This window comes from Myotis nattereri, assembly GCF_964212035.1.
Source record: "Myotis nattereri genome assembly, chromosome: 5".
Lineage (NCBI taxonomy): Eukaryota > Metazoa > Chordata > Mammalia > Chiroptera > Vespertilionidae > Myotis > Myotis nattereri.
The window spans coordinates 16,323,274-16,899,989 of NC_138080.1; the positions used below are offsets into that span (position 1 = coordinate 16,323,274).

General features: G+C 45.9%; 2 protein-coding genes across 2 annotated transcripts in view; both read left to right on the forward strand.

Moving 5' to 3' along the window:
* Positions 1-360,305: 360,305 nt before the first annotated feature.
* LOC308520128 (dual specificity protein kinase CLK3-like) lies at positions 360,306-362,142 on the forward strand (the record flags this gene model as incomplete). The annotated part of the gene is made up of 1 exon (XM_081092664.1): positions 360,306-362,142. One exon carries the CDS (start codon positions 360,306-360,308, stop codon positions 361,782-361,784), a length of 1,479 nt encoding a protein of 492 aa, XP_080948790.1. The 3' UTR covers positions 361,785-362,142.
* A 199,967-nt stretch (positions 362,143-562,109) lies between these two features.
* The window catches only part of LOC308519345 (uncharacterized protein), a gene marked incomplete at both ends in the record, with an annotated part of 39,163 nt that continues 24,556 nt past the window's right edge, over positions 562,110-576,716 (forward strand). Inside the window, 2 exons of the mRNA XM_081091314.1 lie at positions 562,110-562,223; positions 569,754-569,880. Of these exons, the coding sequence (XP_080947440.1) occupies positions 562,110-562,223; positions 569,754-569,880 (241 nt within the window). The remainder of the gene's footprint in view (positions 562,224-569,753; positions 569,881-576,716) is intronic.

Consider the following 576,716-nt stretch of genomic DNA (forward strand, 5'->3'; position numbering starts at 1 on the left):
TCTCTTCTGGTCTTTGGTCTGCTTCCTGGGGGCAGGTCCTGCCCATGGCACGCAGTCGAACCGGAGAGCAAGCCCTGGGTTCAGAATGGGAACATATCTGGGCCCCAGCGGTGTGCATGCAGGTAAGAACTCAGGCATGGACACAGACACTGGGGCGGTGGGGGCTTGCCTGGGATGGGAATGGCTGGGGGTGGGAGGTGGGGGTGTCAATTGGGGAAAAAGGCGACATATGTAAAACTTTAGACAATAAAAATTTTTTTAAAAAAATTAAAGAACCCTAACCGGTTTGGCTCAGTGGATAGATCGCCAGCCTGCGGACTGAAGGGTCCCAGGTTTGATTCCAGTCAAGGGCATATACCTTGGTTGCAGGCACATCCCCAGTGGGGCTGTGCATGAGGCAGCTGATCAATGTTTCTCTCTTATCGATGTTTCTAACTCTCTATCCCTCTTCCTTCCTCTCTGTAAAAACTCAATAAAATATATTTAAAGAAAAAAAATGAAAGAACTCAGGCACAGCATCTGAAAGGCTGTAAGGCAAAGCGGGGAGATCTTGGCCCATGAAGGGTGATTCGCGGACCTTCGGCACTACAGTCATTACCACACTCATTCAACAGTGTATGTGGGTGCTCGCTCTTGGCTCATGCTGAAGAAACCAAAATGAATGAAATATGTTCCTTGCCCACCAAGCATTCTGCAGGAGCAAAAACTGGCCTAAAACGAAGTGCAATCTAGAACTGCTCCTCTGGGGAGATGGAGCAGCTGTGCTTTCCCTAGTCCTCCTGCTAAGCACAGGGACAAGCCCTGGGTATTTGTTACATGTGGGACAAATGGAAGGAGACCTTGAGAGGATGAGGAAAGACACACCATTCAAGGGCTCTTGGGACCCAAGAAGAGACCCACTGGGGAGTTCCCTGGATTTTCTTATTGTCTCCTCTATCCCAGGCTAGGACCCGAAGACACTGGCAACTCAGACAAATCAACAGGTGCTCGGGGAAACCCCCCTCAAAAGCCTGACCTCTACCAGAGGACCCGAAGAGGGGCCCTGGCCAGACGGAAAGCCTTGAGGCAGTAACTGCTGTGTTCAGACAAACAGCACAGAAGAGAGAGCAGCCCACCCCACAGCACAGGCCGAGGGGAGCGCCTAGACTCTCGCTCCTGCATGAGGCTGCCATGAGGTGCCTGCACCAAGCTGGGGGGTGTAGGAGAAGCCCTGGTGAACAGGGAGGACTTCCATCACTGCCCGTGGTCACAACGCCACTCCTCACTGTCGTGTAAGAGGACTAAGGAGGCACTCCCACGGGTCCTCCCAGTCCTAGCAAAGAGCCCCAACGCCAGCAGTAGTGACATGCCCCCCAACCTGAGTGTCCAGGTGGGGGGCCTGGACCTCCCCCCACAGTAAAGAGACAGGGCTCTCATTCTCCTTCTAGAATGCTGTTAGAACAATAAAAAAAATCCCCCAACTTCAATGTTAGAGAGAGTGGACTGAAAAAATGAACCGTCTCAGGGACTTGTGGGACTCGAACACAAGACCTAACATTTGTTCACTGGCGTCCCAGACTCAGCAGAAAGTGAGGCTGGAAAGTATTTGAAGAAATAGCCTTGGCTGGAAGCTCAGTTGGTTGCAGCATTGTCCCCTACACCAAAAGGTTGTGGGTTCAATCCCCAGTTGGGGCATGTACAGGAGGCAACTGATTGATGTTTCTCTCGTTCTCTCTAAAGAAAAAATCAATAAAAACATATCCTAGGGTGAGGATTAAAAAAGTTATCTGAATAAATAGGGGCTGAAGATTCAATAAATTTGGTGAAATTTGAGTCTTACAATGAACCCTCAGTGAAAAAAGTCAATATCAAAAGGTCACACACTGTATGATTCCATTTTATAACATTATTGAAATGACAAAATTATGGCAATGGAGGACAGCTCAGTGGTTGCCAGGGGCTAAGGGCGGTGGTGGTGGGAAACGGATGTGTCTACATATGGGCAGCATGAGGGAAAGATCCTAGAAAAGCTCTGTACCTTGCTGGTGTCAATGTCAGCATTCTGGTTGGGATGTAAGGTGGTTGTGTGAGATGTCCCCATTGTAGGACACTGTTCCCATGGGACTTCTCACTGCTGTACATGAATTTGCAATGATCTCAATTAAAATAAAAACTTTTAATTAAAGCAAAGGCTATACTGCAATTTGATAAGTGCTATCATGAAGTTAAGTATAAAGTTGCTTGGTAGCCCTGAGGACGGTCAGTTATTTCACAGAGCAATGGTTGTACAAGCAGGGTCTTAAAGAAAGAACACTACCCCTTGTCATTCACGTGCTTTCACCTTTCTACCAAATTCCCTTGTGTTGTTGCTACCCTTTACTGATCGATGGTTTATTAAAGCCGGGAACTGTGCTAAGGGATGCACATAATTTAAAAATTCATACAGAAATTTTGGTACACAGGTACTATTTTTTTACAGATAAAGGACATTCTTAGGGAGGTTTATACATGTTACCATGGTCACCCAGATGGTACGTAGTAGGACCAGGTTTCAGATGCTGGTCTATCTCAGAACAGTACTTCGGTCATCAGGGAGAGTTATCTTTTGCTACTTGTTTAAAAATTTTTCTCTCTCTTCTTTTTCCGTTTATGCCTCCTGTTGTTCCTTTTTCTTCTTTTTCTGTTTATGCCTCCTGTTGGGCTAACAAAATGTTTTTAATCTATCTTCTCTATTTACCTTATAGCTGTATGACTTTGTATATTTCTAAAAAGTCCTTTGTCTAGGAATTATAATATGCATTCTTAACTTAATCATAGTTGACCTGAAATTGATATGATACCATCTTTTGTTTAATGTAAGAGCCTTACAAAAAGTATACTTCCACTTACCCCTAATGTCCTTTGTTCTCTTGTCATATATTTAATTCTACATATTTTATAACCCCCACAGTTATACTTTGCTTCCGTCAATTTTCTTTTAAGGAAAAGCATACTATGAAACTTAACCATATATTTACTATTTTCAGTGCTCTTCATTCCTTCCTGTGGATCCAAGTTTCCACCTGGGACCACGTCCCTCCAGCCTAAACAGCTTCTCTCAGCGTTTCCTGTGGTGTGGGTCTGTGGTGATGGATTCTTTCTGCTTTCAAGGACCTGAAAATGTCTTTATTTTACTTTCAGTTTTGAAAGATATTTTCACTAGATAAAAAATCTCTGAAGTTTTTTATGTTTTTAATCCTCCCAGCACTTTAAAGATACCCTTACGTTATTTTCTCCACTCTGTTTTTTTCTGATAAGAAGTCAGCCACTGCTCTTGTTGCTATTCTGTTTTGCTGTTGATGATGTGCCTTTTTCTCTGGTTGCTTTAAAAATTTTTCTTTATTTGATTATAATATACCTCAGTGAGGTTTCCTATTTGTCTTGCATGAATTTTGCTGAGCTTGGCAAATGTTTTATTCAGATTTGGAAAAATTTTGCTTGATATATATATATATATATATATATATATATATATATATATATATATTTTCAGAAAGAGGTGGGGAGGAGAGATTCTAGTACATCAACCAACTGAGCCACCTTGGCAGGGTAACACTGGCTTTCTTTTTGAGCTCTGTTGGCCGTGTGCCCTGTGGACTGGGGCATGTCGTTAGAAGAAACACCAGTTAAATGCAGTTATCATCCAGTTTTTTACGGCTATGGGTTGAATTATGTCCCCCCAAATTCATATGTTGAAGTCCTAACCCAAAATATTTTAGGATGTGACCTTATTTAGATATAGGGTCTTTAGAGAGGTAATGAAGTTAAAATGAGGTCATTATGATGGGTCCTAATCCAGAGTGATGTGTTTATTTTTAAAAAGGGAAAATTTGGACACAGACATACACATAGGAAGAGCTCCATTTGAAGATGAAGACAGAGTTTGGAGTGATGGTTCTACAAGTCAGGATGCCAAAGACGGCCAGCAAGCCACCAGGAGCTGGGGAGAGGAGGCATGGACCGGATTCCTCCTCACAGCTCTCAGAAGTGCCCAATCCTGACTCACATGTTCATCTGTTGATCAATATGCCAGCACCATTTAATAATAATAATAATACTCATTCCTCATTGATTTGAAGCATTACGTAAATATATTACATTTTCATATATGCTTAGACCTTTAAATAAAATTTTCTCATGTGTCAGTAAATTCTTTAAATGTTGCTTTTAGCATTTTCATTTATTTTAATAATTTACAGTGCTGGTCTTTCCTCCATTATTCTTATTTCTCAAAAATTTTTATTATTGTTAAAAAAGCCCACCAGTTAACCCATTTATATATAAATTTTAGAATGACATTAACATTTATGAATTAAATTTGGTAAAGAATTGTCCTCTTTGCAATGTTACATTGTTTTATTGGGGAACAATGTCTGTTTCTCCTTTTATCCAAGTTTTCTCTAATTATACCATTGATTTCCTCCTTAGTTCTGTAATTACTTAGGAAGATATTTTACAGTTTCCAGTTGATTTGTTATGTGTGTGCATCTTCATTGGCTTTCTGGTCTTATAATCATGTAAAATAGAGAATGAGGATGGTCATTTACTTTTGAATACATTTTTGAGGTTTTCTTTAGGGCTTATTATATAGTTCAATTTTATGCATTTTCATAGACACTGGAAAAGGAAGTGTGTTGTCTATAAAGTGCTGGTTTAATGAAGAATTTAAATCAATCTCCTTAATTACATTACTCAGATTTTTCAGCCTATTTGTTCTATGAAGGCCCTAAAATATGTATTAAGAAATCTTATACCTCTAATGTATTCCTGCCAACTTCTCCTTTTATTTCAAATAGCATTTATTTCACGTATTTCAATGCTATGTTATTAAAAACATAGAAGTTTTACACTATTTTACCTGTATTGTAGATTTTGCCCTTTATCAATGAAACATGAGCCTCTTTATCTTTTATTGCACACAGCTTTGAGTTCTACTTTAATATTAATCATATGGCCTCTGCTTTCTCTTTGTTCACATTAACCTGGTACATTCTTGTTCATTTTTTATTTTTACTCTTCCTGTGTCATTTTAAGTGTACATCTTGGAGATAATTTATAATTGGATTTTTTTAAAAATCCAACCTGAGTGTCTTAATTTCAGTAGGTAAGTGTATCATATTATTATTTATTACTATCATTGACAAGCTTTGTTCTACTTCTGTCATCTTGCTTTTATTGGCCATTTTTATACTTGAAATATATATTCTTTTTTATTTTTTAGGAAATTAATTAGCCTTCCTTTTATTTTCTTCTTTAGTAATTTTACCTTTGATTAAAAGGCCATACATGTCCCCTAACTTACTTTTATCAATGTCAATCAAGTATTACCTAATATCTAAACATCTAATACTATCAATATTATCTAATGCCTTCTTATATATTATTTAGAAATTAGCATATTTTACTTGCTCCCATCAATTATTCTCTTACCTAGACTATGTGTCAATTTAATTTGTAATGTTTGGACTGGTTAATTATTGTGTATTTATTATCATTTTACATTATGCATCTTATCTTTTTGACATTTTCTTTTGTTTTACAACTACATTGAGAGTTAATTTTGTTGTTGTTGTTGTTAATCCTCACCTGAGAATATTTTTCCCATTGATTTTTAGAGAGAGTGGAAGGGAGAGGGAGAGACAGAGAGAGAGAAACATCAATGTGAGAGAGACACATTTGGTTACTTGGGTCGAGCCTGCAACCAAGGTACATGCCCTTGACTGGAATCAAACCCTGAACCGTTCAGTCCAAGGGCCGATTCTCTATTCACTGAGCCAAACTGGCTAGAGTGAGAGCTATTGTTTTTGTTTAAATCCATGTCTTGCCCTGTCTGGTGTTACTCAGTGGTCAGAGCATTGGCCCGTGCTCCAAAGGGTCATGGGTTTGATTCCAAGTCAAGGTCACATATCTGGGCTGCAGGTTAGATCCAAGGCCTGGTTGGGGCACATGTGGGAAGCATCTTTTTCTCTCTCTTTCTCCCTCTCCCTCCTTTCTACTTTCTCTAAAAATAAATGGAAAAAATATCCCCAGTGAGGAATAACAACAACAATTAAATCTTTGTCTTAATGATTTCAATATTTACCAGTCCTTTTAAAGCATTAGTTCTTCATTGTTGAGATCTTTACTTCTATTTATTTATTTTTGTCAGCTGTTTTGTCTTTAGTTATTTCCTTCAAAAAGAGTTTTGTAAGTGGATATATATATATATATATATATATATATATATATATTTACCATCACATGTAAATAACAGCTTAACTAGCATAGAATTCTCAGGTAGTAACTATTTTCTCTCCAAACACTTGCTATTATTCTGTTGCCTTTGACATTCAAATCTAGGAAGTATATTCTGAGGTTAGGTTAGTATATATTTTTAGCACATTTATTTTATTTTCTTGACTAGATTTTATACAATTCTTTGTTTTATTCTTGAAATTAAATATTTTCACCTAAAGTATTTATCAATTCTTAAAATTTAGCTTTATTGTTGAAAACATTACAGATGCCCCCCTTTTTTTCAGCATGAATGGACCTGCAGAGGAGTATGCTAAGTGACATAAACCAGTCAGAGAAAGACAAGTATCACATAATCTCACTCATATGTGAAACCAAATGAACACAATAAACTGATGAACTTAAAATAGATCCAGGGACATGGAAGCATGGCATACAGGGGTCCTGAAACTTTTTAAACAGGGGGCCAGTTCACTGTCCCTCAGACCGCTGGAGGGCCGGACTATAGTTTAAAAAAAACTATGAACAAATTCCTATGCACACTGCACATATCATGTTTTGAAGTAAAAAAACAAAATGGGAACAAATACAATATTTGTATTTGCATGTGGCCCGCGGGCTGTAGTTTGAGGATCCCTGGTAGACTGATGAATCTCAGGGTGAAGAGGAGCAGAGGGGGACAGGAAGAGATTAATCTCCTGCATTTTAAAAAATTTGCTGTGACTCCTTTTGGTCTGATAATCCAGTTGTTTTTTATATCTGGAGGGTTTTCTTCAATTTTGTCTTTGGCTCTTGCTGTTCTGTGTGTTCTGGTTGGTTTTTCCCCTCAGGAACGCCAATTATGCTCGCTTCCATTCACTGTCTTCCTCACCTACAATGCTTTCTCTCTCTTTGTGTCTTTGGCCATTTTCATTTACAGTCACACACTGCATAATAGTATTTCAGTTAATGCTGGGCCACGTATATGATGGTGGCCCCATGACACTGTAATGGAGCTAAAAAATTCCCATCGCTTAGCGATGTCAGAGCCATCATAAAGTCATCGTGCAATGCATCGCTCCAGTGTTTGTGGTGATGCCGGGGCAAACAAACCTACTGCCCTGCCAGTTGTATGAAGTACAGCACATGCAATTATGAACAGTACATAATACTTGATAATGATAACAAATGATGATGTTACTGGTTTATGTGTTTACTCAACTTTTTATCATTAATTTAGAGTGTACTCTCCCTACTTATAAAGCAAAGTCCATTGTACAACAGTGTGCCGTGTCACACCAGCAGTGGCCTCATACATCATGTGTTTAACTAGTTTCTTGATTGCCACATTTTCTTTTGTGCTTCATTTAATCTCGTGACGTTTGTACAGTAACACGCTGTACAGGCTTGTAGCCCAGAAGCACGAGGCTGTACCACGTAACCCACGTGTATAGCAAGCTATGCCGTCTAGGTTTGTGCAAGCGCACTCTGTGATGCTCACACAACAAAAACATGTAAGGAGACATTTCTCAGGATGTATCCCCACTGTTAAGTGGTGTCAACTATATTAGAAAAGACTTCTGACATGTGTATTTCATAGCGCTGTTTGTTTTGTTTTGTGTTTTTTTTTTGGAGGAGTTAGGACTGCTTTTTATTTATTTCTGTCTTTGTTTAATTCTTTCACCATAGTTTTAAATGTCTTGTAATTTCTCTTTTGTTTTAAAATTTTATGTAGTAATAAGTTATAATATATGGGGCATATGTTATGGAAGTTATAAATCATGACAATTAAACAAGAACTCATGACGTGTGTGGAACATGTTTCATATGCTATTTGTATATATTTTTGGTCTGTTAAGATTTTTTGTCCATTAAAAAATATGTGTTTATTGACTTCAGAAAGAGGAAGGGAGAGGGAGAGAGAGATTGAAACATCAATAAGAGAGAAACATCAATCAGCTGTCTCTTGCATGCCCCTATTGGGGATTGAGCCCCAACCCAGGCATGTGCCCTGAGTAGGAATTGAACTGGTGACTTCCTATGCATAGGATGACACTCAACCAAGTGAACCAAACTGGATGGTTTTTTGTCCATTTTTTAATCAAATGTTTGGTTTCTTACTGTTGAGTTTTAAGAGGGTTTTTTTTTTGTGTGGTTTAGATAACAGTCCTTTATAAGATATGTCTTTTGCCAATATTTTCTCCAAGTCTGTTTTGCAAAGTGGATTGTTTAGATTTTAATGAATCTCTCAGCTTATCAATTATGAATCATGCCTTTGTTGTTGTATATAAAAAGCCATCCCCATACTCAAAGTCATCTAGGTTTTCTTATATGTTATCTTCTAAGAGTTTTATAGTTTTGCATATTACATTTTGAGTTAATTTTTGTGAAAATGAATCTGTGTCTCTAGATTAAATTTTTTGCATGTATGTCCAGTTATTATAGCAACATTTTTGTCATTTTTTCATCATATTGCCTTTTGCTCCTTTGTCAGAAATCAGTTGACTCTATTTGTATGGGTTTATTTTTGGACTATATTCTGTTCTGTTGATCCATTTGTTCATTTTTTTTTTCACCAAGGCCACACTTTGTGGAGTACTGTGGTTTTACCTTGTCTTAAAGTCAAGCAGTGTCAGTCCTCTTTAGGATCAATTTATTGATATTCACAAAAGAACTTGTTTGGATTTTGATTTGAATTATATTGAAGCTATAGATCAAGTTGGGAAGAATTTGACAATATTGAGTCTTCCTAACCATGAACATGAGAATATCTCTCTGTTTATTTAGTTCTCTGATTTCTTTCATCAGAGTTTGGTAGTTTTTCTCAAATAGATATTGTAATGTTTGTATTTTACTTCTGCTGATTCTTAATCATGGTAGCTTACTTACTTGTGTGTTTAGACACAATTTTTGGGCCTCAGTTTAATAGTAGATCTTCAGGTTCATTCCCCCTAATTAACATAGTTTAATATCTTGATTTTAGTGCATATACAAGAATTTAATTACAAAGCAATTCTGGCTTTTTATTCCTCAGTTCTCTATACCTCAAGCCACTATTTCTTTCTCTCCTTTGTAGATTTCCTTTTCTTGAGCTCTCAAAATACTTTAAAAGCTGATTTTTATAATCCATTCTGTTCGAATTCATTATAATGCTAGAACATTTATAATCATTATTATATTTTATTCATTTTCCCTTATAAGAAATAAGGCGAGCCCCCCAATTCAGAGGTCCAGGTAGAACACAAAACAAACTTGGGAGCCAGGCAGCAAGGCAAATATCTTTACTTCTATGTAGAAGGGCACACACACATGGTCTGGAAGCAGGTGCACACCTAGCAGGCGGTCTGCTTGGCTTTATAAACCCTGACACATGTGACTTGTCCCTCACTTTTGATTGGAGCTCAGGCACATAGTCTTTTGTGATTGGGTAATTCAAAGGGAGGGGTTGGCCTTTGCCATTTCAAGATGGTGGCCCCCAGGGGAGCTGCAAGTCATGGGGCCAACATGGCGGCTGCCAAGTCACGCAGTCCAAAATGGTGGCTGTTAAAACTGTTCTTTGACAGGAAAGATGATTTGTTTATTCTCACACCCTTTCTATTTCATTGTCTTTTAAATATCAGCTTATTTTCATTTTATTTTATAAGAGCGAATGACTTATTACATTCTATTGAAAACACAAAAATTCTAGAAATTTTCTTCTGATGCCTGGAGGTGATGTTTCAGAGTTAAGTTCTTTCTTTAGGCTTAGATGCCATTCCATTTCTTTTGTTTAGCAATTTTCTTTCATTGAACTTCTTTCCTGTATTCATCTTTGCTGGGGGCCAGCCCCAGCGGTCCAGGGGTTCCCAAAGGTGTGGACGGAGTCGGCGAAGAATGTTTTACACGGAGACAGCGTTCAAAACTCTCTAGCTTTCCTTAGTCTCCGTGGATCTTCCCTGTGCCTGGCTGAGGCCACAGAGAGAGAGATCCCAAGGCAAGCTGAGCCTTTATTTTATAGTGAGAGGTAAACAAGGTAGTGGTTACCAAAGTTACACTTTTCTTGTGAGTTTCACTTGTTTACACTGTTCTTGTGAGTTTCACTTGTTTACAGCATGGTTATACTTCCTGCACTTCCTCAGCCCATTAGCTTCCCAGATAAGATCTAGGGAGTGTCATAAGGTCAAGCCTAATTATGCTAAGAGGACTGTGCCCTCTAAGCTGGGAATTGTTTGTGACTTTGCCCACAGGTCAGTCGGAGGCTTTACCCTATATCAGCTCCCTACACATCTTCAAACAAATTAAAATCTGTATTATTTATTTGTTAAAGATTTGTGACTAGATATTTTCCTTTTCTTTGTCGACTTGAAGCAGAATCTCTAATCCTCACTTTCTCAGTCTTAAAACTGTTGGCTGAGTTTGTGCATACAGCCTCTAGTCTAAATACCACACTTTGTAGTAATTTACCTAGAAGGTATCTTCTCCTGCTGCTATTGCCTTGTTCTCTATAAGTTGAATGGATAGAATGCATAAAAAAGGACATTTCCTAGCTGCCCTGAACTTCTGATGTGTTCTTTCTAAGAGTTCTTACTGCAGAGATGTAGAAAGATGCAAGGTTTAAAGCTGGGAGCCCGTAAGATAGGGGAGGAGATTAGCAAGAGTTCTCTGCTCTAACCCCCGATGAGCACAAAGGATGGCTCCTCAGATTTGAGCTCAGCATAGACCTGGGTTTCTGAGTCTCAGAGTCGGAGGGCAGAGAGTGGGGAAGCATGAAATGTCTTCCTATATGAAAGAAAGAGTCTTTGTTTCATGAAGCACAGAACCTTTTATATAATAAGAAAAAGCTTGGTTAGGTTTCTCTCCCCCAATACACTTCCATCTACTTTCCTGGAAAGCTCTATTATTTTTCATTGTTGCCACCCCTGTGCCCCCAGTATCTTTGTAGGCATTTTAAGGGGATACTGGAAAAACCTGCATTGGGTACCATGTTAACTGTAAGTCCAATAGATGATTTCTAAATGGAAATAAAAAATACTTGGTACTCAGCTTAATCATGGCCATGAAGGCTCTATTACTACCCTTAATTATTTTTGCTTAGGGGGTTTCCAGGCTTGTTTTTACTAATAGAGGAGACTGACTGATCAGGTGGATGGGAAAAAAGAAACCTTCAGGTTTCTGACTGTCTCAGCTTTTAGTGGAAATGTGACAGGTATCTCCATGTTAAATTACTATTAATATTTTCCTCCCTTTCAAAGCTATGTGGAGACAGCCATAAACACACAACACGATAATGGGTTCTTCCTTCCTCCTTTCATTCATCCATTCCACACATCAATTATATATACATTTTAAATCTTTACCAGAGGACATGCTTATTGATGAGAGAGAGAGAAAGAAACATCAATGTGAGAGAGAAACATCAATCAGTTGCTTTCCTGTATGTGCCCCAAACAGAGATGGAACCCACAACCTTTTGGTATATGGAGTGATGCTCCAACTAAATAAGCCACACCAGCCAGGGCCACCCATCAATTATTGGGATCTAGTCTAAGTGTTGGCACTATTTAAAGGAGTGAGAGCTCCTCATGCTGACCATGGCCAATTGGGGGTAAAAGGTATTTAAATACCCAGTAACAATGTGATGTGATAAACACTACCACAGAAATGAGTATAACAACAGACAACAGAATGTTGGATTCAGCCTCACAGAGAAAAAAATTTTGAGTTGATTTGTGAAGTCTGAATCACCCACCAACAGAGGGAACAACATGTACAATGAGAAAGTTATTTGAAGCATGACATGTGGGGATACTGAAGTTAGGGCTGTGTTTGTGGGAATGAGGAGGGGTGGAGAGCCTGGAGAGATAGACTGAGGCCAGCTTGTGTAGGACCTGGTATGTTAAGCTGATGTGTGGTCTCTGCCCTGAGGGGATTGGTGGTCAGTGAAGGGGACTTAGTCAGCTTGGACTGACACAGTGAATTCCATGAGCTGAAAGTCCAAGGTCAGGGTGCCTGCATGGTTGGGTTCTTGGTGAGAGACCTCTCCCTGGATATGTCCTCATATGGCCTTTTCTTGGTGTAGGCAGAATGAGAGGGAGAGAGAGAGAAAGACAGAGAGAGAGAGAGAGAGAGAGAGAGAGAGAGAGAGAGAGAGAGAGAGAGAAAGATCTTGAATCTCTTAATCTTCTTATAAAGACACTACTACCATTTTTTGGGGCGCACCCTCATTATCTCATTGAACCCTCATTACCTCCCAAAGGTCCCATCTCCAAATACCATCACATTGGGCATTATGCCTCCAACATGTGGATTTTGGAGGGGCACACTCAGGCTATAGCAGAAGATTTCAGGTAGTGGCAGGATCAGGCCTGCATTCTAATACACAACAGTAGCCTAAACACACAAACAGAAAACCATCTACAAGCAAAGCAAAAACACAGTTGTAGAGTGCTTTTCAAAATTCCAAATACCTGCCTCTGCAACATTATCTGACTGGGTTTGTTCTTGGAAACCACCCCGTGATGGATTATTAGCCCCATTTTAAAGATAAGGAAACCGATGTAGAAAGGTCACTGCCTTGCCCAAGTTGGCTCAGCTGGTAGGAGGTGGGATGGAAAGATAAACTTAAGAACTTGGAAAAACAATAGAGCTGGGGCGTTTCCCTAGCACTTGGCTCTAGGTCTAGGGACTACCTCCTGGTACTGATTTCTATCACCAGTGAGGCTTGCGGGGAAGTTTAGGAAGTTGCTAAGTTACTGCAAGAGTAGTACACGCAGGAGCTGGCAGGTGGAAATTCCAGCCCAGTGCTCATTCACCTACCAGCGCGCCAAGTACTGCAGATTCCTCTCTGATATGAGTGATGGGTTCTGCAGGGATGAGCAATTGTATGTAATCAAAATTAATCTTGAAATTCTCTCAGGAAGGTGCGATGCTGGAGACCCCAGGCGTTTTAAAAATTTCCTCCAGTGTCTGAACATGGCGGTGTGGGGAAAGTATCTGGCTTTCATGTGGGGGCCTGTTGTATGAAAAGACTTGCTGCTTTTTCAAAGGCCATAATCCCACTTCATGTGCTGAGCTCCTCACACCAGGAGAGAGGTAAGGAGGCTGAGAACCCGTCACCCCTCACTCCAGGGCATGTGCTCATTGAGCTAAAAATGGGTAGAATCACCCACACTTTAAACATTTCTTTCTCTCTTTCCATTTGTATAGAGCCCAGTGGCTGCATGTGAGTGAATTAAAGTGCCTACATTGTGACTCTGCTGGATCCATGGAAGGTATCCAGGGGTGGGCAAACTTTTTGACTCGAGGGCCACAATGGGTTCTTAAACTGGACCGGAGGGCCGGAACAAAAGCATGGATGGAGTGTTTGTGTGAACTAATATAAATTCAAAGTAAACATCATTACATAAAAGGGTACTGTCTTTTTTTTTTTTTTTTTTTTTTTTTTTTTTTAGTTTTATTCATTTCAAACGGGCCGCATCCGGCCCGCTGGCCGTAGTTTACCCACAGCTGTATTAGGCACTAACCTCTGGACTCTTTCCCATGGAACCTGGACTTGATCTCCGAACCCATCTCAGCTCACAGCCGCTGTAACCAGTCCACGGGCTTGGCATCCCTGGACTCGATGAATGATGTCTACTTTCAAAAACATATTTGAAATGTTTTGAAAAATATCAATTGCTAGGAAAACAGAAATAGGCACTATTATGCTAATTAGGAGGCAGACTGACATCCCTGTACTTCTGGGTTTGAGCTGCTGTACGAAGCTGGGCAAGGGCAGAGGAGGGAGGAGAGGAATGAGAGATGCGTGAGTGTGTCCCTGGCTCAGGTCCCTGAGGGAAGAGGCTTTCATTTTCTTTCTCAAGGAGCAGGACTCAGGGAAAGGGTCAGGCTGTGGGGGTGCACAGTGTGTCAGCCCTGCCAGCTCTGCCACCTGCAGCTCCATGCTTTTCCTCGTCTGTGAAGTGTGGAGAAGAGTTCTTCTCTCCTGAGTCCTTGTGGAGATTGAATGAGTGGCAATGGCAGGTCAGGATGAGTCATCGCCTCAAGATGGCCCCCAGGAGGGCCTGATCCAATGGCCTGGAGCTGGGGGTGAGTCCCACAGCGACCTCCTCTCCCGCTGCCCTCAGCTCCTGCATCCTTCAGGGTCCTTCCTGTCAGATGCTCCTCCACACCAATAAGTCAATAAGTGGACAGATGAGCCAACTCAGGCATTATAATATTTGCAAAGGGTGGATCTCAAGACAACGGACGCGTGAAATAATCTGTTTCGGCACTGGTGGAATTTGTTCCAACCAAAGGGCCATCACCAGTGTCAAAGGCATTTAGCGTCACCCGCCTCTGTATCTATTTCTTGTTAGCTTCCCAACATTGAACAGTAAACACATTTCACTGTTTTTCAAACCTCCCCAAAACAAATATGCTGACAGTGATGTTAACCTTTTTCTCCCCTCCCACCAGCCCTGCCCATAGCTGTTTCTTGTTTGCTGGCTCTCATTCCGACACGTTTTAAGTTCAAGACCCCGGAACCTGGTGAGTTCAGGAGCAGGAGAGAGAAAAATTCCGACAGAAAAATTTCCCTCTTGATCTCCTTTCTCTTCACTACAGCTAAAAACATACTTTTCTCCACCCCGCCATGTCAATTCCCGTGTAATAGAAGGTCTGCCAGATTTTCCCTGGAGAAATCTCTGTCCTGGGGCAGAACATAGGGAGCCGGCAGGAAAGGCGGGTGAGCCCAGGGTTTGAGCTGATGGACAGCGAAGGGGAGAGGCTGATGCAGGAAGGGTGGACTCCTGTTCCTTGAGGACATGACCCTGGGGGAGCCCCCTTTGTTCCCCCATAGCAAGGCATTCTGGACGTGAGGATGAGACCGGCACGCTGGAGGGGCTCGCTGCTGTGTGCTAGAGAGGGACCCAGCTGCAACCACAGGGCGATGTGCATGAGTGACGACTGAAAGGACGTTTACGGCTTAACTCTGGTTGGTTCTGGGTGTGGTGGGCGTGTGTGTGATTTGTTGAGTTCTTTACATTTTTCAGTCCTTTCTACAAAGTGAGAACTGGAATCCGGGGCCTTGGCCATAATGGGAGATGATCAGAGGAAACCTCTTTTGACCTATCTATAGGGCAGGACAAACTTCTATTTCCTAAACTTCTGTTCTTCCTGTCAACCTGCAAGGACCTTCGAAGATCCCAGGTGCATCCCTTCATCCCTAGCTCAGCATGTCTTATACTCCCATGTTCTCGTTCGGTCTCTGAATCTCTCCTGCATGTGGGGTTTCCCATACATACATAGGTATTAAATTTAGTTATTTCTTCTTGCTAAAAATAAGTAAAAATAATAATATAACATGGGGAGTTTTCTAGAAGACGATGGTGTTCTGGGGACCCTGAGGTTTTAAAGCAAGGTGGGTGGGGGGGCCCTCTGGTTGAAGACCTTTTTTGAACCGGAGTATAATTAGTTGCATTGTTTCTAGTCAGGCCCTGTTCTGTGTCTGAGGATGCAGCCAGCATGCTGCTGGGACAGAGTGTGAGGTGGGGACCGCCGGGCAGGTGTGGACCAGCCTGGGAGAGGTTCATGTGCTGGGCGAAGGGCCGGCATTTCAGTTCCAGAGTCAGGGGAATGGCTATCCGTGGGGCATGAGTGGTACGTCCTGGGGAACGCAAAGCCCCAAGAGGTATGAATGCAGTGCAGTCTCCTGAGGCATTAGTTTCACTTGAACATCCTTGGGCAGCAGTGAGGCATTTTAGAGTTCTGTCATAGCATTGGAGAGAGCGCTGGCTGGGTACCAACCTCCGGGGAGAGTGCTGTGCTCTGCTCTTGGGGAGACTGGAAGCTTCAGGAGGACTGCTGTGGCCAGAGGTGAAGGGAAGAGCCCCCATCTTATCTGTGCTTTAGCAAAGTCTCCTGGTGCCGGCATGAGGGGAGGTTGAGGCCTGAGGCAGGGAGGCGGCTAGGGGGCCCAGTGATCGCTGACTCTAGAGTAGCAGCGAGCCTGGCCATGGCGGTGGCAGTGGGTGAAAGAGAGAGGTCCGTGGGAGTGGGATTGAGGGGGACCTGGATGTTGATGGGAGAAGGGAGGGGCAGATGGCAGTCAAGAATGACCCCACAAGCCCATCTTTGGTGGCTGGGGCATCAGTCACAGCAGAGGATGCAGGGGGAGGAGACAGTTTTATTTTGTACCTCTAGATGGGGGTGGGTCTGAGAGACAAGGGAGCAACATTGGCGAGCTAATGGAGGGCGAGGACCTAGCAGTGGGCAGACCCAGCACTTGTCCCCGCTCCGGCTGCACCACACAACCTGCAGGAGTTCTGCCCAGGTCACTGCGGGCTTCCTGCCTTTGCTCTGCAGCTCCTCTGCCAGGGCTGCACATCTTTCCTGGTCTTTCTGGCAAATGCCCTGGCATCTTTCAGCTTCCCTGGGATGTGTTCTCTCCTGAAGGTAAGTGACATTTCTTCTCCTGTGCCCCCTCCAACACCTGAACTCTGGCACTGCACCTGTAGCCCTTGACCTAGTGCTCTGGTCTCCACAACTGCCTTCCTCCGCCACACAGTCAGCTCCAGAGCCAGCCTTGCATGGAGTAGGTGCTCAATAGATGTTTTCTGGGTGAGTAAATGAATTGTCACAAAGAAGGAGAAAGAGGCAGGGGAGGCTGTGGCCATCGAGAGAAAGGATAGACTGCAGTCAAGAGTACTAAATGCACCAGAGAACCTAGTTATTTAAGAACTAAGAAGCATCCATTTTCCTTGGCAGTTGGAAGGTGTCCTTGGCAAGAATAACTTCCCTGGCTCGATGGGAAGTTAATATTACACATGTTTATATTAGAGAGTGAATAAGAGATAAGAAAATGGGCACACTGACTGCAGACTTTGTTTTTTTTTTCTCAGAAGCTCAGAATAGAAGAGAAAAAGAGAGATAAGGTAATAATTACAAGTGACATAGATTTTTAAGACTGGAGAGGAAGGAGCAAGTGGAGGGAAGAAGCTAACAATGAAAATGGGATGGGAAGGGGTGAGAACAAGGGCAGAGGGGGTGGATTGGCATTGAACCTGAAGACAAATGCCTCTCCCATCAGGAAGTAGGAAGCAGATATAAGTGTTCTTTTGGGAAAATACCAAGGAGTGCAATTGCTAGAGTGTGTGGTAAGAGCATGTTTAATTTTGTAAGAAACCACAAAACTGTCTTCCCAAGTGGCTGTGCCATTTTGCATTCCCACCAGCAATGAATGAGAGATTCTGTTGCTCCCCATCCCCATCAGCGTTTGCTGTTGTCAGTATTGGATTCTGGCCATTTTAATAGGTGCCTTAGCGTACATTTTTGTGCAGAAAAGGAAAAAAATGCAATGTAATCCATTATATATGTCCATTATTGCTTAGCTCTGCGGGCATTCTGTGAAGACCTAGGTAGCAGTTTGACCTGAAAGACCAGGTTTAGTACATGGTTCTGTGAAGTCCACTGGGCAAGGCAGGTAAGGCAGGTAGGTAAGGGCTGCTCGTCTACAAGCTCTTCCTGCCAGATCTTAGCTGACAAATGGCTGGAAGGCTTAGGTAGGCTGGCTTCTTTCCCTCCCACTTTCTGACATGAGTAGGTTTTATTAAGCTATACAGTGAAACGTACAGTGGACCAATATAGGAAGGGGCCTCAACCCCCAAATTCCCAGCTCACTGCCCTTACTTTAGAGCCTGAAATTTCCAAGGACTTTGAATGAAGTCATTGACACCATTCACAGATGGGAAGCCCCGCTGGGAAGAGCCTTTACGTGATGGTGGAGTGCAGAGGTCACAACCAGGCATCTAGGGGTGGTCTTCACTTCCTTCGGACTGGTAGCAAATCAGTCAGAGTTATTCCCTCCTCCTCTTGGGATGGCACAGGAACGCTGTTACATGAAGTGTGGGGATGAGCTTATGGCCATAGTCCCTCATGGTCTCTGTGGAGCGTCTGTGCAGCAGATGGCTCGGTTGTTTCCATGCCAAGGTTGGGTGGGCACAGGGATCTTGGCCAAGGTTCTCAAGCACTGACACCATTCTATCTCCTGTGGGACATATTTGGGCTTCCATCAGAGCTCTGAGCACCTTCGGGAACTGCAGGCATTGATTGGGGCTCAGGTCCTTCTGCTCAGAGATACCACCCTGTCCATCTCCACTCATCACCAAGGGCTTGGGGATCCTACCCTTCCCCTTTCAGTGACCTCAAATTCTTGAATTAAATCTCAGTTGGGGTTTGTCATCCACATGTTTTGTATCACCTTTTGTTATTTTGGCTCTGAAACTTACTATGATGTTAATGCAATGCACTGTGAGGCACTGGAGACCAGATTCAGAATGAGGTTAGCCAACTCCTTGTTTGGGGCCTGGGAAACACCCCAATCCTTTTGGGCCTCCTAAAGGGATGAGAATGAAAAGCACATTAATATCTCAGTACCTTATTTGGCTATAACCTGCAGCTGGAAAGCCTGGGTATATTTAATCAGGACTTATCCAGCCTTATCTGGCCCTAGAACTCCTTTCCACTCTTAACATCTGTTAACAGCTGTACCAAATGTTACCTGCATTAGAGTTCCTGGGAAAGAGCCAGCACACTCAAATGGGAATAATTTTAAAAGGGTTACATTAGAAAAGGACTAAGTACCAAAGCGTGGGCAGGGTTAATGGACAGTGGATCAGCCTGGGCCAGCAGCCATGGAGCTGTGGCCACCCCACCCTGAAGGACAAGGGAAGTGCAGGGGAATCTGGCAGATCTAATGTGTCAGCCTTGTCAATCAGCAGGTATTCAAAGTTCCCCACCCACACCCCAGAGTGCTACTCCTTCACCTGACATCCGAGGTCTGGTGGGGTTCAGAGCTGATTAGCGCTGGGACTCTGCAGCCCAACTGTCAGATCCGGGCTTGGTTGTCACCATACCTGCTCCCTGATACCTGCAGGAGGTGAAGAACTTCAGAGCTGCCATGGAGCCTTAGGTTCTCCAAGCATGTTCTCAATGGCATGTTCAGACTCCCTAGGGATGGAGGAAGAAGGGATGAGAGGAGTTTGGTGTCTGATGGCCATTCTCAGGCAAGTAGGATCCCAGGACACAAGGTTCAGACTGAGGTATAGTGTCCAGAAGCCTGGCCAGGGGCAATGGGGTGAAGTCCCTTCTCTAGAAGCTCTGGCCTCTGGAGCCAAGGGTGACACCTAGGAGGTAGCATGCTGATTGGCAGACAAGTTGTGAACCTGGAGAATGAGGCAGTGGGGGTCCTGGGTGTGAGGCAGTGGGCTAGGATCAGGACAGCCGCACCAGAACTGTGCGGGAGAGAAGGAGCAGAAGCAGTTCTCTGAGTTGGAGAACCTGGTTGCAGAAGCTTTGATGGGTTCCCAGTCCAGCATGTGGGCAGGAGGAGAGCCACTCAGGCTGCTGGGAGGCAGGGGTGCTGATCATTCTCCCAGGGTTTACCGCTTGTAGTGCAAGCAGGTCTCACTCTCTCTCCTCATCTCTGCCTCCTTCTCTCCCTGCCTTTCTGTTCACCCCCTTTCTCCAGCCTCTTCCCTGCTTACTTGCCCACCTCCTGATCTGTTCTTCTCGCCTTTCTTTTGTGTTTCAGTCTCGTCTCCCTTTTTGAAACAATTTTTTTTTTTTTTTTGCATTAGGCTGTGCTATCTATATATTTAAATCCCAGAGGTGTATCTGCTAATTGTACTTTTAGGGAAATAATTATGCAAGTTAAGATGATTAGATAATGAAAGCATTCTCTGTAACTGGCCTCTTTTCAAAATGACGATGGGACAGTAATGGGCATGGGGATTGTTTGTACTTAAATTAGCACAACAGTTCAGCTCTTACCAGAGCACTTTTGAAACATCTGGAATGTAATCAGATCCGTCCCAGAACTTGGCCAGAGGGCTAACCCTAGTAGCTGCATCCTGGGGACTAGATTGGACATTCTGTGGCTCTCCGGGTGGGCAATAACCAGGGAGCTCCATGATATGGCTTGGGCCTCAGGATCCCATGGAATTCCTAGATCCAGATGAAAATTCTGAAGATACTTGGAATCAGAAACAGGAGTGCGCACACACACACACACATACACACACACACACACACGTGCAGGGCACGATTATGGCTTCCCTCAAGTGGAGGATTTTGTAGACACTAAATCGCTGGAACACATCAACTCCGGGATTGCTTCATTGCACACTGATGGTAGCCATAAGCTTCCTGCTCATTCACTATTGTCAGATAAAAACGTTCCCGAGACACATGCTTTTCTGCTCTGGGCTCTGCTCCTAATTCAGCACCAGCTGCCTTGCAGGACCCTCCTGGCACTCATGGGCCATTGCAGGTACCTGCCACAACCTGGCATCCAGCAGCATGCCAACTTCCCTAGGCAGGCAGAAGCAGAGTCAGTGGTGTCAGGTGCCAGGCCCTGGGAGAGGGCCCTGGAAGACATGGTGGTGAGGAGAGGGCTGGGTGGGGAAGGGGCAGAGGGAAAGGGCTCCGATAGTATTGTGTGTGTGGGAGCAGGAGCATGGGACCGGGAAATGTACCTCTGTTGGGGGCTGAGGATCTGGAAGGAGCACTTCCTGGAAGAATGGAAGGGACAGAGACTAATTTGGAGAGCCCGCTCTCCTGCAGAGGGAAACCTGGATGCTTAGAGAGGAGAAATCACAGCCCGAGGCATGTGGGCAGCCAATAGGGGGGCAGGGATTCTAATCCTATGCTCCTTGTCCTTGGATTGGACCCCTGTCCAGGGCATAGGGTTATCACAGGTGACAGAGTTCAAGTAATCCCTCCGTGACCTCAAGAACGGACATTTAAAGAAGTGCCCACTGAAATATGTTCTGCCATGAGGATCTGTGATCCATCTCAGGCTTGAACTATTGAAAGGAAGGAAATTGCTCCCAGATTTCACTAGAACCTCTCACTGAACGTTGAGCCCTTTGCACCGTCCACCTTCCCAGAACCCACGGCACCGTCTTGGGGTCCGGCAGCCGTCTCCACCTCGTCAGCTCCCTTCATCGCCACCCGCACAGGCAGCACAGAGTGGCTTCCCGCCTGGTGACAGGAGGGCGCGCTGCCTGACAACACAGTGGAAGCAGGGAAGGCGGCTCAGGTAACGCTGCCCACTCTTCTGACTTTTGTTTTCCGACTTGATTTTTGTTAACTTTTATTTTTCAGTTACAGTTTACATTCAATGTTATTCTATATCAGTTTCAGGTGTACAGCATAGTGGTTAGAAAACCCTGTAAAAGTGTTTCTCCCTGAAACAAAAAATCAATGGAAAAATATCATCACTCCTTGAGTGAGAACTAAAAAAAAAAAAAAGCACCTGATGCATAGAAAGCACTGTGTAAGCATCTGACAACATTTAAAATTCTGTCACCCAGCAGTGGGGTGTTACTGCTGTTTTTTCTATGCATTTCTGTGCATTCTATTAGACAGATTTAGACCACACTGTGGCAGATTGCATGTTCCAAAGTTGGGCATAACCGTTCTCCTACCCAACCTGCTCTTCTGCAATGTGGTCTCTACACTCCCCCATCAAGAGGGGGAATGGCTTTCTCTTCCCCTGAATCTGGGCTGTCCTTGGTTGTTCAGTCAACAGATGTGGGGGGTGTCCTGGGGCTTCCAAGCCCAGGCCTGAGGAGCCCTTTGGTCTCTGCTTCCCTTCTTCCGCACGCTCACCCATGGGAACCTACTGCCTGCTGGAGAAACGCAAAGAACATGGTAAGACCTGGGACTGGTGCTCGGCTCGGAGCTGAGTGGCCTGCTGGCAGGCAGACGGCTTTCCCTGCCATCCCCTGGGAGGGGGCCCACAGCCTCAGCTGCCATCTGCCTGCGACAGCAGGAGAGACTGCTGAGCCCGAGCCACGAGGCTGAGCCCAGTTAGGTCACAAAGCTGTGAGGGACCATCATCGTTTATTGGTCAAAGCTGTTAAGTGATGAGATGGCTTGTTACACAGGGATAGAGAGCTGGAAACGTAGTTAAGGAAAATACTCGAGATCTTGAATTTTAAATATTGATCGAAGGGTTTTCTGTCTGTAGTTTCACAGTTACTTTCAGAGACAGGGGACATTTTCGAACAGACTGCCCCGACTAAGCAAATACATTCCTCTCTCTTTGGACAAGCTGATGACCAGCTGGGCTTGGGCCCTAGGTCTTTTGTACACGAAGGCAACTTGGAGATCATCTAACAATCATTTGTCTGCCTGCTTGATTCACAGATGAGAACCAGGGAGGGGAAGTGACTTGCTCAGGGTCACCTGGGGGCTAAGTGACAGAGCCTGGGCTGGGCCCACCGGTGCCGAGACTCAGCTCAGTGCTCTGTTATGCCACTGTGCTACCTGTTTATACTGACGTTAGGGGCAGGATTGAATTGGGGGTTTCCAAATATGAAAATGATGAAAGAGGTGTGGGTCCCGAAGTCATCTGACTATTTTATGGCTATGTCCAGCCCCGTGCTTCTGGGAAGACACAGTTTCTTTAAGAAGTGCTATTTCATGCTCTGTCTAGGGAGAAGCTGTGAATGTATTGAGTCAAGGCCAAGTTTGTGGAGAAAGGGCCTCAGTGGGGAGGTGGTCAGGAGGGTGGTGGCCCACAGGAAACCCTGCTGTCCTGGGATCCAGAGGAAGAGTGAGGACTCTGGTGGGTATGGCCTCTGGACGGGGTTGTGAGAGATAGCACAGGGGACTGTCCCTGGGCCTGCTGCTCAATACCATTCCGACTGAGCAGTTCAGATCCGAAGGCTGGTGGTGTCTGGCTGATTCAGGAGGCAGTTGTCCTCATCCCAGGAGGAGGGGAGGCTCAGACAGAAGACTCAGTGAGGAGAGAGGGTCAAGCTGTTTGTAGAGCTGTGTTTCCCACAACTTGTAAGTCGAACTTCTAACTCCCAACACCTCTGATGTGACCTTATTTAGAAACAGGGTCTTTGCAGATGTAGTTAGTAAAGATGAGGTCATGCTGGAATACGGTGGGCTTCTCATCAATATGAGTAGTGCCCCTATGAAAAGAGGAAGTCTGGACACAGGCACACACACGGGAGGACCCCATGTGAAGATGAGGGCAGAGATCAGGGTGATACTTCTACAAGCTAAGGACCACCAAAGATTGCCAGCAAGCCACCAGAAGCCAGGAGGGAGTGTGATATAGATTCTCCCACACGGCCTCCAGATGGAACCAGCCCTGCCCACATCTGATCCAGACTCACAGCCTTCACTACTGTGAGACAATACATTTCTACAGTTCAAATCCCCTCACTGTGATACTTTGCTAATAAAATGTTATATAGCAGGAAGGCAGGGGAGGGTTGGGGGGCGTGAGAGACCAACCAAAGGACTTGTATGCATGCATATAAGCGTAACCAATGGATGAAAGACACTGGGGGGAGGGGGAGGGCATGTGATGTGCTGGGAAGTAGGGGCGGCCGGGGTGGGGGTTAATGGGGGGGAAAGGAGACATATGTACTACTATTTGTAATACTTTAAACAATAAAAAAAATGTGATATAGGTCAAGGCACAGAGTCTTGAAATTTAAAAGAAAGAAGAAAGGAGCAAGACAGCAATTGGCTGGAGGAGGGAAGGATGGGTGTGGTGACCTTGGCTTATGGCAAACGCCACTGGGAAAATCACATGCAGCCCCTGGAATTCTGGAGCCAAGTCATGCCACCTGCAGCGGAGATTTATGCTTCTTTTGAGAAATAGCTCTTGGCATGTGACTGGATCCTGGTAGAGACAGAACACTTGGCCATGGACATGGCATCTAGAACTGTTTATTATGAGCTGGGTTCTGTCAACCCTGCCAAGTTATAAGTCAGACAGGTCCAACAGGTGTCCACTTGCTGCAGAAATATTATATCTGGGGTTGAGCCTGAGTAGGATCAGGAGGCATGACTAACCTGCAAGCACAGGTAGTCCAGACATCCTTGTCGCCCACCACAGTTAGAGCCATGCCCTTCTCCAACTGGTGCCTATGGCCACAGAGGGGAATCCCATATGACCAGCTGGAAGGAGAGCTTGGTTTACAGATGGATTAACTCAGTACATGGGGGCAAGTAAAAAATGGATAGTGGCTAAATTTGCCCCGCATGTAGGGTTAGCTTAAAAGACAGTTGAGAGGGAACATCTTTTCAAGCAACACATCTAATCATCTGCTTTGTATGGAAGCAAAAGTGGCCCAAGGTGACTGGCCAATGACTGGTCCAGGACTGGAAAAGAAAGGGAATAGAGGACCATAGACAGGGGTGAGGCCTGTGGTGGACACATGGGAGTGGGCATGGGGTATACAGATTTTTGTATTGTTTTTACCAGTAAGTGTATCTGTATAAACACTCACTGGGAAGTGCCAGCTATCAGCTGGACAACCAAGTAGACAAAATGACTTTTTCTGTTGACATTATCCAGCCTTCATCATCAGCCACCCCAAACTGGCTTGATGGGCTCATGAGTGGAGTGCCACATGTCAGGGAGGAAGCTGTGTGTGGGCCCAACAGCATGGACTCCCACTTGACAAGGCTGATCAACTACTGTCACTTCTGAATGCCCAGTAACTAACTCATGCAGGCACTGATCCTCAAGGAAACCAATTGATCACTTAGTGACAAGTTGACTACATTAACCCTCTTCCACCCTAGAAGGGCTAGTGGTTCCTTCTCACAAGGATTGATACCATTTCTGAGGATGGGCTTGTCTTTCCTGCCTTGAAGCCTAAGCCAGCATTACTATCTGGGGCTCATACAATGCCTGGCCCATTGGCATGGAGGCCACACAGAGTAGCATCCCTAGAGGATCCACTTCACATTGAAGGAAGTGTAAGAGTGGGACCACAACCAGAGGACCCACTGGTTGTGTCACATACTTTGTCACTCAGAGCCACCCTCCTGCAATGATGGAACAGCTTTCTATAGGCACAATGGAAGCCCTAGCTTAGCGGGATGGGGTGCCATCATTCAGGATGCAGTGCATTTTTAAAATCAGCGACCCTTATATGGTGCTCTGTCTCCAACAAAAATGGTGCAAGGGTCCAGCAACAAAGGAGTAGAAGCAGGCGTGGCTCCGTTTACCCTCATGCCAGTGACCCATGGGGGTGTTATATACCTGCCCCTGCAAATTTGGGTTCTGTAGATTCAGAGGTTCTAATTGCCTAAGGAGTGCACACTTGCCAGGGATCACAGTGAGTGTACCATTGACCCACAAGTTACAGGTGCTGCCAGGACACTTTGGACTCATTGTACCCAGAGACAATGGGTACATCATAGTTACATGAGGAAGTGACCTTGATTAGCAGGAGGGGACATATCTGCTTTTACACAGTGGAGGCAGATTACAAAGATTACATGTGGAATCCAGATGTTACAGGCTGAATGTTTATGTCTCCATGCCCCCTCCCCTCAAAAACGAATCCATATGTTGGAATTCGCCTGCAATGTAGTTATATGTGGAGATAGGGCTTCGAAAAAATAATTAAGATTAAATGTCATAAGAATGGAGCCCTGATCCAATAGGATTGGTGTCTTATAAGAAGAGACAACAGAGAGCTCACTTGCTCTTCTTGTGCATACACTGAGGAAAACCCATGTGAGCAGAAATTGAGAAGGTGGCCATCTATACCTACGGGGAGAGCTCTCACCAGATGCCAGGCCTGATAGCACCTTGATTTTGGACTTCCAGTCTTCAGAACTGTGAGAAAGTAAATTTTTCTGTTTAAGCCACCAGTCTGTGGTATTTTGTTATAGCACCTGAAGCAGACTAACACACTGGTTGATCCACTTGGGTCTCCCTGGTGCTCCATTGCCTTATTGTAACTATGAATGGACACACTCAGACACCCTGACCTGAGGTACTAGTAAATGATTACATGGATTTATAACTCTCAGGAATGAGGGTCTGGGGTCACACAACCAGGGAAATCACCAAGACCTGCCAAACTCTTGGTGAGGCATTGCTGAATTGCAAGTCTTAGTGACAAGTTGACTACCAAAGTCAAGGTAGTCAGTTTGCACCTACGTGACCAATTGGTTTCCTTGAGGATTAGTGCCTGCAATACAGGATAGTAGAGAAGGGAGAGGATAGTATTAATTGTGGCCTCATGGTCAATTGCAAAGATGGGGCAATAGTTCATCCCACTAACCTCCCTCATCTTGTTGTCCCTCAGGAAGAAAGGGCCATTGGAACCATGGAAGAGCTGCTGCCCAAATCTATGTGGAGAAGTAGATATATTCAGTGCAAGGGGTGGACTGTAGTGGCTATGAGAATGTGCTTGAAGACCTCCAGTTACAGAGAGCACTATTGATGCCAGTTGCTGTGCTGCAAAGCTCATCACATTTGAACTGAGGCCCCACTTCCATGGGCTGCACATGAGGTCCCAATCCATGAGGTCCCACTTCCATGTGTGACAGCCCATGAGTGAGTGTGGCAGATATAGTGAGGAAGGTGCATTTTGGGGAGACATGAGGCTCTCCAATGACTGATAAATCAGGAAGAGATTGTAGACTATGTGTGGATCTGGCTGGAACAGCCAGAGGAGGCCTTGAAAACAAGGCAACATGGCACAGAGACTTACAGGAGGGGATGAACAAGCCCGTAAGTTCCTGGGAGTGGTCCATGCAGTGGAAAGAATATGTGCAAATTCCTGGTTGTACTTGGTTGTACTTGGTGCTCTCATTAACATCTGTCTGCTTACCATCCCCATACTCAGCCACGCACCTGCATACATATAAACTATTTTTTTTTTCAGTCTTGGAGTTTTAGTGGTTAGCATTTCCAGACTATATCAATGTTATCTAACTGTAGCATCTCAGAGGCAAAAAAGTTATTTCTTATTATGGCATCAGGCTTGAAGTCCATTATCTCAGGATCTGCATCAGGTACACAGGCAGATAAAGCTCCTCAGGTGCACTTTTTCTTGCTCTGGAGACTTTGAGCTACTAAAAGACAAGTGGTACCCTGGTTTTTGGAATCAGAAAATTTGAGTCCTGTTTCTCTTATAGGTTGCATGGCCCTGAATAGTCCCTTGATCTCTCTGAGCCTCTATTTTTTAATTTATAGGAGGAGATAATGGCAAAATTTACCACATAAACCAGAAAGAAAATAAAATAAGACCACCTAAATGGTTGGCATTTATATAGCACAAATATACTAACTGGATCATTAGTTTATTTTTTGATATTTTACTTATTATCTATAATAATAAAAGCATAATATGCTAATTAGACCAGATGTCCTTCCAGACAAAGCTGGGGCTGTGAGGGAAGCTCAGTCCTGGGTGCCAGAGGAAAGCCGGTGCTGGCAGTTGGGGTAAGGAAGGCCTACTCTTGCATGAATTTCGTGCATCGGGCCTCTAGTTCTTATATAACAAACCATGTGAAAAAAGCATTGGCTTAAAACAACAATCATTTATTTGTTCTAAAATGTGGGCTGGGCTTGGCTGGGTAGTTCTTCTACTGGTCTTGCCGGGTGTCACTTTTGTGATTAGAGTAATCACAGCTCAAATGGGAATGGAGGTCCCAAGATGGATTCACCCACATGCCTGGCTCCATTCACATGTTATCAGCTGGGGCTTTTGTCTGGGGTGTTTTGTTCTCCTCCCGATGTTTCTCCTTTCTTAGCAGTATAAGAAAGTTTTTCTTTCTCATAGTGACAGTCACTTTTCAAGAGTATGAGAGTGGCAACTGTTAAGCCTTTTGAGGCCTGGGCTCAGAAGTCACCCAACATCACATTTACCACATCTGACTGACCAAACCAGTCACAAAGCCAGCTGAGATTCAAGGGGGTGGAGAAATAGGTTCCATTTTGTAATGGAAGGAGCTGTAAAGGCACACTGCAAAGGGGTATGTGACATACACTCACCCTTCCCAAGACCCCCAAAAGTTTTATCTCATTATGGCACCAAGTTCAAAATCTGTTATCTCATTATAAGCATCCGGTTATCATGTAGATAACACCTCTCAAGCATGGCTTGTCAGGTGTAGCTTTTCTTGTAACAGAGGTTTTGAACTTAAAAGATAGTCCTCCCTTTCCCACATCTTTGAAACACAGTAGTGAGAAAGGAACTGAATAGACCCTATAGACACTCCTATTTAAAAGGAGGAGAACCACAAAGCAGTCATTGGTCCACAGCAGTTATGAAGTCCAGTAGTGACATGTTAGCTCCCCCTATATGAGTCAGAGAATATTTCTTGATTAGGGCCTGATTCTGCTCCCTGAGAGAGCTATCTAGTCAATTATTCACTGTGGCATTTAGATCGCGCCCCCCCCCCCCCCCCCTGCCCGGGCTCTTGGCTTCACCCATAGATAATTCTTTCCTCCTCCACAGGAAATTATTTATGTCTGCAGCTAAGTAAATTTCTCAGCCTGATTCTTACTTGTAGAAAGTGGACGTCCAGCAGTCTCTTTTCATTTTAAATTGTCTCTTTCACTTTTAGTCCAACCTTGTAGTACTTTCACTGACCAAACTCTCTTAACATTTTTGTGGGTTTCCTATGAATCTTATTGGGATTCACTCCATGCCACCAAAACTTCATCCATAATCGTTTTTGAGACAGAACTTTCTGGTTGTGTGGTCAAGCTGCCATGGGACAAAGCCCTCAAGATTTTCAGAAGCCCTTTTGTATATGTGAGAGGACCTTCTAGGCCCTTACTTTTAGAGCTCTTACAAACATACCCTTGACTTGCTCTTTATGCTGAAGCTATTTCTTAGCTGAGAATCTTTGCCTGGCTGAGGATATTAGGGATGAAAAACAGTTTAATTTTTTTAACCAGAAATTTCTGGGCCCTCTCTATTTCTTCTAAAATATGCTTGGATACCAAACAATTTCTTTCTTAACTTATCTCTCTCTGGCAGTATCTTATCATACACAACTGGAAGCATTTAACTGATACTTTCAACATTGTGTCTAGAAATATTCTTAGCTAAGTCTATAAGTTTATTAAGTATTTTATATCTTTTACATTACAGCAGGTAATTCTTTCTGCATAGCATAGATTGTTCTTTTTCCAGCTTCTAGTAACAATTTTCTCACTACCATTTTAGCATACACTAAAAGATGGTTCACCATTTTTCCAGCCTTTACTAACCATCTATTCACTGCTTTCCTGACTCCCATTTGCTGTCTTGTTCCATAGCCAACACCACATGTGTTAGATTTGTGTTATGGCAGCACCCTTCTTTAACTACGAATTGCTTTAGCAGTTATCTAATGCTGTGCAACAAATCGCTTCACATTTTTGTGGTTTCAAACAAGAACCATTTATTTGCTCACTCTTTTGTGGTTCTGTAATTTGGGCAGGCTTAGTTTGGATGCTTATCTCTGTCCCACATGGTGTTGGCTGGGCTCACTTATATGCTTGCACTCCGTTGTCAGTTCATCTGGGAGCTGGCTGATGGAGATGGCCTTGCACACATCTTCCAGTTGGCTGGGGCTATCAGCTGGGGCGCCTCTGTTCTTCTCTGTTTGGCCTCTCCAGCAGAAAGCCTGGGCTTCCTACATAGTGGCAGCATCCTAAGAGAGCAAGCCTTAATGTGAGAGCATTTCTAAATGTTTGGCGTGCATCACATTTGCTGATGTCCCATCGGCCAAAGACAGTCAAATGGCAAAGCTCAAAGTCAATATGAGAGTGAATGAAATAAGGGAATAGGTTCTGGGAAGCATGATTCATTGAAGGGCCATTAATATAACAGTGTATCACACTTGATGCCCTTCCATGATCTGCTCCTGCTGACTTCCAGACTTGGTTTGTGGTAGAGAATTCTAATGCTTTACCCTTACCTTGATCTTGTACTCCTCTTCCTCCAGGCACATAAGGAATTACAATTACTGTTCTGTCCCTCCTTGCAGGGGGGTCATGCAACCAGTGGGCCGTGTGGGTTGTGAGTAAAGAGGTTATGTTATTTCCAGGCAAGAAATTTAATAGTTGATGTGAACACCTCTAGCTTCTCCATTCTTCCCATACTTCATGAACCCTGAATTCTCTGTTGAGAGGTGGTAGTTTCTGATGGCCTGGGTAGGCAACTGAGTAATGACTACATGAAGCACAGAACCCCACAATGCCCATCCTATCTTCACATTTTACACCTATACAAAGAGCTAGCAATTAATCTTTATTGTTTCAAGCCATTGAGATTTTGGGTTTACTAGTTACTGCAGTATAATCTAGCTTATCTTGATAGAAACAGAAGACTCAGTTCTTCCATGCTCTGTGGTCAACTCTAGATCCCTCCTTGGGTGTATTTTGTTTTGACTTTAGCAGCCTCACGGGGAATAAATACATAACTGAGTGTCTAACGGAGAAGGTGGAGGAAGAGAGGAAGGAAAAAAAGCACTGGGCCAATGAGGAGCCCATCATGCGTATTTGCCAAGTCTTTATGAGGTGCCTCCTGGATGTCAGGTTCTATGCACTGCCCAGGTGAGCAATGACGAGTGAGGCGCTCACCCTGGAGGAAGACACTGGCTACCAGAGAGGGTGACGCATAAACAGTGAACCACACTGGAGAGCCATGAGTGCCACCAAGTGCTGGGACTGATTTTTGATTTTCTTCTGTAATTGGCTAATTGTCCCTGCAGGCCATTTCCTCAGAGAAAGGCCAGGCGAGGTGCCTGGGAGGCAACCTCCTTGGAGTAAGGATGTGGCCAGCCTCCCAAGGTGACATCTCTGAAGGCCAGTACTCATCTGGATTCATAAGGTCTGAGCTTTTTTTAAAAAGTCAGTCTCATTACTTTATAATCACACATCAGATTCAATCCTTACAGATGACACATACAGAGACAAAACAAAACTCTTCTGAGGCTGCGGTTTGCAATTTTGAGGCAGGCGCTGTGGCTGAAATGGGAAAATCTTTTTGGACATTCAGCACCAGCTCAGAGCTGAGGGCCCTGGGAGGTTGGACAGCATTCATGGCAAAGCTTTGAGACTCTGACATGGTGAAGTCACAGTGCAGTAAGGGATTAATCCATGAAATATTAACTTCCAACGAGTGTTGGTTGTGCATTTTAAAGGCAGATCTGCCTTGGACTATCTGGGATCTGTTGGGCTGAGCTGTTCAGGGCTGTGCAGGGAGTGGGGGGGGGGTAGGGGGGAGGAGGGAGTGGCACACAGGGGTGGGCACTTCCTTAGGTCAGACCCAAAAGGGGTGCTGCCAATTGCAGTTCAGGGACCTAACCACAAAGCATAAGCCGGGTGGGGTGTGGGTGGGCAGAGTTTAACTCTATTTAGTGGGTGTGAATTTTGCTTTACACACAACATGAGATAGAAGGGAAATTTTCTTTCCCACAAACTGTCATTTAATTTATTTTGAGCCCACTTCCTGCCAGGCCAATGGGAAATTCAATCTTAGTCACCACTGGGCTCCTTCCCCCAACTCCCTGGCTTCCTTGACTTGTGAGTAATAGAATCCTTAAAAGTGTGGAATATTAGCTGGGCACCCTCTTGGCTTTAGTTTACAGGAGCTGCCCAGTTTGTAAGCACACAGTCCTTTGAAGCTCAGCTGTCCCTGTGCGGCTGGCACATAGGCCTTTGCTAGGCTGGAGCCTCTGAGCAGGTCTGATCTCTGAGATGCACACCTCAGTCATTTCCCCGAGGCTGGACACTGCCTGGGGCATGCAGGGCAGTGGGAAATGGGTCCTTGCTGCTCCGGAATCCGCAGATCTCTGTTCCCTCCTAGTCTTGTCCATCTTTCCAACCCTCTCCAGGGCCTGCCGGTGTCATGCTGCCATTCCCTCTGCTGTCCCTCCCTAAGCCCCAGGACCTGTCTTCTTTATAGATAATCCTTTCTTTCTTTCATCTCCAGGATCACACTTTCAGATAACAGCGGGGTGAGGGCATGAGTTGGGGAGGTCGGGTGGGGGTGGGGGGGTGGTTATGGTGGGATAAGGACACATATGTAATACCTTAATCAAGAAATAAAAATAAAAACAAAGACCTTTTAACCCTGACCTATGGACAAAAGAAGTGGTTTCTAGGACTCAGAGCCCTACTTACTTCCTTGAGAAGAAAAAGAGAAAGTGGATAGGACCTCTTATCTTTCTGATTTTTTTTTACAGCAGCAAGACGAAAAAGCAATACACACACACACACACACACACACACACATATAGTAGCCTCGTCACTAAGGCAGATGACTCCTTCCAAGAACTCGGGGCTCCAGCAGGCCCTCCATTTGTGGGCACTCTGGTGGTCATTGACCAGCTAGGATGGGCTTATAAAGAATCCCCTGGAGCTGGTCAGGCAGAGTGCCAGGGTTTGGGAGGAACCTTCTGCTGACAAGATGCATAGGCGGGCCATTCCAGTTATTGGCCTTTTTTGTTTGTTTGCTTGTTTGTTTGTTAATTAGGGAGAGGGGAAGAGAGAGGGAACGACAGAGAGAAACATCGATGTGAGAGAAGCACATTGATTGGTTGCCTCCTGCACAAGCCCTGACCAGGACCTGGGCCGGGGAGGAGCCTGCAACCGAGATATGTGCCCTTGACTGGAATTGAACCCAGGACCCTTTGGTCCGCAGGCTGACACTCTATCCACTGAGCCAAACCGGCTAGGGCCAGTCATTGGCCTTTGACAAACAGTGACCTAGCGCTGCCATGTGCCCAGCAATGTGCAAGGCATGGCAGGGGTTGGGGACTAGGCAGCAGGGGCTCGCAATGTGATACATTTCAGAGGCAGGAGGACACCAGCAGCACGATGCCCATCACTGCAGATCGCTGCCAGGAGGGACCTGCCAGGAGAGACCAGCGCAGCCACATAGGCCTCCCAGGTCGGTTTCTCAGAACCCCTTACAGCCGGGTCCTCTAATGCCCCTCCAAACGTGGTCATCATGGTCTTAAAGATACCTTTTCTGGATCGTGTTTCTTCAATGTGTAATTTGTTGTGTTAAAACTTGCTTTCTTCCTTCTCAATAAAGGAAACTGTATTGTGGCCCCGACGTCTGGCTCCTTTCTCCTGGTCCTGCTGGAGCCAGAGGGTGGAAATGAGGGGCTCTTCTGCTCCTCCCAGGTCACCCGCCGAGCATCCCTGTCACACTCAGACTCTGATGGAGGGGGCCGAGGGGGGGGGGACCTATGTCTGCAGCCTACTCTGCGGATGGCCTGGCAGACCCTCCCTGGTCACTGTGGCCACGTCAGTCCTTGCTCCTCATTCCTGGCTCTAGCACTTTGGGTCTGGGTGTGGGTTTGGCCTTTTCCACAGGCCTCTTGTCCTTTAAACTGTATCTCACTGTGTTTCCTTTTCCCATCTGCTTCTGGGGTACTAGCCTGCTGACTATTTAACAAGGTCCCTTCTTCCAGGGACAGATCTCCCCCTCCTTCTCCAACTCTCCCTCCTCCTCCCCCTCCTCCTCCTCCTCTTCCACCTCCCTATCCTCCTCTACCTCCCCTTGCTTCTCCTCATCTTCCTATTTGCAGGGTAGGTCTCAAGTTTCATGACATTCCTGACCAGGAGGAACTCAGGTCTGGAGCCAGCCCAGGGTGGAGCAGTAAGGATTTATCCACACTATAGATTGCTGGACGAGGCTGTATTTAATCTCACTTTATGTTACTGTGTTTAATTAACTGGTTTACATGATTTCTGAAAGGGTCTAGAAATATAGAAATGGTTCAGATTGTAATTACCTGCCTCATTCAAAGTTCTATTTATATGTCATTTTCCTTTTTGGTTAATTTATTTCAGAGAAATAAAACCCAAGCTTCCTGATGCCAGTCTCAGCGCCAGGTCCTAATCTCGTGGTGGCCAGGCTGCAGCAGGCCAGGCTGCCCAGGCTCTGACTCACACTGCAGAGACGGAGGTCAGAAACACTCCGGTGAGAGAGATCTAACAATAAGGACGCTGGGCTCTCTTTGGAAGCCTTAGAAAGTTCAGAGGCCAGTCGGGGTGGGCCCTTTTGGGGGCCTGGTGGGTCTGGAGAACCCTGGGCCTCTTGTTTTTGTTACTCCTACATTCAGCGCCATGAAGTTAAAATTGGTGGCGATAGGTCTTTGTCCAATTCACCCCCATGTGCCCAAGTTGGATGGTGACACCCAAAAGCTGCCATAGGGACGTGGGTTGGGTCTAATTCTGATGCTTCTGAGCAAGTGCACAGGCAGACCCTCTGGGAGCTTCCCCGTCAGAGGAGGGCATGGATGTGTGGGCTTAGGACTAGAATGACCTGAGATGTGTCACTTATTTTTCCATGGATCTCATGGTATAAGCCTCCCTTGTTTTCCTTCATTGGCTGACTTTAATGCTCTATAAGTTCTGTCGCTAAAGGCTAGAGGGGGCTTGGCCACTGTTGCACATGCAGTATTCAATGCGTTTCATGAGCTGTCACATAGTAGGTACTTAGCAAATGTTTGAGGCTGTGGGACTATAATTTCCACAACAAAGCAGCAAGTTTCTGGCTCCCTCTTTCATTCCTGCTGTCCTTGGGGATCTAGATGGAAACAATCAAGATCAGCCCACTAACTCCCCAATAGAAACAAAAGTAGTTTAAGAAGTAAGAGTTTGATAAATGCTTTGGGTTACTGTCTCTTTTCAGTAAGTCCTGTCTCCCCTCCAACGGGGGTGATGTCGACCCAGAAAAACAACGAGGGGTGATGACAGGATCAAGCAGACACACACATCGATTTGAGTATTTACTTCTGGTTAAAACAACTGTCTTGGAATTCTCTTACTTGGATCTCTTCACCTCGTCCTTAAGTTACCGGTGTCCTTCGTTGTTCTGATGGCTGTTTAGATGCCACATTAATGCAGATGTCTGACCTAGAACACTGTCCCCAGCTCGGGCCTCGGGGCTCAGCCCTCAGGACACTGGGCTCTCCCTGTGGGCAGCTGCGGCAGGAGAAGGGGTGGAAGGAGCCGGCTGAGGCTCTCCACTCTCAGAAGGTGATTAATTATGAATTTCATCCAATGGCTCTGTCCCATCTCTTGCTGTCACCAATAATTAAGAGCTGACAAGGCAGCTGTTTTCCATGGGAATTTTCACCTGGGAAATTCAAAGTTCTTTAGAAAAACCACTTGAAGATCCAGCTTAACACCCTGGTAGCACAGCACAATAAATCCACTGGAGTCTTGAATGTAAAATCACTTGAGAAGGTATGAGAAAGGAACAAATGGGAAGAACACAGGGTTTAGAGGCAGCAGACATCCAATTTTGAGTCCTCTTTCTCCCAAACATTAGTTGAATCACATTGAGCAAGTCACTTAAACTCCTGGATTCTTTATTTCTTTAGCTAAGAAATGGAGATGATAAGATACCCAGTGGTATTAAGTGAGCACCTACTGTGGATTATCTGTAAAATGGAGATGATCAATAGCTACAATATAGTGAACCCCTCCCCCGCTGTGACATGTTCCATTTTATGTTATCTCACTTTACTTATTTATTTTTATAATCCTCACCTGAGGATATATCTTATTGAATTTAGAGAGAGAGAGGGAGGGAGTGAGAGAGAGAGAGAGAGAGAGAGAGAGAGAGAGAGAGAGAGAGAGAGATCAATCGGTTTCCTCCTGTATGGGCCCAACCAGGGAATGAACCCGCAACCTTTGGTGTAGGGAATGGTGCTCCAACCAACCGAGCCACCTGGCTAGGGCTGTTATTGCACTTTAATCCACAAAAGCTTTGAAGAAAATATCTCTTTCAAACACATGTGCACACACACACACACGTGCACACACACACACACAATTGAAGAAGATAACATAAACAGGTGTCAGAGCACAGCCAGTGCCCTGCATGAGCTCTGGTGCTCTGAGTGACTGTGAGTCCGTGTATTCTTCTCAATTCTTCTCGACTACGGCAGGGTTAGTCCTTCTCCAGCCCTGCCCACTGTACTAACTGTTGGGAACTTAGTCTAAGTTCTTCCTTTTTCCTCCGCTCCCTAGACACAGCTCAATTCTCGGCGGTGGGGCAAATGGAGAAGCCATGAGAAGTTGTGGGTGTAGAAGAATGAGTCTTTATTGCAGAAGCCAGTGGCCACACAGCCATCCGACAAGAACAGTCCTCACAGCAAAGTCCATACAGGCAGGCAGCCAGACGCCCGCTGGTGAATACATATCTTCCTCGCATAGTAGGGTTCATCTCTGTACCCACAGTCAGTATCTGAACAACCACATGCTGCCTCTGAAATCACCGCCTTACATCATAGTGGTACCTTAGCCCTCTGGCTCAGCAGCTTCTGTCTCTCCTGCCCAGCTGCTCTCTCTCTAGCAGACTTCTTCACACACTTCATCCAGCTAGCTGGTCAGTTACTTACTTTTACACTCTTTAGACAAAGAAGACTTTGTGCCAATAGTTACATCAATCATATTGGCTATTGAAGGGCACAGTGTACTGTGAGAGTGCTGTGGCTGTGCAGTCGCGCATGGTATTTTTGTCCTGATTAGGATTTTCGGGCTCAGAGTCCTTGAACATCCCATTTAGGCACATGCCCAGAGCAGCCTTTGGCCCTTCTGGTGTATTGATCATAAGACTCTGTGCTCTCATTCATTGGTCTTGACTATCCAGGGACCTGGCATGGTTCCCACAATAGGTCAGAGTAAAAGTAGGAAAATACTAGAGGCAAGGATAAGACAGGCACTGGATTACATCGGAAGCATCCGTCGATCTGTGTCTTATCCTGTATCCCTCTGCCCCGTCCCTCCAGACCTCCCCTGCTTATCCTGCCCCTTAGTCAGTCACCATCCTTACAAGCAGAAACACAGACACTGCCAATGCCCAGATCAGTTCTGCATGACAGCACGGATCTTTGATGCTATAAATGAGGTCATCCTTTGGGAGAAATGGGCTTCTTGGGATCAAAAGTTGAAGTGCTGAAGGACACAGGGCACAGAGTTCCTGGATAGAACAAACAGGCAGTCCCACTGTCCCACCCTGCAGGCCTCCTACACGCAGAGCTTCCATAGGCTGGTGGGCAGCAGCTGAAGCAGCCATGGAGGTCAGATTGTGAGCATCTCAGGTGAGGCCCCTGGTCAGGAGGAGCTGGGAGTGATGATGAAAATGCAGCAGAAATGAGGGTGTATCAAGGGATGCCACCCGGACAATTGGTCACCAGGGCCAGGGCCAGCCCTGACCCTCCCTGCTTGTATGGACTAAAAGTCCATGCCCCCTCCCAAGTCCCATGTTGAAGCCACAAACCCCAATGTGATGGCATCTGGGGGTGGGTCCTTTGGGAGGTGATTAGGGTTCACTGAGGCAATGAAGGTGGAGCCCGCATTATAGCATTTATTTATTTATTATATTTTTATTGATTTCAGAGAGGAAGGGAGAGGAAGAGAGAGGTAGAAACATCAATGATAAGAGAGAATCATTGATGGGCTGCCTCCTGCACACCCCCTACTGGTTGAACCTGCAACCTTGACCAGAACCAAACCTGGGACCCTTCAGTCTGCAGGCCAATGCTCTATCCACTGAGACAAACTGGCTAGAGCAAGCATTCCTGTCTTTCTGAGAATTAGAAGAGAGACCAAAGCTCACAAACAGAGGAGATCATGTGAGGACACAGCAAGATGGCAGCCATCTGCCAGCGAGGAAGAAGGCCCTCACTAAGAACTGAGTCTGATGGCACCTTGGTCCTGGACTCCCAGACTCTAGAACTGTGAGAAATAATTGTCTGTGGTTTAAGCTCCCCCATCTATGATATTTTGTTAAAGCAGCCTCAGCTGACTAAGCCACTGCCCCCAGCACCCCAGAACACAGGCCACCCCAGTGAAAAAGGTGAAGGAGGGAGAGATACACCCAATGGGCTGGGAAACTAAATTGACTGAAGATAAATTTTCACTAGTTGGTAGGACAGAGGCTTGAGATAGAAGATGAGTTGAGCTATGGAAATGTAAGGAACTTCCATATTCACATACTTGTTTTTGTGGCCTGAAAAAGTAATCCCTGCCCTTCATGAGGTGTTTCCCCCTGGTTTCTGACTCAGATCTCTGCTGGGATTAGATCTGGCCCCGGATGTCTGAATGCCATGCTTCCTTGGGTTTACTGACCCTCCGTCAGCCTCCTTTGAGGGTGGAGAACAGTTGGGGCTCCATCACTTTGGGCTGCTGGGAGCTCAGGGGACTGTCCCAGCCTCCCTATGCTGTGGTGCTGCCTGGCATGCTGGCATGAGAGGTAGGAGGCCCTGCGTGGAGAACCCCTCCCAGGCTGCACTCAGGCCTCTGCTCCTCTTGGGTCTGCAATCCCACTGCCCGGGGCTGGGGAGGAGGAGGGATGCTCACCAGCCTGCTTCTCTCTTTGCCTCTCAGCGCACAGTCCCTCCTCCAGGCGTTGGAAATACCGGCTGGTTCGAACAGGGCAGGCTGGCCCTTCATCAGTCACTTCCAGATGTATCATTTATAGCATAAACTTCCTGCCACAATTCCTTTAGGGTATGGCATTTGCTACTGACTTGCCAGGATTTTGTGACTTAAAAATGTCCTCTCTGCTCAGTAGTTGATTCTGAAGCTCAGAGCTGAGCCTCACCACTTTTTTTTTTTTTGTGTGTGTGTGTGTGTGTTTTTCTGCTGTAACTGAGCTCTCAGAGGTAACAAATGACGCTTCCAGTGTGGTTTGAATGGAGAACAGCTAGTCATCCAAAATATTACTTGGCCACAGATGCCTATCATGTGTTCTCAGTGATGTCTAGAGATAAGACATAAGGGTGCGTTTCTGTCTCCTGTGGCCAATGTTTCAGAATTCATAATGTCCCAAGCTATTTTAACAAGTTGCACATCTTCTTCTGATTTGAGATCCATAAACATTCTATCAGGGATCTTCATAGAAATACACAATGATGAAGTTCACAATACTCAGGAAATCTCCACAATGGGTACAGAACCAAAATGTGTACAGCCACTATTTTTTAAAAATATATTTTTATTGATTTCAGAGAGGAAGGGAGAGAGAGATAGAAACATCAATGATGAGAGAGAATCATTGATTGGCTGTCTCCTGCACGCCCCTTACTGAGGATCAGGTCTGCAACCTGGGCATGTGTCCTTGATCTGAATTGAACCTGGGACCCTTCAGTTCACAGGCCGATGGACGCTCTATCCACTGAGCCAAACTAGCCAGGGCTGTACAGCCACTATTGATAACATCGTCCACGTGAGCCACTGACATAACTAAGTGGAACTGCCAAGATCTCTATTATAAAAACCCTGTGGCCATGATGCCATCAAGCTGTAATGACCAAACACCAAAAGGCACCTGCTGAATGTCATATGATTTCTTCATGGGAACAAGTAAGTGTTGCTGTGTTCAATTCTAATCTTCCAACGAAGGTCAATTTAAGTGCTCCTGAGAAGGAAAAGTTAGGGCAGAAAACTATTCTTATCTCCGTCCACAACTGTCTTCAAGGTGGGCGGGGGCTGAGTGGGCGGCATGCGTGGGTGGGCGGGGACTTGACGTTGTGTCCCTCGGCGTGCTGGGTCTGGGTCTTGCACGATTTTGCGTGGTGGGCCTCTAGTAATGAAATAATAAGTTAAAACAACATCACTCAAGGACTGACTCTGATGATCTTATTTGACCCAACAGTAAATTTACAAACACCTAGAACACTTTTTTTTCTCAAAATGCAGTCTGTTTAACATCTGTGCCAGTATCCTATGCTATGCTTTAAAAGTGCAATTTCTGGATCCTACCTCTGACCACCTGAATGGATTCTCTGAGGGTGTGGTCCAAGACTGTATTTTCAACAGCTCTCCTTGGTGACCCTTGTGTACAATGATGGTCTCTAGGACAAGGGTTCTTCATCCCTGGTTGTGCCATAGACACCTGGGCAGTCAGGGGAAACCTGTTAACCAGAACGCCGTGTTTAAGTGCAGGGAATCAAACATTCAAGATGACAAAGAAAACTGATTAGATTGAAAAACAATGATCAAAATATCCAACAAAAATAAATTTCTGATAAATAAATGCCTGAGCTTTGTCAGTAATGCATTCATAACAAGGTCTCATAACCACAAAAGTTTTGAAGAAATCATGAGTATAAATGATGTTTTGAGATAATTGCAACCCTTCTAATGCTGTATGATATAAAAGTTTATGACTTCTATTGGTGACAATGTCAGAGGTTCTGCTACTCCTGAAAGTGTAGTTTGTTGCCTACATTCATAATTAAAGGAAGCAAGTGAAAAACTAAAGCTATGGCCCAGCTGGCATGGCTCAGTGGCTGAGCATTGACCTATTCACCAGAAGGTCATGGTGTGATTCCAGGTCAGGGCACATGCCTGTGTTTCAAGCTCAATCCTGGGTAGGGGGCTTGCAGGAGGCAGCAGATTGATGGTTCTCATATCATTGATGTTGCTCCCTCTCTCTTCCTTTCCCTTCCTCTCTCTGAAATCAATAAAAACATATGTTTTAAAAACAACAACAACAAACTAAAGATATGTTGTTGTTTTTTTCTGTTTACATTCCCAGACTCCTTTTCGTCCATAAATCACAGGTTAAGAATACCTGGTTAGTGGGATGGATAGCGCGCACAAACTTTGGGACATCTTGCATAAACAAATATGGGCGTGCACACATGTACACACATGATATTTTGCAACTGTGACTGACATAGATTGAACATAGACTATTTGAAGTTACCGTCTCGGTGAGAGTGGGCATTGAAAGACAGAACCATGTGCTCTGGCAATCTACCAGCCAGAGGAGAGGGTCAGGTTTACTAAGGAAAGTAAAGGAGTCTGTTTAAGAATGTGACTGGCGAAATGGACCTCATACTTTCACACGTCCTCTGTGAGGACCTCTGATCAGTTCCAGAATGTGCACACGTAGTTGCGAGGGGCCGAGGTCTGCCCATGGAGCCTCAGAGCGATCATTTGAGCCTGGCGAGATTTCAAAGTAGGTGCAACCCTTTCACCCGCGGAGACCATAAAATCCGACGAAGAGAGCAGCTTCCCAAGCGTGGTTCCCTCCACATGTGCCTTGGGAAAGATGTTCAATAAAAACCAGCTCTGTGGTCAAATAAGTCTGAGAAATTCTGCATCTGAAACATCTCCTCGTAGCAGTTCCCAGCACGTTCGCCATGCTGGGAAGTTTGTAGGTCAGGAAACCTGTTTAATTTTGTTCATTGTACATCAGAATCTCCTGGGTGTCTTAAAGAAATGCTTAAAAAATGCTCACCACTCAAAGACGATGATTTAACTGGTTATGGTATAGTATTAAAAATTTTCCTCAGGGTGAGAGGCACTGGTACACTGGTCATTTTTAAAAGCTTATTTCACCATACACCTTGCATTAATTTCCTGTAGCTGTTACAACCGAGTACCACAAACTGGGCAGCTTAAAAGAACAGAAATGTATTCTCTCATAGTCCTGGAAGTCAGACGCTCATAGTCAAGGTGTCAGCAGGGCTGTGCTGCCTCAAAGGCTTCTTCTTCCTGCTCCTGGGGGAGGCTGGCAATCCTGGCCACTGCTTGGCTCACAGCTGCAGCACATCAACCTGCCTTCTGTCAGCACCGTGCTGTCCTGGATGCCTTTCTTCTTCTGCAGGGACACCAGTCACCCTGGATGGAGGCCCCCCTACTCCATCCAGTAGGACCTCATCTTAGCTTGGTTACACCTGTGAAGACCCTGCCTCCAAACAGGGTCATGTCACAGGCACCAGGGTCAGGAACTCAACACCCCTTTTGAGCAACACAGATCCACTTCCTTCAGGTCTCCTTTGGGAGGAATCCTTGGAACACTCTTGGAGAAATGCTGTCCACTAGAAGTTTACATCTTGAGCAACGTCACTTCCTGGCAAACCTGCCATGCTGCATTATTTACATACTAGAGGCCCAGTGCATGAGATTTGTGCACTCGGGGGGTCCCAGCCTGGCCTGCACCCTCTCACAGTCTGGGAGCCCTTGGGGGATGTCTGACTGATGGCTTAGGCCCGCTCCTATGGGGAGAAGGCCTAAGCCAGCATTGGGACATCTTTAGCGCTGCTGTGAGGTGGGAGAGGGTCCTGCCACTGCCATTGCTCTCACCAGCTGTGAGCCTAGCTTCTGGCTGAGCAGTGCTCCCCTGTGGGAGTGCACTGACCACCAGGGGGCAGCTCCTGCATTGAGCATCTGCCCCCTGGTGGTCAGTGCACATCATAACAACCGGTTGTTCCATCCTTCAGTCAATTTGCATATTAACCTTTTATTATATAGGACTAGAGCAGTGGTTCTCAATTTTCCTAATGCCACGACCCTTTAATACAGTTCCTCATGTTGTGGTAACTCCCAATTTCATTGTTACAAATTGAATATAATTAAAGCATAGTGATTAATCACAAAAACAATCTGCAATTATATATGTGTTTTCCGATGGTCTTAGGCAACCCCTGTGAAAGGGTCATTCCACCCCCAAAGCGGTCGCGACCCACAGGTTGAGAACCGCTGGACTAGAGGCCTAGTGCATGAAATTCGTGCACTGGGGGTGTGTGTCCCTCAGCTCAGCCTGCACCCTCTCCAATCTGGGTCCTCTCGAGGGATGTCCTACTGCTTACCGGGATCGGGCCTAAATGGGCAGTTGGATATCCCTCTCATAATCCAGGACTACTGGCTCCCAACTACTTGACTGCCTGCCTGATTGCCCCTAACTGCTTCTGCCTGCCAGCCTGATCACCCACTAACCACTCCCCTGCCAGCCTGATTGATTCCAAACTGCAGCCCTGCCGGCCCGATTATCCCCAACTGCCCTCCCCTGCAGGCCTTGTCCCCCCAACTTCCCTCCCTTGCTGGCCTGGTCCCCCCAACAGCCCTCCTCTGCTGGCCATCTTGTGGTGGCCATCTTTGACCACATGGGGGTGGCCACCTTGTGTGTTGGAGTGATGGTCAATTTGCATATTACTCTTTTATTGGATAGGATTCTATTTCCTGATAACTGAACAATTTGAACTGTGCCAGAGAATTGTTGGGGCAACAGAATGCTGAAGGGTGTGTCCCTGTGAAGAAGTGGTTGATCTAAAGCTGTGTTTTCTGGCTGGCCAGAATGAGCTGCCAGGCAGTGTCTGCTGTGAGCACGCCTCTTCCAGACCACCACGGTTATCATCAGCAGAGAGGGCATTACCTGGGTGTCCTCAGCCCAGGCAGCCGGCTGCCCGCGCATCCGAGAGCAGCAACATGCCATTCAGGTGCACGTTTAAAAGAACAAGCCCCCCAGTGGACCTGGGTTTCAGCCCTTGAAACTGTTACCTGGGATGAGAGGAGCTGAGCACCTGATTCTTCTGGAAATATTTAAATAGGGGTTGTTGTTATGTGGGAAGCAGAGAGGCCCAGCGGAAAGTCAGAATTCATATGAAAACCCAGGCTCTGATGCCAAAGCTCTGCCCTTTCCACCACTGAGCTGCGTTTCCCTGGAAAGAGTAATACCTGTCTCACAGGAGGGTTGTGAGGGTTAAATGAGATGCTGAGGGTGGAAGTGCCTGTAAATTATAAATTCAGAAAGAACAGGGCCATTCTAGAACATGGTAAGACCCGCTTAAATGTTGTCATTATTATTCAGGAACAGAAGATGGATGATCAGCCTTGGTTTTGGGCAACGTTATGGAGTCAAGTTCGCGGCTGACTGCCTGCCCACTTCCCGTTCTACGACGTTCCTCTCCTGAAATCGTACCTGCCCTTGCTAAATGCAGCGCTGTGGTTCACCTGCTGGCTTCGGTTTGCGTGGTTCTGGCTGTATGAAATGGAACTGCTGATTCCAGCAGCCCTGTTTTTGGGGTCAGAGGAGAGCTCTGGTTAGGAAATGGGAGGAAGCAACTCCTTCCTGTAATCAGAGGCAGAGCTGTTGGCAGAGGCTGCCCAGAGGGGGAGGCACCTGGCTGTTGTCCTGCTTGCCCTTGGGGAGAGCTGTCCTAGATGCCTCTTCCCCAAGGACCTGGTGGAATATGTCCTAGGGGAGCTGGAGGGGAGGGAGGTGTGGTAGGAATAAAGAATGCTGGGTTGCTCATGCAGAGAGCGGTGCCTTTTCTCAGGGGCATGTGCTTGGCGTTCACAGTAGCCAATCCATGTCCAATGGACGTGATATAAAATAAGGGAAACATGTCATAAAACAGCTTGAAAACATCCAAAAGGCAACTCTTGTCCAAAATGTCTCATCCCCTGGACTGCTCCGCAGTCTGGATTTTCATCATTGGGAGTCCTTTCTTTTGGTGCCAGGGTTTTCTACCAAAATGAAAATATTCCTGGGATGGGAGGGTTATGTCTTAATGATTGCTCATCCGCAATATGTGGCAGAGATTTATTTATTGGCTCAAGAGCCTTGGGAACTTAACAACTAAGCTGTGAGCTCCCCAGGCCTGCCCCAGTGCAGTCCCTATACCAGGGCCTGGGAGATGCTTGTGGAGTTACCTTTGGATGAAAAGAGTGACTTGTTACTCTATGAGGAAAGGAAGGGGAGAGGTGGGATCAGTGTGTGCACTGCTACTTGAGGGCTTGATAATTTGGGGCAAAGAGGGATTCAAGAAGCTACAATGAGAAAGCAGTGTGATATCGAGGCTTTCAAGAGAGAGATTTGAGTTTGTGTGCAAAGTCCTCCCACTACTAATGGGTTGTATGCAGGTCATGCTAACCTACTGGCCTTGGTTTTATCAGCTGTGAAATGAGAGCACTGATACCTTAATACCTCACAGAACTGCTATGTGAGTATGAAGATATAATGGTAGCTCCTTCCTTCCTTCCTTCCTTCCTTCCTTCCTTCCTTCCTTCCTTCCTCCCTCTCTCCCTCCTCCTTCCCTCCCTTTCTCCTTCCTTCCTTCCTTCCTTCCTTCCTTCCTTCCTTCCTTCCTTCCTCCCCTCTGTTCTTTTCTCTCTCTCTCTCTCTCTCTCTCTCTCTCTCTCTCTCTTTCTTTCTTTCTTTCTTTCTTTCTTTCTTTTTAATAGGAAGAGGAGGAACAGGAAGAGGAAGAGAGAGCAGACAGAATATCGGTGCAATCTGCAGCCTTTCTTGACCTCCTGGTGTAGGTCTATTATCTTATGATGTGTTATCTCAGCTCGATGAACCCCTTCTCTTAGCCATTCTTTTTTAAAACTAATTCTAGAGAGGGAGGGAGAGTGAGAGAGAAACATTGATCTGTTGCTTCCTGCACATACCCAATCAGGGATCAAACCTGCAACCTCGATATGTGCCCTGACCAGGAATCGAACCTATGATCCTTCAGTGCACGGACAACACTCCAACCAACTGAGCCGCACCAGCCAGGCCAGGGCAGCATCTTTATAAATGGTGAATGGATAGCTACTCATCACTGCTGTTATTACTACTTAAGGCAGGATATGCTCAGTGCTATTGTAATTAACTGCACGTTTGCCCGGCGTGACGCACAGTGATGCTGACTAGCTCTTGCATCTGGAAGGTGTGTAAATGCACTATGAGGGGCGTGTGGTGCACCGCACGGTGGGGAATCTATGCTGGCGCGGCATCCAAGGAGCGAGCTCCTTCCAAACCAAATAAACTGCCCTCAGTGCTGGTCCCGGAGACAAACACGGATAGAGCTCTCTTGGTAGAGAGGCTGAGACCTACTGCATCCAGCGGCCGTTCTCATCAAAGTGAAGAAGGCAGCCAGCCCGTTGCAAAGGATAATGAGGAAAACAAGCCCGGGGAGGGGAGACTCAGAGGTGAAGACTGAGCAGAAGCAGGGGCGGTGCTGTGGCCGAAGGGGTCACAGCATCAGGATCCTGAAGAAAGAGGGCCTGGCTCAGAGGGCAGCCTGGCACGGGCAGCAGGGAATCTAAACACTGGCCAGGCTTCCTGCCGTTCCCTGGGCAGAGGAACTGGGAGCTGATATGAGGACTGCTGTGGCCCAACAGCCCCCCTGACAGCTCTGTGTCATACACGAACATGGTTCCCCTCAGAGTCAGCATGAGTTCGCTTTTGACTAATCCATTGTCCTTTGCATGACATTCTGAGACAAGAACTGTATGTACGTTGCTCTATGTGAGCCTGGCCCAGCTGGGTGTTAGTAACTCTCAGATTCAAGATATCGGTGCCCCCAGAGATGTCGGAGCCTGGTCAGGAGTGCTCTTTAAAGAATGCTGTCCTGGAGCCCCGCAGGGTGGCACAGTTGGTGGAAGCACCGTTCTGTCCACCAATAAGATTGATTTTGGTCAGGGCACATACCTAGGTTGTGGGTTTGATTCCTGGTCAGGGTGTGCATGGGAGGCAGCTGATCAATGTTTCTCTCTCATATTTATGTTTCTTTCTCTCTCACTCCCCCTCTTCCTCTCCCTCTAGAATCAATAAACATATCCTCAGAGATAATCAACCAAAGACCTTGTATGCATATATGCATAACCCATGGACACAGACAATAGGATGCTGAAGGCCTGGGGCGGGGGCGGGCTGGAGGGGGTCAATGAGGGAAAAAGGGGGACATATGTAATACTTTCAACAATAAAGATTAAAAAACATAAATAAACGTATCCTCTGGTGAGGATTTAAAAAAAGAAAAAAAGAATGCAGTCCCGGAGTGACTCATTTCTGCCCACGAGGGCCACTGATCACGTGATGATGGGGAGCAAAGGGTTAAAACACAGGAGAAAGGAAATATTTGCTCCAACTGGGAACTAGGGGAGGCTTCATGGAGGATGTGGCATTTGTGATGAGTCTTTAAAAAAGAGTGGGGTCCTGACTGGGTGGCTCAGTTGCAGGTTCGATACCCAATCAGTGCGAATACAGGAGGCAACCGATCACTGTTTCTCACCTCGATGTTTCTCCTCCTTCTCCCTTCCTTCTCTAGAATCAATAACAAACATGTCCTCAGGTGAGGATTTAAAAAAAAAAGAGAGTGGGATTTTGACACATGGAGATGAGCTTAGGTTCAGAGAACGGGGCGAGGTCCTGGGGAGGTGATGTGGGTGGTTTGGGATGGGAGGTCCTGAGCTGTGGGGAGGCAGAGACTCCTGGGGCCCAGGGAAAGTGGGGGGCCACCAAAGGGGGAAGGAGCAGCAGGGGGCTCGCTGGCGATTTTGTCCTCTAGGGAAGAGCCGAGGTGGGGGGACCCTTAGTCACAGGCAGGTGGACTGGAGGCGCCGGCTCCCCAGGGACAGACATGCAGGGGCTCCTCCCGCGTCGGAGGTCTTGCATAGGATACCAGACCCTGACTGCACGTGAGTTCCCAGAGCTGCTAGTGAAACAGGTTTTGGCAGTTTTGGTGGGAGGAGGCTCCCTGCACGTTGCACATGCTGAGTGTTACCACTGCTGCTAAGCAGATGAGGAGGGCAGACAGCATCCCCAGCATCCCCAGCATCCCCAGCATCCCCAGCATCCCCAGCATCCCCAGCATCCCCAGCAGAGCTCTGTGCAGGGGTTTGGGGAACACAGAACTCTCCTCCCCCCTTCACCACTTGCTCTCTGAGGGACCTTTCTCCTCTCTGTGTCCTCACTGCCAGGGAGAAGGCTGGACAGGATGGTGGATCAGTGACCTTCCGATTCGGGAAGTCTGTGTCTGTGTCCCCTCCCCCTGGAGGCGAGGGCACACTGGGCTGCCCTGAAGCCCGGCAAAGGCGGACGGCTTGTCCTGTGTGTACTCAGGCAGGGGGCACTTTGGGAACTGGACTATTATAAACACAAACAAGCAGCTTGCTTGTCGCCGACTAGATTGCTTGACTCTCCTTGGCCCCGTGTCCTCAGTGAAAGTTTAGGGAGGAACACTTCCCCGAACCCCAGGCGGAGAAGGAGCTGGTGCAAACATGGAAATATGCCAAGTAGGAAGGAAAGGTCTTTGCCGATGCCTTTGGACTTTGAGAGTTAGAGGTCAGTCTGGCAGGTCCGTCCGACCTCTGGGGCGCATTGAGCCTTAAAAGAGTAATGTGAGTCATCCTCTCTCCTTTGCATTTTCCCAGTGAAAATTTCCCTCAAAGAAATTCTAGTAGCGGAAATGATTGGTAATTGCAACCCCGTTCTGTTGCTGCAATGTTTTGCAGCTGCTCTTGCTAGTTATTTTCCCTCAATACCTGTTTACGTCCCCGGAGGAAAGGGTGCTCGATAAAAACGTTGCTGAAGAAAGGTCACCTGCAGGGAGCAAGAACAACGCAGTCTGCATCAAGATGATCCCTTCCATGTCCCTGGCTCCGAAGGCGTGACAGGCTGCTCAGTGTCGGCTGGACCAGGGGCTGCCTGCACTAATTAGCTCAGCCCGTGGGCCCTGGGGAGGACTAACTGTCGCCTTTGCTCCGTGCCCTCTCCCTGCCCTTTTCCCCAGAGGCCAGATGGGTAACTGTGGATGGACAAGTCAAATGTCCATGAAAAACATTCCACTGTGGCCATGTGACGAGCCAAGGTTACCTTGAACGAAATGCAGAGGGAAAAATCTATATGTCAAGATGCGAGTCACCAGTGTAATGTCATCTGAATATCAGCCTGCTCCTATTAATGTTGACTGTGTAAGCACAGAGAATACCAGGAGAAAATTAAACATGTCCGGTGACAGAGGCCCGCACTCAGGCACAGACCCGCTCAGGGACACGCACACGCACACGCACACGCACCAGCACACAGACACATGTGTGTTCTCCTGTTGAATGCGCCTGGCAGAGGTAGAAGGTCTGTTAGCATGCGGGAGAGATGGCATTTTGGGCAGCATTAATGAGTGTGGCCTTTGGGTGGGGTGTGCAGGCTGCACAGAACGGAAGGGAACTCGAGACCTTGGCGTCCCTCCTCTGGAAAGCGTGGCAGGGCTCACAGGATCGGGACGAAGTATGCCCTGTTCCGTGTTCACTGAGGGGCTCCACAGAGATGACGCCGGCTTTCCCTCCCCCGCCTTCCACAGGCTCTTTCCTGATGTTCTGAGCCCCACCAGTTCCTGCTACGGTTTTTGGAAGCCAGGCCTGGAGGCCACCGTAATGGCGAAGGCCTGCTTCCCTGGCATTACCTGGGTCCTCTCTATTCCTAAAGGAGGGGAGTCTCTGCCCACTGCCTACTGGGTCTTTGGGGGCATCTTGATGACTGTAAGGCTTATTGACAGCAGCCATGGGGGCAGCGGGTGCTGTGGCCATGGGAGCACAGGGCTGGGGCCAGGAGGTGGGGGAATGAGACTCAGTGCTCTCGTCACCTCAGTTTCTTCCTCTACAAATGGGAATGAGCCCCCAGAGCTGCGCAGGCTGGCGCTGCACGAGCCGAGGCTCCCTTACCCTCTTCCGTGTGCTTATGTTGTTCACGGAGCCCCAGGGGTTACCCAGAGCAGGGGCCCTGCCTGCCTGCTTCAGAGCTGGGTGTGGTCGCAGGAGATAAATGAGTATCAGCTGTCTTCGCTCCTTGCTGTTGCCTGATTTTCCTAGAATGTGACCTCTTAGCTGCCTGGACAGAGTATAAACCCACCATCTTCCTCTCAGTCAGATCCTCTGTCTTGCCTCTCCTGGTCAGTCCGAGTGTCCAAAAGGAAAAGAGCTGAGGGCAGCTCCAGTGTCTGTGGCTCTGCTGGGCTGACCTGGGAAAGTTACTACTTTCCGATGCAAGGGAGAAACTGAGGTGAGGAGAGCACTGAGTCCCAAGCCTATGCTAGGGCTTACAGATTATGAAGATGAGCTTATTCCAGGGTGGGAAGGGTCAAGCAGGCCACAGGCAGAACAAGCACACGGCATGTCAGCCCTTTCAGTGGGCTCGTGGAAGGCTTGCACCCCAACACGCATGAACCATTGTCTACACTGACCTCACCCAGGCCTGGAACACAGGGAACAAATGTGATTCTTCACACTCCTTGGAACCACCAGGAACTCCTTTGACCACTTTAGTGGCTCTACCCCTCCATCCTTCTCCAGCTGTCCACACAGTGGCACCCAGCCCACCTGGGCCTGGCTGAGTGGAAGGCTGTATCTGCAGTACTGCACTAGGCCAGGCAGCATCAGGTGGGTGGTTACCCACCACAGTGAGCCCCCAGGGGAGCCTGGGGTGTTTAAGGAATGGGGACGGGAGCATAGCAGGAACAGAGAAGATTCTGGAGACATCCAGCCTTGGGGAAGAGTCTCCACACAGAGGAGAAACCCATGCTTCCCCATGAGGCTGTGCAACAGAAGTAGCCTGGGGCTTCAGAAAAATATGAATTCCAGGGCCCCATATTCACAAACTCTAATTCCACAAATCTGGACTGGGACAATGCATCTGTATTTAAAAAATAACAAACATTTAATCTGGGGGTAATTTTGGATTTACAGAAAAGTTGCAAATATAATTTAATTTTATTCACTTTTAGTTGTGAAATATAAAGCACTTACAGATAAGTGCCCCAAACATAAATGGCACCTTGATAATTTATCACAACTGAACACCTGTGCCATCACTACCTGGCTAAGAAATAGGACCTTGTCAGTCTCCAGAGGCTCCTCCTGTGGCCTTGCTTTTTCCTTCCAACCCACAAGTTTACTACTTAAATATGTACCCCCAAAAGCTGTGGTTAATTTCTCATCCCTAAACACTTGGTATAATTTTAGCTGTTTTTGAACTTTCCATAAGGTCGTCATACAGTGTGTACTTCTGTGTCTAGCTTCTTTTACTGGTTGAGAGTCACCCATGTTGCTGTGTATAGTTGAACTCCCTCTTTTCCACTGCGCTATCCAATGAAGTAGTCACTAGGAACATCTGGCTACTCAAATTAATTAAAATAAAAAGAAAATAAAAGATTCCGTTCCCTTTTTGCACTAGTCACATCGCATTTCAAATACTCACAAGTGACAACTGGTGACTTCTTGGACACTGCAGAACAAAACACTTCCATTTATTACTCATTTATTACTCCCACCAGAATCTCTTTCCAAAAGCAACCCAGACAATTTTGACAATCAGCTAGGTTTGAAGTCACTGCTTGATTTCTCCAAGGGCATAAATTTTTGTCTCTATACAAGAAAGAGCTTTCTAATGATTCAAATTGTGTAGCAGTAGAATGGACTGTTATGAGAAATACCTCATTCGGTAGTGAGTGCCCTGTTTTTAGAAGTATCCAAGTTGAATCTACACAACTCATTGACACAATGGCTCCAAAAAGAACTCTTGAGACTTAGTAGGAAGCCCCCCTAACCGATGTAGAAGGTCCTTTCCAACTGTAAGAGTCTGATTTCATGCCTTTTCATGGCTGTGTTTGGTGAGATACATGCTGGACAGTGAAATTATTCATAGTTAGGCAGCAGAAGAGAGAAAGGGCTGGTGCCAGAGACCCACATTAAGCACACATTGGATCGTTAGCCCCAGAATAATTGAGTTAGTTGTCTTGATGATCAATGAAGCACCTAGGGCTCACTTAAACCCACTGTTCCTACCTGAGCTCTTGGGATAATGGGAATGATGGCTGCCTCAATGTCACCCTCCGCAGACATTTATAAGTCCTCCTTATTTCTAGTTTAATGGCTTTATTGGCTACATGTCTATTATTGTAACTGTCTTAAATCATTTTTGGAAGCAGGTGGGGCATAACTCATAACATTGCAAAAATGCCTTCACTCCCACATTGCCCAGCAGTCTGTTTTCATCTGTCCCCGTGCTCTCTCTCCATCCATTCTCCCTGTTCTCCCTGAATCCTCTCCTACCGTGAGGGGTGTGGAAATGAGGGGATTTATTCTAGGTCACAGACGAACAATCCTCCGGCCTAGGCACTCAGGAGGCTGCCCTTTGGGATGGAACGAATTCCTTGTAACTCACTAGAAGTCTTACTGTGTCTTGTAAGAATGCTGTGAGGGGATTTGGGAAAAGGCTTTAAATCTCCCTGAGTGTATGTGAGTGATGAGATTTCAAAAGGAAAATGAGAAGTGGGCAGATCTGATAACCTAAGCCCATGAGTGACAACCGTTTCTGCTCCGCTAATGAGGTTATGCCCTGGATCTCCACTGAGGTCACAGATAATCCTTTTGGTGATTTCTTTGTAACACCACATGGTTAATATCCCAGAAACCTGTAGGCTTCTGTGGGTGGGACCAGATCATGGTGCCCATGGGTGGTGGCACCTATCACCCCTAGCTCCTCATGATTTGAACTGAGGATGAGTCAGGCTTTGCCCACCTACTTTTGGATGAAAGGAACCAATTGGGACATGAAAGAGAACCCAGAGAAATAGCTTTGGAGCTTCTGTGGAGGTTGGAACTTCTGATTGTCTTAAAAACACAGAAACTACCTTAGAAGGCTTCAGAGAGAAGATGTGAGAGGGAACTTGAGACATTGGCAAGGTCAAACCCAGTGCCCAGGCGGTATTCTCTGTGGCTTTCAGCTTGTCACCCCACTCTCTTGGCCCTGAATTTCCCTGAAACTTCAGGAACATAAACAATCAGAGGGGTATGTCTGAAGAACGCCCTCTGTCCTAGGAGACATCCTAGGCTTAATTAGCTAGTCCCCACAGGATGTTCTGAAAATGAGAAATGCCTAGGATTATTATCTATCAAATGTCACATACAAATATGCTCATGTTCCCGTTATGAATGTGTGTGTTGCAAACTTGCTCAACCGAGTGTGACTCGTTTGGTGGTTTTAATTACAAATATCAATAAAGTTGGTTGATATTGATGGGCGCAGACCCTTCAGATCATGGGAAGGAAGCTAATTGCGCCGGACAGCGCTGTGATTGAACTCCGAGGGAGGCTGGTGCTCCTGCTCGCCGGGTGTGATGCTGACAGCTCCAGTCTCCCTGTGTTAATTAAATGTGATGAAATGATATTAACTTGTAAGAAGAGTTGGAGGCTTGGGCTGTTTACTTGGTGGGTGGGGCTGAAGCTCGGCCGGGCTGAGGCGGGGCGGGGCTGTGGTGGATGGACTTAAGGGCCCTTGTCTTTGGGAGAAGCAACGTGGGCATCGTGGTTCTCAGTCCCAGCTGCAAACAGAGCCCCCGAGGGGCTTCTACAGTATGCCTCACCCTGGACTGAACTGCCAGGGACCTGCCTGGGTGGAATCTCCCAGGTCATTCTCACGACCAGAGGGAATGAGGGCCACTGATGGAGTGATGGAAGCTCATGCTGTCAAAAGAGACTTTGAATGGGCACTGTGTCCTTGAGTCTCTGACTCTCTGAGCCTCAGGTTTCTTCTTTTTTTTTTCCTGTAAAAATGAGGGGAATGAAAACTGTATTGTGGATCTTTGATGGTAACATGAGATCAAAGGAATAAAAGGGCTTGTTACCTAGTGAGGTCTCAGAAAAGTGTCTGTTGGTTGTGGAGTATCAGGCTCTCCTTACACTAGAAATGGGTCATTAGAATCTTTAAATCTAATCACATAAGAGAGGCAATTCCAGAAACCCTGGGCCAACTCAGAAACTTCATCCTTAAATTTCTGTGACTCTAGAACTATTCCTGGTACTAAAATCTGCATTAGTTAGGGCCTCCAGAGAAACAGAGCCAATAGGGTATGTATGTGTACCTGTATCTATCTATTATCTATCTATCTATCTATCTATCTATCTATCTATCTATCTATCTAATCTTCTAATCTTCTATCTGTGTGTATACACATATGTGTATATATAAATATGTATAAAATTCTCTTGAGATATATATATATATACACACATATGTGTATATCATTATTATTATTATTGTTGTTATAATATATATATATGTGCTGATGTGATTATGGAGGCCAAGATGTTCCACAGTCTACCTATGTGTAACCCAGAGGCCCAGGAAGGCCTGTGGTATAGTACAAAGAACTGACAGCCTGAGCCTTGAGGGCAGGAGGTCCCCATTACAGCTCAGCTGAGAGGGGAGAGAGAGAGAGAGAGAGAGAGAGAGAGAGAGAGAGAGAGAGAGAGAATCCTTTCTTCCTCTACCTTTTTGTTCAATCCAGGCTCTCAGTGGGTTAGATGATGCCAATCTCCTTTACCTAGTCTACCAATTCACAGACACAACCAAGTAATGTTTAACCAGATACCTGGGCATTCCCTGATCCAGTCAGGGTGACATATAAAACCACACCTCCCCACTAAGACTCAAGTGCATGTGTCCGGGAAGCATTCAGAAGACTGTGGGCACCTGGCTGTGTAAGCCGAAGTGAGTTCCTCAGAAAGTACTGATGGGCTTGCCCAGTGAAGCCCTCATCCCTTCAACCCCACATCTGACACAGGAACAAAGAACATGTCCAAGGAAGTGAGTGGGGCAAGGGCACAGAGTCAATGGCCGAACCAGGAGAGAAACCCTGTGCCCTGACTTCCAGCCCCAGCTCACTCCACGCCACCCCAGAAAACTTGCCTTTTCTGTCAGCTGTGAGGAGAGTTGTCATGTCTGTTTATTAGGTCACCTGAGACTCGACCACGTGGGAGAGAGAATGTCTTGATGCTCAGCTTTTAACTTGTTCTTGCTTCTTCCCTTGGCAATCAAGGTGCTCCTGATTTCACACAACCTTATTTATATATCTTATCTTCTTTTCTTGTGACTCATGCAGTGCAGCCAAAGTGGGGGTACTCCAAGCCCCCCAGCTCCATTCTCTCCTCTCACACCATTCTTTCACCTGGAATGTCCCTCTCTACAACAGCTGTGGCTCAGCATCTCTACATGTTTAGGATTCCATCTCCAGGAATCCTTTCTTGAAATGCCCTCCTTCGGAGAAGCTACCAAGGCCATGTGAGTAGATCCCTTCAGATCCCAGATGATGCAGACCACACAGTCCTATCTGCTGTTGGTGAGTACAGTCTTATTCCATTCTAGACTTGATGCCAGTGAGGGTAGGTGGGTGGTGGGGAGGGCATGAATGTGGGCATCTGGACACGTGGGGCTGAATTCCATCCCTGTTACTCTTAGCATTGTGACCCTGGGAGACTGATTTGGAATTTTCAAGCCCCTCTGTACTCATTAATTAAAATGAGGAAATAATTCCTACTTCTCAGGGCTGATGTGAGGATTAGTTGGATACATATTTATGAAAGAGGCTGGCAAAGAAAGGTTTGCATGGATGCCTGCAGAATGATTAAGTGCATCGATATAAAGTATCTGGCATGGGTGTTAAAAACCATTCCCACTTACCTTATAATTAAAAACCACATTTTGTGTGATGGTGAGGAGCACACGCATTCTTTTGAGATGCTCACATCGCAAGGTATGGGTCCAAGGAAAGGCAGAACCTTGATTCTGGGGTGGCTACGATGAATCTAGAACCATCATTAAATCCCCATCCCAACCTCATGAAAGAAGTATGGATGATTTTCTCAGAACGTTTTTTTTTTTTTTTACTTATTTAAATGTTTGTTAATCCTCACCTGGGGATAATTTTGCCATTGATGTTTTTAGAGAGAGTGGAAGGGAGGGAGCGAGACAGACAGACAGACAGAGACACAGAGAGAGAGAGAGAGACATTGATTGGTTGCCACCCACACATGGTGAATGGATGCTGGGGGATTGAGCCTGCAACTGAAACCGAGGTACATGCCCTTGACCAGAATCAAATCCGAGACCCTTGAGTCCATGGCCAATGCTCTAACCACAGAGCAAACTGGCCAGGCTGAATGGGGTTTTAATATGAGCTCTGCCACTTCCTGTGGACCATTGTGGGATATTCGCTCGCTCTGGAACGTAGTTCTCTAATGTACAAAATGGGCAGACTCCTCTCACCCACGACTCACATCCACACGCTCGTGTCTGACTTGTGGCTGGTGCTCCAGAAAGGGCAGCTATGCGGCTGTCATTAGGATGGTGTTGGCATTAGGAACAGCGTGCCAACGGCCCCTGGCTCCCTAGTGTCCTCTAGCCAGCGATGGCCTTGGTTTCCAGCCCTGATGTGTCTGTGCCCAGTTCAGTCCTCTTCCTGCTGGATCCTAGGGCCCGGACAGCCTGGCCTGGCCTCGGATCGCAGCAGCATCAAGCAGGATGCTGCGTGGATGCTCATGTTTTGTCTTTTCCGAATTCTTTGAATTTGCTACCACGCAAGTCCCCTCCACGCCTGCCTTTTCCAGAATCGGGCCGGCCCCTCTCTGCAAATCCCCAGCCGACTCCATTTCCCTTATCAACCTGCAGATCGCCTCTCATTTGTCCTCTTTATTAGCTTTTAATCTCCCATCAGTTTAGTGCTGGGGTTTAAGAGCAGGATTAGTGGGGGGGACCTTAATTGCCTGGTCTTCCATGGCCCCTTGAACATCAGATTCAATAAAAGTTTATGGAAAGATAAAATCCCAAAGCGTTTTATAGCCCCAGACAGAGCAGGAGATGGGCGAGAACAAGGTAACTGTTTTTCAACTTCAAACAATCCCTGTTTGGACTTGATTAAATGAGGAAGTGAGTTTCCCCTCTCCGTCTCGCTCTCCCTTCCCCCTCTCCTTCCCTGGCTGCTCCGATCCTTCTCGCCTGGCATAAGCAAGAAGCCACTTTCTGCCGCGCTCTCTTCCCCTCTTGCTTTGATTCCCTCTGACAGGAAGACTAATGAAACCTGGGTGCTCCACAAAATAACATTCATTTCACGCAGAAATATGCTGAACCACACTGAAGGTGGCTGAGTGATGCATTTGATGGGAAAGAGGCCAGTCCTCAGGAGGGGACACGTGGTCCATGAGGGAGGAGGCGGGAGCGTGCTCCTTGGCCATGAACTCCCGCCCACCTTAAACCCACCTTTCTCCAGCCTCCACCCTCTGTTTGTGCCCCATCCTATGACTCCTCAGGCAAGCAGAGGGTGAGTGCGGCATGGACTGCGCAGTCATTGTGAGTTTGTTTGTGTATTAATTCAGCAAATACTTAATTGCATGCATACAATGTGCCAGAGGCCATACTAAGCATCAGAGATATAAGGCGAGTGAAGCCCCATTCTGCTGGCAGGAGCGCATCTCTAGGGAGATGGACAGTTTTTAAGGACATTATTTTTCTTTTTCACAACCACAACCACAGTAGAAGGAAGGGTTCGGCCCTAACAGACTTTGCTGCATTGATACAGAAGAGCTTGGCTGACAGACCACATACATGGTGAGGGGTTCTGCGCAATGAAGAATGTGAAGTTTCTGGTGGAATCCAGTGGGCATCAGGGATTTGGGAGCAAGAGAGGAGAGGAGTGAGGGGAGAAGGTAGAGAGAGGAGCCACTAATGGGTGTTGGTCTGTGGACTGCCCAGGGGAAGATGAAATAGAAATTCCCTGGGGGGCATGGCCTAAGGACATTTAGAAAGTGGTCAGTCCTCACAAATGCTTTGTGGGAATATTTATGTTTTATTCATTCGGTCACTCAATAAAAGCAAAAGTCCGCAATCACTGGTGATCATGAGGATGCAGCTTTCCAGGAATTTATAGAAATCTGAAGTTGGTCTTTGGATGTGCACTGGCTAGAAATTGGTGTCAACAGCAATACCACTTCTGTGAATATAAGCAGGGAATCACAAAACTCTAATTTGGAAGACTATATCCATCACTATGCTCATTGCAGCATTATTTACAATAGCCAAGATCTAAAAACAGTCCCAAGTACCTGTCTGTAGATGAGTGGATTAAAATGCTGTGGTACATTTACATAGTGGAATACTATTTAACTGTAAAAAAAAGGATCTCTTACCCTTTGCAACCGCATGGATAGACCTGGAGATTATTATGCTAAATGAAATAAGCCAGTCAGAGAAAGACAAATACCACATGATCTCACTTACTAGTATATGTGGAATCCATTGAGCAAAATAAACTGATGAACAAAATAGAAATTAAAGTATGGAGACATGGAACAGACTGACAGTTGTCAGAGGGGGAAGTTGGGGGGAGCTGGATGAAAGAAGGTAAAGGGATTAAGCAACTTTAATGGACAGCTGTGTGGTGATAGCCAGAGGGTAAAGGGGTGGGGGTAGGAAGAGGTAGACAAAGCAGTGGGGGTGGGGATGGGGACGGAAAGAGCCTTTGCTTGGGGTATGGGTGCACGATGCAGTGTGTAGGTGATGCTTTGTTGAGTTGTACACTTGAGACCTGTATGGTTTTGTGAACCAGTGTCATCCCAATATATTCAATAAAAAGTGAATTGGGGTCACACTGATTTTAATCACTGGAAGACCCCGATGATGTGAGTAATAACGAATACTAGGTACAATAATGGCAGTGGTACAAAATGAAGCCAGAGCCCAAAGGAGGGCGTGGCCAGCCCACCTGGGGCAGGGTGTGGTGGGTGGGCATCAGGAAGGGCTTCACTGAGGTAGGCCTTGAAGGATGGCAAAGTGCTTGCTAGATGAATGGAAGAGAAACAGAGGTGGGGACAGGGCATCTCAAGATGAGAAAATAGTGAGAAGACAGGAAACAGTAAGGCGGCCATGGAAGGTGAGGTGCCCGCAGGGATGTGAGGGCAGCAGAGAGAGTGGAGACTGTAGACAAAAGCCACCGCAGGGATGGCGGTGCCATGGGGGAGACCTCTGCTGCCTAATAAAGGAGCTGAGGACCCTTGAAGAGTTTTATCAGAGTAACATTTCTGATTTAGAACTACCATCCTGACTTAGCATGGAGAACTGGTCAGCGGGGGGATGAGACTGGAGTCAAGGTGCCTGGAGACGGTGCAGGCCCAAATGCAGGTGTTCACAGGGCAGGTGGGGCAGGGACATACCAGAGGCTGCTTCCAATGTAAACAGAAAACCCTGAAGTTGGTTGAATGTGGGTGGGCATATGGAAGAAGTGTGTACCTGCATGGTCTCTGCCAGAGTGCCTAGTGCTGAGGTGCCAAGCTGTGCCACCCTCGGGGAGAGGGATGCAGGAGAAGGTCCCGGTGTGTCTGAAGGGATGATGCATTTGTGTTCTGTTAGATTTCAGTGTCTGTTAAGTAGTCAGGTCTGCTTGGAACCATGTGAGTGGATGCGGTGATCCAGGGAGGATGTCTACCATGGTGACAAGAAAGAGAGAAGAGAGGGGAGAGCAGGAGGGACAAGGGAAGGAGCAAGGAAAAGGGACTCACAGATTTCTGACCTCCTTCCTGAGAAAGTTCTAGGTTCCTGTCTGCTTCCACCTGCCTGTGATTGGGATCTTTAAAAGGTCTTCAGAGTGGACAGCAAGGGAGATGACTCTGTTGTTGGCAGATGTGTGTGGGGGTCTGGGGGTCCTACTCTTGGTGGCTGGACCTGGGGGGCTGCCACTCCTGAGCAGAGCCCCCATGGCAACACAGAGCCTGGGTGTGGCTCAAAGTGAGAATAATTTCGTTTGGGAGCCAAATGTTCTATTGGAACTGTTAGAGGGGTCAGATCCAAGCTTCGGGGAGCTGGAAGCTTGTATGATCTTTTAGGGAAAAGAATATAAATTGTGCCTATAAATTCAGATACCAGACATTAGAAGGGGTATCAAAGTGAGGACTCCTGAAGCTTAAGCTTCATGTGTTTCATGATAAATTTCCTTTTGGTTGTGAGTCTTCTAGAAAGTCCAGGAGAGGCATGTGTGTGTGTAAGTGTTTGTGTGTGTGTGTGTGTGTGTGGAGTGTGTGTGTGTGTGTGTGGAGTGTGTGTGTGTGGAGTGTGTGTGTGTGTGTGTGTGTGTGCATATACTGCATTAATTTGTGAGGATGAGCTAAAGCAAGTGGGAACTCAGGCCTAGGAGCTTCTTGGATCCCACCTGGCTGGGGCTCACATGAAGAGGGATCCTAAGAACAGGCACTGGGTGTGTAGCCTGGAAGTCAGCTGTCCTTTAAAATCTAGAGAAGAGTGACATACACTCTTGTTCCATCTTTAGGGGGATCCCAAAGCTTTTCCCCAGATTTCTACAATCCCTCAAGGCCTGACTTCTCATGGTCACCTTTAATTCTGAGCTTGTGCTGCCACCACACTGGTTACGGATCCCCTCAATGTCCCTACTCCATCTTGCATTGACTCACACATGAGCTCACTCTCTTCCTGTGATTTGCACACATGGCACACTCATTCACTCACACCCACAGGCCCTGATGTACGAGGCAGACGTCACTGAATAAAGAATGGCTATGCTGAAGTCACACAAGCAATTTGAAATGGAATAGTAGGTGTCATGATTCAGTACCACTGCCATTTCACTTGGCCTTCTCCTCTTCCTTCCTGCCCTCTTTCTCCACGTTGCTCTTCCCTTATCCCCAATTCTGTTCCTTGCAGTTTAAGATCCCCTTTTGGTTCTTGTGAACCAGTGCCTTCTGGGACTCACCTTCTATTGCCTTGGAACAAACCATCCTATGGCTTAAACAACAACCGTTTATTATTTCTGATGAGTCTGTGGGTAGTCCTGCTGGTCTTGGTTGGGCTTGTTCATGCATAAGTCATCAGCTGGTGGGTCATCCTGGGGTGGCTGGTCTAGAATGACCTTGGCTAGGATGACTCAACCTCTTCCATGTGTCTCTTCAACGCCCCAGCAGGCCAGCCCAGGTGTGTTCTCATGGCGGTGGCAAGATAGAAGGAAGGAGTGAAAATGTGTGAGCATTTCTTCAGGCCTCTGCTTGAACCATGTTTGCTGCCCTCTCATGTGCAAGGCCCCACCCAGAGTCAGTGAGGGAGGTGCCATGGGAAGACATGGTCACAACGCAGCCCATGAACCCCGGGGGCTGTTGGTGCAAACCATCACATGTAGTACGTCTTTCTAGAAGTATTGTCCTAAGCAAAACCTGTCCCTCTCTAAGAGGCATCCTGGTTCCAGCTGCTAACACAATCATTTCTTTTACTTTGCTACATCTGGTTTTTGCTTTGCATCTTATTAAGCAGCAAAGCCCAGGGCATGACATTTTGTAAAGGCTTAAGCGTTTCCACCCAAAAGAGACATTTTTGTAAATCGGTTATTTACTTTCTGAAATCTTACTGGCGGATCTAACTTCTATTTTCAGAGGCCTGCTGAGGTTCCAATCGACTGTTGAACAGAGGGAGGAGATAAAGCTCAAGCTACTTTGCCTGCCCTTCAGATCCCTTTGCCAAAATGAGAAACTGAGGCAAGGAGGAGACTCCTGGGGATTCAGAATTCTAAAGTGATTGTGTCACACATGGTCTCCAGATTAGCACAGGGGCCCACAGGGCCTCCGCTTTCAGGGCGGGTCTTGGGAAGGTCCTCCTAGAAGGGCCTGCTTTGGGATCGGGGGGATGAGAGGCAGGGTTTCTTCCTCACCCCCTTTCCATGGGGAAGGTGTGAGACTGGGCAGGGTGGGCCTCTTCAGCATCCCTCCTTCCATCACTTCCTTCTTCATCAGGGATGTGTGCGTGTGTGTGAGAGAGAGAGAAGAGAGAGAGAGAGAGAGAGAGAGAGAGAGAGAGAGAGAGAGGAGAGAGAGAGAGAGAGAGAGAGAGAGAGAGAGAGAGAGAGAGAGAGAGAGAGAGAGAGAGAGAGAGAGAGAGAGAGAGAGAGAATGGTGTGTGTATTCACAGGTCTCTGCACACATATATCAACACACCTCAGGGCCCTGTGCAGAGGGAGGTGCGGCGTTGACACTGCTCTGCTCTGCTGCAGGTTAAGCCAGATAATAAAGGAAATGATTAGGGCCTTTCAGAGCCAGTCCCTGACAATGGGGAGAGGTGAATGTGGGCTGATTGAAGCTCTGTTTGCCCCTCCTGCCAGCACGGAAGGCGGGGTGGGATGGTCCGGCCCCTGTGTTTGGCAGGGCCAGTCCCAGGATAAAATCTCCCCCTCTCTTCCTCCTGACTCCCCGGGGCCTGCGGGGTTGGTTAAATTTAGTGTCCTGGCATATCCAAATCCATGCGATTTCTTCCAGGACTGTGAATCTAAATGTCACCCTCACTGCACAATTACTAACACATTGTGCTGACGGGGGTTGTTCAAAGCTGTGTGGCTGTTAGGAATGAGAGAGAGGAGAGAAGTCTTGGGAAGGTGAAAGGAGAGAAAGAAAAGGAGGCTTGGAGAGAGCTTGAGTTGGTGCCCCAAACCAGCCCCAGTGCGGTCACCCAGGCCCTGGCCTCCTGAGCCCCCTGTCCAGCTGTGGTCACCCAGGCCCTGGCCTCCTGAAGCCCCCTGTCCAGCTGTGGTCTCCTAGGCCCTGGCCTCCTGAGCCCCCTGTCCAGCTGTGGTCTCCTAGGCCCTGGCCTCCTGAGCCCCCTGTCCAGCTGTGGTCTCCTAGGGCCTGGCCTCCTGAGCCCCCTGTCCAGCTGTGGTCTCCTAGGCCCTGGCCTCCTGAAGCCCCCTGTCCAGCTGTGGTCTCCTAGGCCCTGGCCTCCTGAGCCCCCTGTCTAGCTGTGGTCTCCTAGGCCCTGGCCTCCTGAGCCCCCTGTCCAGCTGTGGTCTCCCAGGCCCTGGCCTCCTGAGCCCCCTGTCTAGCTGTGGTCTCCTAGGCCCTGGCCTCCTGAGCCCCCTGTCCAGCTGCGGTCACCCAGGCCCTGGCCTCCTGAGCCCCCTGTCCAGCTGTGGTCTCCTAGGCCCTGGCCTCCTGAGCCCCCTGTCCAGCTGCTGTCACCCAGGCCCTGGCCTCCTGAACCCCCTGTCCAGCTGCGGTCACCCAGGCCCTGGCCTCCTGAGCCCCCTGTCCAGCTGTGGTCTCCTAGGCCCTGGCCTCCTAAGTCCCTGTACAGTTGCAGTCACCCAGGCCCTGGCCTCCTAAGCCCCCGTCCAGCTGCGGTCACCCAGACGCTGTCCTCCTGAGCCCTCGTCCAGCTGCGGTCACCCAGACGCTGTCCTCCTGAGCCCTCGTCCAGCTGCGGTCACCCAGGCCCTGGCCTCCTGAGCCCCCTGTCCAGCTGTGATCTCCTAGGCCCTGGCCTCCTGAGTCCCTGTATTGCTGTGGTCACCCAGGCTCTGGCCTCCTGAAGCCCTCCGTACAGTTGCAGTCACCTAGGCCCTGTCCTCCTGAGCCCTCGTCCAGCTGCTGTCATCCAGGCCCTGGCCTCCTGAGTTCCCGTCCAGCTGCTGTCACCCAGGCCCTGGCCTCCCGAAGCCCCCCGTCCAGCTGCAGTGCTGGTGCAGTTGTCTGGGAGGTGCTATGGGTGTTCCCAAGCTGCTCTGAGAAAGTCAGCATGAAGGTGGAGGTGGGTGGGTGTTTGTTACAAATCCCTCCTCTCCCCTCCCCCAACCAACTCTAAGAGCAGGTCTTCCACTTGGAGCCCAGTAGGATTGTGGGTAGACTAGGGCTTTCTCCTGTGAGGTGGTACCTGGCTCAGTGGAGACAGGGGACAGTGTGGGTTAGGATAAACTGCCACGAAACAAAGCAACCTGGCATTCCCCTGTGTTCAGCCACCTGTTAGCTGTGTGACCAGGGACTAACCACTTGGTTTTTCTTACATTGTTAAGTGGGGAAGAGTTCCTTTGCTCTTCCCACTTTGCAGGAACACTGGGAGGATTAAGTAAGATGATACATGAAAAACCCTTAAAAAGAACTCATCGGGGCTCCATCAGTCAAAGGGAGTCATGCCACTGACTAGATTAAGTTGAGAGGACAGTTCAAATGACAGTGAGGTAGGCAGGGACTCAGTACCTGGACAAGATTTCTGGAGTGAAGTCCAGCCGCACGCTGACTGGCCATGAACCTCAGGAGCATCCCCAGAGCCTTGGGGCGCCTCCCTTTGTATGGCCTGTCTTTTATCCACACCAATCTCACAGGGTCCTTGTGAGATTGAAAGGAGGCAAAGTGTTTCTGTGCTCAGACAGAACCTAGCAAAGAACAAGCCTTCAGTCATCACTGGCTGTTTCACACCTTGCGTGGGTAGCCTGGTTGGTATCTAGAGAGATTTTTATGGGATGATTCCGGGAACTCAAAAGAGCAGAGGTGAAGTTTCTAGCCCAATGCAGGGCATGTGGTTGGTTTTCTGTCTTCTTCCCTCACATTCTGCTTCTCGTCCTCCCAGGTCATGGGCTCTCTGCTCCGTGGGTCTGGGAGAAGGAACTCACAAAGACTCTGATGCAGAAACATACCAGTGATCGATTGTCATGACCCATTGCACTCAATCCCTTATTCTTAGGCCCCATTCAGACTTCTCCATGCTTTATGGGCTGGATGAGAAAGAAACCTCATAAAGAACACCCCCAAGTCATCCTCCTCCGCATGCAGACCGTGGGAGAATTCACCCCCCTGGGCCTCCATTTCCCGATCTGTTAAATGAGACCTTCTCCAAGGACCCTTCCCGCAAGTTATGACACCTTTGATTCCATTGTTCTCAGCAAATGACAGGCCCCGACTCCTTTCCATGACTGTATCACTGGCTCTTTTATTTCTTTTTTTCTTTGTTTCTCTCTCTTGAACACGCCAAGTGTTTATGTCATTTCTGAGAATTCAATAAAGTGCATTATGGGGAGGAGACAGGGAATAACACACACAGGCAAAAATCTGCCGTTTTCACATGAATGCTTCAGGCAGTCAGCCATGATAGGAAATGAAATGTGTGGAAAAGTACAGGGGGAATAAGGAGGGTGTTAGTGACATGATGAGCCTTTTATCGCTTGTGCTCGCACGTGACGTGGTGTCTGCCAGGCGGCGGCTGCAGTGCGTCCCCGGAGTGGCTTCTGCCAGGAGGTCTTCCATTCAATCCCTGACCACAGGTTGCGTTTTGATGTGGAAGAACCCTTGGTTACGTACCCAAGGATACTAAGGCGCTTAGTCCCACTAAGGTGGAGCAAGAAGAGGAAGGATTCAGATCAGCCACCAGGAATTAGAAAATGCTGAGAGATACCAGACAGAGTTTTCCCCACCAATTGATGGACTGCAAAGGACTCTTGCAACACAGTTCACATGACCTCAGGCTTCTCCGTTTAGTGCTAGGATGGGCCTGGCTGGTGTGGCTCAGTGGTTGAGCATGGACCCATGAACCAGGAGGTCACAGTTTGATTCCTGGTCAGGGCACATGCCCGGGTTGGGGGTTTGTCATGCAGGATGCAGGCGATCAATGATTCTCTGTCATCATTGAGGTTTCTCTCTCTCTCTCCCTTCCTTTTTCTGAAATCAATAAAAACATATTTTAAAAATGATTTGTTGTTAGGATGTTTAGTACAAGTTCTGGGTCAAGGTCCAGCTCAGACCCCAGCCAGCTGTGTGGTTAGAGAATGGCAGGGCTGTCAGCCCCCCTCCTGCTCCCAGTGTCCCAAACCCAGGCACTAAAACTCATGCACTTTACACATAGAACCATGTCTATATATAAACCTTAGGTATTGCTTTCTAAAAATTAAAAACCTTTATTTTTTTTAGAGAAGCTTTAGGTTTAAAGAAAAATTGAGCAGAAAGTCTACTGAATACCTATAGATTCCCTCTCCTTCTTCAGTCTCATCTGTCACCATTTTGCATTAGTCGTACCCTTGTTACAGTGAACAAGCCAATATTGACACATTATTATTAACTGACTGCCATAGTTTACAGTAGGGTTCCCTCTGGGTGTTGTACATTCTGTGGGTTTGGACAACCATATCCACCACAACAGCATCACAAAGGTTAATGGTTCCACTGTGCAGGAAGGGCCTGCCAGGCAAGGTTCCAGGCCCTGGACAGTGACGTTCCAGGCCCTGGGCAGTGAGGTTCCAGCCCTGGGCAGCGAAGTTCCTGGCCCTGGGCAGTGAGGTTCTAGGTACTGAGCAGTGAGGTTCTAGGCCAGCCGTGGGCAAACTACGGCCCGCGGGCCGGATCCGGCCGGTTTGAAATGAATAAAACTAATGAAAAAAAAAAGACCGTACCCTTTTATGTAATGATGTTTACTTTGAATTTATATTAGTTCACACAAACACTCCATCCATGCTTTTGTTCCAGCCCTCCAGTCCAGTTTAAGAACCCATTGTGGCCCTCGAGTCAAAAAGTTTGCCCACCCCTGTTCTAGGCCCTGGGCAGTGAGGTTCCAGTCCCTGAGCAATGAGGTTCCAGGCCCTGGGCAGTGAGGTTCCAGTCCCTCAGCAATGAGGTTCCAGGCCCTGGGCAGCGAGGTTCCAGGCCCTGGGCAATGAGGTTCCAGGCCCTGGGCAGCGAGGTTCCAGGCCCTGAGCAATGAGGTTCCAGGCCCTGGGTAGCGAGGTTCCAGGCCCTGGGCAGTGAGGTTCCAGGCCCTGGGTAGTGAGGTTCCAGGCCCTGGCCAGTGAGGTTCCAGGCCCTGGGCAGCGAGGTTCCAGGCCCTGGGCAGTGAGGTTCCAGGCCCTGGGCAGTGAGGTTCTAGGCCCTGGGCAGTGAGGTTCCAGGCCCTGGGCAGCGAGGTTCCAGGCCCTGGGCAGTGAAGTTCCAGTCCCTGGGCAGCAAGGTTCCAGGTGATGAGCAGTGAGTTTCCAGGCCCTGGACAGTGAGGTTCCAGGCCCTGGACAGTAAGGTTCCAGGCCCTGGGCAGTGAGGTTCCTGGCCCTGGGCAGTGAAGTTCCAGTCCCTGGGAAGCAAGGTTCCAGGTGATGAGCAGTGAGTTTCCAGGCCCTGGACAGTGAGGTTCCTGGCCCTGGGCAGTGAAGTTCTAGGCCCTGGGCAGCGAGGTTCCAGGCCTTGAGCAGTGAGGTTCTAGGCCCTGGGCAGCGAGGTTCCAGGCGCTGAGCAGTGAGGTTCCAGGCCCTGGGCAGCGAGGTTCCAGGCGCTGGGTAGTGAGGTTCCAGGCCTTGGTCTGCTCGTCGGGAGCAAAGAGAGAAGAGTCCCACCCTCTTGGGCTTCCATCAGAATGATGTGCATGAATAACAACAACAGAAAGGAATGAATCTGTGCCCTGCACGTTCTGTTTCAGAAAGCAGAGGAGCACCATCCTATTTAGAAAAATGTCCATCTTACACTAACAGTAAAGTGAACTTTGGGCCTGGAAGGTAACGTTCAGCGTGCCCACACAGAGGTGGCAAAGGCTTTGATAGGATTCGGGCAGGGAGCCGGTGGGCCGCCTGGTCCTGAGTTTCTCCCCCATCCAGGGTCCAGGGCCTGGTGCATGTGCATCAGGCCAGGTGCCCGCGGGCTCTCAGCACCTTCATAGCCCAGGGCTCCCAATTCCCAGTCCTCTGAAGGTGGCAGGAAGCCTGGGGAGGTCTTCCTTCCCCTCTGAACCCAATTTCCAGATGACAAGGCCCTGGTCCCTCTGTGGAGGGGTGTCCACAGTGGGTACAGATGCCGCTGGCAGCAGCTGCGCACTGGGAGCGCCGGGAGCATCGCCTCATCTCCCATCATGTCTGGGGAGGTTATAGTCCCACAGGAATGCCGCCTCTCTTTCCTAGGTGAAGAGTTGGTGGGAGGAGAGGAAGAAGTCTGGGAAAGCGAGGAGATGCTTATCGGGGCTGTGCGCTGGTGAACTCTCACTCCGTCGCTGAACGGTTCTGTAATGGCTTTCTTCACCGCAGAAGGAGACAATTTCTTTTTTTTTTCATCCTGAAAACTTCCTGTGAGTAGTGACCTCGCCACATCAGGAGAAGCAGGACAAAGGCTTTCAGATAACAGCCTGGCAGTTCTGTAGGGCCCGCAGGCCAGGCAGCCCGGGCGTCGCTACAGGGTCTCTGGACCCTCCCAGGGCCCACACCCCTGGCTCACACCCCTGGCTCACACCCCTGGCTCACACCCGCAGGTGGGCACTGCTTCCATGGCGATGCCAGGCAGCTGTGGGCAGGATGCAGGCAGGCCCGGGCACCGGGTGCAGACATGGTGCTGGAAGGGAGGAAAGGAAGGGGGTGTCTCTCTCCTCTGGATAATAGCCTCCTCTGACAAGGAGCTTCTGTTCTTCCCCCTGGAAAGCTTTTAAGAAGCTGAAAGGACAGGCAATTACAGGAAGGTTAGGTGCGCCTGATTGGATGTTGTTAGAAATCACTCATTGTCATACAGGGCGTTTGGAAAGGAGGCAGTCCGGACTGATTGCCGTTTAGGGTAAGTGATTTCTGTTTAGAGGGAGCGAGCCGATGAAGGCTGGGCCGGCACGCCTTGCCCTCTCTGCCTGTTTGCTGCTGTGCTGATGTTTTTCCTGGCAAGGAGGGGCACTTAGAGACGCTCCCAGGATGTAAGAATGAGAAGGGGCTAGAGATCAGCCTTCTAATCCCACCTCACCTCACCCCAAGCTCCTTTATACTGATGGGGACACAGTCTACAGAGCAGGAAGAGACTGGGGCAGCCTCACACAGCAGCTGGCGGAGGTGCTGGGCCAGCTCACATCCGCAGGCCAGGGCTCTTGCGTAGAGCAAGGCATGGCCAATGGTGTCTGAAACACCACCATAATGGGGAAACTTCCTTGGATCTTGGTCTATTCCAGGTTCAAGCATCTAAATTAACATGCAGTTCTGGGAAGGGTCTAACTATAAAGAATCAGGTGGCAGTGAACAAGTAGCTGAGGAACTCATGTTGTAGAGGAAAGGATGTCATAAACAAACTGTAGCAAATCCACAATTTGGCCAAAAATTCTTCCACAATTTTGTCAGAGAAAAAAACGAGGTGGAGAATGGCTAAAGCACACACTATGGTCGTATCCCTTTGGTCTGCCTGGTGTGAGGGTGGACTCTTAAGGGTTGAATTGTGTCCTCCCTCCCCCCACCCCACCCCCAAAAAGGTATATCAAAGTCCTTACTCTCATTACCTCAGAATGTGACTTCTTTGGAAAATGGCTCTTTAGAGAGGTAATCAAGTTAAAATGAGGTTATTAGGGTTAGCCCTAATCTAATATGACTGGTGTTCTGATTAAAGGAAAAATTAGGACACAGGCACTGATACACACAGAGGTAGGACTGTGTGGAGACACACAGGAAGAGTGACAGGTGAAGGCAGAAATCTGGATTGTGATTTTCCAATGAATCAAGCCAAGGAATGCCAGAAACTGCCAGGAAACAGCCAGAGGCTAGAGGAGAGGCATGGAATAGGCTTCCCCTCACAGCCCTCAGGAGGTGCCCACGCCGTCCACCCCTTGAGCCTGGACATCTGGCCTCCAGAACTATGAGAACATGCATTTCTGTTGTGTAAGCCAGCAGTGTGTGGTACTTTGTGAAGGCAGCCCTAGGAAATGAACACAGTGACCTTCCTTCTCCAAGAACTTCCTTTATTATTATCTTTCTTTTTACCTCCTACTAGTTAACTGGACTCTACAGCTTTATTTTATTGGGGTGACAATCCCCTGGTTGTGTGACAGTGTTAATGTCATCAGGATCTGAGGTAAAACATATCAGTTATATGAGAGACTGTGGGACAATCCCAGCATCTCCATTCCTGCCCTGAGCAGGGGAATCCATCCATTTAACCATTTAACAACTATTTGCTGAAGACCTACTAAGTGCCCTTCACTGTGCTCTGCGACAGAAACACAAAGACACACACTCTCGAGGAGCCCACTGTCTGGTGGGAAGATGGTTGTGTGGACAGGAGCCGAGCCTTCAGAGGTTACCCAGGCCACCAAGTGAGAAAGGCTGCTCCAGGCAGAGAGAGCATCATGAGCAAGGGAACAGGGATGTGGAAGAGCATGTGAGTGTGTGTGTGTGTGTGTGTGTGTGTGTGTGTGTGAAAGAGAGAGAGAGAGAGAGAGAGAGAGAGAGAGAGAGAGAGAGAGGCATGTGTGCTCCTTAACTTTTTTTAAATTTTAGAATATTAACCAGTTGGGAGATTGGGCACAAGCTTGATTAAACTTGAGAGAAAGGCCTTAGTCCTTACTGAAAGGCTGAGCAGGGAGAATGGAGAAAAAGTTGAAGAAATAGCCTCACACAAACATTTAGTAATTTGTTAATGTTCAACTTCACAGGTGAAGTGGTCTCACAAAACCATAGCAGGCTTCCCCATACATACTGTCTGGGACCAAGTTCTGAAAAGCCAGCTGAAGAAAGTCATTAGTATTGATTATTGATGACTAGAGGATGCCTAAGGCGTACTTTATTGTTGTGTCCATAACTGATCTTACAGAATGAGCACGGGACTAAGAGGCTTGGTTCTACTACAAGTGACCTTGGGCAAGTCACTCCCATTCAATGGAGCCTGAGCTTCTCTACATGCAAAATATCCCTTCCAATTCCAGCACTGTCATCTTTCCTTTGAATATTCCCCTCTTCAAGGCTCTGCAGATGCTAACTGTGCTAACGTGGCCATTTGCAAGTTAAGCGTGTATGAGTTTGGCAAGTACAGTGGAGTCAGATTCACACCTGGTCCCTCCTAGCCCATGAGCTGACGAAGTGGGGTAATTTCAAAGGTCTGTGTGTATGTGTGTATCACCTCTCCTTCCTTTTTTCCCTGAGACAGGGAGATATGGTGAAGTTCAAAGGGTAATTTATAGCTCAGGAAATGACTTCCTGAAACAGAGTGCTAAGATGGAGAATAACGGTGAGAGAGGTTCCTAATTTAGACAGAGCTGTCAGAGAAGACTTTTCAGGAGGGTGAGAAAAAGTTGGCCATGCTGCGGTGAGGGGTGGACAGGTGCATGGAAGGCAGTCCGAGAAGAAGCAATAGTGTGTGCCTCTGGGGTGGGAGAGATAAAAAGATATGGCATATATGTGAATGCCTTGTCAAAAATACAAGAATACAGAAGACTCATATTAAATCTGCTAATGCCACATCTCTGGCAGCCCTCAGGTCTTTCCTGTTTTTCTTCTTGATCCCTTAAAAAAATGTCCCCACCCCAGTGTTCTCCCATGACCACAGCACTGATGACATTTTCTCACATGTGGGTAGGTGTGTGTGCATGTAGGACAGTGTGTGAATGAGCGTGTGCGCATTCCCACGTGTGCACAGGAGAGCAAGGGGATCTCAGGCCTGCCACCAGCTCAGCTGAGAATATTGCCTGGATCACTGCCCCGATGATTGAATTAAGCCCATTTCACAAATACAATCAATTCACAACTCTGAGCCAAGGACCAAGTGATCTGGCCCACTGTCCTTGCTCTGCTTTTCCCACAGATAAAAAGGTCTGCGAATTGTGACATCCATGTCAACGCTAATGGCCCTGTGGGGACTCTCCAAGAGAACTGATAGCCTCCTCAGACCGAGAGCAGGCGACTGAGGGAGAGCCACTCCAGATGTGATAGTTGGCGCTCGCATCCAAGCGACACTAAGGTTTTGGAGTGTTCAGGAGTGACACTCTAGGAAATAGAAGCTGGGGAGGAACTGCGCTGGCGGATTTGATCCAACAGGAGCTGGTCAGTCACCTTCAGCTTTCTCCATGGGCCTGAGCTCCAATGTGCCAATTCCAGGAAGAAGAAAAAAAAAAAAAAGTATGTCTGAGACACTGGTCAAAAGTAAAACAGAAAACCAAGCAAGCAAAAAGACAAACAAAGCCCCCCATAGCCAAAGATCCCTAATCTCGGAGAGCTTCAAGTTCAGTCATCCCAATGTTTAGATGGCAGATCAAGACCTAAGAGGTGAAGCGGTGTCAACTCTCACAAAGGAACGGAAGGCAGCATCCAGCCGGGGCCTCCCAGCCCTTCCCTGCCCTGTTCGGTACTCCCAGGGCCCGTTCTGGGGCGTCGGCGGGCGTTTGTGTTCCTCCCTTTCATGGTGCAGCCAACACTCTGCAGCATGACAAAGTCTGAGAATCAGGAAGTTAAACCTCAAAATATGCATTACATCCTGTCTGTTTCCCCCTGGGCACCTGCAGGGGCTCCCCAATACGCACAGGTGCTCCACAATGTACGCAGGTATTGGTGTGCATGGTGGGAAAGGCCCCAGGCTTCCACATCCCAAAGCCAGGAGGGTCTCTGACTGCCTGACAGCCACCCATCACTACATTAGAGTAAGCACCGAAATGGGGGATAAATTGGAGGGCTAGGTTGAAGAAGTCTGCGGGAGCAATTTGCTGTGTGTTCCTTTGAGGGAGGCTTGGCAGAAGGAGTGGAGGCTCCTCATTTCCAATTAAGGCCATTTCTAACTGTCACTCTTGAGAGGTGATGGAGGATGAGGCAGGCGGTGGCTCTGGACAGGCCGAGCTGAGGGCCTGGTGCAGAGGCGGAGGCTGAAGGCCCAGCCTGGCCCAGCTCGGAGCTGCTTGGTCCCAATGCTGCTGGACTGCAAGTTGCCACCAGTTTTCCTGGTTGTGCCCTGACTGTGTCAGGAGTGACTCCATCCCCTGCCCCCCGCTCCCCGCACGAAGGAACTCAAGCTCAGGGAGTGGGGGTCTCTCCCTCTCTAAGTTCTGGCCAATTGACCTAGGCCAGTGATGGCGAACCTAAGACACGCGTGTCAGAGGTGACGCGCGAACTCATTTTTTTGGTTGATTTTTATTTGTTAAATGGCATTTAAATATATAAAATAAATATCAAAAATATAAATCTTTGTTTTATATGGTTGCAAATATCAAAAAATTTCTATATGTGACACGGCACCAGAGTTAAGTTAGGGTTTTTCAAAATGCTGACACGCTGAGCTCAAAAGGTTCTCCATCACTGACCTAGGCAGTGGTTCTCAACCTTCTGGCCCTTTAAATACAGTTCCTCATGTTGTGACCCAACCATAAAATTAGTTTTGCTGCTACTTCATAACTGTAATGTTGCTACTGTTATGAATCGTAATGTAAATATCTGATATGCAGGATGGTCTTAGGCGACCCCTGTGAAAGGGTCGTTCGACCGCCAAAGGGGTCGCGACCCACAGGTTGAGAACCTCTGACCTAGAGCCAAGTCTTGTGGCCCCCTCAGACATCGGCCTCACAGGAGAGCACCAGACGTGTCTGCTACGCTGCCCTGGCGCTGAGCGCCTGCTGCGACCGGCCTGCTTTCTCCCGCGGCCCCTCAGGCTTGGGGTCCTCTGGGGTTCCCTTGCCATTCTTCAGGGGCGGGGATCATCCAGCGGCTTCCCTGTCTGGCTGGAGCATGAAGGGCTGCAAGGAAAAAGGAGGCTCAGACACACTCTGCTGCCATCTCCTCTCTGGGTTTACCCGCCTCTGCAAACCCAGCTGTTAGGAACTGAATCGTGACCCCTAAATCCACAGGTTGTGGCCCAGACCCCCAATGTGACTGTGATTGGAGACAGAGCCTTTCAGGAGATAGTTAAGGTGAAATGAGGTTGTAAGGGTGGGGCCCTGGTCCTACTGGGCTGGTGTACTTGCAAGAGGAAGAGGCTCAGAGGGCTCTCTCCGTGCAAGCTCAGAGGAAAGGCCACGTGAGGCCACTGCCAGAAGCCAGGAAGAGAGGCTTCCCCTGGAACTCTCCTGGCAACACCTGGATCGTGGGCTTCTATGCTCAGAGCTGTGATGAACGAATGCTCTGTTGTTCAGCTACCTAGTCTGGGATGCTTGTGGCAGCCTGAGCAGGCTGACCCTCCCTCGCCCTAGGGGATCTGTGCTCCTGTAAAGTCCAAATCTGATTCTTACCTCACTACAGCCCCGCCCCCGGTCAAATAACGTGCTGCAATGTGGTTGTAACAAGAAAAATGGAGTCAAATGATAGGTTTAGAAAAAATTTACATTGATAAAAGATTCATAGCTGTAATATACAAAGAGCTCTTAAAGATGAACAAAAACACAACCAAAGGAAAAAATAAGCAAAGGACATGAATTAGCAGCTCACAGAAAAGCAAATCTAAATGCCTGATGAATACAGCAAAACATCTTAAAACTTACTGGGAGTCAGAAGAATGAAAATTATAGTAGCATTTAAGTTGTCACTTTATACCTGCTAGACTGGCAAACATTAAGTAGACTAATATCTACTGTTGCTGGCAGGGGATATACATACAATGAGGAAGGAAATGTAAGCTGTTTTCATCTTGTTGGAAAGGAACTCAGCAATAGCTAGTAAAATAAAAAAAAATAAAAATAAAAAAGAATATTCTGACCCGGTTGGTGTGGTTAGTGGTTGAGCATCGGACCACGAACCAAGAGGTCACTGGTTCGATTCCCGGTCAGGGCACATGCCCGGCTTCAGGCTGGATCTCCAGCAGGGGCATGGAGGAGGCAGCCGATTGACTCTTCTCTCTCATTAGTGTCCTATCTTTCTACCCCTCTCCCTTCCTCTCTCTCTCAAATAAATAAAAACATATTTTTAAAAATGCATATTCTCTTCTGAACCCAGCAGTCTCATTCTGGGAATCTGTCTCTTAGAAATAAAAGCACTGGTGAGTATGGATTGTTTGAGAGGAAGTGCCCATTCAGTGGGGACTGGATTCAATCACACACACCCATACTGCCAACATTATGCAGACATTAAAAATGAATGGATTCTCAATTCATTAATTTGGAGAAATTTACACAAAGTGTGAATTATGTAAACGATCCTTTTTGTGAAATAATGACAACCTCCTCTCATATAAATATGTGGGTGGGGGTAGGAAGGGAAGGAGTAAGTCCCCTCAAATCTCAAAAGAATACCAATCTAACACACACACACACTCACACTCACATACACTCACACACACACACAATGGCTATGATAAAATGAGCTGTATTAAAGGAGCTGTTAAATATTGTGGGATGCATACATGAATGAAAGAATGGTCACCAAATCATTATTTCACTGTAGAGAAATTTCAGGTAATTTCTTTTTTATCCTTCTGTGTACGGTTAGAGCAGATTGCAATGGGCATTTATTTTCATAATAATACCCTATTTTGTTTTTGAAACATGGTGGATTAGTCCACCTCTGAAACCTCCACCATTCTCCAGCCCAGCCCAACCCACTGCAGTCCTGCACAGGCATCAATTTAGTGCCCTCAGGCTCTCCTTCTGGGAGAAGGAACACGGGAATCTTTTAGATGCATCTTCTGAGGAAGCTCAGCCTTAAGCCAGATCCCTTGCTGGCATTTCCAGTTGGTCATCTCTCCTTTCAGCCCCATCTCCTTCCTTAGGACCCTGCTGCTTGTGGTCAGCCTCGGGGACAACTCACCCAGTGTCCCACCACCCACTCTGACAGCTGCACCAGCTGCCTTTGGAGTTCTGCAGGAGCCAGAGCCCAGTCTTACCTGGGCCCCTGCCTGTTCCTCTCTATTTGCTTCAATTCCCAACTCTGCCCCTCAATTCATGACTGGGGAGCCAATTTGGTTGGCCCCCATGAATCCTGCTGTGCCTTCTACCTAAAAATTCATTCTCAAAAGTGTTCCTTAATCTCCAAAGTCCCCAATTTTGAATTTTCTAAGTCACCTTTCAGAGTATTTTTCCCTCAATTCCTTGAGCCCACCTACCTTTTTACCCTCAGATATTCATGCCATTCCTGATGAACCTCCTCTTCTGAGAGGTGCTGGCTATTTGGGCAGGGCTGGAAGGGGCTGCTAGAAGGCTTGTAAGGTACCCTATAGCAGAGGAGATCGAGAAAATCCAAGCCAAGACCTGGTGGCAGAGCAGGGGCAGGAGCCAGAGAGCTGAGACACCCGGCAGAGCGAAAGGCAGGGCCAAAGTCCTCAGCAAGACTTGAGGCCTGGAGCAAGCAGGGCAGGAGCAAGCTGGGAGCAGAGAGGCAGGCTGTGGGCTCACCTCTGAGAGGCTCAGAATTGGGCAGTCTGGAGGGACAGGAGTGGGGCTGCACCCCAGAAAGCCATGAGCTAAGGGGTGTGTGGATTGGAGGGATCAGGAAAGGTTTTAGGGAATTGAAACTTGAATTGGATCCTGGAGAATGGATAGTTTTTTTTCCCCCCTTTTCTGTTTTGTTTCTAATTCTACACATATTTGAGATAAGCTTATCATGTTAGAGCTGAAAAGAACCTGGGTTAATCTGACCCTGTGCTGTGTGCTGTCTGGCATAGTAGCCATTAGCCACATGTGGCTGCTGAGCTCTTGACCTGAGATGTGCAGAAAGCATACAAGTGCCTACAATTTGGGAGGCAGTATTAAAACAGCAATGTGAAATATCTCACAAAAAATTACAAAAGTATTTTACTTTATTGATTTGAGAGAGAGAGGAAGGGAGAAGGATGGAGAGATAGAAACATTGTTGAGAGAGAAACATCAATTGGCTGTCTCCTGCATGCCTACTGGGGATCGAGTCTGCAACCAGGCGTGTGCCCTGATCAGGATGAAAATTGGTGACCTCCTGGTTCATGGGTCAACACTCAACTACTGAGCCACGTCGGCTGGGCACACAGTGGACCCTTGAACAATCCGAAGTTAGGGCCACTGACTAATGCAGTCAAAAATCTGCATATAACATCAGGTGGCCCTCCCCACAGGTAGATCCCCAACCGTGGACTGAAAAGAGTATATTGATGACACACTGAATGTTTCGGATATATTGTGATAAATACAATAAATCGTGAAAATGTATTTCATATCTTTCTTTTTATGTGATGTGGTTACTAGAGAATTTAATACTTCATATCTGGCTTGCATTGTATTTCTATCAAACAGTGCAGCTCTGGACTAGGGGTTGGCAAACTTTTTCTTCAAGGACCAGAGAGTAACTCTGGAGACAAATGTCTCCATCTCAACAACTCTGCTCTGACATTTCAGTGAAAGACAGCCATGAATATTCCATAAACAAGTGAGTATGACTATGTTCCGGTAAAACTGTATTACAGACACTAACCTTTTAATATTCTTTAACTTTTATGTGTCACAAAATGTAAAAAGCATTCTTTGCTTGTGAGCCGAACAAAAATAGACCATGGGCAAAATTGGCCAGTAGGTGACAGTGGGCTGATGCCTGGTCTAGCCCAGTGCCCTAATTATTATTTTTTAATATATATTTTTATTTATTTCAGAGAGGAAGGGTGAGGGAGAGACAGATAGAAACATCAATGATGAGAGAGAATCACTGATCAGCTGCCTCCTGCATGCCTCCTATTGGGTATCAAGCCTGCAACTCAGGCATGTGCCCTTGACCGGAATCAAACTCGGGAGCCTTCAGTCCACAGGCCGACACTCTATCTACTGAGCCAAGCCAGTTAGGGTAGCCAATGCCCTAATTATTAATTGGGGTAATTGTGCTTAGAAAGAGAGAGAGCTACCCAAGGGCATGGTAAGCTAATAACAGAGTTTACTAGGTTGTCTTCCTGGTTTATTTACTTTCTCTTTCAAATAACTGAGCATGATAGTAAGTATTCCTGTAAGCATAAAACTACCACTCTATGAATGAAGTCCAGTTAAAGATGGGTTCATGTCTTTCCTTTACAAAAGTATGGAGTAATTTATTGTGATTCCTTAAAGTCTAAATCCAAATAAAAGAGGTTCAGATATTTCTGTTGCTTGTTTCTGTGTCGGCAGCAGCTCTTCTGGCCAATGCTAGGAGACTCCATTATTAATGGAGACTAGGTAATCGCAGGCTCCAATAAGAAAATGAGGCCTCTGGAGAAGACAGAACTTAGAAGACAGAACCAAGAAGACAGAACCTACACAGAACCTAGAGACAGAAGAACTTCGCTGGAGAGAACATGGCAAAAGATCCTGGACAGAAACTGGCAACAGAACCTAGAGACAGAACCTAGTGAGAGAACCTGGCTGAAGAACCTAGAGACAGAACCTGGCTACAGAACCTGGATAGAACATGGCAAGAGAACCTGACTAGAACCTGGTGACTGAACCTGGCTGGAGAACCTAGTAAGGGAACATGGCTACAGAACCTGGCTGCAGAACCTAGCAAGAGAACATGGACACAGAACCTGGCTGGAGATCCTAACCAGAACTTCGCTGGAGATCCAGACCAGAACTTGGTTGGAGATCCTGGCTAGAGATCCTGGTTAGGCTGCTGATCAACTGAACGCTGTCTCCATGTCATTCCTTCTTTGCCGACTCCGTCCACACCTTTGGGGACCCCTGGACCCGCTGGGGTTGGACCCCGGCAACACAGCATGTTCCTCCAAGGGGATTAATACCCCTCCTTATCTGGTATTGGGCTGTTGGAGGTGGGGGGTTGGGGGGGGGGAGGAGATGGGCACAAGTGCAGTAGAAGTCAGGGTGGCACAGGGGAGGCTCATGCCTGTTAGTCTAGCCTGGGGAACAATGGAGTGGCTAGGGGCTGGACTCCATCAGAAGCAAGCAAAATATTGGAAAGTGAATTGGTTAGTTTGAAGAAGCTCCTGGTTAAATTCCCCCAGACAAAAAGTTCCCTTCTTCTTCTTCTCTTCCCCTGTGACCTACACTCTCCCATGTGTTCCCATGTTCTCTCACCATAGCCATGTGGCCTTAGCAGCCACATGGCTTGTGGCTGTGCTAACTCCATAGACAGGATGCTGGACTGCATGGAATTTAATATGGAGCAGAAACTATGGGCAGTGGCCTTAATTCTGACCCTGCTGAAGACATGGTTAAACTTTTTCCATGGTGGGACAGATGGGCATGGGACCTGGGAGGGGAACCCCCCCTTAATTTTACATCATCAATAAAGCTTTCCATGAAACCCCCCCCCCCAAAAAAAAAAAAAAAAGAAAAGAGAAAACGAGGCCTCTGTGGTCTCAGAAAACACTTGGGTGCTCTGGGCAGCTGGATTTGGCTACATCTCTGAAACATAAAATGGAGAGAAGGATTAAATTTTCATCCTTGAGTCAGTTGACAAGAAATACTTAGTTTATTCTTCTTGGCCTGAGGGTCCCAACTCTCACCCTCAAGGCCTTTGCTCATCAGGACTGATGGGTGGGTCCGCATGACTCTCCTATCTGGTTTTGTGACTGCTCCAAGACGGAGTGTGGCTCAATACCATGGCAGGTATCGGCCACTTGAAGTTCAGGTGCCCTCTGGGTAAAGATTTTGGCAAGGACAACATTCCTTCTTTATAATAAAATTATACTGTAATGTATGTATCAATACTTTTTAAAATTTTGTTTTGTTTTGATGTTTATTCAAAGTTATGTTTAAGAGATTTAGCCACATCATATATTAATTTGTTTTATATTAATTTACATTAATATAGAATTTTACTGCTGAGTAATTTTTCATTACACGAATATACTTCAATATATATGTTCATTCTCTTGTTAATGAACATTAAGTACTTTCCTAAAACCCCTCATCTGGACTGTGTCCCAAATGTCCTGGCATTTTGATCCCTAAGTATACCTGGTCTTCCCCTCTGTGATTGTTTCAATTCTCCCCTTTGAGAAGCATATTGAGGCATGTTTCTACCTGTTTGAAAATATGATTATTACCAGTTTTAAAAAAATAGGATGAAATACTGAAGCCTTGAAAAAAGTCTACATATTAATGCAACAAATGTCTATGTACCCAATACTCACAATTAAACGTTCTCTCTGTGTGAATCCCCATTACGTCTCCCCACCCTCTACCTTGACTTTGGTATTTATCACTCATGCATTTCATTTAAAAAAATGTTTTTAGTGATTTAAGAGAGAGAGGAAGGGAGGAGAGAGCGAGCGAGCGACAAAGAGGGAAACATCAATGTGAGAGAGTAACATCTGTCTGTTGCCTCTCGTATGCACCCCTTGAACTAGTGACCTTTTGCTGCAAGGCACAACGCTCAACCAACTAAGCTACAGTGGCCAGGGCTCATGCATTTCATTTTTTATACATATATATGTGTCTCTAAATATTATGTTCTATGGATTTAAAAAATATTTTTTATTGATTTTTAGCTAGAGAGGAAAGGAGAGGGAGAGAGAGAGAAAAACATTGATGTGAGAGCGAGACATTGATTGGTTGCCTCCTGCACAACCCCCACCAGGGATCCAACCCACAACCTGGGCACATGCCCTGATTGGGAATCGAACCAGCAACCTTTCACTGTACAGGACAATGCCAACGAACTGAGCCACACTGGAAAGGGCTTGCTCTATGGATTTAAAAACTTTATATAAATTATACTGTAATGTATGTATCAATACTTTTTAAAATTTTGTTTTGTTTTGATGTCTATTCAAAGTTATGTTTAAGAGATTTAGCCACATCATATATTAATTTGTTTTATATTAATTTACATTAATATAGAATTTTACTGCTGAGTAATTTTTCATTACACGAATATACTTCAATATATATGTTCATTCTCTTGTTAATGAACATTAAGTACTTTTCTGAAGTCTATTGAGCTTGACCTTTTCCTTGTTGTATTCCCCCCCATATTTTAACTGAATCTTCTTTTCTCCTGCGAACTGCCTGTTCATATATTTTTCCGTGGGGCTGTTTGTCTCTGTATGTAAGCCTTCATATATTCTGAAGAGTGATCCTTAGTTGGCTTTATGGCTTGCAAATAACCTCCCTCAAGTTTTTGCTTGTCTTTTCCACTGCAGGTAGAATGTTGTGACAAATACTAGTTTGTGTCGGTAGCATGGTGACAGGCTCCAGGGGCACGTGGTGTGCTGTGGAAGCTGGGGGAGGGGTGCAGAGGCAGGGGACCCAGGAACATAGCTTTCTGTGACTCCCCTCGGCCCTCAGCCCACGGGACTCCTATGCAGATGAAACAGCATAGACTTGAGGAAAGGAGGCAGCCTGTGTTCTCCGCTTAGTGATTTTCCGGGCACGTAATGTACTACTTTGAATCCCACAGTAATATTTTCAAAAAGCCTCGATCGTAGAATAACTTAATTAAACATTACTTACCAAGTTTAATATTCATTATTTGGCTGCAATTACTGTCTTTGTCCCCTCCCCTCCCTCTTCCCTCCTGGAGTGCTCTCTCCCCTCTCTTATTCCGAAGGTCTAATTAGGCTAATGGCTGCTGCTTGCGGTGACCTTACATCCGTGGAAAAACACAAAAACATAAAGGCTCTCTTCGGTTTGCCTTCCCCCATGGTCTTTGCATGTGGCAGCCCAACTCCCGAATTCCATATTTCTTTTCTTTCTCAAATGCCTGATTCCACTTGCGCAACATAGCAGAATTAATGATGTGTATTTGAAAAAGGCTTGGCAGCCAAATTGCAACAAATACAAGAGGGCTGGGGCACTGGAGAGAGAGGGGAATTGGGGAAAAATCTCTGAACCTTCCAGCACCGACTCGGCAGCAAAGGCTGTGCCCGGCTGGCTGCTGGCAGGGAAACGCTTTCAAAGGAGGGGGCGCAGGCACAAAGCAAGGCGGGTTCTTTCTTATTCTTTCCTTCTCTGTCTTGGGGCTTAATAGCATCCTTGGCTCCCCTCTAAGCAGGTTTCTTCAAAGGCTTTTGTGAGTCTTTGCCAGGTCCTGCCTGCAGTCCACATCTGCTGCCTCTGGTTCACCCCAGCGGGGGTGTTGTTGACACCACTGCTCAGGCTCCTGGTGAAGGGAGGAAGCCATGTGCGGAGCTGCTCTCTGCTCTGGCTCAAAGCTTGAATCTACACATGATGGTGCTCCTTTCAGGTGCCTTGCATGGGCTAGGCCTGCTGGGGCTGCAGATGTGGAAAAGTCCGGTCTCTGGGAGACTGATCAGCCCTGTAGGGGGCGCACTAGCAGTCAGCTTGGGACAGCAGTGAAGCACTGGTTCTGACAGAGGCTGGGAGCAGGGATGGGAACCAAGAAGGACCAACTGCAGGACATGGTGGCTGAGGTGTGCCTGAGGGTGGAGGAGACTTTGAGATGCTCAAAGGGAAGGATGGCAACCTTGGCAGTGAAAAGGAGAAATGCTACGTGCATGTGGTATTTGGGGTGCAGGGTCTAAGCCTATGTGGCTGGAAGGCCAAGGGGCAATTTGAGGAGGCAGGAGGGTGGTTGCCTGGGAAGGTGTGGGAGGATGAGGTTCAAAGCGGTTGGAATCCAGGTGGTGCAGGCTTGAGTGCTGTGCTAGGGATTGGTTTTTATACTGGAAATACACTGCCGATTTACACATAGAGGACGATGGAGTCACATGTGTGTCATAGAATCATGGCTCCTGGCGTGGCGAGAAGGGGGAATTCAAGAAGGAAAGAGACAAAGCACAAAGGAGGTGGGGACCAGAAGGCCAGCTGGGAAGTGTTAGCTCAGGGGAGTGGAAGATGGGGAGTATGGACTCCACGTTCCCTGGGAAGTCAGTTGAGTAGGACGTGGTGACATGGCGTGGTCCCAGATAGAGGGTAGCCCAGTGGTCCCAGTGCCAGATCTAAGGCACTTGAGCAAACCCAAGTGCAATCCAGCCTGTCCGACGAGTCATCCCCGAGGAGCAGAGCAGGGAGGGCACAGGGCTTGTAAGTGGTTTCAGGGAGGGGGTGAGCGCATCAGGGCCTCAGTTGAATTCGGGGTTCAGGGCTTAGCCTAAGAACTAGTGAAGAGCCCAGAATGTAGCTGTAGTTCAGACGACCTCCACTCTCTACTGTTCAGGAAGCAGAATAGCTCGTCTATTGCTTCCACATGTACTTAAAGGCCAGGTTCAGCCCTGAGCACCCAACCACCTAGATGAGGAGCCACAGAAGAACTCCAGAGCCCATCTACCGACAGCAGAGGAGCCTCTTCCTTCACATTTCTTTGCATCTGCCTGCTACTGTTTGGGATCTTCACAGGGCGAGAAGGAGGTGAGCCTTTGGATAGCTGGTTGATATTGGGGTCCTCTGGGCAGTGCTGCAGGTGGAATGCCCTACCCACAGGCCATCAGAAGCAAAAGAGGAAGTGAGGGGAAGTGACTTGTCTCTGGGACACAGTAACTGAATGGCAGAATTGGAACTATTATCTAGGTCTTGTAACTTCTATTGCAACGATCCTGTCTAAGAGGACCAGAGAGGATCTTCTTGCTTCCTCTTAGGTCTTAGACAGCTGGGCCAGTGGTTGATAGACACCTGAGCCTGCCGGCACTAGTGGCAGAGCTGTGGCTGAGGCATACATTCAGGTGGTTGTGGTAGATACTGTTATTATCCCATATTTAGCGTAAACATGATTTGCCATCCAAACAAAGACACTTTGACAGTGAAAGAGGGCACCACTAATAATTACACTAGGACAACAGGTATTGGCTAAGACTATTGGGGATGTATGATCACCCCACCCACATTCCAGATGAGGAAACTGAAGTCCAGAAAAGTTAAGTAACTTGCCCAAGGACATGTGGCTAGTAGATAGCAGAGACAAGATTGGGACCCAGAGTACTTGCTTGTAGCCATCACTCTGCTATATTGAATTTGCCCAACCTTCTGGGACTTAGTGTTAAGAACAAAGAGCCACCTAATTTTAATTTAATAAAAATTAAATATGTGAAAACTCTTCAGTTAGTGTCTGAAAATATATAGTCATCTACTATTAATTACATATTGTGTATTGTATTAGTTTCTGAAGGCTGCTGTAACTAATTACGACAAAATACTAGATGGCGAAAGCCAACAGGAATTTATTCTTCGCACAGTTCTGGGAGCTCCAAGACTGACATCAGGGTGTCAGCAGGTCTGCACGCCCTCAAAGGCTTCGGGAAAGATCTCCCTGCCTCTGCTGGTTTCTGATGGTGGCCTGCAAGCCTGGGGTTCCCTGGCTTGTGGCAGATCACTTGAATCTCTGCCTGTCTTCACATGGCCATTTTCCCTCCGTACATGTCTGTATTGAAATTTCCCTCTCCTTATAAAGAAAGATACCAGCCATTGGACCAGGGTCTACCCTAATCCAGTATGACCTTGTCTTACCGAGATTACATCAACAAAGGCTCTATTTCCAAATGAGGTCACATTCCCAGGTTCCAGGTGGAAAGGAATTTTGCAGAGACATCATTCAACCAGGGCTGACATACATATCTTATGTCTCAACCGCAGTTTAAGCTACTTGACTTTTTTTAAAAAAATATATTTTATTGGTTTTTTACAGAGAGGAAGGGAGAGAGATAGAGCGTTAGAAACATTGATGAGAGAGAAACATCGATCAGCTGGCTCCTGCACACTCCCTACTGGGGATGTGCTCGCAACCAAGGTACATGCCCTTGACCAGAATCAAACCTGGGACCCTTGAGTCCACAGGCCAATGCTCTATCTACTGAGCCAAACCGGTTAGGGCGCTACTTGACTTTTATACCTAGCACAGCACTTGGTGTACTAACAAGCACATGGTAGGTAGTCGATTCATTGTTGATGGATACCGTGTTCCTAAAAGGTGGTCTCTGGTGGTTTATTGTGGAGGAAATGCTGGGACAATGGAATTAGGGAACGCAGGAGGAGGAAAAAAAATTCCTGTCATTGTTCCCTTACCCAATGGAGAATCCTAGCTTCTAGGCACTGTCAGTCTCATTGTTTGCTCACCCTTTGTACAGTCTTTTAAAAAAAGAAGAAGAGAAATCTTCAAATCATTTTTTTTAAAAAATTCAACAACACAAATCAACAACCACACACACAAAACCCAACAAAAAGCCCCCTTGGCACATCACAAAGATGCTGATACCAGAAGCTGAAACAGCTTTTCCATAATGCAATGAAATATATTAGATTCAATAGACATCAAAGGAACTTCGGGAGCAATTGCTGAATTTCTGAAATAAACAGGGTTTTCAAAGGAAACAAAAGCAGCACTGGGATCTTGGGGTGGGAGCACATTTTTGAGGGGGCAAAGCATGGAATCCTTAGGCTCTTGATCAAAGGGTGAATCCTTTAAAGAGCGGTAATAAACGAAGCCTTGAAAACTGGTTTTGATCCAAACTGCCCCCCACCCCTCGCCCCATACGAGTGCTGACTGCAAATGACAAATCCATTACCAAATAAGGGAAGCCAGTGATTTCTCTGTTCTCAGCCTTACATTTCCTTATATTTTGCAAGTTATTCAAAACGAGGAAATAATCCCAGACAAAGAAATCCAGATAAGCAAAATCCCGCCTTGCGTGGGCTGCAGGCGGCAGGGGGCCTTTGTGTCTGGAATGTTCTAATGACTGTTCTGGCACCCTCAATCTCAGAGACCTTAACTTTTTACATTTCACAATTTCAGTGTGTGCATGTGTGTGTGCATCCCTATGTGTGTGACTGGGTGCCCGCCAGAAAGGAGGGTTGGGTGTTCCCAGTAGGAATTAACTGTCCATAAACTTGTCTATGCAATTAATTCCACCCTTTCAAGGAGGGTGAGCGGGTTCCTTGGGGAGTTCTTTAAGGTTGTACATGTATAGAATCCTGGCGGCGGGGAATCACGGAAAGGGCCAATGAAATAAAGCCAAGAGCTACATAGGCTGTGTAATGAGCAACACCGCACAGGTTTACTTACTAGCATGCCTGTGTCAGCCAGCTAACTTCTCATTCTATGTGCACACCTTTGCAGAACAAGGGGCTTTTCAAGAGCAAGCCTAGATCTCCAACACCCACAATGCTATGCTTCCCAAACCTGACTCATTATCGGAATCACCTTGTGTTTTTAAAAACATAAATTCTTATTATCAGTAAAGCTGCTATGAATTCATGAACAGGTATGTGATGTATGGATGGATGCTTTCACTCCTCTTGGGTAAGTACCTAAGAGGACAGTGGCTGGGCCAGGTGGTAGGTATGTGTTTAATGTTTTGAGAACCTGTCAAATTGTTTCCAAGGTGTCTGTATCGGTTTGTATTCCTTTCTGGGGACGTATTCTAGTTGCTCCACATCCTCAACAACACTCAGGATGACTGGTCTTTTATATTCCAACCCGAGGCCCAGTGCACGAATTCATGCACGAGTGGGGTCCCTTGGCCTGGCCAGTGATCAAGGCCGATCAGGGCCAATCGGAGCCAGCTGGCTGGGGGGAAGGACCGGGGGAGGTTGGCTGACTACAGGAGGTTGGTTGTGGGAGCATACTGACCACCAGGGGGCAGCTCCTGCATTGAGCATATGTCCACTGGTGGTCAGTGCGCATCATAACTACCAGCCGGTCGTTCGGTCAACCGGTCATAACGGTCGCTTAGGCTTTTATATTTATAGATAGGTGTGCAGTGATGCCTCATCACGGTTGTAATTTGAATCCCCCTAATGACAATGGTGTAGAGCAACTTCTCTAGCTGTGTATCTTCTTCAGTGAGGTGTCCATTCAAAAATTTCACCCAGATTTTAAATTGTGTGTTTATGTTTGTTTTATTAATGTGAATTTTTAAATGCCAATGTTCATAAACATTTTATTGGCAAGAGCTGGAAACTGAAAACACCCCAAATATTCATGAGAGGTGACAGGATAGACACATTGTGGCACAGCTCAGGGTGGAATCCACTCGGCACTCACAAGGATGCTCTGATATGCACAGCAACGTGGATGAGTCTCAGAAGAATCCTGCCGTGCGGCAGGAGGTAGGCAAAAGGAATACATATGACATGACCCATAAACATAAAATCCCATCAAATGGGACAGAAAGTCAATGGTGGTGGCCTGGAGACAGTGAGATGGGGTGGGGAAGGGAGGGAGAGGAGGATTACAAAGGGGCTGGGGACACTGTTGGGATATGTTTACAGTCACTGTCTTCATTGTGATGATGGTTTCATGGGTGTCTACATATGTCAAAACTTATCAGAAAAATACTTCCCTAGTACCCCTGTGAGGCTTAAACTAACTCATCAAATGCAAGTGCCTGGCACCAAGTAGGTCTCCATAGATGTGGTTTTATTTCATTATCATTTTCTCAAACCCCTTTCTCTCCCCCCAAAGAGGAGGCTGGCTCTGGGAGTGAAGGCTAGGTGGGGGCTACCCGCCCCACCAGGTCCGCATGAAGGTTCCCTGGAACTCCGGAAAGGGGATTATCATCCCCGGCCACATCTGCCGACTTCATGAATTCCCCAGCAAACACTGGGGGGAAACCCCAGCTCTCTCAGGATGGCAGTGATTCATGTTTGTCTCCTTCCGTATCAGGGCGACGGGCTGGGAACTTCTCTCCTTTCCTGCCACCTTTTATCATATTTAACTGGTTAACAGGCTCAGATCGCGCAGCCAATACCCCAAACCGAAGGCAGGCAGCCCAAATGGTGCCTTTCTTTACTCCCTGCCCCTCCCTCCCCCTTTGTAAGCCCTCTGGCTTTGCTCCATTGTCACAGGAGCTACAAAAGCCGCCGATGCGGTGCACGTGCAGGCGGGGGTGTGACACGCGTGCACACGGCGCACACCGGGCCAGGGAGATGGATTGCGGCGTTTGAATGTCTCCTTATCGCAGTGGCGCACATGTGCTCAGACGCGTGTGCCCGGGTGAGTGTGGGAGGGGCGGCAGGAAGCCCGCATGAGGAAATACAGCCCTGGCTTCCCTTGTTCCTGCCCTCTTTGTCCAGATGAAATTTCAGATGCTGCTGGGTGTCTTGTCAGCAAGTCTTTTGCAAAATAAATGGAGGAGGCAATATTAAAAAAAGAAAAAAGAAGCTGATTTGTTCAGTGTTTAGCCTACGGAGAGGATGTGTAAAAACGCCGAAGCAATGCCTGCTCCCCTGTGTGGATGTGAGGTTTGGTCCAACAGATGAAAGGCAGCCAGGAAGGAAGAAATCACACCTTTATTGAGTGCCTACTGTGTGCTGAGTCCTTTCACACACACAAGCTCTTATTAATCCTGGGACCTCCTCTATGTGATAGGGACTCAGTGGATGCTGCTTGGCCTGAATGAGTTAAAAGTTGGGGGATTGCGTATTGATACACAGAAATGACCCTCCACAAGGCAGTGTGGCCACAGGGGGCAGGGACTGATAGCAGCATCTTGAATTTCAGAGCACTGTACTTTCCCAGTAAATCAGACCAGTTCTTTTTTTTCTTTTTTTAAAATCCTCTTACTGGCTTCATTAAAGACACACTCTGCTTACTATTGGGCTGCAGGCTACACTAATAAAATTAAAAGGAAAAAAAAAAACTGCAGGCAATTAAATAAGTACTTCTGTTCTGGAAACAGCTCTGTAAAACAGGGTGCATCCTTCCCTCAAAGTTGAAAGCAGAGATGTGATAGAGACCTCCAGCCTCCCACCCTTCCCACTGCCACCTCCCTTGGGAGCAGTGAAAGCAGGAGCTTAACTCTTCTGGAACTTTCCATCCTCGTTTAACATATTGCCATCTGGTCTTCCCAGCTCACTCCAGTGACAACAATAGCAGGAGGCTCAATGCATGCAGTCCTTGTCCAAAGCGTTATCCCTAGAGGTAGGGATGCTGTGGGAAGCTTGAGGATGTTTTCCAGAAAGGTGGGGTACTACGGATGATCAAGCATTGGTTCAGATAAATAACACACATGCGAGTTAGCGCACATCTCCACCCCCAATGAATTCTTATCGATCTCTTGTAACACAGGTAGGTGGTGCTGGGCCCATTTTACAGATGAAGGAACTGAGGTTCAGTTTAAGAAAATTTAAAAAAAATGTGCTAAAGGTCAGACAGAAATGAAACCCGAACTCTGGTCTCAGGTGTTCTGCTCCCTAATGCCATTTCCTCGGTGTCCGGGGCAGCAACTTACCGCACCAAGCATGCCAGGCACAGGTTTGAGAAGACAGTGCTGTAATACTCGCATCAGAATGATCCTGGCAAAGTGAGGTCTTTATGAGGACACCACACTGGCTTCTTGGGACTTCTGCCTCCTTCGCCCTTGGCACCATCCAAGAAAATGCCACTTCCTCTCTTTGGTCACCAGATGGTTTCCCAGTGTAGATGCCTTAAAATACAGCAGCTTTGAATTGGGCTGGTTTACATGGATGGCCAGCTCTTAGCTTCCTACATGGAAGTTGTTGGTGGTCACCGATTTGTCTCGGGCAGCCTTGTCCTGGATGCCCGGCAACCAAGCCAACAGATGGAAAAGAAGGTTAAAAGTTGGACTCCCCACTTTCTTGTCTGTTGACAAAGCAGTGCTTTGCTCCCAGTTCATTGGATGCTTCTGTCTTTGGTTCTTCAAGGAAGGACATTTCATTGGTCCTCAATAAGAGCGATGGCACCAATAGTGGTAGTAGAACCCTTTCCGCACGCACTGAGCTGTGGGTGTGTTTGCTGAGTGCCCACCAAACAGCCACGTGCACCTCAGATTCAAGGTGTCCAAACTGAGCGGTTCTCTCTGCCGCTCCCTTCTCTTGCTCCTGCCTGACTCAGGAATTGTCTCCATCCTCAATCCGGATGATCCGTTCTGCTGTCCACATCCAAGCCAGCTCCCAATGATGTCAGGTTCTCCTCCAATTTTGTCAATTTACCAATTTCTCCCGAGCAGCAACCCCAACCCTTTGCTCTAAGCCAATGTGGAGGGAAGACAGGCCCAGCCTTCTCCCATGGAAGTGGACTTGGGCTCCCAGACCCAAGGCTGGGCCATCGGATGCTCCCACTTGGGACTTGGAATTTGGAGTAAAAGCTGCGAAGACGCAGGGGAGGTTAGGAATTGGTTGCAGTGGCACCCCCATCCGTGTGGCAGAGGCTGGAGTGCTGTAGGCTGTGCAGTGAGCTAGCCGCCAGAGGGTGGGCAGCATCCTGGCTGCTTGGCCCTTGAGCAGTGGTAGCCTGGGCCTGGACTCCTTCCATCCTTGGTTCCCACTCTTTTCTCGTGTCAATTCTGTGAACTGCCCAGTGGCATTTCAATAATTACTTAAGTTAAATGGCTTTGTTTCTGTGGCTTACCACTGAGGACCCTGACTAGGACATGCTCCCGCATAGTAAGTGCCTTCTGTGTGTCAGGCATTTCCCAGGCTGCTATGACAACAGAACCGAAGAGCGTGCCAGCCTCGGGCCCTCTGGCCACTGCCTGGGGCCTAGTTGGGCAACACTGATAAGGACCTTCCACTGACTCAGCCTCAGCCCCTCCAAGCTTCTCAGAGTCAAAGGGAGACTCAGAGGCCCAGCATTTAAAGCCCTTAGAGAAGAAAGGAAGTTCACCCACAGAGAAGGGTTTGGAAGGACTGGCTTGTCACATACCAATTATGACACCTATTTAGGGGGAAAATGCACCAGATTTCCAAAGCTACCAAGTTTATAATTAGTCTGCTCCTGGTGGACAGAAACAATTTTCTTATATAATTATTCTATTTTTCCAAGATCATGATAAATCTTCAGTTACCAGCTTTTTTGTTGTTGTTGATCTTCACCCGAGGATATTTTCCACTGATTATTAGAGAGAGTGAAAGGGAGGGGGAGAGACACAGAGAGAGGAACATAGATGTGAGAGAGACACATCAATTGGTTGCCTCCTGCACAAGGTCCTGAGCCCCGACCAGGGCTGGGGCATCAAGCCTGCAACCGAGGTATGAGTCCTCGATCGAATTCTAACCTGGAACCCTTCAGTCCACGGAGCCAAACCGCCTAGGGTTTCAGTTATCAGCTTTGAAAAGATGAGAGTGAAGCCGTGATTATTCTGGAGTCAGTAACTTATAGGAAGGTTCAGGACTACATCTATTTTTGAAACTAGAGCGGGACAGTATAACCCTGGTTTGTGTTTTGTTATGTATGTTGTACAGTTGATCTCCTGCTAGTCATGAGTGTTGCTTCTGTAAAGTCACCGAACGCTGACTTGGTGAATACTGAACCGCTTCTCATAAGGCTCAGATTCCTGCCAACCTCTGCTCACAACATTTTGGTCAACCTGATCAGTATCTAACCTTCTTTTAGGTGTGTGTGTTTAAAGACTGTGTGTGTGTGTGTGTGTGTGTGTGTGTGTGTGTGTGTGTAGTGTTGACTCATTAATGTCAAATCGTAGCTCACAGCACTAAAAATGCCTGATCAAAGCTTACCCAACATACAGATTTTCCACATCACGGCCTTCTTGCTCTGAGGAACACTGGGCAGCACCCCAGCACTATGCTCTGGGCCACTGATTTCAAACAGCAAAATCACCACCAAGAAGCCTGAAAATGTAAAAAAGTTGCACTGGGAAGACTTTGAAAAGCACTTGCTTACAGCATAGGAGCTGAATCAAGAAGGCAGAGCATCTCCACTGGGAACAGGTGTGTTGGATGACCTCTGACCCCTCTGCCTGGTGACGCCTGCCTGCCCCCTTACCTGGATTGGACATGTCCCCAGCTGCCTTGGATGCTCATTCCCATTGGTCACGCCAGGGCTGGGGCAGGGGAGCCATCCTTCCTGGCCTTCCCCCCGGCCTCTGAAACATGGGCGGTCAAGGCCTCTCGTGGCGTCCTTGCTAGGCAGTGTGGCCAGGACTTCCAAGGACACGGGTGAAACGAAGGTGGTGCCCCTGTGTGGAAGGGCCGAGGCCGAGGCCTGGGACCATTCATCGTTTTGTGGGAAACAGACCTGTCACTGCTTGTGATGAGTCCTTCTTCCTGCCCCTCCCTCCTCCAGCCCTCCCCCTCCTCCTCTTTCCTCTGCCGTCTCTCCTTGTTCTCACTTGGCTTTATCCGAGCTGGCAGCCCAGTGGATTTGTATCAATAAGAAGCAATCAGGAGCAGCCGTAATACTTGCAATCAATATATAATTGCATCAGGGTTAGTCCATTACCTCGGCCTCCCGTGCTGATCACCGCGGAGGCCGCCTGATCCAGCAGCGGCTTCTCCAGGACTCGGAGTTCGGGGGAGAGAGTGTGGGAGGGTTGCCAAGCTGAGCTCCAGCGAGCCCACCTCAGGGTCCCGGTCAGGTCGGACCCTGGGAAATTAGACACAGGGGAACAGACTGCTGGGCAACCAGGAGGCGGCTCCAGGGACGGCCTGGGGTCAGGCGGCAGGGTCAGCAGGACTAGAGCTGGGGCGGGGGGGGGGGGGGGGGGGGCAGGGGGAGGTTGGAGTGACTTCCTGGGACAGAGGGCCCTGCCCCCAGGGTCTCTGTGCAACGTTAATTGATGTTTAATTTGTATGGCATGTTTTTAGTGGAGGTAGTGGCTTTCATACACAGCCCCACACCACCCTTGAGGCTGATAATGACCATCCCCATTTTACAGATGAGAAAGCTGATCCCAGAGAAGAGACAGGGCCCCACACCACTCAGTGGGAAGCAGAGAAGCCAGGACTCAAATTTGAGATTGGCTTTAAGGTTTGAATTCAAGGCTTAGGGTGCTTTCTGGTATGTCCAGAAATAATCAATCAAAGGAACACGGTCTTTGTATAGACGTTTCATTTGGCTTGTCCAGAGTTGGATGAGAAAGGCAGCACATTATATAGTGCCCATTTAACAGATGAGAAGAGTGAAGCTCAGCTTGCCCTAGCCAGCGGTTCTCAACCTGTGGGTCGCGACCATCGGAAAACACATCCTGCATATCAGATATTTACACTGCGATTCGTAACAGTAGCAAAATGACAGTTATGAAGTAGCAACGCAAATAATTTTATGGTTGAGGGTCACCACAACATGAGGAACTGTATTAAAGGGTCGCGGCATTAGGAAGGTTGAGAACCACTGCTAGACTAAGGAGGTGTTCCTGGGATTTTCAGTGCTAAGCAACAAGTCCTAGGACAAGCTGGTCACCTTGGTTCAGGCAGAGCTCTGTGGTTTTATTACGGTGGCTGAGGGACTGGTGCCCTTTTCTATGTCACTCTGCTACCCAGGTAACTGCTGCTGTGCCCACTTTTCTGCTTGTCTGTGAAGACTGGCATAATAATGGAAACGATCGCTATTATTTAGTGAGTGTGCACCGTGAACTTGGTCTGTTCCATGTTTAGTAATAAAAGCAAATGCACAGCACTGATTGTGTGCCAGGCACTGTTCTGGAACTTCACGAACATTAACTGTATGTGCCCTAATCCTCAGTTAATCCTTTTACCAGTAAGAGGAGAGAACTGAAGCACAGAGAGGTTAAGCACTTTGATCAAGATCACACAGTGAGGGCTGAAACCAGAATTGACATGTAAGCCACCTGGCTCCCAAGTCCACAATCCTGAGTCTTCTGTCTGTCTCTCTAATCTTGGTTAAAGTCATTGACAACAGCAGGTATTATGAATATGGTCTTATAGAAAATAAAACTAAGGTAGAGGGTAAATGAATGAACAAATGAATGACTGACGAATGAATGAATGAATGGGAGAGTTCTAAGTCTTTCCCAAGTTACAAAGCAAATGATGTTTGATCTCCCCATATAGAAGGGAATATTAGTGATGAAAAAGAAAGGAATGACAAAGATGAAAGTCATAAAACAATATGTTGTGGGAAAGGAGTCTGTAAAAGAGTCCATTATCCTTTACTAGAGGCCCGGTGCGTGAAATTCATGCATGGGTAAGGTCCCTAGGCCTGGGCCCATCTGTGGGGGGACCAGCGGGGCAATTGGGGGACTCCCCACTCGCACCCACCTTGGCTGGCCTGGTGCACCCGCTTGCCGGCCCCACCCCTGCTGCTCCACCACCAGTCAGGGCCTGCGGGCTGCGTGAGCATATGCCTCCTGGTGGTCAGTGCATATCCTAGTGTCTGGTTGTTCTGCCATTGTTCTGCCGTTTGGTCTATTTGCATATTAGGCTTTTATTATATAGGATAGGAGTCCATTTATAAGAAGTCCAAGAATGGAGAAAACAAACCTACCATGATAGGTTTCAGAATGTAGTTGCCCGTGGGAGGTGGGGATGGACTGGAAGAGGAGATGAGTGAAATTTCCAGAGTGATGGAGATGTTCTGTGTCTTGTCTGGGGTGTTGATCACATGGCTGTACCTATTTGGGAACACTTGTTGAACTGTACACTTAAGATCTATACTTCTCACCTGTAAATTTTACCTCCAAAAAAGAAAAACCATCAAAGAACAAATGAAACAGAGGAGACAGGGTTCACATGCCAAAGCCCTGCTCTGCCTGCTGTTTGGATGTACAGCGCTTTCATCTACTGTCAGTCCCAGGAGGTGGTCCAGGTGAACCACCAACCTTAGGGTGATGTTCACAGGTGGAGGAGCCACCGAGGGGGAAGCCAATTGAGCTGCCTTAACTGAGCACCTGCTCTGGGCCCTGCTGAAGTAGCCCTGCCAGTGAAGGTGGGCCCAGCCCTGCCTGGAGCGGCATCCAGTCTGGGCGGTGTCAGTACCAGAATGATCACTCGACCACAGGTAACAGCCTGGCCAGGCAGGACTCAGGCCCTGCTTTGTAGGAGCAGGGATCCTGAGCATGTTATGGAGATGGAGTCCCAGCTGCAGGGAGTAAGGATGGATTGCACCTGCTGCAAGGGAAAGACTGGTATCAGGTTGGAATGCAGTTTATGGAAGAAGTGGAAGCTCGGGAACGACAATGGGGCACAAGGTGAGGGTGGGGCTATCAGAACATCTGACTTTGGCTGAGTCTTGAGCTCTAAGTCAGCGTGGTCTAGCCTGGCTCTACTACTTACTAGCCCTTGGCCTTGGACTGGTTATTTACATCCTCTGTTCTTCAGTTTTCTCATCTAAAAACGGACGGTGGGAATAATAATTAAATTGTTATTAATTCAATTAGCTCTGAGATTACATTATTTACCATATGTGGGGCAGTTAGACATCAGCGTTGTGATTCTCACAGTTCTTACTACATTAGAGCCCCTAGAAGGTGCTCACTGGAGGGACTGTGGCTGCTGATCCTGGGCAGGGCTTCCCCTGCAGATGGTGGTTACGTAGCTCTAGGGAAGGGTTGAGGGGACAATGGACAGGCACTAGGCTGGTCTTAATAAAAGAAATAGAACAGATGTTATTATCCCATTTCACAGGACAACATATCAAGGCCTAGAAGGGCAATACTTGACTGAGATGCACAGCTAGTTAGAAAGAGACCTGGGCTGCTCATTCAGAAGCCCGCCCCCACCCCAGCCCTCTGCACTCATTACCAGGCCCTGTGCCCGGCAACCTTGATCAGGAACCAGGGCTGCCATGTGATCTACAGTTTGCATCACATGGGGCATCCTGCCCTGAACTTTGCTGCTGGTTAGGCAACATCCTTGTTATATCCCGACTTGTGTTTATGTCAGAGGCACCTGTCACCTTGTCACCTTGATCACATATCTAGCTGTCAGAGGCAGAGGCTCAGGGGTGGACAGTCTGCCACTTTTACAGAACACGCCGTTCTCTCTCATCCTCACCCCAATTTTTCCTCTGGTCTCTACACCTGAGGGTCCACATCTGTAATAAGTCTCACCATTCTGTTGAGGGAGAGATAGAGAAAGAGAAAGAGATAGAGAGAGAGAGATAGACATAGACATAGAGATAGACATAGAGATAGACATAGAGATAGACATAGTGATAGACATAGAGATAGGACTCAGGAGGAAGGTCTTTGGCTATAACTAGGATGGTGGTGGGGGGAATTCTTGGCCTCCCCCCCCACCAGGAAGCTGCGTGGGGAAGAGCTATGAGGAGTGAGGGTGGCATCAGATGCTGGGTGGCAGTGGAGACTGAGGTGGCAGCAGCTAGGGCTGGCAATGATAGGAGAGGGGCTGGGGCAGCAGGCAGGCTATGGCTGGCTTCACTCCACCCTAACATTTGCAACAAGAGAAATTTCAGAGTACTCAACTTCTCCCAAAATAGAGAGAAAAAAAGGGAGGAGGTTAAATTCTGATCATCATACTCAGGCAGAATTGGTTTAGTTGTTGGTGTGTTTCCTGAGCCCGCCCATTTATTCATTTGTTCATTCATTCAACAGTGCCTGAGTAGTGCTTATAGCACCCGTCTTGCATCCAGAAATCAGAAAAACACCGAAGATTTTGGCTTCATTTGGAGAGCTAAATGGAGACTAGAAAACCTTAATATGGTGGTGGTAACCTGGACTTTAAACCATTAATACTGTGCACATCCTGCTAGCTCTGGAAGGCAGCTATGCTCACCACTATACCACCATCGCATCCTGCTAGCTCTGAATCAAAGACCAGGCTCTACAAATGCCCCAAGGATGATTGGCGGATGGGTAGCCTTTAATCAGTGGGGACTCGGTGTGTCAGTCCAGGATACCAGTGCACGCAAAGATGGGACTGGTTTCAGAGATTTTTTAAAAAATATATTTTTATTGATTTCAGAGAGGAAGGGAGAGGGAGCGAGAGCTAGAAACATCAATGATGAGAATCATTGATTGGCTGCCTCCTGCATGTCCCACACTGGGGCAGCCCACAATCCCGGCATGTGCCCTGAACTGAAATCAAACTGTGACCTCCTGGTTCATAGGTCGACGCAGGGTGAATAGAACACAGAGAGTGAATCTTATCATTTGGTGTTTGTGTTGAAACTGTCTGCAACCTTCTCAACAGAAGACTGTGCAAGGCCAGGGGCAAACGGCATGTCTTGCTTGGTAGCAACCACTGCCTGGGTGGTTTCATGTCACACTTGGAAATGAATAAACAAAAGGGGACATTCCATAAAGGGTCCAAAGATGACAGAAATAGAAACAACAAGAAAATCAGGTTGAGGTGAAAGCAGATTGCAAAAAAGATGGCTAAAATATAAATGAAAGTGAGTGGTACCTAAATGCAGTAGAATAAGTAAAATTTATATGAATAATGTAAGGACAGGTGTTAACACTGCTAACACTCAAATCATTGATGAGAAAAACAAGTTCTCCTTGTCTCTAGAGGGAAAAAATAAGGAGTTGACAGTGATGAGGAGATAATAGGTATAGAGAAGAGAGAAGGAGATCCAATCTAGGAATTATAGGTATTGCTGAGAATTAAACCTGAATAATTTATCCAGAAACAACCACCAAAGTCATAATTAAAAAATGTATCTTGCAAAATGGCCTAAACATTCAGGCAAAAATCAATTTACAGGGAACTAACTGCATATACACACATCCTGGCTAAAAATTTGAATAAAAAAGACAAAGTATCATAAGCACCCTAGAAGGAAAAAACAAAAAATTATAATAATCCCAAGGTCTCCTCTATAAATACTCAAGGACACATAAGACAGTGATGTGGCACAGACCTAGCTCTGTGTCTGTCAAACCATTTCCCGTTCCTTCTGGAAAGACAAGGAGACAGTTCCCCAGTTCCCTCCAATGAGGGTGAGCCATGGACCCGACCTGGCTGATGGACTGTGGGTAGAAGTGACAAAGGCCACTTTGGTGTGGCTCCTAAAATCTGCTATGAGGTCTGCTGCTCTCTTCTCTTTCTTCCTCTCTCTGCTCCTTGTTCAGCCAGATGCAGAGGGTACAGCAGAGGACCCCGGTGATGGTGGAAAGAGCCTGGGTTCCTGAATCTTCTATGGACGGCTGCCCTGACCCCTATGATGGGCTCTGTAAGTGGAGCCACTGCAATTTCAAGGTCGTTTGCTATAATAATCAGCTCTACTAGAAAAGGCTATAGAATTTTGGGAGAACAGAATCTTGATTCAAGTAATTTTTTATCCAGTTAAGCTGCCATTTAGGTGTGAACACAAGAGAAACACAGTTTCAGGAATACAGGAGTATAACACATATCACAGGTTTGTTTCCTTCCTGGAATATGAAGAATGCAAGAATGTTAAGAGCAAGGTAGTGAGCACTGAATTGGTTAACCCTGGAGTAACATCTAAATAATTTTTGTTAACACAAATATAAAGTAGAATGGAAAGTACAAAGTCATTCTCAAAAGTGAGAAAATAAAAAACAAACAAGCTGGAATTGCTTCTAATAACCCATTTTATCTCAGAAAAACAAAGAAGTTAGGTGAAGGAAGAGTAGAGAATAGTAAAAAGAATCCTAGTTTCTTGAAGGGAGAAGTGGTTACAAAGTGTTTTAATATATTGATTATTAGAATGAAACTGAAAAATTATTTTCTAAAACCTAAAAGAGCCCCTAAAACAGTTTAACATAAGCTTTCTACTCCTAATATAAGGTATTAGAGGAAAAAAACAAAGACAATAATAATTCATAGTGTTTTTAGTAAATAGAAATTTTAAAGTAACAGAAAATTAAAAGGAAAAAGTAAGCAAATAAACTAAGAAAAAGCAAGGCAATTCATAGTCAGAAACAATAAAACAAAGTCACAGTAATAAATCCAGATATATAATTTATAGCAATAAATAAAAGTGTTAACCCTTTCATTAAAATACAGAGGCAGATTAGATAAAATAATAGATATCAACTACATGCTATTTATTAAGATATAAATCTAATACAAAATGATTGACAAGGAAAGATTACAAATAAAAAGGCTTGGTAAAAGATATCAGGAAAACACAAAAAATACAAGATTGACAATATTTGTATAACAGCAATAGGAATAGAAGCACAAAGAGAACTGAATAATTTGGATGGAACATAAAGTCCAGAAAAAAAAATGTAGCGATCATAAACCAAGTAGAAGATGATGTCAAATATTCCAATATAAAAATATTGAAAGCAAAAGCATTAGAAAATATGAGGAGAATGCTCTCCAGTTCCATCCACGCTGTTGCAAATGGTAAGAACTCCTTTTTTACTGCTGCGTAGTATTCCATTGTGTAGATGTACCACAGTTTTTTAATCCACTCACCTATTGATGGGCACTTAGGCTGTTTCCAAATCTTAGTTATGGTGAATTGTGCTGCTATGAACATAGGAGTGCATATATCCTTTCTAATTGGTGTTTCTAGTTTCTTGGGATATATTCCTAGAAGTGGGATCACTGGGTCAAATGGGAGTTTCCATTTTTAGTTTTTTGAGGAAACTCCATACTGTTCTCCACAGTGGCTGCACCAGTCTGCATTCCCACTAGCAGTGCACGAGGGATAAGCCAGTCAGAGAAAGATAAATATCACATGATCTCACTCATTTGTGGAATATAATGAACAACATAAACTGATGAACAAAAACAGATCCAGAGACAGAGAAGCATCAATCAGACTGTCAAACCTCAGAGGGAAGGTAGGGGAGGGTGGGGGTAAGGGGGAGAGATCAACCAAAGGACTTATATGCATGTATATAGGCCTAACCAATGGACACAGACAGCAAGGGGGTGCGGGCATGAGTGGGGGAAATGGGGGGTAATGTGGGGATAAGGACACATATGTAATAACTTAATCAATAAAATAAAAAAATATGAGGAGAAAATAACAAGTATTTGTGGGTGATGACAATGTATTTTTCTCAGAACATGGCAGGTGAGGCAAGTGAGAAATAAATGAAAGAGTAGTGTTCATGGGAAATGGAATTAATAACTTTTATTTAATAAAAATGTATAACTAATACAAACAAGAGAATACAACTTTCAACCATTCTTTGAACAGTAACAAAACAAATCATTAAATACTGAAAATCATATTCACTGACTACCATACAATAATGAATAGATTAAATAACAAAGGTTTTTAAAAAGGCGCATTTGAGATATTGGAAACTAAAAACTGCTCAGCTTAACAATTGTTGGGTCAAAGAAGAAATACAGCCTACGAAGTAACAAAAATTAGAACACTTTATGTAAAAATGTATCGGGTAAAGTCAAATCTGTCCAAAGAGCAAATTCATAGGCTAATGCTTTTATCAGCAAGTTAGAAAGAAAAATAAAATATTGGATTAAATATTTAAATAAGCAACACAAAGAAACTAAATTAAAAAATGAAAAACAAAGAAGAGCTCTCTGAATTAGAATAGTAGTGTGTAGATCTAGAAAGACCCGTATAAAAAGGAGGAAAGAAATGTTCAAATTAGATATTAGAGAACGTGGGTATAACCACAGCTACTGAGATTATAACACATTACATGAGGTAGAGCTATCCTATAGTATTTTATAAATTTGAGAATAAGACATGATTTTATAGCAAGATATTAACCAGCCAAGTTTACTCAAAAATAGAAAACATAAAGAAATTTTTAAAAAAGTAATTGCTGTACCATTACCTTCCCCAAAATGCTCTTGACTTAGTGTTGTTGATCAGTTCAGTTGACCATATTTCAAGATATATGTAATTTGGGGGCAGAGGGATTATTCATTTTCAATCATATAAAAAGATGGAGAACTTTCAAAATTATTTTATGAAACCAACATAGCTCTAACAATAAAACAAAGGTAAAGAACAATTTAATTTCCTTTATGTAATGGATAACCATCTTTAAATAAAATGTCATCAAATCATGCTCATTGCTATATTAAGAAGTGAATACAAAAAAAAAAAAAATAAACATGTCCAGTTAGGCTTTATCTCAGAAATGCAAGGATAACCTAATGTTATGAATTCTATTAATACAACCAAGGCATCAGTGAGGCAGAGAAAATTTCAGTTGGTGCCCTAAAGACATTTGATAAAATAACAACCATTTAAAAAATCTCTTGGTAAAATTTTAATAAAAATTATTGTAAGATCATTTACCTCAAATGAATAGTTCAATGTTATATATCATGATGGAATACAAAATGAATTTTCATTAAAATTCTAACAGTATAAGGATACTGTGATTCTACTGTCATCTAACAATGTCTATACATTCTAGCCATACAAAAAAAACAAACAGTATAGCTATATGGTGAAATACCACACAGCTGTGATTCTCAAGTGGGGGCAATTTTGTCCCCCTGGGAACCCTTGGAAATGTCTGGAGACATTTTTGGTTCTAAAGACCAATAGGGTGATGGGTGCTGCTGGCATGTGGTGTGTAGAGATCAGGAATGCTGCCAAACATCCTATAATGCATAGGACAGATTCCCCAACAAAGAATGCCCACTGGCTGGCTTTCCGGAATAGCCATAAGCATCTCAAACCAGACTTGTCCGAAATTGAGAGCTTTTTCATGAGCTCAGATAGCACATGAAAGACTTTATTTAATCTTATTTAATTCTCATGGAACCTCTATAAGTCAAGTGCTATCATTACAACCTTTTTACATATGAGGTCATTGAGACATGGCTGATGTTGTAGAAGTTGTCAGGTTACACAGGTACTAATGATAGAGGCAGGGTTTGAACCCACACAATCTGGCTATGGTTTTTTTTTGTTGTTGTTGTTGTTGTTTGTTAATCCTCACCCGAGGATATTTTCCCATTAATTTTTAGGTAGAGTGGAAGAGAGAAGGAAAGACAGAGAGAAACATCCATGTGTGAGAAACACATTGATTGGTTGCCTCCTGCCTGAGTCCTGACCAGGGCCTGGGATGGGAAGGAGCCTGCAACCAAGGTACATGCCCTTTACCGGAATCAAACCCAGGATTCTTTGGTCCTGAGTTTGACATTCTATCCACTGAGCAAAGCCTGCTAGGGCTGGCTACATTTTTTTTTTTTTAAATCCCAGTGAGGTAACCTGTTGTCACTAAGTAGGGAAGTAGGATTCAAAATTACACACACACAGTATGATCCATCCCACTGTTATAAAACAATATATACATGTAAATAAAAGTAAATACATCTCAGTTGTTAGTAGCGGTAGGATTTCTAAAGTATCTTTAATGGACATATTCTGTAATCAGAAAAAACAGAAATCCAGTAAGTCATATACGTGGATCAATGGAGCTAAATGTAGTTTCCATATCCTGTTTTAAAAACTGTGTCTAAATAGGGGGTTATACTGTCTCTAGGTTAATTTGTACTACTTTAGAACAAACACCACAATTCAAGTGCATGCACTAGAATCCCTTTGGGGCTAGAAATCTTGCCTGAAACAGGTTTAAACGAGGAGAAGTGAATTGGCTCATGTAACTGAAAAGGCTGGCGAAAGACCTTTGTTAGCTTCCGGCAAGGCTTGGTCTTGCACTCAAAGTGCTTAACCCAGACTCACTTTCTTTCTGCATTTCTTGACTCTACTAATCCCTCAATATTGGCTGTGCTACCAGCAGGCTGTCTCCTTTCTCATATCAGGCAGCGTAGAACAGGGTAGCAACGGTCTCGATGTCCCCTCTGATTGGACCACCTTAGGTCACGTGGATGTACTGATTGGGCTGGTCCTGGTCTTGGGTCCCATTTCTAGAATCAGAGGTGAACCCAACTTCCCTGGTGTCCTGTAGTTCCCCAAATTGAGGGTGCTGGCCACTGGGAAGTTGGAGCATTTACATCCATGGGGAAGTGCATGGTAGGGATTCAACCAACCCAGATACACCACACTGAGGGACTTCCAAGAATGAAACGACTTTATAAAATATCTACTTGTGCACTTTATTATGTAATATTTTAGATAATATGTCCTCTGCATTCAGAGTAAGGAGAGTAACTGAAGATGGATTTATAAAGAAAGGTTTCCTGGTAGAGATAGGTCTAGAGGAGGTCCTTCAGGGATCAGTGTGAGTTGGCTGGGCAGAAAGGATAGAGCCGTATGTGGTGTGTGAGAACAGCACGGCCAAGGCCAGGTGGTGTGTTAGGGAACTGCATGCATGGAAGTGAGGAAGATAAGCAAGGAGCTGCCATGCAGAGGAAAGGGCTTAGCATGGGCTGTCTCATTGCTAAGTCTAGGCTCTGTAACTCCATACCTCCCAATGGAGAAGCAATACCCAGGGGAGGCCTTTTGGTGAAGGTTGTTCGAAGCTCACTGTTAATATTCTGTCCTACCAAGACTCAATTTCCACATCTGTAAAATGGACATAATAGTACAATCATAGGACTGATATATAGATTAGATTATATGTTATGTCTCTTCAAAGATTCTGCAAACTGTAAATTAGTAGCTGCATGTGGGGAGGGAGGTTTAGTGCACCCGGGAATGTATTGAGAGTGGAATGGGGACCCAGAGAGCTGACTCAGGCTTTGAATGTTAGAGGAATAGTTGGGTCTCATCTTCCTCCCTAGATGCATAGTCTTGACTTCTTGGGACCTCACAGGTCTGTTTCCCCATGACACAGCCAACTCACGTGCCCGTCAGAATGGGGCTATCGAAGAAGATGGGCTCTGGATGGCAGTGCAGCCCAGATGGGCTTCAGGGAGGAGAGGGGCCAAGGAAAGCAGTGTTCTGTGGGGGGTGGGGCACTCTTGGAGGGGACGAAATGACTTCTTGGCTTCAGGCCGCCAGAGACCGTTAAACCTTAATGTATGAAATTAGTTTGATTCTGTGACATAGTCCCATCAAGGCAGCTGTCAGGAAATCCATACACCCTGCAATTATGCCCATAAACAGGCTGGAGAAGCGGGAGGGCAGACGCGAGGGAAGGGGTGGCTGCTGTGAGCCTTTGAGGACACGGCTCATGAAGCTTGTGGGCAGAGGAGCCACCCCAGAGGGGCCAGCTCCTGGCTTCTGCCCCCGATTAACCCAGAAAGAAGGAAAGTGAACTTGGCAAACAGTTATTGAGCATTTACTTCAGGCTGGGCTGAAGGCAGCAGCCGTGGGCTAGGATTTGGGCTGGTGGGCTGACCCTTCTCTGTCCATGTTCCTTTGGAAACATGCAGAGCGAGAAGTCACTGGAACTGACCCAGGATTCGTGAACATGGACCTTTTAGGGAAGGAGAGGAAGGGCATTTGTAGACACTTCATGTTGGGACCGACAGATGCAGCTGAAACTGCTCGTGGCAGCGTGCCTGCAATTCCCCCAAATGCTCTTCCTTTAACATTTAATTCCAGACTCCTTGGAGAAGGAGGACCAAAACTCACAGTTTCCTAGCATTTCAGCTCTAGGCTTCCCTATGTTATTTCATTTTCTCAAAAATAGAATGAGCTGGGAAAGTTTACCTCCACTTCCTAGATGAGAAAATTGGGGCTCAGTATGATGAAGTCGTCTTTTAAGCACCATACTGAGCGTAAGTGGACATTTCTGTACAACCCACACCTTCGACTGAATTGTCTTCAATTGTCAAAGTGGCTATTCGACCAAGCTCTCGTGGCCTATACAGCTTTTGCTGAGGAATTGGAGTGTGAGAAGAGGAGGTGCCTGTGTGTATTGGAGTGTGAGAAGAGGAGGTGCCTGTGTGTATGCTGGGATTATAGAGGGAAGCAAGATGATAAACGTAAGCAGAAGAAACCGGGGAGAAGGCAGGCAGGTCTGGGTGAGTTTGGGGGTGAACAGCACAGACAGACAGAGGTCAGGGGTCATGGCAGGAGGGAGGAGAGGTGCTGAGTGGGAGGTGGGTACGCTGGGCCCTCTTGCCCTGGGCCTGCGGGGTGGGGGTGAGGGGGTGGGCTGTCTCCCGGCATCCTAGTCCAGGGTCTGAGCAGTCTGTGCCTGATGAGCATGTTCTAGGCAGAGTTCTTTTTCAGCTTCTCACAGGAAAAATCCGTGTTTTTCCAACAGCTGAGAAATATCAGTTGAGAAAATGGGAACACAGTGGAAGTACTTAAATCTCCAGCGAGAATTAAGCAACACAGAGATGGTACTGTTTTGAAAGGATCCACTGACATCAAGTCGGAAGCAAGATCCCAGGAGTGAAAGGTGAAGGTCAAAGCTTCCAGGAAGCAGGACAGGAGCCTGTGGGCCAGCAGCCTCCAAGCCCCGCCAGGCAGCCTTGCTTGTAAGAAGACTGTACTTGTTCCCTGGGCTGCTGCTAATGGTGAGTTATTGTTGTAAATAGAATAAACATATCAGTAAGCTTTATACCCATGGAATACTTTATGGGTGTTGTTCCCAGAAATGATAAGTTTTGGAAGTGAAATACATCCCGAAATTGGCAATTTTGACACTGATTCTGTGTGGTGCTCTTAGGAGCACTTGCCAGGAGAGCGGAATGTTATTTTGTTCCATTACTGCCCCAAATGTTTATGGCTCGAATATTCACTGTAGTTACAGTCCTTTGCAAATCCTTGAAGAGAGAAATGCAGAGGAAGAAGATGAGAATGCTGTTGTGGGAATACTGCAACATTAAATCAGAAACGGCTTTGAAAATCTGAATTAGCAAAAGCAAGAATGAACTTAAAGACAAAACCAAAACCAGACTGAGCAAATTGTTCTCGCTGTTAAAAAAGGGAATAAGCTTATCCCTCGCTGGTTTAGGCTCAGTGGATAGAGCATCGGCCTGCAGACTGAAGGGTTCCAGGTTCCATTCCCATCAATGGTATGTACCTCTGTTGCAGGCTCAATCCCTGGCCCGGGTCAGGGTGCATGTGGGAGGCAACCAATCAATGTGTCTCTCTGTCTCTCCCCCCCCCCCCCCTTCCACTTGCTCTAAAAATCAATGGGAAAATATCCTCAGGTGAGGATTAACAACAACAACAAAAAAGGAAATAAGCTTATATAAAGCAACAATTCCCTAATGCCCAACTTGAACTTGCTTTTGGACACTTCTTACCAATTTGATCAAGGTCAATGCAAGATGGAAGAAATTCCTTTTGTCTGAAATATTGGTCACACACACACAAAAGAGAACAAGACCTGCGGACAGAGCCATTAACACTGTGTGTGTTTTAAAAATTCATTTTAAAACTGATAGCCTTAAAATATTGTGGCGTGGCGTTTTCTTTAAATTTTTGAATGGTTTTTATTTGGCATTTATTTTTGGTACTATTCCCTTCTTTTAATGTTTTTGATGATCAACTATCTACGTTAGAGAGGGACGACTTTTACATATTGCTGCAGTATATAATCTTGTCCTAACATATCAATTAGTCCATAATAAAAATCAGTCATATGTTTATTATATAATTTTTTATAATACTTTTATTTTTATTTTTTTAGAGAGAGAGTGGAAGAGATATAAAGAGAGAAACATTGATGTGAGAGAGACTCATTGATTGGTTGCCTGCCTGCAACTCCTGCAACCGAGGTATGTGCCCTTGACCAGAGTCGAACCTGGGACCATTTAGTCCAGGGGTCCTCAAACTTTTTAAACAGGGGGCCAGTTCACTGTCCCTCAGACCGTTGGAGGGCCGGACTACAGTTTTAAAAAACACTATGAACAAATTCCTATGCACACTGCACATATCATGTTTTGAAGTAAAAAAACAAAACGGGAACAAATACAATATTTGTATTTGCATGTGGCCCGCGGGCCGTAGTTTGAGGACCCCTGATTTAGTCCATGGGCTGACATTCTATTCACTGATCCAAACCAGCAAGAGTAATTATATACTTTTTTTTAAAAAATATATTTTATTGATTTTTTACAGAGAGGAAGGGAGAGAGATAGAGAGTTAGAAACATCGATGAGTGAGAAACATCGATCAGCTGCCTCCTGCACATCTCCCACTGGGAGATGTGCCCGCAACCCAGGTACATGCCCTTGACCGGAATCGAACCTGGGACCTTTCAGTCCGCAGGCCGACACTCTATCCACTGAGACAAACTGGTTTCGGCAAGAGTAATTATATACTTTTAATAGGAAACTTCACTGATGATCCTGTGACCTTAAGCCAATTCACTCTATAGTTCCTCATTATTATTATTTAAAATGCACAGAGTGTTATGAAAAATGCAAAATGAATTATGATATGGGGGGTTCCCAAGAATTACCAGGAATTCTGATTTCTTGTCCTCAAATCCTGAAGTGTAATATGCACTGGGAATTAGGAAACACTACCACATGAGGATGGGGCACCTACGCCTGTATGTTCCCACCCTCTGCTGCTGGCCCCGATTCAAACCAACCATCAGGAAGGCAACAGTAGAAAAGCAGACAGGTGAGGGAGTGGATAAAAGCAAGGTGTGCAATTTGGTGCTACCTGTGGAAATATTTATGATTAAAAAGCACTGCTCTGACCGGGGGATTTATGACTGGCTACCCCGCGTGTCTGACTTTATCTGGTCTGTGAGTTGCTTGTTCTCTATAGTCATCATGTGCCCATTTCCATGGTTTTCTCAACCTCATGACCCCACCAGGGCACTCGGATCAATGCTGGTGATGGGTGAAGGGACATTGTCTGCAGCTGCTTCCCCTGCTACTTCTGCTCCACGCTCACTGCTGGGGCCTCTCTGGCCTCGTCTGGTCTCAGTTCCTGTTTGGGGAGGCCCGGCCTGGCTTGTGCTCCATTTGTTTGGTGAGCGTTTAGAAACACGATCCAGAATTTGTTGGGATTAATCACAAGTGTTTTCGTAACCAGATACCCAACAGCACTACTAAGAGCTGGTTCAGGAGCATGGGAGCTGGCGGTATTATAAAGCTTACTCTTTATGTTTACAAGCTGATAAGCATTTAATGAGGTGCTGCTGGGAGAGGTGTCAGCTCTCCAAGGGGGTGGTGGGGTGGGTGCTCTGGAAGGTTCTAGATATTTGTTTTCCCATTTGAAAACTGGGCCTGTGTGGCAGACACTGTTAGTTGCCCTTTCTGGTCTCAGTCCACCTTCTTCCTGGTAACAGAACCCAGACTTTATTCAAGAACTGGGGTGGGGGTGCTTCCTGGAACCTCCAGGGGGAGAACGCGGACCAGACAAGGCCAGCCAGAAAAATTGAATTTTTTTCAGCCAGGACTGGTTAGGCGTGGGCTTATGACCCTACTGTGGCTAATGAGGTATAAGGACACCTTTGCTGGGAGGTTTGAAACCATTTTCTTCAGCCATTAAAAGGAGAGACACTTTCTTCCCTTCTGAGCACAGCTGTGTGAGGAGACACCAGGAGCTGCCGGCTGCAGCCGTTTTGTGACCAGGAGGGGAAGGTCCCCTTGCTGAGGATGCAGAGCAGAAAGAGAAAAGAGTGCGGGGCCTGGCCTTGGCGACCTCTTTGTGTGACTTTACAACAGCCCTGGTGTTGCCCCACCTCCATCCTGAGACCTCTTCACGCAAGAGTGTTGAGTCCTACTTGTGCTGGCTGCCCGTGGTGGGAAAGCAGCTCAGGTACCCCTCTCCGTCTCAAGAGTGAGTTTTGTGGTAAAACATGTAAAAGGATTTTGAAAAGTTAAACACTCTGTACATTGAAGCTGTTTATTATCTTTTTAAAAATATATATTTTTATTGATTACAGAGAGAGAGGAAGGGAGAGGGATAGAGAGATAAAAACATTGATGAGAGAGACATCGATCAGCTACCTCCTGCATGCCCCCCACTGGGGATCAAGCCAGAAATGGGCATGTGCCCTGACCAGGAATCAAACCAGGGACCTCTTGGTTCATGGGTTGATGCTCAACCACTGAGCAACACTGCCCAGACAAAGCCATTTATTATTTTTAACACATAAACACATGCATACACACACACACACACACACACACACAGTATCAGTGGGTACAATTTCATGCTTTGTGACTGGTTAGCCAGGGAAAAATTGGGAGATGGGAGGCCTTACTAAGATCCCCTTGTTCTCATCCTGTCAACACAGCTGCTTTGCTCCTGTGTGAGGCTGACCACCTTCATTGGAAGCAGTGTGCTACAGAGCAAGAAACCTTCCAATGGTTGCCTAAAGGCCAGGTTTTAGGTTTATCTCTGCAAGTAATTAGCTATGTGACCCTGGGCAAGTTAAACAAGCTTTTGGAGCCACAGATGGCTCTCCTGGAACATGGGTGCAATAGCCTGTATTCTTCGTAGGGCCTTTGCCGCATCCAATGAAAGAAAAGGACAGGAAGGGGATGGTGAGTGCTATACACTGAGTGCTGGTGTCCCTCTGAGTTCATATCTTGAAGCCCTTCCCCCAGTGTGGTGGTATTGGAGGAAGGAGACATTGGGAGGTGATTAGTGCCTTCATGAAAGACTCCAGAGAGCTTCCTCACATCTGCCACATAAGGACACAGCACACAGATGGCCACCTGTGAGCCAGGAAGCAGGTCCTCACCAGACATCTTGATCTTGGACTTTCCTGCCTCCTGAACTGTGAGAAATAAATGCTGTTTATAAGTCCTCCAGTCTGCGTTATTTCTGTTGTAGCAGCCCAGGTAGACTCTACAGTGGTGGTGATGGTGATGGTGATGATGGTGATGGTGATGATGATGATGGTATGGTGATAATTATGGTGATGATGGTGGTTATGGTGATGGCGATGGTGATGGTGATGGTGATGGTGATGATGGTGATAGTGATGGTGATTATTATGGTGATGTGATGATGGTGATGGTGATGGTGATTATTATCGTGATGGTGATGATGACAAAGATAAGTTTGCTCCATCTGGCTGTCAGAGAATTATAAACATAAAAATTGAAGAGAGTGGATAGAAAAAGGCCCCAGAACAAGTGGGAGCCTGTGAATCCCGCAGCCTGAAACCCCTGAGGGGTATATATCACTGCAGCTGAGAGAAGCAGTCAGAGAAATGTGGATGCCCCCCCCCCCCCCCCACAATGCAGCACGGTGGACCTCCTGGGAACAGGCCCAGTGCCTCCTTCTTATTCTTTGCCCCGACCCATCCAGAAGCATTTCAGTTCAAATGGACTTTTAGTCCGAACCCACATTAGGTGCCAGCCTCCCTTTCCTGGAGCTGCCTGAGTGGTGGGCACAGCACCGATGCCAGCAGAGCCACTTGCTTTTCTTCATTCTGGGTGAACATCTGGACATGACAATCCTTTCCTCATAGGTGTGCTTCTCTCCACAAAATCAATGAATTTCTCTAAGTCCATAAATCCAGTTTTTGTAAACTGAGTCATAGTGTCAGTGTGGCAGGAGAGCTCGCTAGCTACAGGAATCCCACGGTAACCTCTTAGGAACCTCAGCTCAGCAGGTGAGGAATAAAGGTTCGAGTCTGGCTAAATCAGATCCTTCAGTGGAGACCATGCTGCCGACCCAAATATTCCCCCCTGCCCCTTTCTCTTTCATGATTCTCCCCTCACCAGCCCCGTGTGGCTTATACGTAGCCACACTGGTTCCTCATTAGGCTGGGCATGGCCCATTCCAGCTGGTGAACTCCTCATCAAACATCAAGGCCCACTCCATTGTTCCCTTTCTTCTGTAGCTTTTCTTGACTGTTCCGTTATTAACAAACTGTCTGGTTTATCTTGATCCCTAGGGAATTTTCAGTACATCGTCACTGTAGTACTTACCACATTGGTAGAGGTATTGGTTTACATGTCTGTCTCCCTCTGTTAGAATATGAGTTTCCTAAGGCAGGGATTACATCTTAAATAGCTTTGTTATCACCTGCACTGGCATGATGCCCTGCATACAGAAAAAGTAATCAATAAACATTTGTTGAGTTAAATTGAATTTGTAAATTAGATTTACTTAAGGAGAACACACTTGTTTTCATCTCACAAAAGGATTCTTGGCTCTATAAATTATTTCACCATAGCATCTCTTTAGAGGGTAAGCCCCCTGGTGTATTTGCAGCAGGATGCAATTTCAAATAAGCCACATTCCCCATCACTTTTTGCAGGAGCATATTTTCTGCTTAAAATGGGAGGGGCCTGTGTTCATATCTGGCGCCTGAAATCAACACCTTTCTCACCTGTGTGAAGAGCCTTCATGAAATTAAGAGTTCACAGATGGGTAGATTTTTCCTTCTGCCCTTCTGCCAGAGAACCCCTGGGCCTGCAACCCTGGTGGGTGGGGGCATCCAGGGCCACCCTGAGCTTCTGAAACAACCAGTGTCTGCTGAAGCCATGGGGCAGGGGGTGGAGGAGGCTGGTCTCTCCAGGGGAAGCCACGTGCTGTTTCTCATCGCTCAGCCCTCATAACAGCCCATGTCAATTCCACCCGAGATTGCCTGGCTGTCATTGCCCATTAAAGGTGTTGTAAGGAACCATAAAATATCGAGGCTGATGCTTTTTGGCACTAATGTTGCTATTAATATTGATATCTCTTGTAATGCCAGCATCGCGCTAACAGAGCTTCTCGCAGGCCCCTCGGATGCTGTTCTCTTCCCCACTCTCACCATCCCTAGACCTGCCTTCCTGTTTATTTTTCGGGATTTTAAGAAGTCATCAATCACAGAATGAAGGGGAGCGAGAAATCCGACCTGGTTTTCACCGTCTGTCATACGGTGTGCGCTGGAACGGTCCTTCTCCAGGTGGAGGTGGCCGGTCTGTAGTTGCTCGCTCATCCCTGGACACTTAGGGAGCAGTGCTGTTTCCCGGGACTGTGAAAGGTGCTGAGGACCCAGAGACGAAGAGCCAGGGTCCTGCCTTCTCAGGGACAAGGCTGGGTGGGACTCGGTGGGGAGAGGTGCGAAGGCGGTGGCCTCACCTGGTTGGATGCAGGAGGCTGTGCTCAGGAGTCTCTTCCCGGAGCTGCTGGCAGCAGCGACCAGCCTTGTTGTGGGCAGGCTTGTGCGCCTCCAAATTCAAGCCCCAGGACCTCGGACTGTAACCGTATTTGGAAATGGAGTCTTTAAAGAGGCAATCGAGGTAAAAGGAGGCCACTAGGTTGAGCTCTAATCCAAATGACTGGTGTCTTCATAAGAAGAGGCGATCAGGACACCCTCACGCAGAGGGAGGACCAAATGAGGACACAGGGAGAAGATGGCCATAGACACGCCATGGAGTGAGGCCTCAGGAGACACCAACCCCTCTGATACCCCTAGACCTGCAGCATCTAGGACTCCAAGTAACGAGATCTCTGTTGCTGAAACCTCCTGTCAGGGGTCCTTTGTCACGGCTGCCGAGCTGAGTAACACAGGCCTTAAGGCTGATGCCAGTAGAGATGGCCAGTAGGCAGTGCCCTCAGGGTGACCTGGGAGTCAGAACGGGCATCTGGAGCCAAAGGGGTGAAGGAAATTCCACAGGGAGAGGTTAACATAAGAGAACGAGGGACACCAACAGGGCTTCTCAAAGGTCTCTTTCTCCTCAAAACCTGCTGAGGTGCAGCATGAAGTCAGAGCTACTGGGAGCAGTCATTGTCAGACAGGCCGCGCTAGGTGCGTGCTGAGGTCACAGAGCAAGAAAACAGCCTGGTCCACTGTGGTGGGGTCTTTCCAGTCATTTGCTGGTGTGACCCCATACCTTGTCACACACACTCCACTCTTGGTGTGCATGGAGATGGTCATCTGTCATCCCCAGTTTATGAATGAAGAAACTCAAGTTCAGAGAAGGCCCTCTGAGGACTGGGGTCCTCTCAGCTGCTGGGCTGCTTGCAGGGACACCTTCTGCCCGCTGATCAGCCATGGGGCAGGCCTGGGTCCATCGGGTGACCACAGGCTACCCCTGTGCACATGTGGCTCCATGCGGCCTCCCCACGTGGGGTGCGTCCTGGCCTCCGCGGAAACTTAGGCAATTATTTTACCGTAGTGGGATTTAGGGGTTAATTGGCCCCCTTATTTTCACACGGGACATTTCACAAAGATGCCCCTGTTTCAGCAGGCTCCAAGCCAGAGAACAGCAGCTGCAGCCCAGACCCTGTCCCCACCGCAGAGCTGCCGCTGTGTCCTTCCCAGGATCCCAAAGGCAAATGGAACTCGCCTCCTTGAAAAAACATTTTCTTGATAGACTCCTCAGTCCAGGCTGCATGAGGAATGTCCCCTCTAGCCTAGTCTGGGGAAAACCGGCTAATGTGTCCCGACTCCTTGAGAAATAATAACCTTGACCTTGTGCTAAAGTCTCATTCTCCTTTTATCTTGGGCTGCTTTTCATTACAGAATGGTCTTGCATGAACTCTGGGCCGTCTGGGGTGAATGGTACCCTGTGTGGAGTCTTCTCCGACCCCCAGACTTCTCTCCTGAGGGCAGACAGGAGATGTAAGAGCACCCCCCACCCCCACCCCTTATATATGCCTTATCCAAAGGAAAACTTACTACGCTGGGGCTTAAAGCCAGGTTTTTTTTAGGTTCAATCCTTCATCCTTCTTGCCTATGTATTTTTAAAAAATATATTTTTTATTAATTATTGATCGGCTGCCTCCTGCACGCCCCCTACTGGGGATCGATCGAGTCTGCAACCCAGGAATGTGCCCTGAACGGGAATTAACCGTGACCTCCTGGCTCACAGTTCAACACTCAACCACTGAGCCATGCCGCTGGGCTGCCTGTGTATGTTGAAGGCCGTGTAGCCACGCTGGGGAAACCCGGGGGAGTTCCGACGGGCTGGCAGCTGTTCACATCCTGGCACACGTGCGTCACTGAATCATACGTCTGGGCTGTGGCACTTTGATGCTTTAGATCCCAGGCAACGTTCTAGGTGTTGGCAGATGCGTAACCAGAGTCCCTGCTTTCAGGGAAGTCACACTGGGGATGAGAAACGTGCATTAATAATTGCAGTAAAAAGTCACAAGTCCCTGCTAGTCCCTCTCACACCTCTGCCCTTCAGAGGACCCCTTCCGCAGCGGGCCTCGGGGTGAACGTTCTGGAGGGGCTCAGACAGTGACCGCATAACCCCTTCATGTTACCAGTGCACATCCCAGCCAGAGCGGGGAGGAGAGAAGGAAACTCACACCTGAAGAGCCTGCGTGGCTGGCACTGTGCTGGCTCTTCTGTGCACCATGGCCCCTGGGAGCGGCTCCATGTCAAGGACAAAACAGGGACCAGACACGCAGCCCGGTGCCCCCTCAGGGCCTGGAGCACCCTCTGCTCTTCCCTCAGGCATGTGTGTGACGCTCCTCCCTTCCAGGCTGTTGCTGACACCTCAGAAGTCCAGCCCGGGGCTTGGCTGACCAGGTGCTCCCACTCCCCCGTCTTCCCCCAGAGTTCCGCCTCCCACTCTCTCCCCCAGGCCAGCCCCGCTGGAGTCCTAGCGGGTCCTGCAGCCTTTGGGGCTGAGTTGTCCTTTGTCACTGCCTTCTCACTTCTCCTGTGTCTGAGAGGCAGGGCTGCAATTTCCCCCTTTGTCAGGCAGATGGGGAGACAGAGACCCCACTGGGCTCTTGGCCAGTAGGGCCCACGGAGAACATCTACCCTTTATTTTGGCTCTTCTCTCTGTATATACCACCAGGTCTAAGATTCCCTGGTGTGGCCACCCCAAGCCCGGCATCCGAGCACCTGTCAGCCCTGTGGCCACTCTCCAGGGCAGCTGTGAGAGGCAGGTTCCCATCTCTGCTTTCTTCTCCTGCCGGGGATGCTAGTCCCCCTCTGCCCGTGTGCTCAGCTCTCTGCCTTCCCGGGTGAGCGCCAGTATCAAATACGTTTTCCTGTTGGTAGAGTTGGTGCTGGTCTGAGTGGGCAAGCGCAGCCTGATTTGTGGCCTCTCCCAGGTGGGCAGAGGGGGCCTGTCTCCCCTGCTGCCCTCAGGGAGGGCTGGAGCCTGTGTGTGCTCAGACCCCTCGCTGAATCCCACAGCGGACTCAAGCTTTATTATTTTTCCAAGAACAGTGATTATGCCCCTAATCATGCCAGGAAACGAAAAGCCACAGACGCGTTCGGCTCGGCCTTCCTGTAGGTCTCCGTGATATTTTGAATGTGAATGTTGATTGCACCAAGGAAACAATCGGAAGGCAGTGTCCAAAGCAACCTTGACAAGAGGAGGCCTCGCCCAAGGTCTCCGGCAGCTCAGGCTGCTTGGAGCGAGGAACCACTCACTCCGAGAGGCATGGTGCTGCATCCAGGGGCCTCAGGGCTCATGTGCTCAGCCCCCCATTGGTAGGCACAGAGGAGGAAACAGGTTGCCCCCCACCACCCCCCAGATCAGCCTACATGTTCTGGCTGCTCTGCTTCACTCCCCATGTGGTCTGTCGGGTACAGGACCTGCCGTGCGGCTGTCTTACCCCTCAGCGGGGGCTTTCTCCTGGTCTCCTGTGCATCCCCAGCACCTGGGCTCCAGGTGACGCACGGCCTCCATGCCTGTGTGGTGAGCAGATGTCAGCACTATCGGTGTGGTGATCAGGATGAGGATGTGTAAATAACAGGGACTAGGCGCTCCAGGTGTTTTAAATACATGACTAATTTAGTCTTCATAGCCAATCTCATAGGAACCCAAGCTTATTGTTTCCCAGTTTATCATCTTTCCAAGTCTTTTCCCAAACCCCGTGCTATATTATCAAGATCTAATTGCAGGAAAAATATGGAGAGAGACGGTTGCCCCCCTCTCCTGGTCCTTAATCTGAACCAAAAATCTCTGCCTAAGAATTAAGCTGATCCCCTTTCAGCCTCTCCTCCCCTGCTGTGCTCTCCTCCTGGCGCCCCTCCCTCACCTCACGTCTGAGTCTAGTGCTTTGCTTGCCCTGCTCCTCAGGAGCCTGCATTTTCTCTGCTCTTTGGCTTCGGCCATGAATACCTTTAATCATTTACCTCCTGCCTTCCTGATTGACTGTCATACATATTGTTTCCGTTGATGGCCTGCTCATTTTTCAAAGTGCATGTGCTGTTCTGTGGGCCCACAGGAAAGAAAACAGCCCGTGACATACACGTCACGAGGTCCAGCCTTCCTCCCAAAGGAGCGGGACTTGCAGCAGAAATGAAGGTGCACCGTTCCCGCCCCCCCCCCCCGCCCCCCCGCCCCCCCGCCGTCCCAGGCAGGGAAGCCAGGCCCACTCACCTGGCCGGTCCGCAGGGCCCCCAGGCCTCAGCTCCCTAACACTGTTTTCCCAGGCACCCAGCAGCGGCTCGCTTCTCACACACGGACTGAGTGTTTGTTGTGTGCAAGGCTCCGTGGGGCAGGCAGAGGAGAGAGCCCGGGCCTCCAGGGCCCAGCTGGGAGAAGGTCCTGCTATGAGCCAGGTGCTGCTCCGAGTGCCAGGCAGGCAGGCCCTCACTGACGTTTTCCAACAGCTTGAGCAGCGGGGTAATGACAGGACCATCCTCAGCATTTCACAGACAAGGAAACTGAGGCACAGTGAGGTTACATACATTGCCCCGGTGTGCAAAGCTACTCCACGCAGAGCTGAGATGCAAACCCAGCAGTGGGAGGCCAGCCTCGTGCGTCCTGGAGGAGCCACCGCCGCTGCCAAGAGGCTGCCTGGGATGCGCCCCGAGTCCCGGGGAGAAGAGCTCTCCCGGGCTTGGGAGGGCAGCAGGCCTCCTGGGGAAGGGGCACTGGAGTGAGGTCTTCAGGGAGGGGCAGGACTCAGAGGGGAACGAAGGAGTGTTAGGCAGGAAGAGTGAAAATATCAGGGACACGGTTTTAGTGTGTAGGAATGTATGTGTGTGCATGTATCTGTGTATATGTACGTGCACACATGTGTGCACAAGCTTATATATGTGCATGTGTGAGTGCATGTGTGTGTGTGCATGTGTATACATGCATATGCATATTGCTGGCCTGCAGGGGCTCTGAGGAAGGAACATGGATTCAGTTCATCCAACACGTCTCTGTCATTTTGTTGGGAGGAGGATGGGGCATGCAGACGCTTATTTGGGGGATCAAAGCGTAAGCGGGGGCCCTGGGCAGGCAGGCTGGGTGACGTGCCCCCCTCTCACCCCACTGCAGGCTTGCTGTGTTGTCTGCTTCTCCCCCGCCTTTCTACATCCTGGCCACCTGCCTGGAGCAGACTGCCATTCCCAGCTTTTTTTTCAGCTGTCATGGTATTAAGAGTAAAAAACAACCACTTATATTTGTTTTTAGTTATTTACAAACTGTAATGTTCGGCAGGAAAACAAATGGAGATTTCTGGGTAGAGAGGCAGCCTGTGATGCTGGAGTGAGATTTCCCGTGGTTCTGACTCACTTGGACTGTGGTGGCAGGTGCCTTCGGAGGGGACAGGAGTGGCCCTGCCCGGCAGCAGCAGGGAGGGCTGTGAGGGACAGGGGCAGAGGGCGGGGACAGGGGCAGAGGGCAGGCAGTAAAGCCCTTGGTGTGGCACCCCAGCATCCTGCCCCCTGGGCACCAGCACAGCGCCTGGTCACGGTGATGAGCAGTGGCCATGCTCCTGCTGGAGGGCCCGGGGGGAAGACCATGTGCACACCGCAGTGTGTGTGTGTGTGTGTGTGTGTGTGTGTCCATGGGTGATGCCACGGATGCCCACCCATGCCTCCTTTCTTCTTGCCGACTGCCTTCCTCAGCACAAATCAAGTAGAGTGCTCATTCCCTGGTCTTATTAGACAGCTGTGGCACCTTGCCCTAAGGGGGAGGCACGAAGGGGAGAGGAAGTGCAGGTGGGACATTCCACATCACGTGGTACAAAATTGTATCACTAGGACCCAGAGGAATTGTAGCCATCTCTCCCTTTTGTGGTTGCTGATTCCTCCTGGGCTCCAAGCTCTCCCAAGATACCATGGACCATGACATGGACCTCTACCCACACTGTGCCCCACCTCCATCCTCCCTTCCACAGGGCTGGCTCTGACCTTAGCTGATGAACTCAGTGCAAACCTAGGACTTTTGTGGGAGCCACTGGAAGAGAAAGTGTCATGTCCTGGAGTTGCATCAGTAAGAATGGAAGGACTGCAGCAGCCACCTAACCCCTCCGGAAGGAAGGACCCCCGAACAAGTGAAGGTCAAGTTGATGGATGACAAACAGGATCCTGGTGCCATCATTTGAGGCCTTGGATAAGTCCAGGCATGAAGCTAGTCAATCCTCAAACTTCTCAGCTGGGGGAGGTAATAGGTCCTATTTTCTCCTTTCCATCACAGCTCGTGCCACTTGCATCTGTGAAACAGCCTAAATGATGCAGTGCTGGCCACAGATCGGGAAAGGGAACAGCTGAGTGTGTGCGTGGGGGGGAGGCAGTGAGGCCCCAGCCTGCTGACCCGAGGCTGCTCGCGGGTCGTTATTCAGAAAAGCGCCCATCTGCTGATGGGAGGAAGCGGAGCCTTGGCCTCTCCACGCATCGGTCCACACGCTGGTTATGACTGAGCGGAGGAGAGAGTGCAAACACTGTAAGAAACCTTGGAGGCCGTCCCAGCTCCTCATTTCACGGCTGTGAAACGAGAGACCCAGGGAGAAGGCGTGACTTGCCCAAGAGCACACACTGTACTAGGGACAATTCTTTATTTTAACTTGATTTTGCTGGAGCACAGAGTTGTTGGGGTTTGCGGGAGAACAGGTATACATAGTCCTGTGCCCATGTTCATGCCCCCGAAGGTGACCCTGGGCTGGGAAACCCACTCGTGGGGGTGCATTTCTTACAGGTGGGCTGCAGGGAGACAGCACTGGGCTGTCTGGAGGGGCAGCGTTGAAAGGAAGGATTTGGGGTCTTCAGGGTCCTGCCCAGGTGAACAGCACCTGCCCGGGACTCACTTTAAAGTAAGTGACTGCGGCTCTATTTCCCCCATCACATTCCTGCCTGGCTCCACCTCCTCCTGGCTTGGGTGGGGTGGAGCTTCATTAGCAGTTGGGTGTGAGGATGGCCCCGCTGGGATCTAGGAGGGAGTTGGCTGTGGGCTGGTAGCCAGGAGGGTGGGGCCAGGTAGGAGAGGGTCAACAGAGAGGGCTCTGCTCAGAGTAGCCTCTGATCTCTGAATGGCAATACCAAGTAGTCATGTAAGTCAATACCATGTCCTCAGAACCACTCTCCTGGGAAGGCAGTTTCTTCCACCCCAGGTCTAAGTTCTCTCTGACCTTCTGGAAGAAATGACCAAATGTGCAAATACGAACACACACATAAACACACACACATGCACCCAAACACGTGGATATATACACATACACACATATGCACACACAAACACATGTGTGTACGTACACACAATGCACCCACATACTTGAATACATACATCACAGGTACACACATGCATACATGCACATGTGTAGACACATAGAGGCACACACATACACACATGTATGTATACACGCCCATGTGCATACATGCATGAATACATGCATACACACAAACACATATGGAGGGTGGGAGAATTTGACTCAAAGACTGCCTCTTCTTTTCCTGCTCTCCTGGGAGCCTGACTCTGGGCACACATCCTTCCCAGGAAGGAGTTGCTGACAGACCCCTGGGTCCCGCAGTGTATTAAAGCAGTAGGCAGCTCCACTCTTCTCAATGCTTCCAGACCTCTCCTGCTTGGATTTTGGCAAAGCACCTCCACTTTGCAGACTGCCCTGGCTTGCAGAGGGTGTGTGAGTCCATTGGTCTGAAAGGCGTGAGGAGCTGAGGGTCTGCGTTGCTGTCACTGTGGCAGCTGCCCCAGCCATTGCTGCTCCAGGTCCGTGGTTTCTCACCAACAGAGGTCCCCTCCCTGTGCTCATGTCTATCTTTAAGGTCCTCGGCTTTGACTCCTAGTCTCTTCTCTCATCGCTAATTTTTTTCTTTATTTTTATTGTTGATACTATTACAGATTCCCCATTTCTCTCCCCTTTGCTCCCTCCACCTAACCCTCCCTTCCCTCTGGCCATCACCACACTGTTGTCTGTGTCCATGGGTTATGCATATATGTTATTTAGCTAATCCCTTCACCTTCTTTCATCTCGTTCATCACCCACCCCCCCTTTTGATAGCTGTCAGTCTGTTCCATGGATCCATGACGCTCTTTCTATTTTGTTTGTTAGTTTATTATATTCCACATATAAGTGAGATAATATAGTATTTGTTTTTCTCTAACAGGCTTATTTTACTTATCATAATACTCTCCAAGTCCACCCATGCTGTTGCAAGAGGTAAGATTTCCTTCCTTTTTACTGCTGCATAGTATTCCATTGTGTAGATGTACCACAGGTTTTTTATTCACTCACCTGCTGATGGGCACTAGGGCTGTTTCCATACCTTGGCTATTGTAAACAATGCTGCCATAAACACAGGGGTGCATATATTCTTTTGAATTGGTGTCTTGGGATTCTTAGGACATATTCCCACATAGGTTTTGATTTTCACACCTGGCTGGACTGCTTACCTGGCTGGCCTGCCTCAGTGCCAGGGGAAGTGTCGCCCTGAGGTCTGGGGTGCATGGGTGCTGGTGGCCAGAGCTGACAGACAATGCACTCACCATAGGAAGAGCCTTCTGGGGCCTGAGGAATGGCCTGTGAGCAGTGGCCTGTGAGCCCGAGTCCCTGGGATGAGCTGGGCAGGGCCAAGAAGGGAGGGACAGCCAGTGCACAGCTTTGCTGCATCTGATTCTGAATCCTGCAGAATTAGAATCCTGCCCTGATGATTCCAAATGACCACATGCAGAGCTGTTGGATTCTGAACTTCCTTCTGCAACATGAGCACTGCATGTGCATGGGCGTGTGTGTACACATTTTTAATCTCCTCACTCAGAAAGTTATTCACTCCTAAAAGTGGAGGCCGAGTCACTGACAAATTGCTGACTCCTTTGGCATGAATATTGTTCAATTATTCATAGATATGTTGTGCTCCACAAAAGCCTGCGCCTCAGCACATTTCTCCAGAAACGCATTCATGTTCATGGAGAACCAGCCATCGTGAGCGCAGACTTTCAGCAGCCTTCAAGTGCGCTGGTGTCTTCTTTCTTCCCTCTATCATTTCTCTTATGATTTAATTAGTGTGAGGCTGGAATCCCGGACTCTCAATTCATGCAGGAAGTTGAATGAACTGAATTTTGACACCTGCTGAATCCCCCAAGCAGCCGTCTGCTCCATCCTTCACCGCTAAACTCCGCGGTGGGATGTGGGCTCTCTGGCTCTCCCGCATGGGCCTTTGGGGCGACCACTTGGCTGATCCAGAATTCAGGATTCAGGTTCCTCAGAGACTCTTCCTGGAGTGTGGTTCCATCCCCTCTGGCAGGCGGCTCTCAGCCTTCTCATGCTATGGCCTGGGCTGTCTGTGTGATATCCTGATGTCCCAGGAGGGCCAGGTGCCTTAGAGACCACCAAGGGCAATGGTTTTCAAGCTTTGTACTTGTAGCAATGTAAGACTTTTAGAGGAAAGTCTTGTACAGAATGCTAAGTGTCCAAGAGAGAAGAGCAAAGTGACTCTCCTCTCTTCTGTCTCCTGGGCCCAGAAGCCCCTTCTAGAACTCCAGGGCTCTGCAAATGCCCGCCTGAAGTCCATGATCATTCAGAGCCCCACCGAGAGTGGCCGTGACCTGACCAAGCTCAGACTCCCTCGTTTGCAGAGCTGGACTTGGCTGCAGTGGCTCCGAGGGCTCTTGTCAATATTCTGTCCACTCAGCCCCTTTTTCTGAGGCTCTTCCCGAATACCACCTTCTTCATTAGGCTCTCTCCACACTTACACTATGCTTTGTTTATCTTTTCCTCCACAGATATTTGTTTAACTCCTCCTATGTGCAAGGCACTGCTTTATGTTCTGCTGAAATGGCAGGAGATAAAACGTGAAAATATGTGTTATATTCTAGCGGAGAGAGAAACAATCAAATGGTTAACTTGATAGGTATTTGGGTAAAAATAAAACAGAGAAAGGGATGCCAGGGATGGGGTGAAGTTGCAATTTGAAGCAGGGGTCCCCTTACAGAGGGAAGACATTGAAGTACTGATTTGGAGGTACAAGGAGAGAACATGTGAGTGTCTGGCTGAAGAACGGTTCAGGAAGATGAAACAGGAAATGCGACTGAGCAAAGGTTGGGATGCAACTAGCGGGTTAAGAAAGAGTGACGAAGCCGGTGTAGCTAGAACAAGTGATTCAGGGGAAGACAAGGAATAAGAAGCCTATGAGGTAATGGGGCCAAGTCATTGAGGACCTTTCAGGTCATCGGAAGGGATGCACTTACACCCGGGGAAGAGGAAGCCACTGTGTGGGTTGAGCCAGGGGACCCTGTGAGCTGACTGGGTTCTGGGGATGACACATGCCTCAATGTTGGGGGAAAAGATTGAGGTGAAATGTGGGGACAGGGAGACTCCACGTCAGCAGTGATGGTAGCTTAGACCTGTGTGCCAGCGGAGGTGGAGACGGGATGTATTTTGAGGGTAGAGCCAGCAAAATTTGCTGAAGGGTTAGTTACGAGGTAAGAGAGTAAAAGACTAGTCAAGGGTGCTATGCACTTTTTACCCTGAACAAACAGAAAGATGTCATTAACTGAGCCAGGGAAGATGGTGGAAGGAAGTTGTGGGGGGCAGTGTAGTGGTGCTCAGTGTTGGAAAAGTTCCCTTTACGTATCTGTCACATGTCCAAGTGATGAGGTGACCTGAAGGGTCTGTCCAGTTGTGAAGTCTTGCAATCCCCCAAACACTGTTGTACTTTTCAGAAGTTCCTGGATCATATTCTGTACAGGGTCACGGTACTCACGCAGGTGTCTGAATGTTGTGAGGACACCATACACGTCATGGTGTGGGGACCTTACTCATCCTGGTCTCTCCTGCTGCCTCAGCTCAGTGCTGGGCAGATGGCCTGTGCTTAATAAAAGCTTACTGCCGTGAATGCAATAAACATTTTGGAAGAGTTAGAGAGCAGTATGACATAGCCTGGCGTCTTCCAAGTTGTTTTCCGCTGAACATTAATCCCCTGAGATGCTCAATTAAAAAGCAGATTCCATAGTCAGATAAGTTTAGGAAGCTGTGTATTATACACTCCTATCTCTGGGCCTTACAAGGCACAGTTGCATTTTTAAAGGGATTAAAAAGTCCTTCAAAACGTATCTACTAATTCTGTCCACCTTCATGCATTCCAATCACGTCTGGCTATTGATGTTCCTCTCTATTTAACCCTTATAAGTACCTCCTGGGACTGGTATTGCATGGAACACACCGTGGGATATGCTGGGAGACAGAAATAGTGCTGGAATTTAGAAATCGGATGACTTAGATTTGTGCTCTTAGATAAATTTCATTACCCATCTGGGTTTTGTCTCCTCATCTGAGAGCCAGACTAGTTGATTCTACAACTTGGATGTGCAACATGCAAGTTTAATCCGGTTTTCCTCATTTATGTTTCTCCCTGGGGTAGGGCGGGGTTCTAGCAAGTGAGTAAAGACACCATGTATTACATTCAGTATTTGATTCATCTCTTCTTGCTGCTTATCCCAACCTCCTCTCAGTTTCCCTAGGAAAACTCATACTACTCCCTAGCACCTACCTTCCCACCCCAACACTGATTTGTTTTTCTGTCCTTCATCTCCACCCCTGTTGCCCTCTCCAGGAAATGCACTGGACTCCAGGGCTCTCCGGCCCTCTCCTCGCCTCCCCCACCTAGCGAGGTGAGAGCTAGTCTGCTGGGTGAGCAGGTCTCACTGGCATTGTTCCTCCCAGGAAACTCCAATTTAGTAGGCTTTTCTGGAGATTAGTTCTTGGATCCAAAGAATTATGTCTCTGATGGTAAAAATTCAAGATCGTGGGGTAAGTCACACAAGTGGGTCCAGCAGTCCTCAAAGCATGCTGGAAAGGATATTACCTTCTTGGTTTATGTGTGGGAGTCTTGCTGGTATGTTAAGAAATGTAGCCAATAAATTCTAGGGAGGGCCAGGATAGAGGAAAGATGTTCAGAAGAGCTCCCCTCAGTATAGCTTAAACTGGATTTACATGTAAGTCTTTCAAACGCATGGCTGAGCTGGTGGAAAATAATGACATTCCTCAGAGACCAGGTACAAGAAAGTGTGAATTAATCTGAGTTAGTGAGCTCTGGAGCTGGCATTTGTCCTTCAGGTTACACATATAAAAAAAAAAAAAGAGAGAAAAGGGCTGGGTCTAAACAAAGTGGGAGCACCCACACATAAAGCTAGATCCCTGACTGGGTGATCTAAAAAGTTACCCATCACACAGGGAGATGATGAGAAACATGCCCTGTGGCTCTGGGTAGAACAGAATAGAAGAGTATCTCTCCCCTGACGCCTCTTCTCTGCAAACTCTCCTCGCGAGTCTGGTCTGAATTTATAGGCCATGGACCTGAAAACAGGTACCTGAAAATTTAGTTTTAAGTGGTCCCAGGTTAGTGGTGCCCCTCGGCATTTGGAAGAAACAACCATACACATTCTCTGGAGAAAGACACTAAATGCCAGCCTGGAGGACTCCCCGAGATAAACATCCTTGGAACATGAGCCACAATGGGAAATCAATAAACAGATGAGTTCACAAACCACCATTAGTGAGAGTCAGCAGAAACAACCAACTACACAAACAGAACTGCAAAGACTGCAGATACTAGAATTGGCAGGTAGAGGACTTCAAGTGAGGATGTTTAATACATCCTTGGAATTAATTAAAATTATGTTAAAAATACATTAAGAGATTATAAAGATGGATTAAGAAAATTTTTTTAAAAAGCTTAATAGAAAGTCTAGAAAAGGAAAAACCCTTATAAATGAAATTGATATTTAGTGGACAGTTGAAGAGAGGATTAGTGAACTGTAAGATAGATCTGAAAGATGATCTGAGAGTCAGGGAAAGGATAGTGAGAAGATCTAGCATCTCTATTATTGTAATTTAAAAAAGAGACAAAAGAGAGAAGGGGAGGCCACACTGGGCAATATAATGTCTGAGAATTTGGCAATTTTGACAAAAGTTATCGAAGCTTAAGTTTATTAAATCTACACCCAGGTACACCATGGTGAAACTGCAGGACACCAGAGAAAGAGACCTTAGAAGCAGCCTGGAACAAAAAACAAATTACCTCAAAGGAATGATAATTATGCTGATATAAGTGCTCTACATTGACCATCACACTCGGACTCTAGGGGGAAGAGATCTTCAAAGTTAGAAGAGAGCATGATTCTCAACATAGGATTCTATATCTAATGAGACTTCTTTTCAGATTGAGGATAATAAAAAGAAATTTCTTTTTTAAAATATATTTTTATTGATTTCAGAGAGGAAGGGAGAAGGAGAGAGATAGAAACATCAATGATGAGAGAAAATTATTGATCAGCTGCTTCCTGTGTGCTCCCTACTGGCGATTGAGCCTGCAACCTGGGCATGTACCCTTGATTGAAATCAATCCCAGGACCCTTCAGTCCATAGGATGATGCTCTATCCACTGAACCGAACCAGCTAGGATAAAAAGAAATTTCCAGATGACCAAAACCTGAGAGAATTTAGTGACAATGTGTACACAAAGGAAATTTATTAATGTTTTTAACTTAGACAAAAATGATTTCAAAATGTTAGAAGGATTGGTGAGCAAAGGAAACAATAGATAGATAAATTTAAACAAATTTCGACTATATAAAACAATATTAATTATGCCTAGTTTGTGATGTTAAAAAAATCAGTATAGAACCCAAATCTTGGACAATCACATAAATCAGGATGAGAAGGATGGGGTTTAAGCTTTCTTTGGGTTGCCTGCCAAATATGCTATTTGCCTCCAAGCCCTTGTCTTAGATTCTGTTTATTGGGGAGCTCAAACTATGACAATTTCACTTTAGTATCTATTATATTTAATTTAACAACTGTTAAAAGGATAAAAATAGAGGGGATAACTTTTAAAACCAGTATAAGAAAAAATGAAATGGAAAGAATTCTTAGTTAATCTAAAAGAGGGAAGAAATACGTTTTTTTGATAAAAAGTTTAAACTAAGATCATAGAAATAAACCCAAATGTATAAGGAATCACAATCAATGTAGATAATGGGCTATAAGCTCCAGTTAAAATATAAAGACTGCCAAATTGGGTGAAAAAGCACAGCCAAACAAAATCTAGATCTATGCCAGTTACAAGATACATATCAAAATCCAGGGCTATAGAAAGTCTGAAATTGAAAGATGGAAAACAATCATACTCCAGGCAAATACTAAAGGAAGGCTGGTATAGTTTATAGATATATCTCAGATAGAATAGCCTTTAAGGCCAACAACATTTTTCGAGATGACAAAAAGCTCACTGCACATTGATAAAAGGTTCAATTTACTATAAATATGTAACAATTTTAAATCTGATGTATCTAGTAGTGCAGCTTCAAAATATATAAAACAAAAATTGATCCAACCTTGAGGACAAATTGACAAATTCAGCATCTAAGTGGGAGATGTTAACATCCTGCTCTCAAGACTAGTAGGTCAAGCGGATCAAAATCAATAACAACAGAGAAAATCTGAACAGCACATTTAACAAGCATGATTTAAGAAATGTATATAGAACACTGCACCAATAATTGGAAAATACATTTTTTCAAGCATACATGGAACATTTATAAAAATTGATCAAGTTCTAGGCTGTATGCATTTCAAAGAATCTATATCTAACAGACCATATTTTAGGCAACAATGAAATCACATTAGAAATGGATAAAAGAGGAGAAATTACAAAAGAAATGAAAGAAACTCTATAATGAATATATAGTGAAAGAACAACAGTGAAAACCTTATACAACAAACCTTGTTCGGTTCAGCTAACTTGGTGTTTACAGGTAAAACTATGGCCTCAAATGCTTTTATTATAAAAGAAGCGATGCTGAAATTAGCAGATAAGCATTAAACTTTAGAAGGTGGAAAATAGTACTAGAGAAAAACCCAAAGAAAGAAGTAAGGAAATAGTAAAGGAAAAGTCAGAAATGCAGGAAATGGAAAACAAAGATTCAATAGAGAGAACAACAGAGTATATGCATCATTTCTTTGAAAATCCTAATTAAATTGACACACCTCTGCAATACTAATCAGGTATAAAAGTGAAAAGAAACAAGTAAACAACATTAGGAATGAAAATGAGCAAAACTATGCATGGAGGCAGCAGAGATTAAAAAGTAATAAGAGACTATCATAAAAAAATAATGCTAATAATGTCAAAACTCATACAACATGCATAAATTCGTAGGAAAATAAAAATCATTAAAATTGACTCAAGAAGAAATAGTTCTAGAGCCATGAAAGGCATTGATCCAATATTTAAAAACATCTCTTCAAAGAAGATGCCAGTCACAGACAGTTCTGTGAGTTAGGTGAGCTTTACAGAGCTTTCAAGGAACAAAAAAATTGTAAATTTACATAATGTTTCAGAGAGTCAAAAAGAGCCCAGCATCTATCTCCTCAATATGAAATCTTGACAAAACCAGTCCAAGAATGGAAAGTTACAGGCCAATTTAGCTCCTGGCTATTGCTGTGAACATCCTACGCAAAATACTAGACAAGGGAATCTAAAACCAAGGATAGCACATTATGACCAAGTTTGTATTATTTCAGAAATACAAGGTTAGTTCAACATTAAAAAAATATATAAAGCCCTGGCCTGTGTGGCTAAGTTGCTTAAGCATTGCCCCATGCACCAGGAGGTTGCCCGTTTGATCCCAGTCAGGGCACATGCCTTGGGTTTCAGGCCCAATCTCCAATAGGGGGTGTTCAGGGGGCAGCCGATTGATAATTCTCTCTCTCTCATCAATTTTTTTTTTCCTATCTCTCCCTCTCCCTTCCTTTATTTCTACAATCAATAAAAACATGTTTATACCAGAGGCCTGTGGCATGAATTCATGCACATTGAAAGGAAATTAATTAGAAGAAATATTTTAATATCTCTATCCGCCCTTTACAACAGAAGTGTCAACCAAATTCACAATCACCAATGACAGGTGGAAACACAGGTGTGTGATTGGTGCCAGCAAGAGCTTTATATATATAGATAAACTTGCTTAATTAGACCTGCTTTCTGATTTAGCTAAACTTTTTCCATCCCAGTGAAGCACCCCAACTTCTCTTTCAGGTAATTGTCAGCAACATAGCAGTAAATATCAACACCAAGCAGATTATTATTGTAGATCATGAGGGAGAACAAAGGGTAAAATATTTAACTGCAGCAGTGTTTGACTATGTTCTGTGCAGTGAGAAAACCTGAAGTCATTTTCAAGGTCCACCATTTCTTCTTTTCAGTTGGGTCAAGTTTCTAAACTTTCTAAATCTCTGTTTTCTGGCTAGTGAAAAGAAAATAGGTTTCTACTGAGTCTCTTATCTACCTACTCTAGGACTTCTGTGAGGATCAAATGAGTTGAGTCATGGGAAAACGCTTCACAGACATCTGGTTAAAGTGTAAAATGTTTGCACCTGGCTATAAAGCAAGTTGTGTTCCTGGGCTGAAGAAACTCCAAGGAGGCTAGTTGCTAGGGAGAAGAAGCCAGGCGTTGCTACATGATATCATTACCCGGTGCCCACAGCCACTATTTCCAGGCTGGGCTGGGCTGTGGCTGCATTTTGCTCCATAGGGTCTCAGCAGCGTTGCCTGCGATTTGGTGGGCTGTTGCCCTGGGGTGGTGGTGGGGCCTGTGTCCCTCTTGGGGGAAGCTGATTGTTGCTTTGTCGGCGCCAGGTCTTCGGTGCCGTTTCTTTGTAAACGACAGTGCGAGTCATGGCAGCTCCTGTGGTACGTGTCTGCCCCCTGGTGGTCAGTGCACATCATAGTGACCAGTCAGATGGTCGGAGGGACACTTAGCAGATTTGCCTTTTATATATATAGATATATATGTAATTTATCAAATGAGTAAATTAAAACACCTGATAAAAATCAATTATTTATTGTAAAAAGCCTTAGCAAAGTCAGAATAAAAGGAACATTTCCTTAGCTGATAGACTACATTTACCTGAAATCTATAGCCAACATTTCAGTGATAAAATATTAGATGTATTCCCTTTAAAGTTAGGAACAAGAAAACATTCTTGCCACTACTGCTTCAACAATACACTGGAAGTCCTAGTCAGTGCAGTAAGTCCAGAAAAAAAATGCCTAAGGACTAGAAAAGAAGAAACAATATTGTTAGCAGATAATAAGTTAATGACAATAAGTTGAAAATAATCTACAAAACATGATTAGAATTAACAAGAGAATTCAGCAGGTTTTTAGGTTTGATTAATACAAATGTCAATTATATCTGTAGACATTGGAAAGAATCAGAAAATGCAATTAAAATGCTATTTATGGTAGGAACACAAAAATAGAATGTACCTGAGGATAATAAAAGCAGACTTATATAATGCTTATCATGGGCCAGGCAGTATTCTACGTACTCTTTGTATGTTAACCCATGTAATTCTTATGACAACTCTATGAGGTAGGCAGTAAAAATTAGTCCCATTTTACAGCTGTGGAAACTGTGCCAGAGGCTGTAAGTTGTCCATATCGCATAGTAAATTGTCCATATCACAGAGTAAAATCAAATGCAGCATCTGTTTTCAGGATATGTGCTCTTAACTACTATTCTACAATTTCCTTTTTAGAGAAACTTACAAAACTTTATTGAAACATATCTCAAAAAATCTAAATAAATAGAAAGACATCCATGCATATGGATAGGATGACTTAATATCATAAAGGTACCAATTCCCCCCAAATTGGTCTTTGTGTTTAATGTAATTCCAATCAGAATCCCAACAGGCTTTTTATGGATTTTTGACTAGTTAATAATAAAATTTATATGAATGACAAAGAAAAGTCAGTGCATTCCTGAAAAATAAGAACAGGGGAGCGGAAGAATACTTACCCAATCAGATCACAACGTTCAATGCTAATACTGTAAAAATAAAGACTGTGGTTTGGCACAGGGATAGACAAGTGGGCCAAGGGAACATAACAAAGAGCTCATAAGCTGACCCGTGCATGTGTGGCATCTGATAGGAGGCCGAGTGGCTCCGTGGGGAAAAGGTGGGCTCTTCAGCTTGTGGGACTGTTTATCCAGATGGGACACAATGAAAACGGATTCCTGCTTCACACCACACACAGAAATGCATTCCAGATGGATTGTGGTCTTAAATGTGAAAGGCACAAGTTTAAGATGTTGAGAAGAAAATGGGAAAGAATATCTTTATGACCTTAGGGTAGTTATTTCTTAAACACAGCACAAACCCCCCTCAGGATGAATAAAAAGAGTGCAAGAGCAGGATACATTAAAATTGATAACTCCTATTTATTAGAAGGCAACATATAGCAGAAAGCCAGCCACAAACTGACGGAAGAGATTTGCAGCACACAACTGACACTGGCTCGCTGTCCACCATACAATAAAACACTTTTGTGAGTAAATGAGAAGAAGACTAACAGCTCCAAAGAAAGTAAAACAAAAGAACCGAGCAGAAATTTCACAGCAGAGAACACGAATGGCCAAAAAGCATATAAAAAGATGCTCAACCTCTAGAGCAGCGGTTCTCAACCTGTGGGTCGTGACCCCTTTGGCAGTTGAACGACCCTTTCACAGGGGTCACCTAAGACCATCCTGCATATCAGATATTTACATTATGATTCATAACAGTAGCATCATTACAGTTATGAAGTAGCAACGAAACTAATTTTATGGTTGGGTCACAACATGAGGAACTGTATTTAAAGGGCCAGAAGGTTGAGAACCACTGCTCCAGAGGAATCATGAATGCACATTAAAATCATATCGTGGTAGCTCTGGCCGGTGAGGCTCAGTTGTTTGGAGCATCATCTCATGCACTGAGAAGTTTCGGGTTCACTTCCAGTCAGAGCACATACCCAGGTTGCAGGTTTCATCCCTGATCGGAGCATGTATGGAAGGCAACTAATGGATGTTTCTCTTTCTTTCTTTCTTTCTTTCTTTCTTTCTTTCTTTCTTTCTTTCTTTCTTTCTTTCTTTCTTTCTTCTCTCTCTCTCTCTCTCTCTCTCTCTCTCTCTCTCTCTCTCTCTCTCTCTCCAATAAAAGCATATCCTTGAGTGAGGATTAAAAACAGTTTAAAATAATATTGTAATATAATGTCTTACTGTCTAGATAAACAGTGATCAGGATGTCTGATGATACCAAGTGAAGTCAGTGAGAGCACAGAGCCACATTGTCAAAAGTTGAAAATGTGAGTACTGATTCAACAACTCCACTCGTACATATACTTCCCAGAGAAATTCCTGCAAATGTGTGTCAGGACAACAGTACAAGAATGCTAACAGCAGCACTTTGTTAACATTAGAAAACTGGAAACAACCCAAGTGTGCATCAGTGGCAGGAAGAATAAACCAATTTGTGATTTATTCCTACAGAGGAATATTATACAGTGATGGAAATGAGTGAATTATGGCTCAGTGCTTCCTATGCAGAAATCTCAAAAGTATAATATTGAACCTAAGAAGCATTTGCAGAAGAATAAATAGAATGTAATTCTATTTATATAGAGTGAAATCAGGAGAAATGAAACATTATTTTGTTGAAGAATTACAGATATACACAGTAAAGCTATAAAGCAAAGCAACGTAATGGTAAACATAATTCAAAGCAGTAGTTCTCTCTGGGGAGGGGGTAGGAGAAAGTGAAACAGGAGGGGCGCATGTGACGTTTCGATAAAATTGGTTCTGTTCCATTTCTTAATCCAGGTAATGGGTACAGGGTGTTGTGTTTTGTTGTTTGATTATTTTTATACTTTAACCTTATGTATACTTTATATATAAGGCTTTGTGTATATATCTTTCCCATGAAAAAGAGAAAAAGAATCTACAGAGAGTTTCTATTTCAGATTCCCAAGGTCCCGAGAACATCACAACAAAGAAAATAGAAAAACCCACCACCTTTAATGAAGTGAGGAAACTGCCTAACCCCTCACAACCAAGTATGCAGTGTCTCTGTCAAAAAAAGGGACACTGAACGAAGCAAAGGAAGGATGCTGAAGGCTGATGTGGTCACCTTGGGCCATGAGCTAATGCAGGCTTCCCTCAAGTCAGGTGTCTCCATCCCGAAAAGACAATGATGCTTTGTCAAAGCCATGAGACCCAGGGGAGTGACCCAGTTCCGGGATGGATGGGAATGTCTCCGCAAGACAGACTACGTTGTACTGATCCTGTAGAAAGGGAAGGCTAGGGGAGCAGGAGGAGATGGGGGTGGTAGGTCACTTGTATGACCAAGTTATTGATGTCCGGGCCACCTACCCCAGGATGACTGCTTGAGATACAGTGAGCTGGAAGAAGGGGAGAGGGGCCCAGCACAGGAAGTTAGCTGTTCCAAGCTAGTGCTTCTGTTCTGCAGCTGTGGGGAGTGTGGGGAGTGTGGGGAGCTATGGGCCACAGCTGCCCTTCTCCAGAAAATTTCTCACAATGTAAGAGGACCTGCCTCATCCTAAGATACCTGGTAGTTTACACCCTGTCTCTGAGCTGGGTTAGGATATGAGGGGACCTCACACTGGACCATCTGTGACCACTCATGCTCCAGGGCTCCCCAGAGGATCGGCCTGAGACGTGACTCCTCCTCTCTGTCCAACTGCCTCACTCCCTTACAGGCTCCTTGTAAGAACGTCCCTCCTAGTCTCTGCTCTTAGGGAACTGATGTGTGTGAGCTACAGTGATTTACTAAGCACCTGCTTCAAGGGAAGAGGAGAGGCCAGATCTGTGAAAAGGTATCGTTCACAATATGCCAAAAGGCACACTGAAAGGGTTCCCAATTCTTGCTTCCACCTCCTCCTACATTATTCTCCAGCAGGTAATTAACCTCCCATATACTTTATCTATATCTATCTATCTATCTATCTATCTATCTATCTATCTTTCTCTCTATCTATCTATCTATCTATCTATCTATCTATTTATCTATCTATATAAAAGACTAAGTGACCAGCTGACTGGCCAGTAGGTATGATGCTCATTGACCACCAGGGGGCAGATGCTCAACACAGGAGCTGTTGAGCAACAGCAATTTTGCAGAGTGCCCTCTTGCACTCTGAGACCCCTTGGGGGATGTCGAACTTCCGGTTTCAGCCTGATCCCCACAGGCCTGGCCGAGGGACTCCACCTGCCGGAGGGACTCCGCTCACTTCGCAGACACCCTTTGAGCCCTGGCGCAGCCTCAGGTGTGGCTGGCCTGTGAAGGAACATGGGAGGTTGGCTCCAGGGCATGTCCAGCCCATCTCACTCAGTCCCATCCTGCCGGCCACCTTCTAATTCATTTCCTTTCAATGTGCAAAAATCTGTGCACCAGGCCTCTATTTATTATACAAAAGGAAACAAATACAAGCTCTTTGCATAGGAATGGTAAGTAAAGATGGGTAGAGTAGGGAGAAATAAAAAATCTAAAAGCCAAAATTAGATGAAAACATACATGTCAAGAGGAACAAGCAAAAAACCACAGGAAAACTTCAGATAAATATTAGATTGAACCATATGAAATTATTCATTTGACCTCTTTTGACTCACAAAAAGACAGTTTCATATGGTCCAATCTGAATGGGTTTCCAAATTCATACAGAAGTTAGATAAAATTTAGTCTCTCTAAAACAGAGTTCAAAAAAGCAAAAAAAGCAAAACTAGATGGTTCAAAGAAAAAACGAGAAGGAAATGGCATATAAGTTAGAGTTCCAAAAGAAAAATGGAAGATAAAAAAAACACATAGAGATGAAAGCTACATTAAAAGCAATAAAAATGGAATGAAACTAACTGGCTTGAAGAACTCATACTAAAGAAAATGGAAAAGTACAATGATTTAATCATGATTACAAAGAAGGTGATGAAAACTGTTTTCTTTGATAAGATCCTATCTAATAAAGAGGGAATATGCTAACTGACGCTCACACCATCACAAAGATGGTGGTGCTCACAGCCAATAAGGAGGGAATAGGCTAATTGACTGCCCTACCCTAAAGATGGTGGCACCCACAGCCAGAAGATGGCCAGCAGGGGAGGGCAGTTAGGGGTGACCAGGCTGTCGGGGGAGGGCAGTTGGGGGCGATTGGGCTGGCAGGGGAGCAGTTAGGCATTGATCAGGCTGGCAGAGGAGTGGTTAAGGGTGATCAGGCTGGCAGGCAGAAGTGGTTAGGGGCAATCAGGAAGGCAGGCAGGTGAGCAGTGGGATTGTGAGAGGAATCCCAGATTGGAGAGGGTGCAGGCTGAGCTGAGGGACACCGCCCCAGTGCATGAATTTTGTGCACCGATCCTCTAGTTCCCTAATAATTGGTTCTGAGGTGGAGAGTTCTCAGGGCAGCACCTCTAAGGGAGTGAGGAAGGAAGGCTTGGGCAGAGGGGAAGCTGACCTGTGATATGGTTGCAACTGAGATTTAAGCAGATTCCAGGTGGAGCTCTGGAGCAGGATGACTCTTCAAAGTCATTCTGAATGGGGAAAAGCGGGCTAAGCTTGGTTTCCCCTCATTGTTTCAGTCCACCACAGACTGGACTCTGGGTGAGTCAATTTTGATGCCTGAGGATTATTTTCAGGAAGGCACACAGGTGTGAGCCCTCAGCACCTGATATATCCAGCAGCTGGGGGATAGGTGTCTCAGCCAAAGAAGGAAGCTGGTGGAGAGAAATCCATAGTATCCACTAGCTTCCACCTCTTGCATCTCTCAGATCCACTTGCTTCTCATGTAAGTTTGCCCCCTCTGGGAATCATTTCCTCAGGATTCTCACTGTTCTTGCTCCCATAGGTCTTGCTTCCATTGAGTCATTACCCAAGCAGAAATGGCTGGGGGCACTGCAACCTCGACCTGCGGCAGAGCCCTTCCCTGCTCTGCGTGTCACTAAGAGCTGGTGGTCTTCTGTGTCACCCCCTAGGTGGCTTGAACACCTGGTCTCCTGAACTTGAGAGGTCTGTGTAAGCGTTGCACTTATTTCTTAGGGATATTAAGAAATGCAACAATTTGTTCTTTACTTTCAAGAGGTCAAAGCATGTCCCAAATCCCTGGAAGCTAAAAACTTCACTGAATCTCAGAGGGGTCATCTCTCTGTATAATGCACACCTTACGGAGGCTGACACTTATTGCTCATCTATGGCAGCTGACAGAATGGAAGTCCCTGGTGTTCTGTAGCTATGTGATCTGACCTTTCTTATTGGTCTTATTGATAGGAGAGGAGGTGAGGGGGATTCTGAGAGGGATGAGTATTGTCTTGGTCTTATTTGAGGTTCTGCATGATCTTCAAGCAAGGGACTCTCAGTGTCTTCTACAGAGCAGGCCGCTTCTGCATGTCTAGGAAGTTCTGGGGAATCTGAGAGCTCAAGCTTCTCCAATGTCAAATACCTATCCCAAGTTTCAGGTCCTGCTCCTTTCCTATTAGGGCCTGACTTTCTCTGAATCTCTCCTGAGCTCCTAACCTGGTTCCCACTCTGTGCCCAGTGGCTACAGTAGATAAGGGTTTTCTTAAAGGAAACCTCTCTAGCTTTCATATTTTGTCTTGAATTGGGATGAATCACACTGAGCCCATCACTGCCCTTCCATATTCCATGACACTCACAGCAGCTGCCCCAGTCCATCGCCCTAAGGGTTACCACTCACCACACACCCTCATGTCCTCCACCAGGATCACTCTCTCATGAAACTCATTTAACCATGTCCCTGCCATGCTCGTCTGTGTAGCTTACCTTCTGATTCTAAAATCTGCTTACCTGCAGATTTTATCATGTTGATTTTGGTCCACCCTGACAAGATGTTGAATCTTGAGTTCTCCTTCACTATGTTATCCTCACAGTATTATATCATTTTGATTCAATTTATTGATAAAAATATTGAACTGGACTGAGTCAATACTGATAAAAATGTTAACCAGGACAAGGGTAGAGATAAGTTCCTGAGACATATTCTTAGGACACATGCCTTATTAGTCTCACTAATTCAACAAATGATATTTATTGAATACCTAATGTCTGCTGGGCAACCTGCCTTCCACTGGGACTATAACAGCGAACAAGAAATGCTTATGACCATACACTCCTATAACTCTTCATGCAGGTTTACGGAAATCAATTTATTTACTGTCTTTGTGCTTGGATATTCAGCTAGGCTGTGCATACATCAAAATATACTATTGTTTAGCCTTGTGATTCTCAGAAATTTTAATTTAATTGCTCAGGAAAAATATTAATATAAATAATAAGAAAAAGGGGGATACAAACAGGGACTTTTCAGCTAGTAATTTTATAAAATAACTAGGGGCACAGTGCACGAATTTGTGCACCTTGAAAGGAACTGTGGGCCACGAGGCTGTAGTGGGCACAGGGGCAGGTCTCAGCCCATCCTCCATGCCCCTGCCTGGCCCCTCCTGCAGCAGTCCCCTGTCTGCCTGCAACCCTGCTCCCACCGCTGAACCTCCCACATGCTGATGGCACCGGCCTCGCTTGCACCAGCTGATGGCCCTGAGCGATTGGGGCCAGAGCCAGCAGCGGGTGTGAGCAGGGCCAATGCTGTCAGTGGGTATGAGAGGTGGCTGCCAGCCCCGATCACCCATCAGGAGCAGGGAGAGGTGGAGAAACTCTGAGGGGCGATCGGGGCCCGAAGCCCCTGCCTGCATCCGCTGACAGCGCCAAGCAATTGGGTTTGGCGCCTGAAGCCAGCAGTGGGTGCAAGCTGTGGCTCTGGCACCAGCAGTGGGTGCAAGTGGGGCTGGTGCCAGCAGCAGGTGCAAGCACTCGGTGGGACTATGGCACATGGGAGCAAAGAATTTCCAGTAACCACCAGAGGCTCACCCTGATGACAGCAACCAGTGCCTGCCTTGCTCTGGCACCCCCGCTCACCTGCTCCACCATCCTGCCACCACCGATGCCCACCATGTTCTGCACGTGCTCCCTGATGGTCAGTGCATGTCATAGCGACCGGTTGTTGGGTTGTTCCACCACTTGGTCTATTTGCATGTTAGCCTTTTATTATATAGGAAGATATTACTTTAAAAATTCTCTCTAATAACACTATTATTTCAATATGAAAGGCACAATTCCTGCCCTCATGGAGTTTACAGTTTAATGAGAGCCAGACTTGAAACACAGAAATGAAGGGATGAATACAAGGTGCATGTTGTGATGGGTGTTGTGCAGGAAGCTAATGGGGTCCAGAGCAGAGACTAGGGAACTAGCCAGGAAAGGCCTTTCAAGAAGTGACATTTTAGCTTATTCACAATGGGATATACAGGACCTGGCCATCCGGAAGATCTGAGAGAGGATAACATGTGCAAAATTCCTGATGGGGGCGCTTGGTGTGCTTGAGACCTGAGAGGAGGCTAGTTGAGCTGGAGCACGGAGAGCAAGGAAGGGCATCCTGTGCTAGAGGCTGCAGAATGCGGGAGACAGGAGGATTAATTCCAAGTGACGGCCAGGCCACTTCCCATGCTGCTTGCAACCATCCAGCATGACGCTTCCCCACCGTGGGAGGGCTGTGCCTGACCTCAGCATCCCACAGGGCCTCCAGGTGAGATCAGCACTGGGCTGCTGGCTTTCCCAGCAGCAGCATGCAGTTCCCTCCGAGCATCTTGTTATTACAGCCAATTTTACAGGAGACTGAAGGAGAGGGATTGCAGCAGGGGATGGTGTACAACCTAAGATGCTGCTAGACTGGAGTCCTCCGTGGCCCAGCTGCAGAACATCTGTCTGTGAGCTGGCTTGCCCTGTGCGGTTTGCCTGAGCCCTTCATGTTACCAAAAGGATGGCTGAAGTTAGAGCCTGTGGGGCTTGCTAAGTCACTAGGGGTGTGGATTTTATTTAAGGTATGAAAGGAAACCATTGAATGGTTTTGAGCAATAAAGTAATACAATCTGATTTATATTTTTAAAACTTCACTCTCTTTGCTGTGTTGGGAGTGGATTTGATGGGGACATGAGCCAAAGCAGGAGAACAGATGGATGGCTATTGAATTAATCAAGGTGAAAGAAAGTGGCCTGGGCAAGAGCATTCACACTGGGAATGGTAAGAAATCAACAAGACTCAAGATAGAGTTAGGAAGTAGAAATGATAAGACTACTAACTGATCTGATGCTGGGCATTATGTGGAAGAAAAAAACAAACCCAATGCCCAGATATTTTGCTTGAGCCACTGGGTACATAGGGGTTTCATTTACACTGATAGGAAGAAGGGAGAAGAATTAATTTTAGGTGAGAACAGCATGGGTTCCCCTTCAGAAATATGAAGTTTGGGATATCTGGGGGAGATGTATGATCCCACCTGGGCTAAATCTGGACTCCAAACGAGAGGTTTAGGTTGGAGATACAAATTTTGGAATATTTATTGTATATGTGGGATTGAGCCATGGGATTGAGGAGAATATAGTGAGATATAAGTAGAGAGAAGTACAGGATTTTTGAGAATGTCATATAGGTTGTCAGGTAGAGGAGAGGGACAAATGGAAAGAAGAAGAGAGGAGAGGGCAGAAGAGGAGAGAGAAGAAGACAGACCCTGTCAAGTAAGAGGCAATCCCAGAAATCGGAGATCTGTGGCAGTCCAAAGTGGAAAGAGGTGGGGAGGGGAGTCCTGAGCAACTATGTGTGATGCCAGTGGGACTTGGAGAAAACTCAACAGAAGGATGGGGAATTCAGATGGTGGTGACTATGACGGTAGCAGTTTCAATGTGGGGAGGCAGGGCTAACTTGAGGCGGGTTGGTAAGAAGTCAACAGAGAAGGGAAAATAGGAGCATGTATAGAAAATTCCTTGAGGAGTGTGAAGAGGACCATAGAAATGACTCTTGGCTGGAGAGAGATGAGGGGCTTCACAAAGATTTCTAAAGAATGGGAGATAGCAGGGCATTTTTATAAGCCGTTGGGAAAGGCGCAGGGGAGAGGGAGAGTTTGATGGTGAGGAGAGTGAAGCTGGTGGTCCATGTTAGTAAGTCATATATTTTCCTAAAGTCTCTTAGAAAATTAGGTCGTGTGTCTCTCTATTCTTTGAATATTTAAATCTACAATTAGAGATACTGTACTCCCCATCACAGGTTCTTTGGGTGCCCTGTGACTAAATTGGTTTGAGTCTAAATCTAGAATGCCCTGAGCATGTCGGGTGCTTTTTATCATCTCTCTCTACCTTCTTCTTTTTTAAAAAAATATATTTTATTGATTTTTTACAGAGAGGAAAGGAGAGGGATAGAGAGTTAGAAACATCGATGAGAGAGAAATATCGATCAGCTGCCTCCTGCACACCACCTACTGGGGATGTGCCCGCAACCAAGGTACATGCGCTTGACCTGAATCGAACCTGGGACCTTTCAGTCCGCAGGCCGACGCTCTCTCCACTGAGCCAAACAGGTTCCGGGCTCTCTCTACCTTCTGACCAGTGAGTTCCTACTGATGGCTGCTCCATCTCCCATGAAGACAGAGGCAAGGCAGGGATGAGTGGCATAGCCTGCCCTGTGTCTTTGGCCGACATTGCACTGTTTGCCCCAAGCAGGGTGCTTCTTTGTCCTATTAACACAAATGTCTACGGAAGACCATTGCGCTGTCCTTTCCAATGTCATCCAGCTCATTATTAGCTGTGACCTCTAGGTACAGCTCTTATTAGTATATACATGCTGGCATTCCTCCCTGGCCCTGTGCCCATTTGCAGTCATTATTCTGGCTGAGCCTCAACAGGTATTATATCCAAGATGATTATTCTACTATGACTTGATGAAACAGTCTTGCCAATGATTGGGTTAGTGATGACCATATTATCCAATTTCATCCAACCTCAGGGTGAAGCCAGCACAGGGGAGGGCAGGACTGAGCAAGTCACAGGCAGTGGCCCTCACACCAGGCCTGGTGCCCATCCAACAAATGCACATCTATCCTATATAATAAAAGCCCAATATGTTACATGTCCGGTCATCCAGTCATCTGTTTAACCAATCAAAACGTAATATGCTAATGATATGCTAAGACCATTCAACTGCTCACTGTGACGCTCACTGACCACCAGGGGGCAGACAGTAGACTGGTTGACCAGTCGCTATGACATGCACTGACCACCGGGGGGCAGACGTTCCAACTAGTAAATTAGCTTGCTGCTGGGGTCTGGCCCATCAGGACTGAGAGAGATAGGCTGGACATGCCTTGGAGCCCTCCCACAGTCCTCCTCCTGCTGGCCAATCTCCCACGTCCCTTCCCACTCCCGATCTGCACCTGTGGGGTCCTTTGGCCTGGCCTGTGCCCTTTAGCAATCCAGGACCCCTCAGGGATGTTGGAGAGCTGGTTTTGGCCTGATCCCACAGGCCAGGCCGAGAGACCCCACTGGTGCATGAATTCATGCACCGGGCCTCTAGTGTTGTATAATAGGTTTCCTTCCTTTAAGTTAATGTGAGTTGGTGCTGTCTCTGTTTTTTGAAGTCATCCTTTCTCTTCCTTCTACTTTTTGTCCTACATCCTTTTGAACTCTATGTTCACAAAGAGCTCCCTGTGCAGGTGTCTTGGTCTCTTTTGATGTCTCCATGCCTTTTTCATTATAATTACGTCCTGAGAATTTCTTGTTTTAGGGCTTCCCAACATATGGAGTGGGGAACAAGTAGGGTTAGAATTGTCTGTTCATGAAACACAGAGTTTATTCTTGTCTTATTACTTATTAATTATTGTATCATTTTCCATGGGAACAACTGTAAACTCACTTTTGCCCCATCCTGCATTTTTCAGTATTCCAGTGTTATAAAATTTGAGACATTCAAATTTTCGACAATTTGCCCTATTATTCCCATAGACTATTAAATGTGTGCTAGCGTCATTGTTTTGGCATCCTTTTCCTCAGGGTGCCCATTGCACCAGCTGCCATATGAAATCTGCTGGCCTCTGACACCTCCTGATTTTTGGCTTGGAAATATGGTCACTGTTATTTTTTTAAAACATTTTTATTGATTTTTTTTTTAGAGAGAGAGGAAGGGAGAGGAACACACAGAGAGAAACATTGTCTACCTTCCACATGCCCTGCTCCAGGGATTGGGCCCACAACCTGGGAATGTGCCCTGACTGGGAATCAAACCAGCAACATTTAGATGCAAGGGGCGATGCCCAACCAGCTGAGCCACACCGGCCAGGGCTGATCACTATTTTTTTTTCCTTTTTTTAAAGTCTGTCCATGGCATCGATTGATCTGAATGTTTCAAAACCTGCTTTTCAAAACTGATGTGCCCGACTACATCCAGCATTTCTTTTATTCACAGTAACAACCTCCAACATGACACGGTCCCTTTCTCCCAAGGTTCCTGTCACTTCTACTTCACCAGTTTGTTCTTCCCTGTTGGTTGGAATTAAGTCCACAGTAGCAGCCTCATTCTTATGTTCTTTCCTTTTTGAGAGACAAAACTGTCAGCACTGTGAGTCAGGTAGCTCAATTGGGATGAACCCAAGGGACGTATTTGCGGTAATTCACATGCCCAGAAGAAAAGAGCTTGATGTGAGCTGCGGATCAGCGGAGAAATTGGATTTATCTTGGACACTGTATCAGAAGGAAAGGGACCAGCGCCACTGGGAGAGATTGAGGTGAGTGAGTAGATCAGACCCAGGCTAAAGACTGTTCATTCTCTTCAAGAAATGGAATCGTAGTTATAGGACACACTGTGTCAGCCTTAGGGGGACCCTGTACAGTATTGGGAGATCTGATAAAAGATGCAGATCACTGGGGGTTTGCACTGGCCATGGCTTCGTAAGATGGGGCTGTGGAAGCAGTGGCCCTAGCAAGCCACTCACATGGGGCTTTCCAGGGTGAGCCAGGTAGATCTTGTTGGGAGAGGGGATAGTGGTGTAGGGTCCACCAGGGGGTGGAGGGCAGGTGTATTGGGGGCACAGCAGAGCTCTCTGTACAAATGGTGAGAAGCAGGATAGTGGGGTGGATTTTAGGGCCAGTCATCCCTGGGTTGGAGTACGCTCTGGGTTGGTAAATTATGCAATTCCTTTGCATAATTTCCTCCTGTGTAAGATGTGATAATAATGCCTGCTCTGTGTGTTGGTGAGGATTTAATTTTAAGGCATGGAAAGCACTTAATAGAGACTGGCACAGAGTCCCAAGAAATGAGAGGGCACAGGCCAATGAGGAAGGAGACTCCACTTGGAGTCAGAAGATTCCCGTGAGCTCTGTAGGAATCAGGAAAATGGACTGTGGGACAGCAAGGGAGGGAACAAACAGGCAGGGACAGGAGGAAGGCATTCGGAGGGAATGGATGACAAGTGATGGCACCCAGAAGGAGGGTCTCCGTGATAGCTGAAGTGATGGCACCCAGAAGGAGGGCTCAGTGATAGCTGAACGCAGAGAGAGGAGTGAAGAGGGCCAGAGTATGGAGCTAATGCCTGCCCTCAAGGGGCCTACACTCCAAGCAACAGTGTTCTGGCTGGCTGTGAGCATCTTACTGCAAGGAGAAATGTAGGAACAAAAGAGGGGACAAAAAAAACACTGATTTATTATACATATAGGTATGACTGGCTTAAGCCTGCAGAACCTGCCATTGGAGGGATAAGGCCATTCAGAGGTCTTGAGTCTGTGCCCAGCTGGAAGCACATGTAGGCCTTGGACACGTGGGCAAATAAGCAACTGACTAAGTAGCCACGAGGACCAGGGTTCCTGTCACTATGAGGTTTCCTCATTGCATCTAGAGGGATTATGCCAACATGCTTTCAAGGGAAACCATTTCAGTACTGCTGATTCCAGCAGCCATGGCACACTGGGAGCATCTGTTCCCCAGTAAACTCGAGATGGGAGACTTGAACTGCTGTTCCTGGTTGTTCCCAGGTTTCCTTCTGTGCATGTCCTGGAGAGAAGCTCTTTCTTGGCTGCTGCTGATTCTAGTGCATGCAGATCTGCAAAGTTGTAGTTTACACGGAGACATTTTATCACATACGGTACATCACTATGTATTGCTACTAGTATATATGTTACATTGTAAAATATATATATATATGCTATATACTGACAAAACTGACTCCGGAAGTGTCCACCCAGGGTAAGAAACAGGTCAGTGCACACACCTTTGAGCCTCCTACATTCCCTCCCCATCACATTCCCTTCCTTTCTCCTGAGGCAAACACTACCCTGACTTTGTGATATAATTCCCTTGCTTTTGTCTATAGTTTCCCCACCCATTTGCATATTCCTAAATATTATGTTGTTGGGTCTTGTGTGTTCTTGAAATTAATATACGTGGAATTCTACTGTGTGTCCTTTGCTTCTCGATGGGTTTGTGGGTTGTAGTCAGTTCTTTTCATTGCTGCATACTATTCCACTGCATGACTAGCCCATCATTTACTTGTCAACTCTCTTGCTGACAGACCTTGGTTTGTTGCACAATTTTTTACCACCATGACCAATGCTGGTGTGAGCATTCTTCCATGATCCTTTGTGAACAAGTGCAAGAGTTTAGCTCGGGCTTGTTTCTAGGAGGGGTATTTTGGGGACATAGGATACTTGTACGTTCCACTTTCCTAGGTCATGTCAGCCTGTCAAGGTGGTTGTAACAATTTATAGTCTCATCAACAAGGGATGAGAGTTTTCATCGCTTCACATCTTCCTCACCATTACTCTCTATTGATTATGTATAAATGTGTACACATTCATGTATAAATATAAATAATTTTATATGTATATATTGTATTTGGTATATGTGCCTCTATATAATGTGTATATATTATGTGTATATATATATATATCAAAACAATGTGTATATGTAGTATCCATTGTACTTACCTTACCTAATAATAGACAAACATGTAAATTAACCATCCCTCTGCTACACTCACCAGCCAATTCAGAGAGTATGAAAATTAACCCAACAAAGATGGTGGTTAATTTGCATACATAGGGGCGAAGCAGCGGAGCGAAGACTGAAGTCTCCGCCTGGAGCCACAAAGACTGAAGGCTTTGTCCAGAGCGAAGGTTTGGGTCCCTGGTGCCGGAGGAAAACTGGTGCTGGCAGCCAGGGGAAGGGAAGGCCTATTGCATGAATCTTCATGCAGTGGGCCTCTAGTATAATAATAAATAGGGTTGTATTCTTTATACATTGCATAATGTACTTTAAAACAAATTAAAAACATTTTTTATTTAAGTACTAGTGGCCTGGTGCACGAAATTCGTGCACATTGAAAGGCAATTAATTAGAGGAAGTATTTTAATATTACTATTTGCCCTTTCTCTATAATAGAATTGTCAGAGATGAAAGAAAATTAGTACAATGTATATGAAAATCTCCCTCCTATCAGAGTCCGGGGCACACCATGGGACCCAGAGTCAAGTCCTCGCCCACCTGCACATGCCTCGAAATCATGCAAGACCCAGACCCGGCCGGCCCCACCCCCGTCAAGCCCCACAGGACAGGGGTGCACCCTCATGTCCCCCAGCCTGGTGCCAGGGTGGGGGGTGCGGCCTCAGGTTCCCCAGGCCTGGTGCTAGGGCAGGGGGAACTGCCTCAGGTCCCCTGGCCCTGGTGCAAGGGGGCGAGGGCGTGACGACCATTTCCATATTAGCTCTTTATTATATAGGATAGTTGGTATGTGAAACATTTGAGGAATTTGCAAAAGCAATATTGTCCAAATACAATTTCCTTTCCTTTGATTTTATAATATGCTTCTGACATAAAACAGCAACTCCTGTATTTGGGAAATTCATTTTTTGTGAGTCACAGGAGAATGTCTGAGTGAGGAGACCTCAGGATTTAGCTGAGGTGTGCTTCCACCCCCTTTTGATCCTTGATCAGTGCATCCCCACCACACAGAATCCCTGCTGAAGGGTCTTTCCCAGCCAGGAGAGCTCAGCCTGCCCTGGTGAGAAGTTTTGGATGGAGCTCTGGGACCCAGCAGTTAACCTCCTGGGGGGCAAGAAGGGACTCCCAAGGCTGTGAATGACAGTATCCAATGACCTAATAAAGGACCCAAGGCCACAGAGCCATCCACACTGACTGGGATCCCAGTGCCCTCCTGGTGCCTCTGTCCCTTCATGTTGTATAATTGAATTACACGGTGAGGTGTACTGTGTATAAGTACAGAAATGTTTTTATTTGGTGGTGGTTGATCAGAAAATTGCAAGCATTAGGAGAATGAATACATGTGTTATAATAAATCAGAGTGTACTGAATGGCCCAGTAGCCAATGCATAGCTATCTGTTTTGGATTGCTTAAAAACACTTTGTTTTAATAGCCGAATATTTCATATAAATGAAGTGTAATAGGAAGTTATTTTAAACAGTTAGAGGTGGTACTTTATTGGAAAAATATTTAACACTTATTATAAAGTCAATAAATGAGCATAGTTCTAAAAATCTAGATTTACATAAATATGTGGTTGAAAATGATACTAGCTTCCTTTATTTATTTTTTTGCACAAACTGTATTTTTTAGAGCACTCTTAGAATAACAGCAAAAATAAGCTGAAAATACAGAGTTTTTGTCTATCCTCCTACCCCCTTCCTCACAGCCTCCCCTACTACCAGCATCCTTTGCCAGACTGGTCCATTTGTTACAATTCATGTACCTACACTGACACATTATCACCCATAGTCCCTACTAGGGTTCACTACTGGTGTGTACATTAAATGAATTTTGACAAATGTATAATGACATCTATCCACTATTATATCACACAGAATAGTTTCACTAACCTAAAAATTCTGTGTGCTCATACCACACATCCCTTCCTCTCCCCATCTCCTGCCTTTATTTTGTAAACATAGCTCCACTGACCTAGAAGGTGAAGAGTAGAAGTTGTTATATCAAAGCAAAATACTAACAACCTATAACCCCATTTGCATTTCCAAAAATAAAACTAAAAAAACTAAAAAAATCCATTAAGAAATTAAAAAGGCAAGCCACAGACTGTGAGAAAATATTCATAATATCTGACAAAGAAGTTGTATCCAGAATATAAACTTGAACCCCAGTATTTTCAAGAGTTGAGTGACAAGCAAGCCTCCAAGAAATGGGCAAAATACTTGAACAGACACTTCACAAGAAGAGCTATGCAGATGGCCAGTAACAAACAAAAGTGAGCCCAGTAGCCTCTTTGTATCTAGTAGAACGGATAAGAGCAGTAAAACTGACAACACCACATGTTGTCAAGGAGGTGAACTGACCTGAATTCTCACACTTGGTTGGTGGGAGTACTCCAAATGCTTTAAAAAACTGTTTATAATTTCTTATAAGGTTAAACATTCATCTCACCTAGGACTTAGCAATTATATCTCTAGGTATTTTATCCAAGAGGAATGAAAACACATGTCTGCAAGAAAACAAAAACAAAAAAACAACTTGAATAAATGTATGAATAGTAGCTTTATTCATAATAACCCAAAGCTGGAGACAACCTGGAAGTCCACATCCAAGTGAATGGATAAACAAAATGTGACATATTCCTATAATGGAATACTACTCAGCAACGAAAAGAAATAAGCATGGATCTATGGCACAACATAGATAAATCTCAAAAACATTACGTTGAATGAAAGAAGCCACACACAAATGAGCATCTATTGTGCGATTCCATCTACACTAAGTTCAAGGACAGAGAAAAACTCATCTATGGTCATAGAAATAAAGCACATGGAGATGGCAGAAATTGTGTATACTTAATTTGGTTGTTATTTCTGGAGATATGCATACATTGTGTCAAAACTATCAATTAAACTGTTAAGATCTGTGCATTTCATTGTATGCAAATTTCACCTCAATAGAAATGAACAATTGAGAATCACCCATAAGTTATCAGAAGCACTTAAACTATCACTGTACGATGTTACAGTGATGCTGTGAGTCACTCTTCGCTTGTGGCTACACAAAGATTATGCCCTAAAACAGCGGTTCTCAACCTGTGGGTCACGACCCCTTTGGGGGTCGAATGACCCTTTCACAGGGGTCGCCTAAGACCATTGGAAAACACATATATAATTACCTATTGTTTTTGTGATTAATCACTATGCTTTAATTATGTTCAATTTGTAACAATGAAAATACATCCTGCATATCAGATATTTACATTACGATTCATAACAGTAGCAAAACTACAGTTATGAAGCAGCAACGAAAATAATTTTATGGTTGGGGGTCCCCACAACATGGGGAACTGTATTAAAGGGTCGCGGCATTAGGAAGGTTGAGAACCACTGGCCTAAAAGGACCAGCTGTAGACCCCGGGCCTGGCCTCCTAGTGAACGGGTCACCACACACATATGTAGCAGCACCATCTTGTCTCCACTAACCTCACACAATGAGTCACATGGAGATCCACATTAGAAAAACAAAAAACAACGTGAAAAAAGACCCCAAAGCAAAACCACTTTCCTAATCAATGACACATTTACCAAAAGTTTAAATATTTGTCACAGATGGCAGAAATTATTCTGAGGTCCAAACAGAGACGATTTGACCTGGCATCACAGATTGACTTGCTGGAGGTCTTCCATGTGCTGAAATTTATTATGTTGCACATTTTCATGCGCTTGCTATTTGGCATTATGATTTTAAAATATTAATATATGTGTTCATAATAAGAATCACATGTTTGCAAAGCCCCTGAAGTGCCCGCGAGGTCGCGCAGCACTGCTCTAGCTCCACGGACTCTGTGTTGGAGGCCCGGGTACTGCCTTCTGTTTATGCTAAATGGCTTCCTTAATGGCCGGACTGAAGTGCAAACAGTTTAGTGGTAATGGGTAAGCAGGCAGTCTGGGAGCCTAAATGACTCCTGTTAAAAAATTGTTAATGGCTCCTCCCAGGCAGGCGCAAAGGACAGGTAAACAAAGGCTGTAAGCGGTCCAGGGCATCTAAATCAGACCATGTGGGTTAAACCACTATTTCAACCCATTCTCTGCCCAGTGAACGTTTCCTGGGCCTCAGTTTCCTCATGTGCCCTGCCCTGTTCACTGGGGGAGAACAGTGCTTCCGAGACTTCACTATGCATGCAGTCACCTGGGGTTCTTGCTAAAATGCAGATTATCAGCCCGTAGGCCTGGGGTGGGGCCTGGGGTGGGGCCCGGGGTGGGTTCTGCATTTCTAACAAGCTCCCAGTGCAGCTGATGCTGCTGGTGGGAGGACCGCATGTGGGGTAGCCAGGGGCTGGGGGACTCAGTGGGCCCTGGGAGTAAAGAATGGGGGTAGCACTCATACCCCTGCTGTCTGAGGGGGGGCTCTCGTGATAACTCAACTCAGAGTGAGGGTGGAGAGAAGGCGTGTGTGGAAAGGAAATACACATCCTTTAGGGCTGTGCTGTCCAATATGGTAGCTGGTCGCTCCAATGTCTGTTTCAATGAAATGAAATAAAAAATTATGTTTCTTATCGAAATAGCCAGGGTTCAAGCCCTTGGTAGTCACAGCAGGAGGACGATGGTCAGTGGTTCAATCAACAGCAGAGGAGAAGATTTCCTTCATTGCAGGAAGTCCTACTGTGTGTCATGGCGCTGAAAGACAGAGTGACTGGGGAGCAGGCGGGGACCTGGGGCAGACAGTCTTCAGGATGAGGAACCTTTTCCACACGATTTCTCAGATAAGCCAGTGCAGCTGGGCACTGCATCTACAGGCAATTAATTAGTGTCCTTCTAAATCTTTGGATCAAGAAAAGACTGCTCAGCCCGTCTGGTCTGCTGGTTGGAATCTGACCTTGTGCAGAACCAAGTCTATTCCATCCACGTAGCCATGTTTTGTGTTAGAGCAAAGCTGGTGGACCTCCAGACAATTCCGTGTTTTCTGAACCATATTCTGGCCGGGGTGGGGGGGCACCCTAACTCTGGGGTCCTTCTGCCGCTCCAGCAGACCAGTTTTACTTCTTCCTGTTTATGTTGGTTCCCTGGGAAACATCCCTCTGGAGAAAAAAAATTGATCCCACTTTTAAACAAAATTTCAGAACCACTGATTCTAGTGCAATGGTCTCACTTTATAAGAGAAGGGACCAAGGTCCAGGCAGGTGGAGGGTCTGACCTTTCCAAGTTCATATGGCCAATTAGCAAGCGAGCTGAAATGAGAAGTCGTGTCTCCTGACCTGGGCAGCATTCCCTCCACCGGCTCACTGTTAATTATCTTCGTGCGCTGTGTGTCTGGCCACCCAGCTGGACTGCCGGCTGCGTGGGAGGGGGTGGGGCAGGTTGGGCACCACTGTGGGTCCATTGCCTGGCTCGCTGCTGGGGACATAGTGCCATCTAGGTGATTGCGGTCGCTTCCTGGGAGCTGGGGTGCTGGGGGAATTTATGGGCAGGACACCTGCCTGCCTCATGACCTTCAAGTTTACGATTTGGAGGTGATGCTCTCTGTACAGCCAGGCTTTCCATCTCCAAGAACCAGTAAGTATTCATGGTTCTTTCCTCCCCTTGGCTTGAGCCACTGCCCCAGCACTGGCCCCAAGTCAGGCTGGAGCTCCCTGAGCTGGAACGCAGCTAATTTCCAGCCTCATCGGAACTCAGTGCGTCCCCGTTGTCGGCCTCATTAACTCTGCAATGATGACGGCTGGCTCCCCAGCCGGCTCTCTTCCTCCTCTTTTGTTTTTATAGTCGGTCTTTCTTGAGCTTCTATCTGTCCCTCTGGTAACACTTCATCTCTACATTCACACATGTTAGCCATATGCCAAGGACCAGAAGTTCCTGAGCTTCTCCTACACAGCACTGATGAGGAACTGGACCGGTGAGGCCTCTGGTTGCGGAGGGGGTTGTTAGGGAGTGATGTTTAAAACAGAGCGCTGGCGTGGAGAGTTCCCCTGAACTCGTGTCCTGCCCCAGAGCCTGGGATGAATGTTGCAGACATGCAGGGCTCCTTGCTTCACAGAGGCCCCCATTTACCAGGCAGGTATAATTGAGCTTAATTAGAAATGTTTTCTAAATTGAGCAATCTCTTTGCTTACTCCCAACATAATGATGACTTATTGGCCTATGCATAATGCATGGGGCCCCACGAACCCACAGGGGCACACACACCCTGTTTTGGAGGCAGGCCAAGCCACACATCCAAGTAGCCTGGCCAGCTACCGTGGGTCCAAGAATTGGGCATGAGGATGGGTAGGACTAGGGCAGCAGTGTGTACCTTCTTTTCACTTTGCTTTGCTTTCCCTCTTTTGAAAGATACACGGCAGATACTGCCGGTGGACTTGCTAAAACACATCTCACTTTCTTCTCTCTTGTCTTTCCATCAGATAGACTCTAGAAAGCAAAATGCCTCGATGTCTAGCCTCACTTGTCACCCCAACAAGCCTAGTGTGGCCGTGTGACCGTATTCTGGACAACTGCACATTGGAATTTCCAGGGATGGCTTACACCTGGATAAAAATGCCAACCTTGTGAGAAGAAAGATTTTTGTCCTGTGTTTTAACCTATCTCTGCCTGGAGGTGTGGCAGTCCTTGTGCATACACACGGGTAGGGATGAAAGCCCTGTGTTAAAGATAACAGAGCACAAAGCTGGGACGAGCCTGGCTCCCTGATGACAGCTGTGAGCAGCTGAACAGCCCCTGGACTGCCGCCTCTGAACATTGTATTCCCTGAAGAAACAAGCCCTACTTCTTTAAACCACTGTTTGATGGGATTTGGAGGACCCTCAGTCAAATACATTCCACTTTTCTCACAAGGGCATTTCTTGGAGAAGCCATGTGGTTACCAACAAGAGCCCTACCTTAGAAGTCAGTGTCTGAGGTTACAGTTTAGGATCTCCTGTAAACTTGGACCACCGGATGCTGGAACTATGCAGCCTGCAGAACTTTCTTGCACTGATAATTTCTGTATCTGGCCCTCATCTGTGAAGTGAGTGTGGGCCACCGCCGACTCCTCCGGGATGGCATGGCACTGTCCCAGTCCACTGGGCAAGGACACGTTGTGAAGTTCTTTCTCTGAGCCCCACAGCGGCCCTTCCCACCAATGGAATTCTGTGTCTGCAGTTTTCCATCTAATCCCACAGAGAGTTTAGAATACAAAATGGGCAGGACGAGGGTGTCAGTAATACAATCCTGTGTGACAAACTACCCCCGAACACTTACTGGTTTAAATGAAAACAACAACTATTTATTATTTCTTATGATTCTATGGATTGGCTGGCAGATCTGCTGGGCTTGCCTGGACTCACTTATGTGGCTGCACCTAGCTTCCCAGACAGTCTAGCTCTGACAGTGGAGTGTCCCTTTTACTCTGTATTGGTGCTGGTTGTTGGCTGGGCATCTTGATTCTCTCTACTTGGTACATGATGACTCAGGGTTCTAAGAGAGTGACATAGAACACACAAGACATTTTAAGGCCTAGGCCCAGAAGGTCCAAAATGTCACTTCCACTGCATTCCATCCACAAGGTCCCTAAAGGGACCATCATAGGGTCAGTGCTGACACCCTTGATCCTGTTCTGCATCAGGTGCAGGTGGAGATGATGTCCCATAGTTGCTGCTACTAACTAGTGATTAGAAGAACTGTGAATTAAAAGATAAGTGATCTGCCATCCACACACCCAATATGCAATACACTAAGACACAATGGAGAGTCAGAGAAGGGACAGTCATGGCAAAGGGTGGTTTTCTCATCCCTGACCCCCTTAGTTCTGTGTCTGTCCTCTGCCTTTGGCTTTGGCTTTTGGACTCCTGATGCTATGCTCTCAGATGTCTCTTTTTCTCTAAGAATTGGCCCCGGGTCTTAACTAAGAAGCATTTTCAATCTGCTTCCTACCTGTAGGAAGTTGGGATGGGGCGGAGGGTCCTTTTCATTGTGAACTGTCGCTATCAGTTTAGTACAAATAGGTACCTGTCCTTTAAAAGCTTTGTAAGTTTCCTATGTATGAGATTATCGTCCGCTTCCTTTGGTAAATGCCACATGCAACATTACTTCCGAGGCAGGCCTTTTTCTGTGGATCATGGTGCTGTGAGAGTCTTAGAAGTCCTCTCTTCATGCTGAAAGGAGCTACAATGCATTGTCTTCAATCTTCCTGAGTTCTTAATAAAGGGTTTTATTTGATTTGACCTTTACTCGAGGCCATTTATTACATTGCCAACCTTTTTCTGGCTGAAGAGACTAACTTGGGCTCTCTACATTTCTCTAAATTTTTCTTGAAATCAATTTCTTATTTTATTCATTTCTCTCTTTATGCACGTCATGCATTTAAAAGGAATTAAATGGTCCTTTCTATATTCTGCCTGAAAGTCTTTTTATCCAGATCCACAAATTCATTAGTGTGATGTTAATTTTATACGTCAACTTCCTGGGCTAGCGGTACCCAGATTAAACATTTCTGGGTGTGTCTCTGAGAGTGTTTCTGGATGAGATGATCATCTGAACTGGTGGATTCAGTAAAGTAGATCTGCCCTCCCCAGTATGGGTGGGCTTCATCCAATCCATCGAGGGTCCGAATAGAACAAAAAGTGGAGGAAGCGGGAACTCACCCCTTCCTGCTTTCTTCCTTTCTGTGCAAGCTGAGGAATAAGTTGTCTTCTTCCCTTGGGCTGGGACTTACATCATTTGCTCCCCTGGTTCTCAGGATTTCAGCTTGCACTGGAATTTCACCACAGGCTTTCCTGGGTCTCCATCTTGCAGATGGAAAATTATAGGACTTCTTAGCATTCCATAATAATGTGAACCAATTCCTCTTAATAAATCTCTTCACATATATTGATTCTGCTTCTCTGGAGAACCCTGACTAATCCAAGTAAGCATTATAAGCATTATTTCTTCCTTCCAAAGTATCACAGTCTACAGGGTTGCCAAATATTTCACTTCTATATAACATGAGTCACCCCCTTTCCAGCCTCCAGACATTGGAAACTGCAAGTGGAGTTTTGCCTTTCCCAAAGTTAAAACATGTGGCTAACAGAGGCGGGAAGGACAGTAAGGAGCTTATTAGCAGAGACTGGAGGAGAGTGAGGACTTTGGTATTGGAAGCTGCCATCCTGCTCACACTGTGTTGGCCGTGTAGGGGGCAGGTAATTGGTCTTTTTAGTTCACATGTTTCTCGATCAGCTGCATCTGAGGAATTGGACCCCAGGATCCTCATCTCCATCTGGATCTTGTTTAGATGATGAGATTCTGAACTTCAGGCAGATTCTGTGATGAGGATTAGACTTAGGGTGAGGAAGAGGTTCATGTGGTTTGCACGTTCAAGAGATGTGACTCATATGGTCAAAGGGTAGAGAGGAGTAGATGGTTTCCAAAGATGGTCACAAAAGTCCTGCCATCATGCATGTATTCCTCCTTTCTTGCAATGTGTCTTTGCCATTTTCCCAGCAGGAGGCGGAGTCTAGTTCACCTCCCTTTGAATCTAAGCTGGCCTTTGGTCTTGCTTTGGCAATAGAATGAAGTACAATAAAACTTGCAGTCTACTTTCCCCCTCTCCCTCGGGGCCTTAAGCCACCTTGCAAAGAAGTTTAGCTGTCTTTCTAGAGAAATACTCTGAAAAAGAGAGACCTGGTCTGGAAGAAATGATAACCCGACAGGTACATGAGGCCACCAGGGGTCATCCAGCCCTGATGGAGCTTCCCTATGACTGCAGCCACATGACTAACTCCAGCCAGTGATGCAGGGAACAGGATGCTCAGTGGAGCCCAGCCAGCCTACAGAATCACGAAAAATACATTACTTTAATTCAGTGGTTCTCAACCTTCTGGCCCTTTAAATACAGTTCCTCATGTTGTGATCCAACCATAAAATTATTTTTGCTGTTACTTCATAACTGTAATGTTGCTACTGTTATGAATCATAATGTAAATATCTGATATGTAGGATGGCCTTAGTCAACCCCTGTGAAAGGGTCATTCGACCGCCAAAGGGGTCGCGACCCACAGGTTGAGAACCGCTGCTTTAATCCATTAGGATAGGAGTAGTTGTTATACAGCATTAGGTCACTGATACAGGGGTGGATGCCTTGGTTTTTGGATCTCAGACTCTCAGTCCTTCAAGTGCTCATGAAAGCAGTAGTTTTATTTGCAAGGCACAAATTATCTGCAGCCCAGAAATTCCCCTCCCAAACCTTTGGATTGGAGCCTAGCAGGTGGTTGATAGCTCTCCCTGGACCCCACCCTGCCCTGTCCAGCAGCTTGTTCCCCTTGGACTTGAGAGGACCTAGTGAGAATAGTCACAGCAGCTGTGGGAACAGCTGTAAGACAGAAGGCACTGGGACTGCAATTACTCAGCAGTGAGCCAGTGCTGGGGCTGCAGGCTGCACCTGGGAGCAGTGGCTGGAAGGGACTGGGTGGCCTGGGAAGGCCTACCCGCCTCAAGGAATTCACCAAGATTCAGGCACTCTTCCTTCCTTGAATAAACCATATATTTTCCTGTGTCCCTGCCTTGAACACCCCACCTTTCTTGTTTACTAGAGGAAACCCTTGTTTTATTTTATTTTATTTTATTTTATTTTATTTTATTTTATTTATTTTTTTAATCCTCACCCAAGGATATGTTTCCATTGATTTTAGAGAGTGAGGAAGGGAGAGAGAGAAACATCAATGTGAGAGAAACATTGATCGGTTGTCTCCCATACTCGCCCTGACAGTGGATCAAACCCTTCAGTCTAGGTATGTGCCCTGACCAGGAATCGAACTCACAATCCTGTTGGTGTATGGGATGGCAGGGCAACCCTACTTCATTTTAAAGACACTCACACCTCTTGGTGATGCTTCTGTTAACCTGCCTAGGCAGTAAGTCATTTCTGTTCCCACTGTGCACTGCTCAGAATGCTACTTAGTTCTTATTAAAGTCTGACTTGTTGGCTGTTATACTAGTTAGGATTCTATTTAACTGAGTGTAACAGAAAGCACTGCAATAATAGAATCTTAAACAAGGTCGAACTCTCCCTTTCATATATTGGAAGCCTGGAGGGAGGGAGTCCAGGGCGGAGAGGTACCCATGGAGTCAGGGCCCAGACACGTTCCGTTCTGTGCTCTACTGTAGATAGGTTCCATTCCAAGGGTCACCTCAAGGGCAAAGGTGGCTCCTGCATGTCCAGCCTTCATGTTCACATTCCAGCCAGCTGGAAGCAGGAAAGGTTAAGAGGGGCACATTCCTTCCCTTTAAGCACATTCTTTAGAAATTGCACATGTCTCTTCTGCTTATGCTTTTGGTTTTAGCTTCAGGCAAAGCTGGGAAATAAGGTCTTTAATCCCAGCTAAAAATCAAGAGCTATATTTCTACGAAAGAGGCAGATAAATAATACAAGGGGGGCAATTAGTGGGTTTTGTCAAAGTCCTATCTGTCTTCCTCATTGGAATGACCTTCTTGAGACCAGAATATATACCCCATTCATCCACGTTTTCCCCATAAGACCCGCTCTGTGCCTGATGGAAGATGAGAATTTGTTGGATGAACAAGGACATAGCAAATCTACTTGCTAATTGGAAGCCAGTACCTCTGGGAAAGGTAGCACCGTTCAGTATGAATAACTCAGCAGAACTTGGTCTCTGCCAGTCCTAGCTTCCTGCTTTCCTTTCTGTATTTCCTCCGACTTTTCCATGCCCACTCTCTGCTGTCCCTGGGTTCCCAGGCCCTGATTTAGGAGCCAGGGGTGTACGGATTGAAAGGCATGAGCTGCTTTCATCAGATGAGGAGAAGGTGAGGGGTGCTGTGCATTCGAACTAGAGGTCAGGGAACCTGGGTTACAGGTTCGGTTTGGTCATCGCGTAAATCTGTGACTCTGGTAAACCATGGTTATGATCTGTAGCTTAGTTTCTTTTTCTGTAAAGTTGTAAGGTATATATTATTCTCATCCTAGGGGTTCAGAATGTACAACAGCATATTAAAGGCCATGTCTATATATATATATATATATATATCTTGGGGTAAGTTAGGCTAAGTCCACCAATATCTATATGTATGTATATGTGTGTATATATGTTGCAAGTTATTATCATATGGAACAAGTAAGCAACAACTGATAAAAAGATTCCTTGTATCCTCCCTCATTGCAACTGGTTTCCAAAAAGGTACTGGCATGAAAGGTACAGGAGGAGCCTTGATCTTGACCTTCTTCCTCTTTCCTCAGTGTTTTCTCCTGAGCACCCTGTGCTGCAGCTCAGAGCCTGGTCTTCCTCCCAGGCATTGCCACTGATGGGCCTGGAGTGACCGGGTGATGGGTGTCGCTGTCGCTGCACTGGGAGGACATGTTTCTCTGGCTGGCCCTGGAAGTCTCCCTGCCATGGATTTTCTTGGGGCTCAGAAACTTGACCGATGTGACCAAAGGTGGCCGGCGTGTTCCTACGGGTGGATTGGCCCAGTGACTCACCCTTTGGGTGTTTTTAGGGGCTGTTTGGCTTTTGAAGGATTTACTGCATCATAAAAGTTTAGAGAAGAAAAGAGGGAAATAAATGATGGAGGCGGTCGGAGGGCCATGCAGGCCTGCGCCGGGCAGACTCTCCTTGACCCCTTGGCTCACTGCCCTCCTCCTCCCTGGGATGTGGCAGAGCAGGAGAGGAAGGAGTCCTTCCAGAAAGCTCCTGTGTGTCAGGACTGCTCTCAGAGCTGCCACCCCAGGCTGCCTGCCCTGCTGTCCACTGTGCTTGTAGGAGTGAGGGAGGGAGAGGACTCGGTGGGGAGAGGGAGGCAGGGTAAGGTAGGGGCCTGGGCACTGCTGGAGGTGAGCTGTGGGCGTGGCAAAGCCTCAGCAGCCAATGCAAAGTGAGCGCAACACAAATGGGAAGACTTACCTTGTCCACGTGTGGGATCCACGTCCCACCTCCAGCCTGCTTACTTAGGAGAGCACAGCTGCTTCTGCCTGAAGAGGGAACTGTGACTTCCTTAAACTCATTGCCGTTAAGCCTGGGACACAGGGTGCCCTCCCGTTTTGTTCCTCTAAGGGCACCGTACAAATCCAGGAAAAAGTAAAGCAGATAACAAGCCACACAACTCTAACCTGGAACAATGACAGCCCTCCTGGGCCTCCCTTCTCTCCAAACCCTTTTGCTTGGATACCTACCCCTATTAGTCCCTGCAAGTCCATAGTGAGTTCTTAAGGCTGAAAAAAGAAACCCAAGAAATATTTCTGGTCTAGAAAGTGAGGCCAAAGGAGGAATTTGGTCTTCTTGGGAGCCGTGCAAGAGAGAAAACAGAGGGTGACAAAGATCTCCATTTCTGTGACATAAAGGGGTTGTGCTGGGGAGGGTGGGGGCACTGTGAGCTGAAGTCCTTTGTCCCCCCTGCTGCCTCTGGCTGCCTCCTCTGGTCTTGACTTGGGATAAGAGCTGGGTAGAGACGCTGGATGTGGTGGGAGAGGTTTCTCTGCTCAGACGGGCTAACCCCCAGGCAGGCAACTCTGTGCTGCAAAGAGGCGGATACTGATTCCAAACCCCGGTCCCTCTGGGAGGGGGCAGGAATGCAGCCCGGACATGCTGCTGGAGCTGATGTGGGCTCTGGAATGTTCTTGATGTAAAATTGTGCGTATAAAGGGAGCTGAGGGACCAGTGAGCTCCATGGAGAGGAGTTAATTACATGGCCAGTTCCACTAGATGAAACAAAGAGACCGGCCGCATAGCCTGCTCCCTGGCAACACTGCCTGCTGACGGCCCTCCCTCCCGGCCCTGCTCAGTTCTGGGTTGGCACGGGCAGCCAGGGGGATGGTGAGGTCCTAGCCAGAGTTCTGGAGAAGCAAAAGCAGCCAGCTCCTTGAGGGTCAAGCAAATGCTAAGGCAGAGCCATCAGGTTTAAGAAGGTGGACTTAGCCAGAGGGGATATCTGTGCTAGGGGGGGACAGAGAGGGAAAGGGGGTGGGAAAGAGGATAAAAAGTAGGAGAAGCAGCTGAGAGAAAGGCCACCTTGGAAGAAGGGAGAGAACTGGGGGTAAATTTTGCACAAATCCGCCTGTTTTGGAAAGGAAACCCTAATAAACGACTGAGAAAAATCCCGGAAAAGCACTGAATGTTTTGGGAAGGTTCGTGGCTCTGCCACTTTACCTCTAAAGAAAAGGCAGAGCTGGGCATCCCAGAGGCCCTCTTTCTTAAGTAGCTCAGTCACGGTGGATCCTGAACTCCAGCGGCAGGAGCTGGCTGCCCGGGCCAGCCCAGGGCTGTGGCAGCGGCAGGCTCCGTGTCTCTCCCCAGAGGGGAGCACAGCTGCAGAGGAGAATCCTGTGCAGGGAGTCAGGACAGAAACAGACGCAGGAGGCTGGGCAAATCAGTTAACTCCCCGTGCCTCAGTTTCCCCACCAGTGAAACGGGAAGTATGATGCCTCTTACTCATTTATTTACACTTTTGCAAAGACCAAGTGAGACTGTCTTCTTTTTCCTCCCTCCTTCCTTCCTCCCTTCCTTCTTTCCTTCCTTCTATCTACCCATCCACCCATCCATCCACCCACCCATCCATGCATCCAACCAGCCATCCATCCATCCATCCATCCATCCATCCATCCATGAAGACAGGCGGGCTCCTATCCCTGCAACTTGGTTTATTTTGTTTTCCAAGGGTGAAATGCCAGCCTCCTTCCTACACGTTGTCCTAGCTCTGAGTCCCAGATTTGCCTCATTAGTCTTCTCCTCCAAGACCCCTGTCCACTCTCCCCACCCACCTCCCCAGGCTAGGTTAGATATCCCTCATCTTGTTCATAAACTCTTTTCTCATGACATTTTCTCCCACTACTATAGATGCAGAGTGAGTAGGGCCCCATCTTAATTCATGCTTTTCCCTCAGAGTACAGCACGCAGTATGAGCAGTGTTTGATGAAAGCGGATGGACCTGAACTGAGCTGCTCTGACACCACAGGGAAAGACAGGCTGAGGAATCAGGACAGCCACCCACGAACTGGGTCTTAGTGTATGAGCAGGAGTTAAAGGGGGAGAGAAGGGAGGGAAGCGTGTTCTAGAAAGGGGAAGATGTATGCAAAGGCTGGGTCAGGGGATGTGAGCTGTGGGAGCTGGGAAAGGGGCAGAAGCAAAGTTGATGAGTGTGATGGTTAATTTTATGCGGCATCTTTACTCAGCCTCAGGGTGTTCATATATTTGTCAAACATTATTCTGGGTGTGTCTGCGGTCGCTTCTGGATGAGGTTGATGTCTGAAGGGTAGACTGAGTAAAGCAGATTGCCCTCCCAGATGTGGCTAAACCCCTGGAATGCACTGAGGGCCTCCATAGAACAGAAGGTTGAGCTGCTGTGTGTATGGGGAAACGCCTTCCTGACGGGCTGCTTTGTGCTGGGACATCTGTTTTTTCCTGCCTTTGGACTCGAACCGAAACACTGGCTCTTCTTGCATTTCAAGCCTGCTGGTGTTTAAACTGGAACTTCACCTTCGCTCTCCTGGGCCTTAGCCTTTGAACTTGGCCTGGAACTACTTCATCGGCTCTCCTGGGTCTCGAGCTCAATAATTATTGATCTTGAGACTAGTGGACATCCATAACTGCATGAGCCAAGTCCTTACAATGAATCTCTCTCTCTCTCTCTCTCTCTCTCTCTCTCTCTCTCTCTCTCCACACACACACACACACACACCCTGCTGGTTGTGTTCCTCTGGGGAACCCTGACTAATTCAAGGGGGTGATCCTAGGAGGCATCTGGGTGTGCTGAGGTGATGGGGGAGCACAGAGGGTAAGTCAGGGAAGGGGGGGGAAGGACGTGATGGGGCTTGTGTTTCTGAATGGCCAGCACCAGGGGACCGAGACCCCCAGGCCCTCTCCCTGCTCTCACCCCCAGGGCTTTCTCTCCGTCCCAGCCACTGTCACCCAGTGCCTGCCTCACTGTGAGCCCAAGAGGCTGCCTCCAGTGGGCTGGGGTGCTCCTGGCTATGTCTCTCTTCTCTGGGGCACCCTGGCCTCTGCTTAGCCCTGTGGGGGCGGGCCCTGGAGACCCCTTACAGGGGTGGAAGCTGTCAGCGGTGATATGAATTCACTGGCAGGATTAGAAGCCAGGCCTGGACCCCAGTGTTTCTATGTTTTGTCTCTTTTCCTATGACATTTGGTAAAATCTTCACTACACCAACTGCCTCAGCTGTTTGAGGAGGAATCAGAGCCAAAGCCATACTTTGTATGAATGTTCGAACTAGAACTTCAGTGTTCCTTTGGGGCCAGCGAGGTGGCAGCAGCAGGCTGTGGGGGCCAGACCCCTATAGAGAGGGCTGTGGAAAGTGAGGCCAGAACTGCCTGCTGCTCAGCCCAGAGGCTGTCCTAGCCGAGACAAGACCTTGGAAAGCACCGTTTTATCTCAATAAGGGGTCCCTTCAGAGCCTGTCACTTGGCAACGCCATTCTCTTGGCAGGAAGAAACACCGGTTCCCCCGCGAGTCTGGAGGCAGAGCTCCTGCTGCGTGGCTGTGCACCCGCATCGTCCCCACAGGTCCCTGCGCCTCGCCCCTCCCCGCCCCCTCCTCCGGCCTGAGAAGCAGAACAGCGCTGACCTCGGGCTGCGGGCGAGGACCACTGAGTGAGATGCACACGTGCACTGGGCACGCGGGGCGTTCTGACACCACATTCCTCCCCCTCCTCTTCCAAATCTGGAGCAAAGCCCTCTGGATAAAGTGATCCATGCTCCCCTCGGGCCCCCTTCGGAATTCCATGATTTCTCGGTTTCATTTATTCTGAAAATGTTTGCTGCGTTCTCCTCAGTGGAACCTGAGCTAATGGCTGCAGCGTGCGGGCCAGGCCTCTGCTGAGCCCGCAGCCAGGGAAGGCCAGTGGCGGTGGAGGGAACATGTAAGCTCATCTCTAGGCGACAGTTAAGTTCTTGGGCCTCCAGGACCACACTGCTGCGAAGGAGAACCCGACTGTGAATCCTCCTCCTCCTTCTGTCCAAATGTAAGGGCCCAGAGAGAGGGGAGAGGGCAGTGCAGGGGGTGAGGAGAAATATTCAGATGCAGACCTTGGGGGGCGAGGGGGTAGTTTTGCCTTCTTACATGTGACACATGATTGTGGAACCCACTTGACTATTCACCTCAATGTGAGTTTGTGCTTATCATTCATTCATTCATTCATTCATTCATTCATTTATTCATGTATTCATTCACCAATCAACGTGCTTGTTTGAAGGTGAATATCATGGCTTCAGCTCTAGTCCTCCTCTGCTATGTGGGAGAAGAGTAGATAAGAGCATCAGTGCTTGTGAGACGTGTACTAGACAGTTCGATAGAGCAGCGATTTTCAACCTTTCCATCTCATGGCACACAAACTGATTACTGACATTCTGCAGCACACCCAAAAATGTGTTATATTTTTTGTTGATATGACAACAAAACAGATATAATTTTGATTCATCCACACTTGACGGCTATTGTTGTGTTGGCTGTTGTCATTTTTTGTTTGACAATCCCAGGGAAAAGAGGTCAGTGCTCCTGACTCAACAGTCGGGCACTGCAGCACGCCGGTTGAAAATCGCTGTGATAGAGGCATATGCTGGTCAGGGGTTATCAAGCACAGAGAGGACTCCCAGACAAGGTGACCTGTGTTCTGGGTCTTTAATTACAAGCAGAAATGTCTCAACACAATAAGGGTGGCGTGGGGGTGGGAAGGAGTCCCTGACACAGGCAGACAATCTTGTGCAAAGCATGGAGGCATGAGAAAGTGTGGCCTGTCCAAGGGATTGGAACTAATGCAGACTGGAAGGTATGGAGAGGGGCTGTGCATGTGGGGAGGTATGGGAGAGGGTGTGTGCATGTCTGGTGGGGGCAGGAGGGCCCTGGGATGGTCCGGAGCAGGGTGCCCAGCAGGGTGGTTGAGGCTGGCCAGGTAGAGTCCAGAGGCTCCCAGGGCACGACTTTGCTGTGTGGGGAAAGGAGCTGCTGGAGGATTTAAGCGGGAATGCATTGTGTGTTACTTGTATATCACTATGTCTCGTAGTGTAGGTGTTAAGAAAGATATAATAGGGGTGCTTCTTGCTTTTGGGGAGTTTATGATTTGATTGAAACAAGTACACTTGATGCCTGTCTCTCCTCTCATCTCTATCTGCTTATTTGCAATAGGAGTGTCCTTGCCAGGACCCCCACGGGGGTGGGGGGCTGAGGCCACAGTGTCCAGGTGGCATTGTTCTGTGACTTCCCAGAGCATGGACCCTGTCGCTGTTGGGAGGTCTGCTGTGCAGGACCAGGCCCCTCCCAAGCCACACCCAAACTCACCTGTAGTCAGTTTACCAGAAATGATTGCCTGAACTGTCTCCATCCAGGTGCGCAGGGCAGCCAGGATGTCCCAGTGAGTCCCCACTGCCCCTCCTATGCCCCAGAATCAGTCTTGGCCGCCTCCTTCTTTTGGGAGCTTTCTATAGCCTGGCATACTTCCTGCTTGGACTGTCTCTTCTCCTCAGCACAACATTTGTCACTGCCTGGGCGAGGCGGTTCCCAACACTCCATTGACCCTCTGGACAAAGCTAAATGAGAGAAAACAAAGGTATAAGGATCGTCACAAACCATTAAATGAGGAAGAGCCACAGGGTGGAGGAGTTTAAAGATGGGGAAGAGTGTTGGCCACAGAAGGAGGTGAGCCAATTCCCTTAAAACATTCAGCCAAGACCACCCCCAAATCTGCCCTGTGCATTCTCCCTGCTGGCCCTCAGAACCACACTGGCCCTGCCCACCTCTGCCTGTGCTCCAGCTCTGCGGGCTCACTCCTGCCCTTGCTTCCAACCTCCCCTGGAGCAGAGCCTCCTCAGTGGGGGCGAGGGGCTGGCCGTGGCCTTCCTCCCAGCTATGCCAGCTGCCCCAGGCTGGGCCTGGCCTGTGCTGAGTCTCCTGCCGCTGAAGGCACCATCAGCACACCCATGCCCCTGTTCATGGCTGAATGGCCAGCCCCTGGTACAAAGTGAGTGTTATGTGATTCCTCTTCTGAGGGTGAGGGTCTCTCATTGTCTTGAGTCACTTCCTTGGTGAAGGGACAGAGAGAACCAAACCCACGTAAAGCAAGATTGTCCCACAAATAAAGTTCGCCTTTAGGGATGACTCCAAGCCCCTGTCCTGGTGGCTTTGCCTTTCGTTCATCTATCCCTGCTTCCAGCTGTGACTTGGGTTTGGCCCACCTGTTGAGTGGTCCTACCAGACATTGTCATTTATAAACACTCACACTGGAAAGGGACTTGCCGAAGGCAAGGGGTGAATTACGAGCTGTGGCTCTTTAGGATTTGTGAGTGTCCTTCACAGCACCTCCCTCTGCCCGGGAGCTGGTCCGAGCAGACAGAGGACACACCCTGTGAGCTCCCTTGGACAGCACTGCTGTGTCTCAGCACCTGCCTCAGGGCTGTCCGGCTGGACAGGTGTGAGGTGGGCCAGGAAATTTTTTGAATAAATGGAATCTGCATTCATTCATTCACTCATTCATTCAGTGATGAGATTCCATTAAACAAACAAAAGAATGAATAAAGAGTATTCTACTCCCACCAAAATGGAATTCTTACTTTTTCTCTCAAAAATGTAAACCCTTGAGACTTCCGGTGTTCTTGAATGACATTTTCCTCCTCCTGGCATTGAAAAAGGTGATCCATTCAGATACTTACAGAGGTACTCACCATTCCTCTCAGAAACCCCATGTGGGATAAGTGATGCTAATTTATGCAGACTTATGGGCAACTAACTCCAAACCCTTGTGAGCTACATAGCCTTGCAAGTTCAAAGTTAAGCTTCCAACCATGGGCACAGAATTCTAATTGAACAGGTAAAGCAGGCATCTGGCAGATGTGCGTGGTTTAGGGGACACTCTCTCAAGGAGCCACTGAAATGGCTCCGTAGCTGCTGTAATGGATTCTTATTTAAATGAGATCTCCCTTCCCTTTTGTTTTTGTTTTTTAATAAAGAGAAAATCGTCCACATTTGCAATGTTTTCCAACAAACTGAGATTTCTTTCTCTTTTTTAAAAAAATCATAATTGATTTATTTCGTAATGCAATATTGTCTAACATGCACAGGCTCATTTGAATAAATTATTCATCAACAGTGTTTTAGTGATGTGCCAGCCTGTGTCTGCTGGAGTTCCATCGTCCCCCTTGCCACCGAGGGATGGGAAACAGGTGCAGCCCTGGCTCTGAGCACAAAGCCAAAGCCAGAGCCGGCTGCTCTTAACGGAAGCCACAAAGGACCAGGTTATTACTAAAGACAGTTGATGGATCCCATTTCTAATGCAGGGTGCGAAGGGCAGAGTCCGGAGGTGGCAGCTGCCCGTGTCCCTGTCACGCTCTATTATCCTAAGGTGCACTTCCTTGCAATCAGTAGCATCGTGAAGACAGGCCCATCAAGTACATTCAGTATTTTCACCAAGGACAACATATTTATTGATTTTTATTGGGAGGATGAAAAAAAATTCTCTGGTGTCTTATTCTGCTTGGGCTATTATAACAAAATACCATAGACTGGGTAGGTTCAACAACAGAAATTTATTGCTTTTAGTCTGGAGGCTCAAGGTCTAAGCCTTAGACTCTAAGGTCAAGGTGACAGCAGATTTGGTGTTTGGTAAAGACCTGCTTCCTGGTTCTTAGATGGCATCTTCTCCCTGTGTCTTCATATGGCAGAGAGTGAGCTCTCTGGGTCTCATTTATAAGGGCGCTAATTGCTCTCACAAGGGCTCCACCCTCATGACCTACTTATATCCCAAAGGCTCCATCTCCTAATGCAGCTCATTATGCATCAGGGCTTCAACATATGATTTTTGCGGGGGACAAGGACATTTAGACCACAATACCAGGTCCTAGTTTTATGACTCAGAATGTGGATTTAAAGCTGATACAGATTTAGGAAAAATGCAAATCTGTGAAAAGTGCGGGGATCTTACAAATATTAGTCCTGGAGTGAAAGTTGGGGAACTACTTCCCCCACCCTGAGGTCAGGAAAGGCTGTCTGGGGTTATGTCCTCTGTCCCTGCCTCTAATCCTCTCAACCTCAACAGGTAACTCTGGGTCAAAAGAAAATGCTGGCCTGACCTGGGGAGTGTGCTGCCTGCCCCTCCTTGGCCTGAGAATTTCCAGGACCTGTGCTGTCCAGCCTGTTGCAGTGGGCAGGGACCTTCTCCCCGGGCTCCATGTGACACTGGGTCTTGCAAGGAGATGGTGACTTCTGGCGCATTCCCCGGAGAGCAGGAGGAAAAGGGCAAAGGCCCTGAGGACTGTCTGGTAGAGTCCCTGCTGCCGGGCAGCTGACAGTTGCCAGAACAACCCCAAGATCAATATATTCCCTACAGGGTCCTTTTATTATTTTTAAAAAATATTAATAGAACTAATTAAATATAGAGGTGTGCTCCAGCCCTAATCGGCAGCTTTTCATCTCTCCTCGCCTCCTGCCTCCTTCCCACTGGGCCCAGTGTATATTGTCAGAGTGTCAGGTGAGGAGCAAGGAGAAAGTGGGGAGATAACACAGAATTGGTATGCCGGGCGAAGGCTGCGGACACAAGGGACTTCTTTTAATCCAGTCCATTAATCAATTTCTCCATAGAAATTGAATTAACTGTCTTTCATCAGCATCACATCCCAGGCTCGAAAACACCGAGTGCACAGAGGAATGTCAATGCAGCGATCGTGGAGGTGAACGCTTGGACTCCTGTACTTCTGGTCCAGGGCACGGAGAGACAAGGGCCTGAGGGTCAAAGGGATGGCCTTGGTCGGGTGGCCTGGAAGCAATCTGCCCTTTTGTTTTTCTTGCTCACAGCCACTGGAGAGACTTCTGACCCCCATCCCTCCTTTAACCTAAACACATTCACTATTGACTATCAGTCTCACGGTGATATTTCTTACTTTGGGCTTCAGTTGTACAAAAAACCATGGGCCATGCCCTGCAGCGCACCCCAGCTGTGTCCTTCGCCCTTACTAAGACAAGGCTCTCTCTCTGGGTCAGCAGGCTCTGGCTAGGGCTGGGGCTGTCAATGAGGGCATGGAAGACTCTCTCTCAGTCTCTGACACAAAATGTCAGACATTCCTGCATTTGCATAGCGTCACAGCTGCAGAGAGAGGTCAACCACAGGCGGTGCTCCTCAGAGAGTTGGGTATTTTGTTCCTCTAATCAGTTAACTAATAGATATTTATTGGCTGCCTGCAGGGTTCCAGGATCACTGCTAACTCTCAAGGGCACAGTATAAAAAAATGTAGTCCCTGTTGTAAGACTCCATTGGGGGAGACTGGTAAAATAAGAACTCATAATACAGTGTAATACCGAATACAATGGAATTTTGCAGTCTATGGGGTGAGGGTGGGAGCAAACCATGGAGTGGTCACTTGGCCGGAAGAGACCCCATAAGAGGTAGGCTCTGAGAAGACAAGCAATCCATTTGCTATAGGAGGAGGGATTGGAAGCAGATTCCAAAGAAGAGAATTTTTCCCCCCCTCATTTTCCATTCTTCATAGAGCCATCATATAAAAGTATTATTGTGTCAGTCCCACCCATACAACCCCAGTGGCATTATATTGCTGTCAGAATAACATAAAACATGTTTCACCAGGAGGACCTCCCAATCACATCTAGGTCATGTCCCTGGTGTCCGCCTACTGAAGGCTGATGTGGCTTCATGAAGCCTGGTCCAGCCTCAGAGGATTCACGCCCGCTGTTCCTGCTGACTGAATACTTCCCCTGAAGGCCCCTTTGCCTGTCTCTCTCATTGCCTTCCTGAGCCCATCTTACTTTTTAGGCATCTACAGGAAAGAGACCCCTGGCTTCTCAGAATGGGTTGGCCCTCCAGTTGCCTCTCAGAAACCTTAGCCCATGGCTTCTCCTCCTAACCATTGCAATGTTTGTTGTAATTATTGTTCAAAATCCATCTCCCTCTCCCAACTTTAATGACCAAGGAAAGAGAGACTGCATCTGTCCTGACTGCTTTGTTAATGTCAGGCCCCAGCCCATCGTAGATGCTTGGTAAATGCTGCATAGATCTGTGCTGAATGAATGACCTTGCATGGTTGGAAGAGGCATGTTCCAGGGAGATGGTGACTGTGGCTAGCAAGTAGCTCGCTCAGTGCAGGGTGAGCAGCCTTGTCCCATGGAATTGCGTGATTGCACATCAGCTAAGAAGCTTGGACTTTGTCCTGTGGGCAAAAGGAACCATGAAGGCTTATGAGCGAGGGAGTGACTTAATCTGATTTGTGTTTTAGAAATGTCACTCTAGGGCAAGTGACTCCTGAGTTAACCATCCAGACTTGGTGCTTATTTGATTTCCCAGGTTCTCACTCTTCCAGTTAAGCAGAATGGAAGAAAACAAGTTTTCTGTTTGAGTGGTGGGCAGGTTCAAAATGGGATAGGGGCACATCATTTTCTTCTTGCCGCTTCCCTCCACCCTGACTCCACTCTACACCTTAAAGCAGTGGTTCTCAACCTTCTGGCCCTTTAAATATAGTTCCTCATGTTGTGACCTAACCATAAAATTATTTTCGTTGCTACTTCATAACTGTAATGTTGCTACTGTTATGAATTGTAATGTAAATATCTGATATGCAGGATGGTCTTAGGTGACCCCTGTGAAAGGGTCGTTCGACCGTCAAAGGGGTCGCGACCCACAGGTTGAGAACCGCTGCCTTAGAGGCTCACCATTACATCGTGCCCCTGCCCTTCCTCCTCATGGGTTGAGTGCCGTCCTGTCTTAGGGTCACTCCTCGTGTTGCTCCCCCTACCCAGACAGCCCTCCCTCCCATCTCTGCCTTTCCCAACATTTCCTGTCCATCTTGGCTTGGTTCAAGACCCACTCCCTCCTTGGAGCCTCCCTGACCACCACAGGCCACCTGGGACTCATAAAACACTCATGTTTTCTGACCGTCAAACGCCCATGGAACCCTGGAACCAGGCTGTGGAGGTCATTTTAACAGGAGGGGCAACTGAGGAAGCATGACTTGTCAGGGCCAGACAGCTGGGGAACAGCAAGACCAGGATCACACTCTGAGGGCCTGGCCCAAGCTCATTGCTTTCCTCTTACACAGCTCTGCCTAACCAGGTCCCTGACACTGGGCATCTTGTATTGAACTTTTCTGCACAAGTCCAGGCTCTACAATAAAATCATGAGCTCCTGGGAGACCTGAACTCCAGAGCATCTCATTTATCTGAGTATCAGTGTCTGGCACTTAGTAGTTATTGAATAAAGTATTGTTGACACAAGACATTTTAGATGAGAAATACTCTGTGCTCCCCATCAGCTCCTGCTCTGTTTATTAGGGCAGCGACGGCCTGGGGACAAGACCATTGATTTAGGAGTGCATACTGAGAGCCAAGCCGGGCCCTGACTGGTGAGGCTGTGTCTTTAGTTTTCCCAGAGGCAGGTCTGGAGCATCATTTAATAGTTTCTCAGGGTCCTTAGAAGGAAGGGGTCTGTGCTGATTTTCCTTCACCCCGTCCTCCTCCCCCCTCCATGCCTTTCTCTGTTCGCTCTGTGTCCTGGAGGGCCGATGTCCCCTGGAGGGCAGCCTGGCTTCTGGTGGACTCAGCCAGTAGAGAAAGGAGGGGCAGGTCAGGGTAGTTATCCTGGGCTCCATCCCTCCAATCTGCCTGCACTTCTAACATGGCTGCATTCCTGCAGACAGCTCCTGCAAGGAGGCTCTTTCTAATGTTCCAGCTCTTACCTGGTTCAGGCCATACTGGTCTTGCCCCGGTGCCCCCTCAGGGGCCATGGCAGTGCTGGCTTCTTGCTGTTGTTGGTCCAGATGCCTTCCCCCCTTGTGGGTTCCCTACCCGCTCTAATAGGCGCTGTATCAGATTCAGCTCCAAGCGTGCCACCAGTTCTCCTGGGACTCCTCTGATGAAAGGAGGAAATTCACAGAACTAGATGGGTGGGGAGGAAGAGAGTGTGGGGCCAAGTATTTCTGGAGATGATGCCAGATGCTGAGGAACACCTGCGTGTACACAGTGTCATTGAACCTGCCCTTGGGATTGGCATGGAGGAGAGTGTGGGGCAGAAGAGTACTCCCCACCTTGCCTATTCTTAGCTGGCCATATTAGGGTCACCTGTCTTTTAGGGGGCTTCTTTTCATTAAAGACATATTCATTCGGAAAATGAGTCACTATTCTTCAAGGAGCTTACAGTGTAGTGGAGATGAGACAAGTTCCACTTGAGGGAGGGGGAAGGGGACAGGTAGGAATGTCAGGTGTGGTTGGGTGTGGAAGCCACCAGCCACACACCTCCAGAGCAGCATGGACTCTGATGGGGAAAGAACTCTGGCTTTGGAGGTTGAAGATAAGCTCGGGCCCTCTGGTCCTTAATTACCCTCGGAGCCTTGTCGGTGAACTGGGAAGAATAACACCCTGCGTGTAGAATGGTTTCAAGTCACAGGAAAGATACTATGGACCAAGTGCTAGAGCCAGGAACTCTTCAAGGAGTGGCTGCCATCAGCAGGAGTGTGCAGGGTAGGAGGACCTGACACAATGGAGTTGATATGTAAACACTGGATGAATGAATGAGTGAATGAATGAATGAATGACTGAATGAACAGAGAGAAGAGTATAGCAGCTGCCCGGTAGGTAGCCCAGAGGTCTGACTCCTCCACCAGAGGGAACAATTCCCCCACCCACCATGGTGTTCTTTAATGCAGATCCCCCCATACAGGGAGCTAGAGGAAAAGGGGTGGGCCAAAGCTCATGGGACTTAAATTAGCCACTGATTCTTGGGACCTCAGGCTTCTGCCTTTGCTGTAGACTCCGAACTGACTCGTTTATTTATTTCATTTGGTTAGGAGCCAAGACAATGGCGCATGGAAGATACCAACGTCATTAGTAAAGTAACATTTTCCCTCTTTCCTTTTTTCTTCTTTAAAAAAACCCTGGGCAACTGACCTAGTTTTTCATTCCCTTTGAACTCAACTAAGGCAGATTTTCTTTAAAGCAGGGTTGAAACACTTAGGTTCTTTGCTTAATGTGGGTCAGGGTGACTCCTCCAGTTACTGAAAAGAGATGAGGGCGGTGCCATCTTTTTAAGCTGCTTGGTGCCCAGAACTCTCTTGGAATTTTCCTGTTTAGCTCCCTCCCCAGCCCTAAGTGCTTCAGCCATGACAATGAGCGGGAAAAGAAAATGTTGACCCTTTGATTGCATACTAAACCCCTTTTGGAAGATGGTGGGTGGAACAAAAGAGGTCTGCGCGGTGTCTTTACATTTCCCTGGTCCCTGGTGCTGGAGGAGGAGGCTTACCCATCTCACACAGTGGGGAGAACCCCTGACCAGGAGTCAGGGAACAGCTTGTGAAGAGTGTGATTTTGAATAAGGCACGAATATATTTGTAAATCTTCATCTAAAAAGGTTCTTTACAGCCCTTCGGTTCTCTGAGAGCTCTGAAATTTGGATGGGGGCTGGGGGTAGCAGGGCATCTCACGAAGAATTCTGAAAATAGAAACACCTTCCCTTCTCGCAAACAGCCTAGTGTTTCCTTGCTGCGCCATTCCTGCAGGACGCAGGGCTGGGTGCATGCACGTCAGCGGCGGTTGCAGGCTTCTCCCCGGATGACCTGAGCTATTTTTAATGGCTAATCTGCTCCCAAATCTCTCCTGGACTGGTATGCTTCTAGCTTGAAATTTCATCATTAGAAAGTCATTCCTTTGAGTGGGACATTACTGAATTTCGGAGTTTCTATCTAGTTAAAATGAACTTTGGTATTTTATTTGAGGACTTTAATTTATCATGCAACTTTCCAAAGAGGCAGCTGACTGAGGGCCCAGCAAGTGAGGTAGATACACTCCAAAGGAGCTGGGGGTGGGGCAGTCTGGACCATGGCGGGAAGGTTCGAGGCCAGACCCCTCTTCCTGCAAATGAGCAATCTGGGCCAACATCCCAATTATGCTGGCGTCTGGAGGGCCCAGCTTGCACTCCTCCAGTAGGAAATTCAGCTCAGCATCCTTCTTCATACCCTCTCCTCCAGCCCTCACATTCCACCCCTCTTTCTGGGACCCTAAACTCACAAACAGCACCTTAAGGAACCCCGGAGCCGGCTCAGCCTTGGTGTGCTTCTCATCCCGCCCCCACGGGCAGGCCTGTGCCCAGCTGTCTCCCTGAGCTCAGAGGTGCTTCCGTTACTGCTGGCAGCCTAGGGCCCAGGTGTGTTCCCTCTGAGCTCTAACGCGAGGTTCTTAGAGACACTATCACACGTTTTACCAAATAGCAGGAGCACCGAGGCAAGGAGTGTTATCGCAATATGAACACTGTAATTTCAGCCTTTTCGAGAAACCAATCTGTGGCATCAAATTCAACGCAGAGGCCGGGATGCAGAGCTGGGTTCCAGCGGTGAGCTGCCGCTGCCTGTGAGGAATTGGGCTGGGAGTGGGAAGGGGACCCTCCTGGCGCTCAGCGCTGGAGGAAACACGTGGCGGTTCCTGGAGCTGCGCCAGGGAACACAGCCCGAGAAGCGGCACCATCGCACTCACTCAGACTCACATGCATGTTATTGATTGCTTACTGCGCCCAGCCTTGCAAAGCATGGGGAAGCCTCTGCTGCCACCAACACTAATACTACCTCTGCAGCAGCTAATAGGAGCTAATATGCTAATATTGACTGAGTGTTTACCAGGCACTATGCTAAGTGCTTGACACAGATTGTTACAATGAATGCACAGAACACCTCTATGATGTAGGCGCTTATTTCCTTTTGCATAGAAAGGACAACGAGATCACCTGCCTAGACTCTCAAACTCAGAAAGCTGAGTCCACAGCCTCTCTGCAGAGACAGCCAGCACAGGCCACAGCGTCTAGTTTCCAGGGGGTGGAGGGAGGGATGAATATAGAATAAGCACAGCACACGGCAGAGGTGCTACATTAGACATTGTTCCGAGGTGCACTGGGAATTCATCCATTTGTTAACAAACACCTCCAGAGTTCCAGGCTGCGTGCTGGAGGGTGGTGGTTATGGGTGAGGTGTGGTTGTCACCTGGAGGTCATGAAGATCCCGGTGCAGGCCTGGAAGGCTGGTATTAGTAGAATAATCACACCAATCAATGCAGGTTTACCACTGAGGAGAGTAACTAACTTCCTGGTGGGCTCAGTCAGGCTGTGAAGGGGACATGTGATGAGCTGCCTGGTGGAGCGGGCGGTGAGTTGCTCCAGGATGTGCTGGGCTCCCAGGTGTGGATGCGCTGACACTTCGGGACAGGGGTCAGTCCCAGTGGGTCTGGCTGGAGAGGGGACACAAGGAGGGAGAGGCTGCAGAGTTATGTTGGTATGAGCTTGCAAATGATGTCGTTTGCCAGGTAAGGAGCCATGGGCACTGCATCCTGCAGGTTGGGGTTGAGGATGGAGTAGGACAAGGAAGAGGCACCACGTGTTTGAAGTTTGGGGAGGAGAAAATTCCAACTTACCCCTTCACACTGCCCTTGGGTTCAGTTGACAAGGACTCTTTGGTGCTCAATTCAAAGACAAGAGTCACTGTAGGGGGGAGGATGGAGGTTGAGGCTGCAGGAGCCACAATCCCAGTGGGAGTTTATAGAGGAGGAAATGGAGAGTGATTTTACTGAGAACTATGGACAATGACGACACAGCATACATGTTTTTCGGTGGTCAGTCCATTGCCTTTTCTAATCCATTCATTTGTTCATCAAACATGTCCTGAACACCCACTAGGTTCCCTGCACGTTTGAGCATGGGCTTATGCAGAGTTAGGAGTTTCTGAAAGACTGGAGAAGGTCCCAGGCCAGAGGGAAACTTTTCTTTGGTAATGCTCCAGGCTTGCACTTCCCAAAGTGGTGCTTCTGCACTGCGTCTTCTCAGTGGCCCAAACCCAGCGTCCCCAAACCAAACTCATTTTCTTGACCCTCAAACTTGGTCAGTGTCTTCATTTTCTATCTATAATAATAAAAATGTAATATGCTAATTAGACCAGGCATCCTTCAGGACATCCTTCCGGGTGACCTTCTGGACAAAGCCGGGGTTGTGAGGGAAGCCCAGGTCCCAGGTGCCAGAGGGAAGCTGGTGCCGCCACTGGGGGAAGGAAGGCCTACTCTTGCACAAATTTCACGCATCAGGACTCTAGTTTTTTTTTTTTTTTTTTTTTTTTTTTTTTTTTTTAATATTTTTTATTGATTAAGATATTACATATGTGTACCCTCTATCCCCCCTCTCCCCGCTCACCCCCTCACCCCCCCGTTGTCCATGTCCATTGGTTAGGCCTATATGCTTACATATAAGTCCTTTGGTTGATCTTTCCCCCTTGCCCCCACCCTCCCCTACCTTCCCTCCAAGGCCCGACAGTCCAATCAATGCCTCTCCGTCTCTGGATCAGTCCTTGTTCATCAGTTTATGTTGTTCATTATATTCCACAAATAAGTGAGATCTTGTGGTATTTATCCACTCTCCAGTTCCATCCATGCTGTGGCAAATGGTAAGAGTTCCTTTTTTCTTTTTCCTCTTCTTAAAGAATACCTTTCAGCATTTCATATAATGCTGGTTTGGTGGTGATGAACTCCTTTAGCTTTTTCTTATCCGTGAAGCTCTTTATCTGACCTTCCATTCTGAATGATAGCTTTGCTGGATAAAGTAATCTTGGTTGCAGGTTCTTGCTATTCATCTCTTTGAATATTTCTTGCCACTCTCTTCTGGCCTGCATGGTTTCTGTTGAGAAATCAGCTGACAGTCGTATGGGTACTCCCTTGTATGTAACTGACTGTCTTTCTCTTGCTGCTTTTAAGATTCTCTCTTTATCCTTTGCTCTTGGCATTTTAATTATGATGTGTCTTGGTGTGGTCCTCTTTGGATTCCGTTTGTTTGGGGTTCTCTGCGCTTCCTGGACTTGTAAGTCCATTTCTTTCACCAGGTGGGGGAAGTTTTCTGTCATTATTTCTTCAAAAAGGTTTTCAATATCTTGCCCTCTCTCTCCTTCTGGTACCCCTATAATTCTGATGTTGGTACGCTTGAAGTTGTCCCAGAGGTTCCTTACACTATCTTCATATTTTTTGAATCTCTTTTCTTTTTTCTTTTTCGGTTGGGTATTTTTTGTTTCTTTGCATTTCAAATCTTTGACTTGATTCTTGGGATCCTCTTGTCTGCTGTTGGAGCTCTGTAAAGTATTCTTTATTTCAGTCAGTGTATGCATAATTTCTAATTGGTCCTTTTTCATGACCTCCATGGTCTCACCATACTCCTTGAGGGATTTATTAAATTTATCGGCGGTTTCCATAAAATTCTTGACAAACCTTATAAACGTGGCCTTGAACTCTATATCCAGTCGTCTGGCCTCCTCCGTTTCTGCCAATTGTGACCTGTTTCTTTGTCTCCGCATTTTGGCTGCTTCCCTGTGTTGATAGAGTGGCCTGCGCGCTGGGTGTCCTGTAGGGCCCAGTGGCTCAGCCTCCCCAGTTACCTGGGGTGGACACTCTTGGTGCACTCTTGGTGCCTCGATTGTTGTAGGATCACTGGGAGGAATTGACCTCCAGGCCAATTGACTGTGGGAAGCAGCTGTGTCTGAAGTGGGAGAATGGACCCCCTCTGACCACTGGGTACAGTGGCTCCTGGATCTAAGGAGGTGCTAATTCAGCCCCTGCCTGAGGCCACACAGCAGGAACTACGAAGAGGCTCAGCTGTGAAGCAATGCAAGCCGCTGCGGGGCCTTGGGCCTTCTCTTGGAAGTTCCGGGTCTGGCTGGCCCGGCTGCAGTTAGGTAATTATCAGGTTGCAAAGTTCTGGGGCATTCACATGCAAAAGCCTCTGCCGCAGCCCGGGTGGGGCGGGGTCTCAGGGAGTCAAAGGGCGGGGAAAGACGCTATGGCTGATTCTCCGCGCCCGGAGTCGCGCGTCTCAGTGTCCCGGCAATGGCTGCAAGCACCTCCGAGGAAAATCCGCCCCCAAGTTCGCCCGCTGCCGCCTGAGAGAGCAGCCTCTGCCCGTATGAGTCCTGGGTCCCCAGAGACTTCCCGGAACCGGAGTTCAGAGCAGTCGGGAGCTTGTGATTCAAAAAGACAGCCGCGTCCTCAGGTGCCACCCCCTTTCCGCGCGCGAGAGCCGCCGCGTACCTCTGCACTCAGCCTCCGCAGCTCCTCTGGCTCTCAGCGTGCTTTTCTTTTCTTCTAGTTGTAGAAATTACACTCAGCCAGCCTTCCTGTTGTTTTGGACGATGTTTGCTCCGTCCTTTGGGCTAATTTTCAATTGTTGTGGGAGGCGACTATTTCCCGGTGTTTATCTATGCCGCCATCTTAGTTTTCTCCCAGGACTCTAGTTTTTATATAAGGAACCACAGTCTTCCCCATTCCCCAATCTAAAATCTCAAGAGATGGCACATGGAACATGACAAGAGATCCTCCTTTACTAACAAGTGAGCATAGATGGCTGTTCAAAGGGGTTAGGTGTCAGATGGTAAGAATGGTGCGGCCACCGGGGAAGCAAAAATGAGGCTTGGAAGGAAGAGTTCATTTTTCTCACAAGTCCTTGGGGGGGGGGGGGGTCATCCCACACCATGTGGGGCCACAGAGGAAGCATGGGGTTTGGTCAGAAACAGGAGCGAGGGGGAAGCCTGAGCCAGAGCCCTCACTAGGGCTTCCATGGAAAAGGCAGGCAGAGTTTGAATAGTTCTGGTGGGCTCTGGGCTATAGGGTGGTGTCTCACTGCTTGGCACTTGGCCCCGGAGTGATTTAGGGCAAGGAGAAGATGGCTTTGGTGTGTCAGATAAGAGTTGGGAGGTATAAACTCACATGAAAAATGTTCTCCCAATGAGTTCTTTGTAATCTAAGAATTGGCTAGCCCTTGGAGGGCAGACTCTCCCCTTCCAGCAAGCATTTTAAGATGTCAAAACATCATAAAATACAAAAAAAAAAAATCCCATGATTAATACACTGGCTTTTCCTTCCCCCTCATTCCGCACACCCAGGGTCTGATCAGTTGCTATCCTCTGCTCTCACTCTATCTGATGTCAGCAGCCCTTTGGAGAGGGCGGCTTTTCCCACAGTTAATGATGTACACAGAGGAGGTGGCCAGCTGGACAGGGCTCGGGCTGCATGTGCTCCACACAGGCTCCTGAAGGTGCCAGATTTCATTTTTCCTCCAGCCCTTTGCTCTCGGATTTGTTTCTTCTTTCAGTGTTTCTAAGCCATCTTCAGAGGCCAGTGCCAGACCTTCCTGGGGATCCTAGCATCTAGGATCTTCTAACCTCTGACCCCGCTGCCCATCCAGGCTCCTCTCCCAGATTCCATTTTCTCAGACAGCATCCATGGTGGCCCCACCACCTGAAAGGTCTTCTGTCAACTGTATCCAGCTACTCAAGTGCTGTCCCTACTTACAGGCTCAGTTAATATTTGCACAGCTTATCCCAACTCAAACAGAAATGCATGATCCTATTTCCTGTGCCCCATGATACAGCGGTTTGTCTTACACTCTGTGGTGATGTTCCAGGAATGGAGCGAAAGCAGCAGGATGAACAGCCCAAGTGCCCCTCAGGTCAATAGAGGAGTGGATAAAAAAGCTATAGAATGCAGCTGCACCATGGAATACTATGCAGCAGTGATAAAGAAAGATCTCTCACCCCTTGAGACAGCATGGAGGTAACTGGAGAGTATTATGCTAAGCGAAATAAGCCAGTCAGAGAAGGTCAAGTATCACAAGATCTCACTCATATGTGGAATCTAACAAATAAAATAAACTGATGAACAGAAGAGATCCAGAGACATAGAAGCATAGAACTGACAGATCTCAGAGGAAAGGTGTATGTGTGGGGGCATGCGGGAAGAGATTAACCAAAGAACTTGTATGCACATATGCATAATCCATGGACACAGACAATAGTGTGGTGAAGGCCTGGGGTGGGAGGTGTGGGTAGACTAGAAGGAGTCAGTGGGGAAAAAAAGGGGACATAAGTAACATTTTCAACAATAAAGATTTTTTAAAAAGTGGCAGGATGTAGGCTAGGAAAACTGCTCTGTTCATCTCCACTCTAGTGCCCTGAATCCCCCTCCATCCTGGGGCCAACTGAGGCTGGCACGTGCCCAGGCTGGGGGCCATGGGCCTGAATGAGAGCTCATGTGGGCCCTCGTCCTGTGTTCTTCCCTCTGGGCCACTTTCTGACTCTGTCTGTGCCGAGGTTGAAGCAATGCATTGAGTTGCTGCAGGACTCACATACCTATGGCTGTCCAGGCCCTGTGGCTGGGCTCCTGGAGGGTGCCTGGTCGTGGGTTTCTCCCACTGGCCAGCATGCTGTTACTTTCTTGAGATCACATGATTTGGTGGCTGACTTCAGGTGACTCTCAGTCTTGTCGAACTGAGTTCTAAGCTCTGGGCTGCCTGGGGTCCACCACCAGGCCTTGGGCTTGAGCCACCATGTGGGCCCGGACACTGACCCTTGCCCAAACATATTCTGCCTGTGGTGCTGCCTCTGGTCTGCAGCAGCCCAGATTGGCGTGGTGGCGGGGGCCTTTCACACTGTGCACCCCTACTGTTGGCACCCCCACCCCCTCTGTGCCATGTGCCAACCAGTCCTCTTGGGGTGGCTTACGACTGTGCTTCACAGCACCTGTAGCCCTTCCGATGTTCTCTCTTGCCCCACTGATGCCTTGGCACTGTGTTCTCTCACGTTGGTCTTTTTTTTTTTAAATATATTTTATTGATTTTTTACAGAGAGGAAGGGAGAGGGATAGAGAGTTAGAAACATCGATGAGAGAGAAACATCGATCAGCTGCCTCCTGCACACTCCCTACTGGGGATGTGCCTGCAGCCAAGGTGCATGCCCTTGACTGGAATCGAACCTGGGACCCTTGAGTCCACAGGCCGATGCTCTATCCATTGAGCCAAATCGGTTAGGGCGCTCACGTTGGTCTTAAGCCATACTTACTAGTAGTAAGCAAGGGGCAGCCTGGTGGGAAGGAAACCTCTTTCTCACCCACCCGCAGCCCATCGCCTAGCCTTGCCCCAGGATGTTCTAGACCAGCGGTTCTCAACCTTCCTAACGCCGCGACCCTTTCCTACCGTTCCTCATGTTGTGGTGACCCCCAACCGTAAAATTATTTTCGTTGCTACTTCATAACTGTAATTTTGCTACTGTTATGAATCATAATGTAAATATCTGATATGCAGAATGTATTTTTATTGTTACAAATTGAACATAATTAAAGCATAGTGATTAATCACAAAAACAATATGTAATTATATATGTGTTTTCCGATGGTCTTAGGCGACGCCTGTGAAAGGGTCGCTCGACCCCCAAAGGGGTTGCAACCCACAGGTTGAGAACCGCTGTTCTATACGAAGGCAGGTGTGCAGTAAACTCGCAAAGAGATCAAGAGATTACACATTAGGAATTCAATAATTACAGCTTCGAATATTTGAAGGAAGATATTATAGGAAGATGGGTTGTTTTACATTTATGCTATAAAACTCTAAATGGTAAACCTAACAAGACTAGAAAACGAATTAACAGTCTCATTTTCTGTAATTCTGGGCAGACCTGTGCCCATGATTATCACCAATGCAGGCTGGGACAGCTTTGAAGTTATCAGAAGCCAGTATTCAGGGCGGCATGGGCTCATGCAGCGTCATAGGCAGTGATGTATCCTGCATTAAAAAAATGATTTTAGGAACCTGCAGAGCCAAGAAAACCTTTACTATTTCAATGCAAATGAGTTTCAAAGAACTACAGCCCTGTGAGGAAATAACAACATTGCTATCTTTGTCTTAAGGTGGGAGATACAACATTAGCAAGGAATGACAATTCTACCAATAACGAGTATGGGGAGCTGGTTCTATACCTGAAAAGGAATAGATGCTACTGGGATTTTAGGAAGAATCTTTTTTTTTAAGAGTTAGTTTTTAAGAGAAGTCTTAGGTTCACAATAAAATTAAGAAGGTACAGATATTTCCCATGAACCCTCTGCCCTCACACACACTGCCTTCCCCATGATCAACATCCCCCATCAGAAATACCTAAGTTGCCATCTGTTACCAAAAATGAACCTGCATTGGCATGTCATTGACACCCATAATCCGTAGTTTGCATTAAGGTTCTCGCTTGGTGTTGAACTTCTACGGGCTTGGACAAATGTACAATGACACGTATCCAGCATTGTTATCACACAGAGCATTTTTTATAAAGATTCTTTATGCCCACCAATTGGGCAATAAAGCAACACCCACTGTTCAAAAGCAAGGGCTGGCAAATACAACCTGTGGCCACCGCAGGGCACCCCTGGCCACCCCTGCTTGTTTGCATGTTTTCTGGCTGCTCCCTACACTACACAATGGCAGACAGACCATATGGTTCACAGAATGGAAAATATTCATTATCTGGTCTCTGTCCTAGCTCTTCATCGATCAGCACTCTACCTCACATGGTTGCATGACTTAATTTTGACTTTCTATTTGGAAACAATTTCAAACGTACAGGGAAAAAAACACATGCACAGTACTGACAACTCATATATTCTTCACACAAGAACCCCTTTTGAGTTTCTCCAATTACCCCAGTTATGCCTTTTATTGCAAAAGGATCCAGTCTGGGGTCATGAATTGCACCCCCCTGCCACGTCTTGCTTATCTCCTTCCAACTGGAAGAGTTTCTCAGCCCCTCCTTCACTTTTTTTAGCTTTTATTTTGAAATGAATATAGAGTCACAAGGAGTTTCAATAATAGTACAGAGAGGGCCCATGTACCTTTAACCCAGTTTCCCCCTCTGATAGGGCTCTCCAGAGAAACAGAACCAATAGGGTATGTGTGTATATATAGAAAAAGATTTATTATAGAGGATTAGCTATGTGATCATGGAGGCTGTGAGTCCACAACCTGAAGTCTGGACAGGCAGGCTGGAGGCCAGGAGAGCCGGGGGTGCGGGTGAGGTGCACAGGCAGCCTGCTGGGGAGTTTCCTCCTGCTCTGGGCGGCTGAGCTTCTTCTTCCACTCAGGCCTTCGACTGACTGGCCGTACCCGATTACAGTGGGCAGTCTGCTTGCTCAAGTTCACCCACGTAAATGTTAATCACATTCCAAGTTCTCCTCCAGTTGACACTGAAAATTAACCATCACGACTTTCATGGTAAGGGCTTACATAGCTGTAGTATAATATCCAATCAGGAAATTGACATTGGATCTGTGAATTTTATAGCACATTTTAAAACCAATTTTTTTTTTTTAATATAGACAAGACTCCACAAAAACATTTTATCAGGGCAGCCCTGCCTGCAGTTTTCAAACTTGACTCCAGGAATCTCAGGGGCTCAACGCAATAACTCCTGGGCTCTTTCCTAGCTGGGTTACGATGGAGCTCCACTTGGAGAAGGGCTTCACGAGTAAAAGCATCTAGATTTCATTCTCTAGGTCAGTGGTCGGCAAACTGTGGCTCAGCAAACCGTGGCTCACTAGCCACATGCGGCTCTTTGGCCCCGTCAGTGTGGCTCTTCCACAAAATACCGACTTCTGCGCATGGGCCACGAAGTTTCAATCGCACTGTACGTGTGCGCCCGCAAGTGGTATTTTGTGGAAGAGCCACACTGAAGGGGCCAAAGAGCCACATGTGGCTAGTGAGCCACGGTTTGCCGACCACGGCTCTAGGTCCTTTTTTGGCCCTCCCTGCTTATACGCCTCCTGCCAAAGTTTGCTTCAAACCTGCTTCTTATCCAAGCACTTGCTTCATCCCTCAACTTTGACACCTATCTCTGACGTCCCACAGGCCTGGTCTTTCTACCAGGCTCTTAGCATCCTCATGCCGTGGCCATCTTTCTGTCCCCCTCTGACCTCCAGGTGTCCTTTATGTTACATGAGCTCTTTCTGTTCCATTCTTTAGTCAGAGAGAGCCCATTTCCTCCTTTGGCCACTGATCACCCCTTCTTGAGAAGTTGATGGTAGGTCAAGTACCCTCTCTTCTTTATCAAAAATTACTTCTACATATGCACCATCTCCAATAGACGTCAGATATGTTACACGTGACAGGACAACCACCGCAGAGGGATGTTTTAATAAATCATTGTCAGGCTTTGATCAAGTAGATTACCAGTAAGTGATGAGAATTTCAAGGGCTTGACTGACACATAAATAACTTTGTTTTAATAAGCATTTTGACACTTTGTACTCAAGGTTTTTTAATCATGCCTTTGTTAACTAAATTATACATTGTTTGCTTTTATCATCTAAATGACTTGATAGAGTTAATATCCCGTCTTAATTAAAGTATTGGATGCCTTAACGCTTAAAAAACCCTTTACATTTCTAGTTGTTTCAAGTCAAAGCCAAAATACTGATGCGGACCTCCCTGTGCAATGCGAGGGGCTTTGGTTTCCCCGGCCTCTCCTCTCAGTCTGCTCGTTCTCATCTGGGTCTGTATTTTGCATCGGTTTTATAACCACACTTAAAACAAATCATTTAAACCTGTTTCTACTTAGTTTCAATGTTCATCACCAGGTTTTCAGAGTATTTCAGAGTATTTCTCTCCCCCCACCCCCCTTTCAGCTTCCCTACTATTGATTTTAGCGAACTGGGGAATTCATAAATATTTTAAATACATATTTTTGAGGTGAACACAATCTTAAAATATGTAGAGACTGATGTCTTTTGTATAAAATAATTGGCTCACATCTCTTGTCCTCTGCAGATTTTTTTCTTTCTGGTTAAAGATTGCTATCAAACCTATCCTTTAAACACAGATATTTTTTACAGTAGTGAATTAGGTGTGCAATGTAATTTAGTTATGTCCCTGCATGTAGTTTGGAATTATTTTGTTGAACACTGGCAAAGCCCCTCCCATGTTTTCATTTCAAACACGGAGAGGGTATTTTACATTTTCTTCTGGTCTCTACAGTGAATCTGCTTCAGGATGAGGCTTCTCATCTGGAGTGAAGGCTTTGCTCTTCTGTGCTGCAGACGGCTTTTGAAGTCTTCACATTCATTTAACCACGCCCTTCCCAAACGTGTGTTGAGCATTACAGGCCAGATACTGTCCCTGCCACTAGGGACACATTCGTTAACACAGCAGACAAACTCTTTGCTCTCATGGAGCTTGCGTTCCAGGGTCAGAGATCGGCATTAGCCACAATTAAATAAATGCCCAGTATGTTACATCGTGGTGAATGGAAGGAGGAGGATAAAGCAGAGAATAGCCTTAGGCAGTGCTGGAGAATGCTAGAGGTTTAGAGAGTGACCGTAGAAGCAGGCGAGGCTGAATAAAGAGGCGGAGGAGGGAGCCCTCAGGAACGAGGTCAGGCAACAGTCCGAGTGCCAAGGCCGTGAGGCAGGAGCTTAGCATCAGAGCAAGGATGCCAGGAGGCTGGGCAGAGACAGTGATAGGGAGGGTGATAGGATTGAGGTTAATGATGTAGCAGGGGCTTGACATCCATGGAAAGATAATGTGGTGTCATATCTCTGCTCCAACTCTGGGCATGATGGCCCCGACAGGAGGTGTCAGAGCAGAGATGAGACTCATTGTATTTTGGTGACTCTTTCCGGCTCATGTGCTGCAAATAGACTCATGGGGAAGGGCGGAAGCTGAGGACCCACCCAGGAACCTAGTGCAGTCACCCAGGAAGCACAGGGGCTTGGGAAGAGGGGTCAGCAGTCGAGGCTGTGAGAAGTGGTCAGGTGTCCGATGTATTGTGAAGGCAGAAAGTGTTTGCTGATAGATTCAATACAGAGTGTGAGGTAAAGGGAAGGTGAAGACTGACTCCAGGGTGTTCAGACGCAGCAGCTGAGGTCGGTGTGGCCATGAGCTGAGATTGGAGGGGAAGTGCGGCAGGCAGGCTTGTGCGCAAGGATGCAAGCTTCATTTTAGACATAGAATTCGAGATGTTTAGTCGACACCCAAGTGTGCATGTGAGTCTGGAGTCCGGGTGGAAGGGTTAGGCCAAGAGGCACATTTGGGGGTCATCAGCTTATAGGTGGCATTTAAAGCCGCGAGACTGAAGGAGGCCCACCCAGTGGCAGCCAGGCTGAGAATGGGACGTGCTTACGGGACAGGGGGCAGGGGTCGCAAGTAAAGGAGACGGAGATGGAGGCTCAGAAAGATGGGAAGAAAGCCAGGCAGCTGTGGGGTTGCGGGGACGAGGAGAAGGGATGATGCTGGAGAGAGTGGCCCGCGGTACCCATGCGCTGACAGGTCAGGTAATTGACCTGAGAATTTGCCTCTGGGCTTGGCAGCGGAGAGGTCACTGGTGTTGCAGTAGGAGCCGTTTTTGCGGAGCGATGCGAGTGGCAGCTGATCGGAGTGGGTTAGAGAGAAGCAGAGGAGATTTGAGACACAAGTCAGTCCACCGTTTTTTGGTTTTTTTTTAAAATATATTTTATTGATTTTTTTACAGAGAGGAAGGGAGAGGGATAGCGAGTTAGAAACCTCGATGAGAGAGAAACATCGATTCAGCTGCCTCTTGCACGCCCCCCACTGGGGATGTGCCCGCAACCCAGGTACATGCCCTTGACTGGAATCGAACCCGGGACCCTTGAGTCCGCAGGCCGACGCTCTATCCACTGAGCCAAACCAGCTAGGGCAGTCCACCCTTTTAAGGACTCATTCTGGCTAGTGCGCTGTCTCTTTTTCCCTTCTGCTGCCAAAGGGAACAGAGAAAAGGAGTGGAGGACAAGTGAGGTCAGGAGAGGGTTTTCTTAATGGAAGAAATATCAACGTGTCAGTGTGCTGTAGAGTAACAAGTGCCACAAACTTAGGGGCTTACTATGCACACGTTCCCTGATGGCCCCCACAGTCACAGCTCAGTCACCGCGGAGCTGGGTGCCTCTGGCTCAGGGTTCTCATGGGGCTGCCAGAAAAGCGTCATAGGCGAGCCCTTCCCAGCTCATGTGACCGTGACGTTGGTTGGATTAGTTCCTTGCACTTGTGGGGCTGAGCTCCCTGTGTCCTTGCTGGCTGTCAGCTGGGGTCACTCTCAGCTCCCGGTGCCGCAGCCCCTCACCCTGGACAGCTCATGGCAAGGCCAGAAGAAGAGCCTTCGGCTCAGCAAAGGCCACGCCCCTGTGATTGGCCTTCCCTCTGAGTAGGTCACGCCCATTCTGCACTAGCTCCCCTCTGATGGACTCAGGGTCCACAGGGTGGGGAACCTAACCACGTCAGCGAGGCCCTCTCACCGTTGCCTGGTAACATAACACAACCTGGGAGTTACAGCCCATCATCTTTGTCAGATTCTAATGGCCGGAATCAAGTCACAGATTCTGCCTGCACTGGGGTGGGGATTCACGGGAAGGTGAGGTTTCACTGGGAGCCCCGGAGGGAGTGTCTGACATAGACATCGGTGGGGAGGCTGCAGGGAGAGGGAACACTGGGTGGCGTAAGAGACAGCGAGGGAGAAAGCGGGAGCGATGTCCCGGAGTAGGTGAGGAGGGTGGGAGTCGCTGCACAAGCAGAGACATTGGGCTGAGCCCGGGCTACAGCCAGTCCACGTGCTAGTACAGGAAGGGAGGCGAGTGACCGGATGCTGTGGCTGTACATGTGCGGGGCAGAGCCCTGGGAAGCCTGTCTCCCTTCCACCTCAGTGTCCTCAGCGGGAGAGGGCGGGGGATGCCAGAGCAGGCCCTGGAGGGTTACGTTATGTGTTCGCATTTCTTATCATCTGGTTAGTCTACATGTATCTATTTATTACAACGTGTTTACACTATCATTTAATTTGTTCTGCGTTGTCATCTTACGGAGGGAAGGGAGAATCTATACGGTCAGTGCTGGAGGCCGTTGGGGACGAGTGGGTGGGCAAGGGCTCCATCGCAGGTGGTCAGATGCCAGGCTGGCACACTCAGGCCTGGAGCAAAAGGGAAAAGAAAACCCGAAAGGAAATGCACCCTGCAAGGAGGCTGCCTGCTGGGGCTGAGCAGGGGTGGGGCCGGTGGCCTAATCCCATGGCTGCTGGCATTCAGGCATTGAGGGCACATTTTACAAGTGGCTCAGGCTGGGGCCTTGAGGCTAATAGACATTGCATATTCAATATTTTCATTTATGGCTCATAAACGCAGGGCTTGTCCTGACTTACAAACTGCAGGTAATGCCTGAATCACAGTGCCTTCTCCCCACACCATTGCCCAGGTAATTAGTTTTATGGAGTTTTGCCACTTGGCACGTCTCCTCCCTTTCCAAGCACTCCTGGGGATATCTGAGCCACCGAAAAGGCCAGCTTACAGCATAGCAATACGTGGAGCTCAGATGAACAGGAAATAGTCCAGAGCATGACTAGCAAGCATAGTCTGCATGAAGAAACCAGCTCCCGGCCAGCCCCGGGCTTAGAAACCCATTCGCCTCACCCACCGCTCTTGATATTTCCTTATTCCATCCCCAGAGTGGCACCGGACACCTTGGGAGAGGCCTGCTTCTTTAGCCAGGCATTCACCCTCCAAGAATGCCACCAGCACTGGTTGGCACTCCCCCTCTCTCCAGACCCCTTCTGGGCACATCTCACCAGACCACCCCCCCCCACCCCCGCCCCAGGAACACCCTCTCCGAACGCTGTTTCCTCTTCTCGGCAGCAGCCGGCCTACTTAACTCGTTCCCCTCGTTCTCTCTACGTTGCTGTTCCTCTCAAAAGTCACCTTTGGATCCTTCGGGGAGTCTCATAGCCAAGGAGGCTCAGGGAAGAAGAGGGAAGAGAATGGCCGAGCTGAATGCCCTGCATGACTCTGTGTCCACATGGCTGGCAGGTCACACATGTCTAACAGCAGCTTCCAGTGAGGATTTGCTCCCCACCCCCGCCTCGACCCCTGGGAATGAGGTCAGCTCTGTAGGTGTCCTGGGAGAGTTTCTGACCTGGTTTAGTCAACTGAGGGCGCCTTGAGTGGCTCTCCTGGTTTTGCCAGGCCAGCAGGCCTCCGTTGCCCTGGAATTGTGGAAATGTGGGTGATTTGATCTGTTCCCTAACTGGTGAGGAGGAAGGTGGTTTGATTTGCAAATGGAGCTCCAGGGTCCAGTGGGAGGAGAAGGATGGAGCCTTCTAACCCTGCCTCTGGGCCCAGAGAGCCCTGTGGGCAGTGTGCCAGGAGCAGGGGCCACACACCCTGAGAGGAAGCAGCACTGAGGAAGCGGTGCCAGGGCTAGGCCAGGCCTGGCACAGAAGGAGGGGTGTTTGACACAGTGCGTGGAAGCCCCTCTCGACCTACTTCCCCACAAAGTGATGCATTTACTCAACAAATATTGGCTGGTATTTCCTGAGCACCAGGCACTGTGCTGGGCTCTGTGGATACACTGATGGACACAGCCTCCTCCCTGGCAGTGTTTACAAGGTGGCTGTGTTCAGAGGACCACTGCTGAGCGTGTGACCAGGCTGGGATCCTGGCCTAGGGCTTCCCTGCCACTCTAGCGGGCCTGGCCCTCATTGCACAGATGCTGTTTGCACTGTGCTGTACAGTCCACAACAGCGGCTCCATGTGGCAGCTGGACATGGGGGGGGGCGGCGTTACGTCCTTCTAGCTCCCTTTCATTAGAGAGGAAGCAGGGAGCATTCTAAGCAGAAGAAACAGCCTGTGCAAAGGCCCCCGGCTTAAAGGAGCAGGAGGGAGGTGATCTCGGACAATGAGGAAGCAAGGTATTACATGTAGGTCTTTGTTCTGAGGGAAACAATAAGAGCCAAGACTGAACAGATGAGTCGGCTGTGGGCTGGAGATGGGACAGGAGGGTGCAAGGGTGGGTGTGGGGAAACCCTAGGAGTGGTCATTACATTTTTATGTTATGCACTCCATAATAAAAAAAAACAAAGTTAAGCAGTGGCCACCCAAGTAGGTATTTTTTTTAATTTATTTCTAAAAGTATAGTAATATATTATGTGCTTCATAAAAAATATATACATATAACTAATATTGATGTAAAGATGGAATAACACTCAAAGTATTTTTGTGTGTTTTTATTTGTTAATGCTTCAAAAATATGATTGAATATGCTTATAGAGTCTCATTTTGTGATCTATAAATTCAATTTTAAGTACAGTTTCTTTCAATATTGACTTCTATTCTTTTTTTTAAAATATATTTTATTGACTTTTTAAAGAGAGGAAGGGAGAGAGATAGAGAGCTAGAAACATCAATGAGAGAGAAACATCGATCAGCTGCCTCTTGCACATCTCCTACTGGGGATGTGCCTGCAACCCAGGTACATGCCCTTGACTGGAATCAAACCCGGGATCCTTCAGTCCGCAGGCCAACACTCTATCCACTGAGCCAAACTGGTTTTGGCGACTTCTATTCTTTGTCCACTTCCGGGAAAGACATTTTGTAAAGACATGTAGATCCAAATGCAAGAAATACATCATTGGCTGCTTTTTCTAAATCATGATGTTTGTTATTTTAGTCCCACCTACTAAATACAGGATTGTTTTGTGATTTGGCTGGTAAATTTCTATTTTCCTTCATGCCAGCCGATTGTTCTTTAAAACAAATTGAAGGTGTTTTTATTGGTATTTTAACAAATGGATTAAAAATTAAATACTTAAAGATTTTAGACAGGCTAGAACAATACAGTTTCCTTTTTTAACTTTTTAAAAAATAATACGTTTTTATTGACATCAGAGAGTGGAATGGAGAAAGAGAGTGAGATAGAGGCATCAATGATGAGAGAGAATCATTGATAGGCTGCCTCCTTCACACCCCCAACTGGGGATCGACCCTGCAACTCAGCTATGTGCCCCAACCAGGAATCGAACTAGTGACCTCTTGATTCATGGGTTGATGCTCAATCACTGAGCCACACTGGCCGGGTCATTTTCCAGTTTTTTAAGAAGTATGTGTACATGGCACATTTTAGAAGTAAAACACATACTTTTGGCAGCAAATCCATGTAACTTTTTCAAATGCCCATTTCAAGATGCTCTCTGCTCAGTGCACGTTTTGTTGAGAAGAACCCTCTTGTTGCATTCCCGAAGCACTAATCTCTGAAGGAGCTTGAAGCAGCGTGTTTATGTTTTAAAATGATCTGCCACGAAGCATACTATTAACAGCCTCTGCCATTCCAGAAGATCAGCTAATTGAGAGCACAGGCCCTTTTTTGTAAAGAAAAACAAGTAGTCACCACGTTGCATGACCCCATGTACTTGGGCAGGTGCTAATCTCTGAGCGGTAAAGAGAGTACAGGTGATTTCCGGGATCACGTCCCCTCTCCTTAAGAAGGGTGAGGAAGATTCCAGTGCCATCTAGAAAACACCACTTTTAGCCAAGCACACCAAGACAGCATTGGGTGGGGGAGCAGAGCACTGCCCTGCTGCAGTCACACACACCCTGCCCCCCGCTTCCTGCAGACACCTCGGATTCTACAGGGACACGTGGCGCTGGTTTGGGAGCCTCCCTAGGGTGGTGAGATCGGACTGAAACTCAGGAGACAGCAGTGGAATGGGGCCCAGGGAATGGATACAAGTGCTGTTTGGGGGTAATGTTGACTAACTTGCTGATGGGTAGGATCTGGGGTGTGGGGGAGAGGTGGGTGTCGGGGTGATTTCTGCATTTCTGATCTGTACACTTTGTGGGGTGGTGGGGCCATGCCCTGAAGGAGGGAGCACAGGAAGGAGGTCCAACCTGCAGAGGAGGTCCTACGTTCGGGTTTAGGCTTATTAAGAGTGAGCCCCCTCTGAACTGCAGAGCCGACAGCTGTGTATGGAGGTGTGGTCTAGAGAGGCCTCCAGGGTGGGGTGTGTGCCCGAGTCTGTGGTACAGACCCTGCCAGTGGGCAAGCTTTCTCTGGCTCTGGCTGCTCCCTGGATGGCATGTTTTCCCTTAGATACTTTTCAGTCTTGGAGAGACAAATGCAGAACAGAAGGGCAAAAAACTGTCTGGGGTGTAGGCAAAAGGTGCTTATCATGTGGTCCAGCCTAAGTCACCAGGAGCCTGGTCATCAGTTATAAAGTGAAGGCTGGCTGACCTTGTGGTCTGCGTATAGATTTCCCTTGTGAACCTCACAGTGAGCAATGACCTTGATGGAGCATGATGGTTGTTCAGGCCCTGGGATCCTGACATCTGTGCACAAGATGATCAATATGTCCATTCATACCCCCACACACATATGCCTCTGCCTATGCCTCTACCATGTCTAACCCCCCTCCTGGGATGACTTGCATTTGGGGCGGGTCATGCAATTCTCAGTTGTGTGAGTGTGCACGTATGTGTGTATGTATTCATGTGTGCCACATGGTAGCATCCTAGGGGCTAGGGTTGCAGGTCATGAAGTCTGACAGCTGCATTGGTAGCCCAGCTCCTCCTCTTCCCACATGTATTTTCTTGTTTCATTTACTGAACTCTCTGTGCATGGGTTTCCTCATGAGCAAATGGTGAAAATACCACACCCACTACAGGAATCTTTGCACACACAAAATACTTACCATGATGCTCGACATAAAACAACCCGTTACTACATGTATGTGTCCATCTCCCCCCCCCCCCAGGTTACGCAATGTAAAGTAACAATGTTTTCCTTCACAGTCTTTTCATGGGGCCTCTCCTTCCCCAAGCCCCCCGCCCCCCACCCCAACCACCCCCTGTCCCCGCCTCTGATGGTCCATCTCTCTAAAGAAGTATTTTACACGCTTACAAGCAAGAGCACAGCTTCGCATCCAATGCTGCGTGGGGCAAACTTTATCTCCCTGCTCCCTCACCTTGCTGGGGAAAGGTTTCCTTCGTGACCCACTCTTCCATCAGTCAGTCATTTCCTCTTCTTAGCCATCTGACCCCTACAACACAGGCCGGAGGTGTGTGTGTTCGAGGCCGTCAGGGAGATCGCAGTCTAATGGACAAGCTGACTTGTTCAAAATAATTCCGGTTCAAGGAACAGGCCAGAGGAGGTCCTGGGGACACAGGACTGCTGAACGTCAGCAGCCCTGGCCTGGATTGTCACTCACAGCTCACAGCAGACCTGAACTGCTCGTCCTTCAGGGAGGTGTGGGAGCTCAGCAGCGGGTTTGGAGGTCACAAGAAGCCTGGAAACATGGGCTCATTCTGTGGGAACTTGAGGGGGACAGAGCAGGGTGGGTGGCACAGACACACCCTGCTTCCTGTTCTCCATGATTTGGAAATCTCTGTGCCCCAGAGAGGAGCACAGCCCTCCTCTGGTTCTTTTCCAGGGGTTGATGTTGAATTTCTGTGGAATGGCCACCGCTTGCTCCTCCTGTCTCACTTCCTCCTCATCACGTCTGACCAGCGTTCATCCCAGCGACGGAGGTGTACCTCCAGGCCTTAAATGTCTCAGCTTTGCTTGCGCTGCTCTCTTTTCTAGGCTGCTAAGCAGCCCCTGCCTTAACCTGGCAACTCAGGTCAGTATTTCCTGCCGGTCTGCCCACCGTGTCCTGGCAGGTGCTTCCTCTCCCGTCTCCCACAGCCCCGGGAGCACTTAGCAACCTGTGTGGACATGGTGACTTTTCTGTCTGCTTGAAGAGATGCCGAGCTTCTTCTCGGACCCGCTGAGTAGCTGCGAGAAAGAAGGCAGGCACTGTGCTAGGTGCCAGGTGGGCTCCGGTTCCTGTGGGTACTGAGGAACACACAGTTGTGAGCAGGGCAGTGTGGGGGTCAGAGGACATGCAGGGGGCGGCTGGGCCAGGGCATGCCCTGAGCTCCTCACCCCAGCCCCTTACAGCGGAGGTGCTGTGGGACCAACCTCAAGGAGGGGGTCATTCTCCCCACCCCTCCAGCCCTCTCTTGCCTGGCAGCAAACACAGATGGGTGCTGTTGGCTTCTAGACTCACCCCGTGCCCTTGACCCTTCCCTGTTTTGTTCCCCACTCTGCATCGGAGCTGCAGTAAGTCATCTCACTGCATCCAGCTCCACTCGATTGACTGGAGCTTTCCCAGGCAAGTGCTTTTATCTAAAATTTGAAGAACCCACTTTGGTAACAATTTTTATCCTGGCTGTGCATTTTCAAAGCTATTAACGATACTTTGTCCTCAAAATGGAGCTGAGCCCGGACTAGGGGGTCAAATGCCCATCGCAACACTTAGCAACCTGTGTGGAAATGGTGACTTTTCCATCTGCTTGAAGAGATGCTGAGGGATGTTGGGGGTGAGTCCAGCTCTGGGAGAGCAGTAGATCTTGTCTGAGTTTGGAGTGAAGTGGGGGTGCACATTCCCAGCCCCTAGAGGTCTGCCCAACCTTGGCCTTCTAGGAGTAGGCAGTTGGGACTGGCTCACTAGGAAACACTTTGCAGGTGGCAGGATCCCCGAGAGCCTGGAGTTTCATTAAGGGCCACAGTGTGCCTCTGATCCTGGGAGATGCCCACATTTCTAAGAATAAGTTGAGCCTCCGTCCCAGATGGCCTGCACATCTGTAGGCACACTGTGCATGGGGAGGAGGGGAAGCTATGAGGTCTACAGATAAAGAGCAAAGAGTGGGAGGAGTGCAGAGGGAATGACGCAAGCAGAGCCATCTGAAGGCTGGTCCTGCTTCTCCTCCTGCCCTGTGTCCACACTCTTCACCATGTAACTTGGAAGCCCGCCCACTCCCACCAGATGGGCAGTGCACCTACACCTCTTGATGCTGGACCAGGCGCATGATTTGCTTTGGTCAGAGGACTATGGGTAGAAGGGTCAGTGCACCAGTGCTGAGCCCTGCCCTTAAGATAACTGTTGGTGTCTGATTGCTCATTCTCACCATGAGAAGCGCTTTCTGTAGGTGCTTGTACCTACCCAGCTGGAGTCGTAGAACATGCAAAGTGGAGCAGACCTGAGTCTAAACCACAGCAAGGAGCCTAGTCCATCCTGACCCACAGCTTTAGCGGAGATATCCAGCTCAATTGCCTAATCCACATGCATCTGAGAAAAAATAGTGATCATTGTACTGAGTTTTGGGATGGTTTCTTATGCACCAGTAACTAGCTGCGACAATGTCTCAGTGTAAGATTTTGACATCTTACATTGTGTGAGTGCTTATCACTGTTCAAGCTGCTTTTTCCAGATTCCCTTCTCTCCTTGGGTAAGAACATATCTTTCTGTAATCAAATAAAAATCTGATGAACAGCAGCATCCCTGATGGAACACGGGCAATGTTCAAAGTTCTGTTACAGGTACTCACATGTGCTACTCCATTTTATCCTCTCAACAAACCCTGTGAGCAAGGTGTTGTTATCAACCCCATCTTACAGATAAGAGAACTGAGGCCCAGGGAGGCTAAAAGATTTGCCTGAATTCCCACAGCTAGGAAATGATGCAGCAAGGATCCAAACCTAGGCTGGCTCTGGACCTTACTCTTAGCTGCTGGCTCTGGACCTTACTCTTAGCTGCCACTAAGTGTGACTTTACTGTTCTCCTCTCTTTCTCTTATCAAGTATATATATATGTCTCAATTGGGTTGCGTAGTATGACTCTAAGCTAGTCTCTGTGAAGAGCTTACCTATAACCCTGAGCTCTGGGAGAGGACAAGGAGGGTTTTCTCACTGGAAGCATTCCTGAGCCCTTGGAGGAGATGGGTTTCATGGGGCTTCGCCCTGCTCCTGAAACCATGCTGTCGAGGCTAAGGCTGACTTAGCATACCAGTGGAACGAAGTCCTAACTATATCTGTCTTCTGGCTGCTGGGGCACATTGGGCCACCCTGAAAGCACAGCCCAGAGCATGGGTGTGGCACTCTCTGTCTGGGGCTGTGTGGTCCAGGGTCTGGACTGTGTTCCAGGTGTAGGCCACCATCTATTTAGTGTTGGGAGCATCCTATTAGTGCTAACTAGTGCTCATTGAAGTACTAGTGGAAGTGGGCTGGAAACTGTGAAAATGCATAATGCTAATGATTACACTTAAGATCGCTAGACTCACAGCTTGAGGATGGGGATGCTGCTCTTTAACTCAGGCTAGACTGTCCTTGTCTGATCCCCGGGGCTGCTAGGAAAGTGCTAGAAGCTTGTTCTCAACATTTCATAAAGCTTACCTTTATCCCTTCCTTCCTTCCCTTCCCTCATTTATTCCACAGCGTGTTTCTAAGATAGGCATGGTGGAGGAGGGTGCAAAAGCCAGTGCATTGCAGCTAAAACTATCTCAGGATGGTTCTCCCCGCCCCTCCCCAGTTACTGGCTATCTGGTGCAGGTGGCTTGCATTTCTTTTTCTCTGTGAAGGGCCAAATTCAATGATGGACCCAGTTTCCAAGTCAGAAACATGGGGACCCAGTTTCCAAGTCAGAAACACAAGGGCCGCTTTCCTCTCGTCCCACCAAACCTGAGTAATAGCGGATGACTGGTGGCAATATCCATATCAAACCTGCATCCCAGCCAGGGAGAAAAAAAGGATGCCGGGGAAGGACAAAGAGCATGTGACATGCTGAAGAAGACGAAGAGTAAATTGCCCACGACATAAAAGGAAGGGGATTGCATACATTGTAACCTAATCCTCTATAAATAAGGCAGACGTGGCTGCTTTAATAGACTCTGGAAAACGGAAGCGAACCACAGGGAGAAAGCATGGGTAGCAAATGAGATGCAGATTTTGGAAGAGAAGCGGGCAATAGCTTATTCCTAGTGAAAGCTAGAAGATGGGGTGTTTTTCAATGAGGCTTGAATTGCCGAGCCCGGCAGAGTCTAGGGCAACAGAGGGGCCACTCAAGCTCTTGGCACCTCAGGGACAGTAGCGGGGCTCTGAATGGAAATGGGCCACAGTCCGTCTCCAGCAGGGTCTGGCCAAGCCCCTGAGCCTCATGCATGAGCCGGAAGTTAGATGCTGCTATGGTCTGCCTCTAGTCCCCAGTTGAGGAGGGGCCAGAAGCAGAGATGGAAGCAGAGATGGAAGCAGAGATGGGTGGGAGGGCTGGAGTTTGGACTGTGGGACTTTGTGAGAATGCAAGCTGAGTGCAGAAGTGGGTGCATGCTAGGTGTAGGCAGATTTGCCGGCCCTCACTCAGCTGGGGCTGGGTTTGGGCGGTGGGCTTTTCAGAAAGCCTTGAGGCTGGATCCTAGGCAAAGCATCCCTGCAGGTCTAAAGGCCAGTCAAGTATAACTGTTGCATTTGTCATGTGGGCAAGGAGCTTCTGTGTAATTAAAATAACCGAAGAACAATGGCAAAACAAGGCTGGGACCTGTACAGGGTGATGGTCTACACTGTTCATTTCCAAGCCAGGAAGTCTGGGCAAAGTCGGCGGGAGGAAAAGCATCTTGAGACAGAGAGTTATGGCAGCAAACATGGCATGGATGGGCGTGGGGAGAGAGGGGGTAGCAAGGCTGGTGAGAATACACTGAGTCCCGCCAGGTGAGGGGGGCTCTGGCCACAGCAGGAGAGAAGCATCATAGCATCACACAGAGGGGGTGGACTCGGGGAGACAGCTGCTGAGGTAGAATCCTGGCCCTGCCACTCATGGCCGTGTGGCCATGGCCGGTTACTTAAACTCCTCATGCCTCAGTTTCCTTATCTGTAACATGAAGGTTGGCATGATAATTAAATCAGTAGATCTTTGCAAAATGCTTAGGATCCTGTGTGGTACACAGTAAGCCTTGTATAAGTGTTTGTCAAGTCAAAGATAATAATAAAAGTTGAAAATAAAAAGGTCACCAGGGCTCATTCCCTATGAGATGGTGCCAAGAATATGGAGGAGATGAGGTGTGGCATGGGGCCTGGTGCTAGAGGAGGCGGGGATCTCTCAAAAGAGCCATAGCTCAGGCTCTGCTTCCAGGCCAGGCGGTGGGGCCCACCAGCTATTACCATCAAATTCTTAATGCGGTGAGTGAGCTGCTATGTTTTGAAACGTTTTCTCCCTCTCTCTCTCTCTCTCTCTCTCTCTCTCTCTCTCTCTCTCTCTCTCTCTGTGTGTGTGTGAGTGTGTGTGTGTGTGTGTGTGTGTGTGTGTGTGTGTGTGCCTAAATTTGAGCAAAAGCAGAGGATGAAGTGCTGAGGCTGAGGTAATAGATAGATTGACCTCTTTGTGACCTTGTAGGATCATAGATAAAACTTGGCCTAAAACCAGTCAACTCACCCACCCACCCACCAACTAACCAGTCAACCAACCAACCAAATTACCAAATGGTATCTATTTTAACAGCAGGCACCTGGAGATGCAAGCTTGGGTTAAGAGAGAGGAGTTCAACTGGATATTGGTTTTTCCCAGGGGCCATAGCTATTCTCCTGGACCCTGGAATCCAGACCGCGGAGCTCCTGCTCCGCTAGACTAGGGCCTCTGCTCCCCTCCCTCTGGACTCTCTGCCGAGGCCTCCCCTGCCTCTAATTGCTCTGCAGCACCAGCAAAAAACAGGAGCGGGAGCCACGAGGGAGCACAGGGAGCGCTGCCTCCCTCCTAATGACTTTCTCTTGACGCTGCTGCTAGGAGTAGTTGTAAGACTGCGGGGAGCCAGCCTTCCAAAGCAAAAGCTCCTGCCAGTGGATTTTGTTTTCTGGAAATAAATTAATTGAACAGCCGTGTGAAAGGGTGAGGAGAAGAGAGCAGGGAAGTGAGCAGGCGAGAAGTGAGATTCAGGCAGTCCAGGGAGAAAGAGGAAGAGGTGCCCGCAGGTATTGGGCAGGGATGGTGGAAAGAATGTAAAATTTTCCAATAATTATGACCAAGATTAACAGTAATAATATAATTAAGTCACCTCAAGACCTTGGCTATATCCGTGGTATTCACCGCCCTGTGAGCATCAGCCAGCTGTTGAGGCTGTTAGAAGCTCCTGCTAAGCCAGAGAACCTGGAATGAAGATGAATTTCCCTCTGGGACTCCCTCCCGCTGGGCCCTGCTGTGGCTGTGAACTCTCTCATGATGCCACCACCTGGCATTCCCCCACATTTGACCCCGCCCCCACAGGAGTGCTGGCACTGCAATTCACACATGTCCCCACTTTCCTGCCTTGGCCTGAAAAAGTTGGAAAGGAGGAGATCTTAAGCATCCTCTGGGAAAAGGACTGGCTGTTAACCCCCCCCGCCCCCCCCCCCGCCCTGCCCCCACCTTCCCCAGCTGGGCTCTAGGAACATGCAGAACATCCATGCTTGGAGCAAAGACAAATGATGGAAAGGTGGGTTTCAAGTCATGAGCAGAACCATTCTGAAATTTGTTTGGGCCATTGTTCCTACCTTTTCTGTCTCCATCCAAAGACTGGGGAACCTCTGTTAGCTTCAGGGAAGAAAGCTCAGCTTCTCCTGAATCCTAATGCATCTTCATGGTGAAGAATCACACCAGAAATATACACCCAAGTTAGTGGGTAAATCAGGGAATCATGGGCCTTCCAATATGGACAGCAAGGCCCAGAACAGTTGAAGGATGCCTACAGGAGCACCACAGATGCAACCTCTGGCCTTGAAGACAGAGATATCTCCCAGCTTCTCTCCACGGAAACAGTTCCAGTCTAGAGACAGGAAACCTTGAGTCTATTGTCCACGGTCTTGCTGATCTCGTGGAAGCTACCATACCTTTCTGGGTCTCAAGTTTCCTTCTCTTAAAAATGAGGTGATGGCTAGGGATCCTGAAGAGAGGCTTTGGGTCTGTGAGCCTCTGTGCCCTCTGGGGCATTCTGTGTTTGTGATTTTACATTTGTACATTTTTTATTGGATATAGGTCTTTGCTTTTATGAGGAGATCCTTGAAGTAGCTATTTCTCTGTTCCCGTAGATATCTAAAAACCTTCTAGAGTCCACAACTCAGGCACAGGACTGTCCTAGACCATCTTTGGTCCCCTCTGGTGGGCTTTTCACCCAACTCTTCTGGTGGTATTATTCTCTTAATCTGTATTGATTTTTGGTACTTTGTTTTTTTCTTTTTCTTGTTATCTGGAACAAGGCATGTCTAGCTTTTCAATGACTAGAGTCCAAGCTCCATATTCAGGGTGGTCTGACAAAGATTTTCACAGCATTTGAGATGGGAGAACCGCCTGGAAAACACAGTTGCAATGTCCCAATCTTTACATTTCCGTTTGGTTGTTGTGCTGATGCGAGTAGATTCTTGGAAACTGGTGATGGGACCCCCTGGATCTTACATTCTCTTTTGTTCTCATATCTTTTTTCTCCTTCTAGAAGAGTTTCCGGTTTCTTCAGGCACAGGGGACATCAGATTCAGAAAATTTGTTTCAGAGAGGAAGCGTTCTTCAGACACACCACATCACAGGTGCCCAACCTTGTGGATATGTTTGCTTCCGGAATTATTAATAACAGTCGCTTTTGTTTAGAGAACATTTTTTAATTTTTCAAGGCTCTTCCTTGATTACCTGACAGCTCTGTTAGGTAGTTAGTTATCAGATGAGATGATTCATATGAAATCACCTTGTGGTCGCCTTGGTATAAAGCAGGAAGGGAAGGAGCATCATTTTACAAGTGATGACATGAACATACCCACTTAGACCGGAGTTGGGTAACATGCTAATGTGAAGCCAGGGGTTTTGGAAATAGGCAATTGAGGGCTGAATATCAGCCTTTTGTTGATGAGCTGTGTTATACTGGGCCTGGTGCTCAAACTCTCTGAGTCTGTTTCCATGTAAATAAATGAAATGGTGACAGTAATGTTTATACCCCAGAGATGTCGTGCGGACCACAGGGAATGGGGAACACAGAACATAGAACACAGTGCCTAGCACGCTGTGGTGCTGACTACTTGGTAGGTATTATTGTTTGGGAAAGATTAACACAGAGATGGGCATGCACTCACTCCCATCATGGAATTTTTGCCTCTGCCTCTTGATTGCAAGTTACTAGAAGATCCAAGGGCAATGGCAATAAAAAGTCAGATATGAGCCCAGCCAGTGTGACTCGGTGGTTGAGCATTGATCCATGAGCCAGTAGGTCACAGTTTGATTCCTAGTCAGGGCGCATGCCTGGGTTTCGGGCTTGATCCCCAGTAGGGGTCATGCAGGAAGCAGTTGATCAATGAGTCTTTCTCATCACTGATGTTTCTATCTCTCTCCCTCTCTCTTCCTTTCTGAAATCAATAAATTTTTTTTTTAAAAAAGTCAGGTATGAAAGAAAGAGTAAAAGTCTGATATACTGCTCCCAATTCAATTTATAGATGAAGATTTTGTAGGTCAGAGTAGGAAAGTAGTTTTGCTCAAGATGCACAGCTATGTAGAGACAGCAATAAGGTGAATAATTGATGTCTCACAGAGGGGTGTCTCAGGATGCAGGACTTTCAGACCTAAAACTGGGATCATCCTGGACAAACCAAAATAAGCTGGAGCCCAGCTGGCATGGCTCAGTAGCTGAGCATCGAACTATGAACCAGGAGGTCACAGTTGGATCCCTGGTCAGGGCACATGCCTGGGTTGTGGGTTTGATCCCCAGTAGGAGGTATGCAGGAAGCAGCCAATCAATGATTCTGTCTTATCATTGATGTTTCTATCTCTCTCTCCCTCTTACTTCCTCTCTGAAATCAATAAAAAGTATTTTAAAATATCTTTAAAAATAAGCTGGTCACCCTTGGCAGTGATGAGACAAACAAGAGCCTGCCCTAGCAACTTCCACCCAGATCAATAAATAGCCTTTTACAAGTGGTCCTGAACAGATCTTCTCACTGATACGCCAGTTCCCATGCTGTTCTCATGCTTCACCACACTCCATACAAAACTTACCTATGCACCTACCCCTCATCCTTTCTGAGATCACAGTCCTAGATTAACCTTGGGGCTATGATAGTGCCAGTGTGTAGCCTAAGACCAGAGTGCATAGACTGGCTGAGGATGGCTGTGTCTGCTGACAGTGCAGTGCCTTATGGGTACCTGCACCCAGACCCATGGAAGGGATATTAAGTAAATCATGTTTGTGGGCATCTGTGCTGACAGTAGAGAGAATGGGGTGAGTGACACTGTGTCTAAAACAAAAGTGGGAGGAGTTGAGGTCGGTGGCATGGAGTTCTCTCTCTAAGGGACATGTTATACTTTCAGCCTGGATACTTATAACCAACCAGGAACTTGTCTCCAGAATGTATAAAGAATTTCTATAAATCAATGAGAAAAAAAAACAGAATCCATTTGAAAGATTAGGAAGCAGCCTTAACAAAAGTGATGCAAACAGTCAAACTTTAGTACTCTGAAAAGGTGTGCAAACTTTAGTAATCAGAAAAACGCAATTTAAAACCACATGCACTCATCAACATGGCTAAAAGGAAACAGCATGTACTAGTGGGAATTAGAGCAGCTGGAGCTCTTAGACTCTGCTGGTGGGAGGAGAAAGTGGTATAGATGCTTTAGACAAACACTGGGCAGAATCTACTAAAGCCAATTCTACACAGACCCATGAATGAGTAATTCTACTCACAGGTCTGTACCTAAGCAGAAATGAATACTTATGTGCACCAAGAAATAAATAATGTTCATAGTAATATTATTTCCAAGAGCCCAAACTAGAGCTAACACACATGTCTATCAAAAGTATGCTGAATAAATACATTGTGGCATAATTATACAATGGAATTCTCTACGCCAATGAACATGAATGACTCATTGCCATATCTAAGAGCATGGACTAGACACAGAAAAGTGCACGTACATATATGAGTCCATTTGTACAAAGTACAGGACTAGGCACAACTAGTCTGTAGTTTTGTAAATTAGGGTGATGATCCCTTCTAGGAGTTAGTAACTCTGGTGCGTGAGCCAGCTCCTTGAGATGTTTTAACTTTGATCTGGGTTGTGGTTGCAGGAGTGAGTTTGCCTTGTGAAAATCTATTGAGATGAGCCCTTAGAATCTGTATCCTTTTTTGTATGAATATAATTCTTCTATAAATATATTTATTTAAAAAATGCATGCAGTGTTTCATTGTGTGTCTTCCCTAAGTCATTGTGCAGCTACAAGTAAACATCTGGGCCTCATTGCCCCAGGACACGAATCCTTCTATCCAGGGCTATGTCGACAGAAAGGTGCCCCTACCTTCTGTTGGGTTCTGCCCTGTAAGCTGGATGACCTGGGGCAAGTGGGGTGCAGTGGGGTGATTAGCCCCTGCCAGCCCCAGTACCATGCTGCTTCCTCTCTAGGGAAATAAACAGGTTTTCTATTGGTTCTGGGCCCCAAAGAGTACCAAGCCACCTGTTCTAGAACTTTAACAAACTGACTCATGCCCATCTCCTGGCTTCCTCCAGCCATTCCACTTCATTTTTTTGCGACTTAGTCCATTTTTCCCCCTTTTGTCCTTGGTTTTTTGAGAACAGCCCATTTGGGCTGAGCCCTATTTGGTGACAAGTTGTCAGAACAGCTGAGACCTCAGTTCTTTTGTGTGATTTAAGCCAAAAAAAAAAATTCTGACTGGGGAAATTAGATGGAGGTGATTGCAGCTAAAGTGCCTCTTATTGAAGCTTTTGGAAAACGTAAATGTCATCAGTCTTGTCAGAGCTGGACATGGGAGGAAATAACAGGACTGAGGGTGGACAGGATACACGCTGGGACTGAACAAACTTAGAATTAGCCTTCCTATTTGTTATTATTTTTTTTTCATAAGTAGTGGGTTGGGAAAGGGGGGGAGAGGAGAAGAAAAATAGGAGGACAGAGTAGGGCGGGAACATGGGTGAAAATGCTAAACCTGAGCAGCGTTATCTATTTTTTATTCCTCGCAAGCACCAGCAGCATCCCTTGACTCCCAGACAAGTGAGATGAGAGTGGCTAAGGGTTGACAGCGTGACGCTTGGCTGGGAATTGGCATGGAGGACAGTGGACCAGGTGGAGCTAGCACAGGAGACAGGAGCACTTTGGCCTCTGTGCTGTCACCACAGTAGTCAGAGGTCGGCCAGGTCATTCAATGTGCCCTTGTTTCAGTGACCTTTTAGGAAAGTCACATGGGAAGGACCTGTCCATCACTCAAAGAACCACTGAGAATTGAGTACTCTCGATGGGGTACAAAGAACATGATAATGCAGCCTTCTTCCTCGCAGGGCATGTTGCTAAGAATCTAGGACTGGGACTAGGGTTGATGTGAGCCAAAGTTCTATAACCTGAAGGAATTACATTTATGGAAATGAGTTGACACTTGGGTCTGAAGCTGATGGACTAGAAGATGAGGAGAAAGGACAGGAGACATGTGAGTTACTAAACCAGAAACCAGCAGACGTGGCGGTTGAGGCATCTGCCCAGGCAAGGCTCAAAGAGCTGACCTTTAGTGCAAAGGTCCTGAATGGTGACAGGCAGCTCAGGTAAGGGCAGGCATAGTCAAAGGGAATTAAATAGAATCCAGTCTGGGTGTGACCTTGAAGAGCAAAAGCTTAAGCCCAGTCATTGAAGAGTAGAGGTTCAGGTTTACAATGGGACCCAGAAGCAACATTACCTCAAAAATCTCTGGGACATGCCCTGACCGGTTTGGCTCAGTGGATAGAGCGTTGGCCTGCGGACTCAAGGGTCCCAGGTTTTATTCTGGTCAAGGGCATGTACCTTGGTTGCGGGCACATACCCAGTAGGGAGTGTGCAGGAGGCAGCTGATTGATGTTTCTCTCTCATCGATGTTTCTAACTCTCTATCCCTCTCCCTTCCTCTCTGTAAAAAATCAATAAAATATTAAAAAAAAAATCTCTGGGACGTGATGCGGTGGTCCTTACAGCTTACCTCTCCAAGGATAACATTAATTCCCTATTCTGTAGGGAAGTGAGACTATATTTGTGGTTGAGTAACTACAGCTCCTAAAGTGAGCAGGAGTATGACTCCTATGTGAGGTTGCATCTAGCCGCTACACCAGAGCCAGGAAGACTTTTCTTAGATCTAAGTAGGCCAGGCAATCAAGAGCTTTACATGCAGAGCAGGGAGGAATTGTTGAAGAGAGGTCATGGTGATGGTTTCCTGGAAAAGTAAGACTCAGACTCAGTGTCCATCACACTCAGTTGTCAGGGACTGAGGCCAGATGACAGTCCCTAGAATCACCTTGGTCTTGTCACATCTGCATCATCATAATAAAAGGCTAATATGCAAATGGCCATCATGCCCTCATGAATAACAACCGATCAGCAGGAGGCGGGGCTTGACAGGGGACATGAGACTCATGTCCCCTGCTGCCCAGCGCTGGGCCGGAGGACCTGAGGCTGTGTCCCTAGACTGGTGGGACTTGACAGGGGTAGAGCTGACCCGATCTGGGTCTCATGCGATTTCGAGGTGTGCTGGGGTGGGCAGGGACTTGACTCTGGGTCCTGCAGCACACCCCAGACTGTCAGGAGGGAGATTTTCATATAAATTTTACTAATTTTCTTTCATCTATGACACTTCTATTATAGAGAAAGGGCAAATAGCACTATTAAAATATTTCCTCTGATTAATTCCCTTTTAATGTGCACAAATTTTGTGCACCTGGCCACTAGTATAATTATAATGACTCAATTCCTCTTTAGAGGACTCTCCTTTTTTGAGAAGTGAGAGTTTGTACTAAATAGTCTTTAGGACCATTTCCTCAGCCTACCTTTTGTGACATCATTGCCTAGTGTGGAAGTGCTTGAGTGTGACACTACCAATCTTTGTAATTCCTGAATTAATATCTGCTTTTCTAGATGTCCAAGGGCAAGGAATCTGTCTCTCTTATCTGTAGCAATTATATGGAGAGAAACTGTCATGAAGGAGGCACTCGGTACATATTTATTGAAGGAATGAATGAAGAGCAGCCACTATTCTTTGATACCTACCCGTAGGTTTGAGCCATGAGGCCATCAAGAGCACCAGCAGCCTTCCCTCCCCCACCATGATATTTTTCCTCTGAGGCTTCTTGTATCTAAACTGTGTTTCTCAGGGCAGGTGATTTTTAAAGAAATTGATTCTCCATTTCAAAAATGGTAAATCCAGAGGCAGATAACCTACAGTCTGAGTTAGATGTCCATAGAGGGCAATCTGACTTCAGTAGATAGCTGGTATGACTTATATCTTCCTCCCACGGCAGGAGGAGGCAGCTGCACTGTGCTGTCCCTGGACAGTGGCCCTTTTTCCAGCATCAGCCATATGTCTCTGGCAGCAAAAGCAGTGCCATCCACCGTCCCTGTGTACTTTCCACGCCTGACCCACCTCCACTCTCCAAGGGGCATTCTACACTGGGTGGCCTTGCTGACAGATTCCCCTGTGGTCCTGTGATCTCTTCCTTCTTAGAATTGAAGCCAGATCAAATTCCCAGAACTTTCTCCTGGGGCCCACGTTTCTGACTTGGACAAATCTGCCAATCTCAGCTCCATGACCTGATACTCCTTTTAGTTGGGCGAGTGTCCTAGGCCCCTGGGGGAAATGCATTGAGATCTCTTCCTCCCTCCCTCCCTTCCTCCCTCCCTCCCTCCCTTCCTCCGTCTCTTTCTCATTCTCTCTCTGTCCCTCCCTCCCTCTCCCTCTCTCTTTTCCTTATAAATCACAGCCCCAAGGGCCCTGCTGTGCAGGCCCCCCTGCCTGCTGGTCTCAGAGCTGGCTCCTGGCTGATGCTCCCAGTCACTTCTTAAAGCCAGCTAATTATATGTCCTCATGCAGGCAGAGACAAAGCAGGCTGGCCAGGGGTTGGTTCTGTCAGGCTCTTTTTGCCCAACCGACAAACAAAAACAAAACCTCTTGGGTTCTCAGTGGGTTTTGGAGAGTTCTGGATCCCACCTTCACACAGAGCACCTACAATCATGTGCTTAGTGAATTCACCATCTGCAGATGGCTGACTGGCTGGGAAGAGGAGGACGGGGTGAGTCCCCAAGGTCACTTCTGTCCTCCCCCTTTGTCCTGTCCTTTCTTACATCTCTTTCTCTAACCCTGTCCGTCCATTTCTTTCAATGAGTGTCTCACTTCCCAAGTCGGACACCTCCTCCACCTCCTTCACTTTCCAGTCATTTCCTGTTGGCAGACTCTTCCTGCCCAGCTCAGGCCCACCCAGTCTTCATACTTCGAACAGCTGCTACTCATGCTCGCTCTCCTGAGGCCATCGCCCCAGGCCTAGACTGACCATGCCCCTCAGTCTGAGAAAAGACTTGGTGATGAGTTCCTATCACAGTCACTTTCCACCATGACCCACAGTCAGCTGTATTAGTTTCATTTCCCAGATGAGCACACTGAGAGAGGTCCTAACTCTCCAAAGTCAGCCTGCTTCCAAACAACCATCTGGGCTCTTTGTCAAGAACTTCCCCGACCAAGTTTAATGCCCTTACTGCCAAGGAAGGGCCAGCGAGACAATACGGCTGGGACATGTCATGAACTTTCACGTAGAATAAAAATTCAAAGGTTGTGCTCCAAACAGCAATTTCCATTTGTGACTTAGTGTTTAAGATGCACTCTCCAGGCAGCTCCCTTTCCTGTCCAGGGAGCATTCCCCTTAGCCAGTGACAGCAGTGTGGGGGGAGGGCAGGGACTCCTACTGCCCCACTTTACCTTGGCGCAGTCGGGGGAGTTTGCAGTCAGATGGGGAAGAGGAGATGACCCGGCCAGCAGGCACCTCAATTAGCAAATGCACTTTAATTGTTAAATTCATTATTGCAGATTAATTGAAAACCGAGAATGAGGCTAGACCGTACGGCTTCATTGCACGATTGGAAAAGCCAACCTCCTGGCCTGGGAGATGCAGGAGGCTCCCAAGGCTGCAGTCTAAAACCTTGTTTTCTCCTCTTTAATCTGGTCTTGAATTGATGAACCTGACGTTTTGCAAACCCAGCAGAAAGGCGCTTCCTTTATTGCCTTTCTTCCCTAGAACTTGGCCATTTAAACCAGGCCCCCTTGGAAGTGGGCTCTGTAGGAGACCAGCTTTCATTTCAGGCCTCTCTGTTTGCATCTCACGTAACACTTTCAGTGATGGCTTGTTTCATCACAGGAACCCTGTCCCCCAAGCAGAGGATTTGGCTGACTGGAGGTGCCAAGGGGTTAAATGCTCATAGCAGAAACAGCAAGGACAAACACACAAACCAGACAAAACAAAACCAGACTCAGAAACAGAGACAAAGGGGATGGTTACCAGAAGGGAGGGGTTGAGGATAAATAAAAAGTGAAAGGGAATATAATGAGTCAATAATATTGTGGTAAGTTTACACAGTGATAGATGATTACTAGAATTAGTGGGGTGATCACATTGTAAGGTATAAAAATGTCGAATTGCTAATATAACCAATATAAGATTGTATACCAACTGCACTTAAATAAATAAATAAAAATTAGAGAAATAAAAAGCAAGGACATTAGAACCAGACCAATTCAGGTTTGAATCCAGCTCTCCTGCCTCTACATTGTGAGATTTTTTTTTTCTTAGAGCATCACTTCTTAACTGTACATGGAGAAAATAATATGGACCTTTAGGATTATTCTGAAGAAGAAATGAGGCCCCCGATGTGAATTGCTTATTCCTCCAACTAGCATGTAATAGATTCAGCAAATTCCCCCTCCCTTTCTCCTGCCCCTTTGGGCCCCAACCAGGTTCTTAAATATATTTGAATATTATTTTCCAACTCCAGGTACATTCACTCCTCTTCTTTCTTCATTTCTTCCTGCTTTTCCTTTTCAGCACACACACTTCAAATGCCTTAGGAATGCAAGGGCCAATTTGTAACAGCTTGATTCCACGACTTTGTTATTTGCGGTTAACTTTACCCTGCAATTTAAGAAATAGATCGATAGGAGGTGGCAGCATAGTTTCAGGGTTCCATTGACAGGAGTGCACGTTTCATGATACTCTGGGTGTTAATTACTTTATGTGGATGATCTTACTCCTTACTTTGTTTTTGGAAGGCATGTATTAGTTTAAGGAAAGTTTGATGTTCTGTAACAGATAACCCTGATATCTCCATGGCTTAATACAACACACCTTTATTTCTGGTGAAGGAAAAGCCCAGGGTGTGGGCTGTGGGGTCAGAGGTCCCTCTCTCTGTACTGAGGGACTTGGGGGGCTAATGAGGATCCTATCAAGATTGGTCAGTCATTCATCACACCTGGCATCCCAGGTGGCCCTGGGGGTGGAGAAAGCTTGTAGAAAAAGGAAGAAGGAGAAAGACAGATAGTTCATCCCTTGGGAAGTCCTTTGGCTTTTGTTATTTTGCTAGAGGGGAGAGGCATCACTTCCCCTCAAATTCCTATTCCTTTGGCCAGAACTCAGTCAGGTGGCCGCCGGACCTCCCTGCCAGGGGAGCTAGTCCTGTTATGTTCCCAGAAAGAAGGGAAAAGTCTCTACCACAGGTAGCTGTGAACATCTCCATTTTGCAAAGGAGGAGAGGGGTGGGCACGGAAAGTAAACAGGAGAGCCGGTCTCTGAATGTGAGCAATTGTTTCATTTCTCTTCAACCTTCTGAGAATTGTTTTTGAATTTCTCAGTACATATCAGAGATACATATTTTACTAACTAAAAATCCAACTAAGGCAAAACTTGAACTAAAAAAAGGATAATTATAGTGATTCTCAAAATGGAGTGTGTATTTAAAAGCCAGTAGATGCACTCCTTAGGAGAAGCATTTTTAAAACACATTAAATTTTGCATAACAGTAAGGCATTTAAAATATTTTCTATTGAAACAAATCTGGATAGGTACATAGTAGAATGCAAATTTATATGAATTTTTAAAATTAAAAATGGGGAAAAAATACTTGCTTGTAGTGGGCCACTGCTGTACCCTTGAACACTCAGGGGTTCAAAGCCACTCCTTTTAGTTTTAGTGGTGGAAAGTTTGAGATATTTTAGTAATTTTTAGATGAAAAAAAATTATGGGGTACATTTAAATGTAATTTCTGACCAAGTCTTACTGCAATTCTTCTAAATAATAACCTATATTACATTTTGACACTTGCCTCAAATTTTATTTCAGTTGTTAACGTTCTACCAGTTCCTGGAGCTCAGGTTTATGAGACGGTGAATCCAAAGTGTTTTAAACATATCTCTCAGCTGACAATGTGTCTCTTCTGCAGGGGCAGTCTCACTGTTTATCCCCCAAACCAAGAAATGCCTGGTCTTATTTCTCTAGTCAGGAGCTAATTTGAGCTTTTTCTTAGCTGAAAACCTCTTTCTTGTCCACTGGGAAAAATAAAGATCTTGCATTCTTTTCTTACCATAGCAAGAGAACATCACTCCAACTCCTCTCATCTGCTTTCTATATTGAGTTAACCAATTTAATCTGCATATAATGATGTGGCTAATTAATAGTTTTCCCACAGCTGGTTCCCTCTAGAAATATTTAGCAACTGCCTGCTTGTGGAAGCTGCCCTAGATACAGAGTTCAACTTAGCAATATCTCTTTATAGTAGAACAAAGGGTTTTCATGTTAACTGGCTTTATCATGAGGGGCAAGAATTGCTCGGTGGTATCATGGATTACGCTAACATCTTGTACAAAACATTGTGTAACTCAAAAGATGAGGGGGAAAATCCTCTCAGAGTTATTATTTATTTCTTTACTTTCTACTTCATTTTAAAACTTTATTCCATTTTACTTCATATTTCTCAACTTCCTCCTTATTTTTCACAAGTGACCGCACCTTAGGACAGTATCTCCATTAAATTATTCCCCCCATTTTTTCCTATTTTTTAAACTCTCCATGACATTTGGTGTATAAAATTGGATTAATCATATCTTTAATACACTCACTCTTATCACTGGAACATGAGATTTTATTTTTTAATTGTGTCATGAGCATTCACGGAACCCAGTGTAAATGAAAGCGGGGCCGTGGACAGTAACCATGGACAATAACCTGTATCTTATCCTGTGGTTCTCCCAGCCCATGGACTCTCTGGCTCCTCCCATTGAGACAGGCATTATCCTGAACTTGTTTCCATCACATTCTTGCTTTTTAAATTATTTTATTTCACCTATATGTAGTCTAAAAATGCCTATTTTGATATTAGTTATTTTAGACTTTATAAAAAATCAAGATCTATGTAATTTGGGGGTTTACTTTTCCACTGAACATTAAAGTGCTAAGATTTATGCATATTATTGCAATTTAATATAGTTTGTTCCCTTCTACTGCTTATAACCTTTATTTGACCATTTTGTAGTTGGTTCATCTCTTCTCCCATTGATGAACATTTGGGTAGTTTCAAGTTTTTTGTTATGATGTACAGTGATTATATGGATGTTCTTTTATATATGTCCTTTTGTACAAGCTCAGAAATTTCTTTTGAGTACACAGTTAAGAGTGGAATTACTCAGTCATAGAATATTACAAATGGTCAAACTTAGGAAATATTACCAAACTGTTATCCAAAATGGTTGCATAAATGTATTATATCACTGCTAACAGCTATACAATCCTGTGTCTTTTCATATACTTGATTTTGTCAGCCTTTTAAATAATTTTGCTAGTTAAGTAACTATACAATGTAGTTTTAGTTTTATTTCTGTATTTAAAGCCATCTTCTTAAGATTTTGGCTGTGCATTTCTCCTGTGAAATGTCTATTTGTATATTTGTTTATGCTTTTCCTAATTGTTTTTGCTTTTTCTATTGATTTTAAAAAGTCCTTATATAGTTTATATGTGAATTGTTGGAGCTAAGTAATACAAATAACTTTTTGTCAATTTTAACTTTATTTTTACTTTCTTTAAATACTATTTTGAAGAATAAAAGTTCTTTATTTTAACATGTTCAAATCTATCAATCTCTTAATTTATTTCATTCTTTAAAAATATCTCTTAATAAAATTTTAAAATTTTCCTTATAGAGTCTTTCCTGTCTTTTATTGAATATATTTTCAGATATTCTCTCATATTATTGTACATTATGCCTTCTTTTTAGATTTTCTCATTGTTTCTTAATGCATTATAGATAGATCTTATATCCAGCTACTATGCTAAATTCCCTTATTCTAGTAATTTATCTGCAGATTCTTTTGGACTATCTATTTGAAAACCATGTCATCTACAGATCCTTAGGAGTCTAATTTTCCTTTTTGGTTTATTTTGCTGCCTAAGACTTCCAGACAATCTGAAATATAAGTGGAAGTTATAATTATTCTGCAATAATAAGAATGGGGTAATATTGTGTTTTCTGTAGGGAGCGGCTATAGGGTTAAGCCTCGGACTGACCTGTTGGCAAAGCCACAAACAAGTCCCAGCTTAGAGGGCACAGCCCTCTTAGCATAATTAGGCTTGACCTTATGATACTCCCTAGATCTTATCTGGGTAGCTAATGGGCTGAGGGAGATGTAGCAAGTGCTGCAAAAACAAGTGAAACTCACAAGAACACTGTAACTATGGTGACCACTACCTTGTTTACCTCTGGCTATAAAATAAAGGCTCACATGCTGTCTGGGTCTCTCTCTGTGGCCTCAGCCAGGCACAGGAAGATCCACCTAGAGGTTCTCAACCTTCCTAATGCCGCGACCCTTTTAATACAGTTCCTCATGTTGTGGTGACCCCCAACCACAAAATTATTTTCGTTGCTACTTCATAATGTAATTTTGCTACTGTTATGAATCGTAATGTAAATATCTGATATGCAGGATGTATTTTTATTGTATGCGACCCACAGGTTGAGAACCGCTGATAGACCCAGCTACATCCTTCACTATCCGCCCTCCCCCGCCCCCCCCCCCCACCCCCCAGCTCAGGCTCACGGAACCCTTGGCTGAGCTGGCCCCGCACAATTTTCCTTAGATGTTAAAATATACATTTTTCATAAGTTAAAGAAGTTTCTATTTATTACTAACTTAATGAGGATTAAAAATGGTTGGTGAATTTTATCCAATTGTTCTACATTTATTGAAAAATTATATTTTTTCCTATTAGTTTCTTAATAATGACTATATTTCTTAATTTTCAAAGTATTAACCCATCCTTGCATACTAGGGATACAATTGGTCAAGGCGTATTATCTTTTTAATGTTTTTACATTAGATTTGCTAATATTTTAAAGGATATTTGTACCCATATTCAAAATGGAATATTTTTCCCATTGATTCTTTTTTTTAGAGAGAGAGAGTAGAAAGGGAGGGGGCAGAAAGAGAGAGAGAGAGAGAGAGAGAGAGAGAGAGAGAGAGAGATTGGTTGCCCACTGCACATGTTTCAGCCAAGGCTGGGAATTGAACCCTCAGTCCTTTGGTCAGTGGGAAGACCCTCTAACCACTTTGCCTCACCAGCCAGGGCACACTTAGTTTCTTTTATAGGAAGTTTTTAATTTAATTTCATTGATTTTGTTTTTTCATTCACAATATTTTTCATTTGTTTCCTCTCTTTGTAGTTTACAGGTTTGTTAAGTTTCCTGTGTGCTTTTTTTTTTTTTTTCAAAGAATCAACTTTTAACTTTGTTATACGCTCCAGTATATCTTTCTTTCCTATTTTGTTAGTTTCCATTTATATTTTTCATCTCTCTTCTTTTATTTCTTACTTTTTGGTTTATTCTTTGGTTAATTAAGATGAAAAAATTTTAAAAATGAACACAGTAACTTGAGGCTTTAATACTTTCCAATATAGGTGTTTACAGCAATAAATTTCCCTCAAAGCATTACTTTAGCTGAAGCCTACAGGTTTTGATTATCATGATCACATTACCATGTGCTATCAATAATCCATTATTAGATGTTTCATTATCATATGGTTATAAATATTTCAAAATTTAATTGTGATCCATTCTTTAACTTATAAAATAAGCACAGTGCACTTTTAGATTTTCAAATTGTGGGAATTTATATTAATTATTTGTTATTAATATTTAACTTAAATAATAAGCTAAGTTCAGAGATCACTGTTTGTTTGATAGCTGGTTTGAAATTTGTTGAGAGTTTTCTTATGAACCCAGTACATAATTAACTATTGTAAATGTTTCGTATAAACTTGAAAAGTCTATATTATAGTAGACAAATACAGAAATCTGCATAGGTGCTTTAGGTCAAGTGTTGTTTATATCATCTTTACCCTTGATTGTTTTTCTTTACATGGCCTATCAATAATGTAAAAGGTGTGTTAAAATCTACTACTAAAATGGTGATTCATTACAAGTTCTCATAAGTTCTATCACTTACCTTTTATGCATTTTAATGTTATTAGCTAAATACATTTTTAAAAATTGCTATACATTTTTGGTGAACCAAAACTTTTATCATTATGAAGTAGCTCTCTCTTTTTAAAATTCTTTATTGTTTAAACTATTACGTATAATATTACATATGTCTCCTTTTTCCCCATTGAACTCTCCCCGGCCATCCCCTCACCCCCCAAAAAAGCCCTCACCCCCCATTGGTTATGCTTATATGAGTGCTACAAGTCCTTTGCTTGATCTCTTACACCCACTCCCTCCCCTGCCTTCCCTCTGAAGGTTGATGGTCTGTTTGACGCTTCTCTGTCTCTGGATCTATTTTTGTTCATCAGTTAACATTGTTTATTATATTCCACAGATGAGTGAGATCATGTGATATTTATCTTTTTCTGACTGACTTAGTTTGCTTGGCATAATGCTCTCCATGTCCATCCATACTGTTATGAATGGTAAGAGTTCTTTCTTTTATACAGCAGCGCAGTATTCCATTGTGTAGATGTACCACAGTTTTTTAATCCACTCATCTGCTGATGGGCACTTAGGCTATTTCCAAATCTTAGCTACAGAGAGCCCAGAAATTGACCCAAGCCATTATGCTCAATTAATATTTGACAAAGGAGGCAGGAGCATACAATGGAGTTAAGAAAGTCTCTTCAATAAATGGTGTTGGGAAAATTGGACAGATACATGCAAAAAAAATGAAACTAGATCACAACTTACACCATACACAAAAATAAACTCAAAATGGATAAAGGACTTAAACATAAAACAGTAAACCTTAGAAGAATCCACGGGTAGCAAATTTCAGACATATGTTGTAGCAATATCTTTACCAATACAGCTCCTAGGGCAATAGAAACTAAGGAGAAAAATCAACAAATGGGACTATATCAAAATAAAAAGCTTCTGCAGAGCAAAAGAAACCATCAACAAAACAACAAGAAAGCCCACTGCATGGGAGAACATATTTGCCAATGTTATAGCTGATAAGGGCCTAATCTCCAAAATTTATAGGGAACTCATACATCTTAACAAAAGGAAGATAAACAATCCAATCAAAAAATGGGCAAAGGACTGAAATAGACACTTTGTGAAGTAGCTCTCTTTATCCCTTATAATATTTTTTTCTGGTAGTCCAGCTTAAGTCAGATTAAAATACCTATATCATCTTTCTTTGGTTAGAATTTGCCTGATGCATTTTTCCCATTCTTTTATTTTCAATCTTTATTTAGGATTTAGATTTTTCTCTTTTAGCAGAATGTGTCAGAATTTTAAAAATTCAACATGCCAACTTTTCTATAATAATTGTCTAAAATATATTTCAATTATTTGGGCCTATTTTATCATTTTAATGTATTATTTCAATTTTCCAATATTTTCTTTTTATTAAAGTTTTGATCACCCAACTTCTTTGACTTTACTCTCCATTATTAAAATATTTTAAACTATTTTCAATGGCAAATTATTTGAGACTTTATATACCTTGAATATCATCTGTCATGCCCTTATATTTGAAATATAGTTTGAATGAATGTAACATTCTCAATTTTATGTTCATTTGTTCAATACTTTGAAATCACTGCTTCCTTGTTGCCTTTCATTCATTATTCTTTTCAAAAATCTGATTTGGGGCAGATTCTTGTTTCTTTGGATATTCTGCTTTCTCTCTTTTTAAGTTTTTATAACTTTCTTCTTTAAAATATTATATATCCTTAAAAAAATAAAGATGAGGAAATAACTTGCTACCAAATTAGATCCCCAATTTCAGAGACTTGTGAAACTAGAAGAAACTTTGAAAATTCAATGAGGCATTTCCCTCCTTTGTCATAGATAAGTTGTGAGGACTAAATGAGGTCTGTGAATCACTGTTTTTTTTTATATAACACTTAATAAAAACTCAACATTTTAAGATACATTATTTTGTAATCATTGCATTTACTCCATTATGATGTGGGGGAAATGTGAATCCATTGAATAGAATATAGGGTTGGTCAAACTTTTCCTATGGAAGGCTGAATAGTAAAAATCTTAGGTTTTGAAAACCAAAAAAAAGTATAAATATATACTTACATTTCTCTGTAGTGTGTTTAGATGTGGTTTTTCTTTATCTCCATTCTTTGCTATTTTGTGTGTGTGTGTGTGTGGGGGGGGTTGGTTTATTTATTTATTTTTTTATTTTATTGCTTTAAGTATTACAAAGGGTATTACATATGTGTCCATTCCCCCCCCCCCCCGCCCTAGACAGTCCCCTAGCCTCCCCTATCCCCCAGTGTCTTATGTCCATTGGTTATGCTTATATGCATGCATAAAAGTCCTTTGGTTGATCTCTTTCCCCCCTACCTCCTGCCCCCCAACCCTCCCCAGCCTTCCCGCTGCAGTTTGACAATCTGTTTGAGGCAGCTCTGCCTCTGTATCTATTATTGTTCAAAAGTTTATAATGGTCTCTATTATCCATGAATGAGTGAGATCATGTGGTATTTCTCCTTCATTGACTGGCTTATTTCACTTAGCATAATGCTCTCCAGTTCCATCCATGACGTTGCAAATGGTAAGAGTTCCTTCCTTTTTAGAGCAGCATAGTATTCCATCGTGTAGATGTACCACAGTTTTCTAATCCATTCATCTACTGATGGGCACTTAGGCTGTTTCCAGAGCTTAGCTATGGTGAATTGTGCTGCTATGAGCATAGAGGTGCATATATCCTTTCTGATTGGTGTTTCTGGTTTCTTGGGATATATTCCTAGAAGTGGGATCACAGGGTCAAATGGGAGTTCCATTTTCAGTTTTTTGAGGAAACTCCATACTGTCTTCCATAGTGGCTGCACCAGTCTGCATTCCCACCAGCAGTGCACAAGTGTTCCTTTTTCTCCACATCCTCTCCAGCACTTGTCGTTTGTTGATTTGTTGATGATAGCCAGTCTGACAGGTGTGAGATGGTACCTCATTGTTGTTTTGATTTGCATCTCTCGGATGATTAGTGACTTTGAGCATGTTTTCATATGTCTCTTGGCTTTCTGAATGTCCTCTTTTGAAAGGTGTCTATTTAGGTCCTTTGCCCATTTTTTTATTGGATTGTTTATCTTTCTTTTGTTAAGATGTATGAGTTCCCTATAAATTTTGGAGATTAGGTCCTTATCAGATATGACATTGGCAAATATATTTTCCCACACAGTGGGTGTTCTCGTTGTTTTGTTGATGGTTTCTTTTGCTGTGCAGAAGCTTTTTATTTTGATGTAGTCCCATTTGTTCATTTTCTCTTTAGTTTCAAGTGCCCTAGGAGCTGTATCAGTGAAGAAATTGCTTTGGCATATGTCTGAGATTTTGTTGCCTTTGGATTCTTCTAGAATTTTTATGGTTTCCTGTCGTACATTTAAGTCTTTTATCCATTTTGAGTTTATTTTTGTGTATGGTGTAAATTGGTGGTCTAGTTTCATTTTCTTGCATATATCCGTCCAGTTTTCCCAACACCATTTATTGAAGAGACTATCTTGGCTCCATTGTATGTTCTTGCCTCCTTTGTCAAATATTAATTGAGCATATTGGTTCGGGCTGATTTCTGGGCTCTCTATTCTATTCCATTGATCTATATGCCTATTCTTGTGCCAGTACCAGGCAGTTTTGAGAACAGTGGCTTTGTAATACATCTTGATATCTGGTATTGAGATCCCACCTACTTTGTTCTTTTTCAGGATTGCTGCAGCTATCTGAATCTGACATATTAATCCTTTTTCAATTCCAGAGAATATATTTCTACTATTCAAAGAGAATATTGAATAGTAGAAATATATTTCTACTTATATTTATCTCTTTCAGGGATTTATTTTTAATCTATATATCACCACTTTAACTTCTATCTTCCATTTCTCTTAGCTTTTCTTTTATGTTTCCTATTAGTAATGCCTTATTTCAAGAGATTTCTTCAATCTGATCTTTCAAATCACAAATTTCTTTCTTAGCTGACTTCGTTCTGCTATTCAATCTTTTGTACTTATTTAACTGTATTTACTTCTGTCTCTATTTTTGCATTTTTATTTCTTTTTCATATATTTAATATCTTCCCTTTTCTCTCTTAAGAAAAATTGTTACAAAACTTGGAACTAAGGCAAGGGATAATTGCAAGCCCATTCAATGTCTGACTGGAACATCAGGATGTATCTAACTCTCTGGAAGAATGTACCTTTCACTTACTATTTATAACCAATTAGGGCTCATACTGTGTGAGGCTATGAATTGGCTTGAGATATTGATAAATACAAGATAATTTCTGTCTTGCAGAAAAAGATAACTTGAAAGGTTATAGTTTTTTCTTTTGCTCTGTAAGACCAATTTTGTGTTTAATTTAGCAATCATGTTCCATTAATCTTTCTTGTATTGGCTATACATAGTCAATCTCTCAAATTCTCATTTGAACCAACTTTACCATTGTGCTGGTTTCAGTGAGCTAAATAAATCTGAGTTAAAATATGTGTTCACTATAATTTGTGTGTGAGCTATATTTTTAATTTTTGAAAACTGCGCTTTGTAATCTCTCTTTTTTTAAAAAAAGGCACTAACCAACAACTTAGAATGCTATTTATTTATTTATTTATTTATTTATTTATGTATGTTAATCCTCACCCGAGGATATTTTCCCATTGATTTTTAGAGAGAGTGGAAGGGAGGAGGAGAGACAGAGAAAGAAATATCGATATGAGAGACATATTGATTGGTTGCCTCCCCAACACACCCAACCTAGGGCTGGGGATCTAGCTGGCAACTGAGGTGTGGGCCCTTGCCCAGAATGGAACCTGGGACTCTTCAGTCCACAGGTTGACACTCTCTCCACTGAGCCATATCAGCTAGCAATCATGGAACATGATTGCTAAAATCAACACATAATAGCCATATTAGCCATATTAGCTAAATTTAAAATTTAACTAATTTTAAATGATTGGTTCATCTCTTCTAATTATTTTCCTTTTAGTGGACACAATAACCCAATATGTTGTTTTTCTTGTAAAATGGTGGTGCCCTTCAATGTCTTCTTATTTTGGCATATGTGCCTTCCCATCTAAAGAATGGATTTATTTTTCTTTCTTTCTTTTTTTTCTTTTGGCCAGGAAATGATTCTTGGGGGAGGCTCTACCGCAGCACCTGTGTGATCTTGCAGAGAGATTTCAGTCTTCCTACTGGTTTACCTTCCTGGAAGGAACAGGATTAGCATTTGTGCTGTTCTCTTGCCTTCATAGGAGAAGTTTCTGAGAAGTCACCATCCCCTGCATCCTGGGACTTGATTTACTGCCATGGCTGCCTCTGCTGCTCCTTTTACCTTTGGTGCCCTCATGAGAATTCTACTGTGCCCAGCTGGCCCCCTCTGGGGCTGCTGCCCCGTAACTCTGGCTATACAGGGGTAGACACTGCTCTCCACTTGTTTACTTTGTCCCGAAGAAGATACAATATCTGGCTTTAATTTTTCACATCACAGCTCTAGCAAGTTGAATGGTCACCCCTCCAAAACAAACAAACAAACAAAACACTGGAACCTGTGAATGTGACTTATTCGGGGGGAGAAACTCTTTGCAAATATAATTAAGTGAAGGATCTTCATATGAGAGGATCCTAGATTACCTAGGTGGGCCATATATCCACTGACAAGTGTTCTTATCTATCTATATATATCTATATATATCTATATATCTATATCTATCTGTCTATATCTATCTATTTATCTATCTATCTATCTATCTATCTATCTATCTATCTATCTATCTATGTATCTATGGCTAATATGCTAAGTGTCTATCTAACCGGTTGCTATGATGTGCACTGACCACCAGGGGGCAGATGCTCAATGCAGGAGCTGCTGAGCTGCAGTGACTTGGAAGCAGTGGTTCTCAGGTGACTCACCCTGAAACCAGAGAGGAGGGAGCCCAATTTCTCATGGGGCCATGGGTTATGTTGTTGCTGGGGCACTGTCGGCCCCAAATCTGGTTTACTGGACACTTGTGTTTGTGTTCCACACCCAGTACGACAGCAACTTTGCACAGTGCCCTCTCACACTCCAGGACCCCTCAGGGGATTTCAGAGAGCCGGTTTTCAGCCTGATGCCCATAGGCCAGGACAAGGGACCCCACCCTGCTGGAGGGAACCTGCTCACTCCGAAGATGTCCTTTGAGCCACGGCACCACCCAAGGTGTGGCTGGCTGGGGAAGGACCCTGGGAGGTTGGCTCCAGGGCATGTCTAGGCCCTCTCACTCAGTTCTGCCCCACCGGCCACCTCCTAATTAATTTCCTTTCAATGTGCATGAATCTGTGCACCGGGTCACTAGTAAGAAATAAATAAGGAGAAGATACAGACACAGGAGAAGCCCATGTGAAGACAGAGACAGAGTGGATGGATGCGGCCACCTCCACGGAACACCTGGAGCCAGGCTGGGAGGCGTAAGCAAGGATTCTCACTGATGCTTTGAAAGAAGCACAACTGGATTTCAACACCTGGATTTCAGACTCCTGGTCCCTGGCACTGTGAAAGAATAAATTTCTGAGGCTTTAAGCCACCAAGTCTGTGGTAATATTTCTCAGAAGCTCCAGGAAACATATTCAGATATCCAAGACTAGACTGTAACCATTAAGTGTCTTTACTAAAAGTTTGGGAATAATAGGAGCAAAGAACAACGCGGAGAATAGTTACAACACCACATAGGCCCAGAGGCACCGGGACCTTGTGGACTGCCTCCTCACCAGGACACTCCCTGCCTCCTTGTGGCCAGGAGCAGCATTTCCAAGAAGTTGTCAGGGGGTTGGGACTGGCCCAATGGCATGCCCAGCCTAGAGAGAAGAGGAAGTTCTTCCCCTCACAGCTGACTAAGGCTGGCTGCTTACACCCTCTTCCCAGCCTCAGGGTGAAATTTCTCTCCCATCATGAGAAGACAGTCCCACCTACAGGCTCTGTGTCCCCAAACCATCAGATCCTCCAGCAGATCCTCCAACAGCACATTTCCCAGGGCCTGGGATTTCAGTCTTGTCCGGGGTTGAGGGGTGGGGGGCTGGTCCAGTTCCAACCCACTGTTTAAGGTTTGAAAAAAAAAGTCTCATGATCAGTGTCACTCAGGGTCATCTTGTTACATTAAGTTCACTTTAAGGTGCCTTAAGTTTGGGGTGCTTGGAGGGACAGAAGCTCTTGGTGAACTTAGGGTTACTAATAATCACAGCTACATGAAGTCAGCATATATGGATGAAGACTGGGAAAAAAATCCAAAAATTGCTAATGGTTTCATTAAAGAGGTAAGATTATATTAAGGTTACAGGTGAGATTATGTTTTTTTTTTCTTTTTAAAAATATATATTTTAATGTTTCTTTTAGAGTGCATAATACTATTTTTACTGTAAATAAGGATAGTCATAAAGTTTTGATGCTATAAGAAAGGAAATATATTCCTTTGCCTATCTCCTCATTACTCTGAGGGGAAAAAAAAGATACTAGTGGCTAGGGACACATTTCTCTGCTGAGAGAAACTCTTACAGTTTATGTGCATTTCAAATAGTTGTCGATCTATTTGGGAGGAAAAATGCTTCCCTTTCTTGTTAGTAGGGAGGGCACATTTCTCCTCATCTTATTAAAGAATATCAGTCATGAGGCATCATGCTGATTGAGTGAGGTGAGAGAGGGAAGGAGATCAAGAGTGAGTGAGAGATAGAGAGAGAGACACACACACACATATACATCCAAATTCAGACACACAGAGAGACAGAGACACAGAGAAACAGCAAGCAAGAGATAGCAAGAGCCCTGGCTGGGTAGGTCAGTTGGTTAGAGCATCATCCCAATACTCCAAGGTTGCAGGTTCGATCTCCAGTTAGGGCACATGCAAGAATCAACCAATGAATGCATAAATAAGTGGAACAAGTCTCTCTCTCTCTCTCTCTCTCTCCCTCTTTCTCTCTCCCCCTCTCTCTCTCTCTCTCTCTCTCTCCCTCTTTCTCTCTCCCTCTCTCTCCCCTTCTTCTCTCTCTCTCCAATCAATAAATTAAAAGAGACAGCAAGAGATAAAGAGGGAGAAAGGAGAGGGAGAGAGAGAGAGAGAGAGAGAGAGAGAGAGAGAGAGAGAGAGAGAGGCATGCGGGACTCAGGAAGGCAGGAGGATGGAGACGTAAGAAGAGAGCAGTGAATCTGAAGGAAAGTCATGGCTACCCCGTTAATTAGCTGCAAACCCAGCAGGGCCAGGACAGAGGACAGCCGCTAGCAGGAACCAGTGCAAAGACCTGTTTGTAGCGTCTGCAACACTCCGTCAGGCTCCTCTACATCTGGAATGCATTTCTCCATCTCCAACTGTTGCCATCCTTTGAGGCTCACCAGCTTCTATAAAATTTTTATTGATCACTCCATCCCCCATCACACACTTAGGTTGCAAGTTTCTTAAAATATTTAGTATATTCTTGCCTCAACCTCTCTCTTTCAGAAGCCTTCATGTATCCCCCACACATCACATTAAGGGATTCTTAAGGGCAGCAAATGTGTAAATTTTTAGTGTCTACATTGTGTGTTCCATATTGTCAAGAAAAATATGTTTATGGAAAGTAATTGGAAACCCAGTGATAAGATGAAGGTTAGATTGTTCACATAAATCAGTGAAAAGAATATCATATTATAATTCTCTATTCATTTTTAAAGCTTTTTTTTAATTGATTTTTTTTTGAGGGAGGGAGGGAGAGAGAGAGAGAGAGAGAGAGAGAGAGAGAGAGAGAGAGAGAGGAAGAGAGAGAGAGAAACATTGATGATCCATTGACTGCCTCCTGCATGCCCCCTACTGGGGATCAGGCCTACAACCCAGTCATGTGTCCTGACCAGGAGACAGACCTGTGACCTCTTGGTGCATGGGACTATGCTCAACCAACTGAGCCACACAGACTGGGATTTATTAATTTTTTAACAAAATTTACATAAAGCTGTATTTCTTTTAAAAACACAACAACAAAATGTAAGGACTGAAAAGCCATACTACTGCCTAGTAACCATGCCCATCATCAAAATCTGTTCACAGCACATAGCCACCATCTAGTGCCCCCACCACAAGTGGACAGTAGTGTAACAACAGTCAAAACAAGGGTGCAAGGAATGATACTGAAAACTAAAACACCCTCATGCTGTACTGGATACAGATATTGCCTAAAGTTCCTTTAAGCTCGTCGGGCTCACGATTCTGTGATTATCATTACTGAGAAAACAGTAATAACTAACATGTATTGTTGCTAACTCAGTGCCAGACCCTTTTTTTTCCTAATGTTTTGTGTGTTTTTCCTGGTTTAGTGTTAATAAGCAATCTGAGAAATTCAGGCAGAGGGAGGTTAAGTACAGGGTAATGGTTGGAGCCCAGAGCCAAGCCCAGGAAATTCCTCCCAGAATCCACACTCTTTAACATGGCGATCTGCTGCTTTGCATGCCTTGCCTCTTTCCAGAAGTGTTCTGAGATGTGGTTTTTAATTCTAGAAGCAATGATAAAACTGTGGAAACACCCTCCTTTCAGAGAAGCTGAGGGCTGTGGGAGAAAGCACAGTAAGGCACTTAGCTCTCTGAGCCCTATTTTCTCCACTTGTGAATGGGATGCTGTGAGGATTAAATGGGTTAACGTGTGTGAAGCATCCAGCAGGGTGCTGAGCACCAAGAGAGTGCTAGAGCAGTGTTTGCTGATGCTCATGGAGCTCACTGAACGCCACTGTGTCCCCTGCAGGCATTGTGCTGTGCTCTGGGGATGGAGAGAGATGGAGAGAAGCCTTTATCCTTAAGGGAGCACTTGACCTAGTGGAGGAGAATGACATGGGATCAAATCATGCTACCAGAAGGCAATAGGAAGCAGGATGGAAGAATTGAAGAAAGTGCACCTAGACCCTGCTGGTGTGGTTCGCTGGTTGAGCATCCATCCAGGAAATAAGAGGTCGTGGTTTGATTCCCAGTCAGGCCACATGCCTGGGTTGTGGGCTTGATCCTCTGTAGGGGGTGTGCAGGAGGCAGCCGATCAATGATATGTCTCTCTCATTGATGTTTCTATTTATCTACCCTCTCCCTTCTTCTCTCTCTAAAAATCAATAAAAACATATTTTTTAAAAAAGAAAGTGTACCTAACTTAGTCTCAGTGGAAAGAAAATATTTGGCTGTCCTTATTCTTAGACAAAAGCAGTTTTTATCCATTTTATCTATCGCATATCTGGTTTTCTCCTTTCCTAAGCCATAGTGCCTGAGATTTCAAAATTAGAGATTTATTTATTTGGGTCAAGCATTGCCCTTTTCTCATGGGCTTCTATAAAACTTCAAATTAACTCGGAGTTTGCATCAGTGTCCTAGTGACATTTTGGCGGCATCTTACATGATAAATTGCAAGAAATCGCATCCAGAGACTCAATTCCGTTAAGTCTGGATGGGACCTGGAAACATGTGGCTGGTTCTGAGGCTGGTCCCCCCAGGTGCCTTGTCCTTGGCACAGGCTGAGGGCCTAGGGCACACTGGCCCCTTGGCAGAGCTGACAGGCAAATGCACTTGAGGGAGGTAGGTATGCACTTAAGTGAAGGGGCGATGTGGGATCTTCCATCCTTTACCCTCCTACCCCTGTCACTTCAGGTGCCTTCTCTATCCCTGTCAGGACAAAACTCACTGGGAGAATCCAGGACCAGGGACACCGGGCCCCAGCAGCCTGCCAGCCTGCTCATCCCTCTGCCTCCCCAGAGCTCCACCACCTCATGTCAGTCCCCAGCTATGTGGCTAATGAGGGGCCTATTTAGACCTCATTAGGAGATCAACTTGGTTTCTTCCGCTCTCCGAGGCTAATTGTGCTCTTTCATTAGCTCAATTTTGGCAATTAATGAATCTCCATATACACAAATGGCTGTTTGTTTTTTCATCTAAGTGACATGTGTGCGGCTGTCCTCTCCTCTCTTGGCATACATTCGTCTCTGCCTTGTCTCCCTTTCCTTATAAATGCCCTGGTCAGGGTTCTAGCTTCAATGCTTTGTGTGTTTTCACTGCTTTAATATTAATAACCATCTAAGAAACTCGGGCAGAGGGAGGTTAAATGCACAGTTAACTGTTGGAGCCCAGAACCAAACACAAGAAACTCGATAGAAACTAACAAGGCAAACTTCAAAGCTAGAAGGGTTTGTGGTAGAGAAACTGGGGAGCTCATGGAATAAAAGGAAGCACCAAACAATTGATCCTTAAACATCAGAGGAACCAGGGAACCCCAGGGACCTGAAGTCCTTAAGCAATAAGACATTTTACCAGTAATCTCATATTCAAGACTCTCCCGCCCAGCGGGTGCTCATTTGTTACATCCAGTGGCTCCATGATGTCATCAGAGACCACCTCAGTATTTTGGCTGGTCCTCTTAGCAAATCCCACTTGGTTCTAAGATGACTAAGGCAAACACTCTTGTTGTGTGTTTCCTTCCACGTCCCGCGTGGATCAGGGTTCAGGAACTGGAAGCAGAGGTGCACACAAATGAAAATGAAAAGACAAGAGATAATTTGAAATATTGGGGGACCAGATGGGCAAGTCCAACTCAAGGGGAAGGACTTCCACCGGCGCTCAGGCCTCACCAAGCTTTTATTGATCTGGGATGGACCAATAGCATAGCCCTTAGGCAGGTGACCCCCCATTAACAGGCAGACTAGCCCATCAGCAAGGATTTACATAATAATAAATGGGGGAGTAGTTTCAGCCACCACTGTCTGGACAAACAGAGGTGGCACCTAGCTCTGGGCTTTGCTAGGGCTTCAAAAGCACCCAGTCTTGGGGTGGGGGGGGGAGTTCTCTGTCTATGCTTATCAGATAGTGAAGGCAATAAACAGTTTCCCACACACTCTGAAGCTGTAAAGAAAGTATCTTTCTCTCCCCGCTTCCTGTCTTTCAAGTCATTCCATGAATGAGACTATATTGTGACCATTGTCTATGTTCTGGTGTGCACACCTGTGCCAAACCAACCCATTTATATGCCAAGCTCAAGTTTTTCCTTTCTCTTTCAACTGATCATACTGGATCCCCATGTGACTGATGGGGAAAATGAGACATTTTTGGGGGACTAGCAGTCTGAATGTGCCATTAACCTAATGCACATTCTTGTTAGCCCATAATCTAGCAGCCGTGGGCAAACTACGGCCCGCAGGCCGGATCCGGCCCATTTGAAATGAATAAAACTATTGAAATAAAAGACCGTACCCTTTTATGTAATGATGTTTACTTTGAATTTATATTAGTTCACACAAACACTCCATCCATGCTTTTGTTCCGGCCCTCCGGTCCAGTTTAAGAACCCATTGTGGCCCCTGAGTCAAAAAGTTTGCCCACCCCTGGCTAGCCACTGCCCCTTTAATTGTCTGGTCCTGCAAGACCTGTTTACTCCCATTTTAGAGGGGCCCTAAACAATACAACCCTCAGGCTAGCACCAGACCAAGCCTTGAGATATGGTCTCACTGCCCCCATCCCAGCACATGGGGCTTTCTGCAAAGCCTGAAAAAGGTCCGGAAGTATAATCCATATTTGGGGGACACCAAAGGGGTATAAAGGGAAAGCTTCCTCCATATTGGTTTACTCAGGATTTGGAGAGAGACAGACTCCCCTGAGTCACTGTACTGGTACATGTGAAATGTCTGGAGATAAATGGGTTTTTCCTGTGCCTTCAGTACTCCTGCATATTTTTCGATTACCTGGTAAATTCTGTAACATGTCCATAGTTATGAGCCGGGGGGCAAACTGGTGCAATTGTGATTGTTGACATGTAGTGCTCAGCTGCCTACTCGTGCCCTGCTCACACTTGCTCTGATGGATCATTTCCAACATGTGACTGCCTCTGTGCATATCTCACTTTATGATCTGGCAGGTGTGATAGAACCCAGTTCGGGATGGCCAATTCTGGAGGATGCCTGGTCCCTTGTGTCTATGTTCAGTCTTGCCCAAGGCCTGGTATCATCTCAGGAGCTACCTCTCTAAAAGATGTATAAATCTCTGTTGCAGACACCATGGTCTTGTTGCAGAAATCTCAAGAGCCGGTGATGTGGTTTTCTCACTGAGGGTTTCCAAAACCTCCATCTTGTCTTTCCCCAGCACTGACACCTCCAGCTCCATAGGATCTGCCAGATTGTATGGCCCAAGTGTCAGGGCTTCTTGACTGTAGCCTGCAGCTACCATGGGGCCTCTCCTGCTCCTGGCCCCAGTGTACTGGTTGAACCAATATGCCTAGGTGTGGAATGTGTTGCCTCTAGAGCCCAAGAAATCTAGAGCCCGACACCTTGCTTCCTTCTTGTACTGAGATGGAAGATTCAATAATTTGTTTCTTACTCTGGAAAGAATACTATGGCACACCCTAACCATTGGATACCTTACAAATGTTACTAAAGTAGCAGATGGCTGAATCCTCATCAGGCTGATCTAGTCCCTTCTGGAGCACATCTGTCTTGTCCTCCTGTCCACTCAGCATGGTGCCGTCCATGCACTGGGTAGGTGTGCTCCTCTGTGGGGTCCAGGCAGTCCAGACTCTTTGGATGATACCATGGCAGAGGGTGGGAGATCTAACAGAGCTCTTAGGCAAAACTGTGAATAAATGTTGTCCATCGCATGTGAGTGCAAAACTTCTGATTCTCTTTTCTGGTCCAAGTAGAAAAGAGCACATATGTAAAGTCAATGGCCACATACCACACACCTGAAAACCTGCTCTAATAAAAATGCTATATCTAGCACAGCAGCTAAGATGGAGGCAACAATTGGGGTTGGCCTACATTAGTTGGAAGTCATTCTACAGTATTTATACAGTTTCTGCAGAGTTTCATCCAGTTTCTGGCCAATCAGTGGAACTTTGATAGATAGGGGCCACTCCCCCTGCTTTCTTTATGTCTTTAAGAATGGCTCCGGACAGGCTAGTGTGGCTCAGTGGTTCAGTGTTGGCCCATGAACAGGAGGTCACGGTTCGGTTCACGATCATGGTACATGCTTGGGTTGCCGGCTCCATCCCAGTAGGGGATATGCAAAAGGCAGCCAATCAATGATTCTCTCTCATCATTGATGTCTCTATTTCTCTCTCCCTCTCCCTTCTTCTCTCTGAAATCAGTAAATACATAAATAAACAAATAAATAAATAAATACAAAATATATAAAAGTTTTTAAAGAATATTTTAAAAAATGGCTCCAACCTCTATCATTGGCTCTACAACATTTTTAAATTAATTACTTAATTTTTTTGGTAAGAACATTTAATGTGAGATCTACTCTCTTAGCAGATTGTAAAGTGTATACTATATATTGTTATCTGTAGCGGTATTATTGCAAATCTGACCTCTAAAACATATTCACCTTGCATAACTGAAATTTTATACAAATTTATTAACAAGTTCGATTTCCCTCTCTCTCAGCCCCTGGAAATGACCATTCCAGTTTTTGTGTCTGTGAATTTACTTTAGATACTAAGGTATCTCATATAAGTGGAATAATGCATATTTTTCTTGTGACTGTTTCACTTCACTTAGGTGATGGATGCCCTCAAGGTTCATCTGTGTTATTGCATATTACAGAATTTCCTTCATCTTAAAGGCTTATTAATATTCCACTACAATTTGTTTATCTATTCATCTTTTCATGGACACTTGAAAAGTGTGGGTTGTCTCCACATCCTCACTATTATACATAGCACTGTGATGAACATGGGTGTGCTATATCCCTTTGATATCCTGAGTTCAAATATTTTTTTAATATATTTTATTGATTTTTTTACAGAGAGGAAGGAGAGGGATAGAGAGTTAGAAACATTGATGAGAGAGAAACATCGATCAGCTGCCTCCTGCACACCTCTCACTGGGGATGTGCCCACAACCAAGGTACATGCCCTTGACCAGAATCGAACCTGGGACCTTTTAGTCTGCAGGCCGACGCTCTATCCACTGAGCCAAACCAGTCAGGGCCTGAGTTCAAATATTTTTATGAATACCAAGAAGTAGGACTGCCCAATTATATTGTAGTTCTATTTTTAATTTTTGAGGAAGCTCCATACTGGTTTCCACAGCTGCATCATTTTTTATTCCCACCAAATAGTGTATAAGGGTCCTAACTTCTCCACATCCTTGCCAACACCTACTGTATTAAAAAGTTTTCTTAAATAGCCATTCTAATAGGTATAATGCCATATCTCATTGTGGTTTTGTTTTGCATGTTCCGGATGATTAGTGAAGTTAAGCACCTTTTCATACACATTTTGGCTATTTATATGATTTCTTTAAACATATCTACTCAGGTCTTTTTGTCCATTTTTCTTTCTTTCTTTTTTCTTTTTGCTTTTGAATTATAGGATTTCGTTACACATTTTGTAAATTAACCCCATATCAAATATATGGCTTGCAAATGCTTTCTTCCCTCCTGTAGGTTGCCTTTTCACGTTCTTGGTTGTTTTCTTTGCTGTGTAGAAGCATTTTCGTTGGTTGTAGTCCCACGGGTCTAATTTTGCTTTTGCTACCTGTGCTTTTGCTGCCCTACCCATTCAGTCATTTCTAAAATCAATGCCATGAAGCTTTTCCTCTCTGTTTTCTTCTAGGCATTTTATAATTTCACATCGCATTTAAGTCTTTATCCATTGTGAGTTGATTTTTTTGTGGGTGGTACAAGATAAGGGTCCAATTTCATTCTTTTGCATGTGGACATCCAGTTTTTCCAACACCACTTTTGAGGAGACCACCCTTTCCCTATGATGCAGTCTTGGCTTTCTTGTTGAAGATCAGTTCATCATAAATGTGTGGGTTTATCTCTGAGCTCCCTGTTCTGTTCCATTGGTCAACATGTCTTTCTTTATGCCAGTATCATACTGTTTTAATTACTGTGGCTTTGTAATATATTTTGAAATCAGGAAGTGTGATGCCTTCAGCTTTGTTCTTGTTTTCCATGCTATATTGTTTATGATTTACTACTGTGGCAAGTGGTGGGGAGGGAGTTTCAGGGGCTTCCCCTTGGCTTTCCCTAGTATAACAGTTGCTTAAAACATCAAGTATATCAATCCCAATTACATACCATGGGCAGAGAACTACTAGGTGGGTTCCTGGACTCAGCAACCCACCTGGAGTCAGACTTCAACTAGACCTATTTTTGCCTGGCCTCTTTCAGCCCTCACCCAAACAGGGGGAGAAGGTTCATGCATTGAATCTTTGAATATCAATATTAACTCAGATCCTGTTTCTAATAATCCTCAAAATAACTTGGTTTTCCCCTTTGCCTCATGTACAGTCATCCAGATAAATGGCCATAGGTCCCTTTGGGAGGGAACAGGGACAGTCATCACAGTATCTACTTACCAGAGTACTGTAGGGTCCTTGCTCCTCAGTCAATGGGTTCTGGGTCTCAGGTTTGGGACCTGAGTAAGGGCTTGTGACTTCTTATTAGGATGATCACCCTCAGCCTCCTCTTCCTCCTTTGTTACCATTTCATGCTTATTGATGCCAAGCAGCATCTTTGTTTGCTGCCTGTTTTGTCTGTTCCTATGGAAACCATGCTGTCTATTAGCCATATCCACAGTTACCTGTGGATCAAGCTCCCTTGGCTGCCCTTTAGGCCCTTCCATGGGCTCCAGTCCTCTTTATTTCTTCCTCTATCTTCTTCTGGGACAACTCATTTTACTGGGTTGGCTCTCTCTTTTTCTAGGATTTTACAGGCTCCTCTCTATTCAGCAGCAAGTTTGCCGAATTCATGGGTCCTTGCTAGGGTGCTAAATCTTGTCTCCAAAGAAGGCATCCCTAGCCAGTGAATTCCACCTTATATAATCTTACATGAAGATTACACAACATTTAATCCCAGTTGTATTCGCCTGGTTCCTGCTGGTATCTGCCAGCTAACTCTTAAAACTTTGGTGAATAGTCATTTTTTCTCCCTTATTAGGCTCAGCATGTCTGTAGCCACATCATTATGTTGAAATTAATCCTAGTTGTCAATCTCAAAGCCAGGAGAGGATCTTGGGCTAGCTCCTGAGGGAGGCACCTGCTGCATCGTGGCGAGGGAATCCCTTATAGCAGTGGTCGGCGAACTCATTAGTCAACAGAGCCGAATATCATCAGTACGACGACTGGAATTTCTTTTGAGAGCCAAATTTTTTAAACTTAAACTCTATAGGTAGGTACATTGTTATTAACTTAATTAGGGTACTCCTAAGGCTTAGGAAGAGCCACTCTCAAGGAGCCAAAGAGCCTCATGTGGCTCGCGAGCCGCAGTTTGCCAACCACGGCCTTATAGCATCTTCCATCACAGTGAAAGGGAAAAGTGGGCCCTTATGCAAGCTCTGAAGGTTCAGGGGACCCCACAGAACATCCTCAGGAGTATCTATCCAGATGTTTCAGGGCCCCAGTTCTGTCCACAAGTGCCCTGACCTTAATGTAACTTACCTGCCTCGTCTGAGGTTTCAAGTTTTGCTGGATCCCGTTTCTCAGCCTGTTACTCTTCCACTACAGAACATCAGGGTGCTTTGTTAAATTTGCACACATAGCCATGACCTACTTTTTCTCAGTATACCTTTGCAGAGATCAACACAACTTACCAGTAACCAGCCATCTCCACTTTCTTTGTAGGCACAGTTTCTCCATGTTTCCTGTGCCATTGTTGGTGCTATGGTGATTCTTGGCTCTACCAGGACATTTCTCCACCTGCAAGCGTGCCCCCTGCACTGAGATGTTTTCTCGGTGGAGCCCCAAGGAGATTGTTAGCAATTGGGCCACCCCCTTTGACTACAGCCTGTTCCTGAATCAATCACTACTCAGGACAGAGGAGAGAGCCAGTCCAAAGCCCCACCTCACTGCCTGTTTTCTCAACCCCCACTCTCAGCACCCCTTGTGTTAGTTTGGATTCTCCTAAAAGCAAATACCAAAACCGGATTAGATGTGCAAGAGATTTACTGAGGAGAAACACCTATCCGGGAAAAGAGGAGGAAGTTGGAAGAGGCAAGAAGTCATCAGACTATATGCAGGTCTATATCAGTTCCTATTCCTGTTGTCACAAATTACCACAAACTTAGAGGTTTCAAACAGCACACACTGATTCCTTTACAGTGCTGGAGGTCAGAAGTCTCACTGGCTAAGATCAAGGTGTCGGCAGGGCTGTGTTCCTTCTGGAGGGCCCAAGGGGGAATCTATCCTTTACCTTTTCCAGCTTCCAGAGGTTGCCAGTATTCCTCGGTTCGTGGCCCTCTTCTGTCTTCTGAGCCATAATTGCATCGTTCTGCCTTCACACCCCCTTCTCTGCTCCTCCTGCTTCTTTCTTTTAAGAGTGATTACATGGGCCTCTGGCATGTTCCAGGATCATCTCTCATCTCAACATCCTTACCTTAATAACACATGCAACGTTCCTCTTGCCATAAAAGGTAACGTATCCGCAGGTTCTGTGGATTAGGAAGATGTTTCCAGGGGGCATTATTCAGCCTAGACAGGTCTTTCCCCTCTAAAGGAGAGAGGGAAGGATGGAGAACTGGACGGTAAGAGTCTCAGACTGGCCCTACCTGGTTTGGCTCAGTGGATTGAGTGTCAGCCTGCAGATTTAGGGGTCCTGGGTTTGATTCCAGTCAAGGGCACATGCCCAGGTTGTGGGCTTAATCCCCAGTGTGGATCGTGCAGGAGGCAGCCAGTCAATGATTCTCTCTCATCATTGATGTTTCTATCTCTCTCCCTCTCCTTTCCTCTCTGAAATCAATAAAAATATATTTTAAAAAAGAGTCTCAGACTGTAGCACACCTCGAAGAAAGTTTGGCTGAGCCAGAGAAACTTGGCTCATAAGTTTCTCTTATGCTCAGGTTCTATGACCCCTTGACTTCTGCCTAGAGAGAAGCCTACATGATTCAGGTGGGTGGGTCGTCCTGGGAGTCCAATCCTTGATGAATAATCCTGCTCTTGTCATGCCCCTTTGGACTTGTCACTCAACCTCTGAGTCAACTGAGATCATCATATCTGAGGAAAATATGCCTACTTTCCCCGTTGGGCTATGGTGATGAGCAAGGAGGCCATACCCATCCCTCCTCAAAATTTCAGTAGTAAGTAAAAGCCTTTTCAATGAAAAAAGTAATTTTGTACTCCCTCCGCTCTACATTGTTGACTTAAAGTATTTTTATTGTATCATTACTTACATATTTACAAACATTAAACTAGGCATATATTCCTTATGCTTATACTTTTCATATTACTATAAAAACAAATCAAATTTATAAATTAAATGCAAGCAAAACTAATAACATTAACCAAAATTAACCAAATGAGATATTTTTAAAATGAAAATTAATTGTTACTTGCAATAATATTGGCTGCCTTAATGTCAATTCTTTTGATTGACAGTATTTGGCCTATGTTTGATAACTAAACATAATTTATTCTTTTTTTATGAGTTCAAAACAATTATCACAGTATTTCTTTTTTTGTGATTATTAACACAAATTTAACTCTAGGCAACCAAATGATATTTTAGATTCATTTATTAGTGATTATCCAGTTGTATGAAATGTATTTTTATTTGCTTTAGAGTGGAAAGACAAAACTCAAATATTCAAAATGAAATTTTTGGAGAAAACATGGGGCTCTGTGGGAATGTGATCCATGACCAAACACTGAGATAATAAATGTGAATGTGCTCTCCAAAGTTAAAAGGGGTCATAGTTGCTGGGAGCCATTATGGAGATGAGACTGCAACTTAAAACTCAAATCACATGAAGTAGCCCTTTCTGTCTTGTCCCCCTCTCCCGACAGTGACCCCATTTTACAGCATCATAAAATGTGAGAAGGCTGGTGTTTCTGTGTCATCTTGGATCTCCCTGAACCCCTGGTTTGACTACTGCTACCTGCAGCCCCATGGCAGGGGAGAGGCAGGCAGAGTGAGCTGGGAGGCAGCCTGTCTATAGGGAGTCAGAGCAGAGTGGGAAAGGGGATGACAGGTACTAAGTAGACCAATACTCTGGACATGACCCCACTCTTCCTGTTACCCGGCTGGCAGGAAAGTGATTTTTCCTCTCTTTACCAGGTACTGATCTGGCTTCTCAGGAAGAGGAATGGAGGTCTGATTTATGGAACTAGAATAAATAAATTAAAGGGCCCCATGGGATCTTTAAAAGTTTTACTACAAGGTTTACAACACTAATAACAACTTTAGTGTTGTTTTTGGTTAGATAAAGAGAACAAGTGTGAAGACTGTTCTTTTCTCCTTTCTTTTTCTCCTTTCTTTCCATTTAGTTCCTTTTTTCGCCTTTGTTTTTATTTTTATTTTCTCATTTCCTGTTGCTTCCTGTGATTTTCTCTTTGTCAAGGACATATTTCTTCTAGGTGCTTTCTCCTGATTTTTCCCCCCACTTATCTATGACTCTTTTCCCAGACATTACATTTGAGGTTAATTATCTGCTAAAGAAGAAAACAATGATAAAAAATATTAATATCAATAGTATTCTCTCATGTTTGTGTAATGTTTTTGAAAGTTTTGTGAAATGTCATATATATGTATGTACATATATATAATTTATGCTTCATTGTCCCAACAACCTGAGGCAGAGTTATTATTTTTCTGTTGTACAAATGGGAATTGATGTTCAAAGAAGTGATAAGGCTCTTTGCAATGTTCTTCCTTTTCTTATTTATTCTAACCCCTTCCTCTCTTACATAAGTCAGTCTTAAGTCCATAGGCAAAGATCTGTAAGGTAAGGGTATGTGCCCAGCTTGGTGGGAAGTTGCAGGGGCTCAGGATAGGATGTCATAGCCTGACCAGAGTTGCTACAATATATTCACAAAACATATCTAGTATTCAATAGCATGAGAACAAAGTCAGAAAAACAAAGCAAAACAATAGAGTCAATAGAAAGAAACTCTAAATGGGCCCAGATAAAATATTTAACCAAAACTTCAAAGCAGCTTTTATAAATGTTTTAAAGAATAAATGATGACAATGATTCAATAAACAAAGAATCTCAAAATGTTTACAAAAAAACTTTGAACAAAAACAAATGAAAATTTTGGAATTGAAAAGTAAAATTCTTTAAAAGTCTTGCTCCATGGGCTCAATACCAAACTTGAGATGACAGGAAAAAAAATCAATGGACTTGAAGACAGGTCACTTAAAAATTATCCAGCCTAGCCCTGGCCAGTGTGACTCAATTGGGTGTTGTCTTGTGCACGAAAGGAATCTTGGTCAGGGCACATGCCCAGTTGCAGGCTTGATCCCGGTAGTGGGCGTGTGCTGAAGGCAGCAGATTGATGCTACTCTCTCATATCAATGTTTTTTTTTTCTCTTTCTCTTCCTCTTCCTTTATCTCTCTCTCTAAAAAAATCATCTAATCTAAAGATTAGAGAGGGAAAAAAAAATAGAAGAAAATGAGCAGAGATGTAGAGACCTGCACGACAGCGTCAAACATACTGAGATACATATAATGGGAGTCCCAGAAGGAAAGGGAGATAAAAGGACAAAACATATTTTTAAGAATGACAAGAATTCTCCAAATTTAGTGAGCAGCATTTAATATACTGATCAGAAAAATTCAATGCATTTACTCCAAGTGGGATTAGCTCAAAGAGATAAACACCTAAATATAGTATAGTCAAATTGTTGAAAAGCAAAGCCAAAGAGAAAAATCTTAAAAGCCACAGGAGAAAAATGAGTCATCACAGAGGGGGAACAACAATATGATTAACGTCTCCTTCTCAATAGAGACGATGTAGGCCCAAAGGCAGTGCAATGATGTATTGCAAGTGCTAGGAAAAATACAGTTAATTAAGTTGTCTATACTCAGCAAAAGTATACTTTAGAACTGAATGTAAAATGAAAACATTCTTGAAAATATCAGACCTGTACTACATGAAGTACTGAAAAAAGCTACTCAGAATGCAAGAAGATGATACTAATGATAACTAAAATCCACAGGAAGAAATGAATGTCCCAGAAATGAGAAATATGTGGATACAAAGAGGGGTGGGAAAAAGTAGATTTATAGTTATGAGTACACAAAATGGTTTATTCTTGTATTATTATTTATTAGTATTATAACTAGAACCTATTTTGCCCACCCCTGTATAAAAGAAAATGTAAATATAGTTCTTTTACTTTTTTCTATTAATTTCTTTAAATGGCAGAAGATTTTATAAAGCAATACTTATAATAGTATATTTTGGGTATATAATGTATAGATGTGATGTATATGAAAATAATAGCACAGAATGAGAGGAGGATGTGGAGTTATACTCGAGCAAAGTTGCTATATTTTACCAGAATTTAGTAAGTACAACCTGAAATATGTTGTGTTAAGATACATATTATAATTCATAAAGTAACCACTGAGAAAATAACTGAAAAATATATCATTAAAATTCAACATAGGGATTAAAGCAATGGAATTAAAAGCAAAAGAGAAACTAAGCAAAAATAGTTTAAAACTAAAGAAAGGTATAAATGTAAAATAGATAGAAAAAAATAAACCCCATGAGATATAAAGAAAACAAAAAACAAGATAGCAGATGTGAAATAAAACATAATAATTGTGTCAGATTTGGATGGACATTATAGTCCAATAAAAAGGAAAATTTGTCAGACTGGGTAAAAACAATAAGATTCAACTATAGTCTATCTATAAAAAACATATTTCAGGTTCAAAACACAACAATTTGTAATTAATAGGATGGAAAAGATACAGCATGCAAACAGTAGCCATATGAGAGCTGAAGTGCCTATATTATTATCAGACAAAATATATGTTAAATATTATTAGAGAAGAAGAGGGGCATTTCATAATAATAAAGGGCCCAATTTGTCAGGAAGCTATGATAGTTAAACTGTATATCTATTAGCTTAACAAGAAAGCCCAAAACATATTCATATAAAACTGTCAGAATTCATGAAAGTTAACAATTCAATAATTATAATTGGAAATATCAATACCATACTTACAATATTTGAAAAAAGAGATAGATAGAAAATCAGTCAGGATATGCAATACTTGAACAACTGGATTGACCAATATGATTATACATATTTACAGAAAATACCACCCCAAAAGAATATGCACTATCTTCAATGGTATATGAAACATTTTCCAAGAAAGGTCAAATGCTAGGCTTTATTATGTTTCAGTCAATATAAAAAGATTAAAATTATTTAAAGTATGTTCTGTGTCTACAACGGAACTATATTAAAAAATAAAAAATCAGAAGAAGTTTGTTCTATCAGCAAATATTTTTGAAATTGAAAACAGTAACTTCTTAATAACTTTTGGATCCAGGAAGGAATCCACAAGGAATATTAAAAAAACTTTGAACTGATAAAAAAAGAGAGTGTGCCATATTGAAAGTTATGGGATGCGGCTAAAACAGTGCTTAGTGGACAATTTATAGGTTCATTGCTTATATTAGAAAAGATAACAGATTTCAATATAATAATGTAAGTGCTCACTTTACAAACAGAAAAATAAGAGCAAATGAAACTTCTTTTGAACTTTTAGAAAAATTGGCAACACAGAGTCTCTATGGAACACTTACTAGAGTTGAGGATTAGCTGTTGATTCCTCAAGTGTGTCTACAGCCCATGGACTCCCTTACCTCCCACAATGTGGCTCTTCTGTGCACTTGAATTCAAAATCCCTGCTCTGTATGCAGTTCTAGGAGCTGCCACCAGGATGCATAGCACAGCCTCTGTGCCTGTCTTTTCTAAAGTAAAAAAGTGATAACCAATATCAATTTAAAAATTATAATACAACCTTGCCTTTTTGTTTTTACCTGTAAAAATAAGTTATATTACTTATGTATGGATTTGTTATGGTTTAGTTAGGTTTCCTCTACATAAGAAAAATAAGTACAAATGCTTCGTCATAAATATAATTTTATGAAAGAAGAAATACTTAGAACAATGCTATTTGTTAATCATTTTCCCTTAAGGAATCTCTGAACTTTTCTTTTTTTAAAATATATTTTTATTGATTTCAGAGAGGACGGGAGAGGGAGAGAGAGATAGAAACATCAGTGATGAGAGAGAATCATTGATCAGCTGCCTCCTGCAAGACCCACACTGGGGATGGAGCCCGCAACCCAGACATGTGCCCTGACCAGGAATCAAACCACAATTGCCTGGTTCACAGGTCGATGCTCAACCACTGAGCCACGTCGGCCGGGCTCTGAAGTTCCCTGAGAGCTGATGCCTCGCAAGGATGTTGTCAGGAATAGCCATGGCAGGAGAGGAGGTCTGGCTGGATGAAGAGGGGCTGACAGGTTACATGTCAATAATCAAGTCCAGAAAAGAGTGGAAGAGAAGTAAGTAACTAGCCTCACACCTGTCCTCCTAATAGACAAGGATCAGAGCATTCTAGAAAGGGGTCTTGCAGGCATAACCTTGCCTAGTGTGTTGGGGAATTTAAAGTAATTCAGCAAACGATGGGGGAGGGTGGCCCAGATTATGAAAAGTCTGATATGGCGAGACAGGCAATTGATTGACACTTGTGTTACGGGTAAGGAAAGTCAATGAAGGGCTTGCAGCAAGGCAAAAGATATGATTAGACATACAGAGCAATCACTTTTGTGGTGGGGAGACAGGTGGATTGGAGAAACTGAGGCAGTAAGGCCAGTTAGGAGACTATTGACACACCCCGGTGAGAGGTTCGCCAGAACTAAGGCAGTGAGTGTCCGTGGGTATGGATCGGGGAGAGGACTGACCAATGAGATATTTTGGAGGTGAAGTCAGCAGGGCTTGGAGACAATTTGGGATAAGGGGAGTGGAGCGGTGAGTGATGCACAGCGGATGGGGTGATGTACCAGAGACAAAGAGCACAGGAAGAAGAGAGAGTAGAGTGTGGGGTGGGGAAATAATGTGAGATGATGTTTAGGATATACTGTGTTTGAGGTACCTATGGAAAATTCATCCAAATATATGGAATATGATGTGGGCTTATAACTTACTTTACCCTATGCTGGTTTTATATCTTAGGAGAGTGGTCTTGGTGAGTATAAAGATTTGGAATAATTATCAAGGGTAATTACCCACACATGGGTAAGGTGCTAGTTGAAAGCATGGGAATGAATGCTATCTTGCATAAAAGGATGCAAAAAAGAGGAGAAGGTGGACAAATGCAGTATCCTAGACAGTATGAGCAATTAGGTGTGGGTGATGGACGAGGACCAGCCATCACCTATAGTCAAAGAGGCAGAAAAGAGCCAGGAGGAAGCTGCACCAGGTAAACCAAAGGAGGTGAGTGCTGAAGAGGGAGTGGCCAGCCCTTTAAACCCAGCTGAGTGTTAAGATCGGTCATGGGAAAAGCTCCCTGGTGTTGGCAGTAGAGTTGATGATGGATGTGGTCAGAGAGGTTTCCATGGAATGGCAGTGTTTGAAGCAAGTGATGCCTCTGGAACTGGTTGGGAAATGAGCAACGGAGACAGCCAGTGCCAATTATTTTTCAAGATGCTTGCCTGCTAGGGAAAGGAAGCCAGGAGTAGAAACATAGAAAGAAGCACTGGTTCTCTTTCTATTTGTTTTGGGACAAGGCAGACTTGAGCGTGCTGCTAAATTGAAGGGAAGGAGCCAAAAAGAATGTCTGATGATACAGAAGAGAGCAATTAAAATTAATGGAGAGGAGGCTCAAAGTGGCACGATTTGGGGCCACACAGGCCCCTGGATGGAGCTCGGGAAAGGCGGGAGATGGGCTTATGACTTGTTCTCTAGGCCAGCAGTTCTCAACCTGTGGGTCACGACTCCTTTGGGTGTCGAATGACCCTTTCACAGGGGTCGCCTAAGACCATCGGAAAACACATATATAATTACATATTGTTTTTGTGATTAATCTCTATGCTTTAATTATGTTCAATTTGTAACAATGAAATTGGGGGTCACCACAACATGAGGAACTGTATTAAAGGGTCGTGGCATTAGGAAGGTTGAGAACCACTGCTCTAGGGCTTTCTGGGAGGACAGCTCAGGAGGGTGGAGATGTCATGGCCATGCTGTGTCTGGACCTCAGAAGCCAGCATCTCTGTCCCAGGTCCGGGGGTTTGCTTGGGAGGACATAGAAATCATTGCCGTACAGTCTCAGCATTCCCTGGTCTAGTTCTCCAAATGTACTTGGCCTGTGTGCTGTTCTCCCTTTTAGCCATAGAATTTTTTTTTTTTAAAGTTAGACTTCAGAGCCCTTAGAAATCATCTGATGAGTTATTTTCCAGATGAGAAATGCCTGTCTGAGCAGCAGTTAGCCCAAGGCTATCGGCTCATAAGGGAGGGTTAGACTGGACGCCAAGGGTCCTATTCTTTCAGCTTCCCTGGGTCAGCCTTCCACGGTTACTGTCGCTGCCCTGAGCCTGCAGTGACTCTGTTTCCCTGATTAGTACTAGGATTTCTGTACCTGAATCCCATGTGTGTGCTGAGTAGGACCCAGGCCATCTCTGCTTTGCTCTTTCCTCTTTTGTCACAAGACTCACACAGCTGGTGGGGAAGAGAACTTAGAAAGCGTTTCTACAGAAAGCCTCGTGCGTCCTATGCTGCTATTATCATTCCCATTATGCACGGATGAAATCTGCGGATGATAATAAAACTATTTAGCACTTACTACAGGCCAGCACTGCGCTAAAGCACTTTAGGTAATTCTATGAGTAGGTAGAATTATTAAGCTCTTTTTTACAGACGAGCACACTGAGGCACAGAGACATCAAGCAACTTGGCTGAAGTCGCCCAGCACAGCAGAAAGACTAGATATGAACAAGGCCATTTGGCTCCACAGCCTACACACACAATCTCTGTGATTATGGTGTCCAGATGGGATGCTTTAGCATGGCAGGCGAAGGCAGTTGCTTCTCCTCAGTGTCCCAGCAGATCAACGGGGCTTCTTGGCCCAGCCCCTGCAGGCTCCCAGTGTCCCATCCCTGACACCCTGGAGAATCCATCCCCGGTGCCTCCTCCATTTCCTGACCTCCCGAATCCTCCTCCAGATGAAAGTCCGTTCTGGCAATGCAAGCCTCCTGATATCTAGTGAATGATGTTTCTCCAAATCGCTACATTAATAAGGGCCATGTGTTCCTAGAGGATCATTAATTACAGACACATTTTTATTTCCCACTGAAATACAGCCTGTGTCTCTGCTCTATGCCCACTCTTGCCAAAGTGCCCGTGTGTTGCGTTTAGCATCTGTCTCTGGCTTTCAGGCAAACAGTCCTTGCATTCCCTACTCTTCACGTTTTTCTTTCTCCTGGTGTGCGTGTCTTTCCCCAAATGCCAAGAGACCCTCATGCAAACCTGGATGACGTGGAGGTTCCCAACCTTCAACCTTCTCCAATCAGAACCAATTGCCGCTGCAGCTGAGGACATGCAGGGGTGAAGGCGTCCAGGAGGTGACACCCTGCAGATGCCCCCTCCCTCCCAGACCTCCCTGGCAATGCGACTCCTTGGATTTAAGGTGATTGCAATAATTGGGACATTCTGGGTAAGGTAGGAGGCATGAAGTTTCCTCTCTCTGGGCTTCTGATGGACTCACTGACAAGCCCAGGCTCAGAGCCACATAGGACTGAGGCCGGAAACTGGCAGGAGCACCCTGCTCCCCGTCTGCTGGGCTTGGGACGATCATTCTAGCACCAGGCTCCCTTTCTTGGGCTCTGGGCTCTCTCCCTGACACCTCCAGTGTGTACAGACAGAGTTGAAGTGTTCCTACCCCTCTGCACCTCTGCATTGTCCCTACCCATAGACACTGGCTCCCTGGATTTGCACTCCTCAATCCACCTAGACACCTGCTAGAATGCCAGTCTCCCTCTGCCACAGTGGTTTGCAGCCATGGCTGCCTTTTAGAATCACCTTGCGGGGCGGGGGAGGGGGGGTGCAGTTTTAAAAACTCTGATGCCTAGACCACCCCCAAAGACCGATTCAGAATCTCAGAGGAGAACAGGCCTCAGTCATTGTTAGAACTTCCCGGGTGATTGCAATATGCAGCCAAGTTTGAGAAGCTGTTCTAGTCCTTGCTACTCAGAGTGGAATCCACGGACCAGCGGCGTGGGCAGCCCAAGGGCTTCTTAGGAATGCAGACTCTCAGGCCCCACCCAGACCCACTGGATGAGCATTGTCTACATTTTAATAAGATCTCCAGGTGACTTCCCTGCAGAGTTTGAAAAGCACTCTAGCTCAGAATGTTTTTCAAACTTGAGAGTGCAAAAGAATTACTTAGAGAGCTTGTGGGAAATAAAAATGCAGTTGGGTCCCTCGGGGATGGAGCTGGGGTCTGCTTTACTAACAAGCCCCCAGTTAGTTCTGACACAGGAGGTCCTAGGCCACACCTTGAGCAGCTTTGCCTCTAGGGTTTTGGGCTTGGGCCTGACGACCCTGTGGCTGGGCCTTGTTAAGAGAGGAGCAGCCTGCGCATCGGATCGGGAGGCCTGTCCGGCTGCCTCCTGCATCTGAGCCTCTTGCCTGTCCTTAAGCAGGATGAGCCCCCTGGCCCCGCTGAGCTGGTCCTCTGCCCACTGTGCTTGGTCAATTCCCTGACTTGCCAAGATCTGCAGTTAAGAGCTATATATTCTTAAACGGAGGCATAATGCACATAAAATTCAGCATTTCAAATACACAGTTCAGTGGTTTTCAACATATTTACTATATTTTGCAACCATTACTGCTCTCTAATTTCAAAAAATTTCTAACACCCCAGAAAGAATGGCTCTCATTAGCAGTCAGTCCCAGCTCCCCCTCCTTGCTCAGGCCTTGGCAGCCACCCATCCCCTTTCTATCTGTGTGGATTTGTCTATTCCGGGCAATGTGGGCCTTTTTGGTCTGCCTTCCTTCACTTAGCAAAGGTTACAAAGTTTGTCCCATTGCCGCACAATAGAGTTTTGTGTCCCCTGACTAATGCCCAAGGACAGGACTGGCCTTGCATGGTCCTCAGGAAAGCTCCTTCCTCAGGACTTTATCTGACCTTGACTTCCTAGCCCTGCAGCCCATCCACAAGCCTCCACAGACAGCTGCGGTGGCTGCAGGCTGAGTGCCTCCAGGCTCACTGGAACTGAGGAGGAAACTGGTCTTGCAAGGGTGTCAGGCCATAAAAACTGTGAACAATGCACTGCCCTGGGGGGGGGGGTCGTTATCTCTGGCCCGGGGACAGATCATCAGATATGGCCTGGGACCCCCCAACACCTGGGGCCTTCCTGTAAGCCCAGGAAAGGGGGCAGAACCGTATCTGCAAGACAAAGACCCCAGAAGGCTATAAAAAGTGAAGCCCTCTGCGTGTTTCCTCACTCTGATTTGGAAATTATTCCCGGAGTCCACTAGTGCTAATAAACGGGGTCCCTCCCCTTCTCTAGGAAGCGTGCTTGGTGTTTCTTTGGTCTTCTGCAACAAAACAAGGGGGGGCCCTTCCAAGTCATGTGATCCAATCTCCTTACTTCCTAGATGAGAAACTAGGACTTTCCTGCACATCCACAGATTCTTCAGAACACCGTGGGGCTCCCCAGCAGCTGAGGGAGTGGGGGCAGGGCTGGAGAGGAATGACAAGAGACTCGGGGAACAGAGCAGGGGTGCCAGGGGGCAGCCATGCCGGAATCTGAGGAGAGAAGCATAAGCCTAATGCTGAGATTTATATCTGGGGTTTTCAAGTTTTCCAAAGATGGTGCAGAAGAGACACATTTATTGAGAGATGATAAATTCCCTCTTTGGATTTATAGAACTTGTATAGAGTTGGATCATAGATTTTTTTTTTTTTTTTTTTTTTGCAAAAGTCCTTAAAATTTTATGTCCCATCATAATGGTAGATGAAATCAAGCAGTTTAAATAATCCTTGATTAAGGGATCCTCCCTGCTGCCTGTTCCAAGGCCCTGCTCCTCCGGCCAAGCCAGGCCTTTGTGGGAGATGGGGCTGGGGGCGGGGGGGCGGGGGCGGGGGGGGGGGCATCAGCAGACCCCTGGGAGGCACATCTGAGGGGACAAAGCCCCTAGAGTGGTAAAGAGTTGCTTTAAGCGAACATTCAGGAGCTAAGCATGCGGTAGTGAGGATAGAGGGTAAGAAGTCTAGGAGTAAATATTCAGATTAAACTGTTTTGTTTTGTTTTAATTGAATGTCTGCTATGTGGTAGGTCCTTTCAGATTTGGGTGTCCAATTTACTGTTCTGCAAAGTAGATTTCCTTATACAAATTTCCTCTCTCTCACCTCTAAGTCAGCCCTGCTGGCCTCCTGGATAGTCCTTAAGCACAACAAGCACTCTTCTGCCTCGGGGCCTTTGCACTTCCTGTATTCCTACTCTTCTCTCAAGAGAAGGCTCTTCTCTCAAGAATACTTATGGCTCCCTTCCTTCCTTCCTTCTGTTTAAATGTCGCTTACCTAGAGAGACCTTCTCTAGTCATCCTGTCAAAAACAGCCCTCTCTATTACTCTTTTCCCCCTTATCCTGCTTTATAACTCAATCGTAACTCAGAGAATCCAATGAAAAAATGACCAAAAGAATTGAAAAAGCGGCTATATAGATGGAAGGTAAGCACATGAGAGGGTGCTCAGCACATGTTGCTAAGGAAATGCCAATTCAAACCACAGATAGATATCGCTACACACCCAAAAGAACGGCTCAGATTTTGAGAAAACTGACCTTACCTGGTGAGAGTGAAGAGAGGGGCGAACCAGAACTCTCGGACATTGCTGCTGGAGATAGAATTGATATGACCACTCTGGAAAACAGTTTAAAAAGTTAAAGATACACCTACTATGTGGCCCAACCATTCCACTTCCTTGGTGTATACCCAAGATAAATAAAGGCATCTGTCCTTAAAAGAATTGCACTTAGGTGTACACAGCAGTCATATTTGTTATAGCCCAAGATGGAAAACAAAACAAAGCACCCAAATGTCCACAAACAAGTGAATTGGTAGATAAATCATGTTACATCATCCACCCAATGGCATACTACTCAGTAATAAAAGAAAGTGAATTGTCGATACACAAAATGATAGTAAATCTCAAACAATTATTCTGAATTATAGAAGCCAGGCAAAAATGATTATGTATTATATGTTATATGCTATATGTTATATGTTATCTTTTATAAATAAAGAGCCAGGGGCCATCACATCCAAAACAACCGAACGGAAGACCCAACAGGCTGAGTGGGGCGACAAGGCTGGCAGGGGGGTTAGTGAGGGGCAGCCAAACGACTGAACAAGCAAGCTGCATGGGGCAACCAGGCCAGCAGAGGGGTTAGTGAGGGACAACCAAATGACTGAGTAGCAGGCTGCGTGGGGTGACCAGGTCAGTGGGGGGAGGGGCAGTTGGGGTTGGGGGTGACCAGATTGGCGGGTGGGGGCAGTTAGTGGTAACCAGGTTGGCAGAGGGGGGCAGTGAGGGGCAAGTAGGCTGGCAGGGAGGGCAGTTGGGGGTGACCAGGCTGGCAGGAGTGGCAGTTAGGGGCAATCAGGCAGGCAGGCAGTTATGAGCCAGTGGTCCTGGATTGTGAGAGGGATGTACCCGACTGCTGGTCCAGCAGTCAGATATCCCCCGAGGGGTCCTGGATTAGAGAGGGTGCAAGCTGGGCTGAGAAGACCCCTCCCTCCTGTGCAAGAATTTTGTGCACCGGGCCTCTAGTATATTATATGTTATATGTTATATATATTATATATTATAACTCCAAAAAATGCAAAACTAATCTACAGCAACTAAAAACAGATTAGTGATGGCCAGTAGTCATGGGTAGGGGCAGGAAGGATGGGAGGGAGGGATTATGAAGGAATGAGGAAACTTCTGGTGGTGGCAGATGTATTCATTATGATTATGGTGACAGTTTCATGGGCGTATAAAAAGTGTATCCAATTTAAATATGGGCAGTTTATTATATGGCAGTTATACCTCAAGAAAGTTATAAAATAAACTAAGTTTCTATCTCTGGGTGAAAGAATGGAAGCCCCAGGTCATGGGGAGGGAGGTCTGGAGAGTAGGGCAGCGGAGCTGATGTCTGGAATGACAGCACCTGCCAGGTGTTCCCTGTCCCAAGAGACTTCTAGGAGCCAAAGCCTTCAAATCATGGTGACGAGAGAAGGATAGAGATGGTTTGTCCTCCATCTGTTTGTTAGCACAGGTATTAATAAAGGAAGGAAGCAAAGGGCATCAGACATTGTTGAGCTTAATGTGCTGGGGAGCTGAATCGGACACTGATTCTGCTTGCTTCACCAGGAAATTACAGCTTCACACACTCCCAGGGAACCGCAGGTCCATTCCCCGCAGGTCACTGGGGAAGGGATGGAACAGTGAAGGGGAAGGTAATCACATGAGCAGTAGGAGCTGAAATGAAGACCATAGAGGCCTGTCTGTCTAACCTGGGAAAGGAATCAATTGGCTAGGAGGTGGACCCTTCAGAAGTCCACAGAAGCTTTGGATGTCCACTGGTTATTCTGAAAAAGTTCCTGGTCCTTTCCAAACCCGAGATAATATAATCCCAGGGAACACACGCAGCCATGCAGGGGTAGACTCAGCAGACTGCGCAGGCTCCGAAGGACTAAGCTTTATTATGAAACAGGAACTCCGGACACTGGCCTTTGTTTGGATGGAGATGGAACACTGGAAACACAGGGGCAGATTTCCACCCAAGTAATCTTGCTACACCGCAGTCTCCAATGTGTGGATCTGTGGAACGCTTTCCTCACCATCCCGTGAAAGAACATGATTTCCACCGTCGGCTTGCTGGCTTCTCCCTCCCCAGGCTTAACCTAAGCTATGTCCTCTCTCTTGGGTCGGAATTCTCTTGTTGATTTTAAGGCCCTTTATTCATTCATCTTAGACCCCGATCTCACAGCTGAGACTTGATGGGTTCTATATGTGCCTCCATGTCCACCCAGATCATTGTGCTGAAGTCTCTGACTATAGTCACAGGTTTATCTACTTCTTCATATAGTTCACAACTTCCTGCATCCTGAAACTCTGTTTTTAGATGCATAAACTTAATTCTGAGTGCTCCTTACAAACTGACTCTCCTATCAAAATGAACTGACATTCTGTATCCCTGGTAATATTTGCTCTGAAATTGACTTTGATATCGGTATAGTCACTCCATTCCAGCTTTCTTTTGCTAGATATTTGCATGGTATTTTTACCTCCACACGTTTTTACTTTTAAACTAATGTGGTATTATATTTAGAATAGATCTCTTGTAGGCAACATCATATAGTTGTCTTGCTTGTTTATGCAGTCTGGTAATCTGCCTTTTAATTAGAATATTTGTATCATTTACATTTAATCCAATTATTGATATGGCTGGGTTTGAATATCTTGACATTTATTTTCTATTTATCCCACCTTTTTTTTGTTATGCTTTTCTTCCTCTTTCTTTTGAATTAATGTCTATTACTCCATTTTGTCTCCTTTATTGACTTTATTTATCTCCATATTGACTATATCTGATGCCCTTCCTTCATCTGTGTAGATTTCTGATGGCATCATTGAAACAGCAAATATTTCATTTAGTTCCTGTGGATTAGTTATTGGGAGCAGCCCACCTGAGTGGCTCTGACTGAGGGTCTCTCATGAGGTTGTAGTCAGGATGTGGACCGTGGCTGTGGTCATCTGAAAGTGCTCCCAAGCTCACTCATGTGATTTTTTTTAATCCTCACCTGAGGGTATATTTTTCTTTGATTCTACAGAGAGAGGAAGGGAGAGGGAGAGAGAGAGAAATAGCAACGTGAGAGAGAAACATTGATTGTTTGCCTCCCGTATGATCCCCAACCAGGCATTGAACCTGCAACCTGGGCATATGCCCTGACCAGGCATTGAACCACAGCTCTTCAGTGCACAGGATGATGTTCTAACCAACTGAGCCACACTGGCCAGGGCTCACCTATGTGATTTTTGGCAGAAGCCTCCATTTCTCACTATGTGGCTTTTCCTCAGAACTGATCACATTCCATGGCACCTAACTTCTCTGAAAGCAAGTGATGAGAGAGAGTGATAAAGAGATCAAGATTGAGATTGAGAGAGAGAGAGAGAGAGAGAGAGAGAGAGAGACTCTAAGATGAAAGCCTTCATCTCTTATAACCTGCCATCCTCACATACCATCACTTGACTATGCTATTGGTCACAGAGACCAGACTTGGGACAAGGTTGGAGGAGACCCCACAGAGGTGTGAATCCAGGTGGTGGTGGTTACTTTGAGTCACCTCAAGCCTGTCAAGGCTGCCCACCACACTGTGGTCTCCCTGGACTCTCGCTTTGTCTCCTCATTTCTGGGAGACAACCAGCTCTTTCTGGGCTCCCCTTCCCTACTCTGCCATCTGGATACACTCTCCAGGAGGAAGGTGGGCAAACACAGCCCCCCCCTCCCCCCCCGCCCACAGGTGTTCCCTTTCTCAGGGATCGTTGTCCTTGCTACCCAACGTCCAGTGTCTGAGAGCCATTGTCTTATATAGTCAGTCTGGTTTTTTGTTTGTTTGTCTCAGGAGGGAATGTAATTCTGGTTTGTTTTACTCTATATTTTCTGAAAGTGGAAATCTTGACATTCTTAATATAAGCCTTTAATCTGAGAACAGATGTTTTATAGGAGAGAGATGAAGGAGATGGAGGGTCCTGGAGGGCCCGTGGAAGCTGTGGAGGAGAGAGGGTTGGTTGAGGCCATGGGAAGGAAAGAGCGGGGTGAGGAGCACAATGAAAAATCAGGATATGGATTGGAAATCGTACAATTGATCAAGGGCCCATATCAGTGATTTTACCCCCCATGGTGTCCCTTTGACAGGGTTTTCCTTAGCTTTGACAGATTTGATGTATAATGTGGATTTCTCTGAGTGACTCAGAGACTCAGGTGAGCCCTGCTTTGGTTTGGGGGGTGGGGTGTCTAGAGGTTGCAAGCAGGGCCAGGACTCAAATGGATACCAGAGTGTCCATGGTTGATGACAGGAACCTCCCAACTAAGGAGCCTGCTCACCACTGTCCTTGGCACCCAGCTGCCTTTGCTGACTCCAGCAGTGTCAGATTATTCATCCATTCTTAATTCTCTATAATTGTTGAGCATTTACTATGTGCTGGGAACTGAGAGTCAGGTGTGAGCAAGACATGCACACTCCATGTCCTCCTGGAGTTGAGATGCTGGCAGGGGAGAGGGAGACTAAAGCACTGATCCCCTTTTTACTTTACTGTAGTTGTGTAACTGCCAAGGAGAGGCGCTGGGTGCCAGGCAAGAGTGTGTCAGAGGGACCCGATGTGGGAGGGAGGATGTGAACAGATGAGTGTCCGGCTTGTTGAGAGCCTCCCTGCCAGTTCCTTAATGGCCCGCCTCCCTCCACCAGAGTCTCTGGTCTTCCTGGAGGGGCTTCTGCATCCAGGCACTGACACAAGTCATCACTACATGGCTCCTGGGCACCAGGTGCTGCCCAACTGGATCCAGTTACTCTGCGGAGCCCGTTTTCCAGGCAGAGTCAATACCCATAGGGTTAAAGCACATGGATTTTTTATTTATGGCCTCCTGGGAGCCTAGAGTCCTCTGGTTTTCTCTGTAAACATCAAGTCCGTTGCTGCTTCCCGATCCCAGGTTTTATCAGCAGAACTTGGGTTTCTGACCCATTTCCTTATATCAGACATCCGTTCCTGTGGAGAGAATCAAGCCAGACTGTCCTAGGGATGTGCTTGAGCGTTGTGTGTCTGTGTGTATCTGTGGCCGTGTGGCTGTGTGGCTGTGTGTGTGGGTATTTGTGAGTGCCTGTGTATGAGTCTGTGTGCTTGTGTGTCTGTACATGTCTGTGAGTTTCTGTGTGTGTGAGTGTTTGTGTTCCTGTGTGTGTGTGTGCCTGCACTGTGTAGACTACCCTGATGTGGCCCTTTAGAGGCAGGTTTGGGTGTGGGTGTTTGGAGGCAGTGACGAGGTTTATTTTCGGTTTTCACTTGTCCTGGTCCTCGCCATCCCTGACCTTGCACGCCCCCACTGTCTCTCCTTTGCACGTGCAGGCCCTTCCTCATCCCGCTCCCAGGCATCTGCGTCACCTGTCCGCTCCGTCCTGCTCCACATGCTCATTCTTTGCTATCACTTCGATTTACCTCTGAACAGTCTGTGACCCTCCTCTTTCCCACTCCTGGTGGGTTGCCGGTGCTGTGTCCCCCCCCCCCTTTCTCATGGGAACCGGCCCCATTGGCCACATCCATTCCCTCTGACTTTGGCATCCAAATTTGCCAACCCAAAGGGACTCATGCGCTTGTGTGTGCGTGCCTGCACTCACGTGCATGTGTGCTGGGTGCTTTGCCATCCTGGGACTGAACACCAAGATTATTCAAGTTCCTGGGCTCAGTCCTGGTTTATCTTCCCCATCAGGTAACTGACAGGAGTCCTTTCCATGACCTCTCTGCACAGTCAGACAGCACAGGACCATCCTGCACTCAGTCAGACAGCACAGGACCATCCTGCACTCAGTCAGACAGCACAGGACCATCCTGCACTCAGTCAGACAGCACAGGACCATCCTGCACTCAGTCAGACAGCACAGGACCATCCTGCACTCAGTCAGACAGCACAGGACTATCCTGCACTCAGTCAGACAGCACAGGACCATCCTGCACTCACTCAGACAGCACAGGACCACCCTGCACTCAGTCAGACAGCACAGGACGACCCTGCACTCAGTCAGACAGCACAGGACTATCCTGCACTCAGTCAGACAGCACAGGACCACCCTGCACTCAGTCAGACAGCCCAGGACCATCCTGCACTCAGTCAGACAGCACAGGACCATCCTGCACTCAGTCAGACAGCACAGGACCATCCTGCACTCAGTCAGACAGCACAGGGCCATCCTGCACTCAGTCAGACAGCACAGGGTCATCCTGCACTCAGTCAGACAGCACAGGGTCATCCTGCACTCAGTCAGACAGCACAGGACCACCCTGCACTCAGTCAGACAGCACAGGACCACCCTGCACTCAGTCAGACAGCACAGGACTATCCTGCACTCAGTCAGACAGCACAGGACCATCCTGCACTCAGTCAGACAGCACAAGACCACCCTGCACTCAGTCAGACAGCACAGGGCCATCCTGCACTCAGTCAGACAGCACAGAACCATCCTGCACTCAGCCAGACAGCACAGGGCCATCCTGCACTCAGTCAGACAGCACAGGACCATCCTGCACTCAGCCAGACAGCACAGGACCATCCTGAACTCAGACAGCACAGGACCACCATGCACTCAGTCAGACAGCACAGAACCATCCTGCACTCAGTCAGACAGCACAGGGCCATCCTGCACTCAGTCAGACAGCACAGGACCACCCTGTACTCAGTCAGACAGCACAGGACCATCCTGCACTCAGTCAGACAGCACAGGACCACACTGCACTCAGTCAGACAGCACAGGACCATCCTGCACTCAGTCAGACAGCACAGGACCATCCTGCACTCAGTCAGACAGCACAGGACCATCCTGCACTCAGTCAGACAGCACAGGACCATCCTGCACTCAGTCAGACAGCACAGGACCATCCTGTACTCAGTCAGACAGCACAGGACCATCCTGAACTCAGACAGCACAGGACCATCCTGCACTCAGTCAGACAGCACAGGACCATCCTGAACTCAGACAGCACAGGACCATCCTGCACTCAGTCAGACAGCACAGGGCCATCCTGCACTCAGTCAGACAGCACAGGACCATCCTGCACTCAGTCAGACAGCACAGGACCATCCTGCACTCAGTCAGCACAGGACCATCCTGCACTCAGTCAGACAGCACAGGACCACCCTGCACTCAGTCAGACAGCACAGGACCATCCTGCACTCAGCCAGACAGCACAGGGCCATCCAGCACTCAGACAGCACAGGACCATCCTGCACTCAGTCAGACAGCAGAGGACCATCCTGCACTCAGTCAGCACAGGACCATCCTGCACTCAGTCAGACAGCACAGGACCACCCTGCACTCAGTCAGACAGCACAGGACCATCCTGCACTCAGTCAGACAGCACAGGACCATCCTGCACTCAGTCAGACAGCACAGGGCCATCCTGCACTCAGTCAGACAGCACAGGACCATCCTGAACTCAGTCAGACAGCACAGGACCATCCTGCACTCAGTCAGCACAGGACCATCCTGCACTCAGTCAGACAGCACAGGACCACCCTGCACTCAGTCAGACAGCACAGGACCATCCTGCACTCAGCCAGACAGCACAGGGCCATCCAGCACTCAGACAGCACAGGACCATCCTGCACTCAGTCAGACAGCACAGGACCATTCTGCACTCAGTCAGACAGCACAGGACCATCCTGCACTCAACCAGACAGCACAGGGCCATCCAGCACTCAGACAGCACAGGACCATCCTGCACTCAGTCAGACAGCACAGGGCCATCCTGCACTCAGTCAGACAGCACAGGACCACCCTGCACTCAGTCAGACAGCACAGGGCCATCCTGCACTCAGTCAGACAGCACAGGACCACCCTGCACTCAGTCAGACAGCACAGGACCATCCTGCACTCAGTCAGACAGCACAGGACCATCCTGCACTCAGTCAGACAGCACAGGACCATCCTGCACTCAGTCAGACAGCACAGGACCACCCTGCACTCAGTCAGACAGGACAGGACCATCCTGCACTCAGTCAGACAGCACAGGACCACCCTGAACTCAGTCAGACAGCACAGGACCACCCTGCACTCAGTCAGACAGCACAGGACCACCCTGCACTCAGTCAGACAGCACAGGACTATCCTGCACTCAGTCAGACAGCACAGGACCATCCTGCACTCAGTCAGACAGCACAGGACCACCCTGCACTCAGTCAGACAGCACAGGACCATCCTGCACTCAGTCAGACAGCACAGGGCCACCCTGCACTCAGTCAGACAGCACAGGACCACCCTGCACTCAGTCAGACAGCACAGGACCATCCTGCACTCAGTCAGACAGCACAGGACCATCCTGCACTCAGTCAGACAGCACAGGACCACCCTGCACTCAGACAGCACAGGACCACCCTGCACTCAGTCAGACAGCAGAGGACCACCCTGCACTCAGACAGCACAGGACCACCCTGCACTCAGTCAGACAGCAGAGGACCATCCTGCACTCAGACAGACAGCACAGGACCACCCTGCACTCAGTCAGACAGCAGAGGAACATCCTGCACTCAGACAGACAGCACAGGACCATCCTGCACTCAGTCAGACAGCACAGGACCACCCTGCACTCAGTCAGACAGCACAGGACCATCCTGCACTCAGACAGACAGCACAGGACCATCCTGCACTCAGTCAGACAGCACAGGGCCATCCTGCACTCAGTCAGACAGCACAGGGCCATCCTGCACTCAGTCAGACAGCACAGGACCATCCTGCACTCAGTCAGACAGCAGAGGACCACCCTGCACTCAGTCAGACAGCACAGGACCACCCTGCACTCAGTCAGACAGCACAGGACCATCCTGCACTCAGTCAGACAGCACAGGACCACCCTGCACTCAGTCAGACAGCAGAGGACCATCCTGCACTCAGTCAGCACAGGACCATCCTGCACTCAGTCAGACAGCAGAGGACCATCCTGCACTCAGTCAGCACAGGACCATCCTGCACACAGACAGACAGCACAGGACCACCCTGCACTCAGTCAGACAGCACAGGACCACCCTGCACTCAGTCAGACAGCACAGGACCACCCTGCACTCAGTCAGACAGCACAGGGTCATCCTGCACTCAGTCAGACAGCACAGGACCACCCTGCACTCAGTCAGACAGGACAGGACCACCCTGCACTCAGTCAGACAGCACAGGACCACCCTGCACTCAGTCAGACAGCACAGGACCACCCTGCACTCAGCCAGACAGCACAGGACCACCCTGCACTCAGACAGACAGCACAGGACCATCCTGCACTCAGTCAGACAGCACAGGACCACCCTGCACTCAGTCAGACAGGACAGGACCACCCTGCACTCAGTCAGACAGCACAGGACCATCCTGCACTCAGTCAGACAGGACAGGACCACCCTGCACTCAGTCAGACAGGACAGGACCATCCTGCACTCAGTCAGACAGCACAGGACCATCCTGCACTCAGTCAGACAGGACAGGACCACCCTGCACTCAGTCAGACAGCACAGGACCATCCTGCACTCAGTCAGACAGCACAGAACCATCCTGCACTCAGCCAGACAGCACAGAACCATCCTGAACTCAGTCAGACAGCACAGGACCATCCTGCACTCAGTCAGACAGCAGAGGACCACCCTGCACTCAGTCAGACAGCACAGGACCATCCTGCACTCAGTCAGACAGCACAGGGCCATCCTGCACTCAGTCAGACAGCACAGGACCATCCTGCACTCAGTCAGACAGCACAGGACCATCCTGCACTCAGTCAGACAGGACAGGGCCACCCTGCACTCAGTCAGACAGCACAGGACCATCCTGCACTCAGTCAGACAGCACAGGGCCATCCTGAACTCAGTCAGACAGCACAGGACCATTCTGCACTCAGTCAGACAGCAGAGGACCATCCTGCACTCAGTCAGACAGCACAGGACCATTCTGCACTCAGTCAGACAGCAGAGGACCACCCTGCACTCAGTCAGACAGCACAGGACCATCCTGCACTCAGTCAGACAGCACAGGACCATCCTGCACTCAGTCAGACAGCACAGGACCATCCTGCACTCAGTCAGACAGCACAGGACCATCCTGCACTCAGTCAGACATCACAGGGCCATCCTGCACTCAGTCAGACAGCAGAGGACCACCCTGCACTCAGTCAGACAGCACAGGACCATCCTGCACTCAGTCAGACATCAGAGGACCACCCTGCACTCAGTCAGACAGCACAGGACCATCCTGCACTCAGTCAGACAGCAGAGGACCATCCTGCACTCAGTCAGACAGCATAGGACCATCCTGCACTCAGTCAGACAGCAGAGGACCACCCTGCATTCAGTCAGACAGCACAGGACCATCCTGCACTCAGTCAGACAGCAGAGGACCACCCTGTACTCAGACAGACAGGACAGGACTGCTGAATGAAGTGCAGGGCAGAGAATAATGAACGTTGTTTAAGCCCCAAATTGAGCTTTGTGCATTTTAAATTATGTAAACTGAAGGCCCCTCTGTGGGGAAGGTGTAAGGATTACTGGCAGATGAGGAAAAAAGGCCGAGAGAGGTGCAGGAACTTGCCTAAGTTTCACAGCTAGAAGGTAGCAGAGCTGGGCTGGGAACCATGCAGTCTGGCTGCAGACCCCACAGAGCCAGTGGCACTTTGTTCACAGGAAGACATGGCTCCCTGGGAAGAGTCATCAGATCCTGGGGAGGGGCGAAGGGAAGGAAAGCAGCACTTGCCCGAATATCAGGGGAGGTGGGGAAGCCTGTGCCTGGGGCAGGGGACAGTGGAAGGTCTCGGGAGTCTGGAAAGAGAGCAGGATTTGCAACTGGCCCTGGCCAGCTGTGAGCCCCGGGTCAAGTTGTCTGCCCTCGCCTGGAATGGAACCTGACAGTGGGGCCATCAGCTGGGTACCTGAGATAAGGACACATCCTAGGTGCCCAGTGAGGTCTCTGATTATATGGAGAAATGGAGGAGGTGTCTGCAGTGTGACCAGGGCGGTGGGCACATCACCCACACTGGTGACACTGAGAGTGAACAGTGTGTGACTTTCCTGGCATTCGCACCTTTCATTGTGCCTTGTTGGAAGAAACGCCATTCTGCTCAGATTTAGAAAACCCTGACCCATCCCAGCCCCGACCAGTGGAGGTGAGGGCGGGGTCAGTGGGTTTGAATGGCTTCCTCAGGGCTCCTGGTTCCCTCAGACTTCTGAATCGCACAATGGGGTCAGGTCTGGCCTGAGAATCTGCATTCTACCCGGACACCCAGGTATTTCTCTACCAGATTGAGTTTGGAAGCCCACCACCTCCCTTCCACAAGGGTACCCCTCACCTTGTAGGGGGATCCCAGGCTGCCCTCCCCCAGGGAGGCTCCTGGACCTGACACTGGGAGCCATGCCCTGTTTCAGGCACTAGTGGAGGAAGGGACCAGGTTCATGGCACTGTCCCCTGACCTGGGGCCACCTGGGGTGGCCAGGACGCCTGCTCTGGCTGGCCACCACCACTCTGCAGACTGCTGGGGATGGGCACTGGCCTGGGCCTGGTGTTTGCCTGCAGCCCAAAGACCCACAGGGAGGACCTGGTGAGACCCTCAGCCTCCTCCTCTCTGGTCCTCTCACTCCCAGCAACCAGGACTGCAGGTGGGAGGCAGGAGCCGCATTCCCAAGGCCGCGCTCCAGGAGTGCTGTGTGTGGAGGGCGGGGAGGCGGTTCAGGATCTGGAATGATTTCCTCTGTGCTGGGGTGGGACCAGCCCACTCCACGAGCGAAATCTATAGCACTGAGAAGTGGCAGCAAATTGGCAAGGCTTGGTAAACCTCATGCCTGACGCACTCCTGTGGCTATATATCAAAGGGAAAACAAATCTATTGACTAATTCCTCTTGCAAGAACGTCCACAAATGACAGCTGTTTGAAACCCGCCCGTTGTGAAAAAAGGTTACAGATGATGTCATTTGCACTGTTACAGGCATAGTGCGCCCCACCCGGGCTCAACTTCCGCAGCCTCTTAGCTTGAGTGTGGGAGGGCGCGGCAGGCTGAGGACCCTGCTGTGGGGGAGGAGGGTAATACCTCCCATCTGACTTCTCAGGGTTCCCTCCCATCCAGGGCTCCATGTGACCCTCCCGACAGCCCCTCCCTGAAGGGCGGCTTCAAACTGATGCAAGTGTATTGAGCCTGTTAGGGGCCTGTGCTCTGGACAGAGGGCTTTCGACAAGCCGGAGTCCTGTTCCCTGCAGGGTCCCTGCTGCGGCCACAGGGCCACGCAGGCCTGCTCTTCCTTCCCGGGGCCACGTAGCTCTTCTGAGGGCACTGCGCCTCCAGACCCCTGTGTCTCCTTAGTGTCAGCACGGCAGCTCTCCATCAGGGCATGTCTCCTCTGGCTTGGAGAAGAGCTGTGCTTCCGTCTGAATGTGCCCAGTGCTGAGGCAGGGGAGCTGCGGAGGTCCCAGCGGGCTCCACTGTAGGTCATTGGTATAAACCTTCAATACGGCCACAGGACCCCTCCAGACCAGCGGAACGCCCGCGATTCTGTTAGGCTGTTATATCCCACCTAACACACGGGAACGCTGAGCCCAGCGGAGCTCGAGCCGCCCATGCAGGCAATGCCACCAGTGGCCTCGTCCTCATGTCCTGGTCCCAGGCCCACATCCCTTCCTGACAAACTGTGTCCTGGTCCCAGGCCCACATCCCTTCCCGACAGACTGTGTCCTGGTCCCAGGCCCACATCCCTTCCCGACAGACTGTGTCCTGGTCCCAGGCCCACATCCCTTCCCGACAGACTGTGTCCTGGTCCCAGGCCCACATCCCTTCCCGACAGACTGTGGGCTTCCAAGCTTAGGTTACTGGGTGCTGAGACCTGAGGCGGGGGGAGGGGGGGGGATGGGGGGAGGGAAGAGGTCCCAGCAGGCTCCACTGTGTCCCGGTCCCAGGCCCACATCCCTTCCTGACAGACTGTGGGCTTCCAAGCTTAGGTTACTGGGTGCTGAGACCTGAGGCGGGGGGAGGGGGGGGGATGGGGGGAGGGAAGAGGTCCCAGCAGGCTCCACTGTGTCCTGGTCCCAGGCCCACATCCCTTCCCGACAGACTGTGGGCTTCCAAGCTTAGGTTACTGGGTACTGAGACGCAGATTCCCGAGCTCCAATCCCAAGCAGTCCTGATGTGCCCAGGTTAAGAACACCTAGTATGGCCAAAGGGCCTTCTGGCAGAAGCTGGCTCAGCGTGTCTGTGCCTGGATCCCTCACTGCCCGTCACACGGGGACACGCTCTGTCACTGGTGCTGTTGCACCCGACTTGCCGGTTCCCCGGGTTATGCAGAACGAACCCCTCTCCCGGAGCTCTCTCCACTGACCCAGGAGCAGGGAAAACCAGAGGCCCTTCCACTGGCCTGGCTCTGGGAAGGGGAGGAGGACGGCAGGAGGGTGTGAAGGACAGTGTGTGTCAGAAAACGGGCTTGCATCAAGTTTCATGATGCGGCTTGATTTGCCTAGTGGACAAGCGCAGCCACAGGCAGTGTGTCCCGGTGTTGCATTCTCCCGACGTCAGGAGGGGCCGTGACCCCCCAGGAGCGAAAGAAGCCCCTTCCCTCCGGCCCGGAGCACACGCTGGGGGAGCAGAAATGGCGCCGCTGACGCAGGCAGAGGCCCGAGCATCTGATTGCAGTAATTGCTTGCTTGATGTTTTGCATTTGGCTGCGCACACCCGTCAGAGGCAGCCACCCACTCAATCTCTCTCGGAAAGCCTCTCACTCTCCCCGCTCTCACGCATATGTGTTCACACATACACACAAACACATATGGCCACCCGCCCAGCGTGGCCCACTCTCTGCTGTGCATTCACGAGGCAAAAATAGCCACAGACGCTCAGGGATGAGTCTGAGCAGACTGTCAGTTGCTCTCCTCCCGCAGCTAAGAGCCACCCACCTCTCCTTGTTTCCTTAGCTGGCCCAGCTGAGAGGTTGCGTGGGGTAGGAGAGGAGGGCATGAATGGGCTTCTGCTTCCTTCTCTGCTGCCTGCCTCCCGGAAACTTCAGGGCACATAGGATGAGGGCCGGCAGAGGACTGTTTTTGAATTGTGTTTTGAGAAGGGAGGCCAGGGTGAAAGGCACGGGGGCGGGGGGCAGGGGAAGGGGGGTAAGTGTAAACCAGCTCTGTGCAAGGTAGAGGTCGAGTCTGAGGCCACCCACACAGCACAGTCCTGCACTGAACCTGGATTCAAAAAAGTCAGAGCTGGCTTAGCTGCACCCGTCTGCCCAGGAGAGTTAAGCAACGTCCTCCTCCCAGTACCCTGAGCTTGTTGTTTAGTTTTAATTTTATCTTTTGAAATGAAGATACTGTATCACTGAGTGTTTTAGGGGTGTGCAGTTCTATGAGTTTTAACACGTGACCGTGTCAGTGTTGGCATCACCAAGATGGGGAGGCAGAACAGTTCCATCCCCACTGGTTCATCTCTCTACCATTCTGTCTTTGATCTTGTCATACGAATGGATCAAATCACACAGGATGCAACCTTCTGAGACTAGTTTCTTTCATTCAGCATACTGCCTCTGCTATTCACCCTAGGTGTCCCGTGTGTCAATGGTCTGTTCTTTTTATTGTTGAGGAGAGGCCCGATGCAGAAAATTCGTGCAAGAGTAGGCCTTTCTTCCCCCAGCTGCTGGCACCGGCTTTCCTCCAGCACCAGGGACCCGTCTGGCTTCCCTCTGGCCCAGCTTCCTCAGGAAGGATGTCCGGAATGAGGTCAGGAAGACATCCAGTCTAATTAGCATATTACACTTTTATTATTATAGATATACCATAATTTATTTATCCACTTATTCATTGAAGGATATTGGGTTGGTTCCAGTATTTGATCATTATGAATGGAGCTTCTATAAAGACTCATGTATGATTTTTGTGTGAACCTACATTTTTATTTCTCTAGGGTCAATTTCTCTAGAGGTCTCCAATGCTTTCTTCTAAAAGCTTCATGATTTCATTTTTTTTATCTTTAAATTTATGATATGTTTTGAGTAAATTTTTGTATAATGGTGTGATGTTTAGGTTGAAGGTTATTATTATTAATATTATTTTGCAGAAAGATTTCTAATTGTTTCAACACCATTTGTTGAAAAGACAATTCTTTCTTCATTGAATAGCTTTTGCATCATGAAAAATCAATTGTCCGTATTTGTTACTTCTGTGTTCTGGACTCTCCATTGTGTTTCATTGATCTATGTATCTATCCCTCATCAATACCACATTGTCTTGAGTACTGTAGCTGTGTAGTAAGTAATAAAATTGTGTAGTTTGATTTGTCTAATTTTCTTCTTCTCTTTCTAAATTGTTTTAGCCATTCTAATTTATTATAAATTTTAGAATTAACTTCATTCTATAAAATGGCTACAAATTTTTTTGTATTTTAATAGAATTACATTAAATCTATATATCAATTTGGGAAGAATTAGCATCTTTATTATGCTAAATCTTCCAATCCATGAACAGAATGGAATAACCATTTGTTTAGGTCATCTTTTATTTCTTTAATCAGAATTTTATAATTTTCAGCACCAGATTCTATATATGTTATATTATATATTTTTGTTTTTATTTTTTAAAATCTTTATTGTTGAAAGTATTACATATGTCCCCTCCCTCCCCTTAACCCCTCTTTCCCACCCCTACCCCCACCCCAGGCCTTCACACCCTTTTGTATGTGTCCATGGGTTATGCCTATATCGCATATCCATTCTTTGGTTGATCTCTTCCCACCCACCCACCCACCCCCTGCCTTCCCTCATTATATTTATACTAAAGTATTTCATTCTTTTGGAACTACTCTAAATGGAATTGTTTTGGTTTCAAATTGTATATTGTTAGTATATAGAAATACAATAAATGTGTGTTGGCTTTGTGTTCTGTAACCTTACTAAACTTTAATATTAGTTCTAAGAGAGTGGTTGGTGTTATTATTGTAGTTACCTCAGATTTTCTACAGAGACGATCATGTTGTCTGTAAATAGGAACAGTTTTAGTTCTTCACTTTTTTATCTTTATGCTTTAACTTTATTTTTTTCCCTTTATTACATTTGTGAGGACTAGCATACTGAATAAGAGTGGTGACAGAAGGTGTCATTTCTGTTCCTGACTTAGAAAAAATATTTTACCAGTAAACATTATGTTCTGTAGGATTTTTATAGCTGCCCTTTATCAGGCTGAGGGAGTTCCCTTCTCGTCTCGATTGGTTAAGAATTTTTGTCATGAACGCATGTTAAATTTTTCAAAAGATTCTTTTGTATCAATTGATGTGATCACATAGCTTTTCTCCTTTAGATGGTTTATATGGTGGATTAGAGTGATTGATTCTCAAATACTGAACCAGCCTTGCATTTCTGAGAGAGATCCCACTTAGTCACAGTGTATTATTCTTTTTATATATTGATGGATTTTATTTGTTAACTAGAAGCCCAATGCACAAAAATCATGCAAGAGTAGGCCTTCCTTCCCCTGGCAGCTGGCACTGTCTTCCCTCTGGCACCCAGGACCCTGGCTTCACTCTGGCCCTGGCTTCGTTGGAAAGGGCGTCTGGAATGAAATCTGGTCTAATTAGCATATTACCCTTTTATTATTATAGACTAGAGGCCCTGTGCACAAAAATTTGTGCACTCGGGGCAGGAGGGGGGTCCCTCAGCCCGGCCTGAGCCCTCTAGCAGTCTGGGACCCCTCGGGAGATAACACCCTGCTGGCTTAGGCCTGCTCCCGGGTAGCAGAGGGCAAGCCCAATCCCTAGGTGCAGCCCTTGGTCAGGCTCAGAGCAGGGCCGATTGGGGAGTTGGAGCGCCGCCCCTGTCATGCACAGAGCAGGGCGATCCGGAGGTTGTGATGCCACCCTCAGTCACTCTCAGGGTAGGGCCAATTGGGGGGTTGGGGCACCGCTCCCTGTCACACTCAAGGCAGGTTCAATGGGGAGGTTGCAGCGCCACCCCCTGTCACTCACAGAGCAGGGCTAATCAGGGGGTTGGGGCGCTGCCCTCTATCACCCACAGAGCAGGGCCGATCAAGGGGTTGGGGTGCCGCCACTCTCACACTCAGGGCAGGGCCGATGGGGAGGTTATGGCTCTACCCTGTCACACACAGAGCAGGACCCGTGGGGGGTGGGGGGGGGGTGGGGGCACCGCACCCTGTCACACACAGGGCGATCAGGTGTTTTGGGCACTGCCCCCTGCCACGCTTATCCTGGTGCTGGGAGGCCTCACGGTTCCGCTGATCCCGGTGCTGGGAGGCATATTACCCTTTTACTATGTAGGATAGAGGCCTGGCGCATGGGTGGGTGCCTGCTGGTTTGCCCTGAAGGGTGTCCTGGATCAGGGTGGGGGTCCCCACTGGCGTGCCTGGCCAGCCTGGGTGAGGGGATGATGGCTGTTTGCAGCTGGTCACACACCCTTCAGGGTAGGGGTCCCCACTGGGGTGCCTGGCCAGTCTTGGTGAGGGGCTGAGGGCTCTTTTCAGGCTGGGGGTGACTGAAGCTCCCAACCACTCCTTTTTTTCTTTTTCTTTTTTTTATTCTGGGTCAGCTTTAGCTTTGAGGCTTGGCTCCAGCCCTTAGGCCTCCACTGCTGAAAGTAGGTTTCTGGCCTTTGCTTACAATGTTGCGATCCTGCTGGACTAAAGTAGGTTTCTGGGGTTTTGTTTAGCTTCTATATTTGTTACATAGTTGCTTAGAGTTGCAGCTCAGAGGCCTGCAGCAGCAGGCGGGGAACGTTGAAGTCCTCCGTCACTGAAGCAAGCAAGCCTCATGTTAGTTTCAAGCTGCCTGGCTGCCGGCAGCCATCTTGGCTGGCAGTTAATTTGCATATCGCCCTGATTAGCCAATGGGAAGGGTAGCGGTCATATGCTAATTACCATGTTTCTCTTTTATTAGATAGGGTTATTTTGTTGATGGTTTTTGGTGTCTATATTCATGAGGAATATTGATCTATAATTTAAAAATGTTTTTATTGATTTCAGAGAGGAAGGGAGAGGGAGAGATAGATAGAAACATCAGTGCTAAAAGAGAATCATTGAGTGGCTGCTTCCTGCATGCCCCCTACTGGAGATTGAGCCTGCAACCTGGGCATGTGCCCTGACTTGGAATCAAACTGTGACCTCCTGGCTCAACCACTGAGCCATGCCAGTCAGGCTATAATTTTTTATATTATTTTAATTTTGGTGTTAGGATAATGGTGAGCTCATAAAGGAAGTTTTGAAGTGTCTCTTTTCCTTTTATTTTTTTGGAAGAGATTGTGCAAAATCTTTAAATGTCTGGTAGAATTTGTCAATGAAACTGGCTAGGTCTGGAATTTCTATTTGAGGATGTTTTTAAACTGTGGGTTAAGTTTCTTTAATAGTTATAACACTAGCATACTGAATAAGCTTCAGATCACCCACCTCATGTGGGTGAATTTTGGTAGTTTGTGGTTTTTGAGAAATTAGCCCATTTCATTCAAGTTGTCAATTTGGTGTACATAGAGTTGTGATGGGAGGTGCTTACTATCCTTTAATGTGAGAGGAAGCTGACGTTAGCAATATATGTTTTATTGATTTGACACTTTTCTTCTTTTCTAATGAAAACACTTAAAGCTAAAAATTTATGTCTCTCTAAGCACTACTTTAGCTGCATCTTGCACATTTTGATAGATTATGCTTTTATGTATTTCAGTTTAATCCAAACTATATTATAATATCCTTTGAGACTTCTTCTTTGGCTCATGGATTATTTAGAAGCATATTGGGAAATTTCCAAGTGTCTGATAATTTTCTTATTATCTTTCTGTTATTTATTTCCAGTTTAATGTTATTATGTTAAGATAATTAAGTTTGTATGATATCAATGATTTTAATTTGTAAAGATTTGTTTTATGATTCAGAATATGGTCCATCTTGCTGAATATTTCATGTGTATTAGAAAAGAATATAGATATCAATTACTTTCCATTGGTTCATCGTCTGTTTAGTTCTTCTGTATCTTTGCTGATTTTCTCTCTATTGGTTCTATCCTTACTAATAAAAACCTAAGTTATCATCATGCCTTGATGCGCTCATGCCATCACAAGATGGCTGTGGGCACAATGGGCATGCAGAGGTGGGCAGGGCTGGGCTTGATGCTGTGTGCATGGCACAGAGCCTGCCTGGGAGTCCTGTCTCCTCCTGGCTCCACGTGGTGGGGCCTTGCCTGGGGGTCCTGGGGGTCCTGCCTCCCGGTTCCATGCAGCGTGGAGGCCTACCTCTTTGGGGCAATCCATTGAGGAGCCCTGGAAGGGTGGGTGGGGCCTACTTCTTTGGAGCAATTGATCGCTGGGCTCCCACACTGTGATAGGGCACAGGCCAGGCTGGGGGACCTCCCCCCCAAGTGCACAAATTTCATGCACCGGGCCACTAGTTTATTAATAAGAGAGGAGTGTCCTACAGTTTTTGTGAATTTGATTAATTTTCATTTAGTTCTATTAGTTTTGCTTCATGTATTTTGAAGCTCTCTGGTTAGGTGCAAGCACATTTAGGACTGTAATATCTTTTTCATGAATTGATGCTTTTAGCACTATGTGACATTTTTCTTAATCCTTTGTAATTTTCTTTGCTCTGAAGTCTACTTTGTTTGATGCTAAAATAGCCACTACATCTTTTTTATTAATATACTAGATGCCCAGTGCATGAATTTGTGCACAGGTGCGGGGGTCCCTCGGGGTGGCCGATGGGGATTGGGCCAAACCAGCAGTCCAATGCTGCCTGCTGCTCCTTCCTGCCACTCCCACTCATCCCGGCCCTGCTGTGGGCTTGCACCTAGCCAGTCCCGATTGGGAGAGACTCATGCAGCAGCAGCAGCGCTCACCAGCCATGAGCCTTGCATCTGGCACCTGTCCAGAGGGAGGTTGGGGCGCCGAATATGATTGGCCCTCCAGGCAGGCGGTGGGATGCCCTTGCGGGCCGGGATCTGTAGCTGTCCTGCTGACGTTTGCACCAGTTGTCGGGAGTCACCTGGTGGCTGCTTTTATATCATTTCTTCCTTGCAGATTGTCTAGGGAGGGGAAGCAGCTGCGGTGCCCAAGGCTGACTTCCAGAAGGCCTACAACACTGTTGGGATCATGCTGGCAACACTGGTCTGTCAGTGCCTGGCCTGTTCTCCAGAGACTGAACCTGCAGGACTATTGAGGAAGTGAGTAGCTGCTGCTGGGCTGGTGGACCACCGGAATGGGTCAGTCAGCTGAGTGGCATTCTTCTCTTGGAGCGCACTGACCACTAGGGGGCAGCTTCTGGTGGTGAGTGCACATCATAGTGACCAGTTGACCGGTCGTTGGGTCATTCGGCCGCTTAGGCTTTTATATATATATATATCTATCTATATATATATATATAGATAGATAGATAGATATAGATATAGATATAGATATAGATATAGATATAGATATAGATATAGATAGATTTATCATGTGTCTGTTCCCATTATTTTACTTTGACTTTCTCATATAATTATACTAGAGGCCCAGTGCATGGATTCGTGCACCAGTGGGGTCCTTCAGCCTGGCCTTCAGGGATCAGATCAAAACCAGCAGTCTGACATCCCCTGAGGGGTCCTGGATTGTGAGAGGGCACAGGCCAGGCCGAAGGATTCCACCGGTTCACGAATCCATGCACCGGGCCTCTAGCATACATATAAGATCTTTGGTTAATCTCTTTCCGTCCTCCCCCCCACCCCCTCTTCCCTTTGAGATTCATCAATCTGTTCCATGTTTCCATGCCTGTGCGTCTGACCCCTGATGGTCAGTGCGCATCATAGCAAACAGTTGAATGGTCGAATAGTCACTTAGGTTTTTATATAGATAGATTTGAAGTGAGTTTCTTATAAACAACACATAGTTAAGGCATACTTTAAATCTATTCTAGCAATATCTGTCTTTTAATTTATAGCTTTAGACCTTTTATACTTAATGTAATTATTTCTATATTTAGACCTAAGACAACCATGTAATTATTTTTTTTTCTGTTTGTTATCTTTATTTTTATTTATCTGACTCCCCTTTCTTACCTTCTTTTGGATTATTTAAACTGGATTTATTCACCTCAGCTTACACTTACTTTTTAGATATTTCAGTATTGTTTATATTTCAACAACTATGTTAGAATGTCCTTGAAGTCAGAGATTGATTGTATTTACTGTACTTCTATTTGTTCTTTACCCTCTATCATTGCCAAACTAGGACAGTACATTTTATGTAGTGGCTGCTCAGTAGCTTTTCATTAAAGTGAATCAATGGATATTGAGTGATTTGAATTTATGTTTGATATTTGTGATATTTCATGCTCAGAGTATTTTGCCTCCTCTAGAGGGGCTAGAATAATTTCCTTTCCCTTCAGATATATGGGTTACCTTTAAAATCTTTTGGATTGGTATTTTGGATTTATATTTAACCACATCTGTGGATATATACACTGGAGAAGACAGTGTTTCATTTATCCCTTAAAAAAGTGTCTTCATGAAAAATCTTAGGAGTTAGTTTGCCCTTGGTATGTTATACCCAGTATCGACTCATGAACAGTTTTAGTAATGTCATACAAAAGCCTCCAGTCAGCCAGACTTGTCTATAACGGGCTGAAGATATTAACATGTTGAAAAGAAGGCATTAGTCAGAAAGGGCTGGTGTAAAGTGGAAGTTCAGGAATAGGAGACTCACAGGAGAAGACTAGCAGTGCCTACCAGAGTCCTGTCCACCATCCCTAGAGGTAGGAGATTCAGGTAGGTGCATGAGGCTGCTTCCATTAAACTCCCACTTCTCTCACCTCTCCTCATTCTAGTTCCAAGATCATCAAGAACACTTATAAGCAATTTCCTCTGAGTTATGTAAACAAAAACTAGAGGATAACAATGGAAAATTAAACACATGCATTTACTTTTGCCTCCTCTGCAGCTCTATTGAATTCATAGTAAAGGGATTTTTCAAAAGGCACAAACCCAAAAGCAAAGTGAAATGAGATGAGGAAATAATAGAAGCAGAACTTTGAAGGTGGGAAGTACATGGGTGAGTAGTAAATTAGCAGGTCCAAGGAAAGAGAATCTTATAAAGGCAGTGGGGGGGGGGGCAGGGTGGGGGGAAGAGAAGCAATCAGATTTACTTGTACAAATCCTCACACAGCTTCAGAACTGGTGGCAGCAGGCATGCCTTGAACAAGGGGCAAATGGGGCGGGGGGCTCTAATATCAAGAGGATTGGTTAAAGTCTCTTTATAAAACTTTAGATCCTCAAATTCTCTTCCCTACTCTGTCCAGTGCTCCACCCCTGCAGAAGACCAGAGGTTTACTTCCTAGGAGGATAAAACAAAAGATCTTTGGACTTGAGAATCTCAAGCACAACCAATGGTGTGGGCACTTGTGAAACAGGAGCATCAAGTGAGACCCATGCTCCTGCCTTGCTTCCCCACTGGGCTCCAGTACACTGACAGCTGTAACTTTATCTTTCAGGCAAGAGGCTACAACAGCCTTTTCTAAAGATCTGATCAGTCCAAGAAGAATGATGTAAGTGTATTGAATCGGGAGTTTCCCAATGAACCAGACCCACCGGATTATCCTAGTGTGATAGAGCCAACCAATGAGGCCTATCCGTACACTCAGTGCATTTAGTCTCCCAGTCTTAAAAGATTATCAGACATCAGAAGGAGGATCAGAGATCTGAGGAAAACCTCCAAAGGAAAAATAGACACCAGAATAAAGAAATAGAAAAAGTCAACTTGATGGAACAGAGACTACACAGAGAGCACAAAAGTAAAATTAAAACCATCAGTAATGTCTTCAGAGAAATAAGAGTATACATTGCAGTCCTGAAACAAGAACATTCAGAGAATAAGGTTGTTTAGAAATGAAAACTGTGATGGCAAAAAACAAATACAAACTTAACAGAAGGGTTGGGAGTTAAAGTTAAGGCATTCTCAGAGAAAGTGGAGCCGGAGGTGAAAGTGATGGAAAACAGGAGTGAAAAGAAAAATTAGAAAATTAGAGGACCTGTGCCAAAAGACCAATGTATAAATAATAGTTCCAAAAGAGAAGGCAGAGGAAATAGAAGGGATAAAATCATCAAGGAAATAATTTAAGGAATTTCCCATAATTGAAGACTTGTGTTTCCAAATTAAAAAACAAACAAACAAATGCTCAAACAGTGCATGGTAACACACCCACATCATGCACCTTTGAGAAGCTTTAGAACACTGGGACTAAAAGAAGACCCCCACATTTCCAGCAGGATAAAAGTTAGATCACCTACAAAGGACAAGCAATTAGAATCATGTTGACTTTTCAATACCAACACCAGAAGTTAAGTCTACTCAAATTTTGATGCAAAATAAGTTGTCCCCTGGAATGCTATATTCATTTAAATTGACAATGTGTATGAATGAAATAAAGACATTTTCAGACATGAAATATCACAAGATGTTTGCTTCCAAGGCACCCTTTCTTGGGAAGCTATTGGAAGTGGTGGCACTCCAAGATGAGGTTGTAAAAGGGAGAGAAAGACATGAGTTACAGGAAACAGGAGTTTGGGCACAGCAGATAGGCAAGGGGAATCCTAGGATGAAGGTGAAGTAAGACCCAAGGATACATCGTAGACAAGTAGTCCACACTGGACTAGCTCAGAAAGCGAGTTTCATTTAACTAACAGAGTATTTCATGGTTCCAAATATATTGGGAGTTTGGGTTTGAAATATGGTAAACACATACAAATGAACCAATGAAAAAGTAAAACAAAACAAAAGTCAAGCCAAAACAGAGAAATGTGTTGAGAAGTAAGAGTAGTCACAGTGTGTCCTAAGGCTCAGCCATGCATGGTGTCTACGTAGTGGTGATATTAGTGGACGCTCAGTGAACATGCCAACCAAAATGACAATGTACATCTGCACTGGGAGGGCGTGAGGACTGGATGGGAACATGTGCACATGGTGAGCTTGAGGGGAAGCAACTCAGAAGTCAGGGGGGAAGCCTGACACATTTGAGGGAGACCTTCCTTGATGGCTCCTTCTGACCTTGGATCCTCCCAATATGACCCCCTCTTTTCCTCAGAGGGGCTTGTCACTATTTAGAATGATTCCCTTGCAGGGGTCCTGCTTGTGTGTCTGCTTCTCCACGGTTGTGAAGGTAGCAGTCCCATGTGTTCTGTTCATTACTGTATCCCTAGTCCCAAGCCACTTTCTTTCTTTTTAGTTTGTTATTTCTTCTTAATTTTGTTTGTGATCTCTTCAGACTTTTAGAAGTATTTCAATGTTTATGTAGTCAGGCTTGTGATTTTCTTCCTAAAGTTTCTTCCTTCATTTTTATGCTTAGAAGTGCCTTTTTGACATGAGAACAGATAAATATTTACTTAAATATTTTCTAGTTCTTTTATGTGTTTTTTAAAATAAATAATGCAGTGCTTTTATCCATGTTGAGTTTATATTGGTTTATAGTGTGAAGAGTACAATGTAAAGCAACTGTATTTTTACAGTTAATAAATTACCCTGACTCCATTTATGAAATAAACCCATCATCCCCTCACTGGTTGGAAATGCCACCTTTATTGGATACTAAGTTCTTATGGATGTTAAGTTCTGTTTCTGGGCTTTCTAGCTTCAATATGTTTATTTTAGTGCCAGTACTGCATAGACCAAAGAACCTCTCATTGCAGTGATTCTTCGAATGTGGCACATTGTTGCTATAGATATAGTGACAAGAGTGTTCCAGTCTTCAGGCCATTTTCTTTGTTATTGCAAAGTCATAACTAGCCACTATGACTCTCTACCCCACTGTTAGTGATCACCCTGGTGAGTCAGAGACGGCCTCTGACGAAAGCACTTTTCTCCATGGGCTTGCAAAGTCACATGTATGGATTTACGTGGGTGCCTGCTATGCACCATGAATGCTGCTACATTTAAAGCTCTGCATCACGATCTCAGATTCAGAGCTGGTAGCAATAGTGGGTGAAGTAAACTGGGTGTAAGATAATATGGAGACGTGGGGTCTCTGGAGAATGCACCCCCTATTTAAAGACATTAGGATGGTTTCAAATCCAGGTATGGCATGGACTGGATGTGACATGAGGACCACATACTTGACCTCTGCTGTGTAGAACAACTGTGGCGATAGATAGCTTATAGATTGTTTCATTTGATTCCTACAACACCGTTTGAGGTAGACATTAACCAATACGCCCATTTACAGCACACACACCAGTCTTCAAAGAGACCTAGTAACTTGCATAAGGCTTTATAGCCAATACTTCCTATGACAGACCCAGGCCTCTGACCTGGCCCAGGACTCTATTCTCTCTCTTCTGCACACGTGATGGCGCCCTGCACAGTGAGTGCAGGGATAACAAGGTGAGATGCTTTCATGACAAAAGAATGAGCTATTTTTTGTTATTGAATCTAAAAATACCAGAATGTAAGTGACCTACAAAGCCTGACTCTGGCTGAATTCCAAATGCCAGGGCCACAGCACAGGGAGAGGTGACACCAGGCAGTCAGGGCTCCTGCTGACAGGGGGGCCCTGGTGCACATCTGTCTGAAACATCTGGGGTTAGCCCGGCCAGAGAGGTTGTGGACTGAACATCCCAAATCCTTTCCATCTGCTATTGTCACAGCCATTTAGGAAATTCCCAGAGAGAGGGGCTGATGGGGTTGATGCGGAGACTTTTAAATTACCAGATTAATTCTAGAGCTGATGCAGGCTGCCTCTCTCCTTCCCTTCCCTCCCTCTCTCCCCTTACTGCTCCCCTCCCCCCATTTTCCTGACTTTATCACTTTGGCGCTCAAGCACCTGAATGTTGCTATTCAAGGCAGGAGGAAGACTCTTCTGTTTGTAAATCTAGAATTCAGCAGCTACAAATCTTTCTGAGCAACTTGCTCAAGGTGATGGTGAAGGCTATAAAAAGAAGACTGTTCTTTCCTATCAGCCTCCTTCCCCCTTTCTCGTCCCCCACCCCCTTCCCCGGCCCCATCCCATCATAAAGGCTGGGGCAGAGGCTCACAGCCCAGAGAACTCCTCAACTCAGTTTGAAAGGAGAGGCTAAGAGCAGCTGAAAATGAGAAATTCTTCTGTAGAGACCCCCTGCCTTTGGCTGAACTTAAGAGCCTGTCAAGGTCCCTAATGAGCCTGAGTCTGGAGTAAGACCATCCCATTTTGCGAGGCACTAACAGCCAGGGCATTTTTTAAGCTGTGAGGGTGCTCAGGGCAGTGTAATCAAAGGTCCCTTCCAGATTAAAAAAAAAGAATACAAAGCAGTGTCTTCAAGTGAACCAAAGGGGAGGGGAGCTCTGTGGTAGTTTTCTGATGCTGAACGAGCGTCCTTCATTAAGCCAGTTCTGACCTGTATGTTACAGAAGCTTCAAACAAGAATGTTTATGGGAGAAGCAGGAAAGCTGCGTCCACACAGAAGACATCCCGCCCACATGGGGATGAATGGTCTAAACCAGAAAACAACAGGAGGCCTTGGACTTAGGAGTGTTGGGTCACGGGACTGGTACAAAGATGTAAGCAGTCTGAAGCTAGAGAGCAGACCTGAAAAGAAATAACGGATCTGTTTTAAAATCGTGGTAAAATCCATAAAACACAACATTTACCATCTGAATCATTTCTAAGTGTGCAGTTCAGTAGTGTTGAGTATATTCACATTGCTGTGCCACTGATCTCTACAACTCTTCTCATCCCCTTCCCATTAAACAACAGCTTCCCGCCCCCTACCCCAGCCCCGGAACCCACCACTCTACTTTCTGTCTCCATAAATTTGACACCTTTGGGTACCTCATATCGGTGGAGTCATACTGTATGTTTTTTTGTGATTTGCTTATTTCTCTTAGCATAATGTCTTCACAGTCCAACCATGTTGTAGCATGTGTCAGAATTTCCTTCCCTTTTTAAGTCTGAATAATATTTCATTGTTTAGGTATATACCACTGTTGTTTATCCATTCATCTGCTGATGAGCACTTGGGTTGCTTCTACGTTTTGGCTATTGTGAATAGGGCTGCTATGAACATGGAGTGCAAATATATTTTCAAGACCTTGTTTTCAATTATTTTGGGAATATACCAAAAGTGGAATTGCTGGATTATATAGTAATTCCAATTTTAATTTTTTGAGGAACCATCATACTATTTTCCATACTAGCTGAACCATTTTACATTATCATCAACTGTGCACAAGGGTTCCAATTTCTCCATATCTCCACCAACACTTGTTATTTTCTTCCTTCCTTCCTTCCTTCCTTCCTTCCTTCCTTCCTTCCTTCCTTCCTTCTTTCCTCCCTTTCTCCCTTCCTCCCTCCCTTCCTTCCTTCCCTCCCTCTTGGTGGGTGTGATGTGGTATCTCATTGTGGTTTTGGTTTGCACTTCCCCAATGATTAGTGATGTTGAGCACCTTTTCATGTGCTTATTGGGCATTTGTATATCTTCTTTGGAGAAATGTCCACCCAAGTCCTTTGCCCATTTTAAATCCAGTTGTTTGTTTTTGTTCTTGAGTTGTAAAGAAGAGAAGAGGTCTTTTCATGCTCCTATCTCTAGATATAACACTTGCCATGAAAAAAGATATTTATTGGATAAATATGTCCTGGGTAGTCATGACCAATAGCTAGAGTTGTAAATGCATAATGATGGATGGAATATAATAGTATATTAAAAATGACATTGTTTAAAACGCAAAGAAGTAAATTCTGGACTCAACCACTTAGTTGGATGAATGTGTTATGGACTGATCCAGTCTACGTAACTTTCCTGATACCTAAACCAGACTTTATGTCCACCAATCATGGGGACAGGAGAGGAGAGAAGGGAGAAAGGCATTTAGTTACAAACATTAACATTTCTTAGAAAAACACTTATGCAATAAAGGTGACATCTTTCCTTAGGAAGTTAAACAAAATGTGTGCCCATCTCCCTGGAAGAGGACATGCAAAACAATTGGGCTGCACTTCCCATCTTGCCACTGGATGGCAGTACACTCCTATATGCCTTCCCAGAAAACTACCACCTGGCCATCAGTCAGGGAATCTTGACTTGCCCAACTGGAGTAGTCACTAGACTAGAGATTTTAGCAGAATCACTTTTTTTTTTTTGGGGGGGGGGGTAGTAGAATGGTTAAGATTCTTCTTCGTGTTTACTCCAGAGACCAAAGAATCTTGACTCCACCATCTTCTGATAATTCTACCTTCTCTCCAAGTCTGACTTTCGTGCCCACATTAGTTCTCTCCTAGCTTAGCATCTCAAGCTGATGGCTGCTCAGTGATACTGAGGACTTGTAGCCTGTGTTCTGCACTGTTCTGAGGGTCAGAGAAGGTCTTATCTCACTTTACAACCCAGCCACCTACTATGGTGCCTGTACATAGTTGGTCGTCAATTAAGACTTATTAGGTGAGCCCAAGTGGAAGAAATGACCACTATTTTACCAGTACCTCCAGATAACATGCACACTATAAGTGAGCCTTAAAAATAACATATTTTTTCTGAATATAAATTTAATATATGCAATTTGATAGATGGTAGAGTATATTCCTTTTTAATTTGCATTTGTTTAATACCTAATATTAAATATTTCTCACATGTCTATTTTCATGCTCCCATGTGTTTTTTTTTTTTTTCCTGAAATGTCTCTTTCTGACCTTTACCATTCCTGTTCTGGAAGCTTTCAGATTTCTGAGTGTCACCCTTAACAAATCCCTGCCACTCATTTGTTATATTCAATCAGTTGCATCTGTTTATTGTATTTCTTAAATATACCTCAAATCTGTCTACATTGCTTCATCCTCACTGCCTCTATCCTGGTTCAGCCTCTGCAGTTTCTCTGGTGATCAATGCATTAACTCCTAACCGGACACTCCACCCTTGACCTTGGTCCTTTCCCATCCTTCTCTACACTGTGACCGGAGTGAACATTTCAAAGTCTAAATCTGTGCATGGCACACCCCTACCTAAAACCCTTGCAAGTGTCTTGCCACTTTAATGTGGAAATCCAAACTCCTAACCCATCTCCTGGCGCCGTGCTAATGCCTCCAACTTCCTCTTCCTCCAATCTCCACCCCAAGATTTATCCTCCTGCAATGGTGACCACTCCTATGGTTTCAGAATCGCCCCTGTACTGCTTCTCTCCCAGCATTTGCACTCGCTGTTCCTTCTCCCTCAGTTGCCCTTCCATCCCCTTTGTCTGTCTAACTTTTCATCCTTCAGACTCCATTTAAAACCACCACCTTAACCCTGAGGACACATTTGTAATTCCTTAACTAATAAAGAATTTAAAGATTAAAAAAACAAACAAACAAAAAACAAAAAACCACCGCCTTAAGGAGCCTTCGGTGCCCCCTAGAGATTAGGATGAACAGACTTCCTTGCTCCATGTCACTCTGTCCTCACCCAGTTATAACAACACAATCCATGAGTCTTGCTGGTTTATGTGTGTAAACTCCTTTCTCTGTGCCTGTTTTTATCCCTCATGCCCAGCACAATATCATCATAGATTCCAGACAGAGGCTTCTTGAATGAGTAAAAGTGCTTCCAGTAGACATTTATTGAGTGCTCACTAATTATTAGATATGTAATTTATATAACATTTAACCCCGACAATTGGCTCTCGTGGGTGGTTATGCTCAGTTGGACAGAGAGGAAAATGAGTGTTGGGGAGATTACTCAGAAGAGAAGGGGTGGAGTCCCCACATCTGCTTCCTTACAGAGTCAGCCTTGCAGGAAACTGTTTCCTATCTATCAGGGATCTTTAAGGGTCTTTCATATGTAAAGATCATTAATCCTTTGTCACTTCTATTTCTTGCAGATATTTTCCCTAGGTTTTAATACTTTCTAATTTTCTACTTAATCATCTTGAAGTTTAGAATCTTTTGATTATTAAGTAGTAAAACCAGTCACTCTTTTCTTTGATGATTTATTTCATGGATTATGCTTTAAAAATTTTATTCTTTCTAAGTTCAGTCGGTCAGCTATGTTGTTATTCTGTATTTTAATAGTCTCATTCTTTTACATTTAACACTTTAAGCCTTTTAAAATTTATTTATCTTTGTCGGTATTTCCTCCCCAAATGATAAATTTTCCTAAATCCATTTAATGAATAGTGCTTCCTATTAGGTTTTGAAACTTTTATCATTTGTCCAATTCTTATAGTCTGTTTGGGGGACTTATGTTCATTGGCATGTCAAGTTAACTTGAACTATTACCACCATATTTTATAATTTATTTTTTTATTTAGTAAGATAAGTCCTGCCTTTTGCACATGACCCACTTCCTCAATAATTTTTCTTTTCCATGTTATCTTGACTGATGTCACCTATTGTTTTAAAATGATATTTAAATTATTTTTTCATCCTTAAAATATTTACTGGAATTGTTTTAAAAATGTAAATATATGTTCATTATATACAAAATAGGAAATATAGAAAATTCAACCAAATAAAGTCCAGAAATGTTAGTGTTTTATTTCCTTATGGTTTTTATTCTATGAGAATATAGGTAATGCAGTTGGGATCATATTGCAGTACATCTCAGTATCCTGCTTGGACACCCCAACAGGCTGCCTTGTAAACATTTTCATATCTAATTAGATTTGCAAATCATGAGTTTTAATCTTGTGCAATTTTCATTAATATAAAAGCCCAAAAATCTACTTAGTGATCCCCTTGTTGTTGGACATTTGGGTTATTACCAATATTTTGTTTCCTTTAAACAATGTTATAATGAAAATCTGTGCAAATACATTTTTATTCACATTTGATAATTTCCTTAGGGTATATTTCTAGATCTGGGTCAACAGGTATGAACATTTTTAAGGCTTTAAATTGCTTTTTTAAAAGGTTGCACCAATTTAAACTCCCATCAGCAGTGTATGAAAATGTCTGTTTCCACTGTATTCTTGCCAACACTTGGTTATTATTATTTCACTGAGGTTTTTATTGGGGTTATGTTAAATCTATAAATCAATTTAGAAAGAATTGCCTCCTTTATAATATTGATTTTTCTCTTCCAGAAAGATGTGTGTCTCCATTTAATTAAATCTTTATTTTATATCTCTCAGTGAAGTTTTGTTGTTTCTTTATATAAATCCTGCACATTTATTCCTGGGATTATTCCTGGGTGTATTACAGTGTTTGTTGTTATTGTCAGTTTTTGTTTTGTTGTGTATCTTCTTTGCCTAAAGTGTGTTTTATAAGTACTTGATCAATCAGATGCTATGTGAAGAACAAATGGGGTTCTATGTTCAAATTGGTCTTATGACCTTTACTTGGAAATTCTCATGACACATTCATGAAAGCTTGAGGAGTCTGATTGTAAAGAAGCCTGTTTAACATTGTATATTACTCTACCCAGCACATCTCAAACTTATTTGATCATGGAATATTTTTAATGTGAAAATAAAATTTTGGGGGTGGGGGCAAGGGCAGGGGCTGGCTGGAGGGGGCTGGGGGGGGGTAAAAGGGGGGCATATGTAGTACTGGCAACAATAAAGATTTAAAAAAAAGAAAAGAAAAATTTTAGTGTAATGTCTGTTATTATTCAGTGGAGCTGATATACTGGGAAGCCAAATGCTGTGGACTGACACATGGCCCCCCATTGTTCATTCCTCCCCGTAACTATGCTATTGGTATGTAACTCTGGGGTGCTCTTCTACCCTGACTCTGAACTTGGCTGTATGAGTTGGCCAATGGATGTTAGCAAATATAAGCACACAAGATTTAAAAGTGGTGTTGCATCTTTCATATCCATGAAAAATATATGCTGGGGTACCCTGTTAGAAGGTGAGACAGTGGAGCAGAGCTGAGTCATACCAGCCATCCTGCTTGAGGCCCACTAAATGACTCCAAGACCCATTAGCTCCTTTTCTGAAAGTGAGCCCAGCCAAGACCAGAAGAACACCTCAGCTGGGCTTCAGACTTATGGACTAAATAAATTCTGCTTGTTTCAGACCACTGAGTTTAGGGGTGGCTTGTTACATAGCATTACTGTGGCAATAGATAACTGATACATCCCTGTAGGCAGTTAGTTTAAGTTTGATAGACTGTGGGGAAGCACGGGACTTGGTTGGAAAATCTGGAAGGAGCCATTTCCAGAAGATCAGGGGCCTCTAGAAGGACCTTACTGAAGGCAGCAGACCCTGCCTTGACTTTTCCAAATAAGTCTGAGCCCCCGGTGTTTTACTGGAATCTTTATATTTAGACTTCAAAACGTTCTTGCTTAAAGTGCACTAGGACGCATGTGTCTTCTCAAGGATGATTACTCTACTGATAGTATCTAATAGTTAATTTTAGTTCAAGTTGTTGTTTTAATAAAAGCCTAAGGAAGCAGGCAAATGGAGCTGTTTTGGCTGCTATAGCTAAGCAGTCCCCATTCATCCATAACTCAGGGTCTGCTGGTCAGTTCCGGCAATAGACTTTATTATATTAAGGAAATTCCCTTTCATTTCTATTTTTCTAAATACTTTTTACCAAAAATGTTATTGAATAACTTTTGGGCAGACATTGAGATTATTTTAAGCTTCTCTAATGGAATCTACTGATGTGATATTTTATATTAATTGACTTCCTATTTATAATCTGTCCTGACCTTCCTAGATGAATCATTCTTGGTAATAGCTGATCATTCTTTTAGTTTACTATTTAATACCATATGCTAGTATTCTCCTTAGGGATTTAGTATCTATATTCATAAGTGAAACTAGTTTATAGTTTCCCATTTTGGTACATCTTTTCTCTTTTTGATATAAAACATAAGCGAATTTCATAAAATGATTCAGTGAGCTTCTAGTCTTTGCCTATGCTCTGTATCAATGTTTATAATATGGAAATTACTTATTCCTTAAAAGACTGCTAGATTTCACTGCTAAAGCCATATCATCATGGAACTTTTTATGATAGTTTACTTAATTTGATAGTTTTTAAATTTATATATTTTTAATTTTTTTATTAATTTTAGAGAGGAAGAGGAAAGAAAGATAGAAATATCAATGATGAGAGAGAATTATCAACCGGCTGCCTCCTGCATGCCCCCTACTGGGAATCAAGCTCAAAATCTGGGCATGTGCCCTGACCAGGAATAGAATGTGACCTCCTGATTCATGGGGCAATGCTCAACCACTGAGCCACACCCGCCAGGCTTGTTTTATTTAAAATTTTCCCCTCTGATTATTGATCTTAAGATTTTTTACTTATTTCTAATTGTGTATTTGGAAACTCAAATTACTTTTGTGATAGCCTATCATGTACATCCTGTACTTGGAGTATGTCTGGAAGCTACCTTTTGATCATTTTGGAACAATGTCTGATGTAATTAGCAAACTAACTAAACATACACACAGCCATTTATTTTAGCACCTACAATTTTATGTCAAACCTAGCATGAGTCTACATCTTACTGTGACTTAGTATTTCTGCATGTAATAGCATGGTTATATACATGTGTGGCGACCATGTTTTTTAACTTTGTGGTGGTGGGGAACACTGTCTCACAACAGTTTGGTGGGGTTCTTATGGTTGGGGACACAGGATGGAAGAAATCATCTGGAGTCATACATGTTGGACTTTTTAATACTTTTACATGATTTATGTCCATAATGTAAGAAAATAATTGAAAGTGGAACTCTTTTAAAAATCTGAGAACTTGATTGTCATAGTAATTGTCCCAAGTTATTTATGGTTAATGTGGGACTAAAGTTTTTTGTTGTTGTTGTTTTGTTTGTTTGTTTCATTTGTTTTTTTTTAAATATATTTTTGTTGATTTCAGAGAGTAAGGGAGAGGGAGAGAGAGATAGAAACATCAATGATGAGGGAGAATCATTGATCGCCTGCCTCCTACATGCCTCACTCTGGGGATCAAGCCCACAACCCGGGCATGTGCCCCAACTGGGAATTGAACCATGACCTCCTGGTTCACAGGTGGACGCATAACCACTGAGCCACACCAGCCTGGATGGGATTGAGGTTTAATAGAAAACATGTGGGAGTATCTCTTGCTGACCTGAACCATCTCCTCAATGGCCTCAAGTGAAACAGAGGCAGGGAAGTCACTTACTAACCATGAAGCATGACCAACCCTGTGCTTTGGCTCCGTAGGCCCTACTACTTGCTCAGTTCTCAGATTTTCAACACCTTGTTTTACTGGCAGCAAGAATTAATAACTGGACAAAATTTACCATATTCAGGTTCTACTGATAAGCAGTAGTGTCATCCCGTTGTACAGATTTGGGAGAGAAGGCACAGAAAGCTTGCATGACTGCCTATGCTTGCTGCCGTGTGAGTGGTGAGGTTAGGATTCACATCCAGACAGTGGTCTCCATGCTCTGTGCGGTCACCCCTATGCAGTGCTGCCTCCTATTCTTCCTCATCTGTCTTTCCCACCTGTCCACCAGAGCGCCTGGCTCAGTGTTGGGCTTTAGTATATGTTTGATACTATTGATAAGGATAGGAGAGGCAAATAAGTGAAAACAAGTGAAAGAGTAAAGTTAATGGAGCATCACAGAGACAATTCATGGATTCTTATTTCAGATTGCGACCCCAGCTATTAAAATAAGAAATAATAAAAGGATTTTCTGAGCAAAGGGCCTGATCCATGATTAACACTCAATAAGTACTAGTTAATCGTAATGGTGGTAATGATGATGACGAATGATGGCTGTAAAACCAAGCAATGCCACCACCTGCTCTGTGACCTTATTCAAGTCATTTTGCTTCCGTGGGCCTCAATTTCTTCATTTGTTAGAGGAAGATGGCCTCTTGGCTGTGTGGCCATGTGATCTGTGAGCCACAGGGGAGATGGAGCAGGAGACAGAGTGAGGGAGCAGGCGGAAGAGGCCCTAGCGGGCGGGCCTGTTGTGCTTAGAGCGCTGAGGGAGTCCTCCTCTCCGGGTGTGAAGGTTGCAGTCTGTCCAGCTCGGCTCACTCACCTCAAGCATCTCACAGATGGAGAATTGCGCGAGGGTGAGAGCACTGTCCACAGTGACTGTCTATGTCAGCCGTGGGCAAACTATGGCCCGCGGGCCGGATCCGGCCCTTTTGAAATGAATAAAACTAAAAAAAAAAAAGACCGTACATTTTGATGTAATGATGTTTACTTTGAATTTAGATTAGTTCACACAAACACTCCATCCATGCTTTTGTTCCGGCCCTCCGGTCCAGTTTAAGAACCCATTGTGGCCCTCGAAACAAAAAGTTTGCCCACCCCTGGTCTATGTATTGCTCAGCGCATCAAGGGGTGACAGATTGAGCATTGAGTAAAAACAAACAAACAAAAGTTTCCCCCAAAGTCAAATGTAAATTTTAGATAAACCATGATATACTTGTTTAGCATAAGCATGTCTCAAACACTGCATGGAACATACTTATACTGAACAATTACTGGTGATTTGAACTCAGTTCTCTTGGCTGCCCTGCCTGGCCCAGGGTTCAGATCTCTGCATTGAACCTGTACCAGACCAAGTTGTTTCCTTAAGTCAAAGGTCTGAGTTCTAGAATCTCTATCTTCCTGGCTCCTTCTTTCTTCAAGAGAGGACTTAGTGACTAAATGAGGAAGTTTGTTTACCATAAATTACCAAGAGCAGTGCTTCTCCAGATTCGATAAGCAATTATTATATCTTGAGTAAAGAACAATTGATTATTCCAAACAAATTCACCAGACTGTAACTATAACCTACTGTAGTTTTTAAGTCAGAAGTAAATATGTTCTTATAACCAACTGCTATTTATTTAATGTACAATAACTTGCCTGCTAAGCTTAAATGAAATGCACAGTTAATTAAAACTATCTCTGCATCAAGTCCTCCAGGGAAAACACGTTACTCAAGTTCTGATTTGGGCTTATTTTTACACCTTCCTTTCCCCGCCGGCCCCCTGTTGGTAGATTTTAATATGATCTGTTGGGAGGTTTACAATATTTTTGTTGGACAATTCTCACCCTGCTCAGGGATATGGAAATTCCACTTATTTATCCAGAGTTGGGAAATCTTTGGAGAGGCGCTGAGGCTTCACTGTTGGCTCCCCAAAGTCTGCTCTGACCACTGGGAGGTGGGGGCTGCATCTAAGCTTGGTCACTGTTCAAACTGGGCCACTCACTTTGCCTCTCTGAGCTTGAGTTTTCCAGTCCATGGAACAAGTGGAACTGCTCACGTTTTGGTCAGAAAAGAGGCTGGGCTGGTCTTGGAAGTGGAGGGTCACCTTGGCTTGTTCAATGGGTCTCTAAGGATGCCAGTCCCTCCAGCTGTGGGGACCCCAGTCTGTGAGGTGCACCTGTGTTGATCTGCTCATCCACTTCTTTGTTATTCAACAAGGATCTGGTGTCTGAGTGTCTACTGGACCTGAGATCTCATGAACTCCACAATGGGGAGAGGAAATCCACTTCCTTCTGTGACCCTTACATTAGTGTAGCTAAGATGTACAAACTTAGTTCAAGGGGTCATTGCCATTCTCAGAGTTTGTCTCCTTTTCTGCTCAGTGAGCATAGTGCCTTTCCAACAAATCACTGAGTGATTGGAAGTTGAGCAGAGAAAATGTATGCTCAACTGCTTTCAAAGTCTAAAGAATCTATATATATATAAAAGCCTAAGTGACCAGAATGACCAGAACGACCAGAACAACTGGAACTACTGGTCACTATGACACGCACTGACCACCAGGGGGCAGACCCTCCACACAGGAGCTGCCCCCAGCCTGCAGGCCCCAACTGTAGGCGGTGGTGGGTGGGGCTGGTGAGCGGGTGGCGCCAGGCCAGCCAAGGCAGGTGTGAGTGGGGCCCCCACCCGGAATGCCCCACTGGTCTCCCTGAAGAGGGAGGTGATCAGTGGCAGTGAGGGGCGGGGCCGGCGAGTGGGCGGCACCAGGTCAGCCAAGGCGAGTGTGTGCAGGGGCCCCGATCACCCCACCTGTCGTCCCACAGATTGGCCCTGATCACCGGCCAGGCCGAGTGACCCTACCCATGCAGAATTTTGTGCACCAGGCCTCTAGTAATGAATAACGACTGACTGCCATGTGGGATGTAACTAGTAGAAAGTACTTTCAAAGACACTATCTCATTTGATTTGTGGAACATCACTGAGAGGATGGCAGAGCAGGGATCCTCTTTCTCATTTTATGGCTGAAGAAACTGAGCCTCAGAGAGGGAAAATGACTTGGCCCAAAGTCACTATGCACAATTGACAAAACCAGGACTAGGGTGCAGGTCTTTCCTTTACATCATGGTCACTTTCAGGATAACTGTCCATTCTCCATCAGGCTGAGAGCCGAGAGCCTGGCTGTGACCAGACCTGGGGGAGTGTGTGCACTGAGGGTGTGTTTTATGGTGCAGAGATTAGCTAGTGAGCCGGGTTGCATTTCAGCCCCTCAGCCTCTGCTGGATGCTCTTATGCAGAACAGAAAGGGAGCAGGAGTATATGGATATGAGTCCTAGGTACTCGGAGGATTAGGGGAGGGGGTTGACCAGGCTGGGTTGCCCATAGGGAGTTACTGTGGCCACTGATCTTCTGGGGACAACCTCAGGCTTCCTGACTGCCCTGATGCTGTGGTTATCTCCCCAGGCTGATCTCAGAGGGCGCAATAAAAAGTTAATATCCGATTGCAGTGGGAAGCCATAAGCCAGCTATAATTACTTGGGTGTGCAGATATTAGGGCCACTGTAATTATAATTCCAAGGTACAGGGGGAGCGTGCTCAGCAAGGTTTGTGCTATTGTTGCCTTTTTTCCCGTGGTCTCTCAAATTTCCTGCATAAATCAGATAGACTATCTCTGCTGGTTTCTGGGATGCAGCTCCTTCTCCAGCCCTTTTCACAACAGTGGGTGTTCCGAGGTGGGGCTCTGGCTGGCAGTAGGGACTTCTGGGGCTGCCAAGCGTGGGCTGGTGACCTCAGAGCCTTGCCTTTCCTGTCCTTGTCTCTTCTGTCCAGTGCTAGCTCTGTCACTAACGAACAACAGGACCTCTCGCTCCCTTGCCCTCTGTGACCCTCAGATTCACCATCTCGGAAGGGAGGAGGTGGGTAAGGACCCTGCCCCTCTGAGCATTGTGTGTTTCTCAGAACCATGGCCACCCCCAGGAAATGCCAGACCCAGGCTGGGAGGTCCCACTTTGAGACAGAAAGGAAATGAAAATTAGATGGACTTTGGTTCTCAGTCCCACGAGCTATGCTCAATCCAGAGCTCTGTTGCTGTGTGGGGCTGCTGGCTGCTGGTTGGAGAGTGGGATAGAGCATCTCCCCACTTGCAGGAAGTCCCACTGCACTGCGCCGAGGCTGGCCCTGAAGGAAGCTGGTTACTGTGGGATGCCCAGGAATGGGGGCTGGAGTGGCAGGAGCTTTGGAGTCTGGTCAGTCCCGATGACCATCTGAAGCTGTCATTTAAAGTTATGTGACTTAACATTTCCAAAGCTCTGTAAAATGGAAATCATAATACCATTTGAGAGAGCCATTTGAGTATTAAGTGATTTAAATATTAGTATGTTCAGTATTAAAATAAATATGCAAAGGCAAGTTTGGTGGGGCCGCTGCAGAACCTTTTCCAGCAGTTCCTGCCCCAGAATGGTGTCTGCCATGCCCTCACCTCCTCCATCATTCCACTAGGATTTCCAGATTTAGCAAATGAAAAACAGGATTACCAATTAAATTTGAATTTCAGATAAGCAATGAATACTATTTATAGTATAAGTATGTCTCATGCAGTATTTTAGACATATCAAAAATTATTTGAGATCTATCCAAAATTCTAATTTAACTGGTGTCTTCCTATGACTTCCCCCTACCCTCATCACTACCATGTTAGGCCTGGATACCGCGGTAGGATCAGAGGGTCTCCATGTGTGTGAGGCCTGGGCAGACAGCAGGCGTCCTCTCACACTGTGTGTGTTTCTTAGTGAGTGTCATTCATGTGAGCGGGTCAGAGGCAAGGAAAGGGAATGCACAGGTCTCCCAGGCATAAAGCCTTTAAGTCAGGGTATGCCGTGCGGTCTCTGTGGGTAACTCCTACGTTCCTGCCAGTGCCCAGTGTCTCCATGACTCAGGCTCCACTATCCTGAGGCTCTCAAAGAAAATGGAGGGGACTCACTATTTGACTTGCCAGTTACTGAAGGTTTGACTGTTTTTCTCCAGGAGTGCACCAGCGGGCAGGGCCAGCACCTCTGAAGGCCCATGTCAGGGTTCAGGCAGGGGCTTCGGGCTCTGTGCATGGTGGGGCCCCCTTCCTCCTCACGCGTGGTCTTTCTCCTGGGCCTTGGATGGCCCAGCGCACGCCCCCTCCTCCTCTGCTCTGCCGTAGGGTTCTTACTCCTGTTTCTGCCTGAGCCTGGGTGTATGTGAAGTGGGGACTGGAGTGAGGAAAACGACAGACAGACTTTGTTATAAATGAGCCTCCTGCTACAAGAACTCCCTCTCAGTCCCCATTCTTTCTCTCTCCCTTTCCCCAGCTCCTGTCTCTTCTCGCCATCCCCGGCTGACATAGGTGAGGAGTGTAGGAATAATACAATCCAACCTCTGTCACTCATTCAGGCCACAGCTGTCCTGCTTTCAGGCTCCTTTGCCCATATGAGTCTTTGAACAGACTTAACATGATCCTTTCCTGCCCTCCCCCTCCGCACTCCCTCCAGGAGCCCTGAGCTGCAGGTTCATAGGCACACTGCTCCCCACACACCTGACCGCCTTGCCTTGCCTTACCATCTATCCTAGACCCGCTCCTGCCACTCTTTTTCCTCCCAGTTTTCTGTGTTCCGAATGCCTTCCTGCCCAGCCTGCAGCTTCTGCCCCAGCCCCAATGCCTTAGGAAGCACTTTGCTGGTCACCCAGCTCTCCAGCCCCCTGCTCTGGATGCCTAAAGCAAGCAGGCTGGCCCACGTCCACGGCAGTCAGCTCCTACTGCTGCGGTGTCAGCCCCTGTTGCCCATCTGCCCCTCCTCAGCCACCTGGTGGACCTTAAAAGGACTACAGGACAGGTCTAAAACCTTTAGTCTTCCTGGTAGCTGGTGCCCTGTGCTTGCCACCCAAAAATTTGGTGGTGAAGTAGCAAAAGGCTGGGAGGATGTCCCATGAAGGGAAGATGACACCGCCTCCCAGATGGGCCACCCTGGCTGGACACTGCCAATCCGGAGTGTATTGGAGGGTCACAGTTTTCTTTATTGATGTCTGTGCTTGTGGCTGGAGAACCTCCTTTCCCAATGCAGCCCACGCAGAGCCTCAGCCTCCTGAGCAGCTACCAGCTTGTGCTGGGGGGAGAGGGAGGGCGCTCAGAACCTGTCCCCTGTCCCCTGTTCCCAAGGGGGTTCTGCACAGGAGGCAGGTGCCTTCCACCTCATCCTGTCCAGGCACTCGGTCCACTGCCTTCCTGGAAGGCTCTCTGTGCACTCGACGGCTGGTTAAAATTCGACATTGCCAGTTTGAGTGCTGTTTCCCTGTTGGTTTGCTTTCCTAAAGAATAATCTGGTGGGGACTTATGACAACTCACAGAGGGTCCAGCTGCAACCCTCCCCCCACCTCGGAGCCTTGATTCACTGCCGCTGTCCAGTTTCATATCAACCCCGGGCCTCATCCCGGACGGCGAGCATCAAACTGCTCCTTGACAGGCTGTGACACGCTCCAGGGCTGGGGAACGTTGTCGGCTGTCAGGGAGGACTGGATGAAGGACCTGCTTCTCAGAATGTTTGCTGGGCTCTGGTGCGTCTTTTGTGGGGCTGTGGAGACCCCCCACCGGCTCCAGGCAGGTGTTATCTGCATCACTGTCCTTTAGCAGAGGCTGGTCCTGGCAGTAGTGGGAGGAATGCAGAGCCTTCTGGGAAAAGCACAGTTGACAACTGTCTTTCTGGGGTGGCCCAATATGTGCTTGTCCTGCGCAGGATGTCTGAGAGCAGAATCTGGCCCTGGTGGCACCTCACCCCCTCGGGAGGGCACAGAAGGGATGCTAATTCTTGTGGTTTGTAGCCCATGCTGCATACAAAGCATTCCTGACACTTCATTCTCTGTGTGTCCGCTTGAAGGCCTAGCATCCTGCTAAACCCAGGATATATCTACAAAGAAGGACCAATGACACTGATAGTATTTTTTTTTTTTCAGTTTTACTATGGACCAGGTTTTAAAACTGCTTCACACTTGTCAACTCATTTATTTCTTACAAAAAAAAAAATGATGCAGGCACTGTGTTGTGCCCGTTTTATGGAGGAGAAAGTAGAAACACAGAAAGGTTAACCAGCTGAGAAGACGCAGGACCGGGGATGGAACTCAGGCAGACTGGCTCCTATATCTCCTACGGTCAGAGATTCCGGGCAGCCAGCATGAATGGAGAGCCTGGGATGTGCTTTGTCCCGATTCGGCTGCTAGGGAGTAGAGCAGGATCCAGAGTAAAACTTATGTCCCAGCAGTTCTTGCCCCGCCTGCTTTGTAGAGCTGTCATGAAGTTCAAATGAGCCAATAGATGATCAAGTACTTGGAGAAGCATACAATTATTATGCAAATGCAAGGTGCTTTATGAACAGCTTGCCCCTTCACCAGGTTCTTGGATGACAGTCAGGTTTGACTTTTTAATTAATTGGAAGGCAAACCTGTCAGCTACAGGCCGAGAACACAGGCCCGATCCGCCGTGCAGAGCATCTCTGTCTCCCGGTGCCTTTGGGCGGCTTTGCTTTTTCCCTCGCTACACTCCTGAGCCCTGGTTTGTGGAGAATTTCGCCCACGTGTATCTGTCTTAGTTAAACAGTGAGATGGCCTTAGAGAACCACAGAGGGGACCAGACTTCGAGACCACTGCCCATGCGGCTGAAGGTATATCTAACCGGGACCTGCCCTCTCTTTGCTTTAGTAACTCTCTGTGGATTTGCCCTTCAGAGCTTTTCCTAAGCCCTTACAGAATCTACTTTAGATGTATTATTTATATATTATAGGTTCTCTCCTTCCAACCAAGTCTGCCCACCCACAGGCTCTCAGCGAGAATCAACATGGAACTTCAGAATCAAAGCAGACGGGCAGAGAGAGTCTGGGTGGGATACAGAGATAGGGCCTTGGCAGGTGGCCCATATGGCCTCCCCGTCCTTCTCCTGGCAACTCTCCTGGGACACACATCGGAATGCCCACAGCAGCGAGGAACACACTTCACTGGGATGCCCACCCCATCAGGTCCTCTCTGTGGACCCAGATGGAGTCAGAGCACATGTAGAACTGGTCTCCTGACTTTCTCAAAGGCCCACAATTTCCCCAAGTGCATCCTGGATTTAGCTTGAGTAAGAAAGGCGAAATACCCAGTAGGACCCACAAACCTTATCTTAGAAACACATCTCTCTTTAAGGGGAAAGGGGTCTGGTTAGCAGAATTAGTGCTTGAATATCCTTGACTTGGTTACCTTGACTTGAGTCTGATTGGTTCTCACGGAGTTTCAGACTCCCATACCTTTCTCTGCTTCACTCCCAGGAGCAATCATGACGTTTTATCTTAGGGTTGTTGCTCTCCAATCCTGCCCTCACCTGCCTTTCTTTGGATTTATCACACCTGCTTGTCAATCTTTTCATTGCTGTCCAGAAACAGGTATCACTCCACTTTGCAAGAGATAGCAGTGACACAGTATGAATCAGCTGGGTGACCTTAACACAATAAACTCGCTGTATGTGTGATCAAAGCTTCACGCTCACACACTCGTGGTCTAAATTCCAAATGCTCAGAGGAAATCCATGAGGTCACAGCCACATTTCATTTGTTTTAAAAAAGCACCTTTATTTTCTGTCCTTTTTCTTTCCAGCCCTGGGGATGTAAGCAAAGGCCCCAAAGAAATAGAAATCTATAATAACAAAAGCATAATATGCAAATTGACTGAATGGTTGAACAGCAGAATGACCATCCGGATGACCTTCCAGACAAAGCTGGGGCGGTGAGGGCCTACTCTTGCACGAATTCTGTGCACAGGGCCTCTAGTCTTATAATGAAATGGATAAATGCCTTTTTAAAAAATATATATTTTATTGATTTTTTTTACAGAGAGGAAGGTAGAGGGATAGAGAGCTAGAAACATCGATGAGAGAGAAACATTGATCAGCTGCCTCCTGCACACCCCTACTGGGGATGTGCCCACAACCAAGGTGCATGCTCTTGACTGGAATCGAATCTGGGACCCTTCAGTCCGCAGGCCGACGCTCTATCCACTGAGCCAAACCAGTTAGGGAGGATAAATGTCTTTTAATGCTTATAATAAAAGATCTTAGGATGTAGTCGTGACTACAAGTTGAGCACCTTCCATGTGCCAGACTCTGCTGGACATGTTATGGACTTCATCTCATTCAATAACACATAATTGGTCAGCAGGAGAGGATTGTACGATTGGAAAGCCTAAGCATCAGGAGTCAGACCTCTGAGTAAAATGACTGCTAAGTTTGATGGGGGGACCATCAACTCCTTCAGAAAATAAGGTTCATCACCTACTGAATGGGGCTGGCATTCTCACACAGATACTGGCACATATCAGCAACAGAACAAGTAGTGAGAAAGGATCTACACATGGGCCCCATGTCCACATTCAGCCCCAAAGCGACTCCGGGCAGCAAGCATGAATGGAGAGCTGGTGAGGTGCTTAGTCCTGAGCTGCTAGGGAGGTAGAGCTGGATGCAGAGTAAAACCTAAGTCCTGGTCCCTCCCTTAAGGACTTTGTAGATGTAGGCGGAACAACCTTCCTAATGCCGCGACCCTTTAATACAGTTCCTCATGTTGTGGTGACCCCCAACCATAAAATTATTTTCGTCGCTACTTCATAACTGTAATTTTGCTACTGTTATGAATCGTAATGTAAATATCTGATATGCAGGATGTATTTTCATTGTTCGCGACCCACGGGTTGAGAACCGCTGCTCTAGAATATGGAATATTTAGGAATCTGAATATCAGAATGGATCAAGCTGGCTGCATTTCAAGTGAAGCATTTGTCAATGTGTCTAGCACTGTGCTGAGTGCTTGTGGGAATAAGCAACATTGTGACAGGAGGTCCTTCTATAAGAATTCACGTCTAGTAAGAGAGACCGCATGCACACCGGCCATAAGTTGCGCTCAGCAGCAGGGGAACTGGGGTGGAGACCCAGCCTGTTGGGCCATTTGGACACTGCTTCGGGGCGATGTCCCTTTAAATTCTTCCTAGGCTCTGTTTCTGTTCCAGCTCTTTGGCTGGCAGGATATGCCCCTCTCGAGCACAACTGGAGAGTTCATGGGAGGAAGGGGCTCTCAGATGCCACCTGCCCCATTTAGCAGCGACCCAGGGTGGCTGATGAGCTCTGCAGCTCATCCTTAATTAGGAAAGCCGCTAAAAACGCCCCCAGAGAGCCCTGCCCAGGCTGCGAAGCCGCCTGTGTGCTAATGGCGAGTCGCGTGGGTTGATTGATACTTGTTTTGCGATTCCTTCCGTCAGCTTTCTCTGGTCCGGCCATCTGTTTTCGACCCAACAGGAGGCACGCTGGCTCCTGTTCTTGCCTGATTTGCAGTGGATGTGACTTTGTGGTGGGTCGGGGGCTTGAACTGGGGCTTGGCAGTAAGGGTGCCTTTGGCAAAGACTCATCCCTGAGAGAATGCAGCTGTCATGGGCTGGAAAGACTTCTTGGGCTTTGAGTTATATTGTCTGAGATTCAGAGCTGAAGTAGCAGAGGCTCATGGGAACCCCGGGGATGCTTCAGAGCTTTTGTGAGAAAGCTCGCCTGCCTTCCTAAGTCCACTCACTACCCTTTCCACCTGGACAAAGTTCACACCCAGTTCTTCTGAGTCAAAGAGCTTTCTCCCGTGGCAATAATCTTATATAGAACATTAAACTGGGGAGGGAAACAAGAAAGTAAGGCATAGCCCCTGCATTCAGAGAGCTTACAGTCTTAGCTGGAGAAACATACACACACACACACACACACACACACTGCACTTAACTATAAAAAATATCTGAGGAAAATAAAGGAGAGTTTATGGTGAAATCAAGGTTTAAATTATGTTAGCAATAGTAGTCCCAAGAAATGAAGAGTTAAAAATGGTCCATAGAATTAAAATCATCAAGAAAGATTTTGGAGGGAGGCGACTCATGATGTGAGCCTTACTGCCTGAGTAATATTTGAATAAATGAAACAACAGGGAATGGGTGGAGACAAGATGCATTTAATACATGCATACATATGTATGCTGTGTGTATGGACTAAATTTGGCTTTCGAATAACTGTCTGCATGCAAAGGAAAGTCGAGCCAGAAAGATGCTAACTTGCTAACCAGCGCTTGCTAAACTGTCTCTCCAGCACCAGTGTGAGCATGTTGCTGGGATCTGCAGGGGAGGAGGACTCTGCATTCCCCCGAGGGAAAGTGCACGAAGAACTCCTACGTGCTGGGCAGATCCAGGTGGGTCAGCTGGCCAGGAGGAGCTGGGCTGGCTGATGAGCCTGGGGCTGGGAGGGTAGCTGGCAGGAGAGGCTCAGCAGCTGTGGTCACCAGCATGTCAAGCTCTGACTCCATTCAGTGGGATCTGATGGACACACAGGTAGGAGTCCTGTTCATCAAATGTCTGGGATGTCTGGCAATGGCATAACTCAGAAAGGATTTAAGTAGAAGCAGCAAGTGGCTCCACGGGCTCAAGAGAACTGAGGGCACCACGGTCCCAGGTGTACCGGGATGTGGCACAGCCAGTGGTCGGCAAACTCATTAGTCAACAGAGCCAAATACCAACAGATTGAAATTTATTTTGAGAGCCAAATTTTTTAAACTTAAACTATATAGGTAGTTTAAGTTTACCTACCTATAAGGTAGGTAAGGTACCTACCTTAAACTATTTAGGTATATTAAGTTATTAACTTAATTAGGGTACTCCTAAGGCAGTGATGGCGAACCTATGACACGCGTATCAGAGGTGACATGCGAACTCATTTTTTTGGTTGATTTTTCTTTGTTAAATGGCATTTAAATATATAAAATAAATATCAAAAATATAAATCTTTGTTTTACTATGGTTGCAAATATCAAAAAATTTCTATATGTGACACGGCACCAGAGTTAAGTTAGGGTTTTTCAAAATGCTGACACACCGAGCTCAAAAGGTTCTCCATCACTGTCCTAAGGCTTAGGAAGAGCCACACTCAAGGGGCCAAAGAGCCGCATGTGGCTCGTGAGCCGCAGTTTGCCAACCACGGACTAGGCCAAGGAAGCTGTGGGTTCTCCTGGCACTTGGCACATGGACTCAGGGGGTAGAACAGGTTCCAGGGCATTCAGCTGGAGCTGAGGCCCTGGTTCCCTGCCTCTGTTCAGCAAGAGCCTGCTGACTGGAATTGACAAGTGCTTCCTGTCCCTGGCAGTGCCAGGCAGAGAAGAGGATGCAGACAAGATGGGCATCAGATCTTCCTGAGGCTGCAGGGAGCTGGGGCCGGTCAAGCATGGAAGAGGCGTGGCCAACAGCAGATTTCTTAAAAGTTTTCCAGAAAGTAAACAATTCTAATTCACTCCGCAGGCCAGGAAAACGCCCAACGAGGAAACGTGAGAACTTATGAGTGTGGGGGTGTGATGCAGGGAGTGTGGCAGGAATCATCACTTCTGAATTTAGCTACTTAAAAAAGCTGAGCATAGTAAAATAATTGCTAAGTGAGGTTCCAAGTTCAGTCCTTACAAGTCAAGAAAGAAAATGGCACTTCTATTATATTTTTGTTGGACTGTCTTTCCTTTGCTGAAGATTAAGTATTTATTTCATTTATGGTTGAAAAAGTATGTCAACTACTTTGTAAAAACCTACTATAAGTTAATTGGTAGTTAGCAAATTAACCACTAATTTGTTTTAAAATAAAAATAAATGATCTACATATCTATGCATAAGTTCATTCACGTAGGTAGACACATACATATGGTATATGCATATCACTTGGGTATTTAAATACGAAGCCCACCTGTGCCCAGGTGCTTTGGTCCTGGGTCACCTTTGCCTTTGTTGTGTAAATGCCATGTTGTGAGTCTCTCTTCCTTTGCACTGTTAAACATTTCACATCAAACCCAGTATTTCACATTGAGGTTCAGTTTCCCTGGCCAACCTCTGCTCCAGAATTCTGCTTCTGAGGCTTTCTCAGTCCCTGCATGGCCCTTGCCCGGTGTGGTTGCTCTGTTCACTCTTTAATTCCTCCAGTGGTGGTGGCCACCTCCTTCCTCCCTGGCCTGGGAGCAGCACTGATGTTCGCACTTGTGACGGTGGCTTCTACTAAAGTCTTGGAGCTGACAGAAGCTGGCCACAGCCCAGCCCAGCGTAGCACACAAGCCCAGATATCCACACCCTTTTACAAAAGCCCTTTGGCCATTCCTGCCACTTTTCTGCCACCTACCTCTGCGCTATGGTTTCTTCAGGTGTGTGCCCCCTTGGCCGGGCTATCAGCCCCAAATCAAGTTCATCCTAGTTTATCAAACAGAGCAAGTTTTCTAGCTTTGTTTCAACATTTCTTTATCCAACCTGGCCTGAGTGAGCCCTGCCCTTTATTAACAAAGCTACTAAACTTGTGTTTTAAATATAAGAATAACCTACCCTATCTCCAACTTTAGTATCACAAAGAACTGATATAAACTTTGAGACAGCACTTTTCTTCACTTTTCTTTTCTTACAACTATGTCAAAATCTTAAGCCAAGCTCCCTTCCTAGCCCATAATGTCTGCACAAATGGGGGCAGAGAAGGATGTGGTTCTCTTTGATCTGGCCATTCCTCAGGGGGGCATGTTTTGTTTTGTTTATTCCCCCCTTTAAAAAATTCTATTTTTATTGATTTTATTTTGGTGACATTGGTTAATAAAATTATATAAGTTTCAGGTGTATGATTCTATAATACATCATCTGTCTGTTGTATTGTATATTCATCACCCCAAATCAAGTCCCCTTCCAGCACCATTTATCCCCTCTTTACCCTCTTCTACCTCCCCCAGACACCTTTCCCTCTGGCAATCACTTGAATATTGTGTGTCTATGAGCTTCTTTTTTGTTTTGTTTTGCTTAATTTTGCTTAATCCCTTCACCTTTTTTCACCCAGCCCCCCAACTTCACTCCCTCTGACAGCTGTCAGTCTGTTCTCTGTATCTATGAGTCTATTTCTATTTTGCTTTTTTAGTTTATTTTGTTCATTAGATTCCACATATAAGTGAAATCATATGGTACTTTTCTTTCTCTGACTGGCTCATTTCACTTAGCGTAACACTCTCCAGGTCCATCCATGCTGTCGTAAAAGAGAAGATTTCCTTTTTTTTTTTTAATGGACAAGTAATATTCCATTGTATAAATTTAACACAGCTTTTTTATCCACTCATCTACTGTGATGAACACTTGGGCTGCTTTCAAATCTTGGCTACTGCAAATAATACTTCAGTGAACATAGGGATGCATATAGTCTTTCGAATTAGTGTTTCAGGTTTCTTTGGCTATATTCTCAGAAGTGAAATTGCTGGGTCATAAGGCAGTTCCATTTTTTTTTCTTTTGCGATAACTCCATACTGCTTTCCATAGTGGTTGCACCAATCTGCATTCTAACCAACAGTGCACAAGGATTCCCTTTTCTCCATATCCTCACCAACACTTACTGTTTGTTGATTTATTGATGATAGCCATTCTGACAGGTGTAAGGTGATACCTCATTGTGGTTTTAATTTATATTTCTTCAATGATTAGTGATGTTGAGCATCTTCTCATCTGTATGTCCTCTTTAGAAAAGTGTGTATTCAGGTCCTTTGCCCATTTTTTTTAATTGGATTGTTTGTGGGATATTTTTGTGTTGAATTGTATAAGTTCTTTATAAATTTTGGATATTAAACTCTTATCATATATATTATTGGGAAATTTGTTCTCCCATACAGTGGGTTGTCTTTCCATTTTGTTGATTGCTTTCTTTGCTGTGCAAAAACTTTTAGTTTTATGTAGTCCCATTTGTTTCTTTTTCTTTTGTTCTCTTGTCTGAGGAGATATATCAGAAAAAAGTTTGCTATGAAAAAATCTGAGATTTTACTGTCTATGTTTTCTTCTAGGATTTTTATTGCTTTGAGATTTACATTTAAGTTATTAATCCATTTTAAGTTTATTCTTGTGTATGGTGTAAAAAGATGGTCTAGTTTCATTTTTTTTGCACGTATCTGTCAAATTTTCCCAGCATAATTTATTGAATGGACTATCTTTACCCCTTGTATGTTCTTGTCTCCTTTGTCAAATATTAATTGAACATTACTTGTCCATAATGGGTTTGTTTCTGCACTCTCTATTCTGTTTCACTGATCTATGTCTGTTTTTATGCCAGTACCATACTGTTTTCATTACTAAGACCTTGTTTGATATCAGGTAGCATGATTCCTACAACTTTGCTCTTCTTTCTCAAGATTGCTGTGGCTATTCAGGATCTTTTGTGGTTCCATATACATTTTTGGAATATTTGTTCTAGTTCTGTGAAATATACCATTGGTATCTTGTTTGGAGTTGTGTTGAATCTGTAGATTGCTTTGGGTAGTATAGACATTTTAATGATGTTAATTCTTCCAATCTCTGAACACACTATAGGCTTCCACTTACTTGTATCTTCTTCAATTTCTTTAGTGTCTTATAAATTTTCCGAGTACAGGTCTTTTATATCCTTGGTTAAATTTATTCCTAGGTATTTTATTTTTTGATGCAATTGTTGTTTCATCCCTCAGGACTTCTTGTCACATGGGATAATTTTATCATCATTTGAGTTGTGATATTCTCTTATTTGCAGCCATAAGCACACAACAGATTCACCAACTCCCACCATTTTCCATAGGGAGTCTCCTCAGTCCTTGGTTGTCACCTTGTCAGTCTGGGATGGAGCTTGCTGACACCACACCAGACAGGAAGCCATGAAATGTGCTGATGCAGCTGGAGAGAGGACAGTGCACAACCTCAGATCTCAACAACACCCCACAGGTGTTGCCTGTGTCGCCAAAGCCAATTTAGTCTCTTCAATAGAATAGTCTTCTATCTCTTCCCATCCTAGTAAAGCTGTTCAATCTCTTAATTGAACCATTACAACTACATCCCTAACTGGTTCTCCTACTAGTCTTGCCCCAGCTCCGCTTTGCTGTTTTCATTGCCATGAGAGAGAACTAAGGTCAATGTTGCACCACGGTCCATCTCTGCTTAATAGCTCCCCACTGTAAACAGGATAAGATTCAAGCCTCTTTGCAGGCTAAGAGGATTGCCATGACTGGTTCCAGGTCTCATTTTCTGTCTCATATCCCCAGAGACCATGCCTTCCCCATTTTTGCTCTAATAACACCAGACTTGACTGCACACCCTTTGCTGCCTCAAGCCTCCACACTTTCCTACACAACTTTCTGTGTCTAGAATTCTGTTTCCTCCTTCTTCACCTGGATGATAGTAATGACCCTTTGAGACTTAGCTCAGGCCTCATCTCCTCCTAGAAGATCTCTGAACCTGCAGGGAATCCCACCTTCTGGGCTCCCATAGCACCATGTGCATATCTAGAGCACAGCATTTACCTCATTATATTAAACATTTCTGTTCCAGTCAGCCCCCCCCCACCCCCCCCACCCCCCACCACACACACACACACACACACACACACACACACACACACACACACTAGATTCTAAGCTCCTTAAATAGGGTTTATTTAACTGGTGCTTATTTATCTCTGTGCATTCAGAACCTGCCATTGTACCTGGAGCATTGTAGGTCCTCCATGAATATGAATGTATTGGAAATTTTGAATTTCGTGTTTGTCAAGAACACACAAATACTTAACATGAAGCAACAATTGCATCAAAAAATAAAATACCTAGGAATAAATTTAACCAAGGATATAAAAGACCTGTACTTGGAAATGCCAAATGCTCTGGGTACTTTTTCCTTCTGCTCTGCCATCCTTGGCATAAGAGTTTGCCCTTGCCAAGCTGCCCTCATGGCCAGGCACTGCATTCAGACCTGAAGATGTCCAAGGACAGAAACTGGTTTCCTTCATTCTGTCTCTTTTTCAAAATAAGAAAACTTTCCCCAGGAGCCTCTAACGAACATCCCCTTGTCTCTTGCTGGACAGAATTAATATACCATGGCTCAACCATTGGCAAGGGGAATAGGACAATCATCATTGGCTCCAGTGGTCGGCAAACTGCAGCTTGGCAAACTGCGGCTCGTGAGCCACATGCGGCTCTTTGGCCCCTTGAGTGTGGCTCTTCCACAAAATACCAACTTTTTTGTACATGGGCCACGAAGTTTCAATTGCGCTGTATGTGCGCTCCCACACGTGGTATTTTGTGGAAGAGCCACACTCAAGGGGCCAAAGAGCTGCACATGGCTCATGAGCCACAGTTTGCCGGCCACTGGCTTAGACCAATCAAGACAACCCCTTGGACCTGGGAGAATGTGACAAAGCTGTTCTCACGGGAAGCTCATTGCTCAATGAAGGAGAGTAGGAAAACTCACCCATTCCGACTTCTGTTGGGAAGGAGAAAAAAAGACATCTAATATTGGGTAGACATCTAATATGATGGCCAACGCAAGTAGGGATTTATTATGCAATGGAGAAACAGGTAGGTCCCTTAGCTCCAGAAGGTGCAGTCCACAGGCCTCATAATCCTTGAGGTTAGGACATGCAGACCCAGGAGGAGGAGGTGGGAGATGACAAAAGGCACAGTTCTAGGGACCCACAGAACTTCCCTCTGAGATCAAAGGGAGTGGATGGACAAGCAGCTGGTGAGATTAGCTGGAGAGAAGCACTCAAGCTTGCCCAGATGCGAGTAAAATGAAACTGGATGTGTTTTCCAGGGTTTGTATCACAGTGAGCATAAGCAGGGAAGTGCATTTCCCTGCAGTGTCCAGTGGAATTCCAACAGGGAGGAGGTAATTTGTTAGTCCAGAGTTTGTCAAGTCCTTGGGTTCCATCACCCCAGGGCTTACAGTGGAATGCAGAAGAATGTTCCAGGCTGCTAGAGCCCTATGGCAACACTTTATGTGTTATGCAGTTCACTTCCCAAGTCTCACTTGTGCTTATTGATGAAGAAACACCTCAGCCCTTCTCCCCCTCCTCCAGGTGAGGATCCGAGTCTTAGAAGGAAGCAGGAGATTTAGCTAAGGTCACACAGCTGATACATGCTAGAGCAAGAATTAGATTCAAGATTTCCGGTGCATTTCTCTGCTGCTTCAACTCACAGTATGACCACCCAAGAACTCAGAGAAGTACCAGAAGTGGGTTTATTCACAAGGGAGAGAAAAGGGCTAAATGAGAACAAAGCTCAGTAATGGAGAGAGAAGGTAGCTGAGATCCCACCTTGGCTGCCTGTCCCCACTCCATCCACAAAGCCTGGTTTACTCCCTGGTGTTCTGAGTGTTGAGCATGTTCACTAGAGAGAAGAGCCTGCATGCACCAGACTGCAGGGGTGAATGCAGAGCTGCCACTATCTTCGTGGTCCTTCCTAAAGACTTTCATACTTCAGTCTGCTCTCCTTTCCTCCTAAGAAGAGCAAAGTGAACACACAGCTCTGACGTGTCTCTCCCAGCACTCACCCCTGGGCTGCTCCCCCACCACATTGCTTCTCTCTTTATCCCTTCACTCCAAACACTTTCAAAGTTAATTTCAAAGAGCTGGGAACACTTGATAGTTTTAATTAATCCTATGCCTGGGGAAATATGATTTTGTTCATCTGAGGCCTCTCGTCTTTTCTGGATAGATAGCTTGTTCTGGTTAATGCCAGCATTTCCAATTTAGCTGTAATTATGCCAGTGACTCGTTTGTTTGTTTGCTTGTTTAATACCTAAAAGAGGAGCTAATGCTGATGTGTGTGGCCTCAGGAAGAGCTTTCTAGTTTTGCTAATAGTGCTTCCTAGTTAAGCAGCACTTTAGGCCTTTCATGGTGCTCTTGCCTCCACGTCTCCAATAACCCTGTGAGGCAGGGAGGGAAGGTGCTGCCCTCACATAGAAAAGGAGAAACTGAGGCCCAGATAGATCTGTGGTTTGTGACCACTCACACAATTAGGGGGGGGGGTGAGATGCAAACCAAGCTGACTGAATTATAGACCAAGATTCTTTTTAAAAAATTATTTTAAAGACATGTTTTATTGATTTTAGAGAGAGAGAAAGGGAGAGGGAGAGAGAGATAAAAACATCAATGATGAGAGAGAATCACTGATTGGCTGCCTCCTGAACACCCACTACTGGTGATTGAGCTCACAACCCAGTCATAGGCCCTGACCAGGAATAGAACTGTAACCTCCTGGTTGATGGGTCGACTCTCAAACACTGAGCAACACCGGCTGGGCTAGACCAGGATTCTTTGCACCACAACCTATTTTTCTTCTGGGAGAATTCCAGTGAAATACTGTGGCCCTTTGCTAGGGTTATTAGCTGAACAGGGCCCTCATAGTCACTGTTGAGATGAGAGGTCTTGCTACTTGGGAAACATTCATTGCTGCCACACTGAGATTTTGAAGTTCAAATTGATAAGGTGTTAGACTGTGTCCCAATTCTCTATGCCCTTACCTGGTCCTCCCCAGATCAGCCAGGTCCATTACGCAGCAAAAAGCACCAAGTATTTTGCTAAAATATAAGATATTCTTAGAGTGCAATAAACACCAATAAGTAAGTCATAGATAAATAATTCTGTATTCTTGCCCAGGATCCCAAAATAAGTTATCTTTTACAATAGTTCTATTCAATTATTGTATGAGCTAGGTCTCTTTTGGTTTAAAATGGTGGAATTCTAATACAAACTGGTTTCATCATAACAGAAAAGTCCATTACTAAGTCTGGTATCAGATGTGACTGGATGCAGGAGCTCAATGTCACCATGGTTCAATCTCTTGGCTCCCTTTATCACTGACTGCCTCCCTTCTCAGGTGGGCTCTCCTCTGTGGTTGAAAGATGACTGCATTGACTTCAGTCAACTTCAAATTTTTGAGAGTAAAGAAAGGCTTTTCCTAGTGGCTCCCACAGAAGCCCTGAGAATTCCTCTGGTTGGCTTGGTAGTTATATGGTCTTTCTGTGTCAATCTATGTATATAAAAGCCTAAGCAACCATTACGACTGGTGACTGCTCTACTGGTCAACTGGTCACTATGATGTGCACTAACCACCAGGGGGCAGACACTCAATGCAGGAGCTGCCCCCTGGTGGTCAGTGTGCTCCCACAGTGGGAGCGCCACTGAGCGAGAACCTGGGCTCATGGCTGGCGAATGCAGCTGTGGCATCAGGAGCCTCTCCTGCCTCCTTGGCAGCGCTACCGAGCAGCAGGTGCAGCAGGGCAGGGATGAGTGGGAGCCGCGTGGCGCCTGGCCTCGCTCGGGCTCCTCAGCCACCTGCCACTTCACGCATGGCTACATCCCTCAGGGGACATTGGACTGCAGGTTTTGGCTAGATCCCCACAAGCTAGGCCAAAACCAGCAGTGTGACATTCCTTGAGGAGTCCCGGATTACGAGAGGGTACAGGCCAGACTGAGGGAGCCCACCGGTGTCTATGATAAGCTGATTGGTCATGCCAAGGTCATGTGCTTCACATCCGGTGCTGGTGATGAACTCAACCTCACCCAATACCTAAAAAAGGAAAAAGGATCCCCCAGGAAAAATCAGAATAAAGTAATTAATGGAGGAGGAATGGATGCTGGGAAGAGCTCCCTGTACCCTCAAAATAAAAGTATATATCACTTTCCTTTTCTCATTTTTACTTTTAAGCTAGAGTGACCAGAATGATTACAGGCATACCTCATTTTATTGCACATAACTTTATAGCATTTCATCGATGTTATGTTTTTTACAAATTGATGGCAAGATCCTCCATTAGCAAAAATATTACTACACGCTTTATTGTAATACTTTCTTTATTGCAGTGGTCTGGAACTGAACCTACAATATCTCTCAGGAGCTCCGGTGGTGCAATCGGTTAGCGCGCGGTGCTTATAATACAATATCTCAGAGGTATGCCTGTATGCTCATCTCCCTTAAAAGCAGAGGAAGCAAATTTTTTTCTGATTCAGTTCTCAGCCCACAGCTGGGTTTTAGATACCTGATATTAGTGTCCTGCTTGGATTCTTCCTACAGAATCTTTTTAAACTGAACTTCCACTTTCTACAGCTCTGGGATTAGGGACTCTAAATTTTTCAGTTAAAATAGCATTCCCCCCTACCTCCAAAACTCTCATTAACCTACCATTTAGACTCTTACTCCCCCACCATGTACCCCACTCTAAGCATCACTAACTGCAGCTTTGACTCTTCCCTCCTGCCCCACTTGCTTCTGCTTTTATTTTTTCTTTCCCTTTTTTCTTTATTGCCCCATGCACGTAAGCTCTCTTGGAAATATAGAGGCAGCCTGGGGCAATTAGAATAGGTCTTTTTCAGCTTGTCTACACGCCTCACTCTGCTGGAATAGAAACTAAACAGACTGTCACCCGCTGAGCCAACAGAAAGAAAGAGCATACATGTAATTATTATTGGAGCTGTGCCAACTACTTCAACTAAAATAGTGTGAGTCTCAATCTTCTCTCCTTATGGAATCAGAACATCATAAGCATGTTTAAGACTTCCTGGGAGATGATGCCACTTTCCTTGCCTGTCCATTTTGTTGGTTTGATCAGTGGCTGGATTATAGGGGTACCAGGATCTTAAGAGATATATTCTAATGAAGACAGCCTTCTGAAGCTCGCCCCTGTAGGCTTTTAATAAGCAGGGAGATAAGAGTCCTCTTACTTATTTACTCAAACACTCAATTAAACATCTAAAATTTACTCACCCAAAGTGTTTTTTCTCATTATTTTCTCCCTGATTCAGGAGATCATCTGGTATTAGGGAGGGTTTTGTTGTGCATGGGGTTGGAGAACATTTTTTTAAAAAATATATTTTATTGATTTTTTATAGAGAAGAAGGGAGAAGGATAGAGAGTTAGAAACATCGATGAGAGAGAAGCATCGATCAGCCACCTCCTGCACATCCCCTACTGGGGATGTGTCTGCAACCAAGGTACATGCCCTTGACCGGAATCAAACCCGGGACTCTTCAGTCCACAGGCCAACGCTCTATCCAGTGAGCCAAACCAGCCAGGGCTGGAGAACATTTTAAATGAAGCATATTGATATTATAGGTGGGAAAAGGACAAGAGTGGTGCATCCACAGGTCCCGTTGAGACAGGCCTTCAGGCAGAGCTCAGGGGCCTTGTATGCCAGTGCTGCTCTGCATGCAGGTTGGCCATGCTAGAGGGCATGGGCTCAGTGCTTGTACTATTTTCCGTGGCAAGAGGGATTGTAAATTTCCTCATGGCAGCATCTTCTTCATTTTGTTATTCCCCCAAAGGACAGCATACGCATTCAGAGTTCAGTGAATATTGATTGACGAATAAATAACTTACTAAATGCATGAAAGAACAAATAAATAAATGAATGAATAAAGAGAGCAGTTGTAAGAGTCTGGTCAGTGTGATAACTCACTGAGGCCAGTCTGACTTCTGCTTCATTGATTGCTTGTACATGAGGGACCTAAGGATACTATGCACCTTGGTAGTTTCAGGACACCTAAACTTGCTGTGGTAGGACATGCTTTAGCCAATCAAATTCCTTATGGGAGTCCTGAGTGGGGTGGGGGAAAGACACCTACTAAGAAGGTCTCCTGGTAGCTAACTGGACTCAAATTAAAACAAACAAATTAAAAAACACAGCCTACCAGCCATTTCTGCACAGGGGCCTCTTCGGCATACTGCAGTTGGCAGAGTAGTTTTTGTGCTCACCTGCCCACCTCTGCACCACTAAGCTGCCTGCCTTCACTGTATTTCCGCATCTGAGCCAGCCCTCATAAAGGAACTCCTTGATTCTTATAGGACTGAGGCTTTCCCCATCCAATCAGAGCTGCACAGCTCTGACCAATCAGAGCAGCTCTATTCTGACCAATCAAGGACCAGGGGTGGGGACTTCTGTTTGCACATATAAGCCAGCTCTCCTTTGGTCCTTCACTTTCCACTGAAGGCTGAATATTGCCTTTTCCTAGCTGTCTTGGCCTGGGGCAGTCACATGGCTGTATTGTTTTCACAGTTGGCTGTTAGTACCATTGAGCTGCTTGCTCTGAATAAAGTTTCCTTCTTCACCACACCCTGAACTAGGGATTCCTGTTGGCACCAAGAACCATCAGTTGACACTTATTTTTCCTTAAAACTCATTCTTTTCTTTCAAGGGTCCTTTTAGGTGACTTCCAGACTCCCAGGAGGGCAGGAAACTAAGACCAGATGCCAGGACTCCCCTATATAATGGCTCTGCCCTGATTCAGGGGCACAGATGGCATGGCTGTTGTCAGCCAGGAGCTACTTCTGTTTTTTGAGAATTCTCTTGGACCTATTTATGAGATGCCTGGTGGAAAGCTGGGAACGTCGTTCTGCTTAGCCCACCCCTGATGGCACATTCAGGAGTGTGCCACTGACGGGGCTAACAAGGACCTTTGGAAAAGACACCGAATTGTTTTTAGCTGGAACCACACTGGAATCTGGCCCAAGGTCTCAGTTCTAAGACCCTGAGGGTTTTCCCTTTGACTCCTGCGAGGCCATTTTTAGGGGTGGGTGCTGGGTCATGGGTGTCCCCTTTCTGGAAGAGCAAGAGGAAAAATGCCAACTCCTCTACTTCCCTCACTCTCTGTGATCTGAGCCTAATGACTGGATGTTGCTTATGAGAGGGTCTCACCGTGGCTCTTCCCTCCTACAATTCCTACAGGCAATTTGTCTTGACAAACATGTAGCAGCTGGGTAATGGGACATGAAAGCTTCAGGCGGTAGAACAGGAGGATGCTAATTGATAAATGTTGAATTAAACCAAGGACTCGGGCAAATCATCAGGAGGCATGGGACAATCAAAAGCTCCAGACCTGTCCCTGGCGATAGAATAGTGAAGGAGTGAGGTGTGGGGTGCAGATGGAGCACCAGAAATTATTCTAAAGTTGGACAAACCTACATCTGAATCCCGGCTTCATTTCTTAATAACTATATGACCTTAGACAACTTAATCAACTTCTTAGAGTGTGTTTCCTTATCTCAATATGAGGATGGTGCCTTCTTTTCAGAGCTGTTGTGAGAATTAACAGAAACAACCTTTCATTCATTCATTTGTTCATTCAGTAAAAAGCATATATCAGGGTTAGGAGAGTTCTGCCAGATATTAGGTTCTCAAAATTATATATTTGACCTGTTTCTTTAGACCTTGGTGTCCTCCCAGGAACCATGAAGGGTGATTGGTCTCTAAGGATTCCTCCAGCTCCAGGATTTAATAATACAGACATCATCTTCCCAGGGCAGTGAGAGTCTGGCCATGGTAACCCAGGTTTCTGGCTGAGTGCAGTGCCATATACCCGCTCCAGGTGCAGATCTGCCCCAGAAGCCAGCCTCCCCAAGCCTGTACCTGAGCTCTGCCATCGGCTGGCTTTTGGGAAAAGCACCCCAGTGCAGAGGTTTGGAGCCAGTTAGCATCAGCTGGCATTTATAAGCGACATTTAAAGGTCACCTCAATCCTCCTGCCAGGGAATCGGGGAGGTGCAGTAGAGAATGTGGACTTGGGTTGAATCTAATGAGCTTGGGCAAGACTCAAGGAGGCTGAAAGCAGAGAGCAGTATGGGGGGGGGGGGCAGTGAGGAGGTGCAGGGAGGCTTTTCTTAGCATGACTCATTGGAGAAGTTCAGGGGTAGGTGATGCCTGGGAGGAGTAGGGAAGATCTGTTCAGCTCTATAGAGAGAGGGATCCCCATCGGCTGCATCCCCACCAGTGTGGGCTTATTTAGGTCCTTCAGTTTGTGTCCTGTACAAAATGTGGTCTTTAGTGGGGACACTTTAGGGGGTTTGTGTCCTGTACAAAGTGTGGTCCTGAACAAAAGGTTGGTGGAAAGTGCATAGGGAAAATACTGTAGGTCATGCCTTAGAAATTCTGTATCCTGCCCAAGGGACAAATCCACCATATGGTTAGAGAGGTTCATTAAACATATTTTCTGAACCAACAATTAGGACACATTATCATCATCTAATCTGACCAGCCAACACTCTATCACACAATGGAGAAATGATGAACATCCTATTTGCAATCGAACCTGTTTTGGAACACAGGAGACACTTGGACCCATGTAAACAGATGACTGAGAATACAGTGTCACTGTTCGCAGTCAAGGGAGCCAGCGCTGCTGGTGGAAGCTGAAAGGCAGTGCACTTCAAGCGCTCTGGTGGTTAGTAGGATGGGTGATGAATGCTCTATTGCTAGCCCTGACAGCTGCTAACTGCCCATTGGCTTCTCCTTTCCTCCTTGTGTTTAGTCCTAAAATGTGACCCAGCAGTGTGAACCCTTCACTAGCCTGCTTTCCATCCATACCCTGAAGATGACCCCAGGAGCTGCTTCTGCCCCACCATGTCTCATGAGATCCTGCCCAACTTGGGCTGGGCACACTCGACCTTAGGAAGGGCAGGCTGTCCAAAACCTATGCTGACTGCTGCTCCTGAGATGTGGGGCACGGTGGTGATGGGAGTGACCCCACTCTCTCCCAGGGGAAGCATGCATCACATGGGACTCTGCTGTAGGGGTGGCCATGAAAATTGGCTTGCTTTCTATCTTTTGTACAAAGCCTACCCATTGTTAATCCATGGTATGCCATGTAAACCTAGGCAGATGTTGAAAGTAAGTCAAAAACTACTAATGCTTCCCAGCCTTCCCACCCTCCTCAATCTTCTGATGCTCAGCAGAGTGTCCAGGGAAGAGTTGGGGAATGCTCAAAATGGATAGGTAGCCCTTTGGGTAGAAAGCCCCACTTGCCCTCAAGCTTTTCCCTCGCCTTCTCTAAGACACACAAGGCTGCATAATTTCCATCTTTGAGGGCCATTTCTCTGCATCAGAAAGAATCCCCTGATAAAATGCACACTCCCTTGGGGAGGGTCTCAACTGTATTGTGCTAAAAGCATATTAAGCTGCTGTCAGTTTTAGTGGGGGCATTTTAGTAGGGATTAACTTATCAGGCTTCTTCCAGATGTGACACCTAGTTGAGAGGGATTTAGATTTAGGAGAGGAGTATGATGATGGGAAACAGAAGGAGAGATGGGCAGGAAAGTCCTAAGAGGAGAGAATGGCTGCCTTGAGAGCCCAGCCCCAGGGGACCCAACATGGTGCTTAAGATGATGTGGCCATGAGCCTGGGTTCTGACCAGTTAGGAGGAAGAACAGAGGGTGGATGAAGCAGCTGCAGGGAGGGGCATAGGGCCCAAATGCTGGGCTGGGTCACAGCTGTGCTGAGGGTGAGACCCAGTCCAAAGGCCCATGGGTGCCTCCTTTCTGGCATCCCAGGAACTGAGCCAGCAGCAGTTGACTGCAGCGGGGGGTCCCAGAGACAGCAAATGGCATTTCCAGTCCCCTGGGTTCCAGCTTTCCCTGTAATTGGCCAGTTGCTTTTTGCCGTTATTTTTATGGGCTGATCATCAGAGGGGCTTCAGTGGAACTTCTCTTTCACCTCCTAATGCCTCCCCCAATCCTCACCTGTGTCCTCAGGGGAGAGTGTTTTCACAAAGGGAAGCAGAGGCTAGAGCCTCCTTGGGGGCTTTGGCATCCAAATCGATGACATCAGACTTTGGGGTGTCAACAGATCATCTGAGGCTGGAAACAATCGGGTCTGTGGTCTGAAGAAGAGCCGTTTTCTGAAAAACTAGGGAGGAGAAGCCTATAGACCAAAGTTGAAGAAAAGAGGAAGAGATGGGGAGTGGTGTTTATGGACCACCTACGATGCGCCCTTCATGCACATCTCATTCTCCCTGCCACGTGCTGGGTGACGCAGTGCTCTCACCTCAGTACTGCAGGTGACGATGGTCAGCGATGGGCACCGGATGCAAAGCCAAATCTGTCTGACTCCACTTGTTCTCTGTTCCTCTCGGTCCCAGGCCAGAGCCTGGGTGGCATCTCTGCTCATAGCTCTGAGCCAGGCCCCTTTCATCCTGAGGCTTCCCCACTGAAGGTATGATCTCTCTTTGGTGTGAGCTGGGGTCCTAGGACACCTTCATATTAAAAAGAAGTTTATTGTCCTAGCTGGTTTGGCTCAGTGAATAGAGTCTCTGCCTATGGACTGAAGGGTCTCGGGGGGTTCAATTCCAGTCAAGGGCACATGCCCGGGTTGCCGGCTCAAGCCCCAGTGAGGTGTATGCATGAGGCAGCCAATCAATGATTCTCCTTCATCATGGATGTTTCTATCTCTTTCTCTCCCTTTTCCTTTCTTCCTGAATCAATAAAAATACATTAAAAATAAATCAAAAGAAGTTTCCTTTGGGCTGCCACCTCAGTAGAGGAAATAAATGGGGAGGAAGGCAGAGCTCTGCCAGAGACAAGCCAACTGAGCCATAAGAACAGGATCGCCTTCCCTCCACTGGCTGATGATGAACACTCAGATCCTCCTCCAGTCATTAGTGCGGCAAGCCCTGTCTAGTGACAGGTTAATTACACAGTTCCGGGTAATTAGAAAGTAAATATATGTTAAGAGGACACCACTGTCAGGATAAAAACTGTCTATTAGAAAGCCCTCTTGCATGGTAAACTCCACCTTTATCTTTTCAACCTGAAGAGATATTTTCGTTGCTGTTGCTTTGAGAAAAATTTCCTTGGCTCATCCCTCCAGCTACCACATACTTAGTTCAGGCTCTCGCCAACCTCCAGTGCCCCCTCCCCGCCTCCCCCCTTTCCCCCCCTGGGTAATGCACCATGCTGGTCCCATCTGGAGCTTGGCTTCTATTCTGAGTAAATGTCTTTCATGTCAAAGCTGTTGCACATGAGGTTTACATCTCTAGTGTGGCCTGCAAAGGTTTGGGAGAACTTCCTGATTTCCTGGGGCTGCATGGGGTAGAAAAGTCCACTTGTTCTGCTGCTGCAGGGCTGTGTGGTCATGGGGGACTTTCCTGGCTTCTTTACTGGAAAGTGTGAATGCTGCCGGACTAGAATGGCCCCCTTGAGGGCCAAGAGCCATGCTGTCTTTCATCCCTCAGATCAGATCAGAGCTGGTCTCTACATGGCTTACTTATTCTCTCTCTCTCTCTCTCTCTCTCTCTCTCTCTCTCTCTCTCTCTCTCTCACAACCCCTGGGACCCAGGGACTGACCTCTTAGGGAAAGATTCATGGTGTGACCACAGGCAGTAGCTCTGCTCTCCTACATGACCCAGCCCATCAACCTTGCCTGAGTATTTTGAGCAACAAAAACAATCATGTAAATTTGATTTATTCTCTGTGATGTGTAATGAATGACCCCCAGAGGAAACTGGATTATCTTTGCACAGGTAACCCTTAACAGGGCTGTGCTCCAAGCAGTGACACTTTCTGTGTGGTTTTAAGTGATTTGGCTTGAGTTATTTTAGAGTCCAGGTTTAGACTTTCTCTAAAATGCCATTCCTAGTTTTCTACAGGATAGGAAATACTTAGTAAGTTCTGCTAAGTTTTCAAACCTCCTCATAAGCCAAGAATTGGAGACATGTATGCTTAACTCAAAGCCTGAGTTTTCAGCCATTTCTGCATCTTCAACCTTCTCCTCTTCCTGACAAGCAAAGGAGAGATCGGTGAGGAGCCAGGTGGTTGTTGATCTCTATCTCCACTCCTCCTTGAATTCATTCATGTGTTTAACCAATGCTCCCTGAGTATCAGCTACATGTCAAGTGCTGGGCTAGGTGCTGGGTCTACAACTCTAAATTGACCAATCAGCAAGCTCAAGGAGCTTATGGACAGGATGGAGAGGAAGGTGGCGTGGCAGGAGGCATGGCAGGTGTACAGGGGTCACACATGTTGAAGGAGCAGAGATAAAGGGGCACCTGATATCGCCTTGTCTATGAGCGAGGTAGGGGTTGGGTTCTGGGACAACTTAAATGAGGAGATGATGTTTGTCCAGAGCCAATCACACTCCTGCATGAGGTCATGAGGGCCAGCAGAACCAGGCCTGGAACCCAGGCCTTCTGATCCATTGGTTTAGGCAACTGGCACCCAGAGCAATGTTGGACCCAGCAGCTGCTGCATAACTGTCAGTCCAACCCGAGTCTGAACTCCACATCATAACTACCAGTGTGGCTAGCAAGTGGGCAGAGCTCCCCTGAGGGCAGAATCCATGGTGGTGAGTGGGTGAGGAGCAGGCAGGGGGAGGAGAGCTCAGGGCACTGAGGTCTGCATGATCAGGGAGTGTGTAGTGAACCACGGTCAGCCTACAGGGCATGTGCTAGGGAAACTGGACAGTGATGTTTATTTTAGGGGCGATTCTCTGAGGCTTTCTGGTCAACCTCAGTCTGTAAATAGCCTGTACTCTTGCCCCAGGGAAGTGCCTACTTTTGGAAATACACCTGCACAGAGTGGTATGGCATGGCACGGGAGCAGGATGGAGCCTGAGCTGGCCCAGCATGTTAGCTAGCTCCCTGCACAGATGGGATCTCACCTGGGGACCCTGCTGCCCCTCCTGCAATGAAAGAGGGTCAGCCCCTGCGGTCCCCTTCCCTTGCGCCTTGAGGTTTTGGAGTGAAGCCACATGTTTTCCATTTCCCACTGAGAAAGAACAAGGCTTCTCCTGTCAGGGACAGCACAGGGCTTCAGAGGCCCATTGTCTGGCCAGCAGCCCCATCCCTGTGGGCTTCTCCCCAGTCGCACCTGCCTGATGCTGTCAGGGCCTCTCCACTGGGAAACAGATGCTCTCTTCTACAACCTGGCTTCCTGGTGACATCTACTGACATGGCATTCTCAGAGAAAACAGCAAAATGGATCCCCTGGGCCATGGAACATTGATTTCTTGTTTGGGCTCTTAGCTACACATCAACCACAGATGTGGCAGGTTTGATTAGCTTTCTCCAAGAGGGCGGTCAGGTGAGGGAGGGAAGTGCTCAGGCACAAAGGAATTGGGGGAAAGGAGGAAGAGTGGTGCTAATCCCTTAAATGATAGATCTGAAAGGGAAGTGGGAGGCAAGCATAAGGAGGGAGGGAGGGTCATGAGGATTTGGTGTGAAGCCACATCTTTTCCATTTCCCACTGAGAAAGAACAAGGATGATGGGCTCCTTCTGAAGACACATACCTGTCAAAACTCGGTAACGCCCACCCAGGTCCTAGAGCCCTTGTCCTCCATAAACCTTCAGCCAGGAAAACCATTCAAGTGTATCTCTCTGGAGCTGCTTCCCAAACCCTGTTAGTCTCACACACTGGCGGGGTGTCAGCCAGGATTTTACTGACCCCCAACATTCAGAGTCCATCCTTTATAATCATCCAGGGCTGATCTTTCCTTTAATACAACACCCCATTGGAAAAGAGAAAATGTGATGACTAGGAAACACCCAAAGAAGCCTTCTACCCAATTAAAACTGTGCTGTCATTTGGGCAGAGCCCCACCGGCTCTTCATCGAGAAAACCCGCACTACCTTGAAATGCAGGCTTGGCTCTGGCACTATAAACAAATCATTTTCACAAAAGAATAACATTTATATGATCACCAGGAATAGAAAAGGAAGCCCAGCAAATGCAAGATGCTGGTAGTAATGAGCAAGGCAATTTTCATTCTTATTCTGGGAACTTTTAATGCAGCAGCACAGGGCCCAGCCCCCGAGCCGGACTCTATTTAAATGTACATATCTCTATGCGTGTATACATCTCACTCCCTGAATATATAGAGGTAGAAAGATAGATATTATCTCTTTAAAATATTAAAATAAATTACATCTTTGCCCAGGATACAGACATTAATTCTGTTTCCAGGAGATTTGTCAAATCAGTGGCCTGTGTTTGCATAACAAGCTCTTTGGTTACGCGGTGTGGAATATAAATTACTCTGTTGCCAGCTCTGGATGAAAATCACCAGATTTTTAGCAATGCCAAGTCCATTGATTAGGATGAGCTTTATGTTATGTGTCCAGGTATTGTCTGCAGGTAGCTGGGCCACATGGAAGTGGCTGCAGGTACAGGGAAAGGAACATCCTGGAAAGACAGGGGATGGAAGACTTGGACTGAGGTTGGAAAGCTGTCCTTCCTCCATTTTGTAGAGAATAGAATTTCTTTCCTTTACTTATTTCATTGCATCACACACACACACACACACACACACACACACACACACACACACACACCTTCTGAGTTTTGAATGGTTTGGTGGAAATGTGGATTATTTCCTGTCAGATTTGGGACAACCATTTTAATGTATCTGATCGCCCTGAGATTTAAAGCATAGAAGGCTCAAAGCAGGCTCAGAAGTTGCCTCTAAGTGCTGTAAATAAGGCTTCTAATTATAGTTAACGTGGCTTGACTGCTCAGTATGTGCCAGACATGTACTAGGAGCTTTAACTGCCTTATGTCATTCACTCTAACAATAAACCTGTGGCAGGTAGTGTATGGCTTCCCCTTTGAAGATCAAGAAACTAAGAGCCCTGGCTGCTGTTGCTCAGTAGTTAGAGTCAATCCATGCACCGAAGGGTCGCAGGTTCAATTCCAGGTCAAGGGCACATACCTTGGTTGCAGATTCAATACCGGGCCCCAGTCAGGGCACATGCAGGAGGCAGCAACCAATCCATGTGTCTTTCTCACATCAATGTCTCTCTCTCTCTCTCTCTCTCTCTCTCTCTCTCTCTCTCTCTCTCTCTCCCTCCCTCCCTCCCTCCCTCCCTCCCATCCTACCACTCTCTAAAAAGTCAATGGCAGGTGAGGATTAACAAAAAATTTTTTTTGAAGAAACTAAGAGATATAAGGGTTAGGAAAGTTGTCTAGGGACAAGAAGCTGCTGATCTGGGACTTGAACTCAGGTCTAACTGAGTCAGGAGTCCAGGCTTTTAGTGCTCACAACACTGAGCTCTTGTGATGCAAGAGGGAGCAGAAGGCTCCTTGTCTAGGAGGTGAACTCGAACAATAACTGGTGCCTGACTGTTCCTGTGGGTCTGAATGTGGCATTGGAGGAGAATCCCCAGACAAATTCACGTATTTAGTGTGCAGATTTGTAAAAGAACTAGAATGGTTTTAGTCACTTCTTGCTGTCAAGTCTATATTGTGACTTCTTCAGTATTCATGAAATTTGGTGCAGAAAGGACCTCTGGTTGACTGGTCTACTTGCTCATTTTATACATGAGAACATTGAAGTCCAAATGCCCAGGGTGAGGTGAGTCCGTGAGGTGCAGAGCCAGTTTTCTGGCTCCTTGTCTAACGTCCAGGAAGAGCTCCTTAGGCTGGCTTTGAAATGGAGGAGGACGAGGCTGGGACAAGTTTTTGAAGTCATGCTTAGGGATGCTGTGGTGTCTGGGCTGGACATGGCACAGTGGCCCAGACCTGACGGGTGACCCAGCTTTGTAAATGATGCAGTGAATCAACATAATAGTTTGCTTACCCTGGTTGCTGGAATGCCAGCTCCATATGCGATTGTAAGGTGCTTTGTTGCAATCATAGTATTTTTTCATGATCATTTATAGGTGAAAAATCCATCTAGAGCTGTTTCCACAAAGCTATAAAATTTGTCTCTGCTCTGTTTCCTTTGTGAAATGTTCAGTTCAGCAAGATTGAAGGCCAATGGCTAGAATCAAATTTAACTCAGATTTCAGCCATTCCTTTTCCAGTCTTGGTATTTCTTCCTCCAAATTACATTTATATTGGAAACATTTCTGCCCATAAGTTTCATGACAACACATAAAAGTTGTTTCTTGGTTGAGCAGATTCAGGAAAACTTCCTGGGTTTCTCTTCAATGCTCACTGCACCCTTTGTTCCATTGAGCCCAATTGTCCCTAAATAATAGCAATAGTAAAGCAATCAGAATATGCTCCTTTTATTTTCCCATTTAACAGCAGGACTAGATTGAGCTGACACCATATGTGTCCAAATGGGTCTGGGGAATTTTCAAACAGATGTGTTTTAGAGATTTTATGTTACTAACAAAGAACCTAGACTTTGGAATCTTTAAAAGAGATTTGGCAGGGACTCCTAGTTGCCTCCTGGCCATTATACTTTCCTTCATATAAGAAGAAAGCCCAATTTTTAATTGGAAACATTGCTTCCCAAATAAAAGACTACATTTCCCAGAATCCCTGGTGACTCAGTAAGGCTTCCTGGCAAATTTCTAGCCAAAAAGATGTAAGGTGAAGTCTAGTATGAATCTTTCAAGAAGTCTCTTAGAGAGTAGGGAGAGTGTCTTTCTTCTCTTTGTGGTAGCTGTACCTCCAGCAGTCTTTTAGGATCATGAGAATGAGCCTGGTTCTCCATGACTATGGATCTGCCATAACAATCTTTGCCTGCTATCTCTAGATTTATTTTAATCAAAAGGTAAATTAACCTTTAGGATGAGACACCACTATTTTTCCAGTCTTTGTTAGTTTAAAATGGGCCTAATCCTGGATTCAGTTATTGTCTTTATCTAGATACTGATCTCTGAGTTTAATTTCCCTTAATTGTAAGACTTACAGGTTTCCAGTTTTATTATTTTCTAAATTTTTCTAAGAATTAAACATTTATTAGATGCCTAATATATATGCATCACATAGCACAGTTATTGCCATTTTCCCCCTTAATATTTTAAGGGTGTTTACATGTTCAAGTAGCTGGGTATAAAAACCATATAACAGGCATATTGAGAGCAATCAAGGGACAGAAAATGGGTAGATGGACAAATTACAAATGCATAGTTAAATTGCTCAATTCAGTTTGACAAAAGTAAAATAGTTAATCAGGGTTTCAGTTTCTGTCTCATTGCAAGGTTTTCAATTATCTGTAGTATAAACTATACCTCTTTTTCAAAGTTGCCTTATTTACAACTGAAAAACAACAACACTTAGATTTGCTCCAGTCAACCTTCTGATATAATTCTTAAAGACACAAAGTATTCACTTGCTGACATATATCTGAATTTACATCTTCTCTGTTGGTTGGCCTATTTTTTACCTGGATAAAAACCTGGGTAATTCCATATTTTCAAGTCCTTCCTAATATGTTCTAAGTGACTTTCTGGTCAGAGCACCTTTTGGCTAAGCTTGTAGTTATTCCAACTAGAATATTACTGATTTTTAATTTCTCTCCTAACACCCTTGTCCTGCTCTACTAAATCTATTTAATATAGTATGCTTTTAATTTAGGCATACTAACAATATATATATACTAGAGGCCCAGTGCACAAAAATTTGTGCACTCGGGGGGCGGGGGGGGGGGGGTACTTCAGCCCAGCCTGTGCCCTCTCGCAGTCTGGGACCCATCAGGAGATAACTACCTGCTGGCTTAGGCCTGCTCCCGGGTGGCAGAGGGCAGGCCCAATCCCTAGGTGCAGCCCCTGGTCGGACTCAGAGCAGGGCTGATTGGGGAGTTGGGGCGCCACCCCCTGTCATGCATAGAGCAGGGTGGATTGGGAGGTTGTGATGCCACCCTCAGTCATGCTCAGGGTAGGGCTGATTGGGGGGTTGGGGCACCGCCCACTGTCACACTCAAGGCAGGGTCAATGGGGAGGTTGTGGCGCCACCCCCTGTCACGCACAGAGCAGGGCCAATAAGGGGGTTGGGGTGCTGCCCCTTGTCACACACAGAGCAGGGTCAACCAGGGGTTTGGGGAGCTCCCCCCATCACTCACAGAGTAGGGCTGATAGGGGAGTTGGGGCACTGCCCCCTGTCACACACAGAGCAGGGCGCATCAGGGGTTTGGGGCGCTACCCTCTATCACCCACAGAGCAGGGCCGATCAGGGGATTGGGGCGCTGCCACTCTCACACTCAGGGCAGGGCCAATGGGGAGGTTATGGCTCTACCCCATCACACACAGAGCAGGGCCCGTGTGGGGGGGGGGCGGGTTGGGGCGCCGCACCTGTCACACACAGAGCAGGGCCCGTGGGGGGGGTGGCCACACCCTGTCACACACAGAGCAGGGCCAATCAGGGCGTTGGGGAGCTCCCCCCTATCAGGCACAGAGCAGGGCTGATCAGGGGGTTGGGGCGCCTTCTCTTGTCATGAACAGAGCAGGGCAGATAGGGAGGTTGTGGCCCCGCCCCGTGTAACACACAGACCCGCAGGGCGATCAGGGGGTTGGGGAGCTCCCCCCTATCAGGCACAGAGCAGGGCTGATCAGGGGGTTGGGGCGCCTTCCCCTGTCACGAACAGAGCAGGGTGGATAGGGAGGTTGTGGCCCCACCCCCTGTCACACACAGAGCTGCAGGGCGATCAGGGGGTTTGGGCGCTGCCCCCTGTCATGCTGATCCCGGTGCCAGGAGGCCTCACGGCTCCGCTGATCCTAATGCTGGGAGGCATATTGCCCTTTTACTATATAGGATAGAGGCCTGGTGCACGTGTGGGGGCCGGCTGGTTTGCCCTGAAGGGCGTCCTGGATCAGGGTGGGGGTCCCAACTGGGGTGTCTGGCCAGCCTGGATGAGGGGATGATGGCAGTTTGCAGCTGGTCACACACCCTTCAGGGTGGGGGGTCCCCACTGGGGTGCCTGGCCAGCCTGGGTGAGGAGATGATGGCTTTTTGCAGCTGGTCACACCCCCTTCAGGGTGGGGATCCCCACTGGGGTGCCTGGCCAGTCTGGGTGAGGGGCTGAGGGCTGTTTTCAGGCTGGCGGGTGACTGAAGCTCCCAACTGCTCCTTTTTTTCTTTTTCTTTTTTTATTCTGGGCCAGCTTTAGCTCTGACTCCAGCTCTGTGGCCTCTGCTGCTGAAAGCAGGTATCTGGTTTGTTTGTGTTCTATAATCGAAACACTGTATCAACTCCAGCTCTGAGATCCCGGCTCGCTGAAAGCAGGTTTCTGGGGTTTTGTTTAGCTTCTATATTTGTAACTATGTTTCAAACTGCAAGCTCAGAGGCCGGCAAGGCAGTCGGGGAACGTTGGTTTCCTCCGTCATTGAAGCAAGCAAGCCTCATGTTCTCTACAAGCTGCCTGCCTGCCAGCCGCCATCTTGGCTGGCAGTTAATTTGCATATCACCCTGATTAGCCAATGGGAAGGGTAGCAGATGTACACTAATTACCATGTTTCTCTTTTATTAGATAGGATATATTACATTTTATAATCTCATTTAATCTTTATAATAACCTCATTTATAAGGTTATTCTTATGTTAGACATGGGGAGACACAGCCTCAGAGGGTTTAGGTGTTTGTATAAGATCACACACACAGTTTCTCGTGGGGCTGGGACCAGAAACTCATCTCCAGATCCTAGGTGTTTGGGTTTTTTTTTCACTGTGCACCACAATTCCCTCCCAAAATTTGAAAGGCACTTATGTAGGCTGCCCATCAATCATATCTCACATATCTATTGTGACTGATGCTGCCTCCTCTAGACAGTTTCACATATATTTTTGAGCATGAAAGATTTGTCACATTTCATATTTGAATAACATTTTTATACTTTCCGAAGTGCTTTCTTGTACATTATCTTATTTGATATTCACTGTAAGTCTGTAAGGTAGGTAAGGCAGGCATTTCTTTTTCCTCCACTCTCTGTATTAAGAAATGAGTGCCTGAATAATCTAAATGATGGATTCAAGATCACAGACAAAATTAGTGACAAAATTGGGACTGAGTCCTCTGAGTGAGGAGCTGCATTTTCAAGGGGTGGACACTAAAGCCCAATTCTATGGTGAACACCAGGTCAGAATCTACACAAGTAATTAAGTGTCTCTCATACTCCTTTTGAAGCTATATGAGAAAAGATAGAGCCTCCATATCCTTTTTTTCTCCCCACTCCCCTTATCTAGATCATCAATCAGTTGCCTATTCAAACAGCAGCAATCTTCTAAGGAATATAGGAACATGAGTCAGTAGGGAAGGCCAGATGATTGTCAGTCTGAAGCTGGCCCTGTCCAATGTTGAATAAGGCTAAGGATAATGAATACTACAGATTCACAGAGGAGTGAGGTGTTAGTGTGAGTCCCCCAGTCCCCAGGAAAGGCTTCATCTGGGGGTTTGAGGCTGGTTCGGCTCTCTGGTCCCTAGAGTTAATTAATACAGGGCCACAGAATGAGCCCTAGGGTGCAGGTCAGTACATATAGGCTTGAGTGTCAGCCCACTACTTGCTTGCTTGGTGGCCTGGGTAAACCAATTGACCTGCTCAGATGGCAACTTCTAAATCTTTACCAGGAGAAGGTCATGCCGGCTTTGAGGTGCCTGCATTAGTTTGTGAAGGCTGTCATCACAAGTGCCACAGCCCGGGTGGCTTAAAGAACAGACATTCGTTTTCATACAGTTCTGGAGGTTGGATGGCCAAGATCATGGTTGGTAGGTTGGATTCTCCCAAGGCCTCTCTCCTTGCTTTGTTAATGACCATTTTTTTCTCTCTGTGCCTTTACATGGTTTTCCCTCTATGTATATCTGTCTCCTAATCTACTCTTCTTATAAGAACACTTCTTATAAGTTATATTGGTTTAGGGCTCACCTACATGACCTCATTTTAACTTAATGTATAACTTAATATTAATTTAAAATATAACTTGATATTTATTTCTCCAAAATAGTCACATTCTATTCTGAGGTACTAGGGTTAGAACCTCAACACGTAAAGTTTTGGGAGGGACACAATCCACTCATAATAGTGTCCAAATTCAGCTGGTCAGCAGGATTACTTAAGAGGCTTTACAAAATAAAAGTTTCTGAACCCCAAACCTACTGCTAAGAATCAGGCAAATGGAGCCAGGGATTTACCTATTTTAATAGTTCCCCAGGTGATAGGTATGCATGGCTCTCCACAGGCCCTTCATCTTGAATGTTCTTTGTACTTAAAAATCAGGCAGCCAGCTCTGGCTGGTTTGGCTTAGTGGATAGAGCGTTGGCCTGCGGACTGAAGGGTCCTGGGTTCGATTCCGGTCAAGGGCACATGCCTAAGTTGTGGGCTTGATCCCCAGTAGGCAGCATGCAGCAGGCAAACAATCAATGATTCTCTCTCATCATTGATGTTTCTATCTCTCTCTCCCTCTCCCTTCTTCTCTGAAATCAATAAAAATATATTTTAAAAAAATTAGTCAACCAGAAGGGAAGGCTTTCTTCTATGACAGCTGTCTTGAAGAAGGGTGGGAAGGAGGGCCCAGGCTGAGAAGGAGGATGCCCAAAGGGTGCCCGAAAGAGCTTCCAACTGCCTTTTTGTGCACAGAGAGACTGAGGCAGGGGTGGTGACTTGTCAGCTTCTCTGCCAGTCACCCCCAGGACCACTGCAGCCTAAATTCGATTTATTTCAGCGTGGAGTGGCTAATGCCCCTGAATATTCCTGTGGTGAGAAATTCTGAGCTAGGACTAAGGCAAGGGGTCCCAGAAAAGGCGATGAGAGACATCAGCATGTAATAGCCAGAGATTCTTATTCGGAGAGTTTAGACTTGGTGACGAAAGCCAGGACTTGGCGGGTGAAGTGCAGAATGTTAAAAAGAGCATGATCTCTGCAGGCAAATGGATCTGTTCAGATTTCATGTACTGGCACTTCCCTGCTGTGTGATGCAGGTGGCTCTCTTGGTGTTTCAGGGTTTTGATTTCTTCTTTATCACGTTAGGGAAAATAATGTTAGAAGAGCAGGGTGCTTACTTGTAAATGCTTCTTCAGCACCTGGTAGAGGACCCTGGATAACCCATCACCATTTGCTCTTCTAAAACTAGGTTTCCTCCTCTTTGACTAGTTTTTGTCTCCCTGTTGATCACACAATTAAACGGAGAGAGAGAGAAAGAGAGACACTGGGGGTAGGGAGAGAGAAAAGGAGGCTGAGGAAAGAATACAGAAGAGGAAAAGGAGGAGGAAGAGCAAATGAGAGAAAAAAAGCACACATCACAGCATTGCCATCCAGGCCTGTAAGCCCCAGTGCTACCTGACAGAGAGGGATGAGGCTGAGCTGTGAGGGCCACAAGGTCATTTTCTGGAGGTTGCCAAAGGTTTCTCCCACCGGCAGTACTCCCCACTTGTTATTAATACCAGGAATGGCCCAGTAGTCCAATTTCTGCTTCTTTCTTGATATTACCTTTGACCCACCAATGATAACAGCTAATATTTGCATTTCCTGAATCAATTTTTTAAAAGGAATGATTTATTTATAGAGTTAACTTGCAAAATAAAGAGCTGGGTAGAATTGTCATCTTCACTTTTTATACCAATCCTATTTTCCAACTCAGAGGCTGCCCGGATGCCTTGCAAATGTGGGAATCTCAGTGGAATCCAAGGAAATTGGGAGGGAGACCGGGAAGGAAGCAGATTGCCGAGTTCAGCGGAAAGTGCACAGAATGTGCCTAGAAATTGTTCCCTGGTTCTCATGTTGCCCTTTTCTCTGCAACTGGGTCAGAGGTTCCTTGAGGGCAGGTGCCTTGCCGGGGACATCTGCATGCCCAGTGGCACTTTTCTGCCACGGCACAGAGCACAAGGCCATGTGCATATAGACTGGGCTGAGTGGGAAGGAGGCGGCCACAGAAGGGAGTGAGCACTGCCTGGTCTTGATGGGCCCAGGTCCTGGGAAATGGGCACCAGCGCTGTGTCTGGGAGATGTTGTTGTCCGTGCTGATCCTGTAACTCAGTTGTCACTAGGTACCGACAGAAGTGAAGCAACGCTCCTCCTTCCCACCGTCCCCTCCCTGCCATGTGCGCACTTCTGAGGAGCCCGAGAGAGCTGGTTACAGTTGAATTTTATTTCTTTTAATTTTATGAGCAAGGGTCCCTGGGTTGATCAACATGAGTGAAAATGATAATTTGCACAGTTTCTTTCTCCCTATGCTCTCTTCCCACTTGTTTCCCGAGGAGACAGTGTCTTCGTCACTAGGTGCATTTGCCACTCAGCAATGCTCCTCTGTTATTAATATTGCCTTATTTATTTATTAACCCCTCTCCTGTCAGGTTCAGTGCTTTGTTTTGATATCATTCTCTTCCTCATTTCTCTGTGGACTTCATCTCATCAATTTTAAGCAGAGGGACCTTATCCATCTGGCTAACAGTGTATTGCGTTTCTACTGGCTCTCACTGGAGTCACCAGCCCTGACTTGAAACACTTCCTATGTTTTAGACGGTTGTCTGCACAGTTTCTGTCCCTACCCCAAGCCTGCAGCCTCTTCAAAGCCTTGCTCCATCAGATGTCTTGGCGGGATGGTGCTCCCTGGCCCCTTGCAGGGGGCCTCACATCCTCCTTGCCATCTCCCGAGACACAGTACTGCCCTTGCCTTCTGTCCTCCTCACCCCCTGTCACAGAGACAACAAAGGACATGGCTTTAGAGCCAGGCAGCCATACGATGCATCTCTGGCTCCATCTTCCCATCCAGCCTCTCCTTCACCTTGTGGGAAATACCTTTTGCAGGTTGTTGTGGAGAGAGAATCACCAGAGACGCTGCATGGCAAGTTCAAAAACATCGCCGTGCTGCTCCCAGACTGAGCAGCATTGCCCTGTGTCTGCCTCCTCTTCCTTCAGCTCTTGGCCACACCATCTCCTTTCCTTTCCTCATCCCACCCGTGAGTCACAATATGGACCAAATCATAGGGAAAGGCACACACCTGGGTCGCAGCATTGCGAACGAGACACCCTGATAATTTGGGGGAACCGTGTCACCAGCTCAATCCCGGGGCATCGGAAGGTGTGGCGGGAGGAACCTTCCGAGCCCCGCGCCTTCTCCTCTAATTAAATCCACTTTTCTTCCAGCGCCACTTTGGAGATGAAGCAGCAACCCTGCTCCTTATTGCACGCTATTTTTTTTCTGTTTTAATTACCAGTACTGCAGCAGTATTTTTTCTGCTCTTTTTCTTCACAAATGTATGTTATTTCAGTTACATTATGGTTTAAATAGGTTTTTGAGTGGGAGCCAGGGAACCTAACCATCATTTTCAATATGGTTTCTATGGGAAATGTAATACCCACTCCAAACAACCCCTGAAACATGAGTGTGTGCGACGCAGCCTGCTTATGAGCTGAAGACGGTCTCTTTGGCTTTTATTTTCCTAAAGCAAATCCATTTTTTTTTGTTCCTTTGAGCTGGTATATTAGGCCAGCAGAGCAGGACCCTGTAGCCCAGAGAAGTTAGGCCTTGCTTTGTGATCCCCCAATCTCTTGACTTATAACTCCGGGTTCTTTCTTGACCAGGACGTTTTTTAGATCAGCACCCTGGAGTGGGCTGTACATTGTGGTCCAAGTGACTGCCTAGATTTAATAGGAAACGACCAGCTATGCTTGACTTCTAAGAATGGCCTTGCAGGTCCCTGCTGTCCACTTTTCTGTTCCACCCACAACATTTCCCCTTTGTGGGGAGAATGACCAATGGCATGAGGAGCCCTAGGGGCTGTGAGGCTGTGTATGGTGGAGACAGGTGATGACTGCCTCCCCTACCATCAGGCCACATTACTGTATGCTGTAAAAGTTGTGTTGGTTCATTTAATCAACAAATGTTTGTGAGGGACCTCTTCCATTACTGTGCTAGATGCTAAACGACCCAAAAGTGAGCATACAAAACAGGTCCCTGCTTTCCCAGTGTTTAAAGTCTGATGGGGAGAGCACTTAAACAAAACAGCCACACAAAATGTAATACTAGCATATGTTATGACAGGAGAAGAAGGTGCTAGCTGGGTCACACATGCTAGCTGATACAATGTGGGATAGGATGCATGGTAGCTGATACAGCATAGGGTAGGCTACAGTCAGACATTTTCCTTCTGAGATTCAGGATTTCCACTTAAAAATATTGCTCAGATAGACACTATGTACCTAGCACTGTTCTGGAGGCTGCATTCAGTGACAAGGCATTATCTTGACCTTCAAAGTGCTCACAATTGAGTAGCAGAAGCAGTTAACTTGTGCTGTGTAACAACTATCCCAAATGTTATGGCTTAAAACAATGAACATTTGTTACTTCTCACAAATCTACAGCTCATCCAGGTGATTCTTGTGGTCTGGGTTGGCTTGGCGGTTGTCTGTGGTCAGCCGGCAGCTTGCCTGGGACAGGATGGTCTAGGACAGTGGTCGGCAAACTGCGGATCGAGAGCCACATGCGGCTCTTTGGCCCCTTCAGTGTGGCTCTTCCACAAAATACCAGCTCTTCCACAAAATACCGACTTCTGTGCATGGGCCACAAAGTTTCAATTGCACTGTACGTGCGTGCCCGCACGTGGTATTTTGTGGAAGAGTTACACTCAAGGGGCCTAAGAGCCGCATGTGGCCTGTGAGCCGGGGTTTACAGACCATGGGCCTAGGATGAACTAATTCATATATGGGGCCACCTGGCTGGTCTAGGAGACCTCAGCTGGGTGGTCTACCTCTGATCACCATGGTCTTCTCATCCCTCCATAAATTGGACTCTTCACATGGTAGTCTCCAGTTACCCACTCTCTAATTTGTACCTTTTCAGAACTACTAATGCTATGCCACCAATAATCCCTGTGATCAGTTCATTGAACTGTCTGACCTTATCAGGGCACACAAATGAATTTCTTTTCAATCCCCACCTTTAAGGATGGTTTGGTAAAATTCTCTTTCTTATCTGATAACATGTTGTAAAAAGCCAAAAGTTGTCCAGCCATTTGCAATAATAGAAACTTAATACACACTGAAATGCAAAGACAGTGCAATACTAAGCAATCTATTACTATAATAGCATTGACATAGTACCTGTCGTCATATTTCACATCCCTTTTTTTGCTCACTGATAGACTCTTTGATTCACATGTGAGCTCTATGAGGGCAGAGACCCATTTTTTTTATGTTCACTCTTGACTTTGTAGGGCTCAGAAGAGTGCCTCACATCTACTAGGCATTCAGTACCTATTTGTTGAATGAAATAATGAATATAACTCATGATTTATAGATAAAAATACTATAAAAAGGCATTTAGGATAGAATTCAAACTTCATTCATGATAAAAGTGTTAATACGGTAAAAGAGACAGCTATTTCCTTAATTGGATATCTATTCTCTATCCTCAAGCCAGGATTATGCATCATGGTAACGCTTTAAAACAGTCACATTAAACTCAGAAACAAGATAAGATAAATGCCCCCTACTTGAGGCACTTGTCAATATAATTAACTAAGGGAAAGAAATAAGTGGTATAACTGTTGAAAAGGAGGTGGTAAAATTATTAGTAATTGCAGATTATAAATGTACACCTGGAAGAACAGAGAGGATCACCTTAAAACAGTTATAAACCACAATAACCATAGGAGAATTTGGTCAGGAAGGTGGTAGAAAATAATACTTAGAAGCCTTCATATATTCAGATAACTTTTGGAAGACACTGGTTGTAAGAGTAATCAAAATGGTAACGTATACATATAAAACACTGTAAAGCTACAGTAATTTGAAGCATAACTAGGAAGGTCAATGGACTAGAGTAGAAGGTCCAGGACTGGCATCAAGTGCATAGGAGGCAATAATGTGCAATGACAATGATAACAGATACCTGACACACCGCGATTTACTTCCTGTTCTAAACTGACATTTGAGCCCCTGAAGTCAGGCTCTAGTGTTCCTGCTCTTAACCACTGGGGTATACTGCATCTCTTTTTTGCTCCAGATGCATTTAAAATAAATGGCATCAAGTAAATTCTTCAATAAATAATGTTGGGATAGCCATGCCATTCTATGGAGAAAGCCATAAAAGCTGTTTTCCAAATCACTCTTTACTCCAAAATAAATTCCATTGAACCAAGGTTGTAACAAAGAAAATGCCAGAACTCATGGGAATTTTCTCTTGTTGCTTCTAATAATCTTGTGGTGGGAGATGTCGTTTAGAGTTTGACCTAAAACTCAATATCCTTGAAAGTACTAAAAATTAGATTATACAAATATAATAATGTTCTTTGTGGAAATAATACAATAAAAATGGCAGAGAAAAAATACTTGTAACACATATCAAACATAAGTGTGCCTGAACATCATTAAAAAGTCTAATTGTCAAGTCAAACATGGGATTAGGATGTGAAGAGGACACACAGGAAATGCAAATAATTCTTAATATGCAAGTATGTCAATCCTTACATATAAGGAGAGAAAACCAAATTAAAATTATAATGAGATACCTATCAAATTGACAAAAATAAAAACAGTTTGACGACACAATATATTGGGCAGGTTTTGAGTATAGGGAATTCCTAATCACTACTGATGGGAACATAATTCATACAATCTCTACAAAAATTGCACATGCCTACCTTTGACTCTTCGATTTAATCTCTAGGAACTTAACCCACAACTGCTTTTGCACCTGTGCACAATGTTGTTATTCAATGTATCATTGTACCTATTAAGGAAAAATTGTGAATAACTCAAATGTCCAGCAATAGTGGCCTATTAAATAATAATGATCCCCATACAGAGGAATGATCTCTATAAAGTCAGAGGTCTGTGGGAACTCTCAGGTATTGATAGAGGAGTAACTCTATGAAATATTATAACATAGCTGGCCTAATATGCAACCGTTTATGTTAGAAAAAAATGAAGACTTTTTATTATCTATCATCTATGTAGCCATCGACTTGTAAATGCATAGACTATCTCTAGAAAGACACACAGAAACAGCTGACAGTAGTTGCCTTTGAAGAGAGTAGATAAGGGAAATAGGGCAGGAGGGACACTCACTTTCACATTTTCTACCTTGGAATTTTAGAACCTGATATAAAATGGTATTTATTTCTCTACATGAATGCTTGGCAGTGACCACACTAGAAGGCCTCCTGCAGTAGTGAGATGCTTACTTCTGTTGATGATAAATAAGCTTGGATTTAAGAACTGATCAGAGGGAATTTTGTACAAGAAAAGAAAAATGAAAGAGCAGAGGTACAGGTGGATGCTAAAATGGAATTCACTATTGGGTAAGAATTAACATGAAGGTGCATTTATCTCTTCGAGATCCTGATTTCAACTCTGGCTATTTACCCAGAAGTGGGATTGCAGGATCGTATGGTAGGTCTATTTTTTGCACTCCCATATTCATTGAAGCATTAATCACAATAGCCCATATTTGCAAATGATCCAAATGTCCATCAGCAGATACATGGACAAAAAAAAGTGGTATACTCATATAGTGGAATATAATTCAGCCTTAAAATAGATCAAAACGCTGCCATTTATGACAACCGGGATGAACCTGAGGACATTATGCGAAGAAGCTAAGTGAAATAAGCCAGTTAGAGAAGAACAAATGATGCATGAATCCACTTATATGAGGTATCTAAAGCAGCCAAACTTATAGACATGGAGAAGAGAATGCTGGTTGCTTGGAGGCTAACAGGTAGAGGAAGTGGAGGATTGTTTTTTAATGGATAAAACATTTCTGTTATTCAAAGTAAATAAGTTCTAAAGATCTGCAACCCAACATTGTACCTACAGTTAGCAATACAGTATTGCATACTTCAAAATATGTTAAGGGCATAGATCTCATGTTAGTTGTTCTTACAAAAGCAAAAACACAAAAGAACACAAGGGAATTTTGGGAGGTGATGAATACCAGTATGGATAGTTGCCTTGGTTGTGGTAATGTTATCACAGGCATATGCCTATGTCCAAACACTTTAAGATTTATACATTTAAATGTGCCCACTTTTTTGTGTATCAGTTATACTCTAGTAAAGTTAATAAAAGGAAACTTCCCTAATAGAATGTAAAAAAAAAATTAAAAAAGAGTTAACAGGTCAGCTTAGCTACATAGGATGAGATAAAGCACCTTAAGTAAAAAACAAAAACAAAAAACAACAGCAAGAAAACAACAAATCAGTAAAAGATTAAGTATAGATCATCCCAGTGGGGAGGAAATGGGAATGTCTATGTGCACACTGAGAGAGAAAGAGAGGGAACTTTCTTCCTCTTCTTATAAAGACATTATTCCCATCATCATGGGGGGGGGGGGGAATGCCTTCCCGTCATTATTGGGGAGCATGTCCTCATGACCTCATTTAACCCTAATCACCTCCCAAAGGCCCCATCTCTAAACACCCTTACATTAGGGGTTAGGGATTCACAGACATTCAGTCCATAGCAACATGTAATCCTCACAGTAACTGTATGAGGCAGCTACTACTGTCTCAATTTTCCACATGAGAAAAGTGAGGCAATAGAATCAGAAGAGGAAGGTTAAGTGACTTGATCAAGGCTATACTTCTGGTACAGCAGCAGAACAGGCACAAGGAGGCAGGCCCTGGGGTTTTCCTTGAAACCATTGAGCTATGCTGTCTCAACAGCAGGTGCTCTGTAGTCACAGCAGATCGCTACCAGCGCCTCCTTGGCTCTGAGCCCCTCACTGGAGCACATGCCTCACTAAACTGGCACTTCAGAGCCTGCTAAGGCACCAGGCCCTGGATCAGGGTAGGGGCAGGGTCTGGCTCCAACTATTGGAAGCTCTCTTTAGAATATGCCATTCTTGGCACTTTTTTTTGTTGTTGCCAGCTTGGGGTCTGGTTGTTAATTCTGGGGCACCAGGAAAAGTACCTTTCAATATTCAGTCTTATCTGCTTTGGGGAGGAGACTAATGCCTGAAGCCAAACTCCAAGAACTGGCTCTCTCTACTTGAGAAAATGGGAACAGAAGACCAAGCCATCTCCTCAGGATTCAGCAAGTTCAACACATCATTCCTCAGCTCAGAGCCCTTAAGATCCTTTCACCTGCACCTGAAGTGAAAACTCTTCCTCTGGCGCATGCTATTCTCCCAGGGATGCACTTCTTGCTTCTGCCCAGAGAGAAGCTGTCCGTCCGCCCAGCCCAGCAGCTCCTCTCAGCCACCTCACATCACCGTTTTCTGTCCCTACTTTAAGACCTTAAACTTCAAGTGAGATAACGGATGTGAAATGCTTCGTAAGGATCCCATTGCTACCCTGGTAGTAAAAGCACTAACCCGAGTAGAGTATGGCTCCCTTTACAGGGAATTTTTTAATTGAGTTTATTGGGGGTGACACTGGTTAACAAAACTGTACAGGCTTCAAGTGTACAACTCAAGAAAACACCATCTGCCGCTGCATCATGTGCCCTTTGCCCAAAGGAAAGTCTTTCTGTCCCCATTACTGCTCTCCTCCACCTACCCCACCGCCCTTTCTCTCTGGCTACCACCATACTGTTGTCTGTGTCTATATGTTTGTTTGTTTGTTTTTCTTAATCCCTTCACCCTTTTTTTTTTCACCAAGTTCCCCCAAAACTCCTTCCCTCTGACAGTTGTCAGTCTGTCCTATATATTATGCTTCTGTTTCTAAATATTCTCCAGTTCCATCCATGCTGTCACAAAAGCAATTTTTAATTGCTCTTCAAGGCACCCTCTGAATTAGGAATCACTGCTCTAGTTTTATAATTGAGGGTGAGGGGTTTCTTGGGCTCACCTGGTCAGCAAGCAGTGTGGCTATTGTCAGACCCAGGGTTTGACCTACAGATCCTGTGCCCCTACTCTCTGGTTCCTGGAGGAGGGGAGAGTGGTGTGAGTGGGAGCCAGTGATGATCATCCTTGATTTGTGGGGAGCTGAAAGCTTCTGGAATCAGTCAACTTACCAGGATGGGGTGGGTTAACCAGCCTCAGGGTGCCCCCTTTGAGAATGCCCTGTGGGAAACTCAGGGCACCTTGGATCGCTAGGTCAGGGAACTTTTATTTCTACTAATTTGCAGAGTGAGATAAACACGGGAGGCTGAGACAGAAGAGGGCAGGATCTCTTAGGTTCCTACCACAGGGAAGAGAAAAGCTTGTCAGACTCTTAATCACTCTTTCCAAACAATTGCCAGACACTTGCACCTTTGGGTTTCCTCGGGACCAACAAGGAGGAGAACAGCCGAAAACATCCACTGGGCTAATCGCTTGACGTGGATTATCTCAACCGATCCTCACAACACCCCTCTGAGGTAGGTGTCCATGCTCTACGCAAAGAGAAAAGCTCCATTTACTTATCCGTGTCTCTCATCCCTAAGTAGCTCAGTGTCCACCTTGCTAAAAATAAAGCTGGTTGTGCCCATCTGCTGAGAGTGGGCCCACGAGGGGAGATGGGCATGGGAAGTAGGTAACGAGGAGTAATGCAAAATCACTGCACTCAGCTTTGGAGGATGGTTCTTGGCCTTGCATTTGGAAATGCCCATATTGAAAATGACATTTGGAGAATCCCCAGACCAGTTAGTGGAAACCAAATGACAAAGCTACCTGTGATGTTTGGGCGCTGAAGGAGGAGGGGTCACCAGCCTGTCTGTTGGAGCCTCCCTGCTGAAGATGGTCTGACTCACCTCTCAGCACGAACTTCCTCCTCATCCTCTCCTCCCCTTCCCCGCACTCTTGTTCTCATTATCACTGTGGATGACGATCTCTAAATAAAAGATCCCTCTGTGCCAGGCTGGGCTGCCCATGTAAGACCTCAGTGGCAACCTTCTTGACCATGCTCTGTGGGACTCAGTGTGTCAGAGCTCATTTCTTTCTACCAGCTTGTCAGCAATCCAGTTGTTACAAAAAATAAAACAATATAAACTTGCTTTGTTTTTTTCATATTTTGTTGAATTTATTGAGGTGATACTGGTTAACAGGTACACAATTCTACACATTACCTGTGCACTGTATTATGTGTTCATCACCCCAAGTCAAGTCTCTGTCCTTCACAACTAGTACCCCCTTTATCACTCTCCCCGCAGCAATCATCACACTGTTGTTCCTGTGCATGAGTTTTTTTCTCTTTCTGTCTATGAGTCTATCTCTCTTTTGCTTGTTAATTCATTTTGTTCATTAGATTCCACATATGAGTGAAATCATATGGTACTTGTCTTTCCCTAACTGGCTTATTTCACTTAGCATAATACTCTCCAGGTCAATCCATGCTGCGGCACAAGGTAAGTTTTCCTTCTTTTTATGGCTGAGTAGTATTCCATTGTACCACAGATTTTTTATACGATCATCTACTGATGAACACTTGGATTGTATCCAAAATTTGGCAATTGTAAATATCTCTGCAGTGAACACAGGACAGCATCTATTCTTTCGAATTAGCATTTTTGGGTTTCTTTGGACAAATTCCTGGAAGTGCAATTGCTGAGTCATAAGGCATTTCCATTTTTAATTTTTTTAGGTAACTTTTCACAGTGGCTGCACCAATCTGCATTCCCACCAACAGTGCTTTAGGGTCCCTTTTCTCTGTATCCTCACTAACACTTCTTTGTTGTTTTATTGATGATAGCCATTCTGATAGGTGTAAGATGATACCTCACTGAAGTATTAATTTTCTTTTCTCTTACGATTAGTGACCTTAAAAAAAGAAAAATACAATATAAACTTACAGTTAAATAAATTACATGAAAAACAAAGGCAATAAACGCAGTAGCATGGTCCAATACTTCAGCACACCACTGGAAGTTGTCCTTGATAATAGTACTGAAGACGACTGAGTTTTTGAAGGAAGTGGAAAAGCCAAGAGGCAGACCCAGGTACAGCTGTCTCAAAGAAGCTGGCCCAAGTGAACTGCTTTTTCTTAAAAGTGAGGCTACATTTTATAAGACTTAGTTTGTTGGAAAAGCCACAACATTGAAAGGGCATGATGATTGCAGAGCGTCTACCTGCTGTACCTGATGCCATCTAAAAGGTGCCGAGAGCCAGAGTCACCCACTGCCATACCAGGGGAGAGGGCAATTGGCCGACTCTCCCATTGAGAATAAGCATCCCTGTATTTTCTCTGGCTCCTTGGCCTGCCACTGGGTAATAAAATCCAGAAATGTTTAGGGCCACAGAGCCTCATCTCCAGAGAGGAAAGCCTCCATGGAGGATGAGGGGATCACACTCTAGCTCTCATATAAAAACACAAGAACAAGTGATGACATTTCCAGGGGCCATGGGAACACGGAGAGAAGGCAAGAGGTGGTACTTGGGCTTCTTCACAGAAAAGCTTCAGACCCATAAATATATCCACTGGAATGCAGGACAAAACATAGTGTATAAAAGATTGAATAGAAGATATATTATGCTATTGCATAGCAATCCTGTCTGCAGGAATTTATAGCTTCGATATATTCCCCATTAAAAGTGGTTCAGCTAGCTGGGAGAGAGGCTCAATTCATCTTGTATCTGTTGCAAGCCATCAATATTATGGTTTACCCATTTAAACTGGAAATGGAACCAAATATTTGGGCTATTTATAATAAAAAATATGAAAATCTTTGCATTGGTGTTTATCTTCTAACTTCTCCAGTTTAATCAGAAGTCTGTTTACACAGACTCTGAGTGAATTTCTCACCTGTGAAAGCACTGGGATCAAGAAGCAGGAATGGGAGACCGCATATTCCTTCTCTCAAAGACCTGGGAGGTACATCTATCATATTGAGCATTTCTTCAGCAAAGGCCCTCTGTCCACAGGACGGGCAAGAGGGTGCTCCTATCTGCAGGAGCCTGTGGTTGAAGGTGAGGAAGAAGGGAGAGAACCGCAAAGTAAAAAACAGGTCAGAGAGGGGAAGCATCAAAGTGCAACTGGCGATGCCAGCGGAGTCCCTGAACGGCTGGTGTTCACAGGAACAAGGCCACCCAGGGCTCTTTGTCTAGAGCGTTGAGCTCTCTTGGTGGGTGTAGTGATTGTGTTGCCAGAACAGCCTTGGGTCACACTGTTGAACCTCAATGGAGGCACTCCTCCCCCTAGGAATAGCTTGTGTATGAGTGTAGGGGGTTGGTTATCACAACGTGGGGCCCATGGCTACAATGGCTGAGACAGTCTGCACAGTGCATATCTGTGTGTCTCAGCTATTCCCCAGATTATCTCTCCCTCTTGTTATACCAACGGTGGCTCTTCATTCTCCTCACCCTGGCTTTTCCACCCTGAGCCTTAGTCCAGTTTCCGAATCTGCCTCAGATTCACCCCCTTGATTCTGGGCCCTGTTGATGTGTCACACCTGCCTCTGCTCTCACCTCCAGGGTCTTGACTCTGAGCACCTGGATTCCAAGGCACTCACCACTCTGAGGGAGATCCCACAGTCAGCCTGGGCTGTCTAGATCCACAGTGGGACCCTGCCTGGGGAGGGCATGGGAAGGTAACTCCCATCTCGTTATTCATTCAGGCCTTGGCTTCTTTCCCCCAGGGCCTTGGTCGGCAAACTGCGGCTCGAGAGCCACATGCGGCCCTTTGGCCCCTTGAGTGTGGCTCTTCCTAAGCCTTAGGAGTACCTTAATTAAGTTAATAACAATGTACCTACCTATACAGTTTAAGTTTAAAAAATTTGTCTCTCAAAAGAAATTTCAGTTGTCGTACTGTTGATATTTGGCTCTGTTGACTAATGAGTTTGCCGACCACTGTCCCAGGGCACTGCTTTCACTCTGTCCCCCGTTTCCCCCACTCCATACACTACCGTCTCAAGTCAGTGCAATGTCCTGCATGTGCTCGGCCACCAGCAGTGTGAAGCCCTTCCCTGTGTAAGCATCCAGGGAGGACCTGATCTGGGCAGTGCCTTCCTTCAGTGACCTCTTGTCAGACAAATGTTGCCAGAGGACCCCTCTGTGCGCTGGTGCTCCACCCTGTGGCCTTGGGGCTCCTGCAGCCCTGAGCTCAAGGCCGTGGGGAAGAGTCACCCTGGCTCAGGCTTTTGCCTTCTCTGCATCTCCTTCTCTGAGATACTCAGAATGTCATTCTGCCCTTTCCATCTGTGCCCAGGGCTTTCTGGGCTATTTTTAAAAGCAGATAGCACTTATATCTGTACCATTCACTTGGGTGGTTAATCATGACAGTCTAAAAGTGTCGCCTCCTGCCAGTGTGCTATGCGGAGCACTACCACAGTCAAGCGAGAGGCAGGGCAGTCAGAGGGCCTGGGCGAGGGACCACGTGAGCAGCAGCCTGCAACAGATGGAAGGAGCCCAGAGCAGCACGCAAGCTCAGGGCATGATCCCGGTGGTGCAGTGTGGGGGGCTGGTGAGCAGGGTGGTGGGCCTCACAGCTGGGTTTCAGCGCTGGCTGAGTAGCTTTCCCCCACTTCACAGCAGGACAGCGTGCTTGTAGGGTAGACACCTGTTGTCAGCCCTCATGTTTTCCCAAGTGGGCATAGGATTGAAAACACCCCCTTGGTTTTTCTGTCTATACCAGCTGTTCCCTGTCTAGTGAGGTCAGGATAAAGATCCCTTCTCATGATGAATCCTCTTGTCCGAGTTCAGCTTTCTCCAGACAGGAACCCATTTTCAATTTTGTCTCCTGCTCCCATGCCTTGAGCCACTGGGTCCGCTGCCCAGCATCTGCCTGCTTGAGCAGGCCTGGGACCCTGTCTCTGAAGTTCTCCCTCCATGGGGATTGAGGGTATGGAGAGCCACCCACCCAGGGTGCAGCTGAGGAAGCTCCGCTGCGAAGCAGGGTTGTCCTGTGGAGGGACCACTAGCAGGAGGCTCTGTTTGGTCACAGGTCCAAGTCCAGTGCAGCCTGACTGTCAATAAAGCTGGTGTCTGACCTGCCCTGGCTGCCCTCCTTATCAGGGTCAGGGCCCAAGAGCGGGAGTCAGCAGCATACCCACCTGGCAGGGCAGTGGGAGGATTGAAGAGTGTCCAGGACAATTCCTTCCTAAGTGGTGGCCAGATTTAAACACACGAGCTGAGTGGTTTCCTTGTAGACCCTATTTCCAGAAGGCACAGGACCCCTGGAGTGCCCACATTCTGAGTTGCCATAGTTATCATTCTTTTGGTCAGAATAGAGCCACTCTGATTGGTCAGAGCTGCACAGCTCTGGTTGGATGGGGAAAGCCTCAGTCCTATTGGTTGAAACAGGACTCCAGGATCTCCTTTATAAGGACTGGCTCAGACAGCAGAAACACAGGGCAGGCGGGCAGTCTAGCACCTAGGCTTCTCTGGGCAGTGCAGTTTGCATGAGGGGCCCCTATCGGAATTGGTTGCCAGGCTTAAAATTTAAGCCCAGTTAGCCACCAAGAGCCCTTCTTCATGGGTGTTCTTTTATTCTAAGGGTTCACAGGGGGAAAGAGTAAATGCATAGTGGAGCCACCTGACCAGCGAGCTTCACCTGTCTCAGCCAGGTTATTGAGGTTGACACGATCAGTGATAAGTCAGGTCGGTTGCATGCATCCTTGATGTGACTTGACCACAAGGGCACTTTCCCTCTGTGCCCTTGCTGCCCAAACCCTGTAACCATAGTCTGGTCATAAGGAAACATCAGCCAAATCCCAGCAAGGGTCATTCTACAAAATGCTGGCTGGTGTGCCTCCAAGCTGCCAAGATCATCCAAAACAGGGAAAACCTGAGAAACTGTCAGTCACACTCAAGAGGAGCCTCCGGAGACATGAGGATGAAATGGCATGTGGTGTCCTAGACAAGCCCCCAGGGCAGAAAAGGTCATCAGTAAAAAACTAGGTGTATCTGAATAAAGTGTGGACTGTGTTAACACTCGTATCATCAATATTGGTTCCTTAGCTCTGCCACATGTAAGATTTTAACAACAGGGAAACTGGGGTAAGTGGGAATTCTGTACTATTTCTGAAACTTTCTGTAAATGGAAAGCTGTTCTAAATGTAAAAGTTTATTTAAAAGGAAAACACCATAAAGGGCTATTAAGGAAGAACATATTTGTCAATATGGACAGAATAAAGGTCCCATAAAGTAAAAGAAATGCCTATGCAAAATAAAAAATGCCTGTCTAATGATTGTAGATCATCCGTTGTGTGTGAGGTACCGTGGCAGGCATTTTATTTTTCTGAATTATCAAACATCCTCCAAGGCAGATATCAGGGTTTCTTTCTTTTTTAATATGTGGAGGTACTGAGAAGCTGAGACTCGCCCCGGCTAATGTTGTGAGTGCCGAGGCCGGGATTCCAGCTCAGGTCTGCATGATCTTAGAACCAGGCCTTCTCCCACTTCTGCAAGACACACCTGATTGACTGTTGACAGCAAAACCTAGCCTTGATCTTTTCCTGATCCATTCATTCTTCCACTTCATTTGATACTTAATATGTGCTAAGTTAATATTGCTGATTAAGTGAGATGGAATATATAGAAGCAGATCCCAAGCACCCACACGCGCACTCCCTGAGGGCCAGCAGCGTGGTGCCCACCACACTGAGGGCAGCAAAGCCTGCCGTTGACAAGCAGAGAAGCAATGGCAGCCACTGGAAAGAGGTCTGCCACCCGGGCATGTGGCCAGGTGAGGATGCATCTCTACTGCAGCCACCCCTTCTCCCTGGCCTGACCCTGGGCAGTGGTGTTGAGAAGCGGTGGAGATCCCCTGGGCCAAACTATGTACTCCAGGATTCCCTGATGAAATGCAGGACTCCCAGTTCAATTTGATTTTCGGACAACCAACACATATTTTGCAGGATAAGTATGTCCCAAATATTGCATGGGACAAACTGATCCTAAGAAAATGTATGTGAATATTTTCATGCAATATTCAATATGAATATTTATCCAAAATTGAAATTGAACCAGGCACCTTGAATTTTTACTTGTTAGATCTGGCAACACAATGTTTTCTAACTGTAACACACACACACACACACACACACACACACACACACACACACAGAGCAATTATAGCCACAGAACAGAAGTTTGATCTGAGTTGGAGATTAAAGTTCTAAAATGAACAGAACTGTATCTTAAGAACCAGCAGGAAATTATTCTAATAAATGAAAGTGGTTGGTAAGTTTTGGAACTGGGCCAAACTGTCATTAAGGGAATTGATGTCCAGTGAGAATGCGGGCCTCTGAGACAGCTCAGCTGGAGGGCCCTTATTAGAAAAATAAAACCGGTTCCCAGGTGGGCCCCCGAGGGCAGACTGGCCACTCTCTCCCACCATTGGACGCTGCTTTTCCAGCACTCAGGGCTTCCTTGCGGGGTGCCTTTTCCTCTCTGGATCTGGGCCTCTTCCCATGCAGATCCCCTTCTGACAGCTGAGGGCGTGCAGCTCTCTCCCCTTGCAGGGCTGGGGTCTCCAATGGAGCTGGCTGGGACAGGGGCGCTCACCCTGAGCCCAACTAGGAAAGAAGGCAACGTTGCTGCTGGAAGAACACTCCACCCTGGGAACAGCCACAGCCCAAGTGGTTTGAGCCGAAGACAGTTCAGGATAAGCAAAGGCCACGCCTGGACTCTCATCTGGCTGGGGTTTCTCTTCTGGAGAGCCACAGCGGGCTTTCTGCTGCTCTGAGCCTGTCTGGCACCCAGGGCTGAATTCCTAAGTTCCCATGCTCCCCTCCTGCAGCTGACAGGACCCACACTTACCCAAGAGCAGGGGCTGAAGCTGCAGAAGAGCAGCAGGAATTGATAAGGACACGTATAGTTGCCTTGATCATCTTACTCATCGTTAACCGTATTCAGGACTTAAGTGTTAAAATATGAAACTCACATGTGCCATCTCCTGATCGTAGACTGAACAATCTGGCCAAGTCTCCTCTTCTCTGCCCTCTCTCCTTTGCCTGGTAGTTTCAGCATCTATGTAACACCTGGGCCAGCTCTCTGCCTGGCACTGTACTCTCCCCACCCACCCACTGCCACCACTGCTGTTGTCTCCCATTACCACCTGCATCTTCTTGATTCCACCATGGGCACTCTGACCCTTGTCCTCTGTGCCCAGGCTGTTCACAGGCACCCGCGGAGCTGTCCTCTGCTGGAGCTCCTGTCTGGTCCTCTGGGTGCCTGGCCCCACTTCTACTTGTCCCAGCACACAGGTGCATATTCATGTTTCTGCTTGGCCCAGCTGGTGTCCTGTCAACGGAAGCCTGTGGACTGGAGTTGAGGTTGCTCTCATCTCCTCCCTCATCAATCATTCCTTTCACTGTGCACTTGGTCACCATTAATGGGATACCTGATGCTGTTGATTTCTACAAAGCAGCTTCCTGGTTGAGTCGCGGGTCCGAACTGGACAGAGAGCTGAAGGGGGACTGTGCTGGGTCCTCCTAGGCTGGGCTGGATCCTCCTGGGCTGGGCTGGAACTGGTGTGAGCACAGGGACGGGGCAAGCACAGATCTCACTAGGAGAGGAGATCCCACAGGGAGAGGAGGTGTTTGGGGATGGCTGTGGGTGGCAGTGCTGAGAGGGTGGAAACTAGAGACAGAAAGGATGTACAGAAGTTATGTGAAGGATGGAGAAGGAAACCTGAAAAACACACACAAATATGTGGGGGCAACAGAGAGGAAGGGGGGCAGAGAAGAGAGAGGGGTAAGGTGTAAACAGAGGGAAAGGAAGAGAAAACCAAGCTGGAAGAGCTGCATTTTTCAGAAAGCAGAGGTAATTCAGCCAGGCAGGGTGTTTTGAAGGGAGAACATTCTGGAAGTGGCCCCAGATCGAGTGTTGAAAGCACATGGTGCCATCCTATCAACGCTGCACGCCTGGCTGACTTGCACATTCAGAACCATGGCAGGGGATAGAGCAGTGGTTCTCAACCTTGGCTGCACATTCGAATCCCCTGGGAATCTTTTTAAAATCCTGACTTCTGGGCCTCATCCTCCGGAAATTCTGTTTCTTTGTTACTAATGTTGTGGCCGCACCCCATAACAAAGAAACAGAATTTCTGGAGGATAAGCCCCAGAAATCAGGATTTTAAAAAGATTCCCAGGGGATTCTAATGTGCAGCCAAGGTTGAGAACCACTGGGATAGAGTGCTATCCCTGCCTCTCCCCTGCCAACCCCCTCCAGAAAGCAGCACATAGCTGCCTGATATTCCTGTGTGCAGTGCACAGAGATTCAATGCTTACCCACCTCCTTCTCCTACACTGTGCTGGGGTTGGAGGCCACATGCTTGGACTGGACATGCCTTCCCTGCCTAGCATTGATCCGGGCAAAGGCAGGCTAGTGACACAGCCAGAGGCAGCTAGGGCCTCAGAACCAGCCCGAATGGGGGGACATGGGAGGGTGCTGTGTGTGGGTCAGCACCATTAATGTCGTGATGCTAACCATCCACCTCTAACTGCCTCTTTTTCCCCACGGCTACTGCTGAGCCCATAGTACATAGCTCCCTGGGATTTGCGTGCATCCTTCTATCCCAATCCAGTCAGTAGTCTCCTAGTGTTAGGGCTGACACCTACCAAGAGTCTGTCTAGATGTCTGTTTGGTGTCAGGAGGCTGTGTTGATTGTATAATTGTGATGATGATGGTGATGGCCAGGATGAGGGCCTTCCATTTCTTGAGAACTCACCATGTCTAACTGCTTGATGTGCAGGAACTCATATAACCCTCATATACTGCTATGGAGTTAGCACTATCACATGCATGTGATCTACATTGCATATTAAATACACACATGCATCTCCATTGCATAAACATTGAAGCCCTGGGGAGATTGGGTAAGTTGCCCAAGGCCACACAGCTAGAGTAGAAATGCTGGGATGAAGCATGTGGCATAGCCATACTTTGGAAGTCCTGGCCACCAGGGTCTTCTCCACCACATGGCATCATGCACACACTGCCAGCATGCCTGCTGTCATGGGGACACTATGGTCCAGGGGCCCAGAGCCACCCTGCTGGCCCTGGACAGCAGCCCATCCTCTCACTCCCTTTGGAGTGCAGGCTCACAATCTCACTACCTGGAGAAAAAGGACTGAGACCTCCTTTAGGATTTGAGCCCAAGGTAAGCAAGAGGCGAGTGGCCGCTGGGGAGTCCAGGTGGGTAAACCCCTGTGAGTGGCAGAGCTCAGTGACTACCCAAATCCCCCAGCCTCAGGGGTAAAAGGCCTCTCCTCCTGACCCAATAGAATCAACAGTGTTCTGGAGTCCACCCTCTCACTCAGTCACAAAATTCGAGGGATCACAGCCTCACCCCGTCTCCGTGTGGACAGTAGATTTTGAAGAGTTTCCAGTGATTGTGTGCTAGCCCATGAGAGGTAGCTGAGTTGGGATGTTCTGGAGGTTTCTTAATTTTTAAAAAGATGGTAAGAATGAGAGGCTCCATTTCTGCCTCTGTAAGTGACACCCGGAGACACTGCAGTCCTCTTGTGACTGTGAGGGGAGGCAGCCTCGCGAGCGTGTCCAGGTGTTGGACATCTGAGCTATGGCAGAGCATCAGGAGAAACCAAAGATACCTGGTCTTCATGAGGCTGCGGAGCAGAGGGAGCTCCTACTTTCTTGTGAGGTGAGGTTGCAGCATTGCTGCTTGTTAAGTGACACAAGGTGTATGATTATGTTTGGTTGGGCTGTTTGCAATGAGCTCGTCTGTCTCCAGCTGTTCTTTCATGGAATCATGATCCCAGCCCTGGGGTACCCTCAGAGCACTCTCAGAGCCAGCGTGGGAGGGAGTGGGTGTGGGTAGGGGGTCAGAGCCACCCTCCTGAGGCCCTGCTACACAGTGACAGTGTCCATGTCCACACAGGGCAGCCCCTGCACACATCAGAGACCATGGGGTCCCACTGCTCACACAAAGAGACAGATTGAAACCACTGCAGGAAATCATCCTGTCTCCTCCCGGGAGGCTAAAAAGACCAACAAATTCTATGAGTTTCTGAATGCAGGTGCCTGTGTTTTTTTATTTTGTGTTGTTAATCCTCACCCAAGAATGTGTGTGTGTGTGTGTGTGTGTGTGTGTTTTCCATTGATTTTTAGAGAAAGTGAAAGGGAGGAAGGGGAAAGAGAGAGAGAATATTGCTTTGAGAGAGACACATCTACTGGTTGCCTCCTGTATAAGCCCTGGCAGGGCAGTGATCAAACCTGCAGCCCAGGTACATGCCCTAGACGGGGAATTGAACCTGCAACACTTTGGTGGATGGGCCAAAGCTCTAACCACTTAGCCACTGGTCAGGGCACCTGTGCTTTCTTGAAAGGGGAACGGAGAACATGTTCCTCATGGGAAGACGCAGAGAACTGCCTGCACTCCCAGCCCCAGAAGAAACACTCCACCTGCCTCTGAGATTGACTCCTGGACTCCTTGTCCTCCTTTCAGTCTCATTCTCAGTTGTGCCTTCTCCCCCACTCTCAACCCCAAGCCTTCAGCAGGCAGCCCAGTAGGTCTCCTAGGAAGCATACAGACCATGCCTCCCATCGGTGGCAGTTATAATGTCGCTGTTCTCTAGGACCCTGCCTCAGAATCTCGGTGCATCCCAGCACATTGTGGGGGGGCTACTCGGTGACCCTGGAGAGCAGAGCCTGGCTGCCTTTCCAAGGGAGAACTGTGGTCCAAGAGCAAAGTGCTGGGCATCCTCCTCTGGCTTTTCAAAGACTCCCGCATGGTGCTGAAGGGAGAAAAGCAGCTGGAATGTTTTTGGAGGTCATTTAATCCTATTGTCCAATGTTCGAATGAGAAAACTGGGATCAAAGGGGAAGCATTCTGTCAACCTCCAGAGTATCTCCAACATCCTCACTGGCTGAAATAACAATTCTTGCTCTTCTCCCATTGTCTACCTCCAAGTCTTCTCCCAGCTCTACCGTGATCTGTGAAATGGGTATTTGATGCTTCCGTTTGTAGACCTCCCATGAAGATGAAATGAGTTGCAGTCCTGGTTGGAACTCCTGTGCAGGGCCTGGTACTCACAGCAGGTGTCTGGTACATGGCTGTTTTACTGCCCTCCTTGAGGGCCCATCAGTGAGATGGCTGAGGGCACAGACTTCGGAAGCAAGCACTGGCTCTTCAGCTCACCGCCTGGGAGACCTTGAGCCCCTTCTCCCACCTGGATCACAGGACTACTTTATCCAGGACAGGGACTCAGCCTTGGAGCAAAGACAATAACATCTCTAAGAACAGATTCGATAGAGAAAGATAATAGGATGTTTACTGTTTTAAGAGAATGGGATGAGGGAGTGAATCAAGGAAGAAAGAAGCTGGGGGCAGGGAAGACACATTTTCCAGGGCTGTCTCCAGCAGATTCTGTCTCTCAGTAAGATCACTGAGCACCCACTGTATCCATCACTGCCATAAAAAGTCATTACTGCATGCCTGCTGTGTATCAAGGCAGTGCTATGGGAACGGTCCAGCAATAGATGGAGAGAAGCAGACACTGGCACACGAGATGGAGATGGGTGTGCACTATCATACAGGGCTTCAGTGCCTATGGCAGAGGAGACAGGTCAGTTACAATGAAGAAGACAGAAAGAAGCCCGGCATCTGGCCCCCAGATTCTCTCTGAGGAGGAACAGGGCTGCCACCCCACTGGCAAGCCCCGTATTCATTGACCAGCTTAACAGCTAGTCATTGGCATGCAGACTTCTCTTGGGCATCCTTGTCAAAGGAATACACTTCCAGGGAGGATGAGGTCCAGATAGCCAACTGTTGGACTCATCCACTGCTTTCTGGGCTTCTTCCCTTGCGTGGCCCATGAGCAAGTCAGACTCAGCCTCCCTGGAAGTGAGCTTGCCATCTTCTCCTGCAAATCTGCTCCTCACGCTGGACATTTTTATCCAACAAATATCACTATCATCTATCCAGTCACCATAACAAGTAATTTAGAACGTCGTCCCTCCCATCCTGTTTCTTTCTGCTCCCTTCTTCCTTCCTCTTACCTCCACCAAGGAATCTGTTTCCAAGGCCTCTTAATTCCTCCTTATAAAGGTGTGGGAAACTGTTTATTGCCTTCACTATCTGATAAGCATAGACAGAGAACTCCAGAAACCCCCCCCCCCCCCCAAACGCTGGGTGCCTTTGAAGCCCTAGCAAAGCCCGGAGCTAGGCGCCACCTCTGTTTGTCCAGACAGTGGTAGCTGAAACTACTCCCCCATTTATTATTATGTAAATCCTTGCTGATGGGCTAGTCTGCCTGTTAATGGCAGGTCACCTGCCTAAGGGCTATGCTATGGGTGCATCCCAGATCAATAAAAGCTTGGTGAGGCCTGAGCACGGAGGAAGTCCCTCTCCTTGAGTTGGACTTGCCCGCCTGGACCTCCAATATTGCAAAATTATCTCGTGTCTTTTTCTCTCATTTGTTGTGCGGCTCCTCTTTCAGGTACTGAACCCTACTCCACGGGGGTCGTGGAAGGAAACACTCGACATAAAGGTGGCTCCAGTTTGCTTCCTCCTCAGTGCCTTGCTCAGCTTCTAGTCCAGTGGTTCTCAACCTGTGGGTCATGACCCCTTTGGTGGTCAAATGACCCTTTCATAGCGGTTGCCTAAGACCATCCTGCATATCAGATATTTACATTATGATTTATAACAGTAGCAACATTACAGTTATGAAGTAGCAACGAAAATAATTTTATGGTTGGGGTCACAACATGAGGAACTGTATTTAAAGGGCCAGAAGGTTGAGAACCACTGTTCATTCCCGGGATGACTGCTAGCATGCCCTCCTCATGGCTTTTCCTCTAGTCTTCAGTCTTGCACAACTTCCTAGCCATAGTCCTATCTCTTCACCCCACTGTGACAGGAGGCATTTTCTAACACAAATCTGACCAGGGCAGGCCTTCACATAACATCCTTGAGATGCTCCCCCATTGCTCTAGGGCAGTGGTCGGCAAACTGCAGCTAGGCAAACTGTGGCTCGTGAGCCACATACAGCTCTTTGGCCCCTTGAGTGTGGCTCTTCTACAAAATACCGACTTCTGCGCATGGGCCACAAAGTTTCAATCTCACTGTATGTGCGTACCCGCACGTGGTATTTTGTGGTATTTTCTGGAAGAGCCACACTCAAGGGGCCAAAGAGCCGCATGTGGCTCGTGAGCCACAGTTTGCCGACCACGGCTCTAGGGGAACATATGAACTGTTTATGATGATGTACAGGGTTCCCTTCTCTCTAATCATCTCTTGCTTTCCCCCAGATGTACCACTCTTTTCAGCCACGTGGAAATCCATATAACTTGAGATACTTACTTTGTGGTTGCAAGTCTCCTGGCCTGTGCATGTTTGGTTGCCTTTCTTTCCCCCACCTCCCATACCTAAGTCTTATTTAGCTTTCAGAAGTCTACTCATGTGTTACTTCTCGGTGAGCCTTCCCATGGGCTGGGCTGGAGGTTGGAGGGACATTCTGTGTGTCTCCCAGCAGAGTCTGACTCCCAGTGCTTTCCATTAGCAATGCACGTAGAGCATGGATGTCACTGTCCTTGCCCATTCATCGGCTTCTCCACCTGGCTGGGTCACCGTCTGTCCCTGCACCTGGGCCTTGCACAGTACCTGGAATTGGGAGGCACCCAGCTAAGAGCAGTGAGTGGATACAGGAGTTCACTGGGCACAATTTTATTTCCATTGCTTTGCTTGTTCTTGGGGAGCAGGGGAGATAATTCCAGATGTGCCCCCCTCCTACTCCAGGGAGACCTAGGTACCAGGCACCTACACCTTTCCCTCACCTCCATGTACTACTTACTGCCTTTGGGGAGGAGGCTGGGGGAATCACTCCACCTGCCGCCAGTTAGGTCAGACCACACCTGCATGCAGACCCTGCTGGGCTGGGGTGGAGGAATGGCTTCTGCTCTCCTCACTATGACAGAAAAGAGAGAAAACAAGTTATAAAACTCGGCAAAGAAAAATGCTTGGTTTATTGCTTCCAGACAAGAATTAATAGGTGCAGCCCATAATCCTGTCTAGCTGGAGATGGAGGGGAAAAGGAGCGAGAGACTATAATGGCCAACTCCTCCAGTCTTGCTGCCTGGGTGCCTCTCGGTGTTTGAAGTTCAAGGCTTAGAGGATAAGCAGGACAGGCTCTCAGGAGTCAGCACTTTGGGGAATTCCAGGTCTGAATGGTCTGCCTGCATGTGGGCAGCCTCCAGGGAAGCCCCAGCTTACTTCTGCCAGCCAGCAGAGGCCCAGGGGGCAAATAGTATCTGCCTTAGCCTATCTCTCATCTCGCCCACCAGGCTGGCAGCCACCTGGGGCATTTTGGATGTCCTGGTACACCCAACCAGAAGAAGCAGAAAGAATTTCAGAGCTGAAGGAAGATGTTGGAATGCTGTACACAGAGTTTATAGATGAGAAATCGCAAAGGGGGAGTGCTTGTCCTCTGGGTCACGCAGGAGGGACAGGATGAGTGGTGGGAGGGCTGTGGGGAGATGGGTGGGTGGAGCACACAGCTGAAACCCAACCCTCCCACTCTGTTTGACATATAAAAATGACCTCCTACCCAGCTGGCATGGCTCAGCTGTTGACCTTTGACCTATGAACCAGAAAGTCACCATTAGATTCCCAGTCAGGGAACATGCCCAAGTTGCAAGCTCCAGTAGGGGGCAGCCAATCAATGATTCTCTCTCATAATTGATGTTTTTCTCTCTCTTTCCCTTCCTCTCTGAAATCAATAAAAATATGTATTTTAAAAAAGTGTACCCATGCCAATGGTTTTGCCCTTGCATGAGAGCTTTAGCCTAGACCCTCACCCAGTATGACACAGAGCAGCCTCTTGGGGTGCCAGCAGCCAGGTGGGCTGTGGGTCTCACCTCCTGAGATACGTTATGCTGCTGGCATTTTTCTTCTCCCTCCAGCCACAGCTGCCAGCCCTCTCTTGCCCAGGGTAGGGCTGACCACAGGGGACCTACTCAGTAAATAGACATAGATTACATCATGTTGAGAATAACAGCAATTGTCACCATTTATTGATTATTTACTATGAGCCTTATACTTGCATATATCTCATTTATTCTTCCCCACAAGTCAAAACAGGCTCTAACTCTTATCATGGGGGCTAGAGAGTAGGTACCTAGTAAACCAGGGTGCAGACTGAAGGAATCAGTGCACATAAAGTGATGACTGAGTGCCTAATACCTGGCAAGTGCTTAATAAATAACACTAGTTACCCACTCATTCAACAAATGTTTACTAGGGACCACTATGTGCCAGGCACTACTCTAAGCTTTGGGATATATCAAAGACCAATTACCCATGGAGAGCAATTCAAGTGAGGAGAGAAAATGAACACATAGGTAAGTGAAAATGCACACACACACACACACACACACAGTGTTAGATGGCAATACAAACCATGGAGAAAGGCAAAGTCAGGAGGCAGAGAGGGGTGCTGAGCGCTGGATGAGAAGGTGACATATGAACACAATCTTAAAGCATATGGAGACTGTGTTCCCTGCATGTGGATCTGAAGGAAAAGCTTCCCAGGTGGAAGGTAAGCAAGTGCAGGGGCTGGAGAATGCCTGGTAAGCTCAGGAACAGCAAGGAAGCTGGTGTGATGAGTAGTGAGGACCAGAGAGAAAGCAGTAGAAGATCGGGTCTGCATGGGGGTTTGAGGGGCAGCAGAGTCTGCAAGGGCCTCATAGGCCATTGAGAAGGCTTTGACTTTTATTCTAAGTAAGATAGAGACTCTGCAGGATTTGAGTGACACAAACAAGTTACATTTTAATGGGATCACTCTACCATTTTCCATTAGCCCTTTTGTGGGGCCTTAGGAAGCTTGGAGACCAGTGGGCACTGACCCAGGAGAGGTGATGGCCTGGGGCAAGATCATGGAAACTCAACAGGATAGCAGCGTGATTTTCTGGATATTTGAAGGTACATCTGGGGGATTGGATTATGGGTACAAAAGGCAATTATGACACTTTTGGCTTGACCAAGTGGGAGTATGAGGTTGATGTCCACAGAGATGAGGGAGTTGATAGAAGGAGCTAGTGTAGGGTGGAAGACCAGAAGTTTAGCTTTTGAACTTCTGGGTTCAAGATCCTCCATTATATATTCAAGGAGAGATGTTAGGTAGCACTTTCTGTACCATCCAGGGGAAGATAAGGATGAGATCCGAGGAGAGTGGGGACCTGGAACTTGACAGACCTCGGACAATGAACTGCCCTAAGAATGGGAACTGAGCCTATTGTTTGAGCTTGGACTGGGCCAAAGGGTCTAGCAAGGATGTGGGTGGTATTTTTCATATCACTCAAGTGTTATTTGCTGAGCGCATGTATGACCTATTTAACATAGTTCTTTGTTCAAGGAGAGATCCCAATTTAGTCTGTGGGCCTTTCTTTGCCCTGACACATCATCATCTTGAGAAATACTTGTACAGAATGGCAGGGGATGGTGGACATGCCTTCCTGGTGCCCAGAGTGTCTGGAGTTAGGAGACCTTCTGAGCACGGGTGGGTCCACCCTCCTGGCCTGCTGTTGGGGTTCCCTCTTCCAGGCATCTCAAAACTCTAAAGGGGTGCCCAGTAGAGTCAGCCCCACATGGTTGAGGTCCTGTCCTGTGGTACACAAGGCAGGGCTTGCCCACATCCACTTCCAGCAGCAGTCCCTGCTGCTGAGGCCGAAAGTCCATTATCACAGCTAACTCCAGGGTGAATGCCTTGTCACTCAGTAACATCCATGACTCACCAAGCTCCAATGCAAAATAAGCTGCTTTAGCCATTATTGCCTTGGCTTAGGGGACTAATATAGGCAGCTGAGGGCAGGGACTGTGAGGAGATGAGTGGAGAAGTTGAAGAGCAGTGGGAGAAACTTGACCTAAATCAGAGGCATAGGGCTTGCAGGAGACACGGGTGGGCTATCAGGGGGCTAGGGTCCTTGGGGGTTAGGAGGAAGGACATGCCACAGGCTCCAGGGATGGAAGCACATAAGCTGCTGCTGTCACCTTTGCACAATCTTGTGAGGACTAGGTCCTGTGAATGTGTGGTTGAATGGAATGTGGAGACAGTGTATCATGTGTGCACACATGTGAGATAGTGCAAGTGATCACGTGTGGGGTGAATGTGTGTGTGTGTGTGTGTGTGTGTGTGTGTGTGTATGGATGAGTGTGGGTGTGTTTGGGGAAAGGTGGATGAGAAGTGGCCCTTCTCCCCACCCATCCCTCACCCACGGACTCCTTAGGGTGATGGCCTTTGGAGGTGGAAGGGAGAGGTCACAGGCACCTGATTCTATCATTTTAAGGACTTGCATCCTCACCTCCCTTTCCTTAACAACCTCAGTCCACACCCTTGCAGAAGACTCCCCTCACCCCAACAGTGAAATAAAGAAGCCACAAAAGGCAAATCCTGTGCAGAGAGATCAAAGCTGCCCTCAGAGCCCAGACTCCCCTTCCTTGCCTGCTTCCTGCCGGCCCCTCCCTCCAGGCTCCCTCTCTCCATTCTGATCACTCGCCTTTTCTTCAAAGACCTTCTTTCTGGGAGAGGAACTGCACACACTTTGTCTCAAACATGCTGTATTTTTTGTTAAAAGAGATCAAAAGAGGGGCAGGAAGAAAAGAAAAAATAATCCACCGCCAACATGAATAATTGAACCTTCCCAATTTAGGAAAGGGGCTCTGGTGAAGAGGAGATGATATGGAGACCCCCTCCTGAGACCCCGTGAGTCTCTACACCTGGGCCTGATGAGCCAGCGAGGACCCTTGCCAACAACGTCCCTCTGTTGTTTTACTGACACTGTCTTACTTACTCTGTTGTCTCATTCTTGCTTGGGCTTCTTTTAAAGATCTGTTTGGGTGTGGAGGCAGTGATTAAGGAAGGAAAAGGCATCCCACCCAACCAGACTGCCAGGCCTAGGTCCTCACCCTCCAAACCCTGCCAGCTTCACATTCTCTGATCCAGTCGGAATTGCATTTTGGTTTTTAAACTAACCTGTCAGAGCTGGTTATATTGCTGGGTGTGTGCTCTTTTCTCCTGTCTCCCCTGAAGGCTGGAAGTGTGTGTCTGGGATACATAGTAAATTCAGCAGACAGTGACTTCCAACTCTCCTGGGCTGCAGAGCTGAGGACTCCGGGGCTCACAGCACTCCTTGCTGAGGGAGTACAGGTGAGACCAGCCCTGGAAATGGGTCTTTGGGATCATAGCAGGGGGCAGGCTTGAAGGCACTTTCACCCGACCAGTCAGCCCTCTGGCCAAGTGTGCAACAGCGGGTCTTCCATTCCCTGTAGGATTCGCACCAGAGCCATAGAAGCTGCTGGAGGAGTGTGATGACCACTGTGGGGGCTAGGAGCAAACCATCATTCTCTTTATTGAGCACCTACTACCTATAGGTCACTGCGGAGTTACAGCGATGGCACCGCAGGTCTGTACCCTCAGGGCATTTATGTTCTAGCTGGCAGGGTCACCAGCAGTAGCCGGAAAGGGCTGTGGATCCAGAGGAACAGGGACCCTGGGGGTGTGAGCAGGGAGACTCTTATGGAGGTGGAGTGACTGCACCTGGTGTTGAGGATTTGGCAAGGTTTGAAGGTATGTGGGTGGGAAGGAAGATGTTCGAGGTTGGTAGAAAACACCAGAAAAAGCACGGGATGGGGGAAAACAAGGTGTGGTAAGAAGCAGTGGGTAGAGAGCTCTGCCAGGAGTGAAAGCCATGAAGAGGACCTATGGAATGTAAGGCTGATTCTGGCAAAGATGACACAGTGTCAGACAAATGAGTGTCCCTCGGGGCATGGGGCGTCTATGGACACTTAGTTCCTTGAATGCAGCATGACATTAAAAAAGTAGACACCGGTATGTGGAAAATGGTGAGTCTCACATGCACGCCATCTCCTAGCTGCCCTGTTCCCCACTCTTGAGGTCACATCTTACATTTCTCATATGTCTTAGAGCAATTCTGTGCATATACAAGAACTTATGAATGTTTATTCAATTATAATAAATAAATGGAGCACATTAAACATCTTGCTCTGTACCTCATTTTTTAAAAATAAAACTGCAACTTGAGTTTTTTTTATATAAGTACATATAAAGCTGCTTATTTTTATAGTTGTATACTATCCCATGGCATGCATATATCATTGTTTATTCAAGCTGTGCTCTTCTGATGGACATTTTGACTTTTTCATTCCAATTTTCCAGTATTTTTCTATTGCAAAGATGCTATAATGAATAATATTACATACGCATGGATTTTACATGAGCAAGTTAATCCACAGAAAGGTCAAGTAATGGAATCATTGGTGTAAAAGATACACATTTCAATTTTCATAGATATTATAAAATTGCCCTTGAAAATGTTGTACCAAGCAATGAGTGAAAATAACTGGTTTATTTTTTACTGATTGAGAGAGAGAGAGAGAGAGAGAGAGAGAGAGAGAGAGAGAGAGAGAGATTTGCTGCTCCACCCATCTATGCATTCTTTGACTGAATCTTGTATGTGTCCTTACCAGGGATGAAACCTGTAACTGGTATATCAGAGCTATGCTCTAACTAACAAGGCTACTCATCCAGAGTGAAAATAACTGGTTTCTTATCATCTTGGCAAACAATGTCGTTAAATATTTATTTGTTGGCAAAACAATATGTAAAACAGGGTATGTCCATGAGATTCCATTGTACTGTTCTTTCGGGAGTGAGGCTGAGCATTTTTTTAAATGTTTAGAAGCTGTTTATAATTTTTTTCTGTGAATTGGTTGTTCATGACCTTTGCCCATTTTGGTCTCTTACTGGATCATGAGAGTTCTTTATATATTTGTTTGAAAAATATTGAAAATGTTTTACATCTGTGATTTTTTTGGATATTTTATGGCACATTTGTTACTGAAAAATAGAAATTTATGTAGCAGAATTTATCTTGAAAAATTACAATTTTAATCAAATCTTATATGAATTAATTTTCAAAATTGGGATTATTAAAAATTTGTTTGCTTTCTGTGCATTGATACTTTTATGTTTTATACCTTAGGAGTTGATTAATCTGTAGGGTATAAGGTATGCATTCCAACTTTAAGTTTTTGCTGAAAACCTCTCTATCATTATAATTTCTTGAATAATCCAAATATTTCCCAGTGATAGTCAAAACTACATTTATCACATATATATATATATATATATATATATATATATATGTATATATATTTTCAGTTTAAATTTAAGTGTTTTAATGGCAAAGACAGACAAAAACCATGCATTTGTTACATTTATTACTAGGTACATTATCTTTGTGGTGGATATTATAAATAAGATCTCTGTATCCACTATAGCTTCCAATTATATGAGAAGACTATAGATTCTTTTCTACCAGGAACATTATTTAATTCTTTTATGTTTTGTAACAGACTTTTAGTTGATTTCTAAAATTTTCAGTTATTTAATCATATAATTTACAAATAATGAAAGATTCATCTCTTCCTTTTCCATTTGCACTCCTATTTTTATGTTGCAGTGAATAATTCCTTAAAAATGTTAAGTGATGGTAGCAATATTAAACATCACTATTTAGTTCCTGATATTAAAAGGAATGCTTCTAATATGGTTTTCTATTAAGCATGAAGCTTTTGGTTTAAGACATATAAGATATATGAAGTTTTATCAAAATGAGGAAGTGTGTCTACATGAAACTATCTTTATAAGTTAAGAAACTATGTGACATTTTTTGCAGCCTTTTCCGTATTATGGAGGTTATCCTTTGATCTCATTATATGACCAATTATAATAACAGAGTCAAACTGTCCTTGCATTCTTGGATAAATACCACTTAGTCATGGTTGATTATTCTTTTTATCTTTTGCCTGGTTCATTATGCTAATATTGATTCCTTCTTTGGTAATTTATCTGTTTTGTGGTCAATCAATTTTGGTAATTTACATTTCTTTAAAAACTAGCCTTTTTTCCAGTTTCTTAAATACATACAATTGAGAAAAATTATATTATTCTTTTCATTTACCTCATACCAGTTTTTCTTTTTAAATTGATTTCAGAGAGGAAGATAAAGGAAGATAGAGATAGAAACATCAATGATAAGAGAAGATTATTGATCTGTTGCCTCCTGCACACCTCCTACTGGGGATTGAGCCTACAACTTGAGCATGTGCCCTGACCAGGAATCAAACTGTGATCTCCTGGTGCACAGGTCGATGTTCCACCCCTAAGCCACGCTGGCCAGGCCATACCAAGTTTTCATAAAGCAACAACATAACATATTTTTAATATAGTTAATTAAGAGATATTTTGTGCAAAAGGAAAATGCTAGAATGTGTGGCAATATTTGGGAATGGCACACTCTGTGAGCATAAAATGAAAGACACAGGGTTGATCAGCAACACTATCTCAGGCAGGATTTTCAGGATTCCCATCAAGTTGGGCATTAAGGGTGAGGGACGGACAATGGCTTGTTTCGCCATCTCAGGAAAATCCTCACCTGCTTGCAGGTTTTCTCATTCCCATCCTGTATGGTCAGGGAACAGGCTAAGGGAATCTCAGCAAATTCCCTCCACTCACACTCTCTTTCTTTGAGAGCTACTCTTCCCCATGCTCAGTCTAGGGTCTCACTCAGTCCTCTGTAGTCTTGGGCTGGTCTTATCTGGCACTTCTACCAACCCCACACATGAGTATGGGAGGTCATTTTCATGTGGCTCTTTCTCTCCCTGTTGTTGCACAGTGGATGCAAGATGACCAAATACGTCTGTATTAAAGAAATTCCATTCTGCATCCTCCCAGGGAAGATAGATGTGAAATGTCAGATAATTCTCTTGTTCTTAGAATATGAATGCTGGGACCTTCGGGGAAGCACAGCTGGATCTTGCTCTTGATATGCTGAGTGGGAGGCATTTTACTCCCTTGCAGATTCTACTTCTCACTATCAGGGAAAATGCACAGAGTGTTGTCCTGAGTTCAAGTAGCATTTTGCCTGTGAGCTCCCAGAAAGAGATAGGGCCAAATCTGTGACACAGACAGATAGACCAGGGCAGCCTTCCCTCATGCTTTATTAAGGAAGTTATGTGCATAAGCTTGCAGGTCAGGGAGATAAAAATGACCTCCCATACTCATGCCTGGGGTTGGTAGAAGTGCCAGATAAGACCAGCCCAAGACCACAGAGGACTGAGTGAGACCCTAAAATGGGAATGGGGAGGAGCAGCTCTCAAAGAAAGAGAGAGTCTGAGTGAGGGAAATTTGCTGAGATTCCCTTAGCCTGTTCTCTGACCATACAGGATGGGAATGAGAAAGCCTGCAAGTAAGTGAGGATTTTCCTGGCACCATGAATTGAAGGTTCTAATGTCTGGACAGTCCTGTCTGTAAATATTAAAATTGTGTGTGTTTGCACGGAGAGCTTGCTGAAGACAAAAGGTGAGAGTTTCCATGGAAAAGGATCCTTCTCTTACCTATATGTCTTGAGCACATGCTTACAATAAGAGATTTTACCAAATAGCAATTGAGGCCCTATGACCTGACAGACATTATACTAGGTGTTAAGTGTCACTGACTTGAAAATGCACAAAGAGTATTAAGAGACTATTCTTATTTTTCAATGTATTTTTATTGATTTCAGAGAGGAAGGGGGAGAGAGAAAGAGAAAGAGAAACATCAATGATGAGAGAGAATCATTGATAGTCTGCACCGAGCCCACAACTCAGACATGTGCCCTTGGCTAGAATTGAAACTGGGACCCTTCAGTCCCCAGTCTGACACTCTATCCACTGAGCCAAACCAGCTAGGGCAAGAGACTATTCTTTTAGGGAAAGATGGCAATGCGAAATCAAGACTTTCAGGACAAAAATAAATAAATAAATAAATAAATAAATAAATAAATAAATAAATAAATAAAAAATAAAAAATAAAAAAGGGAGACATATGTAATACTCTTTGTAACACTTTAAGCAATAAAAAAAAATTAAAAAAAGACTTTCAGGACACTGGGGGTGGTTGCCAGACGGAAGCATTCTGGAGAAGAGTATGGGATGCTGAAAGGCATTGTCCCCAAGGCTAGGCTCTGCATCCACTCAGAGTCCTCAGGTTGCCCCATCCTCACTGACTAAAACAAAATAGTGTTTCCAAAGCACTCACAGGGCTTGGGGTAGAGTCTGAGCAGCAGGAAAATTACACTGTAAGGATGGGCATGAGACTGCTCTGCCCTCAGTGGGTTGCTGGGAAGAATAAAGGTGAGGCACCCAACATATAACTAGGCACTGCAATCATACAGGGAAAAGTGCAATATTATGATTTATCTGAAGCCAAGTTTTCCTCTCAGATTCCACAATGGCTCCCCAAATTCTATCCTTCCCGACTGCTTTACTATGGAGCCTTCTTTGACTCCTCCTCCACTCTTCTCCTTTTTAGATTGAGATGGTCAAGTCATTCCTACATTCCTACAGTAATCGAAATGTGTTTTTTTTTTGTTATAATACCTATCATAGTGTAGTAATTACCTCCCTTTGTGATTTTCTCTTCTGCTATCAGGTGTCCAACCCAGTGCTGGGCATGGAGTAGATACTCAGCAAATGTTTGCTCTAGGAATAAATTAAACAATTTCATAATTAAATATATGCCTGAACCCAGCTGTACCCTCAGCACTGTCTGAGTGGTTGGGGCCACATCTTAAACATTGAACCCATTCACAGAAGCCCGATAAGTGCATTTGGGACCAGCCTCGCCTCTGTCTCTGAGGATATGCTGGAGATCTGTGTTACAAACAGATGGACCAGGGCGGCAGCCCTCCCTCCTGCTTTATTAGGGAAGTTGCTGTGTGAATCAGCTTGCAGATCAGGGAGTTTACTTTATGCATGTCCAGGAGCACTAGTGAGGCGCCAGGAATCCTTAATCAGTATGCAGAGGGATGGAGTGAGCCAGGCACACCCTGAGCAGGTGATTCCAATTTGTAAATTAGATGAGCAGCAATGGTTTAATTATTCCAACATTCTCTGTCAGACTTTTCCCTTTTCTGCAAGCTTTGAACACACCTATTTGGCTTTTCTTTAAAAAGCTAATCAAAATTGTTCTTTTAAATGAAACACCAAAAAAGCAAGGGCTGATGCCACAGGCATCAGAATTTTAACTTCCCCACCAGTCACTGGACTCATGGAGATCACCGAGTCAATTTTTAAAAATTGTGTTGGGCCCTAACTGGTTTGGCTCAGTGGATGGAGTGTCAGCCTGCGGACTGAGGGGTCCCAGGTTCGATTACGGTCAAGGGCATGTACCTTGGTTGTGGACACATCCCCAGTAGGAAGTGTGCAGGAGGCAGCTGATCGATGTTTCTCTCTCATCGATGTTTCTAACTCTCTATTCCTCTCCCTTCCTCTCTGTAAAAAATCAATAAAATATATTTTTTAAAAAATTCTGTTCGATTACTATGATGAGGCTGTGTTTATGTGTGTGTGTGTGGGGGGGGGGGTGGTGTCATCCCCAGGTCTCTGTGGCTTCCTGAGGCTCCTCACAGGGATCACAAAGAGCTCTGGCCTTCAGGTGCCCCTCCCCCAGGAGTGGAGAAAGGCATCTCAATCATGACTTTCTCCAGCACACCACCAACCAGTGACAAACAACCACTGGGAAGATGGATGGAGCCGAGGTAACCGGGCTCCGCACACATTGATTATGAGAGCTGTTCAGACAGGAGATTCGAGGGGCAGGGTGCCTGTCGACCTCAGCGCAGGCAGATAGAGTGATGGGGACATTCCAAGAGCAGCGGGTGCATCAGGGTGCTCAGGAAGAGACATGCTGAGTAGCGATGTGCATGCATATGTTTGGGGTATAAATAATTTCTAATTAGTAACTTAATCTTGGAAGAAAGCTTCCAAGATGTGAAGGCAAGAATAGGATTTACTTATTATGTATGATGGCAGGGAGGAGGTGGGAAACTTGACAAGCAATGACCCATCTCTGCCCACGTGAACAAGGGATACCTAGGAGAGTATCCCGCCATCGTGGAAATCTGAACAGGAATGTTAATAGGTCTCTGGGAACCAGTCTTCTGTCTCCAAGCTGTTGACTGGCACAGGGTCGGAAGCCCAACAAAAGTCAGTACAGAACAGCTTCAGGAGTGGGTAGTAATCCAGGGCATTACTCACACTAGTAAAAGGAGTGAATAATCCATTCTGGTAAACTCTGCCCACCTGGTAGCCAGCATGATCTCCCATCTTACTTTCTGTGTTATTCTACTACTCAAGGTCAGATTGCTTCCATGAAACCACCTGGGTAAATCCCATCATGTCAGGTCACAAACCGAAGGACCAGATGTACAATGCACAGGCATCGACTCCTCCCACACTTATACTCGCCACAGTAAACATTTCATGGCTCACTACTGGGTAAATGACTGCTTGTTCTTTGGGGCTATTTCCTTTGATTATTTTGAGATAAATTTATATTCAGTTCACCTCTTTACCTAACATGACCACCTTTCTTTCATGTATATGTAAATGCACATATGTACACATACATGTCATATGGATACATATTTAGTATATAGATGTATATTTACATTCAGTGAATATATATATTCCAAAAATGTTTTTATGAATGTATTATAGAACGTATATATTTTATACACACATATGTATATATATTACAAAAATGCAACTCTAAGACTGCTACCCTCCTAGAATGCTAAAATACATACTCAGGATAAGTCATATTAAAGAGGAAATAATTAGGCCCTTTGGTTCCAGGAGTGAGAACTCAACGATTTGAGGAGAGAGGGTCCCTGGTACCTGGGTGATTCTGTTGGGTATGACAGAGGCAGAGGGATGTGGATTAGCTTTGAAGGACAAGCAGATCTGTCTATGTGGAGGGCAGGGAGAGGCATTCTTTGGAGTGTTTTATCTTTTGGGGACCCATACTCTGTTGAGCAGCATGGCTCTTCCCTCCTTCCCCTCTAGCGCATCTCTGAAATGGGCTGCCTTGGTTCCTTCCCTCCCAGAGAGAGGACATTATGCAGACAGGAAGCCTGTCCCCTTGAGACCTTGTCTCTTTTGAGTGTTCCTCCTATGGAAGCAGCTTTTCTGTGATTGCATGGGGCACAAAGAGGGCCTCCTCCATCAAGTCAGGGTTGCAACTTCAGGGTCAGGAAGAAACAGGGTTAAAAATGAGGACTCCTTCATTGAGGGATCATATATCTGGCTTGCCTGAATGGTGAGCCCTCACTTTTATGCTGATTGGCCTGGTATCCTGTCCAAGGCGGTACCTCCTTTTATTCTTAAAACTAACCCCATTTAGATAATAGATTACATGGTCCCCCACTGACAGCAGAGAGGAAAATGAAGAGGAGCTGAGTGACATAGGTCTTTGACAGAATCCCTCCTGGAAAAGGAGTCAGCAGTGATAGGCAACATGACCTTGGGTTGAAGATGTAACAACAATTTCCCCATAAAGGCAAGGGGGATATCATCAGAGTCCAGTTGGCTACCAGAGGCCCTCAAACCCACCGTGCTGTCCCTGGGCCAACTGCACCGACCCCAGAGGCGGCTACCATGAGTGTGGAGAGCTCAGAGTGTGCTCTGACTAGTGGACACACTGAGTGTGTGATGTGCCCACAGCTCTCACCAGTGGGCTCTGACCAGGCCAAGGCCCACCCAGAGGCCTCCGGTGTGCACATCCCCCCCTGGTGTGCAAACATCCCCCAGCACACTGTCACCCCCCCACGCCTGCAACAGTTGCAAACCAAGGCATGCACAAGTTCCTCCCGCCTCTCCACCGCACTTCCATCAACCCAGCATGCCTAACACCCCCACAGGATGTGCACACATCCCCTCTGATGCGCTCACGTCCTTTGGAGAGTATCTGGGTGTTCTGGGTGCTGAGGGTGGGCGCCTGTGAGATGACAGTGAGAGGGCGGAGTGGTGATGCCCTGTTCCCACGGAGGCCAGTGCAGCTATGAGATCACCTCTGGGGGGTTAATGCAGGTGCTGAGGCAGGAGCAGGTGCAGATAGACACACCTGGTGGGCACAGGCGGCCCTCGCTGAGGTGCCTTTGGTCAGCGTTCAAGATCAAGAACCCAGGGGCTGAGAGGAATTCCGTCCTCTCAGTGAAACAGTGGGATAGTTGAGGCGACTGTAGAGGAGGAATGTGCACTTTGGGTGCCAGCACCCATGAGCGAAAGCTGCCCTGACTGAGCCTCACTTGCTTGGGGCCTAGCACACTCCTGCCGGGCAGCGGGTGACAGGACATGCTTTTCCGAATTAATGAGAGAAAACGTTGATTCTCCTGCTGCCCACGAAGGTGGAAAGTGAAGTGGGGAGACATGTGGGGAGTGAGCAAGGTTCCCTGTCTGGGGGTTCCAAATCTTCTGTTGTTTTTTTTCCACTGCTGACTAGAGATATACAGGGTGTCCCCCCAAAATGTATACACACTTTAAATACCTACTAATTCCAATGGTTTTAAACATAAGAAAGAAACAACAATGGAACTGTTATCTGTTAAAAGTGTGGGCACAAACAAGTAGTTGGACATTCCCTGAGGGGTCTCAGATTGGAGAGGGTGAAGGCCAGATTGAGGGGCCCCTTTCCCCCCCTACCCCAGTGCACGAATTTCATGTACCGGGCTACTAGTCCTATATAATAAAAGAGAAACATGCAAATTAACCATCCATCCACTACGCTCAAGCCACATCCACCAGCCAATGAGGCGTGAGTATGCAAATTAACCTGACAAAGATGGCGGGTAATTTGCATACATAGAGCAGAGTGGGAGAGCTGGCAGCTTGGGGGGATGTGGCTCCCTCAGTCGGGGAAAACCCAGAGCGCAGGGAGCACCAGGAATGCTGGGAATCGTAGTTCTGGTGGCAGACGGATCTCCTAGACACTAGAGCAGTGGTTCTCAACCTGTGGGTCGTGACCCCTTTGGCAGTCAAACGACTCTTTCACAGGGGTCACCTAAGACCATCCTGCATATCAGATATTTACATTACAATTCATAACAGTAACAACATTACAGTTATGAAGTAGCAACGAAAATAATTTTATGGTTGGGTCACAAGATGAGGAACTGTATTTAAAGGGCCAGAAGGTTGAGAACCACTGCACTAGAGCAAAGTGAGCCTGGAGCAAGTTGCTGTTGTGGTTGGGGATGGAGGGAAAGCAAAGGTGAGAGACATAAGTAAAATCAGAGTGTCTAGGAAAAATTAAAGGGAAGATATCCTAAAACTTCCAGGAAATCTCCACCAATGAAGCAAAGAAAAAAAAAAGCCTCTATTATTCTGTGAGCAACAAACCAAACTGGATTGGGGGTCTTAGACAATTCACTCATATGATTGCAAAGACAGACAGAAACTCCTGGATTGGAGAGGGCTCCCCTGAGGGCTCCCAGATTGGAGAGGGTGCAGGTTGGGCTGAGGAACCACCCCCTCGACCCCACCACCTGTCCCCCAGTGCATGAATCTTTGTGCACTGGGCCCCTAGTCCTATATAATAAAAGTGTAATATGCTAAATGTCCAGTCGTCCAGTCGTCTGTTCAACTAATCAAAGTTAATATGCTAATGATACGCTAAGGCCGCACAACCACTTGCTATGACATGCACTAACCACCAGGGGGCAGATAGTCAACTAGTCGACAGTTGCTATGATGTGCACTGACCACCAGGGGCCAGATGCTCTGACTGGTAGGTTAGCTTGCTGCTGGGGTCTGGCTGATCAGGACTGAGCTAGATGGGCCAGACATGCCCTGGAGCCCTCTAACAGTCCCTCCCTGGCTGGCCAACCTCCCACGTCCCTCCCCAGCCCTGATTGGTGGGGTCCCTCAGCCTGGCCTGCGCAACCTGGGCTGAGGGACCCCCCACCCGAGTGCACACATTTTGTGCACCAGGCCTCTAGTTTTAAATAAAAGGAGATCATGCTACCAACCCAGGATACTTCTGACAGTCATTTTTAATGTCTGTGGAATTTTTTTCAGCAGCTTAATGCCTTTCGGGGGTAAGGGTTTATTGTTGCTGGGTTTCTACTAGGAAGCTTGGCAAATCCTGTCCTGTCATCTCTCTCCCTGCTCAGATCTTCTTCGGGAAACTCTCTTCTATCAGTGGCCCCTACTGAGCAAGAAGGAAAATCCCCCAAGGGGCAGGGCGCTCCTCTCCTTAGAAGCCAGGCTGACACCAGGCAGATCAGTAAAAGCCTAAGGCCTGAGCTTCTAGTACAGTCTCAAAGCAGACCTGAGCAACAGCAACATTTTAAATGACTTCATATGCTTTTATTTTTTTTATGTTTTAGGCTAATGTTTATTATGCGTGTCTACGTGCCAGACTATGTGTGGAGAGTACAGCACACATGCTCTCATTTCATCCTCCTGCCAGGCCATCAGGACAGGTGCTAGGTTATTAGCCCAGACTTGCAGATGAAGGTCACACCCCTAATGAGTGCAGAGGTCAAGGCTCCAACCCAGATTGTCTGCTCAGCAACCTGGCCTGCCATTGAGGCCAGATAGCATCATGGGGCATTCCTGGAGCACAGGCCTTCCTTCCGGCTTCTCCCATGAGCCTGACGCCCTCTCAAACCCTGTGTCTCATCATCATGGGCAAATTTTCCCAGAGCACCTCATGTGCGAGGCATGTAGCAGTCACCCGGAACATAAAGAACTGGAAGATTCAGTCGCTGTTCCCAGCACCTACATTCAGTGTGGAAGACTGGGAATTACATAGCCTAAGACAGAGCAAGCTGCCTTGTGTGGGTCATTATTGTTCTGTGAGCGCCTTCCTCCCCTATCTGCCTTTCAAATTTTCCTCATTGTTCATCTATCCCTCCAGCACTCCTGTCTGCCTGTTTCCTTTATATTTATACCTTCTCAAAAGCTCTTGCTCTCTCCCTGGTTTCTAAACTTTAATTCCCATTTTTCTTGGAGGTTGAGAAAGAGGTTGAAGAGGGAAGGGAGTCTGAATAATGGGTGTTCCCTCACTCATGAGTCCAGCTTCTCCCCTGCACCTCTAAACTGGCTCTGCACCTTCCCTGTGCCTCCAGTGCGTTCTGCTGCCCTGGGAGCCAGTGCATTTCCAGATTAGAGGGCTTAATATGGTCCTGTACTGCCAGCCACTTCTTAAATCAGATGCTCACTTAGCACATCACCTTATTACAGGGAGCTTAGCGCTATTGTAGTCTTACCTACACTTTTACAATTGATTTTGGGCGGAGAAGAATTCAATTGTTGTGGGGTTCTACATGTTGAGTTTGCGTACAAATTGCATTTTAGAAATTCAACTGCAGGCCATGGTGGCATTTATTAGTTTGGGGCTCTAACAAGAAATCCACAGCTGGTTCAGCAAGATGGGGTGGTGGGGGGTATCTAGGAAGAAGCAGAAGAGGGAGCAGGTTGAAGAAAACATTAGAATGGAACTCCCCTCTGCCTTCACTCTTGGGGCTGAATGTGGGGACCCTGTGTTTGTGCAGATACTTTAGAGGCCTTTACATGTTGAGGCCAGGGAGGCTCAGAGAGCAGTGTTTGACCCAGCCCATGCGGTTTCCTCAGTATGCACTCAAGTTGACTCTTCCTGGGTGGATCTCTTGGTTAGTATTACTAGGATTTCCTTGGCAGGGATCTGCCTGGCGATAAGGCCATTTTGAAATACTAGAATAAACAATTGTTAGAAGCAAAAAATAAGTGACACTTACCAGGGTCTTTCCTTTCAGCATTCAGCCAGGCGGATGGGTCCCACGTTGTGTCCCAGCTAGCTGGACTCCAGGTGCACAAGCTGGTGACCCCCCTCCCTTGTAGCACCAACCCTGAGTCAGGCCATGCCCCATTGTAGGCAGCTGTCACTGACTCCCCCTCGTCCCCTTTTCTCACTATCAGCCCCTGAGAAGTGTTTCCCACTGATCTTACCTAGAATCACTATTACTTCCTTTGGAGGGTTCATCCTTCCCCCTGCTCCAACCTGCCTTCCTAGGACCTCCTCCAGTTCCCTGCTTTCCTTATCTTTACCTATTGCCTATTGCCCACTTCAGAGCAGTTAGACATTTTACATACTATCCTAACTTTAAGATGCATGGTAACTAGGACAACTTTCTAATTTAAGTGGACATAATGTAACTGGAAGGCCAAAGACCTCGTAAAAACACACATTGTGCTATCTGAACAAAGGATGCATTTTCTTTTTTAAAAATATGTTTTTATTGATTTTTAGAGAGAGAGGAAAGGAGAGGGAGAGAGATATAGAAAGATCAACATCCAACCTGCATACGCCCTGCTGGGGATCAAGCCTGCAATTCAGGCATGTGCCCTGACCAGGTATTGAACTGGTGACCTTTGGTGCAAAGGTGGACACTCAACCTCTGAGCCACATTGGCCGGGTGCATTGTCTTATAAGAGATTGTCACAGGATAAGTTACTGTTTTGGGTTGAATTGTGTTCCCCCAAGAGACACATTGAAATCCTAACCTCTAGTACTTTAGAAAGTGACCTTATTAGAAAGTAGGTTCATGTCAGATACTAATTAGTTAAGATGAGGTCATAATAACATAGGGTGGGCCTTTAATTCAACATGACTGGTGTGCTATAAGAGATAAGAAAATGCCATGCGAAGATGAGACAGAGATTGGGGTGATACATCTACCAGCAAAGGATCTAACCAACCACAGGAAGCCAGAAGCGAGGCATGGGCCCAGTTGTCCCTGACAGCATCCACAGAGAACCAACGCGCCCACATTCTGACTTTGGGCTTCTGTCTTCCAGAACTGTGAGGGAATACTCTGCTATTTCCATTGTTTTAAGCCATCCAGTTGTGGTACTTTGTTGTGGCAGACTTAGAAACTAATCCAGTTCTCGAAGGGAAATTTGACATTATAAATCCTGTCTTTCCCCCCCCCCCCCCACATTCAGGGAAGCCAGAAATAGGAGGTAATGAATGAGAGACTGAAGACTAGCCAAACAAGGCAACTGTTAACCAAATGCTGATCCTCATTCTGGTTCCAGTTCATAATGATGTGCCAGTATTGCTGGTAAAATTAAAAATAATAACAATAACCATGTAGGAGGCTTTTTGTAAAGCTAAATGAAAGTACTGGAATAAGTCAGACTTTTGGTCCACGTTTACTCTTGTACTGATAAATATGCAATTGGTTAACTTTGTCAAGAAAGTAAACACATACAATATAATTTACAACCAAATTGTATTCTATAAATTTCCTGGGTTAAGCTTTGAAAAATATATGTATTTTTAGAATATTTGTTTAAACTTGTCAGTAATGCTTTGCTAGAAAGGGCTATCTTTCATTCTGAAATGGTCTCTTCTATGTTATTTTAAATTTTTACACTTTTATTAGTCCTCAAAATTCACAGCTTGGGATCTGCTATGTAAGCTCTTAAAACTCTACCCACCACTTGCAACCTTCCCTGATTTTTCCAAACTAGGGGTTCTCAACCTGGGTGACTGCCCCCTTCAGGGGATAGTTGGCAATGATGTAACCACTTAAGTTGGAGGATACTAATGGCATCTGCTGGATAGAGGTCAAGGATGCTGCTAAAGGTTCTACAGTGTATAGGACAGGCTCCGTCCCTCCCCCTTAAAAAGAAAAGAATTAATCCGCCCAAGATGTCTGCAGTGCTAAGTTTGAGAAACCCTGCTGAAGACCGATCTTAGTTGTATCCCCTGTGGCGTCCCCAGCATTGTCTGTGTGCTCTAATTCTGGACGTGTGCTTGTCCTGCATCTGGTTCTGCGTTCTCTCTAATTGCTTCCATGTCTGAATGGGTGTGGGTTTTGATTTCAGCTTTTCCACTTATCTGGCTGTGTAATTTTGACCAAGTCACTCAACTGTACTGAGCGTCAACATCCATATCTGTAAAATGAGATAATAATGTTTAACTCGGGGGTCATTTTAATGATTAAAGCCAATACACATAAATAATGTACCAATTGACATTTATTTAGTGTGTCCATGGGTCAAGGACTGTGCTAAATGCTTCTCACTTACTCTTCTAAACAACCCTGTGAGGTTAGTACAGTGATCGCCCTTTCAGTTAATTTACATTTGGTAAGCTGTAGCCATTTTCAGAATTATTTTTTCTTCCAGAGGGGGTCTTCATGATGAAGAGACAGGTGACTGGCTGTTCTCTAGATTCTCGATCTAGGGCCCCTGCTTTGCATGTTTTGGTCCCAGTTTCCTTTCCAGTGGACTGGGGATTGGCTCAGCTCCATATTCTCCTCCTCCTCTTCCTCCTCCTCCTCGAACCAGCCCACTTACACAGGCATGCCCTTCTCCTGGAGCAAGGGAACAAGCTTCAATGGGCAAGTTCATTCCAAGCCTTTGCTTTCCTCAGGTCTGCTAACATCCCATTGGCCAAAGCAAGTCACATGACCAAGTTAAGGGGTGGGGCTCGTGCCACTCCCAGAGGTCGGAGCCCACTGCAGAGTGATATATGGCCAAGGGGATGGATCAGGAAAGGGTAAGACTCTGGGGCCATTAATCAATCCACCACGAGTTTTACACTATAACCCACTCAATCAATGCCACTCCTGCTGCTGGGGAGTGTTGGCCTCTTGCCCCTGCCCGAGAAATCGGTGTCATCTTAGCAAGGTGTTTTCCTTCCCTTCTTCCCTCCTCGGACAGTGACTCATGCACTGGGGATGGAGGATGAAGGGTTCCTGGCCAGGACCCCATGCTCTCTTGCCCATGGGTTTGTGACTGGGGCGGGCCTGCTGGGTACTCTCCTGGAGGCCAGAGGAACAAAGGCTGGGCAGATTCTCCCTCACTCCCAGCTAATACAGAATGTGTAGACAAAGAGAGCTATTAAGACAGAAGGGGGAAGAAAGGGCCACTTTGAAAAGCCTTTAGAAAGCCTTCTTTCCCATCTGTTCAGCCTGGGGGAAAGCTCTGTTTTCTGTTTTAAAGAATTTGTAAATTCATTACCAACAAGTAAAATGTGCAAAGCACATGCAGAAACATCAAGGTTTGATCCACCATCTGCTGGGAGCTGCCTCCATGCTAGGATGTGTAGTGGGCACTGGCCCATCGGGCCCCAGAGGTGCACATGGGCAGGGGTCTCCCATCATGTTTTACTACATGTGGGGAAGGGGCTGTGCTCAGAGGCTCTGGAACCTCTCCCACTCTCTTTCTGACCCCAATCCTCATTTAACACTCTGGAGCCAAAGAAAGCCAATGGTTTGCTGTAAAGTGTAGAGGAACATCATCTTAGCTTGCACATACTCTGAGCAGAGATGGGGCAGAGCTCACCTTCAAGGCACTTCTGTTCTGAGCTCCCAGCCTCAGTGGGACCAGCTCAGCTGCATGGCAGTGGGAAGGGCCACTGGCATGGCTTTTTCCTGTGCAAGAGATTTCTTCTAAAGCCCTATACCAGCCTCTGTTCCTGCTGGTTCCAGAGAAGTTTGGACTTGGCTCCTGATGTGGTAGCCTCCTGGCTGCCTGCTTCTGCTCCTCAGCCCCCCAGAAGCTACAGTTGTGGCCTTGTGATGAGTCCATGCAGACTCCCACTGCCCTGGGCCCTGAGGCCAACCCCAGCTTCATCTCAGGAAGAAAGGAGCGGTTCCACACCACATCCATATTTGCTCTTGATCCCAGGCATTCATGGCCCAGCTAAAACACCCCAACTTCAGCCACGTCTGTAATTTCACCAATTGAACCCCATGCAGGTTTCTGAATTGACACTCTGGCGGGTGCCCCGTTTCCTCCTATATTTTGCATGCCTAACTCTTGCTCTTTGACCCAGGGAAGAAAGTCTGATCCCTCATTCAGACTAGCAGCTAGTGCCTGGCTGCCATGCCTGGCTACCACAGCTGACATTACAGGCTTGCCTCAGTTTCCCTTTTGGCTGCATTCCTCCCTTGTCAATAAGAATGCCCTGTTAGCCGGGAATGACCTTTCAGACCACCTGTCTGGACTCCACAGATCCCATGACTCTTTCTGCTTAAGGCTCTTTGCTCAGCTTGACCATTTAGGCTGCTGTGCACTGTCTATTGAAGGACTGGCCACAGATGCCCCTTCAGCCCCCTCTCCAGCTGTCCACTGCTGCCTGTATTTCCTCTCTGTGGCATGTTCTACAGGTATTGCCCCTCTCATCCCTGTGCTGGAGGGAGTGGAATGTCCCAACACAGATAAAATATGGAGCACAGGAATCTCTGTCTAGCCACTTACTAGCTGAGTGACACTTCATTCATTTCACAAATATGTTTGATGTCAGGCACATTTTTAAGCGCTGAATAAGCAAGCTAAGCAGGGCTCTGCCATCAGGGGGTTTATACTGAAATTAAGGGGGAAAGACAATAAATTCAAATAAGAAAAGAAATTCCGAATTGTGATAGCTATATGAAGAAAATAACACCGTATAAATCAAACAGTAAGTTATAGAGGTGGGGGTGATGTGGAGAAGAACTTGAAATAGAGATGTGGGTCATGAGAAGGAGACAGACACCTGGTGATCTGAGAAAAGAGAGTTACAGGCAGAGGGAACAGCAAGGGCAAAGGTCCTGGGGCCAGAATGAGCTTGTGTCTTCCAGAGACAGAAAGAAGGCCATAGTGAGTGTAATCCAATGAATAACATGAAGAAGCAAGCCCACTGGGGCATGTGGCCATGGTCAGCACTTTGGACTTGATACCAAATGCAATGGTAATGATGTAAGGGTTTAGGCAGGAGAGAGATATAGTTTTATTTACATTTTAAAGACATATCCTGGCTGCTCAGGGAAATCAGGGGAGGGATGCTGGCAACTCGGACTCCAGGGACAGTGCTATAGTTGACAAGAGGCCATCTGCATGTGCATATGTTTGGAAATAGGATCAACAGTATTCAGTTATGTGAGACATGAGTTACAGACAAGAAAATCTCACACCCCCCCCCCCAACTATGATAAACTTTGGTGCCCTTCCTATAAAGTGGTTATACTGTACACTTAGCAGGCATTCAATAGTATGATAACAATAAAACTGAATGTGAACCTGGCCCTGATGATTGATTGGGATCTTATTTTGGCAACAAAAGAAAGAAGCAAGAAACATTCCCATAGTGCCTGGCCTGCCAAGGGACAATAATTTGGTGTAGACTGTTGGACTCACTGTGTCCTCTTTCTCCTAGGTTTTTGCATGTGCAGTTTTGGGACACTAGCCAGCCGGCTGCTCATCCACCCTCACCTGGCATACTTCTTATTCATCCTTCAGGTTCCTGCTAGAATAGAATGTTCAAGGACCTCCTAAGACAAGACTATGTTCCTCTCCTCCAATCCTCCTGCTGGCTTGCTGGGCTGCTTACGTCCTGTCTTAGTTTATAGGACTTAAGGACCAGATACCACGACCTATTCTAGAATTTCAGCTCATGGTGGATACCCCAGTTTGCTGAACAGGTCAAGAAACTAGCTCCCAGTCCCATGCCAGACTGCCAGAGAGACTTGTGGGAGGTTCTCCTTTCGCTTTCAGCGCTACAGACTGGACAAGAGCCATCTGCTCCTGTAAGAAACACATCCTGGAATCCTGTGCCACACTGTGTAGAGATTCCTTGTGGGAGATTCAGCTTTTCCTTTTGGCGTTTCAGAACGGAGAAGAGCCATCTGCTGCTGAAATGTATTTTTAAAAAATAAGTAGGGGAGAAACCAAGATGGCAGCATAGGTAAACACCAGAGTTTGCTGCCTCAAACAACCACTTCAAAAATACAACTAAAAGATGGAAAGGACATCATCCAGAACCACAGGAAGGCTGGCTAAGTGGAAGTTCTACAACTAGGAGGAAAGAGAAAAGCATACCAAGACTCAGAGGAGGCGCAGTGCTGAAGTAAAATACTAAGGTGCTGAGTGCATGCGGAGCGGGCTGGTGGCTGAGGGCATGGTTGTTGTTTTCAATTGGGAGGGAGTCTCAGGCTCTGAGCGCCAGTTCCTGGCGAGTCTCTAGGGACCCAGACTCATACAGGAGAAGCTGGACTGTCTGGCATTGCTCAGAACCCTAGGGCAGCTTTCTCTCTGTGGGGCTTGCAGTGATTACTGGGACACTGAGAAGCAGAGTCTCTGAGGGCAAGACTGAGAGCAGCCATAATTGCTAACCCCGCCCTGTTGATCCCATGGGACCCGCTCTGCCCAAGCCCTGCAGGGAGACTTTTGCTGGATAGCCTCAGGCAAAGGCTAGATTGGCACCTCCCTAGAGATCCAGGAGCCAAGAAGCCCAGAGGTCAGAATGGGACCATCCAGTTTGCAGCTCCATGGAACCATAAAAGACACACTCAGGGGGCAGACTCAGTGAGCACCAAAGCCCCATCGAAGCAAGTCTAGCCCCAGAGGGGTGTCTCCAGCACAGAAGTTCTCCCACTGCAGACACAGCTGATTCTCACAGCCAATTGGCCTGGAGGTCAATTCCTCACAGTGATAACTACAACAATCAAGGCTTACTTACAACAAGACTGTGCACAAAGCCCACAAGGAGGTGCACCAAGTGTGTCTACCTCAGGTAATTGGGACACTTAGCACAGAAAGGCACTCTATCAACACAGCAAAGCATAAAAAATGCCAAGACAAAGAAACAGAACACAAACGACAGAATTGGAGGAAAGCAAACTGCTGGATATAGAGTTCAAAACCACACTTTTAAGGTCTTTAAAGAATTGTCTAGAAGCCGCCGATAAATTTAATAAGGCCCACAAAAAGACTGGTGAGACCGCCGATAAATGTAGTGAGATCCTCAAGAAGACTGGTGAAACCCTCGATGTTGTGATAAAGAACCAACTAGAAATTAAGCATACACTGACTGAAATAAAGAATATTATACAGACTCCCAACAGCAGACCAGAGGATCGCAAGAATCAAGTCAAAGATTTGAAATACGAAGAAGCAAAAAACACCCAACCGGAAAAGCAAAATGAAAAAAGAATCCAAAAATACGAAGATAGTGTAAAGAGCCTCTGGGACAGCTTCAGGCGTACCAACATCCGAATTATAGGGGTGCCAGAAGAAGAGAGAGACCAAGATATTGAAAACCTATTTGAAGAAATAATGACAGAAAACTTCCCCTACCTGGTGAAAGAAATAGACTTACAAGTCCAGGAAGCACAGAGAACCCCAAACAAAAGCAATCCAAAGAGGACCACACCAAGACACATCATAATTAAAATGCCAAGAGCAAAAGACAAAGAGAGAATCCTTAAAGCAGCAAGAGAAAGAAACTCAGTTACCTACAAGGGAATACCCATATGAATGTCAGCTGATTTCTCATCAGAAACTTTGCAGGCCAGAAGTGAGTGGCAAGAAATATTCAAAGTGATGAATACTAAGAACCTACAACCAAGACTACTTTATCCAGCAAAGCTATCATTCAGAATTGAAGGTCAGATAAAGAGCTTCACAGATAAGAAAAAGCTAAAGGAGTTCATCACTACCAAACCAGTATTATATGAAATGCTGAAAGGTATCTTTTAAGAAGAGGAAGAAGAAGAAAAAGGTAAAGATACAAATTATGAACAACAAATACACATCTATCAACAAGTGAATCTAAAAATTAAGTGAATAAATAATCTGATGAACAGTATGAACTGGTGATTGTAATAGAATCAGGGACATAGAGAGGGAATGGACTGACTATTCTTGGGGGGGGGGGGGAGGGGTGTGGGGGGTGAGGGAAGAGATTGGACAAAAATCGTGCACCTATGGATGAGGACAGTGGGTGGGGAGTGAGGGCGGAGGGTGGGGTGGGAACTGGGTGGAGGGGAGTTATGGTGGGAAAAAAGAGGAACAAATGTAATAATCTAAACAATAAAGATTTAATTAAAAAAAATAAGTAGGGCAGAGAGGATGGGGGATTAATGGGGGGGGGATGAGGACACATTTGTAACACCTTAACTAATAAAGAATTGAAAAAAATAAGTAAATTTATAAATGTTATTGGCAGGATTAAGAGAGAATACCAGGGGCAAATTAGATCATGCTTATTAACACTTAATCCTCTCTGGCTTCAGGAAAGCACTGAAAAGCCTCTTACTCTGGTTCATCCCTGCCCCCTGGGGGCGGAGCCCCTGGACTTTGGTGGGCGTGGTTAATAACTCGGTCCTGGTAATGGCGTATATATACCAGGGTCAGGCCATGGCTCCCGCAGTCCCGTGCCAGACTGTCTTACAGAGAGACTTGTGGGAGGTTCTCCTTTCGCTTTCCGCGCCACGAACCAGACAAGAGCCGTCTGCTCCTGGTGAGTCCAGAGAAGGGACCGAGTGGGTTCGAGAGGCCAGCGTGAGGCCTGTGTGTTCCTGAGGGCCTGCTCTGTGCCCGCCAGAGAGACACATACCTCGAAAGGGAATCCAGACTGGGGTAGGGCATATTTAAAACGCCGGAGGTTGGTTGCTAATTGCCGCCAGAGCCTGGGAGAGGATGTATCAGTGTAAGCGATACTGCTCCCCTGAGCCACACCCGTACCTGAACTACGGATGGAAGAGAAGGAGGTCTTACAGTCGGGAGCACGAAGGGAGACTGCGATACCCATCTCGATGGGAGCCTCCACCCCAGAGATCTCGGTCCAGAAGCCATGACCACTTACCCTCCCAGAGGCGGTACCGGGAGCGCCGTGATAGCGGCACATACCGATGTGAAGAGCGGAGCCCATCTTTTGGAGAGGACTACTATGGATCTTCACGGTCCCATCAACGTTCCCGGGATGGGGAGCTGTACCGGACTCGCAAACATGCCCGCCATTGCCATTGCCATTGCCACAGACGCCGCCCCAGGGCTGGTAGCAGTGCCTCCTCGAGAAGCCAACAGAGCCGTACGTGCAGCCGCCGGAGCGTGGAAGATGACAAGGAGGGCCATCTGGTTTGCCGGGTGGGCGATTGGCTCCAAGAGCGATATGAGATTGTGGGGGACCTGGGCAAAGGCACCTTTGGCAAGGTGGTGGAGTGCTTGGACCATGCCAGAGGGAAGTCTCAGGTTGCCCTGAAGATCATTCGCAACGTGGACAAGTACCGGAAGGCTGCCCGACTAGAAATCAATGTTCTCCAAAAAATCAAGGAAAAGGACAAGGAGAACCAGTTCTTGTGCGTCTTGATGTACGACTGGTTTAACTTCCACGGTCACATGTGCATCGCCTTTGAGCTCCTGGGCAAGAACACCTTTGAGTTCCTGAAGGAGAATCATTTCCAGCCTTACCCCCTACCACATGTCCGGCACATGGCCTACCAGCTCTGCCACGCCCTGAGATTCCTACATGAGAACCGACTGACCCACACAGACTTGAAGCCAGAGAACATCCTGTTTGTCAGTTCTGAGTTTGAAATGCTCTACAATGAGCACACGGGCTGTGAGGAGAGGTCAGTGAAGGACTCCAGCATCCGAGTTGCTGACTTCGGCGGTGCTACCTTTGACCACGAGCATCACACAACCATTGTGGCCACTCGTTGTTACCGCCCACCTGAGGTGATCCTTGAGCTGGGCTGGGCACAGCCCTGTGACGTCTGGAGCATTGGCTGCATTCTCTTCGAGTATTACCGGGGCTTCGTACTTTTCCAGACCCACGAAAACCGAGAGCATTTGGTGATGATGGAGAAGATCCTAGGGCCCATCCCATCACACATGATCCACCGTACCAGGAAGCAGAAATATTTTTACAAAGGGGCCCTGGTCTGGGATGAGAACAGCTCTGATGGCCAGTATGTGATGGAGAACTACAAACCTCTGGAGAGTTACATGCTCCAAGACTCCCTGGAGCACGTGCAGCTGTTTGACCTGATGAGGAGGATGTTAGAGATTGACCCTGCCCAGCGCATCACACTGGCGGAGGCCCTGCTGCACCCCTTCTTTGCTGGCCTCACCCCTGAGGAGCGGTCCTTCCACACCAGCCACAACCCCAGCTTATGACTGGCACAGGCCACTACATGAGGAGATGGAACTGGGCTGCCTGGCCCTCTCTCTCTCCAGCTTCTAACCACTGGGCCCCAGGGCCAGAGCCACCCAATGAACAGTGCAATGTGAAGGAAGGCAGGTGCCTGCAAGGGTGGAGACATGCCCAGCTGCCAGAAAGCACAGATTTGACCCAAGCTATTTATATGTTGTAAAGTTATAATAAAGTGTTTCTTACTGCTTGTAAAAAGAAAAAAAAAAGAAAAAAAAAAAGAAACTTGCTCCCCCATTGCCCACCCTCCCACCTGCCTTGCTGTTCTCCCTTGAAACAGCCTTTCAGTCTTCTCCACCCACCTCCAGTCCTGCCTGTTGCTCAAACCCAATCAGTCTTCAAGAGCTCTCTGCTCCATGAACCTTCCAGCCCATGCTCATCTTTCTCTTCCTAGAACTGCCCACTCTTTCCTACCACTCTGTGCAGAAAAGAGTTGACGGAGCAGGTCTGACACTGCTATCCTCACAAACGCTTGCTTACATCTGGGTACATGGCTGGCAAGCAGGTCCTTACAGTCATATAATACTTCCCCTAAATGGCAAGAGTGACTCACTGTGCCTAGACCTGTGGTCAGCAAACCAAGGCTCACGAGCCACATGCGGCTCTTTGGCCCCTTGCGTGTGGGTATTCCACAAAATACCACTTGCAGGCGCTCACGTACAGTGCGATTGAAACTTTGTGGCCCATGCGCAGAAGTCGGTATTTTGTGGAAGAGCCATTATTTTATGAAAGAGCCACACTCAAGGGGCAAAAGAACTGCATGTGGTTCGTGAGCCGTGGTTTGCCGAGCCGCAGTTTGCTGACCACTAGACTATGTCTATGCTGAACAGGCTTGCCTTCCAAGAGGCTGGAGTCTTGGCATGTGCTGGGCATATGCATAGGTATGTGCCTCTACGACTAGCCCCAGTAATAGTCTTGGGCGCTGAGTTCCGGACGGGCTTTCCTTGGCAGAAACATTGCGTCACTGTGTTTGCACTGGAATAGTGTGCTCAGTGTGCCCATCAGGGGAAGGAAAGAGCATGAAAACCCTGCACGTGGATTCCTCAGTCCCCACCTGTGATTTTCCCCCTGGGACTCAGCTGTGCATCCCTACTAGATGGCTAGATGCTGAGACCTGTGCGTCATTCTTGGGCATCTCCTGATCAATCTCCTGAACATAGTTTCATGGACCCTGGACACCTGCTCAATTGGAACCTTTTGTACCATTATGTAAGTGCCTTTTACTGTTACATCACTGATGCTTGTATGTAGGCCTGTACCCCTTCCCACAAGACCCTGAAAGACAGAAATATACCTCATAAGTACTTCTACACCATGCAACACATTGCACAGGACACCCAGCAAAAACCCTAGACATTCCTATTGAGAGAATGAATGAATGAAAGATATGTCAAGGCCACCTATGGTTGAGGCAGTACTGAGCCTCATGACGTCTGTGGGCAGATAGCTGATATGCTTTAATGAATCTAGCTCCTAGTGTCCTAACTCCTGGGGCAAAGGGAAACTGAATTAATCAGGCTCTAGTAGTCTTTCCAAGTGACCCCTGGCATCATAAGCCAGCCAAGGAAGGTTCTGCTAAAACTCCCAGGAGATGGAGACTGCTGTGCACAGACGCAGGAAGAAATAGCGAAAACAGATCCAGAGCTGTTTGCAAGCTGTACATGTGAAACCTTGGTACTCACGCTCTGAGCACGATGCCTTGTTCCAGAGGGCTACAGAACAGCTGTTTGTTTGCGTATTTGTACCACCAGAAGTGTAGGGAGGTAGTCATGTGTGCATGTGCAAAATTATATGAGTGGGCATATATGATTTCATATGCATAAACAGGCACTTTCCACAAATGCCTGTGTCTGTGTGAGCTCATATGAGCTTGCTTAGGCTTGCAAACATAATTACATGAGTTCATGCCTTTGGAGTGTGCAGGCAGGTGTATTTGCATGCACCCATGCACAGCAGAGTGAGCCTGTATACATATGTGCACACGCATACTGATTTTCCCTTATCTACTCTGTGCTGAGCAGACAGCTGCCTTAATAACAGCTGCAGCTGAGCGAGCGCACTCACTGCTGTGGCCCCATTGTGCTCTCAGGATTGCTTCAGCCCTTTCAGGATTACCAGTGCTCAGCGCAGTTTAAATATATCTCCAGTCCTAATCCCTAAACAAAGATGTAATGATTTCTGCTAAATATGTTGGATTATTTATTAAGATAAAGTCAAGGATAGGAGAAGCCACATCTGGTGCAACACTGATTGCCATTCAAGATGGGAGATCATGAAACCAGATACACCTCCACCCCTGGGGGCGGGAGAAGGTTAAAGGAAAGGGAAGTAATTAAAACAGTCAGATTCCTAGAGGCATAGTGGTTGCCTACCGCTCATGCATATACACCAAGGTGGAGGAGAAGAGAAGCAGCAGACACCCTCGCCAGCACTGGGATATGGCTCTGGCCACTCTGTAAGGATCATGGACCATGAGGCAGGCCTTGAGTGAGAATCCTCTGTGAGAATACAACAGAGAGTTAAGCAGCTCCTCTTTTTAATAAATTCCCTGTTGAGGGATGGGCCAGGGGAGTAGTGAGGGCCACTGCTAACCCAGAGGACATTTCTAGGCAAATTAGGAGGATGCTATTCATTCCCCAGGTGCCCGCAGCCCTGTCCCAGGCAGTGTAGCTTGGTCAGTGGATCTGGGAGGATTTCAGCTGACCTTACATAGGGCTTGCCTGAGAATGTGTAACAACCTGAGCATAGAGAGAAGGCCAGAGGGGTGAATGTGGGTGAGGTGCTGTCCATTCAGAGAGCAGGTCGGCCCAACAAAGGAATGTCAAAAAGACTGCATCTCACCTTAGGTCCACCATCACTGGGGTTATAGCCCTTTTCTCAGCTCTATCCTATCTGCCCCCCACTATTATAACAGGGAGTTTTCAGTACCTAGAAACATCTCAGACTTGGAATCTGGACAGGGAATCCTATCTAATAATAGACAAACAAGGTAATTGACAGTACCTTCACTGTGCCTCCCATTGGCTAATCAGTGCAAAATGCAAATTAACCGCTAACAAAGATGGCGGCTAATTTGCATACTGCAGGCAGGGTGGGTCAACGCCATCCCACCTGCCCTGCCACCATCTGGGCCTGCTATTTGCCACCCAGGGTGGTGGGGCAGGACAGCACCATCCCACCCGCCCCGCCGCCATCCGGGCCTGCTCTCTGCGACTGGGGGCCGCGGGCGTCCTGTGTGCGACCCGACCCAGGGCGGCCGGGCGGGACAGTGTGGCTCCTCTGTCACCCCAACTTCCTCATCACAGCTCCCTTGGGGGCCTAAGCCTTTAGTCAGACTTCCCCCGAGGGCTCCCTGGCTGCCAGAAGTATGTCTGACTGCAAGCTTAGGCCTGATCCCCCGGGGAGTGGGCCTAAGTCGACAGGTGGACATCCCCCAAGGGGTCCTGGACTGCAAATGGGCGCAAGCCAGGCTCAGGGGACCACCCCCCCCTCCCCGAGTGCACAAATTTTTGTGCACCGGGCCTATAGTTATAGTCATAAGCAGCTACAGCTTTTGGTGTGAGTTTGTGTGAGTAACTGAACTTCAAGCCTTAATCTCTAGTAAAATGAGGAGAATAATTTTTGTTGTAAAGGCCAAATGCTCAGCAAGCCCATGCCTGTGCCTGTGCTAGATGCAAAGTGGGGGAGAGGGGTGGGGCGGGGGAAATGAGAAGTGACAGTCCTGATGAGAGTGAGCATACAACTCATGCACTTACTGATGCGATTGGATTTAGATCACTCATCATTTCACTTTTTTCTCCCATCTGTTCTTTTCATGCCTTCTTTTGAATTGACTAATTTTTATTATTCCATGTTATCCCTTTTGTTCACTTGTTACCTGTAATTCTGTGTTGTATTATTTTAGTAGTTGTTTTAGTGTTTATAGGTTACATCTTTAACTCACCACTATTTACCTTCAAGTGATATTGTACCATTTTCATGTACAGTGTAAGAACTTACACTGGTATGTGTTCATTTCTCCTTTGTTCCAATGCTGACAGATATTTTCCTTTCTCACATGTTACATACACCATCCTATATTATTATTTTTGCTTCAAAAAATCAACTATTTTAAAAATGATTTAAATAAAAAGGAAAAATTATCTACACTAATAAAAAAGAAAAATGGTAATTGGCGTACGGCGCTACCCTTTTCATTGGCTAATCAGGGCTATATGCAAATTAACTGCCAACTAAGATGGCAGTTAACTGCCAACAAAGATGGCGGCTAATTTGCATATGTAGGCACAATGCAGGGAGGCGAAAGGGAAAGCAGGAAGAAGCCCCCTGCCACTGACAGTGATCGGAAACCCAGGGGGGAGCTAAGAGGTGGGGGGCAGGGCAAAGTCGGCCCCAGGGGCGTCCTGCAGGGGCAGGGGCAGAGCCCGCGCGATCGCGGCACCCCCCGCTGCCACTACGGGTCCCCGCTACCCGGGCCGGATGCCTAGGCCAGAGGCGTTAGGCCTGGGCAGGGGCTCAGCCTGCAACCGCGGGGAGCTGGGGGTCCTCTGCCCAGGCCTAATGCTTCCACCAGAGGTGTTAGGCCTGGGCAGGGGCAGAGCGGGAGATCGCGGGGAGCTGGGAGTCCCCTGCCCAGGCCTAGTGCCTTGGCCAGAGGCATTAGGCCTGGGCAGGAGTGGAGCCTGCAACTGCGGGGAGCTGGGGATCCCCTGCCCAGGCCTGACACCTCTGCCGGAGGCCTCAGGCCTGGTCAAGGGGCCGATCCAGTGATTGGTGATCGGAGGGTGATGAGGGTCAACTCCTCTGGCTGAGGCATCAGGCCTGGGCGGGGGGCGGAGCCGGGGATTGGAGGGATATGATGGTCCCCTTGCCCAGGCCTGAAGCCTGGGTCAGAGGCGTCAGGCTTGGGCGGGAGGTGGAGCAAGGGATCAGAGGGAGATGGGGGTCCCCTGCCCAGGCATGATTCCTAGGCCAGAGGCCTCAGGCCTGGGCGGGTGTCAGAGCCAGTGATCCAGGGGAGATGGGGGTCCCCTGTCCAAGCCTGACACCTCTGGCGGAGGCGTCAGGCCTGGGCAAGGGGCCGATCAGGTGATCGGAGGGTGATGGGGGTCTACGCCTCTGGCCAAGGCATCAGGCCTGGGCAAGGGGCAGAGCCAGCAATCGGAGGGGTCTGGGGGTTCACGGTCAGGCCTGTTGCCTGGGCCAGAGGCATCAGGCCTGGGCTGGGGGCAGAACCAGTGATGGGGGGAAATGAGGGTCCCCTACCCAGGCCTGACACCTCTGTCAGAGGCGTCAGGCCTGGGCAAGGGGCCGATCCTGCGATTGGAGGGTGATGGGGGTCAACGCCTGAGGGCTCCCAGTATGTGAGAGGGGGCAGGCTGGGCTGAGGGACACTCTCCCCCCCACCCAGTGCACAAATTTCGTGCACCGGGCCCCTAGTGTGTATATATATATATATTTGATGGTATTATAAGTGCTATCTTTAAATTTTCAATTTCTGTTTTTTTATATGTTTACATAGCTACCATTTTTCTGTTTCTTTTTGGTATTGATATGTATTTCTGTTTAGTGTCATTTTCCTTTTACATTTTTTTTGCAGTGCCAGTCTGCTGGTGCTGAATCCTTTCAAATTTTGTATATCTGAAGAAGTCTTTATTTTGCCTTCATTTTTAAAAGTCATTTTAACTTGGTATGATTGCTAAGTTGGCAGTTTTATTCTTTCAGTACTTAAAGGATGCTACTCCACTATGTTCTTTCTTACCATTTTTTTTTTTTTTATTTTAATGATGGTAAACTTACTGCCATCATTACCTTGGCTTCTCTGTACATAATAATGTGTCTTTTTTTCTGGCTGCTTTTAGATATTGATCTTTTTCAGTCATTTTGAGAAATTATGATAATGCTTTATTTGACAAAATCCAATGTATGCTTTGAAAGAAATTTTTAGCAAACTAAGAATAAAAGGGAATTTATTCTACCTGATCTTCAAAATCCTACAGCTAACATTGTACTTAATGGTTCCCCTAAAATCAGAATGTTCACTCTCACTGCTTCTATTCAACATTATAGTGGAGATGCTAGCAAGAGATATAAGGCAAGAAAACAAACTGGAAAGGAAAAAAGGAAGATGTAAAACCGTCTTTATATGCAGACAACATGAATGTCGATGCCAACATAAATGTCTAAGTAGAAGTTGTTATGTATATATTACAACTAGTTACTTCAGCAAATTGCAGGATATGAGATCTCTACACAAAAATCACTTATATTTCTATATATTTGCAAGAAAAAAACAGAAATTGAAAATTTAAGGATAGCACTTATAATACCATCAAATATATATAATACTTGACAAAAGATCTCCATACACTCAAAACTGAAAACATTGCTGAAGGAAATTCACTAAGTCCCAAGTAAATAAAACACATACCATGTTCATAAATTATTATTGTCATAACAATAGCAATATTGTCAACTCTCCCTAAATTGATTTATAATTTATAAGTTCAAGGCAATCCCAATAAAATCCTAACAAAGTTTTAGGTAGAAATTAAAAAGCCAATTCTAAAATTCACATGGAAATGCAAAATATCTACAATAACCAAAACAACTTTGAAAACATTGAAGAATTAACAGCACCTCATTTTAAAACTTACTATAAAGATGCAGTAATGAACATAGTATGGTTTTGATGTAAAGATAGTTAAACAGTTCAATTGGATATAATAGCATAAAAATAGGCCAACACAAATATGGAGTACTGTTTCTTTTTTTTACAAACCTACAAAGAAAATTCTGTGTAAAAATGCTAGCCTTTTCAATGAATAGTACTGAAACAGTTGAACATCCTTCATATATAAAAAAATAAACTTTGAGTCACACCTTTTACAACATCAATATATTAACTCTACATGAATCATAAACTTAAATGTAAAATTTAAGTCTGGTACACTTCTAGAAGAAAATACAGGGAAAATCTTTGTAACTTCTTAGGTATGACACCAAAAGCGTGTCCCATAAAAGAACAAATTGGTAAATTAAACTTCATCAATGAAAATCTTGTTCTTTGCAAGACCTGTATAAAATGATAAAATAGAAGCCACACACTGATAGAAAATATTTGCATAGTATACAATTGATAAAGGATTTGTATTTAGAATATGAAGTACTCTTCAAATTGGTAAGAAAATAGCCAAATTTTTAAAAAATCGGCAAGTGATTTGAACAACTTACCAAAGAAATATACATATGTCAAAAAAGCAACTGAAAAGTTACTGAGCAACATCAATCATTAGGGAAGTGTAAGACTCGGTATATACTTATTAAAAATGGCTAAAATTTATATATATATATATATTATATATATATAAATTATATATATAAAATATATATAAATTATATATATATATGTATTGGAGAGAATATGGAGAATGGAACTCTAATAAATTGTTAGGGATGTAAAATTGTACAGCCAGTTTGTAAAACAGTGGCGCAGCTTAAAATAAGTAACATACACATACCCTGTGATGTAGCCATTTTATTCTTAGGTATTTTCCCAATAGAAAGAAAAGCGTAAGTCCATACAAAGATTTATATGTAAGTGTTCAAAGGAGCTCTATCTGTAATAGCCCAAGCGAACAACTATCTAAATGCCCATAAACAGATGAAGGGCTTGAACAGATAATTTCAAATGTGGTATATTCATACAATGGAATGCTACTGGCTATAAAAAGGAATACATTAATGATACAAATGTTAACATGAATGAATCTGAAAGGAATTATGAGTGAAAAATAAAACAAACCAAAAAAGAGTACATACTATATGATTTCATCAGTATAAAATCATAGAATATACAACATTCTATAATGACAGATCGTAGGTTCTTAGGTTAGTGGTGTGGAGTGAGGAGAGCAGGAAGCGGGAAGAGTGGCATGAGGAAAATCTGGGGTGATATTTATGTTCATTGTCTTGATTATGGTATGCTTTCATGAGTGTACTATATCAAGACATCAAATGGTTCACTTAAATATACACAGTTTATTATCTGCAGTGTTACCTCAATAAAGCTATTGAAGAAACAAAAAATGAAGGACAGATATTTTTAATTTGTCTTTAGTATTGAGAGTATTACAAATGTTCCCCTTTTTTCCCCATTAAGACTCTCCACTCCATACTGGCCCCTCCCAGGCCTTCACCACACTATTGTCTGGTTCCATGGGCTATGCATATATGCATATACGTCCCAGGTTAATCTCTCCCCACCAACCCCGACCTCTGCCTTCCCTCTGAGATTGATCAGTCTGTTCATGTTTCTGTCTCTGAATCTATTTTGTTCATCAGATTCCATATATGAGTGAGATCATGTGATTCTTATCTTTCCCTGACTGTCTTATTTCACTTAGCAAAATACTCTCCAGGTCCCTCCATGCTGACTCAAAGTGTAAGAAATCCTTTCTTTTACAACTGCATGGTATTCCATGGTGTAGATGTACCACAGCATTTTTATCCACTCATCTACTGATGGGCACTTGGGCTGTTTCCATATTTTAGCTATTGTAAATTGCTCTGCTATGAACATAGGGGTGCATATATTCTTTCTGATTGATGTTTTGATAGGGTAGGTTTTGATCAATTAATGGCAAAGTCAGGAGGCTAGTTATGATGAGCATTTAGAGATACTCTATTCAGGGAAGTCCATAATTGTTGATTCACTTCACATGACATTAAATTATCCTATATAATAAAAGGGTAATATGCAAATTGACCAAACGGTGGAATGACCGGTCATTATGATGCACTCTGACCAACAGGGGGCAGACACTCAATGCAGGAGCTGCCTCCTGGTAGTCAGTGTGCTCCCATAGGGGGAGCACCATTCAGCCAGAAGCTGGACTCACAGCTGGTGAATGCAGCAGCGGTGTTGGGAGCCTCTCCCACATCCGCAGCAGCATAAGGATGTCTGACTGAGCCATCAGTTGTACATCCCCTGAGGGTTCCCAGACTGCTAAAGGGTGCAGGTCAGGCTGAGGGACCCCAAGGTCCCCCCCTACACACATGAATCTGTGCACTGGGCCTCTAGTTATTAAATAAGTAACAACAACCTGATGCTAAAAAGTTCATTGCTCTTATAGAGTGGATGCATTTATTGTTCACAAATTAAACATTTGTGTATGTGTGTGGGGGGAGGGGAACCTAATCAGATAACCTTAAATGTGAGATATCAGAATAACAGAAGCCACAGATGATCATTGTCAAATCTACGGTAGATATTGCAAGTTGGGAAGACTTGAAAAGAGTGATGAATTCTGGACATCAAATACCTGTTCCAAATACTCCTCTGAACTGAGTGTGAGCTGAGCCCTGCTTTGCTCTCTCTGACCGGCCTGCTATGCACAGACGGACTCAGGAGAGCATGTGTAAGGAGAGGGCTCTGCGGCTCCCTGGGGGAGCATCGTCACACCTAGATAGGGAGACAGGCTCTCTCTGCCTTCTGGGGGCACCACATACCTCTGGGAGAACATGGCTGAGAGGTAAGGCTCAAGGTGATAAATGCTGGCAGAGCCCACTCTGCAGTCCTCCACTCTTGGACATCTGAAGGTAATTTCCAGTCATTAATCACTGTTTCTTTTTCATCAAACTGAAAGTAGGAAGACTACCCAGTAAGAAAGAATCTATATTCTGGTGCTCTGGGTTTAAGTGGGTTTTCAAACCAAGTGATGGGAAATCAAACCATGGACACTTCCTGGTGCCCCCATTCATGGGTTTTTATCACACCATTTGCCCATTTCACTAGTCCTCCCAGGCTATTCAAGTTTTGGCTTTGGTGACCACCACACCTCACTTCTCAGTCCCTGTCCAGCAGTCCTAGCTTTAACATGGGTGATTTTCTTTTATTTTGGTTCATCCTCTAAAATTTTGGGGTTTTAAGATATAACTTTATTGAATCATGCAGAGAAAAATATAATAAGCTAAACAGGAAAATCGTGAGCACAAAGAAATGCTGAAGTAGCAGAGCAGGGAGCTTTATTTTGTTATACTTAGACCATGCTGTGCTACTCTAGTTCAATGGGCATGGATGGTCCAACACCTTCATTTCACTGCATTGAACCCCAAGGCCAGCCTGACTTCTCAGAACTACAACCATAGTCAATTTCACTTGGGGTTAATCCTGAATCTTCAGTGACCTCTTGGGATGTGGGCCCAGTAGCATTCCTAGAAACCCCTGTGACCTGCTTTCCCTCCTGAAGATCTCCTTGAATCCTAGACACCTTCCTCTTCTACCCAAGTTCTACTAGACAGAAATCCTGTCTGTCTTGTTTGCAGCTTCATCCCCAGTGCACAGCATGCAGCAGGTCAGTATTTGTTAAATGAAAAATTGCTCCCTGGTCCTCAGCTACCTGCACAAACTCAATCAGTCTGTCTGTTCACTTCCGTGAAGTTATTAACAATGCTGGCTGCAGGCATCTCTTTCCTGAACTGTTTGTAATAGTTTTTGAAACCTGGTTTCAAAAATTTATCAGAGGTCTGATTTAGATTTCAGCTCTACTCTCTACTGACTGGACAACAAGAAAGGGTCAGTTCACCTACCATTTCACACCTCATTTTTTGTATTGATGAAGTAGATATGAAAACAATAGTCTGGATCACGTGGTGGCTTGTTATAAAGACCTCTCTTCCGAATAGACTGCAGTGTTTTATAAGCTGTAAAGGACACACAAATGTTAGGTGCTAGGGGACAGGATGCTTATTCTCCACACATCAAGTTCTAGATGGAGGCTCTTCCATTAGAGGAGCTCTTTGGGCCTCTGTGCCCATACTCCGGCCGCTCTGATTGGTGAGTTTGGGAGAAAGAGGAGAGCACATGTGGACCTTCACTTTCTTCTCTCTTAAGCCAGCCTGTCTACAGAAGAGGAGCTCAGCTCCACTTCCCAGTGGGTCTTAGAGGAGCAGGCCTGATGTCCGGAGCTATCCGAGGCTGGGCAGATAGTCAACACCTAGGGTGTCTGACCTGATTAAGACACATCTCCACCTGGCCCTTATTGGCAATAATGTCACTGCTTTTGTTTTCTTTATTGGTTAAGGTATTACATATGTGTCCTTATCCCCCTACTCATGCCCTCATCCCCCTGTGTCTGTGTCCATTGGTTATACGCATGCATACAAGTCCTTTGGTTGAATCTCTCACCCTTATCTCACCTCCCCTACCTACCCTCTGAGGTTTTATGGTCTGATCAATGCTTCTCTGTCTCTGTATCTGTTTTTGTTCATCAGTTTATGTTGTTCATCAGTTTATGTTATTATATTCCACAAATGAGTGATATTATGTGATATTTATCTTTCTCTGACTGGCTTATTTCACTTAGCATAATGCTCTCCAGTTCCATTCATGCTGTTGCAAATGGTAAGAATTCCTTCTTTTTTACAGTAAAAATTCATCTGGAATGTCACTGTTTTGATATATCTTCATCTGTCTGACTCCTGAAACTCTCTCATTTGGTTCTGAATTCAGGTGAAAGAAAGGGATATTATTAGCTGAGTCCCTCAACCCCAACATTTGCCAACTTTTAAATCTTTATTGTTGAAAATATTACATATTTTCTGCCATTGAACCCTTCTAGTCCACACCTGCCCCCTGCCCCAGGCCTTCACCCCACTATTGTCTGTGTCCATGTGTTATGCACCTGTGCCTACTCGTGTCCCATCTCAGAGTTCAAGCACTGTCTTCTCTCATTCCAATGGCACCCCTCCTTTCTCTTCCTGTCACCAGTCCCCACTTCACATCTTCAGTCTAAGCCACCCTTTAAATCTCCTACAAGGAACCTTTACTTTCTCTTGGCACCTGGTGATTGGCTTTCTGGGTAAGTGAACAATGCTGATGGCTATGAAGGGCATGCTGGAGAAATAAATTGTTCAGATGAGTAAAGGCTTTGAGGAAAAAATGCTGGCTCTGGCAAAAGACACAGGAACTCTGGGGACTGTGCCACCCTCCATGAGTGATGGGCACTTTCAGTCTGAGCAACTGCCACACACCAGCTTACCACTTTGAATAGTTCAATATAGCTGCTGGAGGAGCATGTAGGAGCTCAAAACAGCCAGTTTAATACACTGGTGTTCAGTTTGCATGGGGTACTTGCTAGCATATAGACATCAGGAGATAATTTTTGACCTTGGAGCCAGAAGTTCACAAAGATTAGCAAGAGTAATAGCATCTTGAGCATGTTTGAGATCTTGTCAATTGAGAGGCCAGGGAAAAGGTCAGGAAGTATTTCTCCAGGTTCCCAGGAGTCTCCCCTCATTCCCAAGACTTGGTAACCATTGTTTGTAAAAATTTAGTTAGATGGTAGGTTTACAGGATGTATGCTAAACTTATTTTGCTACTGAAAAGACACATTTAGAAGCAGGGTTGTGTGAAATATCAACTAGAGGTCAGAAGACTGGCTTGAAATTCTGGACTAGCCCATGACTAATTGGTTAACCCAGAGTTTGTAAACTGACCTAATTGTGTCTAGGTTTTCCCATCTATGAAATGAAGAGGAATTATACCTTCTCTATCAGCCCTTTCCTCACCCCTCTGTCCCATCAGGATTCATTTCCTGGAAAATTTCTGCTACTTGCCTAAGTTGCTCCCATAATGCCTTGTGGAGGAGTTCTCTGTACTCTGCTCACACCCTCTGTGCCCACATTCAAACATTTTTATTCTGTTTTCCTAGGGGCTGTGGTGTCCTCAGCCATCGAAAGTTAAAGTCGTCTCAGGTTATGGCTCTAATGACTTAATTGTAACCCTTGGGGTGTGTGCTACTTTATAGTATCAGATACTATGAAGGAATAGATGCCTAGTGTAGGAATTTTGGGCAGGGAACTTAAGCCCTCCAAGTCTGCAGGTCAGGTTGGATGGGAGAGAAGAGAAAGGTGAAGAATCCACAAAGCTCATTGGTGTTGGAGAGCTAAGGGAGCTGCCACGTGCATTCAGTGTTTTGGTCCAGGAGCATAGTCTTAAAATGACCTTCTAAACATTGTATTCAGGTGTGTGGTCTGCCTTTGAACTTGCTAGTGTTTCCTCAGGCCTAAAACGTCAAACTGAAGGCTCAGAGCATAGTGCCGAAGCCTAGCCTGCAGCTGCTCTTACAGACCCTGAGCAGAAGAGCCTACAACAAAAACTAACCAAATCCTAGATTTAATTGGTGAATCATTCATACTTTAGTGGGTGTTGTGGATTGATCAGAACAGTCTCTGGGAAAGCTCAGCCTGACCAAGAAAAGATAGCTTGGAATGAAAGAGAATACTTCAAAGGTGAGAATTATATCTTTTATTAATCTCTTTATTCATTCATTGATTTGAGTCACTCCCTTCCTCAGCAGATGCATTATGGTTGTCTGTGTTCTGAGCACAATCTAGCTGGGAGATGCAGCATGGTTTCCAGGAAGATGAGTTGTTTGAAATGAGCTTAAAAGGAAACAAAATATCGTTGTAGGGGAAAATATGGAGGAATGACAGTGCACACATTAGAGCTATAGAAACACCACTAACAAAGGCTAAGGAAATAAATGAATAAATAAGTTAACTGTTAAACAGGGCATATGTGAGGAAAGAGTGAGAGGTGAGGCCAAAACTATGGCTAGAGTCAGAATTCAGAGGACCTGACATAGCATACCAGGCATTCTGCTAGATATAGGCATTCTGCTAGAGGTAGTGACAAATTTTTAAGCAAGGGCATGACATGATAATCTAGCATGAGAACAACAATCCTAGACATGGCATCAAGAAAGTGGTATAGGGATGAGGAAGACTATGGGCAGGACAGCTGAAGGACTGATGTCCTAGAGGTAACAAGGGACTAAAATTGACAATGGAAATGGAAGTGAAAAAGAGGGGATGAAATCAAGAGATGCTCTGGAGGTGGAGTTACCATAACTAACCTGGAAGACACTTGGATGTGGGATTTGAGGGAGAAAAAGGTGACCAACTTGGATACCTGAAAGGATGGTGGTGAGAAAAATGAACACAGAGTAGGAGCTGGTGATGAGGAAGAAGATGGGCTCCATTCTGGCCACATTGAGCTTGACATTACTCCTATAAGACACCCGAGGGAAGCAAGCTACCAGAGTAGGCAGTGTGTTAGACAGCCCAGGGGGGCCACCAGCTTCAGGATGAATGGCTGCATCTCCACAAGCACTGTTCAATGATGCTGGTATCTTCTGTCCATAACTGATGGTGCTAAGGTTTAGGGAAAGGTTGAGAAAGAGAAGAGCAGATTTCTTCCCTCTTCTTTATTCTCCTTTTCCTATTTGAATTTTCCCATCTGCTCTCCAGTGTCTCCTTACTCTGATCAACCATAGCCAGGCTGCCCACTCCACTCCATCCTTCTTCCTGTCCTGATGGAATAGAATATGGGAGGGAGGTGCTGATACAACAGCCAGGATATGTAGAGGAAGAGAAAGGATGACCCTCTAAAACTGCCTGTGGCTGAATGCAGTTGGAACCCTATAAACTAGCACCTATTTCTAAATTCTTAATGTCATGGTTCCATATAGGATTATACACACTAGATCTCACAATTTGTTTCTCATTCTACCCAGTTCAGCACCTCTTCTGTGCCCCCTGCCATTCATGTGGTTTCCACCCTGGGTCCATGCCCCTGTTCACCTCTGCACTTTGCTAATGACATTTCTCTCCTAGGAATTCCATTCCTCCCTTTTCCTTCTCATTTAACTAAGCCTTACTTGCTTTTGGGGTCCAGCACAAACCCCAAGTTCCCCAGTCCATCATACTCAATTACTACAGCCCACCATATAGATCACCCTTCTTCACTGAACAGAGTGCATATTTGATGATTTAATTATATAGCTCCTGTATTATTTATCAATGATTTCAATAGGTTGAAATCTGCTTGAGAAAGAGCATAGTCCTAACTTAGACCTGGAGGAGCTCTTGGGTATTATTGGTTCTCATTCCCTTTTATAGAAAATAAAATTTATTGGGTAACATTGGTTAATAACATTTTATAAGTTTCTGGTATACAACATCTGTACATGCTATTGTGTGCTAACCACCCAAAGTCTAGTTCCCTTTCATCACCATATATTTGATCCCCTTTACCCTCTTTGTCCTCTCCACTCCCTTCCTCTCTAGTAACCACTATTCTGTTGTCTGTGTTTATGAGTTTTTAGTCTCCTTGTTTCTGAGTATCCACCATCCTCTTTTTCCCGGCACTATCAGGCTTACTCTGATGTTGTGTTGATCTCAGTGGTTGGCATAGTCATTAGTCAACAGAGCCAAATATCAATAGTACAACTATTGAAATTTCTTTTGAGAGCCAAATTTTTTTAAACTTAAACATTTAGGTAGGTACATTGTTATTAACTTAATTAGGGTACTCCTAAGGCTTAGGAAGAGCCACACTCAAGGGGCCAAAGAGCCGCATGTGGCTTGCAAGCCGCAGTTTGCCGACCATGGATCTAGGTAATTGATAGAAAGAAAGACAAATCCTAGAAAGTTCAAGATCTTTACATTAGAAAAGGCTGAGTACTATGAAAGAGAGAAGAAGAAGAAGAAGAAGGAGGAGGAGGAGGAGGAGGAGGAGGAGGAGGAGGAGGAGGAGGAGGAGGAGGAGGAGGAGAAGAAGTCTCTAAAACCAGAATGGGTTAACTTTGCCAGAGATTTTGAGGATGTGGGGGAGTGCACTTGGCCAGATAGCTGCTATCCACTGTCTGTGGTGAGGAAGATTGAAATGAAGAAAGGATGAAAATTTTATGACTTAGATATATTAGTTTGTCATAAAAGGCTAAGTCTTGGGGGCATCTAAAACTACATAAAGTGATTTTTCTCTTTTGTTGTTATTACAAAAGGATTCAGTAGTATTTCCGCTGAAATTAATAAGATATAAAATAAATTACAAGTAATTTTATGCCAAGCATATTTTAAAATCTTATTGCCACTGAGAATAGTAAACATTCCCCAGGAAATTTTAGCAAAAAAAAAATCAATAAAAGTTTTAATGAACATGGATTATGTGTCTTGCTAATACTAGGTACTTTGGGCAATTTCAAAGAACAAATCAGTCAAAATAGTATTTAAAATACTGGTTACAAATGAGGAACATTCAAAAATAGACAAAGTTTCATGGAAGAAGGTGACAGTCATCCAGATGCCACCACCTAAAAGATAACACTTTAGCTATTTGCCTCGAGTCTTCCTTTTTAAAGAAAATTTACCTTTTTTTTGCAAAAAAGAGAATAATTTAAGTTTTCAAACAAATATAGGAAAATACAAAGATGACATTAAAATCACCTCTAAATATACCACTTAGAAATAATTATCACTGAAGTAGAGTAGCACCATTCTGGACATCTTTTTCTGGAAATACATTTATAGAAAGGGGAACATTTGGGTATACTTTTAGGAGAACTGAGTTATACAACAGATCCTGTTTTTAAAATTAATTAATTTAATTTTATTTGAACTTAGAAGCAAAAGAAGCTGATGTTCAATTGCAAAAATCTCTGAACTTCAAATAATTCTGTTGTCACCACAGGGAAGAGCTCTTCTTAAAAGCATCCCTTTAAGTTTAAAAAGGGAGATTTTGAAATATTAAGAGGTGAGAGTTATGATTTTTAAGCAACACTTGCCCATTTAATCTCTCTGCTTCTCTTTATAAAAGATAATTTAATTTTTTGGTCCTTTATATCACAATGTTTAGGCTACTTTCTATGCAGTAATTTGGTTCCCAGAGACATCTTTCATGTTCCTTGTTTTTCAAATGGCTATAAAGGAGGGTTTTGGCCCCTCCCTTGTGTCTTTTCCCTGTGGGTTCAATCTCACTTTCTATGTATGTCATCTTGCTGTTTTATTATCTTATGCACAAGTGTTTGTATTGCTGACAATTTTCTTCTTAGGTTATCCTATAATATGGTTGGTAACTTTTTATGTAAGTGGCCAGGCAATATAAATGTGTCAGGCTTTGGAGGCCATAGTTGTAACTACTCCTACTCGACTCTATGATTGTAGCATGAAAGCATCCTCAGGGACCATGTGAAAAAATGGGTGTGGTTGTGTTCCAATAAAGCTTTATTTATAAAAAGGGTGGCAGGCCAATCATGTATCTTTCCCTTGTTTGGTGTGTGCTAGTAATTCTTTTGGTGTGGGGATAATATTATTATTTTATTTTTGAAATATATTTTTATTTCACAGAAGAAGGGAGAGGGAGAACAGGATAGAAACATCAATGATGAGAGAGAATCATTGATTGGCTGCCTCCTGCACTTCCCACACCAGGGATTGAGCCTGCAACCTGGGCATGTGCCCCAACCGGGAATGGAATCATGACCTCCTGGTTCATAGGTCAATGCTCAACCACTGACCCACACTGGCCAGGCTAATATTCTTTTAAAAATTAATTTTGCTGAGTAATAGAAGAGAGAAATTCTTAGATGCAGTTCCTAATGATCATTTAATCTCAGAAATACTGAAGCACTTTTTAGTTAATTTGGGATATCAGTTTTGTGGTTCTAGATATGACCCATGCTGACTGGCCAGTGTCAATCAGTTTTAATGAGCTACATGTGATGGAAGACGTAAGCCCAGAGCAGGGAAGCAAATTGCTCAGACACATGAGAGATTAGTCTTAGAGATGAGACTTGAAAACAGATCTTTTAAAAAATGATTATTGGTGTGAAGTTCACAAAACATAAAATTAAGCATTTCATAGAAAATAATTCAGTGACATTTAGTACATTCACAATGTTGTGCAAACACCACCTCTCTCTACCTCTAAGCCATTTTCATTACCCAAAAAGGAAGCTACATATCCAGTAAGTAGTCACCCCTTCATGTTCCCTTCACCCCAGCCCCTGGCAACCAGCAATCTGATTTCTGTTTCCATGGATTTATCTATTCTAGGTATTTCACATGAAAGGAATCGTACAATACACAACCTTTTGTGTCGGGCTTCTTTCACTTAGCATAATGTTTCTGAAGTTCAACACATTGTAGCACACATCAATGCTTTATTTTTTTTATGGCTGAGAAATATTTCACAGTATGTATATAACACCATTTTTACCCATTTACCTGTTGATGGACATTTGGGCTGTTTCCACCTTTTAGCTATTGAAGATAGTGCTACTATTTACATGCATGTAGGTGTATTTGTTTGAGTCCCTATTTTTAATTCATTGGATATATCCTAGTTGTGGAATTGTTGATTCATGTAATTCTATGTTTAACTTCTTAAAGAACTGTCAACCTTTCCCCCAGCGACTCTCATTTGACATTCCTACCAACCATGTATAAAGTTTTCAATTTCTTCATACCCTTGCCAACTTTTATTTTTATTTTCTGAACACAGATTTTTGACTTTCAGTGCTCTTATCTTAGGAGGTTACAGGATTTGTCTTACATTTTCCACATGTATGAATGTTATAACTGCAACACCTACCACAACTCAAGGTGCATAATTCATATCATTAAATACTTTATGGATGCATTTTCCCAAGAAGTTTGAATTTCAGGGAATGTTCACAGACATCAATAAAAATAAAATTTCAAAATATTGTTTAAACAAAGTCAATTGTAACGTCTTTTAAAGTTTGAGAGTTGCTATAGAAATAACAGGTGAATCCTTCTGTAATTCTCATGCTAGGAAGCCCAGGAAGGCCCAGGTGCTCATCTGCTGGGGCTGTTGTGAAGGTGTCTACCTCCCTGGGTAGGATATTGGAAGAATTGATGCTGATGTCCTTTCTAACTACATTGTAAAAATTAGAATTTGTTTTTTTTAAAATATATTTTTATTGATTTCAGAGGGGAAGGGCGAGGGAGAGAGAGATAGAAACATCAATGATGAAAGAGAATCATTGATTGGCTGCCTCCTGAACACCCCTCACTGGGGATGTGCCCGCAACCTAGGTACATGCCCTTGACTGGAATCGAACCTGGGACCCTTCAGTACACAGGCCGACACTCTATCCACTGAACCAAACCATTTAGGGCTAAAAATTAGAATTTGAATATGTATGGGCCTTTCTGAGAATGTACAAAACCCCGAGAATATTGTAATGCGTAATTTAAAACATGGATTTTGTGATCTTGCTACATTATAGGAGTATAGAAGCTGGTGTCCAAAATTCCAGTGAAGATGGGTTGTTACAAGTCAAAATGCCAAGGATTTCTTCTCTGTGGAGGCTGGAGGAGTGGAGAAGGTGCCACCCAGCCTGATCCCAGAACTGTAGCAGAGTTCCAGAGCACCCTCGGGCTCGGGCTGTGGTCAGTGACCTGTCTCCTTGGAATCCTCAATCTCATGAATCGGCCAGCAAAGCTGTGACATCTCCCAGCAAGGAGGGGCATGGATCTCTTTGCATCTGGGCTCCAGCTCTGCTGCATTTGGACCAATCCTGAAAGTCACCTCCGGCCCTTTGGAAGGAACTATCCTCTTTCCATGGCCTTCTCCATCCTTAACAGACAGACTCACCCCATGCACTCAGTGGCAGCATTGTAGAAAGGAACCTGCTTCTTTGAGTTGACTTTCCCCAGGGAAAGAAGGGCTCCCCTTGGAGGCGGTGGCCACAGAAAAGCCCCTTTTAAGTGGGGTGGGCACCTATCTCTCCGGACGAACAGGGCTGCAAATCAAGCAGGTTATACACATGAGGGGATGAGGTGTATTTATGAGTGGGGAGAAGCCCATAAGGAAGAGTTATTAAGTCCAGGAGGAGCTGATTTATGTCCCAGGGAACTTCGGACTATAGTTCAGCCAGAGGAATGCCAGTCTCTGACAGGTGTCCATGAATAAATTTTCCTTCTTCTAAGCATTCTCATTTCTTTGACAGCCACAGGACAAACTCTTCAGCTAACTTGAGGACTTTTCCTGTCCTGCCCTTTCCCTCAGTCCCCTCTGCTTCATGGTGCTTACAGCTCTGGGAGGTGAGAGGGAGGAGGCCACACCACCAGCCAGCTTTGAGAAAGCCTTGGGTTTTCATCACCCCATGTGGATTCTCCTAGCCTGGAAATGGAGCACTTTCCCCTCAGGCTGGTGGAGACTGGCTGGGAGATCTGAGGAAGCCAGGGTAGGTGTCAGCACAGGTACCTGGCTTCTGTCAATAAATACGAGGATCACAGCATCCCTGGGGCTGGAGGCCAGAGTCCTGCTTTTTAAGGCTCCGTGGGAAGGACTATTTAATGATATTCTGGTCTCCAGCGATCTTTGCCTCTAAGAAGTTTAGCATACTGAGGTCTTTGGCCAAGAGCTCTGTACCTGGGGGTGCAACAGTGGCTGCCTGTCCTCCTTGGAGGCAGGCGTCTGGGGCTCCTTTGGACTCCAGATCTCATCTGCATTCATGTGGGACACCATGTCCTTCTCGCATCCACTGCAGAGGTTTGTGTCTGCATGTATAATTGCTCATAGAGTGCAGACTGGCTTCTATTAAAGGAGTTGGAATGCTGAATGCATGACTATGGCTAGGAGTCATCTCTATTTCATCTACCTACCCATCTATTTATCTGTCATCTACCTACCCATCCATCTAGCTGTCATCATTCTGTCTATTATCTATCTACTAGCGGCCCAATGCACGAAATTCATGCAAGAGTAGGCCTTCCTTCCCCCGGCTGCTGGCACCGGCTTCCCTCTGGCCCCAGCTTCATCCGGAATGACGTCCAGTCTAATTAGCATATTATGCTTTTATTATTATAGATCTATCTATCTATCTATCTGTCTGTCTGTCTGTCTGTCTGTCTGTCTATCTAATCTATCTACCAATGTCTCTAACTCTGCATTTGTCTATTAACATTCATAGAAATAGAGTCCGTGACTAAAATCTCATTACAAAACCTGATCAATGGAAACTTTATGATGAACTGCATTCTTTTCTTTCTCAAAACAGCCTTATCTAGAGTGTTCATGGAAAAAGCAGGAATGAATAGCACATATAGACACCCCTTGAGGGGTTCCAGCTTTATGTGACATTAGGCATTTAAAGCCTTCCATCAGCATCCCCGAAGTTAAGAATTTACCAACATTCCCCACCACTACCCCTCCACTGTCCACTTGTGCCTCCAAGGATTTTGTGGGCACGGGTGAGAGGCGGCCTCCGGGGCACTGGGCTCCTGATCTCAGTGTTCTCAGTCATCCGTCAAACAACCAAGGCCCATCTTTCCCATCCTGCTCTCTGGTACACGGGGAGGGAGTGCTGGCCCCAGGACCTTGTCCTGGCCACAATAGGGCATCTCTAGTTTCAGCCATTCTGCAGTCTCCTCTTCTCAATTCCAGGAAACTGGCCAATCACTGAAAATTCTGTTCTTGGTACCACCAAGAGCTGGAGAAAAAGAAATCTTATTCTGTTCTCAGCTATAAGCTTAGCACTGGAGTAGGAAATGTCTGCGGCTTGTGTGACGGGTTCTTCCTTCAGGAGCAAGCAAGACAGGATCAGATCCCTTGCATAAAACACAGTGGGCAGTCCCAGAATTCCAGGTCACAGACACAATGTCAGTTGTACCTTGCTCCTTGGTATTCTCTTTCCTACATATAAAGTGGAGTAATATCAAGCAAAACATTTTTGCCCCTCTGAATCCTACCCCTATTTAGTTACCCATCTCCCATAAATCCCTCGCTGATCCCCCAGGCGAAACTGAACTGTTCTAGAGCATCTATTTCATTCATTATCTGTTCTACAACATATCGCATGTATTTTGTGGGGGTTTTTCTTAAAGTTTTAATATGTTTAACTCTTAACACTCCAGCAAAGCTGAGGGCAGACCCCGTGTCACATATACATGTCTCGGAATACCTCTGGGATCCTGCATCCATGCTGGGTGTGGAGTAAATGAGAGAGATATAGAAACACATGCTGGTGGATGTTGATCCTGTTACTATTCCCAGATTGTTAGTTGTTCAAAATTTTTCAACCAGGACCCGCCATTCTCAGGAAGCCCCTCATATATTATGGTGTGGATTCTTGGCAGAAGTCATTGTGGAAGATGTTATTAGCACTGACATACTTGCCCTGAGATGGACACAGTGCAGCAAAGGTTTAGCTCTGTGAACATCATTCGCAGGTGGATTGCCTCTCCTTGGCCACTGGCTCTCAAGCAGTGACACGAGGGTCTAACTCCTTTGCTTGTGACCTGTTGCCTCTGAGGATGCTACGGAATGAAGAGAATGTCCGGGAGGATCATATGGGATTTTCTAAGGGTCAGGACTACTGAGGGCTTATAAGTTCTGCGTACATGTCTCCTGCAGGACACAGTATCTCGGCCCTCCACCTAATGTACACAAGGTTGAGAAAGGTCATCTTTCTGAGCATCTTCCTTTGTACTCAAGCCATGGAAACCACCTGGAAAGTCTGTGGCATTATCTCTGCCTCGGTCCCTGAGACAGGTTGTTGTCCTTTTCATATCAAACAGGCCAGTGGGGCTGGAGGCAGTGGCTGAGGGAGTTACTAGAAACCAAGCCACAGAAGGCTTGGGATCGGATTCTAAGTGGTTGGAGGCCATTTGGAGAATTTTGAGCAGATGAGTGACTTCATCAGACTTATATTTTGAAAAGGACTCAGGTCTTATTTCCCTTGGTCCCCTGCTCAGACCTCCCTGGTTCTGGCTGGCTCATGGAGGGCAGCAGCCCCGCATCCCATAGCCCCTGCCCTCTTATTCCTCCAACACCAGTGGTCTACCTTGTACTGAGATGATGCTAGGTGGATAGGGGCAGTCCCAGTGAACCATATTGCTAGCTTAATGTGTTTGTATTTTTGTTTGTTTGTTTTTTAGTCAGCAGTCACCCATCCCTTGAACACTTTTGGATGATTTCCTTTGGAAAGGGATGCATTTGATAAATTCATCCACACTACATTACCAGAGACAAGGCATATAACTTACCAGGTAGGTAGAGGGCAGGATGGGTGGACTCCAGGCCCTCCCAGCAGCTTCACAGAAGTGCTTCTTCTCCCAATGCCATGCTCATCACCGATAACCCAGTGGCCTGGCAATCTCTCCCCTTCAGCACTGGCAGGAACAACACTCTTAGAGGTGAAAGTACAGTTTAATTTCCAGGCTCACCCAGGCGTAGACTGGGCTGCATAGGAGGCCGATAATGAAATATTGGTGGTGCATATTCGATGATGTGCCGTGCGTGCCTGGCACGCAGCTCAGGCTGAATGAATGCATTTCTGTGGAAGTGTACACCCCATCTGCCCAGAGCAGTGGGCACAGGCTCAGAAAATCCAGGATGTTTCCCCTTGGGTTCCTCATGTCCCCTTGAGGGCCCCTCCTCTGAGCGAGAGACTGGCACCGCTTCCCCTGGACAAATGTGGAGGAGGGGAGGAGAGAAGAAGGAAAAGCACTACTCCTCCCCGACTTGCTGTGCTCTGAGCTGAGATCCTACAGAGAATGGCATTCTCTCACTGCGGTTTCCCAGTGACAATGGGGTCAAAGAAAGCATTTTTCAAAAAGAGCTTTTTCTTTCTCAATTCATGGCAGAGCAACCAGCAAAATGAAATAGGTCTCTGTTATCTCTCCCCCCGCCAAAGAGACAGTCATACAAGAGGAGGAGATAATCCCCATCTGGCTTTTATATGCCTCATAAAACGCATTGTGCAGGCATGTAAAATATATGGGACTGAGCAGACATTGAGGCAGGGACAGGTACAACCCCCAGCTCCTCACACTTTTTGGGCTTGAATACAACAAAACACTGAGCTTTCTTTCTTCTTTTTCTGAGTATAAGGACAACATCTTGGAAGCCCCCAACTGTAGCCTCTATATTGACCTTTTATGGAGATGACATCACAGAGGATAAAGTGATAGCAGTGATAATAACAACAGCAATAGTGATGAAGATTATTAATAGAAATAATAGTATAAAGCCTGTTCTTTTCCCTTTGCCCACCTGTGACTCAGCTTCCAACTGTCTGGGATACAACTTACAACTTATTGAGTTCCTGGGAGAGGGGGCACCTCTCCCACAGAGCCTCGCTGTGTTTGGTTAGTCCAACCACATATCTGTTCACAATATTCACCTCAAGTCACAGATGCCAGTTTGTACCTACACATGCACGTAGGTGACTCATGTCATCCCAGTCCTAGCTCTTGCTGGAGGGTGACCTCGTGAGTCTTGATACCAGGCCCACAGCCCTGCCCCAGGCGGGAGAGTTAGGTGGCATGCTGCAGACACCTGGCACTGTGTTAGATGTCATTTCTTTAGAATGTCTCCCATTATGTTTGCCATCAGCTGCTTGGTCAAAAGACATTAAAGGTACTTAAACAGTGACACATGCCATGTTGTTCCTGAGAACTAGCTGAGAAGCTGCTAAAGGTGAGAGTTGGAAGAGAAAGAGTATCTGTTCTGAGAAGACCAGACAAATCGGATTTGGGACTGGAATATAGTCTCTTTCTAAAGTTAAAGCCCAGGGATGGGGGCATATGCATTCCTGCATCAAAGTAATAGTGGAATGGATGAGACAGAGGACAGATATCTGTGCCTCCTTCTTTCTCTCCTTTCCTCACTTTCTACTTCCCTCTATCCCTTCTACAGATAACCCCAAGGAATTCATACACATGGAATACTATTCGAGGATTTCAAATAAGCAAAGTCACAGCCTCTTACGAATCATGTTTATTGATTCTCTAGATCAGTGGCCCCCAAATGTGTGATTTACAGACCCTCCCCCAGGCCAACAGACTAAGCATAGCAAAGGGACGGATTTGAGTACTCTGTATTTTTTCAAGTTGCCCAGAGACTCTCATGGGCAGCCAGATTGGGATCACTATTCCCCATGTTCCCAAGAAGGAATGAACTGACCGGGCCCACTATAACAAAAGGGCACAGGATTTAGGGCCAGGCAGAGCCTGCTTCCACTCTAGCACTATCATTTTCTATTTGTGACCCTTCCCCAAGTTCAAATTCTTTACCATTAAAATGAGGTTTTGATAGAACCCAGTGTGCAGGGTTTTGGTGGGACTGCATGTGGTGGTGGACGCAAACATGCCTTCTAAACCATAAAAGACTGCACAGGGTGACCCTCTCCCCACCTTCTTCTCAGAGTCTTTCTACATTGTCTTTCCTTCGAACTCTGGGGAGAAGCTGCCCCTCATCTTCCGCTCCATCTGTGATACTCCTACTCCCACTCATGGCTCCTCCTCTTTACTCTTGAGTTCTTCATCAACCCCTTTCCCTGTCTATACACATGCTTAGATCATGTCATCCTTTAAATCTCTCTCCTTGGAACTGCTATTTTTCTTAAGCTACCATTTTACTTCCCTCCTTTCATTCACCAACAGAGTTTTGAAAATATAGGATACCTTCTCGGTTACCATTTTATCTCTAACCCCCTCCCCACTCTTGATGATTGCAACATGATGTCCACATCCTGCATTACTCCATGCAGGCTGCCCCCAAATAGGTCACCCATGGACACCGACCGTTGGCCAACCAACAGTTCCTCTCAACTGCTCTGCAGTGTTAAGTAGCATTGTTCCATTCTCTTTTTTTTAAATTGCTTTTTTTTTATTGCTTAAAGTATTACAAAGGGTATTACATATGTGTCCTTTTTTTCCCCCGCCCTTGACAGTCACCCAGCCTCCCCTACCCCCCAGTGTCCCATGTCCATTGCTTATGCTTATATGCATGCATACAAGTCCTTCGGTTGATCTCTTACCCCTCTCCCTCCTGCCCCACAACCTTCCCCAGCCTTCCCGCTGCAGTTTGACAATCTGTTTTAGGCAGCTCTGCCTCTGTATCTATTATTGTTCAAAAGTTTATAATGGTCTCTATTATCTATGAATGAGTGAGATCATGTGGTATTTTTCCTTCATTGACTGGCTTATTTCACTTAGCATAATGCTCTCCAGTTCCATCCATGCCGTTGCAAATGGTAAGAGTTCCTTCCTTTTTACAGCAGCATAGTATTCCATCGTGTAGATGTACCACAGTTTTCTAATCCATTCATCTACTGATGGGCACTTAGGCTGTTTCCAGATCTTAGCTATGGTGAATTATGCTGCTATGAACATAGGGGTGCATATATCCTTTCTGACTGGTGTTTCTGGTTTCTTGGGATATATTCCTAGAAGTGGGATCACAGGGTCAAATGGGAGTTCCATTTTCAGTTTTTGAGGAAACTCCATACTGTCTTCCATAGTGGCTGCACCAGTCTGCATTTCCACCAGCAGTGCACAAGTGTTCCTTTTTCTCCACATCCTCTCCAGCACTTGTCGTTTGTTGATTTGTTGATGATAGCCAGTCTGACAGGTGTGAGATGGTACCTCATTGTTGTTTTGATTTGCATCTCTTGGATGATTAGTGACCTTGAGCATGTTTTCATATGTCTCTTGGCTTTCTGAATGTCCTAGTTGGTCTGACGGTTGTGGGTTATTGTTAAGCTGTTCCATTCTCTTGATGGCATTCAATGCAACATGTTGGCTGCATCACCTTTCACCACCTATGGTTTCAAATATCACCTCTATGCAGATGTGCCGGGGTCCAACCCCAGCGGGTCCAGGGGTCCCCAAAGGTGTGGACGGAGTCGGCGAAGAAGGAATGACATGGAGACAGCGTTCAGTTGATCAGCAGCCTAGCCAGGGTCTCTAGCCAGGATCTCCAGCCAAGTTCTGGTCTGGATCTCCAGCGAAGTTCTGGTTAGGATCTCCAGCCAGGTTCTGTGTCCATGTTCTCTTGCTAGGTTCTCCAGCCAGGTTCTGTAGCCATGTTCCCTCGCTAGGTTCTCCAGCCAGGTTCTGTCCAGGTTCTCCAGCCAGGTTCAGTCACCAGGTTCTAGTCAGGTTCTCTTGCCAATTTCTGTAGTCAGGTTCAGTCCAGGATCTTTTGCCATGTTCTCTCGCTAGGTTCTGTCTCTAGGTTCTGAGGCCAGTTTCTGTCCAGGATCTTTTGCCATGTTCTCTCCAGCGAAGTTCTTCTGTCTCTAGAGAACGTTCTGTGTAGGTTCTGTGCCTAGGTTCTGTCTCCTAAGTTCTGTGTCTTGCTGTCTCATTACATCTGTATTTATACCAGTTGATTCAATCCTATCAATCTCTATTACAAAGGTTAGGGCGTTTCTTATCTCCATTCCAGGGAGTAAAGATTATGTAGCTTAAACATGACTGTTCGTAGTTAAAGTGATTAATTACCCACCTGGCACTTAGTTAAGAGGTTTTATTCCCTCCCTAACTTCAGGGGAAAATCCCTACCTGGGGAAACAAGCTTTCTCAGAGACCTTGGTTAAAACACATAGTGCCAAGAAGGTGAGCAAACATATTAAGAACAGTATGCCATATATGCCAGGTCCTTTGAAACAGCAAGGATGGACCAGCTCCCGGCACAGATGTTCTCAGATTTATTTTTCCTTGCACTCTTTATTAATAATTGTTCTATGTAGATCTGTCCATTAGCCATAAAGAACCTCAGAATCAACATGGCTAGCTGAAGCTATCATTCATGCCCCTTTCCTCCTCTTGTATATCAGTGAGAATGGTCTTGGCTGTAGGTAATGGAAGGTTGAGCTAAAAATTGCTTAAATGTAATGACATTTTATACATCATCATTTTATTTTACATCCCAATAAGTGTGGAGACAGGGTAATTCTAGGTTTGGTGATTCAGTGGCATCAAGAAACCAGGTTATTCTCATTTGCTTATTTTTTTGTCCTTAGGGTATTGTCTTGGTTTTTTTGGACTGGTTCCCCTTTGCTTCCAAGACAACCACGGCAGTTCCAGAAGATGTGCGAAAGTGCAATATCAAAAGGCAGGAAGAATGACTGTTTCTCTGAAAACATCTTTTTCAAAAAGCCACAATAATCCACCCCAGTGGATCTTCAGGGTAACTCATGTCTCTGGGTAGGATCACATCATATGCCCTGTCTCGACCAGTCATTGGCAAGGGGGTGGGGAAACCATGATTCTCTTAGCCTCACCTAACTCACAGCTCTAAAGCATCAGTAACAAAGAAATGGAGGGGAAGGCTGACTCTTGGGTAGTCAACCAACATGGCTACCCATTGTCACCATAACCTTAAACATCAGTTCCAATTTACCTATTCCTGCTGTTGGTTCTCCATGCAACCCCACTCCAATCCATGCCTGCCTGCCCTCTCTCTCCCTCTCTATTCCAACCACACAAAGCTATTTCCTATTTTCTTATACTGTTCTCTAAAGCTGGAACCTGGTACTTCCTTTTGTGATTATCTGCTGACTTTTCATCAGAGACCTTACCTGAGGTGAGGGGTGGTGAGCATCATGGCTTGTGCAACCCCCTTTGTATCTCCAAGTTACTCTGGACATTGCTCCAGCAGGCTGCATTGCATTCTTTACCATTCTTTCTGTGGACTGTTAGCTTTGAGGGCAGGGAAACTGCTAATGTCTATATGTCCAGGACTTAGCACAGTGTCTATCAGGGGTTTCAATAAGTGTGCATTGGATCAAATACTGGATGACCAGGTTTAATATAGAGAGCTATATCTAATTAGGTAATGCCTCCTCTGTTGCAAAGTTGGTCTCCTTTCCATTCCCAAGACACACACAGGTAAGTCGCCCAGCTTTCTCAAAACCTGTCTTAGAAACAAGATAGTATTTGGAACAGACAATATTTTGGAGGAAGTTTATCAATGAGAGATAGGCCAGAAGATGGTCCAGCAAGACTATGCCTCTCTCCCCGCCTACCCCCCAAAGGTCACCCTCACTAATATTTCCTGAGGTCAGAATCCTTGAAAAACCCTACCAATTATTGCAGTCGACAGACCTAAGCCATGGAATAGTCTAGCAATAATGAAACTTATGAAAATAAGTGTATTATTTTCCAAGAAGGATTAATGATACAATTTTGGTTCTTAAGTTGAGGTGCTGCCTTGATACAAACTGGATTCTGCACCAGTTTCTGGGGAAGCCCTGCCATGTATGTACACATGTCCGTATGGCTCATCACTCCTGGGAAGCTGTTCCTGACTGGATGTGGGCGCTGTGCCTGGCAGGATCCACTGGAATGGGGGGCAGCAAGGAAAGTCACTCAGTTTTCCACCTTGTAGTGACCTTGATATATCCACCCCCAGTGGCCAGAGTTCCTGTAGGTCAGGCTAAGGCACCTGGGAGGCCTCCTCTGCCCTTGTGTGGCTATCTTCAATGGCACACTGTCCGCAGGCCAACCGGCCATGGCTGCTGTGACAGGGCTGTTTGTGCTAATCAAGCACACGGCGGAAGCCATTTCTGCTTATGTAGAAGGGAATTGTTGGGGCCACTTTTCCTCTGTTTTTTTTTTTTTTTTTTTAGTTAGTTAGTTGTGCCTCTGGTAAGCATTTGAGGGTTTCCAGCACACACTCCCTACCTCCAGTGCCCAGTGCCTGGCTATATACTTTGGAAAATCAGAGAGCAGAACAAATGCACAGGCAAGGAATTTTGTCTTCCTACATCTGCCGCATCTGTCCTCTTTCTTTCTGAAGCTGGGTCTCCTCCCCTCTCATAGGCATCCAGCCAGCTCACCAGCACGGTGCTTTCAGGAAAGATGTGATCTTTGCCTTTCATACTTGACATGAATGTGAGCCCCTCTGTGGCATCTCCCAGGAATACTTGCCAATTAAATCTGTGGCGACTGTAGAATCAAAGAAGCTCTTCCCTGTTGAAGTTTCAAGAATCAGTGAATAGATAGGCTGTACAAGCCCACACACATGCACATCTCTGCGACATTTAAACTCTGATACTTTATAGCCTTTGATCCTCACAACACCCCATGCGCTAAAGGAGACATTCTTAGCATCTTCATTTTGCAGAAAAAGAAACTATAGTTTGGGGACATTGAGTAGGTATAACCCCACTGGGGAGAGAACCCCATGGCCATTGGAAGGCAAGTGTCCACAGCCAGAGCTCTGCCCTGAAGCAGGTGCCTCCAGGGCAAACCTTCCTGTGACCTTCCCCTCCTCTGCGCCAGGACCTGGTGTCTAGGATACTAGGCTAGCATATCAGATTCTATGTGCTTGGACACTGGATATGGAGGATACCGTAAAGGAGACGAGGACTACTGCTAGTTGCAGTGGTCAGTCAATTCTAAAGGATTTCTCCCCTAAACCAGCAATCTTTTATCAATGTTTTAGGCAGAAGGATTTTCCCTGCCCCTCTATGTCCTTTAGATCCTCAACATCAGATTTTGACATTCCCACCCTCATCCAGTTGAAAAGAACATCCTATCTTTCTCCTCTTTGGGCGGCCTCCCCAGGGACGAGGTGAGAGGGCTGTGGACCGGGCAGCTCTCATCAATATCGGGGCTGAGGAATTTGTGTTTGCAAATTGCCGGAGACAACTGAAGAAGGCGAAGAAAAAGTCTTTTTGGAGGCAGAGGCGACTGGAGAAAATAGTGTGCTCTATGAAATAGATAAGCAGAAGAGCTGTTTATTCCCTTGGTGGTGTGAGGCCCGGCTTTGAGGCAGATAAATCTTGGTTGGTAATACAGTACTTAAACCAGAACTGACACCTTTTCATATCAACCGCAGAGAATTGCCTTTGTGTGGCTCATCTGCAAAGGCTGCCGCTGCTCATTCTCGCATGTCAATTCCTTGGCAGCCTGTTGCTCACCTCAGCCTGCCCTTTAGGCAGCTGTCCCTGGGCTCAGAAGGGCAGGGGAGGAGGGATGATCCCCAAATATCAGGGACAACTAGTGGAAGCATTGGATGGAATTGGGGTGTTTGCCTGCTCCAACGATCCTCCCCTCTGTCCCTCCCCACCCCCCAATTCTGCGTGGAGCTGCGGGAACCAGCTGGCAGGGCACAGCAGATGGGCAGAGTGCAGTCCCTGTCCACGCAGCCTTTGCCAGGCACCAGGGCCCCCAGGCAAATGGACTCAAATTATTTTAACGTTGTCTTTTAATAGACAACTAAAATATGCATTCTGTAGATAAATTGGATACTACTGATAAACAAAGAAAGAAATATTTGTCATGTTTTGTATATATTTTATTGTCTATCCTTTCAAGGGTAAATATATATATATATATATATATATATATATATATATATATATATATATATACATATATATATATATATATATATATTATATGTACATGTTCTTTTTTAATAAAAATAAAACCTTACTATTATGGACTAAATGTGTGTGATGTGGAGCACTCAGCCCCATGTGACTGTATTTAGAGATGGGCCTTTGAGGTCATGAAGATTAAATGAGGTCACACAGGTGGGGCTCTAATACTACAGAACCATAGAACCGATGTCCTTGCAGAAGAGACCTGAGCGAGCTCCATTTCTCTCTCCCTCAAATAAGAACACAGCAAGCAGGTGGCTCACCATCTACAAGCCAGGACGGGAGCTCTCACCAGAAACCGAATAGGCTGGCACCTTAATTTGGGACTTCCAGCTTTCAGCACTGTGAGAATATAAATATCTGTTGTTTAATCTGCTAAATTTATGGTACTTTGTTATGGCAGCCTGAACAGACTAATACATATAATCTACATATAATTTCACTGTTTTTGCCCCCATCTTTGGTTTATCATACTCATGTCTCTGGCACACACACACACACACACACCTGCAGCATCATAGGAGCAATCACTATCTCCACACCCAGGAACCTCTGTGGCTCTGGCCACCTGTCTATATCTCTGTTCATCCCCCGGCCTTCCTTCCTCTCGTCCTCTCCACCTTATTCGGCTTTCCGCTGGGGGCTACGTGGAAACTGCAGACGTGATTTTAGCACAGCCAGTTATTAGTTATGTGACTCTGCCAAGTTGATCTCCCTGAAACTCAGTTTCTCTGCTTATACAACAGTCTAATAATTTTGACATCCTTTGAGTTGGGTGAGAACTAAATTGGAACATACTTGTCAGCATGGTGGCTGATAAATAGATGCTCAGTTAGGCAGAAGTAGGCTTTTTCCTCCAGAATGTCCTCTGCACAGGAGTGTCTTTGGTCCCCTGTGGTCTGCCATGCTGAACACCGCCTGGGGCCCGGCTGGCTGAGTGCTCGGTCTGGCTGGGGATGCGGTTTTCCTGCTCTTTTCTTTGTCCCACCAACCTTGCTTCCTCTTAGCTGCTGCTGCCCTCTCCACCCTCAGGAGTTCTTCAACTCCAACCCTGTCTAGCAGAGAGGGCTGTGTCCTATGGGGTTTTTAACAGTTTTCTGAACAAATTCACTGGCCCTTTTTGTCATAAGGGTTCAGCCGCTGTTTGCTGCAGGGTAGCTGCAAGTAGGCAATACACATGACAGGTGCTGGGGAAGGCACTTTGCTCTAGAACAGCCGTGGGCAAACTACGGCCCGCGGACCGGATCCAGCCCGTTTGAAATGAATAAAACTATTGAAAAAAAAGACCATACCCTTTTATGTAACGATGTTTACTTTGAATTTATATTAGTTCACACAAACACTCCATCCATGCTTTTGTTCCGGCCCTCCGGTCCAGTTTAAGAACCCATTGTGGCCCTCGAGTCAAAAAGTTTGTCCACCCCTGATCTAGAGTCATGGGTCTGGGCTCAACTAGACCAAGATCCTCCCCTGACCCTATTTTCTGATGGCCCTTAGGAAAGATCTCTTTAGCTGTAGTCCTGAGAACGGATGTGCCTCTGCTCCAGCCCAGCTCATGGTACACCTATCCCGCCTCGCCCAAAGCACCAGCTCTCTCCTGGGCCACCGCATCACTTGTGGAACAGTACCTATAGCTGTGAGCACTTGGCTGAGCTGGAAACCCCAGTCCACTGCCAATCTAGAGCTTCTTTCCCAAGCAGCTGCCACCACACAATGGAATTAGCATAAAACACAACTCGGCGGAGGCACATTTAATTTGCTGTGATTATATTATCTATTATACAACACAGTTTTAAGTACTACAAGCTCCCTGGAGAACAGGAGGGGGGGGGGGAGCAACACCATGTGTAAAAAGAACCCAACCCTCTCCAAAATCACATAATGACAGAAGAACCTCATTAACAAAACACAACTCATGACATTATAAATAGTGTATTTTAAAGCACTTAACATTTCTCGATTCTCCATTTCATTCCCATCAGGAACTCAGTTTATTTCTAGTGGAGGAAAAAAGTTTTAGCAACAATTTAAAACTCTGAGAGACAATTAGAACTGAATGCAGGTTCTTAGAGGAGAATGGCCCAGGGTGAATGTTGGGCGGGTTTCCAGCTGAACGGAACAATTGGGCCCCGCACTGCACCTAGGAGAGCCCTGAGCCTTCCGTGTAAAGGGCCCCCAGGGAAGGCACAAAGAGTGGGAATTCTGATGGTGCCCAGTCCTGCTTCCACTACTCTCTGGCCACGTGACCACTCTGGTCCTTAGTTATCTCATCTGTAGAATGGGGATAACACCAGCCTCCTCAGATGTCTTATAAGACTTTGATGAGATGTTATAAAGCAGTTTGCCAATTGCCAGCATATATTAGGAGCTCAGTAATCCTTTATTCCCTCTTGCTTCCTTTCTGCTTTCCAGCCCCTCCCCTTCTGGGATAAATGCTTTTCCTAAAGGAATGGGCTAGAAAGAGTGGGCTGTCAGGTAGCTCTGGGGAGACCTTGGAGACAAGAGCGTCTTAAGCAACTTCCCAATGTCCTCTGAGCCTTGAAGATATACATCAGTCTGAAGGTGTGCAGGTATGAACCGGTCTGCAAGCAGAGGATTGGACTGGTGGCTTCGAGGATAAGGCAGTCCCATCCCTACGCCTCAAGCCACCACAGTGGTGGTGGCCCTAAGTTGGAAGGGAGAGGAGTATGCGGCGAGGACCCGAGGAAGGAGTAACCAACCCCTGCCTCCCCAATGGTGGTAACATGTGGCCAATGGAAGGAAGTTTGGGCAGGCACACCTGAACTCACTGCACAGGGCCCAAATCTCTGAATGGCAATCATTCTGGCAATGGAAAGAAGGAGGAGAAGTCTTAACCTTTTTTTTTTCAGCTTCCTTAGCAAACCTTATTGCCAAGGTGCCTGTCCTATAACTCAGTGCAGCACTTATGAGTGGGTCCCTGTGCTGTGCCGACGCCAGGCCAGATGCAGAGTCAGTCCAGAGATAGAGACCCCGCTGTCCTGCCCGTAGAGTGCCTGTTCCAGATGATACACAGGAGACTAAATCTCACAGAGGGAGGCATGTGCCTTCAAAGAGCGAAAAGAAATGGAGACATAGGCCTTCACAAATGTGCTTCTCGATGCGGGGGAGGGGATTTCAGCAGCGTGAGCTAGGCCATGGTTGGGATGCCAAAGGCAGTGGTGTGCCAGCCAGAACTCGCATGCTATACTTTGCACTGGTTTTCTCAGGGTCCCTCTTCTGGGGGAGAGCGATAGGCCCTTCATAAAACTAGTTATAAAATCCATACTCATGCTTTTCTACATCAAACGAGAATATCAGATATCATTCGGGCCACACATATTTACTAGAAAGCTGAGCTCTGCAGGGAAAATAAAATAATAACCAGTGTGAATAATAGTTAACCGTGTGCACAACACTTTATCATATATTTTGTGATCTTCACAACAGACCTGTACCATCAGGCAAAATATAGATATAAATATGAATATAATTTTATGTTGTTTTGATCTTAATTATTATAATCTTCATCTTACAAAAGAGACTCATGAGGCACAGAAACATTAAATATTTTGCTCGAGGTCACACAGCTAATAGGTGGTATGAATGAAATTCATAAGACCAGGTCTTTGGAGTCTAAGTTCAGTGCTCTTTGCACAGTTCCATTCTGCCTCTTATAAATATATGCCAGCAGAGGTGTGGTGTTCAAAGATTATTGCTGAAATATCTAGAAGTGTATGTAATATGAATTCCAAGAATCTTGCTGACCCTTGGGTTGCATATATAAATGGAAGAGGAAATAAATTGTCCTTTCTGCTGGGGAAGCTCCAAACTCCAAACATTTTCTCATCTTAATGGAGTACCAACAAGTTCCCACAGGTGAACCCTTGTATTGGCTAAACGTCACCCCTCTTTCCCTCTGTTCCTTCTGCTCCTCCTTTGCTTTACAGAGTGAATACCCTTTACATGAAAGTGAAAAACTGTTCTTTTCTCCCAGACTTCTGCTTTTTCTGTTGGACCTCTTTCTGCTTTACCAATTGCAGCCCTCACACTCCTTATGAAATTCTCCTCAGTTCCTCAGGACATGTCTGGGGACAGATCCAAAAATGGGGCCAGATTATAATCCACAGAGTCTCTGTTGAGGCTATAGACTGGCATAGATTGCATTTCAGATTGTGTCATTTGGCTTTGCATAATTACATTTACACTTTTCTTGATTTTTCCTTAAAGTACGGGGTGGAAAAACCCCCTATCATTTTGCTCATGTGCATTGGCACAAAGAAGCCTGACCCTATTAGAGTGTAGGGCTCAGCCCAGCTTTGGCCTTCAGGGCAATGTTGAGATGTGGGCCCTGGTCTCTAGGAGCCTGTTGGTAGAATGGAGATAGGCTTGGTTTGCTGGAAGAGAGGCTGAAGAGGTTCTGAATATTGGGAGTGTTTCAAATGGGAAACAATATTGTGGCAGAGCTTATTAATTTCCATGTAGAAAATAAGGAAGAAGAATAAAAAACCTCAACATGCAAAGCCCACCCAGGATATTATGAACACTCACCAAATGATCAAGTTGACAAAGAAGCCAATTTAGCAAAGGATCAGTAAATTCAGAGGTGAAGTAGACCTGCTTTAGCCTGTGGTTTTCTATTTTCATACTTACATGTGCCTAAATATTTTAGGGATTTAGTTAAAAGGAAGAAAGGAGGAAAGGAAAGAAGGAAGGAAGGAAGGAAGGAAGGAAGGAAGGAAGGAAGGAAGGAAAGAAGGAAGAGAGGAAGGAAGGGGGAAATACTATCTAATGAAGATTTGGAGATGTCACATTAGAGTAAAAACAGTAAGGCATCTGCTTAGTGGTCCCAAAAAAGAAAGCAAGCCCCACAGATGAGGACATGATTACCACATTTTTCTTCTGCATATATGCATGGAGGGAGGTAAGAGTAAATGACTAGATGTCCCTGGTTTCCCTGAAGGATTTACATAAGAATTGCAAAGGAGGGAGAGGAAGAAGAGAAAACCTAAAATAAGGGGAGAGAGGAAGAGAGAGTAGAAAAAAAGAGAAGATGGAGAGGGGAAGAAGAAGAAAAGGCAGAGGGAAGGGAAAGAAATGGGAAAATCGAGAACAATAGAGTTTTTGTTTTGTTCATTCATTTGTTGCTTTCATATATATATGGTAATATGGTGGTTACCAGAGAGAAAAGAGGATCAGGGGACATAGTAAAGGGTAAAAGGGGTCAAATACATGAGCTGGAAGGAGATTTGATTTTGAGTGATAAATACACAATGCAATATAAAGATGATGTATTAGAGAATTGTACACCTAAAGCCTATATAATTTTATTAATCAATGTCACCTCAACAAACTTAATAAAAAAGAACAAGAGAGAAATCTAAAAAAATGTGATTTTGGGACAAAGGAATAAAAGAAAGACACAGAGAAAACATGGTTCTATTTTAAGAAATTTCCACTGTGGGCATGCAGACAGTGTTGGAGAAGAGAAGGGACCAGGCCACTGTGCAACTATTATTGTATAATCAAGTCTAATAACAGTAATTCACTTGGAGAGGTCACTGCCTGCATTGTGGATGAAATTTAATTTGATGAGACTGATGCTTCTTGTATTTACGCTGCCTGATGGGGGGTGCAGGGTGGTGGGAGAACCCAGTTAGGAGAGTTGAAAGGTATAGAAAGTAAGTCAATTTGTTCCCCCTCCAGCTTTCCTGAATAGAAGCTGCTCCATACTCAATCACATTCGATTATTCCCATGTATAATTCTCACAGTCATAGCCTTGTCTCACCATTAATTATGGCGATTAGTTTGAACGATTGTTGATGCTAATTAGACTTTGAGAAATGTGTTTGGGTTGCCCATTGGTTGGCATTCAGAAGGAAGAGAGAAAGTAGGCAAGAAGTGAGGAAAGTGCCAGGGCTTAATCTGTTCAGACTTGGACAGGCACAGAGGCAAGAATGGCATGAGCTCAGCCACGGAAGGAAGAAATGTCACTGGTCATGGCTCCCCAGCCCCAGGCTACTCTTCTGCACTTGCACAACCTCTGCTTACTGTTTACCCTCATTGCCTCACTTTTGCCTCTAGCCAGTGATGGCGAACCTATGACACGTGTGTCAGAGGTGACACGCGAACTCACTTTTTTGGTTGATTTTTCTTTGTTAAATGGCATTTAAATATATAAAGTAAATATCAAAAATATAAGTCTTTGTTTTATATGGTTGCAAAGATCAAAACATTTCTATATGTGACACGGCACCAGAGTTAAGTTAGGGTTTTTCAAAATGCTGACACGCCGAGCTCAAAAGGTTCGCCATCGCTGGCCTAGATATTGTGCACATTCCTGACTGTGTACATTCAGGTAGACCGTTGCCTCCCAGAAAAGCTCTCCTCCCATCTTTCTACCCAATCAAAACATTAAGATCTTTAGGGTTCAGCTGATGACCCCATCTCCTCTACAAATTCTTCCCTGACTGTTCTAATTACAATGATTATCTCTCTGTTTTAAATTCCATTGTTATCACCATAGAATATCTTCATTAAGCACGTGGGTTTAAGGGTTAGCAAAATCTGCTAATTCTACTATTGTTAGTTGTGTGACCTTAGACGAATTAACATTGCAATCCTGTTTCCTCATCTTTATCACATCAAAATAATAACACTTCTGCATTAAGTTGTGAGTGAGAATCATGTCCAAGGTCTCTTAGAAACAATTCAGCTCCATGCTGACACCATAGATTCTGCTTAATAAATCCTTGGAGATTGATGGAAGAACAGAGATCGAAGTATCTAAATGAGAGAAACTTTTAGAGAAAATAACATTGGAAAAGTGAGGAAGAGAAAAAAAAAAAAGCAATGCAAATAGGAATTGCTATTAAGACATCCTAGAGTTGTGCTTCCTCCATTAAGTTTATTGTCAATATCCACCCAAGAGGAAAGAGTGGTCCAGTAGTTAGAATAAATTGTGTTGAGACCAGAAAGTGTTACTCAAGGTTGGCCTCTAGCAGTCACATAACTGTTTCTTGGACTCTGAGTTCATCACTGGGGAGAGAGAAAGGGATTATAAGGGAAAGAGCTGCCCTACAGGTGTGATGAGGAAGAAGATAATCATGGGAAGAATATTACGTGGAACGTCAATATGCCTAGCACTGTGATAAGATTTATGAAGAGTGAGAACTACAAGGTCACTTGATCTTTGTCCTGTATTTGTTTTTGTCATCCAATTCATTTGACAGACACTTAGTCATTTGTTGACCATGTGTTATTTGCTGGCCTTGAAAGGTTCAAAGTCACATAAGAACTCTTCCCTGCTCTCATGGGCTCAGTCTAGCACAGTGGTTCTCAACCTTGGCTGCACATTAGAATCACCTGCGAATCTTTTTAAAATCCTGATTTCTGGGCCTCATCCTCCAGAAATTCTGTTTCTTTGTCACTAATGTTGTGGCCCCACCCCGTAACAAAGAAACAGAATTTCATAACAACAGAAACAGAGCTTGGGCTTCCCTTCCTGGGGTCTACACCTGCAGGGGTCAGGATCTCTGGCTGCTTATTACACTGCTCAGGCACATGGTTAGGTGGCTACCTCTGGGATCATCAGAAGCTGGCCATAGTTCTCCAAAGGCACTGCCATGGTCCTAGCTCTGTACCCATAAGATATCTGGTCTGCTGTGAGCTTGCCCCAGAACTTGAGTCTTTACTTCCTGCCAAAACCTTGATTTGGGCCTCAGGTTACACCCACAGGCTTATATTCTTACAATTGCTCAGCTCAGATTAATGCTCCTGATGGATTTTGTGACCCTGGTTAGCCCATGGGTTTGCTTCCCCTTCAAATGTTTTGGCTTCCATCTCACTCTTTCCTATTAATTTATCCAGTAAGCATTCATTAAGTGCCTATTATATGCTAGGCATTGGCAGTGGAATGTAGTGGTTAAACTCAGAGGCTTTGGAGTCAGACCAAATGGGATTGAATTCAGTCTCTGTCACTTAACTGTTGGTGTGACCTTGAGCCAAAGGATGGAAACACTCTGTGCCTTAGTTTCCTTATCTTTAAAATCAGGCAAAGCCCTAGCCGGTTTGGCTCAGTGTATAGAGTGTTGGCCTGTGGACTCAGGGGTCCCAGATTCCAGTCAGGGGCACATGCCCAGGTTGAGGGATCGGTCCCCAGTGGGGGGCATGTAGGAGGCAGCTGGTCGATGATTCCCTCTCATCATTGATGTTTCTATCTCTCTCTTCCTCTCCCTTCCTCTCTGAAATCAATAAAAAATATATTTTTAAAAAAATCAGGTTAATATAGTACCTACCTCATAGGGATATTTTGAGCATCAATTGAGTTTATGCATGTAAAGATTACTTTCATGTAAAAAATAGTACCTAGAACATGGTGTTTGATAAATATTTACTATTCCTAAGGATACAAAGCAAATTAATATGTGATCTTATAAACAAAAGTATGTCATAAAACGTTTCAAGCACTATAGTAGAAGTCTGCATGATTTGCTGGGCTGACTAAGGAGAAATGCATTCTTCTACCTGGAAGGTGAGGAGGAAGTGGTATAATCAGAAAAGGATTCAAGAGAGAGGTAACCATCAGTTAACTCTTGATGATGAAGCGAATTATCTTTCCAGGTGGATAGAAAGAGGGTGATGGCCAGTGGGAGGACAAGGTCAGCAGAGGAAGAAGCAAGAGTAAAGGCTCTAGGCTTAAAAACACAAGGGGAATTGCAAACTGGTTGGTGTGACTGGGGTTTAGGATATGATATTGAGAGAGAAAGGGAAGGCATCTACAGAAATTGCAAAGAGGCTTGAAACTTTACTGGGGGGCTTGAGTTTCTCTCATAAGTATCAGGAAGCCAATAACAGGTTCTAATTTTAGCAACACCAGGATCATATCTGTGTTCTGGTCCAATTAGTCTGGAAGGCCTGTGGGGAAGTAGGGAGATAAGGAACAAAATTCTTACATCAGTGAAGACAAGAGAAAGCTGAGGCCTGAGATGGGTCAAATGTGGTGCAAATATAACAAATAGAAAGGAGGTCAAGGCTGAAAATGGGGTTAAGGGGAGAGAATGCATGTTGGTTTCACTAACTTGGTTGCCTGAGTGCTGCCAATCACTTAAAAATAGAGGGGGGAATGGGGATTTTTAGAGAAAAATTTGAATTAGTCTAGAAATGTTGGCTTTAAAATGACTCTGGGATATCAAGATGGTAATGGCATATAGGGAATGACATATTGAGTCTCAAGTAGTGGTCAAAGTTAGAGATAATCATATGGGAGTAAATGGCCTATAGGGGTAGTTGAAACTATAGAAATGACCAAAATTGCCTAGCAAGAGCATGTGCATTAATGAAAAAGGCAAGAATGAAACCTTGAAGGGCCCAACCATTAAATGATGGGAACAGAGAAGGTATGAGAAAACAAGAATATGAAAATGTAGCCCTAGCTCAATGGATAGAGTGTCAGCCTGTGAACCGAAAGGTCCTGGGTTCAATTCCAGTCAAGGGCACATACCTCAGTTGCAGGCTCCTCCATGGCCCAGGCCTTGGTCAGGGCATGTGCAAGAGGCAACCTATCAATGTGTTTCTCTCGCATGGATGTTTCTCTCTGTCTTTCCCTCTCTCTTCCACTCTCTCTTAAAAAAAATACAAAAATGTGGTCAGAGAACTGAAAAAAAAAGTTCAAACAGAGAGTGGATTTCAGAAGGCACTGGGAGTATGAGAAAGGTGTTCACTGACCTTTCCTGGTCCCAGTTCAGTGAGAGATTTGTAGACAACTCTAAGGGATTTCATTCAACCATAGAGTCAGCTCCCTGTGGGACAACAGCAGAGTCAGCCCTGCTGCTTAACAACAAATTTGAGAGCTCCTTGGGTCCTTGCCCTCAATATTCAAAGAGCACTGACTGTTCTCAACCTCTCAGATGGTTTCTCTTTGTCCTCTGGAAAGGGCTAGAGGAAGAGAGATAACAAAGTCTTGCCTTGGGTTGGGCAGAACACTGGAATGATTAGTGCATTAAAACAACTTAGAGTCTGAGAGAAGCATGGATATCAAGCTGTAGCTGTTGGTGCTAGATAGTCACTGGGGTATGGGAGAAGGAATCCTGATCTTCAATGTATGGGAAAAGGAGCTTTGTAAATAGAAAAGCATCCAACGAGTGTTATTTTTCTTGCTGATGCTGGTGAAGTTGACTGAGCCAAGACAGCCTGCAACACAACAGGAATCCAGGAGTCCAGGGCACCTAGACCTCTTTGCTTCTTTAGACATCTTTCAACACTTAGACTTCTTCCCATCTTTGAAGTCTGGCTGGGCCAAATTAGGGTGTGAAATGATATGCCAATGGCAATGACCACACTCCCAGAAGGGGTGAATAGTGCACAGGGGTTGGAGGAAAGACTAGACAGAGTGAAATGCAAGCAAAGTGTCTTAGCTGTTTGAAATGAGCTCAGCTGCTGAGCAAATCCAATACACCAGTCTGTCTTCATACAACATCTTTCTTATTAATAATGTAAGCATGATGGAGGCTGCTATTGATCTTCGATACCTAAATCTTACTTCTCTATGAATAAAAAATGTAATAAGATCTCAGAAATAAGCTAAAGACCACTGCCTGGGTCTAAATGACAGGGATAAATTACAGTACACAGCAAAAGACTGAACAATGTTAATGGATGGCAGTCTTAGTTTGCTTACTAGCTGGCTTTGAGCAGCTCAAAACTGAAGCTGCTGAGGACCCAGCAGAGAAGATCACTGACCCCAGCCCCTCCATAGCCCTCAGGACAGCACCAGATTCATCACTGTCAAAGGCCTTGCAATGGTAAGAGTCATGCTCCTTTGCTTTGATATATGTTTGTGCTTCCATTTTTATGCGTGTGTGTGTGTGTGTGTGAGAGAGAGAGAGAGAGAGAGAGAGAGAGAGAGAGAGAGAGAGAGAGATAGCTTTTCACTCTAAGTGGGATTTAAGAAGTCATATAAAATTAAGTATGATATAAAATAAGAAAATTAAACAGTAAAATATCAAAGGAATGGTGAAATAGACATTGCCAGGTACCTAAGATAAGTCATCTACTCTAGCTGGTGGTGAGTTTAGCTCTGTGTTTTGTTACATCTAAAACACACACACACACACACACACACACACACATTCTACTGAAGGCTGTTTCTCTGTATATTGGCCCTATTTTCACTTTGCTTATTTTAGCAGAACTCCCTTTCCTCCTGTGTGTCTCACTGTGGTCCAATGCACAGAGTTCAGGTGCATTGTTTGGCTTTGATGCTGGGAGAGGGGTTTTCGGGATCCATGCCACATGTAGTAAAGAGATGCAATTAATATAATGAAGACATCATGTCAGCGCAGCTCTGCTCGACACCTTTCAGTGGCACCTCTACTTCCCTGGTAGGGGCACACATTTAAGTATAAATGGCCTTTTCCAGATGCTGCCTATTTTCAAGTTCCTTTCTTCCTTCCAGTCCTAGTAAAGCCATTGTGTTAGCCTTCATTTTAATGCTGGAGGAATAAGGTTCTTTGGGGCCTTTTTTTTTTTGCCTCTGATTTAAAGTCTACATGATATTTCCACGATCATCTAGTCCAAGATCTCTCTCCGTCCTTCTTTCTCCCTCCCTTTTTCTCCCACTTGCCTCACCAATCCCCTTCAGAGATCACATCCTTGGACTACCCGCAATGGCTAGTGCTGCTTCCTTCCCTCCACTGAATCACTCTGTCTGTCTCTTCTCCATAGGCCTAGGCTTCTGTCTTTCACTTCCATTGTTGCCATAGATAAAAATAGCACGAAAGCAGGAGTCAGGATCCTGGTGTCTATTCATGGCCTTGGACAAGTCACTTCCCTGATCTCCTCGGCATTAACATGAAGGCTTTAGACTAGAATCTGCAGGCTCTTCCCAAGGCTCAGAAACAGGCTTTTACCTTCACCATTTCCCTGAAATTGCTCTTTCAAAGGTTGTAATTATTTTCTAATTGCAAATCTAATAACATATCTCAATGATCAACCTACTTGACCTTTGGGACAACATTTCATTGTTGATTTTGTTTTCCTCCTTGAAACTCATTGCTTCCTTTGATTTGGGCCCTTAGTTCTCTAGTTTACTTAAAAGTTCTCATCTGGTATGCTTCCCATATCCTCATTTATTTTTTCTTCCACATAATCAAATATCAAAAAAATCATAGAATGTCTACAGAATATTAAAACCAAGAACAAAACAAAAGACAACATGGTGACTTAACAGTTCCATATCCCCAAGAGTTAGCATTCACATGTGAGAGTCTGAAAAACTTATTTTTAGATGTTGTTAGAAAATTTAAAAACTGATTTGTCACTTATGAGTGAAAATTACTAAACTATTTGAGGAAATAATGATGGTAATAAAATAAATGATTAAAAATAATGATAGTTGTTTAAAAGAGAATCACCATTGGTCAATAAGATGAAGTAAATACAGATTTATCTAATTAATTATCATAGTTATAAAATCTAATACAAATGTCAAAAAAGTATATTTTACAAGAAAATATATAAAATATAAATGAAACATTGTGAGAAAAAATTAAGTGCCGCCTAAATTTTATTTGGAATAAAACTATTTGATTTAGTTTCATTATTAATATTGATAATATAAAATTACAGTCAATTGTTTTAAACATGAAAATTCTATTATCTGAATGTAATTTGCATATCAGTCAAATTATAGGACAGGGAAAAGAGAAAAACCAAAGTAAACCTTAAGGAATTAAACACAATAAAGCATTAAACAAGATGACAGATGATACATAAAATATATGTCTTCAAAATAAATATCAGCAATACAAATTTACATGTAAGATGTAAAACTATTAAAATAAAACATAGGAATCAAAGCATTTGGTAAAGAATTCTTAAATATTACACCAAAAATGATTGATAAAATAATTAAAAAATAAACTTCTTCAAATTAAAAGCTTATGCTCCATGAAATACACTGTTAAGGAGATAAAAATACAAACTACAGACTAGAGGGAAATATTACCAAACCATTCTTCTGACAATGGACTTATACCTAAAATACATATAGAGAAGTCTCAAGTCTCAACAGTAAAGAAAACAACAGTGAAAAACAGTAGAGAAGAGAAATGAATGGCATATAAGTACATGAAAAGTTGCTCAACATCATTAGCCATTAGAGAAATATAAATGAAAGCCACAATGATATATCACTACACACCCATTAGAATGACTATTATTTTATTTGAAAGATAAGGTCAGATGTTGAAAAGGCCATGAAAAAGGTAGATTTAGTGGGAATTTCTGGTGGAAATGTAAAGTGACATAACCCCTCTGGAACACAGTCTGGTACTTGCTTGTAAGAATAAACATGCATTTATTATATGACCCCAGCATTACATTCATGGATGTTTAGCCCCAGCGAAGTGAAAGCCTATGTTCACAATGACCTGTATGTGAATTTTCATAGCAGCATGATTTGTAATAACCCCAACCTGGAAACAACACAGTGTCCTTTGGTGGGTGGGTGGTTAAACAAACTCTGGTACATCTATGCCACAGAATTACTTGGCAATAAATAGGAACAAGCAAATGATACCCACAACTTCAGCTTGGATAGATCTTGAAGGTATTATGCTTAGTGAAAAAAATTTAAAAAAAAAAACACATCTCAAATGGTTACACAGTGTAATTCTAGAAATGGAGAACAGATGAGTGATTTCCAGGGGACACGGATGGGGTTGGGGATGTGAATGTGACTACGAAGGTACTACATCACCTTTGGGTGATGGAACCGGTATATATCCACATATGGGATTAAATTGCATAGAATTGTATACATAAACCCACATGCAAATGAGTATGTGTAAAACATTGGTAAAATCTGAATACTGTTTGTAGTCTAATGAATAATATTGTACCAATGCCAATTACTTGGGCTACAGTTATAGAAGTTGAACCAAGCTGGTGAAAAATTCAAGGGACTCTGTGTACTATATTTGCAACTTCTTATGAATGTATAATCATTTCAGAATTTTAAAGAAGTTAAAAATAAATAAATGACATATAATTCCTTGCTTGTCAGCTCAGGGGGGGCAAGAAACACCCCAGTATTGACAGCATTCCGAGTGCCCATCTCTTGGGTTGTAATGCCACTCTCCAATAAAAGAAACAGGGGCTCTTGGAGAAATGGTCAACTTTATGCCTGGGGCAGGAGATGTACAAGATCAGTCTGGATCATCTTTTTTAAAGCAAGACTTAGAAATATATTTTTTCCTTTTTTTTCTTTCTTCCTTTTTAATATAAAATGGGGAAGAGTTTATTGAAAACTATATACAGTTGGTTTAATCACTACCACAATTGGATGTCAGGGCCAATCCTTCCCACACCTCAGGCGGTATCTTGATTCCTGATGGTGGAGGCTAGGGCTAGAGCCAGGGCCCATACTCCCTCGAAAAGCTTGGCAGCCAGACTCCATCAATGATCTTCATCTGTTAATTTTCAATTTTAAATGGCCTATCAATGTTAGGCAGAGGGCAAGGAGTGGGTCCCTGCCCCAACCTAGTCAAAGCCTGGATAGGGGAACACTATTCTGAAACTTGGTCCCAAGAGGTTCAGCTATGCTGCCCAGAAGTCCTGGCTACTTCTCCAGCAGGAGGCCTTCCTGGGCATGGAGGCAAACAGCCCCCCTACCACCTAAGGCCACCCATGTGCAGGACCCATGAGCTTCATGGACTTGGACTGGGAACATCAGACACCCTCCCTCCAAATATTGACTCAAGGTCCAGAGTTCCTGGAACACTCCCAGGCAGAAGACCTGGGTTGAGATGTGAGTATTGGGGAAGTCACAGATGAGGGACCAGGACCCTCCTGGGGTAGGGAGCAATTGGGGCGTCAGGGCGTCCCATTGTAGGAATAGTCTGCTTTGCTGTGCATCACTAGCCCATCATCTACAAGGTAGAAGCTGTCAGTCTGTGTCTCATATGGGTGATGGATCATCTCATTGATCAGCTCCTTAGAGAGAGGGGTGGAGTCATAGGTATTCTTGCTGCTGGGAATGCAGAAGCCACAGTGGAAGTCAAAGCTCTTGAGCAGCTGGTTTCAGAAGTAGTCTATCACCTCCATGTCGATCATATGGAAGTTGTTGACAGGTTTGTCTTCTACTGTGAACTCCACCATGTCACTCACCTGCCTCAGGCAGAGAAAGGTAGGCATGAACTGGTATCAGACAAAGCGCCCAGCGTTGGATTCCAGGTCCTGTGGGTTGTTAGCAAATCCCTCTTAATTTCACAGAGGACAGTGCCTGAATCCATGTTCCGAATCTTGAGCCTGATGAAGTAGAATCCTATATAATAAAAGGCTAATATGCAAATCGACCAATCAGCAGAACGACTGGTCACTATGATGTGCAATAACCACCAGGGGGCAGACGCTCAATGCAGGAGCTACCCCCTAGTGTTCAGTGCACTCCCACATGGGAAGTGCCACTCAGCCAGAAGCCAGGCTCATGGCTGGTGAGCACAGCCGCAGGTAGACATCTCCCAAGGGGAGTGGGCCTAAGCTGGCAGGCAGACATCTCCCGAGGGGTCCCAGACTGCACCAGGCCTCTAATATATATAAATTCCCCTACAGGGAGCACAGGTAGGCACCCTTGATCTGATAAAGCCCATACATCCTCTGGCCCGATCAGCTGCCCCTTCTATAGTGGCCTGGCCTAAGCCCTGGGTTCCGACTGGGACCCAGATTTGGATTCTGCCTGCAGCTGTGGCTCCCAATCTGAGGGTCTGAGGCCCCTGTTCTGCCCCATCCCACATCTACTACCCTTCTTCATCTCCTGGTCTTCAAGATTCCTGGTCTGAGGGACCAGGGATCCCCTGCTGCCGCCCGGCTCCCTGTGCCCACTGGATCTGAGAAGGGGGAGTAAAAACTTAATTTTTCTTGAAGGGTTAAACATTGACTAAGAAACTAATTAAATCCATACAACAGGCTTATGTAAATACTTCAAATGTATAAACTAACAAAACATAGACAAATAGAATATCCTATCTAATAAAAGAGAAACATGGTAATTGGCATACGACCGCTACCCTTCCCATTGGCTAATCAGGGCGATATGCAAATTAACTGCCAGCCAAGATGGTGGCCGGCAGCCAGGCAGCTTGAAACTAACATGAGGCTTGCTTGCTTCAGTGATGGAGGAAACCAACGTTCCCCGCCTGCCTTGCCGGCCTCTGAGCCGGCAGTTTGAAACATTGTAACAAATATAGAAGCTAAACAAAACCCCAGAAACCTGCTTTCAGCCAGCTGGGATCTCAGAGATGGAGTTATACATTGTTTCGATTATAGAACCAGATACCTGCTTTCAGGAGTGGAGGTCTAAGAACTGGAGCCTCAGAGCTAAAGCTGGCCCAGAATAAAAAAAAAAGAAAAAAAGGAGCAGTTGGGAGCTTCCGTCACGCACCAGCATGAAAACAGCCCTCAGCCCCTCACCCAGACTGGCCAGGCACCCCAGTGGGCACCCCCACCCTAAAGCGTGTGTGATCAGCTGCAAACAGCCATCATCCCCTCACCCAGGCTGGCCAGGCACCCCAGTGGGGACCCCCAAACCAACCGGCCCCCACACGTGCACCAGTCCTCTATCCTATATAGTAAAAGGGTAATATGCCTCCCAGCACCAGGATCAGCGGAGCCGTGAGGCCTCCCAGCACCAGGATCAGCGTGACAGGGGGCAGCGCCCAAACCCCCTGATCGCCCTGCGGCTCTGTGTGTGACAGGGGGTGGGGCCACAACCTCCCTATCGGCCCTGCTCTGTTCATGACAGGGGAAGGCGCCCCAACCCCCTGATCAGCCTTGCTCTGTGCCTGATAGGGGGGAGCTCCCCAACCCCTGATCGCCCTGTGGCTCTGTGTGTGACAGGGTGCGGCGCCCCAACTCCCCTCCCCCACCCCCACGGGCCCTGCTCTGTGTGTGACGGGGTAGAGCCATAACCTCCCCATCAGCCCTGCCCTGAGTGTGACAGTGGCGGTGCCCCAACCCCATGATCGGCCCTGCTCTGTGGGTGATAGAGGGCGATGCCTCAACCACCCCCCACAGGCCCTGCTCTGTGTGTGATGGGGTAGAGCCATAACCTCCACATCGGCCCTGCCCTGAGTGTGACAGGGTGCGGCACCCCAACCCCCTGATCGGCCCTGCTCTGTGCGTGACAGGGGGAGCTCCCCAACCCCCTGATCGACCCTGCTCTGTGCGTGACAGGGTATGGAGCCTCAACCCCCCTGATGGGCCCTGCTCTGTGCGTGATAGGGGGTGGCGCTGCAACCTCCCCATCGACCCTGCCTTGAGTGTGACAGGGGACAGTGCCCCAACCCCCCAATCAGCCCTACCCTGAGCGTGACTGAGGGTGGCATCGCAACCTCCCGATTCGCCCTGCTTTGTGCATGACAGGGGCGGCACCCCAACTCCCCAATCGGCCCTGCTCTGAGCCCAACCAGGGGCTGCACCTAGGGATTGGGCCTGCCTTCTGCCACCCGGGAGCAGGCCTAAGCCAGCAGGTCGTTATCTCCCGAGGGGTCCCAGACTGTGAGAGGGCACAGTATGGGCTGAGGGACACCCCCTTCCCCCCAAGTGCACAAATTTTTGTGCACCAGGCCTCTAGTATATATATATATATTTTTTTCATTCCAGAATTTTAAAGAGTGCCAGTACAATTGGTTCATTTTATGTCTTCATTTGCTCTAGACTTGTTTTATACTCTCTTATAATAATTTTTGTTTTGACCCACCAGTGCTCTTTTCAGACTGAAAATATCTTGGAATATTATGTTGATCAAATAAAATTTAAATTATTTTTAGAATTTACCTTGTAGTCTCTTTTTACATGGACCAAATTCTATTTGATTCTGTTTTTTTCTTATTTACCTCATTCTCAGCCATCAAGGATTCATTCCCCAGTGGCTGAAGCCAGACAACCGACAACTGTCTGGAAGTGACAGGGCTCTCAAGGACCTGTGGTGCGGCCTCGCTGCCCCATATGCCCAAAGTTTTAGATTCATTATAACATCAATTTACAACTCTCTAGAGCATTGAAAAACACAAGTGGGACCCGGCTGCTGTGGTTAACTTTTGAACATCAACCTATGCACAAGGTTGGATTCTCTTCAGGATACATGCCAGGTTTGCTGGCTTGATCCCCACTAGGGGACTTTCATGTTTCTCACTCATCAATGTTTCTATCTCTCTATCCCTCTCCCTTCCTCTCTCTCTAAAAATTAATTAAACACACACAAACACACACACACACACACACGCACACACACACATATTGACAAAACACAAGTGGGGAGGAATATTGAACTCTACCAGGGGCCAGATCAGGAGTGGGTGAGTCTGATCCCCAATCTGGATTGATTCTCCCAAAGCTCATAAGACGTCTCTCTCCCTGATACATGAAGTTGGGTACATTGTGCAGGCATAGAGACCAGAAGAAACAGGCAAAGGGACACAATTATGAAATGTAGAAAACCACATGAGAATAATATGAGAGCAAATGGGGTAATAAGCCAAGCAAAACAGTCCAGATCATCTTTGTGTAACTTATTCTAAACACATAATTTTATTCTATAATTTAATATCCAAGCCTTGAGCAATGAGAGACAGATGCTAAAAGGTATCCAAATTTAACAAAAAGAAAACCTGATAAAAATAATTAAACATAGTGGCTCAGACCAATGTAAGTCAACAACAGGTAGATCACAGAAATGAGGGAAGGAATTGCAAGGAGAAAGAGTTGTATGGCATAGAGATTTTCTCTCGGATATACTCATAAAAGTTTTTGATGATTCCTTAGGAATAAAAATTAATAGTGTATATCAGAACATCTCCAACATCAGAACATACAAAAGTCACCTGAAGAATATATATAGTTTGCTTTATGTAATTGTACTAAATAAATGGGAATAATGCATACATAGTTCTTATTGCAAAGTGTGCTTTGAGTCATTTTCTAGTAGTCACTTTATTTACTAATAAAGCCCTCTGGATATAGTTGTTGATTCTGATCTTGAACACGTGCATGCCCTGTGAGGGCTGCAGTCATAATACGGACTCATCTCAGAATGGCACCTAAATCAAGGTCAACCTGTCTGGCAGTGCCCAGGGACTTAAATCAGCCTGACTATCCTCTTCTGCATTAGAGACGATGCTATGTCCTTTCCTTTTCCTTTCCCTGACCCCACAGAAAGACTGCATTTCTCAGCATCCTTGCAGTTGGTCAGGGCATGTGATTAGTTCTGGCCAATGAGCTACACATAAGTGACAGGAAGCCCCTCAAGGCCAAAGGATAAGAGAACAGCATGACTTTACCTGCACTCTCTCCTCCCTGCTCTGCTTACCTTGGGCACTGCATATCAAGGTGGCCAAGCCCTAGGATGGAGATGGCCTGATTCCTGAGCCATTACCTGGAGCAAGATATCCTGAAGAGATGAGCCGTTACCTGGAGAGAGTTATCTCCTTTCACGCAATACGCCTTCCTTCCCCTGGCTGCTGGCACTGGTCTTCCTCAAGCACCCAGGACCCAGGCCTTTGGTCAGGCCACAACGAGGTTTGGCTTCTCCACTGCGGCCGCAGCAGAGAAGCCAAGCCTCTTCTGTCTTCAGTCTTCAGTCTTCACTCCTGCCAGAGCCTTCAGTCTTCGCTCAGCGCATGCGTATGCAAATTAACCACCATCTTTGTTGGGTTAATTTGCTTGGTTGCTCTGATTGATTGGTGAGCATAGCAGAGTGACACCAATCTGCATGTTTCTCTTTTATTAGTGTAGACTAGAGGTCCGGTGCACAAAAATTTGTGCACTCGGCGGGGAAGTGGGGGGGGGGAGGGGTCCCTTAGCCCGGCCTGTGCCCTCTCGCAGTCTGGGACACCTCAGGGGATAACCACCTGCTGGCTTAGGCCCGCTCCCCAGGGGATTGGGCCTAAGATGGCAATCAGACATCCCTCTGACAGCCCGGCAGCCCTCGGGGGATGTCCACTTGCCAGCGGGTAGCAGGCCTAAAATGCAGTCGGGCATCCTTAGCACTGCTGAGAAGGCAGGAGAGGCTCCCACCACCACCGCTGTACTGGCAGCCATCAGCCTGGCTTGTGGCTGAGCAGAGCTCCTCCCATGTGAGAGCGCCCTGACCACCAGAGGGCAGCTCCTGCATTGAGCGTCTTCTCCCTGGTGGTCAGTGTGTGTCATAGTGACCAGCCATTCCCAGTCATTCTGCTGTTAGGGTCAGTTTGATTATTACCCTTTTATTATATAGGATAGAGGCCTGGTGCATGGATGGGGGCTGGCTGGTTTGCCCTGATGGGTATCCCAGATCAGGGTGGGGGTCCCGCTTGGGTGCCTGGTCAGCCTGGATGAGGGGATGATGGCTATTGCAGCTGGTCACACCCCCTTCAGGGTGGGGGTCCCCACTGGTGTGCATGGCCAGTCTGGGTGAGGGGCTGAGGGCTGTTTTCAGACTGGCAGGCAACTGAAGCTCCAAGCCTCTCCTTTTGTCTTTTTTGTTTGTTTTTGTTTTGTTTTGTTTTTTAATTCTGGGATTTATTTACCTTCTATAGCTGTCACTGGAGCTGAGAGCCAGCTCCAGCTCTGAGGCCCAGCTCCAGCTCTGAGGCTGCGGCTGGCTGAAAGCAGGTTTCTGGGGTTTGTTTAGCTTCATAATTGTAACATTGTTTCTTAGAGTGCAGCTCAGAGGCTGGCAGCAGCAGGCGGGGAACCTTGGCTTCCTCCATCACTGAAGCAAGCAAGCCTCCTGTTCGCTTCAGCTGCCTGGCTGCCGGCCGCCATCTTGGTTGGCAGTTAATTTGCATATCGCCCTGATTAGCCAATGGGAAGGGTAGCAAAGTTACGGTTAGTTACCATGTTTGTCTATTATTAGATAGGACTAGAGGCCTGGTGTACAAAAATTTGTGCCCTCAGGGTGGTCCCTCAGGCTGGCCTGTACCCTCTTGCAATCCGGGACCCCTTGGGGGATGACCACCTGCTGGTTTAGGCCCCCTCCCTGGGGAATTGGGCCTAAGCTGGCAGTCAGACATCACTCTGGCAGCCCGAGAACCCTTGGGGGATGTCCACTTGCCAGCGGAGAGCAGGCCTAAGCTGTAGTCGGACATCCTTAGCACTGCTGAGGAGGTGGGAGAGGCTCCTACTACCACTGCTGTACTGGCAGCCATCAGCCTGGCTTGTGGCTGAGCAGAGCTCCCCCTGTGGGAGTGCACTGACCACCAAGGAGCAGCTCCTGCATTGAGTGTCTGCCCCCTGGTAGTCAGTATGTGTCATAGTGACCAGTCATTCCCAGTATTTCTGCTGTTAGGGTCAGTTTGCTTATTACCCTTTTATTATATAGGATAGAGGCCTGGTGCATGGATGGGGGCTGGCTGGTTTGCCCTGATGGGTATCCCGGATCAGGGTGGGGGTCCCCACTGGGGTGCCTGGCCAGCCAGGGTGAGGGACCGATGGCTGTTTGCAGCTGGTCACACCCCCTTCAGAGTGGGGGTCCCCACTGGAGTGCCTGGCCAGCCTGGGTGAGGGACTGATGGCTGTTTGTGGGCTGGTCAAGCCCCCCCCCCCAGTGGGGACCATCACCCCATGGAGGTTTGGCCAGCCTGGGTGAGGGGCTGATGGCTGTTTGCAGACTGTCCACACCCCCTTTAGGGTGAGGGGTCCCCACTGGGGTGCCTGGCCAGCCTGGGTGAGGGGCTGATGGCTGTTTGTGGGCTGGTCAAGCCCCCCCCAGTGGGGACCATCACCCCATGGAGGTTTGGCCAGCCTGGGTGAGGGGCTGATGGCTGTTTGCAGACTGTCCACACCCCCTTTAGGGTGAGGGGTCCCCACTGGGGTGCCTGGCCAGTCTGGGTGAGGGGCTGAGGGCCGTTTTCAGGCTGGTCAAGCCTACTGGTGACAGAAGCTCCCAGCCTCTCCTTTATTTATTTATTTTTTTTTATTCTGGGATTTATTTACTTTCTATAATTGAAATTTTGTTGCCTTCAGTGGAGCTCAGAGCCGACTCCTGCTCGTTCCAGCTCTATGGCTATAGCTGGCTGAAAGCAGGTATCTGGGGTTTATTTATCTTCTATAATTGAAACTTTGTTGCCTTCAGTGGAGCTCAGAGCCAGCTGGGAAGCTTGCCTTCCTCCATCACTGGAGCAACCAAACCTCCTGCTCGCTTTAGCTCCTTGGCTCCTTGGCTGCTGGCCACCATCTTGGTTGGGTTAATTTGCATATAGTCATTCTGATTGGCTAGTGGGTGTGGCTTAAGGCGTAGCGAAGTTACGGTCAATTTGCATGTTTTTCTTTTATTAGATTAGATGGTTTTGCATTCAGCTAATGAGATTTCAGGGTTAGTTGTTACTGCAACCTTACCTTGCCTATTTTGACTGACATTTTCCTTCCAAGTTGGGCATCATAACAATAGTATACATCATCAAAAAATATGTAATTCTACATTTTCAACTTATTGTTATTACTTAGAATATAGGAGTTTTTATTATTCCACATTTGCCTTTCTGTATACCTATAATCCTGTCTAAACAGTTATCTCTGATACTAATTCCAATAAGTAACACTATTTTGAGGGCTAGGTCATTTTCTATATGTATCTGTAAAACTTATATGTCCTGATTTCTATAGAGCCCTAGTTTTTTCCTCTTCCTAAAATGTTGTTTCTCCAGATACTGCTGGGTTAGCTTTCTTATCTTCTTTAACTCTAAGTCTCATCTCCTCAATGAGGCCTGCCCTGACTATGCTAGCTGATACTACCAACTGCACCTCCACACACACACACACAGGCATACACACACACACGCATACACATACACACACATACACACACACCATACACACATACACATACCACACACATACCCACACACACATCACACACACATCCCCACAAACACACCATATATACACATACCATACATGCACACATACCCATAAACACACCATATACATATACACATACACACACAACACACATAACCACACAAACACACAGACATACATAGACACACACACACACACACACCATGCACACACACACATACCACACACATACCCCACAGACACCACACACACACACCCCACAAACACACCATATATACACACACCACACACACAAACCCATACACACACCATACACACATACACATACACACATACACACACACACACACACCACACACTCGCACACAGACACACCCACACCATACACACATACACATACCCACACACACCATACCCATACGCACATCATACAGACACACTATACACAAATACACCACACACATACCACACACACACACATATCTACACACACACCATATATACACACCACACACACACACATACCCATACACACATACCCACACACATACCCAGACAAACACCATGCACACACACACCATACACATACACACAATACACATGCACCCACATACACACCACATACACACACACCATACACACATACATGCATATCCACATACCCCACACACACTACACACACACACATACCCACACACACCACACACACACACGTACACCATACACACAAACACACACACTCTAAATCCCTCTTGTCCTGCTCTATTATTCTTTTTCCATAGCAAATTTTACCATCTTGTATACGATACAATTTACTTATTTATTGAAGTTATTGCATGTATAATATCAATCTCTGCAGTCAGATTCCACTGAGAGTAAGAATTTTTTTCTGTTTTGCTCTAATTACTAAAGAAGTGCCTAGCACCTAGTAAGAAACCAATAAATATCTGTTGAATGAAAAAATATTTATTTGGAGCAAGACATGGTGCCTGATGCTGTGAAGGATGCAGGGATATATAAGATGCCATTTTGTACGTGGCCTTGATGAACTTAAAATCTAGCAAGAGATATTAATGAAGTACAGATATTGCTACAATGTTAAGTATAAAATGCAGTGTTTGCAGGAGATGGTAAGGTTATTTCAAGCTTGGTCAAAGGCTGTGTGTGTGTGTGTGTGTGTGTGTGTGTGTGTGTGTGCGCACGCGCACACACACAGTTTACACGGTCAGTGTTTATATCCTATAAAGTTCCAGGAGCATGCTCCCTTCTTAAATTTGTCCCACTCCCTTTCACCTTGTTAAATTTATAGATCCAGGTCACAGTTAAATGTATGAGTTGTCCCATAACCCTCGAGTTTAACAAAATAGGAGCACTCCCAGACAGTTGAAAATATGTGTGGAATAAACAGCCCTGTGCGATTCACGGTAGAGTCTCCTCTAAGAAGCTCCTTGAGTTGAGGATATTGTTCATTACATGATAACATGTCTGTGCCAGGAGGACTCTGGGGAGAAATACTCTGAAGGCTTAAGTATCTGGAAGAGCTTAGTATCTGCTGAACAATGGGACTGTTTTTGTCATAAGAACAATGTGAATTGCATACTAACAGGTTTTCCTTTTCAAATAGTCCATCTGAAAGCTTGGAGCAAAATTTGTGTGGTTCATCTATTGCAAAGGCATTGCCCTTTTGGGCTTGTATTTTAACATGGGATTTTCCTCACTCCTCAGTTCATTCTACGTGTCCCCCCGCCACCTTGTTATGTTTTTGTTTTTGTTGTCACCTTCTTTTTAAACTTGCATATTTATTGATTTTCTATTCCAATAAGCAACTTTAAGACATTTTTTTTTAAAAAAATAGGGAAAATATAAAGAAATTATTTGTTATACATATTAAGGGCACATCACTGTGCTAGGTCTGTGGAAGGGAAGATTAAGAAAGAAAGGAGGCAGCCAAGTGGACCATCAAGGAAAGAAGGGAATAGAAAGAAAATAAAGAGAGAGATGATATGGTCTTGCATTCAAGGAACTTGAGGCATGATGGCCCAGAGCTCTGTGCAGCTTCGGAGCACACTGATCCCTCCCTTCTCTGAACTCTAACAACATGGAGACTCAATGGCACCTCATTAAGCTCTGGATGATCTAATTCCTGGTGTTGTCTATTTGTTGTTTTATATGCCTAAGTGTTGCCATTGAGGCAGGGACCTTGTGTTCACTTGTTTGTCTTCTTGTAGTGAGCAGTGCAGTTGCGACATAGATTGACTGATGGAAAAGTCGCCATGACCAGGAGGATGGTAAGCCTTTCTAATTCATTGGCTAGTGCAGCTGACCCCTTAGACCTGCTAGTGACACAACAGCATGACTTATTCCCTCACTTATTCTGACTGCATGCAAGGATCTTTGAGGAAATGGACTCTCACATATGGTTCTATGTGTCAGGTTTGTGTCTAAATGTGTTACTGTGTGGGGAATATAAATTGTTTAATATAACTAATTTTTTGCATTCAGAGGGGATTTGCTGAGTGTTTATGCCAGGCACTATGTCATATTTTTGTAATATATCAGCAAACAAAGCAAAGACTGTGGCCCTAATGATGTTTACATGCAAGCAGGATAGGGAGAGAGGGGAGGAGGTAAACTTTAAACACTGGATACAAAAATAGGTAAATGATATACTATGTTAGAAAGAGGTAAGCTCTGCAGAAAAATAAGAAAGGTAGACAAGAGTAAAGGGGGTTGGAAGTGCTGCATGAGGGTAGGGTGTTGAAATGTAAATAAGGTGTTGGAGGGACATCCTGTTCAGAAGGAATATTTGAGTCAAGACTGAAAGCAACTGAGGGAGTTAGATATGCCCATAACTGTTCTAGCAAAGCCAGTGCATAACTGCACTGCGAAGGCTCAAGGAGCAGCAAGAAGGCAATGTGCTTGGCATTGAACGAGGAGGGAGAGGATGGTAAGAAAGGAGATAAAAGTATTAACAGGGATTTAGCTAATGTATGACTTTGCAAAATAGTGTGGGATTTTGTGTTTCCCCCTAGTGGATGGGAAACCACTAGAGGAAAATGAGCGGAAGAGTGACATGTACTAATTGGCTTTTGAAAGAGTTGTTCTGTTGCTTTGCTAATATTAGGCAGAAAGAGAGCAATGGAGAAAGCTGTGAAGCTAGAGCAGCCTGGAGCCCACGGCAGTAATCTAGCTGCCAGGCGAAGGTGGCTCAGACCAGGGGCAGTAGCTACAAAAGTGATTCCAGAAACACTTTAAAATATGGGACATACAGTATTTCCTGATGGTTTGGATACAGGATGTGAGGGAGTAGAGTCAAGGATGGCCCCAAGGTTTGGGTCCCGAGTGAAAGAAAGGGAGGAGTTGGCACTTACTGAGCTGAAGAAGACTCCGGGGAGTACCGATTTGGGAGGGAAGATAAGGTTTGAGTTTTGGATGTAATACTTTTACATTTCTGAGAGATATCCAAGTGGAGCTTGGATATTAGTCTGTTGGTGGAATGCTAGTTAACAAGAGAGAGCTGGAATGGAAATGTAAGCTTGAGATGCCTTGCAATACAGATAGTATTTAAACCCATAAAACTGTAGACCACAAGAGAGGAGAGCAGACAGAGGTGAGGGACCAAGGGCTGAGCCCTGTGGACCCCCTGCCCCATTAATGGGCAGGGGTATGGAGATGGGAGCTGGGGAATAAAGAAGCCTGAGGCATGACAAGTGAGACAGAGAGATGATTGGGAGAGAGTAGCTCTCTGACAGCCAAGTACTAAAAATGTGTAAATGAGGAAGGTGTTGTTGACTGGGTCAGACCTAGTACGGGTCAAGTTAGATGAGGAGAGATCTAGCGATGCGGAGGTCTTTGGCAAACCTGATAAGAGCAGCCTCAGTGGACTGGTGTGGCCAGAGAATTGAACGGGGTGATTTTAGGAGAGAATGGTAAAAGGGGAATTAAAGACAGTGACTAAAGATAACACTTTCAAGGATTTTGTAGCAAAGGGAGTGAGGAAATAGGTTAGTCACTGACAGAGAAGTGAGACTCATAAGGCACTTTTTTTAAGTTGAGAAAATTGTCAATATAGAAATGTTTTTGCATGCTGATGAAACTGTTTTCATAGAAAATGAAGAAAGTCAGTGATGCAAAAGAGGGTAGAGGGAAGAATTGCTGAAGTAATGACCTTGAATACGCAAGAGGGGAGTGGACATAGGTGCTGGAGGGCAGTGGGGGACACAGATTCAGGTTACAGACAGGAACACAGAGTGTGCAGAGGCTGCTGGCAAGCGGAATGTGGTATACCAATACTGTGGGGCCTTGACTTACGAGTGTCCCGACTAACGAGTTTTTTGAGATACCAGCTGTCTCTCGGCCAATTTTTTGCATTGAGTTGACAGAGTAATTTGAGTTAATGAGCTCCTTAACGAGCTCGGTCTCGGAACCAATTAAACTCATAAGTCAAAGCCCCACTGTAATCACTTGATTACACAAGTAGCATGTACTAAGCACTTAATATATGCAAGGAATTTACTTAAAACTCAATGAGGTGGGTGGGCATTACCTTCCATACTTAGATGATGAAACTGAGACTCAGAGAATGGTGTAACCTGCCCGAGGTCACACCATGGCTGGCGGTTGCTAAGGTGGTGATGCCAGGACCCAACCCAGGTCTTTGTGATTCCAAACCCATATGGTCATCTCTGTGCTCTTCCATCTCTGTAGGCGATGCGTCTGTGGTCTCTCAGGCATGGGCTCTGGGAGAATGACAGGGCATCTTCCCAAAGGTCCCTCAGCTTCCAGCAGAAGCCGCCAGCAAAATGGCAGCCAGGGGGCTGGAGTCAGCGCAGTCTGTTCCCTCTGCTCTCTTTCTGTTTAGACCCAGGATATGAAGTAACCGCAGGGCCACAGGGAGAACTGGAGAATTCCTTTCACATTACTGACCCCGAAGAGAAGTGAGGGAGGCAGAGCACAGAGCCTGCAGCACCAGAACTGAGAGCCCGGGAGTGAGCACAACATATTCGGTCCCCTTGAGCCACCTTCTAGTGTTAGTTTTCCCTTCAAAGATTAGGATTAGCAAATGCCTGACACTGAAGACCACCTACTCCAACCTCCCACCAGTGGTGATGCTCTTAGAGATGACCCTGCCACACCCCTCCTGGGCGGCTCCACGGATGGGCACCTCACCGCCTTATTGGACAGCTGGCTCCCTTATTAGGCAGCTACAATCATTTGGGTTCTGCCTGGATGTTGCTGAAATCTTCCTTACCCCTCCCGTCCCTCAGCTGCAGCAATGGAGTCACACCTGCTGTGGGAGTCAGGCTTCTGTGTTTTTCTAGTTAGACTTTAAGTGGTTTCTGCAGGAGCAGAGAGAGCTTTTTGCCACAAACATAACTTCATGTGGTGGCCTCAAGAGCAGAAGCCGGCCACCGTGAAGGGGTCCAGCTTTACAGAGCACCCAGCAGCAATGCCTTTTGCCTGATGAGGCAGAGAAAAGATTGGATCTGGTGGGGCTCTGACACAACCCCTGCACTCTGTGATGTGACCCGTTGGCTTTCTTCCTCCACAGGTGTCTGCCCCACCAGGCTTCTAGCTCTGATTCTCCTAGTGCTGATTGGTGAGAGTGGGCCAACAGCCCTCCAACCCAGATCTTGCTGATTCATCTTGAGCAGTTCTTGCTTGTCATGACCCATCACCCTTGGGGGAGTCTGACTTTATTACCTATCAAAGCCAGCACATAGCTGTCAGGTCTAAAATGCCATCTTTTTCATAGAAAGAAGGAAATCTGTGAGATGCCAGGGGCCATGGCATGAATGGTTCAGATGTGGTTTGTGCTACTCCTGCCTTTTCGTAGAGTGGAGAAGGGAAAGCCATTTATAAAACTCCCTAGAGGTGGGCCACCACACCTGGTCCAGGAGTCCCTGGAAGGACATTTTGCCGCACTGAGGTGAAAAAGTAGCACATTTCTCCGTCATTTTTTTCCCTGTAAACTCTAAACTGCCTCTATCCACTTGAATTTTTCTCCCTAGGGACAGCTCCCTTCCTCTCATGAATTAACAGGACATGCTGTTCAAGTCCCATTCAGTGCAGACATGGAGATCTGCCTTCACGGGGGCACAGGACGGGGATTGGAATCTGTGTTCTGCTCGGTGGCTTGCCCATTCATTTGCTCTGGCAGCCACACCCCAGACCTGCTACAGATAAGTGAGCATCATGGGAAGAGGACTGGGAAGCTACAGATAGTAGGACCATCAATGACTGGAGGATATCCAATCTGATTCCAGAAAGTTGGGAAAGGGTCAGATGGGTGGACATGAGCATGGGGAAAGAGCATTTTCTTCAGGGCCCACTCTGTGCTAGAAACAGCTAAAACATATCCAGGCTGGTGAACCCAGGAGGGTTCATCCCTCCTTCTGAAAAGACCCAGGTACTTACTCATCCCCCCGAACCTGTGTGGCACAACATGGGACGGACACCGAGGGTGCATGGAGGCATTTCCTTGGTGCTCGCAGATGGGTAACCGATCACAAGAAAGAAAACAAAGATATACTAACCACCTACTATGTCCCAGATGTCACACTAAGTGCTTCCACATATACCAACACACTTAATTCTGCACTCTGTTAGAAGCAAAACATCATCACATCTTACAGATAAGGACACCAAGATTCAGAAATGGTGCATAGCTTATTACAGGGCTGAGATCTAGTTGACCTGAGGTTTATTATGCAATATCCTAGATTAAACCATGAAGTGTTTTCCCATGGACGTCAATCTCACTTTGATAAATTCTAGATAGTTGTCTTGATTCTCATTTGAGTTGTGATTGAACCTCACCTTGTTTGAAATGAGTGGGCCTTGAATTGCTTATGATTAGCAGGGACTTGGTAAGCTCTCGTTGGTTTTAGGAGTTATAGAATGTTTTCCTGTGGAGCCAGTGCCATCTTTTGGAGGGCACATGGAGAAGGTGCCAAAAAATGCTGGCCTCCCTCAGAGAAAAAGTGGATCTCATCTAGGCTTCCACTTCAATTGAACGGGGTGTATTGACGCCTGCTGTGGTCTGGTCCTCTATTAAGCACTATAGGGAGACCAAAGTGAAGTCACACTCTCTTTCCTTAAGCAATTTACAAGTTGCATAGAAAGACTTAGGCTATCTTTGCACAACTAATGCAAGTAAGTTATAACAAAGGTCCAAAGAAACAATGGAGACAATAGGAGCTCGAGACAAGAGGTCAGAGACAAGAGGAGTGAGAGAGCAGCTACAGTACTCAGACAACATGCAGTGCGTGAGAAAAGCTTGATCTAGGTTTCAAAGAGTATAGTGCTTGGCCCAGCTGGCGTGGCTCAGTGGTTGAGTGTCGACCTATGTATGAACTAGGAGGTCATAATTCCATTCCCAGTCAGGGCACATGCCTGGGTTGCGGGCTCGATCCCCAATGCGGGGTATGCAGGAGACAGCCCATCAATGATTCACTCTCATCATTGATGTTTCTATCTCTCTCTCCCTTTCCCTTCCTCTCTGAAATCAATAAAAATACTTTAAAAAAAAGAGCATAGTGTTTGCCTGTGAAGAAATGGAGAAGAACTTCTTAATGGGAGGAGGAGCTACTTGAGTGTGGAGGTGAGAATGCTAACTGTGTTTAGGGAATGATGAGGTGTCCAGGTTGACTGGGAGTATATAGGAAACATCATTTCATGGGAAAGGCAATTGGGCCTTGAATGCTAAGAGAGTGACTAAACCTTATTTCAGTGGCCATGGAGACCACTAGCAGGTTCTCATACTGCATAGTTCGTTCATAGGTTCTTAGGCAGAGAAAGACTATAGCAAACAGAGATTTCAGAGGCTGAAACTAGGAGGGGGGTGCAGAGCAAGTGGCAGAGCAAATCCTGGGAAGGAAGACCACTTGGAAAGCTATTGCATTGATCTATGAGTGATGTCATGAGCACTCAACAAAGGAGGAGGAGGAAAAGCAAAGGAAAGGCTAAATGGGGCCCAATACAGGGGACAGGGACAGTGTGTGGAGAGTAAGGGGACCAGGGAGAGATCAGGATGACTCCACGGTTTAAGCCTGGGCTGAATCAAGGTATCATCCTCATTTTGGAATAGGCTCCAGGGAAGGACTGTCCTGTTTGGAAGAAACAGTGACCCAGGTCCAGAGCCTTGGGATGAAGTCTTGACTCTGTGTTAGTTTTAGCCACATCACCCCTCCCCCAGCCTCAGGCTTGAGGCTGATAAAATGTGCTGTGAGATCCCTTCTAGGACCTTCATGCAAAAGTCTATGTCTGCGATTTTCAATCTTTTTCATTTCATGTCACACATAAGCTAATTACTAAAATTCTGAGGCACACCCAAAAATATGTTATATTTTTTGCCAATCTGACAAAAAAATGATATGATTTTGATTCATTCACACCAGACTGCTGTTGTTGTATTGGCTGATGTTATTTTTTATTTGACAATCTAAGGGAAAGAAGTCAGTGCCCCTGACTAGGTAGCCAGGTATTACATGGCTTAAAAAGCCCTGTGGCACACCAGAATGCTGTGGCTCACTGGTTGAAAATCGTGGGTCCATATGAAGAAGAGCTGGGACACATTCATTTTTTTGCTCTCTTCCTTGCCCCCTGCCAAGCATGAATTTCTCTCCAAAAAGTCAGAGGCTAGAGTGGCTTGTGTAATAAGAGCCACTGTACATCATTCCACACCATCGTGGGTCTGCTCTGCTGCACGTTTGTGCTTGCAGACATTGAAGTTAACTAATATTCAGAGGGTAGGCTGAGCTGGGCGTGCCAAGCCTCATTAGCTGTGTGGTAGGGTCACCGTGCCTGCCCATGAGGATGTTAAATGACAACATTGTCAGAATGAGACAATGCAACTGTCCTGCTGCATTAACAGCCCATCAATCCCTGCAGCCACATGCACAGCCCCCCTCCCAGCGGCAGGCTCCTAAGCGAGATGGCCTGTGGAGGCTGCAGCTGGCTGTGCTGGAGGGACCATAGCATGGGCTGCTTCAGGTTCCTGCTGATCAAAGGAATGGTGACATATGAAGAATGCTGAATGAAACCTTGGCCTTCACCCACAGCAAGATCTGGCTCTACCTGTGTCATGAGCATCAATAAACTAACAACAAAAGTAACTCCAGCCCTGGCCGGTGGCTCAGTTGGTTGGAGCATTGTTCCATACACCAAAAGGTTGTTGGTTCAATTCCAAGTCAGGGCACATACCTAGGTTGTACTAGTAAGTTCAGTCCCTAGTCAGGGCACACATGGGAGGCAACCAATCGATATTTCCCTCTCACATTGATGTTTCTGCTTCTCCCTTCCTCTCTAAAATCAATAAAAACATATCCTCAGGTGAGGATTAAAAACATTACTCCAGGTTGGAACCTAATTTCTGCAGCCCTAAACAGTCTTTTTTTTTTTTTTTTTTTTTTTTTTTTTTTTTTTTTTTTGTCATCTTAAGGGGTAGAGTGACTGAAAAAGCAATAGGCAGGATGAGCATCAAATACAAATGGAGATGATTGGCTAATAGCTAATATCTCCTTGGTAAAGTGTCAAGACAACAACAAATGTTTGACGTGCTAAAACATTACATCTTCTGTGTTCTCAGATGTACCATAAAACTTCCCAATTTAAAAACAAACAAACAAAAACAAATATCCATTGCTCTTGGAATTTGCTTTTTTGGCCACTAGGTGATCGGTGACCTCTTTTCACATTCCTCTGGGTCAGATAACACATTAAGTCACTCAAAATATTATATATATATATTCTTGTCTGTTATTAGTTAATAATTTTATTTATCATCCACACCATCCTTTGTTGGTATAGGATATTTATTTTAGTATTAAAACATTCCAAGTAATATCTGATATCTGTAAGCCTTAATTTATAAAAAAGAAAAGATTAAAGTATTACCTGCTCACAGTGAAAAATACTGTGTGCATGTTAAGTTTCATCAATCAAATGTGTCAATTACATATATATATATACATATATATATATATATATATATATATATATATATATATATTAGTTTCTCTCCCCTCTTAAGGGGAAACAGTTATTAAAGGATTGGCCGGCTGGTCCACTGTCACTGCCTTGGCCTTGGGGCATGCACTTTGACCAGGTAAGAGGAACAGAGAAAAAGAAGGTTTCACAGTGTGGAGTGCTGTGGAGAGGAGGAGTCTCTGGAGTGAGGACCAGAGTGGATGACTCAGGCCAGCAGTCTGAGGGCTCTTGGCCTGAGAGTGGTGATAGAGAATGCAAAGGGAGGTCTGAGTTTGCCAACAGTAAACCTATACATGTCTTGGGGCCTTTATTTTTGAAGCATTTTATCCATCTTCTCTGTGATGTCAAATCCCCCATCCACAGGAGCTTAAGATGCAATTCGTGCATTTTCCTTAAACTTTCTTTCTGTGGCAAACGTGTTGTGAGGCACTCTGCCTCCGAGGTTATGAGTGTGAGCTCTGGAGTCAGACTGCCTGATTCTGTTACTGACAGTCGGCATGATTCTGGACAAGTTTGTGTTAACCTCTTGTTCCACACAAGTTGGCTAACTTTCATAAAATGTAGATTCTTTTTTCCTCATACTCCTTGTATCTCAGAGTTGGGAGGTTTGGTAACTGTTCTTTTCAGTTCCAATCCATTTCTTCATCCCTTTTGGAAAAGCCCTCAGCCTTTAAGGCTCAAACCAAATGACTATACCACTTCCTCCCCCTTCCATGATAATCCTTTGAGGTTTATTTATTTATTACAATTTAACACTTGATTCATCATCTTCCACTTTTTATTCATGCCTTCATCCTAGGCAAAGTCAACATCCATGTGGACCACATATTAGACATTATTGATTACTTGAATTTCTCATGTCCTGTGGCCTTGCCCACCTTAGCTGAGCCCTTGTTCCATGATCAGATGCTGGGCAACAACCTCACTAGAAAATTTGCCTCCAAAATCATAAACTTGAACATTCACTTTTATCCTAAAAGCTACTATGCCTCTACTGTAGTTGCCCAAATATTTCCACTGCATGGGTCCTCTAGCCTCAAAATGTTCAGTTCATTGAACCCCATTTCAATCCATCAGTGGACATCTGTCTTCATTTCCTACTTTATCTAGCTTAGTTTTCTTATTATATCAACTTAATCAATCTATTTTAAAATAACTTCAAATTCATTATTCCTTACCTTTGTCCATTTCACTTCTCTTCAAAAAGCCCTATCTGTAAAGAAACAGCCCACCTTCTCTGTATCCGAACCCAAACAACTGAGCATAGTAGAAGAAAATCATAGAAACAAGTCGATTGACATCACCATGAAATGTTTCACACTAATTTAGGAAACTAATTCTGAGATGAAGACTTGTGCTGCCCAAGATTCTGGCCTTTCTCATTTTCTCAGGAAAGTTTGTCTCCCTACTTTATATCTTTATTTTAAATTTCCTTTACCCTGTACTAGCACCTCTGCTGATCTATGTGACTTACTAGCAGAGTGACCTTTGAGGGATCTCAACTCTGGTCACCTTAGTAGAAATGAATAGAAAAGTGCCAAGAAACATTCCTATGGATCACACTGTGTGAAGAGTAGCCACATCTCCTCCTGATCATTAGGGTTAATTAATATGCAGAGATGGTGACCACTTTCTTTGCCTTCTGAGCCCAAAGAGGTCATAATGAAGAACATTTAATGAAATACATTTTGATGATATTTTGCTCTGTCCCTATATATATAAATTTTATAATGGCCATTGATTTAGGCAGAATTGAAGTATATCATGTCCTGAAAAATGGCCCTTTGTTCTTAGAGAGTATCATATCAAAGCTGGCACCTCACTTGTGTCATCAAAAGGCCATACTATTGCTCTATCAGATTGGCAATTTCTGGACTATAGTAAGTAATAGGATAAGTAAATGTAATGGTTATATATTCCTGCCTTTCCTCCATTGCCATAAAGTGGATCTCCGGGTCTAATGACATGTAATAGTCCTCAGTGGATTAAACTCTCAGGAAGCCCTTAGGTAGTGTGCTGGCTGAGGGCCTCTGGTCAGGAAAGGTACGTCCACTCTTGGAATAGACGTTAATACCATCAAGATGAATCTCTGCCCTTGCCAGAGTGGAAGGAGTTCAGTATAACCCATTTGTCACCAAGTTCCAGGTTGGTCTTCTCTAGTGATGATGCCATATGAAACCCAGCCTTTGTCTCTGTGGTCAGCAGGTTGGACATTTGGCAACTTCAAGAATTCAATCATCCTTGGTAAGTGGTACTTGTGCTGTTGAGCCCATTATAGCAACCATTCTGATCATGGTCACTCCGTCTATGAACCATTGTTCAGGTTGAAGTGCTGTTAACAAAGCCTGGCTGGCATCAGCTGGCTTAATTATTCTGGTGTTCTTTGCGGGCCATTGACATATGACATAAAGATCTTCATACATTGTGCCATGTTCATAGGTCAGTTCACAAGCTTCTTCATTCTTTCTCATCCGAATTGTCTAATCTATTTTTATTTTTTATAAGTCCTTGACCAACTGGCTAGCCCGTTCATCACTGCCCATGAGATCACAGATAGTCTTACTTCAGGCCATTTCTATTTGCTCTCAAAGTAAATATCCAGGTATACCACTTGCAACTCCAGACTGCTGGTAGGATTTGGTCTCATTGCCATCTTTCAGAACCACCCCTGAGTGCGGCTATAGTGCAGCAAAAATTCATCATTCGTTTTCAGCCACACACAAAACTAACCTGCCCATGACCAAGTTCAACTCCTTTTTTTTCTCCTTTATTAGCTGACCGGTGTGCAGGTTTGAGCTGAAACAGAGATGCTGGTGTAACTGTGGTGGAAAGCAGAGGTGTGACCCACCTGCTCCTGTACCTTATTTGTGCCCTCTGGCCCAGCTTGTGCCTAACCTGGAGTTACTTCAACCTCCCAGTGGGCTGATGCTAAGTCTGCCTGAACTTATGACTTGGTGGATCTTCTACTAGCTGCTTTTTGAGTGATGTATTAATCTCTCTTATAGATGGTGTGGCCTTGCTACAGAACCCTAGAGGTCGATATTTTGATTCTCCTATGAGGACCCGCTATAAACTCCACCTAGTGTCTTTTCTCTCCACAGACACTTCTGGCACCATAGGGTCTCCCTGGTCTATGCAACAAGCCTTGCAGCTGCTTGCACACCAGCCTGACCTGCTGTAGAGTCCTTTCCTGCTCTGTGCCCCAGAGCTTTTCACTGCAGCCATAAAATCCATTGGCACACTACTCTCAACTGTGGCGTTGTGTTTCCTTCTTATTGTTGTAATATGAGTAAACAATAATTTGCTCTTTACTTTGGAGGGAATGCCCTGTCATGCTGTAGACACTGACCCCTAAAATTTTAACTACTGTTACAAGTCCCTTAATCTTCATAGCTCTCTGCAGGTCAGACCTCCACCTGGCTACAACACTTCCCTTGTCAGTTGTTATGGCATTGCATCCACCTTGCTTCAGATGCTTAAATGTTACCCCTTGAACTCTGTCATTTTATGACTCTGTCATGCCTGTTGCTACTAGAAAATTCAGTTCCACAATAGCCTCTCCTCTTTAAGCTCTAGCCTGTAGGGGACAACCAGGCTTGAACTTTCAAGGATTTCTGTATTAGTCAGCTTCAGGCTGCCATAACAAAATACCATTGAAATACCATTGACTGGGTGGTGTAAACAGAAATTTAGTTTTTCACAGTTCTGGAGGCTAGAAGTCCAAGACCAAGGTTCTGGTGAGAGGTCTCTTTCTGGCTTGGTGATGGTCACTTTCCTATTATCTCTCCCATGGCCTTTTCCTAGTGTGTGGAGAGAGAGAAAGAGAGAGAGAGAGAGAGAGAGAGAGAGAGAGAGAGAGAGAGAGAGAGAGAGAGAAAGAAAGAGAGAGAGAAATCTTCTGTTTCTTCTTATAAAGACATTAATTTTATCAGATTAGAGTCCCACCCTTATGACCTAATTTAACCTAAATTACCCCCTGAAGACTCTTTCTCCAAATAAAGTGGCATTGGGAATTAGGACTTTAACATATGAATCCAATTCATAACACCCTCTCACCTATGCATGCCTTGCTGCTTTGACAAATGAATTGTCCTCAGACCTTCCCATGGCCCATACTCAGGTGGGTTTTTCTGGCTTTACATACTATATCTACTGAAGCATGCCCCCTTCTCTGAGCTTCTTTCATAAGCTGCCACTATCGTTTTGACATTTCTACTTCATTTAGTGAGGGCCTTTTCTTTTTCCAAGTTTCCAAGAAAATCTAGGTGGGGTTATTTCCCGAGGGTAGCATGTGTTTAGCAAGAGCAGCAGGATCTTTTATGCAAGAGAAGCAGGAGCATCAGCTTCGAATAAGGAGGAGGGGGCCAATTCCATAGAGTCCAAGAAAACCTGGGGTTTCAAGATTCTTAAGTTTTTTAACACAGAAGTCTCCATCCTAATACTAAGGTTCCCATTGCTTCCTAGTCATACCCCTGACCTTGGAATAGCAGACTTGCTGAGGTTGAGAATTCAAACTTCTCTAATGCCTTGCTACCCTTATAATTAAGTGTTTGGCCTGGTTCTCAGCCTTTTCTGCCTCCTTCTACAGGAGAGGGGAGTCTCTTTATATGCTGCTTAGGAGGCCTCTGACTTTCACACTTTGTGTTAAGCTGGTGATTAATCACCTCAGCCTCTGTTGTCTTTCCCCAGTGCACCAATAGCTCTCTGCAATTGCTTTCAATCCCAGAGACTTGAAACTTACTATTTCCTGAAGCTTCACAGATATTTCACCCTCTGGCACTTTCTCTTCTATTGGTTTCTCATCCCAGTTCACCACCAGTAAAAATTTTAATAATTGTTCTACTACCCAGGACTCCAGCTACCACCAGTGGCAGACCTCGTTACAGCTGCATCTACAGTGATACAACTCCAAAAACCCATCTTGAAGTCTGCTTCTTGATACCAACTGTCTCAGGTCACATTCCCTGAAAGCAGATTTTGAGATGGATATGTGTTAATTTAGGAGTTTTGCTGGGGGTGCTTTCAGGAACCACGCCTGTAAGGGGGTGAGGAATGCAGGACTGAGCAGAGGGTGGGTGTTGAACTGTGATGTAGCTGCAGCAGAAGCCTCAGCCAGCCCCACAGGAAGCCTGGAGCTGGGATGGCCCTTCCGAGTTGCCTCAATTTAATTCTGATATAGTAGTAATATCTGTCAGTTTTTCACCTTCTGGTTTATGTACCTTTGGGATTATAGTTAAGAAAGCATTCCAAACCCAAGTAACAGATTCATTTTCCAACACTTTTTGTCTATTTGCTTATATATTTACTTTTCTCAGCCCCTGATGGGTTAAGTCATTATAAATAAATAAATTATGACAAAAAATCTCACTGATCTAAACATATTTAAGCTTCTAGGACTCAGCAACTTACACTTCACAATAGTTTAACTCACAATAGTTTAATATTTTTTTGGTTGCTGTGATCTTTGAGGAATCTTAGAGAACAGAGAATTGTCAGAAGACCAGGGGACTAGGGTCAGGCCGATTCCCAAAAACGGAATAAGAAATAAAAGAAAATTTGAAAGTGGATTACAGAAAAGATAGTTTGAGAATATCCAAAAAGAAAGCAGAGGATTCTAAGATTTAGATTGCATTCTCTAGAAGCATTTCATGCCACATTTGTCTATTTTTTTATTCTTTTTGAAAGTAAGTATTTTAGATTAGTATATCAGAAAAATATGTTTCTGGGTTTTATTAAGGGATGTAGTCAATAATATTGCAATAAATATGTTTGGTGCTATGTGGAAAATGGAAACATTGGGAGGAACACTTTGTAAAGTATGTGATTGTCTAACCACTATACTGTATATCTGAAACCAATATAAAATAATTAGAGGCCCAGTGCATGAAATTCTTGCACTCGGGGGGGAGGGAGTGTCCCTCAGCCTGGCCTGCACCCTCTGGCAGTCCAGGAGCCCTCAGGGGAGTGGGCCTAAGCTGTCATTCAGACATCCTTAGTCTGCCATGGAGAGACTCCCGCCACCTCTGCGCTCACCAGCTGTGAGCCCAGCTTCTGGCTGAGTGGCACTCCCCTGTGGGAATGCACTGACCACCAGGGGGTAGCTCCTGCATTGATTGGGATCAGGCCAAAACTGGCTCTCTGACATCCCTGAGGGGTGCAGGATTGTGGACCCCACCAGTGCACTATCAAGGACATGGGAGGTTGGCCACTTGTGAAGGGACTGCAGGAGGGCTCCAGGGCATGTCCAGCCTGTCTTGCTCAGTCCTGATTGGCCAGACCCCAGCAGCAAGCTAACCTACTGGTTGGAGCATCTGCCTGCTGGTGGTCAGTGCATGTCATAGCAGCTGGTCGACCGGTTGACTGTCTACCCCTGGTGGTCAGTGCTGGTCATAGTGACTGGTCAACCAGTCAACTGTCTGCCCCCTGTTGATCAGTGCACGGCATAGCTAGCGGTTGAGCAGCCTTAGCATATCATTAGCGTATTATGCTTTGATTGGTTGAAAGGATGAACGGACAACTGGACACTTAGCATATTAGGCTTTTATTATATAGGATATTGAAGGTAAACTGTAATTTTAAAGAAGACATTCTAAAAACAGTTATCCTATCTTATCCTATCCTAAGATGTACTAAGAAATGATATGTGAGTTTTAGGCAGATAATAACTTGATGAAGAACCCAAAGATTTGGGTCAGTGATGTGCTGCAGAGAAGTTTCTAGTGACCTTCCCCAGGGCCTTCTATATAGTCAGAAACTATAGTCATTTGTGGATGACATGAATTTGGGGTGGTTAGCAAATATACTGGGTGACAGAATGAGGTCCCCAAGCTAAAAAAATAGAATTAATTCAAAATGATAACATTTAACAAAGATAATTCATATTGAGTTTATAAAAAACAAAAAAAACCCAAAAACCAACAATAAAAAAACAACACACACACACACACACACACACACACACACACACACACCACCACCACCAACAACAACAGCAATAACAACACCATAATTATAGGATGAGATAATAAGAATGTAGTAATTGTGAAGAAAAAGAAACAATACCTGGGATTTAGTTGAGAATAAATTCACTGTCATCACCTCAAAAGCAAGCACACTCTTGGCTACATAAACAAATCTACATGGTCTAAAATGACACAGGTGACCATCTTGTTACATCTTGTGTAAGTGAAATCACATAAGTAGGAACGTGTTCTAGACACCACATTTGCTAGACCAAGTTCAAAGGAGAGAAATGAGGATGGTGAAGATCCACAAAGCCTTGCATGTAGGCAACTATCTTGGAACCTAGTGATATCTTGCCTGGAAAAGACAATATAGAGAGAAATGCCTTGTCTCTGGCAGCAAATATTTAAAAGAATGCCATGGGGAAAAATAATTAGCTTTTTCCTTTTTCTCTCAAATGTTAGAAATAACAAGTTTAAAGGTACAAAGAAATTGATTTCAGTGAAATATAATGAAGAACTTCTATTCAGAGTGAACTATTGGAGTGTCCTGCCCTGGCATGAGTTGTTAAGCATAGATTTGATGGTGACATAGGGTGAGTGCTTTAGGAAAGATTCAAACTCCATCAGGTTGGAGATTAGACTAGATAAGGATTAAGGTTCCTTTCAATCCTCAAATTCTGTTCCCCTGAACTAAAGGCCAGAATTTGTGCTTATTTAAAGCAGGTCATTATTGGAATGTAGTCTCCTGCTCAGGGCACAGCGAAGTTAGACTGGTCAAGGGTGATGTTTTAAAGTAGATCTCTTTTACAGTAATTTAAAATGCTCATGTGCTGTGCCCTGTGTCTGTCAATATTTCTGAAATGGAAGCAGCAGAGCAAAACCTTCCACTTCAACATATCCTGGCTTTGTCCTCTCTAAGCTGTCAAAAATTGTTCTTATGTCTTTCCTTCGAACTCAAGTGTAAGAAACAAACAAAAAAAAAACCAATTCAAAGTGTTGTTCCTTAAAGGATAAGGTTGTTCAAAGGTTAATAATGACTCTATTTACTAAATGCTGACTATATTCCAAGCATTATACTAAGCACCTGATTACATACTAGTACTAGTAGTGGTTTAGTCTTCATACAATCCTAAAAATGGGTGTTATCATTATTATCAATTTCCAGCTGGGGAAACCAAGGCTCAGAAAGTCAATAGTCAAGGACTCAAGATGGCAGCTGAATAGGTGGATGTTACACTCACTTCTTACCAGGACCAAACTGGAATTACAATGAAAATATAGAACATTCAACTTGAATAACCAGCTGAAGGCTAGCTGAAGAGTAGTCTTATAACCAAGGGTTTACAGAAGTCACATCAAGGCTGGTCTGACCGGTGGAAATGTGAAAAGGGCTGGGTCCACTCCCACAGCTGATGGCTGAGAGGGATATTTCAGCTGCAAAGATTCCCACTAAGAAGCATGGGGTCTCAACCCCAAGGCAAGCTCCCCATCACAGAGCATGAGAGCCTAGAACAGGTGCTCACATAACATTTGGCTGTGAAAACCAGTGGGGATTCTGTCCACTAGGCAGAGATAAGAGTCTGCTAGGGACACAAGCTCTCTCTTAAAAGGACAATGCACAAATTCTTGTTCTCAGTCACTCACACCTGACTCTGGCATAGGGTATCCCATGAGGAGAGACCAGGGTTTGTGGATTTAAGGAGAGAACTGAAGGGACAGTCACTAGGATCCCTGAGCTGAGTTTTTCTCTCAAAAAAACAATCTTTTTTATCTTTTTTATGGGGGAGGGGGTGTGGAGGACTCCCCTCCACATAGCATCAACCTGGGGAAATGTAATAGCCCCACCCTTTGGACTCTCTGTTGCCCCAGTCTGCAGATCTTGCACCCTGCTGAGAAGTCAGGTGTCCAGGGATGTAGTGGTTTGGGCAAACTCAGGGGGTGTCAGTGACTGAGTTGCAAGAATTTGAGGTGGGGGGCTATTTCCCCCACTATCTTGTGAACCTGATAAGTGTGTCCCCCTCATGGGAGAACCACAAGCCCCATGCTCCAGGCCTAAATCATTGCCCTACCACAGTGGTGTGTGAGCACCCAGAGGATGGCAGATAGGCTTTGCATATCCTAGGCCAGTGGTCGGCAAACTCATTAGTCAACAGAGCCAAATATCAACAGTACAACGATTGAAATTTCTTTTGAGAGCCAAATTTTTTAAACTTAAACTATATAGGTAGGTACATTGTTATTAACTTAATTAGGGTACTCCTAAGGCTTAGGAAGAGCCACTCTCAAGGGGTCAAAGAGCCGCATGTGGCTCGCGAGCCGCAGTTTGACGACCACAGTCCTAGGACATTTTCTGAGTGGCCTCAGACATAGTACTGGCATCAAGTTTGAACCTGTATTGATCTGGTGAACACTCCTCGCTTCTACCTGGTGACTCACTTAGAACCTACCTCATGCAAATCAAGTGCCACCAGATGTTCTTTCAGTGACTAAACCTGTTAACAGGCAGCCAGCAGGTGGAGGCAGGCAGAGGCGGTTCTCAGGGTGCCTTGGGACTTTTGATGATTTGCTCCTGCATCGGGAACTACTTAAATCCAATGTATTTGGGCAAATTCAAAGGGAGATTTCAGCAGGCACCAACCCTTGCTGAGGCAAATTCTGTTTCATGTGGTTAGAACCTGCACAGCAGTTCATATACTGTGGCCAGGGCTGATCCTCACAGTCAGCAAGCCTGAGGACTGGCACAAGTGGGCAAATAGCAATCAAGACTCAATTACAACAGGAGCGCCCACATAACCCACCCAAGGGACATTCCTAGAACACCCAGCGCAGGTGATCAAGGAGACTGCCAACAAATTGGACAATCTGAATGAAATGGATATATGCCTACAAACACACACTCTTCCAAAACTGAATCAGGAAAAATCAGAAAATCTGTATAGATCAATTAGAACTAATGAAATTGAAACATTAATCAAAACCTCCCAACAAACAAAAGCCCTAGACCGGATGGCTTCACAGGTGAATTTTACCAAACATTCAAAGAAGAACTAACATCTGTCCTTTTCAAACTATTCAAGAAGAGGGAAGACTCCCAAGCTCATTTTATGAGGACAGCATTATCCTAATTCCAAAACCAGATAAAGACACACCAAAGAAAGAAAATTGTACCCTGATGAATATAGATGCTAAAATCCTCTCAACTAAACATGAGCAAAGTAAATTCAGTAATACATTAAAAAAGATCATGCACCATGATCATGTGGGATTTATTCTGGGGATGCAAGATTGGTACAAAATCCCCAAAACAATAAATGTTATATAAAAATGAAGGATAAAAATCACATGATAATATCAATAGATGCAGGAGAGGCATTTGATAAAATTCAGCACTCATTTATGATAAACACTCTCAGTAAAGTGCAATAGAGGGAGCATACGCAATGTAACAAAGACCGTGTATGATAGAAACACAGCCAATATCATAGTCAATGGGCAAAATTACAAACATTTCCCTTAATTTAGAGGAGAAGACAGGATGTATGCTCTCACTACTCTTATTCAACATAGTACTAGAAGACCTAACCACAGCAGTCAGACAAGGAGAAGAAATAAAAGACATCCAAATTGGAAAGAAAGAAGTAAAACTCTCATTATTTGAAGGTGATGTGACACTTTATATTGAGAACTCAAAAGATTCCACCCAAAAGTACTACAAAGAAAAGAGTGTTAGTAAGGATTTGGATAAAAAGGAACCGTCATACACTGTTAATGAATTCAGTAAAGTAGCAGAATACAAAGTAAATATGCAGAAATTAGTAGCATTTTTATACATCATTAATGAACTATCAGAAAGGGAAGCTAAGAAAACAATTCCACTTATAATTGCCTAAAAAATAAAATACCTAGGAATAAATATAATTGAGGATATAAAAGACCTGTATTCAGAAAATTAAAAGATACTAAAAAAGAAATTGAAGAAGATACAAATAAGTGGAAGTGTATAACTTGTTCATGAATAGAATTAACATCATTAAAATGTTCATACTACCCAAGGAAATCTATAGATTCAACGTAATTCTGATGAAGATACCAATGGCATATTGCACAAGGCTAGAACAAATATTCCAAAAATGTATATGGAACCACAAGAGACCCTGAATAGCCACAACAATCTTGAGAATGAAGGACAAAGTTGGAGGAATCACACTACCTCATATCAAACTATACTACAAGGCCATGGTAATCAAAACACCATGGTTCTAGTATTAAAACAGACATATAAATCAATGGAACATAATAGAGAGCCCAGAAATAACCCCATGCCCTGATAGTCGATTAATATTTGACAATGGCTGAAACCGGTTTGGCTCAGTGGATAGAGCGTCGGCCTGCAGACTGAAAGGTCCTAGGTTCGATTCCGGTCAAGGGCATGTACCTGGGTTGCGGGCACATCCCCAGTAGGAGATGTGCAGGAGGCGGCTGATCGATGTTTCTCTCTCATCGATGTTTCTAACTCTCTATCTCTCTCCCTTCCTCTCTGTAAAAAATCAATAAAATATATTTTAAAAAAAATATTTGACAATGGAGTCAAGAACAAATAACAGGATAAAATAGTCTAGTCAATAAATGGTGTTGGGGAAATTGGACAAATAAATGCAAAATAAGAAAGAAAATAGACCACCTTATTACACTATATACAAGAATAAACTCAAATGGATTAAAGACTTAAATGTAAGACTGAAAACCATAGCAATCCTAGATGATATAGGCAGTAAAATCTCAGATATTCCTCATAGCAATATTTTTTCTGATATATCTCCTCAGACAAGGGAAACAAATGACAATGATAACAAATAAAAAACACACAAATACGACTACATCAAACCAAAAAGGTTTTGTGCAGCAAACACACACACACACACACACACACACACACACACAACACTATCAACAAAATGAAAAGAAAACCCACAGAATGGGAGAATATATTTGCCAATGATACACCTGATAAGAGGTTGTTATCCAAAATTTATAAAGAATGTATACAACTCAGCACCAAAAACAAACAACAACAACAAAAAAAAAACAATCCAATTAAAATATGGGCAAAGGACCCGCATAGACACTTCTCCAAAGAGGATGCACAGATGGCCAATAGATATATGGAGAGATGCTCAATGTCACTAATCATCAGAGAGATGCAAATTAAAACCACAATGAGGTAATACCTCATACCTGTCAGAATGGCTATCATCAATAAATCAAGAAAACAATAAGTGTTAGCAAGGATTTGGATAAAAAGAAACCCTCATGCACTGTTGGTGGGAATACAGATTGGTGTAGTACTGAGGAAAGGTAAGACCTCAAAAAAATAAAAATGGAACCGCCCAATGACCAGAAATTCCACTTCTGGGAATATACCTGAAAAAAAAACCAAAACACCAATTTGAAAAAATGTATCAACCCCTTTGTTTATTGCAGCATTATATACAATAGCCAAGATCTGGAAACAGCCCATGTGCCCATCAGTAGATGAGTGGATAAAAAAGCTGTGGTACACTTGCACAATGGAATACTACTTGCCCCTAAAAAATAAGTGACAGCATGGATGGACCTGGAGAATATTACACTAAGTGAAATTAGCCAGTCAGAGAAAGACACTACTATATGATTTCACTTTTATGTGGAATGTAATGAACACAATAAACTAACAAAGTAAAAATACACTCATAGTTACAGAGAACAGACTGACAGCTGTCAGAGGGGAGTGGAATCAGGGTGCTGGGTGAAAAAGGCAAAGGGATTAAACAAAAAAAAAAAAAGAAAAGAAAAAAAAACGAATCTCATAGACACAAAACAGTATGGTGATTACCAGAGGGAAAGGGGGTTTGGAGGAGGTCAAAGATAGTAAAGGGGGAATAAATGGTAATGGGAGGAGACTTGGAGGGTGAACACAGGATACAATATAGAGATGATGTATTAGAGAATTGTACACCTGAAGCCTGTATGGTTTTATTAACCAATGTCACCCCAATAAATCAATTCTTTTAAAAAGGGGGGGGGGGGAAAGGATGCCATTATGTTAAAAGCAAAGTATGAGTGAAAGGTGGGAGAGACACAGAGCCTGAAGGTAAGACCAAAGCAGCAGTGGAATCCAGGTCATGTAGGGCCATTGAAGAAAATGCCTCAAAGAAGTAAACATTTCCATGCAATGTGTCCTAAAAGTTCTCAGGCATTTTCGCAACTCCTGAGCAATAATATTTCCAATCATATTTATATATGCAATAAACTGTACATGCCAATTTATTAGACATGTAACCTCCAAATTGTTAAAACCCAACAAAATTTTTTAAAAGATAAAGAAAGTCAATAGTCATAATCATAGTCAGCAGACATTACAAACCCAAGTTGTCAATCTAGGGATAAAAAAAATTAACAGCGGTAAGCCCAATACAATGCTGCCTCTTTGAGGCAAAGACAAATTTTTGTTATATGAAGGAATTTTGATAGCAACTTTGTGTGACACGCCTACAGGGGCAGCAGATCTGACACAACTGTTGAGCAAGGCGGACTGGAGAAGACAGTGCGTTTCAGATAATTGAAGGAATGATCATTCTGTGTGGACACCATTTTTTGGACGACCAACAGCCACAAGCTGCACACATCAATTGAGTCTTATTTCCGTTGGCTCATTTGCCCAGAATAACAAGCAAACACAGTGTGGATGAAAACAGAAAGGCCACAAAAGAGAGGGGATGGAGACACAGTTCCCTGGTACCTCAAGGAAAGAAAACAACCCATGCATTTATTATATTTCCTTTTTGTTACAAAAGTAACATTCCCTCATTGTGAAACCAGGTAGAAAAATACAGCACAGAACAAGTAAGCTATCATTTGCAATCATCACACTGCCCATGTGGTCACTGAGAACAGTCAGGCGTGCATACTTTTAGCCACGGACCTACAAACTCACACAAATTCTCTTACAAAACTGCAAATGCTCTATAAACAGTTTTTGTAGCCTTTTTTTTCTGAATATATTGTTGTGAACATTTTTCCACCTCATTAAATTTTCTTCTACTCTATCATTTCAAATGGCTACATAGCATTCTGCTGCATGGATGTGCCATAATTGAAACCTCATTTTTCATAAATAAATAAATAATAAATAAATAAATAAATAAATAATACATACATATACACATACATATACACATACATACATACATACATACATACATACATACATAAATCACGGGGAGCCCTCCTGCAGGTCGAGCTCCGACACTTGAAGAGGTGGGTGGAGCAAATGCCAAGACCAGGAGGGAAGAGAAACAGGAGCAGCAGAAACATTGGTTGGCGGGGGTCTGATTTGGAAATGAGCTTTAAGAAATGAGAGTAGTAATGGACATTGAATGCTGGTGAGATATATTTGAGGAGAAAAATCACCCCAGGGGGACAAGAAGGGAGGTGATAGACCAGAGAAGGTTGCTGATATGGGGAAGAGAAAGACATTTGAGACTCTTCCCAGGAGAGGAAAGCTTTGTGGGGAGGTGAGCAAGAGTTTGAGTAAAGAGCAAATTTAGGTTTGGGTAGGGATCCTGACCAAGAAGGAGAAGCTTGAAGGTACAAACCTGAATCTAATTGACCATGTAAATTCCAAAGCCTGTGCTTTTCCCAATGGTTTCATTAAAATGTCCCTCGGCCCTCAGCAAACCTGGACTTTGGGTAGGACCTGGATGTACTAATTATCCCAGAGAAAGCTACAGAGATGTGGAAAGATGAGGCCCTGCAGTTACTCCCCTGGGAGATTTGCTAATGGATGTCCCTCAGACAAGACTGGGCACCACCAGTGGAAGGGAGAAGGAGAGCAAATCTGCCCCTCTGACCACCTCAAAGTGCCTGGAAGCCAGCTATCCTCTCCCTTTCCTGTCACCCCTCTAACGGTGGGTCAGGACCAGTCTATACAGTTCTCCACACCTACACTCCAGGTCTGTCAGCGACAGTGAGTGGTGGGATGGCGCTGACTTATCTCTCCTGACCACGCCCCCTTGCCCTCAGCAAGAGGAAACCAATTGCCAAGGTTCTTTTTTTTTTATTGCTTAAAGTATTACAAAGAGTATTACATATGTCTCCTTCTTTTCCCCCACTTGACATTCCCCCGGCCTCCCCCTACCCTCCAGTGTCTTAAGAGAGAACTCGAGGACCCACTTATGAGGCCAGAGGCCCTAACAGCCAGGATGTGGAGTGGTAGGCGGCAGAAGTACCTCCTTTTGACCTCTGCCTTTACAAAGAAAATATAACAGAGGAAGTTCCCCCATTCTGGTCAGCCCTTTGGAATAGGATCATGGGAAGCATTGCCTGGGGTGGTAAAAAGCTTGGTAGGGATCTTTGGAAATCATCTGTGGCTTATTTTTATGATAGGAAGTTTGTCTGCACTGAGGGAGCTTCAGGGCTGTGTTAAGTCAAAACATTTTGTGACCTTGAGCCATTCTGTTCTCCGTTCCTCATTGATAAATAGGACAGGTAATAGAATCTCTGTCATACGTGTGGGATTAAGCAGCTGATTGCTGCCTTTCTGTTAGAAGGGCTCCATCCAACACCTTTCTTTCACTGAGAGTGTGATCTCTGAAAGCTGTCATTTCCTCAGCGAATCCCCCCCACCCCACCCCGAGCTGGGTTCTGGCCTCATCAGCCCTCTCCTGTCAGCTGAACTGGAGGCAGTGACTCACACATAATCTCAAGAGGCATTTGTGGAAATTGTTCTACAAGATGAATGAGTGAAAGTTGCTCTGGCTTCTCCAGCCCATTCTTTCTCTGCGAACAAGCTCTATGGTCAAAAATAATCATCAGAAGCATTTTTGAGGACCATGGAGTCAGAGCCAGAGAAAATAAGTCTATGGCTCAAATGTTTACTGGCTTGGGTGGCATGACACATTCGTCTCCACAGCAGATATTTGCCTGTGAGGTGGACGGGCACTCACAGCAGCCTGACAGGGCAGCCCTTGAAGAGGTGTTTCTTCTGGGAAGGCACAATGCCATTGATTAGATTTCTTCTTACCAAATTACAATCTCACTCCAAGTTCATCTCCCTGAGATCACTCACAATCTACCTTGACTGAAGTCTGAGGTGTCCTGGAACATTTCAGTCACACAATTACAGATAATCTCTGTGTTTGCTTTCACAGTTGCCAAATCACTTCCATTGTGTGTGGATTTCACTAGGTTTAACTCTCAGAGGATAATGGTGTCCCCTCATCATCAACCTTGGGGCTCTAGTGTCTCACTGTCACCCCCTGGCTGGCAGGACATGCAGATAGAAAAGCTGCCAGGACCACCCCTGTTCAAGTATCAGGGTGTGTCATCATTCTGTGTTATTGATAACAAAGCCAGGCCTCGGATCTTGGCTTCCGGATGGGAGCCTCTCTCATTACAGGCCACTCTCCAGACCTGGTTCAAAGGCAGCGAACTATCTAGGGGAACACAGGGGACATTTCCTGGATCTCAATGTCCAATGTTCTGTCTAGATTTTGTTCAGGCTCATGTAGGCCCCTTGTGTATTGGGTCTTTTAACCTCTACTAGCTGATATTTGCCTCCAGTATCATTGCAGTAGGTTTATTTCAGCTGTCTTCTCCTCAGTTGCTCAGGGAGGTGTATAAATATTTATTTGATACCTACTAATTAATCAGCACACAGAAAAGGCCACAGACCTGAGGTTATGGTCTTTGAAGAGAAAACCCTGGAGTGTTTGGTCAATGGAAACTTCTAGTGATGGTAGGTCATAGCATCTTTTTAGGGCGAACTTGTTTGGAGGTTCTTTGGTTGTTAAGGAATTGCCTTTATCTCCCTGCTCAGTAGGCCTCTTCTCCTCCTCCTTCTCTTCCTCTTCCTCCTCCTTCTCTTCCTTCTTCTCCTCCTCTTCCATCTTCTTCTTTTTTAAATATGCTTATATTGATTTTTAGAGAAAGAGAGGAAGTGAGAGGGATAGACAGATAAACATATTGATGAGAGAGAAACATCATTGATTGGTTGCCTCCTGCATACCCCCTACTGGGGATCAAGCCCTCAACCTGGGCATGTGCAACCAGGAATATAACTAGTCAGTGATAGCATGGTTCATGGGTTTATGCTCAACCATGGAACCACACTAGTGGCTTCTTTTGATAACAAATTATCACTTGAAAAACCTCAGGAGGACTCTTCAAGGTGGTTCTCCTGGATGGAGGCAGTTGAGTCTGGACATTGATTTCAAGGCCTCTGAAGCAGGCCCTGCTCATGCTGCTGGCCTATTTATGGCCCTCTGCATGCCCTGGCCATTGCATATCTCCTCCCTGGTGGCTGTCTGCTGACTTCCAGGTGATAGTGCATTAGCCTTTTCTTTCCAAATCTCCAAAGGGATCTCGATTCTTTCCCCAGTCCTTCCTACCCTTGGCTCTCCATTCCACAGCCCATATTCAATGACACAGCATTTACCTTATACCTGGAGGCTCCCTGGGCATGGTCTGTCTGGAGAAGCATCCTCCAGCCAGGGCTGGACCACCCTGCCACTTCCTGTTTAATGCTTTCACCTGGAGATTTAACAAAACAGGCATCATTTTTCTGGTGAGTAGTGTCCGGGCTCAGGATATGCTGAGGGGAGCTCAGTGTTGTTTCCCTCATGCACATTAAAATCAATGCTGTTTGCTCAGCTGGCGGAATGACAGCTCATTCCTCTGGACAGGCTTGATTCACAATTGCTCATTCAGGGGGAAATTTGATAAGAAACAATGGTCTGGTCTTCGGGAGCATTAAACCGTTGTATTCTAATTTAAACTTCAGGCCCACTTGACTGTCTGGTGTATCTTCTCCTTCAATATATTTTTTTGCATTATTGATTTTTTCTTCTTTCTTTTCATATGGTTCCTGCAAAAAGAAAGAGATCCTCAAAACCAATCATCCAGATTAGAAAATTTAGTGGGGTTCTTCACAGACCATCTGAAAGGGCAAGGTCTGACCAGCTCAGATAGGGCAGAGTTCGGATGTCAGTGAGAGAAGGGGTTGTCACAAATCTCTCAAGGCCCTTCTGAGGAAGGAGGAAGGGGGAGGGTAGACTAGATGCTCCGTTGGATGCAGCTGTTGGCTTGGGAGCTGTCGTGGGCCAGGCCAGTCTTTGGGGTGTGGGAGGAAGGCCGCATTTACTCTGAGGGTGAAACATCAGGATGCACAGCCATATGGAATAATAACAGGAACGTTAACCATAATCTTCCTGTTGGTTCAAGTGTGACAGTTTTCCATGTTATTTCAGTGCATTACCTTATTTAGAATAACAGTCCTATAGATTGTTGTGCGGGAAAGAATGATAGAGAACATCTAGTTCAAACTATGAGGAAATTGAAGTCAAGAGACATGTGGTGGTTTGCAAAGACTCACTCCCATCACTTCCCGGTGAAGGTGGCATGACAAGCAGGTCATGTTGTGTATATTTTGTGTATTTTCTATACTTAGTATGTACCAGCCACTCTGCTAGGTCTGATTAGATCATGTTGAACCGGGCACATGAGATCTGGGCCCTCACCGAGTTCGGTGGATGAGACTGATAGGTCAAGGTTTATCCCAATTTGATGGCCAAGATAAGACACTATTTTTTTTTGAAGGGGGGTGGGTGGCACATCTAACCCAGACTGGGTGTGACCAGGGAAGTTCCCCAGAGGATGTGACAAGTACAGTAGGAACCAGGATGTGTGGAGATTGAAGTGGTCAACTGACTTTCTCCTCATGACTTAGCCTTTCAGGGGTGGAGAAGAATCTAGTCCTGAGGGCCTCCATCATACAGTGACCACAGGAGGTGGCCTTGGATGGGCAAACTGAGGCACAGGTGCTGTGAATTCTGGCCTGGGAGAAAAATGTCCAGCAGGTGAAAGGTCCCATTCTGGATTTTATCCTGAGTGTTAGGTGGGTGTGGTTGGGGCCACTGCGCCCTTCTCAAAGCCCACAAGAAGATAGCAGGAATCAGCAGGATATGGAATTTTAAAGCTGGAAAGGCAACTTTTGAAAGGACCTAGGAGTAGTATGTGTGTTCCATCCAGCATTCGTGCTTCCTTTTTGAACACACATAGAGACTGTACTTATCCTAAGAGGCATTGTGAAACCTTTAAATAAAATTTAAATAAAATCAATTTAAACTGATTTTACTTTAAAAATGTATGCACACGGACTACTTTTAAGAAATAGGAAGAATTGCAGAAGTTAGCCATTTGTAGCTTCCCCCAGGGGCCATGATTCTGGGCTGCTCCCCATGCATATAGAGTGCAGGTCAAGTTGCAGATGGGCAGACAAGAGAGGACTTCTGCTAGTCTGTGGAGGACATTAGGGGTCTATCCACTCAAGTGCAGGGTAATGTGGCAGGGCTTTCTCCTTTGTTACTGGCTGTAGTCTTTGCCTGAGGGTGTTCAAAGAGGAGAAATAAGAAGAAAGGAATGGGTCACTGAGCTGATTCCAAATGCTGAGGCTTCTTCTAATGATGAGATCTGTTGGTATACGTTCTCATTTTTTAAAAACAATGTTTAAATAAATGTGTAAAGGATGTTAGACTGTATGCTCTTACTTGACATGGTAGGGCAGAGGAAAGAGCTGAGGTTTGCATGCTAGCTGTACGTTGATTTACTGCGGTGAGCTGCCTACTGCACCACTCTGGGTTTCTGTTTAGTGATTAAGCAGGGAAATGCCTACTTCACAGGTGTGCTGTGGAATTTAAACGAGTTAAGGGGTGCAGAGTGCCTAATGCAGTGTTTGGCACTTATTAGGTATGTGGTACATGACAAGTATTCTTACTCATCCTCTCACTAGTCTTGTGATTGGACCTGGAAAGAAGGATGACCATCAATCCACTGATAAAGAAACCCATGGCTCAGAGAGGTGGGTGCCTCATGTGCCATCACACTGCTACTGGTGACCAGAGCTGGAGCTCAAAAACAAGGTTTTCTGCCGCATAGGCCGGCAGCCTTTCACCTCCACATGCTCAAGATAACATGCAGCTTTGCTTCTCTAGAAATCCTTCCTGGTTTCCCTTAGGAGCAGTTGTGTAGGGATTTACTGGTGCTCAGCTTTATTCTAAATTTTGGTTCCAGAACTGTTTTTTAAGAAGACATCAAGAACTGTTTCTGAAGGCCTGGGACAGAGGTTATTTTGCAGATAATCTTTCCAAACATAGGACACAGAGCTTCCAGGAAGCCTGCAGTGTGTCCGTCCGCTGAGGGGCTCCAGGGGCAAGAGCTGGTGGTAAGGAGGAGCCAGGATACCAGGCCACAGCCCAGGCTCTACACAGTCTTACCTTACCCCAGGGGGCTGGGCTTTTGGCCTGGGAAGGAGGGGTCAGCCAGGCAGGAAGCTCCTCTAAGCATTAAGGATTGCTTGCACCTTCTCCTAGGCCCAGGGGGATGGGCTTCTTCAGAGGCAGCCCTTGTGGGCTGTTAGGGGAACAGAAGAGGCTCCTGCAGAGTTAAGCCCCCCTCACCTCATGGAGGAAGGAAAGTGTAACAGACACTGAATTAGGCTCTTGATCAGGACAACTGGGACTCCTCGCACTTCCAAACGGGAGCAAGCAGCTCAAATTGTTTGTGCTTCCATTTCGTTCAGTGTAAAGCATGCCAAAAAAGAGTGCTTTCTCTACCAACCTCAGAAGGTCACTGTAGGAACAAAGGACAATAAAAAGTCTTCCACAAACTGCAAGTATGATGTAAACCCCTATAGGGTATGAAAGTGAGATAGGGGACAGAGGGACCCTGAACAAGAGGTAAATTGAAGTATCAAGGAGCTGAACAAAAGGAAAGATAGACTAGATGTTTAGGGTTTAAAATTTAATTAATTAATTAATTAATTAGTACTTAATTAGACAAGGACTTATTTATAGCCTATTTCATGCATCTCACAATTTTCTAGACACCATAGATCTAGAAATGAAAGACATGTGCCCTGTTATTGAAGATGCAAACTGACAGAGAAACCTGTAGCAAGACCCATTTTAGTGCAATAGAGTAAATGTTGTGTTATCTAATGTTGAGTAATATTGTGTCCCCAGAGCTAGTGGCTTAAAACACCAATGGACATTTATCATCTCTTAGTTACTGTGGGTCAGGAATGGGAGCAGCTCAGCTGAGCAATTCTGACTCATAGTCTCTCCTGAGGCTCGGGACAAGTCATCTGAAGGTTTGACTGGGGCTGAAGTGTTCCCGTAAGAGAACAGCTCACTCACATGGCTGGTAAGCAGATGCAGGTGTTGTCAGGAGGCCTCTGCTCTTGTCCTCCAGGCCTCTCCACAGGCTGTTTGCAGGTCTCATGACATGACTGCTGGCTGCTCCAGGTGAAGAGTCAAAGGGAGAGCAGGTGGAAGTTGTAGTGTCTTCATAACCTAACCTGGGAAGTCACAGTGTCATATCACAATCTACTGGCTGCACAGGTAAGCCCTACTCAATGCAGATAGGGTCACACAAGGGCGTGAGCACCAGGACATGCAGGTGACTGTTCAGCGGTTCTCAACCTGTGGGTCGCGACCCCTTTGGTGGTCGAACGACCCTTTCACAGGGGTCACCTAAGACCATCCTGCATATTAGATATTTACATTATGATTCATAACAGTAGCAACATTACAGTTATGAAGTAGCAACGAAAATAATTTTACGGTTGGGTCACAACATGAGGAACTGTATTTAAAGGGCCAGAAGGTTGAGAACCACTGCTATAGAGAGACTTGGAGGGTGGCTTCCACCATAAAGCAGTCTGAAAAATGAGCTTCAGGAGAATAGGCTTTGAATTTAGTATGTGTGGACCTTCAAGTAGCCTTTAAATATAAATTGGAATTTATTGGTTGATAAGGATGATGACAAGGATGAGGGGAAAGTGGGTTCACAGGCACACAGTTTTCCAATGTACCCTCATGCCTGGAGGATTGTGAGAAGTTCATCATGACAGAAACAGGTCATGGTGGCAGAGGGCAGGGAGAGGAGATCGTAAGTTGGGACCAGATTATAAAAGACTGTATCTACCTGAAGCTAAATAGGGTAGATTTTAGCCTAAAAACAATAGGAGCTAGAATGACATGATTAACAGGATTTAAGGAAAGTAACACAGAAGCATTGGAGGTGGGCTTAGTGAAGAAAACCAGAGGCTATTGAAAAGCAAGAAAAAGGTGATGAGGGGAAGGGCCATCTATGGAAAGTGGCAGAGAGAGTCGAGAGGAGAAACCACTTGAAAACAATCTACTGTAGAACTGATGGGATTTGGAGGTCCTAGAAATCTACTGAATTTGAGTCTCTTTTTTTCTACCCATGGGGGCATTGAGGTAGAGGGACATGGCTCATTCAAAGATAATATCGTTTTTCACAAATTTTTAGATTGCCAGTTGCAGACAAAAGGGGCATACTCACAGAAAGAAGTATGTGTGTCAAGACTTAGAAAGAGAAAGAATGAGACTTTGGGAGGTAGTGAGTTCCCCTTAACTTGAGATAATCAATTATTAAAGGATTACAAGGACCTGTGCTGATGCCCTTGCTTGAGTTAGGGCCCCTGTTGTAGCCTCTTCATACCTCCTTTAAACTTATCACAAAGACGTATAGTTACTGTGTCTTTGCCTCCTACATTAGATGTGAGCTCCTTCAAGGCTAGACCTATGCTCCCATCATCCTGCATCCCAACACATAGCTCAGGCCTGGCACATAGTGGGTGCTCAGGGAATGCCATAAGGATAATGGAAGGAACCTCCAAGCCATAGCTCAGTGGTTGGGCTAGATTCTCAGGTCCATTTCAAAGAGTTAATTCTGAACTCCTGGGAGAAAGGCAGGTTGGCTGAGATGGTGTAGGGAGCATAAAATGAGTTTAGCAGAAGATGATAGCTGTGGTAATGGAAGAGACTCTCATAATAGGGCTTTGGAGTCCATTTTTAGAATGTTTAATTATATTCTTACTGTGACTTCTCATTAAGGGAAAAATTACAGTTCTAGAATATCAATCAATATTCTGTTGCCAGAAGGAAGAAAGGGCAGCTTGAGGGGATGAGGAAAGGCACAGGGGAAAGTTCAAAGGCCTTGATGACCAGGTGTGTGTCCACCACGTGAGTGTGTGTGGGAGGGGTTGGAGGTGCAGGTGAGGAATGGGCACAGTCACAGCTCTAGGCTGCAGACCCCAATACTCTCGTGGTGGGATAAGAGAGAGAAAAGCAACAAAACTGAGGTGTCCAATGGCCCTGGGACTCAAATGAAAGCTGATGGAGCCAGTGACAGCTATGGGACAAGGCAGGAGGCAGCTAATATGTATGTTAAACATGTGGAAATGAGAGCAAATAGCGAAGCCGGGAGACAAATATTGAACAGGGTCTGGGCCTGAGACTAAACCAACACTGGGAAATGAGAAGCTGCTGAAAGCAAATGAGCTGCCAGGGGAAGAGAGGGGAGGGGAGAGGGTGCTGAGGAAAAGCCTCCAGCAGCACCCTCTGGCTTTGGCTGCAAGCTGGCTTGCCACAGAGAGGCATGCATAATACCAAGGTGGGGTCTAGGCAACCTCTCTGTCAAAGGTTCCATTTCTTTGTACATTTCATCCTTCCTTAGCACCTTCTCCCAATTTCTGGCAATCCTCTTCTGTCCCCCACTCCAATCTCACCCTGAGCCTGACTCCCTGGGTCAATGTCCTGGAAATTGCCAATTGGAGGTAGCTGCAGAACGTTGGTGTACAGATGACAGAGGCATGGGGCAGTGGCCTGCTTGGAAGAATGGGGTGGAGGTAAATAAGGGACTTGAAGCTCAGTTTATACAGAAAATACACCCTTTTTACTTAGGGGGTATCCTTCTAATTGTTGCTGCCAGGGAAAATGTGGTGGGCTTCATAACCAGATTCCTTCTCTTCAGGAAGAGACATAGAGAGATGGTAGTTGAATTGGCAGATCTGTCCAGACCATAGGAGACTAGCTGGGGCAGGAAATCCAGAGGCTTGCTTTCTGCCTGAGAGCACCAGACTCTGCCCCAGCTCCTCGCTGGGACACTGGGGGGCAGAGCAGTCTGTGTCACAGTCAGGAAGGACGAAGCCCTGGAGTGGACAAATAGAGGGGTGGGGTGCTCTGCCATTCAAGTGCAAGGATTGCCCCCTCTTGTTCTTCCAATCCAGCATTAACTATGGCCCCTTGGGAAGATCTTGGAGGTGAGGGAAATTATGAGAGAGAGATCTATGGTTTTTGCAAGGCTTTTTCTGCAAACCTTAGTGAGCAAAAGTTTGACATAAAGACAGTAGAAGCTATTTGGCTGCCCACATTGGTCAGATTTGTTCCATGTAAATAAAGCTCTCAGAAGATGCAACTCAGGGTAAATACATTTCCAATCGGTTTTAGGACCAGAGCAGATGGCAGGTTCCAGAGCTTGGGTATTGCTCAAGAAACCTTTTGAGGAAGGGCACTTAGGGAGCATGTGGGTGGGGCATGGGGGCCTTGGAGTTAGGAAAATGGGCCCCAAAGGAGGGCAGAGCCTCCTGACAATGAGTCCTTATCATTGTTTTTCCACAGATGACCTGGGGGTAGAGTATCCTTGGTTCTTGCCCTCAAGAAGAGCCAGTGGACTTGCAAAGGCCCTCATGTCATTTAGGAACCTGAGGCCATCTGGGCCTTGGCCCTTCAGCCCTGAGCCTCCCAACAAGTTTACCTTCTTCACCTCCAACGCTGTGTTAGCCATCAGGAGACATGGAGACTGATCTCAATTCAATTAACTGCGGTTTCACAAACATTTATTTTATCTTCTGGGTTCCATTCTTTGAAAAGAGGGAAGGATAAAAGGATGAATAAGGCACTATTTGCTCGGTCCGTGGAATGAGGGTCTAGTTTGGGGGGAAGATTCATCCACAGATGGCTGAGGTAAGACAATATTTGATAAGAACTGAGACAGAAGCTTACAATAGATGAAGGGAGCAGAAAAGAGGGGAGTCTACTGGGTTCTGGCCAAGAGCATCTGGGATTGCCCCATGAAACACATGGGATTCAAGAAGGCCTTGACTGTTGAGGGAGATTTCTGGGTAGAGACAGGGATGGGTCAAGAGGAACAGAGTGACGAAGAGGGGGTGAGGTGGTGAGAGGAGGCTAGAAATGCAGAGACAATCCACAGCAGAGCACAGTGGTCTTTTGTGTGGCAAGTGAGGGATGTGGCACATGTTTAAGGCGGTACACTTTCTGGCAATTTCTGAAACTCAGAATGGGAATGTTGCCCTACTTGACCATGACATCTGGCTTCAAAGAATAGAGTCAGATTGTTCAGGCCAGTCCCTTCAGGGTTGTAAGACCTGCAGTTGTGCAGCTGGTATCTAGAGGGGTGTCCATTTCTGGCCCTTCCCGGGCATACAAAACTAAGGGGACTGAAATGAAGCCCATGGTCCATTTAGGCAAGATCATTTATGTTCAAGCCACTTAGCACAGTGGCCAGAACATAGCAAGTATTCAATAAGCTGTGGTCATTATTATTAGTGAATCTTTATTAAAACCCTGTGAAATAGATTTTGTTATCCCTGTTACATGAATTAATATACTGAAGCTCAGGGAGATTATGTAATTATTCTAAGCTTTTGAGGCTAGTTGGTGGAGAGCCAGCATTGGACCCCCAGCCTGATTCTGAAGTCTATGTTTTTCCTGCCACATCTGTTGCCAGAATACTTAGCTGCCAGGTGAGGACAAGGGTTCTTGAATCTTGGCCAAGAGACATGGAAATGGTCAAAGTGCCAGGGCTAGAGAGAGTGGCCGGGAGCTGCTCATCCACTCATCACTCACTCCTGTAATTGGAATCTAATTGTCTTTGTAACACTTTCATTGGAAAGTCATCACCGTGCTGGCCAGGCAGCCCAGGAGAGGTTCCCTAAAAAGTATGAGAAGACCATGCCATCAACACCACCTGGTCCCAGCCCACAGCTCTCCACCCCTCTGCAGTTGGTGCCTCCCGGATCAGCCTGGCCTGGTCCCTATTCTCATCTTACCCGGGAAATTGGCTTTGCAGGCTCTCTGGGCTTTTTATGCTTGTATGTCTCTTTGAGGAGATAAAGCCCGTGTCTCCTGGACATATTTCGCATGGTAAAGCATCATCGCTGGGATTGGCACCTTTGTCAAGCTTTCTTGACAGTTTAGCTCTAGCCATTGGGGGAATAGAATAGCCTCAAAAATGATTCTATTGGATGGTACCTCCATGTGGAAGACAACCAATTCATTTTTAGATTTTTTTCCAGAGACAATGCTCTTGCTCTTACTTGTCTCCTCTTCCTGTAGCTGGGGACACAGGATCACCACTGGGAGCCATTTGAGCCCAACCTATAGTTTAATGCCAGCTATGGACTAAACTGTGCCCCCACAAATTAATGTGTCAAAGCCCTAACCCCCAAGGTGATGGAATTTGAAGGTGGGGCCTTTGGGAGGTAATTAACTAGCCCTCTCTGACAGGGGTCACCTATTTGTATCTTCACCTGCACATATCCCAATCTCTGAATCCCTATCACATGCTCTCCCTCCTTCTCTCCACATCACTGCCCATTGGCCCAGGCAGCTCCTTCCTAGTTCTGAACATTGTTTATCTCCCTTACTGTTCCCTTCAGAATCAAACCCTTCCCTCTTGGTTTAACCCTGGAGCTTCACAGTGTGTGTACAGGTCCCCGATTCTCTTGTTCTCAACTTAGCTGAAGACAGGAGCCTTTATACCAGCACTGGAAGGGCTCCCAAGACTGAAGGGCACTAGCTGATTTGGAGCCCTATTAAAAATTTCAATTTTAAATCCCAGTTGATCCGAATGCACATTTTAGGGAAACTTGAGCAAACTTCATATTCCACCAATATTTGCAAAGTAGGACAGAAAGTCAAGTCATTATGAAATGGTATCCTATTAGCTTACATTAATGAAAGTGGCACGGCACAAAGCCATTCATTGTGGTCCAGACATTGCCCAGCCTGCTTGAGAGAGCTACTCCGTACCCAAGGACAGCTCCAGCCCCTGTTCTGTGCTTGGGCCCTGCAGAGACATGGAGGGAAGATCTGAGAGGTGCAGAGGAGATCCCACACAGGTTACATGCAGAACCCATCAGAGGCTGGAGGAGGTGGGATGCGTAAGTGGGCTGTTTGGCTGCTGGTCTCAGTAACTGAGCTTCTGACAGTGACCAGGGATGGTGCCTCCAGTGAAGGATGTAGTGCCAGATACATCTGAGACACTTAGATTGGTAACCAACCCCTATCATCCTCGTCGCAATACAAATTAGACAGAATGGTCCTATGCTTTCATGCCCGCTTCCTACTTCTTCAACACCCTCTTGTATTAATGTATGACAACACACCCTCTTCTTTCTCATCAGGGGTAAAGATGATGGCTATTTGAACCTGGTAGGATCAAAGAGCAAATATGTTAGCAATACGAGCCAACTGGGATAAGGAAGAATAGGATTTACCTTCCTCTCACCCAACATGGTACGGTTTGCTATTCCCTGAGAAAGCATGGCCCAGTTCTGGAACTTCTGCTGAAGACCCTGCAAGTATCTTTAGTGATCTAGCTAGACAAAGACCAGGTGTGGTCCAGGTGAAATTGACAGGCAGTTGAAATGACATTCCACTGATATGACCAGTGGCTGCTAACCCCAGGGCGCTGAGTTGGGTGCACCATTCACCAGAGTCCCCTGTGAGCAGTCCATCATCGGGCGAGAAGCAGGGAGACTCAAAGATGCCAGCAATTCCCTGAGGCCATAGCTCTGTCCTCACTGGACTATGGTCCAACTAAATGTCATGGCTTGGGGTTTCTGGAAGGCCCTTCCTGGTGCTCAAATACGTCATCTTCCATGGCCCTAACATTCCTTCACTAGACAGATAGTCACTCATCTATCTTAGAATGTCAGAGCTGGAAGTGACTTGAAGTCCATCTAGTACTTTCCTTCTCAAAATGTCTCTGCTCACAGACCCTTTGGAGAATCCTGACTGTTCTCCCAGGCACATGTATGAAATACCCATATACATGAGTACCCTCATATACTTGGTAGGGAGTTCCTGGATTCCTCCAAACCCATTCACAGACCCATATTATGGCCACCCGATCTGGTCCTCACTCTGCATTTCTCAGCTGAGCAATGGACGTGGAGATGATCAGTGGCTTGTCAGGGTCACTGCTTCGCTGTCATTCCAGTGTTTCTCCAATGCTTCATCAAATGCTTGGGTCTCAACCTGTGCAGCCTCCTGACTCCCCTCTGAAAATGAGAGTGCCCCTGCAGGGGGTCCCCTGCCACTGCATGTGCTGACAGGGTTACGTGGGCAGGCAGCTGAGGGCAAGGCGGCCTGTGTGCGCAGGAGGATGCCTGCAACCTCACCCATGAGGAGGCATCAGGGGTCAGCCAGTCCCAGACCAAACCCTGCCTCTGCCATGTGACTTTTGGCAGGTTAATTAACCTCTCTGAGATTTTATTTTCTCTCGTTCACAATGGAGAGCATAGCAATGCCTATGTTTGTGGTGGAAGAGAGGAGATAATGAGCATGGCAGGTGTTAAGCAGTGGTAGCTATTCATTTTCTTTTCACATTATTCAGGGAAAGCCAGTAGCCCAGGCCCTGTACCTCTAACCGACACTAGGTCCCAGCGATGGGCTGAGCTCATTTTGTGTTTCTCTTTTCAGGCTTCTCAGCCAGCTCGGGCTCCTCCTGGCTGGCTCTGCATCCTAGGGCACCTGCTCAGGAAATACAATGCCAGCAGCAGCAGAGACGTGTGGGCCTTAAATAGCTGCCTCCCCACACAAGGTTAGCCATGCTCCTCCCACCCTTGCCCGCCCTCAGCCTGTGGCTAGCTGGCTGCCAGCTGTGAGGCCAGCTTGCCCCCTGCTGGCAGCCTAGCCCGGGAAAGCGGGCAGTGGGGCTGCAGCGTCAGAGGTCAGCCAGGGCTGAAATGGGGCAAATAGAGGACAAGGTGCTTGGGCAGAGTGCAGCCACTTTCTCAAGGCAAGAGGTAAGGCTTCAGGGTGGAGCAGAGTCAGGCTGCATGCCCTCCCCACCCACAGACACAGACACAGATTCACACACACAATCCTGCTGGAAAGGAAACCCTCGGGCAGCTTCACATACTGGGAAATGAGAGAGGGTGCAGGGGTGAGGGAGGAGGGGCTGGTGAAGGTAAAAGTGTCCATCAGGGTCCCGGGCTAAAAGGTTTGGTTTTGTATGTGGGGGTGAATGAGAGAGAGAGAGAGAGAGAGAGAGAGAGAGAGAGAGAGAGAGAGAGATACAGAGACAGAGACAGAGACAGAGAGAGAGCAGAGAGAGAGAGAGAGAGAGATCGTGAGAGACAGGGGTGTGGGAGAGAGAAAAAGAGGGCTGAGGAGGGGCATATATATGAGAGCCACACCTGGGACAGTGCCTGGGGCTGGTGCAGGACACAGAGGCTAGGCTAGCTGTGCCCAGGGCTACAGCCCCTCCACCCCCCAGTGGGAGTGCCTTTATACAGTGAGTGAAGTGAGCATCCCTTATCTTTCCCCAGCAGTTCAATCCCCCACATTAAGCACAAATAGAATCCTTCCCCGCAAGGCAGCTGCCCTGTCCCCTTTAGAGCTGCTGCTCGCCTTTCAATTCGGTCTTAAGATGCGATGGATACAAATTGCAAAGGTTTGGTCAGCATCTGAGTGAAAACGCATTTTATAGCCAGGGAAGTGAGGGAGGGAGAAGGGGAGGTGGGGAGGTGGGGAGGTGGCAGGAGGCAGAGGGAAAAAAGCTGAAATAGAAAAATTGCTGAAAGGCCTCCTGCAGCCTGTCAGGAGTATTAACTTAGGATGATGTAGGAGAAAAGACTAAGTGGTTTTCGTGTCAGCCACACTGAATCAAACGCTTCAAATGTATGCGTGCACATGTGCGTGGCGGCGCGCGGGGCCCACCTCAGGAATGGGAAACGGCCTCTCAGTTTTAAGGGTTTTTTATGTTTTGCAAATATAAGAAATGCTACGCATAAATTAGATTAGAAAGAGGGAGAACCCTGGGGTGGGGGCTGCCTGGGCTTTGGCTGAGGGATGGGAAGGGCTGGGAGGCCAGGCCTGGCTCCTTGGGAAGGAAAGTGGAGATGGGAACAGGGGGTGATCCCAGAGGACACTGCAGGGTCTTCATGAGGCTGGGAACAGTGTGTGCTGAGCCCTTGCATGAGGGAGCGCTCCAGGGCCACGGGGGGACGTGGGCATGCACTGTGACAACTGACCAAAAGGAGGAAAAGCCTGCCTCTGCCTCACCCCAGTCTCAGATGCTTCCCCTCTACCCCCCACCCCCACCCCCAGAAAGGTGGCAGCAGAGAGAAAAGGTGTTTCGGTCCCAGGGGCACTTTCACCATTATCAGCTGACCTCAGACATCATGTATGTATGTATGTATGTGTTTATAATATGTGTTTATTGATTTCAGATAGAAAAAGGGAGAGGGATAGAGAGACAGAAACATCAATGATGAGAGAGAATAATAGATTGGCTAACTCCTGCATGGCCCCTATTGGGGGGTTGAGCCCACAACCCGAGCATCTGCTCTGACCGGGAATGGAACCATGACCTCCTGGTTCATAGGTCCACGCTCAACCACTGAGCCACTGAGCCACACTTGCCAGGAGATCCATCACTCCTGTATTGAGTGCTTGCTTCATGGGAGGCATTTTTAAATTAATTTATTTTTTAATTTTCGAATGAACACATGTAATACATACTATGAACCAGGCATCGTCTTAGTGCTTTATAGATATTAATCCATTTAATTACGTAATTGCCTTGTGGGTCTCATGTCACAAAAAAGGAAACTTTGGTTCAGGAAGGTTGATTTGCCCAAGAACACACCCTAGGGTGACAGCAAAGAGTCATGTCCTTGTATAAGTGCCCCTCCGGGAGTACAGGGCAACGGTGACTTGCTTCCAACCAATAAAATATGGCGAAGGGATGGGATGCAACACCATGAGGATATGAGGATGTGGTGTTCTCTAAGACTCCGTCTTAGGAGCCTGGAGAAAGAGAGAGAGATGCTCTCCTGCATGACCCTGCCGTGTGGGAGGACCACATGGCAGGATGCTGTGGGGCCTCTTGGAACGGAGGTCCTCAGTCCCACAGCCACAGGAACTGAATTCTGCCAACACCCAGCGAGCCTGGAAGAGGAACCACAGCCTGTGATGAGATCGAAGCCCCGGCGACACCCAGGAAGGCTTGAGCAGAGGACCCAGCTAAGTGACGCAGGGTTTCTGACCCATGGACACTGGGAGCTAATACATGTGTGTTGTTCTAACTCCTTAGTTATGCGGCAATGGGTTCCACGGTATTAGCAACCTAATGCGATGCTTGAATTGACCTTTGAACCTGTGCTTTAGCTGTGTCTGTACTATCGCTTACATAGCTATGATTGCTCACAATTCTCACAGTAACTCTGGAAACCGGGTTCTATTTCCATCTCTGGCTGAGGAAACTGGGTTCAGGAAGGTTGGTGGACCGAAGCCCTACCACTGCTAAGGGGCTCAGCCGGAATTCCGACATCTGTGGTCTCGCTGCCACAAAGTGCGTTCACTGCTCTGGGCTGTGTATCTTCCTCCATCAGATTCACGGCTAGATCAGCTCAGCTCTGAAGTCCTGCCAACTCTCCTCTTCTGTGGTTGGTAACTTCCTCCCCAACTCCTCCCTTGCTTTTCTTTCAACCTTTTCAACCTCCTCTTTCTTCTCTCCTTTCTCTGCCCTTCTCCCTCCTATGGTCTCCCTGAGGTCCGAACTCACAGCATTCATTCTGACCCTCATTACGCGCCTAACAATGGCCAGGTGAGGTGATGGACACGAAAGGTTCAAGGCCTTTCCTTACATCCCACATGTATTTCCCTGCTTCTTTCCTTATTCTGTGACCCTCACTGGGGCTTGCCCGCCATGTGGCTGTTACATGTCCTGGGAGTGATGTGGGAGGATGACTGACTTCAGTGTGGTCTGGGAGCAGGCGGGACACCTGGCTGAAGAGCCAGTGTCATCCCCTTTGCTGGATTGCCTCTCAGAGATGTCCCACCAGCCTTCATCCCAGGCACCCCCCTCACATGGCAGCCCCCACCACTCCCACAGGAAGGGGGCAGGTCCCACCACCCCGCCCCCTGCAGTTCCTCTCCACAATGACCCTCTCACCCCAGCATATGACATCGCCTTAGCTACCTGCCTCCTAGGGGCTGATGGTTTAGGGCTGATGGCCTGGGGGAGAGCCAAGGAAGGGCTGCCCTGCCACTGACCCCCTCCATCTGGCCTCTCGGACAGAAGCTGGGGAGACAGGCCGTGAAGAAACAGTTTCTGGCAACTGCACCAGAATGTGGGTAACCCATGCCAGGATTGCTTGTCCCCTGGCCAGGGGATGGGTGGCACAGCGCCCGGCAGCTTTCGAGTGCCCTTGTTATGATACAAAACAATGAAACCACTTTCAGCCCTGGATTCTTTGCCATTTACCTTCTGCATTCCCAGCCTGGACCTGCAAGAGAAATTTCAACCCATCCTCAAGGCTTGTGCTTGTACATACACAAACATGCACCCATACACATATATATACATACATACACATGCACACATATGCATACACATACACGTGTGCACATCCTCACTCACAAACACACACACACACACACACACACACACAGGCACACACACACACAGCCTCACAGCCTCATTTGGCCCAGGAGCCAAACACGTTGTTCCCTTGCTAATATATCTGTGTAAACTCGAGACACTTCCAGTTCCAATCTGGGGATCGTCCTTTGCACCGGAAGCTTAAGCATCCTTAATTGATATGCTTTCCTGTGCCCTGAGGAACGTACAGGGTAAAAATACCTCAACACAATGTTCTTTCAGGGATCAGTTGCAATAGCACACGTGACTGTGTTTTCCGGGGTAGAAAGGGCTAAACAGAAGAACTGCAGCCAAGAGTCCTGGCAGAGCCCGGGTTTCTTTGCTCTCTGTGTGAGAAGCGAGATGAGGATCCAGGAGCTGCCACTTGCAGACTTGTTCTATATCAGGACTTTTAAAAAAATACATTTTTTTATTTATTTTTAGAGAGAGAGGAAGGGGGAGGGATAGAAACATAGATGAGAGCAGAACATCATCCATCCGCTGCTCCCTGCATGCCCCCTGCTGGGGATTGAGCCCCCAACCCTGGCCTGTGCCCTGACTGGAAACAAACCAGAGACCTCTTGGTTCCTGCACCGATGCTAACTACTTTATTCTTTCAGTTCCCTGGTCATTTGCTTGCATCTTTGATTGTCACTGTGGCTTGGCTGGGTGACCAGGTGAGAGGAGGCAGCCATGATGAGGAGACCAGTGGGACAGGTGGCATTTTCCTCTTGCCCAGCGATGGATTTCCAGCAAGGGAGGGGGGACAGTTAGATCCAAAAGCTGGAGAAACTGGACTGTCTATATGTATCCAGGTCATTCTGCTTAGGCACCTGGGGTTCAGGTGTGGGCATCCCTCCCCCACCCACCCCCCTGGGTCCCTCTGACCACGTGCAGTTTCAGCACCCCTAAAGCTCAGGCACAGCAGGCATCTCCTGCAGCAGCAAAGGGGGTGGGGGCACTGCCCCCAGGAGACCTAGAACTTGACCCTGTGCACAGGCGTAGCACCGAAGGGATGCTCAGGTGCGATAGGAAAGACTTTCAAGGGGCACCAAGATGGGGTGGACCCTACAATCGGGGTCCAAGCACCATGGCCACCTGGGAATTATTGCTGCTAGGACCTGCTTGCTTATGCCCACAGGTGGTCAAGCCCAGACATTTACTTATAGATTCTTTATAAATCCATAGTTATCATCCCCAAAGGAAGAGAGGCTACCTTCCCTGACTGAAGATTTGGGTCTGCTCCCTCCCTGATAACCTCATGAGGTCCTGGCCTATTATACCCTTGGTTTCTTATGCTAAAGGAGGCCAAACCCAGACTCATAACTGACGGAATCCATCTTCAAATACTGATGAAGCATCACTGGTGTTCCCAAAACTGTCCACTCTGCAGGAAGCACGGGAGGTCATCATTCCTGACATGGAGGACATGTGGTACAAATTAGAGGATGCCCCTATGGGCCATAAAAATAACAAAATGGTGACCCCAATTATAAAAAGAATATCCTTCCTTCACATTCACCAATTAGAAAAAGAGCTCATGGTTTGGGGATTTCAGCCCCTACTTTGCACGCCATAGGTGAAAATTCTATTCCTTCCATAGGGAGCTCACCATCAAATTAGAGGAACAGGACAGACACAAGCGAGCACTGGTTCCCCACTGCTTTAAAGGCTTGTATGTGATGAGGGGCAGGGTCACCCTGCGAGTCTTCCTGGGGGAGGCTGGAGGTTGAGGAGACCCTGGAAGATTGGAAAGGACAGAACTGCATGTCTTGCCTGACATTATCCCTTTTCATCAGAGAGAAAACACCTCCACTCAGAATGTCAGAGATGCTAAATTGGTTCAAATCTATGATTCATAGAGCCCAGAACTCTGTCTTCCATAGATAGCTATTTAGAAGGTGTGTGAAATATCAAGAAAATTGAAATCCATGAAACCGACATCTGCAGATTAGGGTTCTAACTTGAACTCCCCCTAGGAATGGCTGCACGATGCCATCTGATAATACTGATGTGATAATAATCGGAATCACTGTCATTTGTGGAGTACTTGCTATCTGCTTGGCGCTATGTTGGGCGCTTTGTGTGTAGTAGCTCATTTAGTGCCCAAGACACTCTTACAGGGATATGTTAGCTTTTCAACATTATAAATGAAGAAACAGACTCAGCGTAAATAATGACAAGAGAAGGAATCCTTATGTTGTGCTTATTATGTTCCAGGCACCTTCCTCAACACTTCATATGAATTAAGTATTTAACCCTCATAGTAACTGTTTGAGGTAGTTGTACTATACTCCCCCCTTTTTATTGATGAGGAAAATGAAACCCAGAGAGATGAAAATCACTTGCTTAACATTAAAAAAATCTCAAGGTCCAGAGGCTGGCAAGTGAGAACCGGAATTCAAGCCCAGGTGGGCGTCTGAAGCCTGATTCCTCATGCCCTCCTGTGAGGCAGCGAGGCTCCCAGTGTTCCAGGGAAGGAGCCCCAATAGCAGAGGCGTGAACACACCCCCTCAGGGATCCGGGAGTATTGCCTGAGGCAGCTAGCTGTCAGTGTAAAGTTTCTTTGGAGCCATCTGTGTTATTTCAAATTTTTTTTGCGTGTGCATTCTACTCTATTTTTAACATAAAAATATAGTATTTTTAACATAAGAAGTAATGTTTTGATGTTTGCTGTTATTCTCCAAACTTTGAGGAAAAAATGATGCTCCAGGAAGCCTTGCTATGCTTACCTTGAGGTTTTGCTTTCCTCCTGGTCCTCAGCTCGGTGCTCCTGGGTTTACATGCATCAGGTTTGAAGAAAAATGGCTGAACTGGAATGAAGGTAGGTTTGGAACCAGCCAGATCAAAGCTCAGATCCTGGCTCCATTTTGCCACCAGGCACTGTGACCTTGGGCAAGTCACTGCATTGCTCTGAGCGAAGGTCCTCTTCATCTGTAAGTCAGAGGTAAATTCTATGCATGTATGAGTGGCATTACACAGAGTGAGGCAAGGCGTCTGACACTTGGTGGGAGCCCAGTAAGTGGCACACGACCCACTTGCCTACTGATGACTTGTCACGGCCTTGTCACCTTGCAATTACAGAGAGTCCATGTTGAGCAGGTCATCTCTACACCCTCCTCTGCCTGTGTTTGTTCTTGGTGGTGGTAGGGGTGCTGCTTATTTTCCTGGAGGAGCGTGCTTTATATTTCCCACAAGGCTTCCACATCTCTGGGGCTTAGGAGGGAACCACAGCTCGCTGTTGCTCTCACTCACATGTAGATCGTCCTTGGCTGAGAAAAGATATTTCCTGTTGGCTGGTGGCTCTGCTCAGAAGAAAGACCAGTTTAAAATGTATGGATCATGTACATATAATGTTCATACTATATTCAAACCTCCCCTTTACTTTCTAAGACCCTGTAAGTCTCTAACCACAGCTTAAGCAAAAAGGAGAATCAACAGTCCAATGGGGTCAAAAAGAGCTCTGGTCCTTCCAGCAACTTTATGTTTGCAGAAAAGTCAGTGAATTTTACTGGCCTGAGTCTCCTCATTTGTAAAATAAGGGTAAAATGTCAAGATGTGATCATTAAAATGCTTTAGCACACCGATTATGAGGGCTATTATAAAAAAACAAGTAAGACAATGCATTGGCGAGGATGTGGAGAAATTAGGACCCTTGTGCTCTGTTGGTGGAATTGTAAGATGGTGCAGCTGCTGGGGAACCAGTAAGGCTCATTCCTTGAAAAGTTCAACATAGAATTACCAGATGATTCAGGAACCCCACATCCAAGTGCACACCCAAAAGCACTGAAAGTAGCAATTTGAACCAATGTTTATACATCACTGTTCATAGCAGCATTAATGATCACAAGCCATCATAAACAGGCGAATGTATAAACAAAAGGTGATATATACATGCAATGGAATATTATTCAGCCTTCACAAACGAAATTCTGATGTATGCTACAACATCGATGAGCCTTGCAAATATGCTAAATGAAACCAGACACCAAAGAATAACTATTGTATAACACTATTTATTTAGGTACCTAGAATAGCCACATTCGTAGAAACAGAATGTAGAGTACCACTTGCCAGGAGTTGGTTAGAAGGGTGGGGTGGGGAATGGGTGTCAGTGTAAATAGATACACAGAGTTTCAGTTTGGAAAGATAAAAATTCTGGATAGCAGTGATGGTTACACTACAATGTGAATGTAATTAAAGCCATGGAATTGTGCACTTCAACATGCTTAAAATCTCAAATTTTATGTTGTGATTTTCCTGAAAGGAAAAAGAATAGAAGAAGAAGACACCTACTAAGAAGGGCTCCTGGTGGCTAACTGGGCAAAAAAAAGAACACCACAGGGTTTAAGAGCTATTTCTGTACAGGGGCCTCTCATGCAAACTGTACTTCCAAGAAGCCTCAGAGCTGGACTGCCTGACTCCGCTGTGTTTCTGCTGGCTGAACCAGCCCTTATAAAGGAGCTCCTGGAGTCCTAGTTCAACCAATAAGACTGAGGCTTTCCCATCCTATCAGAGCTGCACAGCTCTAACCAATCAGAGTGGCTCTATTCTGACCAATGAGGGAGCAGGGGTGGGGACTTCAGTCTATATCAGCCAGCTCCTCTCTTTCTAGGAGAATGCGCTTTCCACCCAACACCGGAAACTGAGTTCTCCGATTCCCCTGCTGAACACCAAACTCGAAGGTGTCTCGCAGGAGCAGGGCAGACCATGGCAGAGCAGAGCTGCCTAGCTGAAGAGGGGCCTGACCCTGGGCTGCCTGGTCCTGGGGCAGCCTCACAGCCATGCTGTATTACCATTGAGCTGTTGGCACCAAATAAAGTTTCCTTCTTCACTGCACCCCAAATTGGAGATTCCCAATTGGTGTTTGAATTGGCACCCATCGTCAGTTGACAATGTTATGCATATTTTAGCACAACAGAAGCAATTTAAAACAATAACGCTTTAAAACTAAAACAAATATTTTGTATTTTCTTCCCTTTCTGTTCTTCACCAGAAGATTAGAAGTTAAATCCTCTCTTGCTTTTGAAGAAGCAGAATAAACAGCGTTAAGCTCAGTGGGACCATGGGCTTTCATAGGCCATCAGGGGAGTGGGAGTAAGTTCCTGAAAACCCAAACTGAGGCCTGCTGGGTAATGACGGTACCCTGGAAACTGACCTTGGAAGCTGGCCCTCGGCCCGCTCCTGGTCATGCACTGCCATTGTGTCTAGTTACTTTCCCCTGATGAGCAGTCAGGTGGGAACAGTTTTTAGAAGCATTTGCAAGGCAAGTGGGGATAACAGCTCTGATGGGCACAAAGGAAGCTTCTTCTGGCCCTGGTGAACTCTTCACAGGATGCAGGAGTGTCAACATCAGTCATAGCCCACAGTTTTAATATGTAGACTTTCGGCTATTCTCACCTCCATCTTTTAGTTCCTTTAGTCAATCACTATCACCACTGAGATGGTCCTGCAAAGGTCCGCTGAGGACAAATGAGAAGGAGAAAGAGGGTTTTGTAGAGGTGACAGAAATGGGGCTGGTGAGGACAGGCCGATGTGTGAAGAGGAGTGTGGGGAGCGGACCTTCCTTTTGGACTTCACAGGCTTCAGAGTGGGGCATATGGGATGACTCTATGTTTTAAGGGCTGTGGTCATCACTAGGCAGTGAAAAGAGTCTATGGGATTGCCCCGCCCCGAGTCCCCAGCAAAACCCAGAGGCAGCAAGGTCCTGCAAGGGTCCCATGAGCCACCTGGAGACCATAAGCCAGACTGCTGCAGAGACTGGCTGTCCTTTCCCTCAGGGAATTGGGCAGCCTCCTTTAGCAGCCTGAACCTCCTCAGATGGCCCCTCAGGAGAGTGACTGTGGCCTGAGCTTGGCTTGAGCCAGCTCATTCCCCTAATGAATGACCCCCTATAGACACATTCCCCTGCCTCAGGAGGCTGCAGGCCATGCTTACAGCCCAAGCTGTGGGAGTATGGACTTCCAGTTGAGTGAGGTGGTGCCTGAATCAAACCTGCTGGAGATCTTTTGAGAGAGAAAGCGTTGAAAGATGATTATGGAATAATGATAATGATAATGATAACAATGGCAACCACAGTAACAAAAGCTAGCTCACAATTGTTGAAAGAATTAAATAAAAGCCTATAGGAGATCTTGGCCCATAATAGTTATTCAATACATGTTAATTCATGCTCCCTTCTTTTCCTCTGTGAGGGAGCGCACTAGATCAAAACATTTTCCTCTTTCTAGTTACCCAGGTCCCTTCTTCTTTCCCTCCTACCTTTCTCCTATGTCTGGGATCCTCTTCTCCCTTCTCTCCAGCCCCCGCATGAAGTCTGCAGAGGCAATTGTACTTGTCAGTTGTTCCCTCCTCAAATCCCACGCGCGATAGGCAGAGCCACAGGCTCCTGCCCAGCCTCTCCCATTCAAGCAGCTCCACTCCTGTTCATAAAACCAAGAGAGTAGAGTTCATTATCCCATTCATCTTCACCAGTTTTTTCTTTGTTATTGGAAAGATATTTCTGTGCGGCACAAGAAAGAGCTCAAGGAAAAAAAATCCCAACCCTCAGAAACATGCTCTCCCGCATTTCCTTTCGGATTGATTGCCTACCACTGCCTGTGAGCTTTTGAACGTCAAATTTCAAAACTGCAACATGAAAGGGTGAACATGAAATGAGCAGCTCGATTGTGCCCTCCATGCTGGGGGACATGTGCTCTTGAAGTGCAGGAGACAAAGGGGGGTTTTGTCTTTCCCGCCTACATTATCTTGGCTTTTGACACCAGCCTTTCTGGGGGCCCCGACAACAAGGCGGGATTTAGAAAGTGGTTGCTAGGAGCTGGGCATTGTGCTAGGCACCCATGGGTTTCCAGGAAGTCAAGGACTTGTTGCTTAAGCAGACAGTGAGCTCTCTAAGATCCAAGAACAATATACTTAGGGACCAAAACCAAGTAAAGCCCTGGCCAGTGTGGCTCAGTTGGTTGGGTGTCGTCCTGGTGCACAGAACGGTTGCCAGTTGGATTCCCAGTCCCAGCACATGTCTGGGTTGCAGGATCAATCCCCGGGAGTGCAGGACGCAGCAGTTCAACGTTTCCTTCTCACATCTATCTTTCTCTCCCTCTCTCTTCCTCTCTCTCTAAAAAATCAATAAAAATAACCTTTAAATAAAGTATTTAAAATACAAAAATTTAAATGCAAAAAATTATATCTAAATCTTAATGGAATAGAGATTATGATGGTCACCAGAGTGTGACTTTGGGTGACAGTCAAGGACTGTAGAATAAGAGGTAAGAGGGCTTACAGGCAAGAAAATGTACCTAAAATTTAGCATGGATAAACCTGAATTCAGTCCCTTCCATGGAAACTTTCTCCTTATTATGTAACAATCACTGATTCTAACGGGAAATGGCTATATATTTAGCCACTTAGCAGGAGACCCCAATTTCTCCTTTCACTTCCGCCCACGCCTCTAGTTACCATGTTCTATTGATTCTCTGTCTTAAACATCTCTAAAAGTGGATCACTCTGTCTAATTCCCCAGCCCCAGCTCTGTCCAGGCTTTTATTACTTTAACCCAAATAACTGGAAAAAAAATCTCCTAATGAATCTCTTGGTCCCGCCTTACCTACCTCATATTTCTTATTAAAGATTCCTGTTTTCTCTAAGTTAATAGCCAAACTTTTAAAGTGACTTTCAAGGGCCTTCATGATCTAACCCCTACCTACATCTTAACAATCATGTATTTTTTTTTCTTTTTTTTTTTTAATTGCTTAAAGTATTACAAAGGGTATTACATATGTGTCCATTTTATCCCCCCGCCCTAGACAGTCCCCCAGCCTCCCCTATCCCCCAGTGTCTTATGTCCATTGGTTATGCTTATACACATGCATACAAGTCCTTTAGTTGATCTCTTACCCCCCTACCTCCTGCCACCCAACTCTCCCCGGCCTTCCCACTGCAGTTTGACAATCTGTTTGAGGCAGCTCTGCCTCTGTATCTATTATTGTTCAAAAGTTTATAATGGTCTCTATTATCCATGAATGAGTGAGATCATGTGGTATTTTTTCTTCATTGACTGGCTTATTTCACTTAGCATAATGCTCTCCAGTTCCATCCATGACGTTGCAAATGGTAAGAGTTTCTTCCTTTTTAGAGCAGCATAGTATTCCATCGTGTAGATGTACCACAGTTTTCTAATCCATTCATCTACTGATGGACACTTAGGCTGTTTCCAGATCTTAGCTATGGTGAATTGTGCTGCTATGAACATAGGGGTGCATATATCTTTTCTGATTGGTGTTTCTGGTTTCTTGGGATATATTCCTAGAAGTGGGATCACAGGGTCAAATGGGAGTTCCATTTTCAGTTTTTTAAGGACACTCCATACTGTCTTCCATAGTGGCTGCACCAGTCTGCATTCCCACCAGCAGTGCACAAGTGTTCCTTTTTCTCCACATCCTCTCCAGCACTTGTCGTTTGCTGATTTGTTGATGATAGCCAGTCTGACAGGTGTGAGATGGTACCTCATTGTTGTTTTGATTTGCATCTCTCGGATGATTAGTGACTTTGAGCATGTTTTCATATGTCTCTTGGCTTTCTGAATGTCCTCTTTTGAAAGGTGTCTATTTAGGTCCTTTGCCCATTTTTTGATTGGATTGTTTATCTTCCTTTTGTTAAGTTGTATGAGTTCCCTATAGATTTTGGAGATTAGGCCCTTATCAGATATGACATTGGCAAATATGTTTTCCCACACAGTGGGTTTTCTCGTTGTTTTGTTGATGGTTTCTTTTGCTGTGCAGAAGCTTTTTATTTTGATGTAGTCCCATTTGTTCATTTTCTCTTTAGTTTCAAGTGCCCTAGGAGCTGTATCAGTGAAGAAATTGCTTCGGCATATGTCTGAGATTTTGTTGCCTTTGGATTCTTCTAGAATTTTTATGGTTTCCTGTCGTACATTTAAGTCCTTTATCCATTTTGAGTTTATTTTTGTGTATGGTGTAAGTTGGTGGTCTAGTTTCATTTTCTTGCATATATCTGTCCAATTTTCCCAACACCATTTATTGAAGAGACTATCTTGGCTCCATTGTATGTTCTTGCCTCCTTTGTCGAATATTAATTGAGCATATTGGTTCGGGCCGATTTCTGGGCTCTCTATTCTATTCCATTGATCTATATGCCTATTCTTGTGCCAGTACCAGGCAGTTTTGAGAACAGTGGCTTTGTAATACAACTTGATATCTGGTATTGAGATCCCACCTACTTTGTTCTTTTTCAGGATTGCTGCAGCTATTCGGGGTCTTTTTTTATTCCAGATGAATTTTTGGAGAGTTCGTTCTATATCTCTGAAGTATGCCGTTGGTATTTTAATGGGAAGTGCATTGAATTTATAGATTGCTTTGGGTAGTATGGACATTTTAATGATGTTGATTCTACCAATCCATGAACACGGTATGTTCTTCCATCTGTTTATGTCTTCCTCTATATCTTTTTTCAACGTCCTGTAGTTTTCTGAGTAGAGGTCTTTTACCTCTTTAGTTAAGATTATTCCTAGGTAGCTTAGTTTTTTTGGTGCGATGGTAAACGGGATTGTTTTTATAATCTCTCTTTCTGAAAGTTCACTATTGGTGTATAGAAATGCCTCAGATTTCTTGGGGTTAATTTTGTATCCTGCTACATTGCCAAATTCATGTATTAAGTCTAGTAGCTTTTTGATGGAGTCTCTAGGGTTTTGTATGTATAATATCATGTCATCTGCAAATAAGGACAGTTTTACTTCCTCTTTTCCAATTTGGATGCCTTTTATTTCTTCTTCTTGCCGAATTGCAATGGCTAACACTTCCAGTACTATGTTGAACAGGAGTGGTGAGAGGGGGCATCCCTGTCTTGTTCCTGTTCTTAGGGGAAATGGTGTAAGTTTTTGTCCATTGAGTATGATGTTGGCTGTGGGCCTGTCATATATGGCTTTTATTATGTTGAGGTATGATCCTTCTACTCCCACCTTGCTGAGAGTTTTTATCAAAAATGGGTGTTGAATTTTGTCAAATGCTTTTTCTGCATCAATTGATATGACCATGTGGTTTTTTTCTTTCAATTTGTTTATGTGATGTATCACGTTTATTGATTTGCGGATATTGTACCATCCTTGCATCCCTGGGATAAATCCTACTTGGTCATGGTGTATGATCTTTCTGATGTACTGCTGGATCCGATTTGCTAAGATTTTGTTGAGGATTTTGGCATCTATGTTCATGAGGGATATTGGCCTGTAATTCTCTTTCATTGTGTTGTCTTTACCTGGTTTTGGTATTAGGGTGATGCTGGCTTCATAGAATGAGCTTGGAAGTGTTCCTTCCTCTTGAATTTTTTGTAGTAGTCTGAGGAGGATAGGTTTTAGTTCTTCCTTGAATGTTTGGTAAAACTCCCCTGTGAAGCCGTCTGGTCCTGGGCTTTTGTTTGCTGGAAGCTTTTTGATGACTTCTTCAATTTCTTCCATAGTTATTGGCCTGTTGAGATTTTTAGATTCTTCCTGATTGAGTTTTGGAATGTTGTATTTTTCTAGGAATTTGTCCATTTCCTCCAGGTTGTCTAGTTTGCTGGAGTAGAGCTGTCCATAGTATTTTTTAACAATCATTTGTATTTCTGTGGGGTCTGTTGTTATTTCGCCTCTTTCATTTCTGATTTTGTTTATTTGGGTCCTCTCTCTTTGCTTCTTGGTGAGTCTGGCTAGAGGTTTGTCAATCTTGTTTATCCTTTCGAAGAACCAGCTCTTGGTTTCATTGATTTTCTGTATTATTTTTTTGGTCTCTATGTTATTTATTTCTGCTCTAATCTTTATTATCTCCTTCCTTCTGCTCACTCTGGGGTTTTCTTGTTGCTCTCTTTCTAATTCTTTGAGTTGTAGAGTTAGCTGATTTACTACCATTTTTTCTTGTTTTTTGAGATAGGCCTGTAGAGCTATAAACTTCCCTCTCAGGACTGCTTTCATTGTGTCCCATAGGTTTTGGATTGTTGTGTTTTCATTGTCATTAGTTTCCAGGATGTTTTTAATTTCTTCTTTGATTTCATTGGTAACCCAATCAATATTTAATAGCATGCTATTCAGCTTCCAGGTGTTTGAGTATTTTGGGTTGTTTTTATTGCAGTTTATTTCTAATATTATGCCATCGTGGTCTGCGAAGACGCTTTTTATGATTTCAATCTTCTTGAATTTGGGGATACTTTGCTTGTGACCCAATATATGGTCTATTTTTGAATATGTGTCATGAGCACTTGAGTAGAATGTATATTCCATGGCACTGGGGTGAAGTGTTCTGAAGATATCTATTAAGTCCATCTGATCTAGTGAGTCATTTAGTATTGCTGTATCTTTGCTGATTGTTTGTCTAGAGGACTTATCCAGTGATGACAGTGGTGTATTAAAGTCCCCTACTATGATTGTATTGTTGTCGATCTCTCCTTTGATATTTTCCAGAAGATTTTTTATGTATTTGGGTGCTCCTGCATTGGGTGCATATATGTTTATCAGGGTTATATCTTCTTGTTGTATTGATCCTTTTAGTATTATGAAGTGGCCTTCCGTATCTCTTGTTATGGCCTTCACTTTGAGGTCTATTTTGTCCGATATAAGTATTGCTACCCCAGCTTTCTTTTCTTTTCCATTAGCCTGAAAGATATTTTTCCATCCCTTCACTTTCAGTCTGTGTGAGTCCTTTCTAATGAGGTGGGTCTCTTGTAGACAGCAAATGTATGGGTCATGATTTTTTATCCATTCAGCCACTCGATATCTTTTGGTTGGAGCATTTAGCCCGTTTACATTTAAAGTTATTATTGAAAGGTACTTGTTTGTAGCCATTTCTTTTTTGTGTGTGTGTGGCTGTTTTCTTTCTGGGATTTTTATTTCTTCTTTTTACACCAGTCCCTTTAGCATTTCTTGCATTGCTGGCTTGGTGGTGATAAACTCCCTTAGCCTTTTTTTGTCTGTGAAGCTTCTTATTTCCCCTTCAATTTTGAATGATAGCCTTGCTGGATAGAGTATTCTTGGATTCAGTCCTTTGCTTTGCATCACTTTGTAAATTTCCGTCCATTCTTTTCTGGCCTGATATGTTTCTGTTGAGAAATCATTTGATAATCTAATGGGAGATCCCTTGTATGTAACTTTCCGTCTCTCTCTTGCAGCCTGTAAGATTCTCTCTTTGTCCTGAACATTTGCCATGGTAATTATGATGTGTCTTGGTGTGGGTCTTTTCGGGTTCACCTTGCTTGGGACTCTCTGGGCTTGTGTGACTTTTTTCTTCCCCACCTCAGGGAAGTTTTCTGATATTATTTCTTCCAATAGGTTTTCTAATCCTTGTTCCTCTTTCTGTTGTTCTGGCACCCCTATTATTCGTATGTTGTTTCGTTTCATGTTGTCCCAAAGCTCCCTTAGGCTCTCCTCCTGTCTTTTAATTTTTTTCTCCAACTGAAGTACAGTTTGGGCGTGTTTTGCTTCCCTGTCTTCTAATTCACTAATTCGGTCTTCCGCTTCTCCTAGTCTACTGTTGATACTTTCAATGGTGTTCTTTATTGCAGCTATATCGCACTTCATTTCTTCTTGGGTCTTAGTTAAGTTGTCGATTTTTTCATCTGTTTCTTCTTGCTTCTTGGATAAGTTGTCGATTTTTTCCTCCATCCGGTGTATGCACTCTAGGACCCTTATTCTGAATTCTTTTTCTGTCATGTTGTATGCCTCTGTATCACTTAGCTGCTTTTCTGGTGAGGCCTCCTTTTCTTTCCTTTGGGGATTTCTTTGTCTACCCATGTTTGATCTCACTGACGTATATAGATATTGAGTCATTCAGTGGCTGCTCCCTAGGTGGCAGTGGCTCCTCGGGCTGTGGTTGCTCCTTGGGCGGTTGTGGTATCAGCTGCTCCTCTGTTGTTAGCGGGTCTTCTGATGGGTGCTGTTCACAGCTGTTGTGGCTCTTCTGGCTGGTGGAGGGAGGCTTCACCCACAGCAGCTGTTCCTCAGACAGAGCGTGTGGAGATCAGGAGGCCGCTGTTGCTTGGATCTGCTGCGTTGATTTAAAGGCACAAAATACAACACAACAAGGCACAACGTACCAGGCACTGAACACAAATGAATTACGGTATTAATAACCCCAAATAAAGATGGCCACCCGAGCTAAGAGAGTTGGGGGGTAAGGAAGAAAGAAGAGAAAAAGATAGAGAGAAAAACAGAAAAAAGAGAAAAAAAAAAGAAGAAAAAGCAAAAAAAAAAGAAAAATAGAATGAAGTAGAAGAGGGGAGGAGACTATTTATATGAGGAGAAAACTCCGATAGAACCGCCACTAATCCCAACAAATTCCAGCAACGGATCTCTGGAGTGAATACAAACTACAAACAGCCAATAATATCAAGTGAGGCAAGGGAAAGCAGAAGCACAAAAATAACTGGCCGGGGGGCGGGGGGGAGGGGGAATGGGAGACAGAAAAAGAAAAAGAAAAAGCAGAACAACCTCACATTCAATCCTTAAAGAAAAGAAAAGAAAAAAAAAAAACACAATATACTCAACAATCGAGCAAGCAACAACAGAACAATAGAGAAAAGGAGAGAATAAAAAATTTGGATAGTGAAGAAAGATAAGGGAGAGGTGGATAAGGATTTAGAGCAGGTGATTGGAAAAGGGATATATAAGTAGGGTGAAGTTTAGACAGGGCATATGAAGAATAGGGAAAATCTAAAGCAGGAATAGGGTAAGAGAAACAGGACAGCAAAAGGGGAAAAGTGGGGAAGAGAGTTTTAGCACAGCAGCACAATTGAGGTAGAGGAAAATGATGCTAAAGGAACGATGAAAATAGAATGGAGAACCTTAGTCCCAAAATAAAATAAAGAGAAAATAAAATGACACTTTAAAAAAAAAAAATGGTAAAATGGCAGCAGTAATAATACTGGTTAAAAATAAAAATGTATTAATTAAAAGGGTAAAATCAGGTGATGAAAAAAGAAAATAAATGGTTTCTTAGTTAAAAGGTGAAACAATAATTTAAAAAAATAATTAAAAAAAATGGGCTGTAATGAAGGTGCTTCAGATCATCTGTTCCTCTTTTTGGCACACCAGGTATTCAGGAGAATGTTGAATTTTCCTCTGATACACTGTTCCTCTGTGTTGTAAGCCACAGTCCTGATTTTAAGGCAGGCTACATTGGTTTCCCAGACAGCCCTTATCTGTATTTACAGAAGAGTCAGTTCGTGGCTCTGCCTCTGGGTGGCAGTGCGTCGGGATTGACCTCCGAGGGTATAGGACCTCTCTGACCAGGTGTTCTCTATTGTACCGGAAGCTGGTTTGGGAATGTCCTCCGCCCAGAGCTGGTTTTCCAGTAGTCACTCCCCGCTCTGTTTCCCAGGCTCCCCCAAAACAGCCTTCCCTTACAAGCTCTGTGACTGACCCCAACTGGGTAGTCCCTTGCACTGGGTTCAACAATCAAACGCACAGATTTAAGAGCCTGGGAAGTTGTGCGAACTCGCAACGCTTCACCTTCCAAATCTGCGCGAAGTCTCTGCGCGCGCTCTGGCTCCTGGCACCGAGTAGCCGGCAAACTGGCGTAATCTGAGGCTGCCCGTTTGTGACCCGTCCAACTGTGTGCTTATTTATAGCGTTCCCTTCTGCCAGCAGCCCTGGGGGTGCCCTTCCACACTCGTGGGTCACGCTGGCTCCAACGGCCGCGGTCTTTGTGGGGCGCAGAGCCCCCACCCCCCTGCGCGAGTTCCACTCTCCAACCTAAACTGCAAACCGCACCTTTGGGGAAAGTCTAACCTTTCTGTGGGGAGAAGCAGAGTTCCTCTGAGTTCACGTAGTCGCGCTGCTTGAGAGCCGTTGTTGCCGGGTTAGTAGCTGGTCTCTGGATGCCGGCGACAGTCACCCAAGATGGCACGGTCTCCGCGGCTGTGCCGGCGCACCTGGAGAGGTTTCAGCCTCAACCTCTAACCGTTCCCTTTATCTAGGATTTCTCTGTCTTTCCTGGCTGCAGACTGTCTCAGCTGAATCTCCTCTGCTTATTTGGGCTGTATGCTACCCGTTTCAGCTGCCCGCCCTTATCTGCTCCGGGACAAGGCACCGACACGTCTGTCTAAACCTCTGCCATTTTCTTCCCTAATCATGTATTTTTTTAAAAAAATTATTTATATATTTGAGAGAGAGAGAGAGAGAGAGAGAGAGAGAGAGAGAGAGAGAGAGAACATTGACTTGTTGCTCCATGTATTTATTAATAAATATGAATGTGTCCACATAAAGAAAAGAGCAGTGGTCATGTCTTGGGAGAAAGGGATGTTTGAAACAGGTGGACTTCCTCCAGTGGTACTGGCTGTATACCACTTACTTCCTCACTGGAGCCCTAGAAAAATAGATCATAGCCTCTCCCTCTCTAGGACACCTTTGTCCAGCTCTGGGTGATGTGTATCTGCTGCCAACCTTCCAGACAGAAATTCACATACAGATTCCCTGCTGTGGTCCTTTCTTTATTTTTTTCAGGTCATTGTAATTGTTTTTCCTATTAACTGCTGTTATACCCCCCGCCCCCTCCTTGAAAGATTTGATAATTCTGAGAGTGCCCGCTGCGGCCTGCTGAGGGTTCCCTCACCCAAAGCCTTTTTCCATACACAGCTACCAGTCCTGAAGCCACCTTTCCTCTCCCAACTCTGGTTGTCTGGGAGGCCCTCTGCCCTTTCCCCTGCTATGTTAGCCTTGATTCTTCAGCACAGGTGTCTCCCTGAATTCCTTTTGTTGACTCAACACACATTTATGGAAGATCTCCAGTGTGTGGAGCATTTGGGATATAAAGATAAATTAGACTTGGCCTCTGCCCTTAAGGCTCTAACCATCTGGTGGGTGTGTGGACCTGGGGTCAGATATTTATAAACAAGGGTGTGGAGTGCTCTAGCACACCATGAAGAAACACTTGGAACACTTGTGAGTATAGGAGGACTGAGGTGACAGCAACTCACTCTGCCTGGGTGTCTGGAAGATATCACAAAAGAGATGACTTGTGAGCAGGATCTTCAATAGTCTGATTCCTTTCTGGTTTTGACTCCAGAGCATGCGTTGGCCCTGCCAATCTATAAACATATTTCCTAACCTCTGGTTCTCCAGTAGGTTCCTCCCCAAGGCAATTCTGTCCCTTTCTGTTAATTTCAGAGACTTCATACATCTTAGTTCTTTTTCTACTTCATTTCTCCCTGTGACACATCACTCTTCTCTAGAGACGTTCAGCCTGACATTGGAGAGCTTATGAGTTTTCTCCTGGGTGTTCACTCACCAGTTGGGTATGTGGCCATCCTCTACACTTCATTTGCCTTCATTATCTACTCTCTGAGGAGGTGAGCAACAAAGTAGACATGGAGTCTGTTTTGCCATTTGCAGATGAACCACATAAAGTTCCAAATGTCAATCACTTTCCCAGTCTTCTGGATCACGAAGAAATTCATTACTCTGACCCTTGCACTCCTGGATAGACAACCCTCTCCTGATGAACTTGAAGACTAGAGATGACCCCTTCCCTTTACTTGTTCCTACCAAGTGGGCTCTGGAAATTAGGGGGGAATGAGGTAATTTCTTCAGTCTAGTCCTGAATGATAATTTTTAATGATGGAAGATGTAACATCTGGTGTGAGAAAAAACTAGGTTAGGCTTCTGCTTTCATGAGACTTCTGTGGGAGGCATTTTTGGAGAACAGATTCTCCAGGGTATTAACTGCCCCTTTGAGACCTTACCCAAAAGGACATGAGTCAATATGCCACAGCCTCCTGTCCCAGCCCTGGGGAAGGAGGGTCCTGGAAGGAGAGAGTTGACACAGTGAATGTTGGTCACATAAAATCAAAATCGGTCTGGGAATTGAAATAGGACCCACCAAATGGGGCCCAACTAGAATTGATATAATTGAGTGTGAGGTTCTAGGAGCTCCTTGGAGCTTGCTGAGAAGTCTGTAAGTTCCAAATCACCTTGCCTCTACTATTTTCAGAGTATCCAGATGTCCCAGGAATCAGGCAAAGGTTTGGGTCCTTTCTGTAGAGGATGCTGAAGGCTGTCTCCCTGTTCCTCTGGCAGAATGTCCCCTGGTCAGCTATAGCAGGCTGGTGACCTGCAGACCACAGCTCCATACAGATCAGTGTATACATGAAGGTGATATATTTTATTCCTCTACTTATTATAAGTCAGGGAGCTTGGGAGTAAGATAAGGGCATGTCCATGGAAGGAGAAAGTAAGTGCTATAATTTTGGGAAGATCCATGCACCCTGAGGCATGGGTTCCTCTGCAGGCCCAGGCCAATGGGGACATTGGATCCTTGAATAGGATAGCCCAGAGCTGTACCCTGCTGAGGAATGAATATAAAAAAGGAGTCAAGAGAAGAACTTTTAACAACAAAGGAAATCCTGTGTCTGGTGGCAGAAACACAGGTCTGAAAGTGAGGAGATATGTAACCCAGCCTGGTCCGACCTCTACGGGACCATGGCCTTGATTGAGTTTCTTGGTGCCTCTAAGCCAGTGGTTCTCAACCTTCCTAATGCCTTGACCCTTCAATAGAGTTACTCATGTTGTGGTGACCCCCAACCATAAAATTATTTTTGTTGCTACTTTATAACTGTAATTTTGCTACTGTTATGAATCGTAATGTAAATATCTGATATGCAGGATGTATTTTCAGGGGTCGTGACCCACAGGTTAAGCCCTGTTTCTTTTTCAGTTGGGACAGAGAGAGCCAGCCCATCCAAATCACTGATAGATAAAACCAGCTGCTCCAAACGTCCCAGCTCTCCCTGAGGATCTGATAACGGACTTCTTAGCCACTGGGCAGAGGGCCCAAAGCAGTGCTATTCAATAGAATTGTGTCAGCTACAAATGCAAGCCACAACTTAAAAAGTAAAAAATAAAAAAGGTGAGGTGTATTTTAATAACACATTTTATTCAATACAATATATCCAGAATACCAGTTCAATATGCAATAGATATAGAAATGTATTGATGAGATAGTCCACATCTTTTTTTTTTTCACACTTGGTCTTTGAAATCTGGTGTGTCTTTCACACACAGCAAATCTCAACATGGACATTTCAGGAACTCTAGGGCCACGTGTGGCTACTGTGCTGGACGACAGGCCTGGAGGGGCGGGGGGGCGGGGTTCAAGGCTGGATAATATCCTGCTTAGTTGGGCCAAATGGCCAACCCTTATAGTTCCTCTCCCACTTCAGTTGAAGCAGGCTTCCTGGAGGGCAATGCTTTCACTGAGTTTGAAGTCAGTAGGCAGGGATCAGAGGTGGATGGAGAGAATCCAGGAGAACAACAGGAGGAGGGAGGATGGCAAGGCGAAGGGCAGAGAGGTGGTAGAGAGCGTGGGGGAGCCCTCACCACGTTCACAGCCTCAGGTCCGTGTGAACCCCGCTCAGGGCTCACACAACCATTTGCACTTGTCAGTGGTAGCGTGTTTTCTTGTTCTCGCCCTAACCAAATGCATCCGACCCACTCAGCCCCGTTTCTGGTTCAGCCCTTGATTGTAGAGCAGAGAGGGCTCATGGTGAGCCCTCTGCTTCCCTGTGCATGCCTCATTCTCTCCCTTCATAGAATAAAGTTAATCATCTTCATTGCTGGCCAACCTGCCTCCAAGGAAGACTGCAGAAATGCGTGGGAGTTAACATGTATGAAAAGTGCTTGAAGCATCAGAGAACAAGGGGCTTCCATACACAGCGTTTAATTATTCATTTGGTTTTTCAAATCCAGACACTACCTTGAAAAGGTCTCTGGCATTAGGGCTCCCACAGGCCCTGGGCACTGACCTTAAGACCATCATGCCTTGCTCTCTTGACACGTGTATGTGCTCTATCAGGGGGACGTCTGCGGTGTAAACAGGACAGCCCTGTGTCTGAGGGAGGCACCGCGCTGATTCTGTCTCCAGCGTCTGTCTGTTGGGTGTTCGGTTTGCTGTAATATCCAAGCTCTTTCCTCCCTTATAACAGAAACAGCCTGTGACCTTTAAGATCCCAGCCTCCAGGGAGAACAGTACCTGTTTCCTTGAAAACCTGAGCCACTGCCTCCTTTATAAATAGCATTTCAGAGAGTTGACACGGTTTGTTCATAATAATTATATTTCTCACCCAAAAGCTTAATTGAATTTTTGTTTCGTAACTTGTCTTTTCACCTGACGATGCCACCAGCTTCTGGGAAAAGGCCAGCAAGACTGTGATGGAAGCAGAGAGGTACAGGGGGTGCGAATCCATTATGGAAAGAGGGCGGCAGGGTCCTGGGGAGTGGGCAAATGCATCCGTCTTTTTTATTTCCAGAAAACTGGTGTGAACCTCCTTTGACATGCCCTCTTTTACCCACACAAATACTTTATCGTCCCTCATTAGTTTCTTTACCGGGAGAAATGGCCCTTTGGGGTACAACTGAAGAAGTACAGCTGCCTAGTCTTAGGAAGCAGGATCCCTGGCCCCTTCTGGGAGGTCACCAGTTTCAGGAGATGGCGACTCTGATTGAGAGACTGGCAGAGGCTCAGCTACCTGAGGGCCGGTGCTCTCCTGATGCCTGACATTGAAATTGTCACCTATGAGACGTGGTTGAGGCACGGATGGGCCTCCGTGACCATCTGCGTGAGCACACGACCAGGCAGCCACGCTGCACCTCCTCTCAGGAGTCCCAACTCACAAGGCACATTTGTGACAGTTCATCACCACTGCAGTCCTACGTGCTAAATGCCCTCAGCCCCATTTCACAGATAAGGACACAGAAGTTACAAAGGTTTAGGGAAATGGCCCAAGTCCCCTGGTTACCTAGGGGTTTCCCTGGAATGGCAGACCCTCTCTAAAAACCTAAAGGAGCCCTAACTGGTTTGGCTCAGTGAATAGAGCGTCAGCCTGTGGACTGAAAGGTTCCAGGTTCGATTCCGGTCAAGGGATGTGCCTTGGTTGTGGGCACATCCCCAGTAGAAGGTGTCCAGGAGGCAGCTGATCGATGTTTCTCTCTCATCGATGTTTCTAACTCTCTATCCCTCTCCCTTCCTCTCTAAAAAATCAATAAAATATATTTTAAAAATAAAATAAAAAAATAAAAACCTAAAGGAGCTATTTGGAGATTGATCCAAGGAAAGCTACTTCTGAGGTGGGAAGTGGGCACAGGGAATTGTGTGCACAACACCCAGATCTGGAATCCAGGTCTTTCCATGAAGAAGCCAGTGTGCTCTGCATTCTTATATGCATCTATGGGTTCTCACACATGCTCAGACATACACACAGAGGCACACACACACACAGAGGCACACACACAGTTTACTCACATGTGTACTTGTAGTTTTGGTACCTCAGTGCTGTTGTCAGGATGCCCACACACATATCTGTGAATGAGACCTAGTTCTAGGAAACAGACCAAGGTGGTTCCTGAGCATTTCAAGCTGGGCTTTGGTGTCTTTCCTCGGGTGTATCCAGGAGCCGGCCTAAGATCTCGGGGTGGCCTAGCGAAGCCCCTTTCAGTTGATAAAGATTCAGGCTGTAAGTGGATGTTGTCTGAGCTTGGCAGCCAGTAAGCACATGAGCTGGGCAGGCTTGGTCTCTGCCTGGGAAACCCCACTAGAAGAAAGGCCACCTCTTGCACACCTGTGGGAGGTAGCTTTCGGATTAGTGAAAAGTGTTAACTTTACACATTAGCAAGTGGACATAGAAGATAATGACGCTAGGGAGGACCATGTGGAGAGGCGTGTGAGGGTTAGTAGAGACCTGCTGAATGACTGGAAGGCCGATCTTGGACAGGGCCCGGGGGTGCATCCCCAGACCTCTGACCATGAAACCAAGGCTGAAGCCACACCAGGCCCTGAGGGTCTGAACTGGGTGCCGGGGCTGGGCCAGGGACCTGGGGATTCTTATGCCCTTTATGTTTGCCTCTGAGGCTGTGGAATTGAAAAATGCTTCCAGTATTTCTTCTGTTCATGTTTATCTCTTGTTCCTGAAAGAGAGCTTGGGGTTCCCAGGAAGCCCATTTGTTGGACTTCTGCTAAAGAGCTGAGAAACGGCCTCAGCGCTCCAGTCCCCTGAGAGCAACCTGGTTAGCGGAACGGCGAGCCTGGGAGCAGAAGTAAGTTAGCCCCGACAGCCAGTTTCGTCATTCATCTTCCAGATCCTGGAAGGCATCCCCAAAGCAGAGAGCCAACATCATTCCTTTCTGACACTGCTGGAAAAGGAAGCTGGACAGGCCAGGGGAGTTTCTCCAGACACATAAGTCAGTACACGGAAGGCAGAGAAACTCCAAAGCCACCAGACAAGGATGCCCAGCCCTTTGCACTGCCAGCTCCAGGAAACCTGACCTCCCTGCACGACAGTGACCCTGGGACCCCGTGCCCTGAAACACATTGCCTCCTTCCTATCAGAGCCGGTGCTGGGCATTTGGACCCAAGCGGGAAACTGTGCAAATGAGATCCTCCCATAGACCCAGAGAACAGGGACCCTTGTGCCACACACCCACTCCCTTTCACACCGCATTTAGCCGGCATGCGATTCATTGTCCTCAGGACAGAAATGCCTCATCTTTTCAGTATATTCCCAACCAAGGCAGAAACAGTAGCAAGATTTAAACCCTAGCCCCTAATCCATTCTCCTGCAGGTGTTTCTAAGTGAGGAAAGGTGCACACGAGGGCTTGTGTAACAGAGATAACAGTAATATGTGCCCCATAAATATGAACTGTGGAAAGGCTGCTGACAGGTACAGACAAGTTTGAGAAACATCTTAGACATACTTTGGCCCAGCTGTCATTTATTTCCTCTATTTTTCCTCCCTGGTTCCTGTTACCAGCACGGGGAAGGCGGGATGGAGAGAGAGGCCGTGTCACTTCTATCTGTCACCAGAGGGCTGTCCCCAGGCTGCTGCCCCAGGTGTCCAGGCGGCTGGCAGCAGGAGGGCCCCCCTTTCCATCACCCCACTGCCCCTCAGCAGCATCACACATGCTCCTTCTTGACACTGACCTCCGGACCCCGAAGCCACACGGCTGGGTTTTACTGCCAGGCAGCGACACTTCTGACCTTTGTGGCCTTGGACAAACTATGTACTTTCTCTGTGCTTCAGCCTCCTTGCTGTGAACTGGAGCCAGAACCTTCGCTGCAGGACAGTTGTGGAGTGTGGGCACATGGTACAGGCTGTTTATGTAATAGGTAAATACGTGCTACTCTGGCTCAGTGCATCTTGCCCAATGGGACCCTGGCCACGGCTTCCACCTCCGGACACTTGCCCCCATTTCCCAGGTAGAGTTTCCTCTGGTCTTCAGGCTTTGAAAGGCACGGGCCGGGTTCTCTGGGGCTCCAGTAATGAACATGTCATGAATTCCTTGGCCAGCACCTTTGCTCAGGTTTAAAGTCCCTGGTTCCCTCTCGTCGCTCTCTTCCACCTGGCCTTCCCCTGCTGCCCAGAGTTCATCTCGCTGTCTTCCTCTCTGCTTTTGAGTCTGGGGCTCTCTCCTTTGCCCTTTGTGCCCAAGTGATTCTTGGCAAATTGCTTATTGAGACCTTCTGTGCCCATGTACACAATGATTTTCCTTCATTGCCCTGGATTCTGCTCTTCGTCCTGACCTGGATGTGTGCTCTGCCTGCACAAGAAGGTCCCGGCACTTGAAGACCCATTGGGTTACTGGTCCATGGTCTTCCTGGTCACATCATCTTAGCCTTTGTCCCCGCCCCACCCCCAGGCGGTCTCACCCCACCCCACAGCATGCTAACCAAGCACAAAATCATCAAAGATGCACACAGATGAGGTCACGATGGGAGCACTTCGTAGTATCTGGTATAAGATTTGTTTGAAAGGCATCATTGTCCCTGTGAGGATTGTCGGAGAAGGCTGGGCACCAGAGGTTTGACTGCTCTCTGCCTCCTTTTAATAAAATGTCCCATTAATTAAGCAGAGCAGCATGGGCTGCAGCCCTGGCCACATTATTTGTCTTTTCATTTTGTAGCTACATGGCAGTGTCTTCAGTGCAGGAACCCTGGAATTATGCACTGGGCCCGAATATTTCAAGACCCAACAGGAACAAATATGCAATTATATAGATCAGTGGTGCAGGGCCACAGCAGAGCAGGGAGGGTGGGAGGGACCACTCCAGCTCTTGGAAAGTTCCTTTGGAAGGAAATGGTAGGGCCTGAAATTGAGCTCCGCCCCCCTCTGGCCTGAGAGTAGTTCATGCATCCAGATCCTTCAGGACTAGAGGGGTGCGGGGAGGAGAGAGGTGGCCCACCCTCTGGGCAGCGGCATCTGCTGGAGTCCTCACAGTGATCCGCAGGTAGAGAGAAGATGGTGCACCACTTTGGTTCCTGTGCGTAACTTCGGGGAAGTTCCACACCATTTCTGCACCAGGACTTTCTCAGCAGCAGCAAATAAAGCTTGTTCAGAGGATCAGCTGAGAGAAGCCAAATAAAAAGGTGATTTTCTATTGTGATCCCCACCTGACAGATGAGGAAATTATGGTCAGAGAGGTTAAGTAACTTGTCCCAGGTCACACAGCTAATAAGTGATGTTAGTCAGTATTCCAGTCCCTAGTGTGTCTGGTCCATTATTTCTTACCCCTAAACTTTGTGGCAAGGGGATGGCAAAGTCAGTGGCACAGCCTGGTAATAATGGTGTCTGCTATGGTTAAGGAAGGGAAACATGCTGTGCCCTATTCTATTTGCAAATAATCGAAGGGACTGGAACAGTGGTTCTCAACCTTCTGGCCCTTTAAATACAGTTCTGCATGTTGTGACCCAACCATAAAATTATTTTCGTTGCTACTTCATTACTGTAATGTTGCTACTGTTATGGATCATCATGTAAATATCTGATATGCAGGATGGTCTTAGGAGACCCCTGTGAAAGGGTCATTCAACCACCAAAGGGGTCGCGACCCACAGATTGAGAACCGCTGGACTGGAGGGACATCCCCAGGACACCTTGCAAAAGTTACGGGGTTCTTCCTCTCCTGTGATTGCCTCTGCATCTCATACATCATGTGAGCCCAGACACGCAGCACGCAGACTAGCCTTTCCTGAGGGCTCTGAGAGAGCCAGAGCGCATGCATGCATACGCACATGTGTGAGGGACAGTGTATGTGTAAGCATATGCAAATGTATGCGAGGGTTTGTATGAATATGTGCATGTGTGTGAGAGTGAACGTACGTGTGAGTGTATGCTTGTGTGAGTGTGTGTGCACTTGTGTATGAACATGTGAGTACATCTGAATGTGTATGAGAGTGTGTATATGTGTGCGCATCTGTCTGAGTGTGTGTGAGTGTGTGAGAATGTGTGTGAGAGTATGTGTGTGTGTTTGTTGTTGAAGGGGTGTCTGATGGGTCCAGGAAGGAATCACAGAGCCAAAGGTTTCCATGGTAGTTGAGATCCCCATGGTTCTTAAATAATTAACCAGGCAGAGCTTTTAAATACATTTCAAAACAAATACTCATTTCCCTTTAATGCTGAGCTGATTTCCCCTTTTACGCACTGCCCGAGGCTACACAAGCAACTGTAATTCTCACTCTGATGAGGTGGCAGCATCTTGGGTTGTCATGGAAAACAACTCCTGTTGTCAGGGGCTAGCCCAGGACTTCACCTGTCCGGAAGCAGGGAGACAGGTGAGAGGAAGGAAGTCCTGCTTCTGCCCCTCTTTTGTGGCATTGGGGTTTCTAAGGAGCCCGGCAGCTTCGCCCTGCACTTGAGTTCATGTGCTGACAGATCTCTGAGATTTGCTCCTGGTGCACAGCCTCTCAAATCACTTTGGTTCCTGGTGAGAGCTTCCCCTGACCAGGAGAGTGGACACCATCTCCCCTCTCTCTCCTGCCCCATCTGTCTATACCCACACCCCACCACGTGGGGGCACGTGCACTGCCCCGTGTAGCTGCCACCTGACATCCATGCCCCGCCTGCCTCCCACAGCTGCTGTATGTGTGCGAGGGGAACAAAGAGAAGGGGAGTCCTAAATATTTTGAGTTTTGCCTGGTTGGGGCCCGATGATTAACTTTTTTGACCTCATTGTCATTGGGGTCAGTGGACGACTTTGGGGAGTCTCACAACCAGTGCGAGGGGCATGGCCCACTTGCCAGGATGCTGACCTCTGGGGAGGTTAACCTGGTTGTGAGGCCTCCTCTTAGGGCACATCTGGGTTGTCCTCACCATCCCCGACAGGACACTCAACCAACAGAGGTCCTGGGCCACATGTCAATGAAAATGCCACCATCAGCGTTTGTTGAGCACGCGCTCTGTCCAGGGATGCAGGCAGGCGCTTCACCTGCATTAACGCGGGCACTATTCACAGTGACCCAGTGAGCAGCTCCGATGCTTAGCCCAGGCAGCAGAGGGGGAGGGCGGGCAGGGCAGGCCCAGAGGAGCTCCTTAGCTTGCCTGAGGTCACCGTCAGCCTGTGGTGGAAGCAGGACTGAAACCTAGAACTGGTGAGCCCGTGCTTTTAGCCAATGTGCTTGCCTATGTAAGCAGTGCCCAGCTTGGGGAAAAGGAACCCCATTGAGTCCCTAAGAAAGAAGCTGATAGGATGTGGGTGAGACCCCAAAATCCGAGGGAGGGCACAGCCTTGGGCTTGGAGAGGAACCCGAGCTGACAGTCAAGGGGCACAGCAGGAGGACACTCGGGGAGGGGGGGGTAGGCAGCTGGAGGGCAAGCCCCAGCAGGACGGGCAGGGAGGACACATGACCTTGGGGTGTCTCTCAGTAAAGGGCGATGGGAAGAAGAGGTGGGCACTTGGGGTCCCTGAGCATCTGCCTTTTTTTAAATATATTTTATTGATTTTTTACAGAGAGGAAGGGAGAGGGATAGAGAGTTAGAAACATCGATGAGAGAGAAACATCGATCAGCTGCCTCCTGCACACCTCCTACTGGGGATGTACCCGCAACCAAGGTACATGTCCTTGACCGGAATCGAACCTGGGACCCTTTAGTCAGCAGGCCGATGCTCTATCCACTGAGCCAAACCGGCCAGGGCAGCATCTGCCTTTTTACATCCCCGGAGTGAGGAGTCCTGGTTGCTGCTGCTCATGATGCTCTCAGACTGTCCTCTTAGCAAGTGATCCCTCCTCTGTTTGCTCCAGGCCGACAGGTGAGGAACACCATTGACCTGAGCTGAAGAGGGAGAAAGGGAGGTGACAGGCGCTGACAAAACAGCTGCCGCTCTCCCAGTCGGCCCGCTCTCCAGTCACCGAAGGGCTCACTGCTTCCCTTGCTCTCTCCTCATTCCTCACTCCTCTCCTTGTTCACTCATGCACTCACTCAGCAGACATTTGTTAAGTTCCAGGCAAGAGAAGTGCAGATGTGAAAGCCATAGCCTCTGCCCTCAAGGGACTTACAGAGTAAGGCACTAAGAGGTGAGCGTAGCCCCGTGGTGTGGCCCGTCCTGTGACCCAGGAGAGCAGAGAGGAGGGACTGGGGAGGGCAGCTGTGTGGGACATGGACGGAAGCACAGGGGTCAGCCCCTCCTCTGCGGAGGAGGAAAGGAATGAGCTGCTGAGACCTGCCTCCTGGCCTTCCTCTTGCTCACTGCCTCTGTCCACGGGCACAGCCAGCCTCCCGCTGAGGCTCGGTTCCTAGGCATCTCTCCAAACTCAGCGCTGCCCTCCTGAGAGCATCTTTCTCCCCGCTTGCCCACTGGCCAGCAGGCAGGGCATTCTTTGTTCACTTGGGAAAGTCCTGAGGCCTGGGGATCAGCACCCACATCTCACAAGCTGGCCTGGCCTGGGATCCTTTTGAACCTCTAACCATGACTCTGCGGATGGTGTGCTTTGCCACAACTGCTCCAAAGCCGAGGCCGTGGCTTTTCCCCTGCAGAGCATACATGTTAGTTGGGGAAATAAGCATGTAAGAGCCAGAAAATAGTCTCAAGTTAAGTAAGCACAGTCCAGGCTACCTGGGCACTCATAGGGGCTCAGTTAAAGAGCTTTTCTGAAGAGTCATGAAAAAGATCTCTAAATAAATAAATAAATAAATAAATAAATAAATAAATAAATAAACCACAGTCGTCTTTCCACAGCACACTGCAGTTTAGAAAATGCCTTAACATGCCTTCTCAGTGGCTCCTCAGGCAACCCTGCATGGCAGTTGTACAAAACCCCTCATTTGATAGATGAGGGAACAAGTCCTCTCAGAGGGCCAGTGACTTGCCCCAATCTGGATTCAACAGGGAGGCTTGGTCTAGAGTCCACATCTTTAAGCTAAATCCTGAGGTTCTTTCCCCTGAGCTCGTGTGGCCTGGGGAAAGAGGAGGAAAGCCAGGCCAGGGCAGAGCCAGTCTGAGCACAGCTAGCGGTCATAGTGTGAGGGCCCCAGGAAGTCTCCTTCCACCCAAGCCTACATAGTGGGGGAGGGGAATATCCTTTTATAGTCACAGCCACCTCCCCACCTCTTCCTTCTCTTCTCCTTTCTAACTCCTGGAAACCCTAATCTATTACCCATTTCTATAATTGTATCATTTCACTAATGTCAGATAAGTTAATATGCTATATAAATATGTTACATAAATAAATCAGTATGTTGTATAAACTAATATATTAATATTGGATAAAGTCTACTCCAGAGCAAAGAAAATGACTAGACAAAGAGGCACATTATCTACTGATAAAGGGATCAACCCATACTTAATTCATAAAGACATAACAATCCTAAATGTGTGTGCACCAGACAACAGAGCCACACATACATGAAGCAAGAACTTGACAGAGAAGAAAGGAGAAACAGACAATCTGCAATTATAGTGGGAGACTTCACCTCCCCACTCTCAACCATTGGTAGAACTACTCGATAGAATATCAAGAAGGATATGGAATACATTAACACTATAACCAATCACCAGGATATCATTGGCATACAATGACAGGAGCAGGATACAATATTTTTTTCACCTGCCAATAGAACCTTAAACATTATATCCTGGACTACTAAAACAAACAAAACAAGCAAAAGAACCCACATTAAAAGAATTAAAATCACAAAAGATGTTTAACATCATTAGCCATTAGGAAAATCTAAATTAAAACCACGTGAGATAGCGCCATATACCTATCAGAATGACTACAATAAACAATAGTGACAACACCGAATGCTGGTGGTAATGCAGGAACTGCATTACTCACAGAGTGCTGATGGGAATATAAAATTGTGCAGCTCCTCCAGAAAATTTGGGCAGTCTCCTACAAAGTTAAACATGCACTTATCATACAACACAGAGATTGCCCTCCTGGGCATTCACCCCCTAAAATGCAAAACTTAAGTTCACACAAACACCTATACATAAATGTTTATAGCAGCTCTATTCATAATAGCCCCGAACTGGAACCTGTCAAAATGTTTTCCAATGAGTGAATAAATGATTTGTGCATATCCCTCCCGTGGAATACTACTCAGCAATAAAAAGGAACCAACTACTGATACAGGCCACAACTTGAATGGATCTCAAGGAAACTGTGCTGAATTAATAAAACCAATCTCAAAAGTTGACAGACTCTATGATTCTGGTGTTGTAAAATCCCATACATTGCTAAGGAAAAATACTGGAAAATATTGCTGTAAGTGTGCCAACGATTGATGATGCCCAGCTTTTTAAAAAAATATATTTTATTGATTTTAGAGAGGAAGGGAGAGGGAAAGAGAGATAGAAGCATCAATGATGAGAGAGAATCACTGACTGGCTGCCTCCTGCACTCCGCCTCCTGAGGATCAAGCCCACAACCAGGCATGTGCCCTTGGCAGGAATCAAACCTGGGACCCTTCAGTCCGCAGGCTGACGCTCTATCCATTGAGCCAAACCAGCTAGGGCTATGCCCAGATCTTTGATAGGCCCTGGTCCTAAAGCAGATGGCATCCACTGTTCCAACACGCCACTTCATGGCTCTCCCTTCTGCCACTTTCTATTGTTATTTGGGACATTGCCTCTTCCGGTAGGAATAGTTCTGGATCAAGTCCAATATATCTCAAGCAATTATTAAACAAATTACAGAGCCACAGAATGTCAGAGGGAAGAAACCCTGAGATCATCTGGTTCAGTGGTTCACAGCCCTGGCTGAACAGCAAAATCACTGGGGAGCTGTAAAGTGACGGATGCCTGGGACGGCCTCTGCCTCAGCATCATGACTTTCTAAAAGCTCCCCAAGTGATTCCAAGGGGCAGCCAGGTTTGAAAACCGCTGATGAGTCCAAGCTCCTCATTTTACAGATGAGGAAACTTTAAGCTCCAGAGATGAAATAAATAGCCCAAGGCAGGTTACATGGCTGGCTGTTGTTTGAGCTGTCCTCCGAATCCTAGGGCCTTTCCCCTGCTTATATGGTTCTTTCACATTTATTAACACATTCATCCTCCTTAAAGACCTTGAAGATAAGGAGCATGATGTGATTACTCCCAATGTAGGGATCACAACACTGAGGCACATGACAAGAAAATGATGTTTGAATTAAGACTTTTCAAATTGCAGCAGAGGAAAAGCAAAAATATGGCCTCTTAACTTCTAGCCCAATAAGAGATCCAAAAAGAAAAGTTAAGCATTCATTTACCAAGCCCATGACAATGAGAGACACATTGTGTACCCAAGTTTGGGAAGGTTACCGGGCTCTCTGAGGCCTCCCTCCCAGGCCAATTTCTCTTGCATCTATTCAACATAACTCATTAAAATCTTCCCAATTTGTATAGACCTTTCTCTGTTACTGCCAGCACCTATTGGATCTCCTACCTCTTACCAGTAATGAGAACAAACAGCCCCTGCCCTTCTCTCATCTGAAGTTGCTTATTTATAATTGCATTTTAGTCCAAACTGGTCCATTTATCCATTAGCTTTAATATGTCCCTTTCAATGTCTTGTTATCGTCAGAGATGTTATCATCATTCACCATAGCATTCTGGGGTGTCCATATTTTATTAAATAGAGGCCTAGTGCATGAGATTCATGCACTGGAGAAGTGGGGGAGGTCCCTCAGTCTGGCCTGTGCCCTCTCACAGTCCGGGACCCCTCGGGGGATGTCCGCCTGCTGGCTTAGGCCCGCTCCCCTGGGGATCAGGCCTAAGCCAGCAGTCAGACATCCCTCTCGTAGTTGGGGACTCCTAGCTCCTTACCACCAACCTGCAGCGGAGGCGGGAAAGGGTCCAGCCACCACCACTGTGCTTGCCAGCAGTGAGCCCAGCTTCTGGCTCAGAGGAACTCCCCTTGTGGGAGTGCACTGACCACCAGGGGGCAGCTCTTGCATTGAACATCTGCCCCCTGGTGATCAGTGTGCATCATAGAGACTGTCGGTTGATTTGCATATTAGCCTTTTATTATATAGGATGGCTTGTGGAAGCATGGGAGTGAGGATATAGATGTGGAAGAAAGGGATGGACATGAGGAGGGCAGGAAAAAGAAGCGATGTCAGCACCAGGACTGTGGTCCTTTGGGGCTTTTGGCATACAGGAAGCCCCAGATAGAAACCAGGAGAGGGCTAGTGAGCAATTCTCACAGGATCAGATGGAGAGGTCCCCAATGTCCAAACAGCAATGAGAACAACCCTTCTTCATGTTGATAGACTCTTTGCCTCAGTCCTGGAGTCATCACTGCCTCAAATTTAAATGCCTTCATTTTTGTTTCTCAACTGCATCGTTTTATAACAAGGATCTGTGAATTTTAACAAAAAGGTTTCAGAAAAAATGAATGGTGTAATGTGTGGGTTATGTATTGACATCACTTTGTGTGAACTCTAAGGAATAAGATGGGCTCCTGGTGGTTACCTGGGCTAAGAAACAAAAAACAAAAAAACAAGCCCAGTAGTCATTTCTGTACTCACACAGACTGCACTTCCAGAAGCCTCTGTGCTGGACTGACTGCCTGCACTGTGTTTCTGAATCTCAGCCAGCTCTTATAAAGGAATTCCTGGAGCCCTATTTCAACCAATAGACTGAGGCTTTCCCCATATGATTGGAGTTGTGCAGCTCTGACCAATCAGAGCAGCTCTGTTCTGACCAATCAGGGACCAGGAGTCGGACTTCTGTCTATATAAGTCAGCTTCCCACTGGCTCCCAGAGCACCTTTTCCACCAAAGACTGGGGAGAGACAGAAAGAGAGGAACAATGGAGCCCAGACTCAGACCAGGGATAGAGCCTGCAACCGAGGTATCTATCGAACCCGTGACCCTGCAGACCGGCTAGGGCTGAGCTGTCCTTCATGGCATCCCCAAACTGGGGCTTCTTGTTTGCATTGGGGCTCCAATGACCATTGGTTGATAATCACTTTTTTTTTTTTTTTTACCAGTTGAAACTGGTTCTTGTGTTTAAGCCAAGTGAAGTGGTGTGTAGGGAAGAAGACTTTAAGGAGGAGATGTTTCCCAAAAGGCAGCCTCCAGTTATAGAAAGACACAGATTTGAGCCAGAAGCCCTGGGTTTGGATCTGGCACATAATAGCCATAGGGTCAGTTCTTTTTATTTGATTTACTGTATCACACACAACTCAGTTACATGGCTGAAGTGAATACAGGCTCTAAATTCCGACCTCAGAGTACCATTTTTAAAAAGCTGCTCCAAGTCTGGTTAAGAGGAATGAGGTAAGACATGTGGGAACAATTCCAGCTGAGCCTGAGCACAGCTGGAAAAGGTCACCTCTCCCTCTGAATTTTGGGGGCACTAAATCTCTCCTTTCAGGCCTAGACAACCGATTCATCCTCACATCTTCATAAATGCATTTTTTGTCCCTTCATTGATTCGTTCATTGGTTCATTCACTGGTTCATTCTCCAGCCTGTATACCCTTTACATTTCTAGGAAGCCAGATGTTAGAGATTTTAATTACTCCTAAGGCTGGCCACTCAGCTAACCACAACATAGCTTTGAGCTCTGGCCCTGAGATGACAGTAGCTCAGGGCCACATTGACTTTCAAGGGCCCTATGCATTTGGCCTTCATGGATTTGTTTCTCCAACAACAACAACAATAATAATAATAATTGCAAATATGATTTATACTTATATTAAATACATACTTAAATATGTATTACATATATGTTGTATATATGTTATACATTATATATATATATATATATATATATATATATATATATATATATAATTTTATCTTATAACCATGTTATATAAAGATAAATATAATCCAGCCTGGATTATATTGTTTATTGATTTTTCTTCTTATCTGAAGAAATATTAAAACATTTTTGAGGGCCCTTAGAAATATTGTAGGCCCTGGGAATTGTGCCTAGAGCGATGGTAGCTGCAAGGACAGACCTAATGCTGATCCCTGCTCCCAGATCCAAGCAACTCTTCACAAAAGAAAATTTGGAAAACTGACCCTGCCAGGTTAGGAAAGTGAGCCAAGGCCAGGTAGCAACAAAATCACAGGGATCCCGGTCTTAAGTGATTCACTTAATCATTCATTCTCCATTTTCTCAACTCTAAAATGGAGTTAAATACCCAACTTTATGAGAGTGAGAGCTAATGCATCTGAAGTACCTTAAAATTTATAGGTGATCCGCCTGGCAGGCATGGCCCAGTGGTTGAGCATCAACCTATGAACCAGGAGGTCTGGGTTTGAGTCCTGTCTTTGTCTGGCTAGGAGAACCTCTGGGCCCAAATTTGATCTCAGCTCCAAAGCCAGAGCTAATATATTCTGGGCGACTGGTGAAAATGTCTAGACTAGGAAAATCATATTGGGAGCAAGAAGTCCAGTAAAATATTCATAGAGTGAATGAATGAATGAATAATTGAATGTTTTAAATATAGGGTGAATCTCATCTGTGCTTCAGGGGAAGATAATCTAAAAATTATAATCAAAGCCCGTGTTTACTTAAAAAATGCCAACTGATACTTGCCTAATCAAAGAAGTGCAGAAAATACAAGGACATTCACATCTAAAAAAGGGGCAGATGAGTCTCTAAGGTCAAATGACAGATATTTTTATTGATACATATAGCAATTTTGTGAGCTTAAAAACAATAATGAGCTGGTGCCACCATTTAATGTAGTGGTTCTCAACCTTCTGGCCCTTTAAATACAGTTCCTCATGTTGTGACCCAACCATAAGATTATTTTCGTTGCTACTTCATAACTGTAATGTTGCTACTGTTATGAATCATAATGTAAATATCTGATATGCAGGATGGTCTTAGGCGACCCCTGTGAAAGGGTCATTCGACTGCCAAAGGGGTCATGACCCACAGGTTGAGAACCTCTGATAAAAGGATCACCTACAAATTTTTTAAAATATTTTTATTGAGGGCATGAGTGAGGGGAAGGGAGGTAACATGGGGATAAGTACACATATGTAATAACTTAATCAATAAAAAAATTTTAAAAATATATTTTTATTGCTTTCAGAGAGGAAGGAAGAGTGAGAGAGAGATAGAAACATCAATGATGAGAGAGAATCATCAATCAGTTGCCTCTCGCACATCCCCCAACCCAGGGAGATGAAGCCCACAGCCCGGGCAATTGCCCTGGCCAGGACTCAAACCCAGACCTCCTGGTTCATAGGTTGATGCTCAACCACTGGGCCATGCCTGCCAGGCAGATCACCTATAAATTTTAAGGTACTTCAGATGCATTAGCTCTCACTCGCATAAAGTTGGGTATTTAACTCCATTTTAGAGTTGAGCAAATGGAGAATGAATGATTAAGTGAATCACTTAAGACCGGGATCCCTGTGATTTTGTTGCTACCTGGCCTTGGCTCACTTTCCTAACCTGGCAGGGGTCAGTTTTCCAAATGTGAAGTGTAGCTGGTGCTCCGTATATGCCAGGCACTAGAAAAGTGCAAGGGGTCTTTGTGTTACTTTACATTATATTTTAGAAAGAAAGTTATAAGAATAAGTCTATATTTAAAATCCTACTACTCAAAGTTTTGTGAAATTTCTAAGCAAGTCATGGCAAGTAAGAGAATGGATTTTGGAACTGAAACCCTACCTCACCTGCTTACCTGTGGAGGGCTGCGAGGAGACACAGGACGACCAACTCCTTCCAGTTTTCCCAAGACTTTTCTTTAGCTCTGAAAATCCTGAGTTTCTGGAAATCCCTCAGTCCTGGGCACAATGGAGCCATTATTCATCCTAGACACATCTTTCTAACTAGCCCGTTTGGCCGTGAAAGCAGAAGGGGACCTCTTAGGAGTCAGGTGTTTAAACTAAATCCTCATAGCACCCTGCAAAGTGTATGCAATATAATCATCATCCTCTTATAGGTGAGGAAATTGAGACTCAGAGGCACTCAGACCACTGCCCAGGGGGCCCTGCTATGGAGTGAAGCTCTGAAGCTCTGAAGCCCTGTGTGAGTCTCAGGTACACGGTCTTCCCTCTCCACGCTGTGGGAGACACCTCCTGGCTGAGGAACCTCTGGACTAAAGTGGCATTTGCTATGTTAACCCTGAATTGGGTTCCAGGCAATGAATTTCTCCTCCGAGGAGGCCCCGTCTACAATCATGGTAGAGATGGGATGAGGTTAGTTTGGTTAATTTGGTGCCGACAGGACATGGTTAATGTGGTGAAGAGTTTCCAGCTGCAGAATGAGACCATCATGGTCTTTAATTTGGGGGGAGGAGGGTGGGAAGCTTGCCTGGAAGTGGGTGGGAGGAGAAGATTCTTCGGGAGCCTGCCTGCCCGCTTTATTATTAGGTTAATTGAAACCATAAAAGCAAACTCAGATTTGCATTAAAGCCCTGCATAGCAGATGGCGACAAGTTTTGAGCATCATAAAAAGAGGATTGAAAGTTATAAAGCGTCTTGGGCTCATCTGTGCCAGAGTGCTGAGGAAAAGGCATTATGGGAAACAGTGGCCTGCACCCTACATCGCCTACTCACACCACACAAACTCCCGGCTGGGAAGGGTCCTTGTCACCAGAGATCACCTGCCCTAGAAATGGTCCCAGCATCTTTCGCCTTATTCACTCTCTTTTTTTTAATCCTCATGCAAGGATATGTTTTTATTGATTATATAGAGAGAGGAAGAGAGAGAGCGAGAAACATCAATGTGAGAAAGCCCCATTGATCAGTTGCCTCCCATATGCATTCTAAGTGGGGACCGAACCTGCAACTAGGCATGTGCCATGAAGGGGAATGAACCCTCAACCTTTTTTTAAAAAAAAATATATTTTTATTGATTTCAGAGAGGAAGGAAGAGGGAGAGAGAGATAGAAACATCAATGACAAGAGAGAATCATTGATTGGCTACCTCCTGCACATCCCCTACTGGGGATTGAGCCTGCAACCTGGGCATATGCCCTTGACCAGAATCAAACCTGGGACCCTTAAGTCTGCAGGCCGATGCCCTATGGAGCCAAACTGGCTAGGGAAACCCTCAACATTTTGATGTGCAGGACAATGCTTCATCCAGCTGAGCCACCCATCCAGAGACCCCTTTGTTCACTCTTAAAGCATGTTTTTATATTAACTTTCTGTGGGGGAAATTCAGTTTGCACCTGGCCCTTCTCCATCTTATTCCTACCACCTCTCTTCTTTCAACCTGGCAGTATCCTCATCCCACCACCACAGTGCCCGCCTTGTCACTTTCCCCTAGCTACCTTCCTGGGAAGTCCCTGGCTCCAAACATATCTCTTCCTTCTTTCCTGTCCATTGAATCAGCCATTTCTCAATGCTAGCAGCTAGCTGACTCAGAGGGATGAGACCCTATGAAGCGATTATCTGTCCATGGTGAATACCTCTCCTGATGCCACCGGCGTCCTCACCTCAGCCTTGCCTCCCACATAACTGAGAACATAGACTCCTTTAGACATGAAGCTCTAAAGACATCAATATTGTCAGTGATTTTCATACCAAACTTAATACAAAGGACTCCCACTCTGCTTCACCTTGTCCCCACCTTAACTGTCACACCACCTTCTGGACTTGGCTCCATCTATTATTTCTTCTCTCCTGCATTTCCATTTGTTCCTCTCTCCTCTGGCTCTTTCTCTGCCTATACATGTGCCTGAGGAATCCCTGTTCCATCCTGCTTCCTTCTTATTCCATATTTTCCTCAAGCCTGTTTCCTGCTGCCTTTGCTCTCTTACCTCATCACCACCACTCTACTGAAACGCTGTCTCTGTACCGTCTCGGGTTCAAAGGGCTTTTTGGAGATCTCCTTCTGCTTGTTCCTGCAACACCTTTGTAATCTAAACGTTGCCTTCTCCCTTATGGCATTCCAAGTGTACCAGTAAGAGTATTTCTTCCCAAATGGCAATCTCCTAGGACTTAGTGTGTGCCTCTATAGCCCAATGGGAAAGGTGTTGCTATGGTTACTAAAGTGGGAGTCTACTCTCTAAAACTTTGTCTTCTTTGAGGACAAGGGACCATATCCTGGTCATCTGGGATTCAGTCCTGGCAGGGTAATCATTCTAAATACATGTTACCTCACAGATAGCACAATAAGAAAGTGATAGCACCATGATAACACAGTGATTAAGGAGTCTGAAAAAAATCTTTGTGCCAGGCGTTTGCCCTTATGGTATTGTCATATCACCTCCACTAACCTGTCATCTAAAAATGCCTAAATGAGTCACTCCTTTAGACTAAGCCACTGGAGGCCCTTGAACAAATTCAATTATCAAAGATGTGAAAAGAAGAAAGGGTAGGAGTAGATATTCATTGGTCTCATACTATGTACAAGCCACCATCTTAGAATGCACTTTACCTGCATTCATCCAGGTATTCACTGAGGGGTACATGTTTTAAAACACATTATTTTACAGAAAAAGAAATTAAGGCCAAGAAAAGTTAAACAATGTGTCCATCGGGGCTAGAGATAAACCAAGGTTGACTATGTGTGAATAATTGTTGAAACTGGGTGATAGGCACATGGGGTTTATTGTACTAGTCCCTATTTTTAATATATTTGAAATTGTTCTATAATAAGATGAGAAAACAAAAATGTGCCCAATTTTGCTCAGCTAGCATGTTAGTTATCCATTGCTGCGTAACAAATTAACCCAAACCTCAGCAGCTGAAAACAACACTTGTTTATTAGCTTTCAGTTTCTGTGGGTCAGGATCTGGGCACAGTTTAGCTGGTATCCTGGTCCAAGGTCTCCCACAAGTCTGAGTGTGTTGCCCAGAGCTGTAGGCAGCCCAAGGCTCAGTTGGATTAGGGGCTCCTGCTATTGGTGGAAACATCCGTTCTCTGCCACATGGGCCTCCAGAGTGCTACTCACTTGCTTCCTCCAAAGGGAGGGCTCTGAGACCGAAGAGAAGTGAGTGCCCAAGATGAAAATCGCAGCCTTTTTTATAACCTAAGCCTGGGAGTGGCATCACTTCTACTGTATTTTATTCATTAAAGTGAGTCAGTCAGTTCAGCCCACACTCCAGGGCAGGCAGTTACACAGAGCACAGATACTAGGAGGCGGGGATCATTGGGGCCTTCTCAGAGGCTGCCTGCCATGTCTAATAACTAGCCTTGGTAGGCTCTAAACCTTTTTCTATTCCACACCAAATCCTGTGTTTTTCCACTGCTCCCCGCAGCCTCATGAATTCACCATGGAAAGGTCCCACCTTAGGTCCAATTAGTTTACAGATTGACCCACCAGAAGGCAGGTCTATAAGATGGTATGACTCAGAGTTAACATTTGGTGCTGATTGGGAACAGGGCCCTAGAATCGCATGGCTCTAAAGGACACCGTTTTCATAGAGACGATGGAAACTACCAGATGAGAGGCATGAAGACCTCCCCTGAGGAGTGGTCCCCTGGGAGCCCTGAGAGGCCTAGTCATGGGAAGAGAAGAAGCATAAGAACAATTGGAGATCTCAGCAGAAGTATGTATTGAAGACAGAACTGTGTGATCTGTGATCTTTTTTAGGTTAATCCTCACCCAAGGATATTTTTTTTCATTGAATTTTAAAGAGAGTAGGAGAGAGAGAGGGAGAGGGGGGAGAAAGAGAGAGAGACATCTATGTAAGAGAGACACATCAATCAGTTGCCTCCCGCATGCACCCTGACTGGGGCCAGGGATCAAACCTGCAACTCAGGTACAGGCCCTTGAGTGGAATCAAACCTGTGGCCCTTTTGTACTCGAGACGATGCTCTAACCACTGAGCACACCAGCCTAGCAGAGTGTCTAGTTAGTACATGGTGGCTGGTCCTTACATGTTTGTGGAGGGAATACATAAAATGAGAATGGGCAGGGGAGTTTGGTCTGAAAGGAGGCAAAATCCATTAAGAGCAAACCAGAATCAGATTCGTACTGAGTAGGTAGCCTGTGAAGTATGGAGGAGAGAGGAGATGTCCCAAGGGGAGTCTCTGCGGGGGTTGGTACAGGCCCAGCAATCTTCCCAGGAACCCAGAACACTCACTCATGTTTTTTGGTGGGAAGCCAACCTCCAATGTGTCTCTTCCACCCAGCTCTCAGCAGGACAGTGGGCTACATCCTAAGGTGCTGCTCACAAGACCAGCAGAAAGCTTTCCTCAGGGGGCTGCAAAGTGTGTTTCTTAGAGCCCAGGATTGTAGATGCCTCAGGGGATGTCTCAGAAGGTGAGTTCAGGGCTAAAGCTGGTCCTTGGGCATCTGTTTCTCCTTGCACAGAGTCATAGTGCATTGTTGATAGCCTGGGTCCAAATTTCAGCTCCATCACTAACCAGCTGTGTGACTTTGGTCAAGTGGCTTAACCCCTCTGTGCCTCAGTTCCTGGTCTATAAAAAGAGGGATGATAATGGAATATATTGCTTAGGGTTTTGTGCATGTCAAACAATTTGTGTGAAACACTTAGATTTATGACTGGCACATAGTCAGCACTCAACAAATGTTAGGCATAGAAATAATGACACTATTACTATTGTCAGTACTAGAGGCCCAGTGCACAAATTCATGCACCAGTGGGGTCCCTCTGCCTAGCCTGCAGTATCAGGCCAAAACTGGCTCTCTGACATCCCCGAGGGGTCCCAGATTGCGAGAGGGCAGAGGCCAGGCCGAGGGACCCCACCAGTGCATGATCGGGGCCTGGGAGGGATGCGGGAGGTTGGCCAGCTGGGGAGGGACCACAGGAAGGCTCCAGGGCCTGTCCGGCCCATCTCTCTCAGTCCTGATTGGCTGGACCCCAGCAGCAAGCTAACCTACCAGTTGGAGAGTCTGCCCACTGGTGGTCAGTGCACATCATAGCAGCTGGTTGACTGGTCAACTGTCTGCCCCCTGGTGGTCAGTGCACATCATTGTGAGCAGTTGAGTGGCCTTAGCATATCATTAGCATATTACACTTTGATTGGTTGAACGGACAACCAGACGACTGGACACTTAGCATATTAGGCTTTTATTATATAGGATTATTTAGGTGATCCACTGTCTCAGGATGTGTCCTGACTGTGGCTGGCATGACAGGCATCCCATGCTTCGTAGAGTAGCTTCAAGACACCCTCCCCACCTAGAGTGGCCTCAGGGAAGTGGGACCTCCCCCTTTCATCTCAGAGAGGAGAGAGGCAGGCATAATCCCTGTCCCCGTGGGTGCTGGGGAGCAGGAGGAGGAGGGATTTCTCCTTGTTTTTGTCGTTGTTTTAATTTTTGAATGCTTTCTCTCAAGGCTGGGATGCTGGGGCGTGGGGGACACTGAGCACCCAGGAGCCTGTGCAGCTGTGATTAGATGGCTGAGGCCCAGCAGCAGCAGCTGTTAATCCTGACTATTAATTAGAAGATATGGGAGAAAAGCAGCCTGAGAGCTCAGTTAAGCCTGAGCAGCTGCACTCCGCCTTCTTCTGCAGCATAATCCCCTGTGAGACGGGGGCGAGCGTGGACCCCAGTGAACACCTGCCATCAGAGGCCCAGGTGTCTTTGCTCCTAGAAGCAGCCACTCCTTCCACTGAGACAGCACTTTGCAGATTCCCAAGCAGAGCCCCTGTTCTTACTCCCGTTTGGAGGGCTAGGAGCGGAGGCTGGGGGAGCCTGGGGGAGTTGCGCCAATGAGTGCAGGGGCCAGGGCTCCTCCCAGGCATTGTTCAGTGCCCGCTCTGCCTTGCGCACCATGATGAGCTGGACAGAGCAGGGCTTATGCTCAGCTTCCTCCCAAACCAAAGCCTAGCACCCACCCCGGTGTCCTGGTGGCTCACGGTGTTTGGCCTGATACTGGTCCCTGCTGTCAGGAACTGAGCAGGCCACGCCTACAGGAGCCCTTTTCTCTCCCATTTCCCAGAGGTTCTTGTCCACACTCCACAGCCTGGTTGTCAAGATTCCCTACCCTCACCTCCTGCAAGTCCCAACCCCTGACAGCAGCCTCTTCCCTGGGCCATCCCTTCAGAGTTTGCAGATAACCCCAGTTCTTATCTCACTGCCTCCTCGCCATAGCCTGAGAGTCAGTCAGGCTGGGAATGGGTCTCTCATCCTGAAAGAAGGAGAACTCCCAGAGCTAAGATCTGCTCAGTCAGATCATCAGAATGACAAGGAGGGTTGAGGACCAGGTCTGAACTACTCAGCTCCGCTTCTACTCTTACCTTTGTGTTGTTTTTTGCCTGTACCGTCTTCCCCACTGGCCTCCCTCCATAGGACTCTTCTGTGTCTCGTCGACACCAGGGGCATATTTTGCACCAGGGGAGGGTCAGCCAGGTGACCACCCTGGTACTGACAGCGTTCTGAGGGCACAGAGCGCACTGGGACTCTAGCCCTGGGTTTACTTTCTGACCCACTGCTTCACCGTGATCAGGCCCTTCACTGGCGCTGTTTTCCATCCGTGAAGCAGCGGTATGCGTCTGTGGGGAGCAGGGATGGAGAAGCTGCGTGGAAATGGTGGTTTCTAGGATCTCACCATTTGTAGGGGGATAGAAACAGCTGGTGGGAGCTGAGGCCCCTGGAACTGGGAACTGCTTTTCTCCCTGTTCCCTTTCCCGTCTTACTAGGAAGGGCTTCATGGGGCTGGCAAGGGGGGATTCAGCAGCTGTCAGGGATCAGGTTCCAGAATGTGAACACAGAAGTCAGAACCTCCCATGCTGGACCTCTGGCTCTGCCACCCGTTAGCTAAGATGATGGAGATGATGATGATGATGATGATGATGATGATGATGATGATGATAAAGATGATGATGATGATCTTGATATATTTTGGAAGCTCTCCATATACCAGATTTTATATTAAGGTTTTACACGCAGAATTTTAACTAAATTTCATAGGAAAATAGGAGCTGTTCTTATGTCTGTTGTAAAAGTTAGGAAACAGAGGCTTATAGATGTTAAGTAACTCACCATTTAGTTGGCAACAGCACATCAGGTTTTTAATCCATGACTTTGTCATCACCAACATGTACACTCACCGCCAAGTTACACAATCTCTTTAACACTCATCGTCCTCACTGGAAAACAGGCATAAAACAATCTGCATGTGTATTATTGCTGCTTGACCTACGTGATAGCACCTACGTTCTGTGCCTACCACAGCGCCTGGTCCACGTGAGGGGCAAAGTCAACGAGGGTTTTCAACCATGGACTCTGAGGCGTCCAGGGCTTTACCAGGGAAGTGGAGGAGATGCCTCAAGGCGCTTTGCACTTCTGGCCACTTTGAACCCAATCTCTATCAGCCTCGCCCTGCCCCAGCTCTGTATGGCTCTGATGACATAGGAAAGCATTCAGAGATGATCCAGCCAACATAGCTCCTTTAATATGGGAAGAGACTGAGGACGGAAAAGTCAGGGGTCTGTTTAAAATGACACGAGCTGTTACAGGCAAAGCGGGAATTTATGCTAATGTCTCCAGCCCTCCAGGCCAGGGCCTTTCAACATTAGATATATTAGACACCAGATGTGAAATCTTTTTTATTGTTAGAAATTAAACTTTTTCTTTTGAGATCATTGTAGAGTCATTGCAATTGCAAGAAATAGGAGACATCCCTTGTACCTCCCACCCGGTTCCTCAAATGGTCACATCGTACAGCCCTACAGCCGTGTCACAGCCTGGAGACTGACATCGGTCAGGCAGGAAGCAGACACTCTCACCACAGGCGTGATTCCTCATGTTGCCTTTTTATAGCCGCACTCACTTTTCCCTAGTGCCCCTCTCTTAACCCCTGGCAACCATTAATCTGCTCTCCATTTCCATAATTTTTTGCTTTTCAGGAATGTTCTATATTGGAGTAATTCAATATTAATCCTCATAGGTTGGCTTTTTCACTCAGAACAATTCTTTGGAGGTTTACCCAGGTTGTCATGTGTATTGGTAGTCCATTGCCTTGATTGCTGAGTCGTAGTCTATGAAATGGGTGTACCACAGGTTGTTTGTTCACCTGTTGTAAGTATCTGATTTTAGACTATTATGAATAAAGGTGTTATAAACATTCATGTACAGGCTTTTCTGTCCATGTAATTTTTCATTTCCCTGGAATAAATATCCAGATGTATGGTAGTTGCATGTTTAGTTTATTTTAAGAAACTGCCAAACCGTCTTCTAGAGTGGATGTACCATTTATTTACTTCTCATCAGGGATGCATGGGTGATCCAGGTTCTCTGTCCATGTTTGATATTGTCACCCTGCGTCACAGTCGCCACTGTGATCGGTGCACAGTGGTATCTCATCATGGTCTGATTTGCATCTCCCAAGGACTGATGATGGTGAACATCTCTTCAAGTGCTTGTGTGCATCGGCATGTCCTCTTCAGTGAAATGTCTCTTCGTGTTCACCATTTTCTAATCGGATTGTTTATTTTTTCACTGTTGAGTTTTGCGAGTTCTTTATATAATCAAGATGACTATTCCACTGCTGGATATATAGCTTGCAAATGTTTTTGCTTGCTTTATACCTTATCTTTTTATTTCCCTAACAAGGTCTGTTGCAGAATAAGTTTTTCATATGGGTGAGGTTCAATTTATTAATTTTCTCTTTTATGCAGTGTACATCTTCCTGTAGCCTAAGAACTTGTTGCCTAGCCTTAAATGACAAAGATACTATATTTTTTCTAAAAGATGTATAGTTTTAGTTTTATATAGAAGTTTGTGATCCATTTTGAGTTAATTTTTGTGTGAGATATGAAACTTTGGTCATGGTTTGTTTTTGTTTATGCCTGTGGAAGTCTTATTGTTGAAGTGCCATTTATTAAGAAAAGATTATCATCCCTCCACTTAATTGCTTTTGTACCTTTGTTAAAGCTCAGTTATTTATGTATATTTATGTAGGTCTATTTCTGCATCTTCTGTTCTGTTTTATTTATTTGTGTCTATCCTACCACATAATCTTGATTACTGCAGCTATATAATTAAGTCTTCAAATTAAATAGACTCACTACACTCAATCTATTCTTCTTTTCCAAATTGCTTTAGCTATTGTAGATCTTTGCTTTCTGATAGAAATTTTAGAATAATCTTACCTATAAATTTTTTAAAAAATCTAGTTAGAATTTTGGTAAAAATTACATTAAATCTATATATCAATTTGAGGAGAATTGACATGTTTTCTATGTGGAGTCCTCCAATCTACAAATGCTGTGTGTCTCTTCATTTATATAGGACTTTTAAATTTTTATTTCATTAAAATTTTGTAGTTTGCAGCATGTAAATCCTGTACATATTTTCCTAGATTTACACCTAAGTGTTTGATATTTTTTGAGTAATCATAAATGGTATTATATTTTTGAATTTGATGTTCATGTGTTTATTATAGTATATGGAAATACAATTAAATTTTATATGTTTATCTTGCATCCTGGAAATTTCCTGACCTCACTTATTAAGTATCTGTCAATAGAGCCACTCTTCTTTCTTTCTGATCTGAGTCTTTTATTTCCTTGCCTTGCCTTATTGCACTGGCTAGAGGTAAGAATAGACATCCTTGCCTTTTTCCCAATCTTAGGAAGAAAGCAGTTGGTCTTTCACCATTAAATATAATATTACCTGTAGGCTTTTATAGATACCCTTTATGACAGTTAAGAAAGTTTTCTTCTATTTCCAATTTTCTGTGAGATTTTTATCATAATAGGCATTTAATAATGTCAAATATTTCTCTACCTCAATTTTGTAATCACATGCTTTATATTCTTTAGCTGGTTAATAAATGTGTTGCATTCCTGGAATATACCTTACTTGGCCATGCTATATGTATTTTTAATATATTGCTGATTTCTATATGCTAATATTTTGTTAAGGATTTTGGAATGTATATTATTAAGTATATTGATCTGCAATTCTCTTTCTGTCTGTCTTTTTGTTTCACACTATCTTTGTCTGGTTTTGATATCATGGTAATACTAGTTTAATAAACTGAATTAGAAAGTCTTCCTTCCCCTTATTTTCTGGATGTGATTTGTAGAATGAATCTTAATTCTTTCTTAAATATCTGGTAGAATTTTTTAGTAAAAACTCTGAGTCTGGAGTGCTGTAGACCAATTCCAGAATGTAATAATTTCAAGAGTTTCATTAAAAGGTTGATGAAACTTGGGGACTCAACAGGGTTGAGTCATACATGTAGTCACCTGTTGGGAATGGTTAAAGGCATTTCCCCAAACCTGAATAGGAAACTGATTGTGGCTGCCAGACAGTTAAAGGGCATCTTAATCTACATGTTATTGCCTCCTACTGGCCAAACACCTGGACAGCCATAGGCTATTCCCCAAACTGACAATGCTTCTGTACCCTTTGAAACCTTACTCTTTGAAGTGTATTATCTCCACCTTGCCTTAGGACAAATTGTGTTAATAAAAGCAGGGGTCCTAGACAGGGAGGAATGCTCTTCAGTTCCTTTAGCTGAAGGTCCTCTGACCCTCAATGCCTTTCAAAATTATATCTCCTCTCCGGACTCTTTATTAGTCTCTGGATTCCTATGTCATCTACGCGCAGCCCCTTTTCCAGATTCCTGAACCTTTCTTTATGCTGGGACATGAACCCTGGCACTGGAGGTTTCTTGTTCAGGAGTTTTTAAATTATAAATTCTATTTCCTTTATAGTTATTTAAGTTTCCTTAATAGGTTATTCGCATTTCCTCTTTTATATTGAGTGTGCAGTTTTTCTTTGTGCTTTTTGAGAAATCAGTTCATTTAATAAATTATTAAACTTATGTGTGCAGAATTGTTTATGGTTTTCCTTTTTTTTTAAATGTAGAGTCTCTGGTGTTACCCTCTGTTTGATTTCTGATACTAGTACTTTGAGTCTTCTCTCTTTTCCTCTTTGTCAGTATTGTTAAAGGTTTGTCAATTTTACTCATTTCGAAGAATCGGCGTTGTTCCATTGGTTTTCTTTATTTTGTCTGCTTTTAATTTCATTTATTTCTACTCTTTGTTATTTTCTTCCTCCTGCTTGACCTGGTTTTTATTTTGCTCTCCCTTTTCTAAGTTTTTGGTTGGGACCTTAATTATGGATTTGAAAAATTTTCTTTTTTCTAATGTACATATTTAGTGCTACAAATTTCCTTCTCAACAAAATCTGTGTCACACAGATTTTGGTATGTTGTATTCTGATTTTTTATTCAGTTCAATTTATTTATTTTTATTTCTTCTGACAATTCTCTTTGACCCATAGGTTGTTTAGAAGTGTACCGTTTAATTTCCCAGTGTTGGGAGATGTATTGTTTATCTTTTTTTTTTTAAATATATTTTATTGATTTTTTTACAGAGAGGAAGGGAGAGAGATAGAGAGTTAGAAACATCGATGAGAGAGAAACATCGATCAGCTGCCTCCTGTACATCTCCTACTGGGGATGTGCCCGCAACCCAAGTACATGCCCTTGACCGGAATCAAACCTGGGACCTTTCAGGCCGCAGACTGACGCTCTATCCACTGAGCCAAACCGGTTTTGGCTTGTTTATCTTTTTGCTATTGACTTCTAGTATGATTACAGGATGATAGGAGAACATACTCTCTATGAATGCGATTTTAAAACATTTGTTGAATTTTGTTTTGTGGCCCAATATATGGTCTATATTGGCTCATGTAAATGGAAACTTGAGAATAATGTGTTCTGCTGTTGGGTGCAGTACTTTATAGAAATACTAGAGACCCGATGTAGGAATTCATGCACCAATGGGGTCCCTCAGCCTGGCCTGTGGGGTCTGGCCCAAACCAGCTCTCCAACATCCCCCGAGGGGTTCTAGATTGCAAGAAAGCACAGGCCAAGCTGGTGCATGATTGGGACCAGGGAGGGATCACAGGAGGGCTCCAGGGCATGTCTGGCCCATCTCACTCAGTCCTGATCTGCCAGACCCCAGCAGCAAGCTAACCTACCGGTCAGCGCATCTACCCCATGGTGGTCAGTGTACATCATAGCAAGTGGTTGAGTGGCCTTAGCATATCATTAGCATATTACACTTTAATTGGTTGAATGGATGACTGGACGACCGGACACTTAGCATATTAAGCTTTTATTATGTAGGATTGATGAGATCTTGTTAGTTGATGGTATTATTGAGTTCTTCTTTGTCACTGCTGATTTCTGTTTATCAATTATTGACAGAAGGGTATTGAAATCTTAAACTATAATTGCGTATTTGCCTAGTTCTCCTTTCAGTTCTATCAGTTTTTGCATTATATATTTTGCAGCTCTGTTCTTAATACATATATATGTAGGATTGGTATGTCTTTGCTATGGTCTGACTATTTCTGTCCCCCAAAATTCACATATTGGAATTGTAATGACCAATGTGATGATGTCAGAAGGTGAAGCCTTTGGGTCGGCCCTAATGAATGGGATTGGTGTTTTTATAAAATAAATCCCATAGAGCCACCTAACCCCTTTCACCCTGTGAGGATACAGCAAGAACTCCACCGTCCAGAAGAGGGTCCTCACCCAATCTGCTGCCACACTGCTCTCTAATTTCCAGTCTTCAGAACTGTGAGAAATAAATTCCTGTTCTTTATAGGATACCCAGTCTGTGGTATCTTGTTATAACAGCCTGAATGAATTAAAACCATTTTCTTGGATGATTGATCTTCTCATCATTATATAATGTCCTTCTATGTCTCTGATTTTCTTTGCTCTGAATTCTACTTTATTGAATATTAAAATAGCAGCCCTGCCCTCTTTTAATTAATGCTTGCATGATATATATTTTCCATTATTTTATATTCTAAACACTTACGTAGTTTTATATTCAAGGTGAGTTTTTACAGACAATAATAGCGAGGTCATATTTTAAAACTCTTTTCCAATCTCTGTCTTTTAATTGGTATATTTAGACCTGTGGCTGGCAAACTGCAGCCCGTGAGCCACATGTGGCACTTTGGCCCCTTGAGTGTGGCTCTTCCACAAAATACCACATGCGGGCGCACACATACAGTGTGACTGAAACTTCGTGGCCCGTGCACAGAAGTCGGTATTTTGTGGAAGAGCCACACTCAAGGGGCCAAAGAGCCGCATGTGACTCATGAGCCGCAGTTTACCGACCACTGATTTAGACCATTTACATTTAATCTAATTAGTGATATGCTAGATCTTAAGCATGCAATTTTATTATTCTTTTTCTGTTTATTTCTTTCTTAATTTGTTTTGTTCTTCCTAGCTTCTCGTGTAATCATTGAACACTCTTAGAATTTAATTTTGATTTATTTATACTGCTTTGAGTGTATCCCTTTGTGTAGGCTTTTATGTGATTGTCCTAGGTATATAGAAATAACATCAGTCTTCCAGCATGTTCATTTGCCAGTTCAATGAAGAAACATTACCTTCCCTTACATTCCTGTACCTCCTTTTAAATTATATAATTTTTTAAGTATCTTTTTTATTTCTTTTTATTGTTGAGACTATTACAGATGTCTATCATCCCCCCCTTTTCCCACCTCCATCCAGCCCCCATTAAGTATCTTACCTACATATACTTAGAACTACATTAGACAGTGCTATAGTTTTCTATTCAATCATCAAACATAATTTAGAAAGCACAAGAGAAGAGAAATCTATCAAATTTACCCATATTTGTGCTCAGCATGTTCTTTCTTCCTTCCTGAGGTTCCAAGTTTCCTTATCACATTGTTTCCTTCCTTTTTCATAGAATTTTCTGTAGCCGTTCTTTTAGGATAGGTCTGTTGGCACCAAATTCTCTTATTTTTGCTTCATCTAAGTCTGTCTTGGTTTTTCCTTAATTCCTTGGGGAAATCTTTGCTGGATATGGGGTTCTAGATTGAGAGTTCTTTTTTTCCCCACCAGTACTTGAAAATGTGCCACTTCCTTTTGGCTTCTTCCTCATGAGAAATCCCATGGCATTTACATAGTGTTTCCTCTCTGGGTAACCTATTGTTCCTCTCCCATTGTTTTCGCAATGTCTTAGGTTTTGAGAAGTTTGACTATGATGTATGGTAACAAATTTTTAGAAAGGTTTATTTTTCAGGGGGTATTCACGTGGCTTCTTGTACATGTAGGTTTATGTATCATGCAAAATATGGTACATTCTCAGCCACTATTATTTTGAGCACTTTTTTAGTCCTGCCTTCTTTCTTCTCTCCTTTCAGGTTTCCTGTGACTTAAATGTTAAATTGTTGCTACAGTCCCCAAAATCCCTTAGTATCTGTCTCCCCCACTTCAGGATATTTTTTTTTCTGTTATTCAGATTGGGTGATTTCTATTGTTTTATCTTCCAATTAATGGGTCTTTTCCCTGCTCCTTCAATTCATCTTTTTAGCCTATTCATGGGTTTATTTCCATTATTATATTTTTTAGTACAAAATATTTCAATTTGATTTTTATTTATCAGTCTATGCTGAGACTTTTTGTTTCACATTTGTTTCAAGTGTTCTTAATATTGCTTACTGAAACATTTTTGTGATGACTACGTTAACATTTTTTCCCAGATAATTCTAACATCTCTGTCATATTTGATGTTAGCATCTATTGATTGTCTTTCTTCATTCAGACTGAGATCTTCCTAGTTCTAGCTATAATAGGAGATTTTCTATTGAAACTTGCATATTTGGGTATGATGTTATGAAGCATTGGATTTACTTTAGACCTTACGCTTTAGCTAGCTTCCTTTAATACCATCCAAGCAGGGGGAAAGGGTATGACTTCTTATTACTGCCAGGTGAAAGGTTCTCCACGTGGCCTCTGTTGAAACCCTAGAATGATGCGCATTGTAACAGGGAGCTCCCATCCCTGCCAGGCCCCCACTCCCTGGTTGGGAGATGGTAGAAGCAAAGTGCCTCATTACGTTTCCTGCATGGCTTACACTGACACCAAGTGTGCAAGGTGGAGTGGAGCTTATTACCTTTTGGCAGATGATGTCGAGATGATGTCCCAGCTCCCTATTGGTCTTCTCTGACACTGCTGCAGCAGAGTAGGTGGGGCACTTCAATACACCTGAACAAGGTGGGAAGCCTAGACTACACGCTCTGCTCTTGCTGGCAAGGGTAGGAGTGAGGCCACAGTTTTTACTGGGGTGTACCTGAAATAGAGCCATTATTGTCTAAACGTTTTCTGTCTTTTTATGTTGTTCCTTTCCTAGTTATTTGCCTAAAGAATCAAGTTTGCATTTGGGATTTTTTTTAAAAAAATTGTTTTGTTTTTATTTTTACACATAGTGGCATTTCTAGGTTTCTGGTTTCTTCAGTTCCAAGTCAGGAATGTATGAGACAAAAATAGAAATTCCAGGAAGCTAACCACCATATTGTTCCTTGGGTCCCTAGTCCCTAGACAATTTATCTTCTGCTTGCCGTGTTCCAGAATTCTCTCATGTTTGTTCTATGTATAATGCCCAGGGTTTTAGTTGAACTTAGTATGAGGAGCAACTCTAGTCTATAAATTCCAGACATACCTTGTTCAGTTTTTTGTTTATTCATTGTTGTTGTTGTTTTTTATTTTTGTTTTTTGCATAAGGGAACACATTTAGGCAACCAGATTCCCAAAGGAAGACTGTGGGAAGAGTGTATGAAATATGAGACTAATTCTCTCAATCCAGCAAAATTTCAGATGGCCTTTCCAACAAGAGAAGCAAGGAGTCCTCATTGTTCAAACCCTCTTAACTCATGTTCCAAGGATGGTCAATTGGAGTGTGCGTTGTCTGTAAAACCACTCTGAAATTACATGTAAAGTTTGGCCGTTCACTCATATGTGCATTAATCTGTGGAGGGGACACATTTTCAATTGATTTCCGAAGGGCATGTGACCCTTCAGATTTAGGACTCTGTTCCAGGAAGTCTAAATGTTACCTTTTGCTTAGAACACCATCCTAGTGCTTCCTATTCAGACCACTTTGCTGTTTTCCTATTTTCTATTGTGCTTTGGCATTGAGCCACCAAGAGGCTCAGATTAATAGTCCAACTAATGTCACTGTGGGGATATTGCCGGGAACATTTCCCTCCACAGCACGGTGTCTTCTTCAGGAAGGCCCAGGGGAGAAATCCCTCTTGGGCCTCATCACCAGGAAAAACTGTTCTGTTTTTCTGCTTACAGTGGCATTCTTCTTTATTGTTTCCCCCATTATGGACCATTTGCTTCTTGTAACTGTTTTTGTTTTGTGTTAATCTTTATTGTGAAGAGCAGTACAGATGTCCCTCCCTTTTACCCCATTGCCCCCCTCCACCCAGTTCCCACACTGCCCCCGTCCTTCACCACCCTATTGTCTGTGTCCATGGGCAATGCATATAGGCACCTGACTTTGAAGGGCATCAGATGCAGATGTTATGTCTGCATCTGATGGATTATCAGTTCATCTTACCCTTTACTTTTACTCCCATATTTTCCTCTCTTAGTCTCCTCAACCCAATAAATCCCTCGAATATTTATTCCATTCTTTTATATTGTGGGAATTTTATAAACAGCCTCAAATACATATGGTAAGAGGCATGGGTAGATAGACAGATAGACACATGGACAGACTCACTCCTCTAGCAGTGCTGGGGTCCGCCCTGTCCAAATGTCATGACCTCAACAGGGATTTGGTTGCTCACGCTCAGCCATCAATTCTGGTTATCTCTTTCCTGCTGTACATGGTGCAAGGGGAGAGTGCTTGTTTCCAGGCTGAAGTCCTGCCTTACCCCACAAACCTCCAGTGAGCTCGGTGAGGTTGGTGGGGGAAGAGAGCACCTCTTTAAGGGATTGAATGAGTGACGAGACCTGGAGTCCCTTCCCCATATCTTCCCATCGGTATGACCTGCTTGTTGGTTTCCTCTTCACCATAACAGCCAGAGACCCTCCTCTGAAAGTGGGTTTTAAATTTACAAATGAGAGGGAGAAAGCCTCCCCCTTCCTATGTTCACTCTAGCTAGCCTAGGACTCTGTCAAGGAACCGTTTTCTAAGACTCCTTCACTCTCCTCCCTGCTTCCCTGCCAGTCCATAGGCAATGCAGGCTGCGGTGCTTCTGGGACACTCGGCTTCTGGGGCTGTGGATGAGACCAGGTGGGCTCACGTCGGGGCTTCCTTGTTGTCCAGGAAAACCATGGAGACCTTGACAACTTGAATGTGCTCTTTCTAGTATCTACACTTCATGTCTTCCCCTGCGGAATGGAGATAATAAAATGTTAACTTCCTCACAGGGTTACAGGTGGCCTGAAATCTCTCCTGTGATCCTTACCGGTGAGGATTAAATTAGATAATCAAAGTAAAATTACTGTGTAAGCTATTAAGTGTTACATAGATGCTGGCTGAAGTTATTATATTATCATCATCCCCAAACACATCCAATACTTTTGCACTTTGGGTTCTTAGCTCTGCAGGACCTCACTCTCCTGGTCTCATGACCCCAAATTCTCTCTCCCCACAACCTGTCTGTGGAATGTTTAATTCTTTTACATTTCATTTCTTAAAATTGATTTTAGAGAGAGAGGAGGAGAGGAAAACATCAATGTAAGATAGAAACATTGATTGATTCCCTCTGTATGCACCCTGACCAGAGATTGAACTCACAACCTGGGTGTGTGCCCTTGACCTGGAATTGAACCCAGGAGACCCTTTGGTGCATGGCATGACACTCCAACAAACTGAACCACACTGGCCAGGGACCATTTCATTTTTGTTCTGAAAGGCCTTAAAGAAGTAAACTAGTGATTTTCAAACTATAGTTCACATAAGGCACATCAAAGGAGCATGTAAGAATATAGATTCCTAAATCTCAACCCATTTTTTTAACAGGCATCTCAGGTGATTCAGATGCCAGTGGTCCGACCCCTAAGCCCCTTACTGAGAGAGGACAAGATCCCGTATGGAGGAAATATATATCTGTGTATAATTTACTAGGGCTGACATGAGAATATACCACAGACTGGGCGACAAACAATAGACATTTCTGGAGGCTGGAGGCCCAAGATCAAAGTGTGGGCAGGGATGGTTCCTTCTGAGGGCCCTGAGGGGCGGATCTGTTCCCAGCCTTTCTCTTTGAATTGCAGATGGCCACCTTCTTCCTGAGTCTTCACATTACTTCCCTCTGTACATATGTCTGTGTCCAAATCCCCATTTTTTTTATAAGGACACCAACCACAGTGGATTAGGGCCTACTCTCATGACCTCATTTTAACTTAATTCTCTCTTTAAGCACCTTAACTTCAAATATGGTTACATTCTGAGTTCTTTGGAGTTAGGACTTTAACATATGAATTTGGGCCGGTGGTGACACAATTCAGACTATAGTAGTTAGACACCTGAGGCAATATTTCTGACAAACTTGGGGACAAAGGAATAGGACTGATGCATCCATTAGAATGGAATTTTTCTGAAAGTAACAAAAAACTAACAGCAGTAACTCAACAAAATAGAGACTATTGTCTCACCTGACAGGAAAACCAGGATGGTCCTCCAGGGCAGGCTCAGCAGCTTCACGTAGGAGCCTGGCATCTTCTGTCGGGCTGCCCTGTGTTTTCCTCATGTGGCTTTCTTCAAATGCCACAAGAGAAATGCTGCATCCATGGGTGACTCTTGTCTTCTGGTCAGGAGAAAAGGGTAAGAGTGAGAGCAAAGGTATGTGTCCACTGAGCCAGCCGTTGCATATATGTGTGCACATACACATATGTAATACAATAGCCTTTCTGCAAATGCAGCTGGGAGAGTTCACTTCCCATTGGCAAAAACTAGTTCTCCTGTCAGGAAAATCAATAAGGGAGGGAGATAAGGGAGACAGGGTCAAATGTTCAAACTCAGGAAAAAGCAAACAAACAAAGCAATACTAGGAAGCAAAAGAAAGAGGATGGGGCCCCGGGCAAGAGGTGTAACCAGCAGCACTAATGGTGGTGAATGGCACTTGGCACTGGGGTGTGGGGGCTGTTCCTGTGGAATCCAGTCCAGGGCCAGGACTCTCCTTATTAAGCAGCTGGATTCCTGTTCAGGGGAAGGAGCAATTAGCACCCTTGGCCAGGATGTAGTTGCCAATGCCAGCTCCACCTGCTTCATGAATTATCCTAGAGCTTACCCTCGCCTTGACTCCAGATGTGCACGTGTGGGAAACACAGCAGCAGTGCGCTGGTCTCTCCAGGGTTAGTCTATGGCGTTGCTGTTCCTGAGGAGGTGGTGTCAGACAGGAGGAGGCAAAGACACCCGCTCACAGACAGACTCTTTCCTACTGTGCTCCAGGTTGAGACGTGGGAAAAATGATAACTTGACGGGTTTCTTTCTCAAAATATCCTGTGAGGACTCTGTGATGCACAGCCTCCTCCTCAGGACCCGCGGCAGCTGCTGCTGGTGTCTGCCGTGATGTCTGGGTGGGAACAGCGATGAGCTGACTCAGCCGAGGCTCCCCTTGGAGGTGGCCCCAGAAGCTGAGATTACCTGTCCTTCTAAGAGGTCCCTTCTCTTTAGGTTGTGGGCCGAGGATCCCAACCACCCACAGGAAGGCTGTCACCTCGGCTCTAAACATGCACCTTTCAGTTCATCCGCCAACTCCTTGAAAGAAGCAAAGGAAAGTGGGAGGATGCTGGTCAGCATGCCAGTCCCTCACTGGGCCCTGACCTGGGTGCGGTGGTTGCTAGCACAGCAGCCTTACTGCCCAGGCGGGCCCTGTGTTGTGAGCTGCAAGGGCAGCATATGAGCTTGTGGCAAATGCTTATGCACAAACATTGTTCATATGAACAGACAGAGCCCTGGTCAGTGGAGAGAGCCAGGAAGTCTGAGCTCTTCTGCCCACCGGTGAGAGACCCCACGCCAGTTACTGCTTCTCTCTAGATTGATCTCCACGCTCCCTTCAACGTCCTGGACACGTTCCTTCTTTTCCTCACTAGATATCAGCCCCACATCCCTTCTTGGGCAATTCCAGGTAGAAGTAGGGAGTGGAGGGCTGCACAGTGACTAATACAGGCCACCAGGTTGGACATGCTATGTGAGCTCAGGAATGATTCGGGTAACAAGTACACAGGAGTCCCCAATAAAACGTGATGGGTACAATCAAAGGGCATCGCAAGGCTCCTGGCTGAGCCTGGCAAGCTGCTCCCCTCTGGAGGGCCCTCTGCAAAGAGTGGAACCTCATCTCTCCAGCTAACCTCCAGCTTTGGAGCGTCAGGGTGGTGGGAGGTGCTGGAACATTGCGGGGAGGAGGGGCTGCCCAGCCCCTAGGTCTGGAAGAGTCTGACACTGCGCACCACCAGGTGGGGGAACCACATCAGGGTGAAAGGAGCTGCCTCCTTCTCAGGGTTTCCTAGAAACCTCTAAGGCTCAGATGTGAGTCAGGGGTCTCCACTGCAGCTGCCTCTAGGGTCCGGGCAGGTAACAAAATGACTAAGAAAGCCAAGCTTAAGAAAAATCTGTCAGAGCACTCTTTTTGGAAAATAAGCAGAAACATAGCTTTATTTGCTTCAAAAAACACGTTCTTCCCTTTTATTGAAATACTTGGTCTCTAGGTCTATTTTTGCTTTCCTACTTTTAATAGATTTTGTGGTACAGAAATATGTTTATCCCTCATAAGAAAAACAAGAGCATATGTGTGATTTTTTTCAACGGAAAATCACGTTGGGCCTCCATGCAGATGTGGTGAGGACCGTGGAAAATTGCAGAATGTGTCCCTTGACCTGTTTAAAGGGAGGTGACTGCTACTTCCCCAAGCCCTAAATTGCTGTCATGCTGCATGTCAACTTGGTGCTGTCAGACCTTCAGACTCCTGGAAAGAAATCAAAATCCAGACTTTGCATGATGAGATATCCAAATAGCTAAATGTTGGCTTAAAAATTGAAATCTAAGATTGTGGGTTAGATCCTCAGTCAAGGTACCTACAAGAAGCAACCAATGAAGGCATAAATAACTGGAACAACAAATCCATGTTTCTCCCTCCCTCCCTCCTTCCTTCCCACTGCCTCTCCCTCTCCCTTCCTCTCTCACTAAAAAAAAAAAACAATAAAAAAATAAAATAAAAAACCCTGAAACCCAAATAAAATGTGTCAGAAGGCTGTCTGTCTGTAACTTCTGCTGCTGGTGGAGGCACTGGGACCTGCTTTGAGGAACACAACTGGGGAATGACCAGCGTGGGAGATGTCACTGATTGGCCCTAAAATGACAGATCACATAAAATATCTAGATCCTATGGCATCTATCACTATTTATATTCAAAAGGCATGGCTTTCTGCAAGCAACCCTCACACATTCTACTTCGCTAGGCAGTATTGACAGGTGCCAACAGATATCAGCGGCCTGGGGTCCACTAGAATTTCCCAATTGTGTGTAAGGCTTGGGTGGGGAGAAGTAAAAAATTTTGACACGAGGCTGAATTTCTCCATTTTACAATATTCTCTGCATGCCATGCCCTTGGGAATCAATGCTCATGAATTCATTAAGTCCCGGAGACTGAGATATGTGCCAGGATACAAAACGCAATCAGCTTCAACCAGAACATAAATTGCAACGAAGAAAAACTTTTGTAATTTAATTTTCTGGTGAATATAAAGAGGACCTACGTGACTGTGGCTTCAATGCACTAATAATCGGATGCAGATGAGATGGGAACGCATCCCTACTCGGGAGGTGGGTGGACCACAGCTTGAGGGTTGGAAGAAAGGACACCCCTGTCCATTCCGTACCCATAGCAAAGCCAATAAAAGCAACGCGAACTAAGTGCCTTGGCTATTAATTACTGATTTAATATTAAAATACAGATTTCCCACAGCTGAGATCCAGCCTGGTACATTTAACAGAAAAAGGGTGTGTGTGTGTGTGTGTGTGTGTGTGTGTGTGTGTGTGCACGCATCCAGCTTATGTGGCATCCAGCCACCTTTGCAGCAGCTGAGCAAACTCTCCTCTGCTGGCTCAGCCTGTGTCCACATGGGCAACCCAGCTTGCTCACTTATTTATATTGAAGGCTCATTAGATCAGTCAAACAACTCTGCACCCGCCCCCCTCAAGCAATTGAATTGAATAGATAAATTAAATAGGCATTTTTACTCAATGTAAGGTTAGCCATTCCTTCTCATAAAGAACTATTTTTGAGCCATAACTGGTTTGACTTAGTGGATAGAGCGTTGGCCTATGGACTGAAGGGTCCCAGGTTCGATTCCGGTCAAGGGCATGTACGTTGGTTGCGGGCACATCCCCAGTAGGGAGTGTGCAGGAGGCAGCTGATTGATGTTTCTCTCTTATCGATGTTTCTAACTCTCTATCTCACTCCCTTCCTCTGCAAAAAATCAATAAAATATTAAAAAAAAGAGAACTATTTTTGAATTTGCCTTAATGAGGTCCTTTGAGGCTCCGTTGGGTGCCCCATGTGCCTGACAGGTCATGCCAAGGAGCTGAAGCTTCAGAACAGTGCTTCCCGCCCTGCCCTGCTCTGACACCTCTGACGCTGGGCTCCACGCTTGTGGAGTAGGGGCAGAAAGATCCATGTCACAGGAACACAAGCGTGGCAGAGGCCTTGAGGGCCATCCTCTCATTATATGACTCAAGAACTCAAGAACTGAGGCCCAGAGGGAGAGACAGAGATGCCCAACATCATTCTCGCAGGCCCAGGACTTCTGATTTCATCTTCAATGTCATCACAGAGGTCCTGTCCCTGCCATCCTCCACCTGGGCGCTTCAGGGATGAGTCCTCTCTAAGTCATGCTTGGGCTTCGGCCCCTTTTGGTCTCCCCTAGTCTTTGGAGAACCTCAGTGTCTACATTTTATTACCAGCTGTTATCCATGAGGGCTGCCTTCCCAGCAGCTACTCAGGATGCAGAGCCATTGAAAAGTGTGAGCGGGGGGTTCCACCCCACTGTGAGACTCAGTGAGGTGATGGGGGAGCACCCAGAGTCTTTTCGAGGAGAGGGAGTTGGCTGGCTGTTGCTGAGGAAAATAACTGTTTTCTCTGTTTTCTGCACCTCTGTCCAGTAAGTCCTCCTGTGTCCCTCAGAGCTCCACCACCCATCCCTGGGCCACTTCTCCTCCCCTTGCTTCTGGAAGATCCAGGTGCTTTCTTCTTTGCAAAGAAAGCCACTAGCATAATACGTCAGGAATCTAGCAGCAGGAAGAGGATCCTATATAATAAAGAGCTAATATGCTAATTAGACTGAACAGCAGAACAAACGGCTGTTCAGACGACCTTCTGGACTAAGTCAGGACTGTGAGGGCTGAGCCCCTTTCATGAATTTCATGCATCAGACCACTAATATATATATATATATATATATATATATATATATATATATATATGTACATATATATATATAGTGGCAAAAGTAGGTTTACAGTTGTGAGTACACAAAACACATCTACACTAATAAAAGAGAAACATGGTAATTGGCGTATGACCGCTACCCTTCTCATTGGCTAATCCCCCTGTCACTCACAGAGTAGGGCTGAGATATGCAAATTAACTGGCAGCCAAGATGGCGTCCGGCAGCCAGGCAGCTGATGCGAACAAGGAGGCTTGCTTGCTTCTGTGACGGAGAACTCCAACGTTCCCTGCCTGACTTGCCGGCCTCTCAGCTGCAACTCTAAGCAACTATGTTGCCAATAAAGAAGCTAAAAAAAACCCCAGAAACCTGCTTTACTCAGCGGGGCTTCAGCCAGCCGGACCGCAACATTGTATCAAATACAGACAGTAAACAAAGGCCAGAAACCTGTTTTCAGCAGCCAAGGCCTCAGAGCTAAAGATGGCCCAGAATTAAAAAAAAAAAAAGAAAAAAAGGAGTGGTTGGGAGCTTCAGTCCCAGCCTGAAAACAGCCATCATCCCCTCACCCAGACTGGCCAGGTACCCCAGTGGGGACCCCCACCCTGAAGAGTGTGTGACCAGCTGCAAACAGCCATCATCCCCTCACCCAGACTGGCCAGGCACCCCAGTGGGGACCCCCACCCTGAAGGGTGTGTGACCAGCTGCAAACTGCCATCATCCCCTCACCCAGACTGGCCAGGCACCCCAGTGGGGACCCCCACCCTGATCCAGGACACTTTTCAGGGCAAACCAGCCAGCCCCACCCATGCACCAGGTCTCTATTCTATATAGTGAAAGGGTAATATGCCTCCCAGCACCGGGATCAGCGTGACAGGGGGCAGCGCCCAAACCCCCTGATCGCCCTGCGGCTCTGTGTCTGACAGGGGGCGGGGCCCCAACCCCCTCCACCCCCCATGGGCCCTGCTCTGTGTGTGACGGGGTAGAGCCATAACCTCCCCATTGACCCTGCCCTGAGTATGAGAGTGGCCCTGCTCTGTGGGTGATAGAGGGCGACACCCCAACCTCCCCCACAACCCCCTGATTGGCCCTGCTCTGTGCATGACAGGGGGGAGCTCCCCAACCCCCTGATTGACCCTGCTCTGTGCATGACAGGGGGGAGCTCCCCAACCCCCCTGATGGGCCATGCTCTGTGCGTGACAGGGGGTGGTGCCGAAACCTCCCCATTGACCCTGCCTTGAGTGTGACAGGGGGCGGTGCCCCAACCCCCCAATCAGCCCTACCCTGAGCATGACTGGGGTTGGCATCGCAACCTCCCAATCTGCCCTGCTCTGTGCATGACAGGGGAAGGCGCACCAACTCCCCAATCGGCCCTGCTCTGAGCCCGACCAGGGGCTGCACCTAGGGATTGGGCCTGCCCTCTGCCACCCGGGAGCAGGCCTCAGCCAGCAGGTCCTTATCTCCCGAGGGGTCCCAGACTGCAAGAGGGCACAGGCCAGTCTGAGGGACCTCCCCTTCCCCCGAGTGCACAAATTTTTGTGCACTGGGCCTCTACTAGTTAATAAAGCTATTATAATGCAATAATCATAACCTGCATGTCTTTCCCCATACAAACAACTGTAAAGCTACCTTTGCCTACCTTTGTATATGTGTGTGTGTGTGTGTGTGTGTGTGTATTTCCCCCACCCTGAGGGAGATTAATGTACCTGGCCTCATCAGAATCTTTAAATATATATATGTAATAAGATACAAGCACAAGCACCAGACCTGGTTTGAGTCTAGCTCCTGCAAGTACTAGTAGTAGGACCTCAGGCAAGTTACCTAGTAGGTATATTATGTTTCCTAATCCATAAAATTGGAAATAATAACATTTTTTTGTTGCTGTAAAGATTAAATGAGATAATGCATCTAATCACTATGTTGTACACCTGAAACTAACATAACATTGTATGTCAAACTGTAATTGAAAGAAAAATAAATGGAATAAAAATATAACAACAAACCTATATAATAAAAAGCTAATAGGTTAATTAGACTGGACAGCAGAACGACCTTCCAGAACAACCTTCCGGATGACCTTCCGGGAGACCTTCCAGGATGACTAGTGGGCAGGGGCCAGAGCTGCAGGGCCACAAGGCAGCCAGGGTTTCAAGGGCTGAGACAGCTGGGGCTGCGAGGGCCTACTCTTGCATGAATTTCGTGCATCGGATCTTTAGTAAAAAAAATAAAGACACAACTTCAGGGAAAAGAAATGAGATGATGCATGTAAAATACTTAGAATACTGCCTAGCACATCGTAAGTGTTCCATAAACATGCATTGCTAATGTTATTGGTGTACTGTCCCCTCCAGAGCATCTTATTTTAAAAAGTGACCTGACTATGAGAGGGCAATGCTTAACCCACTAAACGTGAATGCTTGGATACCAGCACCCTCAGGAGGCATTTCCTTTTTAGGAGAGACCTATTGGAGTACCCCCCAAAGTTCTCTCACACTGGACCCTGGCCTCTTCACCCAGGCATAAAGCCAGGCCAGTGCCACAGTGCCATAGGCCGCAGTTGGGCCATCCTTGTATATCACAAACAAAGGCACCTAAAGGAGAGGCAAGGGGAAGGGGGAGGGGAGAAGCCAGGGGGCAGATAGATTGGCTGGGAGGAAGGTTGAATCTGGAAGCTGCCAAAGTCTTCATGTTCCTGGAACCCACCCCACACCACCACCCCCAGCCTCTCCAGACTTTTCCAACCCTAAGCAGTTCTATTTTTCAGCTTTAGCTTTGGCCTGACATTTGAAGAATGAGCTATTGAGGATACTAAATTAATAACGGTTATAGAGTATATTTGAGAAGATCATAAAAAAATCAGTAATGTCATCATGTCAAGCAAAGTTTCTGATGGGTTTTTTTTAATTATGCATGTCTTTCATTCTTTTCCACTCCAAGATTGATCCGGAGCTTTCAGAGGGACATTCATCTACCTGACCACATCAGAATCCTTCATTATTCACGTGCAGCAACGTATCTAATTCTACAGAGAGTCCCCATGGACTTGCCATCATGGAAGTGGAATCTGGCAGCTCAGCTCCAGTCCCTCTGCTTAGCCCAGCCCAGCCCTGAACACTCCTCAGTGGTGCACAGCCATCCCCCCAATCTCCACTTTGCTTTGAATCACACAGATGCCCAGGCTTAGAATTCAGGGGAGTATAATCTGTCCCAGTGTGACAAGCGGGTGAAAACTTGCAGGTGATAGCTCCTCCTTGGGGAAGGACAAGAAAGGGCTGACGGGAGTATACTGACCTTAGTGGGAGTGAGGCCTCATTGCAGGACCCTGGAGCTGGGTGACCTGAGCCAGTCATTAAACTTGACTTGAGCTTGTGTCCTGGTAAGAAGAGCTCTGCAGCTGGTTCACTGAGCTATGTGTGGAGGATGATCGCTTCAAGTCACAAAAGCCCATTGATAGAGCTGCCGAACTAGGCAAGTGGAGAGAAGAAAACCAGTGCTGGTGGTGTCAGTCATAAAATGAGACTGACCCAGTCTTGGCTGGGGAGCCCAGTGAGGAGAAGTGCATGGTAAATGTGTCCTGCTGCTGAGAGGGGCTGACTCAGTTGCCAAGTTTCTTGGCATAAGGAAGGAAGAGCCACAATGTTGTTGCTTTGAATGCAGCCTTCAGGGGGGCAACTGCTGACGGTTCTCAAGTGGATGGAGAGGGAGGCTGGAGAGGACCATTTCAAGCTGGCAGCATGAGTGGCTCCCACACCCTCCTCCCTGCCCTTCCTTCCTTTCCGCAGGCAGGAAAAGCAAGGTCTCACAGTCTGGCCCTCTCTGCCTCTCCATTACTCTCCCCTGTCTTGATTCCTCCCTATCTCTTCCCTTTCCCTCTCCCTCCCCAGCTCTTCCCTTGCTCCCTTTCTCTCTCCCTCCAGCCCCGACACAGTCTGTGAAATTGTATTCAAGTCACTGGTGAGATTTCTCACTTCGTACTTTAGCGAGTGGGGTTCACAGCTGTGTGGTCCAGTTGGGGCTGGGGGCCACCTGCATGCACATTGCAGGCACCTGACCCACCACGGTGCCTGCCTGAAATGATGTTTGCCTAAAACCCCAAGGGTCTCCCACAGGAAATGATCTGGATGTTTGGGGAATTTTCAGTTAACTCTACAATAGTTGGGTTTGGATTCTCCGAAGGGTTGGGAGAGAAGGCAGGTTGTCCTACCAGAGTGCCCTCTTCATAGGCAGTGAACTGACAATAAGCAAAGAAATGGTAGGAACCCCAGGGCCCTACCTGAGACATGAGCCAACTCACTGGAAAGAGGGAGGGTGGGAGGGATGCTTTTGGTGGGAGTGGTATCACGAGGAGCCACTCAAATGTTCTCACTTAAGCCTGGAGCCACTCACCCCTAATCCCTAAAATAGATAATATATTTTTGTAAATAAAAGAATGAAAGTCTTCCTTGAATGAAAGGATTAAACAGTGGGCACTTATAAGACCTGTGAAGACCAGGCCATCCACAGGCCTGAAAGCATTGCAGCACTGAGCAGGAGGGGTGGCATAGGGCAGCGAGATGCCAACGCCAAGTGCATATCAACCTGCATCAGGAGGAGAAACTCACAACACTAGCTGAAGTTCCAATCCCACCCAGGGAGCCTCCAAAAATACTGCCGCCTGTACCCCATCCTCGGGGATGTAATTGAATTGATCTGGGTGCGGCCTGGGCTGTGGATATTTTAAGAGGTCACCAGATGATTCTCTGTGCAGACAAATTTGGGAAACATCAGTTTAGGAGGCAACAAAATAAAACTAACTGAAAGGTAATGGTAGGATGTTTAATTGCGTTACCTGTGAAAAATCTACTTTCTCAAGAAAGTGAGAGGCCTGGGAGTTTAACTTTGTGCAGAAAGGAAGTTGGAGGCTCCGGCCAACATGCTGGTCTGCCTGTTGAGCTCAGGGCCCTGTGCCACCCCTCCCCCTGCCCCAAGGTCAGCCAAGTCCTTCCATAAGTCTGGACTCAAGTCACAAGGTCAAGTCCCAGCCATACAATTAATAGGGCCTGAGACCCTGAGCAAGCAAGCAGTAATATTTTCCTGCACACTTGCTCTTTGGGCATGTCACACACGCTACATCATTTCATGTTCACTCCAACTCTGAGAGGTAAGAATTCCTGGTGCTCTTTTTCTGATAAGGACACTGAGCCACAAAGGGCTTAACTGCTTTGCCCCAAATATTGCTATGGTGACACCAGGGGCAGGATTCTTAAGCCAATGCCTGTGCTTCTTCCAGCCTGAGCTGCTTCCCCACACCACGCTGCCATCCCGCCCCCTCCCCTACAAATGATGGAGTTGCACCCCATGCCCACCAAGGTCCCTTGCACCAGAGATGGAGCTCCTATATCTCCCCTTTCCATTGAATAAACTCTAGATTCAGATGACCTAAGCCTGCATCCAGGGTCTTAAGCCCTGGAATGTGTCCCTGAGCTCCTACCCACAGACCACTGGCCCAGCCTGCTTCTGCCCAATCTGGCCGTATCTGGCAGTCCCAGCTAATTGCACCCACCTAGCCAAGACCTGTCAGCAGTTTTGCAAGCCAGCAGGCTCCATCTGCCTGTGGGACTGGTTGATGGCAAACTTGCACCAGTAAACAGCTCTTCCCAGCCCGATCGCCTGCGTTCCTTCTCCCATGGAAGGAATAATGGAAGGATTAAAGCCCTGCCAGCAGGTCTGCGAGCCTTAACCAGCACCCTTACAAAGCCAGAAAACGCCCAGGCCTCTCAGTCATTAAAGAGCACCGGACTGTGAGTTTGGGAGGCTGGTGCTTGACACTGCCTTTGCCATTGATCTGTAATGTGTCCTTGAGAAAATACCTTGTCCTTGTATATAATTGATCAATAAAAGGGGGTAAAAGCTGGACTAGAAATTCTAGATTATCTGCAGACACTTATGAGCCTGTGATTCTAGGAGGCTACAAGGCTACCTTTCTGTACCACATCAAAAATTGTCCACAGGAGGTGAGGTTTCTGCAAATGCCACTCCCAGCCCTTACGTGAGGAACTCAAGTGGTGGCGGAGCCCAGCTTAGATCCTCCTCCTTGCAGGAATCTCAGAAGCAGGTTTGCACCCCATCCTCCCTACCCTGCACCCCTGTTAGAAGCAATCTTCTAGGGGTTCTGCTGACAATGTTGCAGTCTGCCTTCCTCATTGGAGTTCATGGGAGGAAAGACCCCATATGCTTCTTCACCCGGTATCTCCACTGCCCGGCATAGGGGTGGCCTCAGTAGCTACCCACTAAGCCGGGGTGGTGTGGAAGAATGCAAATGAATGAATAAATGAATCATAATATAGTTCCATGTGCTGGGGCAAGTAGAAAGAGAAGCCGTGTGGTGGTAAAGAAATTTTTCCTAATGTCCGAAATGACATGACAGTGGTGGCCCCGAGGGTAAAATTACTCTGAGTGGATTTGTAACAGATGTTCCATTCCTGCCCTCAATTGCTGACAGCCCTTCTCCCAGTTGAGACAACAGTGTATTTTGGGTGGAAAAAGGCTCTCTCCTGTCCCCCAGGGGGCAGTCAGATAGCCCCTCAGGCAGCAGCTGGCTTTGAAGCATCATGTTCAGGGCCAGGGTGAGGGTACAGAGCCTAGGAGCCTGGCACACATGCTGACCCTCAGAGCCTCCTTAATGCATGCACCCTTAGCCCCTTGCTTGCCTCACCTGGGGCAGGCCCTTCACAGGTTCATAAAGAGCACACTAGACCTGGGACCAGATGAACGTGGTGCAAGTGGTGGTTTCACCCATTAGCAGCCAAGTGGCCTTGAGCTGGTCGCTCTGTCTCTCTGGCTGTCTTTTACCTCGTCTATAAAATGAGGATGTCACTGAAACCGGTTTGGCTCAGTGGAAAGAGCGTCAGCCTATGGACTGAAAGGTCCCAGGTTCGATTCCGGTCAAGGGCATGTACCTTGGTTGCGGGCACATCCCCAGTGGGGAGAGTGCAGGAGGCAGCTGATCGATGTTCCTCTCTCATCGATGTTTCTAACTCTCTATCTCTCTCCCTTTCTCTCTGTAAAAACTCAATAAATATTAAAAAAAAAAATGAGGATGTCGCTATCCTGAAGGATTGTTAAGAGGAATAGTGAGCAGTGTTTTAAATGTGACAGCATAAACATGTGATCCCAGAGCAGTGCGTGACACACAAGGCACAACGCTGTCGACAAATGCTACTGAATCTGATTATTAGTTATATCATATGCACTGCGTCCCTCTTTACAGCCTCCACGCCCCCAGCTAATACAAAAGGAGCAGGCACTGAGCTGGGTGGCCGGTAAAGGACGGAGCGGAAGTGTCACTGTTCAAGGGGCTGGCTGGGCAGGTCACGTTAGCACTCCCTGTGCCCAGCCAGGATCATTGCTGAGAGCCAACACTTCTTGCCAGAAGAGCTGCCACCTCTCTTGCTTCCCTGCTAGTCTGCATTTCTAGCAGGAAGCCCCTGCCCTACCCACTTGGCTAAATCTCTGAATCCATAACGGCCCAAAGCTCTGTGCCTTCCATTAGCAGCAGAGGCGGAAACACCTGTAGGGTGGCAGTTTCCAATCCACTTCGATCCATGGTGGATGCGAACCTCAAGATCTCCCAGGGAAGAACTCAACTTCCTTATTCATAAAATGATAATAGTGTAATAAAGCTCCCACCTGGTATGTAGTTGGTGTGTGATGCATATTTGTGGAATGAATGAATGAATGAATGAATGAATGAATGAATACATAAATGAATGGCTTCTAGGTCCGTTGAGAGGATAACATTCTAGGTGAAGCTGTAGACAGGTGACTTGTCTCTCAGTCTAGTATAGAACTGAAAAGCTAAGCGGGTCCTCCTGAGGGAGCTGTTTGTGTGGAGAGAGGGTGCTGTGGGTGAAAGGGGAGACTTCTGCAAGGGCTACATTCTGGAGAGAGCAGCCAAGTGGTAAAGCACCTCCCTCAGCCTTTCATAGCCTCTCCGGCCAGTCCCCAACTCTAGCTGTCACTTTCTGCCAGCTTATGCAATCCCAGGGGAAAGGTTGTTTCCATGGCAACACTCCATCCCCTGGAAGTCACCTTCTCTCCCCCATGAAACATGGAGTGGAGAGACAATAGCTTTTTGTTCTGTGTTCCCCAGGAGGCAGCTGGGTGATAGGGGAAGGAGAGAGAAGGGACTCAGAGTGAAGGCATTGCTTTGTGTGCTGATGCCCTGATTCTGCCTGGCAGGAGGCACAGCCAGCATGTCCCTGACTCCTGCTCAGTCCCCGTGAGCCTGGGTCGGAAGACAGCCATGGAGACTGTCTTCTCCATCTTCCACTCAAATGCCAGCTTCCATGGGGGATAAAAATGTCACCTTCATCTCATCTATTTTGTCTCATTCCAAATGTCACTTCTCCTGACAGCCCCTTACCTCCAAACTAGGTGAGGGGCTCTGGGGTGCTTCATAGCTCTGGGCAGCAGCCCTTCAATGATGGGCAAGAGGCTGCCACACTCTTTGGCTGTTCCTTTAGACTCTAATCAGAAACCTCCTATGAATAATTCACAACGGTAGTCCTGGTGTCCAGCATGATGCCTGGTACATAATAGGTTCTTAAGGAGTATTTGTGGAATAATGGGATGCATAAACAAATGCATGCCATTTCTTCCCTGAGCCCATCCCTCTGCACAGGCATAGATTGAGGACAAGACTCCATATTAGGAACTCACAGTCTCCAAATGTCCCTACTACTCGCTCATTTGTACAAATGCCTCCAATTCTTAACTCTTACTCAAGAACACTAGAAGATTAAAATGATGCAACGCTTGTAAAAGATGAAAGTGGAGAGTATTATCAGTAGAGAATGAAAGTTTCCTCATTGTGTCTCTTTCAATCTATTCCTTAGGATCAATTGCTGGCTAAAATCAATGAACATTTATTGAGCATTTATAATGAACCAGGCAGTGTGCTAAATGCTCTGTGTGCATCCCCCTTGTGGCATCCTCACAGTGGCCAGGGGGGTAGGTGCTACGTCTTCCCAGTTTAATGAAGCCACTGGGGCTCAGAGAGGTGAAGGAGCTTGCCAAGTTCAAATGTTTGGGGATTCATAAAACTAGGATTTGAATCAGGCACCTGTGCTCTCAGTGGCTCTGAGCCCATGCAGGTCAACTCCGGCCCTCTCCCACCAGACCTTACTTCCATGGAGTGTTCCACTGTCTGGAGTTACAGTAACTCAGGTTGTCTTCTGGGTATCTTCACTGGCTCTACCTCTGCTCAAAGCAAGATTTACTGGTGGAGCTGATCAATTAAGCAATCGTTGTTTATTGAATTCCTCTTCAGTTATTTAATATTTATTGAGCACTTTCCATGTAGCCAGCGCTTGTGCGATAAGCCATGGAGAATAGAAGGGAGGTATACCATTCAGCCTTCATCTCCAGGGAGCATGAGGCCTAGCAGGGGATTGCAGAAGGGGAGGCTGGCAATATTAAACCACAAAAGGAAATATAAGTACTCAAATGTTAAATTAATCAGCACAAAGAGCATTTTGAAAGGCAGATAGGGGACAGAGCTTTACTGTTATTTAATATAGAGTAAAAATTATGAACATGGTAGGGCTTAATAGCCTTCAAAAGCAGGTTGGAATAGGCCGAGAAAAGGGTGGAGAAGAAGGCACTCCAAGTAGCGAGCAGCACAGGCTATGAGAAGGAAGGAGCACAGGATGTTAGCACCCAGTAAAGCCTGATCCAACTAGAATGGAGGGACTGGCCACAGAGGCATTGTTATCTAAGCATTAAATAGGACACCCCAGGCTTGCTCCCTAGTACTCAGGACAGTGACTAGCATGGAGTAAGCATTTATTATGTGTTTGATGAACTGAATAAGATAGTTACTGACTTGCAAGGAACTTAGTAATTAAATTCTTTCTCTCTCTTGAATAGACAAACCTTGAATAATTCTAAAGGCAGTGTTTATTAAACTACATTTCATTTTCAAAAAGTAATAGAAATAAGCTTTTAAAGTGTGTATGCATGTTTTGGAGACACCCTGTGTATATAGTTGATCCTCAAACAATGAGGGGTTAGAGGTGCCAACCCCCGCCCTCCGCTCAGTATAATTTTTACTAGCCAAAAACTTAGCTACACCAGTTTTCCCTCAGAGTCTCAGGGAATTAGTTCCAGGATCCCCTTGGATATAAAAATCAGCAGGTACTCAAGTTCCCTATATAAAATGACAGATCAATGTATACAGGTAGTCCTCCACATCCACGGACTCTCAACCAGGGATCAAACACAGTACAGGTATGCCCTGGCCGGGTGGCTCAGTTGGTTGGAGCATCAGCCTGTTCACCTAAAGGTTGAGGGTTTGACTCCCAGTCAGGGCAAGTGCGTAAATTACCGATTCAATCCCTGGTCAGGGCTCATAAGGGAGGCAACCATCCATGTTTCTCTCTCTCTCCCTTCCTCTCCCTAAAAATCAATAAAAGCATATCCTCATGTGAGGATTTTAACAAACCACAGAGTACAGGTATTTATTTTTTTAATCCAGGTAAAAGTGGACCTACTCTGTTCAAACTGTGTTGTTCAAGAGTCACTTAGAGCAGAAAACCAAATTTACCGAGTGCTATTTATACTATAATTAAGAATTTCATTTCCATAAACATGGCAAACTAGATGTCACAACTCCCTCTTATGAGAAAATAAACTGTATTTTTAAATACATGCACTGAGTTGTCAAGAAAGTAAGTAATGTTCTCAGAAGGAAAAAAAAAGAAATGAAAACACAGATCTGGAGATGTGAACTATGCTGAAGCCAGTGACCATCCTTGGCTTCTGCCAGTCCCCAGTGACTGGGGGCCTTATTTACACAGTCTATACAGGAGCAAGAGGCAATCTGGACACAACCAAGGGGCCATGGGGAGTTGAGTTAGAAATCTCTACATGAGCCAAGGCCCTGAGGGATCTCACCCTTCATTAAAGACATTGTGGGGTGCCATGGTGGGCTCTTTAATCTCATGGTCTCACTCTTATTGGTGGCTATACTGATGCTTGAGGTTTCTACAGATCAGTGACTGCACTCAGTGAATATCTAGTAACCCTCCAAAGTCTGGGTAGTTCCTTTTCTTCTGTACACAGGCACCATGGTCTCCGGGGTTATAGGCCTCGGCATGAAGTTTGGGTAAAAAGATTTATAGTGCATATTGGTTGCAGGGATAGAGAATCTTTCCTTGGGAACACCTGGTATTGACTTCAATCAAGAAACTCTGAATCTATAAATTATCTCAGTCCTGAGAATCAGGGGAAAGCATGAATTTTAGTGCCTAGATTTGGTTCACAAGACTTGGGATTTTTTTCAATTATTGTCCATATAAAGTAAATCATCTCTCTCAGTCCTAGAGAAATTATAATTAATTAGTTTCCACCAAAGACCCCTGTGTATTTAGCATTTGACTATCATTGTGGACCATGTTACATCTTTTTAGTAAATGTGTGCACTGTGTCTTCATTAGCTAAGCTGTCACTCTTGCCTCAACCACTCCAGGATATCATCTCCACGGAAGTTATGGATGTGTCTACTATCATGTCCTCTCTACAGAGGTCAGGTGCTATCCAAGGAGGCTGGCACCCCTTCACCAGTCTGAGCCTCAGTTTTGTTTGTTTGCAGAAGAAGAGTCCTTTGAGCCCTCCAGGAAGATAGTAGAGGGAGATGAATGGGTGTCACATGTGATAAATCCCTTGCAAACTTTCTATGTCTTTTAAGACACTAGATTTCTTCCTCTACTTTATGTCAACAAAGTTCTGGCCTCTTCATTTAATGTAGTTTCACTGATCTCAGCTTACAATGAACCTACCAAGAACATTGTTAGAAAAGAATTGCCAATGATTCTAGCTAACACATCATATGCATTTTCCTTTTGGGTGGTGGATGTCACAACAATAAATTTAATTTTAAAGGATTTCTTCTGGTAGAGATTCTAATAAGTAACACTTTCTAGGATTCTAACTCCTGTGACACAGGGGAGACTGCAGCAGAAGGAAAATGATCTGTGTTGCTGAAAGACAATCCAAAACATGAAAGAGAGAAGCTATCATTGTTCAAAGACAATAGTATCTACATAGAAGACACAAGAAAATCTAAAAATCAGCATTTAGAAAAAGAATTTAGTAAGGTTGCTGGATAAAAGATTAATATACAAATTAAATTTTGTTTCTATATATTAGCAAAATAGAGTTAGTAAAACTAAAACATTTACACTGTCACATTGTTATTATTTGTCTAATCATAGATCTACCAAAAGAGGTCTAAGTCTTTCTAGAGAAAATTTTAAAATATTAAAAGATGTTCAATTAAACCATGTTCATGGTATATATATATACCATGTTCATAATAGGAAGACTCAATTTCAAAATAATTCTAGTTGTCCTCAGATTAATCTATGAATTTGATGCAACTTCAATAAAAATCCCAAATTGTCTATAACTGGCATCCTATATGATAAAAGCCTAATATGCTAAGTGTCCAGTTGTCCTGTCGGCCGTTCAACCAATGAAAGTGTACTATGCTAATGATATGCTAAGACCATTCAACCACTCTATGGTGTGCACTGGCAACCAGGCAACAGATACTCCAACCAGTAGGTTAGCTTGCTGCTGGGGTCCGGCTGATCAGGACTGAGTGAGATGGGCTGAACATGCCCTGGAGCCCTCCCATGGCCCCTCCCCAGCTGGCCAACCTCCTGAATCCCTCCTCGGCCCCGATCATGCACCCATCGGGTCCCTTGGCCTGGCCTGCACCCTCTCACAATCCAGGACCCCTGGGGGGATGTCGGAGAGCTGGTTTCAGCCTGATGGTGAAACGACCGGTCGCTATGACATGCACTGACCACCATGGGGCAGATGCTTAACACAAGAGCTGCCCCCTGGTGGACAGTGCTCTCCCATAGGAGGAGTGCCACTCAGCCAGAGGCTGGGCTCATGGCTGGTGAGTGCAGTGGCAGTGGTGGGAGCCTCTCCCACCTCCATGGCAGCACTAAAGATGTCCAACTGATGGCTTAGGCCCACTCCCTGGGGAGGGACCATTGGAGGGCTCCCAGACTGCTAGAGGGCACAGGCCGGGCTGAGGGACCGCCCCCCCACCTCAAGTGCATGAATTTCATGCACTGGGCCTCTAGTTTAATAATAAATAAGGAAGTGCAAAAGACCAAGATAGATAAGATACTTTTAAAGTAAAGATAGGACAAGGATTTTTTTTTTTAACAGATACTAAGTCTGTACTAATTAATTCAGTAATTAATAAGTGCTGCTATAGGTAATATATTCATGGTACTACTACAGTAGAAAGTACAAAAACAGATCCATGCACACAACGAATGCTGAAATTTTATAGAGATAGCTTTGTACCATAGGGGAAAAGATGAATGTTTTCAGTAAGTTGTGCTGGTTATATTTGGTCATTCATATAAAAAAATTAAATTGAAATGTTACCTCACACTACAAAAAAGTCAAATCCAGATAAATAAAGGTTCTAAATGTGAACGGTAAAACTTTATATGTTTTGAAGAAAGTTTCAGAAAATATCTTCTTGGCTGCAGGGTAGGGAGGATTTTCTTAAACCTATAATAGAAAGCATAAGTTCTAAAATTGGTACACTTGACTGTATTATAACTAAGATATTCTGTTCATCAAAAAAACCATTACAATAAGTCCAAAACTGAAATATTTGTCGTACAAACTGACAAAATGTTAGTATTCAAAAGATATAAGGAACTTTTATGAATTCATTTTTAAAAGACCAAAGTTGCCAGTGTTGTTCAGTAGTTAGAGCAGCGGCCCAAGCACCAAAGTGTTGTGGGTTAGATTCTGGTCATGGATATGTACCTGTATTTCAGGTTCAATACCAGCCCTGGTTGGGTGCATTCAAAAGGCAACCAATTGCATGTGTCTCTCTCACATTGATAGTTCTCTTTCTCTTTCTCCTCCCCTCCCTCCCTCTCTTCCACTCTCTCTAAAAATCAATGGAAAAAATATCCTTAGGTGAGGATTAACAACAATAAAAAGACAACAAAAAAGTAGAAATAGCAAATTGGAGAAAGATTAGATAAGGCATTTCCCTTCAAAGAAAGCTGGTGCAGCCACAAACAGTATGATAAAGGACACTTAATCACATTAGTTAGCGAGAAATGCAAACCAAACTCATGTGCCATGAAATGACACCAGAAGCTTTTGAGTCTGACAAGATCAAGTGTGATCAGACAAAGCAATGGGAATTTTTATACACTGTTGAGGAGAATGTCAGTTCGTATAAATACTTGAAAAGCAGTTTTGTTTTTTTCCCCATCCAGTGGTTCTCAACCTTCCTAATGCTGCGACCCTTTAATACAGTTCCTCATGTTGTGGTGACCCCCAACCATAAAATTATTTTCGTTGCTACTTTCATAACTGTAATTTTGAGACTGTTATGAATTGTAATGTAAATATCTGATATGCTATATGTGTTTTCCGATGGTCGTGACCCACAGGTTGAGAACCACATAAGCCAACAATTAGAGAAACTCCAAGTGTGCAAGAATATTTATAACAGAAATATTTACAACAAATAATTGGAAAAATAAGCAAACCAAAAAAATAAATAAATAAATAAATAAATAAATAAAAAGAAAGAGAAAGAAAAAAGCTACCAACGAAAGGTATAAATAAAGTGTGGTAATGTCATATAAGTGAAAAGAGATTAACCAGAGCTCTATCTATCATCATACACGACCACTACAAATACACTTTTGAGTGATAAAGAGTACATAAATTCTGATTCAATCTATAAAATGCTCACAGATGTGCAGAAACGAACAATATATACTTTTCAAGTAAATATCTGTGTAGCGCAGAGCCTTATGATTATGAAACACCCCTGGACTATAGGCCCTGAGCTAAGTGCTTCCATCCACCCACATCAATCTATACAATCCCCCATTGTAATGATAACAACACCTACCAATAGTGCACAGTAGGTGTTATTTAGGACTGAAACCGGGTCATCTGGCTCCAAGGCCATGGCTCTTTCCTCCGCACAATAGCCAACAATGCCGCTGCCTGATAGTCCACACCTCACTCATCTCTCCTCTTCTGCCAGGCAACTTGTCTGCATCTCACCAACTGACTTTTTTTTAAAATGTATTTTATTGATTTTTTACAGAGAGGAAGGGAGAGGGATAGAGAGTTAGAAACATCGATGAGAGAGGAACATCGATCAGCTGCCTCCTGCACACTCTCCACTGGGGATGTGTCCGCAACCAAAGTACATGCCCTTGACCGGAATCGAACCTGGGACTTGAGTCCACAAGCCAACGCTCTATCCGCTGAGCCAAACCGGTCAGGGCTCACCAACTGACGTGTGTGTGTGTGTGTGTGTGTGTGTGTGTGTTTGGTGTGTGTGGTTTTTTGTTGTTGTTGTTATTCTCGGCAAACTCATACAATATCTTGTCCCTAAACCCAGATTTTCAAGTCTATGGGGTTAGACTATGTCTTTTGTATTTTCTATATTTATTATGATGTACTGGCTTAGATGTCAAAGGGATTCTCTTCAATCAATCAATTCACTGGAGATGAGATAGGACAGTATCTCATGGCGAACCCTTCAGGAGAAGGAATCAGGCACCAATGAAACCTCAGAATCAAGGGGTCCAGGGCAGGGGAACAAGGCACAGAATGAAGGCAGTCCAGTTATTTAGATAGGAGAGGACAAAGATTCCTTTGAGAATACAATAAAAGCTATGGACTGCCTGTCCCAAAGAACACATATCTATCTGCAAACATACAGAAACAAAACTCTATGTGCACATGAACCTCAAAAGAATAACAAACCTTGGGATATGGGAATGGCTTGGGTTTAGAGTCGAAGTGTCCAGTGATGTCATGTTGCTTTAAGCACCAGCCCATCCTAATAAGAGAGCATGGGGCAAACTTGGCCTTAAGCTTCCCACTGGTCTCTGACAGTCCTGGATCTCCTTGATCTGCTTGACTCATTTCCTAATAATAATAATAATAATAATAATAATAATAATTGTTATGATGATGATGATGATGATGATGATCATGAACTTTCTATTTCTACTTCTCTTCCAGCCAGGTATCCTTGTATGGCCCTCCAAATCTGGTTGGCCCCTGGCTCTGCTTTCGGGTCACAGCTTCTGAAACTCCACTCCCTATAAGTGGACACTCCCTGTAGGCAGTGATTCCCCATAGGCGGTGATTCCCTGTAGGCCTGTAGGCGGACACTTAACTGGGCCCAGCTTGGTATCCCAGGTTCTGGCTTCCTTCCATGACCCAGCCTGGACCTCAGTGGGGGGTCCCAGCACCAGCACTTTCCCATTCTCTCATCATTTGAGTCATTTCTTTCATCTCCCTGAGGCTCAGCTGCCTTGGGAGAGAACGGGGGAAATGAAGGCTCTCTTCTTGTTGAGAAGACTAATTGTAGAAATTGTGCTTGGTGAACTTGAACTTTAGGCCAATGTGAGCTATTATCATGAAGCCGGAGTGCTGTTTGTGGGGCAGGGAGCAGGGGAATGTGTATAGGGTGTGGGGAGTGGGGCTCTGAAAGAGAAAAACAGAGGGATGGACACATGTGCTAATGGAGGCCACCATTTCCTGTTTACGGCTTACACTGGATAAGATTGCTATATTATTATTATTATTATTATTATTATTATTATTATTGCCATCATCATTAATAATAAAAATGGCTATGGGTGCCAGGATTTTCCTCCAGATGTGGCAATGGATACTGCAAGTGATGCTAGAAAGATGGAGATGCTCTGAGGGGTGCTGACCAGAGCCTCTCTCCACCCCACTGGCTCAGCCTAGAGCAGTGGTCGTCAAACTGCAGCTCGCGAGCCACATGCGGCTCTTTGGCCCCTTGAGTGTGGCTCTTCCACAAAATACCGACTTCTGCACATGGGCCACAAAGTTTCAATCACACTGTACATGGGCGCCCGCACGTGGTATTTTGTGGAAGAGCCACACTTAAGGGGCCAAAAAGCCACATGTGGCTCGCGAGCCACTGTTTGCCGACCACTGGCCTAGAGGGAACAGGAACAGCCAGCTCCTAAGCACATCCTGCCTGGGAGGGCTGGAGGGGTTGGAGAGAAAGACTAAGTTCCACAAGCATCGTCTAGTTCTCCTGTGGTGACCCTCACACTGCTCAACATCCCTTCTGATGGGTGTAGATTCCAAAGCTGGGAGAGACCAAGGTGCTGGCAGTGCCCAGCGAGGCCTGCCTTCCTGCTAACTCGCTCTGTCTGGTGTTTACGAAGGCGGGTCTGGTACACTGGCCCTGGATTGCCCATTTTAGGATAATTGCAATGCTTCCTTTTTGGATCAATGGCATGGGGGTGAAGGTGAAAAATGGAGTGCCTGTCTCACCTCCACATCCATGCTTCTCCCTCCTCAGAGATGTTCTAGCAACTTCCTAATTTCATGACTCAGTCAATCCCCTCTGTACATGGCAGACCCAGCTCCCACCACTGGCCCAATCACAGGTCGCCTTCCTGGTTTCTCCAAAGACCTTCCCTGCCTCATGGCTTTGGGAGTGGAGGCTGTGTCTTCTACCCTGATTCTCTTTTCCACTACTAACCCCTTATGTTGCCTGGCTTCCTCCTCCCCCACTCCCTGCCCAGTTATTCTCCATGCATCTTCTCTGGAATCTAATCCTTTAGGTTATTGTGGCCAACAATTGATGGTAACTGTTATTAATGAGCTCATATTAGCCATCATCTGTAGAGTAAATGCTAGCTGGGAAGCCATCTGCTAAGCATTATGCCTGCATTATCTCAACCTTACAACTCTCCTGAGTTAGACCTGCTGTCTTGCTTTTGCATTGCAAGTTCTGTGGCTCAGAGCATTGTCTAAAGCAGTGGTTCTCAACTTTCTGGCCCTTTAAATACAGTTCCTCATGTTGTGACCCAACCATAAAATTATTTGCGTTGCTACTTCATAACTGTAATGTTGCTACTGTTATGAATCGTAATGTAAATATCTGATATGCAGGATGGCCTTAGGCGACCCCTGTGAAAGGGTCGTTCGACCGCCAAAGGGGTTGCCACCCACAAGTTGAGAACCGCTGGTCTAAAGTAAACTATAGTACCAGGGCACCAACTCCAGACGTCCGACTCAAAACCTTCACCTCTATCCAGTGGTTCTCATCATGAGGGATATGCAGCCTCTTAAGAAAATAAAATTCCCTGTGGATCCCCTCCAGTGATAACATAGCATGAAGCTAGCCACAAGCATAAAAACTGGGCATTTATTATCATTAACCTCTGAAATAAGCCATAATAACAAAAAAATCTAAAAATCTCAGTGGCAATATAACAACAACGGTTTATTATTTCTCTCATATTACATGATATACAGGTAAGTGGGGAGGTGATCGGGTCCAGCTGCTGCCATCACTGCATCAGTCAAGGGCTGATAAGAAAAAATAGCACACCCAGGCAAGGAATGGGAGGAGCATTTTATCTAGTATTTGTACTATTTACAAGGGTGTAGCTAGAGGTAAGGAAGCCAAGAAGTTACAGTGTAGAACCCAAGGGCTAGTAATGACTAGCTACCCTCACCCTGTAGGGACAGGTGGGCAAGCAATGACCCGAACCTGGAGGATCTTGCAGCCAATCCAGGTGACCCACAGAGAACGGAGCCTGGGCTCTTCCTAGTTCCGCCTTCTTCTCCTCCTGCCCTCTGGTTTCCTGCCAGGACTTTCCATTGGCTAAACCCAAGCAGAAGTTAGAGGGCTGGGGAGACCATGGATCCAGTCCCAACAGTTCTGCCTCCCAGGAGGCACAGAGGAAGTTGGAGAAACGGAGGCAGCAGAGCACTGATAGACACATCCTGATCCCAAATGCTGCTAGAGGCAAAGAGAACCTTGGAGGGAACCACACTGCCATGAAAGGCTGTGACTCCATCACTCTGCGTTCCCACGCACAGAATGAATCAGGTGCCCACTCACCAGACGGGACCCCAAAGTGCCATCCTGCTATGTGTCCAGGAAGAGAGAAGAACTGGGTATTTGTAAGCAGCCCTGAAGGCTGCCACAAAACCAAAATGAATTTGCAGATTCAATACAAAGAAAATTACAATTAAAATTTACAGAATTAATTCAATGTTTCAGTCGCTATTGCTTGCTAAAACTGAGTCACCCCCCAAGGACATAAATGCACCTAACGGGTACTTTGCATTTGGCCTGCTTCTGTTTCCATGGGCCGTGTGACAATTTCATTCTCCCACGAATACACCAGCATCCATGAAGTAATTTGGTTTCTACTTGGCAGGAGCACACCATTTACATTGTAATTTTCCCTCTGTTCTTCTCTCACTAGGCTACATCAATTACTGTAGTGTTAATTGTTACTGACACAATCACAATGCAAAGGCAAATGTGGGCAATGAATTCAGCGGTTGGTTATAAGGTAGTTATCTATACATATGATCCGGAAAATGTTTTATTAATTTTTTTTGTATTATCACTGAATTGAAAATAAAGTTAAGCAATTCTCATAGAGAAGTCAAAGACTCCTTAGAAACACAACTTCTTTGTGTCCTTTTTATTTCCACTTTCTGGGTCCCAGACAGGTGACAGGACCCGTAGAGGTGGTAATGCCCTCGTGCACCTGGGAGGTGTACTTCTTGCTGCCCTGGTTCTTGCGCTTCTGCTTTCTCACTTCTCCTCCTGGTGCGCTCATGTTTGGAATCCTTAGCTGTTCTGTATTTCTCTCAAGCTGTTTCCAGGCTTAAGCTGATCCAGAAGGTTCTAGCTTCATCCATGCCCATCAGCCCTGCAGCCTTAGATGCTCTCGCCACTCTTTCCGTCCCCAAATCTTTTAGGTGAGCCCTGGATGGTCACACTCTCAAAATTTCTTCTGTCGTAGAAAACAAGCTGAGGTTTGCTAAGAACATGTTCTTACTCTGTACAACTCTGTCATCTGATGTCACTTTCTCACACTTCTGTGACCCAGAAGCCCTGGCCATGTTCCTAACCTGGGGGCCTCTGTTTAAGCCTCAAGGGGTCTCAATCTCTCAAAATTGTGTGCAGCATTTTTATGTTTAGATATCCATGTACATCTTTTTCTGAGACTAGGGTGTCCAGAATTTCATCAGATTCTCAAAGCGGCCTGGGATCTAACAAATACTGATGTCTACTGTCTTACAATAAATACCCTGTTAGAACTTCATAATACTCATTTCCATTTTATAAGCAACTCATCTCTACTTATGTTAAAGCTAAAATGCTGTATATAAGATCCTGCATTTGTATGTTTGCTCCAGAGTCTATGGCAACACAGGGCTTTGCCAACAAATGTGTAGAGTGCAGTCTATGGCAAATACTGTCCATGGTGTAGTGATAGCCGGGCACCCCATAGTCCTTCCTGAAATTGCCTGGTTTTAATTGGGTCTTCATTCTCAAGCGAGCTGATCAATTGGCTTCCCTTAATACTGGTGGTTAACCTTGATTGACCTAAACTTTATTAGTATTCTGTTGCTTCAAAACAAGTTACCACAAACTTACTGGCTTTTAATAATGCATGTTTATGATGTCACAGTTTCTGTGAGTCAGGAGTCAAGACACAGTTTAACTGGGTCCTCAATTCTGGGTCTCACAAAACTGCAATCATGACATCAGCCAGGTACCTTTTCACCTGGAGGCCCAACAGGAGAAGAATCTTCCAGTCTTGTAAGAATTCATTTCCTTGCAACTGGGAAAAATAGGCTTTAGTTTCATTGTCAGCTGTTGGCCCAAGGTCACTCTTAGCTCCTGGATGTCACCCACAGATCCTTGCTTTCTTAGTATATCAGTTAACAACATCCAACAAGGAGAATCTCTAGGGATAGAGTCCTATATAACATGATATAATCCTATATAATAAAAGCCCAGTGCCATAATGGCAGAACGACCAGAACAACCACTCAACCAGTCACTATGAGGTGCACTGACTGACCACCTGTCAGTCCGTTTCCCTGACCAGTAGGCTCCCATTGCCCGATGGCAAATGAGGACCTGGGGATGGGTGGCGGGGGATGTGGGTGGTGCCAGGTCAGGCCCGGCCCCACCAGTCACCCCACACACAGAGGCGACCCACAGCAGGGGTGGGGCCAGTCAGTGGGCAGGAATGGCCAACCTCTTGGTCTCTTCACCTGTCCAGCAGGCTCCAATTGCCTGATGGAGAATGGGGACCCAGGGGTGGGTGGCGGAGCCAGGCCAAGGCCCCCACCCTGCTGGTCACCCCGCACACAGAAGGCGACACGCGGTGGGAATGGGGCCACAAGCGGGCAGGACAGGCCAACCTCTTAGTCCCTCCCCCCTGGTCGTCAGGCTCTGATCACCCAATGGCAAACTGGGAACCCAGGTGGGTGGCAGTGGGGAGCCCACTACTGGCAGCTGGGGAAGATGTTCCTGATTGCAGGCTAGGCCTAGGAACCGTACCCACGCAGAATTTCGTGTCCTGGGCCTCTAGTATAACTATAAAAGTGACATTCTATCACCTTTGCCATATAACAATGGCATCATATTTACATTGCCACATTCTATTGGTAAGAAGAAAGCCACATATCCCTCCCCCAGTCAAGGGAAGATTTTCCAAGAAGGGCATGAATACCAGAAGATTTATGCACCACACAAGCCAATCAGGTCATTCTCGTTCCCCTTGACAGTGAGTGGCATGAGCATGTGACCCACTCCTGGCCAATGGGAGCCCAGAGATGTATGGCAGAGCCTGCTGGTCCTCATCAATATCCACATTTCCTCTTCTTCTGGGCAGAGTTAGACTATATTCTCCAGCTGTTTGCATGTGGGGGAGGCTGTACAGCTAGTTGTCACTATGTAATGGGAATCGAAGTGAGGCATGTAACTTTCTGTGCCTTCCCCGCACCATCTCGCCTCCCACTCACAGGCCAGATGCAGGCGATCCGGCAGGTCATTCTCAGGCCCTGGAGGATAGTGAGCCACTAAATAGGAGCCTGGGCCGCCGAGTGTCTGCATGGAGCAGAGCATTCCCCCCAGCACAGTCAACATGAATCAGACAATGGTCATGAGCAAAAATAAATAAACCTTCATTTTGAAATTTTGGAATTTTGCTGGTGTTTGCTGTGACAGTGAGCCCGTGCTGGTTAATGCAAAGGGCTTCTGTAAAGGTTTTTCTCTCCCTCCTGAAAAACGCTGCCTGGGAAATGAGAGGAGAGGTCTTTCCTTCAGTTTCTTTAATGACTGTCACATGAGCACCTTCCATAGAATAGCTACAGTCTCTGGAGTTCTTGTTATATGATATAATAACATTTCTTTAATCTTTCATTTACATTTGGTTGTAACATCCATTATTTTTAGGTGAAAGCATCCCATTTTTTATGTAAGTCAAGCTTAATTCTTTTTTAAAAATATATTTTATTGATTTGTTTCTACAGAGAGGAAGGGAGAGGGACATACCCTTGACCGGAATCGAACCTGGAACCCTTCAGTCCACAGGCTGATACTCTATCCACCGAGCCAAACCGGTTAGGGCAAAGCTTAATTCTTGTCAGGAGAAAGACAGAGGAAAGAGAGAGGAAGATCCATCTCCCTCCCTCCCTCCCTGCCCGCCTCCCTGTATATCTCCTTGAAGCCCTCTTAGAAAATACTGGGCTGTTGGGTTTGACCTGCGGTGGCTGCCATTGATAAACGATGTAACAAAGTAACTTCCCTGTTCTTTCTCTCCCTCCTGATCATCAAATGCTCTTGGGGTTCTCACTCTGATAAGGCAGGCTTTGTGCTAGTCACTGGGGATGAGCAGAAAAGAAAATGATTCCTTTTTACAAAATTAAATTGGACCAGATGATCTCACAAGTATATGTTACCTAGTAGGTTTGCCTATGCGCCTCTCCTTCAAATCTGGAGTCCCGACTTGCTTCCCCAGGGCTCTCCCACTGCTCCTGGTCTCCTGAACCCCCCCCTTTGGTCTATAAGCAAAGGACAGTCCAGCTTTTCCCCTCTTCCTCCCTTCCCCAGTGCATCAAATCCCGGCTGCCCTGGGTGCTGTGCTCATTCCTTAGTCAGCACGCAGCCGCTAATCCCTTAATGTAACCTCAGCAGAAGTATAAATAACTGCTTGACAATCCCTCAGTATTTGATCCTCCCAAATAATATTTGCATTTTCATTAGGGTCTCACATGGTCTGGTGGCTTTCTTTTTTTAAAAAAAATTACAAAGTAATTTAAGTTTTGTAAAATTTCAAATATGATAGATACAGATATGTTTATGTAGAACTAGGTAGAGATGTAGATTTATACGTTCACGGAACTGCATAAATGTGATCGGATTGTACAGAGTTTTTATATGAACTGTGATTTTTTTCCATTTTTTCTTTATTTCCTGCTTAGTTTCTCTTCCTCCTCTCCAACGCCTTCTGTACTAACAGCCCTCAGCCACAAGACTTCTTCCATGAGGCCATGGAACCCATTTTAGCCTATTATGTACCCTCCCATGTTTCTCTATTTGAGTATACTCAAACAAGTGTGTGAGAATATATGTAAAAGAATGTTTATGGGAACGTTGTTGTCAGTGGCAAAAACACTAGAAACAACGTGAGCATCCAACAGGAGAGAATGCTTGAATAAATTCTGGTACGACAACATATTTCCATTAGGCGAGGCTGGGTGTTGATGTGCAATAAATAATTCCAGAATCGAAGTGACTTAAAACAATAATAGTGGGTTACTTACTCAATTACATCTCCAATTCGAGCCAGGAAGGAACCTCTACTCCTCAGGGTTATTCCGGGACCCAGGCTGATGGAGCAAACACAACCTTGAATATTGGTGCTGCCATGCCAGAGAGAAACAGTTCTGGAGGATCTTGTACCAGATGATTAAATGTTTCAGCCCAGAAGTCATAATTCGATGGCTAAAAGTAGTTACAGGCCCCATTCAACCACAGGTGAGCCAGGGAATGAAGTTCTCCCATGTGCCTGGAAGGAAAGGAAACTAAAATATTAGTAAGCAGTCTAAGGACTGCCACACACTCCATATCCTGTTATATATCTGTAAAGAAAGAAGAAGTGATACTTCTATACCTAACAACCTGGGGGGATTGTTGAGTGACTAAACCACAATGCAGATAAATGAGTTGAAGAAGATCTCTCTCTTTTTTTTTAAAGCAAACAGTGGCTCAAACATCCCATGGCCCAACAACTGCACTTCGAAGTATTTATCTTTAAAAGTCCAAAACACTAATTTGAAAAAGGATATGCAGCTCTATGTTCTTTGCAGCATTATTTACAATAACCAAGGTAATGAAGCAACCTAAGTGCCCATCAATAGACAATTGGATAAAGAAGATGTGGTACATATGTACAATGGAATATTGCTCAGCCATGAAAAGAATGAGATCTTACTGTTTGGAACAACATGGATGGACCTAGAGCACTGATGGCAAACCTATGACATGCGTGTCAGAGGTGACACGTGAACTCATTTTTTTAGTTGATTTTTCTTTGTTAAATGGCATTTAAATATATAAAACAAATATCAAAAATATAAATTTTTGTTTTACTATGGTTGCAAATACCAAAAAAATTTTTATATGTGACATGGCACCAGAGTTAAGTTAGGGTTTTTCAAAATGCTGATACGCCGAACTCAAAAGGTTCGCCATCACTGACCTAGAGGATACTATGCTAAGTGAAATGTCAGACATGGAAAGACAAATACCATATGATCTCACTTATTATATGTGGAATCTAAAGAACAAAATAAATAAACAAAACAGAAACAGACTCATAGATACAGAGAACAGACTGATGATTGTCAGAGGGAAGGGAGGTTGGGGGCTGGGAAAAGTAGGTGAGAGGAGTTACAAAATAATTGGCAGTTATGAACTAATCACGGGGATGTAAAGTATAGCATAAAGAATATAGTTGACAATAATGTAATAACTGTGTATGGTGGTTACTAGGTTCATCAGGGTGACCATTTCATAAGTTATATAAGTGTCTAACCACTATGCTGTACACCTGAAACTAATGTAATATTGAATGTCAACTGTAATTGAAAAATAAAAATAAACAAAAGGAAAATTTCTCTCTATATAGGTTGGCTTGTGTTTATAAGGATACTAGAGGCCTGGTGCATGAAATTCGTGCACTATGGGGGTCCCTCAGCCCGGCCTACACCCTCTCGCAGCCCAGAACCCCTCGCTCCTTACTGCCTGCCTGCTTGCTGCTCCTTACTGCTTGGCTCGCTGTTCCTTAGCACTGCCATGGAGGCAGGAAAGAATCCCACCACCACCACTGCGCTCGCCAGATGTGAGCCCAGCTTCTGGATGAGTGGCACATCCCCTGTGGGAGCACACTGACCACCAGGAGGCAGCTCCTGCGTTGAGCGTTTGCCCCCTGGTGGTCAGTGCACATCAAAACGACCAGTTGTTCCACCAGTCGTTCCGCCAGTAGTTCTGCCGTTTGGTCAATTTGCATATTAGGGTTTTATGATATATGATATGTATACCTGTTTACCTAGTTATTATCATACATCTTAAGCATCAGAATTACCCTGGGTCCCTTGTTAGATGTTAGGATTGATGGGCTCCTGCCCAGATCTGCTGAATCAAGTCTGGTCTTTGCATTAATGAGAGCCAGGACTCAATACCCAAGGATGGTCCTTCATTCTACAGCATGTTGCCCACACCATTGTTCATTCATCTCAAATGACTTCCTCCCAGAGGAAGAGGTACTAATTCATTGATCTATCAATTTATCCATCAAATATTTATTGAGCATCTGCTATGTGCCAGGGACTTTGCTAGATGCTAGGGATTCAGTAGTTACAGAGCAGACTAGCTTCTATGTTTATCTCACAGTCTAGGGTAAGAAGAACAGTTAAGAAGTAGACACCACATTAATTCACATGTACAAATTGTGATCGAGGACTAAGGAGGAAAAGATTGCCATGAGCCAAGATACTGGTAATAAGGGGACTGCATTTAAACTGGGGAGTGTAGGAGGGTCACTCACAAGAAGGAAGGTCCTATTGGAAACTGGTGGGGTGAAGCCAGAAGGCAGGGGATTTGGAGCTGAGTGGAGAGCATTCCAGGCAGAGGGGTCTACCCCTGGGCAGGCCCGAGGTGGGCAATGGGGACAGTAGCGAGAGATGGCACCAGACCATGCAGGACCTTGTAGAACATGGTAAGGAAGTTGGACTGTATTCTAAGTACAGTGAGGCCGTTATGGTTATTAGGAAGCATGATGAGAGAAGATTGGTATATGTATTCTTTTTATAGCAGCTTGGTTGAGATATAAGTTACCTACTATAAAATGGACTCATTTTAAATGTTCAGTTTGATGAGTATAAAACACAAATACATACATATGCATGTGTACATACATATTCATATGCATACACAAATGTGTGTGGATATATCTATATCTATATCTATATCTATATCTATATCTATATCATCTACATATCAAGATGTAGAATGTTTCAATTATCTAAAGCAGTGGTCTGCAAACTCATTAGTCAACAGAGCCAAATATCAACAGAGCCAAATATCTCAAAGAAATATGAAATTTCTTTTGAGAGCCAAATTTTTTAAACTTAAACTATATAGGTAGGTACATTGTTATTAACTTAATTAAGGCACTCCTAAGGTTTAGGAAGAGCCACACTCAAGGGGCCAAAGAGCCACATGTGGCTCGCAAGCCGCAGTTTGCCGACCCCGGACCTAAAGGTTTCCTTGTGCCTCTTCACAGCCAATTCCTGGCTCTAAGCAACCCTGACCTACTTTCTGTCCCTTAGCCCAGTTTTCTCTAGAGTTTCATGCCAATGAAATTTTACCATGTAGACTCCTTTATGCTTGTATATCTAGCTTACTTAACACAGGAGAATGTGGTGCGATTTGCCCACATTGTCATATGAGACATTACTTTATTTATTTTTATTTCTAAATAAAAAATCTGTTTATTCTTCCCCTATTTATAGGCACTTGTACTGTTTTCTGTTTGGAGCTATTATAAGTAATGCTACTAGGAACATCATATATAAGTGTTTGTTCAGACATATGTTTTCATTTTACTTGGGTACATGCCCAAGTGTGGAATTGGTATCTTATGGGGCTCATTTATGTTTAACTTCATAAGAAACTGTTAAATTGTTTTCCAGAGTAGATGAAAAACACTCCTACCAAAATTATATGAGAGCATGTTGATCCAGATCCTCATAAACACTTGTTATTATCAGTCTTTTTAATTTTAGTTATTAGCATGAGTGTGTAATGATATCTCATTTTAGTTTTAACTTACATTATTTATGAACTAATGATGTTGAGCACCTTTCATGTGCTTATTGGACATTCATAAATCCTCTTTAGTGAGGTATCTATGAAATCTTTTGATAATTTTTACTGAGTTGTCTTACTATTAAGATGTAAGAATTTTTTATATATTTTGGATACAAGTGTCTTATCAGCTCAATGTGTTGTGAATATTTTTCTCCTGGTCTCTGGCTTATCTTTTGTAGTTAATATTTTTCAAAGAGCAAAAGTTTTAAATCTTAATAAATTAACCATATTATTTCTTCAATGGTTTATGCCTTTTGTTTCCTATCTTAGAAATATTGGCCTAATTCAAGGTTATGAAGTTCTCCTCCTGTGGATATTTCTAAAATTCTACAGTTTTAGCTTTTGATATTTAGGTTGATGATCCATTTCAAATTAATTTCTCTTTATGGAGTGAGATAAGGATGATGATTCATTTTTTTTCCAATTTTAAGTTATTCTAGCACAATTTGTTGAAAAGACTTTCCTTTAATTCATTAAATTGCCTTGCCACTTCTGTTGAAAATAAACTGGTCATATATGTATGGATCTATTTCTTAGCTCTCTATTCTGTTTCACTGATATATATACATCTATCCTTACTACTATAGTCTTGGGAAATGTAGCTTTATAGTGAGCCTTAAAAATTTTAAATTATTTGCTTCCTATACAATTTTAAAACCAGCTACTCAAATTCTATTAAAAAAACAACAACACAAAAGTCTGCTTGGGTTTTGACTGTGCGATCCTATTGATTCTATAGATTAATTTGAGAGAATTTACATCTCAACAATTTGAATTGGTATTCCGATTTTGGATTTTCTTGATAGCTTTAGAGAGATTGCTCTTCTGCCCGTCCAATAGCCTAAATTACCTCCAATAACGGGATGAGCTTGAGTCTTTGAGGTTCAGAGGAGTCCTTGGTTATTGCTCCTGCAACCTCTGGAAGCTCACACACACAGAAGATTCCTCCTCTCTTCTTCATGTCTCCTAGGGCTTGGGAGACAGACGAGGTCAGGCAAGCAGAGGTTTCCTGCACTGAGGTCCCCACAGCCAGTTGTTGCTAAATGGAGTTTGTAGATCCAGACACCTCTGCTTCTTACCCGAGATGGATGGTAACTCCCTTGACCATCCTCACCTGTAAGCAATATACTGTGAAAATGAAAGAGTGGCAGGTGGCAGACCTAGGCTGCAATGTGGAAGGACACACATAGAGGAGGCCCCATGGCATGGCCTCCCACTGTACTGTAGGTGCAGTGTGCCATAGGTGCCAGTGTACTGTAGGTGCCAGTGTGCTATAGGTGCGGTGTGCTGTAGGTGTGGTGTGCTGTAGGGGCAGTGTGCTGTAGGTGCCAGTGTGCTATAGGTGCAGTGTGCTGTAGGTGCCAGTGTGCTATAGGTTCAGTGTGCTGTAGGTGCGGTGTGCTGTAGGGGCAGTGTACTGTAGGTCCCAGTGTACTGTAGGGGCAGTGTGCTATAGGTCCCAGTGTGCTGTAGGGGCAGTGTACTGTAGGTCCCAGTGTACTGTAGGGGCAGTGTGCTATAGGTCCCAGTGTACTGTAGGTGCAGTGTACTGTAGGTGCGGTGTACTGTAGGTGCAGTGTACTGTAGGTGCCAGTGTACTGTAGGTCCCAGTGTGCTATAGGGGCAGTGTACTGTAGGTCCCAGTGTGCTGTAGAGGCAGTGTACTGTAGGTCCCAGTGTGCTGTAGGGGCAGTGTGCTATAGGTCCCAGTGTGCTGTAGGTGCCAGTGTACTGTAGGTGCAGTGTACTGTAGGTGCAGTGTGCTGTAGGTGCCAGTGTACTGTAGGTGCAGTGTACTGTAGGTGCCAGTGTACTGTAGGTGCAGTGTATTGTAGGTGCCAGTGTACTGTAGGTGCGGTATACTGTAGGTGTCAGTGTACTGTAGGTGCGGTGTGCTGTATGTGCAGTGTACTGTAGGTGTCAGTGTACTGTAGGTGCGGTGTACTGTAGGGGCAGTGTACTGTAGGTGTCAGTGTACTGTAGGTGCGGTGTACTGTAGGTGCAGTGTACTGTAGGTGCCAGTGTACTGTAGGTATGGTGTACTGTAGGGGCAGTGTACTGTAGGTGCCAGTGTACTGTAGGGGCAGTGTACTGTAGGTCCCAGTGTGCTGTAGGGGCAGTGTACTGTAGGTCCCAGTGTACTGTAGGTGCAGTGTACTGTAGGTGCCAGTGTACTGTAGGTGCAGTGTATTGTAGGTGCCAGTGTACTGTAGGTGCGGTGTACTGTAGGTGCAGTGTACTGTAGGTGCCAGTGTACTGTAGGTATGGTGTACTGTAGGGGCAGTGTACTGTAGGTGCCAGTGAACTGTAGGGGCAGTGTACTGTAGGTGCCAGTGTGCTGTAGGGGCAGTGTACTGTAGGTCCCAGTGTACTGTAGGTGCAGTGTACTGTAGGTGCCAGTGTACTGTAGGTGCAGTGTATTGTAGGTGCCAGTGTACTGTAGGTGCGGTGTACTGTAGGTGCAGTGTACTGTAGGTCCCAGTGTGCTGTAGGGGCAGTGTACTGTAGGTCCCAGTGTGCTGTAGGGGCAGTGTACTGTAGGTCCCAGTGTGCTGTAGGGGCAGTGTACTGTAGGTCCCAGTGTGCTGTAGGGGCAGTGTACTGTAGGTCCCAGTGTGCTGTAGGGGCAGTGTGCTGTAGGTACAGTGTACTGTAGGTCCCAGTGTGTTGTAGGTGCAGTGTACTGTGGGTGCCAGTATACTGTAATGACAATGTACTATACGTCTTAGTGTACTGTAGGTGCAGTATACTATAGGTGCAGTGTGTTTGGTAGAAGAACCACTGGATAGGTCTTCTAGTCTTACATTGTGTATTCACATCCCTGCTCTGGACTTTCTTGGTAGTGTGGTCTTTGACAAGCTTTCTAACTTCCCTAAGCCTATATTTCCTTAACTTCCCAAAGGGCATAAGTAATTTGATCTCACTCAGCCATTGTGCGGAAAAGATGAGATGGTAGAGGTAAGGATGTGTCTGCTTGCTGAGGCTGGGAAGTCAGACGCAGGGGGAAAAGGTGGGAACTGAGATAGGCCCCCTCTGCCCATCCGGAAGGAAGCACAAGGAGAAGAGTGCACAGCCTGTAAAAAGGAACAGGTACAGAGATGATAGACGGCCCCAGCCCAGCCCTGTGCTGCCTTTCCCTGCCTCCTTGCGTTTCCTCTGCCTGCCTTCTCTTAGGGAGCTCTGTGACAGCACTCACTGGGGGGATGCGGCCCAGGGACTGTGCAGACCCAGCCTTGTGGACACTGCGGCCAGCCCAGATGTCACTGAGGGCTTCCCGGCTGGTATCCTCCTCTCCGACTGACCACTCGCCTCTGTGCTTGGGGACTCACTGGGACAGAGCTGGACATTGGTGGGCCCATTTTGGAATGTAAATGTGTTGTTCCTGGGTGTTCCATATCCCCCACTGTACACCTGTCTCTCCCATGTGGGGAGAGGAGAACTACTTCCCTTTGTCTGCAAACCCCTCCTGCTTTGCCCAACTCTGGAACTATGGGCTGTGGCAGTGGGTCCCAGGCACTGGACAGCTCCCTCCATCTTAGATGGTTACAAGGGACATTTCCCAGAAGGCTGGAGACAGAGTGAGTCTGGGGCCGAGGCTGGGCCTTCTGTCTAGGGAAGGGCCACAGTGTGAGGCGTGGGTAACTAGGGTGGGAGCCAGGCTGGACGCACTCCCTTCACATAAAGAATCCCCCCTCTCCTGCAAGCGGCCATCCAAGGATCTCTCTCTATGTAGCTCCCCCGGAGATGAGTCTATCTGCTAAGCATATTTCCGTAGCCTTCCGTGGGTACAGGGAGACTGAGTGGATTGGGACATGCGGGACTGTAACTGGTGACAGTGGGAAGTAGGAAGAGAAGGAACCGTTCATCCAGGTCTGCTCCCAGAATCAGGACAGTGGTCCTGATAGTACTGGCCCTGAAAATATCCTGGGAAAAGCAAATGCCTGACATCACCCATGAGGATTCCATCCCATGTCCGCCTGCTCCCTCTCCACTTCCTCCTCTCTTACCTGGGCTTTTCTGGGGCATTATTTAGGCATCTGGGCAGGATGACAGGGAACCTGGGGGCGGGTTGGGCACCCTTCTCCTCCACATTCCTAAGTCTTGGGCTTCCAGGTGCCCTGCCCCTCACCCTTGAAGTGCCCCCCTTCCTCAACCCTGCTCACTCACCCCCTGAGATCCCCTCTCTCCAAGGCAGCTTCCCTCACAGAAGACATAGTTACTTAATACAGGCTTTTCCCAGGAGTATATGCACTTTGAAAGAGACGCTCAGAGGTGCCTTGTGCTTAAATCAAAGTCCGGATGGACTCCTCGGGCATCAGTGGGCACCCATTTCTCCCCGGTGTGCCCTCCGGTGATGCCAGGTGGCCTTTCTCTGTGCAGGTCAGATACTGCTGCTCCGTGTGCTGTACAGCTGGCTCATGGGCACCTGGATAGACAGCACACGTGTGTCAGTGCACACCCAGCTCAGCCCCTGCCTCCCCACATGTGGTGGCAGCAACTGGGCCTCTCAGACAGGCTGGGAGGCACTGGAGACCACTGGCCGTGGTGCACTGCCCTCTTGCTCAAAGCTGGCAGACTCTCAGAAGCCAGGTTCTATAGTTGTTTGCCCCCTCCCCCAGAGCCCGTTCAGAGTGCTTAATTAACAAATCTTGAGTATCAGGAAGTTGTTTACTTGGCTTCCTTGAGAAATGTTCTCTAAGGAGCTCAAAGCACTGCTAATAGATTTTTTTGTTGTTGCCTTCATCCATCAAGCAACCTCCCTCATTCCAAACATTGCTTTATCCCTCCCCCTGGGATCTGACTCTCACTCAGAGAACCCAGGAGAGACCTTCTGCTTCTCTAAGCATCTCTGCCTTGCAGCTACTATGCCCCACCCCCGTAAGGCTGGGGTTTCATTTTAATTAAAGAATGGGTAGGGAGAGGCAATTACAGATACAGGTTTCCAGGGAGACTCATGAGGTCCTTACTGTTCTTAGAGACGCTCAGTCACTCACATCTACCTGTTATGCCTTTACTTCTGCATTCCCCACTCTCTGTGCCAATCAGGAGCAGAACTCATCTGCTCATCTTGGTGCCACTCCCTTAGGCCACAATCAACACCTGGAGACTGACTGCAGGTGCACCCACCTGTACTTCCCTCTCAATTGCTGCAGGACCCTGGTCCCTGCCTGCCCCGCCACCCTCTAAACCACTCTGCTGTCTCTGCAGGCTGCTCTTAGCCTCTAGCTCAGCGGTTCTCAACCTGTGGGTCGCGACCCCTTTGGCAGTCGAACGACCCTTTCACAGGGGTTGCCTAAGACCATCCTGCATATCAGATATTTACATTATGATTCATAACAGTAGCAAATTACAGTTATGAAGTAGCAACGAAAATAATTTTATGGTTGGGTCACAACATGAGGAACTGTATTTAAAGGGCCAGAAGGTTGAGAACCACTGCTCTAGCTGCTTGGCTGGACAAAGACCTCTGGTCCATGTTCTCTGGTTTATCCCCCCCTGGAATTTGAGAACTCTTCCTGACACACTGCGTTGGGAGGGACCATGGGGATGTGGCTGTAGTCAGAGGCATAACCTGAGGGCAGGAAGCTAACCTTAGCCATTACCATTATTGGTAACATTTCTTACCACCTACACATGCCATGCAACATACATTCATCATTGCATATAACTCTCAAAACCACGCCCTGATGCAGATGCCATTCTAGAGTGGCCACAGAGTCTAGAGTAGTTGATGTTAGTGAAACATGGACGATGATGTACTCTCCATAAATGACATTATATATTTGCCTGTGTTTCCAGACTTGGAATCACCCTGCATTATTCTGTCAATTTTATAGATAAGGACACTGAGATTCGCAGGTATCTCTGCAAAAGGAGAGTAGAGATTCAGACTCAGGTCTGTCCAACTTCAAATGCTGTGCTCTCAACCCTGTACTCTATGAGCCCACTTCGTGGGTGGGAGTCCCTTTATCTTTATCCCAGAATGCAGCCATGAGTGCACTCAGAGAGACCTCAGGGCACCCCATCTAGGACCTATCCTCGGGGAAAGGATCTCATGGAGGTGTGGCAGTTTCAGAACTAGAGGGTCTTAGAATTTGAAAGAACCTTAATCAGATCAGAACACAATAGTTCTTGGCCATTGTTGAGCTCTTAGAGAATCTGGTGGAAGCTCTTGACCCTCTTCCCTGACAAATGCACACAAACACATACACTGTCACCTTCATCTGGAGGTGCTTGGAGGCCCAGAAGCCCAGCCTTGGGCCTCGGCTGGCATCCCACTGCCACGTTTCTCTGTGCATAGGCACATCCTATGTCTGGTTTCTTAACCAGTTAGGCTAGATTAACCCAAACTACTGCTTCCCACCTGGCCCAAATCCCTCCTTGTGCAAACATGGAAACAGCCCAGAGAAGTGAGGTTTTCTTCCCAACATCACAGAGTCAGTGGTGCTGGCAGAGTGGGCCTAGAGCCAGGATGGACCATCCCTTTTAAATCACATAAGCTAGTGCCAGGCTGGTATGGCTCAGTGGTGGAGCATCAACCCGCTGGGAGCCGGTCCATCCTTGCTGTTTCAAGGGACCTGGCATATATGGCATACTGTTCTTAGTATGTTTGCTCACCTTCTTGGCACTATGTGTTTTAACCAAGGTCACCTCTCTGAGAAAGGTTGTTTCCCCAGGTAGGGATTTTCCCCTGAAGTTAGGGAGGGAATAAAACCCCTTAACTAAGTGCCAGGCGGGTAATTAATCACTTTAACTATGAACAATCATGCTTAAGCTACATAATCTTTACTCCCTGGAATGGAGATAAGAAACACCCTAACCTTTGGAATAGAGATTGATAGGATTGGAATCAACTGGTATAAATACAGATGTAACAAGACACAGAACTTAGGAAACAGAACCTAAACAGAACCTACACAGAACCTAGAGACAAAAGAACTTCACTGGAGAGAACATGGCAAAAGATCCTGGACAGAAACTGTCCACAGAACCTAGAGACAGAACCTAGCGAGAGAACCTGGCTGAAGAACCTAGAGACAGAACCTGGCTACAGAATCTGGTGACCGAACCTGGCTGGAGAACCTGGACAGAACATGGCTGGAGAACCTAGCAAGGGAACATGGCTACAGAACCTGGCTGGAGAACCTGGACAGAACATGGCTGGAGAACCTAGCGAGGGAACATGGCTACAGAACCTGGCTGGAGAACCTGGAGAACCTGGCTGGGGAACCTAGCAAGAGAACATGGACAGAGAACTTGGCTGGAGATCCTAACCAGAACTTCGCTGGAGATCCTGACCAGAACTTGGCTAGAGATCCTGGCTAGGCAGTTGATCAACTGAACGCTGTCTCTGTGTTATTCCTTCTTCGCCGACTCCATCCACACCTTTGGGTACCCCTGGACCTGCTGGGGTTGGACCCCAGCATCAAACCATGCACCAAGAGGTCACAGGTTTGAAATCCGTCCAAGGCACATGCCTGGGTTGTATGTTCAGTCCCAGGTAGGGGGCATACAGGAGGCAGCCGACTGATGTTTCTCTCTCATCAATGTTTCTATCTTTCTTTCTCCTTTCCTATTGCTCTAAAAACAAAACAAGACAAAAAAAATAAGTAAAAACATGTTTTTAAAAAATACCTTAACTTTAATAATAATAATAATGATAATTCACTTCGGCTGGAATGTCCTGGGCCAGGTCAGGGCACCTGCGTTCAATGCTGACCAGTCCTTGCCCACCTGAGGAGAGCAGCTGCTGCTGGTGGCCATTGGTCCATCGCTCACGGTGAGCACTGTGCTTCCATGTGGAGGAACACTGCGCTTTCCCGGGTCTTCTCACTACCCCATGGGGCCCCGTCTCCATCAGCCACTCTAACCATGCTTTGAGGCCCTTATGGAGCTCCTGGCCCGTAAGGCTGCAGGAACAAAGCTCAGAGAGGCTCTTTATGGAAGTATGAGATTGTCACGCAGGAGAGAAACAGTCCTGGGACCATGGGCACCCAATTCCTTCTGAAGAAAAGTAACCACAGTTTTCCCCAAACTGAGGCTGTTCAGCTGGAAACCGTCTCCTTCTTCTCTGGGAAGTCTTCCCTAACCCAGAGAATAGGGGCCGGCCCAGCCTTTGGAGGTTTACTTACCCACCTCCATCCCATCCCAGCACCAGGCTCAATGTCAGCACACAGCGATGCTCAGCAGACGCTGCTCCTCTGGCACAGACCCTGCAGCCGCAATCAGGGAAATCAGGCACTGCTGATGTCTCTCACCAATGGCCAGGCAAGCACACACCTCATCCTCCCACTCCTCACCCTCCTCTTCTAGCCTCAGCTGGAAGGTTTCAGGGACTTAGGCCATGATGGGCTCATTATGGAGGAGCCTTCAATGTCAGCCATCCATATTAACAGCCCTTGTTATGAACCCCCTCCGCACCACTGCTGTGGTCCAAGTTTACACAGTAAACAGTGCGGTTAGTTTATTTGATGAACTCTGCAGAGGAGCTAATAGCGTCCTCCCGCCCTGGAGCTTCCTTGCCTGCTGGGTGGGTATGGCTGCCTGGCCAGGGAGGCCCCGCTGCTGTGCAGGGCCAGGCCGCCTGCCATGGGCCGGAGGCCCCTGGGGACAGGTGCTGGGGCAGGAGGCTCAGGAGGCTCTGGGCTTGGCTGGGGCTCCAGCCCCTGAGAACAGGACAGCTGTCCTGGGAAGTGCCAGCTCCTAAGGCCAGCCACTTAGCAGCTCTTAGCTGCTGAACTGGTTCTTTAAGTATAAATTGACACAGGACACTGGTTTCTCTCACTGGTTTAATGGAGAAACAGGAGGCCAATACTAATGGAAATGTTTTAGTTTCTTTTTTAATTTTATTTTTCCAAGCTGGCCTTAGACACTCCACAGTTCTGAGTCACTTCAGGCACCTTCTGCAAAGGGCCCTGGGGACAATCCTCCTGGAGTATGGCCTGTGGGGGACAGCTCACCACTGCCAGGTAGCCCAGGACCTGGCGTCAGGGGCTCAGGTCTGGCTGGGTATCAAGAGGGGTTTAACACACAGATGTAGGTCAATTGCAGTTTAAGAGTTTGGGAAATGAAAGGCAGTGTGTGTGTGTGTGTGCGTGTGTGTGTGTGTGGGGGGGGCGGGGGGGCGGGGGGGCGGGTAGTGGGGGAAGGGAGTTATTTCAGCCGTTGAAAAAGAAATAGTTCTTAAGTGGCTTGGCCAGATGCAGAGAGTGAGATGTAGATGTTTCTGGAACTGCCCCACTATATGAACAGTAAGTATTTTCTTGCTTCCTTTGACTCCAATTATCTAACTCTCTCTTCTGCTCTCTCCTGCCAGCCTCTTCCCTTCCCAGCCTGCCCAGCGGGAGCTGCTGTGCCTGTGTGAGAGGCCTGCAGGGAGTCTGCTTTACTTTTCCACTCTGGGAATTTGGGCCCCCACCCACAACCAATCCACCACCACCCAGACTCACGCAGCATTCTTGCCCAGCATGGGAGCTCCTTGCTGGTGCTGGCCGGTCCTCCCTGGTCCCCAGCTGGCTTGTCCAGGGCCTGGTCGCTGGCCCTGGGTCCTATTCATGTGGCTGAAACCGGCTCTGAAATAACTCCTTAGCACAAACACATCTCCATCAGCCTGATGTCCCAGGCTGTCACAGGCTGCCCCATCTCCCTCCAAGCCTCACTTGAGTCCTGACAGTAACCTGAGCTACTTCTTGAGAATGCGCTAGATGCTGGCCCACCTGGCTCCTGCTCAGGGGATTAGGCATCAAAGCAGTCGAAACCCCCGGCATTGGGTCTATGTTCTCTTCTGGTCTTCTGTTGCCTGCCAGGCCCCCTCACACCTGAGTCAGTCCACCTGCAGGACCTTTCTCACTTGCCGACTTGAGAGCAGAAAGAGCCCTACTGAGCAGGCCCTGTGTGATGTCTGATCCAACAGGAGAGTACAAGCCTGTCACAGGCAGAGAGCGCATTGCAACTGGACAGGAGGAACCACCCCTTGTGGTGAAACGTGGTAGGAGGCCAGGCCGACCTGAGGCCCAAACCCTTCTCTGCACAGATTACTTCACTCTGCCAGGCAGGCCTTGTAGACCTGTCTGAATGAGAGCATGTCCCTCGCTCTCACACAACAAATATTTGAGTACCTACTGTGAGCCAGGGCCTATTCCAGTGCTGGGGATCAGTGTTGAACACACACCTGCCTCACCAACCTTACTAATTACTCGTGTTGACCTGAGGATTACATGAAGCAAAGAATGCTTTACACCGCAGTGAACATCTGTCGCTTCTTGTGTGTCTGGCTCATGCCCTCCCTTTTTCTGGGCAATGATATCCCCAATTCTTCTTGGGCACAAATCCTTTCTCCTCTCATTATTATCTCCCTAAATGCTGCCAATCCTAATACTCCATGCCCTGGGTTGCAGCCTGGGGCAGGGGATCAGTCTTTGCAAGTCACTTGGCCCATCCTTTTGGTCTCATGATTGATCCAGGGTGAAGATGTGATCCACACAAGACCATCCAGAGTCCTTCCTTCCTTGAGCAATTTTTTTCTCTGAAGCTGGGGCACACAACCTACCCTCTTTCCCTTTGATTATCAGCTCTAAGTCCAGTCCTCCAAAACTACACGTGACTCTACCCTTCCATGCAAAGGATCCTGGGAAATGTGCCCCAAACTGGATGAGGTGAGAGGACAGGTGCAGAGCCAGAGGGTTGGTCCAGCTGCTGCTTCATCTGTGGGTCCACCAACCCTTGGGGCTGCAATGCCTCCTTCCTTTTCAAGGTTTGTTTGAAGAACCAATGCATTTCCTTTTCCATGTCTTAACTGTTTGAATTAGTATGTCACTTATAAGTAGAATAGAAGGCTTCTGATTAGTAAAGCACAAATATAATGATTTCAAATAACGAGCACTTAAAAATGTTTCTCTCTCCTAGAAAAAGAGAATGTGCAAACAAGAAAGTAGAATACAAAATAAGGAAAAGGGAGACCTTAGGGATTTCCAAACACAAGCTTTATATAACCCTCATTCTTGTGTCTTTGGTTTAATTCAACTAAGGACCCCACAAACTCACTCATTTTTATGTATCTGTAGGTATTGCGTATCTATCTATCATCTATCTTCCCTTAAAAGCCTTACCCATTCCAACCAAACTAAGAGGGAAGGACCTTATAGTTCCTCAAGGTTGCTCAAGAGAGTGAGCGGACAGGCCTCCATGTGGCTGTGAATCTGCTATAGTGACAACAATGGGCCCATCTTCAGGAAAAGGGAGGCAGGGTGCTGGGGTATAGAAGGAGGCAACTGAAAACCCTACGCATTTCCTCATGTTGTTTCTTGTCCCTCACTTCTCCTTTCTCCTTTGCTTTTCCGTAGTTCGCTTGAGTCCTTTAGCTCTCTCCTTCCATCTGCCTTTCCCCCCGTCTTTTATTTCTTTCTCCCTCTCCATGCCCCCACCCCCGCCCCCTGAGGATGTGCAGAGGACATATCAGACTCACTCACTATGATTCTGAACAAACACCTGCTCTTATGACTTACCATGTCTCCCCTCCTCCCTGCATAGGCCATTTCCATTACAGGGAACTCCAACACCAGCTCTCAGGCCTGGGGTGGCAGATGAATCACTTGGAAAGGCTCAGCATGTCAAGAAACAGCAGCAGAAGAGAGAAAACCACTGCCCTTAATTGGGAGACTTCCACTATCAGCTCCCAGGATCTGCAGCCCAGCCCACAGAAGGGGAAAGCAGACCCTCACTCAGGACAGGACAGCAGCCTTCCTCCCACCTGGGTGAGTGTTACTCGCTTTGCTGACACGCACCAGGGCCAGGGCGGTGAGAGTAGAATGAGGCTACTGCTCACAGGGGCTTGGCCAGTGGATAAAGCAAACATGGAAGAAGAAGTGGGGTGGCCCATAAGTAAATCACCTATAATGCGGGCAGGGAAAAGGAGACAGATCATAGAGTGCCAAGTCACGTACCCTCTCTGAGCTTCAGTTCTTCGTCTTAAAAATGCAGACATTATTATCCACTGCAAAGAATTAAATAAAATAAGCCACTTGGAAGTGCTTAATGCAGTGCACACAATGAATGTAAATAGAATCTGGATGTGTTCCTGTTGACGTCACACACACACACACACACACACACACACACACACACACACACAATCTACTCCAGTCTTTCTCAATGGCTAGAGAAACAGGCCAAGAGGCTGCCCCTGAGACAGTGACTTGAGTCAGCCTTGCCCAAGTCCTGTGGTCAGAGAAAGGCTCAGGTCTGTTCACAGGAGCCCTGGCGCTCAGGACAGTGGGCTGACTGGCATCCCCACACCCCCTAGAGCTAGAACAAGGAGGCTCCTGGCCATGCTGAGCTGACTGAAAAGTCTGAACATGGCATCTTGTCTTGTTCTTGAGCCTTTGATTTAAAGGATGATGTTCCTGATACAGACAAACAGAAAGGACTACGCAAACAACTTAAGTCAAAATGCAAGTGAACCCCACATAGAAGAGAAGCAAGGCGTGGTGATGCAATCATTTAAAATGCATGACATTGAACGCTGGATTCTGGTTCAAATCCTACAATGCCACCTTAATCCAAGTGACTCTGGAGGTACCTCAGTTTCCTCCTCTGTGAAATAAGAGTGAAAATAACCCCTTCCCTGTCTATTATAGGTGAGGAACAGGTGAGATAACATAAGTGAAATTCCTTTGCAAAATACTATACAGCTAGTTGCTATTGCTGTTAATGTGGAATGCGAAAGAAAGAACTAGAAGTCCCCCAAGAGCCTGTAACCATTTTCTCATGAGTAGCTCAGACATCACACCCACATAAAGCCATCCTCATGAGAGGAGGAAACCAAAGGATTCCTTGCACCCACCCCCATTCTGCCAATGGAGATGGAAAGCAAGACGAGACCATCTAACTGGCTGAGGCATGCTGGGATGGGAGGTGGCCACACCTCTTTTCCTGATGGGATTCAGGGGCCTCTGGTGATACCTGTATATTTCACCCAAAGTGACAGGGACCTTGTTAGCCCGTCCTTGCTTTGAAGAGCTTGATGGATTGAACTCTTGGGGAGAATACAGTGGCCGTGAACTGCCATAAAGATGATGAATAACATTTTTTTTCTAAATGATTACTGAAAACTTTATAGCTAGCCAAAGCTGGCTTTCTCAGAGCCCCTGGAGAAACACTTTTATGAAGTGTCATTTAATTAATAAGGAGGCTATTGACTGCTGTCATGCGTGGAATACTGCACAAGAGCCAGGTAAGAAAAAGGGACAGAGGACCACAGTACAAAGAGGAGGGCAGCGGTGAGGCCAGCTTGGATGAAGGCAGGCCTGTCCAAACCTTCTAGAATGACAGCCAAAGCTAGACCAGTCTCCACGTGCCAGGGATCGCTAGCAGTTGCAGGGATGTTCCCACTGATGACCTGGTCTAGAAAATTCACTCTGTCCCTGTGAAATAGAAAGAGAGGCACTGTGGTGTGACAGAAAGTTTACTTCTGTGGTACAGTCTTAGGAAAGTTGCTTTACCTCTTGGATTAACTAAAATGATAGAATTGGATTAAGTGATTTTTAGGATTTCAACTCAAATATTCTCTTTTATTCTGAATTGCTCCAAAAGAGATGGTGTCAGGCAAAAAAAAAAAAAAAAAAAAAAAAATCCCAGTTTTTTTTCAGAGCTTTCTCTGGCTGAGTCCCCCAGAGAGAGAACACAGATAAATTGGGTGTGAGTTCAACTGTTGCATCTATAAAGAAAAGGAGAACAGAGCTGTGCTCAAAATCAACAAGAGGAGGATATACCGACAATGGCAAACCCTAGGGAATATGCTCTGAAGTTAGGGGAACCCTCATTTTTCCTGAGCTGGTTAGCATCTCCTGTTATAGGAAACTAACCTGGGACTCCCAAGGGAGATCTACAATTTCCCAGACCCTAGTGACGCTCACCACGCCCTGACCAAGGATGCTAAGGTGAAGCCAGGGAGTTCTCCACCAGAGAGACATTCCACAGAATGACTCCAGAGGCCTCACATTTTAGTTGAAAATCTTGGCATTTAAAATTAAATGGGACTGGGTTTGTTTGCATGTTGGCTTTGCAACTCATTAGCTATACAACCTTGGACAACCTACCTATCTTGAAGCTTAAAAATAATACTATTGCATATCTGCATGGATTGTTGTAAACATTAAGGAAGATGATGTGTGTAAGCGTACAGTGCCTGAGACGTAAGAGGTGCACGAAGAGTATTAGTTGCTTTTTCTTTCTCCCTCTTTGCTGCCCTGCTTTCTTTAAAGCTGTAGGAAGCAGGTTATCAAGCTGGTGAATGAGGCGAAGGCAGGAGAGTGCGCAGCACACTGGCAGACTCATGCTACGCACAAAGACCTCAATCAGCAACACTGATGGCTAAAATCACATGTTGAGTTTTAGCAGACATGTATGTATGGCCCCTGTTTTGCATAAGATTTAGAAGATTTGATGTCACCAGCACGTCTTAAAGGAAAAACATCCTGAGGCTTTTGTGAACAACAAGCTCAGCACAGCCAACAGTGTGATGATGCTAAAAAATTGAGCATACCTTTTAGCCATGTGAATAGTAACTTAAGAATCAACGGAATATAGGTATCTCATTGCTTCTTGTAAATTTTAGCCAATTCTGGTTGTCACATTTATATAGAACAGTGCTTTTCAACCTTTTTCATCTCATGGCACATGTAAACTAATTACCACAATTCTGTGGCACACCGAAAAGCATATTTTTGCCAATCTGACAAAAAAAAAAGGTAAAATTTGTATTCAGCACACAAAATAGCTATTATTGTGTTGGCTGTTGACAATCTAAGGGAAAAGAGGTCAGTGCCCCTGACTAAATAGTCAGGTACTGCATGTTTTAAAAATTCTTCCAGCACACTAGTTGAAATTTCTGATATAGGACACTGATAAATTTGAATGTATTTTGAGAGGAATATTACAGAGAGAGTTCAGAATGTCATAAACTTTCAGAGACACTTCTTGGACCCAAGAATGTTGAGATCGGAACACCATAAATGCCATACCCATCGCTAGTTTGTATGGGGCCTTCTGCAAAGAAGGGAAATACACCCCTCCACAGAGGGGCAATTCTGTACCAGGTTCTCACCCACGTTATCACCTACAACCATAGTCCCTTGTTCAGTGCACAACTTAAGCAATTGTACCTAACAACCCGTGTAATACCAAGCCTCAGATTACTGAAGGAGCTGCCCAGTGGGGTAGGGCATGGAGCTCTTCTGCGCTTCCATTCAGAGCTAGAACCTGGACCAATGGTGGCAAAGGGTTATAAAGAGATCATGTTAGACTTAAGAATGATGATAGCCTAATGATTGTTATTACTCTATAAAAGGCATGAACAAGTCTAAAGGAAGAGTTTGTTGATCTGAAGAGAATTGGTGAGCTGTGAAGAAAAGAAAATGGATCCCCAAAATTAAGTGGTGGCACCACCAGTCCAACTAATGGAGCAGAAGAGTCTCGCCCAAAAGTTTCCCATCACAGTGTCAGGACCGTCCAATGCGGGAGAGATTCCAGGAGCTGCAGTCAGCAGACCTCCGGGTTCCTCCCTGTGCGCCTGGTCAACCCTGTGGGGAGGCAGAGGGTTAGATTGTGGTCACCTAATGCCACTGAGTGCATCATCCCCTGACTTCCTTTGCTCTGGTTCCAAGCTCTCAAGAGAACTTTTATTATTATTATTATTATTATTATTATTATTATTATTATCATTATTATTATTACTACTAGGGGCCCGGTGCACGAAATTCATGCACTGGGTGGGGGGGGGGGGTGTCCCTCAGCCCAGCCTGCCCCCTCTCACATACTGGGAACCCTCAGGCATTGACCCCCATCACCCTCTAATCGCAGGATCGGCCCCTTGCCCAGGCCTGACGCCTCTGACAGAGGCCTGAGCAGGGGACCTTCATTTCCCCCCATCACTGGTTCTGCCCCCAGCCCAGGCCTGATGCCTCTGGCCCAGGCATCAGGCCTGGGCAGGAGACCCCCAGACCCCTCCGATTGCTGGCTCTGCCCCTTGCCCAGGCCTGATGCCTCGGCCAGAGGCGTAGACCCCCATCACCCTCCGATCACCTGATCGGCCCCTTGCCCAGGCCTGACGCCTCTGCCAGAGGTGTCAGGCTTGGACAGGGGACCCCCATCTTCCCCCGATCACTGGCTCTGACCCCCGCCAAAGCCTGACGCCTCTGACCCAGGCTTCAGGCCTGGGCAAGGGGACCATCATATCCCTCCAATCCCCTGCTCCGCCCCCCCACCCAGGCCTGATGCCTCTGGCCCAGGCATCAGGCCTGGGTAGGGGACCCCCAGCCCCCCGCCCAGGCCTGATGCCTCTGACAGAGGAGTTGACCCTCATCACCCTCCGATCACCAATCACCGGATTGGCCCCTTGACCAGGCCTGAGGCCTCCGGCAGAGGTGTCAGGCCTGGGCAGGGGATCCCCAGCTCCCCGAGGTTGCAGGCTCCGCCCCTGCCCAGGCCTAATGCCTCTGGCCTAGGCGTCTGGCCTGGGCAGTGGGGACCCGCAGCTGCAGCGGCCCCGTGATCGTGGACTCCGCTTTAGGCCCAGGCAAAGGACCCCTAGCTCCCGGGACTGCCAGCTTCGACCGTGCCCAGCTCCCATCGCTGGCTCTACCCCTACATCCTGCTATCACTGGCCAGGGTGGAAAAGGCACCTGATTCTCCGATCATGGCTGGGGGGCAGGGCAAAGGCGGCCCTGGGGCCGCCTTTGCCCTGCCCCCCAATTCTTAGCTCCCCCCTGGGTTTCCGATCACTGTCAGTGGCAGGGGGCTTCTTCCTGCTTTCCCTTTCGCCTCCCTGCATTGTGCCTACATATGCAAATTAGCCGCCATCTTTGTTGGCAGTTAACTGCCATCTTAGTTGGCAGTTAATTTGCATATAGCCCTGATTAGCCAATGAAAAGGGTAGCGCCGTACGCTAATTACCATTTTTCTCTTTTATTAGTGTAGATTATTATTATTATTATTTTGACTGGGACCCACATGGTGATCTACTGATAGAGGCAGCTTCTTTAAAAATTGTATTTCTGATCATAAATTAATAAAAATCTCAGTCTGTCCCCTGAAACTTGACTGTTCATGTTGATATAAGTAAATCATTTGGGATTCTGGTTATAAATATCAGTCTATTGAATGCAAATTTTTTCAAGTGAGGTGGGTGGAACATGTCATTTAAAAGTGAACCACCTTCCACTGATCAGACCTGACTCACCACTTTCTGAAGTGGGAAACTTGCCACCTCTGCTTTTTCAGAAGGACAAGCATAGAATGGTACAGTGCATGCTGGGAAACATAGATTTGACTTGAAATACTTATTCTTCCCAAATAGCCACTCTTCTGTTCTTACCCTGAAAACCCTAACAAGTCAGTAATATGACCAGAGTTCAGACACCCACCCTTGCCTTAAATGTTCACTTCTTCCCCCCTTTCTTTTCTTCATATTGGGTTTCAGGTCTATTCTCAGGCACATGACCCACCACTTCATCTTTCACTACGTGCTTATTTATTAAATTGGAGGTAAAGAAGGTGTTGGGCCCTGCAGGCCTCCTGACCTGAGTTTTCAATGTGGCTGTTGCCTCCTACTAACCAAAGGACGGCTGAGCCCTAGGGGACCCACAGGAATATGTCCAATGAAAGCCCTTGGGGAAAAGCTGCAAACACTCAGCAACAGTGAGTCCCAGCGTAAATACTTTGGGTTTCCTGAGTACACCTGCTTCCAGGTGTATCATGTGTGTACTTCCCAGGATCCATTGCAGCAGGGGCGAGGGAGGACTCAGGTGGCCAAGTAGGAGGAGGAAAGTGCAGAAAATGGTCTTGAACTGGAAAGGGGAGCTTATCACCCCTTGTAGTTTTCACACTGAGCCCAGCCAGTTGGTACTTACAGAAGATTTATGCATGAAAAGACACCAGTGCCTATGCTATGAAGATACTAAACCTGTACAAGGAAGAAAATATGTGCCATGAACTGAAATAGAAAAGCGTCCTCTCTGAGGTGGTGGCAGGTAATAATCATGGTTATGGACTTGGCTGATGAGGAATGAAACAGGCTGTTTCAGTGATGTGTCCCTTGGGCTGTGCCCCGATGGCCCGAGGCATTGGGCGTTCCTGGTTATGGAATTGATGGAGAGGTTCCCAAAAGAGGACACCCCGTGTGTGTTCACAAAAGCAGGTGGTATTTCCAGCACATGTCAGGGAGGGTCCCCCTGCCTGATCCAGCAGTACCATCCTGTCTCGGTGGGGGGCTAATGGCTTGCCCCAGAGGAGGACTTACAGAGAAAGACAGCAGTGCAAAGCACTTTACAGTGTCTCTCCTATTTGGAAGACCACAGTTTGGTGGGGAGGTAGACATACTCAGATGAGTAATTATACAAGCAAGTTCCATGTCTACCGACCTCCTCCCACCACTGCATACCTAGAACTCTGGATTGAAATATATATATATATATATATATATATATATATATATATATATATATACACATATACATACATTTTGGGTTATCAGAAAAGTAAGGGAATTCCTTGGAAGTCCAAAGTTGACAAGAAAGTGTGACTCCATGAAGGTGGGTATTCCCTGGAGTGGCCTTCTGCAGATCCTTTCTTTCGTGGTGCATGAGGGACAGAAGACAAAGCCTAGGGTGGGGTGGAGGTCAGAAAGGAGACCTCATCAGAAAGCCCAGACTCCGGGAGGGGGACCCACTTGGAGAGATACCACTTGTGTGAGAAAGAGCCACAACCCCTCAGTGGCACACAGAAGCATTGTTTCTTACCCACACACCTGCCCTGGCACCGGGTAGTCCTGCTAATCTTGGCTGAGCCCTCACTGTGTGCAGATCATCTGCTGTCCACTGGGATCCTATTAGATGAGGATATTGGGGTGACTTTGCTCAGCTTTATGATTCTCTCAGTCTCTTCTTGAGACCAGGGGTGAGGCCCTCTCCTGGCAGTGAGAGAGTGCAAGAACAAGTGGAAATGCCCTTGCAGATCTTCAAGTCTCTGCTTATGGAATAATGAGTAAGTCCCATTGTTTAAAGAAAGTCACATGGCTAGGATGAGTCAGAAACAGGTCACTACAAAGTGACATGGCATAAAGTATGTATAGGGGGAGGTGTAGTGGGTTGAAGAGTGTTCCCCAAAAATTCACATCCACCTGGAATCTCAGCATATTTTATTTGGAAACAGGATCTTTGCAGTATAATTAGCTAAGGATCTCAAAGTGAGATTATCTTGGATTTGGAAAAAGAGGGCTTATATCAATGACTGGCATCCTTATAAGAAGATGGAGGACATAGACACATGGAAGAAGGCCATGGGCCATGTGAAGATGGAGGCAGAAATTGGAGTGACATGGCCACCATCCAAGGACTGCAAGAAGCACCAGAAGCTGGAAGAGGCAAAGAAGGATCCTCCCTGGAGCCTTTGGAGAAACATGGCTCTGCCAACACCTTGGATTCAGACTTCTGGCTCCCAGAACCTTGAGAGAATATATATTTCTGTTGTTTTCAGGGACCAAGTTGGTGGTAATTTGTTGCTGGACTCTCAGGAAACTCTTACAGGAAGGGTGAAGAACTGAGGTCATGGATAGAGTCAATTGATCATGGAAGGTACACTTCAAAACAGAATCATCCAGGAAGAAATAATGGTGGTGATTTGGGGCTTTCTTAGCCTTGTATCTGGAGGAAATAAAAAATTAAGTTTCCTCAGAGGATATCTCACTACAAACCCACCCTCTAACAAGGTAAGGGCTGAACTCACACAACCTCCATGTACCAGTCCAAACAACCCAGAATGCAATCTCAAAGTTCAGGGTTGTTGGTTTTTGTTTGTTTGTTTGTTTGTTTTTTCTTATTGGTTGATTAAGAGAGAGAGAGCGAGGAAGAGAGAGAGGAGAGAGAAACATTCATTTGTTCTTCCACTTATTTATGCATTCGTTGATTGATTCTTGTATGTGCCCTGACCAAGGATCAAACCTGCAACCCTGGCATATTAGGATGATGCTCTGACCAACAGAGCTACTCCAGCCAGGACTCAAAGTTCCGTTATAAATGGCCGTAAGTTAGAAGAGCTCCTAGGTGTCTGCCAAATGCAAAGGCAACTTTCTGTAGGAACATCCATTAAACATGGGCCTCAAAGGACCCCTACATGTAAGTGCCAGAGAACATGTGCTCCCAGCAAGAAACCACTCTTTTTATAAGACAACAGCAAGAGCCAGCAGAAACATTCAACCCATAGAATCAGACCAGCACAGATGGTAGTTATAACTGTAAGAAACAAAGTACAAAAATAAATACAGTTAAATGTTACATGCTGAACTGTGCCCCCCCCCCAACCCCCCAGAATTCATATGTTGAAAACCCTAATCCCCAATGTGATTGTATTTGGAGATTTGGCCTTTAAACATGTAATTAAGATTAGATGAGGTCAGGTGGATGGGTCCTAATCCACTCTCACTGGTGTCCTTTGAAGGAGAGGAAATGTGGACACAGAGGACAGGCCATGGGAGGCCTCAGCACAAAGTCAGCCAACTGCAAGCCAAGGAGAGAGGCCTCGGGAGAAACCAAAGCAGCTGACACCTGGGTCTCAGACTTCCACCCTCTAACACTGTGAGCAAACAAGTTCCTGATGTTTAAGCCACCCAGTCTGTGATATTTTGTCACGGCAGCCCTAGCGCTAATAGAACATGATTAAAGAAGTAAAAGTGAGGTTAGTAAGTATTGTTTACAAACAATCAGGTTTGGTTAAATAAAGTATTCTAGAAATTAAAAACATAATAATTAGAAAACAATACATAACAGATCATGCTGAATCATAAGCCTGGAGGCAGATCTGAGCAATGCAGAATTACAGCACAGGAAGACAAAGACCTGGGAGATAGGAGATGCAGAGACAGGCAGATAGAGTGTGGAAATCCAACATACATGTATTTAATCAGAGTTACAGGAGGAGAGCTAAGAAAGAATGAGGAATGATTACTTATCCCTGGTTGGGAGGGGGCCAGCTCTGCTGATAGTTGATGGGGCAGGTGTGACACAGGTAATGTTTGATATAGGTCTGCCTGGTGACAAAAAAGAGGATCAGGAGTTAAACGGGAGAAAAGAGGCAGAGGCATGAGGAAGCATGATCTCCTCAGGGTGTGATGAGAAGTCTCGTGTAATGGTGCAGTGGGGCATGTTGGCATGGGGCACATGTGTGCCCATTGGGGGACCAACATTTGAAGGTTGGCATGTGGGAGAGTGGTCAGAGAGAAGGGACTTGTCAGCCACACTAAGGAATCTCAGACTGTATCCAGTAGGCGACAGGGAATCAGTGACATGATCCGCTTTGCTCTTAGGAAGATAAAGCACCGAGAAGAAACTCAATAAGCGCTTGCAGGTTGATCAATGTAGGCTGCTGATCCAAACTCCTTTGTTCTCGGACAGCTGCGGCTGGGGTGAGCTTAAGGCACTTTACTTAGATCCATCATCTGTGTGAAGAGGATTCAGAGGGGCTCTCCGCTTTAGAGTAAACCAGGGTCAGGTTGGGAACTGAAAAGCAATGACCTCAGGTGCTCTGAAGTTTCCAGGAGCCTCACAAGACACCACTCACATTCTTCCCAGCTTCCCTTCCACGTGGAGACTCGGGGAAGCCTTGACTAGGGGAGAGTTTTCTCTACCTGGAGGCCTGGCTCTGCCAGCCTGCTCTCTAGGTCCACATTGTGAGAATCCAGGCCAGGTCAAGGTCAGTCTCAGAACCCTCCCTATTTGCAGGCTCCTTGGCAGCTATCCATCCGGCCGCCCAGGCCTGGGCTGTCCTGGCTTGGTGCTGTCCCTCCCACTACTCTGCTTTTTGCTAATGAGGTTGGTGGGATGACAGAATGAAAATTCATGGGACATTTGCAACTTGCCAGAACCATAACCAGACTCCTGTGCTGTGTTTATTATCCCAGCTGTCACCTAACAGTCTTGGAGCAGAGATGTCGTTATCCTTAGTTTATGAAGGAGGTTAAACAACTTGCCTGAGCTCCCAGGCCCTAGTGAAGGGCATGACAAGTAGCCACGCTCAGGTGGGCCACGCTCAAACATGTTTTCAAATGCTCCAGCCTCCTTTCTCCACCCAGCTCTCAGCTCCACCGTTGGACCAGGAATCACTGCAAAATTGCAACCCCAAAGTCAGCTGCATCCCCCCAAAGTTGCCTATTTTCTCTTTCTCCTGGTTAAAAATGTGTCCACATCTCCTCCCGCCCGCCTCCCTCATAGACGTGGCTGAATTGGATGCATCTTACTTTTTGTTATTAATCACTATCATATACAAGTCACTTCGGTAGCTGATCTTTGTGGCTTATTAAATGCCACAGAACTGTTGTGAGCTGGCATAAACCAACAGCCCTGTGTGTGAGATCAGGCTGCTGAGAGCTGGTGGGCTCAAGGTGAGTGAGGCCCCCTGATCCCAAATCCAATCCAATGTCCATTCCCAGAGAACTGCTTTCTATACCCCTCTGTGTCCAAGCTGCATTCTTTGATATTTTTTCAGCTGACTAATGTGTACATGTTTAGGGGGATGATCTAGTTGAAATGATTCTCCAGGTACAAGACTCCAAAACAGCCTCTAAAATTAGCTGACAGAGGTGCCCCTGTATGTCATGTCCTGTCCTATCTGGGAAGAGCTTTTGTGTGAAAGCCCAGACCTTCTGGAGTGGGATCCCTGTGAGCAGCCCTGGCCAGGAATCTGGACCTGCCCCTGATCCCTGGCCATTCTTATTTAGCCAGCCTGATGTGGGTGCCTACTGGCATCTAGGAAGCATTTAGTAGGGGCAGGGAAGAAAAAGGAAGAAAAGGGAGGGGGGAAATAGGAAAGAAACAAACTATGGAAGGAAGAAAAGAGAAAGGAGGCAGTAAGGGAAAGGGAGGGAGAGATGAAGAGGAGTTTGGTTCCCAAATGCATGTCTTACCTCTAATCCAGCTTCAGCCCAGTGCAGAGCAAAAGCTGCGGTTCAGTGAATGTTTGTTGAGTGACACTTTAGTCACTGGTATCATTTGTAATGATTCAGAGACAGTGAGCTCACTTGGGGCCCAGCACAGGTGAGGCCTTAGGGAATATTGAGTCCATGGGTCCTCAAGGGTATTGGTGCCCCCTTGGGGGAACTTTGGAGATATGAGGAGGCATTTTTCACTCATTGCCATGAGGCGGGTGCAGCGAGGGGGGAGGGGGCGGTAGTCCTGGCATTCAGGGCAGAGAGCGGGAATACAAGACATCTGCAGTATGGGAGGTCTTCCTTCCTAGGCCGACTGTGCTGCCTGAGTGACTTCTGAATGTCCTGTAGGGTACGCATGTAGGTGAAAAGCTTGCTTATAATGATTCAGGCCCAGAATGTAACTGCATTTTATGACATAAAACATATTATGTTTTAAAATATGGTTTTAATATATACTGTATTTTCCAGGAAGGCAAGTTCCTTGTAAATCGAAGAAAGATTGTGTTATGTAGTTCTCCAAGCCTTGTTCACCATTTTAGAAAATCATGTCACTGATGGAATGTTCTTCATGCTACTCGAGTTAGCACAGCAGCCCACCTGGCTCAGTCCTGCCTTCGCCGGGACCTGGTGCCCAGGGAAAGCCTTCAGGTACTGCCTTATGGTATTTTCCAGTATAGACAGGCCAATCACTTCCATATTGAAATAAGCTTACTTTGTTATAAATTATTTTTCTTTATCCCTCCGCTAGGGCACTATTAATACATAATTATTTTTTTAATTAGAAATACAGATAGGTTATATCATCGAGATGGTATTGCTTTTGGATGTCACTTCAGGATAATTGTGAGGCATTGCAGATTAGTTACTATGATAGATATGAGAGCCACCAACCAACGCTCCCACTTTACATGTAAAGAACTTGAGGTCCAAAAAGGTGAAGTGACCGGTCCCAGGTCAAGCCACTACCTGACAACAGTGAGAGGGTTGGAATCCAGGTCTCAGAGTGACAGAGACCCCCTGACCACAGCCAGAGCTCCTCTGTGACACAGCCCTCAGCGCCTCTGCTAAGGCAGCCACTGGCCAGGTGAGGCCACCTGTTCTCCTGCCTCAGGTCACCTTTGTTTTTTCCTTGTTACACCCACGTGGACAGATTTCATCTTCCAAAATGTGAGAGAGAGCAGGAGACCATGCTGAGAAGATGGGTCTTCATTTCAGGCTTATGGAAGGTATATTAGTCTTCTGTAGCTGCTGGGATAAATTACCACAAATTGGGTGCTTAAAACAACAAAAATCTGCTCTCTCGCAGCTCTGGAGGCTGGAACTCAGAAATCAGGGTGTCAGCAGGGCCTCGCTCCCTCCGAAGGCTCAGGGAAGAGCCTTCCTGGACTCTCCCAGCTTCTGGGGGCTCCCGCTTTCGTGGCTTGTGGCAGCATCAGTCCAGCCTCGGCCTCTGTCTTTGCATGACCTTCTCCTCTGCGTCCGTGTCAATTTCCCTTCCCTTCTCTTATCAAGACTTGTCATTACATGCAGGGTGCACCCCAATCCAGGACCAGCTCATCTTGAGATTCTTAACTTACTGGAACCTGCCAAGACCCAAAAGACGTTTTCACATTCAAAAGAAGTTCTGGGTAGATACACCTTCTGGGATATTGTCAACTATTCAGCCTGCTCCAGATGACATCAAATGACAGCTGCCTGGCCACATACAGATCAGCCTATAGATTTAGATTCCACATTTCCTTGCTCCTCACCCATGGGTTCCAAAGTCTCTTCAGTCGTGGAAATGTTTGGTAGGAATGACACAGACTTGGGGGAATCCATGAGCTCACCCGGCTGCATCCCTCAGGTTAGAAAGAGTCCATGGAGCACAGAGAAGAGAAATGACTTGCTCAAGGTCACTCAGAGAATGAGCGTCCAAGCCGGGACCAAACACAGCATGGGGTCTGCACATGCCCTTGTCCATAAGAAGCGAGTCCTGATCCTTGACACCACCCACCCACCCACCCCCAGCCATCAACCCCGGAGGTTTCCCGAGGGAAATCTGGGCGGAAGCCCTTCCCGGCGGAGTCCCAGGCCCACTGAGGGCCCTTGGGGATTGACCTGCTGCAGAAACCACGCCAGGCTCGCTCTCCCCGGGCTGCTTTCCCTTCAGACACGGTTCCATATTTACATTCCGTTTATGTTGCCTCTTGTTTATCTTGTTACCTAAGTACTTGGCACAAAAGTAATTATTTCGTTGCAAAAGCCGCAGCAGCCGGCAAAGTTAAAATCACACACAAAAATGACTTTGACTCGGGCGCAGGATTGTATAAATAACCCGCTCAATGGAGACGGGGGACATTAGGCTCAGCCCCATCGCCACTGTCAGGAGGCGTCTCCGAGGGGAGCATCTTGCCACTGTGCGGGAGGAAAAGATCATTTCTCAGCAAAGTGGCTTCACAGATGCTCACAACGCCGGCACCCACCCTCAGATTATCACGCAGCATCGGGCCACCGTGTGCCGCATGCAGAGCAGACAGCAGGCAGCTCCCTGCCGGTCCCCACCCACAGAACCGCTCTCCCTTTCACACTGAGGCAAACAGTGGGGGCATTTGTCCACGGAGAAACAGAATCCACCTTTCTACCCAAGAAGGCAGAGTGGGTTGGGAGGCTGCCCCTGGGTACACACACACACACACACACACACACACACACACACACAGACATGCCTCCCCCTCCTCCTTGGCGCTTACTTACAACGCTGTTTTAATTAGATAGATCCCATGTGAGAGCAAAACAGCAATGGCACTTTGTTTCTTTGAGGCTAGGAGAGAGGAACTGGAGTGCAATTAGCTGGGAGCTATGGGTAAGCAGTCTTCCTCTCCCACAGCCTCTGCCCTTCCCCAGAGAGACAGCTTAAAAGGGGAAACTGTCCCTCAGGGGTTCTTTGGAGGTTGTGCTGTGATCCACATCGCCCTCCTGCTCCTCCCTTTCCATGTAATTTGTGCATCGACACCCATCCCAGCACACGCCCCGGCTTCTTTCTCTGCGGTCTCTTCCTCTCTCCTGTCCCTGCCTTTCTTCTTATCTATTCCCTCATCTGCCTCCTTCAGCCTGTTCCTTCCTCCCCCTTTCTCCTTTCCCTCAATCTGCCTCCTGGCCCCTCTCTCTGTTGTCCACTCCTCTGAACAGCCCAGCTCTCCCTCCTGCTGCTGTCACAGGTGCCTGCCCACCTCCTTCTCCACTAGCAATCACAGCAGGGTGGCTGGGGAGCATCTGTGTCTGGTGGACAGCAGAATCCAGGTGGTCCGGGCTGGTTGCTGTGAGAAGGTGTCGGTGATGCAGGGGACTGGGGGGCTGCGGGGCGGCAGCTGCAGGACACTACTGCCCAGTGCTGGCTTGGCCCGCACTGCCGTCCCTTTTCTCATTAAGAGCAGGAAGCCTTGAGCAGGGGCTCCATACGCATCATTTGTCACTGTGATTGGGATGGGAGGGTGGGTGGCAGAGAGGGCGCCTGCTAGAGAAGAGACTGCTCTGTCTTTATAGGAGATAGAGTTGCCCAGCTGGCGTGGCTCAGGGGTTGAGTGTTGATCCATGAACCAGGAGGTCACGGTTTGATTTCCTGGCAGGGCACATACGCAGGTTTTGGGCTCGATCCCCAGCAGGGGGTGTGCAGGAGGCAGCTAATCGATGTTTCTCTCTCATCGATGTTCCTCTGTCTATCCCTCTCCCTTCCTTTCTCTCTCTCTAAAATCAATAAAAAATAGATAAATGAAAACATTTTAAAACAAAGAAATAGAGTTGAAGAGAGAAAGGGACAGAGAAGGAAGGAAAAGCATAGTCATCACCGTGGCTTCTTTGCAGTCTCACTTTCCTTTGATGTGCTCAGAGGTTCTTCGCAGAAGAGCAAGTTGCTTGCCATAGCCCTGTCACCCCTGAAGATGCCACTCCTGGCAAGACTGTTCTTCTAGTCTCACCCATTCTCCACACCAGGGGCACACGCAGATGAAAAGGGGCGGTGGCCACCTTTGTGTTCTGTCCATCATCCGTCATCCTCACAACTGGCTCAAGCCATTGGAGCTAGATGCCCAGGAAGGTCCAGGCACCGGTTACCTGACTGGTGCGTTACTTGGACCATCTCCGAGTCCTAAGCTCACCCCGTCCTTGTCCCATAACTGCCCACTCCTCTCACTCGCGGGGATGCTGCACAGCCCTCCTTTCTCTGTAACATCCCGTGGCTCCCCGGAGATCCTGGAGTCCATCTGGCCAGGCTGGTTTCCCAAGGTGACCAGGCCAGAGCACAGAGTGAGTCGGTCTGGGGGCTGTGACCCAGTGACCTGTCACCTTAAGAAGCCCAGCTTCGCTGAGACACTGCTCCCTTGGTAAAGAAGGGACAGTAAGTGGAACTTTCCTCCCTCCCCACCCCACCAGGTTTAATAGACACAGTGAACTCAGCAACTTTAGACTAAGTGCTTTCATGCGCAGAAAACAATAGCATGGGGGACACAAAGGCTGGGCTGGGGGAGCTGAGTGTGCGTGTGTGTGTGTGTGTGTGTGCGTGTGTGTGTGTGTGTGCGAGGCAGGGTCAGAGGGGCACCCAATCTTAAGAAAAGAATGAAGAGCAAATGAAAAAGGAAGAAAAAAACACAGAGGAATACATAGAGCCAAACCAAGAAAAAACAACTTGAAAGTGAGGTGCCTAAAAGAATTCAAAGAGCTCGGTTTGATGTATAACCTATGTGGAACTCATGCAAAGAAAATGAACTGGGACCCAGGGGACCTATGGAGCGGGTAGTGCCACTCTGCTGCCATGGGTGCCATCCTGCTATCTGTTGCCCTGGAAATCATTAAGGAGAACTTGGGTCAAATAAGTCTACAAATCTTCATTGCCCTTCCCCTCCCCACAAAGAGCAAGTTTGCTATCAAGAACTTCCCTACCCAGAGAAGCAGCGTGAAGTTCCTTTGACTTTCTGCAAAGGAAGTGACATTGAGTAAAATTCAATTCAGCTTACTTGCAAGTGTGAAAACAGTGTATTCATTTGGCTACATTAAAATGGGTGAAACTTTGAGGGTGCTGTAATTCTTTCCATGGTGGGGGAGAGTGATCACTATTATGTATACGATGCCTTTGGGGGAAATGGAAATCTTAACCAGTATTCTTCACCTTTCCCACCCAGCTTCCGCCCGGCCACCTTGCTCCCCGCTGGGGGCCCTGCCGGGGACAGAAGAGTAGACCTTTCAGAAAAGGAGCAGAGAAAACCACAAAGGCAATGGCCATCAAAGCACATGTCCAGTGAGGATGGACAAGGAAAGGAAAGTGCCAGCTTCCCATGACGAAATGTGTTTTCCAGAGCGGCTCCATGGAGCTCACAGTATTAAAGGCGTAAATCAACTACTCTGCTGTCTAGGTTCTACGTGGGCAGGTCTGCGTAAGAGGCAGAAAGGGCCAAGAGCTGATTTCCCTTGGAGGGCTGCAAACCTCCCTCCCAGGCGGCTCCTGAGTGGCCCGATTTGTGGCCACATTATCGGAGTTAAAGGGGTCAGGGTGGCGAGACTTTTGCCTGGCGTGTTCCATACCTCAATGTTCTCCTTTCAAAGGTGAGGGAGCTCTTAGGAAAGGAGGAAGGGTCCTTTCTGGAGGTATAATCCATCCGGGTCTTGAAGGGGACCCCAATTGTGTTCAGGTTGCCCCTCTTCTTTTTCCAGCAAGTGTCCCCTGTCACCAGCTCCTCCTCCAGCCCTCACCCCCATGTCTGCTGCCCCTGGCTCCCTTGGGGACTAGCCACCTCTGACATTCTGGAGATCTCTATCTGTGCAGGATTTGATAAGTGAGTCCCACTTGGGAAGGCCACATCGGGAAAGACCGGTGGCTGATCTCCCTCTGCTGTGCCGAGGCCATAAAAAGCAGAGCAGGGGGGAGGGGTTGGCACACGGCTAGGAAATAGAAGGCTGGAGTTCTGGCCATCGTTCTCATTATTTATGAGGACCTGGTGCAATCATTTATGGGCCAGCTGGGGCCAGAATGGACACTGCCTGGGGCAGTTTGGGCCTCACTTTCTTCATCTATGTAACGGGTAGGTTTTGCCCTCCATCATGGCTCAGGCCCTTTCCAAGATTCTTAGAAGTGACATCCAGGCCTTTTCAGCCAGGTTGACATCTCCAAAGTAATGGAACTCCCAAGATGTTCACAGAGTAAGTCATACTCAAAAGAGGCACCAAAATAAGTGCAATTGATGATCTTTCCTTCTCCTCACGACACCCCAGGTCAGCCTGACTCCATGGCAGCGACTGGCCTGTAGAGTCCAAAACATATGGACTTGAAGCTCTGCTCCTTACTAACCACGTGACCTTGGGCAAGGTGTCTGATTTGCCTCATTGACCTGAGTTGAAAAACATGGTTACAGTTTTTGACCCCTAAATAATGTGGTGGAATAATAGACAGGGGAATATTGAGTTCTGTTAGTTTCCGGCCTTCTGCTTGGCATGGCATTCCTTTGCCCAAGCAGGCTGTACAAATAAGTCAGCCAAGTGTGGGGGTGGCAGGGACCGCTGGCCCAGCTGTGCCCCAGGACTGGCGTTTCTCCAGCACCTTCCCCTGGGGGTGATGTCAGATGAGGCTGATGAGATGCTCCAGGTTTGCTTGGTGCCCCGAAGCAGCCCAGGGTGCTGGGCACTGTGAACTGGGGCCATCACAGGGCAGCTAAGGAACTGGAACCTGGACTCTGGGAGAGGGGGGTTGGCAGGCACCAAGAGGTAGGAATCAAGAGGAAGATAGTTAGATGACCGCGCCCCCCCCCCCCCCCCGCCCAAATTAATACTATCAGCTTTAACTAATTTCTGCCAAGACTCAGGCCTGGTTCTCACACTGGGGGAGGGGGATGCAGATGGGGCTACAGATCTTATCCAGAAGGGAGAGTGACCTTGGCAGTAATGATATCCAGTCTGAGAACCACCTGCCTTCACTCATTCATTCAACATCACTTAATTAGGCTGCTCCCATAGAAGAGGAGGAGGCTGTAAAGAAAATGTCAGAGTTCTGCCTTTGAGGAGCTGACATTCTAGCAATAGGAAACAAAGGCTTAAAATGTCCACAGAATTGCCCTGGCCTGTGTGGCTCAGTTGATTGGATCATCATCCCATACACCAGAAGGTCTTGGGGCACATACGGGAGGCAACCAATAGATGAATCTCTCTAACATCTCTCTCTCTCTCTCTCTCTCTCTCTCTCTCTCTCTCTCTCTCTCCCTTCCTCCATCTCTAAAATCAATTTTAAAAATGCATAGTCTCGGGGAGTGATACGAACTATAAAAGCAAAGCAGACATGAGTGACAGGGAGTGCCTGGGCACAGAGGTCAAGGGTGAAGGGGGCTGTCCCTCTGCCTTTAGAGCTGTTTGAAGACTATTATCCAAGGGGTGAGGAGGGTCACCTGGGAGCCCTGACCTCCTCATAGTAGCTGAGGTACAGAACACAGGAATCAAGAACCCCCCTGGCTCTGTCTTGACCACCCCAGGCAGAGAGTGGCAAGAGCTGTGAGCGCTGGAGGAAGGCTGGGGCAGCAGGTCTGTCCTGAGCCATCCGAGTGCTGGGGCCACCTCTTCTTTCCTGCCAGTGATGAGGGATGGTGTTCCCAGCATCTGTCCTTTCTTTCATACTCATTTCATATCCATCTCTTTCCATATTCCAGGCATGATTGTAGGCACCGGGAATTCAGAGATGAGCCCTACAATCCTGGCACTCTAGCACCCCCCGTTTAGAGGGAAAGGGACACAACTGGCAGAAGGGGAGACTGAGTCAACCTGAGGGAGCAGATGGGCACATGCTGCACAGAGGAGGGGCCCTGGGCCTGCTGTTCCCTGGGATGGGGAGGTGGGGGAGGGCATTCCCAGAGGAGGGATGTTAGCAAAGGTATGGGGCTGTGAGAGGTCTTTGAGGGGATAATGGGGCTTCACCTTGAAATGAGACTGAGGCCAGGCCGTTCACAGGCGTGTGCACCAGGCGTGTGCACCAGGCATTGGGATCTTATTCTGAGCACAGCAGGAGACCGGTTTGAAATGTGAGGGTCCATTTCCATTCCAAACTCCCACTCCTGGCAGCACTGGGATAGCCGAGCTGCACTTTGTCCGACCTGTTTTGTGGGGGCCTCTGCAGAGAGCCCAGCACTAAAGCCCACCCTGAGGTTGGGGGAGCGGTTCCAAGGGTGGGCGAAGGGTGCCTTCTCTAGCCCAACGCCCTGTGTTTCTGACAGACTCTTTCTAGCATCCATCTGGTGGCCTGGGGTCTTTATAGGGAAGCCCCTGGAGTCTATGAGATGTGCCCACAGTTTAATTACCCGCAGCACAAATGAGGAAGGACTCTGTAAACACTGGAATTTATAGGCCTCTGTAGCTACAGGTCACCTCTGATGCAACAACCGGTACCGTTCCTGTGGGCGAGTGCCTTCATTTCTTTGGTCCCACAAAATTTATGCTCCTCTGTACCTCCAGCCAGACAGGTTTACTCTCAAGTGTCTCTTGCTGTTGTAACTCATTTGCTTCTTTTTGAAGGGGTGTGTGTGTGTGTGTGTGTGTGTGTGTGTGTGTGTTGGGAACGAGATTGAATATGGAAGGCAGTTCTCAGATCCATTTGCGATGAGTCTCTTTTATTCCCACCCAGTGGTCTGAGACCCTCCTGCCCTCTGCCTGCCCCTGTGGCTGCAGTCACAGAGCTGACCAAGGGGAATGAATGCACGCAGACAGATTACAGGGGATGGGCCAAGTCTGCTCCTGTCCTGTCCTGTCCTGTCCTGTTCTCAGTCTTTTTTCTTTGTTCCTGCACTTCCCCAGCAGGGACATCCTACCGCCTGTTTTATTTTCAGCACCTGGATGTAACTCTCTGCGATGCTCTTGAGACAAAAGATAAGCCTCTTTCCTGCTCTCCTTGCCGTCTCCTTTCCCGTGTCAGACTCTTCGCTGCCAGGGCTGCCTGGCTCCGTCCATCAGGTCAGCTCGATGTCTCCATCCATTGAGAGCAACGAAACTTGTTTCAGCAGTTTCCTCCTTTTGTTCCCTGTTTTACGGCCGCTACTTGTCGGTCACGGAGTTCCCTTTCCCCTTCACTCACCAGAAAGGCTTCACATTAAAGGAGCATTTTAATGGTGCAAATAAGGAATAGAAATCCAGTTTACTTCTCTCTAAGCTTCTCTTAAGTCTCGCAGCTGTTCCAGTCCAGCATCTGCACAACCTGCCTGGCTGTGCTCCCCACACAGCCCCCTCCCTCTGTGCAGTCTGGGAACCAGCAGGCTGACACCAGTGGCAGGCGAGGCGAGGCGAGGCCAGGGAAGGTGTGCAGACCGGACATCTACCTGCTGCTCTGCCTGCCCGGCCACCACCCCCACTAGCAGCCCCCAGGTCACATGTCAACACCAACACCTGCTCCCCTGCTATTACCCTCTTTGTCCCACAATCTCAGTGGAGGACAGAAGCCACCTGCCACTCATTGCTCCTCCCAAAGGTGCTACATGATACACTTTGGTTAGTCAACGGCACCCGTTGCGGGGAGAGGTGTCTTGGCCGCTCTCTTGAAGATGCTTTGTCTTCTATGGGGTAAAAGCTGTACAAATCCACCACTTTACCCTTTTTGCTTTAGCTGAAAGGAAGCTTCTAGACACAGTTATAATGCTGCTCTCTACAGTAGCCACTAGGGTTAAGTTATATGCCCCCCACACACACACACTCTTTCTCTTTCTTGGAACAGCTTTGCTTTTCCTGAGTCTGGTGTATTTTATTAGATAACTAGAGATGCACAGCACCCCTCCACTGGGAGACAGGCGGCGTCCACGAATCTCCCGGGTGCTGCCTCCAACCATGGCCATGCTTCACTCGATGTCTTATTTCCTGTTGTGTGACACCTCCAGGCCCAGATGAAGAGGATTTTCTAGGTGCTCCTCCGGCACTGTGGCCAGCAAACACCAACCCCCGGCCCAGCCTCTCTCAGCCCGGCTCCAGCTGAGATGGACCACTACTCGCTGAGGAACACAGTTGGATGGTGCATGTGAGGCCACATGCTAGTAGCACTGTTCCTCAGCTGTGTCCTCACACAACACGGGCCCCTCGGGGCAGAGAGGAGGCCCACCCTGCCCATGGGGGGCAACCATGGAGAGATGCCCAGGAGCTCCAGCTGCAGAAGGCTGTCTGGACGAGCGAGGGCCTAGAGCAGCGATGGCGAACCTTTTGAGCTCAGCGTGTCAGCATTTTGAAAAACCCTAACTTAACTCTGGTGCCGTGTCACATATAGAAATGTTTTGATCTTTGCAACCATAGTAAAACAAAGACTTATATTTTTGATATTTATTTTATATATTTAAATGCCATTTAACAAAGAAAAATCAACCAAAAAATGAGTTCGCGTGTCACCTCTGACACGTGTGTCACAGGTTCGCCATCACTGGCCTAGAGCCTCCCTGGAAGCTGCCATCCGGTCATGCAGTCACTGCAGGAAAATCTGTCTATCCTTTAAGAAACCTTGACCAGAAAAACCACTTGGTTCTGCTAAAAAGAGAAGAGTTTTGAGCGTCCAGGATTGTTGGCACTTGGTTCATTGGCTTTCCAGTTCCCATTCCAGGACTTAAAAAATACATCTGAAGTCATCGAATCACTGTCAGAGCAAAAAGGTCCTCCCAGGAGGAGCAGTGGCTTTCCCTGGCCACACAGAGCATGAAGCATGGGTGGGTGACTAGGGGGTTACAGAGAGAGAGAGCGAGCCTGTGTTTTAGAGGCTGAGGGCAGGTGGCAAAACAATGCGAGGGAGGCAGAGAGGAAGGGAGGGGGGAAGAGGGAGGGCAATAACGGAGGGAGGGAGAGATGGCACTGGGAAGTCCACCCCTGGCCAGCACCACCTCCACAGCACATCCTCTGATGTCCTGGGTGGAGAGTGTCTTAGCCACCAAACAGCATGCTACCCAGACACCCAGATGTGGG